The 576,716-nt window shown below is 39.2% G+C and overlaps 2 protein-coding genes, 1 long non-coding RNA gene, 1 other non-coding gene and 1 pseudogene across 7 annotated transcripts; 4 read left to right on the top strand and 1 right to left on the bottom strand.

The window, feature by feature from the left end:
• Positions 1-22,284: 22,284 nt before the first annotated feature.
• On the top strand, positions 22,285-23,236 carry LOC109568762 (RNA-binding protein EWS pseudogene; annotated as a pseudogene).
• Positions 23,237-62,443: 39,207 nt separating this feature from the next.
• Positions 62,444-62,516, top strand: TRNAF-AAA (transfer RNA phenylalanine (anticodon AAA)). The gene has a single exon. It is a non-coding gene; the product is annotated as a tRNA-Phe (tRNA).
• An 84,507-nt stretch (positions 62,517-147,023) lies between these two features.
• PDGFD (platelet derived growth factor D) lies at positions 147,024-425,209 on the bottom strand. Of its 3 annotated transcripts, none has more exons than XM_019975523.2 (7): positions 424,768-425,207; positions 245,082-245,268; positions 239,659-239,839; positions 187,635-187,697; positions 180,594-180,792; positions 160,033-160,247; positions 147,024-149,842 (listed from the first exon to the last, which is right to left on the bottom strand). In XM_019975523.2, exons 1-7 carry the CDS (start codon positions 424,889-424,891, stop codon positions 149,717-149,719), a joined length of 1,095 nt encoding a protein of 364 aa, XP_019831082.2. In that variant the 5' UTR covers positions 424,892-425,207; the 3' UTR covers positions 147,024-149,716. The 3 variants fall into 3 exon arrangements, with proteins under 3 accessions (XP_019831082.2, XP_019831081.2, XP_070659397.1); XM_019975522.2 differs by having other exon boundaries at positions 245,082-245,286; positions 424,768-425,205; XM_070803296.1 differs by lacking the exon at positions 187,635-187,697 and having other exon boundaries at positions 245,082-245,286; positions 424,768-425,209.
• DDI1 (DNA damage inducible 1 homolog 1) lies at positions 293,008-299,196 on the top strand. 2 transcript variants are annotated; one of them, XM_070803294.1, is made up of 2 exons: positions 293,008-294,314; positions 298,743-299,196. In XM_070803294.1, the coding sequence occupies exons 1-2, from the start codon at positions 293,217-293,219 to the stop codon at positions 298,824-298,826; spliced, it is 1,182 nt and encodes a 393-aa protein (XP_070659395.1). In that variant the 5' UTR covers positions 293,008-293,216; the 3' UTR covers positions 298,827-299,196. The 2 variants fall into 2 exon arrangements, with proteins under 2 accessions (XP_070659395.1, XP_019831080.2); XM_019975521.2 differs by lacking the exon at positions 298,743-299,196 and having other exon boundaries at positions 293,008-294,977.
• LOC139187270 (uncharacterized) lies at positions 424,415-434,252 on the top strand. The gene is made up of 4 exons (XR_011570808.1): positions 424,415-424,725; positions 429,569-429,638; positions 429,991-430,022; positions 433,606-434,252. It is a non-coding gene; the product is annotated as an uncharacterized lncRNA (long non-coding RNA).
• Positions 434,253-576,716: the final 142,464 nt, after the last annotated feature.

Genomic DNA, 576,716 nt, shown 5'->3' with positions numbered 1-576,716 from the left:
ATAATATTGTATAGAAATTGCTTATTATAAAGAAACTACATAAACTGGCATTAATGAATTACTGTGTAGTGGACACTTACATAACCACCAGTCAGGTCAGGAAAAAGAATTTTGCCAACAACCTAGAACCCTACCCCCTACTCCCAGTGTTTCTTGCTGGGCAGGATCTCTTCTTTCCCCTCATTTTTCTGACTCAGCTCCTCAGTTTTATTTGTAAATTCTGACCCAACTAGTCACCCCTAACCATTTTAATTTTGCCTATTTTTGAACTTTGAACTTTATAATGAAATTATATAGTATGTATTCTTTTGTGTTAGTCTTCATTATTTTGGTGAGTTCCATTTATATTACTCAATGTAACAGTAACATATTCACTTTCATTGCTGTGTGATATTCTTTTGTGTGATGATAATTCATCATTCTTTTGTTAATTGGACATCTGGGTTATTTTCAGTTTGGGACTTCTACAAATAATGTTGCTGAGACATTCTTGTCTACACACTCTGAAACATATATGCACACTGTTTGTTTAGACTTAAGAGTAGAACTTCAGGGTCATAGGGTATAAGATATTTAACATTAGTAGATAATGCCAAGCTCTTTTTGTCAGTGGTTGTAAAAATGTGTGCTTCCACTTGTACTTGAGAGCACCAACTGTTGCATATTTTCTCCAGCACTTGGCATTGTCAGTCTTTTTTTTTTATCATAGCCATTCTGATCATATGCAGTGGTATCCTATTATGACTTTAATTTGCATTTCTCTGATTATTAAGAGAGTTTAGTAACTTTTAGTATGTTTCAGTTCAGTTCAGTTCAGTCACTCAGTCGTGTCCAAACTCTTTGTGACACCATGAATCGCAGCACGCCAGGCCTCCCTGTCCATCACCAACTCCTGGAGTTTACTCAAACTCATGTCCATCGAGTTGGTGATGCCATCCAGCCATCTCATCCTCTGTCGTCTCTTTCTCCTACTGCCCCCAATCCCTCCCAGCATCAGAGTCTTTTCCAATGAGTCAACTCTTTGCATGAGGTGGCCAAAGTATTGGAGTTTCAGCTTCAACATCAGTCCTTTATGGATCATTTAAGTGTCCCTTTTTTGTGAAATGCCTTTTCATGTCCTTTGCTCCTGCTTCATAGCAATGTCTTTTTCTTTGTAGTACTATATATATTCTTGATATGAATGAGCTCTTTGTTTCTTATTAAGCTGCATATATTTTCTGCTCATCTGTGGCTTGCCTTTGCACTCTCATAATGTGTCTACAATGAATAGAATTTCTTAACTGCAATGTGGTCAGTCAAATGTATATATAGGTTTATATCCATTTAACCAATTATTCCTACCTTGCAATCGTGAGAATAGTCATTCATATTATTTCACATAACTGTTATTATTTTTGTCCTTCATATTAGGACTGTAATCCACTTTGAACTGATTCATGTATGGTGTGGGATAGATTTGCTTGTTATTTACTTTATTGCACAGCCTCAACAAAATTCATTGAAAAAAATTATCCTTTCCCCACTGCTCTGCTCTGCAGTGACAAGGCTGTCATAAATCAAATGTCCATAAATATGTAGATATGTTCTTTTGGCTTCAATTCTATTTCAGTGGTGCATATATTTTAGAGCTAACCCTATACAGTCTTAATGACTACATCTTTATAGTAATTTTAATATCTGTAATGCAAGCCATGACACCATCTTTTCAAGAATGTCTAAAGCTCTTCTCAGCTTTTTTATTTTCATGTGAATTTTAAAATCAGCTTTTTGGTGTTTGCACACACATACAAACTTAGAAATGTTGATTCTACTGCATTTAACCAATAAATTTTGAATATTGAGCTTTCCAATCCATAACACAATAAATCTCCATAAAGAATGTTTTCTTGAATTTATCTCAATGTTTTATAGTTTGTTGTACAGAGGCTTAATATAAGGATAGAATTGTCAACTCAGACTCACATGAATTGTATATCTTAATAGCAAACATTACTAATAATTCAAAGGATACAAGATAAAGAATATAAGACTCAGGCAAAGTGTTCTTCCTTTGGAGGAATCCAAAAACCATCATCACAGCTCTTCAAGGATTTTTCCTCTTCTGTGGTAGGGTGTGTTCTGGCTCAGATTTAAAATATAATGTTTAAAATTGATGTGGAATAGTGCATATGCAGAAGGGACCATTTTGGCCAGAGACCATCCTCATTTTATATTCAACTGATTATCCAGCTTATGTAACATTTTCTAGTCTGATGTGCCCTTAAAAAGCTGTTTCAGATTTTATTTACAATTGGTAAATAATGATAAAAAGCATTTTATTAGAAAAGTATTCTCAGTTATCTTTCTAGTAAATACCAGTAACATATTTATCAGGAGGTAGGAGTACTACTATGTTTACAAGGAGATTTACATGGTCATTCCTTTTTTGCTGGGCTTCCCTGGAAAACAGAATTGTTAACAGGTTTGAATGTGAAAGTAAAAGTCTCTTAGTCATGTCCGATCCTTTGCAACCCCCGTGGATGATACAGTCTATGGAATTATCCAGGCCAGAATACTAGAGTGGGTAGCCTTTCCCTTCTCCAAAAGACCTTCCAACCCAGGAATCCAACCCAGGTCTCCCCCATTGCAGGTAGATTATTTACCAGCAGAGCCACAAGGGAAGCCCAAGAATACTGGACTGGGTAGCCGATCTCTTCTCCAGTGGATCTTCCCAACCCAGAATTGAACCGGGGTCTCCTGTATGGCAAGCAGATTTCTTATCAACTGAGCTATCAGGTCTACTATTACTATTTTCTTCCTTAATATCTTTCTCAGACATACATCTAATTATTTGATGGTTATGGTGCTATTTTGGAGAAGGCAATGGCAACCCACTCCAGTACTCTTGCCTGGAAAATCCCATGAACAGAGGAGCCTGGTGGGCTGCAATCCATGGGGTTGCGAAGAGTAGGACATGACTGAGCGACTTCACTTTCACTTTTCACTTTCATGCATTGGAGAAGGAAGTGGCAACCCACTCCAGTGTTCTTGCCTTGAGAATCCCAGGGATGGGGGAGCCTGGTGGGCTGCCGTCTATGGGCCTGCACAGAGTTGAACATGACTGAAGTGACTTAGCAGCAGTGGCATGGTGTTATTTTAAATTTTATATTTCTTTTAAATGGCATTTCTAATTCACTGTTAGCATATAAAAATACAATTTATTTTTATATTGATTTTTTCAGTAATTTAAAAATTTATTAATTCAAACAATTTATTTGTAGATTGTTAGATTTTCTACTATGTGGTCATATCATTTGTTTCCATTCTTTCTTCAATTCTTACTTTTTCAAATTTATTTTTCTCATTTTATTTTACTGATCAGGGCCTCTAGGACAATGCTGAATAGAAGTGGTGATAGCAGACATCATTGCTTTCTTCCTGATTACAAAGGCAGATATGTCAATTTTTCATCACTCACTGGGTATTATATTTGCTGTAGTATTTTTTCAGATAGTATTTATCAGAGTAAGGATGATCCCTAATATTCCTAATTTGCTTAGAGGTTTATAGAGGGCATGCACTCAACTTCTCCTGCAAGAACTCCAAAATTACAATCCACTGCTGAACAACCATCTACAGAATGTTGGACCTCACCAAAAAAAGATACCCCATATCCAAGGACAAAAGGAGAAACCCCAACAAGATGGTAGGAGGGGTGAAATCACATCTAGAATCAAATACCATACCCACCAGAGACACTCAGAGGGCTCAAACAAGGTCTTGTGTGCACCAGGAGATCCCACAGAGACTGAGCCAGACCTGCCTTTGTGTGTTTGAGTGTCTCCTGTGGAGGAATGGGTCAGCAGTGGCCTGCCGCAGGGGCAGGGGCTCTGGGTGCAGCATACTTGGGTATGGAATAAGCCCTCTCGGAGGAGGTTGCCATTAACTCCACCATAGAACTACCAGAAATTACACAGGACTGGGGAAACAGACTCTTGGAGGGCACAAACAAAGCATTATGAGCACCAGGACCCAGAGAAAGGAGCAGTGACCCCACAAGAGACTGACCCAGACTTGCCCCTGAGTGTCCAGGAGTCTCCCACGGAAGCTTGGGTCAATGGTGGCCTGCTGCAGGGTTGGGGGCACTGAGTACTACAGTGCCTGCATAGGACCTTTTGCAGGAGGCCCCCATTATCTTCATTACCTCCACCATAGTTTGGCCCCAGGTAAATAACAGGGTGGGAACACAGTCCCACCCTTGAAGAAAAACTGGATTAAAGATTTACTGAGCATGGTCCCACCCATCAGAACAAGACCCAGTTTCTACCTTAGTCAGTCTCTCCCATTAGGAAACTTCCATAAGCCTCTTATCCTTATCCATCAGAGGGCAGACAGAATGAAAACCACAGTCACAGAAAACTATTCAAACTGATCACATAGACCACAGCCTTGTCTAACTCAAAGAAACTAATAGCCAAGGCTTGTAGGGCCACCCAAGACAGATGAGTCATGGTGGAGAATTCTGACAAAACATGGTCCACTGGAGAAGAGAATGGCAAACCACTTCAGTATTCTTGCATTGAGAACCCCATGAACAGTATGAAAAGGCAAAAAGATAAGACACTGAAAGATGAACTCCTCAGGTCGGTAGGTACCCAATATGCTACTGGACATCAGTGGAGAAATAACTCCAGAAAGAATGAAGAGATGGAGCCAAAGCAAAAACAACACCCAGTTATGGATGTGACTGGTGATGGAAGTAAGTCCGATGCTGTAAAGAACAATATTGCATAGGAAACTGGAATGTTAGGTCCATGAATCAAAGTAAATTAGAAGTGGTCAAACAGGAGATAGCAAGAGTGAACATTGACATCTTAGGAATCAGAGAACTAAAATAGACTAGAATGTGCAAATTTAACTCAGATGACCATTATATCTATTACTGTGGGCAAGAATCCCTTAGAAGAAATGGAGTAGCCGTCATGGTCAACAAAAGAGTCTGAAATGCAGTACGTGGATGCAATATCAAAAATGACAGAATAATCTCTATTCATTTCCAAGGCAAACAATTCAATAGCACAGCAATCCAAGTCTATGGCCCAAACAGTAATGCTGAAAAATCTGAAGTTGAATGGTTCTATGAAGACCTATAAGACGGTCTAGAACTGACACCCTAAAAACATGTCCTTTTCATTATAGGGGACTGTAATGCAAAAGTAGGAAGTCAAGAGATACCTGGAGTAACAGGCAAATTTAGCCTTGGAGTACAAAATGAAGCAGGGCAAAGCTAAAGGAGTTTTGCCAAGAGAGCACACTGGTCATAGGAAACATTCTCATCCAAAACACAAGAGGAAACTGTACACATGGACATCACCATATGGTCAACACTGAAATCAGATTGATTTTATTCTTTGCAGTGAAAGGTGGTAAAGGTCTATACAGTCAGCAAGAAAAGAAAAAAAAAAAAAAAAAAAAACACTTGGAGTCAACTGTGGCACAGATCATGAACTATTTACTGCAAAATTCAGGCTTAAATTGAAGAAAGTAGGGAAAACCACCAGACGATTCAGGTATGACCTAAATCAAATCCCTTATAATTACACAGTGGAAGTGACAAGCAGATTCAGGCAATTAGATCTGATGACAGAGTACCTGAAGAACAAGGACGGAGATTTGTGACATTGTACAGGAGGCAGTGATCAAGACCACCCACAAGAAAAAGAAATGCAAAAAGGTAAAATGGTTGCCTGAGGAGGCCTTACAAGTAGCTGAGAACAGAAGAGAAGAGAAAGGCAAAGGAGAAAAGGAAAGATATATCCATTTGAATGCAGAGTTTGCAAAGAAATAGATGAAAACAATAGAATGGGAAAGACTAGAGATATCTTCAAGAAAGTTAAAGATAGCAAGGGAACATTTCATGAGAAGAAGGGCAAGTAAAGGACAGAAATGATACGGACCTAACAGAAGCAGAAGATAGTATGAAGAGGTGACCACAGAACACAGAGGAACTATACAAAAAAGATCATCATGACTCAGATAACCATGATGGTGTAATCACTCACGTAGAGCCTGACATCCTGGAATGCGAAGTCAAGTGGGTCTTAGGAAGCATCACTATGAACAAAGCTAGTGGATGTGATGGAATTCCAGTTGAGCTATTTCAAATTGCAAAAGATGATGCTGTGAAAGTCCTGCACTCAATATGGCAGCAAATTTGCAAAACTCGGCAGTGGCCACAGAACTGGAAAAGATCAGTTTTCATTCCAGTTTCAAAGAAAGGCAATGCCAAAGAATGCTCAAACTATTGCACAATTGTGCTCATCTCACACACTAGTAATGTAATGTTCAAAGTTCTCTAAGTCAGGCTTCAGCAGTATGTGAAACTCACAATACCAGATGTTACAGCTGGATTTAGAAAAGTCAGAAGAATCAGAGATCAAATTGCCAACATCTGTTGGATCATCAAAAAAGCAAGAGAGTTTCAGAAAAACATCTACTTTTACTTTATTGAGTATGCCAAAGCCTTTGACTGTCTGGATCACAACAACTGTGGAAAATTCCTAAAGAGGTGGGAATACCAGATCACCTTACTTGCCTCCTGAGAAATCTGTATGCAGGTCAAGAAACAACAGTTAGAACTGGACCTGGAACAACAGGCTGGTTCCAAATCCGGATAGGAGTATATCAAGGCTGTATATTGTCACCCTGCTGATTTAACTTATATTCAGAGTATATCATATAAAATGCCAGGCTGTATGAAGCACAAGCTGGAATCAAGATTGCCAGGAGAAATATCAATAACCTCAGAAATGCAGGTGACATCACCCTATGACAGAAAGTAAAGAAGAACTAAAGAACCTCTTGATGAAATGAAAGAGCAGAGTGAAAAAGTTGTCTTAAAACTCAACATTCAGAAAATTCAGATCATCACATCTGGTCCCATCACTTCATAGCAAATATCTGGGCAAACAATGGAAACAGTGAGAAACTTTATTTTCTTGGGCTTGAAAGTCACTGAAGATTATGACTGCAGCCATGAAATTAAGAGACACTTGCTCCTTGGAAGAAAAGCTATGACCAACCTAGACAGCATATTAAAAAGTAGAGATATTACTTTGCCAACAAAGGTATGTCTAGTCAAAGCTACGTTTTTTCCATTAGTCATGTATAGATGTGAGAGTTGGACTATAAGGAAAGCTGAACACTGAGAATTGATGCTTTTGAACTGTGGTGTTGGAGAAGACTCTTGCGAGTCCCCTGGCCTGCAAGGAGATCCAAGCAGTCAATCCTAAAGGAAATCAGTCCAGAATGTTCATTGGAAGGACTGATACTACAGCTGAAACTCAAATAATTTGGCCACTTGATGTGAAAAACTGACTTCTTTTTTGAAGGTCTTTTTGAAAAAAGACCCTGATGCTGGTAAAGATTGAAGGTGGGAGGAGAAGGGGATGACAGAGGATGAGATGGTTGGACGGTACCACTGAATCGATGGACATGAGTTTGAGTAAGCTTCAGGATTTGATAGTGGACAGGGAAGCCTGGCGTGCTGCAGTCCATGGGGTGGCAATGAGTCAGACATGACTGAGCAACTGAACTGAACTGAACTGAAGATATTTATAATGAAGAAATATTGAACTTTTTCAACTGTTTTCTTTTTGTATTTGCTGAGATGGTCATATAATTTTTCTTTAGTTATGTAACATATCACATTGCTAGATTTTTGAATATTAAAGACATCATATTTTTGAAGTAGTTTAACTTGACCATGATATTATATTCTTACATAATATGGACTCTAAGTTGTTAATATTTTAATTAGCATTTTTGCGTCTGCTTTCATAGCCTATAATTTTTCTTTCTTGTATTACTCCTTTTGGTGTTATGGCAAGCTTGTACAATGAATGGATAGTATCTTTTCTTTAAAAAAAAATACATCAGTGTCTCTTCTGCTGTCTCATATACAGGGTTATTGTTACCATCTTTCTAAATTCCATATATGCGTTAGTATACTGTATTGGTGTTTTTCTTTCTGGCTTACTTCACTCTGTATAATAGACACTGATGTATAGAACAGTCTTTTGGACTCTGTGGGAGAGGGAGAGGGTGGGATGATTTGGGAGAATGGCATTGAAATATGTATAATATCATGTATGAAATGAGTCGCCAGTCCAGGTTCGATGCACGATACTGGATGCTTGGGGCTGGTGCACTGGGACGACCCAGAGGGATGGTATGGGGAGGGAGGAGGGAGAAGGGTTCAGGATGGGGAACACATGTATACCTGTGGCAGATTCATTTTGATATATGGCAAAACCAATACAATATTGTAAAGTTAAATAAAATAAAATTAAAAAATAAAATAAAATAAAATATGGTGGAAATTGTTTACATTGCTATTATTTATTCCTTAAATGTTTGCAAAACTAGCTGGAGAAACCATCTGGGTTTCAGACTATATTTAGTCCAAGATTCCTAGTGTCAAGTGACTTCAAGGTCAAACCAGTGATGCAAATATACAAAGCAGTAGGAACAGACCAAGAACATTTTAAAAGACTGTTTACTATGATTAATTGGAAAACACCACAATGTATTCAAGAAGAAATAAATTTACACATATGACCATATGCACACAGACTCATGGACAAACAATCTCATTTACAGATAGCCAACATTTTCTAAGTTCCCACTTTAAGGCTTTACCATACAATGAATGCTATAGAATATTGGGCCTTCAACAACCTCTTACTCTCTGCAGCCTTAGTCTTCAACTATTTGTTTCACTTCACTCTACATAATACATTTTATTCTGTTCCTAAACCTATGTACTTCCTAAGAAATTCCATTTTTAGTGACTTCTGTAAGATTGAGGCTGCTGTGAATGAGATTTTCTATGACTTTACTACTTTTCATGTGAGAGATTGGAACCAAAGCTGAGCAGGTAAAGAACTTTGGAGTATTTTGAGCCAAGTTTTTACAAATGACTTTAAAAAAGAAAACGAATGGCTTCTCAATGGCCTTCAATGAGTAAGCCATATTTGGTAGCTGGAGCCCTCAAAGACTAATGCTTATTTTGTTCAGGGATGCCAAAAACATTACTTTACATAATGAATTTTACTCAACAGCTAATGAACACAGGGAAGAACAACTGAGATAAGGAGTAAATTTAATTATTTGCTATAAACTGTATAATTAATCTAATTAAAAACTATATAATTATTTGCTGATTTTTGTTGTTTTTTTTTTTTTTTAGCTCTAAACCTTTCCCTTATGGTGGGCCTTTAATTCCAAATATTTTCACTGAATGTAAATTCTGACATGTGTGAATTTAAATTATACCTACCCTACCCTACAGATTCAGCTCAAATTCTGTTTTCTTCTTAAAACCTTTCTAGGTTACCAGTGCCATGATCTCTTCTGAGCATGCTATCTATATGAACTACAATAATGCCCATGCTGCTGACATACTCTTCATACCTCTGAGACTGTATACACCAAACAGCGAGTAAGTGATGCATGTGACTAAAACTCAAGTCATTTGACTCAACTCAACAGTCTTTCCAATAGGATCCTACTGCTTCGTTGACTTTCTTAACATAATACCTTTAGAGGCCATCAACTGGCTTAATAGAACTTTAGTCCTGACAGGACGTTCAGAGGCATTCTTGTGTTTTGTGTGTAAAGATGATGCTTTATGTTTTCCATGGTACAAAGAAAGAATTCAAGAGTAAAGAGACTTTTCTTCTTTCAAACCTGAAGAATGCACTTTCTCACTTGCCCCAGGGTTTACCTCTTCACCGGCAACAAAGTTATTGACCCCAAATGAAGCCAATATCCTCTCAGAATTGAAGACAATCATCTTCCTGGTGATAAGCACCTGGATTTAGGGCTAAAATCCTGCCTTTTACCCTCCTACTTAACAATTTTTAAAATAAAATCAGGTTGTACTAACATACAGGACTGTTTGGCTCTCCATGTTAAGCTCGCTTCTGCAGCTTTCTCTTTAGTCACGTCAGGGAGTGGACAAAGCAGGAAGGTACAAAGGCAGCTCACTGTTGTGCTGACACATCTCTCATAAATAATCAAGATTTAATCACAAAACACATACAATGAGGGTTTTAAAGAGCCTATTCATGAATTTGAATCTTTGTTCACCGGATTCTTTTACCAAATGGTGCAGCAGGCAGTGAGGAGACTATATTTACGGCTCATTAATAAAGATTGCTTTCTGAAAAGCATATCTTTCACATAATCATGAAGATGAGGGAATTTTTAAAGGAATTATACCAGTGAAAAGTGATTGATGTGCGATTAGCAGTGATTCCTTTAACTCAACTGAGATTTTATATTTGAATAATTCCTGTAAGTATATCTTTTGTGCAAATACATTTTTGATTGGTAATGAATGTTACTAGTTATTTCATTTTCAGCCTACAGACTGATCTGATATGATCCTGTATCCTTTATATGTGGTCTTGATTGACAATCCAAAAATTCATGCTGGGAGACTGCAAAAGAAATTGTCTAGCATACCACCTGAGGGGATAATGTGAAGAAACTGCAGACAATAGATGAAACAGTCACTCTGGCAATTATGGAATGTGAGAAAAATTTGCTTCTTCCCTGTGTCTAAGAGCAGTGAGAGAAATTTATTCAGCTTTCTACATGATTTATCAAAAACTGGTCCAAAAACCTCTTTTAAAACTCCTGTTTATCATTTTATAAAGTAGAGCTGTTAAAAAACCATTATGAATATTTCCAAAGATGTATGAGTTTCTGAAGGGTATTCCCAAGCTCAAAAAATACATATATGGTTATCGACCTTAACAATTGACTTGTAAGGCTGCCAGGCTATTAATGAGCATCTTTAAAATTTTCATAGTCTTCTGTTATTACTACTACTGTTGCTACCAAGTACAGGACCATTATCAGCTGCAATTATTGGAGGCTCACCATGGACCAATGTGATTCACAAACACTGTCTTATTTAATCCTCATCACATATGAGATATGTATTCTATGAACCTTTCATATGTGAGAAATCAGATTTAGATAAGTTAACTAACTTGAGTAAGGTATTCAAGTTGACAGTGCCAGAGATTAAAATAAAGCATCTCAACAATTTTTTTGCAGGGAAAATGCTTCCACAGCCAGCAAGAGTCAGAAAATGCTTTCCAAGAGTTCATAAAATCCAGAAGCATAGATTTCCATGCTACAGGAATAAGTAAACTTATTCTTGTTGGCAAAAATATGATGATTGCAATGGTTCCTATTTTGATTAATAAAGATATGTTTGAGACTTGTTATAATGAGTTAAAATTCATGGTCCCAAACTGCAATTAGATTTGCACCAACTAATACATATCTGTATTTAAGAATATTAATAAGTTAATTTAAATGTATTAATTAATTCATAGTCTGTTTTATTTATTAGCGGAAGGAAGCCATAGTATAGCAGTGTGGTTAAACACACAGACTCTGGGGCCAGATTTCCTGGGTTTCAATTCCAGCTCTTACTTTCCAGCTGGGTGGCCTTGGTTAAGTTGCCTAATTTCTCTAAGTCTCAATGTCCCCTTATGTAAAATGAGTTTATAATAGTAAGTATCAACCTCATAAGACATTTGTGAGGATAAAATAAATTAAATTTCTAGAACACTTCCAAGTTCTTCAGTAAGAATTTCTTTGGGTGCCAAGTGCTTAGTAAGTAGCAAACTATTCTAGGAAGCCTGCAACTATTGTTTGAATTAAGCTGAAAGCAGTGAGAACCACTGCTCTAAAACAGATAATTTGAGACATCTTGCTTGGTTGCTTAAGATACCTTATTTGCATCCTTTCCAAGTGATTATTTCTGTCCTGGATAGTTCAGAATGCTGGAAAAATATCCTGTTGTGAGACTCTACTCTACAGTGTGTTAGGAACTTTCATGCACATGATTTGTACTTAGGACCTGAATCAAAGTCAGTAAAAAAAAAATGGCACCATCTGTGAAGGTTAGCATTTAATATTGTAAAGACAACATTGCAGACATGATCTAAACACAATGGACAAAGAAAAAATTGAAGGAAATACATCTTTTTTCTGTTTTTACTGTTTTATGTTTATATTTGTCATAGTAGATCATTATCCTCATTTTTAAACTTCACTAATTCAGTTTATATAATGTACTTTTGCCCATACATACATGGAAGTAAATCTCTCATCAAGTGAATTTTGAACTTAGACTCTACACAAATTATTATTTTTACTCAAGTGGAAACTGGCCTATGTTCTGAATGCTATTCAATAAGCTCCTGTATTTATTTGTATTCAAAGATTCTGTTGCAGTTTCCTAAATTCTTTTCTTGGCAGCCTTGGGTAATTACAGTTAAAAAGACTGTGAGAGTAATTTTTCCCTTACAAGAAAATGAGAAAGAATACTACTAACATACACATACAAAGCTAGGTAGAAGGATTCCAACCCAGGCAAATAAGGAAATTATTAAAGACAGGAAAAACAATTTGGCTATATAGCATCTTATGCAAATTAGTGGGCCCTAGAATTGTCTAAGACAATAAACCTTCATTCCGTCACCACACACACACATCCCAGCCCAAATCTCAAGCAGAGAAAACTCAGACACTAGCACTCTGAAGCCTGAGAAATGAAGCATCAGTTTGTACAGTCCTCTCTGGGGCAAACTGAGAGTGTCCTACAGGATTTGTTCACAAGCCTGAACAATGAGCAGAATCTCTGTTCAGTTCAGTTCAGTTGTTCAGTTGCGTCTGACTGTTTGCGACCCTATGGACTGCAGCACGCCAGGCCTCCCTGTCCATCACCGACTCCGGGAGCTTACTCAAATTCATGTCCATTGCATCGGTGATGCCATTTAACCATCTCATCCTCTGTCTTCCCCTTCTCCTCCCGCCTTCAATGTTTCCCAGCATCAGGGTCTTTTCCAGTGAGTCAGATTTTCACATCAGGTGGCCAAAGTATTGGAGTTTCAGCTTCAACATCAGTCCTTCCAATGAACACTCAGGACCAATTTCCTTTAGGATGGACTGGTTAGATCTCTTTGCAGTCCAAGGGACTCTCAAGAGTCTTCTCCAACACCACAGTTCAAAAGCATCAATTCTTTGGCACTCAGCTTTCTTTATAGTCCAACTCTCACATCCATACATGACCACTGGAAAAACCATAGCCTTGACTAGACAGACCTTTGTTGACAAAGTAATGTATCTGCTTTTCAATATGCTGTCGAGGATCTCTGTGAGGTAATGCAAACATGATGCTGAACATTTCCTACTAACATTTCCTCTCATATAAAAGACAATACACTCATCTATGGTGCAGGAACAGAAAACAAAACTGTGTGTTTGACGTACATTCTAAAAGAATGTCTTGTCCGCGGCATGTGGAACCCAAAGTGATGGCTCCAGCACCTCCTTGTCCTCCTAGTTGTTCTTCAGAGTGCAATCATGGTCACACTGATGCTATCTGCAGGCCCCCAAGGATAGTTACTTTTCCACCTCCTGCATACGGTAAGAACAAAAAAGAGGATGAACTACTTCCAAACAATGTCTCTAATACATCATCAAAATGCTCTTTTTGTGTTTTAGAATAATGGTTCTGAAAATTGAATGTGCATTCATCACCTAGTGCATGCGAACTCAGTCCTTTTAGTCATGTCTGACTCTTTGCAGCCCCATGGACCATAGCCCGCCAGGTTACTCTGTCCATGGGAGTCTCTAGGCAAGAATACTGTAGTGGGTTGTCATTTCCTCCTCCAGAGGATCCTGACCCAGGGATCGAGCCTGCATTTCTTATGTCTCTTGCATTAGCAGGCAAGTTCTTTACCACTGGCGCCACCTGAGAAGCCCAGGTCTAAGGCAGAATCTGAGAATTCGTATTTTTCACAGATTCCCTAGAATTGCCAAGAATACTGGCTATGGGAATGCACCTTGAGAAATACTGCTGTAGAGATTCAAGCAATAGGCCCAATGGGTTCCAAATTTTTCTGCATTTTGGGATCATCTAGAAACCTTGTAAACTACTGAAACTTGGCACAACACCCATCAATACTCGTTTAATTAGTATGGAGTGTGACCTGAACACTGGGATTTTATCAAGCTCCCCATGTGATTCTAACAGGTAGCAAAATTTGGGATCTGGTATATTAGGCAAAAACAAGACCAGGAGCTAACTGCGGCTCAGACCATGAACTCCTTACTGCAAAACTCAGGCTTAAATAGAAGAAAGTAGGGAAAACCACTAGACCATTCAGGTATGAACTAAAACAAGTCCCTTACCATTATACAGTGAAAGTGACAAATAGATTCAAGGCATTAGATCTGATAGACAGAGTGCTTGAAGAACTGTGGGCAAAGGTATTTCTGACATTGTACAGGAGGCAGTGATCAAGACCATCCCCAAGAAAAATAAATGCAAAACGTCAAAATGGTTGTCTAAGGAGGCCTTACAAATAGCTGAGAAAACAAGAGAAGCTAAATGCAAAGGAGAAAAGGAAAGACATACCCATCTGAATGTAGAGTTCCGAAGAATAGTAAGGAGAGATAAGAAAGCCTTCCTCAGTGAACAATGCAAAGAAATAGAGGAAAACAATAGAATGGGAAAGACTAGAGATCTCTTCAAGAAAATTAAAGATACCAAGATAATATTTCATACAAAGATGGGCACAATAAAGGACAGAAACAGTATGGACCTAACACAAGTGGAAGATATTAAGAAGAGGTGGCAATAATACACAGAAGAACTATACAAAAAAGAGCTTCATGATCCAAATAACCATGATGGTGTGATCACTCACCTAGAGCCAGACATCCTGGAATGCAAAGTCAAGTGGGCCTTAGGAAGCATCACTATGAACAAAGCTACTGGAGGTGATGAAATTCCAGTTGAGCTATATCAAATCGTAAAAGATGATGGTGTGAAAGTGCTGCACTCAATATGCCAGCAAATTTGGAAAAGTCAGCTGTGGCCACAGGACTGGAAAAAGTCAGTTTTCATTCCAATCCCAAAGAAGTGCAATGCCAAAGAACACTCCAACTACCACATAATTGTACTCATCTCACATGCTAGTAAAGTAATGCTCAAAATTCTCCAAACCAGGTTTCAACAGTACATGAACTGTGAACTTCCAAATGCTCAAGCTGGATTTTAAAAAGCCAGAGGAACAAGAGATCAAATTAACAACATCTGTTGGATTATCAAAGAAGCAAGAGAGTTCCAGAAAAACATCTCCTTTTGCTTTATTGACTATGCCAAAGGCTTTGACTGTGTGGATCACAACAACTGTGGAAAATTCCTAAAGAGGTGGGAATACCAGACCACCTTACCTGCCTCCTGAGAAATCTGTATGCAGGTCAAGAAGCACCAGTTAGAACTGGACATGGAACAACAGACTGGTTCCAAATGAGGAAAGGATATTGTCACCCTGCTGGTATCACTTATATGCAGATTACATCATGTGAAATGCTGGGCTGGATGAAACACAAGCTGGAATCAAGATTGCTGGGAGAAATATCAATAACCTCAAATATGCAGATGACACCACCCTTATGGCAGAAATCAAAGAAGAACTAAAAAGCCTCTTGATGAAAGTGAAAGAGGAGAGTAAAAAAGCTGGCTTAAAATTTAACATTCAGAAAAGTAAGATCATGGCATTCAGTCCCATTACTTCATGGAAAATAGATGGGCAAACAATAGACACAGTGACAGACTTTATTATCCTGGGCTCCAAAATCATTCCAGATGGTGACTGCAGCCGTGAATTTAAAGGCGCTTGCCCCTTGGAAGAAAAGTTATGACCAACCTAGACAGCATATTAAAAAGCAGAGACATTACTTTGCTAACAAATGTCCATCTAGTCAAAGTTATAGTTTTTCCAATAGTCATGTATGAATGGATGTAAGAGTTGGACTATAAAGAAAGCTGAGCACTGAAGAACTGATTCTTTTGAACTGTGGTGTTGGAGAAGACTCTTGAGAGTCCCTTGGACTGCAAGGAGATCCAATCAGTCCATCCTAAAGGAGATCAGTCCTGAGTGTTCATTGGAAGGACTGATGCTGAAGCTGAAACTCCAATACTTTGGCCACCTCATGAGAAGAGTTGACTCATTGGAAAAGACCCTGATGCTGGGAGGGATTGGGAGCAGAAGGAGAAGGGGACAACAGAGGATGAGATGGCTGGATGGTATCACCAACTCGATGCACATGGGTTTGGGTGGACTCTGGGAGTTGGTGATGGACAGGGAGGGTTGGCGTGCTGCAATTCATGGGGTCGCAAAGAGTCGGACACGACTGAGCAACTGAACTGAACTGAACTGAGGAATGAAATAGGGAATATTATTGCAGATTGTGCATGCATCAAAAGGATAGTAAGGAAATACTATGAACAGCTCTACATGCACACATTTGACAGTTTAGAGGCAGTTAACTAATTCCTCAAAAACACAAACTAGTACAATTCACCTAATATGAAATAGATAATTTGAATAGACCAACAACCATAATGGTAATTGAATTTATAACCTTAAAACTTTCATAAAAGAAATTTTGAGACACAGACAGTTTCACTGGAGAATTCTCGCAACCCGTTAAAAAATAACTAACACCAGGTTTACACAATCTTTTCCAGAAAACAGAGAGGAGGAAATACTTTCCAATTCATTTAATGACACTATTATTACTCTGAAACCAAAACTAGATAAAGACATTTATCTCTTTCCCCACAAAATGCGAGAAAAATGCAAGAAAAATGCAAGAAAACCATAGACCAGTATTTAGGATGTAAATTAGTATTGAAATCCTTAACAAAATATTTGCAACAGAATTTAGTGATATATTAAAAAGTATATATACACCATTGCTAAATGTGGTTTATTTCACAGATGCAAGGCTGGTTCAGTATTTGAAAATCAACCAATGGAATCTAGCACATTAACAGGCTGAAGAATATGACCATATTAGTCTATACAAGAAACACTGAATGATATTTAATACTCATTCATAATGAAAATTCTCAGAAAAGTAGAAAAAGAGAAAATTTCCTCAACTTGATTAAGAACAAATACAAAAATCCTACATTCCTATAATGCAACATTATACTTAATGTTGCGAAACTGAATATTTTCCCACTTAATATAAAAAATATAAGGATATAACTCTCATCATTCTTATTTCACACAATACTGAATGTTCTAGCCAGGGATTGAAACAAGAAAATTAAATACAAGACATACTAACCAGAAAGGAAGAAATGGTGGATAATGCCATTGCCTCAATTAAAAAAAACTCAGGAAATTTAGCAAAAACTCCAAGAAATAAGTGGGTTCAGCAAAGTCACAGTATGGAAGATCAGCACACAAAAGTCCAATATATTTCTATATACTATCAATAAATACATTGAAACCAAAATAAAAAATATGTAACATTTTCAATTGCTCAAAAATTAAATACTTCGCTGTATATGTAATAAAGAATGCATAGGACTTTTATCCTGAAAACTACAAAGCACTTATGAAAAAAAAAAAAAGATCTAAATAAATGTAAAGAAATACAGTGTCAAAGGATTGGAAGACTTAATATAGTAAAGCTGTCAACTGTCTCCAAATGGCATGCAAATTGAGCACATCTCTTATCAAAATCCTAGCAATGAACTAATTTTTGTAAATATACACAAGAGTATTTTAAAATTAGAATGGTAACCCAAAGGAACTAGAATAGTTAAAACAATTTTGATAAGAGAAAAATAGAAGGATTTACCCAATTTTAAGAATTATTATACAGCTACAGTAATCAGAACTGTATGATACTGGCAGAAAGATAGACACATAGATCAAAAGAATAGAACAGAGAACCCAGAAATAGACCCACTCCAAGTGATTTTTGACAAAGATGCAAAAGCAATTAACTGGAAGAAAGACACTTTTTTTCAACAAACTGGTATTTGATCAATTGGACTTCCATAAGAAAAAAATATTAAAAAAATTCGACCTAAATATATTTTAAAAATTAACTCAGAATGGATCACAGACTTAAATACAAAATATAAAGCTACAAAACTTTTGGAAGAAAGCAAGAGATCTTTGAAACCTAGGACTTATCAGATAGTTTTAAAATGACATAAAAAACATAATCCATAAAAGAAAAACTAAAAATTGACTTTATAAAATTAAAGAACCTATGAAAGACTTTGTTGATAGTATGAGAAGACAGGTACAGATAAAATATTGTAAGCTGCATATTTGATAAAGGACTCTCATCTAGAATATATAAAGAAAATTCTAAACTCAATAGCAAAACCAAACAATCCAATTTGAAATGGACAGAAGTAATAAAGACATTTCATCACAGAGCATATACAGACAGCAAATAAGCACATGGAAAAATGTCTGATGTCATTGGTCATCAGAGAAATGCAATTCAAAATCACAATAAAATATCAATTTATACTGTTTCTATTGTTTAGTTGCATGGGACATTTTTGTGACTCCACAAACTGCAGTCTGCCAGGCTTTTCTGTCCATAGGATTTTGAATACTGGGGTGGGTTGCCATTTCCTTCTCCATGGGCTCTTCCCAACCCAGGGATCCAACCCATATTCTTGCTTGGCAGGCAGATTCTTTACCACTGAGCCACCTGGGAAGCCCTAATATTAATATACACTCAGTTCAGTTCAGTTCAGTTCAGTCGAGCAGTCGTGTCCGACTCTTTGCGACCCCAGGAATCCCCGCATGCCAGGCCTCCCTGTCCATCACCAACTCCCAGAGTTCACCCAGACTCACATCCATCAAGTCAGTGATGCCATCTGGCCATCTCATCCTCTGTTGTCCCCTTCTCCTCTTGCCCCCAATCCCTCCCAGCATCAGTCTTTTCCAGTGAGTGAACTCTTCGCATGAGGTGGCCAAAGCACTGGAGTTTCAGCTTTAGTATCATTTCTTTCAAAGAAATCCCAGGGCTGATCTCCTTCAGAATGGACTGGTTGGATCTCCTTGCAGTCCAAGGGACTCTTCAGGAGTCTTCTCCAACACCACAGTTGAAAAGCATCAATTCTTCAGCGCTCAGCTTTCTTCACAGTCCAACTCTCACATCCATACATGACCACAGGAAAAACCATAGCCTTGACTAGACAGACCTTTGTTGGCAAAGTGACGTCTCTGCTTTTTAATATGCTGTCTAGGTTGGTCATAACTTTCCTTCTAAGGGGTAAGCATCTTTTAATTTCATGGCTGCAGTCACCATCTGCAGTGATTTTGGAGCTCCAAAAAATAAAGTCTGCCACTGTTTCCACTGTTTCCCCCTCTATTTGCCATGAAGTGATGGGACCAGATGCCATGATCTTAGTTTTCTGAATGTTGAGCTTTAAGCCAACTTTTTCACTCTCCTCTTTCACTTTCATCAAGAGGCTCTTTAGTTCTTCTTCACTTTCTGCCATAAGGGTGGTGTCATCTGAATATCTGAGGTTATTGATATTTCTCCCGGCAATCTTGATTCCAGCTTGTGTTTCTTCCAGTCCAGCGTTTCTCATGATGTACTCTGCATAGAAGTTAAATAAGCAGGGTGACAATATACAGCCTTGACGTACTCCTTTTCCTATTTGGAACCAGTCTGTTAGGATGGCTTAAATAAAAACCTAGTGTCAACACTAAATGCTGGGGAAGATGCAGAGACCCTGGATCACTCATACTTTGATGGTGTAAATGTAACTGGCACAGACACTCTGGAAAATAGTTTGGAATTTCTTTAAAAACTAAACAAGCAACTTCCATATGACCCAGTATTTTAACTTCCAGGCATTTGTCCTAGAGAAATAGAGATGTGTTCACACAAAAGAACCAGTGAAATCATTTTTATAGCAGCTTTACTAAAGTAATCCCCAACTGGAAACAAAACAGTTCCAGTTCCAGTTCAGTCTCTCAGTCGTGTCCAACTCTTTGCGACTCCATGAATCACAGCATGCCAGGCCTCCCTATCCATCACCTGCCAGGAGCTGGCATATTGCATATTGAGTGCATATTGCATATTGCATATTGAGTGCAGCACTTTCCACAGCATCATCTTTCAGGATCTGGAATAGCTCAACTAGAATTCTATCACTGCCGGGAGCCAGCGTGAGGTACTCCGCCCGTGGCAAAGGTCATGAGAAAGGAGGCTCGGTGTACGCAAAGGTGGGATCGAGCCTCAGGAGTCCCCCTGGAAATTCTAGAGCATCTACCCCCAAAACCAGAGTCTGCCTACTTTCTGCTTTGTGCTTTCACCTACACCTCTGACTTTATGGGGGGCTGTCCCCCACTACCTCTCTCTGAAAAAAGAGTTAGCTTACAGCTCCAGTTAATAATTCCTGGGTGGGACAGTGTTTCAACCTACAAACTCCTTTGGAAATCCTCTAGCCTGCCTGAATAGGTTTTTCTGGCCACATGTGATTGTTCAGAGCCTCCCAACTGTGAGAGGCAGGAGATGTTCTAAACTGTCTAAACACAGATTCCTTTGAGTAGTTAAAAGATTGATTAGAAATTGTATTGTTGAAGGGTTTTTCACTTGTTGGGCCAATGTTTGCTGCTAAGTCTCCATACTCCTTACCTACTGTGTCCTTGGCAGTGTATTGATTGATATAATGGGTGTATAGAAATATAAATAGTAGCCTCAATGTTTGTAACCTTGGACCCTTGAGTTAATTCTTTTCTTGATTGAGCCCACCTCACCTTTGCCCTATAGGAATGCAGCTTTGACCAATCCTTTTTTGGAGGCTGGTGCCTGACTTTGGAATAATCACCTTTAGAGAAAGATAAGTTTCTTAAAATGTTAACAGGCCTCCTGGCCAGAAGATGATGTAATTCACCTGAACTTTTGCATATGATAAGTTTGAAAGCCTGGCTTCGATTAGGACCAGGAACTGCTGTCCCTGCATGACTCCACCCCTTCCCCCATTATCCTCTATGCACAACTTAAGGTATAAAAACTACTTTGGAAAATAAAGTGCGGGCCTTGTTCACCGAAACTTGGTCTCCCCATGTTGCTCTCTCTCCCAAATTCTGGCTGAGTCTCCATCTGGAGCACGGAATCTGCCACGCTTGCTAATTATGCCTGGGCTTCTAAGATCCGACCAGGAAGGCCTCAGTGTCTCCTCTCCTTTGGGAGAATGGAAGGACGCCTGCGGCCTACGTAAGTGGTGCAAACTTCTTGTCTTGAAGTTTTATTGGTCTCCCGCGTAAACCAAGCTACTCAGCCTCTTTTCTCCACTGAATTTTCCTACTGAGCTATCCTTATTCTATTACTCTTTATATCCTTAATTAACGTTTAATTAAGCAATTGTTTCCTGATCCTCGCCTACACCGTCTCTCCTTCGAATACCCTGGATCAGCCGGGGCTGGACCCCGGCAATCACCAACTCCCAGGGTTCACTCAAACTCATGTCCATCGAGTCCGTGATGTCATCCAGCCATCTCATCCTCTGTCATCCCCTTTTCCTCCTGCCTCCACACCCTCCCAGCATCAGAGTCTTTTCCAATGAGTCAACTCTTCGCATGAAGTGACCAAAGTACTGGAGTTTCAGCTTTAGTATCATTCCTTCCAGAGAACACCCAGGGTTGATCTCCTTTAGAATGGACTGGTTGGATCTCCTTGCAGTCCAAGGGACTCTTCAAGAGTCTTCTCCAACACCACAGTTCAAAAGCATCAATTCTTCGGCACTCTGCTTTCTTCACAGTCCAACTCTCACATCCACACATGACTACTGGAAAAACCTTAGCCTTGACTAGACAGACCTTTGTTGGCAAAGTAATGTCTCTGCTTTTGAATATGCTATCTAGGTTGGTCATAACTTTCCTTCCAAGGAGTAAGCATCTTTTAATTTCATGGCTGCAGTCACCATCTGCAGTGATTTTGGAGCCCAGAAAAATAAAGTCTGACACTGTTTCCACTGTTTCCCCATCTATTTCCCATGAAGTGATGGGACCAGATGCCATGATCTTTGTTTTCTGAATGTTGAGCTTTAAGCCAACTTTTTCACTCTCCACTTTCACTTTCATCAAAAGACTTTTTAGTTCCTCTTCACTTTCCTATTTGTCCTTAAATGGGAAATTCGTTGGACGAGTGGTGGAATGCTATTCACCAACCGCACACACACAACCTGGACGGATCTTCAGAGAATATCAGAGAGCGCTGTGGTTCACCCCCTCCTTCCTCCGCCCCTGCAGGCTGGTGCAGTAGTAGCGCCCAGGATTGCGGGTTTCACTCCTGTGCCTGCAGCACCAGGAAGAAGCGAGAGAGGAAGAGGGACGCTGAGAAGAGAAGGAAGAGGAGACAGAGTCCATGCATTATAGTAGCCGCAACCAAGCCACAGCCCAGCAGGACTACTGAGCTTCCACCAGCCACCCCGCTCAAGGATGTGCCCAGACCACCTGGGCTAATGGGCAATGAAGCTATGGGCCCTTTGAACAGCCCCCTGATGTCACCCATATTCAGGATCAGACCACTACGCCCTATGTGCAGACCAACTATGTGACTTCTTATGGACAGACTCTCCCTGGGTGCGCAGGCGCATTGTCAGCCCGTCCCTGCAGGCGCGTTGTCAACCCGTTCAGGGGCACAGCACCGGGGCTTGTGATGCCACCACGGCTACAGTTACCACCACTTCTCTGCTGCCATCCCGGCCTCTTACGCAGTTCAGTCTGCATATGGCACTCAGTCTGCTCACCCAACCTATGGGCAACAGCTGGCAACCATGGGGCCTGCAGGACTGTAGGATGGTAACAAACCCCCTGAGACAAATCAACCTCAGTCTAGCATGAAGGGTTATAAGCAGCCCAGCCTTCCCCAGGTACCTGGGAGCTATCCCATGATGCCAGTCCCATCACCACCGTCCTATCCTCCCACCAGCTAGTCCTCTGCACAGCTGACTAGTTAGGATCAGAGCAGTTCCCGAAGAACATCTGGGGGCAAACGAGCAACGATGGACAGCTCTGTAGCTGCTATGGTTGACAAAGCAGCTCTGGGGCAGCCCCAAATGGGATCCTGTAGTCAGACTCCAAGTCAATATAGCCAACTGAGCGGCAGCTAGGGATGGCAGAGTTCATACCCACGGGACCACCCCAGGAGCAAGGGTGTTTATGGTCAAGAGTCTGGAGGATTTTCTGGATTAGAAGAGAACCAGAGCGTGAGTGACCTCAATAACCCACGCAGGGGAAGAGGGGGATTTAGTTGTGGAGGTATGGGTAGAGGTGAGTAGGGAGGAGCACCCCAGGGAACAGGGATAAATGCAAACCTTTCCCCTTATGTAAGACATTTATTTCCTCATTTCCATGAATAATCTGATAAGCCCAAGCTGTCCTCCAAAACGTGGAAATGTCATCTCTGTGGCATGTCTGTAGCAGCAGGTTGCTTTCTTCCTTGCCAATATACTTGGTTGGGTTGAAGAGAATAAAGAATGCTTTTGAAACTAGAGCTTTCTGTTCCCTTCATAGCTTCCAGAGGTTGAAATCCTCTGTGGGTAATAGACTTTGGGAAGAACACACAGAACCCTTCTAACAACCCCAGGTTTTTAACTAATTGTTTCTGAATGGCTGTCTTGAAATTCCTGGAGTGTATACTGCAGATAAGGAGTGCAGCTGTTTTCCACGTCTGTCCTCAAGTTCTGTCTGTACTTGGGACTGTTGAGTGTAATGATGAAGATCTCAGTCCCATAACCCTTAACTATGGCCTGAGGTGCATCTGGCACACAGAGAAGCTCAAAAGGTTTGTTATTTTTTTTTCTTTGAAAAATTAATTAACTGATTTTAATTGGAAACTAATTACTTTACAATATTATAGTGGTTTTTGCCTTACACTGACATGAATCAGCCATGGGTGTACATGTGTTCCCCATCCTGAACCCCCTCTCCCACCCTCCCCATCCCATCTCTCAGGGTCATCCCAGTGCACCAGCCCCGAGCACCCTATGTCATTCATCAAACCTCGACTGGTGATCTATTTCACATAAGCCCAACAGAGTGTGTATATATATATATATATATATATATATATATAATGATAGGATAACTCTCCCCATTGGGGATTTTGAAAAATCTAAATTGGTTTGACCATTTTGATTGATGGCATAATCTGGTTTAGAAAATTTTATTTAGATCAGTAACATAACTGCTGCCTGTGCCTGCCCTTCCCCTCCGTCCTCCCATACCTTCTCCCCCTTCTGGTGTCTATACTCTGATGAAGGTGAAGTATAATGTTGTTTAACATAATCCAGAAGTCTTCATTCTATGTGTGTTTTATCCCAGTATAAACTAGTAAAAAATTATGCAGAATGTTAATATAAGTATAAATTGTATTTGATGCCATGATTGGTTTAAGGAAAAACTGAATAGAATTTCTTTAAAAATATACATCAAGACGAAATACATTAAAAAGTTGATCTTTTCTAAAAAGCCAGTGTCAAAAGCTTACATGAGGAATCCGTGTGGTGGTGTAAATGTGTCGTATCTTGACAGTATCAATGTCAACATCCTAGTTGTGTTACTGTTCTATAGCTGTGCAAGATGTCACCCCTGTGGAAACCAGGTAAAGGATTCCTGAGATCTCTTTGTATTATTTCTTACAACTACTGGAGTGATCTGAAAATAAAAAGTTTAATTTTAAAAGTATTGATCTTCATGTTAACATATAGATATATTGGCTTGCCTTCTGTTTAGCAGAGTGATTAGGTAAAGAGTTCCCTGCTCCACAATCCTCTGCCATATCTGACCTACCATTTATTTTATTACTTTTTTACAATGAAATATAGTTGATTTACAATATTGTGTCAGTTTCAGATATATAGCATAGTGTTTCTGCAGATTATACTCCATTATAACTTATTATGAGATAATGGTATAATGTCTGTGCCATATAATATATTCTTGTTTCTTATCTATCTTATATAATATATAGTAGTTCATATCTGTTAATACCACACTGATAGTTTTGTCTCTCCTCCCTTCCATCTCCTCTTTGGTGACCATAATTTGTTTTCTATGTAACCAAGACATGGTTGCTAACCAATTGTCTGACAAATGAATGGATACGAAAGATACACACACATACACACACACACACACACACGACCTCCCTGGTAGCTTAGATGGTAAAGAATCTGCCTACAATGCAGGAAACTCAAGCTCAGTCCTTGGTTTAGGAAGATACCCTGGAGGAGGGCATGGCAACCCACTCCTGTTTCCTTGCCTGGAAAATTCCATGGACAGAGGAGCCTGGCAGGCTACTGTCCAAAGGGTCACACAGAGTTGGACATAACTAAAGCAACTTATTAGGCATGCACATGCACAGATATAGACATGTGTATATTACAGAGACACACATGCATAGGCATACTCTGCAGCCTTAAAAAAGGAAGGAAATCCTGCCTTTTGTGACAGCAGTGACAAAATGAGGGCATTATGCCAGGTGAAATAAGACAAACAGTGTAAAAACATATATGAAATGGTAGGCTTCCCAGGTGGCACTAACGGCAAAGAATCTGTCTGCCAACACAAGAGACTCGAGAGAAGAGAAAATGGCAACCCACTCCAGTATTCTTGCCTAGAGAATCCATGGACAGAGACACCAAGGGGTCACAAGATTGAACATGACCTAGCAACTCGTCTACCGCCATACACACATATACAATTCTGTCATTTGCAGCAACATGCACGGACCTAGAGATTACTATACTTCGTGAAATTTTATCACTTATATGTGGAAATTAAAAAAAAATACAAATGAATCTATATGCAAAACAGATTCAGTGTACTTTGAGATGCTTCTCTACTGCAGTTCCTCCACAACTATTTATTGCCTTAAACTTCAAAGGCCACATCAGCCATTGTGAGATACAATTTTGCACTACAACATTATGATAACTTTGCTAAAAATTGAGGGAAAATTGTAAAACAATTGCTCATTTTATTTAGGAATTCTTGACCTCATTTTTATTGATGTTTCGTTTTTGGTATCATACTCTGAGAAAATTGTCAGATATTTTGAAAGAATGATAAGTAATAATGATATGATACTTAAACCTAAAAAAATATTTACTAAAACCGGAGTATAGTCTGTGTTTTTAAAGAAAATGAGTGCAGGGGTGTTTATTTTTGGAAAGACTGAGGTTGTCCAGATGATGGTGCTAGAACAGTGTTTTTAAATCATGTGAGAACTGGAAACTCATTCTGGGTCATTCAATGTCATTGATGGATCCTTATTAAACACATTTTAAAATGATTTTTCCAGGCCAATCATCATTGCCATTGTTTTCATCATCAAATACATATGGGAAAGTTCACAGTCTTTGTGGCTTTCACAGCAATGCCAGAAATCCTTAAAAGGCCAAGCAACTCTGTTCACACCAGGAATTATTAAATTCATTTCACTTATTCATGAAGTACCTGTTTAACTTATTAAAGGGACATACTCATAAATAGAAGAGCTTATTAAGAAGGCCAGCTAGGCATCCCCACTATAATGTAAATATCTTTTAATGAGGTTGTCAGATAGGTTCATAGCCAAGAGATTTTTCATATGTTGTATGTAGAAAAGAAGTATTTTTCAGTTATAATCATTAACATGGGGATTAAATTAAATGACTGAAGAAGAAGTTGATTTTTACATATAAGAAAAGTAACATCTTACTAGTAGTAAAAGAAAATGAATGATATACATGTTTTATATAACTGTAGTGAAAAACAACATGGTCAGAGATCTGACTAACACTCAATGTAGCCATGATTCCACTTTGGTTTATGAAAGAAAGTTGACCTTGAGACTTTCTGAATTGGAAAAAATAAAACCACACAGAACAGAGAACAAATGATAGGAAGAAAAGTCTTTTTTCTTGACTGTCTTTACACTTGTAAAAAATGTACTTTATCATTTCTCACCTGGGTATTAAGCCTTATGTCAAGCTGAAGAACTATCAGAAGAAAGCAAAGAAACGGCTTCTCAAAATGTGCAATTTTCTTGCATACATCTGAACACTGTCTTGTAGGTGTCAGATTACAAAGACTATAGCATATAAAAGTAACCCTTCTCAAAACATGAACTTTTTCCAACCCTCAGAATAAAGGAAAATTGATGCATTTTCACACTGAGTACTGAAAAATAAATTCACATTCCCTCATTCTGTCTCTCTCTTACACACACACACACACACACACCACTGTGAATAATTTAATCTCTTTTTAATTACCATTCTAGTCTCCTATTTCCTACTTGCCTATGATCCAGAACAGAGCTATAATTATCAATTTACACTGTCCATTTACAGAGAATTTCATATAATTTAAAGGCTTCATAAATGTATTTTATTGTTTGCTTTTAGCACATGTCTTAGAGCTGAAAATGCTGATCATCTAGTTCCTGGATGTCAGTAAAAGAGAAATGAAGTAAATTGTGCCTCCTGCGAAGTGTAGGGACCTCCAAAGAGGAAAATCCAGAATTGCAGGCATTGTTTCTATGAAGATGACCCTCAGGTTTCTACCCTAAGCTGCCTAGGAGAGGCCCAGCTTTAGCAGTGTGTGCTGAGTAGTTCCATCTGCGTGTTCCATTTGCATTTGACCCATGTACCTTAACTCAGTTAATATCTCTTCCCCTGTGGTTTCCATATTGTGTTAATTTGCGGTATCTTTCTCCCTGGGACCCAGATGGGACGCTCATACCCTTCTTGCACTCTCTCTGGGAGCTCTTTCTCACATTTCATCCAGTAGTGGGCTAATTCTGCAGATTTTATTCTTTCTCTACAAAATATCTTGGTTGCTTTTCTCTTTGTCGTTCCAATGTTACCTGCTATCAGCCAGGTCCTATTGTTTCTCAAATAGATTGTGGTCATCAGTCTCCTCTACTTTTTTCCTATTTCAGGACATCCACATGCTGTTGATCACTCTCCTAATCACTACCTTCAGCATCTCTCCATCAACTACTGAGTTAAGCCCCAAATCCTCATCATCAGTATGCTGGGTTATCTCTCCTTCAGACTGAGTTATGTGTATCCCAGCCTTGCTGTATTGACTTTTCTGAAGACACCCTAATTTTCCTGCTAGCTCCTCCTCTCTTTGTGGATTAACCTACCAAACCCAACTCCTGTTGAATTCCACTTCGGTCTTAGACACATGTTTCAAATGCCACATTCTCAGAAAACCCTCCTCTGCCCACCGTTTGGTCCCTGTCATGCCATGGGAGTTTTGCTCTAATCGTACCTTCCCTCATATTACTGTCATTTGTGCAGGTATCTTTCGTGTCCTGGGTTGTAAGCTTTCTGAGGACAGAATCTTTAATTTATCATCACATTTTCCAAATATCCAGGTCTAAGGATTCAGTGAAGTGGAGAGTATATATTTATTTAACTGAAGTATTAATAAAATGAATTTAAATGAAAGTAAAATTGAATATTTTTGTTGTTAATTTTATCATGAAATTACTTTTCCCTTACCCAGCTTTCAAACATTGCTTCAAAAAGTGTTGCTTGACAGAAACATATTTTAGTTTCCATGAAAGATTTTTATGCTTGAAAGTGAAGGTGAAGTCACTCAATTGTGTCTGAGTCTTTGCGACCCCATAGACTATAGCCTACAAGTCTCCTCCATCTATGGAATTTTCCAGGCCAGAATACTGGAGTGGGTTGCCATTTTCTTCTCCAGGGGATCTTCCTGACCCAGGGATTGAAGCCGGGTCTCCCGCATTGCAAGCAAATGCTTTTATTGTCTGAGCCACCACAGACATTTTTTATAAGTATTTTTTATAAGTTGGCTAAAGCTCAGATATCAGTAATATCAGCAAAGGACAGGAAAACATTACAAATGCAAGGACTAACTTGTATCATCAGCAAATACTTATTTGTTAACAGCACTAACCCAAGCAGGGTATCAAATGTAAATCAATGCTTGACTTGGGAATAAAATGAACACGTGTACACCCATGGCAGATTGATGTTGATGTATGGAAAAACCAATACAATATTGTAAAGTAATTAGCCTCCAATTAAAATAAATAAATTTATATAAAAAAAGAAATAAAATGAAAGCAATCCTCAAGTTTTCTCTATTGCACTACTACAGTTTTAGTTTTCACCAGTGGTAACAATTTCTACCCTTAATGTTAGAGAACAGCTTCACAGTTGTTTAACTATCATTCACTTATTCTTTCTTCTTGCTATTTAATAAACATTTATTGGTCAATAGGGCATAGGGGATCAAAATTGTCTTTATTTTGCTCTTACGTCTACTACTATAGCTTGATGGAAATGCGGACTGAAGCTCATCATAATACATGTTAAATTCTCCCTGGGCCTCTAAGTGCTGAAAGGACTGTAGTTTGGGGGAGGAGAATGTAGGTTTCAGTAGGAAAGACAGAAGACCTTTCAAAATTCTGAAACATTTGAGTAGGGAATTGAATTTTTCTAGTTGTCCACCCAGACAAGGAAGGTAACAGCATCCTGGAGAGAAGTAGGTACATGTGAACAGAAGCAGGGTGGGGAGGAGCCAGGTCAGGCTTGAAGATTGTGGCTTTGCACAACTAGAGCAGGAGTGAGTGAACGCCAGCCAGGCACAACCTGCCAAGACTTGGGGATTTTACGAGGCCTGCAGATATGGGGAGGTGCCGAGCAAGTGGATGCTTCAGGTGTTATCATAGGAAGAGTTTGGGTAACAGAACAGAAGGATGTGAATGGACAAGCCCACATGTTAGTGGTGAGTCAATGGAAAGTTCATGGGTCAGTGAGATCAACAGATAAACTCTTTACTTAAGATGTAAGAAGGACTTCTATTCAGACCAAAGCTTTAAGGCAGAAGAGAATAAGTTACATCAAAGTGACATCCAATAATATTTACAGTCTGAAAATATTCACGGATTTATCCCCTCTGGGCTATGTAGAATTCATCCCAGATGGGTAAATGCCTCCTGTCTGTTCCCAGACGAGGTTAGGGGAGGAAATGCCACAACCACTCAGGCTTGCAATGTTGCACAGACCTGTCTGGGTGTCCCTTTGGTCTAGCCTAAATTTATTTTCCTGTAGTTTAAGCTCATTTCCTCTTTTCCATCCTTAGGGGAGGTAAAGAACAGATGGTCATAAACCACCAGATAATGACCCTTTATAGACTGGAGACACATATTAAATCATCTCTCAGCCCTCGCTTTCCTGAGTTAAAACAATAGGAACTCTTTATCAGTCTTACTGTTAGGTTTGCTATTCTAAATCTGTATCTTTGTTTTCTTATAGTGACTAGCTTTTTCTCATCTCACTTAGATGTTCAAATACAGATAAGACGAGAATCTTTAACAAATGCATAATTATTTACAATTACATATTTATATATTCCAACTACACATTCCATATGGAAGCATTTATTCTGGGATCTCTGATTCTGTAATAATTGAAGATCATGTTACATTAAAAGAATAAAACAAAACACCCTCAGCTTGTTACTTACTGACATCCCAACCACTAGGATTCCACATACTTTTGGTAAACTTGTACTGAGACAATCTTCTCATTTATGTTTGTAAATTCTAACTTTTTAAAAAATTGTAGTAGTAATTTGTTTCATTTCTTTGAATCCCTCTGCTCCTTGCCATTGAATTTTTTTTTCCATTTCTGGCATTTTCTCCTTCTTTGGCATTGCTTGACAATTATTATTTATTTTACCTCAAGTAACAGTCAGAAATAGTTCAGATTTCTGCATCTCCTAACTTTTAAAGATTTTACAACTCCTTGCCCTTTTGAAAGTATTACAAACTTCCGTTTGTACCAGTCTTCTCCAAGAAGATGGGGGCCTTTGCTGTGTGCTATTCCTCTGCCTGCCCGACACACTCACTGAAAGAAGGGCTGAAGGTTGAGTACTGAGCGCTTCCTTTGGGCCAGACTCTGGGGTGGGCCCAGGGACAACTGTGAGTCATCCTGCCCTGCTCTCCGGGGGCTCTGGGCCCTGGGTGGAGGGACTTCTCTGGCACATTCTTCACAGGGACTGGATGCAACCGAATATCTCAGAAGTTTGAACTTTAGGTGATTATGTGAAATATGGTATTATTCTTGAAGTTATTTGCAGATCAAGAAAATGTTAGATTTCCACTGATTGTTCCTTCTGAGAGGTTCAAATGCATGCCGCCTTTCTAGTCTATTGCTTGCTGTTGTTGTTCAGTGACTAAATTGTGTCTGACTCTTTGTGACCCCGTGGACTGCAATACGCCATGCTTCCCTTCCCTTCACTATCTCCCAGAGTTTGCTCAAATTCATGTCCGTTGAGCCAGTGATGCTATCTAACCATCTCATCCTCTGCCACCACCCTTCTCCTTCTGCCTTCAGTCTTTCCCAGCATCAGGTTCTTTTCCAATGAGCCAGCTCTTCACATAGGTGGCCAAAGTATTGGAGCTTCAGCATCAGTCCTTCCAATGAATCCCAGTCTATTAGCTATGATTTAATAATAAGCTAGACTAATTGTCTCATAATATCAGTGTTTAATAAATAGGAGGTTAATGCTGGGGTGGATAGTTGAAATATGCTAGGAATAAATCCTAGAGCCTCTACGTGATTATTAACTGGTACTAAAAAAGAAAACCAAAATGTGACCTTTCCTTTTGTCCCCTCAATCCTCACAATCTCTCTGGATCCTAGTAAGTTCAGACATCTGAGAAGAAACTTTGAACAATTCTCAGAGAAGAGCATTTTCCCTGGTCTTCCATTCACATGAGCCACGTTTCCAGGTGGACAATGAGATCCACAGGTTTCTTTCCCACAGAGCCTGACATAGGCAGGCACTGTGACTTTGCATCTACAACCAAGGTTCATGCTCAGTGGAAGTCCAATTACACGAAGGACTGAGGATTCTCTTAGTCAGGATCTCATTCTAAGGGAAGATGAAGTCCAACACAAGCGTTTTGATCTGGTAACCAAGTATCAAAACTGAAGAAAGTGTTAGTCGTCACTCAGTCATGTCTGACTCTTCGAGACCCCATGGAGCCTGCCAGGCTCCTCTGTCCATGGAATTTTCCAGGCAAGAATACTAGAGTGGGTTGCCATTTCCTTCTCCATCAGAACTGAAGGGGGCAGTAATTAAAACACAAAAGGGTTGTCTCTGATCTGAAGCTATTTCTAGTTTTGTCTGACGGAATCATATCTGTATTCTAGGAAAAGAGAGATCAGTAAATATAACTCTACATGGTTAAGTCTGTAGAAAAATCTCTAAGAATTTAAAAGTAAGCAGCCCTAACACAGAAGCTGAAAAAGAGGCAATATAACAATTATTATAATCTCATTTGAACCAGAGCCCCAGAGAAACTGAAGCATATAATCATGTCATTAAGCTATACCACAGAATCTGAAGCAAGAACAATGAATCCCATTTTACAGATGAGGGTTGGCGAGTGATTATTGCATCACTCCAGGGGCATCTTTCACTGTATTCTATCGAGAACGGTGCCTCGCCCTCAAGAGCACAGCTGGGAGGTCTAGATTTGGATTCCAAGTTTACTTTGTTAAGTGGCCGAGATCTGTCTGGATCTAAGCCACCTGGTTTGTCTGGCGCTAACAGACCCAGAAAGCTAACCAGGAGTTCACAATCAATGGGTTTATAAGGTGTTTGTCAAATCACTGCTAGTAAGGAAGGTCTCTGTTTCCTCTGGTCTCCTATTTTCCCCTAGAAATGGCTTGGGTGCAGGGCTTTTGTTTTGGGCGATCTCAGCCTTGAGCTTTGTTTGCTTGTTTACTTCCTCTGCTGCATCCTTGTTTAGGTTCCCAGCCGTATTTTTCCCCCTCTGCTTATTTGTTTGAGAGCAACTGCCTGTGTCATTTCCTTCATCCTTGGCTTGTACTTTGCCTTTTTACGACCTGCGGTGCTGGAAGGGCCAGTGATGAGGGGATGTGCAGGCCAGCGATCAGTGGGCTGGGGACGCCAGGGAGCAGGCGTGCTGCCAGCAGTGGGGCACCAGCTGAGCTCAGGAAGGCAGCAGGGGCTCGGTTCCTGAATAAAAATAGGCCCGAGTTCCTGCTGCAGCCGCCGAGGCACTGCCCGGCTCAGGGAACGGAAGCAGACGCCACACAGGCCTGCACGCTGTGTTTATGTTTGGTGCCCTCACTACTCAAGTGCACGTTCCCACTGGGCCACTTTACACCCACATTGTTGTTATCGCTGTTTGTTTTTTAAGGTCACATTTTATTAAGACAAGAATAACTAGGTTTTTCTAAACTCTTAGCTCACCCATTCTTCCTCTGTTTTGGGTGTTCAGCTTAATGTCTTTTAAAAATCAATTTAAAAATGATCCTTTTCTTAATATTAAAATGTTCATTATAGAAATTTTGAAGAAGTAGCAGTATAAAGAAAAAAAAATTCCCTTTGATTCCAGCACCCGAATATAATAACTATCATATCTATATACTTACATACTTCTAATTTGTTCTTAAGGCACAGGCAGGTACCTTAGTAAAGAATGAGAAAGTTTTCATGGTTTTGTTTCAGAAGTTTACTTGTTTTCAACGTTTACATTTTCGCTACTTAGAAAAAACATTTTATAGAAAATACTATGCAAAGTTTCACTCTGTAGTTTTGAATAAAGTAGTATTTTCATACAATAAAATGTAGCAGTTCCCAGTGTTCAAATGCATTCCCTTGTGTAACCATCACAACCAAGATGAAAGCATCCGGGTCACTTCAGCAAGGTGCTTTGAGCCCCCCACTGCAATCCACCTCCATCCCTGCTCCCTGCTGCAGGCAGACACCGCTTTATGTCACTATCAGCTAGACATGCTGTTTCCAGACTTTTGTATAAATGGAATCACAGTATGCACTCCTTTGTGTCTAGCTTCTTTCCCTCAGCGTATTTCTCACACATGGTAATAATCACATATGATTATACTCACACGTACTTTAAAATTTGCTTTTCTTCATTTCATATCATAAGCATTTTCCACATCACTAATTATTCCCTTAAAATTTAATTTCCCATGATTATACATTAATTTGTTTTAGGGATATACCATAATTTATCTCATAATTAAGATCTTGTTGTTAATTGCTTCTTTGTTTCAACAGTTTGATTTTATAATCAAGAATGATTATTTTTGAATTATATATGTTTGTATACATGACCTAATTTCTGAGGGATAAATTTCTATAAAGGGACTTGTTAAGTTAGAAGGCAGGCAAATTAATAAGGCTTTTAATATTGTGCTAGTTTAATTTCTCACAAGCAATATATACAAATATGTGAAGACAAATAACATTTTGAAGTTGGATGGGAACCTGCAAAAATACCAGGTTTGGTGGCCCTTAACCAATGGGTGGACACACCTATGGAGTTCTTTTAACATGCACATGCATTTTATCTAACTTGGTATGTATTTATGAGGCTCAGATCGTTGTTTTTGTTTTAAGGTCCTCAGATGATTCTATTGTACACTCCATGTTAAGAAGCACCTTATTTTTACAGATGAAGAAAATGAATCCAAGACAGGCTCACTAAAGCCTCTTGAGTGCCCTGTGTTGTTTTTATTTCACTGGGTGAACTTGCCTTTACACTGAATACCCAGTACCTGGAAGACAATCAGGATTAAGCAGCTAGGTCTCTCCATGGTAGATCTGTACCTTAAAAGAACTTACAAGGTGATGAAGTTGATGAAAGTGCCAGGACCACCTCAATGTTGAATTGCTCAGTCACGTCCAACTCTTTTCAAACTCCATGGGCTGTAGCCCTCCTGGCTCTTCTGAGCATGGAATTTTCCCTGGCAAGAATACTGGAGTGGGTTGCCATTTCCTCCTCCAGGGGATCTTCTCGACTCAGGGATTGAATTCATGACTCCTGATTCTCCTGCATTGCAGGTAGATTCTTTACCGCTGAGCCACCAGGAAAGCCCAGGATCACCTCAGATGACTCCCCAGTGGAAAGGGATCTCAAACAGAATATAACTCAAAAATTTACTTGGGTGCACTGCTCAGATCTGAAGTAAACTTTCCTTGACTTTGTCCCCACTCCCCAATCCCCAACTCCACCTTTTCACATTCCTCTTAGAGGAGACAGAGAAGCAAAGGACTGGCTCACTTGAGCTCAAGAAGGAGTCCTTTAATTCACCACATCTATTGTCCTGGGTTCGTTGCTGGTTTTCCTCTGCACTCCAGCTCCCAGAGTGATGACTATCTGTTTCTGCCATCTTCTCTTGCAACCAAAGGGGAACAAGGGAAGCAAGACACCTTCTACAGCTTCTCTTCCCCAAGCACAGACTGCCTCAGCTTGCTGCCCAGGCTACCATGTCTATTCCATAATTTCTCTGGGTTCCAACAGTCTACCTTCAGGAAGGGCAAGTGCCTTTCACCCAATTGTCATTACATAAGCCACAACATGGGCTTCCCTGGTAGCTCAGCTGGTTAAGAATCTGCCTGCAGTGTGGGAGACCTGAGTTGTTCAATCCCTGGGTTGGGAAGATCCCCTGGAGAAGGGAACAGCTACCCACTCCAGTCTTCTGGCTTGGAGAATTCCATGGACAGAGGAGCCTGGAAGGCTACAGTCCATGGGGTCACAAAGAGTCAGACACCTCTGAGTGACTTTCACTTTGAAGCCACAAAGTATTTCTTCATTGAATTGCTGATGTCTAACAAAGATTTTAGTGAGTTGGTTCTTTGAGATTGTATCCACTATTGTCATAGTCCCTCACCCTGCGACTAGGTGAGTCTGGAGAGCCACCTTGTGAATCTGGACCATTCTTTTTTTTTTAAGCTGAGCCACGTGGCTTGCAGAATCTTAGTCTGCTGACCAGGGACCAAACCTGGGCCAAAGCTCTGAAAGCGCCAATGGACTGTTTTCCCTTAGAGTGAGTACTTTCTCTCTGGACCCCCTAAAGTAGCTCCATATTCAACAGACAGTTGGCCCATCCTCCTCAAGAGTTCTCTGGGCATGCCTGCTTCCTGGGAGAAACAGTGAGATGTCAAGGTGGGAGTCCTATTTTTACCTGCCTAGTCATTCCTAGACACGATTTTTAGCATAGTGTCATTTCCCATAGCCACAGCACTCCATCTGCAAGACATCAGGACTTCAGTTATAAATGATTAAAAAGCAAAAAAAAAAAAAAAAACAAACCCCTAAAGAGGGACTTTAAGTTTTCGCAAATAAAATTTACAAAGAGAAAAATGTCAAGTCAAATTATACAAGGATCCTAAAGCACTTTTCAGCACCTAGAATGAAGATAGAGTAATTTTTCTCACATAAAAGTCCCTAGAAATTAGTTTGTTAAAAGTACACATCTTCATAAATCATGAAAGGAAGAGCCATTTGCAACAATACCACCTCAGGAGACAGTTCCCTTTTAGAGGGTACATTTGCCTCTTCTTCCTGCAACTCTTTCATTACTGGGGACCCCAGATCTCCAAGTATTGATATATAATCCTCTTTTACAGGTTCACATAGGAGAGACCCTGATAATCAATCACTGGGCCTTTCTGATTGATTGACAAATTAATCAAATATTAATAGAAATTCCTGTTATCCAGTGAACTCAGGGCTTCCCTTGTGGCTCAGCTGGTAAAAAATTTGCCTGCAGTGTGGAAGACCTGGGTTCGATCTCTGGGTTGGGGAGATCTCCTGGAGAAAGGAAAGGCTACTCACTCCAGTATTCTGGCCTAGAGTGAACTCAAGACCCTGTTAGTAGAATGAAACACATATTGTACTAAAAAAAATTTGAGGGCATCAGAAAAGAGATGGAAAAAAATGGGGGCTCTGGATGTCCATGAAGTCACATATGGTCCCCAACTGACCTTTGAAAGTAGGTTTAGCTCATATAAATTCCTCAAGTCACAAATTCTGGTGTGGAAAAAAAAAAAAAAAGAAAGAAACAAAGGAAAATATACTTTTCTCTGTTTTCCTAAATTGGACTTAATTTCTACCTTGAGCCCTATTTCTGTAGGTTTCTCTAGGGTGACTCAAGTCGCTCAGTGATTTCTTTACCATTTAAAGTGCAGGTTCAGACAAATTTACGAATTCTATCTTGTCTGAGCAGCAGATCCAAACCGAAACATCGCAGCATTGGTGAGAAGAGGAAATAACCAGTTTACCAAGCAATTTGCTCTAAAATATTTATATCTCTCACTTAGACCAAAGCATTTAAGCTTCAAATTGAGACTATAAATTTCGGGACTTGGGGATTTTGGTTCCCCTTCCCTCTACCATTGGATAGCATCAGCCTCACATCTCCCAGCTAAGGAAAAGGCGGCAGCGGGTGGAGAATGCTGCAGCGTTAAGGAATTCCACATTTTTGCTGTGTCTGCATTTACCTCATCATTTAAGCCTGGTCAAGGCTTATGAAGCTGACATGGGGATGAGTAAGCAAGGCTATTATATTATTATGTTAGAGGTCTCTGTGGCCTTTCCTGCAGCTTCCCTCACGTCTCCCCACTTCTCTGCTGATTCCTTGGGGAAGAGACTGGGACTCTCCCAGAGGTGTCTGTGGACAGGAGAGTCTGTGTTTTCTTGTCCCCAGTTTTCTCGGGGATGTGAAACGTGCTTTGTCCTAAAAGCACCGGAAGGCAGTTTCCCTCCCAGACTTCCTCCCCTGTAGCTCCTCTCCGCCTGCGTCTTCCCTTGCCAGGTCTCTGCTCATCTCCTCTGCTCATTCCAATTCTTTGCTGCACCTCCTTTTGCATCAAGATTATCACGCATAAATTCAGTATTCTCTGGGTTATTATTATACAATAGATTTTTATTCTATAACCCTTCTTATCTAACTTTGGGTATATTACCATGTTTCCCACATTATTTCTTCCGGTTATGACACCTCCAACAAAGAATATGGCGTTGGGATGAATACTGAAATTAGCTGTGGACGCATTTTTCTCCTCCACTCCATGGTGAGTGCCTCAAAGACAGGAGCCAGTACCTGATGCAGCGCCTAACGTGTAGCAGGTATGCAACACATATTTAGTGAATACGAAATGAACATATCCTTTTGCTAATAAAGGATGTCAGATTTCCTTTTTAAAGACTCATCTGCTTATGGTACATGTACTCAAGGAGAAAGCCAAAGGCAGTCTGCAGTCATTTAAATAATTTATCATTAATTACTGATTTACTGTAAAACGAGGCATTGTTTAATCTTCTTCCAAGCAATGATTCAAAGCCTGCAGATGAAGAGACCTTAGACTTCTACAATAAGATAAGACCCAACTTCCTGCTCGAGACTGTCAGAGACTACCGATTTATTAATATCACAACAGCCTCAATGATACTGTTTCCCAAGTAATACTCCAGTTTTTTCCCCATCATCTAGAATACATAACAGTATAAACAAAATTCACTGCTTGCTGCGCATACAACACAGATATCAAAAATGACAAATCAAATGGATAAAATATCAGAATGTCACAATCTTCTGCCTAATATTTGCATTGTGATTTGATTAAAGGATGTGGAGAAAGCTGAACGCGGAAGAATTGATGCTTTTGAACTGTGGTGCTGGGGAAGACTCTTGCGAGTCCCTTGAACTGCAAGGAGATCCAACCAGTCCATCCTAAAGGAGACCAGTCCTGGGTGTTTATTGGAAGGACTGATGCTGAAGCTGAAACTCCAATACTTTGATTACCTCATGTGAAGAGTTGACTCATTGGAAAAGACTCTGATGCTGGGAGGGATTGGGAACAGAGGAGAAGGGGACGACAGAGGATGAGATGGCTGGAGGGCATCACCGACTCGATGCACATGAGTTTGGGTGAACTCCGGGAGTTGGTGATGGACAGGGAGGCCTGGCATGATGCAATTCATGGAGTTGCAAAGAGTTGGACACGACTGAGCGACTAAACTGAACTGAACTGAAGCACTTTGTGTGTTTATAGATCCCTTTTGAATTCCTTGAATTATATTTTAACTTCTACCTAGAGTTGAATAAAGTAACACCTGTTTCATGAGAAATTTGTCCAGTGTTACATATGGTAGGTAGTTGAGAAAGAAATAGCATCTAAATTCTAAAAATCTAATATTCGCAATCTAGAACCCTCTTTGTCTGATTAATGTTGTAACAGTGATAAAAGCTTTAGCAGTACTTACCAGAAGGGATTAAAAATGGCTAAGTCAATTTTCCAAATGCAGTTCATTTCAGAAGCCAGAACAACTAAGTCTCACCAGCTCCAAAGTTATAAAAACTGTAAAATCTATTGCAAATCCTTAGAAGTCATGTTTTTCATTGTGTTTTTATTTTCACATTTAAATTGTCACTGAACACCACTGAGTCACTCCTCAGTGACTTCCTGAAAATAACCAAAAGACGTGACTCAATGCCAAACCAAAACTATAGTCAACTTAGCTGATGAAGTCTTACTAAATAATGTTGGTGAAATATTATTGACATTCAAAATATTAATAAATACCAACTGGCCTTTACTAGGTTGAGGTTAGAGAAAATAAGGTTAAATATTAATGATTTTCTTCCACTAATGAATTGAAACTAATGCTCACCAAATAACATAACATCACTAAGAACTGAAATTTTAGTTTCAGTGTTTAATAATTTCTCAGACTATGTCAACAAAACAGTCAAAACAATTGATATTTGTGTGGCTGTCAACAATTTGGACATTTCCTCAATAGTCAAACCCCTAAAATGCAGTGCCATTACTCACTCTACTGAACTTTACTGTTAGGACTTGTCTAATCTGATCATGCTAGCTTATGGGAATATTCGGCCTCCTCTCCCAGAACATTGCAAGATGCGTGGATGAAGCTGAGCTCAGAGGTTTGGAGCTTGGGCTTTAATCCTAGCTCATCATTTTATTGGCTTTGTGGTCATGAGCAAGTTGCTTAATCTCTTTGACTTCTAGTTTCCTAACTTGTAAACAGACTCTTTGTTCCTCTTTGAGAATTAAATAAAATAATATAAATGAACTGCTCAGCATGGGGATAATTTATCACTCAATAAATGATATTTAGAAAGCAATTTTTTATCTTATGATATGCTTCTCATTCCATATCACTAGAGACAAACATGACAGGGTTTGGTGTCAGCATGAGAAGCCAAGAGTGGTGTAAATGACTCAGTAATGATTTGAGAGCAGTCATGTTATGTAGTCACGGTCAGTATCAGAAGGCAAATAACAGGCATGGAGAGGGGTAAGGGGGAAGCATTTTGTAAATATCCAAGAAGATTTTAATCTAAAAATCTTTATGGAGGACAGTCTCATAGAACCAGAAGAAGAAGTATTTATTGGGACCGTCTACATGCAAGGCCAGATGCCGTAAGAGACATACAGAAATTCATTAATTACTTACTTTACTCCTTGCCAGCTGGAGTAAGAACAGTGAATAACAGAGTCAGATTCTCTGCTCCCATGGAGTTTATATTCTAGTGTAAGAAATATACAAATACCATTCCTTTCTTCAAGGCATTTACTATTTATTTAAGGAAACATGAATTTTTACACTAAAAAAGTATAAAAGTAATAACAACAACTATAACAAAGGAAACAAAAATGTTACTAGGAGGCTATGTGGAGCAGTAAAGGAACTTACGGTGTCTAAGAAACCTAAATTTAATCCAGGTTCTGATAACACTTTGGGACCTAGGGACAATAAACATTTAGCTAGTCTCATATTCTCATCTGTAAATAAGCATAAAATAATGACTTAATATGGTTCTGATTACTAAATAAAATTACATGTGTAAATCCTAATATACTACATGAATATATATATGCCTTCATTGAGGAGGAGGCTTGCCTCAAAAGAACAAGTAGTATTTGGCCAGACAGAGAAGAAGAGCAAAGGCATTATAGGCCAAGGAAAGGGCTTGATGAAAGACATGAATTTGAAAAAGTGCAAGGTGTATTTAGAAGAAAGTGAGTTGAACAATTTGGCTACAGCAGAGTTCATGCAGATAAGCAGGTAGGGAAACAACTCATATGATAGATGGGCCTTGGATGACTCGCAAAGGAATTTCTGAGGGTTAGAATAGCTCTCATACATATGTAGACATCGAAACACAGAATGATTAAGTGACTTACACAAGGTTATGTCATTAAAAGTGGAAATAGAATCCCAAACATCCATCTGGCACTCTGTCTCCTTGATGGCCTGGCCAGTGGTTAAGACAATACCTTATCATCTTCCTCGTCAATTCATATCTGAAAGCTTATAGTCTGTTAGACATTTTTCATACTACACTGCAGATATCTTACCCAGCCCTCCAGTTTAAGTGCTGCATTTATGGCAAGAAAAAGCCATTCTGATACAACCAAGGGGAATGAAAAACAACGGTCTGTTTCTCAAAAATGAGATGGTGCTTTGCAAAAATGAACTGACTTTATGATGCCATCTGGAAAATGCTTTTGTATTCCCGATACAGTGTGCTAAGCATAACTTAAAGTTGACTAACCAGCTCTGAAACCCTTTCTTCTGCTTCTTCACATATGGATGTAGCTGACAGTAGCAAATGTTATTAGTCCTTGGACAGGACATCTGGTATGGCTTCCTAGCAGCAAGGTGTGCAATTCTTGGGTGAATTTCAACAGAACACATAAGCCTCACTTTGGAAAATTTTCAGAATTGAGCGGGTCCCTGGTGATTGACTTGGTTCAGAAACTAGTGCTTCCAAACCAAATTGGAAGGAGGGAATATTTTTCCAAACCAAAGGAGGAGATTTTTTCCCCCCTCTTTCCCTATTTCCTTCCCTCTTTCCCTATTTCCTTCCCGGCTTCCCTCCCTTTCTCCTTCCCTTTCTTTCTTTCCTTTTATTTCCTTCTTATTTCTGACATTTAAAGGTTGTCTGTGATGGGTAATGCCCTGTGGTATAATTTGGACAAAATTATAGTCAGACCTGTCTTCTCTTAGTGTTGGCAGATGTTCCTCACAGTTTCTTCCAAAGTAACAACAATCTTTTCACATAATTTATGGAACTGGATAATGGAATTATGTACAGAGAAATTCTTCGCCTTTCTCAACTTTAGTAATAGAACCTAATTAGCACCAGTAGAAAAGATTTAGAATGTCATAAATAAAAGAAACCTTCATTAATCCGGATAGGAATTAAGCAGAAGCTAACTTTGTTTTATAAAAGAGTTGCAAATAAAATAGCCTAACACTCGCATAGGGGAACATTTAATTTGTTGAAGGGAACAAATTGCTTTAAAACAAATAAAAGCACCAATTTATGGATGAACAACAAGTATGCTAAATACAAATCATTCTTCTCTATTTGGAAATAGCTTTCCAACTCCTTTTCTCAACAATACTTATCTAGCCTCACTTGAATTGCTTTATTTACTTGAAATTAATAGATAATGTTTCCTTTTAAAATGATCATTTTATTGAGACTGATTCCCATATTTGGTATTTGTTGTTCAGTTGCTAAGTTGTGTCCGACTCTGCGACCCCATGGACTGCAGCACCCCTGACTTCTCTGTCCTTCACTATCTCCTGGAATTTACTCAAACTCATGTCCATTGAGTCATTGATGCTATTTGGTATACATAGTTAAAATTAATAAACATGCTTTTTAAACAATTATTTTATTTTTTAAATTAATAATAATGGTCAATACATCGCATTCTTACATGTGTTGTGTTCGCTCGCTTTGGTCGTGTCTGACTCTTTGTAACCCTATGGACTGTAGCCCGTCAGGCTCCACTGTCAGGATTCTCTAGGCAAGAACACTGGAGTGGGTTGGCATGCCCTCCTCCAGGGGATCTTCCTGACCCAGGGGTCAAACCCACATCTCCTGTGTCTCCTGGGCTGCAGGCTGGTGCCTTACCCACTGAGCCACCTGGGAAGCTCATATTTACATGATGGCTGATTATCTGGTTAGTTAGTTTTTTAGTGTTTTTGCCTCTTCCCAACTCTGACTAACCATTTTTTTTTTTTTTTTGAGGGGGAAAGTAGTATACTTAATCACTCCATAGATAAGACAGAAAGTAAATTGAGTTTGCTTAATATTCAGCATCCCATAAAAAGATTTGGTTGGGGGGAATGAAGGTTGAAATGCTATCTGAAATGCTGCTGCTGCTGCTAAGTCGCTTCAGTCGTGTCCAACTCTGTGTGACTCCATAGATGGCAGCCTACCAGGATTCCCTGTCCCTGGGATTCTCCAGGTAAGAACACTGGAGTGGGTTGCCATTTCCTTCTCCAATGCATGAAAGTGAAAAGTGAGAGTGAAGTTGCTCAGTCGTGCCCAACTCTTAGCAACCCCATGGACCGCAGCCTACCAGGTTCCTTCGCCCATGGGATTTTCCAGGCAAGAGAACTGGAATGGGTTGCCAGTGCTTTCTCCGTATCTGAAATGAAATATTAATATTTCAGTTTCCACACTGTGGCACCGTGGTTGATTAAAAACAATAACTAGGTCATAAGTCAGTTTATTTTAAAGATCCTAAATTAAAGGAACGTAGAATTATTATACCCTTTGGTATCAGTTATCTTAGCCTTGATTCCACCATTTCTAACTCTTAATATTTCACGATTCAGACTTGTCTGACCGTCACTTAAATGTGAAAGGCAGATAATAGTTGCTGTTTACTACATTTACAATTGTTTACCATTGCTACATCACGTTTATTGAGTGCTTAATACATAACAGGCACTGTTCTAGGGGTTTTATACATATTCATCCATTTAATCCAACTATCAAGCCTATAAGGTAAATATTTTTATAAATCCATTTTACAGATGAGGTAACTGAGTTATGGAGACGCTAGCTGACTTGCCTAAGGTCACACAGCTGGCCAGTGGAGGGGCTTAGACAGACTTCACTTTCTAACTAGCTCTGAAAGTTTAAGGTTAAAGTGATTAGCCTGCATAACAATTTCACTGTGTGGAATATTTTTTAAAATGACCAAACCAAGCCAAACAAAAATAGACACGGATACAGGAACAGAGTAGCAGATACCAGAAGAGAAGGGGACTGGGGAGGAGAGAGAAATGCGTAAGGGGGGTCAACTGTATGGTGACTGACAGAAGCTAAACTTTTGGCTTGGTGTTAAGCACGCCGTAGTGTATACAGAAACTGAAATATAAAGTCATACATTGAAACTTATGTAATGTTACCTCAATACATTAATTTTTTTAAAAATTAGCACACGAGCTTGTATATGATAAGGGCTTATTAAATGCAGTTGCTTAACATTTCTGCTCACTTCTCATGCTCCTTTTCCTCTTCTTGGCTTCAACATTTTAGGGTGTCTCAAAGGTCTCTCCTGGTTTGTTCTCATCTCTTCTTATCTACACCATCTCCTTGGAGCCTCCTCCACTCCAAGCATGCAAATACCAGCTCTGTGCAGATGACTCCTGTGAAAAATCAGCAAACCAACCAAACAGAAGCAACAAAAAAAAGCATACTCCTTCTCTGTTTTTCTCTACTCGTAGTACTTCTGACTCCAGATGAGTGGGTTTTCCACTCATCAAGCAGGTTCTGTGACACCAGGTGGATGTCCTGCAGTTTCACTCAATTTTATCACTGTCTGCTGCTGAAGAAGCATCATTACCCACAGGTTAAGGGCTCAGTCTTGGAAAACGGTCTCTCCCCTCCTCCTGCTTCAGATGCCAATAGCAAGTCCCACTTGTCACCGGTACTCTGACCCAAAGGATGTAAACTGGCATTCCCACAGCCTCATCTCTGCACTTGACCATTTTCTAGAGTAGCTCACAGAACGCAGAGAAAGACCTACTTATACTTATCAGCCTGTTTTATAATGAGGACTATACTACGCAATACAGATAAACAGCCAGATAAAGAGATACATATGGTAAGACCTGGAAAGGTCCTGTGCACAGGGGCTTCTTACCCCGTAAAGCTGAGGATAACCACCCTCCTGGCATGCAGCTATATTCATCAGCCCATAAACTCTCAGGATTCCACAATTTCCAGATTTTTATGTAGGCCTCATCACCTCCATGACTGATCATGAATTCAGTTTCTAGTCCCTCTCGCCTTTCAGAAGGATGGGTGATGGGGTTGAACACTCCAAATGTCTGATTATGGTCCGGGCTTCCATGGTGGCTGGGTGGTAAAAAAACAAACAAACAAAAACCTGCTTGTCAATGCAGGAAGGAAGATCCTCTGGAGGAAGAAATGGCAACCCACGCCAGTATTCTTGTCTGAAAAATCCCATGGACAGAGGATCCTGGTGGGCTATGGGGTTGCCAAAGAGTCGGACATGACTTAGTCACTAAACAACAACAGATCATGGTTTGGTCTTTTTGATGATCAGCTCCCGTCCAGAAACTATCCAGGAGACTGCCAAGGGTCACCGCATTAAAACAAAGGACACATATCATCCAGGAAATTCCAAGGGATTTAGGAGCTCTAGGTCAGGAACCAGTGTCAAAGCCTAACATATATTTTCTCCCTTAGTTCATGGCTTCCAGTGCTTTGTCTCCAGTCCTTACATCTCCCAGCCCTTCAGATTCACCTACCCCACTGCCTACTCTCTATATTTACATCATGTTTAACAGGCAACTCAAGCATACAAGCCAGAAAATCACACTTGGCTTTTCTCCCGTCCTCAGAAGATGATACTGTCATGGGTCCTTTTGTTCCTTATAAAAATCTAAGATTTATGACCCCACATCACATCCTTCTGTAGGTCCTGCATATTCTCCACTTTTCTCTGCTTTCCACACCTCCAGTTTTCTACATGTGTTTACATAGCCTCATGCAGAGCACCCTCCCTCTTGCTTGACTACCCGGTAGCCTCCTAAGGAGTCTCAGCTGCTTCTCAGGATCTTCATTCACATTCATGATCTTTCCAGAGGCACTGTGCTCGTTTACAAATATAACTCACTCAAGGTACTCTCTTCCTTAAAATCCTCAAACGCCTTTGTATTGTGTTTAAACTCAAACTCTATCACGATTCATAAAGCCACTCAAGATGCAGCTTCTGACAAAGTTGCCAGCCTTGTTCTAATCACTGCTTTCCTGTCCACTACCTCCAACAACTCTGATCTGAATCGCAGATCCTCAGGCACATTCCTGTTTTGAACCTTTGCCCAGTCTTTCCTCTCCTAGAAATGTGTCCTCTTTGATCAGCCAATGGCTGGCTCCTTTATGTGACTTCAAATGTCTCCTCCACAGAGAGACTTCCTACCTCCCAGTTTGAACTAGCTCTTTAAACTCTCTACATTGTGTTACACTGTGCTATTTATAACATGATACTGGTTTTTATTGTCCTTCTTTTCAACAGCAACAACATACACATGAATGTGTGCATGCTTGCCTGAAAATATAAGCTCTGTGAGAATGGGAATCCTGTCTTTTTTGTTGATGTTGCTCTGATTCCAACATTTAATGTGTAGTAGCCAAGAAAAGATAATAATTGAATAAATAAATGTATTAAATTATAGTTGCTGCTATTAATCTTCCTTCTTAAGGTCAAGGACAGCTTGCATCTCCTACCCATTTTACATTCCATGACAGAACTAGCCTTGGCCGAGTTAACTGCTCTAGGTAGATTGAAAGATGAAAAGGGAAAAACAACTTATTTGTGGAAGCTGAGAAACCACCTACAACACCACACAGAATTTAACATTTGGTGCAAACAGCTCGGAATCACAAGTGGTGCTCAGTACACAATTAGCATCTGTATTCCGACGTGAAGCAAACCAGCGGCAATTTCAGCTCAGTTCAGTTCAGTTGCTCAGTCGTGTCTGACAATTTGCAAGCCCATGGACTGCAGCACGCCAGGCTTCCCTGTCCATCACCAATTCCCAGAGCTTACTCAAACTCACGTCCATCAAGTCAGCAATACCATCCAACAATCTCATCCGCCGTCCCCTTCTCCTCCCACCTTCAATCTTTCCCAGCATCAGGGTCTTTTCCAATGAGTCAATTCTTCACATCAGGTGGCCAAAGTATTGGAGTTTCAGCTTCAGCATTAATCCTTCCAATGAACACCCAGGACTGGTCTCCTTTAGGATGGACTGGTTGGATCTCCCTCCAGTCCAAGGGACTCTCAAGATTCTTCTCCAACACCACAGTTCAAAAGCATCAAAAGTTTAGTGGCAGAGTTTAGTGACAGAGAATTAGCACTAGGTGATGCTGGGATGTGCAGGAGGGCAGGCAGGACAGTCTTTAAACAGGTGCCCAGCCACCCGGGGTTCAGAGGCCAGCTTTCCAGACCCAGCAGGAAACAGAAACGCCAGACACCAAAGGCAAAGCCACATTTCTAGAAGAAATGGGTGTTTAATCTGCTGAGACATTTGAGAAACCCAATTCGAAGAACAAAGTGGGGTTCTGTGAATTAGCATAGCGCACACAAGAGGTCTGTTATTCTGCAGGCAGGAGCCCACTTTCAGGGCAGGAGACACCGCGGTGACTTATGCCAAGTTCCAGGCAAAACATGGACCAGGGGGTGGGGAGATCATCACGTGAGGCTGTGTTCAAAGCAGGGGGCAGTCCAGTTAGACAGGAGGGCTCCATCGATTGCCTTCTACCACATCATAGCGCTGTCAGATGTGACCGAAAGCCCATCTTTCTGCTGGCTGCTCTCGATCAATGTGATAGATCTGCCCCTCAGAGGCCTGTCTGAATCCTATTATTCTGCCTACACGCATGTGAAGCTAAATTAATGATGATGACTCATGGGCTTCCAAGCATCTGTAAACTGTTATTATCATCATCCACACCAGCACTTTATTGATCTCTTGTATTAGGCACTGACTCCTCGATGACCATTCTTCTTAAGGAAGCCAAAAGTTTAACCATTTTTTCCTTTCTACCAATAGTCAGAGTAAATGTAGATCCAGTCTTTGCCCAAGGCTAGACTAGTGATAATGATTATTAAAACTGTGTGGATTTAAACCTAAACCTGCTTCATAGTCTTTCCTCAAATGCTCCAGGCAAAAAGGAGTTTGCTGGAGATAACTTCATCACGCTGACACATGTACTGAATTGGTTGTCATTGTTTAGTGGCTAAGTTGTGCCCAACTCTTTTACCAAATAGCTAAATAAAACATTACAACTTTTTTGTTTAACACCAAAAACATTTTGTATTAGGGTATAGCCAAATAATAATGTTGTAATAGTTTCAGGTATAAAAGTGAGATTAAAAAAATAAATAAATGGAGATGTGCTCTAAGAGTAAAATACACATCAAATTTCAAACACTTACTGTGGGAAGTAAGGAATATATAATATCTCAAAATAAAAAGTAAATAAAGAAGCCTCAGAGAGCTTCCTTGGCTTCCCAGGTGTCTCAGTGATAAAGAATCTGTCTGACAGTGCAGGAGACATTATGGGGAGGGTGAACATATTCTTGTTTTGAGGGGGCTAAGGGCAGTGGAAAAGTGAGACACTTGCTTTTAATTCTGGTTCATTAGTTCCGGGTATTTGGATATTTTCCTTTTTTTTTTTTTTAATTGAGATGTAATTGACATATAACATTGTGAAAAAAAAGAAAACCACATTAAAACTAATTATGAATATATAAGAACAAATTTAATTTTGACCTTTGACACTCCTGTTTCATATTCTGTAATCAAGGATGATCAGAAAACTACTTCAGGACTGCTTTTCTGATCTGCTGTAACCTTTATTTGGTGTTTCTCTGTGTGGTTGACTGGGCTTCCTGAATTCTCTAATAATTCAGGGCTTAGGTATTCTGATTTCAGTCAGGGGCCACCTCTGCAGCCTTGCCTGTCCCCACGCTCATATTGGGCCTCAATTAGTATCTGGCATGAAGGGAACACTCAAGAAATAATACTGAAAGAGTAAATGAGTTTTCTTTTCTTGGGACCATTAATCCTCTACTAACATCACCGACTCGATGGACATGAGTTTGAATGAACTCCGGGAGTTGGTGATGCTGACAGGGAGGCCTGGCATGCTGCGATTCATGGTGTTGCATAGAGTCGGACACGACTGAGCAACTGAACTGAACCATACATAGGCCCTCCGTAATCACAGGCCTGGCCTAAGGTTTTCTGAGCATTGTAGAAATGGAGAAGGCCTGGTGGCTGTGGTATCAGGAAAGTTTGACAAACAGATCTGTAACAACCATTGAATAAAACACAAGCTTCTTAATACTGTGAGGCACATATAGAGATGCACAGATAACGCATGCACAGACAGCAAAACAAGCATGGGGCTTTAGTGAACGTACGCATGCCTGTCCAGTCCATCTTAGTTCACTGATTCCTACAATGTCGATGTTCACTCTTGACATCTCCTGTTTGACCACTTCCACTTTGCCTTGATTCGTGGACCTAACATTCCAGGTTCCTGTACAATATTGCTCTTTACAGCATGGGACCTTGCTTCCATCTCCAGTCACATCTACAACTGGGTGTTGTTTTTGCTTTGGCTCCATCTCTTCATTCTTTCTGAAGTTATTTCTCCACTGATCTCCAGTACCATATTGGGCACCTACCGACCTAGGGAGTTCATCTTCCAGTGTCCTATCTTTTTGCCTTTTCCCACTGTTCATGGGGTTCTCAAGCAAGAATACTGAAGTCCAGTGTATGTACTTCATCTAAGTGGAGGACTAGGACAGTGTGACATTCATCCTTGTTACGACCTCTCCTCCACACAGCAGAGTCATAGGTTGTAATCCAGTTCACCTGCAATGCTCTAGGGAAGACAAAATAATTTTAAGCTTGTTCTTCTTTTTACGTATATCTTTACTCCTTCCCCTTTTCAAACACAGGAACTGTAATCTATATTCTCAAAATTCAAACATTTGTGCAACTTTGTTTTGGAGGAGAACCAACTAGTACATATGCTAATATATAGACATCCTAAAGTGTACCTGACTGTGAGAAACATATAGGGTGTTCCCATGAGTCAACAGGATGTGAAATGCATGAGATGCCTTTTTTTTTTTTTTTTTTTTTTTTGTGGATGATGCAGAGTGAATGCAATGGCATCAGCAAATAAAAGGATCCACACAGCAGGAGATGTATAAGTGGTTTTCAACCTAAGCTAGATGTGGTTATCTAGCCAACGTCCTACTTTATTAAGATATTACCTCTTATTTAACAGGTCATTTAGACATTTTCCACTTTTTAAGGAACTTCCAGTGTATATGATAGATACAGAGATTAGAACATTACAAAAATGTGTTTTTCTCTTGAGATTTTTTTACATTGTTAAATTTGCATTGTGAATGGTAAGTAGGGAGCTTCAGATGCTACATTCTTAAGCATCTGTTCAGCCAATATGTGATTAAATATTATAATCTGCTTCAATCACATTTGCTTCACCATTAATCATAACCCAAAAATTCTGCCTTGCACAATAGTTTTCAGTGTATTCATACTTTGAAAAAGCATAGTTAAATAATTGCTGGTTATAAGTCCTTATGAAAGCTTCTGTTGTGAAATGTCTGAAACATGGATTAAAAGGTATTAATCATTACCAAAAATAATCTGAAAAATGGGAGAAACGAAAAACAGATAGTTATTATATAATTACTCTTCCCCTCTTGTTTAAATATTAAAAATGAAATTATAAATTATGTGATAAGGACTACTGGATAAACATTCATTCTTCATCTCTTTCTTTCTAATTTTTTCTTATATTAAAAATATTTTCTTTAAGTCTATATACTTTGAAAGTTTTCATTTTATGCTGTTTTGAAGAAAGTAAATTGTCAGTATCTCAATTTTGAATTTTCATCCTTGCTTACTAGTCAATATTGATAATGATGGGGTCTCATGGTTAACCCAAATGACAGTATTCTATTAAAACATCAATAGCCGTCAGCCCTTTATCAATCATCAATTTCCAGATTTAGCAAATCAGGTGTCTGTTTTTTTTTCCCTATTACTTGGGCTTGCTTCTTTGGTAAATTTCTGCAGGAATAATAAGAGCTTCTTTTGTCACTTTCTGCATAGATTTTCCTAGTTTCTTGGAGAACAGGGGAATCATTTTATGCTGAAATTCTCTGAGAACTTACAGGAGTGTGACAGCTAAAGGGAAGAGACAGGAGGCTGCTCCAGGGAGGGACACCTGCATGCAGATGGCTGACTCTGCTGTGGAAAGGGAGTCGACGGCCTTTAACAGCGGAGCCCAAGAGAAACTGACAACTGAAAAGCAAAGCTAAACATAAACCTTTTATCAAACTTGCACTGAATGAAAAATGTTTGTATATCTATCTGAAACACATTTTTTAGAATCGGAGAGACCGTGGAATTTATTTCTCTTGAAGATGGCTGAGGATTTGGGGCAAAGCATCTTCAGACTGAATCCTTTCTGCTCTTTCCTACCTGTGAAAACAGATAATGCTTGCCCATCAGGAAGGGCCTTAATGCTTTTTGAGCTCTATAAAGTTTCCTTAACTAAAGATCAAATTATCCAGCATTTAGTTTTAACCAAGGATCATTTTATTTTCTCTTTAAAGAATCGTTTTCTCAAAAGTAGAGAACAAATTGCATATAGCATTAATAAATACTGCTTCTCTCCCAAACGCCTCCTCCTTGCCTAAGGAACTGTATAGTTTCTCAAGCATGGTGTGGATGACTGATTAATCCCCACTACTGGCAAGGGGAATAAACAAAGAAAATTTATGTACACCCACAGATTATACACACACATACACACACACACACACACACACACACACACCCTTGGACACAAATAGCAGTGTGCCTGTATAACCCATTTATTGGATAATCAAAACTTGCTCAGATGAAAACAGAGAGCTTCACCATATTTTCAAACCTTTTGCTTTAAGCCCACTTGGCAGGCTCTTCCCTATCTTTGTCTGGGTAAAATCTTAGTTCCCACCGCACTTGCAGTCCTAATTGGATATCTACTAATCATGTAAAAAACCCAATCATTCTAATATCTACCACGAGAGTTTCATGGATTTCAAGTTCCCTGAGCTCAGAAGGCCCCTGGCCTGCTGAGGAAGGCGGGGTGGCAGTCTCTCTCCCCAGACCTGCTCTTCCAGCTCCCTGTCCATCCCCACTGTCTCTGGAGAGGACCGTATCTCCCTGGGACAGCTGTGCATCTGACTCTGGAACCCTCTGTACACAACCAATTAGTATTTGTAATATCTCTGCATACACAACTCAGAGACCTCCTAAAATAAGCTGAACTGAAGTGTGTCTTGATGCAGGAGAAAGGGCCTGGGGGCTGCAGTGGTGGTCCTGGACGCTCTCTGCTTTGACTCTGCTGTGTGGTGTGGTTACTCATATCCTTACAATTATCGCTAAAGCTTGAATCTGCATGAGGTCTCAAATTCACGAGAGTCTGACCTGACAAATTATCACCTATGTTATCTTTGACGGCCTAACCCCTTGCATTAAAAGGTAGGGTTGCTTTAAATCTATTTTCTCAAGTTTTGTGCCTAACACCTTTTTTTTCACTGCTGCTGCTGACAAGTCACTTCAGTCGTGCCCGACTCTGTGCGACCCCATAGACGGCAGCCCACCAGGCTCCCCCGTCCCTGGGATTCTCCAGGCAAGAACACTGGAGTGGGTTGCCATTTCCTTCTCCAATGCATGAAAGTGAAAAGTGAAAGTGAAGTCGCTCAGTTGTGTCTGACTCTTAGCGACCCCATGGACTGCAGGCTACCAGGCTCCTCCGTCCATGGGATTTTCCAGGCAAGAGTACTGGAGTGGGGTGCCATCGCCTTCTCTGAATAATAGGGTATAGAAAATATAAATTTCTTTGGTTTTCTTTGGGGGTTCAAATCTGACAGGCACTCCCTGTATATAAGGTTTTTCCATCTTAAAGGTGGTTCTTTATTTCCACTATGTGACAAATTCCTTAAGGGTAAAGACCATGAATAACTCACCTGCAGATCAGTGTGAATGTACACCTAGCACAATGTAGGTGCTCAAATAAGCGAGTGGTGCTGATCTAAGTTTTTGGCCTTGTCATTTGCTGGAGTTTGGTAAAGAATCTGCCTGTGATGCAGGAGACCCCAGTTCAATTCCTGGGTCATGAAGATCTCCTGGAGAAGGGATAGGCTGCCCACTCTAGTATTCTTGGGTTTCCCTGGTGGCTCAGATGGTAAAGAATCATCTTCAATGCAGGAGACCTGGATTTGATCCCTGGGTTGGGAAGATCCCCTAGAGAAGGGAACAGCTATCCACTTCAGTATTCTTGCCTGGAGAATTCCAAGCACAGAGAAGCCTGGTATGCTACAGTCCATGGGGTCACAAAAAGTCAGACAGGACTGATCGACTTTCACTTTCATGAATGAGAGATGGGCCTGAGTTAACATTTACTTTTGTCTCAGGGGCTTTATTTTGGGGCTGCAGGAGAAGATTGCAGTACAAGCTCAGAAGAAGAGAAGACAAAAGCATCAGCGAATAGGTGGTATATATTCCCTTGTCAAACACCGTGCATAAATTTCAGCCTCTTACAGAGAAGGGGCTGTCTTCAGAAGGCTATGCTGAGACATGGGGCTTAAGTCATTTTGCTTTGGTCATACATCATGTCACAGGTTAAAGGAGAAAGGCCTTCTCTCCTTTATTCTTGGAGAAGTTATTTTTCCAACAGTGTGACAATTAAAGGGATTATACCACTTTGAGGACTGGCCACTTTGGAAACCCACAGAAAGCCCAGCCTTGGCAGGGATCAGTGTTCACGTGTGGGCAGCAGTGGTTATGGGGAAGGTGCTGTCCTCAAGTAGCATGGAAGACAAGTGTCTATAAAAACAGCATATTGAGAGAATACAAAAGGATTGTTCGTGAGGAGGTAGAAAAAAAGCCTGAGAATTCAAAACACAAATGAATAGATTAGAGGAAGTTTTAATGGGTGGTGTGGGGTGGGTGCGTGGGGTACAAGGTCCTGCATTAAATAGACTGAAGCAATGAAAGAGTAAACAGTGCATGTTCATGTCCAGTTGTCCTTCGCTGCTGGTGTTAGGTGGCGAAAGAGGCCATGCATTTCAGTGGGTATGCTATAGGAGAGCTCCAGTGCAGATAGTAGTTTGTACAAAAAATAGGTTTCTTATGATGCACTGGGTGACTTCCAAAATCACTGGAGGCTGTAGAAGCAGGCTCTGGATTGAGCTTCCAGGAACTCCTACCAGTGATGGGAAAGCTTCCACTTGAACTGTAACAAGCCATCACATTAGGAAGCTGCTAGCCCCAGTGTTACCCTGCCTCTCACAGTTTACATCAACAAAACGGAGGCCTCTTAACTCTCCACTTGAAAGAGCTTCAAATTCAAATCCCATAATGATTTTACCAGGTTGGTGCAACCTAAGTGATATCTATAATATTAGTTGCAAGGAAATCTGGGAAATACAGTTGTCAGCCTTCCGGCAATAGATTTGATGAAGACACAGAAGAAAGAGATTAGAATGGATACCAAACAAATCAGTGCACAAAAGCCACCATAACTGCATTTAGGAAAGCCACTACTTCATCCTCTACTTTACATAGTCTGCTTATTCAACTATATTTGTTGAACGACTGCTATGTTTTAGACACCATTCCTTGGCTCCAAAAATGAACAAGATAAAAACGTAGAGAAAGCAATTTGGATTCTTTTCCTCTTACTTCTTTTCTTCTGTTTTTTTATTCTTTATTCTACCTTGGAAGCAGGATTTGGGGTAGTACAATTTGGAGCTGAGTGTGTCTTCTGCAGGAAGTGCCTTTGTCTCTAAGAAGGAGGACAGGCTGGGACAGTCCAGCAGAACCAGAGGCTGGGGACTGGCTGCTCAGAACTGGCTGTGTTCTCAGCCTCAAGGGGGAGGATGGCAGGGATCATGAGGCTGCTGCGTTTTCTAGCTCTGTTCACCAGGGTAAAGAGGAGAAAGGGATTTGGACACAAGCCCTCCTCGCGATATAACTTACTTGACTATAATGTCTTTTCACTTTATTTCAGAAGATAAGTCTGGCCATAGCAGCTAAAGGGAAGAAACTGGAACACTCAATTGAACAGAAATGCAAACAAAAACCAGAAGCAACTGGGCAACTGTATCGAGGGAAACTGACTCTAGCCTGGGTGGTTTAGAATGGCTGTGAGAGGCGGAGGGGAAAATCGCGGGGTGCAGGTAACTCACTGATCCATTCAAATATACGCAGGCTTTCAAAAGGTACAAGAAAGCCAACTATTACAAAGGAAGACTCTTCCCCCAAATGTTTCCTTTTTTATATTTTTGGATTTGAACTGGAAATAATATGAAAAAATGTGGATACTGTAAACATAAAAAATATGAGAAGAATAGCAAAGAAATAGTCACAGTTTGGAAATATTTTAAAGTTTGGATGAAATGAATGATTATTTAAAGAAGACCAGCTTATTTATTTATAACTAGCTTGATTTTCTTTTGGGGGCTGGGGCCTGGGGACAGGATTCTGAAAGAACTCTGTTTAATGGAATTGTCCAAAATGTCAACAAAGTGCTCAAGCTCATTTATACCTCCACAGACTTTTTGTAAGATAGAAGAGTTTTTTTTTGTTCTTTAGTTTCCATTTTATAGATTAGAAAATTATAGAGAGACAGAGATTCAGTGCTGAGTCTAACGTCACATAATGATAATTGCTGCCTTTCACTGAGGGTGTTTTGTAGGGTAGGTGTTGAAAGACATTTACTTTCATTATAGTTAATCCTCATAACACCACAGTAGTGGCTTTCCCCCCTTTTACAAATTGGAAACTAAGACCAAGAGATGCTAAAGAAACTACTAGCAGTTGTGAAGCCACTGAATACTAGAGCCGCCATGTGAAACTAAGCTCACGCGCTTTCAGAGCCCATGTGTTTTCAGTACCCTGCACAGCTGTCACCGGTCGACCGCCCTGCCAGCACTAGATCTGCTAATAGAGTCAAAGCCTTGATATGCAGCTCAGCACTTCGCTGAATGACAAATAATAAATGAATACACATCATTATTTGTATCCCTTTTGGCCCTCCTATGCCACACTTGTAACTTGCATTCTTCTCTCCTGGCAGTTTCCTCCCTTTTCACAGTCTTTTTCCTGTTTTCTTCAATTATGAAATCAGCTGCAACACTGTTCCTTTGCTTAGAAAAATATACTCAGCTATTTGGATTGTGGTTATGATTGTTCTCTCAGAATACTAAACTGTCTCATTGACAATTCATGTTTATACAGTATTTGGATGCATATAGAAAGCTGAGCGCTGAAGAATTGATGCTTTTGAACTGTGGTGTTGGAGAAGACTCTTGAGAGTCCCTTGGACTGCAAGGAGATCCAACCAGCCCGTTCTAAAGGAGATCAGTCCTGGGTGTTATTTGGAAGGAATGATGCTAAAGGTGAAACTCCAGGACCTTGGCCACCTGATGCGAAGAGTTGACTCATTGGAAAAGACCCTGATGCTGGGAGGGATTGGGGGAAGGAGGAGAAGGGGAAGACAGAGGATGAGATAGCTGGATGACATCACGGACTCGATGGACATGAGTTTGAGTGAACTCCGGGAGTTGGTGATGGACAGGGAGGCCTGGTGTGCTGCAATTCATGGGGTCGCAAAGAGTCGGACATGACTGAACTGAACTGAACTGAACTGGATACATATAGGCTCAGCTGATCAAGAGTTAGCATGGGCTCTGAATTGCAACACCCTAGAAAGACATGGGGTAGGTTGAATGGCCTACTAAGCAAGAACAAGAGTCTACTCATTGCCACAGGCTACTTTCCTAGCTGCAGAAGTCTGGACCATGAGACTCTGTTTAAACTGTATAGTAGGAATTCAGAAACCATTACGTACTGCCAATAGCTAAAGCAGGAATGGAAAAGAACAACTCTTGGTGGTGCAGAGGAAACCTCCAGGAATCTCCCTACCCTATGGTAAGGTCCAATATTCCTTTGGTGGGTCTTCCTTTCAAGGGAGTCATGCTATGAAGGCAACAACCTAATCCATCCATTGAATTTTTCATTGGCTGGTTCTGCAAACAAAAGCTTTGTAGACAAAAAAAAAAAAAAAAAGGGCCTTTTATTTATTTAAATTTAAGATACCAAAATTACACCATTAAAGACAATGCTTAGTTATCTCAAGAGCTCTAAACCTAATCTATATATTGACTTTCAAAGAGTTCACCAGTCCACTGAATTGAAAGGAAGACAGTATCATTTGTGTAGACATGCATTTTTGGGTGGGCGATGAGGAGAAAACATAAAAAGGTCTGAAATAAAAGAAGGAATATAGAGCTTGCCTGGAAAATCCCATGGATGGAGAAGCCTGGTAGACTGCAGTCCATGGGGTCGAGAAGAGTCAGACACGACTGAGCGACTTCCCTTTCACTTTTCACTTTCATGCACTGGAGAAGGAAATGGCAACCCACTCCAGTGTTCTTGCCTGGAGAATCCCAGGGACGGGGGAGCCTGGTGGGCTGCCGTCTATGGGGTCGCACAGAGTCGGACACGACTGAATCGACACAGCAGCAGCAGCAGCAGCAGCAGCAGAGCTTAAAAATACAAAATCCTGAGATAAATCAAAGCAAGTATGAACTGTGCAAAAACAATTTTGATTTACAGAGAAAAACAAAAAAACCACTGAATTATTTGATAGCAATAGTATTAAATATGGGAAGAAGATGATAGGAGTTAAAGCAATCTAAAGTCCTTTTGGTTTTCTGAAAGAGGACGAAAATACTAATTTTAGATCATGTAAAGTTAAATGAGCACTAGAATGTTTTAGGATAAACAATAAAAGAAGAGAAATAGAGAGTTTAATATTCAGATCGTAAAGAATTAAGGATAAAAAGCAAACAATCAAAAAAAAGTAGTTTAATAGACACAAATAAGATTACATCAATGAATTCAAATAATTACAGCAAATAAAAGAGAATAACTGTTTTGGTGAAAGGTAAACTTGTCAGTCTAGACAAAAAGATAAAAAAATCTCACTGTGTTCTTTCTGAGAGGTAGATCTAAATCAGAACAAAGAAGAGCTGAAAGAATGAAAAAAGATACACAGCAAAATTATTAAAATAAAGAAGGCTGGTATGACTGATCATAGACTTTAAAGCAAAAATAATTGCTAGAAAAGAAGAGAGAGCATGTATTGTTTAAAAGTGGAATTTTCCAGGAAAATGTAACTATTTCAATATTGGAGCTTATGGATACCTAAAAGTTTTCTTTAAAATAAATGTATATAGTAAAAATTGACTGACTCCAATAAAAATGTGGTAGATTCACTATTGTGGTAAGAAGGTTCAAGCTATCTCAGTTATCAACACATGAAGCTGATCAAAACTCAGCAATGCTACAGAAAATATTAAAAAATGCAAGCAACACAAATGACCCAATGGACACATAAAAATACCTATTTGTTGTACAGTTCTTTCTGGCACACAAGAAATTTTGCTCAAATTTATCATGTATTAAAAAAGCAATGTGGACAGCGACTACAGCCATGAAATTAAAAGACACTTGCTCCTTTAAAGAAAAGCTATGACCAACCTAGACAGCATATTAAAAAGTGGAGACATCACTTTGCTGACGAAAGTCCGTAGAGTCAAATCTATGGTTTTTCCAGTAGTCGTGTATTGATGGGAGAGTTGAACCATAAAGGAGTTTTATCACCCAAGAATTGACGCTTTCAAACTGTGGTGCTGGAGAAGACTCTTGAGAGTCCCTTGGACTGCAAGGAGATCCAACCAGCCCATCCTAAAGGAAATCAGTCCTGAATATTCACTGGAAGGTCTGATGCTGAAGCTCCAATACTCTGGCCACCTGATGCAAAGAGCCAACTCATTGGAAAAGATCCCAATGCTGGGAAAGATTGAAGGCAAGAGGAGAAGAGGATGACAGAGGATGAGATGGTTGGAGGCATCACTAACTCAAAGGACTTGAGTCTGGGCAAACTCAGGGAGGTAGTGAATGTGCTGAAGCCTGATGTACTGCAGTTCATGGAGTCACAAAGAGTTGTACATAACTTAGTGACTAAACAACAGCAACAAGCCAAAAACAGTTTTTTAATATTCTAATCAGTATCAAATAGTACATTCTTGACTATGAGATTAATTTAGCTATCAGTAATAAAAATAAAACTAAAAAAATTCCATATACTTGGATGTTTAAAAGAAAACAAAAAGTCTCCAAATCAAAGAATAAATTATAGTGGAAAATGGTTAGAACCAAATGATAATGGAAATAAAATATATGTGGGCTATTGTTGGAGTAAGAGAAAATGTCAGTGACTATTACACTTTATGACTATTAAAGACACAGAAACATAGGTTAAAAGCCTCCTGTAAATAGAACACCAGACACAATTATACAGAAAAGTCTATCAACTATTTATCAAGTAGCTAATAAAAATTGTATAGTTTTTTTTCTGTAAATAAGAAAAAAATAAGAAATGTTCTGAAAAAGCTATTTTTAATCTTAACAGCTATAGCAGAAAGGAGCATATCAAAAATAAGTAGACCTATAACATTCACAAGCATACATGCAAAATTTTTAAAATATATTTGGAGACTGATTTTAGGCTTTCATTTTTAAAAAAGACTTTATGATGAATATGTATGAATTCCAATAGCAGAATGCACCCCTTATGATTTTATGTCTTCTGATTTCCATCATTTTTTGTGAAGTTAACTCAGTCTTTCCTTGTTACTTTGAAAGTATGTGTTTTTCCCCCCTCTAGATGGTTTTAAAATTTTGTACTTATTTTTGGAGTTTTGAGGTTTACTGTGACAAGTCAAAGTGGAAATATTTTGTATTTATGTTGCTTAGGGTCTTTAGAGCAGTTTGATTGGATAAGTAACTTTTGTAAATTTGTTTTGGAAAGTTTTTGGTTACTATATCTTCAAATGTTACTTCTTCCCCATTTTCTCCCTCTATTCCTTCTTGGGTCACCAACCACATAGATGTCACATGTTTTCACCATGTATAGTAAGTGTCTTTAATGCTGTTTTTGTGCTCGTTTTTTTTCTTTGTCCTTGAGTGTAAATATTTTCTACTGGGAGGGAAAACCTGGAAGCTCGCGCCTGGTTTCTCCTGGACCTTCCCGTGTGCCTTTTCTCTTTGCTGGCTTTGATCTGCATTCTCTTTCTATAATACATTATAACTGTGAGTACAATAACTTCTAAGAATTTTAAGTCCTTCAAGCATGAGGGAGGTCTTGAAGACCACCAATACAGACACCATTAACGCAGAAACAAATCTAATAAATCAAGGAAGAAATCTAATATGTTCAATACCTCTACACATAAAATTATAAAACTTTAAAGTATGTTTAAACACATGTATACCTGTGGCAGATTCATTTTGATATATGGCAAAACCAATACAATATTGTAAAGTTAAATAAAATAAAATTAAAAAAAAAAACTTTAAAGAAAAACACTGAACAATATTTAATTAAGTTTAAAGATGTTTCACCTCATGAATAAGAAAATTCAGTCATATAGATGTCATAAAATTTTGAAGAATTATCAATAGCCATGGTGAAATTCTGATTTAAATTGCAATAGATTTTTAAACAAAATTGATGATTTGGAGTTTTATGTGCAAGAGCAAAGGGAAGGATAAACACATTAGGGGAAATCAGCACAACAAAATAGAGTTATAAATTTATATCAATTAGGACTGGGAGGTTGTGATTCAAGGATAATCTAATTGACCAAAGGAGCAAGAATAGAAAACTCACATGTGAAGCTGTTAATTCTCATCTGATTAATAATTCAAAGTATATGACAAAACTTCTAAATTTTTAGAAGAAAACATTGGAGAATATTTTTTTAGGCTTTGTATGAAAGGGTTTCTAAATTAAAATAATAAACACAATTCATAAAAGAGAGTATTGATAGGTCTACTTTGTGACAATAAAGAGCTTGTATCCATCAAAATAAACTATAGAGGAAGTGAAAATGTGAGCCATATTGCCAAACATATGATCAAGAAAAGACTAGTGTCTAGAATGTACACACAACTTCTAGAACTATTAGAAATCAATAAGAAGAGGACTGTATCAAGATGGTGACATTGGAGACTTTCCTGCTTCCCACAGATATATCTGATATACAACATGGGTCAATTCCGTCTGAGAGAAATCCACCAGCTATTTGAGTTACTTCTACATAACAGGCAAGTGGGAAAATACCACACTGACTTGCATGGGTATTTGCCATAAATCCTATTGCCATAATCTCATACCCAGCACAGAGCCTTACAACTGGGAAGGGACTCCCAATATCTAGCTTCTTCTTGAGGAGTAAAGGGTTTGGAACATACATCTAGTGACCTATCATTTAAGGATGCTGTTCTAGGAATGGACCCTCAAATCACATTAGCCCTCACTACAGGACTATTGCAAGCAAGAATCAATTGCTAAACAGATGCACAAAAATTCTATGAGGCTATCCTCCCCAGGCTCAGTGCAAAGGGAGGAGATGAAAATACCCACCTTCCTACTTTTCCCTGGAAGAAGTTTGGCTACATATTTACTCAGCTACAGCCTGAGTATCTGGCTTCTAATCAGCCTGCAGCTAGGTTCTGAGTAAGGCCAAACAATACCTCGGTGGACACTTCACCCGCGTTCTTTCTGCCTCAGTCTTGCTCCAACAATAAAACCAGGTTGCTATCTTCTTAGAAGGAGCTTGTTTACACATCTAACTTTTATGACTGCTACCCAAGCGACAGGACCCTAAATTATCTAGCTCTAATGGTAAATGGAGTTCAGCATTTACAAATACCATATAAGCTTATTAAACAAAAAACAAATGAAAATAATTTTCAAATCAGCACACAAGCACATGCTGAAGCACTCCTCCTGAACTCAGCACAAAAGGAGCAGGCAGAATGTCCATCACTATCTCCTAATTTATCCCTGGAAGAAATAGGACTCTGTACTTTCCCAACTACTGCTTGAGTTTCTGGCTCCTAATCAACTCGCTGACTGGGATTCTCCCAAGGGCCGGAAAAAACTATCTCCTCTGGCTCACTCCAACAGTAAAATCACACCTTCAGCTTCTCCGTGGAAGGAGCTTCTCCATACATCTAGTACCCCAACTGTTAAAGCTGCTACCTTAGAGACTGGCTCCCAGATCACACAGCTCTGGGAGATGATGAGGCCAAGCATTGATGAGTTCCTCAAGACCACACAAAACAGAAGTCGTTCTATTTGGGCACACAGGCACTTCTGGCATCTATTCCTTCTGGCTTAAAACAGAGTAAGAAGGTAAAAACAACCATCACCAGATTTTTTCCTGATAGGAAAAAAATCCCCTGACATTCCCATCTCATACTGATGTTGATCTTCAAATTAGCTTTCACTCAGGAGAGGACGGAGAAGGTAATGGCACCCCACTCCAGTACTCTTGCCTGGAAAATCCCATGGATGGAGGAGCCTCATAGGCTGCAGTCCTTGGGGTCGCTAAGAGTTGGACACAATTGAGCCACTTCACTTTGACTTTTCACTTTCATGCATTGGAGAAGGAAATGGCAACCCACTCCAGTGGTCTTGCCTGGAGAATCCCAGGGATGGGGGAGCCTGGTGGGCTGCCGTCTATGGGGTCACATAGAGTTGGACATGACTGAAGCAACTTACCAGCAGGAGAGGAAGGGCCAGGCAATCAATAGTCCTTCAGGAGCCGAACAGGTATATGGATATTTGCCCGTGCTGTTAGGACACTGAAGGACTTCCCTGGTGGCTCAGACGGTAAAGCGTCTGCCTAAAATGCAGGAGACCCGGGTTCAATTCCTGGGTCAGGAAGATCCTCTGGAGAAGGAAATGGCAACCCACTCCAGTACTCTTGCCTGGAAAACCCAATGGACAGAGGAGTGTGATAGGCTATAGTCCGTGGAGTTGCACAGAGTTGGACAAGACTGAGTAACTTCACTTTTCTTTCACTTTAGGACACTGAAGGATCTTGGCACACCATCATCTACTGGGAGCCAGTAAGAACAAGGATGGTGTCTTGAACAATCACAAAGGTTTGAGGGAAATCCATGAGCATAGGTTGCGTTGATTGAAGAGATTCATCTCTTATATGAGGAGAGTCTTTCAAGTGTAAGAAAGATGGAGGTTTTATCTAAGGCATAAACATCAAAACAGAGTCAAAAAAAAGAAAAAGAAAAAATTGCAATAAATTACTTAAATCTATATCTCAAGGAACTAGAAAATGAAGGAAAAACTAGGTTCAAAGCTAGTTGAAGGAAGTAAACCAAAATCAGAGCATAAATAAATGAAATAGAGACTAGAAAGACAGTAGAAAAGATCACTAAAGCTAAGAGCTGATATTTTCAAAAACTGACCAAACTTTAGCTTGACAAGTTCACTGCAAACATCAGACTCAATGGTGAAAAACTGAAATATTTTCCTGCATAAATGGAACAAAACAAGGTTATCCACTCTTGCCATTTTTTTCATCATTGTACTGTAAATTCTAGTCAGAAAAACTGGTCAAGAAAAAGAAATAAAGACAACCAAATCAGAAAGGAAGAAGCAAAATTGATTCTGTCTGTAGATAACATAATCTTAAATATAAAAATACATTAAAAAGAATACATTTGAATCAGTTCTAATGAGGTGGATGAAACTGGAGCCTATTATACACAGTGAAGTAAGCCAGAAAGAAAAACACCAATACAGTATACTAATGCATATATATGGAATTTAGAAAGATGGTAACAATAACCCTATATACGAGACAGCAAAAGAGACACTGATATATAGAACAGTCTTTTGGACTCTGTGGGAGAGGGAGAGGGTGGGATGATTTGGGAGAATGGCATTGAAACATGTATAATATCATATATGAAATGAGTTGCCAGTCCAGGTTCGATGCATGATACTGGATGATTGGGGCTGGTGCACTGGGATGACCCAGAGGGATGTTACGGGGAGGGAGGAGGGAGGAGGGTTCAGGATGGGGGATATGTGTATACCTGTGGCAGATTCATGTTGATATATGGCAAAACCAATAAAATATTGTAAAGTTAAAAAAAAAAAAAAGAATCCACCAACAAACTATTAGGACTAATGAATAATTTCAATAATTTTGTAGGATGCAATATCAATATACAGAAATCAGCTGCATTTCTATATGCTAATAATGAATTATTTAAGAAATTAAGAAAGCAATTCTATTTATAATTGCATCAAAAATAATAATATATTTAGAAATAAATTTGACCAAGGAGGTGAAGTATCTGTCACTGAAAACTATAAAACACTGACAAAAGAAATTGAAAAAGAATAATTAATATAAAAAATGTGTGTACTACTCAAAACAATCTGCATACTCAATGCAATCTCTACCAAAATCCCAATGACATTTTGTTGTTGTTGTTCAGTCACTCAGTCATGTCCTGCTCTTTGTGGTCCCATGGACTGTTGCACGCCAGGGTTCCCTGTACTTCACCATCTCCCAGGACTTGCTCAAACTCAGGTCCATTGAGTCTGGATGCCATCCAACCATCTCATCCTCTGTCATCCCTTGCTCCTCCACCTTCAATCTTTCCCAGCATCAGGGTCTTTTCTAATGAGTCAGTTCTTCTCATCATATGGCCAAAGTATTGAAGCTTCAACTTCAGCATCAGACCTTCCAAGGAATATTCAGGATTGATTTCCTTTAGGATTGACTGAATTGATCTCCATGAAGTACAAGGGACTCTCCAGAGTCTTCTCCAACACAACAGTTCAAAAAGGTGTTCAGCCTTCTTTATGGTTCAACTCTCACATCCATGCATGACCACTGGATAAACCATAGCTTTGACATTATGGACGGTTTTTGGCAAAGTAATGTCTCTGCTTTTTACTATGCTGTCCACATTGGTCATAGCTTTTGTCCCAAGGAGCAAGTGTCTTTTTATTTCATGGTGCAGTCACCATCTGAAGGGATTTTGGAACGCAAGAAAATAAAGTCTGCCACTGTTTCCACTGTTTCCCCATCTATTTGCCATGAAGGGATGGGACCGGAAGCCATGATCTTAGTTTTTTGAATGTTGAGTTTTAAGCCAGGCTTTTCACTTTCCCCTTTCACTTTCATCAAGAGGCTAGTTAGTTTCTCTTCGCTTTCTGCCATAAGGGTGGTGTCATCTGCATACCTGAGGTTATTGATCTTTCTCCCTGCAATCTTGATTCCAGCTTGTGTTTCATCCATCCCAGCATTTCTCATGATGTACTCTGCATATAAGTTAAATAAGCAGGGTGACAATATACAGCCTTGATGTACTCCATTTCCAATTTGGAACCAGTCTATTGTTCCATGTCCCATTCTAATTGTTGCATCTTGACCTGCATACAGATATCTTGGGAGGCAGGTAGGGTGGTCTGGTATTCCCACCTCTTTAAGAAGCTTTCAGTTTGTGAAAGGCTTTGGCATAGTCAGTAAAGCAGAAGTAGATGTTTTTCTGGAATTCTCTTGCTTTTTCTATGATGCAATGGATGCTGGCAATTTCATCTCTGGTTCCTCTGCCTTTTCTAAATCCAGCTTGTACATCTTGAAGTTCATGGTTCATGTACTATGAAGAATAGAATAGCAAATAATAATAGAATAAAAGAATAGAATGGAATAAGGATAGCAAGATAAATTAGAAGTGGTCAAACAGGAGATGGCAAAAGTGAACATTGACATTTTAGGAATTGGTGAAATAAAATGCACTGGAATGGATGACTTCAATTCAGATTACCGTTATATCTACTACAGTGGGCAAGAATCTCTTAGAAGAAATACAGTAGCTCTCATAGTCAACAAAAGATTCCAAAATGCAGTACTCACGTGCCACCTCAAAAATGACAGAATGATCTCTGTTCATTTCCAAGGCAAGCCATTCAGTATCAGAGTAATCCAGGTCTATGCTCCAACCACTAATGCCAAAGAAGCTGAAGTTGGACAGTTCTTTGAAGACCTACAAGACCTTCTAGAACTAACACAAGAAAAAAAGATGTCCTTTTCTTTTTTGATTGAAATGCAAAGTAAGAAGTCAAGAGATACCTGGAGTAACAAGCAAGTATGCCCTTGGAGTACAAAATGAAGCAGGGCAAAGGTTAACAGAGTTTTGCCAAGACAATTCACTGGTCATAGCAAACACCTTCTTCCAAAAATACCAGAGATGACTCTACACATGGACATCACCAGATGGTCAATACTGAAATCAGATTGACTCTGTTCTTTGCAGCCAAAGATGGAGAAGCTCTATACAGTCAGCAAAAACAAGACTGGGAGCCGACTGTGGCTTAGATCATGAACTCCTTATTGCCAAATTCAGACTTAAATTGAAGAAAGTAGGGTAAAACAATAGACCATTCAGATATGACCTAAATCAAATCCCTTACAGTGAAAATGGCAAATAGATTCAAGGGATATGAAGAGTAGCCCCTGCTCACTGCAATTAGAGAAAACCCATGTGCAGCAATGAATGAGCACAACCAAAAATTAAAAATAAATAATTAAAAAAGTAAAATATGACATATATATGTATGAATATTATTCAGCCTTTAAAAAAAGAAGGAAATAATGACATTTGTGACAACATGATTGAATCCGGAGAGCACAATGCTAAGTGAAATACGCCAGCCAGAGAAACGCAGTTACTGCATGGTATCATATGTGAAATAAGTCAAACTTATACGAGCAATGGAGCAGTGATGGCCAGGGGCTGGGGTAGGGGTGGAGTTGAAATGGGGAGAGGTTGGTAAAAGGGTAAAAACTTCCAGTTATAACATGAATAAGTTCAGAGAATCCAGTGTAGTTCATGGTGATGATGGTTTATAGCCCTGTAACATATACTTGAGACTTGCTAAGAGGGTAGGTCTTAAGCAATCTTACAAAATAAATAAACATGAGAGGGTTACAAATAGCTGTGAAAAGAAGAGAAGCGTAAAGCAAAGGAGAAAAGGAAAGATATAAACATCTGAATGCAGAGTTCCAAAGAATAGCAAGAAGAGATAAGAAAGCCTTCTTCAGCGATCAATGAAAAGAAATAGAGGAAAACAACAGAATGGGAAAGACTAGGGATCTCTTCAAGAAAATCAGAGATACCAAAGGAACATTTCATGCAAAGATGAGCTCGATAAAGTACAGAAATGGTATGGACCTAACAGAAGCAGAAGATATTAAGAAGAGATGGCAAGAATACACAGAAGAACTGTACAAAAAAGATCTTCATGACCCAGATAATCATGATGGTGTGATCACTGACCTAGAGCCAGACATCCTGGAATGTGAAGTCAAGTGGGCCTTAGAAAGCATCACTACGAACAAAGCTAGTGGAGGTGATGGAACTCCAGTTGAGCTATTCCAAATCCTGAAAGATGATGCTGTGAAAGTGCTGCACTCAATATGCCAGCAAATTTGGAAAATTCAGCAGTGGCCACAGGACTGGAAAAGGTCAGTTTTCATTCCAATCCCAAAGAAAGGCAATGCCAAAGAATGCTCAAATTACCACACAATTGCACTCATCTCACACGCTAGTAAAGTAATGTTCAAAATTCTCCAAGCCAGGCTTCAGCAATATATGAACTGTGAACTTCCTGATGTTCAAGCTGGTTTTAGAAAAGGCAGAGGAACCAGAGATCGAATTGCCAACATCTGCTGGATCATGGAAAAAGCAAGAGAGTTCCAGAAAAACATATGCTTCTGCTTTATTGTCTATGCCAAAGCCTTTGACTGTGTGTATCACAATAAACTGTGGAAAATTCTGAAAGAGATGGGAATACCAGACCACCTGATCTGCCTCTTGAGAAATTTGTATGCAGGTCAGGAAGCAACAGTTAGAACCGGACATGGAACAAAAGACTGGTTCCAAATAGGAAAAGGAGTACGTCAAGCCTGTATATTGTCACCCTGTTTATTTAACTTATATGCAGAGTACATCATGAGAAACACTGGACTGGAAGAAACACAAGATGGAATCAAGATTGCCGGGAGAGATATCAATAACCTCAGAAATGCAGGTGACACCACCCTTATGGCAGAAAGTGAAGAGGAACTCAAAAGCCTCTTGATGAAAGTGAAAGTGGAGAGTGAAAAAGTGGGCTTAAAGCTCAACATTCAGAAAATGAAGATCATGGCATCCGGTCCCATCACTTCATGGGAAATACATGGGGAAACAGTGGAAACAGTGTCAGACTTTCTTTTTGGGGGCTCCAAAATCACTACAGATGGTGACTGCAGCCATGAAATTAAAAGACACTTACTCCTTGGAAGGAAAGTTATGACCAACCTAGATAGCATATTCAAAAGCAGAGACATTACTTTGCCAACAAAGGTTCGTCTAGTCAAGGCTATGGTTTTTCCTGTGGTCATGTATGGATGTGAGAGTTGGACTGTGAAGAAGGCTGAGCGCTGAAGAATTGATGCTTTTGAACTGTGGTGTTGGAGAATACTCTTGAGAGTCCCTTGGACTGCAAGGAGAACCAACCAGTCCATTCTGAAGGAGATCAGCCCTGGGATTTCTTTGGAAGGAATGATACTGAAGCTGAAACTCCACCTCTGAGTACTTTGGCCACCTCATGCAAAGAGTTGACTCATTGGAAAAGACTCTGATGCTGGGAGGGATTGGGGGCAGGAGGAGAAGGGGACGACAGAGGATGAGATGGCTGGATGGCGTCACTGACTCGATGGATGTGAGTCTCAGTGAACTCCGGGAGTTGGTGATGGACAGGGAGGCCTGGCGTGCTGCAATTCATGGGGTTGCAAAGAGTTGGACACGACTGAACGACTGATCTGATCTGATGAATGTGTTAATTGATCTGCCTGAGGAAATCTTTTCACAATGTATACATATATCAAGTAATAACATTGTACAGTTTAAATATATTATAATTTTGTCAGTTTTACCTCAAGGGAGTCAAAATATCAATAAAAAGAAGATAACATCCCACTACATAACAACAGAAATTTCACAATGAACCTATGAATATATGACCAATCTCACTATTAACCAGAGAAACCCATGGAATAATGAGATGTCATTTCATTCCAAAGAGATTGGCAAAAAATTAAGTTGTCTAAAATATTAGGTTCCTTAGAAGATACAGATCAATTGGACTGCATTTTTGGTGGAGAGGCAAGGACAGCCACATTGGAGAACATTTCACAATAACATGTGAAATTGAACTTTTATATACTCTATGACTCTACCATTCCAGTATTAGTTATATACACTAGAGAAAATTTTTGTATTTGGGTTTAGGAATCATTTACAAGAGTTTTTGTGGGTTTCCTGTTCATCATAGTAATAGCAAAACCTAGAATCAAAGCAAATATCCATTTATTAGAAAGTAGATATATAAATGGATTTCTTATTTGCAATATTGCACAATAGAATGTTATACAGCTAAACCCAACTCACATGGCTGATTCATATGAAGTTAATTTTAGTGGAAAAAAAATCAATTTCCTGAAGACTACAAACATATATGAAGCTCAAAACAAGCAAAAATAAATGGCATACTGTTTAGACTTTAAAACACATGTGGTTAAACATTTTTTAAAGGAAAGAATTGGTGTATGCACGAGATAATGGATGCCAGGGCAAGGAGTAGAATTATCTGGCATAAGACAGCAAGGTAACAGCTTGTGTTCTTTTCTTTTTGGTGGTTGGTGAGTACATAAGTTTGTTTTAAAGTTGTTTTCCAGTCTGTACATGTGTTTATATATACTTATTTTAGTAGGATATATTTCAAAACAAATGAAGAAAAGTATTCTCATAACAGCCATTAAAAAGATTAAATGTGGCTAATTTTCTCAATAATGAACAAATCTCCAGAACAAGGAAATACATTGTGAATTAGGGAAATTTCTGTCTATGTTTCTATTGTCTCATTTATTTTATACCATCAAGACTTTCTGACATATTTTTTGAGATTTTGTTTTAATTTCTTTTTCTTTCTCAAATGCACCAAGCAATCTTTTCATATTCTGATACTTTAAATTTTTGCCTAAGATATATTTAGCTTTAAAATTGCTATTTTTTCCAAATATAAATACATGCGCACAATGTCCTGCAAATTACTTAGAGGATATTTTCAATCATCTTTTCACTATTTTTTAAGCTAGGGTTATTTAAGTGCCTTAAGTCAAAGGCATTTTTTTGGCAAAATATTTCATAACTAAAGATAGCTTCATCAACAGGAAGAATCACAAAGTTTCCAGGGCTCAAAGATAAACTAATAAGCTTTTTGGCTATCATTACCTGTCCTCCCAAGTGACAAGGCATTTAACAATCAGACCGTGGGTGTTCCCTGAGCACTATTTTCAAACTTTCTCCTCCATGACAGGATTTGCTTCTTTGTCAAGGAACATTGTGCTGAAATGTTAAAGTCAGATGGATGCATTTATTTTTTACTTTAAGGTTACTGAATAGAACATATACACATGTCGAGTTGCCTCAGTGGTTTCCCCTCATTGCTGCATAAGGCAGGAAAAAGTGCTCTTAAAGTGATATTCACACAAGGTTTCTCGAAGGATCAGGGGAAGGAAGCTGTCCCATGAGGTCTGTTCTGAGTACTGGCCACTTCGACCCTCTGTGGCTCACTTGCCTCAGTGACACTTATTCAACTTACTCGCTGGGTCTCCAATTGGGAAACAGGCTAAGACTGCAGGAGTCCAGCAGAAGATACATTCACTACCACTCTTAAGTTTTCTGAAACAGAAACTTGTCCTTCTTTGAATGACTATCCCATTTTCCGTGGTAGTTATTTAACAAAGTCATCAGGGGATCATAACATCCTCACATTTGGCTTTTGAGGGACTTACATGGCAGTGTGCAGGGATACAAAAGCCACAGAATAAACATAACACATTATATATCGTTTAACTTCACCCAAAAACTTAGAGGTGAAACTTTGGGTAATTTAATCTGGTATGAAATTCAGATCATTTTTACAGTGAAACAGATAAAGACTGTTACAGGAGGGTAGTCACAATTTGCATTCTGTTTTAAAGATAAAGCTTCTGGCTTCAAAAAATTTTCCGTTTTATCAAATCCCTTCAGGTATTATGCTCTCAGACCCCCTTAAGCAATCTCCTGTGGTTATGCATGTCCTTTCCTCTGCTTTGATGGGGAAAGTTTGAGATATACTACCTAAGTTATTCCAGGATTAGACAAAACTAGATTTTTTTTTAAGGAAGAATCTGTGTTAGTGTGTAACGAGACAAGCCAATGTACTCCAAAGTGTTGATCCTACTGGGAAATTGACTTCAGTCAGTTCAGTTCAGTTCAGTTGCTCAGTCGTGTCCAACTCTTTGCGACCCCATGAATTGCAGCATGCCAGGCCTCCCTGTCCATCACCAACTCCCGGAGTTCACACAAACCCATGTCCATTGAGTCTGTGATGTCATCCAGCCATCTCATCCTCTGTCGTCCCCTTTTCCTCCTGCCCCCAATCCCTCCCAGCATCAGAGCCTTTTCCAATGAGTCAACTCTTCGCATGAGGTGGCCAAAGTACTGGAGTTTCAGCTTTAGCATCAGTCCTTCCAAAGAACACCCAGGACTGATCTCCTTTAGAATGGACTGGTTGGTTCTCCTTGCAGTCCAAGGGACTCTCAAGAGTCTTCTCCAACACCACAGTTCAAAAGCATCAATTCTTCGGTGCTCAGCTTTCTTCACAGTCCAACTCTCACATCTATACATGACCACTGGAAAAACCATAGCCTTGACTAGACGGACCTTTGTTGGCAAAGTAATGTCTCTGCTTTTGAACATGCTATCTAGGTTGGTCATAACTTTCCTTCCAAGGAGTAAGCGTCTTTTAATTTCATGGCTGCAGTCACCATCTGTAGTGATTTTGGAGCCCAGAAAAAGAAAGTCTGACACTGTTTCCACTGTTTCCCCATGTATTTCCCATGAAGTGATGGGACCGGATGCCATGATCTTTGTTTTCCGAATGTTGAGCTTTAAGCCAACTTTTTTACTCTCCTCTTTCACTTTCATCAAGAGACTTTTTAGTTCCTCTTCACTTGACTTACTAATATGAAATACCTCCCCCCGCCCTTGCACCAAGAATCATTGTGCTTCCAAAATTCTGTATACATGGACTGGTGAATAATTAGCAGGATATTAGAGACAATTTTTACCTCCACAGAAGGCATAGAGAGAATGAAGACTTTTTTTTTTTTAATTCATTGAAGTTGTCACGACAACTCTTCTTAGGAAGTGAACTGAAAGACAGAGGGTAGAGAGACAGTACACCTTTCAGGCAAGGCAAGGTGACCCGAGACACATTTTATGTGGAGAGGGGGGTGATCAGCATTAGTCCCGCAGAGGCAAAAAACTGTGTATTTGGAAGAAAATGGGGTTGTCGTATGGCAGGGAATAGCAAGATGCCATCTGTCGTCGGTCAGGGTCAGGAAAGAGACATCATACATGAGCCAAGAGGATGAACTGACATACAGAACTGACTTAGAGAAGAAGCAGTGCCTGAAAGAGAAGGACAAGTGCCTGTTTGTTCAAACAAATTATTCAAGATAAATGACAAGGTTTGGGGCAGAATATGAAGTAGTGCTCTCCATGTCTTAACTTCCTCCTGTATGAGAATAATATCGCAGTTCAGGGCCATGTGATTTAAAGAGATAATTTAAATCATCTGGGATAGTTTCAGGTATTAAGCAGACACTCCATAAATGGAAGCTACTGTCATTGTCATTGATATTTACTTGTACAAAACCTATGTTGACTTCTCTGTTGTGAAATAAACCCAAGAGTTTAATGATGTATGTAAAAATGTGTGAAAACTGTCAGTAAGGTACTAGCTGAGCCACCAGGAGGGCTCTGTAAGATGCAACAGGGACTGTTCACTTTCACGTCTGGTGTGGCCCAGTGTGTTCAGTTCAGTTCAGTTCAGTCACTCAGTTGTGTCCAACTCTATGCGACCCCATGAATTGCAGCATGCCAGGCCTCCCTGTCCATCACCAACTCCTGGAGTCTACTCAAACTCACGTCCATCGAGTCAGTGATGCCATCCAGCCATCTCATCCTCTGCCGTCCCCTTCTCCTCCTGCTCCCAATCCCTCCCAGCATCAGAGTCTTTTCCAATGAGTCAACTCTTCGCATGAGGTGGCCAAAGTACTGGAGTTTCAGCTTTAGCATCAGTCTTTCCAATGTTCACCCAGGACTGATCTCCTTTAGGATGGACTGGTTGGATCTCCTTGCAGTCCAAGGGACTCTCAAGAGTCTTCTCCAACACCACAGTTCAAAAGCATCAATTCTCTGGTGCTCAGATTTCTTTATAGTTCAGTGTGTAGCCACAAGTAAACCAGAAGATGTTTCTTTCCCTTTTTTTTCTTAGATGCTCAGCCCTCAAGTGGCTTCCAGAATCGCCTCCTCTGTACCTCAGTGATAGAGATGTTCTTCTTTAAAAGTTCAAAAATCTAAGAATAGTTTTAACTACAAATAAAGCTTCCCTTTTACCAAAGTTACCTGCCTATCAAGTTATATAACCCCTGGGAACTCCTTGCCGAGAAGGGGTATGAAACTTTTGATGACTCACCTGTGCTTTGCGTTTGCTTCCAGTTGCAGGTCATTATGCCACTCCTTTGATATTTTACCCTGGCCACAAAGATGGTCTTGGAAGCCCAGGCTTGTGGGCACAGCATTCTTAGACAAGTCTTGTCAAACTTCCCAGTGCACATAAGGATTCCATGAACTGCAGCTGAAATGCAGATGTGACTCAGGAGATCTGGGGACCTGAGAGTCTCTGATTCTAACAGGCACCCAGGCGCTGCTGAAGCTGCGGGTCTGCAGAGCACTCACTGAAGAGTAAGGCTTTAGACTCGGAGAAGGCAGGCTGAGCCAGGCTGGCTCATCGACTGCTTCCTACTTCTTGATTTTATGTCATTTGTGAGCAGCTCAGTGAAGCCCCATCACCACCTTCCCCAGAGTTCTTCCTAGCCATGCTGCCATGCTGCTTAGCCAGTATTTAAAGGCCCAGCTAACTCACGCTGCAGGGACTTCTAGATGCACACTGGATTAAAGTAGTGAGTATGTGGATTTTATTAATTGGTAAGGTCTGACCTTATACCTGTTTACAGAGAAAATGACATACATATTGCACATTTTGTATCTGTGATTACAAAAGATCAAGAAGAAAGCTATTTCCAAAGAAAATTCTGTTTGTTAGCTACCAAGAATTTAGCTGACTCACTTCATTCCTTTTCTCCTTTTGGGAAAACTTGCCCAGCCAACCACAAAATGGCTCTGGGAGACACAGGTCCCAGCAGGACAAGAGACAAGTATTCTCCTCTTCACAAGAAAGCCCCTTCCTTCAAAGGTATTTATTTGAAATTTCTCTTTGCTATTTTCACATCAATCCTGAAGTTATTTTCCAGCAGAGCGTATATACATTTTAATCAGCATTATCTCAAGAGGAAATGCTATACTGTAATTAATGGCTCAAGAATTGTGATAAATACAATTGCCTGACAGTCATAGTTTTGTGTTAACTGTATGATTGCTGTTCGTGCTTTGTTTATTCAAAAGTCATGTTATTATCATCTGCAGATAATTAGCATTTACTGCCAGTATTCAGAGCATAAGCAAGGCAGTGCCATGCTGGCCAGTGATTTTGTTTAACATGCTGCATTACAGCCCTCACTGCAAGGAGGTCGTGCCTACTCAGTATTACTCTGTGTGATGGAGATTAAGATGATGAAAGGTTACCTTTTGTGATGCCTTAGAAAATGTAGCACATTAAAGGGAAATCAACAGTTGCTCAATATATTCTACAAAACACAGCACTTGGTCTGTCTTTGTTCTTATTCTTCCCATATTTTAGCTTCACACAAGAGAAATCACCTCTGGCTTATAGTGAATACTACATTAAAAAAAAAAAAATTGAACCATAAAACATCAGAAGGCAGTATTGTTTACCAGTGTTGTGTTCAGCCACAGAGGAGCCCAAGGCAGAAGAACTCAACAGTATTGATACTGTTTCTACTTAAAATGTTGCTACTTTATTCCCTTTTGGAAGGGTTTTGGCATTAATTTAATTTTTAAAGATATCATATTAAAATATTATTTATCTTGATTGCTAGTTTTTTAACATCTGCTTAAATTTTGTGCCAAGACTAGGACCTTACCCTAGGCTTGGCCCTGTCATTAGAGAGGTGATAATCTATTTAACAGCTAGGAAAAGAAGACCACTTATAAAGAAAAGGCTGAGTTGATGCCACTGTGTTTTGAGAAAAAGGGAAAAAAAATGACAGGTTGGATTTTCATGAATTGGAAATCAAAGCTAATAGGATGTGGATGAGGAGCTGACTCTTGAAGCTGCAGGGAGCAGGAGGAATGCTGTGAGCTTTCTCAAAAGGTTCTTCTCTTTCTTAAAATCATCTTGTAAAAGAGAAGCCTTTGCTACAATTCAACATTATTAGTTTAACTGGATTTTGTTTTAATACGTCCTCTATATAGTAATTCACAGCCTGTATCAAAGGTGGCTTTTAATGCCCATGATTTAGAAGCTAAGAACCAAGTGAGGTGGTAGCTATTCTTCATAAATGCCAGGCAATAGGATTGCTGTGAGCTTACTTTCAAACTAAGACTTCATCCTGGGAGTGGTAGCTTCCTTTTTCATTTTCATCTTGAGGCCGTCCTTAGCACAAGCTTAGTTAGGAAGCTGGCTTCGGGGGAGAAACCACAGACTTCTGACTCACAGTTCATGTGATACTGGGCAAAGTAACCTCTAAGTTCACTGTGTCTGTTTTCTCTTATGTTAAGAGACAGGAATAATATGTTTCTGACACACATACCTCATCAGGTTGTTTGCAAAGCAGTTCACATGAAGTTGCTTTATAAATTACGCATGGCCTTATTCATTATCATGGGATGAACTTGAAGTCACTAAGTCATACATAGGAAACGCTCACATAGATTTATCTGTATGAAGTAAGCTGTAGTTAAGGAACACATGTAGTTGCAATAAATGTATTGTAATTTTAAATACCATCACTCACCACCTCCTCTCTCTATTTAGTCAATAGAGATACAAATGGGCCCAATCAAGCACAGTTGATCTATACCCAGTCAGTTCAGTGACCAAGCCACCTACCCTGACGTGTGTTATTGCAGTGGCCTCCTACCCGGTCCACCTGGCTATACTCTTGACACACACGCCTCTTTCCACGCCCCAGTCTCTGCCTCTGCTTACAATTTCCTTTCGGTCTTGCAGCCAAAAGAAAGATTTTCAAATGTAAGTCAAAATGCATCATTTTTCTGCTCAAAACCTGCCAATGGTTGACCAATTCACTCAGCATAAAAGTTACATTTCTCACAAGGCTTATAAGATTCTCCAGAATCTTATCCCTCACCACTTGTCTGCATTGATCTTCCATCATCTCCCACTTGCTTCCTACATCCCTGCCGCATTGACCTCCTCTCTGCTGTTTGTCTCCATGTTTCCCTTGGGTCAATTACTTAAGTTCTCAGTTCCTCGGTTTCCTCGTCTTTAAAATGGGCTTAATAATAGTATGAACTTCAGGGGATCATTATTAGGGTTAAGTTAGTTAAAATACCTAAAACAATGGTTGCACACAGTATTTAAAATGTTCAGTATTATAATTTTAGTTACCTCCATCTGATTTTTTTTCAGAGTATCTAATGATTTAACTCCTGAACTGACAATAATCTCTGAAAGGGTCATATTATCTTGCTGCTTATTCATATGTAGCATCTTTTAGCTTCCATTACAGGTAAATACCACTCAGAAACTTCAAATACAATAAGATTTTCCTGGCTTAACTCTTGCTGCTGTGTCTTATGTGCATAGTTTTCCCTGAATTCCCTTTTCTTTATTCTTTGGAAAAAGTTTTTTTTTTTTTTCTTTTCTATTTTCTCTTGTATTTTTTCTCTCTAGTTCTGTTCAATGCCATTTTCCATTTTGCCTTCATATTTATAACCCAGTTCCCCCAACATTTTGCACCTTGCCTTCCACTCTCTGTCTTCAATTTTTTCCCACAATTTTCACTATACCTTCTTACTATCTGACATGGGAGCAAAGGCCCATTCATTTAGACTCTCTGGAAATCTTGTATTTTGATAGGAAAAAACTGATTTTCTGGTAGTGTTAAAAATAGAGTAATTCCTTGAAGGAATGCATGATGGGGCCAGAATATAATCTGATAAATGAAACTTGAACGCAAGGTAAAGATGTAGTCACAAGGAAAATAAATACTCAGCCCCTGGTTCAGGATTCTGGGTCAGAATAACTCCAGCAGCCACACTGATTAGATTATAAGCTTCAAACCATGGGTCCATCTGTTATGTTTTCTCAGCTGGGGATGGAGACTGGAATAAGGTAGGAACAAAGACTCCAGGTGGCCCTGAAGCATCCCAAAGTGGGATAGGCAGGACTGGGAAAGGCAGTGAGTGCTGGCAGGGGCAAGGTGGTGAAACTGGGCAGGACCTTGTGAGGCCTTCCCAGGGACAGAGCCTCCATGTTCCCCACCTCCTGCTTACGAAAAGAACTTCAGTCTCCCAGGACTTCCAAAGGGTAAATTTAATCAGAAAAGTAAAAAAAAATAAAAGAAGAAACAATAAAAATAAAATATAACAAGTAAAAGTAAGATAAAAATAAGAGAAAAACACAAAAGGAAAAATCAAGCAAGGCAATAATAGTTTAGCCACAAAACAAAGTCAAGGACATAAGTTCATCCTCAAAGGCTATTGACAATATCCTGAGCCATATCCTTAAGTTACTTTACAGATGCTAAAACCTCCACCAGATGGAAGATGCTAACTGCATTATGATCATGAGCACATAGCCCTCAGACCATCTCAATCCTGAGGACTGAATAAGCTGACCCCCATGACATCACCCAGTTACCTCACCATCAACAAACTACAGACCTGCTCATGAACTGACCAAGCAGCTTGCAAACCACACCCCTCACCTTGCCTTCAAAACCCTTTCCCTGAAAACATTAGGGAGTTCAGGTATTTGAGCATAAGCTTCCCATTCTCCTTGCTTGATGCCTTGTACTAAATGCTGTACTTTACTTCACCACAGCCTGGTGTCAGTAGATTGGCTTTACTGCATGTTGGGCAGATGGATCCCAGTTTGGTTCAATAACAGTGGCAGCAGTAAGCCCGTATGTTCACTCATTAGCCTTTTCTTATTTTAATAGGAAGGACAGATCTATCTCACTTCATTTATATTTTGTAAGAGACGAAGATCACGGCATCCAGTCCCATCATGGGAAATAGATGGGGAAACAGTGGAAACAGTGTCAGACTTTATTTTTGGGGGCTCCAAAATCACAGCAGATGGTGACTGCAGCCATGAAATTAAAAGACACTTAAAAGGTTCGTCTAGTCAAGGCTATGGTTTTTCCAGTGGTCATGTATGGATGTGAGAGTTGGACTGTGAAGAAGGCTGAGCGCCAAAGAATTGACACTTTTGAACTGTGGTGTTGGAGAAGACTCTTGAGAGTCCCTTGGACTGCAAGGAGATACAGCCAGTCCATTCTGAAGGAGATCAGCCCTGGGATTTCTTTGGAAGGAATGATGCTAAAGCTGAAACTCCAGTACTTTGGCCACCTCATGCGAAGAGTTGACTCATTGGAAAAGACTCTGATGCTGGGAGGGATTGGGGGCAGGAGGAGAAGGGGACAACAGAGGATGAGATGGCTGGATGGTATCACTGACTTGATGGATGTGAGTCTCAGTGAACTCCGGGAGTTGGTGATGCACAGGGAGGCCTGGCGTGCTGCGATTCATGGGGTCGCAAAGAGTCGGACACGACTGAGCGACTGATCTGATCTGATCTGACTCCTTGGAAGGAAAGTTATGACCAACCTAGATAGCATACTCAAAAGCAGAGACATTACTTTGCCAACAAAGGTCCGTCTAGTCAAGGCTATGGTTTTTCCTGTGGTCATGTATGGATGTGAGATTTGGACTGTGAAGAAGGCTGAGCACCAAAGAATTGATACTTTTGAACTGTGGTGTTGGAGAAGACTCTTGAGAGTCTCTTGGACTGCAAGGAGATCCAACCAGTCCATTCTGAAGGAGATCAGCCCTGGGATTTCTTTGGAAGGAATGATGCTAAAGCTGAAACTCCAGTACTTTGACCACCTCATGCGAAGAGTTGACTCATTGGAAAAGACTCTGATGCTGGGAGGGATTGGGGGTAGGAGGAGAAGGGGACAACAGAGGATGAGATGGCTGGATGGCATCACTGACTCGATGGACCTGAGTCTGAGTGAACTCCGGGAGTTGGTGATGGACAGGGAGGCCTGGCGTGCTCTGATTCATAGGGTCGCAAAGAGTCAGACACAACTAAGTGACTAAACTGAACTGAACTGAACTGAAGCTTAATAATTTTAAATCTCAAGTCTGCATTCACCTTTCAAAAGCACAATTAAATGGAAATTAACCTTCTCTGTAGCTGGTATCTACAAGAAGCCAAGTGGTTTGGATCAAAATACTTTTACCAATGCACCAGCAACAGCCATATCAGTAAAATGATAAGGAGAGAAAGAGAAATTCAGAGGAAAGAGCATAGCTTGGGGATCAGTTCAGTTCAGTTCAGTCACTCAGTCATGTCTGACTCTTTGCAACCCCATGAATCACAGCACACCAGGTCTCCCTGTCCATCACCAACTCCCGGAGTCCTCTCAAACCCATGTCCATCGAGTCGGTGATGCCATCCAGCCATCTCATCTTCTGTTGTCCCCTTCTCCTCCTGCCCACAATCCCTACCAGCATCAGGATCTTTTCCAATGAGTCAACTCTTCGCATGAGGTGGCCAAAGTATTGGAATTTCAGGTTTAGCATCAGTCCTTGGGGATAGGTCTTAGAAATACAGAATAAGTGAGAGTGAAAACTGCAATATTTAAGGAACCAGTCTTCTGTTCACTGAACCAAGCTTCAGTTTTCTTGTTCTAATGATGGACATAGTAATTATTAATACCTCAAGAGCTGCTATAGGAATTAGATGAGATAGTATAGGAATGCCTTCACTGTAATGTACATGGTGAGTGCCTGTGTCAGTTTTCTATTGATGTATAACAAATTGCCATAAACCTAGTGGCTTAAAATCACAGGCTTTTATTATCTCACTATTCTGTCAGTCAGAAATCCAGACTGTGTGGCTGATTTCTCTGCTCAGGGTCCCTTGAAGCTAAAATCAAGGTGTTGCCTAGCTGCATTGCCCTGTAGAGACCTGTCTAGAAAATAACTCAGGTCCTCACTAGTTTCACCTGGGAATTGTTCTCGGAACTAGAGGCCACGCTCAAGGATAAGGATGACACGATCCCTTTCAAATTCAAAGGCCAATCAGAGAATACCCCTCATATAGAATCTCTCCATGCATTCAAGCTCTGTGTCTTCAGAGAAGCCTCACCTGATTAGGTGAACCACTAGAATAATCTCCGTTTTGGGTGCCTCAGAGCCAACTAAGTAGTAACCTAATCACAAAAGTGCTATTTCATCATGTTCACAGGTTGACCCACACTCAGGGAAAAGAGATTATATAGGCAAGTATGAGGGAGGGGGTGGCAGTGGGCAGTCATCTTAGGAGTCTGCCTACAACATTGCCCATTAAAGGATCGTTACTGTTGTTTGTTGCCAAGGTATAAATTAAGTAGACTCCCTAGATGAGAACAGTGCTTCCAGTTGATAAAAATTCCATATTGGATGAGGAGGTATTCCATAGAAGTAAAACATGTGTATAACAGATTCTCATAAGTAAGGATGCCTGGAATATTTGAGGGGATTAGCACTTCTTAACTTAGAGGTCTGAGGGGTGACTTAATGCTGAGCCCACAACCAACTGTAAATCATATTTGGCTTCAAATCCGCTGTGGGCAGGAAAGGAGAAAACGTAATCTAGAGCACACAGGTATTATCTGAAGCATGCTGGAGGGGGAGATAAAGCCAGGTATAAAGACTATAAAACTAAATTTAGATGTCAAGGGGGCTGTTCAGTCTCTGAGTCTGGAAATCTTCTAAACTAGGGCAAATTGTCCAGTATTTGAGGTGTTTTGGGTAAGGTGCTACCTGAAGCTGAGAGGGGGACTAAGTGCTGAATTCATTCCTCCAGGACTCTGCACCTAAGGGAGCAACACACCTATTGAATCAGCACTCTCCCCAGGATCCATCCTGACAATGGATTGTGTCTGAAAAAGGAGGAGGTTAAGTCAGGATTCCCTGACTAAAACTAGTTAATGCAAACACTGAAAACCCCAAGTACTACTAACACAGCTTTTGGGAAGCAATAACAGAAAGAAGAGCTTTAAAAGAATAAGAAGGAAAATAACTTCTGAGCCTGTCTTCCCCCTGCCCCCTCAAATCCCATTTGGTGATATGAGGGTCAGAATTGCCCAGGACTGGGATGTTTTTCTCTCACATGTCAGTGTTGTATTGAGCCCTTCCAGGCGTGTGCAGAGCTCGTCTTCAGGAGATTAACTTTCCAAAGCCAAAATGCTTGACCAACTTGAAATCTATTTGTGGAATTTATTGTTATTTTCAACACTGAACCGTGAAAAATAAATTCAACAAATAAATTTCTAATACTCTCACCCATCATGAAATATCTCTAAACTTCTTAAAGTGTCCAAGAATTAGAGAGAACTGTGGAATGTATCATAATCTTAGTCTACTTACATATATTCTTTTGTTTTCTGTATCTTGGATTTCTGACCTGAGAAAGAGGAGTTGTTGTTCTGATTACTGTCAGTGTCTCTGGAAAATGTGATTTTCTCACCAGGAGAAGCCTTGAATGCTTTTCTTTGAAACTTGTTAGCAAAGAGAAATATAGTTTCCTTTGACATGACTTGAACAAAATCCATAAAGTAGTAGAACAAGAAGACACTGGGTAAAAGGAACAACTATGTATTTTTTTTTGTTTTCTCAGGTAGAAGATAAAAAAATTAATTTGTTCCTCCTGAGAATTTTTAGTATTTGGAAAATGAAATGCAACTCTTAGACGGATATTGAGAATCATCTTTAAAGGGAAAATTTTATAGTCATTTTATAAACAAGATGTTTGCAAAGATGAAAGTGTATATTATATACATATTTAATTAAAACATAATGACATATTACATTTGTTTCAGATATACAACATAATGATTCAATACTTGCATATACTGTAAAACAATCACCAAAATAAGTCTAATTAACACTTATCACTATACATAGTTACAAAACATTTTATCTTGTGAAAGAACTTTTTAAGATCAAATTTCTCAGCAATTTTCAAATATGCAGTACAGTATTATTAACCACAGACACCATGATGTACATTACATCTCCATGCCATATTTATTTTATAACTGGAAGTTTGAAACTTCTGCCCTCCTTCATCCGTTTCACTCATCCCCCACCCACTGACTCGCAACCACCGGTCTGTGCTCTGTGTCGAGTTTGTTTGTTGTTTTTTATATGCCACATGTAAGTGACATCATGTTTCTCTATGTTCTTGATTTTAACGAGGTACATGGTTTTCTCCTACCATTGAAAATTCAAATATCTCATCATAAATTTCAGCAAGCATTTATAACTTCTTGAACTACTTACAAAGGTAAAAGACTATTCTAGCACACATTTTCTCTGCCTTTAATTAACCCACTAAAGAAAGAAAATGGAACATTTTAACAGTCCAGTAAAGAAAATGGAACATTAACGTGAACATGAGAGTAAGAATTTGTGAACACTTAGGAAAAGACTCTGGATAAATGAGTTTTTCTCTAAGGGTTCACAATTCTTACTGACTATCCTGTTCATTGGATAAATGATCCAATAACAAGCGGATTATGAATGTACCTCAGACTACTGATTGACTGGGAATACATTATTGTATTCTCAGAATACACTACTGGGGACAATGGGTTCCAAAGGAAAAATAACTAACATTGGTTAAATATCTACAGCTTGAAAAATCGCTTTTACTTAGACCATCTCCCCTAATTGAAAGATGGTAGAGAGAAGGAGAGAAGGAATGCTTATGAGAGTCAGGGATGTACAGACACATTGCAAGCACCATCCAGGTACCATCTCAGGTGTCACCAGTGTCTCACAATGATCCTGAGTGTTTTTGGCTTTGATAATCTCTCAGAGCCTCAGAGTCTTTAAGTGACTTATTGGCTCTGATTATTACTGGTGTATAAGAATTTGCCCCCAAATGTAGGAGTTTAAAAAACTCTCTCTCTCTCCCTTCAGATTTGTTGGTCAGGAATTTGGAAGACAATGGCTAGTGTTTCTCATGGTCTCTGAGGTGGTAGCAGCCAGATGGCAGTGGGGCTGAGGTCCTTTGGCTTCAGTTCTGGGCTGCCCTGGTGGCTCACCTGTAGGACTGGCAGAGGCTGCTGGCTTTACGCTGAGAGCTCAGTTCAGTTCAGTTCAGTCGCTCAGTCATGTCTGACGCTTTGCAACCCCATGAACTGCAGCACGCCAGGCCTCCCTGTCCATAACCAACTCGTGGAGTTTACCCAAATTCATGTCCATCGAGTCGGTGATGCCATCCAGCCATCTCATCCTCTGTCGTCCCCTTCTCCTCCTGCTCCCAATCCCTTCCAGCTTCAGGGTCTTTTCCAATGAGTCAACTCTTTGCATGAGGTGGCCAAAGTATTGGAGTTTCAGCTTCAGCATCAGTCTTTCCAATGAACACCCAGGACTGATCTCCTTTAGGATGGACTGGTTGGATTTCCTTGCAGTCCAAGGGACTCAAGAGTCTTCTCCAATACCACAGTTCAAAAGCATCAATTTTCCAATGCTCAGCTTTCTTTACAGTCTAAAGATGTCCTTTTCATTGTAGGGGACTGGAGTCTAAAAGTAGGAAGTCAAGAAACACCTGGAGTAATAGGCAAATTTGGCCTTGGAATATGGAATGAAGCAGGGCAAAGGCTAATAGACTTTTGCCAAGAGAACACACTGGTCATAGCAAACACCCTCTTCCAACAACACAAGAGAAGACTGTACATATGGACATCACCAGGTGGTCAACACTGAAATCAGATTGATTATATTCTTTGCAGCCAAAGATGGAGAAGCTCTATACAGTCAGCAAAAACAAGACCGGGAGCTGACTGTGGCTCAGATCATGAGCTCCTTATTGCCAAATCAGACTGAAATTGAAGAAAGTATGGCAAACCACTAGACCATTCAGGTACGCCCTAAATCAAATCCCTTATGATTATACAGTGGAAGTGAGAAATAGATTTAAGGGACTAGATCTGATAGACAGAGTGCCTGATGAACTATGGGTGGAGTTTCGTGATATTGTAGAGGAGACAGGGATCAAGACCATCCTTATGGAAAATCTGAGAGCTCAGAGGGGACCAAAGACCAAAATACCTGCATATAGCCTCTTTAATCATGGCAGTCTCAGTATAACTGGTCTTCTGCCACGATGGCTGGCTTCCCATGGAATGAGTGCTCCATAGGGCTAGGCATAAGCTACAATATATAGCCCTTTCTGACTAGCCCTGAGAAACACTGGCATCACTTCTGCCTTATCCTGTTGGTTGAAGCATCAGAAGCCCACCAAGACTCCAGAGAAGGGGACATAAATCCTACATCTTGATGAAAGAAATGTCAAAATATGTGAGGGCCATGGTTTAAAATTGCCACACTTGTTCAAAAACAGAAAGAATCCACTAAAAGTTGTTATAAAAAATAAAACTTCTGATTGCAACTCAGGGTGAGTGTATAATGAGATTCTTTAAATTTTAAAATATAGAAATTTATTGCTACTAAGGGTGAGACTAAAATAATATAAAGGTCTGTGAATCAGATCACAGGAAAAGCAAGATGACTCTGACTTTAGTTAAGAGTGCTACCCAGTACCACTGTGGGAGTTTTATCCTTAAACTACATTGGCTTCTCTGTGCATGTTGGCTGTTTGTCAAGCTCTGCAGACCATTATCTTCACAATACTCCTAGTACCAGCCAGAAGGAAGGGGCTCCTGCTCCTTGGTTTGAATTTGAAATATTTTAGAGAATGATTCAGGAATTCAGTTTTTGTCACATGTATACACTAGTTCAATGACAGGTCCTAGTTGAGTCATGTGGCTAGAACAATCATTACTAGAAAATTGAGAGGTGGATAGAATAGGAAGAAAAATAGTGAAAAATTGTGCACTTTACAGAAATCAAGAGAGTTTACAGTTATTAGTGAGCTACCAAATTATTTTGCAGAGAAATGCTTTGGGAAACTTCCATAAACCTTGCACATTAAAAAAAAAAAAAATTCAGTCTTCAACTCTCAGTAAACCTTTTGTTGTTTAGAGAATCCCTTGAAAGCTGAGTGGGAGGTGGATTTAGCTGGTAGAGTAACAGCCAGAAGGTAGAGCTGATGATCAGCCTTCATCACCTTCATTTACAAAATGCCAATCAGATATTTTCACTTGATGATCTCATTTATCCACACATCAGCTAAGGACAGGTTTATCTTCAGTTTCCAGATAAGAAACCTGAGACCTAGAGATTTTAAATGATATCATCCCAGTCACACAGGGAATGAATGGTAGAGGTAGGGTTTAAAACTCAGATTCATCCTCCTAGTCCAGTATAATTTTCACTTTGACACAGATTCTCCTGATGGATGACTTCAGACTCCTTGATGGCATCATAAATGGAAAAAGTATCTTCTACTGGAGGGTCTAACCACTCAACTATTTAACCTTAGAGTAGCTGCCAATTAGAGCAATTTTGGACTCTTTAGATTAGATCAAATCTGCCTTTTTTTTTTTTTTTTTTTACTTAATTTATTTTTAAATTGAAGGATAATTGCTTTACAGAATTTTTTTTTTTTTCTGTCAAGCCTCAACATGAATCAGCCACAGGTATACATATATACCCTCCCTTTTGAACCTCCCTCCCATTTCCCTCCTCCATCCTATCCCTCTAGGTTGATACAGAGCCCCTGATTGAGTTTCCTGAGCCATACAGCAAATTCCCATTGGCTATCTATTTTACACATGGTAATGTGAGTTTCCATGTTACTCTTTCCAGACGTCTCACCCTCTCCTCCCCTCTCCCCATGTCCATAATGGAGAAACAAACTTGCCATTTTTATAGATGCAAATTATAAAAGTGAATTTCTCTTGCCAAGATTATTCTTCTCAGGTACGTAGACACCTTCTACAGCCTCCCATCACATACATGCTAGAGTTCAACCCCCTCAGCAAAGTTTACAAAACCCTTTATCATCTGATTATCATCACTGTCAAGTTTGTTCTTATCCTCAACTCGCCCTCTTCAGTGGGCCAATCACACGTTCTAACTCTCAAGGAAAACTCAAGGCTTCCTCTATATACCCTGTCAAACTCCTCAGCTCAACCACCTAGGAAAGAGGCCTCTTTATATGTCAAGAATTGAATAGACTTCCAGGAAAAACACTGGATACCATGTTTTCAGAGAGGTCTTCTAGTAGGAAGAGTAAGAATTTTACTATTACAATTGAGGGTCATGCTTCTTGATTCTTGTGGATTGCCTTACCTGCTCATTTATTATTTGTTCACCTTTGACTAAGGTGGTGAGATATGCCTCGGATGCCTGCTGCCTAGAGTGGACACCTGGATGGCCTACTAGGATCAGAAGAGGATCTAGAAGAGAAGGCATGGAGAATACATCTTAAGCTAGCTTTTTCTAGGCCTCACAGAAAACATAAATGAATAAGCTTTTCTTTCTCCATTCCTTTGACTTTCCTTTTCTCACAAAAAGAGAGGTAAGATCCGAAGGACCAAGCTCAGGGTGTAAGCCCCAAAAGAAGAGCCCCAGTAGGGGTCGTTCAGTCCTGTTCTAGTTACATACTCTGCTAAAGGGCCAAAAGGAGTCCCATAGATGTTTGCAAACAGAAGAGCTCATGAGGTTTGGAAACCCAAGAGGGCAGTAAGGGGAAATGCAGAGCTAGACATAGAACAAATTTCCATTTTCCATTGTCCTGTGTACATAAATGCAAAATACAGAAGCATTTGGATTTTTAAAAAACATAGCAAAGAAATATTCAGCAGCTTTGGTTCATGGAGTGTTTATGATTCCAGACACCCAGTGCTTTGATGGGGGTCCCAGAATAAACTCCAAATCTGATATTTGTGTGACTCATAAATGTTGGGTATATGAATCAACAAATAAATAAAATGCACTAGCTTCAACTTCTTTTGCCTAGTTCCTAAGAAAACTAGATTTGGTCAGCTGGGTTCCATGGCAAGGGGAGGAACTGGCCTTGGGCAGACCTCACGAAGTGTCTGTAGCTCTTGATGTGATTGGCTCAGGGCCACTTTGTAGGCTCTTAGATCCTCAGCTAAAAATGAAACCAAGAGGTCCCCAAAAACCTCCTATGCCCAAATCAAGAAACAAGGTCTAAAAAACACTTCATCTGCTTGTGAAAAACTCAATGAAAAGAATATATAGCCACTTTAGCTACCATGGTTTGTATAAAAACATAGGCTATGTATTGTTTTCCTTTTGAGAGATTTCCTAAGAATTAAACGATCGAAACGTGATTGATGGCAACTTTGATATGAATGTAACTGTCATTGAGAGTTTCTTAAATTCAAATGATTTTATAAAAATTTCGATCCATGCATCTATAAGAATTTTGGTTTGGTGAACATAAACCACACTAATCATCTGCCAAACTATAAAGGATGAAGTTTTTCTTTGGGGATCCAAACCTCCCTTTTTTACAACCCACTAGCCTTCTTACTTCCCTTGTCCATTACTGCAGGACCATCCTCCCTGGGAAGAAACTATTCCAATTAAACTCATGCACAGAAGTGATGATAATGGTAACAATTACTATTTATTTAGTGCTTACCATTGACATATTATCTCCTCAAAACTTACGAGCAAGGTCAGGCTTTACCTGCACAATTTCATTTACTCTTAACTACCCTATGAGATCAATATTTAATTTTTCCATTTTACAGATGATAAAACTGACACTGCCAGGTGGAAACTATATGTAAAATGTCCCACAGCTGATGAGTGGTGAGCTGAGAGATTCAGTCTCCTATTTATGCAACTCCTCAGTCCATTTCGTTTCTTATTCCAATGAATGTAATAATAGGCTGCTAAACCAGTTACCTCTCCTTGCAAAGCTTTCATATTAAAAGAGAACTTCCCTGGTGGCTCAGATGGCAAAGAATCTGCCTGCAATGCAGGAGACCTGGGTTCCATCCCTGGGTTGGGAAGATCCCCTGGAGGAGGGCATGACAATCCACTCCAGCACTCTTGCTTGGAGAATCCCCATGGACAGAGGGGCCTGGCGGGCTACAGTCCATGGGGTTGCAAAGAGTCGGACATGATTGAGCGACTAAGCACAACACAACAGCAGTAGAAAGTGGTGTTTAATAGAAAGTTAAGAATTAGAATCGGTGTGGCTTCTAGCATGAGTAATAGCCAGTGCAGAAAATATTTTCAAATTGCTGAGAAAGGGCTTTCCAGAATCTCCCAAATCACAAACCATTCCATGCAGAGAAATTTTCTGCACTTTCTGTGACTGAAACGGGGATTAAGTGACTCAAATGGTAGCAACAGTTATGCTGTTACCTAGCTCCAAACTTTGAGTGTCTCATCTGTAAAATGAAGACAGGAGACTAGATCACCTACAGGGATTGTTCCATCCCTAACACCCTGTTTTTGAAGGCTTGATTGCATATTAAATGAATATAGGGAACTGATCTTAGAGTTATTTGGTAGTCCTAAAATCCTTATTTTTTTTCCTTTCAGAACTCCAGTTTCTTAGGCCTTATATAAGTCTTCTCTGAGGCGAAAGATACCCTGTAAAACACAGTGAAGGCAATTCTTCAGTGAATGTCATTACAAATTACAGCCCTGAAATTAATTCATTTCTCAACTGACACCTAGGAATTGGTAGTAAAGACTTATTGCTTTTTCCAGCCTCTATCATCTTCAAAGCTCTTACTAAAACAACTAATTCAACTTCAAAATGTCACTAAGGTAGGCACAATCCAAGTGTTTCTCTTGCATTCCTGTCATACTTCCTTGTCAATCATATTTTTGAAGTGATGGCATCAGAGGGTACCCGAGAGATCATTTAGTTGAAAATCACATCTGGTGCCTGATTCTCACAAATATTCATTTTTGCCAAGTGCTTGTGCAGTGTATTGGATAATCTGGGGATGTCTTCTCAGCACAGGGACCAAGAATTTCCCCCTCTCTCTATAAATTGTCATCCAAACCAAGTAGAACCCAAGTAGCTCAGTAAGTACACCATGACTCCTGATCTAGTTGATGTTGATTGGACTTTAGTTGAATACCTCCAGCAAACTGAGCCAGAGTACCCTCCTCCTTAACAAAAATGGGTATGAAGCTACTACAGCCTCAGTCTGACTGTTTTCTTGAATGGGGTTGATAATCTTGGAAGTGGTAATACATTTACCTTCTGTGAGCCAATCTGCAAAAGTAAAAAATGAGGCAGGAGTACAACAAGGTAGAGATGTAATATGGAGAGAAAAGCACTCCCTGAATTTCCCATCAGTTTCATTTACTGGTTACAACCCTTGCCTGAACTTCTGCATTTGTGTCAAATTAGTATCTCCATTCATATCTCCAGTCTATGCTTGAAAATCTCTGGTGACAGATGTCACTAGATTTTCTTCTACCATCTCTCACAACTTTTTATTCTTTCCTCCTGAAACCCTTTGGCTGTAGAGTATGACTTTTCCCCCTCTTCTTCCAATTGGTGTTGGGTAGAAGAAGAGATGAGGGAAAGGAGCTGAGTATTTTTCTTTTCCTTTTTCCAAGGGGCTTCTTTTAATTCATTTCTTCCTGATGAACATTATTTCTTGTCTCCTTTCCAGGATGACTGCCACAGAATTATATCCATTCCCTGCAGTATTGTAATAGGAAATGTAACAACATAAACCCACAGCCTAATAGATTTGCAGGTGGGCATATGAGTAGAAAGAGTGGAAATTTTAAAATAGCGATGAATGCTAATATTTTCTCACATTTCCAAATTTATGCTTTGACCTTTCTAGTTAATTGACTCAATCCTTTACATTTTTACATTGTGCCCAACCATGTCTTAAAATCATGGACTGCCAGACTGAATCAAAAGAAGACTGTTATTTAAAGTCTGCATAATTGTAAATAATTCCTTTCTGAGTCCCCTGTCTGATGTGACTTGGAAATGTCTATCAATAATGCCTGAAGAATGGATCTGCAATTGGTAGCACTGACACGTTAATGAAGTCTGGAAATTTGCTACTTAACCCATGGCTAGGTGTTGAAATGTCCTCTTGCCTGACTGGAGTGAACTGTCTCCCCCATCTCTGTTTTGCCACCTCCACTCCCATCCTACCTCTGAGAGTGGCCTAGGAGACTAGATCTGCGTGGTTCCATGCTGGAAGGGACTGGGTAGCACGTGGATAAAGGATGGCCGGAAAAGTATGGGATGGGAGGAGAGGAGGAGAGCTAAAGAAAAGAGGCCTCTGGAGCCAAGTTGAGATCCAAGCTCTGTCACAGTCATGCCCTGCCCTGGAGCAGGGGGCAGGCATCAGAGCTCTGCTGTTGCCCACGTCCGTGTGAGATGTGTCTCCTTGCACCAGGAAGAAGAAGCCTGAGCCTACTCGTGTGGATAGTGAAACACTCCTTAAAAAGACACAGGAGAGGACATTCACCTGTAAAACCCCATTCAGCATGTACCCACTAGCTGATTTGGCCTTATGACACCTCATTCACTCACTCACCTCATCAAAATATTTTTGTTTTTCTATGGGCACTTGCTATAGGCACCATTGGCTTATTGTTTGTATAAGTGTCTTATAGTCGTTCTTAATGTGTTTTCCTATTTTAGAAGTAGTCCCATTGTCTGGAATTTGTTAGAAATACAATTTATTGGGGCCCATCTCAGAAATTCTGCATTTGGGGTTGAGTAATCTGTGTTTCAACAAGCCCTTCAGATACCTTAATACCCACTGAAGTAGGGGAACCACTGCATGCTCTGGAGACCATCAATTTCAAGCAGGAAGTTAAATGCTACGCTTCCTCCTTAGTAGTACAATGATGAACTATAGTTTTAGATAGCTTCAGACAAAAGTTAAAATCAATAAATTGACTCAGCCTTTATTTAAAATTTAGTAATTTTGTTCACCATAAATTTTTTACCTTAGTTTTGATTTTTAAAAATATTAGTTTTGACTACTGAGTTTTCTCGGTGACCCTGTAAATTCTGTCCCTGAAGTGAATGCCTAACTCATATATCCTGGCCCTGCACTGTGAGAAGACAGTTGCAGCTGGGAGAGAGAACAGACCTTCAGGGCAGTCAACCTGATGTGGCCCTGGATTGCAGAGGAGAGCAGGACAGTGGTTCTGGGAATGGGTTTGGAGGCCTTGTACCTGGCTACATAGCAGAGACCCTTGCGCACACAAACCTCAGAAGGCCCTGACTGCAGGCACTCGGTTGGAATTTGGTAGAATTGCAAGCTTCGGAGATATATTTTTCCAGGTACTTAAACAGTACTTTCTATTTCTTTTTAGTTTTTTTAAAAATTATTTATTTTAATAGGAGGATAATTACTTTACAGTATTGTGATGGTTTTTGCCATACATCAACATGAATCAGCCATGGGTATACATGTGTCCCCCATCTTGAAGCCCCCTCCCACCTCCCTCCCCACCCAACCCCTCTGGGTTGTCCCATCACACCAGCTTTGAGTGCCCTGCTTCATGCATTGAACTTGCACTGGTCATCTATTTTACATATGGTAATGTACATGTTTCAGTACTAATCTCTCAGATCATCCCACCCTCATCTTCCCCCACAGAGTCCAAAAGTCTGTTCTTTTCATCTAAACAGTACTTTCAAATGCAGTCATGACATCTCTCAGACAGCCTTGCTTATGAGCACAGTTTTAGTCAGAGGTGGGTGAATGCTAATTTATTTGCTTCTGAGTGAACCAATGCTAATCAGGATGAACTAACTTGATTTAACGTGTCATGTGGGCCCATATGCTCATGCTCAGTTGCTCTGTCATGTCTGACTCTTTGCGACCGTATGGGCTGTAGCCCACCAGGCTCCTCTGTCCATGGGATTTTTCCAGGCAAGAATATTGGAGTAGGTTGCCATTTCCTCTTCCAGGGGTGTGCCTATAGTTGCTTCCCATTTTATTCTGCAGGTACAGCTGATTTATCACTAAGCTGTGACAAGAGGGAGGCAATTCATGTTGTGGGCCTGGAACTCATATCCATCTGTATTTTACCCGCAAAAGAACAGAGTTGCCAAAAATAGGGCTTGATAGCCCTATACTCAATAAGCCAACCACCTTCCTTCTGTCTTCTTTTTTTCATTCTTTTTTCATTCCGAACAGCAGGAGCAAAAAGAATACAAAAGCCATGCGTGTAAAAACTATGGTTTAATTAAATGAATTAAATGATCCTTTCTAAACAGGCTTCTAGCTTGGAATAGATGCAAGCTGTCAATATGCCCCGTCCCACCCTCCACAATGCTCCTCACCCTCCTACCATCCCTCCCCCACCCCCCAGCCACACTGTTACCCAGTTAAGCTCATCTGCTTCCCCAAGGGCATGAAACCTATGGGCTTATTCTGGAATCATTTCTGATCCAGACTAGCAGCAAATTTAGTAGGATCTGACTCAGCAGCTATTGGAACAGTAAATATGATGGTGCTCCTCCCAGATCCCTTGTTTAGATCTGATTCATGCAGTCCCTGAATTCTGGTACTATCAGCTGTTAATGGCTTCAGCTGTATTCTTCATTGGAACCCTCAGTATCCAGGTTCAGACTTGTCCCAAAGCTTCACCACTTACCCAGGAAGCATTCTACAGCCAAAAATATGTTGAGTTAAAGAGACAACCTTTTGGAAACTCAATTTAAGACACTCCAAAAGACATCTCATCTCCAGAAATCAACAGAATCAGCCAAGGCCTTGGTTGCAAATAAGAAACTCTCTTTATGCCCATCTCGCCTTTCTCGCTTTCTTAAAATCTGTCTCCTGCGAGCCCCTGTCTTTCCTAGCCCCAGAACCCCTGACTGACACTCCCTCTCACTGTCTCAGTATCTGTTGCCAGAGAATCCAGAAGTAGACTCTAGGAAGTGGTTCTGGGAAGGGGAAGAACCTGGGAATCTGGGAAGATTGTAAACGGACTTTGGAGATGGATCTGGCTGACTGGCAGTGAGGAATCCATCACTAGAGGTAGGCAGAGAATGAACAGCCCCTGAAATGTTGTAACAGGGCAGTTGTTAAAAGTCTCACTAGTGGTAATTTGGGATAAGATTGTGGTCTAAGAGGATTCATATAATATTTCTGATGCTGAAGGAAGATGAAGAAAATGATAACCATGAGAAAGAACCATGGAGTTGGGGGTTGATATTAAGCACCAATAGTTAATTGAAGAGATATATCAGGCTCAGGGTGATAAATCACCAATTCAAGTCAGACTGAAGGCAGGAGAGGACTCTGTGGCAGCACTTAAGTCATCTGCTGTGACCAGACGAGTGGATTGAAGATCAGGCTGAGGACTTGGTCATGAAAGTAGTGGAAATAAGAGAAAATCAAACTCTTTACCACAGCAGGCTTCCTGGGACATAATTAGGGCTCTAATAGGGAAGAAGTGGGACCCCGAGCTTTGGGACAGGGATATCTGGATAGATTTATTTGAGAACTTTGAATTCCCAGATTTCTCTGAGTGTTCTGGGTGTGCAGAAGTGACTCACATTTTCCTTAGAGACAACACAGAACCTTCAAATGAGGAAAATTTCTTAGAAGACAAAGTTCACTTGCACCCTCCCAGAAACCAGACCTAGAACAAGAGTCTAAGACTAAGCCTGTGCTGGGTCTGCTAAGGGAAGAGAGGAATTATACTCCAAAGGAGCTGCAGAATTTGGCTAATACATTCTGTCAGGAAGTAGAAAAATAAATGGAACTGGATCTTGAGGGTTGTAGGTCAAGGAAAATAAAATACAAGGCTGGTTAAGCTAGAATTTATTAATATGAATGTATTCTCCCAAAATATAGGTTATAACACCCTAGCAAGGACCCTAGGAAATGGTGCTAATATACTCCTAGAATGGCTCTTAAAAACTTGGAAAAAGTGACAGCACACACTAAATGAAGTAGAAATGCCAGAATTGCTATGGTTGAGTATAGAATAAGTGAATAAAAGGATTAGAGAACATTCAAGAGTGGATTTACTGTGTAAAGTTGAAACACCCTCTGGCCAGATAAGTGCCTCAGAGTGGTTCAGAGGACATTCCATTTATCTAGGCAAAATTCAATTTATTGAGTCTAATTATATGGAGCCCATTTTCCAGCAGGATGGTGGGAAGCTGGAGATGTGTTATGTCTGTGGGGAGGGTTAAGGTGAGCTGGTCACCCAGCTAAGGCATGAGCAGTGAATGTGTAAGGAATGCCTGCTCTGGGCAAGCAGTCATAGTGGAGTGCCGCTGGATTTTTACCTTGGGGACTGTTGGAAGCCTTATGGTGGAAGCAAGAAGATACAACATCCCAGAAGCAAGAAGAAGACTCCTTTGTCTTGCAATATCCCTCCTTCACTCTCTACTGACAAAATTTAACATCATGCTTGCTCCAAAGGAGAAATGCTTAAGGGGTTCAACTGCATTATCACAGAGCAGATACTGTATGATAGAATCTATTGTTCTTATTTAGTCGTATCTGACTCTTTTGCAGTCCTTTGGACAGTGACCAGGTAAACATTAATTTCCAAAGGGTCTAAGTTATCAAGAGACCTGCCTTTTTTTGCTACTATCCTTTTCATTAACTTTTTCTATTGGATGTGGAAATAGTAAAAGGCACTCCCCAAAGCCCACTGGATTGAAAATAAAATCCTCTTTGATTTCATTGTGTAGTAACAACTCAATTTCCCCCTGACATTCAGGATTTGTAACTCCAACAAGTAGAATCACTTCTGCCTGTTTGTTCAAGTGGCATAAGGAGCCCAATAATGGTCAGGTTTCATCTTCCAATTCAATGAAGCACCATTGCATTCTCTGACAGAAATATTGTCCCTTTAGATATTAAAGACCTCCAAATTCACAGAGCTCAGTCTCTCAGTTGAGATATTGCTTCTAGCTGACAATCTTGATAAGGATAGAGGGTGTTCCAGGGGTTTTTACTTCATCATTCCTGAAAAGATGATCCTCACCATATGGTCAGAGAATGAATTTAGAGATTAAGCTGAACCCACTGTAAGTCAAATATGAAATAAAGCCCCATCTATTATTTGACCACTGTAAGTCTCAACTTTGATTGTTGGATCATAAAGGTATTTTGAGTCCCCAGGAATTAGCATCAATTGGGGACTATTGTATGATAACCCCTAAAAGATCAGGGGAGAATTCCCCAGAGCACTCTCATGCTAAGGCACAGCTGCAGGATCCTTTATACAGTAGATACTTTCAGCAATGGCATAGGATTCCTCATCAAGTTTATTGGCCTCTCTTTCAATCAAAGGACTCTGGGGCTGTGACTTAACTATGGTCTGGAAACAGTGAGAGGCCAAGATTATTCACTGTGGTTACTCAGTTCAGGCTTTTGTCTCCAGAGCAATAATCTTTTCCTATTATATCAGTCAAGAAGTATACTAATAGTTCACCAGTGCATTTAACTCCTAGGCATACTCTGATCAATTATCCAAATTATCTGAATATCCTGTGGATCAAAGCGTTTTGATTACCAGTATATCCATGATAGACTTTAAGGTAAAGATTTCCACCTTGTCTTTGTAGCTAAGTGCTGCACTTGGTCTAATACACTTAGAATTCACTCTTGTACATCTTCCCCTCAGTTTCTACTCATAGTTGTAACAAAGTCTTGCAATTCTTTGGTATTTTCTCCTGGGTTGTGCGCCCTAAGAATATGGAGAGATTAGACCAAGGATCTGGTGGCAATAGAGTATGGTTGTGGTGTGTTTTAAGGGGAATAAGAGTTCATCTTTCAAGGTCTCTGTCCCAGGTGAGGTTATCACAGGGTTTTCAGGCAAAGGTATGTTATTCTTCTCAGACATGAAAGAGGAAATTAATTCCCTTGGGAAAGGAGAGTCAGGATGACATGAGGATTAATGATTGTCAATTCTATCTGGATCCAACCAGTAGTCCCCATTCTGAGTTTCATGATTCCATTCTTTCCTAATCAATGTGTTAAATTTCACATGAGAAACTTGACGTGACTGAATTTAAGTATTGTTGTAATTCAACAGCTCACATAATGAAGTGCTGCATTTTATTTTCAGCTATAACATCCCTGTAGCTATAAGAAAAGGGAACCTTTTCAAAAGGCTGTCATAGATGTGCTCAGACAATAACTTAAGCTAAAAGTCAAAGGAACCGAGCATGCTATTTTCCTTTGATAAATGCTAAAGTGCATTGAAAAAAAGTCAATCCTAAACCACAGTCTTTGTAGTCATCATTACTGTCATAAAAGTCAAATGCAGCAACCATTTGGGATCCTAAGGCACTTGTTTCAGTTGGCACTTTATCAAACACAGGTTATGACTTAAGTAATTACAGTGTCACTGTATGGCACAGATTACTAGCATCCTATTCCCTATTCTCAAGGAGCTCCACACTACACTTCAGCCTAAGGGCATGACCAAATGAAGTCATTCATTTGTGACTTCATTGTGTCCAACTCTTTGTGACTCCATGGATTGTAGCCCAAGCTCCTCCATCCATGGAACTTTTTAGGCAAGAGCACTGGAGTGGGTTGCCATTTCCTTCTCCAGGGGATCTTCCTGACCAGGGGATCGAACCTGGGTCTCCTGCATTGCAGGCGGACACTTTGCCATCTGAGCCACCAGGGAATCCCATCTCCAAATCCCATCTTTGTGAAACTACTACCTCTGCAAGTTCTTTATCAATCAGATTCTGGTTAGGAGGCAGAAAACACACAAGTAAAGTTTAATGCAAGGCATTACTCACTATAATAAAGGAGTGACTATAATTATGGTAAAGAGAACTCTAAACAATTCCCTAGGGCTGAGAAAGAATGCCTAAAGAAAAATGAACCTGGAAGGGAGGTCCCTTCTCCCAGGCTGAGATTTAGACCTTGTTGGAGGTTGAGGGGTGGTTTCCCTATTTGATGGAAAAGTTTTCTGAGTTGCTCCAGTACCAGGCAAGCAGCAGACAACTCTTTGGGGTACTGAGGGATGATGGTGGGGATAGGCAAACAAAAGTCTAGAAGAGGAGCCCCATGTTGGGGCTCATGTTGTCCACACTGAAAGGGGCATGGAGAGGTGGTCACCCGGCCAGAGTCAGGGTAGGTGCTGCCAACTTGACAGGGATCTGAGAGCTCCAGGAAAGTGGCTGGGAAAGAATGCCACTGAATTTTCCTCACACATATCACTAGCAGCTAAGTGATACAAACAAGAAAGAAACAAAACAGCAGCACTCCAGACCCAGAAGGAGAAGCCTTGCCTTCTGCAATACCGTCACACACCCGTGCTCTCTCAGTAAAGTCTAATTTGTGCTGTCTGCAAAAGGGACATGCTTAACGAAGGTCTAGTTCCATTACTATAGAAGCAGGTAATAAATGGTGGACTTAGAGCTGAGAAGCAATGAATTAATAAGTAGGGCAGATCTCCATCTTTGAGTCTCTTTTCCTGCTGTAACTTGACCTTGCAGACCTTCCTTTGATTCCCTCTTCCCCTAGTCCACTCCACTGTGACTCTAGTCCAGCCACACATACAAAGATATCAATGATCTAGTTTTCTGAGTTCAATAAGCCCATCACCTGAAAGGAGACAGGAAGTTAAAGGAAGGAGGCTAAACAGATTACTTTTTAAAAGATATTAATATATAATTTCATTAAGTGATACTGAAGCTAAAGTGAAAGTGAAAGGTGCTCAGTTGTGTCCAACTCTTTGTGACCCCATGGACTATACAGTCCGTGGAATTCTGCGGCCAGAATACTGGAGTGGGTAGCCTTTCCCTTCTCCAGGGGATCTTCCCAACCCAGGGATCAAACCCAGGTCTCCCTCATTGCAAGGGGATTCTTTGCCAGATGAGCCACAAGGGAAGCCCACTGAAGCTAAATCCAGTAGTAAAAAAATTGATTGCAATCTTAATTATCTCTTTCTACAACTTTCCTCTACCGCAGATAATAAAATTCTAAAACCCCGAGGATGTCTTTTCCATTCTTTCTGATTTGCAGCAGGAATGATTGGGATTTAGCCCAAAATACTGTTACAATTGGGCTTCCCTAGTGACTCACAGTAAAGAATCTGCCTGCAATGCAGGAGACCCACGTTCAATCAGTCAGGAAGATCCCCTTGAGAAGGGAATGACAACCCATTCTGGTATTCTTACCTGGAAAATTCCATGGACAGAGGAGCTTGGAGAACTACAGTCCATGGGGTCACAAAGAGTCTGACACGACTGAGCAACCAACATACACACGCACTGTTACAATTACCTGGTTCAGGCTGTCCTGTGGAAGTGTTATCAGTTTAACAAGAGGAATTTTCCTAATTCTGGTTGCCTGTTTAAGTAAGTCCCAGATGACTGGGAGGAGTGTTCACCCTGCAAAATCTACACTTGAATCTTCCCTAACACAAATTACTCATAAACCTTATAAGAATTATTTGTGGGAGGTCGTGATTGAGAAAAGTTTGCAGAAGATTTCTGTGACAGGTCTTTTCTGTTAGACGGTGTTCAATTTGAACTACAAGTAAGCAATTTTCCATTCTGAGTCAATAAGAGAACTGGTTTTCTAGCAATAGAAGCCATTCTCTCAGATGCCCAGCTGAACTCTTGCTATTTCTATGTGAGAAAATTGGGTAATGATTTTGACGCCATGCTTACTTCAGTAGATGCTATCTGACAGAGTTGCTTTGGAAGGTTAAAAAAAAAAATTGGACTCTGGATGCTGTGTTTTGGCTTTTATGGTTGTGGTACCAGTGAGGGTTAAATGCATAGCCATTTTCTTTCACTGGTCTTTTCTTTCAAGGGATTCACACAACTTATTTGTGTCAGAGTTCTTGATTGCAATCTGCAGAAAATGTCTGGCAATCTTAAGCCGAAAATATGTTGGAAGAGTAACAGGGACTCACAGAACTGAGACTGGTAACCCAGAGTGGGAATGTGGGTGGACACCACAGTGCTCTGGGGCCCGCAGCTAAGATCATGCAGCAGACGCAAGCTGGTCTGCTGCTACTTGGAAGACGACACCCTCCCCCTGAGCCTCCCAGTTAAAGATCCCAGGTCACTCACTTCAGACTTGCATTCCAGGAGAGTGAGGTTGGTGGGCTGAACTTAACACACAAGCCTGCCACTGATTCAGGGAGTGGAGAGAGCAAGGGGACCCACTGTCTTCCTTTGGAGACAAGGGCACCTACTCACTCAGATTGTAGCCCATGTGGGGTTTCCGGGAGATTTCAGGTGCTAATAGGAATGAAGGATTGGATGTTAAATTGTCAAAGAATGGCTAGGCTCCTCAGGCAGTTTCCATTCACTATACTCCCTCTCAGGTGACAGGGTTATGTTCACTGAAGCAGAGGTGTGGTATCCTCGGGAAGGTTGGCTGAGGTGAAACGATTCCTCATAGTTTGTCCATTCAGTCAGTCAGTCATCCACTGAACATGTGTGCAGTCAACATGGACACAGTGTCAGATCCTGTCCTGGGTCAACTGAGCCCTGAGGCACACGTTTACACGCATGCCTGCCCTCCTCCCTTCATTCTTCTCATTCCTGTTCTTAGACTTTCAGAAACTCATATAATGGTGCCAAACACTCAGTTACTCAGCCTCTCCTGGATATAATTAAACTCCCTCTGTTCCTCAGCAGCCTCCTCAGCCTCCCCCATGTTGTCCTGATTTGGTCATTTGGGAGTTGGTCTGAACCTCTGTTCCAGGAAGGACGGGAAGGGAGTGAAGCCAGACACATCCACAGGACTACTTAAACAGTTTGGGCAGGGTATTTTTACACAACAGATTGCAAAAAATAGTTTTGAGGGGTTATTTTTGAATTTCAGTGACCTGTGTTCTCCCTGACCCCAATCATGAGCTAATTGAAAGCTAGTGTTGACACAGAGCCTGTTGGTTAAAGAGGCAGCTGCAGAACTCAGGAAGGCAGCCTTAATGTAATAAAGAATACGAGGCCTAATTCAACTCTTGCTGTGCCTCTTACTAACTGCACAAGGTAGGTATTTTATTGCCTTCAGAAAGACAATATGGAGAAGGCAATGGCACCCCACTCCAGTACTCTTGCTTGGAAAATCCCATGGACGGACGAGCCTGGTAGGCTGCAGTCCATGGGGTCGATAGAGTAGGACACGACTGAGTGCCTTCACTTTCAACTTTCACTTTCATGCATTGGAGAAGGAAATGGCAACCCACTCCGGTGTTCTTGCCTGGAGAATCCCAGGGATGGGGGAGCCTGATGGACTGCCGTCTATGGGGTCGCACAGAGTCGGACACAACTGAAGCGACTTAGCAGAAAGACAATCAAGTATGATGGGCACAGACAAATATCCATGTGCGTGCTTATTTTGGCTCAAAAGCAGTAGAGGGTAGCAGCTAAGCTTGTGGGATCTGAATTTGGACGGATCCAAAGTTACTTACCTTTAATTTCTGCAGATATAAAATGGGAATAATTGCAGCACCTTTTTCATGAAGACATTTCAAGAATTATATAATGCATGTGAAGCTCTTAGTAATCGCTTAGCATATAATAAACACTCAGCAAAACAGTATATATTATTACATACATATTTATATACGTATCTTTGAATTACTAACTTCTAACCTTGAACAATTCTCTTAACTTCTCTGAGCTGCCTTTACAATTTGACATTTATATCTACCTCTCAGGTTTGTTGTAAGAATTAAAGAAAAGGGTAGCTAATGTTTTTTGAACTACTGTATATGAAAGAGAGTTACACAATGCAAAGTGCTAGAACGTAGAAAATATTATTGTGCTCAGCAGCTGGTTTTAGAAGTCTCAACAGAAGAATGAAATTCACATTTATTTCACAATCACCTCTGATTAAAATGGCACTTGGGAAGTACAGACCTTTTATGTGAAGTGATCCATGTTCCAAACAAAAGGTTAAATAGCAAGTCACCACTCTGACTTCACAATCAAATGTAAGATCAATCTGTCAGCCTGTATTTATGAAGAAAGAGAGGGAGCAGTGACAGTACTCTGAAATGAAGTTCACCTTGTTCAAAAGGCATTTTTCGTGGAACATTGAAAACCAGTGCTGTGAAATCTGGCATGCTGAACTCTCCCTACAGGTGGCAGCAGACCCAACACCACTCAGGAGCAGTGCACAGGTCACAGTGGGCCTGGCAGAAAGATCCTGAAAAAAAAACAAAGTCTTTAATCCAGTAACTCAACAGTCATGAAGCACTGTTATATGCCAGGTCACTGAGCTGGGCCTTGGGGCTGGACGGGGGTCAGATACAGGGGCTCTTCATGGAAACTATGGATTAGACCTGCATTTAGGAGAGCTATGCAGTCACTGTACAAAGAATAAGCAGGCCACAGGTGCTGGGAGAAATCCAGAATGATTGCTGTGTTTGCAGAGAAAGCCATCTTCCCTTTTCACTTAAAGGTGTTACGGAGAGGGCATGCCTCTTGCTCGCCTAGATGGTCCTCCTCTCCATCCTGGGGAGAAGGCCAGGGGACTGAGGAGTTGCTTCCCACTCCACTCCAGGGATAAAGGAGATGCTGTATTCACTTGGAGACCTTTCTCTCCTCCAAGTTGTTCCTCATCTTAACTCTAAGCTAAACAAAACTCAAGTGTGTAAGTCAGGGTTCTACAAAGAAACAGAACCAACAGTATATCTATCTATCATGTACACATATACATATATATACACAAACATGTGTATATAGACTCCCCTGGTAGCTCAGTTGGTAAAGAAACCATCTGCAAATGCAGGAGACATGGGTTCCATCCCTGGGTTGGGAAGATCCCCTGGAGAAGGAAATGGTAACCCACTCCAGTATTCTGCCTGGGAAATCCCATGGACAGAGGAGCCTGGCAGGCTGCAGTCCATGGGGTTGCAAGAGTCATACACGACTTTGTGAGCAAACCACCAACCATCATATGTATATATAAATGGTGGTGTATGTGTGTGGCAGAGGATTTATTTTAAGAAACATTCTCACACAATTATGGGGGCTGGAAAATTTGAGCTCTGTAAGGCAAGCTGTGACCAATACCATCCCCAAGAAAAAGAAATGCAAAAAGGCAAAATGGTTGTCTGAGGAGGCCTTAGAAATAGCTGAGAAAAGAAGAGACACTAAAGGCAAAGGATAAAAGGGAAGATATACACATCTGAATGCAGAGTTACAAAGAATAGCAAGGAAAGATAAGAAAAACTTCCTCAGTGATCAATGTCAGGAAACAGGGAAGCAATAGAATGGAAAAGACTAGAGATCTCTTCAAGAGAACTGGAGATACCAAGGAAACGTTTCATGCAAAGATGGACACAATACAGGACAGAAATGGTATGGACCTAACAGAAACAGAAGAGATTAAGAAGAGGTGGCAAGAATACACAGAAGGACAGTATAAAAAAGATCTTAATAACCCAGATAACCATGATGGTGTGATCACTCATCTAGAGCCAGAAGCCCTGCAGTGTGAAGTCAAGTGGGCCTTAGGAAGCATCACTACAAACAAAGCTAGTGGAGGTAATGGAATTCCAGTTGAGCTATTTAAAATCTTAAAAGATGATGCTGTGAAAGTGCTGCACTCAGTATGCCAGCAAATTTGGAAAACTCAGCAATGGTCACAGGCCTGGAAAAGGTTAGTTTTCATTCCAATCCCAAAGAAAGGCAATGCCAAAAAATGTTCCAACTACTGCACAATTGCATTCATCTCACACCCTAGCAAAGTAACACTCAAAATCCTACAAGCCAGACTTCAACAGTACCTGAACCAAGAACTTCCAGATGTTCAAGTGGGATTTAGAAAAGGCAGAGGAACCAGAGATCAAATTGCCAACATCCATTGGATCATTGAAAAAGCAAGAGATTTCCAGAAAAACATCTACTTCTGCTTTACTGACTGAACCACAGCCTTGTGGATCACAATAAACTGTGGAAAATTCTTAAAGAGATGGAAATACCAGACCAAATCACCTGCCTCCTGAGAAACCTGTATGCAGGTCAAGAAGCAACAGTTAGAACCAGACATAGAACAACTGTCTGGTTCCAAATTGGGAAAGGAGAACATCAAGGCTATATATTGTCACCTTGCTTATTTAAATTATATGCAGAGTACATCATGCAAAATGCTGGGCTGGATGAAGCTCAAGCTGGAATCAAGATTTCTGGGAGATAATGTTCATCACAGCACTGTTTACAATAGCTAGGACATGGAAGCAACCTAGATGTCCATCAGCAGATGAATAGATAAGAAAACTTTGGTACATATACACAATGGAATATTACTCAGCTATTAAAAAGAATGCATTTGAATCAGTTCTAATGAGGTGAATGAAACTGGAGCCTATTATACAGAGTGAAGTAAGCCAGAAAGAAAAACACCAATACAGTATATTAATGCATATATATGGAATTTAGAAAGATGGTAATGATGACCCTATATGTGAGAGAGCAAAAGAGACACAGATGTAAAGAACAGACTTTTGGACTCTGCGGGGGAAGGCAAGGGTGGGATGATTTGAGAGAATAGCACTGAAACACGTATATTACCATATGTGAAACAGATAACCAGTCCAGATTCAATGCATGAGACAGGGTGCTCAGCACTGGTGCACTGGGATGACTCAGAGGGATGGGATGGGGAGAGAGGTTCAGGATGGGGAACACATGTACACCATGGCTTATTCATGTCAGTGTATGGCAAAAACCACCACAATATTGTAAAGTAATTAGCCTCCAATTAAAATAAATTAATTAATTTAAAAAAGATTGCTGGGAGAAATATCAATAACTTCAGATATGCAGATGACACCACCCTTATGGCAGAAAGCAAAGAGAAACTTAAGAGTCTTTTGATGCAGGTGAAGGTGAAGAGTGAGAAAGCTGGTTCAAAACTCAACATTCAAAAAACTAACATCATGGCATCTGGTTCCATCACTTCATGGCAAATAGATGGGGAAGCAATGGAAACAGCAACAGAATTTCTTTCCTTGGGCTCCAAAATCACTGCAGATGGTGACTGCAGCCATGAAATTAAAAGATGCTTGCTCCTTGGAAGAAAAGCTATGACCAACCTAGACAGCATTTTAAAAAGCAGAGGCATTACTTTGCCAACAAATGTCCATCTAGTCAAAGCTATAGTTTTTCCAGTAATCATATATGGATGTGAGAGAGTTGGACCATAAAGAAAGCTGAGCACTGAAGAATTGATGCTTTTGAGTTGTGGTGTTGGAGAAGACTCTTTAGAGTCCCTTGGGCAGCAAGGAGATCTAACCAGTCCATCCTAAAGGAGATCAGTCCTGAATATCCACTGGAAGAACTAAGGCTGAAGTTGAATACTCCAATACTTTGGCCACCTGATGCGAAGAGCTGTCTCATTGTAAAAGACCCTGATGCTGGGAAAGATTGAAGGCGGGAGGAGAAGGGGACAACAGAGGATGAGATGGCACCACCGACTCAACGGACATGAGTTTGAGCAAGATTCGGGAGTTGGTGATGAACAGGGAAGCATGGCGTGCTGCAGTCCATGGGGTCACAAACAGTTGGACATGACTGACCGACTGAGCTGAACTGAAGGCAGGCTGGCAAGGCTGAAAATTTAGATAAGCATTGATATTTCAGTCTTGCATCTGAAATCTGCAGGAGGAACCTCCAGGCTGGAAACTCACACAAGATTTCCATGCTGCAATTCTGAGGCAGAATTCCTTTTCTAGGAAACCTCAGTCTTTGCTTTTAGGCCTTCAACTGATTGGGTGAGGCCTACTGACACTGTAAAGGTTAATCTGCTTAAGGTAAACTAATCGTAAAAGTTAATCACATCCAGAAATACCTTCATAGCAACATCTACACTGATGTTTGACCAAACAACTATATCCTAACCAAATGGACACACAGAATTAACCATTATCCAGGGGAAAATAGTGACTAACATTGTTTGCTGTGTTTAAGAAATCTCACAGAATGATACATCAAGAGGTAATCAAAGTTTTTTCTGTAAGAAAACAAAACAAAAAAGTTACACTGTCATGTCCAACTCTGTGATCCCATGCAATGTAGCCAGCCAGGCTCCTCTGTCCATGCAATTCTCTAGGCAAGAGTACTGGAGTGGGTTGCCATTTCCTTCTCCATGGGATCTTCCCGACCCAGGGATCAAACCCCAGTCTCCTGCATTGCAGGCAGATTCTTCATCAACTAAGTCACTAACAAAACAAAGAAAGCAGAAAATTATTGTCAGAAGGAGCCACAGAGACATGACCAAGAGATTGTGCTGAAGCCAAAGGCAATTTCTCAATGTGTCTGAGCAGTACACCTATGACGTGGGGCAAGAAGATGTCAGAGAGGTTGTATAGCACCTGCAATTGCGAGTGACATGGAAGGCCATTTTTACCAGTTAGAATTTGTTTCGCACACAACCAAACATCACTTATAGTCTTTAAGTATGAGAGCACGACACAACGATCTAAGGTCTAGAATCATGACTCTCAGTGGAACACATACAAGAATCACTTAACAGTAGATCACAGTGTCAGTTCTCATGATGTTCACCCAGATGATACTAGTCTGTCTATAGGTCCTGTTCGTGGTCTGGCCATTGAAGAGATTTTGAACAAGCATCTAATGATTCTTATGCAGCTGTTCGGAAGGTCACATGTTGTGTAGCGTTATTCTAGAAAGACACCTCTGGCAGTGGAGTGTGGAATGAACAGAAGGGCACTCAGAGCAGGCTGAGCTCAGTAGATGGGCTTGACTCCTGTGAGGGATTCTGCTCATGTGCCTCCAGCCTTTCAGGGTTCAAGGGCAGGGCAGCTTTCTGAGGAGGCAGACCCATCAGGGGCTCTCTGACTGCTTCTTTCCTCACTTGGCTATCATTTTGTAACATATTAATGGTAAAATATAGTGCTTCTTTTGCTTCAGTATTTTACAGAATGTTCAGTAAAACCATCTTTTGACCTTTTACTTAAAATGTAAACCTCAGACATAAATTCTCAGAAGGACCAGGGAGGGAGGCAAATGCAAGTGACAGAAAATATTCTGAAAGCAGAATCCCTACCCACCTCCATCCAACCTGTCTCATGCTACGTGTGTGAGCAGAACTGAATGCCTTGATCCACCTCCATCCAACCTGTCTCATGCTACATGTATGAGCAGAACTGAATGCCTTGATTCTCTTTTTATAAAACGAGATTGCTCCCAGATTCCTTGGCTCCTGGTACAAGTAACTTCCTGATGGGCCTTTGCTACTAGTTTATCCAAAATGACCAGATGTTTCTGAATCCGAGTGGGGAAAAGGCTTACACCCTGTGGCAACTCCCAGCCCACTTAAATACCATAATTCTGTACAGCGTATGATGAATGGGTTTGTCATCCTGTATTTTCATATATATTTTCCTGTCTTTGCTTTAGAACTGAGCTGTTCTAAATGTGAATCTAGAGCCAGACACACCATCAGAGTCCGCTTTGCCACCCTCAGTACAGCTTGACGGACGGTCTGGAACTTCTCCCCGCTCCTCCCATGGACACCCAGTGCAGCTTGGCCTTGGGTTGTTGAGGAACTCTCCAGTTTCTTCCTTGAGACGTCAGCTCTGCCCTGAGTGAAGGCCACTTACCTCGGGCCTGACTCACAGCCTAGCTCTCTCCAGTTCCCTTCCTCACAGGCTGGACTCTGCTCAAAGCTGAGGAGAACACCCAAGTCTCCACACTGTGATGCCTGCTCCATGCCCGGTTCCTGTCTGGAGCCACACCGGATTACGGCTCTTGGATGATGATGTTGGTCTAGGTGAAGCTGTTTGTTTATTTAGAGCCTCAGGACATTCTAACTTGTATTTCACCCCACTCGATAGTCCCATTAGTCTGCAGGACAAGCACTACCTTTGGCAGCTCCATCCCTCACGAAAAGATGGAGCTGATGGATTTCACTTCTAAGACTAAGTAGGATGTGGCATTGTGTGAGTGATCAAAATGCTGCTGCCATAGTTCGATATATTAAAGTTTAAGATTATATTTTAAGTAAACTTGTCATTCAAAGGCACATAAAATTTCATGAAATACATTGAAGAGAATTCAAATCCTTATATTACTTTCTGGAGAGACTCGGAGCTATTTATTGCTGCTTCTCCCTTTGAAACTGAGCAGGCCCGTGAGCTCAGCACAGCACACGCTCTGCAAGCCTAACTGTCTTAAAGTCAAGGGAGGAGGAAAGGGCTGAGCAGTCAGACTTCCTGGTTTTGATCACGTGCTTCAGCACAGATATTGCTAATAAAATGGCACTTTCCTTTCTGTTTGGTGATTGTTCCTTGTTGTATCCAGCTCTTTGGGTTGGACCGTAGTGAGAGAGATGGGATTAGTGATAGGATTTAGGTACCAAAATCCATCTGTGAACTCTAAGATTACGTATTTGAATGTATTTATTAATTACAGAATATTCTTCAAACTGTGATGTCATAATTATTTCAGACTCAACATAAAGGCACCAGGAATGGCCAGTCTGTCCCTGTGATATAGCCTATTCTTTGTCTCTGCAAAGTTTTGTCTGTGTCCCTTAAGTCAGTCTTTAGGAGACAGAAGATCATCATTTCCTGTTGAGTCCTAGAAAGGGTATAGAGCAAGGTGACATTGTTAATAAAGGCTATGAAGTCTTTGGCTGGAAGCTACCATCTGAACACAGAGCTTCATTATTACTTTGCAATGTATACAAAGGGAGTGCCTTTACACCATCACCTTAGAGGCAAAGAACGAACAACCGTTTTACTGGCATTTGGGATGCTCTGCCACAGACTCTCTAGAAAAGCTGTCGCATTTTGATAGACCATCAATCTCAGCTCTCAGGCGATTGGCTCCCACCTACACTGATGTGGAAAATCAATCTTGATTCCCAGAAAGCCGAGCAACTGTTACCAAAGGTCACAAAACAATTGCAGTTGCTTTTCTGCAGCAGTGTGTGTAAAAGTACTTCTCGCAGCCTTGGATAAATTTATTTCTCTGTCCTACCCTATGCTCCTGGCCGAATTAAAAGGAGGAATGATGGATTCCAAATCTCTGATAATGGAGAAGTCAAGCAAAAGGGCTGTCATTAAAAAAGAAAAAAACCAAAACTGTAACAGAGGTTAAACTGAACTTAGAAATATGGAAAGTAATGCTATTTCAAGTTTCCCTCATATATGTCGTGGATTCAGCCTAAAGCCAAATTCAATACACTTCAGTTCCTTCAATACCCTGATTTCTGACAATAGACAGTGTCGCTCCAGTAGGGCACCTAGAGTCACTTGGGGCTTCATCGCCATGCTTTTCTCACTCAGTACAATAGACTGCCAATTTCCATCATTTGCTGTTTCCTCTTTAGAACATCACTCCCATCTATCTCTATTTTCTCTTTTCTTTCTGATGAAATGATAATCTACAATTACACTTGAATTATTGAAATAACTCGTTTCAAGAATCCCAGTTTAGCACGTTCCCTTCTCCAATCCATTCATTTAATTCACCATTGCAGGCCTGCTTTGTACCAGGCATTTTTTCCTATACCTTGACTCAGCAAGTTTAATTGTGTAGAACACACACAGTCACACACCTAACACTCAGCAGGTCCGATTCGGAACCCGGACCTGAGGGGGCCAAGTCTGCTGCTTTCTGCTCTCACAGCCCTGCCCATTCCAGCCGACTCCCCTGCTGACGCGCACGTCTGTCTCAGCGCTCTCAGGATCTCCAACAGCCAGAGTCTCCCTTGCCGAGACCCTGCCTGCCGTTACTACAACCCGAAAGCGCCCAGAAATCTTGTATTCTTTTCCTCTTTCTTAGGAACTTTTCACCTGAAAAGTTTGTCTATAAATTGCCACATTGGATAGCTTTTTTGCCAATTTCTGGGCCATTGTTTATATAGTCCATCCTTAGTTTGAAAAGTTTTTTCAGTTTCTTTCTACCTATTAAACTCACACTCATCCTGGAAGCTCAAGCTTCTTTCCCTATCTTCCTAGAAGGTTCTATAATTCTTCTGATTCCCAATGACCTCTTCTTGCTCTGAACTGGAAATACTTATTATCTGTGCAGACGGCTGGATTCAGTTTCCACAGACTGGCTCTCACTATCGGTCCCTCTTGGGGAGCATCTTGCCCACAGACCTTCAGTGCCCAGAAGGCACCTTGGTCTGGACAGCTTGATGTTACCTGACATAATGTGACTAATGATTTCCTAAATCCTACTCCCTACATTTCTACAACGTGCTCCTTTTCTTGTGGTGTATCTTTCACTCATTTCCATGAAGCTCACTCAATTATAAAAGAAAGGCCCTGGATATCCCTCTTCCCTTCCATCACGTAAGAATACAGCAAAGAAGACGGCCACTTGTGAGGACAGTCTGTCCCCAGACACGGGAACCTGACAGGACCGTGATCTGGGACCACCTGGCTGCCGGAACTGAGAGAGATGTTCATTTTTGTTGTTACAAACCACCCAGATAATGACAGTTCTGCTATTAGCAGTCCAAATTGATTAAGACACTGATGTTTCAAGCCAGATTGCAGTTGTGTATTTATTGCTGGTAATTCAAAGACAAAAATAATTGCAAACCATAGAAGAAGATGACAATGCAACATAAGCACGCAGAGCAAGAGGTGTCAGAGCTTTTATTTTATGTATGTTTTCTGATAGCTCAATTTTAAAATGTCAGAATTGACAGTTGGCTCAAGAACTGAATCCTCAAACCTAGCAGAGCAGAGTGACGTTTTACTCAAGGGTTGGTTTTAGAGACAGCATGTAAGCTGGAAACTATGTAGAACATTCCTTAGAAAATGTTGGACTGACATGCAGTCCCTCGTGGCTATTTTTTCCTTCTTCTTCTTTTTTTTTTTTAAACTGGCAACTAGATGAAGTAGTTGGCTTGAGTTTAGGACACATGTTGTAGAAAAAAAAAATTGCAACTTTAAATAACTTGCAACATTCAGCTCAGCAAAATGCTACATTATGAAAGTCACATGAGCAGTGATATTGGCCTTGGGAAGAATAGATTTACATTTGTTTTGGAGCAGAAATTCATTTTCCTCCTCCCAAAGCCCCATGGAGGTCACACAGCAGGTACTCAGTAAATGCTTGTGATTCAATTCTTTACTGGCACCCTTGCATTTGGGAAATTAGATCCCTTCTCAGTCTCTCCTTTTGCCCTCCTTCATTTCCCACTTTGGCACCCTCATGCACCTGAGGGCAGCAGAGACCTTCATTGCCACAGCCTTCGCGGCAATGCAGAGGACCTGGGCCCAAGTCAGGCAGGAGTATGTCCTCTGTGGTCTGAGGTGACAGGGACGTTTGCACTCATTTTCTTCATTCAAAGGCAGAAAAAAGAAGGCTCGCCCATTAGACTCTGTCAGAAAGTGCTTACTAAGAAGAGAACAGTTTATGGAACTGCTGCCTATTATAAAACTCTTTAATAATATCACTAGTGTGTGGATCTTAGAAAAAGCACATTACCCTCATGTGAGTAACAAAATCCCATGGAACCTTTAAATGTCCTAACTCTGAGTCATGTTCATATCATGGTCATACCCTTAAATTTTCATTAAGGTAGAAATAATTAGATTTTCTTGTCATATCTATATCACTTCAGTTCAGTCGCTCAGGCGTGTCCGACTGTTTGTGACCCCATGAATTGCAGCGCGCCAGGCCTCCCTGTCCATCACCAACTCTTGGAGTTCACACGAACTCATGTCCATCCTGACCCCAATCCCTCCCAGCATCAGAGTCTTTTCCAATGAGTCAACTCTTCACATGAGGTGGCCAAAGTACTGGAGTTTCAGCTTCAGCATCAGTCTTTCCAATGAATACCCAGGGCTGATCTCCTTCAGAATGGACTGGTTGGATCTCCTTGCAGTCCAAGGGACTCTCAAGAGTCTTCTCCAACACCACAGTTCAAAAGCATCAATTCTTCGGTGCTCAGCTTTCTTCACAGTCCAACTCTCACATCCATACATGACCACTGGAAAAACCATAGACTTGACTAGACAGACCTTTGTTGGCAAAGTAATGTCTCTGCTTTTGAATATGCTATCTAGGTTGGTCATAACTTTCCTTCCAAGGAGTAAGTGTCTTTTAATTTCATGGCTGCAGTCATCATCTGCAGTGATTTTGGAGCTCCAAAAAATAAAGTCTGACACTGTTTCCACTGTTTCCCCATCTATTTCCCATGAAGTGATGGGTCCAGATGCCATGATTTTAGTTTCCTGAATGTTGAGCTTTAAGCCAACTTTTTAATTCTCTTTAACTTTCATCAAGAGGCTTTTGAGTTCCTCTTCACTTTCTGCCATAAGGGTGGTATCATCTGCATATCTGAGGTTATTGATATTTCTCCCAGCAATCTTGATTCCAGCTTGTGCTTCTTCCAGTCCAGCATTTCTCATGATGTACTCTGCATATAAGTTAAATAAGCAGGATGGCAATATACAGTCTTGATGAACTCCTTTTCCTATTTGGAACCAGTCTGTTGTTCCATGTCCAGTTCTAACTGTTGCTTCCTGACCGGCATATAGGTTTCTCAAGAGGCAGGTCAGGTGGTCTGGTATTCCCATCTCTTTAAGAATTTTCCAGTTTATTGTGATTCACACAGTCAAAGGCTTTGGCATAGTCAATAAAGCAGAAATAGATGTTTTTCTGGAACTCTCAGCTTTTTCCATGATCCAGCAGATGTCGACAATTTGATCTCTGGTTCCTCTGCCTTTTCTAAAACCAGCTTGAACATCAGGAAGTTCACGGTTCACATATTGCTGAAGCCTGGCTTGGAGAATTTTGAGCATTACTTTACTAGCGTGTGAGATGAGTGCAATTGTGCCATAGTTTGAGCATTCTTTGGCATTGCCTTTCTTTGGGATTGGAATGAAAACTGACGTTTTCTAGTCCTGTGGGCACTGCTGAGTTTTCCAAATTTGCTGGAATATTGAGTGCAGCACTTTCACAGCATCATCTTTCAGGATTTGAAATAGCTCCACTGGAATTCCATCACCTTCACTAGCTTTGTTCATAGTGATGCTTTCTAACGCCCACTTGACTTCACATTCCAGGATGTCTGGCTCTAGTTGAGTGATCATACCATCATGATTCTCTTGGTCATGAAGATCTTTTTTGTACAGTTCTTCTGTGTATTCTTGCCACTTCTTCTTAATATCTTCTGCTTCTGCTTAGTATGAAAAGGCAAAATGATAGGATACTGAAAGTGGAACTCCCCACGTCGATAGGTGCCCAATATGCTACTGGAGATCAGTGGAGAAATAACTCCAGAAAGAATGAAGGGATGGAGCCAAAGCAAAAACAACACCCAGTTGTGGATGTGACTGGTGATAGAAGCAAGGTCTGATACTGTAAACAGCAATATTGCATAGCATCCTGGAATGTTTGGTCCATGAATCAAGGCAAATTGGAAGTGGTCAAACAGGAGATGGCAAGAGTGAACGTCAACATTCTAGGAATCAGTGAACTAAAATGGACTGGAATGGGTGAATTTAACTCAGATGACCATTATATCTACTATTGTGGGCAGGAATCCCTTAGAAGAAATGGAGTAGCCATCATGGTCAACAAGAGTCCAAAATGCAGTACTTGGATGCAATCAAAACCAATACAATATTGTAAAGTAAATATAATAATAAAAAATTTTTTTAAATAAATAAAATAAAATATTACCACCAAGAAAGGAAAAAAAAAAAAAATGACAGTATGATCTCTGTTCGTTTCCAAGGCAAACAATTCAATAACACAGTAATCCAAGTCTATGCCCCAACCAGTAACACTGAAGAAGCTGAAGTTAAATGGTTCTATGAAGACCTACAAGACCTTTTAGAACTAACACCCAAAAAAGATGTCCTTTTCATTATAGGGGACTGGAATGAAAAAGTAGGAAGTCAAGAAACACCTGGGGTAACAGGCAAATTTGGCCTTGGAATATGGATTGAAACAGAGCAAAGGCTAATAGAGTTTTGACAAAAGAATGTACTAGTCATAGCAAACACCCTCTTCCAACAACATAAGAGAAGACTGTATACATGGACATCACCAGATGGTCAACACTGAAGTCAGACTGATTATATTCTTTGCAGCCAAAGATGGAGAAGCTCTATATAGTCAGCAAAAACAAGACCGGGAGCTGACTGTGGCTCAGATCGTGAACTCCTTATTGCCAAATTCAGACTTAAATGGAAGAAAGTAGGGAAAACCACTAGACCATTCAGGTATGACCTAAATCAAATCCCTTATGATTATACAGTGGAAGTGAGAAATAGATTTAAGGGACTAGATCTGATAGATAGAGTGCCTGATGAACTATGGAAGGGGGTTCATGACATTGTACAGAAGACAGGGATCAAGACATCCCCATGGAAAAGAAATGCAAAAAAGCAAAATGGCTGTCTGGGGAGGCCTTACAAATAGCTGTGAAAAGAAGAGAAGTGAAAAGCAAAGGAGAAAAGGAAAGATATAAGCATCTGAATGCAGAGTTCCAAAGAATAGCAAGGAGAGATAAGAAAGCCTTCCTCAGAGATCAATGCAAAGAAATAGAGGAAAACAACAGAATGGGAAAGATGAGAGATCTCTTCAAGAAAATTAGAGATACCAAGGGAACATTTCATTGGGCTCTCCCAAATTATGAATGGAGGTGTCCCCAGAATTTACTTGTAAGTCACTTTGGAATGTGGAAATATTTTCCCATAGCAACAGTGTATCTCATGGTATTCAGGTCCCAGGCAAACCCACAGTAGCCTCTTTAACCCATGATGTAGAATTCCAACAGATTTCACACCCTACACCTTGAGTAGTGCTAGGCCCAGCCTTAGAATTAAGGATGAATGCTTGGAACCCAGCCTCCAAACTCCTGTTCCTGAGCCTTGAGTTCTAAGGAGGATAAGATTGGAAACAGGGGTGTATGTGGGGGGGTCCCTCAGCTAGATCTCAAGGCAGCCAGAGTAAAAGCCCAATACAAATCTGGCTGGGGAAGCTGCTGGGAGGATCCGGTAAAATGTCCGTGACTTCTCTTGCATATGACAGATACTTCAAGCTGCACAATGGAAAGGAATCTCCAATCCTTTCTTCCTATCTTTCCATGTTATTTTTGTTTTCCTGAAAGAACAGATTTTGAAATCTTCCCTTTCTATTGGGGTAACCTTGGTTACCACTTTGATGTTTGTGTTTCCTCTTATGGCAAGTTATAAAAAATTTTAGTTAGTTCATAGCAGTCTTTTAATACATAGTGTCTAGTGTTATTAATGGAGAAGGCAATGATACCCCACTCCAGTACTCTTGCCTGGAAAATCCCATGGATGGAGGAATCTTGTAGGCTGCAGTCCATGAGGTCCCTAAGAGTTGGACACGGCTGAGCGACTTCACTTTCACATTTCACTTTCATGCATTAGAGAAGCAAATGGCAACCCACTCCAGTGTTCTTCCCTGGAGAATCCCAGGGACAGAGGAGCCTGGTAGGAGGTTGTCTTTGGGGTCGTACAGAGTCAGACACGACTGAAGCAGTGACTTAGCAGCAGCAGCAGCAGTGTTATTAAAATTATGTCTATCTACAAAATTACATAAGAATGTTTTAAACCTAAGCAGCTTTCACAGGCAGGTAGCTTCACTATTGTAGTATTTCTTCAAGGTTGATGTATTAGTTACTAAAGTAACACACTGGCAGCCCTGAAGAGAAAAGGGCAGACTCACTTGGAATACAAACGTGTGCACTGAAGTAGCCTTACTGAGGACAACCCTTCTATGTTGCTCATGATGAACAACCTCTCCAAATGAAAGAGACTGTTCTAGTTGGAATACAGGTTCTGAGTTGTTCCTCCATTAGGAGGTTGGGTTGATCAGAACTTTCCATCTCTGTGAGGTGGCCTATGTCTAAGGTCACTTGTGAGATGAAGGTGTGAACCCATGACCCTGTCTCATTTATCCTCAGCATGATCTCACCTCCACTGTTGACTTCCTGGAGTGCTGCCCACATCTGCCATCTACACGCTGTATTTATCCTCACAGAATTTTTGATTTGACTTCTTTTTCTTACAGGCTTATCAAATCTCTCATAGAAATAAAACCTTTGGTTCTGATTGCCCTGTATCAGGCAGTCCTACAAGTTACCACTGTGTAACTTCTTGTTTTCTGTGGTACTGTGCCTGCTGCTCAGAATTCTAAATCTAGCTCCCTTAGCTCTCAATCAACCTGGTCATTTCCACTAACCACAGAGACAGGAACACTGCAAGAACAGCAAGACCCCTAGGGATTGATTAATCCTCATAGCTGAAGAGGATGAACCAGTCACTTTCACTGTTTTAACTTTTGCAGTTGATAACAGAACATCATGTGGCACATAGATGACTGAGAGGTAACAGGTCTAAGCATGAGGTGGTACCAAGGAACAGACAGCCCACAGCCCACGGGTAAGTAGGCTCCATCTCTACAGTCACTGAAGGTGTGGCCTTGAGCAAGTGCTTAATCTCACTGGACTTCGATTTCATTATCTGGATTAGAAATGGTAATAACTGCTCCAACTATCTCTGTATCGTCTCCTGAATCCAATTTAAATAGGTAATAATATATTTTGGAAAGCATGTGGCATAGTAAGCAAATACAAGGAATTACAAGGTTTATCATCACCATCATTTTAAGCCTATTCCATAGCCTTTTATTTTCTTTGAAGATGAATGTCATGCTGATCTCCACATATACCAGCTACTTGTCCAAAGAATACACCGACATTTTTGAAATAGTTTTCTATTTCTTGGTCCACAGTAGCCCCTGTTTATTGGCCTATGTCCTGCCTTGTCAGCAGTAATCTGGTTTCAGCTTTGTTTGTAAACTTCTAATTCCACCTATTTTTCGTTTACCATATATTAGCATCAATTTGTAAATGTTTATTGAGCATCTACCATATGTGTTGAATACTTTACTGGTTTTTGGGACTCCAAAGATGACTAAGGCATAGCCTTCAAACTTAAATTGATAGTCACTCTAAGGTTGGCCAGTAAGAGAAAGAAAAATAGGAAGCTTATTGGAATATCCTCAAGGGCCATGTCTGAGACTTTCATTGCTTCCATTAATATCCTATTGACTAGGAGTCAGCATTTGACCCCAATACAGCAATAAAGGAAGTTGGGAAATATATTTTCCTCTGTGTCCAGGAAATGAAAACTGATAGGATGTGCTGACTGCTTAGCATCGTCTCTGCCATATGATCATCTAATAAAATATGATAATTGGCTATGGTGTCTGCATAGTGTCCAGGAATTAGAAATGGTGCAGTCACTTAAGTCTGCTCAGGAGTTGGGGAAATTGACGTTAAGGTGGAGCCTTGAACGAAAAGTGTGCTTTGCTAGCTGAGCAAAGTGGAGGGACTCTACCTGTCACAGGGGAATAGTGTGGGGCCATTGCTGAGGCACGGAGATGCATGTGCTTTTGGGAGAACAGAAGACTTGTTAAGTTGAATTGCATAGCTTCATAGAATACAGGAAAAAATAAAATGGGAAATACAGGTTGAAAGTAGATTTCTAAGGTCCTTGAATGTCAGGTTAGAATTTATTTTACCCTACCATGGGAAGCTATTAAAGATTTTTAATGAGAAACTTTGACATAAGTTGAAAGAAAAAGTCCTCTGATGGCAGAGTTCAGGGGAAATTATAGTGTGGAAGACTGATTAAAAGGTAAGCAATACTGATGGTTTATAAACCAAGTGACACACTAGAATTTCTTGAGAGGTTTTAAAAACACAGATGTATGGTCTCCTCGCTGGACCAATTTAATCAGCATTTCTGGGGCAAGTGCAGTATTTTTCAAAGCTGCCTTTGCGACCCCATGAATAGTAGCACACCAGGCCTCCCTGACCATCACTAACTCCCGGAATTCACACAAACTCATGTCCATCAAGTCGGTGATGCCATCCAGCCATCTCATCCTCTGTCGTCCCCTTCTCCTCCTGCCCCCAATCCCTCCCAGCATCAGGGTCTTTTCCAATGAGTCAGCTCTTCACATGAGGTGGCCAAAATACTGGAGTTTCAGCTTCAGCATCAGTCGTTCCAATGAACACCCAGGACTGATCTCCTTTAGGATGGACTGGTTGGATCTCCTTGCAGTCCAAGACTCTCAAGAGTCTTCTCCAACACCAGGGTTCAAAAGCATCAATTCTTCAGCACTCAGCTTTCTTTACAGTCCAACCCTCACATCCATGCATGACCACTGGAAACCATAGTCTTGACTAGATGGACTTTTGTTGGCAAAGTAATGTCTCTGCTTTTTAATATGCTATCTAGGTTGGTCATAACTTTCCTTCCAAAGAGTAAGTGAAGTCACTCAGTTGTGTCTGAATCTTTGCGACCCCCATGGACTATAGCCTACCAGGCTCCTCCGTCCATGGGATTTTCCAGGCAAGCATACTGGAGTGGGTTGCCATTTCCTTCTCCAGAGGAACTTCCTGACCCAGGGATTGAACTGGGTTCTCCCGCATTGTAGGCAGAAGCTTTACTGTCTGAGCCACAGGGGAAGCCCTCCAAAGAGTAAGCATCTTTTAATTTCATGGCTGCAGTCACCATCTGCAGTGATTTTGGAGCCCCTAAAAAATAAAGTCTGACACTGTTTCCACCGTTTCCCCCTCTATTTCCCATGAAGTGATGGGACCAGATGCCATAATCTTAGTTTTCTGAATGTTGAGCTTTAAGCCAACATTTTCACTCTCCTCTTTCCCTTTCATCAAGAGGCTCTTTAGTTTAGATCCAGGGCTGAGAGTCACTGATCTACACTGATGGAATTATAAATGCTTTGAAAGCAGACTTGCTTATTAGACACTTTTAAATACTTACTTTGGCAAGTACTAAAAGATGATGATACTTTAGTTAGTTGACTGGTGATACTCCTGGTCATTGGTGGAGTTTTCCTAGTGCAGGTTAGTGTAAAATCTTGGTTTGGTTCCATTCACAGGCATAAATGGCTCTGGAGAGTACTTTATGGAGGGTAGGAGAAGAGCTTACCATGCGCAGGCATTGCGCTAGGCATTTTCACATACTATTACTCTCATTCTCAAAGGTTCATTCTGCATGCATTCTTAGATATTATTAAGCATAGGCTTCATTGATAGTATCCAGACAGTTTCTGTAGTCTTGTCCGTTTTGAAATACTTCCTTCAATAACAAAAACAAAAAAGACTCATTGGCCTCCCTCCAAATCATTCTGACACTTTATCAACTTCACACTTTCTCCACCCAGGACTTTATGGAGCTGCTCCAGTTCACGTCCTTTACAACTTCCCCAGATTTTTGGATTCCCAACAGTCCTGATCACCATCCACCGCTTCATGGTGGCACAACTTCTACCCTCCTCCTGGTTGACCACAATAAGGAAGAGCTGATGTGTATTTTCCCCTTAAGAATGGGGTCCTCTAAGCCTGGCGCCCACTGTGGAAAGTCCCTAAACAGATGAGGTCCAGGTGTTCTTGAAGTGTGTCATTTTTCCTTGGATACCCCTTAATGTCTTGAACTTGGCTCTTTGGAGGGCTTCCTTGGTGGCTCAGATGCTAAAGAATTTGCCTGCAACGCAGGAGACTTGGGTTCGATCCCTGGGTCAGGAAGATCCCCTGGAGAAGGGAATGGCAACCCACTCCAGCATGCTTGCCCGGAGTGGATGGCTCTTGCTACATTTTTTGACTGTCTGCTCTATCACAGGACCCAAGCTCGCTTAGAGTTCTAAATAGTCCCAACATTCCTCTTACCATCTGGTCTTAGAAGGTCTCTTTTTAGCAATGACTCATTTGTGATTAGCCTGAAGTCTCACTCTCTCAAAAGCAGTATCTCTAAAGAGTTCTTAGGGACAGTTTCAGGGCTGCACAGCTTTCAAATAATAAAATTCTGCTAAGCTTCTATCATTTTCCTATGGAATCCAGCCTGTGTTATACCACAGGGGATCTCACATTAAGGGCTGTCTCTTCAGCATCAGGCTGCTGGGTGCTGGTGTGGCAGAAGCAAGTCGTTGACATCTGTATGAACTGCAGGCCAAAACAGCAAGCAGCACATTTCTCCTCTAATATTTCCCACAGGTCACAAAGCATGCACATTTTGGCTGCTTGGAAAACCAACAAGCATCTCAAGTTTCCCCACAGCCAACAGGCAAATTAACATTCAGTAATAGCCCCAGTTACAGCTGTATTTCTCTATTCACATGCCATTCTCTTTTGCAAGGCTGTTGTGCATCTTAAACTCTATAGTATAGGTCCAAAGCGTGGGACTTAAGGAACAGGTCTTAAATAAAACATGGTCACTAAATTTCTTTTTTTTTTTTTTTTTTAATTGGTGTTGCCAGGCCCACTCGAACCTAAGGGCGGCCACTGCAGAAGGGAAGCCGTGTACGATGAGCACCATCTCCCTAGGGAAGAGAAGGAGGGCGCGCGACCCGTGAGCCCCCTGCCCCACTCCGTGTCAAACCGAATCCCCTGGCCTACCGGAGAGTGGAGTCACATACGCTTCACCCCTAGCTCCTAAATTTCTTACCTAAGTTTCTGTCAACAATCCCTGGGGAACTGTGTTTGCTTTATGAAGATGGCCCCAGTGCAGCTTAGGCTGCAGGGCTTGGAGCTAAGTGTTAGTGTTCAGTAGCTCGTGATGGGTTTGTCACTTCTCTTTGGCTTTCTTTCCCCCTCCCAGGAGGGAGAATTACAGGAAGGAGTTGCAGCTGTCCTGTCTCTGGAGCTAAGAGGACGCACTTCATGGCATTGCTGTGTCAGAGGCTGCCTCCCAGCTGCAGGGCCGAGCAGCTGGAAATGAGGCTGCTGAAACTCTGACGGTGGTTTTCCAAAACGTTATGGGGCTTCGAGTCCTGAGTCTTTTGAGGAAATATGAGGGGAATACAAATAGTTGACATCACACTTACATCTCCTGCAATCTTTCAACACTGCTTTCAAAGCAAAAATATTTCCACTTCACAGGAATGTGAAGCTGTCAAGTGTGAAGCCTGGTGTTCTCATTTGCATATCAGTCCCAGAAGGCTTTTCTAACCTCAGTTCTCCTGAGTCTGCTGCTTTGGGCAGAATAAAAAGAAGGTTGATGTGCCCTTCCGCTTTTCTAGCTCTGTGTAAGTCCCACCTCTGATATGCACACAAGAGAAGTGGGAAGTTCTCCCTTTGCCCCAAGCTGATTGTAACTTCAAATGATAAACTCAGTTTGGAATAAGCAGAAATGGTTTCACATTCATCCATCACCCCTTTGTAACCTTTTAGTCTTTGGATTCTGATAACTTCCAATCTTCCAATAAATAATAGGATTATTTATCCTATTAATAATAATAATAATTTATATACCCAATCTTTTTTTTTTTTTAATCTCTCATTCCAGCTATGTATCTCCTAGATGGAGAGATGTTGAGAACCGGGAAGGATTTTCAAATATTCTAACGTAGCTCATCTGCAGCGTCTGGTCCGTCTTCGTCTGAGATCACCCGAATGGTTGCTGCTGCCATCTGTGTTCTCTCGGAAGTGCCCTTGTTGACCTTTGTCTGCAGTGACAGCCGGACTGAGACTGCTGTCGACCAGGGGCCTGTCTCACAGACACGGGCTCAGCAGCCAGTAAGTACTTTTGATCAGTGTACCACCATCACTTGCCTTGTGAATGTACAGCTTTAGAGACATGAAATCCTACATCTCTATGAGACAGAAATCTCCTGTCTGTATTTCCATGCACATAAAGCATACTTTTCTTGAACTCCATTGCTATTATAAAGGGAAGAAAACTGAGGCCGGGATGGGTCAGGCTTCCCCAAAGTTTCATGGAAAGTTAGCAGTGAAGATGGCAATCCAGCCTCTACTCCTTAGTTCAGAGCTGACTCCCCGCTCCATATAAAGTGGCTGCCAGTCCTTACCATGTTCCAGTTGCTGCCCCAGGTCTGGAGACACTGAACTGGCCAAGAAAGGGAGGAAAGGAGCTCTGCCATCAGAGAGCCGACACTCCAGCGGCAGACACAGATGCTGGTCACAGGCAGTTTCAGTCACTGGTGGAGAGTGTTATCACAATTGAAATGAGTTGATGTTTTTAATCCTCTTACTTCCAAGTAAAAAATGGAAAATCCCTCTGCAGTTATTTTTCTTACAGACGTCTAGAGTAAGCATGCAGTGAGTGAAATATAATCCCGGGACTCGAGTGCCAAGAAAGACAATGAGTTTCTGGACATTTAATTGATTGTTTAATTAATTCAGCTTATTGGACACTTTTTTATTTGTCAGACACTGTATTAGGCATTAGGAATTCAAGGACAAGAAAGACAGGATCTCTAGCTCAGGGGGCACAGAGCATAGCAAGTCATATAAATGAATGGATGAAATGCCATGAAAGCTACAGGAATGAAAGGTTGAAAGAAAATACGATGGCAGTGTGAATGAAAGATCAATTCAGGAGGTAGGGATAGAGGAGACAAAAAGGACTTTGTAAGGTACTGGCATTCAGGAGGGCTTTGAAAGATGGGAAATGCTCTCACCAAACAGAGAAGGGTTAATGGACATGAACTGGACTTCAAAGCAAGAGACAGCACTCACAAAGTATAGATGTGTGGGGTTTATTCATGGCTCTCAAGTTTTCTATGAATTCTGCTGTTCTAAATCCATCTGTGCATATTCCTAAGTAAGGAGCAGAAGCAGGAGGAACAGCGTTTTCTCAAAGGTATGTGTGGCAGGAAAGTGTGTTGGTCACAAGCCTGGAAACCAGACTTCTTGCATTTAAATTCCTTGAAGCCTTTTGGCTTGTGATGGAAAATCTTCTGCCTCTCATTTTTCTCATCTTTAGAATGTGCATGATGAAAGAATGAGATTTTTATAAGAGTTAAATGGCAGCGTGATGTGAAGTGCTTAAGACAGTTCCATGCAGGTTAGCGATTAGTGCTTGGGCCGTGTGAGAATTACTAGTAGTAAACCCTTCTGGCTCCTGTTCACAGAGGATGTGTTCTGTGGTCTCCTCTCCCAGGGCCCCGAAAGACAAGGCACTGTCGTTGAGATGGTGGATCAGCCAGTGCACTCTGGAGGGGGAAGGGGAGAAAGACTCCTTGCTGCTTGCAACTTGCTTCGACCACCTGGGGTTGGGGCAGAAGACGTGGGAACGTGCTTCTCCTCTTCCCCACCTCTATTTTAACTCATTTTCTTACCAACGTCTGTTTACAACATGTCAGAGATCCGACTAAGACCTGTGGGCAGCTCAGAGGGACCTTGGCAAGTGGCAGGCCCCATGTGGCCGCGGTTGGCTCTGCTCAGCTTCAGGAGGGACTGAGGGTCCCCTTCCTCTTCTTGTCCTGCCAGCCTCTCCAGAATAAGGTTTTGTTTGGTTTGGTCCATGGCATTCTTATCCCACCTCTGACCGTCTCCGGCCCATGACAGATAAGATTCTGTTTTTCCATCTGTCAGAACCCTGGATTCCTCCCTGACTTCAGAACAAAAGTGTCAGCACAGCGTCCATACAGAGCCTCCTTCGGGTCCGTCCCCTCACCCGCCTCTTGCTCAGGCTCCCCACTCAGCTCCCGTTTTCACTCGTTTCCTCAGAGCTCCTGTGCTCCTTCTTCCCTACATCACCATTCACTGTGCCGACCCAAATTTTCACCTGATGAAAAACACGGCATCCTATGAAAATTATATTGACAATAATCTCCCTGCATCTCATCACTTTCACGTAGTAAAGCTGCTTCTCCTTACTCAATTTAAGATTTTCATAAACCCATCTGTTACCAATGATGAACTAACTATGTTTTAAAAGAAAGAAAATTCACAACAATAATTTCCTTCTTTGGACAGGACACCTCAAACCTGATAGCCCAACTCTCCTTAATGGGTTGCCCACTTCCCTGTGCCTCTGGTCCCTACCCGTTGGCTTCTGCCCTTCTCTGATTAAGTTTTAATATAACCGTTAGCCCTTCTATAAATTAAATGCTTGGTTTTGGCCATTTGGGGGATAACTCAAAATTTTTGAAAATTGAATATTTGTCCTTGGCCCACTCCAGTACTCTTGCCTGGCAAATTCCATGGGGAGGCTGGTAGGCTGCAGTCCAAATTCCATGGGAGGAGCCTGGTAGGCTGTAGTCCATGGGGTCGCTAAGAGTTGGACACGACTAAACGACTTCACTTTCACTTTTCACTTTCATGCATTGGAGAAGGAAATGGCAACCCACTCCAGTATTCTTGCCTGGAGAATCCCAGGGGACAGGGGAGGCTGGTGGGCTACCATCTATGGGGTCACATAGAGTCAGACACAACTGAAGCGACTTAGAAGCAATACAAAAAAAGATTGGTTGACTATGAAATACTAACAGTTTAACCCAACTGCATTTAATCAGTAATACAGAAAAACACACTCTAATCCTATACATACAGTCTGCCGGGAGAGATAACCTTGCTTTGTGTTTTATAGAAAGTTGACCAGTTTATTTTCCTTAAAAATTATGAGTATTATCTCACAGAAAGATTGCAACACTTTGTATAAGATGAGTTTTGAAGACAGAACATCTTTGAAGCAGTGATGAATCATATAACTGGTGAGAAAAATGGTTAAAGGACTCAAAAATAATTTAAAAACTTCTTAAGCCTAGTAGTTCTCAAGAGGTTTGTTTTGTCAAACGAAATAAACAGCTTCAGCATTCAGTGTTATTGTTAACATTTCTAAAGGTGACTTTGAACATTTACCTTAATAGCTTTTCCCAAGTAGATGAGGAGCCTTACCCTGGCCCGTGAAGTCAAATCTCTCTCTTTCTCTCTCACACATACACAGTGTACAAAACAAAACAAAAGCAGACAAAGAACTCTAGCACAAAGGCCCTCAGATGCCCAGGACTTGACTTTCCCCACTTTCCTTCTTATGACTGCAAGTCTTATTTCCTGATCTTCAGACCCATCACTTTATGTTCCTGGCATATAATTTTTCAGAAGCCCTCAGGCTTTTGTGATTTCTAGTTCTGATGTAAATTATAGTCAATGCACATGTTCAGGCAATTAATTCAACTTATACATGTTAAAGTTGGTACAGTACTCACACAGTAAGGACAGTTTTGGGCAGGTCACATAGCAGACCTACACTCAGATCTTCTGCAGCCCTGATCCCACTCTGGCCTTTCCTTCCGGTCCACCTGTGAGCTGTTCAATTAATGCCTTTCTTAGATGTGATTTTTTTTTTTTTTTTTTTCTACTGCAAAGGAGAGAAAAATTCAATGTTCCTAACTGCCAACACCAGTTCTGCCACAAAATGATTAGTGAGAACCCTGGTAAGTTGTTAAATACATGCTCTCATGTTGGGACATGGCATGCTATATATAGTCATGCAGAGATACACATTTTTGGATGTGTTTATAAACTTCAGAAAAATATGTTAAAGTCTTGATTTTATTTATCACTATAAAAGTTCTTGTACCATGAAAAGAAAAAAAAAAAATAAAAGCAAGGAATTGTATTACAGAATTTATGGTTTAACACAATTGAATCCTGAATGCAGGATTCACCATTCCTTGTGACATTGTTAGGTCACTGACATATGAATTGAAAGTGAAAGTGTTAGTCAATCAGTCTTGTTCAACTCTTTGTGACCCCACGGACTGTAGCCCACCAGGCTTCTCTGTCCATGGGATTCTCCAGGCAAGAATACTGGAGTGGGTAGCTATTCCCTTCTCCAGGGGATCTTCCCGACCCTGGGATCAAACCTGCATCTCTTATACCTCCCACATTACAGGCAGGCTCTTTGCTATCTGAGCCACCAGGGAAGCCTTAAAATATCCATTAACCAGGGAACATATTGCTATAGTTCTTTTGATTTTTCTGGTTAATAACTAAGAACTATTTTTTGCTTATTGAAATTCTTACTAAAATGCCCCCATTTTTGACATAATACAGGATCTTCTACTCATTATTTAACACAGTGTGGTTGAGGGCTTGTTCTCCTGGGCCAGGAAAGTGCTGAGCCCTGGAGACACAGACCCAGGAGACCTAACAACTTGTCGCTGAGAGGTGGGGGCTTCAGGGTCAGAGCTCTCTAACCTTCAGGGCCTGTCAGGGGATCGCCCAGGAGAGGGAGGTGTTTGCTCAGGGAACTGGAATAAGTGAGACTCTTAGGAAAGAAGATAGGAAAGATCCAAAGATCAGAAAATGTCAGGTATGAGGTAGAACTGTATTCAGGGAATAATTTAGCATCTTCGGAGTGTGATAAGAGTGGGAGATGGTAAGAAGCGGCAGTGAAGGGTTAGGCTAAGGAGTCTGCCTTTTTTCCCAAAGACTGTGGCCATGGAACCCTGCATGATGGGCAAGAAAGTGATATAATCAAATTTATATCTTAGATCTCTTAGCATAGAGCAGACGCACAACCAGAAACAGAAGGATGGCTCGGAGTGTGGGTGGTAATACAGGCGAATGTCATCAAAGACTGGACTGGCTGTGGATGGAAAGAAAAAGTCAGATAGGAATGATCCCCAATAGAGGAGTGATTTCTCATGTGGATCCCATTACCAGCCACATTAACTTCACCTGGGAGCTTGTTAAAAATAAAAATGACTGGGTTTCATCCCAGACCTACTGAATCAGAACTCCAAGGGAGGGTTCATCGCTCAGGCTTAACAAGCATGCCAGGTGATTCTGATGTATCCCACAGTTTAACAATCATTGCTACAGATTGATTTATAGGCTGTGTGCATGGGTGAGTGCTAAGTTGCTTCAGTTGTGTCTGACTTTGCGACCCCTATGGACTGTAACCTGCCAGGCTCCTCTGTCACAGAATTCTTTAGGCAAGAACACTGGACTGGGTTGCCACGCCCTCCTCCAGGGGATGTTCCCCACCCAGGGACTGAACCCATGTCTTTTGTGTCTCCTACATTGGCATGTGGCTTTTTTACCACTAGCATCACCTGGGAAGCCCTGATTTATAGGATGTCATGTGATGTCATGTCAAAGTCGCTCAGTCACGTCCAACTCTTTGTGATCCATTGGACTAAACAGTACATGGAATTCTCCAGGTGAGAATACTGGAATGGGTAGCCTTTCCCTTCTTCAGGGGATCTTCCCAACCCAGGGATCGAGCCCCTGGGTCTCCCTCATTGCAGGTAGATTCTTTACCAGCTGAGCCACAAGGGAAGACTGATTTATAGAATAACCACGGCTAATTGATTTGACTTAAGGAGAAGAGGGGTATAGGGTGCCTCATGGATATCTAAGCAACTGAGTCAATGCTTAGCAAATTCAAACATGGATGACACAGGGCCTCACAGTCATTATCTTCAATGTTAGTTAGGATCTCTATGAGAACTGGCTTAATTTGCAATATATACCTCCACCACTCTTTCTCAAATGCACCCCAATCAGCCTTTGTCTACAACATTCTATTGTTTAGTCGTTCAGTTGAGTCCTACTTTTTGTGATCCCATGTACTGTAGCCCCCGAGGCTCCTCTGTCCATGGGATTTCCCAGGACAACATTCCATAATGACCTCCAAATGCTGAATGCAATGGTCATTTCTAAATCTTTCTCCTGTTTGTCTATTTTGCATCATTTGACTCAGTTGATCACATGTGCCTTTTAAAAGTACTATTCATTCATCTCCATGACCCTATATCAGTGATACTGGTGACTCACTCATTTTAGGATAATTCAAGGAGGGTGTATTTGCAAAGAGACTAATTACCAAGATCTGAGTAGGGTACAGGAAAGAATAGAAACTTGAGGCCATCAAAAATAGAGCCGTTATAGATCTTTGAAAAGTTGAAGGCAGGAAAAAAATAATTATTACAACTTCAGAGATAATAAAATCATGTAGTACAGGCTATGTGGGGAGGAACCTTATGTTGAGGGTTACCAAGACTGATGAAATCTTTCAGGGAAGAAATCAGAGGAATACCTAATCTAACCTAGTGGTTCTCCAAGTGTGGTTCGCAGACCAGCAGCACGAGCATCTCCTAGGAATGGGAAAATGCAAATACTTATCTCACCCAAGAATCAGATAAAAATCAGAAACTCTGAGGATGGGGTCCAGCACTCAGTATATGAATCGTTGCAAGTGATTTCAATGCATCCTTAAAGTTGAAGCACTGATGAGATCTTAGCTTGTCATTGCTTTACTTCCAAGGAGTAAAATATTTTAATTTCATTAAATTATTTCATTAAATTTCATTAAATTAACTAAATGAAATTTAATTTTATTAAATTAAAATTGTTGCATTAACCACCCGTAAAACTGAATCACTTGGTTTCAAATTGGGAAAGGAGTACATAAAGGTTGTATATTGCCACGCTTCTTAATTAACTTATATGCAGAATACATCATGTGAAATGCCAGGCTGGATGAAACACAAGCTGGAATCAAGATTGCTGGGAGAAATCTCAATAACCAATAACCTTTATAGCAGAAAGCAGAGTATCTAAAGAGCCTCTTGATAAAAGTGAAAGAAGAGAGTGAAAAAGCTGGTGTAAAACTCAGCATTCAGAAAATGAAGACCATGGCATCTGGTCTGATTGCTTCGTGGTAAATAGATTGGGAAACAATGGAAACAGTGACAGACTTTAATTTCTGGGCCCCCAAATCACTCCAGATGGTGACTGCAACCATGAAATTAAAAGACACTTGCTCTTTGGAAGAAAAGCTATGATCAACCTAGACAGCATATTAAAAAGCAGAGACATTACTTTGCCAACAAAGGTCCATATAGTCAAAGCTATGGTTTTTCCAGTAGTCACGTATGGATGTGAGAGCTGGGTCATAAAGAAGGCTGAGCACTGAAGAATTGATGCTTTTGAACTGTGGTGTTGGAGAAGACTCTTGAGAGCCCCTTGGACTGCAAGGAGATCAAACCAGTCCATCCTAAAGGAAATCAACCCTGAATATTCATTGGAAGGACTGATGCTGAAGCTGAAGCTCCAGTGCTTTGGCCACCTGATGTGAAGAGCTGTCTCATTGGAAAAAACCCTGATGCTGGGAAAGATTGAAAGGAGGAGGAGAAGTGGAGGACAGAGGATGAGATGGTTGGATGGCATCACGGACTCAAAGGACATGAGTTTAAGCAAGCTCCAGGAGATGTTGCCGGACAGGGAGACCTGGGATGCTACAGTCAATGGGGCTGCAAAGAATGGGACATTACTGAGCAAGTATAGGACAACAACTACCACCTCCAAATTTGTCTCCTGGTCCTGCCCCTACCCCTTCAATCTAGTCTTAACATAGCCAGAATTGTTTACATCTAACTCAAAACGTGTCATTTCTCACCTCAAAATCCTATAGTGACTTCATGTATCAGCTAAGCTAGGTTATAGTCTAGTATCAGAAACTGAAACAAAAACAGCTAATAGCACAGATTTTTCTTTCTTTCTTACAGTGTAAATCTAGTGTGGGTCACAGGTGCTCTGCTAAACACAGTCACTCAAGGTACCAGCACAATACTCAGGGTACTGAGGCTGTGACTTGACATGCACTTCATCATCTCTGCAGCAATGAGAACATAGGCAGTGGCTTTCAAGGATTCCACTCCTACCCAGAAATGTCACATTCTACTTCCACTCCCATTTCTTTGGCCAGAAAAGGTGCCTTGCTTTGTAACAAATCACTACAAGATCTCAGTGGCATGTACCAAACAAGGCATAAATGCAGACTGGCTGATATAAATAAATGCTGTCAGCTGCTGTAGCCTTCGCTAGTCTGGGTGGCCTGCTTTAAGTTACAGTTCATTTGGGACAGCTCTGTTGAATACATTTCCCATCCTCCTCCTAAGGTGATGGGCAGGTAGGACAGGTTTTTCTCATGGAGATGGCAGAAGAGCAAGAAGCGAAGCCCATCACAGTTCTCACCTGCATCATATCTACTTATATCCTATTGGCCACAGCAAATCATGTGACCAAACCCACAGCCAATAAGTAGAGACATATAGTCCGTCTACAGAGAAGCCAGGGGATGCGCCTGGGTGCAAAGTGCAGGCTTGGGCCAAACAACAGAAAATACCACAAGTGGCCACACCTGGCTTTAAAGAATCAAGGGAATATAATCTTCCTTCGGTGCCTAGAAGGATGATTGAAAACATTTGTTAAACATCACTAAAAATTGTCAATGGTGTGAGTCAAAGTCCCTACAATGGCCTGAAGATTGGATAGAATCTGGCTTCTACCAGCTTCCTAACTTCATCTCCACCACTCAGTTGAGTTTATGGCATTCCAGTCCCACACCAAGCAAGCTCTTACGTCAGGGCCTTTGCACTTACAGATTATTCTGCCAGGGATATTCATTTATTAGATGTTTGCATGACTTTTTCCCTTATATCCTTTGGACTTTTAATTTAGATGACTGCCTTATCTAAAACTGAGTTTCCCTATGCTACTGATCCCTTTCCTTGTGTTTATTTATTAGTAGTCATAACCCTTATTTCCTTCTCATGCACATACATACATTTTACTTGTCTCCCCTCGCTCCATAAGGACAGGGATTTTGATCTGTTTTGTTCACTTTCCGTAAAATCTATAATTTAATCTGGCATATAGACATGTATGTACTTAATAGCTTTTTATTAAGTAAATGAATGACTATCTTAGAAGCTGATATTTTTGTCATCAGAAACAGTCATTGCCTTTGTATTTTAAAAGTTGACTGAGGGGTCCTGTTGCCTTTGTGGTTTCATTCAGCCCAGTGTGATGGACTGGCCCCTCTGCATTAAGCACACTCTCTTCTCCAGGCAATATCATTTGGCAAAAGCAAGTTTATAGAACAAGTGGGACACTTCCCAGAAGGCCAGGATCTTGTTGCAGTTCTCCAACAGGTATGAGTATTTCCTCCGAAGGACATCTGGCAATATCTGGAGACATTTTTTTGGATTGCCACTAATAGGGGAAAGTGCTGCTGTTATCTAGTAAGCAGAGACCGAGAGTGGTGCTAAATAACCTGCAATACTACCCTGATGGCTTAGACGGTAAAGAATCTGCCTGTAGTGCAGGAAACCCACGTTTAATCTCTGGGTCAGAAAGATCCCCTGGAGGAGGGCATGGCAACGCTCTCCAGTATCCTTGCCTTGAGAATCCCATGGACAGAGGTGTCTGGAGGGCTACAGTCCATGGGGTTGCAAAGCATCAGCCCTGACTGAGCGACTAACACACACCACAGCCTGCAATGCCTGGGATAGCCACCCCCCTGCAACTCCCTCCCAACAAAGATTACCAGGCCCCAAGTGTCACTTTCACTTTTCACCTTCATGCATTGGAGGAGGAAATGGCAACCCACTCCAGTGTTCTTGCCTGGAGAATCCCAGGGATGAGGGAGCCTGGTGGGCTGTCGTCTATGGGGTCGCACAGAGTCGGACATGACTGAAGCGACTTAGCAGCAGCAGCAGCAGCAGCAAGTGTCAATAGCCCTGAACTTGAGAAGCCTTGTCTTAAGAGCAGTGGAGTGACTGATCACATTTGTTCTGAAACTTGCTTCAGATAATCAGTGTTTGACTACATGTCAGCATTAGACTAGAAGAAACACAAGGATAACAGTTGCAATGGTATTATTCACTGGTATATTCCTAGCACTTTTATACAGTTCTGAAATACAGTAGGTTCTCGAACATTAATTGTTGAATGGGTTAATGAGAAAAAGGTGTCATATTAAAGTGCTAGATATATTTTAGACCCAGGAAGTACTATGATGATGATTAAGCTGTGCCTGGCTCCCTTTATTCTAGTTTATGTTCAGATTTAGACCTATACTATTCACAGCTCTGTGGCTTTTAGTCTACTTTCAATATCCATGAAAGGAAAAAGGAAAGTCGTATTAGTCCCAGCCTGTGAAAACGTTTATATATTTTGTTAAAATGTCTGCTGAAGAAACGTTTGCTCCTATGGATGAAACAGGAAATGAGTTTAGTTACTGTGGAGATTAGAGGTGAGCTTGAGGTATTAGAATTCAGAGAATTATTTTTAGTTTGGATAAACAGTTGACCAAAATATTTCCTTCTATTTTTTCTTTCAGTTTATACACTTGCTGACTTGGCCCATGCTTTTCTCTACTGCAGGCTTCAGATGCATGCCAGATGTATTTCTCAGCAAAACCAGTTTTTCAATCTGCGTGCCATTTCCTGTCAGAGCTTTATGCTCAACTGTCTCTACTTAGGCGTGTGCATATACAGGGTGAGTTAGTTTATCACACCAATCTTCATTTTAGTTATGTAACAACCAAGATTTATTTGGTGTTCAGATAAGATTTGCTTGGGGTAAAATCAGTTTTTTTTTTTTTTTAAGAAAGTGAGGATTTCACAGCATAACCAAGGCGATTGACTCCTTCATATTGAGGGCACCCTTTGTCCAGAGACACAGAAATGAACTTAAAAAATAATCTCAATCCTGAAATCTAGGATTTAGTAAAAGATTGTGAGTTTGAAGGAAAATACTAGGTCTCCCATCCCCCAACCCTCTGTCCTCCCACCCTCCCATCCTCCAACCTCAACCTTCCCTATTGAGGTGAAAGATTCTAATATTCACCTGGAAGTTCTGGATCCCTGGAGACATCCTCTCTTTCCCATATGCTCTATATTTAAAACTGCACTTTTCAAATATGGCCTGAAACTATCTGCTTCTCATATCTCTATGTCAGCCTCCCTAGATGGAGCCTCCTACCCCTCCTGAGTCTGTTTCCTTAAATAATGGTCTATTACCTTCAACTCTTGTTTTCCTAAGATCAACTTTCTACATAGAGAGAGATCTTTTCATAGCTTGTCATATTATTTCAGTTCCTTGCGTGAAACCCTCCAAGGGCTTTCCAGTATACTCAGAATTGAAACTCCTTACCATGACCTTCAGGACCCCACATGAATTTCCCTGGTTACTTCTTTCATTTCTGTTTTCTTCCCACTGAGTCTTTTGCTCATCCAACTCTCGCCCTTTTGCTGTTCCTCACATCTTCTCTAGACTGTCTCTGCCTCGGTGTTGGAAGTGCTATTCCCTTTGCCTAGAATATTCTTCCCTGTTATTTCTACCTATTATTTACTCACCTCCTTTCAGTTCAGTTCAGTTCAGTCACTCAGTCGTGTCCGACTCTTTGCAACCCCATGAATCGCAGCACGCCAGGCCTCCCTGTCCATCACCAACTCTTGGAGTTCACTCAGACTCACATCCATCAAGTCAGTGATGCCATCCAGCCATCTCATCCTCTGTCGTCCCCTTCTCCTCCTGCCCCCAATCCCTCCCAGCATCAGAGTCTTTTCCAATGAGTCAACTCTTCCCATGAGGTGGCCAAAGTACTGGAGTTTCAGCTTTAGCATCATTCCTTCCAAAGAAATCCCAGGGCTGATCTCCTTCAGAATGGACTGGTTGGATCTCCTTGCAGTCCAAGGGACTCTCAAGAGTCTTCTCCAACACCACAGTTCAAAAGCATCAATTCTTTGGTGCTCAGCTTTCTTCACACTCCAACTCTCACATCCATACATGACCACAGGAAAAATCATAGCCTTGACTAGATGGACCTTTGTTGGCAAAGTAATGTCTCTGTTTTTGAATATGCTCTCTAGTTTGGTCATAACTTTTCTTCCAAGGAGTAAACGTCTTTTAATTTCATGGCTGCAGTCACCATCTGCTGTGATTTTGGAGCCCCCAAAAAGAAAGTCTGACACTGTTTCCACTGTTTCCCCATCTATTTCCCATGAAGAGATGGGACCAGATGCCATGATCTTCATTTTCTGAATGTTGAGCTTTAAGCCAACTTTTTCACTCTCCTCTTTCACATTCATCAAGAGGCTTTTTAGTTCCTCTTCACTTTCTGCCATAAGGGTGGTATCATCTGCATATCTGAGGTTATTAATATTTATCCTGGCAATCTTGATTCCAGCTTGTGCTTCTTCCAGCCCAGCGTTTCTCATGATGTACTCTGCATATAAGTTAAATAAACAGGGTGACAATATACAGCCTTGACGAACTCCTTTTCCTATTTGGAACCAGTCTGTTGTTTAGGTCAGCAAATATTTCACCTCCTTAGGACAGAGATTTTCCTTGCCTAATGCGCTTTTTAATTTTTTTCTTACAGCACTTAATATATTAAAATTTTAAAAATTTATTTATTTTAACTGGAGAATAATTACAATACTGTGATGATTTTTGCCACACATCAACATGAATTGGCCACAGTTATACATGTGTCCCCCCATCCTGGACCCTCCCCACCTCCTTCCCACCTCATCCCGCTGGGTTGTCCCAGAGCACCAGCTTTGGGTACCCTGCTTCATGCATCAAACTTGCACTGGTCATCTGTTTTACATATGGTAATGTACATGTTTCAATGGTATTCTTTCAAATCATCCCACCCTCACCTTCTCCTGCTGAGTCCAAAAGTCTGTTCTTTACATCTGTGCCTTCTTTGCTGCCCTGTATGTAGGATCATTGCTACCGTCTTTCTAAATTTCATATATATGCGTTAATATATGGTATTTGTCTTTCTCTTTCTGATTTACTTCACTCTGTATAATAGGCTCCATGTCCATCCATCTCATTAGAACTGACTCAAATGTGTTTCTTTTTATAGCTGAGTAATATTCTATTGTGTAAATGTACCACGGCTTCCTTATCTATTCATCTGTCAATGGAGATCTGGGTTGCTCCCATGTCCTAGCTATTACAAACAGTGCTGCAATGAACACTGGGGTACATGTGTCTCTTTCAGTTCTGGTTTCCTAGGTGTATATGCCCACCAGTGGGATCGCTGGGTCATATGGCATTCTATTTCAAGTTTTTATTTTTATTGTGATGACTTTTATTTTATTATTATTTTTTTAATTTTTAATTTTTTTTTACATTACAATATTGTATTGGTTTTGCCATACATCAACATGCATCTGCCATGGGTTTACATGTATTCCCCATCCTGAATTCCCCTCCCACATCCCTCCCCATACCATCCCTCTGGGTCATCCCAGTGCACCAGCCTCAAGCTTCCTGTATCCTGCATTGAACCTGGACTGGCAATTCATTTCTTATATGATATTAGACATGTTTTAATGCCATTCTCCCAAAAGGAATCTTCACACTATTCTACATAGTGGCTGTACCAGTTTGCATTCCCACCAACAGTGTAAGAGTGTTCCTTTTTCTCCACACCCTCTCCAGCATTTATTATTTGTAGACTTTTTGATGATGGCCATTCTGACTGGGAATACCAGACCATCTTAACTGCCTCCTGAGAAACTTGTATGCAGGTTAAGAAGCAACAGTTACAACTGGACATGGAACAATGGATTAGTTCAAAATTGGGAAAGGAATAGGTAAAGGCTGTATATTGTCACCCTGCTTATTTAACTTATATGCAGAGTACATCATGAGAAACGCTGGACTGGAAGAAACACAAGCTCGAATCAAGACTGCCGGGAGAAATATCAATAACCTCAGATATTCAGATGACACCACCCTTATGGCAGAAAGTGAAGAGGAACTAAAGAGCCTATTGATGAAAGTGAAAGAGGAGAGTGAAAATCCTGGCTTAAAACTCAACATTCGAAAAACTAAGATCATGGCATCCAGTCCCATCACTATAGGCAAATAGATGGGGAAACAATGGAAGCAGTGAGAGATTTATCTTCTTGGGCTCCAAAATCACTCAAGATAGTGATTGCAGCCATGAAATTAAAAGACACTTGCTTTGGGGAAGAAAAGCTATGACAAACCTAGAAGGCACATTAAAAAGCAGAGAGAATACTTTGCCAACAAGGTCCATATAGTCAAAGCTATGGTTTTTCCAGTAGTCATGTATGGATGTGAGAGTTGGATCATAAAAAAGGCTGAGTGCTGAAGAATTGATGCTTTTGAACTGTGGTGTTTTAGAAGACTCTTGAGAGTCCCTTGGACTGCAAGGAGATCAAACCAGTCCATACTAAAGGAAATCAATCCTGAATATTCATTGGCAGGACTGATGCTGAAGCTGAAGCTCCAGTACTTTGGCCAGCTGATGATAGTGTGGATTCATTAGGAAAAACCCTGATGCTGGGAAAGATTGAAGGCAGGAGGAGAAGGGGACAACAGAGGATGAAGTGGTTGGATGGCATCACTGAGTCAATGGACATGAGTTTTGAGCAAGCTCTGGGAGATGGTGAAGGACAGGGAAGCCTTGTGTGCTACAGCCCACGTGGACACAAAGTGTTGGACACGACTAAGCAACCGAACAATTCTGACTGGCCTGAAATGATACCTTATTGTGGTATTTGCATTTCTCTAATAATGAGTGATGTTGAGTATCTTTTCATGTGCTTATTAGCCATCTGTATGTCTTTGGAGACATGTCTGTTTAGGTCTTTTGGCCATTTTTGATTGGGTTTTTCTTTTTTTCTGGTATTGAGCTGCATGAGCTGCTTGTATATTTTGAAGATTAGTTATTTTTTAGTTGTTTTATTTTCTAACTTTGAACAAATTTCCTGAAAGCTAGAACATTTTGTTGTTCATTATACCTGGTGGCTAGAATTGTACCTAAGTGTAATTGCTCAGTCGTGTCCGACTCTTTGCGACCCCATGGACTGTAGCCCACCAGGCTCCTCTGTCCATGGGATTCTCCAGGCAAGAATACTGGAGTGGGTTGCCATTTCCTTCTCCAGGGGATCTTACAGACCCAGGGATCGAAACTGGGTCTTCCACATCACGGGCAGATGCTTTACCCTCTGAGCCACCAGGGAAGCGCAGAATTGTACCTACCACATGCTCAGTTATGATTAATTAAATGAATGGAGCTAGACCAGAATGTTCAATGATGACTTCAAGGTCCATGTTTAGGATTATAATTGGGAAGACTTTATGAATAAAGTATTAAGTATTTCCTGAGTTGGATAAATAGTGTTGCAGTGTGATTAAAAATTTGGGTTGCAGAGGAACTGCCTGGAGTTTACTACTTGTTGACCTTGGGTGAAAGTGAAAGTTGCTCAGTCGTGTCTGACTCTTTGCAATCCCATGGACTATATGGTCCATGGAATTCTCGAGGCCAGAATACTGGGGTGGGTAACCGTTCCCTTCTCCAGGGGATCTTCCCAACCCAGAGATCAAACGCAGGTCTCCCGCATTGCAGGAGGATTCTTTATCAGCTAAGCCACCAGGGAAGCCCACTGACCTTGGGTAATAATATTTAAACTCTCCATGCTTCACAGTTTTTTTGTCTTTATGAAACATAATAGACATGATAACATTGTTTTACAATAAAAATGTTAAATGTATTCATTTTTTAATTTTATAAAACTCATTTATCACTAGATTATTATGAGAATTAAGCAAATACATATAAGCATCAGAAAAATTCTTAGCACATTGTAAACACTCCATAAGTGGACATATTACAGTCAATATCCAATACTTGTAGCTTCTGTGTTTGCAAATTTACCCACTCCCTAAAATTTAAATGTAAGTCCAAACTTAATACATGAAGTATTTTTGGGGTCAGTTGCAGACACATGCAGAGTTGTGAAAATTTTGAGCTGTTTAACACATGTTCCCAGATGAGGCTGAACAAGGGAACACTCTGCCCTCTTGTTCCAGCTCTCAGCCTATAAACAAGCATCCTTTTAGTGACACAGTTTTCACATTTTTGTGCTGTTGGTTTGTCATTTAAAATGTCCCTGAAGTGTAGCTGAAGTGCTTTCTGGTGTTCCCAAGTACAAGGAGGCAAATAAGTGTGTTAACTAAGCTTCATTTAGGCATGAATAATAGTGCTGTTGGCTGTGAGTTCAATTTAATGAGTCAATAATATTTGTTAAAATAAGGTCCTTAATCATAAACACACATAAAATAAGGTTATGCATCTATCAGTTGATGAAAAAGTAGTGATCAGAGAGGCTCCTGGGAACCTAAATTTACTTGTATGTTCCCCAGGAGTCGTGATTCACTGCTAACTCAGTGTTCATGGTGACAGGAACTGACTGTTTCTCTCCTTCTAATCACTAATCAACCTCTCCAGCAAGTAGTTTTCATTCTGAAACTTCTTCCATTTCATCACAGCTTTCCCTCTACAATATTTCTCCATCTGATTCACACATCCATCGCTAGGTATTCTGAGAGAATCCAAAAGAGGGATTTGTCCAGAATCAAGACCCACAGGAATGAGGGACTCCCGCAGGACCCTCAGCTTTCTTCTCTCTGCTGGTGTCATTCTTCCCTCTCTCCATTTGCAATATGACTTCTTGTGGTCTTTTTGGTCTATTTGGAAGGAGTGTGGCTGCCAATAGCCGATGATTTTTATATCCTACCTTCCAAATAACCAAATAAACACTGTCAAGATCTCTTCTCAGCTTCATGCATACTGAGAAACATTTAGATTCCTGCTTGGATAAGGTGCCACAACCCTAGATATTCTGCTGAGGCATGCGCGTGCATGTGTGTGTGTGTGTGTGTGTGTGTGTATGTTGTTATGAAGTGTTATTGCGGCTGCAACTTTGCGGGTGATGTCTGAAGTCTAGAGCTGCACTGTCTGATACAATAGCCACTAGTCACATGTGGCTATTTACATTTAACTGTAAATTAATTAAAATTAAGTACAATTAAAAAGTCTTCAGTTATACAGTCACATTTCATGTGCTTAACAAGCACGTATAGCTTGTGGCTAGAGCCCTGAATGGTGCAGAATTAGAGCACTTCCATCACCACAAATTTCTATGGTACACTGCCACTACAGATAAAGTGGTTTTTCCCAGAAAGAGGGTGGAGGCAGGGGTAGGGAGGAGTGTTTCTGGGCAGATGTATCAGTAGGTTTCTCCAACATCTTCTCTGCAATGCTTGATAAAACTTGTCCCTTGGAACAATTTCTCCCTCTGGCACTCAGGAAGGATATTTTTATACTCTTTCAATTGCCCTGTGATCCTTTTTCTCCTCAATCTTCACCCTCCTCTAAGTGACTCAACCATGCCTGTGGCTTTTAATAGCTACACGTTGATGATTCCTAAATTTACGTCTTATTCCCAACACCTCTTCTGAGCTCCAGACCCACAGACCTAACTGCCTACTTCATATCTTCAACTGGACATGTCAAAGACCATTTGGCATTAATATCTGACGTTGAGTTCTTGATATACAAGTCTTCTTCTCTTTCCCTATCTCTAGACTCAACAAATGGCATTTCTATCTGCCTAGTTTGTTATGCCAGAAGCCTTGGAAAAATTCATGACATCCTCTTTCACTTCTCTCTCAACACCCAATCCATCACCAACTGGTGAACTAAACATTCAAAATATTTCTCTAATCTAGTCACACTTCTTTTCATTTCTAATGCCACAATCTCCTTCTACTTTCCCCCCAGTTAATATTATTTAATATTTTTTTTTGTGTGTATACAAAACCATATATATATATGTATATATATACATATATATATACATATATATATATATATTTTTTACTTTACAATATTGTATTGGTTTTGCCATACTTCAGCTTTCTGTTTCTGCTTCAATGTCATTTTCTTAAGGAATCCTTTTGTGCACCTGATCTAAATTCCAACTTTTAATATCATCTCACATTATATTTTATTTTCACAAATACAGTGGATCATTTACTTACCTGTTCAATATCTACCCTTCCTTATCTAGCTTGATAAGCACAAGAAACATAGCTGTTTTATTATACTTTAAATCTTTTGTATATGGCACTTAATGAGGGCTAGCTAGCCCTTGCTTAGTATTTATCAAATTTTTGGAACATATATTGTGAGCTTTGTGAATTCCTATTTTCTTCTTCTCTGTGGTCATGGATGTCTTTTGAATTCTGCTGTTTATCTTATGAATTCAGGTTTGGCATTTTAAGAATGACTCCCAGTCAACATTACAAGACCTGGCTCTTCTGGGAGACATCTCTTCTCTCAAAGTTAGCCTTTTTCCTGCCTTCCTAGTTTTCTCAGAATACTGTGAAAATTCTAACCCACATGATTCTTTCCTTCAGGATACCACCCAGCCTGCACTGCCATTCTCATTCAGCAATTAAGACCCTTGAATGCTCTTGTTAATTTCTCTTGTAGTTTGTTGATCCTACTCTATGGAAATAGTACCTCCTAGAGACGGCCTTAACATCACTTCCTACTTCTGCATTGCATTTGATGGAATGCAAAAGTAGGAAGTCAAGAGATACCAGGAGTAACAGGCACCTTTGGCCTTGAAGTACAAAATGAAGCAGCGTAAAGACTAACAGAGTTTTGCTAAGAGAACACATTGGTCATAGCAAACATCCTCATCCAACAACACAAGAGACAACTCTATACATGGACATCACCAGACGGTCAACACCAAAATCAGACTGATTATATTCTTTGCAGCCGAAGATGAAAAGCTCTATACAGTCAGCAGAAAAAAAGACTGAGAGCTGACTGTGGCTCAGATAAGGAACAACTTATTGCAAAATTCAGACTTAAATTGAAGAAAGTAGGGAAAACCACTAGACCATTCCGGTATGACCTAAATCAAATCCCTTATGATTATACAGTGGAAGTGAGAAACAGCTTCAATGGATTAGATATGATAGAGTGCCTGAAGAACTATGGATGGAGGTTCATAAAAATGTACAGAAGGCGGTGACTAAAACCATCTCCAAGAAAAAGAAGCGGAAAAAGGCAAAATGATTGTCTGAGGAGGCCTTACAAATAGCTGAGAAAAGAAGTGAAAGGCAAAGGAGAAAAGGAAAGATATACCCATCTGAGTGCAGAGTTCCAAAGAATAGCAAGAAGAGATAAGAAGCCTACCTAAGTGAACAATGCAAAGAAATAGAGGAAAACAACAGAATGGGAAAGACTAGAGATCTCTTCAGAAAATTAGAGATACCAAGGAATATTTCATGCAAAGATTGGCACAATAAAGGGCATAAACAGTATGGACCTAACAGAAGCAGAAGATATTAAGAAGAGGTGGCAAGAATACACAGAAGAACTGTACAAAAAAGATCTTAATGACTGGGATAACCATGATGGTGTGATCCTTCACCTAGGGCCAAACATCCTGGAGCGCAAAGTCCAGTGGGCCTTAGGAAGCATCACTATGAACAAAGTTAATGGAGGTGATGGAATCCCAGCTGAGCTACTTCAAATCCTAAAAGATGATGCTGTGAAAGTGCTGCATTCGATATGCCAGCAAATTTGGAAAAATCAACAGTGGTCCCAGCACGGGAAAAGGTCAGTTTTCATTCCTATCCCAAAGAAGGGAAATGCCAAAGAATGCTCAAACTACTGAACAGTTGAGCTATTTTCACATGCTAGCAAGCTCAGGTTCAAAATCCTCTAAGCCAGACTTCAACAGTATGTGAACTGAGAACTTCCAGATGTTCAAGCTGGATTTAGAAAAGGCAGAGGAACCAGAGATCAAATTGCCAATATGCATTGGATCATAGAAAAAACAAGAGAATTCCAGAAAAAAAACATCTATTTCTGGCTCATTGACTATGCTAAATCCTTTGACTGTAGGGATCACAACAAACTGGAAAATTCTTAAAGAGATGGGCTTATCAGACCACCTAACCTGCCTCCTGAGGTACATCAAGGCTGTATATTGTCACCCTGCTTATTTAACTTATATGCAGAGGACATCATGCAAAATGCCAGGCTGGATGAAGCACAAGCTGAATTCAAGATTGAAAAATATCAATAACCTCAGATATGCAGATGACACCACCCTTATGGCAGAAAGTAAAGGTGAACGAAAGAGCCTCTTGATGAAAGTGAGAGGAGAGTGAAGAATCTGGCTTTAAACTCAACATTCAAAAAACTAAGATCATGGCATCTGGTCCCATCACTTCATGGCAAATAGAAGGGGAAACAATAGAAACAGTGACAGACTATTTTCTTAGGCTCCAAAATCAGTGACTGCAGCCATGAAATTAAAAGATGCTTGCTCCTTGGAAGAAAAGCTATGACCAACCTAGACAGCATATTCAAAAGCAGAGACATTACTTTGGTGACTACAGTCCATGTAATCAATGCTATGGTTTTCTAAGTAGGCATGTATGGTGGTGTTTTAGTTGCTCAGTTGTGTCCGACTCTTGCAACTCATGGACTGTAGCCCTCTAGGGTTCTCTGTGCGTGGGATTTTCCAGGCAAGAATACTGGAGTGGGTTGCCATGCCATCCTCCAGGGGATCTTCCTGACCTAGGGATTGAACCTGGCTCTCCTGCACTGCAAGCAGATTCTTTACCGATTGAGCTTCCAGGGAAGCCCTTAGTCATGAAGGGATGTGAGCATGTCACCATAAAGAAGGCTGAATGCCGAAGAATTGATGGTTTTGAACTCTGGTGTTGGAGAAGACTCTTGAGACTCCCTTGGACTGTAAAGAGATCAAACCAGTCAATCCTAAAGTAAATCAACCCTGAAAATTTGTTGGAAGGACTGATGCTGAAGTTGAAGCTCTAATACTTTGGCCAGATGATGTGAATAGCTGACTCACTGGAAAAAAAACCCTGATGCTGGGAAAGACTAAAGGTAGGAGGAGAAGGGGTGATAAGGAGATGGTTGAGCGGCATCACTGACTCAGTGCACGTGCATTTGAGCAAACTCCAGGAGATGGTGAAGGACACGCGTGCTGTGCCAGCCTAAGGGGTTGCAAAGAGCTAGGCAGGACTGAGTAACTGAACAGCAACAATGACAGAGATTTTTCATACACATCCTGGATAACCACAAGGTCCTACACACCTTCTAGTGTCTGAGGTCTCACTTTTGTTCTGTCTCACTCCTAATGTTGTCATGTCCAAGTTTGTGTACCTGACATAAACTAAGACCAAACAAGTCAACATGGACGAGTATGGAGCCAAGAAAACATTATTTGTTATAGAAGCATGCAAGGAGTTTGGGGCTGCTCTCATTCAAAAGATGTGAACTCACTGACAAGTTTTAGGGAAAAAGTTTTAATAAGAAAAATTTGGGGAGAGGGAGCACTGCAGGGTTTGGAACCCTCCTCTGATTTGGTGATGGTGAGGTAAGAGGGATCTCAATCATCAGCCTTCTGGTTCCAACCAGTCTTAGGTCCAAGTGTTTATTTTAAGCCTGAAGTAATCATCCTCCACCTGGGTGGGAGCCTCAGTTCCAGCGGAGCTCAGAGTTATGTATTAAATTGTTACACACATTCCCCCCAGGAGGAACCAGGCTCAAGTCCTGTCCTGCACTACCCTTCTTCCAGCATTCCCTCACTCCCCTAAATAGTAACTGTTTGAATCTGCCCTTTGGAACACAGGGAAGGTCTAGGAGATTGAAACCTCTTTCCTCTGAACAGGAAACTGGGGACAAAGAAAGGCGTCTGTCCCTAGGGTGGAGGGGAAAACACAGGATCCTGCACAATTTCAACCCCCCATTTTCTCTGATACTTCTCCATCCTGAGGGGTGGCAGGGGACTTCAGTTTTAGGGGGACTTGGTCTCACTACAACTTTTGGAGGTTTATCACTTGTATCCACCTCTGTCCTTCCTGCAAATTGCCACTTTCCAAAATACAAAACTGCAGAACTGATCTATGGGAAGGACCTAGGAAACATCTTATCCTGCCAATGTGTAAGTAAGAAAACACATCCAGAAAGTGGCAGACTTGTTACTATACCCAAGGTCTTCTAACTCTGTCTCTGATGCATATGATACTTGAAGCCCACACCATGCCCAGAAGCCTCCCTGGCTTCCTCTCCCACGTGTAAAAGACAGAGTTTTTGCTAACCATCCACAGATTTTGCATTCAGGTATGATCTAAATCAAATCCCTTATGATTATACAGTGGAAGTGAGAAATAGATTTAAGGGCCTAGATCCGATAGATAGAGTGCCTGATGAACTATGGACTGAGGTTCGTGACATTGTACAGGAGACAGGGATCAAGACCATCCCCATGGAAAAGAAATGCAAAAAAGCAAAATGGCTGTCTGAGGAGGCCTTACAAATAGCTGTGAAAAGAAGAGAAGTGAAAAGCAAAGGAGAAAAGGAAAGATATAAGCATCTGAATGCAGAGTTCCAAAGAATAGCAAGAAGAGATATGAAATCCTTCTTCAGCAATCAATGCAAAGAAATAGAGGAAAACAACAGAATGGGAAAGACTAGGGATCTCTTCAAGAAAATCAGAGATACCAAAGGAACATTTCATGCAAAGATGGGCTCAATAAAGGACAGAAATGGTATGGACCTAACAGAAGCAGAAGATATTAAGAAGAGATGGCAAGAATACACAGAAGAACTGTACAAAAAAGATCTTCACGACCCAGATAATCACGATGGTGTGATCACTGACGTAGAGCCAGACATCCTGGAATGTGAAGTCAAGTGGGCCTTAGAAAGCATCACTATGAACAAAGCTAGTGGAGGTGATGGAATTCCAGTTGAGCTATTCCAAATCCTGAAAGATGATGCTATGAAAGTGCTGCACTCAATATGCCAGCACATTTGGAAAACTCAGCAGTGGCCACAGGACTGGAAAAGGTCAGTTTTCATTCCAATCCCAAAGAAAGGCAATGCCAAAGAATGCTCAAACTACGGCACAATTGCACTCATCTCACACGCTAGTAAAGTAATGCTCAAAATTCTCCAAGCCAGGCTTCAGCAATATGTGAACCGTGAACTTCCAGATGTTCAAGCTGGTTTTAGAAAAGGCAGAGGAACCAGAGACCAAATTGCTGACATCCGCTGGATCATGGAAAAAACAAGAGAGTTCCAGAAAAACATCTTTCTGCTTTATTAACTATGCCAAAGCCTTTGACTGTGTGGATCACAATAAACTGTGGAAAATTCTGAAAGAGATGGGAATACCAGACCACCTGATCTGCCTCTTGAGAAATTTGTATGCAGGTCAGGAAGCAACAGTTAGAACTGGACATGGAACAACAGACTGGTTCCAAATAGGAAAAGGAGTTCGTCAAGGCTGTATATTGTCACCCTGTTTATTTAACTTATATGCAGAGTACATCATGAGAAACGCTGGGCTAGAAGAAGCACAAGCTGGAATCAAGATTGCCAGGAGAAATATCAATAATCTCAGATATGCAGATGACACCACCCTTATGGCAGAAAGTGAAGAGGAACTCAAAAGCCTCTTGATGAAAGTGAAAGTGGAGAGTGAAAAAGTTGGCTTAAAGCTCAACATTCAGAAAACGAAGATCATGGCATCCAGTCCCATCACTGCATGGGAAATAGATGGGGAAACAGTGGAAACAGTGTCAGACTTTATTTTTCTGGGCTCCAGAATCACTACAGATGGTGTCTGCAGCCATAAAATTAAAAGACGCTTACTCCTTGGAAGAAAAGTTATGACCAACCTAGATAGCATATTCAAAAGCAGAGACATTACTTTGCCAACAAAGGTTCGTCTAGTCAAGGCTATGGTTTTCCCTGTGGTCATGTATGGATGTGAGAGTTGGACTGTGAGGAAGGCTGAGTGCCAAAGAATTGACACTTTTGAACTGTGGTGTTGGAGAAGACTCTTGAGAGTCCCTTGGACTGCAAGGAGATCCAACCAGTCCATTCTGAAGGAGATCAGCCCTGGGATTTCTTTGGAAGGAATGATGCTAAAGCTGAAACTCCAGTACTTTGGCCACCTCATGCGAAGAGTTGACTCATTGGAAAAGACTCTGATGCTGGGAGGGATTGGGGCAGGAGGGATTGGGGGACGACAGAGGATGAGATGGCTGGATGGCATCACTGACTCGATGGACGTGAGTCTGAGTGAACTCCAAGTGTTGGTGATAGACAGGGAGGCCTGGTGTGCTGCGATTCATGGGGTCGCAAAGAGTCGGACATGACTGAGCGACTGATCTGATCTGATCTGATCTGATCTGATCTACCTTTTCAAACATATCACCCATTGTTCCTATATATAGATTCCTTTCGTTTCTGATACTTTACTCACTAGTCTTTGAACCTTCCACATTTACCACATGTACTTTTGCTGGGGAATCTTTAGTTTTTTATTTCACCTAGAATATCTTTCTCTAGTTTTATCCCCTGCTGTAGATCTTGTGTCTTGAAGTGTAATGCATGCCTCATATGAATATGTGAAACATTTAACCAGTTTCCCCCGTATTGACTATGGCCAAATTTCTTTTGATAAAAGTCATAAATATCTATACCATATTTCAAGTATATATAAAAATGGAAAATATTGGGAAATATTCACTTAATGTGTTCAACTCCCACAACAGTGATTTCTCAACAGCTGGCAATTTTAGCCTATTAATTTCTCTCTTGGTAAAGCATGCATTGGATCTGATCTCCTCAAATGACCCCACCTCCTGTGCCTTTTAAAGTACACACCCATCCTGACTTTCTCTGAGTAGAAGACTGGGGGATAGAAATTGGTTAGAAGAGGAGAGATGTGGAAGTTGCAAAGAAAAAAGGAAAGGCTGGAAGATACCAGAAGAGAATGAATTTGTACTATTTCCTCAACCAAAAATGGAGACTAAGGAATACGACCTGAAGACTTTAGTTCTTACAAGAGAATTTGCATGCCAGGGATTATTTAAAATATAAATTGAACCCAAGGGTGATTTTAACATTTTGTTCCTGGCCACTAAGCCTGGAAACCAGCACTTAGCAGTTTAAAATAATTAGAAAACCAAATGCCTTTATTAGAAAATGAAGATTTCTTGGCCCATGACTTGCTGCACTGAGTATATTAGCATTTACTATGGACTCATCTCCATACTCTCTTCTAATGTGTTCTGCTAAAGAATTCTTAGAGATATCTATACAAATACAGTTTACTTAAAAAGATAAAGATTAACTTGTAAATTCTGAACTGTAAGAAGAACAGAAAGCTCAAAATCTTAAATTAAGTGGTTAGCTGCTTATCCATTGCTGATGTTTAACTACAATATTCAGGAGATATCTCAGTGTGTTAAGTTTTACAGGCCTATGTAGTTTTTAAGTTGATCATTAAAAACAACAGAATTTAAGTGAATGTCAACAAAACCAGTGAATTATAAATATTTTCTCTTCCAGCATATTTGATCAGAGCTATCAATAAACAAAATTGTATTTCCTAGGATTTCAGGCATGAATACTAATCTATGAACATAATGTTCCACCAGAGGACCCTAGGAGAATATGAACAATCTGGATATCTATTGAGTTACTCTTAATAGAAAACTGGACACATGTGCATTTCAGGAAATAAAATAACATTCTTAATGTATCTGCATTAAAATACTGCTTATATATCTATGACTAGTACTATTTTTGTCATAAAAATCCAAGTTATATAAATAAACTACTCTACCTATCCCTGTCCCATTTTTTGCCCATACTTTGACTCCGTGTTAGCTGATATTTTCAGTGGTAAAATTGATTCTTGCCACAAAATACAGGTCTCTGCTCCCTTTTCCCCAAAACCCAACACTACTGAACTAAATAAAGTGGCAGAGTTTCACCCAACACTGTGCAGTTGCCATCCTGTCTTCAGTGGGATGGTGAAGACCAAGACTACAAGCAAAAGCAAAAGTTCTTACAGCAAGATGAGCTCTCTTTAGGCTTCGTCTCTCTGCCTCCCCCACCAACAAGGCACACTCCAAACTCTGTAGGAGAGTAGCCCCTAAGCAGGTCCCGAAAGTGTCAGATTTGTCACTATATGCAAGGCCTTCTAGCTTTCTCTCTGATGCACTAAGACACTTTCAGCCTCCACCTGCTGGGAGGAAAAGCCCCCAGCTCCTACAGATTACTTCCCAGGAATCCTTACAAATGCTACCAGATTGATCATCTGCCTTCACATAATTTTACATGGTTTGGTTTGTAATTTCCTGAAATTTACTGTAATTTCCCTCATGTTATGAGGGAAAACTATATATGATTTTCAAATCTAGTATTTTGAAACATTTGGGATCATTTTAAAGTATCTTGCAGGTTTAGGCATTCTGTTGAGGGCATTGGTTCTAAATAATGAAATAAACTCATATTGTAAAAAAAAAAATCTGGTTAACACTGACCCATCAGCTGTGGTGTTCATCTAGATGGGTGAAGCTGTAAGGGTGAACATAATGTTATTGATTTCAGGCCCAAAAGGAGAGAGCTTGTGGACTCTCCAAAGCAAAGAATGTCAGAGGAGGATATCTTCTACTAAAAGCCTGCAGGGAAACAATCAAACAAAGAAGCACCAAGAGCAGCAAAAAAAACAACACAACTCAAGTCCCACTCCATTTTCGGTTTCCGACGGCTTCCAGAAGGGACAGGGTAAAAGCCTGTTTTCAGCGAAGAATGTTCTAAAACCAGGCCCACAGAGCGCCCCCAGCCTTGTCAGACGCTGTGTGTATTTGGGGAAGTAAGTCTGCATCATCGTGCACCTTTTAAAACTGCAGCTGAGTACTAAATGATGGAGCAGCTTTGTTTGTAAGCAATATTTATTTTTCATGAAGGTAAGAGGCAAATTACATTTATTACAGAAAACACTATGAAAGGAAAAAGCGGCATGTTACCAATATGACCAAAAAAAAAAAAAAAACCCAGAAAAATTCTACTTATGAAAGTGCTCTGCCCTATAACATATTGAACAGAAGGCATTATTCCAGGTGAGTGAGCCACACAGAAATGAGGATTTATTAGGATTTGTTTTGAAATGTAATTTGTATGGTGAGCTTTTTATTCCTTTGATGGCAATGAAGCAGATTTATTGGCTACATGTTGGAAGTGCAATAGATAACAGATAACCAAGGGAGAAGTTTTAATAAAACACTCAGGAAAGAAAAAAAAGAAGTGAGTGAGACTGCATGCTTACATGGCAGCTAATAAATAATAAGTCGAGATAGGGCTTTAACTGAAAACCATCCTGGTTATTGCAGCTTGGAAGGTTTACTGAAAATTGGGTAGAACACTCTAATTTTTCATACTTAACAGTTGAACAAGTTAGAGTGATATAACTCAAATTTTGGTTTTGGTCCAGGAATCCTATGTTTTCACAGGAAGCTTGCAAGAGGCTTTCAGGGGAAGAATGGTTACTGATTATTAAAGGGTCTGGCTGTGCTCTTTCTGACTGTGCTCTGGATTTTGGACAACTCAACAATAGAGTATTTATTTTTACCAGTCATCTTTTGAGGTAAAAACACAGGACACTTTCAGGGACATTTTGAAGGAATATCTTCAATAAGCATTGACCTTTCAAAGAGCTGAGCAGAAATGAGCTCCTAAAGATACTTGAGAACTTGGTCCTGAAAACATCATGCTCAGAAATCCAAATATATATAGTCTGCTCATCTGACACTGAGACTTAATGAGCCCCAGTTACACATCCCTCATTCGACTTGTCTGTGTTCAGTAGGGCCCTGGACTTAGGGAAGAAACCAGTTCTTTTTTCTTTCAAGATGAGAAGAAAAATGTCCTTCTCTCTGAGCAGCTCCAGAGCTATCTTGACTTCAGTACTGCTCTCTTAGAGTCTTGTTTTGGAGAATGATGAATCACTTCCTATGCCTGCAGTCAGTCCCTGAGGCCTTAACAGACATTAAGGAGCCAAGGAGGAAAAATTACTCTAAGTACCAATAATAACTACAAATAATGCAAAAACCATTTTCTAGGGTAGAGCAGGGCCAGCTTTGTGTTCTCACAATTTGCAGTGAGGCTTCTTAGAACAAGTGCCATAGATTTGGAAAGAACCAGAGACCCAGGTCTTCTTGCACTTGGTTCAGAAACAGGAATTCAACTGAATTGAACAGTGACTACACAGTTAGGAAATTACGTCAATGAAATTGGGTTGCTTTAATGCACAAAAGCTTCTGGGCTATAAGTAATCCATGATGGCTTGCCAAATATAAAATGCCATTGTATATATATATACATTGTCTCATTTAATAATGACTCATAAACATTATATATATATATATATATGTGTGTGTGTGTGGAAGAGATAAGAAGAGATATGGAAAAGATAAGAACACAAAAGCAAGATACACAAAATAAATTGGCATAATCTGGAGAGTATGAGTCATTATTAAATATGGATCCCAATCAAATATTCCATCCCACTCCCAGTTATGTTAATATTTCAATGCTCACATTTTTTTACTTTCAACTCCTCAAACTTTTCAGTGAGCATTATTTTGAAAGGCTCATACAGAATCCCCATGACATTCTCCAAAGGAGTTACTTTTGTGGAGAGGTTTTGAGAAAAAACAATTCAAAATTCTGCTTCAGCTTATACATTTTCTCTCATAGGATAATAATAATAAACCTTGTGAGAATTTTTTGAAGACAGGTGTTAATGAGTTTGCATGCCTCGGCAAGATACACTAAGAGAAGACTTAAGGGCTTTATTTCTAAAGCGCCTATATTATGATGACATGCTCTCGGAGACAGGTAATTATTGTCTATATAGGTAAGTATGTCGTACATCTCATGAGACAAATGTCTAGGAATGTATCTTTTCCCAGAAACCATATTTCCCTCTTTTGGTAATTAAGATGTATGCACAAGAAATGCTAATTTATTGGATTTTTAATATAAAAGCTGCTGTCTTTAAAAGAGCAAGATCCAAAACTGTTTTGTGATTCAAAACTTAAAAATAAACAAATTAATCTTCCAAATCTTCCAAAGACATGTTTAATGTATTTACTATGTCCCTTATTTTAAGAGTCTAAATAATTAAACCATATGTAAGCTCTGGTGTACCTGGTTATATATACTGAGTAAATCATTTGGTCTATTTACACAGAGACATGGAGATGACACATTATATATATATATATATATAGGACAGACTTAGGTGGCTTATAGGGTAAAGCGTCTGCCTGTGATGCAGGAGACCCAGATTCGATCCGAGGGTTGGGAAGATTCCCCTGGAGAAGGAAATGGCAATATCCTCAGACACTATTAAATGCAATCCTATATTCTTGGATATAGAGGTTGATGATACGCCTTTCTACTTGTCATGGCACTAACAAAGCTAGGTTGAAAGTCAGCAACCACTTGTATTCATTGCTTTTCAGGCTAATAGTAAGTTCGGTTGCTGGTGGGAAAGGGGTCTCTTACCACACCCTCCTTAAAATAAAGGTTCTTTCATGTTTAATGAGAGTACATGCACATTCTCTTATCGAGGTGGTCTTGAGCTGCAGATACAGTCACACCGCTCATGATGATCCAACTGGATGTCAACGAGAGCCATGTGCTTTGCCCTGCCCCTCCTCTTGAAATAGCCGGGTTCAAACTTTAACACCTAGGACAAGAAGCATTTCCTGTTAGAAAGTACCTGGATACCTGTGGCGGATTCATTTTGATATTTGGCAAAACTAATACAATTATGTAAAGTTTAAAAATAAAATAAAATTAGAAAAAAAAAAAAAGAAAGTACCTGGGATTTAACCTAATTACATACCACTTATTCTCTTTATGACAACTGGTTCTTAAGCCTTTGAGCATCCAATGGAATCTACGGGCTCACTATTAGAATGCACACATACAAATATTGTTATAGACAATCCACGACTCCTTAAAGTAACGGAATCCACTGATCACAGAGTAACGCCTCCTGCATTACCTACCTGCAGGGTCGTGAGGATTTCAGGTGTCTGAGCAGGTGTTTACTGATAACTTTCTAAGGGCCTGCTTTGTGCCAAGTGCTATCCCAAATATTACTAATACCACAAACAGTCTTCTGGCTAAAGCATGTGTTATGGATAAATACAATGCTGAGACAATACTCTGCAGACAGGACAACGAATACAGTTGTGACCTAATATGCTGGTATGGGGACTTCCCTGGAGAGTGGTTAAGAATCCGCCCGCCAATGGTCTGGGAAGATCCCACGATCCACAGGGCAAGTAAACTCTGTGCCCAACCATGGAGCCCGCGTCTGGAGCCAGCGCTCTGTAAACAAGAGGCCACCACAGTGAGAAGCCCTCGCACCACTGAAGAGTGGCCCCTGCTCACAGCTGGAGAAAGCCCGTGTGCAGCAGCAAAGGCCCCGGGTGCCACCCCCGCCCCGCCCCGCAAAAATGCTGGCGCGGCTAAACACGCGGGTGAGGTAAGACATTTTGCCTCCCTAGTGGTCATAAATAACTGAAAATGTGTGTATGTTCTTACATATCTGTTAGGCTATATCGAATAATACCCTTTACAATTCAAAACAGATCATGTTCCACTAAAATGTTTGCATATTAATACCTTTAAAACAATCCAACATTACTTGAATAAATTACATCCTTAAAATTTTACATTAATAGGTGTAAATGTGATTTAAAAAAATTTTTAAGTTTAAATAGAAGCTAACCCTTCTTCCCTAGTGTGGCCTTCACTGAAGTCAATATTTGCCATCATATACATAAATATTGTTTTCCATATACAGTCAACTTCATTGCTTCTTTATATTCTTAGGCTCCTTGTTAGCTTTCATTTTTGATTCTGTTCTGTTTTCCCTTTTAGACTTTAAACTCTGCATGATATTACCATACAACTATGTAGCATTTTGTAGTTTTAAAAAAATTTGCACGTATGCACTATTTCATCTGGCCCAAGACAAACTTTGTCATACAGTAGAGAAGGCGTCTTCACTCACAGTGTATAGGCTGGAGAAGTGAGATTATAAGGGAGGCCAGGTGCCAGGCCTTCTGTCAGCGGGGACCTGAGAGTAGTGCATTGTTCTCTAGGCTTCCGGCATACTAGGACCCAAGGACCACACGTCTCTAATGCAGCTGCAGCTTCCTTCTGTATCTCAAAGGTGTGGCAGGCATATGTGTGAACTAAAATGGGGCCCTGATGCTTGGTATACTTTGCTCTGAGATGAAGATTAGACGCGAGGAAATCTTATTTTCTAGGCTGTATAATAACTTTTCATGGCACGCCCCCCCACCCCCAATTTTTCTACTGGATTGTCTTCCTAGCAATGTCCTCATCCTTATGTTACCTGTTTCAAGTTACAAGCAAATCAAAACCATCTACTAGGAAAACAGGCTTAGAGCCCTCAGTCCCCATGCATCTGCTTTACTTTAGCGTTTGCCTTTTTAAAACACTGAGGGGGTGATATTTATTTATTTGGCTGCATTGCATCTTAGTTGTGGTGTGTGGGATCTTCACTGGGTCCTGTAGGAGCTTTCACTGGGGTGCACAGATGCTCTAGGTGTGGCACACAGCCTCCAGAGCGCACAGACTCAGCGGTTGTGGCACGCGGGCTTAATTACTCCATAGCATGTGGGAACTTAGTTCCCTGACCAGGGACTGAACCTGTGTCCCCTGTACTGCAAGACATATTCTTAACCACTGGACCACCAGGTAAGTCCCAACATTTAGCCTGATTTTCCCATAAGAGTTCTGTGGAGCAGGTCATTTGTTCAATGTTCAGTAAAGTAAGGAACCTGGGCTCTGATAACACAGTGTGAAATACCTTGTCCCATTTGGAGAAGAGCTTCAAAAGGATATTTGTACTTTTGTGAGTACAAATTGGGGTTGGGGGATGGGGTGGGAAGGGATGGCCTAGAAGAGTTCCTGAGGGAGGCACAAAAATACCAGATTATGGTAAAGCTAGTCCCAGTGCCAGTTTTGATAGCTAATTATATTATCCTCTTTACCTAAATTCCACTGAACATACACTATGAATCACATAGTTTCATATGACATATGCTTTCTCTCTATTAACAAATGCTTTGAGGACAAGGATAGAAAAAATAATGACTAACATTTTTGAGTATTTGTTAGATGCCACACTGTTATGACTGGAAGTATTAAACGTTTTGCGTATCACTGTAACACTATGATATAGGTACTTTTCTAATACTGTTTCAGATAAGGGAAGAGAGAGACTAAGGTTGCAGAGTCAGTGACTGGTGACACCAGTGTTTGTCTCCACGTGGCACAGCGTGTGCCCTTACCGGGAAGGTGGAGTTTTGTCTGTTCTGGTCAGCAGCATTGGGAACACAGTAGGTTTCCAGTGGGATGCACTCCGGTGGCCGTGGTGGGTAACGCTGCCACGTCACAATATGGGAACCTATGTTCACGGCCTCTTTCCTGTCTCCTCCCTACATCGCTTCTACCCCAACCTCCAACAAGGGGAGGGGCGCAAAACAAACCAAACCAGAGGCCAAAATGAAGTGGCCTATTGGAGAAGGAAATGTCAACCCACTCCAGTGTTCTTGCCTGGAGAATCCCCAGGATGGGGGAGCCTGGTGGGCTGCTGTCTATGGGGTCGCACAGAGGGGAAACGACTGAAGCTACTTAGCAGCAGCAGCAGCAGCATGTTTTGCATCACTTGCAAGTCTTTTACGATTTTGAAACAGAATTTCAAGTACTGAGAGCAGAGTGACAATGATATTTTCCTTTCCTTGCTCCCAGGGTCACTCCTGCTTCATCTCTAAAGAAAATAAAAACTGTTGCTTCTCCATGAAAAACTAAGTAACCAAAGCATGGATGAGTGTATATTGCACTTTGGGATATTAAATACCCTGCTATGATAGATAGGAAAGCCCTCCTGTGCCACACTTGGTTAGAGCGCCCTGGAAGAGCTTAAAGCTCGGGTTCCTACAACTTTGCCAAGAATTTCTCAAATATTAGTCACTATTTTCCAACCCTAATAAACCAGATCTGGAGGTTGAACTATTCAGGGGAAGAAAATGATTCCTAAGAAGCTGAGCTGATGATAAATATTCTCTTTCTTAAAAAGACCATTATCAAAGCCTAATAAGTTGCCATGACTGACATCTATAAAATCAATGCTTCGTTGATTTGCTTCCTCATTTGATGAGAAATGAAAGTGTGTGCTTTGGAGTGAAAGCCGTGCCTGGTCAGTTTTTTCTAACTGGTCTCCTGATTGTTCAGGGATTTTCCCTGTGTTTTATATTAAGCCACGTTAGTCCAGTATATATGTGTTTTGTTGATAAGAGGAGAAAAATGAATTGGCAGACACTTTTCCAGACAAGACAGGAAAGCACTGTTTGAACAAAGTGGAAATTGGACTGCTTTACTGGCTGATCACAGCACTGATGCTCAAAGCTTTCAGACCATGTAATCGTCTTCGGTTCAGGTACACAGCACTGAAAGGAGGAAGAAAGCAAAGCTGATTTGAGAGAGCATAAAAAGTTAAAAGAAAAATGAAAAGCTTTTATCTGAGAAAGCAAACTGTCTCTGGGTTATCTGGTCACCTTTAAAGGGAAGGAACCATTGAATTAATTACAGTCGCTGTAGGACACTCACTAATAGGTACCTTCACAAAATGCTTTCCTATTTTCTGCTCTATGATTCACTGCTGCAAGCACACACACTGAAATAAAAATCCATGGAGGAGCAGCCAGCCATTTCTTATCACCTATGGGTGAAAATGGCATTCTTGACCCTTCTTCACCATCTGGAAAACCACATGAAGCCAGGGAAAGTTGATTTTTATTAAATGGAGAATGACTGAAGCAGTTGGTGGCTTTCATACCACTACACAGAATCAAAGATGCTCAGTTTGCAAATTACCATATCACAAAAGATATTTACTACAATTACTCTCTTTGTTGCCAATAAAGCACTGAATGAATCATTGCCATGAAGTTATTACAGTAATAAAACAGTACTAGACAGAAACGCTCCATGCTGAGTTGGGCTCTTGTTTATTGGAAATATTAAAGAAAGGTCGTTAAGGCCTTGTAACAGTTTTCATATTAATGGCTGATGTAGGATCACAAATACATATTTTAGGACATGTGCACTGTCTAAACCCGAATCATTAAGGGTTTACTTAAGATTCACCCAACTTCTAAAGCAGGCAGCATTCAGTATACACACTTTCTTAAGAAAAACAGCTTCATATTTTTCCTTACTTTATGATTTCTTTCATGCTTGTAGACTTTATAAAAATGTACATGCAGTTAAGATTTTTAAGGTCTTGTAGTCAACCTTTCTGAAACCTAAAATGACTACAAGCAAAAATATTTTGAGATGAGAAAACATTTTATTTTCTACCTGGGTAATTGCACAACTTGAAAGTAAGAGTTTCAAGGGAGATTGAGAGTTGTAAGGGAAGGAGTGACACCAAGTCCTGAGATACAGTCCTCCCTAAGAAAGACACAAATAACAGAGCTCAGCAACGTTTCTCTGACAAGCTAGGTATGAAGGTGACTGAAGGCTGGGCTTATAATGTGGGTCTACACAATCCTCATGAATTTTGAAAATGCAATCTTTACATCTGTGGACATTTACTTATAATTGAAATTTTCTTGTGAGCACTCTGGGGTGTATTCAGCAGCAGTTCTTCCTTTAGAGGACTTCACTAGGTAAATGATTTTGACAGTATTTTAGAGGATTAATGACTACATGTTCAGCCCACCAGTTTCAGAAAACATGACGGAAGCTGAGCTGGGCACCAAGTTTCAGAGCACGGCATTAACACTGAGTATCATTCGTGTCACAAATGGGTCTTTGTCTAGTTGGGGAGTATCATGCCCGAAGGCACGTTTGCTCAACTTTGACAAGAAGGCCTAATATGAATCCAGATCTACAAGGAAAAGGATGTATGCACTTTGCTGTACTTAGAGGGTCCCGGCACCAGTAAGTCATCAAGGCTCTAAGGGAGTCAGAAGGGAGCAAGCCCGACCATGCTCTCAGGATATTCCACCCACATCTGTCGAGTGCTTTACAGCCTTCAGAGGCTTTCATTGTCCCAGGATCCCCAAGAGATAAGCAGCACTGCTGCTGCTGCTAAGTCGCTTCAGTCGTGTCCGACTCTGTGCGACCCCATAGACGGGAGCCCACCAGGCCCTGCCGTCCCTGGGATTCTCCAGGCAAGAACACTGGAGTGGGTTGCCATTTCCTTCTCCAATGCATGAAAGTGAAAAGTGAAAGTGAAGTCACTCAGTCGTGTCTGACTCTGAGCGACCCTATGGACTGCAGCCTACCAGGTCCCTCCGTCCATGGGATTTTCCAGGCAAGAGTACTGGAGTGGGTTGCCAGCACAGGTGTTACTAATGTTGAGTGGATAACTTTTTTATACATAGTCTATACACATTAAAGTTCCATATCATATCTCTGTTCTTTTGTATTTTCTTAGCATTTCAACCACCAACTTGTTTATATTCTTAACACAATCTAGGCAAGATAAGATTTAGGGAGTGGTGAACAGATATCATATAATTTCACATCTGTCTGGGAACTCAAAATTGTAGGTTATCATAGGGAGTAAAAGAGGAACCCGAGGCTCTGGGGAGTTTTAGGTGGCTGGTCCGAGGTGGCCTCTCACGTGAATCCACATATTCTCCCTTTAGTTGTGTGATTTGCTTTGTCTCTATTGTCTTGTCTCTCTCTTATAGGAACAGGAAAGGGCTGCAAGAGAATCTTCTCAAGGTCTCACTCAAAGAGGGAGAAAGAAATAGGGAGATTCTACATAAGCTCTAGAAATGCTGTTTCCAGAAAAAGATTTTTGTGACTTTTGTTATAATCATAACCCTCAAATTCATTGCCTTTGCCATAGAGTAGAAACTTTTGGAAAAATATTGCTTTCCTGTCTTCTTGGTCTCAATTTGAGATTTTAGCTAAATTTGTTTCAATGACAGACACTTAAAACATGTAAAAATTAAAAGTGCCATTCTTTTATCTCAAGTCTAAATCTCAATATTTTATTATCTCCAATCAATCTTTTGTTTCATATATAAATATCTGCTTATATCTTCTATCTCTTATGTTTGCTGCTGCTGCTAAGTCACTTCATTCATGTCCGACCCTGTGCAACCCCATAGACGGCAGCCCACCAGGCTCCCCCGTCCCTGGGATTCTCCAGGCAAGAACACTGGAGTGGGTTGCCATTTCCCTCTCCAATGCATGAAAGTGAAAAGTGAAAGTGAAGTCACTTAGTCATGTCCGACTCCTAGTGACCCCATGGACTGCAGCCTACCAGGCTCCTCCGTCCATGGGATTTTCCAGGCAAGAGTACTGGAGTGGGGTGCTATTGCCTTCTCCCCTCTTATGTTTAATGGGCAACAAATTTTTAATACAAAGTTCTTATATTTAATGTAATGTTAAAAAAGTCATTCACAGTAGTTTTTCCATTGTTCAAGTGACTGGAATGGTTTAGATGCTGTAAGTGCCAGAGACAGAGTTGTGTCTCGGCTTACACTGTTCACTGTGGGAGCCCCTGACCATGTGCAGCTATTTACATTCAAATTAGTTTAAATTAAATAAAATTTAAAAATTCAGTTTCTCATTCGCATTACACACATTTCAAGTGCTCTGTGACCACATGTTGCTAATGACTACCAGATTGGATAGTACAGATACGGAACTCTCTCATCACTGCAGAAAGTTCTAACAGATATTGCAGCTGTGCCAGCACTGGGACAAAATCATGAGAGGTAGGACAGTGAAAATTAACTTGTCTTTCTCTGTTGCCTCCTAAGATTTTGGCTGTTGACTGAATGGACATAGCCAGGAGACCAAATGCTTAAAAAATACAATAGTTAGTTTTAATCTAAAAGGTCAATATATTTCTAGGGAACATCCCTTCATTATACACTAACAAGGGAAGATAAGAACTAAAATAATAGCATCCTCTAATTGTCTACAGAGTATGTTTTCTGGAATTTTCTCTTTTTAAAAATCCCCACTGAAAGTATTTTTTACATTCTGTATATTCCAAGAGAAGGAATGGTTGCTAGGAAAGAGGAAAAATATTTCAGCAGGATACCTCCAAACTTTTCAGAAGAGGGAATTGTACAGATGGAGCTTTTTATTGCACAGTGCAAAATGCTCAGACCTCTACAAGGAGAAGTCACGTGACCTGGGGAAAGAGCAACAATCTTAACTTCCTTTTATTTATAATTTCTAACTATTGATAATTTTATAATTATACGGTTTAATTTCTTGGATTTTATTCCTTAAATGTTGAGCCTTGAAATATCTGTGGAGAGTCATAGAGGCCTGCTTAGGTGGCAAGTTCTAGTGACCCCCTTAAGGGCGCTCATCTCTCATAAAAACTCATTGCCCATCTCATCAGTTACAACCACGAGGTGGGGAGACCAGTTTCTCATTTCTCTGAGTTAAGAGTACAGGCACAAAACTAACAGAAGAGAAGACAAGGATTCTTCCCTCTCAAGACTGAGCCCAAGCAACCCTTATTTCTGAAGATGGAACGAGTCTCCTGCTCTCTTCCAGGGGACTGGACAATGTGATGCCTGGGGCATACGTGAGGGGTATTTTAGGATGCTGGGGAAAACGCGCCAGCCACACGTGGTCCGGGTTTGCACTCACTGACGGAGTGACTGATGCTCTGTTGTCCTTTTGTCCACAACTCAGCAGAGTGATTTTGCACAGAGCTCAGCAGACTCCGAGAAGTAAAAATATCATGACACATTTCACAGATGCTTTAGATAGCAGTTTCAAAAAGATTCTACATTTTAGACCCACTCATGTGACTGAACAAAGAGATCAAGGGCTTTGCCTCCTAGATATTAATGGTGAATAGAAATTTATAGGTAACAGCCTCTGTGCAGAGAGACAATAGACTAACAAAAGGACCTTCAGATTCTTTCAGAGTTAACTGTCTGGGAGGTGAGGGCCCTTTTGGGTGTGTGTGTAACTCTGTGTTTCCACAATAAGCAACTAAAAAAAAATCAAACTACAACTTCTCTCTGAGAGGAGAGTCAAGATGAAAATAAAGCATCAAAGGCCTGAATTTACATGCTTTCCTCACAGTAGAGACTGGGTAAAGATCTTGTCACTTCTTGGCTTATTTTAACGCAAACCAAATTATTGCATTCTGCATTTGTCCGCAGCGTATGACTCAACATTACAAAATTCAGGTTCTTAGACACAAAGGACAAAGTCCAATCTAGAGTTCATCAGGTCATACAAAAATAAAACACAATGAACACAGACAACAGCATTCTCTGGATATGAGAACAGATTTTTTTTTTTTTCCTTTGAAAAATGTGAGGTGGAGTAAGAAATTCTTGTTACTAAAAAAACATGCTCTATGTAGGTCTCAAATCGGGTCTGCATCTATGTGAGGTAAGCAGGGTTATCGTGGCCTCCAAGCTCCTAATTTTCCCATGTTGAAAATACCACTTATGACGAATCCCTTTTCATTTAGCTCAGTAATTACCTCTTAACTGATTATTGTTTTATTGTTTTCAGGGTAACAAAGTGGTTCTGTAAAGTGGGAGATTTTATTTAGGGAGCACCATCTATTCTTCTGTTTTGATGGATACTGATGAAAAGCAGCTCAAACAATAATTCCTAACAATAGTGTTTGGCTCATATTTTATATTGTAAACATATTTCAATATGGTATTTTACCTCTTACATAATGCACTTCATATGCACTGCTTTGATTCCTCAGAGCCACCCTGTATGGGGTTATCATATAATTTCTTAAATCCTGTTTCACATACATGAAAACTGGCTCTCTAAACTTTAGTGACTTGCATAATCATGAAGTGATAGAGTTGCTGTCAATGTCAAGAGCAGCTCTAACTCCCCTTAAGTCCATTCTTTCTTTAATCTTCAATAATGTGCTATATATTTAAAATGAGAGCACTCAGTGTTACCGTTGGTAAGTATATAGACTTTAGAAACAGTGAATCAGTTTAGGTCGCATCTCTCTGAGTTACTGACCGAGTCACACTGGTTAATTCACTGCTCTCTTAGGCTTCAGTTTATTCATCTATAAAAAGGGAATACAAGTAGCACTCCCCTGACAACATGTGAAGAAACTGCCAAGTGAGCTAATGATTGCTTACAATGATGTCTGGTACACTGTAAAGGCTTATGTGTATTTCCTGTTATTATCACTAAAAGTTGCTGCTCTCCTTAAATTTTCATTTCTCTTACATCTCTATGTTTACTTTTGTTTACTTTTGCGTAATTTCAGAGCTGATTCCCCAGAGCACTCAGTTATATTTAGGAAAAATTAGTACTTCTGGAAGAATAATATTTCCATATTTAGAGATTGAAAAAGTCTCTGACAAAGTATTTTTTCTGACAATTTATACTTTGATATTTTTACCCTGATTCATTTTTCAATGAGTTGACTGAATTGAAGATTAGCTCTTAGTATTCTCTTAAAGTAACCTAGATTTGCAGTCATATGCTATAAATGAATCCCATTAGATTTCTGTAAGTAAGCTCTCAAATTATTGCACCATGCATTTGATTGTGTATACTAACAAGCCTGTTGTCAAGCCACATATATATTATGAATAAGGGTTAGAAAAAGGAATCCCTACTTCAGGATGGACCTACACCCGCCCCAGGGACCTGCCTTTGCAAGTTAAGCTCAAGTATAATCACGCAGTCATCTCACTGGGAGGTGCTCCTGTGCAGTGAAAAACCTGCACAAACACTGCAGTGGCCCCGTTTCCCAGCACCTTAGAGATTCCAGGACTTTTGCAGCTGCTAACGGACCAAGTACAGCACTGCAACAAAAAAATTCTGAAAACGGCATACCTCGTGGTACTTTTTCACAGTCTTCCCTGAATTGCACGCACAGGACTTCCAGTTGACAGTTCCGCAGCCGCAGTTTCCTCCGCAGCGCTGTACAAGCAGGCAGCGAGGAAAGAAGACCACGTTGGTGAGCTTCAGCTCTTCCCTCAAGTTGACGGAGTAGTTCCTGGGAGTGCAGCTGTAACGCTTGACATCATCATTGAGCCTGTCCAGGTCAACTGTAAGAAACACACGCATTGGGTAACCCAGTGCACGACTGTGGCATAAACACTCAGCATGCATTTTGGGAGCAGGGTGGGGACATTCTGTGAGGACAGCCTTAACCCAGGGACTGACCCTATTCATGGGACCTCAACTATTACCCCAAATACCAAAGGTGAGTGTGAGTGTCACATGCTCAGTCATGTCCGACTCTTTGCGACCCTGTTGACTGTAGCCCACCAGGCTCCTCTATGGGATTTTCTAGGCAAGAATACTGGAGTGGGTTGCCATTTCCTTTTCCTAATACCAAAGGTGGAAAATCTAATTTCTCTTTTGATCCTATCTTCCCCTTCAAAAAAGAAAAAAATCAACAACAGCAAAGAGAAAACAAAAAGACCTTCAAAAACTTAGCTAAATGTTGGTTCAATTTTTCTTGCACCTTTCTAATGCAAAAAAAAAAAAAAAAAAGTTCCAGTGAAAGAAAATGAAACATTCAGCAATTTAAAATAATTGTCTTTACCTTAAAAAACATGTATGTGTGTGTGTGTGCGCATGTGCAAATGTGTGTGTGTGTGTGTGTGTGTGTATATATATATCTCTTCTTGAGTTTAAACAACTCCTGACTCTAAGCCATTACTTAATATAATTTGAATTATATCAGGGACACGTTAGGGAGAATTATTCTGATTTATTGATCTGACAGTGAAATTCTACAAGTAAACGTGATGAATAAAAAGTTTTAGCTTCATTGTAACTCCAAGGTTAAGCAAAACATCAAAGGACAAGGAATTTGGAGGTTGTGAATATGATGCATATTTGTGCATTGCATCCTAGATGGCAGTATAGCATAGTGGTTAAGTGCTTGGGCTCTGCAGTTAATCTACAACAGCATTTAAATCATAGCTATGTCTCCTTTTAGTTGGTAAGTACTTGACTCCTCTATACTCTGTTTCTTCATCTATGAAATGTAAGTAGTGTAACGACTATTTCAGCAATATTTGAAGTATTGAATGCAGTGTGCCTGGTATTCAGTCTGGTTATTATCATTCATCTTGATTCAGTTTCTCCAGTTTTTCCCTTTAAAGTCAAATGGTCAATAATTTTAAAAAAATTTTTTTTCAGATCTGTCTCTTTTATTTCTCTTTTGGCCATTATTCTATATAAATAATTATCTGGGGGATTGGCTATCAGGACTTCTTTGAATTAAGAGCATTACACTAAATTTTCAGATTTTAATCATTAATATTTTACTTGAGTTAAATTTGTATCATTGTACTATATAAATTATATTTTTTTCTTTTTTTTAAATTTAATTTTATTTAATTTTACAATATTGTATTGGTTTTGCCATATATCAAAATGAATCTGCCACAGGTATAACTATATAAATTATATTTTAACGTCGTCTCGAAATCCATCTAATCATCCATCTATTTGGCATTCAAATCCTCTAGCGGGTGAGCATGTACATGACTATCTTCTCACAAGAATGCAGTTAGAGGAAAGTCCTCTGTCTTTTCCCAGGTTCCATCCCATTTCTGAATGCACTTCCCTTGTCACCAGTCAGGCGACTGCAGGAGGAATCCCACAGATGCCAGGCAATTGTCATCAGACTTACTCTGATTTTAGCCCCATTAAATGTCTTAGTCCTAAACCAAAACTGCTTGAGGAGTAGTAAGGAGTATTCTTTTGGGATAGAGGTCAAAGGCGAAGGGTGCTATCAGTAGAATGCATCTGAATGAGACAGAAATGAAAGAAGGCACAAATGGATGAAGATTCCACTTAACCCCATGAAGTCAGCTAAAATGCTGGCCATATGGTCGATGACCCCCTTGAATAAGGAATTAAATGGCAAGTGGACTCATGCTCTGCCCTGCATGCCTTTGATTCTCAAGGGCATGGATTTTACCCCACCTCTTACATGCTGAGCCCAGGACACTGTGGGAGCTGCATAAATGCTAAATAATTGCTGTGCATAATTGATGGCTGTTTTTTTCTTCCTTCGCAAAGACATATCATAAGTTTAGCTATAATCAATCCAGTTTTAAATTAAATGAACTCTGTCTTGGGAAAGGAACCATTTCATTGCTGCTAAAACCCTGAAAATAACTGCAAGCAAACAGAGAGGATTACATAAATGGATTAAGAAGTGCTGCAATCATCCATTACAAGTGTCACCTTGAGATAAATACTGGTGCTGGCTGTGCATTACTGGGCTACAGCAGGGCTAATGCAGAGGGCCAAAGCTGCTGATTGTGTTGCTGGGAATATATTTTGTCCACCATCTAGGAGCAAGAGGCGCTATTTGCAGGAAGGAATTGTAACATGTGAGGTTTCCCAGGTGGCTCAGTGGTAAAGAATCTGTCTGTCAATGCAAGAAGACATCGAGGGACTCAGGTTCAACTCCTGGGTTGGGAAGATAACCTGGAGGAGGACCTGGAAACCCACTCCAGTCTTCTTGCCTGGAGAATCCCACGGATAGAGGAGCCTGGCAGGCTACAGTCCATAGGGTTGCAAAGACTTGGATATGACTGAGCCACTGAATACAGTGTGTTCAGTAAAGCGTGGTAGGCCAAGAGGGATGGGAAGGAAGTGACAGACTGAGTGCAGGTGGGTTCAGCCAGTCCTCTGCCAGGCACCTGACACACAGGACTATTTATTGCTGCTCCCCACCCTTTTGAGATGTGTGTTACTTACTCAAAGTGAATACTAAGTAGGAAAACTGGGCTTGAAGTCATTCTCCCTCTTGCTGCCCGGTCACCACCACATCAGGCAGAATGGGGGGCTGGCAGGCAACCTGGGGTTGAAGGGAGAAGACTGATCTCCCTGGCATGATATTAAGCTGTCCTGTATGGCGGTGTACTAGGACTGGGGTGGTGAATGGCTCCACCCTTATGTCCAGAGTATGTCCAAGCCAAATCATAGTGTGCTTTCCAGTGGGAACTCAGCTGATCGCCTAGAGGGCCCTCCACAAACCAGGATAGGCATGCATGCCTTACTTGTCTTGGAACAAAACTCTTCACGTTCTATGACTGTTTTACTGACTCACACTGGTTACTTCCGTTTCCTACCGGCCATGAAGAGATTTACGATGCTGTCAGTTATTTATGTGGCCCTGTGTGACTGCTGCAGAATCCAGCTGCCCTGCTTATCGGGGGGGATTGAAACCACAAAGGCACTCAATTTAGAACTAGAACTAAAAACATTCCTCAGAGTGGATGCAAATAACTTTAAAGCGCCATTGCAGACTTTCTGCAGGGGATATTGAATTTCAAGTCAAAGAAGACTGATTAGGCAGTGCAGCAGAGCGGGGAGCCAGACAAGGGACTGAGTGGCAATTAAGGCTTCTGGAGCCCTGGTCTGAGGGGGGCTCTGGTGTGAGCTCCTGTGATGGGCCGGGTGCAGGCCACGAGGTTACAAACCCAGGGAGAAGAGCAACCCTTCCCATTCCCGATTTAGCCTCCACAGTGGAATCTTACTGAGAGCGAGGATGTACCAAATTTAATTCAAAGGCCCATTAATTTCATCTAATTGCCCTTATTTCACTCAGCTGTACATAATGTCATCATCCCTCTTTCGCTGTCCTTTTGAATTTGAGTCCTGCCTTCTCATGGATCTTTGACGTCATTTCCATTTTTGTGTTCTGCACCGACAATCTGCTGCAAAGGCTGACAGGGCTCCGGTGTTGTCAAAGCCTTCCTCCGGACACAGGAATCCAATGTGGGCCATTGCACCCAGCCGTGGGAAGCACCATTTTCCCTCTGTGCTGGCCTCAGAGTGCAGCCTAGTCACAGAGGCTCCTGGGCTGTGGGATGAGCTCTGCGATCTGAGCCCTGGGACAGGGATGTGTAAAGCAATGGGATATTGTTGAATGCACACCCTTATCAGTTTCTAGTCTATGAAGGCTCAGATTCGGGAGGAAGGAGAGTCAGCCTGTTCTTTTTGATATTGGCCATCCCAAGTATCAGGTAATATAGAAGTTCTTCATGAATACGGTTGCATGAAATCCCCATCAATGCTATGAATTACATACTATTGTTACCCTTATATTTACACTTGAGACAATTGAGCCTCTGAGAGGGAAGGGAAAACATTTGTCCACAACCACACACCCAGTCAGTAGAAGAGCCAGAGTGTGAATCTAGCCTTTTCATCACTCTTGCACTTTGAAGCTCCAGTCTGAAGATTTGAAGAAGGGTGCAGCGAGCAGATTCTATGAGCCCTGCTGGAGCTTTCCTACTAGAGGTCTACTTCTTGTCAAGGACCTGGCTTCCTAGGTGCATTGCCAGACACTGACCTGTCACTTTTAAGATGTTGTCAATTACATATATCCAAGCATGTACTTCTGTGCACAGACATTCATCTATCAGATTCTACCAAAAGAGTACACGCTGACCATAGTCTTGCTAATAAAGCAGATAACTGCACAGAACCTAGTATTTTCCTTTAGTATTGCAAAATAGCACCTGATGCGAACAGGTGGCTCACTGAAAAAGACCCTGATGGTGGGAAAGATCGAAGCCAGAAGGAGAAGAGGGAGATAGAGGGTGAGATGGTTGGATGGCATCATCGACTCGATGGACATGAGTTTGAACAAGCTCAGGGAGTTGGTGATGGACAGGGAAGCCTGGCATGCTGCAGTCCATGGGGTCACAAAGAATCGGGCACGACTGGAGTGATTGAACTTCCTTGAGTCAGTCTCTTCTGGGTACCAAGTTTATTATGCTGTTCCCTCATCAATCCATCAATCTTTATCCTGTCATGTATGTCACCAGTCTTGAATATTCTTGCTATTCTCCAGTTAAACTTCTACATATTCTTGGATTTAGCCAGTAATCATTTTGTATGCATGCATGCTAAGTCCGTTCAGTTGTGACCAACTCTTTGCAACCCTATGGACTGTAGCCTGCCAGGCTCCTCTGTCCATGGGATTCTCCAGGCAAGAATATTGGAGGGGGTTTCCATGCTCTTTTGCAAGTAATCATTTTAGTATAATCCAGTTAAGGCCTTCGCAGTGCTGAAATCCTTTAAGGATTCTCCTAGCAGGCAGCCTCTGTTCGTGCAGATTCAGCACATGGCACTGGCGCTCGAAGATCAAGTGCCTGAAGGAGGGCCATGCTTTTCTAACTTCAAGCTTTTATCAATCTAGTTTACCTTCTTGGGCATCTCAGGCCACTGTGTCATTTTGATCTTCTAAGTCAAGAGGCACATTCACCCTACATCTTCTCTAACCCCTTCACTAAATACTCACCTCACATTCTCTGCCTTCTATTGTAGTACTTACTTTGTAGAACTTGCTTTATCCTTTTCTTTTTAAAATTAATTTATTTTAATTGGAGACTAATTGCTTTACAATATTTTGACGGGTTTTGCCACACATCAACATGAATCAGCCACAGGTGCACATGTGTCCCCAATCCTGAACCTCCCTCCCACCTCCCTCCCCATCCCATCCCTCTGGGTTGTCCCAAAAGATTGCTTTGAGTGCCCTTCCTCATGCACTGAACTTGGCACTGGTCATCTATTTTATATATGGTAATACTTGTTTCGGTGCTATTCTCTAAATCATCCCACCGTCGCCTTCACCCACATAGTCCAAAAGTCTGTTCTTTACATCTGTGTCTCTTTTTCTGCCTTGCATATAGGATCATTTCTACTGTCTTTCTAAATTTCATATATATGTGTTAATATACAGTATTTGTGTTTTTCTTTCTGACTTACTTCACTCTGTATAATAGGCTCCAATTTCATCCGCCTCATTAGAACTGACTCAAATGTGTTCCTTTTTATAAGCTGAGTAATATTTTATTGTGTATATGTACCACAACTTCCTTATATGTTCACTGCAGCACTGTTTACACTAGCTAGGACATGGAAGCCATCTAGATGTCCAGTGTCAGGTGAATGGATATCCTTTTCTTTATTTAGGTGTTTCTCGTCCACTAAACCATAAGGTTCTTGGAATCAGAGTTAATCATCGTTTAATCTCCCCTCTCACAGTGCTTTGCCATTAGTGGTCTTAGAAGTATATGTAGGTCAATTAAGTGCACCACTCCTAAAACTGTTTAGTTTCAACAATTAGAAGATGCATAGTACTAAAAAGAATACATTTTTTGGTAGTCTTAGAGTATGTGCCATTTCAGGATATGTGAAATAATTAAATCCAATAAAAAACAACAGGAATCACTATGGCTTACCTAGGCAAACGTTTCTGATTTTCTTTAAACATCTATCTTCTGTGGGATACCAATCAACTTAAAGCCAAAATTAGAAAATGGTTAGGCCATTTATAGACCTACTAATCAATCCAAGTTTTCTTTATAAGGCATAGGTACTCTGTAATGACTAAATGAATCAAATTACGTTGGGTTAGAACTGAAAAGCTAGGATTCTAGAACCAGCTCAATGACAGATAAACTGTGATGCATGAAGGTTGGCACCAAGACCCACGGGCTCTAGAAGCTTTTCCACATCTTTTACATGGGGTGAAGGATGGCATCCAGGAGGCTGGCTCTCTGATATACATCTCAAGGTGTTCAGGAATATGTCTTTTGCCAAATGGGTGATAGTCCCACAGCCTGCTACATAAAGTGCTATAAACTTGACTTTGAGATTACAAGACCAGATTTATAGTGCTTTAGGTAGGGGTGGGAGGTAAGGGGAGTGGATGAATAATTGCAGTATTTTTATACCAAGAAACTAGGGGCTCTCAGCCTTCTTTAAGGTTCACAAATTTCCTAGGAGGCATCTATTCATCTTTATGAGCATTACAACCTCACTGTGATTTTCAGATTCCCACTTCTATGAATTAGCACTTAATTGTGAAGACTGTTTCCACATTTCAACCCAGTTTTCAAGTGCAAATGAGTCTGGAAAGAACAATTATTTTATAACTTTTAATGAGGGAATATCAGGGTATTTTAAACTTAAAATCATGAATCTCATGACTCCATTTGCTGGTTTAACTTCTCAAGAATGGAAACATTCACCACTTGTATTTATAGAAATTAACCTAAATCATAGTAAAATATTCCCAGTCAGACAATTCCTAATTGTCAGGGTTTAAAAACATTGTTAAGCAGTGAGTGAATGGAAATTTATTGAGCAGCTACTATATGCTGGGTACTATGTGAGATGCTTTTACAAAGTTAAGTCTCATGGAATTCTCATAACAAAACTTCATCTTAGAGACTACTTTTCCCATCTGATGGATATGGAAACTGAGATGCAGAGGAGTTGAGTGACTTGCCTACAGCCACTGGGTATAGTAGACATTTGACAAATATAGGCTGGAAAATGAATGGGTGAATACATGGATATCTACAAGGTATTGGATTAGGCATGAAAGCAGCTGACACTGTCATAAGGCAATTCTCTGAACTCTAGAGGGGGTGTATAAAATATATCTATAAAATGGAAAATAAGAACAAGGTCAGGAGATGAATAAGAATCAAGGAGTCCTTTAAATGTTTGTCTTTCTCTCATTTACTAAACTATGAGTCTCTGAGTTTTAAGCACCACTGGGTCCCTTACAGCACTGACCTCACAGTCAACACATCCAGGTTCATGTCATGGCTCTTTATTTTATAGCTGTCAGTAAACCTTTCTGCATTTCTTTCTTTTATTAGATAAAATGGAATAACAGTACTCTCCTGCCAAGAAATTCATTAAGCTTGAACAAGTTAAAAGTGTCTGAAGTGCAGTCCAAACCCTCAGTTCCCAGTAGGTATGCTTCACTTTAATGTCGAAATGAGTAAAACAGATCAATGAAATAAAGAACAGAATCACCTAAAACCAGAAGTAGTCAAGATTCTGCAACTGGTGATCGCTAAGGAAAGGAAGCTACCCCACGTCCAAGGAGCAGTGGCTGTGTGGGTGCAGGAAGGCCAAGAGGAGCTACTCCACATTCAAGGTCAGGAGGGGCAGCAGTGAGGACATACCCCTCGTCTAAGGTAAGGAGCAGTGGCTGTGCTTTGCTGGAGCAGCTGTGAAGAGATACTCCATGTCCAAGGTAAGAGAAAACCAAGTAAGACGGTAGGTGTTGCAAGAGGGCATCAGAGGGCAGACATACTGAAACCATAATCACAGAAAACTAGTCAATCTAATCACACTAGGACCACAGCCTTGACTAACTCAATGAAACTAAGCCATGCTGTGTGGGGCCACCCAAGGTGGGTGGGCATGGTGGAGAGATCTGACAGCATATGGTCCACTGGAGAAGGGAATGGCAAACTACTTCAGTATTCTTGCCTTGAGAACTCCAAGAACAGTATGAAAAGGCAAAATGATAGGATACTGAAAGAGAAACTCCCCAGGTCAGTAGGTGCCCAATATGCTACTTGAGATCAGTGGGGAAATAACTCCAGAAAGAATGAAGGGACGGAGCCAAAGCAAAAAGAATACCCAGTTGTGGATGTGACTGGTGAAAGAAGCAAGGTCCGATGCTGTAAAGAGCAATATTGCATAGGAACCTGGAATGTCAGGTCCATGAATCAAGGCAAATTGGAAGTGGTCAAACAGGAGATGGCAAGAGTGAACATCGACATTCTAGGAATCAGCGAACTAAAATGGACTGGAATGGGTGAATTTAACTCAGATGACCGTTATATCTACTACTGCAGGCAGGAATCCCTTAGAAGAAATGGAGTAGCCATCATGGTCAACAAAAGAATCCAAAATGCAGTACTTGGATGCAATCTCAAAACTGACAGACTGATCTCTGTTTGTTTCCAAGGCAAACCATTCAATATCACAGTAATCCAAGTCTATGCCCCAAACAGTAATGCTGAAAAAGCTGAAGTTGAATGGTTCTATGAACACCTACAAGACATTTTAGAACTAACACCCAAAAAAGATGTCCTTTTTATTACAGGGGACTGGAATGCAAAAGTAGGAAGTCAAGAAACACCTGGAGTAACAGGCAAATTTGGCCTTGGAATACAGACTGAAGCAGGGCAAAGGCTAATAGAGTTTTGCCAAGAAAATGCACTGGTCATAGCAAACACCCTCTTCCAACAACACAAGAGAAGACTCTACAAATGGACATCACCAGATGGTCAACACCGAAATCAGAGTGATTATATTCTTTGCAGCCAAAGATTGAGAAGCTATATACAGTCAACAAAAACAAGACCGGGAGCTGACTGTGGCTCAGGTCATGAATTCCTTATTGCCAAATTCAGACTTAAATTGAAGAAAGTAGGGAAAATCACTAGACCATTCAGGTATGACCTAAATCAAATCCCTTTTGATTATACAGTGGAAGTGAGAAATAGATTTAAGGGACTAGATCCGATAGAGAGTACCTGATGACCTATGGATGGAGGTTCGTGACATTGTACAGGAGACAGGGATCAAGACCATCTCCATGGGATAGAAATGCAAAAAAGCAAAATGGCTGTCTGGGGAGGCCTTACAAATAGCTGTGAAAAGAAGAGAAGCCAAAAGCAAAGGAGAAAAGGAAAGATATAAATATCTGAATGCAGTTCCAAAGAATAGCAAGAAGAGATAAGAAAGCCTTCTTCAGTGATCAATGCAAAGAAATAGAGGAAAACAACAGAATGGGAAAGACTAGAGATCTCTTCAAGAAAATTAGAGATACCAAGGGAACATTTAATGCAAAGATGGGCTCAATAAAGGATAGAAATTGTATGGACCTAACAGAAGCAGAAGAGATTAAGAAGAGGTGGCAAGAATACACAGAAGAACTGTACAAAAAAGATCTTCACTACCAAGATAATCACAATGGTGTGATCACTGACATAGAGCCAGACATCATGGAATGTGAAGTCAAGTGGGCCTTAGAAAGCATCACTACAAACAAAGCTAGTGGAGGTGATGGAATTCCAGTTGAGCTCTTTCAAATCCTGAAAGATGATGCTGCGAAAGTGCTGCACTCAATATACCAGCAAATTTGGAAAACTCAGCAGTGGCCGTAGGACTAGGTCAGTTTTCATTCCAATCCCAAAGAAAGGCAATACCAAAGAATGCTCAAACTACCACACAATTGCACTCATCTCACACGCTAGTTAAGTAATGCTCAAAATTCTCCAAGTCAGGCTTCAGCAATATGTGAACTGTGAACTTCCAGATGTTCAAGCTGGTTTTAGAAAAGGCAGAGGAACAAGGGATCAAATTGCCAACATCTGCTGGATCATCGAAAAAGCAAGAGAGTTTCAGAAAAACATCTATTTTTGCTTTATTAACTATGCCAAAGCCTTTGACTGTGTGGATCACAATAAACTGTGGAAAGTTGTGAAATAGATGGGAATACCAGACCACCTGAGCTGCTTCTTGGCAAACTTATATGCAGGTCAGGAAGCAACAGTTAGAACTGGACATGGAACAACGGACTGGTTCCAAATAGGAAAAGGAGTATGTATGTCAAGGCTGTATATTGTCACCCTGTTTATTTAACTTATATGCAGAATACATCATGAGAAATGCTGGGCTGGAAGAAGCACAAGCTGGAATCAAGATTGCTGGGAGAAATATCAATAACCTCAGATATGCAGATGACACCACCCTTATGGCAGAAAGTGAAGAGGAACTCAAAAGCCTCTTCATGAAAGTTAAAGAGAATTAAAAAGTTGGCTTAAAGCTCAACATTCAGAAAACAAAGATCATGACATCTGGTCCCATCACTTATTGGGAAATGGATGGGGAAACAGTGGAAACAGTGTCAGACTTTATTTTTCTGGGCTCCAAAATCACTGCAGATGGTGACTGCAGCCATGAAATTAAAAGACACTTACTTCTTGGAAGGAAAGTTATGACCAACCTAGATAGCATATTCAAAAGTACAGACATTACTTTGCCAACAATGATCTGTCTAATCAAGGCTTGGTTTTTCTAGTGGTCATGTATGGATGTGAGAGCTGGACTGTGAAGAAAGCTGAGCGCCAAAGCATTGATGCTTTTGAACTGCAGTGTTGGAGAAGACTCTTGAGAGTCCCTTGGACTGTAAGGAGATCCAACCAGTCCATTCTAAGGGAGATCAGTCCTGGGTGTTCTTTGAAAGGAATGACGGTAAAGTTGAAACTCCAGTACTTTGGCCACCTCATGTGAAGAGTTGACTCATTGGAAAGGACTCTGCTCCTGGGAGAGATTGGGAGCAGGAGGAAAAGGGGACGACAGAGGATGAGATGGCTGGATGGCATCACTGACTCAATGGACATGAGTTTGAGTGAACTCCAGAGTTGGTGATGGACAGGGAGGCGTGGCGTTCTGTGATTCATGGGGTCACAAAGAGTTGGACACCACTGAGCGACTGAACTGAACTGAACTGAAGGAAAGGAAGATCATGCTCACTTTGATCTCAATGTCAGAAAGCAATGATGATGTGTGTTTTGTTTAATTCAATGAGACATAGCACTGAAGCACCGTCCTTTGCAATTAAAGACACTTAGCGAGCCAGATCTCCCAGCTCAAGCAGTTTCCGCATGAGCATGAGTTCTAGGAAGGGTGAGCTGTCTCCTTAAGTCCATCAGTGCACTGAGCACAAGGATGCTGCTGGGTTCCTCAAGGCCGCACAGGTAAAAATTGGTATAGGAACCACAAGGCAAACCCACTCAGAGTAACAAGAGTGACCGTTGTGGGAAAGGCACATCTGTCCACCAAGACATTGAAAGTTACCTATGGTTTTCTACTGTGAAATGGATTTTCCAATCAATTTGCACTTAAGTCATATGCTTAGACGTGAGGAATGTTTGATAATGAAAGCGGGCTTAGGATATCCACAAAGATAGACAACCATTATCGGAGAAAAGCAGAGGTTGCGCTGACGCTAAGAGAATAAACAAGCAAAAAAAGTCCTTGATCCTGTGCTGAGATTTTCTTCAAACTTTTATGTGTGTGCCCTCGTAGACGCATGCAGCACTATATATGACAATATGATTTTTATTAATGGTTGCAGGCAAACTGAGTGAGTGGGGCATCTAGATACTTCAAATCATATGGGTTATAGACAGTGGCTAAAGCCTAAAACTAAGCTTTCAAGAGGAAATGTCTAAAAAGCAAAATGGGGTCAGAAATTTCTCAGTAAATAGTATCATAGAAAAGTTGAGTAGTTGGAATTTATTTTGTAAAGTTTTAATGAGTGTACCGATTATACAGATACTTAAATATGACAATATTTGGATAGTCCATAGGAGGCTCTCCAGACTTTTAAAGCCATACAGGGAAGAGAACAGAGTCCACAGAAATGTCTTGGTTCTATGCAGAGTTTTGTATTCAAATAATAATAGTAGCCAGCATTTATTGAGGGGCTACTAGGAGTTGGATACACTGCTATTATTAAGCCTAATACAACTTTGCAAAGGGGTTGTAATTAGCTATTTTACTAAACGCCGAGGTCTGCATATAACTTCTCCAAGGCTACTATCAGGAACTGATTTAGAATTTTTTTGTAAGTTTACTTAACTCCAAAGTCCGTTCTCTTCCCACTATCACATTCTTTCTTTTTGCTCTATTTCTATCAAATTTATGGTAAACAATTTTAATATTGATAAAAAGAAGCTTTTACTTGGTACATACCACATTGTTCAGGAAACTCAAAGAAGTTAGCCCTTATTGAACATAAGAAATTAGAAAAATCCATTTGATTTAATGTCTCTGTACCCCTGTTTAATTTACCTATAGATAGTTGCAGATGGATGACATCTCAAGACTGCCTTACCCAATTCATCCATAGAGTCAAGGACTTTCTGCAAATTCTTACTCAGATATTAAACAGGCAAAGAGAAAGGTGTAAGCATTTGATTTACATTGACTAGCTCATTTTAAAAATATGTTCATATCTTAATACACTGAAATTATTTCCTACATTCTGAATCATTTTTGGAAGAGCGAGTTACCTCTTTCTAGTTAGTATGCAAGGGCATGACAAAAAATAACACTAAGTGACTAATTTAAAAATAAAAGATATTTGCATCTAAAAGAATTCAGAGCCAGTTCTAACATTTTATATGAAACATATCTATTTAATTTAATCCTCAGCTTCTTATGCCAGTTATTTACAGATAAATTGTTTTAATATTAAAGAGTGTTTTAGATCTTATAGAAAAATAACATCATGTAAGAAATCACAGAATTGATATAAGATCCTGGGGAATGGGTTGGTAACTGTCCCAGAGTTACAACATCTAACCATTTAGAATCTGTGAAAATCATATATTTCAAACTGTGTCATCTGGAATCAATTTAATATTAGTATGCTTGATTCACTCAATATTAACTTACTGATTTTTAAAGAGGCATGCACATCAAATTCAGCTCATGTATCAATAAATGGCAAATCTTTGGGGAAAATGTATTTTTGTCAAGCATTATTGTTGTTCAGAACTACTAAGTTGGAATGCCTCAACAATTATATCCATATTTCAATCACAACACAAGCTATTAAAATAGGTTTCCCTCTTACTATTGGGTTTTCTATGGCAAAAGTGAAAGAGAAATTTGTTCAGTTGTGTCCGACTCTTTGCGACCTCACGGACTACACAGTCCATGGAATTCTCCAGGCCAAAATACTGGAGTGGGTAGCCTTTCCCTCCTCCAGGGGATCTTCCCAACCCAGGGATTGAACCCAGGTCTCCCACACTGCAGGCAGATTCTTTACCAGCTCAGCCATACAAACACACCATAATTCAGGAAAGTCATGCTCTCCTGGAATAAGTTAAAAAAAAAAAAAATGGATCTCACATTGTTAATTCCCATAAGTCACTTCTCAATGCCCAGTCTAGTAGAATTTAAGACCAACAGTTTTTCCATGTTGAGATGTCAGATTTTGTGCTATATACTTGAGTAAATACACTGCCCATAAACTCAAAAGACTTTTTTTTTTTAAGGAATCATATTATAATTTCTGTTAACTTCAGTGGTCATACTTCCTTGACTTCCCTGGTGGCTCATTGGTAAAGAATCCACTTGCAAATGCAGGAGATATGGTTGATCCCTGGATTGGGAAGGTCCCCTGGAGAAGAAAATGGCAACCCACTCCAGCATTCTTGTCTGGGAAATCCCATGGACAAAGGAGCCTGGCTGGCTCTAGTCCATGGGGTCACAAGGAGTTGAACATGACTTGTGACTGAACACAAGTATAGGCACATAGTGGTTATGCAAGGATTCAGAGAGTAATTGCATGGTTTGTAGAACATCCATATAATTTTTTACCTAATTATGTGCAAATTTGCTATGTTGTTAGCATGTTCATCAGAAGAAATAAATGCAACTTGAATTTCAAATGACTTATTTTACAACTTTGAGCAGCTTTAGGGTTGAAATTATTGGCAAAAATTGGGTTTTGGAACTCTAGTTATTTACAGGTATCAGTTATCCATGCCCCCTAGGATGGATTTCTCCATTACCCCTTAGGAAACTGAAAGTTGTATATATTAACTTGTCCTAATATCATCAGTCCAGAAGCTTTTATAGACAAGTTTTTGCTTATCTATTACTTGTGAATTTGAAAAAAAGTGGACCTTATGCACTGAAATTCTGGCTTCAGTACTTGGCGGTGTTATGTCTCCTTTCCCTCCCTCTTCTCTCTAAACTTTTAATATCCTTAATAAACTTTTAACTTCCCATTTTCAAGTCTCTTCTTAAGGAGAAGTAAAACATCACTGTCACCTAATCTCCCTTCAAATAACAGTAGAAGCAAAGCATAAAATTTAATTTAAATATATTAACTCTTTTCTACTTTACAAGTTCTTCACCTAGTGTATTTATATTTTATTTTAGTGTTTATATAATTTTGTGATCTATACATTCACATTCAATTTTAGAATCTTGTTCTTTGATATCATGAAAAATTTAGATTTGATAGCATGAAAAATTTGATATCATGAAACATTCCACTTTTGATCAGTCTGGGCAAATCAGAAAAAAGGATGCTCAATAGATATTCACAAATGGCAAATTTGTTTCTACATAACATCATTAAAAGATTATTATAAGGGCTTCCCAGGTGGCTCAGTGGTAAAGAATCAGCCTGCCAATACAGCAGATGCAGGCTCAATCCCTGGGTCAGGAAGAGCCCATGGAGAAGGGAATGGCAACCCACTCCAGCATTCTTGCTTGAGAAATCCCACGGACAGAGGAGGCAGGCAGGCTAAAGTTCATGGGGGTCGCAAAGGGTCAGACATGACTCAGTGACTAAAGAACAGCAACAAATACTGATAGTAGAAAACGTTTTAGAAATCCTATGAAGTTCATATTTTATTTGACATCTAATGGACCTCTATCATCTATAACCATTTTTTGGTTTTCACTCATTTATTCACTATCCCATTTCTTATACATCAGGATAAAAACCATGGATTTATATTTTTAAGTAGCAAAAGCCTACAATAACAGCTGAAATATTAAACGTGACTTCCTTTGCTTCTGTGATACACGCAGGTGGTTCAGCATCGGGGGAATGATAAACAATTAGATCAGCACAGTTACACAAGTGTAGAGACAACAGTGACTTGCCAGCGTTCAGTGAAAGGGTACAGATCTGCCTTAGAGCCATTTTAAATAAGAGATTGAGAAATGGAATCTAAGCCAACAGGGGAGATAAATGTTTACTTTGTCAGAAATCAGCAGAATGTTGCCTTGAATACTTTAGCAAGGTTATTTCAGTAACCAAAGGCATTCTTAAGAAAGGCACAAGCCTAACTCTATGGGGTGGGTTTCTATAAATTTTAGAAATATACTAAATTATTAATATCTCCAATTTCACAAACACTAATTGAACAGCTAAAATATGTCAGTTATTATAGTTGTTTAGTCACTAACTCATGTCTGACTCTTTTCAAGTCCATGGACTGCAGCACATCCACTTCCCTGTCCTTCATAACTATCTCCCTGAGCTTGCTCAAACTCATGTCCATTAAATCAGTGATGCCATCCAACCATCTTGTCCTCTGTCACCCCCTTCTTCTCCTGCTCTCAATCTTTCCCAGCATCAGGGTCTTTTACAATGTGGCAGATCAGATCAGATCAGATCAGTCGCTCAGTCGTGTCTGACTCTTTGCAACCCCATGAATCGCAGCACACCAGGCCTCCCTGTCCATCACCAACTCCCGGAGTTCACTGAGACTCATGTCCATCGAGTCAGTGATACCATCCAGCTATCTCATCCTCTGTCTTCCCCTTCTCCTCCTGCCCCCAATCCCTCCAAGCATCAGAGTCTTTTCCAATGAGTCAACTCTTCGCATGAGGTGGCCAAAGTATTGGAGTTTCAGCTTTAGCATCATTCCTTCCAAAGAAATCCCAGGGCTAATCTCCTTCAGAATGGACTGGTTGGATCTCTTTGCAGTCCAAGGGACTCTCAAGAGTCTTCTCCAACACCACAGTTCAAAAGCATCAATTCTTCGGTGCTCAGCCTTCTTCACAGTCCAACTCTCACATCCATACATGACCACAGGGAAAACCATAGCCTTGACTAGACGAACCTTTGTTGGCAAAGTAATGTCTCTGCTTTTGAATATGCTATCTAGGTTGGTCATAAGTTTCCTTCCAAGGAGCAAGCATCTTTTAATTTCATGGCTGCAGTCACCATCTGCTGTGATTTTGGAGCCCAGAAAAATAAAGTCTGACACTGTTTCCACTGTTTCCCCATCTATTTCTCATGAAGTGGTGGGACCAGATGCCATGATCTTCGTTTTCTGAATGTTGAGCTTTAAGCCAACTTTTTCACTCTCCACTTTCACTTTCATCAAGAGGCTTTTGAGTTCCTCTTCACTTTCTGCCATAAGGGTGGTGTCATCTGCATATCTGAGATTATTGATATTTCTCCCGGCAATCTTGATTCCAGCTTGTGCTTCTTCCAGTCCAGCGTTTCTCATGATGTACTCTGCATATAAGTTAAATAAACAGGGTGACAATATACAGCCTTGACGTACTCCTTTTCCTATTTGGAACCAGTCTGTTGTTCCATGTCCAGTTCTAACTGTTGCTTCCTGACCTGCATACAAATTTCTCAAGAGGCAGATCAGGTGGTCTGGTATTCTCATCTCTTGAAGAATTTTCCACAGTTTATTGTGATCCACACAGTCAAAGGCTTTGGCATAGTCAAGAAAGCAGAAATAGATGTTTTTCTGGAACTCTCTTGCTTTTTCGATGATCCAGCGGATGTTGGCAATTTGGTCTCTGGTTCCTCTGCCTTTTCTAAAACCAGCTTGAACATCTGGAAGTTCACGGTTCACATATTGCTGAAGCCTGGCTTGGAGAATTTTGAGCATTACTTAACTAGCGTGTGAGATGAGTGCAATTGTGCGGTAGTTTGAGCATTCTTTGGCATTGCTCTTATTTGGGACTGGAATGAAAACTGACCTTTTCCAGTCCTGTGGCCACTGCTGAATTTTCCAAATTTGCTGGCATATTGAGTGCAGCACTTTCACAGCACCATCTTTCAGGATTTGGAATAGCTCAACTGGAATTCCATCACCTTCACTAGCTTTGTTCATAGTGATGCTTTCTATTTGTATCAACTTACTGAAGATAGAAGATGAACAATCCCTCAACCCTGAGTGCCTCTGAGGATCTGTCTCAAAGTGAAAGTCACTCAGTTATGTCCAACTCTAGGCCAGAGGGGATCTACTCAATCTCCTAGGAGCCATAAAATAGTATCAATGCCCCAGGCTCGCCCTCAGAGTTTCTGAGCCCATGTGACTGGGACAGCACTAGGCACCTGTATTTTGTTAAAGTTCCCTAGGTGACTTAACATTCAGCCACAGTTGAAACACTTAGGTCCTAGGATCTCACATTGCTCAGTCATATCTAACTCTTTGCGACCCCATGGACTGTAGCCCACCAGGCTCCTCTGTCCATGGGATTCTCCAGGCAAGAATACTGGCGTAGGTTGACATTCCCTTCTCCAGGGAACCTTCCCAACTGAGGGATCAAACCAGGTCTCCTGCATTGCAGGCAGATTATCTGAGTCACCAGGGAAGCCCTCTTAGAGAAATTACAGAGATGCAACAGCAATGCAGTAGTTGGACAAATAAATGCTGTAGCATCTCATGTACTCCAAACTTGAGAAGTCTGGAGTGGTGGGCTTCACGGAGAGAAAACAAGGGACAATAAAGGCTCCATCAAGGAAGTGAAGCAGTCATTTCAGAAATCTCGGTAACTACAGCTGGCTAACATCTCTTGAGCAAGTACTATATGTCAGGTGCTTTGGATGGCACTTCTAACAATTCCTGAAAGTAGGTATTATCATACCCACATTGCCAATGAGGAAACTGAGGCTCAGGAACAATCAATGATTAGCTGAAAATAATCACAAAACTTGTAAGTGGCAGGGTTAGGATTTGAACCAAGATGCCTTGCCTCTAACTCAACATAATATCTGGGGAAAAATAAGTAATGAATCTAGGTGATTTTTAAATTTTAGTATTTCAAAAAAATAGGTGTCAAGTAGGGCTGACTCTCAAATAGCTGTCATGGTTAAGATACTTGAAGATATAGTCAAGTTTTATCATTTCTTTGTCTAATGCCATTTTAATATTTTTTTCTGGGGTTCTCAAAGCATCATGAATATTTTATTTTCTTTCAAGTTGACCTAATAGAGATCCAAAGACAGCAATGCCTTATAAAAAAGCATTTTCTTTTTTGTGTTGGATACAAAGTGAGCACTGAGGAAATTTGATTTGAGAGTTACACTGTCCTGCATGTGACATCCTAGGCGGTGCTAGTGGTAAAGAACCTGCCTGCCAATGGAGGAGATGCAAGAGACTTGGGTTCCATCCCTGGGTTGGGAAGATCCCCTGGAGAAGGAAATGGCAACCTACTGCAGTATTCTTGTCCGGAGAATCCCATGGACAGAGGAGCCTGGTGGGCTACAGCCCATAGTGTCGCAAAGAGTCAGACGCGACTAAAGTGACTTAGCACTCACACAGGCATACAGCGTATTTCCATAACATCAGGGCCACCAGTGACTCTGTTGTCCCCACTTAGCTGTGCAATTTAAGTATATAAGATTATGACCTAAGCCATAAGTAGCAGATTTAGGCAGGAGTTAACTAATTAGTTGCTTCAGCCTACATGTTCTAACAGATTGCCCTCACCAGCACAAACATTATCTGTAAAAGGGCCCAGGTTCACAATTCCTGAAAGTGAAAGTTGCTCAGTCGTGTCCCACTCTTTGCAACCCCATGGATTGTGGCTTGCTAGGCTCCTCTGTACATGGAATTTTCCAGGACAGAATACTGGCGTAGGTAGCCTTTCCCTTCTCCAGGGGATCTTCCCAACCCAGGGATTGAATCCAGGTCTCCCGCACTGTAGGTGGATTCTTTACCATCTGAGCCACCAGGGAAGCTCAATAATTCTGGAGTGGGCAATCTATCCCTTCTCTTTAAAAGGACCTCTGTTACTACAAAGAAATAGGGTATACTGTATTAAATATCTTTACATCTGTGATGCAAGTCAGCCTTATAAGACTTCCAAAAATGTTAATAATAACAAATCTTATCAAATGAAGCAAGAACATAACAGACTAGAAATTATACTTTTATTCAATAAGAGGTAATTACAAACTATTTCTCTACTAATTTGAGTTAAACATTCAAATAAACACTCACATCCTAAAAACATATTACCCAGATGCAGCATCCTATTTTTAATAGCTTGAGTACTATGGTTTTAACTTTTGATGTTTTAACTCTGCTGAATATTCTTTTTTCCTCCCTTCACTGTGTTTTTCTGAACCTTCCAGCTGAATGTGTGCCCTCACACTTGTGCAAAATATCCTGGATCTGTGTTTCTTTCTTGGGACCTTTACATCCTATGAACTACCAAGGATGCCAAGCCTATGGTAGGACGTTATAAAATTTTTTGGAATGGACACTGAATGAGTAGAGTTGGAATCTTCCAGATTTTTGAACACTGCTTTACCAGGAGCCTCTCCTGCGAACACTGACTGAATCCTGGGCTAATTCAACACTCACATCCATCAGAGAGACACAGGACTGTTACACACGCACTGCCATTGGAGGCAAGAGACCATGATTCTCCTTTCCTCTCCATTGCCATGCAGCCATTGAAGAGTTATCCAGCTCCCCTGACTTTGGTCACCTCTACTGTTTATGGTGGGACTAAAAATACCTTGTTTGCCAAGAAGCACAAAGTTGATCCAGATGATTTTATAAGGTCTTTTCTAGCTCCAAACTTTGACTGACTCAAGTCTTTCTTAGTCCCATACAAACAACACAGTTTGGGCAAAACACAGAATATCATTTGAAAGTTCTGTGAAAAGATATATAATAATGGGCTAACAATACTCATCTGATTTAAGTGTATTAAATATATTGCATTGCAAATTCTTACTTGTTACTGTTAGTACTTGTATCTGCTTATGAAGAACTGTATCTGTTTCTTACCTTTTGACTTCCTGTCATGATACGATCTGCCTCGATGATGAGGGGTATCCAAATACAGATTCTCAAGATCTTCTTGCCATGATTCTGGATTGAAGTGCTTGAGCAGGTCTTCCACAGTATCAAATTCTGCAATTGTCTTGTCCAGAGCATCCGCAGTGAGAGTGGGGTCCGTTACTGATGGAGAGTGATAGGATATCCCCTAAGAGTGACATACAGCTCAGTGTACTCAGAAAAAGTGCATTGCTATGAAATACAAGTCACACAACCTTATGGAAGGAACACAGACTTCTGATTATAAGACATCACGTATATAAATATCATGCTGAGCCCCTGTGCCGTAGTCTTGCCATATTCCTAAATAATTGCTTGGTAAATCATAGGCATTTGCTTTACTGCAAATCAAAAACAGGAAGATCATAAAATACCCAGCTTATCTGAACTGTAATCATTAAAAATGATACCAGATAAATGGAAATATCAAAACAAGTCATTAAATTTCTTGGTTTAAAGTCCCAAATCATCATATCCATATCAACAAATAATGGTAATAGGTAAAGTATGAACTCCTTTCATCTTCCATGCAAACTGTGAGTAATCCATTTCATATCCCTTGCTTAGCTTTAATGCCCCCTCTTTACAGCTCACCTACCATAATAGACGTGAGCAGTGTTTAAATTTACTCTGGAAATATCTTGATAAAATTTGGTACTTTAAGCATCTTATTGTCAACAAGAATAATAAGCCATGAAACTGGCTCCCTTGACTTAAGACTGGAAGATTCACTTGGGTGTGTATGTGTGTGTATATATGCATTTTGTGTGTGTGTGTATGCACTTTCAGTGCTATAGTTGCTAGGGATCCCTGTTGCCATTAAAACATTCTCAGGAATACGCTTTAAGTGGGGAATGCAACATTATAGAAAGTCTGGAAGGGATTATGCATTTTGCCATGGAACATATTCCCATATAAATTTCTAAGCACTTACTTCACTAACGCTGTACAATCTTGAGGTAAATGAGCCATGAGTCAAACATCTCTGTAAAAATTCATGACCCATTAACAAGGGAATGGAAAGCATAGTCTCCAATGTTTTCTAAATGTCTTTAAAGAAACTGCTAAACAAATAATATCCCCCAAGGGCAAGTATCTCATATCTCTATAGGAAAATAAAAATTAATGAAAACTTACATTTCTGAAACTTAGCTGTATTCCTAAAGAGAAATAATATGCATATGCATTATAGAGTCCCAGACAGCAAAGCCCACAATTATTTTCAGACTTTCAGGTGAATGCTTTTTAAAAAATCAAGATCCAAAGATTCCCAAGTGACACTTACTCTTGGGGAAAATTATGAGGTTTTCAGTTTAGTTCAGTTGTTCAGTCATGTCCAACTCTTTGCAATCCCATGGACTACAGCATGCCAGGCCTCCCTGTCCATCACCAACTTCCGGAGCTTATTCAAACTCCGGTCCATTGAGTTGGTGATGCCATCCAACCATTTCATCTTTTGTCGACCCTGGCTCATCCCACCTTCAATCACTCCCAGCATCAGGGTCTTTTCCAATCAGTCAGTTCTTCGCATCAGGTAGCCAACTATTGGAATTTCAGCTCCAGCATCAGTCCTTCCAATGACTATTCAGGACTGATTTCCTTTAGGATGGACTGGTTGGATCTCCTTGAAGTCCAAGAAACTCTAAAGAGTCTTCTCCAACATAACAATTCAAAAGCATCAATTCTTCAGCACTGATCTTTCTTTATAGCCTAACTCTCACATCCATACACGACTACTGGAAAAACTATAGCTTTGATTAGATGGACATTTGTTGACAAAGCCATGTTTCTGCTTTTTAATATGCTGTCTAGGTTTGTGTGTGGAAGAAAATAGCTTTTCTTCCAAGGAGCAAGTGTCTTTTAATCTCATGGCCACAGTCATCATGGGCAGTGATTTTGGAGCTCCCTAAAATAAAGTCTGTCACTGTTTCCATTGTTTCTCCATCTATTTGCCATGAAGTGATGGGACTACACATCATGATCTTAGTTTTCTGAATGTTGAGTTTTAAGCCAACTTTTTCACTTTCTTTCACTTTCACCAGGAGGCTCTTTAGTTCTTCTTCACTTTCTGCCATACCGGTGGTGTCATCTGCATATCTGAGATTATTGATATTTCTCGTGGCAGTCTTGATTCCAGCTTGTGCTTCATCCAGCCCAGCATTTCTCATGATGTACTCTGCATTTAAGTTAAATAAGAAGGGTGGCAATATACAGCTTTGACATACTCCTTTCCCAATTTGAAAACAGGCTGTTGTTCCATGTCCAGTTGTAACTGTTGCTTCTTGGCCTGCATACAGATTTCTCAGGAGGCAGATAAGGTAGTCTGGTATTCCCATCTCTTTCAGAATTTTCCATAGTTTATTGTGATCCACACAGTCAAAGGCTTTGGCATAGTCAATAAAGCAGAAGTAGATGTCACTTTGAAACTCTCTTGCTTTTCTGATGATCCAATGGATGTTGGCAATTTGATTTTTGGTTCCTCTGCCTTTTCTAAACCCATCTGGAACATTTGAAAGTTCATGGTTTACATATTGCTGAAGCCTGGCTTGGAGACTTTTGAGCATTACTTTGCTAGCATGTGAGATGAGTGAAATTGTGTGGTAGTTTGAGCATTCTTTGGCATTGCCTTTCTTTGGGATTGGAATGAAAACTGACCTTTTCCTGTCCTGTAGCCACTGCTGAGTTTTCCAAATTTGCTGGCATATTGAGTGCAGCACTTTCACAGCATCATCCTTTAGGATTTGAAATAGCTCAGCTGGAATTCCATCACCTCCACTAGCTTTGTTCATAGTGATGCTTTCTAAGGCCCACTTGACTTCACATTCCAGGATGTCTGGCTCTAGATGAGGGATCACACCATCATAATTATCTGGGTCATGAAGATGTTCTTTGTAATCTTGCCACCTCTTCTTAATATCTTATGATTCTGTTAGGTTCATACCATTTCTGTCCTTTATTGTGCCCATCTTTGCATGAAATATTCCCTTTGTATCTCTAGTTTTCTTGAAGAGATCTCTAGGCTTTCCCATTCTATTGTTATCCTCAATTTCGTTGCATTGTTCACTGAGGAAGGCTTTCTTATTTCTCCTTGCTATTCTTTGGAACTCTGCATTCACGTGGGTATATCTTTCCTTTTCTCCTTTGCCTTTAGCTTCTGTTTGTTTCCCAGCTATTTGTAAGGCCTTCTCAGACAACGATGTTGCCTTTTTGCATTTCTTTTTCTTGGGGATGGTTTTGATCCCTGCCTCCTGTACAATGTCATGAACTTCTGTCCATAGTTCTTCAGATAGTATGTCTATCAGATCAAATCCCTTGAATCTGTTTGTCACGTCTACTTTATAATCACAAGGGATTTGACTTAGGTCATCCCTGAATGTTCTAGTGGTTTCCCCTACTTTCTTAAATTTAATTCTGTATTTGGCAATAAGGAATTCATGATCTGAGCCATAGTCAGCTCCTGGTCATGTTTTTGCTGACTGTAGAGAGCTTCTGCATCTTTGGCTGCAAAGAATATAATCAATCTGATTTCAGTATTGACCATCTGGTGATGTTCATGTGTAGAGTCTTCTCTTGTGTTGTTGGAAAGGGTGCTTGATATTATCAGTGAGTTCTCTTGGCAAAACTCTATTAGCCTTTGTCCTGCTTCATTTTTTACTCCAAGGCTAAATTTGTCTGTTATTCCAGATATCTCTTGACTACCTACATTTGCATTTCATTCCCCTATAATGAAAAGGACATCTTTTTTGAGTGTTAGTTCTAGAAGGTCTTGTAGGTCTTCATAGAACAACTCAACATCAGCTTTTTCAGCATTACTATTTGGGGCATAGACTTGGATTACTGTGATATTGAATGGTTTGCCTTGGAAACCAACAGAGATCATTCTGTCATTTTTGAGATTGCCTCCAAGTACTGCATTTCAGACTCCTGTTGACTATGTGGGCTACTCCATTTCTTCTAAGGGATTCTTGCCCACAGTAGTAGACATAATGGTCATCTGAGTTAAATTAATCCATTCCAGTCCGAAAGTTCACTGCTTCCTAGATGTTGATGTTCACTTTGTTCCTGTTTGACCACTTCCAATTTACCTTGATTCATGGACCTAACATGCCACGTTCCTATGCAATATTGTCCTATGCAATATTGTTAAGAGGTTTTATAAGAGCATAAATCCCTACTATTGGTATAATTTGTTGTTGGGAGGGACAGGGAGTAAGTGGCAGATGGGGTCTGGAGTATAAAGTGAGAGACATGAGATAGATTGGTGAAGGTACCAGTCCAGCCATTTAATTAGGAGTGTGTTTGTGTTTGTGTATGTGTGTGCATGGCTCATAGAAGCTGAACCCTGATTAAGGCACATTACTTCTGTCTTTCACAACCCTCTTGGTACACTATGCTTAAGGTAGCTAAATTTATGATTCAGTAACACAAGTCCAAATTCCCACTCAACTTTGTATTGTCTGGATCTACAGTCTACTTGGCTCTTACTGACCACATGATTTACAATTAGCTTTGTATCACAATAATGTGGTCTAAGATCCATAAAATCAAAATTAACTGGCCAAAGTTAGGTGCATGACACCATATGAAAGCTTTGAAATTACATTTTCCCCTCTTTTTTGAGACAAAAGAAGGTACATCAATCAAGCCATTCAACCACAAGCAAAGCTACCTAAATTATTCTGGGGACCTCCTGGCAAGGAGCTTCCTGGACTTCGTCTTAACAGTACCCATTCAGATGTCTCTCCAAGAGAAAGCTGTGGAGGCGCTCTTAGTTCCTGAGGATGAGGAGGGAATCTAAGCTCTTCTAATATTAGTTTGAAGAGCAAATACAAACTATAGGTACAATGTAAAAGAGAACTTATGTATGAGTTTTGCTGCTTTTTTCAAGTTTTGACTTGAGATACTAATGATGGTTGGGGATTCTCTGGTGGCTCAGATGGTAAAGAATCTGCAATGCAGGAGACCTGAGTTTGATCCCTGGGTTGGGAAGATCCACTGGAGAAGAGAATGGCTACACGTTCCAGTATTGTTGCCTGGAGAATTCCATGGACAGAAGAGACTGGTGGGCTACAGTCCATGGGGTCACAAAGAGTCAGACATGACTGAGTGACTAACACACTAGTAATGGTTAAGAAAATATTTATGACTGATTAGGTGACTTAATCAACAATGGAGAACATTTTTGTTTCTGAGGCAATTATTTAAAAACTATTTTTGAATAGTTTTGAAACTAGGGAAATACTAGTTGATTGTGCTTCTTTCAATGGCACTATAAATTTGATCTCATTCAGATTCTGTTATATGTTCATAAAAATCAAACTAAAAGCTGAGTGAATTACTTTAAAATGATAAAAATTTGTTTTAAAAAATGTTCTGAAAACTGTAAACCAGTCTCAACAGAAGCAAAGAATGGTTTACATAGAAGTTAATGGGAGATCCAAGGGCTCTTGCTCCTGCTTCAGAAGGCTCTTGAAAATCAGAATGCTGAGAAAAGAAGTGAGGTCTCTCTAATCTTCCAAGAGGATTCAGCAGAACCTGGACTTAGAACTCAATCTAGAAGAATTTCCAGTGGATTCAGTCATAAGGCTGAGCTTGCACGGACGCACCAAATGGATGGGACAATCCTTCTGTTTCAGAGTTCCTGCTGCTGTTGCTGCTAAGTCGCTTCAGTTGTGTCTGACTCTGTGCGACCCCATAGATGGCAGCCTGCCAGGCTCCCCCATCCGGGCTATCCTGAATTAGAGGGGGACTTCAAGCTTATTAATTTCTGCCCTTGGGGCAAGGACTGATGAGACAACCCTGAGCGATCATGCATAAGATACTTGAGGATCTTATGACAGAACAGCCAGAGGATCTCCTGACAGAACAGAACTCTTGGTCCTGGTGGAAAAGCTGCCACTGGAATGTACCTTAAATTGTCAGTCAGGCGCTAACTGCCCACACCTCCTGCCTAGCCTCTCAGCTCCCCAGTACCCCAGCATTATTTTAATTGTCTCCTACCTGACAATAATTGCCTATACCCAGCTAATTTCAGAGCATGCATTGCCAAGTATCAGAGATGAACAAAGTTTCTGTAAAATCACCATTATAGACCACACTGATCTCCATCAGATCATATTCTAGTCCAGCAGCCACACTTGGTGAATTAAAGAGTCACAGAGTCTATAGAAGAGGAAATCCTAGCATCTCAGGATATTTTTTAAAACTCCCCCCAAGAACAAAAGATTGACTATCACTTCAGGGGCCAAAAAAAATCAACGTTGACTCAGCCACACTAACATACTTTAGAACCATAGCCAAGTTTTCTCCATGCTCTTCATCTTATAATGAACAACTGCATTTATCATATTTTAGTTTATTGCTACACAAGTGCTCCTCACAGGATTGGTGAAAACAAAACCTGCTCTTTCTGTACAAAGTAGATAAGTAGACAGAATACTGAGAAATGACTAGATTTGGAGGGAAACAAATGGAGCACGAACCATTTTAAGTTTCAGGGTGAATTATGTTTTATTTCTAAGACACACAGAACACAAGTCTGGCTTGCACTTAAGTTTTATCTTGTGATTAACACTGGGGCTTTTTCACATATGAAAAGACCATTGAAAATGCAAAGGTTAACAGCTTCCCCTGGAATATTCAAAAAACTATTTCAAAATTCCCCACTTGAGCTTGGGCCCTGGACCTGTTTCATATATTTTATATAGACTTTTAGTTGGAATGTTCTGCTTTGAAACTCATAAATACTTAAGTCATTGCCTCCCGTGTTCCTACAATGGGTACTGACATTTCCTGGAAACCTTTCTGAAAGAGAAGGCAAAAGGGCATCTGACATAGCCCACTGTAAAAGAAATGGAAGAACACATCATGCTTGAGATCTGGCTTTGGATCAAGCCATAGATCCTGCATGCAGCTGAAGCCATCCCAGGATTGACCTTAGCTACTACTGCATCAGTTGTTTTTGCAGGAACAGAAACATAAATTACTTACTGAGATAGAGCTTGTGACTGACTCCCAATTGGTCTCTGAGGCTGCTGCAGGTTGGAAATATTCCTAGAAGGCAAAGAAACATCCATGCGAGTCAGGCAAACCCCTGTTCAACTCATTACATGCACAGTTTCATCTCAGCCATCTGAATCTGCTTCCAACTATGTGACAATGGGAATACAGGTACACGCCTGCTGAACAGATCACCATCTGCCTTAAGCACCTCTCCTCAAGAGCCCTTGTCATTCAAGACATGGACAATTGCATTCACATATTCTTATAAACACTGGTGAAATGAAAAAAATGTGAGGACAGGAGTTCAAATTTTAACTCAGTCATCCACTGGCCATGTGGCCTCTCCTCTCCAATCCTTCTTTTCCTCTCTGCAAAAGGAATGTGCTTGTACATTGTGACATGCTGAGCTACGCTCAGTCATGTCTGACTCTTTGTGATCCCTTGGACTGCAACCCACCAGGCTCCTCTGTCCATGGGGATTCTCCAGGCAGGATTACTAGAGTGGGTTGCCATTTCCTCCTCCAGGGGATCTTCCCAACCCAGAGATCAAACTCACATCTCCTGCACTGGCAGGTGGATTCTTTACTGCTGAGCCGCCTGGGAAGCCCTGTAAAAGGCTGACATCAGATGCTTAAATTACAGGGCCATTTTGAGGACAGACTGCATTAGTGATGTAATTATAACTAGAACCTAATAAAGATTAATAATTATTATCAGTGTTAATGTTTACTTGGTTTGAACTACATTCTGTAATATGTTCATTTCTGCTAAGCTAGTCTATGATAATCTGTGACCTTTTAAAGATGAATTAACTGACAAAATGCTATTCCTGACTCTATCAAGAAATGTCAGGAAGACTGGCAGGAGGAAGGAAATGGCTGTGGGAGTGACAAAGCACTACCCACTCAAGGAAAGAAAGTGAAGAGCAGACTCAAAGTCTTAAAGGGTTTGTGATCTCAGAGAAAGAAACTTCTCTTATAAGGCAAAGTTCTTTCTGATTTGTCTGTTAATTATTCCAGTACCCGTAAGTTTTATAAACATAATGGGAAGGAAAGCTGACTCGATCATTTTCAAGAGTCACATGTGATTTCTTGACACTGCTAAAATAAATCACTTTGGTTAATTTCTTCTAGCCTGATCAGGGAGTAGGAGGTATTTTAAGATGATGCTGAGAAAAATTCAGCCACTCAAATCTGACAGCTTATTCACCCAAGTGTGCTTACTGAATGAGAGCTAAGAATCGTGTCTAAAAAATTTCATTAACATTTTGAAGAGCTGGAAGTGTATTTGTTAACTGCTGATGATAAAATTGGTTTATATATAAATGTCTACATAGAAGAAACTTTGTTTTCCCGAGGGAACTAAGGCAAATGTGGGGTTCGGGAATGAACATCTATTATAAACTGGCTGGGCATCATTATTCTAATCTCAATCTCAAGGAAGAGAGGAAAAAGAAGTCTCTGCACTCTGCAAGACAGAATATACATGGAAAGAACACTGATATCTCATGGAAGGACGGGTGCAAACAAATGAAGGTAAACATTTATATGAGTCTTCATAAACTGGTAAACAAGTCAAAATAAGCAAGAAAACCAATGGCTTCTCCCTGTCTTGGAGATGCTATTAGTGTGAGAACATATTTCAGATTAAAAAATGGGATATGAGCAATTCTCAGATCAGAGAATTTTCATTTTTACTCATTCATGATATCTTTGTTAATCATCTAATGTGATATATTCTAAGCTGAGCATAGCATCACAAGGAAATAAGGAACTATAATTCCTTTCAAGGAGTTCAGAATGTAGACAAACAAAGAGGTGAACAAACTCAGGCAGGTGCTCTGATATTACTCAAGATACCACAGGCAGTAAGAAATTCTTCTTGCCTAGGAAGTGGGCTTAGAAAAATTTTGCATAAGAAGGTAACTTGAGCTGAGTCTTGTAGACTTAGATAAGCAGACAAGTAAGCAGATGGTTATTTGCTAGAATGGTATAGTAGAAGACAATCAAAGAGACAGCAACCTAAACAATATGAGGAGAGTATACAGAAAAAAGGAGCAAGTTGATGGGGAAAGTTAGTGAATCAGGCATGTTGGACATAAAGTATTTGTAGTACTGGTATAACATCCAGGTAGACATGTTCAGGAAGCCATTTGTTATATGAGAATAAACCTCATGAACTTGAGATATAAAATAAATCCTGAACTTGAGATATAAAACTGGGAAATTATCAGCATAAAAATGGCTGACATATATAGCATTGTGTAATTAACTGAATAAGCAATGGATTGTGTCAACGGCATATGGAAATCAGAAGTGGAACCATCTTAAAATTTTGGAAGTGGAAAGAACTCTTAGGATTATCTAAAATGCTAAAAGGATATGAAGGATAATCTCTTTATTTTAATTACAATATTAGAAGACCAATTCTCAGAGAGACAGTGTGCTCTATATTACACAGCCGTCTTCTGGAATGATTGGACCACCAGAGCCCATTCCTCAGTAAAAATCTGTGTGGTGATTTTTCACATCATTGCAGCTAGCGTGGGTAATTGTACGCCTGGGGGAGGAAAACGGAACAGAGTCCAAAAGGAGAGCCTTCTATTGTAGGTTCTATACAGTGGCTCAAGTGGTAAAGAATCTGCCTGCCAATACAGGAGACACAAGAGATGTGGGTTCGATCCCTGGGTCAGGAAGAGCCCCTGGAGTAGGAAATGGCAACCTACTCCAGTATTCCTGCCTGGAAAATTCCACGGGCAGAGGAACCTGCTGGGCTACAGTCCATGTGGCCACAAAGAGTTGGACATGATCAAACACACACACATAGACACACACACACACACACACACACACACACACAGAGGTTCTATAAGCAGAGTAAGATAGGAATCTCATTTCATTCTTTTGCATTTAAATATCTAGTTTTCCCAGCACCATTTATTAAAGACTATCTTCTTCACTATTTGGGAAGGACTGTCTTCTTCACCGTTTATTAAAAACTATCTTCTTCACTATTCACTACAGAATTCCAGTCAGAAATTTTAATAGGAACAAATGTTAAATGACTTCATTAAGACCTATATAAAATGTATCAATAAATTTATCTTCTCTTAGCAATATGAATATTAGACATTTAAAAGAAACCAACTTTCTTTTATGTTATTTCAAAGGTTTGCCATTATTTATAAATGGCATTTGGGACAATGGATACATGTATGTGAATGGCTGAGTCCCTTTGCTGTTCACCTGGAATACCACATCATTGTTAAATGGCTATGTGCTTAGTTGCTCAGTCGTGTCCAACTCTTTGTGACCCCATGGAATGTAGCCCACCAGGCTCCTCTGTCCTTGGGGATTCTCCAGCAAGAATACTGGAGTGGGTTGCCATGCCCTCCTCCAGGGGATCTTCCAACCCAGGGGTCGAACCCAGGTCTTCCACATTGCAGGTGGATTTTTTTAACCATCTGAGGCACCGGGGAAACCCTGTTAATTGTCTATACCCCACTACAAAATGCTTCTGGTATTAAAATAAAATAAGAAGAATGACATCTAAAATGAGCTTTTAAAAGGGAATGACATCCCTTATAAAAATAAAATACAGAACCTCCAAATTTTAGCCCTGAAAAGAGAATCTTGGCATGGGAAAGAATATAGCAATTTTACTTTCTAAGTCTATACTCCTAGGATAATTTTCATTTCTTCCATCATATCTCCCAAATCCAAGATACCAGTAAATCTCCCAACTTCCTGTTAACTTTCTCCATGCTTCTTTCTTCCTTCTTAGAGTCTGCATTACACAAGATAGCTGGAATTATCTTTTTTTCCAGCTTAATTGAGAAATAGATGACATAAAATGCTGTATAAATTTAAAGTATATAATGTGACAATTTGATATGTATATATTGTGAAATAATTACCACAGTAAGGTTAACACATCCCTCATTCACATAATTACAAGTGTGTGTGTGTGTGTGTGTGTGAAAGAATGTGTGTGGTGAGAATATTTAAGATACTCTCTTAGCAACTTTCAGGTACATAATACAGCATTCAGCAGGCTGTGTATTAGATCCTCAGAACCTACTAATCTTATTACTAGAAGTGTGTTACCAATGTCTCACATTTTCCCCAATTCTTCTGCCTCCAGCAACCACCATTCCACTTTGTTTCTGCATAAATTTTGTTTTTTGTCTAAATGATTCCACATATAAGTGAGATCATATAGTTTTTGTCTTTTTTCTGTCTGATTACTTAGTTCACACAGGATAATGTCCTCAAGGTTCATCCATGTTGTCAGAAATGTAGGATTTCCTCCTTTATTGTGATTGAAAAAATGCATAAATATAATGTAAAATATATATCATATTTTCTTCATTCATTCATCTATCAATGGACACTTATGTTGCTTCCATATCTTGGCTATTGTGAACAATGCAATGACTGTGGGAGTGCAGATATTTCTTCAATATAGAGATTTCATTTCCTTTGGATGTATATCCAGAAGTGGGATTCCTGGATCATATGGTAGTTCTATTTTTAATTTTTCAGGAACTTCCATACTGTTTTCCATACCGGCTGCACAAATTTACATTCCCATCAAAAGTACATTCAGATCAGATCAGATCAGATCACTCGCTCAGTTGTGTCCAATTCTTTGCGACCCCATGAATCGCAGCACGCCAGGCCTCACTGTCATCACCAATCCCGGAGTTCACTGAGACTCACGTCCATGGAGTCAGTGATGCCATCCAGCCATCTCATCCTCTGTTTTTTCCACATCCTCAATGGCAGTTGTTACCTTCTATCTTTTTAATAATAGCCATCCTACCAGGTGGCAGACAAGATCTCACCATGGTTTTGATATGCATTTCTCTGATGATTAGTGATAATAAGCATCTTTTCATGTACCTATTGACCATTTATATCCCTTTGGAAAAAAGCTTACTCAGGTCCCATTCTCATTTTAAATCAGATTATTTGTTTTTTTTTTTTTAATTTTATTTTATTTTTAAACTTTACATAATTGTATTAGTTTTGCCAAATATCAAAATGAATCCGCCACAGGTATACATGTGTTCCCCATCCTGAACCCTCCTCCCTCCTCCCTCCCCATACCATCCCTCTTTGATTATTATTCTTTTTCTTTTCTTTTTTGCTATTGAGTTGTATGAGTTGTTTATATATTTTTTATATTAACTGCTTATCGGACACGTAGTTAGGCAAATATTTTCTCCCATTCTGCAGGCTGCCTTTTCATTCTGTTGGCTGTTTCTTTTGCTGGGTAGAATCTTTTTATTTTGATACAGTCTAACTGCTTATTTTTATAATGCCTTTGTTTTTGGTGCTAATACCAATGTCAGGAGCATTTTCCCTATGTTTTCTTCTAGGAGTTTTATGGTTTCAGATCTTACATTTAAGTATTTAATCTATTTTTAGTTAGTTTTTGTGAATAGTATAATAAGGGTCTAATTTCATTCTTTTGCATTTGAGTATCTAATTTTCCCAACACCATTTATTGAAAATACTCTCTCTCTTGTATTGAGTATTCTTGATTCCACTATCAAATGCTGATTTGTTTCCTGGTTCTCAATTCTATTTCATTGATATCTTTTAAAACTGTAAATCAAGTCACTCTGTTTTCTGTTGAAAAAAGAAGCAACAGCTTTCCATTGCACTCAGAGAATCTGGTTTCATAAAAGCTGACCGCTGCTTACCACAGCTCCTGGTGTCTTTTGTGATTTGATGTTCTACAGTTCTCACCAACCCCTCTCCCCTCCTACACTGGCCTTCTCACAGTCTTTCACATAACACCTCCAAGCTTCTTCTCCCCTTGAGTCTAAATTTGTTGTTGGCTGGGATGCTCTTTCTCCAAGTCTTAGTTCTCTGTTCAAGTATCAAATATTTAGAGAACCTCTTCCGAACACTATTTAAAATACTTCCACTCTTGGTTGCTCTGTTCACTTATTTTGCTTAATTTTCTTCAAAGCATTTAGGATGAACAGAATTGATTTTATATTTGTTTATTGCTGATTATCTTTTTTCCTCAAGTAGAAAGTATGCTACCAAATGATAGGGACCTTGTTGATTGCTCTCTACTCTATCCCAAGTTCCTAGCTAGTTTTGGTACGCACTCCAATTTCTCTGGACTCTAGTGTATATTCAGGAAAGATGTTCAGCTGCTACCTAACCCCCGCACCCCCGCCCCAGTACAGGTAAGCAAGACAGATGGTTCTTAAGATGGTTCGACTGTATGATGCTGCAAAAGTGATACACATTCAGTAAAAAAACAAACAAACAAACAAAAACCCTGCACTTTAAATTTTGAATTTTGATCTTTTCTGTAGCTAGCAATGTGGTAGGATACTTTCTCCCAGTCATGCACAGGATCATGAGGGTAAACAGCTGATACCCCACAACCGTTCTGGACATCATTCTGGTTTTCACTTTCAGTATTCAATAAATTTCATGAGATAGTAAACACTTTATTATTAGAAAATAGGCTTGGTATTAGGTGATTTTGCTCAAGCATAAGCTAATGTGTGTTCTGGAACATGTTTAAGGCAGGCTAGGTTAAGCTATGATGTTTGGTAGATGACATGTATTAAATACATTTTCAATGTAATATTTTCAATAGGTTTATTGGGATGTAATCTTGTCATAAGCTAAGGAAGATCTATAGTTTAATAGTCAAGGTCCTTTCTGAACAGTTGGTGCCTGTGTCATTCTATTTGCTCAGTTCAGTTCAGTCATGTCTGACTATTTGTGACCCCATGGACTGCAGCACACCAGGCCTTCCTGTCCATCTCCAACTCCCGGAGTTTACTCAAACTCATGTCCATTGAGTCGGTGATCCCATCCAACCATCTCATCCTCTGTAACCCCCTTTTCCTCCTGCCTTTAATCTTTCCCACTTCAGGGTCTTTTCCAAGGAGTCAGTTCTTCACATCTGGTGGCCAAAGTATTGGCGTTTCAGCTTGAGCATCAGTCCTTCCAATGAATATTCAGGCCTGATTTCCTTTAGGATTGAGTGGCTTTGATCTCCTTGCAGTCCAAGAGACTCTCAAGAGTCTTCCCCAACACCACAGCTCAAAAGCATCAATTCTTTGGCACTCAGCTTTCTTTATAGTCCAACTCTAACATCTATAGACTGCTAGCTTTCCAAACTGCAGGCTAATTAAAAACAAACTCCTTTTTTTATGGGTGTTCTCAGCAGAGCAGTGCCCTTAGCATTACTTTAAGAAATGCTAAAACAGAACAGTGACCAATCATTGAAAATGTATTAAAACAGTCCAGCTTACAAAAACACATTTCTGTTCTTTGTTACAGCAAAGTCAGAGAAGTGCTTTAAAAGCCATGTCCTATTCATCTGAGGAGAGAGGACTGTTCCGAGAAGTTAGGACAAACTTAGCTCTTGATTTCCTTAGAGCATGCTCCTGTAAGTTGGTACGTTCCATCCTACAAGAAAGAAGCTGATATTTTGGCTTTATTACTACGTTAGTCCATGTAGGAATCTTAGGTTCTGTGGGTACCTTATTGAAGTCATTTAGAAGTTCAATGCCCTCATTTGAGAGATAAGCAAACTGATGCTCAAAGAGAAAAGGAACTGGCCATCACCTCAAACCGAGTATTACTGAAGTCAGGACTAGAACCCAATAAGCTACTCTATCTCTTAGTCACTTTTTTTTTTTTCCCAATTCACCAAATAATGACATGTATCATTCTATTATTATAGGCATCTTAATCTGCATTGTCTTAATCTAATGATAATTAATTTATATCATTAAAATTATAACAAATTACTCTCAGTTCATGTCCTCACATTAAAATAGTTCCTAATTATATTTTGACAGTGAAACTCATTATTTGGCATTTTGAACTGAAACTCCCTCACTCTCTGAATTATACTATTTGGAGTAATTCTAAAAACATAGATACGATTCTCAGATGTTCACTTTTTAAACAGCTTAGTATGTAAGGTTTGGTTTGGATGAGAAGCATTACAAACAAGAATGTTGGAAAAGTATATGAAAGTAAAATCTTAAAGTACCACATAAAAGGCAGGTAGATATTTATATAATTGTAGTGTGGAATAGTTGTTTCTAAGTATGAGCGCTAAAGTCAGAAAATGTAAAACCTGATACACCTCACATACACAAATCATTGTATAAATCCCCAAAATACCAAAGACAGAATGGAAAGCATAATGACAACTAGCAACTATACCAGTAGCAGATTCAACAGATAAAAAGTTAATATCCTTAAAATAAAATAAACTCATAAGTCAAAAGGTTAAAAAACAGCATGTTCTATATAGTACAGTACAGTTTCCTAGAAACCTGTACAGATTATCTGACTGCACCAGGACAGAAGCAGCAGTGGGGAAGAAAAGGTGGATTGGAGGATCAGTGCCTCCATTTACCTGGACTGACGGTATCACCCGTGGAAAATAAAAGCCTGTTTTATAGAAATGTTTCTCACAAATTACTAAATACAGAATTGTTCAAAGATGAAACAATAAAGACTGTTCTAGAATGATCATATTAGGTGATCATATTGCACCTAAAACATGGCTGCTCACAAACTTTGATGTTTTTAAAAACAGTCACAAAAATATGTAGGTATTTTTTCAAGCAGTACCATTTTATCTCATTTTTTGGTTGTTTTTTCTTTTTTATTCATTATTTCCCTTTCCGTTATGTTTTATTACAGGATATTGAATATAGCTCCCTGTGCTATACAATAGGACCTTGTTGTTTCTCAGAAACATGGTGTTTAAAAACAGCCACAGAAATATGAAATCAGTTCAGAGTCAGACAGGCATTTTTCTGGCTCTATTTGCAGACAGTTTATGCACAGGCTGAAAGCAAATGCAGCTGGGGACAAAATAGCATTATAAGTAATGAATAGTTTCAATATTAATCCCCTATATCTAAAGACTACAATATGAATAGAGATTTCCATTTTCAGAAAAGAGATCTCCAGATAACCCTTACTTGCCATCAGTCACCTTGAGCTCATCCCACAGGGCACATAGTGTATCACAAGCTAATAAGTAAATAGTCTACTCGTTCCTCTACCAAGGCAAGCCTGCACACATTTATTCATTGAATGCCTACACTGGATGTGCAAAAGAATCCTTCTTCTGTTCCTTTATAGTGGAGCTAGGACACTTGTTTTTTGAACCTGGTTGCTATGACAGTGTTCCAAACATTTGGGATGATTATTTGTGGCACCTGTTTCTGGAAATCTTGGAGGATGGCTGTTCATTTTTATCCTAGGTGATTATGCTGTACGTGAGCAGATGAGCCATGAACTGTTCATTGCTCAGAGGCTGTACTCCACCATCTCTTAAAATATATGCTGTTATGTGGGGTTTTTAAAAAGCATTCAACCAAAACAACCTTTAACTTACCAAGGATGATTTATTTTAGAAAATTTTAAAAGACATTTCCCTAATTAAAAATAAATGTTTCTTCTGTTTGCTGTTTTATATTTACTCCACACAAGCAAAAAATAAATATCTCTCCTAACTTTACAATATTGTATTGGTTTTGCCATATATCAAAATGAATCTGCCACAGGTATACATGTGTTCCCCATCCTGAACCCTCCTCCCTCCTCCCTCCCCATACCATCCCTCTGGGTCATCCCAGTGCACCTGCCCCAAGCATCCAGTATCGTGCATCGAACCTGGACTGGTGACTCGTTTCATATATGATATTATGTAAAGTTAAATAAAATAAAATTAAGAAAAAAAAAGAAATATCTCTCCTAATTGTGTCTGTGCTTTAATGCTTAAAGATGTTTCTTTTGAAATGGAAAAGAAACACAGAGGGATTTGACATGATTCAGAAAACAATAATGAACAAACATACTACAACATTTATTCGTTCAGTGTATTCTTCATTTCATGACACTCTGCTCAGTTCGTGACCCACTGAGGGAAATGCAAATAATGCTAAACTTGGAGCCCTGAGTCTTAGGATCACTGTACAGGTGAGACCATTTAAAACAAAGACCTTGATATTCCAGTACATGGACTTCTGGCATGTAATCCAAGTGATATATGTGGAAATGATACACCGATGTCTTAATGTCTATAGGAATAGAATGAAGCAAGTATTGAAAACTCTTAGGTTCAACCAAACTCTGTGGTCCATCCAAATCTTTACAAGTATAATTCATTATATGCTCATTATCAAACCAGCTATTTTACAAGTATTAAGTGAAAAGCCTTGGCTTGAGGCCAGCTTTTATTGGCAACAACATTTAACATAAGGATATCAAGAGTTCAAGGATCAATAATTAATAAGAATCAAAGAGCATGTTTCAAAGTTAGAGAATTTTCCTGTGAAATTTAATAACATATGTTCTTAGAGCTATAAGAAGCCATGGGCATGAATCGTCTATTATTGGAAATATAAGATATATATTTAAAAAAACAAATATATCTTTAGTAAAAAAAAAAATAGTCCTTGTAGATAAGACACACTTGCAGATTTCCACTGGCTTAAGAATTAATTTTATCAACTTTTCACTTATCATTATTGATAATAAAGTATGTACAATGTTTTAATTTAAAACTCCTAGGATTCATCCATGTATTTTTTTAGCTTTTTATTTTTTAATTAATTTATTTTTTACTGAAGGATAATTGCTTTATAGAATTTTGCTGTTTTCTGTCATCCATGTATTTTTAATGCTAATGTCAAGATTTTTTTTTAAGTTCACTTTTATTCTTATAAGAAACTTTTTATACTTGTTAGTTTCTGATTTCTTCAGATGGAATTTAGTCTGGGAAGCTGTTCTCAACAGGCTAAGCAACGATTGAGCAAACATCAGTCCAATGGGCAAAGAAGAAATTTCCTCTGACAAGCAGAAAAGAGATCATCAATTTAGAGGTTGTCATGAGAGTCATCTTGAGAATTAAAGAAAGCCTGATCTGTGTTTGCAGACAGAGAGAAAAGGTCTATTTAAATAGAAAAAGGATGAACAACAAGCAATTATCATCTGTATACAATAATTAAGTTGAGGAAAACATGAGGATCCTGGAGAGGAGAGACGGATAAATGAAGAAGTGGTTAAAGCTTTTGTTTGCCAAGTAAGGACATCTCAGCAAAGGGCTGAACAGAAAATTGAAAATTGCAAAACTCAACCTTGCTCGTAGCTTTCATTGTGTTTGATACATACAAAGATATACGAACATTTAATTTACATCTCGAAAAGTACTGCCAGAGGTCTCTGTACAATGTGTTGCTGAAAAGCTAGTGCAGGTTTAAATTTTGTGATTAGCTCTTATAAACACAATAAAATTGCTTAGTATTAAGAAAACTCTATTATTAATTGTCTGGCAGTAACAGGTGCTGTTTATGGAGCGTAGAATATGTGACCAGCATTATAGGAAACCCTTCCACACATCAGGGGCTTCCCAGGTGGAGCCAGTGGTAAAGAACCCACCTGCCAGTGCCAGAGACATAAGAGACGCAGGTTCGATCCCTGGATAGGGAAGATCCCTGCAGGAGGAAATGGCAACCCACTCCAGTATTCTTGCATCCCATTCATCGTTTCTGTAGCTTTAAGAGATGAGAAAGTAGGGAGAAAAGATGCTTAAGAGGAACCTGCCTGTGGAATCAAGCCTGGTTTTCAGAGGCTCCACAAACACCTGAACCAGAGGCTGACTCTTCCTGCTCTTTCATCTCTGCTGAGCTAGTCCTCTTTTCATTTATAAAGAATCCTTTTATAACCTAAACAAATACCCTTGATTTATATTAAGTATAGGTTTTCATACATTTCTTAAATGCATTTCAAAAAAAATACTTGGCTTAGATCATCAGTAGCCTGAATATTATTAAAGATTGTGTTTTTGATAGTGCTAAGTTAATCTTAAAGATTATTTACACTACCAAGCTAAAATGGATGCTGAGGAAATTACTTTGCTATGTTAGAAAAATTACAAGTTTGAAATGAAGAAGAGAAATATTGACCTGAATTATTCATGTGTTCTTTTCCTTGCATTTAGCACAACTCCTGGTACATAGTGAGTACTCTGTTTTTTGTTTTTTCTTTGTTGATGGGGGAAGTAACACTTCATACTCAAAATTCAACAAACCATTTCACTTTGTCTGGATGACTCTGTGCTGAAATCCACACCCCTAAGAACTACAAAACTTCTGTCTACTCTGAAAGTGAAAAATGAAAGTGTTAGTCATTCAGTCTGTCTGACTCTTTGCGACCCTGTGGACTGTAGCCTGCCAGGCTCTTCTATCCATGGAATTCCCCAGGCAAGAATACTGGAGTGGATTGCCCTTCCTTTCTCCAGGGGATCTTCCCAACCCAGGGACTGAACTCTGGTCTCCTGCATTGCAGGCAGATTCTTTACTGTTTGAGCCACCAGGGAAGCCCTTCTCTACTTTAATGGTGTTATATGAATAGATTATCCTCATGGTGGCCAAAATCTAGTTATATTATTAAAACAAATAGTTGGGAAAATGGCAATTACAAACACTATGAAGATTAAGGCCATGTCACCAAAATCCTTTAGCTAAAATCATTTCCTCTCTGAACTAAAATTATTGCATTGCTAATTAAAACTCCTAATATTTTACTTTAGGGAGAAAATACCATTTAAAGTCCAACAGTCAACATAGTTTGTCACACTACCAGGAAAAAAAAATCACTCATTAAATGTTATTCAGTAAGTGATAGGTATATAAAGGGGAACACCTTATTAAAAACTCAGGGGCAATATAAGCGTAAAGCATTTAAAAAGCTGTTCATTCTTTTTAAAAATGCAAATATTGCCTAGGGAGGTGATTGTGCTTTTGTGACACATTTTATCCTGTATATATTAATCTTCTTCCTTACACTGAGCCTGCGTGCTTTCACTAGAGCTGCAAACCATCATAATTATCATTTGGCACTACAGGTTACACTGAATATAAAATATTTAATAGACATGTTTATATCATAGTACTATGTAATTAAATAACAGTTAATTCAAAGGACAAGCTTTTTCTTGAGCTGACTGTAAGGGGGTTTCCACACTCTTTTATGTGGTTAAACTAGAGAACTCATTACAGTAAAGTCTGAAGCAGAAATGTAGCACCCATTCTACTGCAAATCACACTTTACAAAAAAGGTTGAGATTAGCAAATTCTTGACCTTGCAGTTCCTCTTTCCACTCTGCACCTAACTAGAAATTAATCAAAGCAGTTTGCAGGTTTCAGATCTCTAAAGAGAGCAGGCTTACTGTCTGGGTTCATGAGCTGAGCTGCTTGGAGCAGAGTGCCACACACACATTGTGGACTTCATCCTGTTGACGCTGATAAAGCTTCACCCGGAGAAAAACTAAACACTGTGGCCAGACTCTGGCTAAAGCCAGTGAAGGAGCCGTCCTAGGAACAGATGTGTGCCTCAGTCCATATAACTTCATCATCACTCCTGAGCAGACAATGCCAAGTCTTCTCATACTGGTTGGGGAAATCATTCTGAATAGGATAAATGGTATTTAGGTGAGTGAGTCTGCAATTTGAACCTTATTAGTTAGTGTTCTGGAGAAGGCAATGGCATCCCACTCCAGTACTCTTGCCTGGAAAATCGCATGGGCAGAGGAGCCTGGTGGGCTGCAGTCCATGGGGTCGCTAAGAGTCGGACATGACTGAGCGACTTTGCTTTCACTTTTCACTTTCATGCATGGGAGAAGGAAATGGCAACCCACTCCAGTGTTCTTGCCTGGAGAATCCCAGGGACGGGGGGAGCCTGGTGGGCTGCCATCTATGGGGTCGCACAGAGTCAGACACGACTGAAGCGACTTAGCAGCAGCAGTTAGTATTCATGGGGTTTTACAATTCTTTTTCACTTTTGGTTATCATCAGTTAACTTTTGCCTGTCATTACATTAGCAATATTCATCAGCAGTTTCCATGAGTGAGAACACTAGGCTTTGCAAGCAAAGTCTTAATCCCAGATTGGCTCTCCTTGGCTTCCTGCTATACTTTCTTTGGTATTATCACATGCTGTGTACTTTAAGAATTCACTGCTGCATTCCTCTAAGCCAAATATAATTACAAAGGTATTTTTGTTTCCAAAGAAAAAAAATACAGTGCATTCCAAAGTCAAAGGGAAAATACTCTAGGGGGTGGGTAAACTATTGCTTCTCCTGTACAGGATTGGAAGAAGTCAGAGCAGACTATGTTGCTGCTGCCCAGGCCCAAGGATTAGTTGAGATATACCCTGGATATTTTTTTTTTTTAAGGGAGATTTCATGTTGCACATGTAAACCTTCTACCTATTTCTTACTCTCAGCAGCACAGTTTTAGAGTGAAAGGAACCTTACAGATCACTAGGTTCAAAGTTCTCTGACTATTTTGAATGGCCAGAGCATGTAACTCACCATGCTGGGCACTGGATAACGCATAGTTGCATAAGACGGAAAACTGCCCTTGAGGAACTTGGTTAATATCACCTGGATTAATTCTAATTCCCCACTCTTGTCGCTCCCTTTCACATCAGCAGCTTTTAGCTGCGTAATGGCTTACCACTATGTGACATTATCTGGTTCATTTATTGCTGTACTTGTTTCCCAAGTTTGCATCTCTCCATTAGAATATAAGCCCTGGAAGGTGTGATGTTTTCTAATGTTCTCACTGCTCAATCTTTAGCATTTACAGCAGGGTCTGCCAACGAACATGTGTTCAATAAATGCTGGTTAAAGGAAAGAATAAATACTTACTGGATTACTGTGAGGATCAAATGAGGTGATTCATGTAAAGCCCTAGCAGGAAGGCTGCTACACAGCTGAATGTTAATAAATATCTGTGGAATGAATAAATGAATAACACAAAATCTATGGAAACAAATGTCTCAGAAGAAGTGGCCTTGGAGTTGACCTTCAGATGATGATCAGGGCTTCTGACAGTAAGGGGAGTAGGCAGGTGGGAAAAAGGGCATGAACAGAGTGGTGCGATCTTGGACCTGTGAGCCTGCCATGTGTCCAAAGTACCAGGCAGAAAATGAGGTTGAAAAAGTAAGACAAATCAGAGAGTCTTAAATGTCAGATGTGGCTCTTTCTTTTCTACTTTCTTTCTTTCTTTTCTGGGGGGTGGTGGGAGGTAGAGCATTTAACCATTCATTCAACAGGTACTTGTGGACTTCCACTATTAGTGACTACATGACTTAAGTTATGGCAGATACAGAAATGAAAAAAGCATCAAGGTCACCGTTCTCAGAGAGTTTTCAATCTGACCATCCTCTGCCTACATGTGAGCAAATCAACACCTCAAAAGCTCAAGTGTCAGCAACATCAGCAGATCTGAAGCCTGCAGCGGGGGTCTCTGGACATGCAGTAGTGCAAAGCACTAACTCGTAGGAAGCTGGTTACTAATACAGCCATGTCTCCCTTGCTCCTGCTTACATGCATTGCTTTCTGTGTATACGAAAAAAAAAAAAGAGAAAAATTCCTCTGGATTCAAGTGATCTTAAGCAACATAATAAAATTCCTAGAGGATGAATAGTAAATGGTAGATGGCTATTCTGAGAGATGAGGATTGTGGAGAAAATTGAAGATCAGAAATCCAGTGCTGCTGGTTTAAAAAGCTTTTTTGGAATGTTGATAATCTTCTAAGCTTATCTTAGAATCAGGAGGCGTTCCTTATTTTGGTAATCAAACCCCTAAAATGATAACAACATTTTCTACTCAAATACAATTTAGTTCTATCTTATCCCTCAGCAGGATGCAAAATTACCTTTTTTTTTTTTTCAAAGAAGAGTTAGAATGTTTGCTTGATGAGAGGATTCAATAGATGAAAACCCCATAAGTATTTTATGATGACCCCTGGGGCTGGTCAGCAGGGATTGATTTGGTGGGATTACTAAAAGCTAGGTCTAAACCCAGTAGGGATCACAGAGATGCTAGAACCAAATAAGCATGGATGGGTTTCACCAGAGAGCCTGTAAGTGCAAACAAATAAAAGCAAACCACATGCCTTTAAGTGAAGAGCAAGGAGGTTGAGATGCTCCTTTGCTATTCACCTTGCTGAATAAGGATTGCCAACATTTTTGGTTGATACAAGGGATTTCTTAAAATGTTGCTTTGGAGACAGAGCACTCACAATCAAATTCTACATGGAGCAGTGACTGTGTGACCTTGGGCAAGGTAAACTCTCTGTGCTTGAGAGCCCTGATTTGTAAAATGGAAAAATACCTCCCCCACCCCCACAGGCTTAGTTGAGCATTCAGTGAGATAACTCATGTGAAACTGGCCCAGGTGGACTCTTAACTGCACACTTTCTGAAACTAGTACAGCCTTTCCAATGTATTATCTTTGTACTGGAAAGATGGCTCCATAAACCTCTGCAAAAATGGAAATCAACTAGTTGTTACAAATTCTGGAGTCTGACTCTGGATTCAATCTCAACTCTACCATGTACTGGCTAGAGTCCTTGTACCACCTACTAAGTTTCTCTGTGCCTCAATATTCTTATCTGAAAGCAGAGTCATTGTAATTTCTATCTCAAAGTGATGCTCTGAGGATTAAACAGACCACTATAAGTAAAATCATGAAAGTGCCTGACACATATCAGAAAATCTGTACCTCTATAAGTAAAATCATGAAAGTGCCTGACACATATAAGAAAATCTGTACCTCTATAAGTAAAATCATGAAAGTGCCTGACACATATAAGAAAATCTGTACCCTTAACCCATTTTTTCCCTTGGAAGAAATGCTGATTGGTCTATCCAACAACCTACAATGGTCCAATATATTATTGCCTAAAATGTGCATTAGAATTTTGTAATTTTCAAAAAACATCTCGTCTCAATTCACTCTCTCCACCACAACATGAGGGCTTCCCAGGTGGCGCTAGTCATGAAGAATCCACCTGCTAAAGCAGGAGACATAAGAGATGTGGGTTTGATCCCTGTGTTGGGAAGATCCTATGGAGGAGGGTATGGCAACCCACTCCAGAATTCTTGTCTGGAGAATCCCATGGACAGAGGAGCCTGATGGGCTACAGTCCATAGGGTCGCAAAGAGCTGGACACAACTGAAGTGACTTAGCACACATGCACCACCATGTGAACTGAGCACAGATACATTCAGCTCAGTTCAGTCACTCAGTCTTGTCCAACTCTTTGCAACCCTATGGACTGCAGCATGCCAGGCCTCCCTGTCCATCACCAAATGCTGGTGCTTGCTCAAACTCATGCCCAATGAATCAATGATGACATCCAACCATCTCATCCTCTATTATCCCCTTCTCCTCCTTCCTTCAATCTTTCCCAACATCAGGGTTGTTCCAAGGAGTCAGTTCTTTACATCTGGTGGCCAAAGTATTGGAGTTTCAGCTTCAGCATCAGTCCTTCCAATGAGTATTCACAACGGATTTCCTTTAGACTGGTTTGATCTCCTTGCCATCCAAGGGACTTTCAAGAGTCTTCTCCAATACCACAGTTTAAAAGGATCAATTCTTTAGTGCTCAGCTTTTTTTTATAGTCCAACTCTCACATCCATCCATGACCACTAGAAAACCATAGCTTTGACTAGATGGGCCTTTGTCAGCTAACTAATGTCTCAGCTTTTTAATATGTTGTCTAGGTTGGTAATAGTTTTTTTTCTAAGGAGTGAGCATCTTTAAATTTCATGTCTTCAGTCACCATCTGCAGTGATTTTGGAGCCCAAGAAAATAAAATCTCTCACTGTTTCCATTGTTTCCCCATCTATTTGCCATGAAGTAATGGGACCAGATGCCATGATTTTCAGCTTTTGAATATTGAGTTTTAAGCCAGCTTTTTCACTGTCCTCTTTCAATTTCATCAAGAGGTTCTTAATTTCCTCTTTGCTTTCTGTCATAAGGGTGGCGTCATCTGCATATCTGAGGTTATTGATATTTCTTCATGCAATCTTGATTCCATCTTGCGCTTCATCCAGCCCAGCATTTCACATATGTAAAGGGGTGTTATTTATGTATTAATCAAAATATCAAAGAAAAATTTTTGAAAGGCCAGAAACTTGCTTTCAAACTAGTTTAAATAATTTAAATATGAAAACCTATATATGCATACATAAACTACTGATTCATACAGGTAGGTGCTCTGCCCATTCTTGGATTGGGCCATTTAAGAAATTAGTCTCTTATCTCCTGGTAAAATATTTCTACAACCAAATGAATTGTTGCCATTTCTAATTCATGAATTAAAATGTGTAATTTTGGAGCTGGACGAGGCTTTACAGATTATCAACCAATGCTTTCAACTTCTAGGCACTGTGCTGCCCCTCTCCCCTGGGTCTGCCTTCTCAGAGCTTCTCCTGGGTGCTCTGCTTGTAGGAGGAGTGTACTTCTTTCCTCTTGAGGGAGGTTAGGCCATGTGACTGCCTTTGACCAATGGAATGTGAGATGAAGCTTTAAACCACATTATGCTGTTCTTCCACTGTTCCTTTCCCTCTGCTGCATGTTCCATGTGAAGCTGATCCTTCAGGCCTCGAACGTTAAGCAGAGCAAAGCTTCAGGTAACGAGTAGCTAACAGGATTAGCCACTGAAATTTTGGGGTTGTTTGCTACTGCAGCATAATTTAGTAAACTATGACTATTTTCAATCCCTGTGTCATGAAGATCCCCTGGAAGAGGAAATGGCAACCCACTCCAGGATTCTTGCCTGGAGAATCCCATGCACAGAGGAATCTGGCAGACTACCGTCTATGGTGTTGCAAAGAGTTAGGCATGACTGAGCAACTAACACACACACACACACACACACACACACACACACACGACTATTTTCAGGAATCAATGTTCAGAACTATTATTTTTCAATGGGGACACATCTAACTCAGGAGAAAGCTGGAAGTAGATCCCATGTCTCCTGACTCCTAGTTTAGAGAATTTTCCACACTAGTACATGCTTCAAGAAAAGCTTGTTGTTGTTCAGTCACTAAGTCATGTCTGACTCTTTGTACCCCATGAACTGTATCACTCCAGTCCTCCCTGTCTCTTACTGTCTCCTGGAGTTTGCCCAGTTCATGTCCATTGAATCAGCAATGACATCCAACCATCTCATCCTCTGCTGCCCTCTTCTCCTTTGCCTTCAATCTTCCCCAGCACCAGGATCTTTTCCAATGAGTTGACTCTTCCCATCAGGTAGCCAAAGTATTCGCTTCAGCACCAGTCCTTCCAATGAATATTCACGGTTGATTTCCCCTAGGATTGACTGGTTTGATCTCCTTGCTATCCAAGGGACTCTCAAGAATCTTCTCCAACACCATAGTCCAAAAGCATCAAGAAAAGTTAGTCCTTTTCTAAGTAGTTCTTCAGACCTCTAGAGGAACTTCTAGTCACACATTTTTTTCTTCCCCAAATCCTCCCGTGGCAACCCATGCATACTGTATTACGCTATAGTTCTCTCCCAAATTCTACTCAGCTTTATCCCCAGTGTATCACTATTGAAGAAAGACAATGGCAAATTTGCTGTTTTCAGGGGCAATTGACAATTTTGGAGGGAGCAGTGGCTGTCCTTTATAAAGTATGCTGGGAGCAGGCAAGGCTCTCCTGCGGACGGCTGGGCGGCAGTGGTGCTCTTGTTTGAGGGCGGAATCTACTGAAAGCCTTAGACCGGCCTTTGTGCTCTGATGCCATTATTGTTGCAGTACAGTGTATACTTCTCATGATATTTTGGCCAGTATTCTCTCAGGTGATATTTACATTTATATTTTAAAAAGACAGAAATTTTCCCAAGGGTGGTACATTGGGAAGTGGTTAATCCCATACTAGATACACTTGAAGAACTCTGTCCTCTTCCAATATTTTATCAATGGTATATGTGTAAGTTCTCTCAAGGGAAAAAAAAAATGGGCATTTAAACTAATTCCTCTGTATAGGAAAACTTCATTTTGTGTAAAATGATTCCCACACCTAGATACACAGATACTGAGCTGCATTCACTCTGCCCCTTCTGCATTTGACACGTGAGAAGCCAGGGGAAACTTTGTACAATTTTGCTTGTCTCTTTAACAATCATCTGTTAAGTAATGTTTTGCAGATGCAATAAACACATCCTATATTAGCATATAATATTTCCTTTTACATAAAGTAATAAGTTGTGGGGGATATTATGGGTCATTTAGTTCACAGTCTACAAAATGCAACAATGTTCATGATCATCAAAAGCAGCAGCCAGTGGCCTTTATTAAAGTTATGAAAGCTCTATTTTAAAATAAATACAACTACTGTAAAGTTCCCCAATTTTATTTGAATTGGATGCAGTGTTTTGCACAATACTATGTGTACTGCTATTTAATAGGATTTTTATGGCTAGATATTTAGGCTGCTTCGCAGGTGGCTCAGATAGTAAAGTGTCTGCCTGCAATGTGGGAGACCCGGGTTTGATCCCTGGGTCAGGAAGATCCCTTGGAGAAGGAAATGGCAACCCATTCCAGTACTCTTGCTTGGAAAATTCCATGGACAGAGGAGCCTCGTAGGCTACAGTCCACGGGGTTGCAAAGAGTCAGACACGACTGAGCGACTACACTTTCTTTCACTTTATGGCTAGAAATAATACAGCCGAAATTGACACCTTCATCTACAGGCAGGAAAGAACCCAGTGCCTATGGGGGAAGGTGGGTTGGGAATTGTGTATAATTAATGGTCCCGCTCCCAGCATCCATAGTGTTCAAATGCTGACCATAGTAGTTTTAACCCTAATGTGAAGTCCACTGCCTTTCAGAGGTCTCTGGTGAACTGTCATTCTGACTGACAGGTTTAGAGGAGGCTTCTCAACAATAGGAACATCTCTGCTGAACAGAATCTCTGCTGACACTTCAACAACTTCTTGATATTCAGGCTGGGAGAAAGAAAAGCCTCCTGGCCTCTCTCCCAGCAGACTGGGAAGGAAATAGTGGCAGTGCGTGTGGCTGGCCACAGACTCTCAGAATCTGATTCAGCAAGCTGACAGTACTGAGCACTTCTGTCTTTAGCACATCGCTATTCTCAGAGAACAAGAAAAGGAAGGGGACTTGTTCATATTTCCTTGTGATGTGAAGAGAGAGCTGTGCAATAACATTTCATATACAAAAGCCAAAGACGATTTAGGTCGGGGAAGTACCATCTAATTAGAATCACTTTATTCCCAGCTATGTCTGGGATGCTTCCTATTGAGAATGGAGGGTAAAAGGGAGGTGGAGAAGGCGGGAAGAAAGACTGCTCAGAGCAAAGCAATTTTGAATTTAACCACAGTGTCAAATTAAGCTACATTAAGGATGCTAGATATTTGCTTTACTGCTTTCGACAGCTCCATTTATTTTTGCTCATCCTCACTAGGGCAAGTCAGCTTTTATAGTCACTATTCAGTCAATGCATACATCAGATTTCATCAGGATAAAGAAGACAAAAACACCACCAAGTCTCTTGCGTTAAGTGGAAGATACTATCCTTTCAATAGCAGCAATAACCAAAGAAAGCCACAAAGTTTTACAGAAGATAAGAATATAGGTTAACAAGAATCTTTTCTCTCATGAAAATACTACATTATCTTCTGCCAGCTTCTTTAGTTTACTGATGGGATAGAAAGCTGATGATTTATTGTACACAGTAAAGAATATTGCTTTTGGGAGCTGTGCTAGCCTGTACTCCATATTCTCTTCAAAAATAAAAAAGGAAACTTTAAATTGGATTTCTGACACTGGCTGAATGGTTTTAGTCTAAAAACTATTGAGTAGATTAATCTTAAAATGGGGTACCATAAGCACAGAGTCACTTCTGATAGACTTCAGTTTTGCAATGTCATTTAGAGCCATGCATCACTGTGGACCAAAAACCTCAACGCCTTTAAAGCCCTCACTGAGTCTGAGTGAACTCTGGGAGTTGGCGATGGACAGGGAGGCCTGGCGTGCTGCGATTCATGGGGTCGCAAAGAGTCGGACATGACTGAGCGACTGAACTGAACTGACCTGATCACTCTCTCCCTTTCTACCCTCAAGACAGTACTTCCCTCCAGGCCTGACTGACGATAGCCCCCACTCTGAAACCCTGCTAGGCTGGGCACGTGGCTGTGGATTGCCTTTCTTCTGACTCTATTCTGAAACTTTCAGAACGATAGTTTTATCATTTTTCATTTTATCATTCATCAGTATGACTTTGTATCATTTGTCATTGATAGTTTTAATACAAAACATTCATACGGCCCCTAGTCTAACAGAAAAGAGACGCCACTCAGAGGCAATCAACATTATGTTTCCTACATATTCTTTTAAAGACATGGTAGCATAGGAGAAGGCAATGGCACCCCATTCCAGTACTCTTGCCTGGAGAATCCCATGGATGGAGGGCCCCGGTAGGCTGTAGTCCATGAGGTCACAAAGAGTTGGACATGACTGAGCGACTTCACTTTCACTTTTCACTTTCTTTATTTTTATTTTATTATTTTTTAAGTTTTATTATTATTTTTAACTTTACAATATTGTATTGGTTTTGCCATACATCAACATGCATCTGCCACGGGTGTTCATGTGTTCCCCATCCTGAACCCCCCTCCCACCTTTCTCCCCATACCATCCCTCTGGGTCATCCCAGTGCACCAGCCTCAAGCTTCCTGTATCCTGCATCCAACCTGGACTGGCGATTCATTTCTTATATGATATTATATATGTTTTAATGCCATTCTCCCAAATCATCCCCCCCTCCCTCTCCCACAGAGTCCAAAAGACTGTTCTATACATCTGTGTCTCTTTTGCTGTTTTGCATACAGGATTGTCATTACCATCTTTCTAAATTCCATATATATGCATTAGTATACTGTACTGGTGTTTTTCTTTCTGGCTTACTTCACTCTGTATAATAGGTTCCAGTTTCATCCACCTCATTAGAACTGATTCAAATGTATTCTTTTTAATGGCTGAGTAATACTCCATTGTGTATATGTACCACAGCTTTCTTATCCATTCATCTGCTGATGGACGTGATCCAAAAGTATACAAGCAATAAATGCTGGAGAGGATGTGGAGAAAGGGAACCCTCTTACACTGTTGGTGGGAATGCAAACTAGTACAGCCACTATGGAGAACAGTGTGGAAACTCCTTAAAAAACTGGAAATAGAACTGCCATATGACCCAGCAATCCCACTGCTGGGCATACACACCAAGGAAACCAGAATTGAAAGAGACACGTGTACCCCAATGTTCATCGCAGCACTGTTTATAATAGCCAGGACATGGAAGCAACCTAGATGTCCACCAGCAGATGAATGGATAAGAAAGCTGTGGTACATATTCACTTTTCACTTTCATGCACTAGAGAAGGAAATGGCAACCCACTCCAGTGTTCTTGCCTGGAGAATCCCAGGGACGGGGGAGCCTGGTGGGCTGTCGTCTATGGGGTCGCACAAAGTTGGACACGACTGAAGCGACTTAGTAGCAGCAGCAGCAGCAGGCATAGGTAAGCAAACTTACAATCAGCCCCTTTGAAACACAAGTCACTCACCTATTAGTCCCTGATTTCTCTCTACACATTGTTACTGCTACTAAAGTCCTGGCCACTTCCCCATATTTACTAAGGGCCACAGCATCTGTCTTCGGTTATTTCTCTCTACTTCATCACCGCCATCCTGGATGACGTCAGATAGCACAGAAACTGCCCTTGACTCTCAACTCAAGTGTCCCTTTTTACCTACCCTCACTTAAGCCACCCCCTCTGGAATCTGAAATGGACACGCATTCTGCAGCCACGCCTTCCATATCCTCGGATGCCCTTGAATTACCTGCTGCTGTCTCTTCATTCGCTTAGACTTCCACTTAATATTTACATCTTCCTCCAACGTACCAGTCTCCTGTAGATGTTAGAGACCTCACAATCTATCACTTCAAGTCCTCTCTTATCCATAGTCTCTTCCCACCCAGCTGTCCTCTGGTGCCCATCCTACCAAAGCCCTATTCTAGAGCAGTCCAATCATTCTTCACCTGGATTTCTGCTTGAGTAAAATTACAAACCCATCACACTGTGTTAGCTTTCTTTCTCATGTAATTTTAACCTTTCCTACTTACCAGTCCCATGTAATCTATAAAAAATGTTTGCATCTCTGTATCATTTAAAGAGATATTTTCTTCATTTAACCTCTCTAGGTATCATTTCTTCAAATCTGTGTCCCTTTACACTGAAGCTTCCTGAAACAGTCATTTACATTTGTTGTTAACTGAAAATTTGATTCACTCTTCATCTCACGGCAGCCCGATTCTTGCCCCACCACTCTAAGGAAAAGACTATTAACATTTTTAATAGCTCCTGAGTTGCCAAAGCCAATGTGTCCTTTCTAGCCTTGACTTGACTTTAACAATAATTTATACATGAATGATGGCTCAGATCCCTGGTGGCTCAGGTGGTAAAGAATCTGCCTGCAATATGGGGGACCCGGGGATCAAACCCTGGAGAAAGATCAAACCTTCGGAAGATCCTCTGGAAACGGGGATGGCAGCCCACTCCAATATTCTTGCCTGGAGAATCCCATGGAAGAGGAGCCTGGTGAGCTACAGTCCATGGGGTCACAAAGAGTTGGACAAGATAGAACAACTAACACTTTCACTTTTCATACATGAACGATGCCTGACTCCATATGCCAGGCCAAGAAATCTCTGTTGAAATCGTTTTGCTCAATTCCTTCTGGTCACCTGTTATTGGATATCCCATAATCTCCACAAACTCAACATGTTCATAATGGCACTCATCAGTTTTTCCACAAAACCTGCTCATCTTCCTGTGTTTCCTTTCCTAGAAAAATAAATCCACCTTCATTTAATTGTGTGCATCATGTATTTAGGAGCCATGTTGAAATATTCCCCAATTAGTCACTAAATCCTTCAGATTATACTTTCTAAAATTTTCAAAACTATGTCTTCTATTCTATGCTTTAAGAGTTTGTCATATCTCTCCTGGATGACTATGTTACCCTCCTAATTAGACTTTCTCCATTCTTGCCCAACTGCAATCTGTCCTCCACTGACCTGCCATCATTACATTTCACCTACCATCTTGAAATGTAAAATCAAAACAAAAAGGACTGTGCTGTCTATGTGACTTCCAAGCTCCAAATCTCTGAGTCTCTGAACAACTTGCAATCTTTTGACAAGTACAACAAAACCTTTATGATCCGACTGCTGTGGTCCTCTCCAACAACTTTTCAGGCCACTCACTCATTTTCCCCCCCAAAACATCAGAATTATTTCATGCTTTATCAGCTGTCTCAAATTTGAAGAGGCTGTTCCATTTGCTTGGAAAATTTTCCCATCTCTTTCCCATTTAGCTAACACTACCTCATCATTTAGAACACAAATTGAATCACTCCCTTTGAGAAGCATCGTTAGGTCTGATGCAGATACTCCAACTTCTGTGTTTCCAGAGTATGCGAATATTTTTACAATGTACTTTTTGCTGACTTTAATGCTTTCACAGGAGCCAGTATGGTGCCTGGGACATATTAGGCTCTCAATAAAGACTCAAAAACTAATTAGGCTTCTAGGACATAATGTGACAATGTCCTTTTCAGATTCTTAAGGAAGATCAATTATCTATCAGTGGGAAGTTAATTTTTAAGTTTAAAGACCATATATTCAAGTGACCAATTCGTTTTTAAGTTATCTTTATTCACACTAGTGACTTAAAGATTGCTTATGAGTTAATGACTATTTCTGTTCTCAAACATTTTAAAATGTGTAACAATTAAAGATTCTCTAAAGCCACTTTTTTGGCAGTGAGAGAGCTGTTGACATTTAGTTTTATCTCCAAAAGTGGTTTCTTCTCGGTAAACTGTCCTTAATATAAATACTATGAAGGTTGGGCAGCAGGTGATTAATTCAATTATTTTAAGGCCACTGTGAAAAAAAAAACCCAACAAATTCTCTCTATTTCTGTCCTTTGATATCAGAACTACTTATTCAGGGGCTTTTAGTACTGAAATTCAAGATACTTCCAAGATTCTTGCAGATTTCACTGGTAACAGGCTCAAAATCTTTTAAAATTTATTAATTACCCATATTTGATTTATTTTAAGATTAAAAAATGCAGATTATGATAACAATAAAATAGTCAGACAAAACAACATCAATAACTTTCATAGTAATGTTAATTCTGGAAGTGGTGAACTCTTTTTTGTTGTTAATTTTTATTGAAGGATAATTGCTTTGCAGGATTTTGCTGTTTTCTGTCAAACCTCAACATGAGTCAGCCAGAGTCACACATACATCCCCTCCCTTTTGAACCTCCTTCCCATCTCCCTCCCCAGCCCACCCCTCTAGGTCAATACAGAGCCCCTGTTTGAGTTTCCTGAGCCATACAGCAAATTCCCATTGGCTATCTATTTTACATGTGGTAGTGTAAGTTTCCATGTTACTTTTTCCATGCATCTCACCCTCTCCTCCCCTCTCTCCATGTCCATAAGTCTATTCTCTATGGCTTCTCCATTGTTGCCCTGTAAATAAGTTCTTCCATACCATTTTTTCTAGATTTATGCATTGCTGCTGCTGCTGCTGCTGCTAAGTCGCTTCAGTCGTGTCCGACTCTGTGCGACCCCATAGATGGCAGCCCACCAGGCTTCCCCATCCCTGGGATTCTCCAGGCAAGAACACTGGAGTGGGTTGCCATTTCCCTCTCCAATGCATGAAAGTGAAAAGTGAAAGTAAAGTTGCTCAGTCATGTCCGACTCCAGCGACCCCATGGACTGCAGCCTACCAGGCTTCTCCGTCCATGGGATTCTCCAGGCAAAAGTACTGGAGATATATGCATTAGAATACGATATTGATCTTTCTCTTTCTGACCTACTTCACTCTGTATAATAGGTTCTAGGTTCATCCACCTCATTAGAACTAACTCAAATGTGTTCCTTTTTTGGCTGATAATATTCCATTGTGTATATGTACCACAACTTCTTTATCCATTCATTTGTCGATGGATATCTAGGTTGCTTCCAAGTTCTAGCTACTGTAAATAGTGCTTCAGTGAACAATGGGATTCATATGTCTTTTTCAATTTTGCTTTCCTCGGGGTATATCTGGAAAACTCTTAAACTTGAATGATGTGAAAAGGGAAGATCATCTTATAAGATATGTAACAATATTAAAAAGAAAACCTTAGAAATTTAAAAGAAAGTAGAGTCTTCCCAACACAGATGATCATGCAGAATCAATCTGAAAGAAACAGAAAAGATGGCTGTGCTAACTATATGCACTATACGTTTCAGAGGAATTAAATTATTAACCTGACAATGGTCCCTCAGTAACTCCAATAACTTGTATAATGTACATGATTAGGGTCTTTGTGGGGGCAGATTTTGCAGCATATTTTAGACTTCTTTATGTGGAAATGTTAATATTGCATTTAGATACAGATTATCTCAGAGCCGAAAGAACACGGAAATTACTAAATCTATTTCTCTAACAACAATTGTTGCAAAGCTATTCTATCACATGGCTACTATATCACATGTAGTACAGATTAAATGAATTTTAATATAAAAAAGTTGTTAGAACTCCTTTAATATCATGGATCTAATATTGGAATTACTTTACCTAAGAATTCAGTGGAGAAATTCCTATGAAACACTGCAAGTGATAAAAAGCAATGGAGGGAGCTGTTAAGATATTGCAGAAATGTCAAAACACAAGAGCACTCCAATCTGAACTAGGAATCAATTGTTGATCTCTGCCGTGCAGTGGTGAGATGGAGAGAGATTACCAAATCATTTTGCAAGTATTTTCATAGAAGATTTGACAAACTTGTGGGGATTTACAGAAGAGCTGATTGATTAACAGGCTGAGAAAAATGACTTATGACACAAGATTATAAAAACTAAATATATTGTGTATTGACAGAAGAATTAAGTACTTTGATGTACACTACATATAAAGTATTTTAGAGAATGACTTAGGGGTATGATACCAATTTCTAAGAATCCAAAATGTGTCACCATGAAGGGAAAGAATTATTTACCATGTTCCCTGAGGGCAATAACTAAAAGTCAAGGCATGAAATTGAATAACAGAAAATGTAGCCTCTGAATCTACAAAGTTTCCCCAGTAGTGATATCTATTAAATTGTGAAACGGCCTCACAATGGAAGTAGCAGAAAAGCCATCCTGTAAGTCATTTCACACCAGAGTGGACAAAGTATTCAAAGATATACCTTTGGAAAGAAATCTACCCCACTGCTGTGATGGAGGATATAATGAATGACTCACAAGAGTTTTCCATTTCTGCTTTTAGGAGCATTACAACTTTTTCACTGAGCATCTATCTTCTATCTTCATAGCTTCAGTTTTACGTTTATTATTTCAATATCTTTTTAATTTTATTTTCCTAAAAGGCCTATAGTTTGTAAATCTTTGGTTTGCCTGGACTATCTGTTGTGAAAGTCATGTTTGTCATTACTATCCTGAGTCTCTGTAAGGAAATTGCTCTGAGGAAAAAGCAACAAAGACAGTGGGAATTTTAATCCATTTTATAATGCATCTTTAAATGTATACATCCAATCCTAAACTTGCAGCCTCTGAAAGATGATTAGACAGCAGAAAGAAAATTTTCTATTTTATTTATTGCTAAAGTAAAAAAAAAAGTCCCATATTAGAAATTTTCTCTTTAACCATTCATAAATTAAATATATAACTTTTCCATATTTTATTAAACCCCAATTCTTTTACTTATGGCCATTTAATTGATGAGGAGTGGATTAAAGACAATGAATATTGAGTAGAAATATTTGATAGCTTTTGCATATCAAAAATAATTGTTTAGTCATTTATACTAACTTCACTCTTTCCCTCTTATTGACAATGTGCTAGTGTTAAGTTTGGCCACTCAGCAGTAAAGAATCTACCTGCAATGCAGGAGAAGTGAGATTGCAATGCAGGAGATGCAGGTTTGATCCCTGGGTTGGAAGATCCCCTGCAGAAAGAAATGGGAACCCACTTCAATATTTTTTGTCTGGGAAATCCCATGGACAGAGGATCCTGGCAGGCAATGGAGTATGGAATCACAAAAAAGAAATGACTCATCAACTAAACAACAAGTGATAAGTTCACATCTAATCCTATGAGCCAATAATGGAAGCTGATTTGAAATGGTGCAAAAGTTAATGCACATTAAAACATATATACTTATAGAGAAATTTATCACCTAACAGTATACATGTGGATATACTTCTATTTCATGGATACAGTGGTTCTCAACTGCAACATGGGGATGTGGTGTGGAGAATTCTAAACACTGCTTCTAGATTTTATCTGTTGATCTTCAGTGAACTGGCCAATATCAAAAGAAACTTCTATAAAAGTCTGGCACCAACATTTCATTCATTTGACCAATACAGATATACTGTGAAAGTGTTAGCCGCTTAATTGTGTCTGACTCTGCAACCCCATGGACTGTAGCCCACTAGGCTCCTCTGTCCATGGAATTTTCCAGGCAAGAATACTAGGGTGGGTTACCATTTTTTTCTCCATGGATCTTCCAGATCCAAGGATCGAACCTGGGTCTGCTGCACTGCAGGTAGATTCTTTACTGTGAACCACCAGGCAAGTCCAAGATGTACTGTGAGTGTCAATTATATGCAAGGAATTTTGGCTGGGGTTTAGCCTAAAGAAATCAATAAGACAGGACCCTTGCTTTCATGGAATTTAGGGGTTAGACTAACATGTAAACAAATGTCACACATTGTTATAGATGCATTTCAAAAGAACAAAAGTGTTGTACACGCAGGTAGAAATAAGCCCAACTTAAGAGGTGATGCTTAAAAAGGAGCTTTGATAGGTGAGCAGCAGGTGATAATCCTGCACTCCCACTAAGTGCAAACCTCTGCACCAGGACATATTATCTCCAGTCTTACCAAGGACACCACAACTCACTATTTGCATTTTAGGAGAATCTTTAGGCTTGAAGAGCTGAAAGCCTCACTGATGGTCTATAATAAGTAAGCAGCAGAGTCTGCATTCAAATTCCAGAGGCTTGATGGATCCTCCTCTAAGAAAGGAAGCACAAATTAACTAGCAGAGTCTATGAACATGCCACAATTATTCCTAGAACTCTATTATACTCAGTGTGGCTGGAGGCAGGATGAGAGATAAGACAGGGTAAAGGATAAAGCAAACGAACAGAGACAAACCACAGAGTGCTCCATCACCATACTGGGATTTGGATTTCATCATATGTCATAGAGAACCACTGAAGGGTTATAAAAAGAGGAATGGCAGATTTGTTTGGGTATGAGCTTTAGAAAGGTCTCTTGGCTGCTCTGGGGGAAAGAGGTTCAATGACCATCCTACAGGCAGAGAAACAAGGGAGGAAAGAGATTCTTGTGTATTGCCCAGGGAAGAGATTCTGGTAGCTATATCCAGACTAATGTGAACAGAGAGGAAAAAAGGGGCTCATAGAGAAAGATACTGAGGCATTAGGGAGGTAAATGGGAAGTGCTCGTTAATGAAGAAAAGTCTTAGCACTTTTCCAAATGGAAAGAGAAAAATGCCTAGACCCTCCCAGGGTTTCCTTCCTGCCCAAACTGCACCAGGGTGGATGAGGCTAAAAATGGGACATCTGAGCTCTCTGAAGCAGTGCTCCTCTTTCCTGACTGACTGCCACCTCCAACAGCAAAGCGACTGACCATATAGCACTTTGCCATGTTTCTTTCACAACCTTTATTCCACTCTAAGTGTTACCTCTGACATGTAGTTTTTCTCCAAAAGCTGGACTAGGTCCACTGAATCCCCCACAGTACCAAGCATACAACAGGTTCCCCATAATTATATTTGCTGAATCAGCTGCTTCAATTCCTTCCTGGTAGTTATAGTATATGAATGAGTATACATAGACAAATCAAATGATATATATATTACTTAGTTCTATTTTGATTATGTTTCACTCAAATATGCCAAGTGTGTATAGATGTGAATCTTACTGTCAGTCCTTCTTCACCTACAAAGTTAGGGCAAGAATGGGAGGGCCAATTGTTAGTTATTATATATTTGAGGATTTAAATCTAATTTTTAACCTAAATCAAATCCCTTATGATTATACAGTGGAAGTGACAAATAGATTCAAGGCATTAGATCTGATAGACAGAGTGCCTGAAGAACTATGGATGGAGGTTCATGACATTGTACAGGAGGCAGGGATCAAGACCATCCTCAAGAAAAGGAAATGTAAAAGACAAAAATGGCTGCCTGACAAGCCTCACAAATAGCTGAGAAAAGAAGAGAAGCTAAAGGTAAAGGAGAAAAGGAAAGATATATTCATCTGAATGCAGAGTTCCAAAGAAGAGCAAAGAGAGATAAGAAAACTGTCCTCAGTGATCAATGCAAAGAAATAGAGGAAAAACAATAGAATGGGAAAGACTAGAGATCTCTTCAAGAAAATTAGAGATACCAAGGGAACATTTCATGTAGAGATGGGTACAATAAAGGACAGAAACGGTATGGACCTAACAGAAGCAGAAGATATTAAGAAGAGGTGGCAAGAATACATAGAAGAAATATACAAAAAAGCTCTTAAAGACCTGGATATCCATGACAGTGTGATCACTCACCTAGAACCAGGTGAAGGTTGGAAGGTGAAGTCAAGGGGGCTGTAGGAAGCATCACTATGAACAAAGCTAGTGGAGGTGATGGAATTCCAGCTGAGCTATTCCAAATCCTAAAATGTAATGCTATTAAAGTACTGCACTCAATATGCCAGCAAATTTGGAAAACTCAGCAGTGGCCATAGAACTGGAAAACATCATTTTTCATTCCAATCCCAAAGAAGGTCAATAGCAAAAAATATACACATTTGCACAATTGCACTCATTTCACATGCTAGCAGACCAATGCTCAAAATTTACCAAGTGAGACTTCAACAGTACATGAACCAAAAAATTTCAGATGTTCAAGCTGGATTTAGAAAAGAGATTTAGAACCAGAGATCAAATTGCCAACACCAGTTGTATCAGAGAAAAGGCAAGAGAACTCCAGAAAAACATGTACTTCTGCTTCACTGATTACACTAAAGCCTTTGACTGTGTGATTCACAACAAACCATGGAAAATTCTTAAAGGGATGGGAATACTAGACCACCTTACCTGCCTCCAGAGAAACTTGTATACAGGTCAGGAAGCAACAGTTAGAACCAGACATGAAAAAATGGACTGGTTCCAAATTGGGAAAGGAGTGCATCAAGGCTATATATTTAACCCTGCTTATTTAACTTATATGCAGAGTACGTCATGTGAAATGGCAGGCTGGATGAAGCACAAGCTAGAATCAAGATTGCTGGAGAAATATCAATAACCTCAGATATGCAGATGACATCACCCTTATCACAGAAAGCAGAGAGACACTAAAGAGCTTGTTGATGAAAGTGAAAGAGGAGAGTGTGAAAACTGACTCAACATTCAAAAAACTAAAATCATGGCACCTGGTCCCATCACTTCATGGCAAATAGATGTGGAAACAATGGAAACAGTGACAGACTTTCTTTTCTTGGGTTTCAAAATCACTGCAGATGGTGACTGCAGCCATGAAATTAAAAGATGCTTGCTCCTTGGAAGAAAAGCTATGACAAACCTAGACAGCATATTAAAAAGCAGAGATATTACTTTGCCAGCAAAGGTCTGTCTAGTCAAAGCTATTTTTTCCAGTAGTCATGTATGGATGTGAGAGTTGGACCATAAGGAAGGCTGAGAACCAAAGAATTAATTCTTTTGAAATGTGGTGTTGGAGAAGACTCTTGAGAGTCCCTTGGACTGCAAGGAGATCCAACCAGTCAATCATAACGGAAATCAACCTTGAATATTCATTGGAAGGACTGAAGCTGAAGCTTAGCTCCAATACTTTGGCCACCTGATACAAAGAGCCAACTCATTTGAAAAGACCCTGATGCTGAGAAAGTTTGAGAAGAATGGGATGACAGAGGATGAGATGGTTGGATGGCATCACTGACTCAATGGGCATGAGTTTGAGCAACCTCTGGGAGATAGTGAAGGACAGGGAAGCCTGGCATGCTGCAATCCACGGGATCACGAAGAGTCAGACATGACTGAGCAACTGAACAACAACAAATATATTTGAAGATAATGGAATACATTATTGTGATTTTGTTACAATAAACATACTTGAGCATTCAAATGAGCAAAATACATTTCTCATATGCTCTTTGTCCACAGTTTTTGACTCACAGCTTCTTCCCAAACTCCGGAGTCTCCTAATGTGGACAGTTATAAAGTAGTAATTCTTCTGTTACATTAAAAATCTTACCTTTTTTTAACCACACCTAATGGAGGCTGGTCACCTGGAGAACCAAGAGAGTTGGAATATTCAGTTCCACCCCTGACCTCCAGGGAGGGAAAGGGGCTAGCTGTTGTGGGTTTAGTTGCTAAATCATGCCTGACTCTTTTGCAACCCCCTGGACTGCAGCCCACCAGGTTCCTCTGTCCATGGGATCTTCCAGGCTAGAATACTGGAATGGGTTGCCATATCCTTCTCCAGGGGATCTTCCCGACCCAGGGATCGAATAGGGGCTGGAGGTGGAATCAGTTGCTAACAGCCAAAGATTCAATGAATTATAACTATGTAATGAAGCCTCTATAAAAACTCAAAAGGACGGGGTCAAAGAGCTTCTGGGCTAGTGAGAGGTAGGGAGAGTGGTGCATTGGAGGAGGACATGAACTTCTTTGCCCCTTCCCAAGTACCTTGCCCTAGGCATCTCCTCCATTTGGTTGTTCCAGAGTTACATCCTTTTATAACAGTTTGAAGTTTTTGAGGGAAGAGGATGGGGGAATCGTGTGGAATGAGCCCTTAACCTGTGAAATCTGATGCTTTCCCCAAGTAGACAGTATCAGAACAGAGTTGAATTCTTGGGTATTTTGTTGGTGTGCAAGAACTGTTTGCCAGTTTGGGGAATCCTCCATTTCATGTTGGAAACTGGGTTTCAATATACCTAAAAGAATTGTGGTCAGAAATTTTTATTTTCCATGAAAAATATGGTTACTGAGACCAGCAATCTAAATAATAAAGTGAGGTAGTAGTCATTCAAACTGGAATGTGTTGAGCAGCAGAGTTTGTAGAATTTTAAGTAGAGGTTATAGAATTATTACTAGTGCTCCCCTGGTGGCTCAGAGGTTAAAGCGTCTACCTGGAACGCGGGAGACCCGGGTTCGATCCCTGGGTCAGGAAGATCCCCTGGAGAAGGAAATGGCAACCCACTCCAGTACTCTTGCCTGGAGAATCCCATGGACTGAGGAGCCTGGTAATCTACAGTCCATGGGGTCGCAAAGAGTCGGACATGACTGAGCGACTTCACTTTCACTTTCTTTCTATAGAATTATTAGCACACAGAGAAGGCAATGGCACCCCACTCCAGTACCTCTTGCTTGGAAAATCCCATGGACGGAGGAGCCTGTTAGGCTGCAATCCATGGGGTCACGAAGAGTCGGACACGACTGAGCGACTTCACTTTCACTTTTCACTTTCATGCATCGGAGAAGGAAATGGCAACACACTCCAGTGTTCTTGCCTGGAGAATCCCAGGGACGGGGGAGCCTGGTGGGCTGCCGTCTATGGAGTCGCACGGAGTCGGAAACGACTGAAGTAACTTAGCATAGCATAGCATTAGCACATGGGGAACGAAGGCTGGTACTGTATAGCAAGTCACTGCAAACAAAGTCATTGCACTCTGCAGCCCAGGGGAGGGTGAGAGACGCAAAAGCTGCAGGCGCCAACAGTATTCTCATCACAAAAGTTGTCATTCTCATTGTTAACAGCTGAGCAAACACACCCTGTTAGGTGTATTTTCTCTGTCTTAGAAAACGATTTTTTCAAAACAGAAATTGAAGACATTTTTTCTTAACATAAGGTTGGAACAATAGCGCCTTCAAAATGCAATCTGGTTTACTGAGAGAAGAGATGGGCTATGTGTGAGATGCTATGCGTGAGGTGAGGAAGTCGCTTTGCTTTCTTTTTTCATGAATAGATCACAACATGAATACTGTCTTTGAAACGGGCCACTGTGCACGCCTCTACCTGTCACCTCCACACAGAACACGGACTAAAGGAAGATGTGCACTAGCAGGCTGTTGATGTGAGGAATTAAGAAAACTAATTAATTTAGAGGTCTCTTTTCATGGGGCTTAAATATATTTACATTGATGTAAAAGATGGTGACAGCAGCCATGAAATTAAAAGACACTTACTCCTTGGAAGAAAAGTTATGACCAACCTAGAGAGCATATTGAAAAGCAGAGACATTACTTTTCCAACAAAGGTCCGTCTAGTCAAGGCTATGGTTTTTCCTGTGGTCATGTATGGATGCGAGAGTTGGACTGTGAAGAAGGCTGAGCGCCGAAGGATTGACAGTTTTGAACTGTGGTGTTGTAGAAGACTGTTGAGAGTCCCTTGGACTGCAAGGAGATCCAACCAGTCCATTCTGAAGGAGATCAGCCCTGGGATTTCTTTGGAAGGAATGATGCTAAAGCTGAAAGTCCAGTACTTTGGCCACCTCATGGGAAGAGCTGACTCATTGGAAAAGACTCTGATGCTGGGAGGGATTGGGGGCAGGAGGAGAAGGGGACGACAGAGGATGAGATGGCTGGATGGCATCACCGACTCGATGGACATGAGTCTCAGTGAACTCCGGAAGTTGGTGATGGACAGGGAGGCCTGGTGAGCTGCGATTCATGGGGTCACAAAGAATTGGACACAACTGAGCGACTGAAGCGGAGTAAAAAGTGTGAATTCAGCCTACTGAGTTTTTAATGAAATTAAGAAACATACTTGGTAGTCTGTTACAATATTTGGAAACTATGATGTATTTACATTTTACAAAAGACTTTCCCACATCTTATCTCAGTCAGTCCTACTATGTCCTTGCTACATAGTAGGTTCTTTAGATATGTTTGTAATGACTTCTGGAAGTTTACAGACTGTTAATTCATCCAGGAATACTTAGTGAGTGCCATACTACTAAGTGACATGATTAAGCAACAGACCATATAATTAAGGTTTGTAGTTGTCTCTTTTAAAGTGCTCCTGCTGCTGCTGCTGCTGCTGCTGTGTCACTTCAGTCGTGTCCAACTCTTCAGTTGTGTCCGACCCCATAGATGGCAGCCCACCGTCCCTGGGATCCTGGATCACTGGAGTGGGTTGAACACTGGAGTGGGTTGCCATTTCCTTCTCCAATGCATAAAAGTGAAAAGTGAAAGTGAAGTCACTCAGTCCTGTCCGACTCTTTGCAGCCCCATGGACCACAGCCTACCAGGCTCCTCTGTCCATGGGATTTTCCAGGCGAGAGTACTGGAGTGGGTTGCCATTGCCTTCTCCAAAGTGCTCCTAGTCCAGTTAAAACCAGAACAAGAAATGTCAACACATAAGTGCTGCAAAAAGCTGTGGTAAACTCAGTGCTACTGAATTGGTGAATTGAGTAGCAAACATAAAGTTAAGGATAGTATCCTTAAAGATTAGTATAGACTGGGGCTCTGCTTATAAATTAAGAATTCTTAGCAAAAGAGACACAGATGTATAGAACAGTCTTTTGGACTCTGTGGAAGAGGGAAAGGAAATAGTTCTTATCAGGGCAGCACATTCGAATCAATTGAGGCACATTTAAAAAATAGTTTTGCAGGCCCTTTCTCTGAGATTCTGATTCACTAAGTCTGGGGTAAATTCTCAGCACCTATATTAAAAAAAAGAAAAAGCCTGAGATGGTTTACTGCAAACACTTGATTCAGAATCATTTTCTTTGAACTGTGACGCTTCATGCTGTCTAAATTATATTCTATGGTTTAAGCCTGAATTGCTTTTGGCCAATTTTCTTCCTTTTAGCTTTAGGATTTATCACTTTTAAATGCAAATAACTTGGGATGGGTAAGGCTTTTAGCCGTTATCAGTCAGTGACTCATGTTGTTCCCTCAGCCTGGATTGAGTGATTCCCCACCTCTTCCTTGGGTCAGTCCCTGCTTCCTCTGTGAATCATTTCCTGACCACCTTCTCTTCCCCTGAGACACAGTTATCAACTCTCTCCCCGTCTCCCCTCCTAGGACTTCTCGGGTATGTTTCTGCTATCTCTGATCACTGCAGATCTGTTTAATTTTATGCTCTTGAGGGTAGATGTCCAATCTTATTTGTATTTTCAGGAATTGGAACTTGACATAGAGATGGAGATTCACACACACACAAAACATGTAGAAGGATCATTGCTTTACAGAATTTTTCTCTTTTCTGTCAAACCTCAACATGAATCAGCCACAGGTATACTTATATCCCCTCCCTTTCAAAACTCCCTCCCACTTCCCTCCCCACCCCACCTCTCTAGGTTGATACAGAGCCCCTGTTTGAGTTTCCTGAGCCATACAGCAAATTCCCATGGGCTATCCATTTTACATATGGTAATGTAAATTTCCATGTTACTCTTTCCATACATCTCACCCTCTCCTGCCCTCTCCCCTTCAATAAAAAATAAATACATTAAACAAAATATATATATATATATATATATATATACAGAATGAATGAGAGACTGAATTTAGAAGATTCCAAAAGGAAACTGAGGACACATAAAATCAGATCTGCTTTGCCATTCTGCCTACAACAGGACTTAGAAACAATCATTTTATTTTCATATTCATAAATAACATATTTTTGATACCCAAGGGAAGTTCCTACAAAAGGAGCAGAAGAAAACAGATCATTGATAGTTGTTTATTCTAACTAATTGTACCATTAAATAAAAATGAGGTACTGGTCTTCAATTTTAGTTTAGAGCTCTACCATTACAATAGATTTTCCTCCAAGACTGATTTTTTGGTTAAGATTTTATATCCACATTTCTGTTCTTTTTTGATTTAAAAATACCTTCCCTGTCTAAGTTGTCTCGCATGGCTAAAAGAAATGTTTCTATTTCAAATTCATATTTCTTTGTTATCTGTTGTCGAAAGATATATCACAGAGATTAAAATACTAGGACATTTTAGTGTCTTTTTCTCCTTGTAAAAATAACTGTTTTTAACACTTTAATAAAAGCCAGAATATGACATTGAGTACTCATAGCCTGAAAAACTATAGACTTCAGAGACCTAGCTTGTCTTTGAGCCAAAGGGGCTGTTGCACAGTATTTTGTAGGTGAGGAACGGATATCTTTCTACAAGGGTGACATCAAGGAACTTTTCAACTCCAAATATACTACTAAAATTAGAATCTTCACATTAAAGGTATAGTTCAAGATATTTTGCTGAGCAGTTCAAAAGGGATGAAGAGAATATACATTTAATGTAGTTTAGCAGAACAGAGCTATTAGGTTTTGGCTTTCTCTCCTCTCAACTCTGCCTCAGGGTGTGGGTTTACTTGGAATCAGAATCACACAGCAGAACTGTTCCTAGGCCTGACCTTACTCCAAGTCCCCAGTGCTTGTCAGGTTCCAACATGCTATAGAGACTGACTGGTGTGTCTCCCCAAAATTGGTATGTTGCAACTTAAACCTCAGTGTTAGTTTCAGGAAGTGGGGCCTTTGGGAGGTGAGTAGGTCATGAAGGGGGAGATCTCATGAATGGAATTAGTGTTCTTATATTAATAAAAGAGGCCCCAGAGAGCTCCCTGCCTGCTTTTGCAATGTGAGGTCATAGCAAAATGAGGACTGTCTCTGAACCAGGAAGCAGGCTCTCACCAGACACTGAGTCTCCTGGTGCCATGAACTTGGACATCCCAGCCTCCAAAACTGTGAAAAATAAATTTCTGTTTCTTCTAAGCCACCTAGCCTATAATATTCTGTTATGACAACCCAGATGAACTAAGGCACAGACTCTCTTAAAGGACCTGGGATATACTTAATTGGATTCTAATTCTCCAAAGACATTTTGATGGTAACAGTAATAATAACAGTTCCATCTGTTGTACATAGTTTATCAAACCCATATATTTGAAAGGTAATCCTCAGGCAGCTCTATGATGCATGTGGTTCCTTTTCATTTTATGAATTTAAAACAGCAGCTTGGACAGTTTGAATGATGTGTCCTAGGTCTCACAGATACATCAATTCATAGATTTGAATTTGAGTGTTTCTGACTCATATATCCTCAAACCTGTACAAAAAACCTCAAAAAACAACAAATAAATAGTTCTGGAATATTTTAAAAACCTGGAAAGCTCCTGAGGCCTCAGCAAAGACCCATGCTAAAACAGACATCAGGACCTCAAAGACCTTTCGCAATTATTAAGAAGTCCTGATGGGCTTTCCAGGTGGGCTCAGCAGTAAATAACTCACCTGCCAATGCAGGAGATGCTGGTTTAATCTCTCCAGGGTCAGGAAGATCCCTGGAGGCAGAAATGGCAACCCACAACAGTGTTCTTGCTTGGGAAATCCCATGGACAGAGGAGCCTGGTGGATGACAATCTACGGGGTCGCCAAGGGTCAGACGTGACTGAGCAGCTGAGAGCAGTAGAGCACATAAGCAGTCCTGAGTCTTTCAAAGCTGCTGACTTTCTCCATGAGGTATGACAGCTCAGAAGCTGCATCAATAGAGGATCTGATCCACATCTGCAATGGTATTGCTATTGCATAGTCTGATATAAGAAATGCTGAGGTCAGACTGTTACACATGCAGGCTGTTACATATGCAATTAAATGTAGTGGAGGCAGATTTTAGAATAAGGGTACCTGGTTCCATTCCACAATTCCCCTGACATTTGACCCCTCTAGTGGCCACTACTCCTCCATTCACACCCCCACCCCTTCCAATGCCCAGCGAATCTTGGACCAAACCGCTGAGGTTCATTGGTAAATTGATATGACTATAACAACAGAGTGAGAGCAAGCGAGTTTTTCTGGCCCTAAGTCTGAAAAAAGACAATCAATTGTCTCTTTATAGATCATTGGGGATTGCTTTTATATTGGGTTGGCCAAAAAGTTCATTTAGGCTTTTCCTCAGCAGCCTATGCAAAAACTCAAACAAACTTTTTGGCCAGCCCCATATATTGCTTCTACTCCAAGTGATCAGATGCATCACAGGTACTCAATGAATACTTGTTGGTTCAGCTCAATGAAACATGTTAAGACATACTTAGTACAATGCCCTGTGATAGACCTACAGGAATAAGGTGCTCCCAGCCCTCCAGGAGCTTTCACTCCAATGGAGACACTGAGACCTGTGCATAGGTTTCTATGGGATAAGAAAACAGCTGGAAAGAAAGATCCACAATATCCACAGTGGTTGTACTTGATGATGGGAGCTATTGGTGGGTTTTAATTTTTTTACTTTTCTATGTATTTTCAAAAACAGCTGGGATATCTACACATTACTTCTTTGAAAAACCATAATGTTGACAAAGACTAGCAAGATGGGTGCCTGACAAAGGGAAGGCGTATTTGTGGGTGAGGAGCTAAGGACAAGTGGTATCTTTGACATGAATATGTCTGACAGAGAGAGGAGGGCTTGGATTCTTGAAGAAGTGTCTGTGGGAAAGTTAACTGGAGAGATTAGAGGAGGACAATCATGAAGTATGGACCGCCTGGTCATACGGCTGCAGGTCTGGACTGAGCAATCTGAGGAAGGAGAGGGCAGAACCGAAGCTAGAACATGAGGAGGATCAGAACACAGACAGCTCGGTGTCTGAGTGAGGCATCTGCACAGTACTCCACAGGAAACTAAAACTCATTCACAAGTGTTCAGCTGAAAGTGTCCTGATTACAGCTTTGCTTCTTCCTCTGGCAGTCACGTGCAGGAGAGACTGAAGTCAGGGAGACGGGGGGCGGGAGACCAGTCAGGAAGCAGCAAGCAGGGCCCAGCCAAGGAGCACTGATCACCTGATCAGGTATTCATGTCTCTCTCTTTTTCCATGCCTTTTCAATCTCTATTTTTTTTTTTTTTCCTGCCTGGCTCCTATTTTCAATTGCAAAATAAGGGAAGAGTCACTTTGAATACATAACGCAATTTTCTCACAGGTGAAAGAAGCAATGTTGAATGGAGGTCAGCCTTAATTCACCACGTTCCTACTGATAAAGGGATGTCACGAGTGGTTATTTTCAAGGCTAAATGAGTCCTGTCTATGATTGATTAATCATTCTTTGGTTCACCTGGGAGAGAAGACTGGCATCTCCCCAGTGTTCCAGGAATCTTCAATTTCCCAGACAGAATAGCTGATTCTTATATAGAAGAAGGGGGTCGCCCAGTTCTCCTTAGGACCAGAGGTGGGTAGGACTGAGTCCCCAAGGACTGCCAGCAAAGATGACTGATTGAAAAAAAAACAAACAAACCACAAAAATCACTGTGGGTTTGGACCCTTCAGGGGCACAAAGAGCTCTGCTTACTCTTCTGGAGGAGAAAAGCTTCTCTCCATGTTACTCCCTCAGTCCACAGATATAAAGATTAATAGACATTTTTGTTTTTCTCCTTCATAGATTCCTTGTCTTTGTCACTTCTTTTGTCTTGCCTCCCACCCCCATCCCCTCTCCCCTTTGCTCTCTGGGGTGGCCTGATTCTGATGTTAGCCCCTGGAAAGGGTCTCAGCTCTCCTCTGCTCCATCTGCTGAGCATGGCTGGGCCTGGAGTCAGCTGTCCTGTCCTCAGTGCATTCTCCCCGCTGCTGGAGACTATCTGTCACCAGGCCTGTGATCTTCCCTGTGGTTGGAGGGGCATGTAAGTATACCCCCTGCTACTGCTGCTACTGCTAAGTTGCTTCAGTCATGTCCAACTCTGTGCGACCCCATGGACTGCAACCTACCAGGCTTCTCCATCATGGGATTCTCCAGGCAAGAACACTGGAGTGGGTTGCCATTTCCTTCTCCAATGCATGAAAGTGGAAAGTGAAAGTGAAGTCGCTCCGTCGTGTCTGACTCTTAGTGATCCCATGGACTGCAGCCTACCAGGCTCCTCCATCCATGGGATTTTCCGGGCAACAGTACTGGAGTGGGGTGCCATTGCCTTCTCCCAAGTATACCCCCTAGAGCCCTGGAAAGAATCCTTGATCCTGAATTTGTATGACAGTATTGGTGCACCCATACTTTGGCCTTGGGTCACAGCCTAATTCTCCACTCCAGTTTTACAAGAAGTCCTGAGCTTTGGCATTTTATGGACCACCATTAATAAAGTTGCTTCTTTGATCATCTTTTGACTTCTTTTGTTTTCTGGGCTTCCCAGGTGACTCTAGTAGTAAAAAAAAACAAAAAAAACAAAAAAAAAAAAACCCACCTGCCAATGCAGGAGAAGTAAGAGATGTGGGTTTGACTCCTGGAATGGAAAGATCTCTTGAAGGAAGCCATGACAACCCATTCCAGTATTCTTGCCTGGAGAATCCCGTGGACAGACGAGCCTGGAGGGCTACAGTCTATACAGCTGCAAAAAGTCAGACATGACTGAAGCAACTTAGCATGCATGCATGCATCTCCTTTCTACTGGCAAGAATAAAGAAAGGTAGTAAATGCTTAGCAGCCTCAAGCTGAAACCCTTTGAATTATTTCATCAGAATAGTCTGAAACGCCTGGCTTCTCTGACTTCGTGCTTTTGTTTAGGCAGCATTCTCTTCTCAGGGTCTGCTCCCCTCCCTGACCCAGTCCAGAGAAGCGTAGTGGAATACGCCACCCTCAAATATGCCACTTCGGCCTAAGAATTATATTGAGCTGAAGGCAACTGAGAAGCAGGCTCAGGAAAGGTCTCTGTTCTCCCCCTATGTGCCTAGAAACACATATGTTCATAAAGGTCGCACCTCAGCCCTCATCAGAGATGACTCTGCACCCTTAGCAGCCTACTGAGGCGCCAGAGTCCACATAACAAACTTTTCTCACTAGTCCTTTGCTTCCATTTGTTCTCCCATATATTTACCTTTCCAAAATGTTCTGCCCTAGAATCTTCAAAGTCCTTTTCCATTGTCTTGTCACTTCTCTGAAAATGTATTATCCTTTGGTTAAAATGTTATATAAGCCCAGGTTCTAACCACCACTTTGACTTACTCAACTGAGTAACTCCCACGTGTGTGTGATATGTATGTGTGAATAATTTGTTTGCTTTTCTTGTTGATTTGGTTTCTGTCAGTCTAATTTACACAGTTGAAAACAGAACCTATGCGGGTAAAGGGAAAAAAAATACTTTTTTTTTTTCTTCCCTTAGAGCAGCAAGTCCCATTTTTGTGAGATTAAGCGTTCTTCTTCCTTGTGTGCCCAGAATATTCCATGCACATTTCATCACTGCAATTCACAGTGTTTTATAATTAATATGTCTTTCTCCCTCAAAGGAATATAATTTTCTTCTTATTATCCACAGTGAGTTCTCAGAATTATCTGTTGAATTGATAAGTGAACATTAGGTAGAGATATTTTCTTACTGAGATTCACTTCTTCAAAGCTTTTTAAGAAATAAATACTGCTCTTGCTTTAAGCATATTTTTAATATGCAAATCACCTTCTAATATAATTGAATAGCTTTTTCCTTCTTCAATTTTCTCACTTTCTTCATCTACCAAAATATTAGTACATCAAAAAGCACAGTTATAGAGAAAAAATGGTATGTATATAAAGAGGTCCAGTTATTTAATATCAGTGCATCCTTATGATTTTTAGGGATAAAAAGTTTACTTGTGGCAAGTCTGTATAACTTAATGCTAGATAAACAGGATACTGGACTGTCCAGGTGTCATTATACAGCATCCCTCACAAGGTTGGAAATGTGTTTACTCAGTGCCTGGGGAGTCATCTGCTCATGTGATTAGTGCATGGGTTTTATGAGGAAAATTAATTACAGTAATAAAGTACTATTTCAAACACTGCTTATGTTGGGGAGGACTAGCCAACGTGGAAGAAAACATTCCCCAAATCAGAGAACATGCAGAGGCAATATGTGTGGGGTTCTTAACTGCATCTAAGGGCCATCACAGATAAGATTTAGGGGGCTTCCCTGGTACTCTGTGCAACTTTAGATATATTTATTTTTCTTTGGATAGGGCCCACAGCTTTCATCTCTTGGATAACACATGTGTGAGCTCTGTGATCACAAACTCACAAGCTGTGTTCACTGTTTCACTAGTAAAGTTACCCAACCTGAGTTCACTGCCTCACTTATAAAAGAAGAGGGTTGGTCTAAGCATTGGTTCTCCAAGATTCTGTATTTTTCTTACAATCAGTCTTCATGCAATGCATGGTTTAATAGAAGCAGATTATAATATGCCACATGCTGCATTAAACACTTCACATACATTGCCCTGTATATTTATTCCTCACAATAACCCGGAGTTATATGCTCTTATTATTATTTTATAATATATTTTTATCATCATCAGGACTGATACCAAACTGTAAGTTCTACAAGAGTAGGAACCTTGTTGTGTTTTGTGCACTACCCAGTATTTATCAAAGTGCATGAAAAATAGTAGGTGCCCAATAAAAAGCCCTTTGAATAATACATTGAAATGAATATACAACTAGCAAAAATGCCCTGAATCCCACAGGGGAGAATACTGTCATAGGATTTCATTCTACCTCACTTTCTTGTCTTCTCCTGCTTCCTTAATCCTATCTTTACCCCCTCGTCTTCTGCTCCCCACTCCATCTGCAAGAGCCCGTTTCCCTTTATTCTCCTCCTGTCATTTGCTTCTAGACCTAGCCATGCTCCTTGTTAAATTATCCTTTGCCCCAGGACTATATTGAATTTTGCTTTTTACTCTCTTAAGAACTCAATCAAAGTTCTCATTATGTATTCAGGTTTTCTGAACACAAGTTGATTAAAATAACTGATTCACTTAACCTTCCCAATGAGACTCCTAGTTTATCAAAAAATGTTCTTTGTAATTGGTGAAATTTTAGAACATCTGTAAAACTTTAAATAAGAATACTTATCTACCTTTGCCTAAGAATTGTTGCAACAAGACTCTGGCCTTAGGAATGATTGCTTCAACCAGTATCCTTTGATGCCCCTGGGCTTGCCAACTTGGCATCCTACTGCTCCGACCCTCACTTGGGGCCTTTAGGGGTATGTGTGTACTCTCATCCTGTCTGACACAGACCATGATCCTGGGTTTTCTTTCTGCTCCACACTTGGTTATCTTGTTGATACTTTCTTAGTATCTGCCCTGAGCTAACTCTCTGATTTTAGCTACCTCACCTGGTCTCAGTACTAAAAGGTTTGAGAAACATACAAAACAGGATGGGGTCAGATGAGGATAAGAAAACCTTCTGACACTCGACTGAGGGAGGATCAGCTACTGTTTTACTTCCCTCTCTTATGTTTGCCTCCTTCCAGTGGCTGGAATCCCAAGATGCCAAGAGATCACTGCTATCAAAGAAAAGATTCTTCTTTTTTCTGTTTCAGGGTTTAGCATTTGTTGCCTTTTTTCTTAAAGCATTTCTCGCATACTTCCACATGGTGTTGGTGCTGCTGGCTCCTCTTTCGGTATCAACTCAAATTTTACACACACAGATCTCCCTTGACTCTCTAAGTGGAGTGGGTCTTTTTCCAGTCATCCTCTGTGAAAATATTCTCTTTTATCCTCTTTCTAGTTACTATTGAATCTCAAAAAAATCTATGTTTGTATATATGTACTTACTCTCTTGTTTACATAAATGTTTATTGTTTGTTTCTACCAGACCACCTTACCTGCCTGCTGAGAAACCTGTATGAAGGTCAAGAAGCAACAGTTAGAACCGGACATGGAACAATAGACTGGTTCAAAATTGGGAAAGGAGTACAACAAGGCTGTGTATTGTCACCCTGCTTATTTAACTTATATGCAGAGTACATCATGTGGAATGCCAGGCTGGATGAAGCACAAGCTGGAATCAAGATTGCAGGGAGAAACAGCGATAACCTCAGATATGCAGATGACACCACCCTTATGGCAGAATGCTAAGAAGAAGTAAAGAGTCTCTTGATGAAGGTGAAAGAGGAAAATGAAAAAGTTGCTTAAAACTCAACATTTAAAAAAAAAAAAAAAACTAAAATCATGGCATCCAGATCCATCACTTCATGGCAGATAGATGGGGAAACAATGGAAACAGTGATAGATTTTATTTTCTTGGGCTCCAAAATCATTGCAGATGTGACTGCAGCCAAGAAATTAAAATGTTTGCTTCTTGTAAGAAAAGCTATGACAAACCCAGACAGTGTATTAAAAGGCAGAGACATTGCCAACGAAGTATAGTCAAAGCTATGGATTTTCTGGTAATCATGGATGGATGAGAGAGCTGGACCATAAAGAAGTCTGAGCAATGATGAATTGCTGCTTTTGAACTGTGGTGTTAGAGTAGACTCTGGAGAGTCCCTTGGACTGCAGGGAGATCAAGCCAGTCCATCCTAAAGGAAATAAACCCTGAATATTCATTGGAAGGACAGATGCTGAAGCTGAAACTCCAATACTTTGGCCACCTGCTGCATAGAGCTAAATCATTAGAATAGACCCTGATGCTGGAAAAGATTGAAGGCAGGAGGAGAAGGGGACGATAGAGGATGAGATGGTTGGATGGAATCACTGACTCAATGGACATGAGTTTGAGTAAGCTCTAGGAGTTGGCGATGGACAGGGAGCCCTGGTGTGCTGCAGTCCATGGGGTCACAAACAGTTAGACACGACTGAGTGACTGAACAACTATATGAGATCCTGAGGACAAAGATCTGCCTATCTTTCTCACAGCTGTATTTCCAGGACCCTAGACTGAGCTTGGTCTAGCATACAGTAGGTATTTAATAAATAATACTGCATCTCTCTTATTGCCAAAACTTCAGTAGGATATACTGAAATGAAGTGGAGGGAAACAGGATCTGCCTTGTGATGACCATCCTCATCTTGACCATCCTTGGCTCTACAAATAGTCCTGGCTGATGTGATCAGAACAACCAGGGATGTTAAAAAACCTTCAACAATTTTGATCTGACAATGGAAATAAACATGGAATTTCCATATTTTGTAGAGAAAATGAATAAGGTCCTTTAGTTTCTAGCTTTGAGAATTTAGTTTATGGCAATAATAATGAATTGCCCATCATTATTTTGTTTTTGTTTCACCAACTGGCAAGTTTTAGGTGAGCAAAATTAGAATCTGTGAAAGCTATTACAAATCAGAATCTTCGTTATTAACTCATTGGCCTTATTCTTCCTTTTTCTTTGCAACCTCATCTTCTTCTTTTCCATCCCCTTCCTTTTCTGCATCTATTTTAAATAATTATTTATAATGCAAAACCATGATTCATGTGGAGTTTAAACCTCAATGGAAATTTTGACTGTGCTACTTGAAGTTGATTCAAACTACAGAGGTACACAGTTAGTAACAGATAAAATTGCTTTTTTAATCTTAGAAAATATTTATAAGGTATTATTAAATTCAATTTAAAAAATAAACTAGAGGTTGTTAATAAAACAAATGGGCTAGGTTTCAAGTAATTTAATTTTTACTTTAATATTTAATATTTTAATGTAAATCATCTATATATCAATACAAGTTTTAAAAATAATTTTTTGAATTAAAATATACTTTTCATTAAACACAGGTTTCCCTGGTGGCACAGATGGTAAAAGCATCTGCCTGCAATGTGGGAGACCCGGGTTCGATCCCTGAGTCAGGAAGATACTCTGGAAAAGGAAATGGCAACCCACTCCAGTATTCTTGCCTGGGAAATTCCATGGATGGAGGAGCCTGGGGGGGCTACAGTCCATGGAGGCGCAAAGAGTCAGACATGACTGAGCGACTTCACTTTCACTTTCATTAAACACATATATACAAATAAAAGGCTTTTTTAATGTTTGTCACAATATGAAATGAAATGCTTTTACTTTGGAGGTCAGAAGTGAATTATGGTCAGAAGTATGTGTATATGTGCATACATACACACACACAGTGACAACTGGGCTGTTTGTATATGTCTGCCAAGTTCACTTATCACCTGATGATACATTAATAATTACACCAGTGATAATGATAACAATAAGAACAGTAGGTATTTGTGTAATTTTACCAAGTTCCAGGCAGGGTGCTTTACAAACGTTACTTAACCCAGTAACTAGTTAATTGTATATCAGGCAGCATGATCACAATCTTACAGATGACAAAACTGAGCCTTTGGTCAGTAAGAAGCAGAGCTGAAATTCACACACATGCTTGCAGACTTCTTTGCATACCACACGCTTGGAGTCTAATAATTGACACCTTTCCAATAATCTACTTAATGGTCTTCAAAAAGATTCCTAACAATCCAATCAATCCATTCATTCCCCAATAAACTAAATTTGCGATGGCAGAGCCTAATTTATTTAGACAAACACATTTTGCTAACAATTTGATAACATTATCCATTCTGCTTCGTTATGCTCTCTGATGGTATCTGTTGTTTTTACTGTGTTGTGTGGTCTGTCGTGTCCGACTTCTTGTGACCCCATGGACTATAGCCCATCAGGCTCCTCTGTCCATGGAATTTGCCAGGCAAGAATCCTGGAGTGGGTTGCCATGTCCTACTCCAGGAGATCTTCCCAACCCAGAGACTGAACACATGTCTCTTGCACCTCCTGCATTGACAGGCAGACTCTTTACTACTGTGCCACCTGGGAAGTGCTGATGGTTATCTATCCTCCTCAACTGAGTGAAATTAGGAAAGAAAACTCAGTAGGAGAGAAAAAATTGAAATATGAAATTGAATCATTTTCTCAGTAGGAGTCAATTCAACAAAGATCATCACTAGCCATGTATAAGGCACTGTGTAGAATACACACAGGACACTTGTCCTACCTTCAAATGGGTCATTGCTATTGATCATATCTGGAGGAGACACACACACACACACACACACACTTAGCGATGGCAAAGATAGGACCATTATCACCATTATTTATTGAGCACTCCCACTATATCCTAGGTGCTATTATAAGTATTTGCTATTAATTTAAAATCTCACACCAACTCCAATTATTATCCACATTTTATGGTTATACAACCAAAAGGTAAGAGACTCATTCTACATGACACATTAATAATTGGGGAAACATTCTTTGAATCAAAATTAGCTTTGTAGCAATGTGGTCCCCTATGGCTGTGCTGCCTTGCCCTAGGAAAGAATGTGATAGGTGTTGGAAAAAAAGGTAAATCATTGAATGAGCACATCAGACAAAATTGTAGCAATTATAAGAATAATTGCTAACCAAAACTAAATGATCATGATGTTATCCCATTAGTCAGTCTCCCATACTTTGCTGGAGTGAAAAATAGACTAAAAATGTACACCAGACTTATTCTAAAAATGTTATAAGCATGGGAACCATGTAGATGTGGTTCTAGTGCAGTGGGCTCTTATGGTCCTGGGCACCTGTAACTTATAGCCTCAAGGGAGGCCCTTGTACAACAGGAGAGTCTTGAGGTAGGAAGAAGAGAGGCATTTGATGGAAGACTGAGAAGTGGAAAGGTAGAGATGAGAAGGGAGGTGGTTTTGACTTATCCAAATAGCTATGCACCATTTTCTAAGAGCACAGTGATTGCTCAGGAATTATTATCAGTCCAAATTTCCCCAGCACCTGCCATGCCTTAAAGGAGCAATTGCAAAACAGCTGCCTCCAAATTCGAGCGGCTTTGTAGGTCTATACAACATTTTAAAATTCATTATTTAAATACACCTAAAGGAGGCTTGTCATTTTTTCTAGTTTCATGAGATATAATTGACATACAGCACTGTATAATGTGGGAAGCATAATGATATGACTTATATACATCAGAGCTCACTATTTTTAATCCCACTGTCTCCCTCTAATTTTATATAGGGCTAACCGTGTTTTTTTTTTTTTTTTTTTCACTAAGAGTTTTAAGTCTGGTCTCTGTAGCATTTGATTTCATAAACTCTGCTTTAAAGGTTTTCCAAGAAAAATTTAAGCATGAATAAAATGACCTTTCCAAAACATTGGTCAAATCATAAACGATCCCCGTTGAACAAGGTTCAAATAGAAGAGTTTATCAAAAAGTCACACAGATCTAGAGTTTATATACACCTGAAGGTTACGCTCATTCTACCTCTTGGAATTCAGCCACCAAAGCACTTTGGCCCTAATTGATCATATTTAGTGCCAGAAGCCTATTAGGAGCGAAAAGGGAGCCTGGAGCTATTTGCAATGAATGCAGACCAAGAGGCTGGTATAACAAAAAAATGTACGACAGCCATCATTTCTAAAAAACACAACTGAATGTACTAGTGGAGGTGAATAAGTGAGTGAGTGGAGTCGTGCCAAAGAGTTTACATCCAAACTATAGTCTGTCCAACACTCCACTTAACAGCAGCCAGGAAATGAGTGACAAACCTGCACTATAAGCCAAAACACCTCAAACGAAAATACTCCCTTTTCCTTAAATCCACATCTGCACTGCCTGTTTCAACGAAAAGGAGTTATTTTGCCTTAAAGACATAATACTAGAGTTAGTGTGTTTCTAACTGACTTATGGATCATTTAACTTAGTCATAACCAAAGCTTCACAAAAAGCATATACACGAGCACTAACAGTCCTTGATACGTTGAGGGAATAAAACAGGTCCTTAACTAAGCCATTCTGCCACATCACCAGTCCAACATGCTGAGACTGCTTTGTCCATGAAAAATTGAGAACAGATGCATCACTGAACACATTAAAGGCAAAGAAATGCAGAAACCAAAGGTTCATACTTCCATTTTAATGCTGAGCAGCACTGCATGAGTATGCAATAATGTATATCATGCTTGATGGATTATTCCCAAATTAAAGTAGAACCAGGATCACCACATGCATTTTTTCATTTATAGTATTCTGATGTAGAATTCACTTAGTATTTAATAACTTATCATAATGCAAAATAAAAGAGAAGAAACCACATTAGATTTGAAAAAATCAAGATTTTTTCCTACTCTAAATTTAACTCATATGAGGAAAAACCCCACAAATTGACTCCATTTGTAGTACTGTGTTCCATTTTGGCAACCACATTTTGAAAAGGGGTAGCAATAAACTGAATGAGAGTTAGTGACACTGCCAGGTGAGCAAGAGCCAATATGCTATGAACGACTCAAGGATTCGGAGATATTTAATCTATCCTAAAGGTAACACGTAGGCAAAATTATCCCAACTTCTCCCTGCGCTTCATCTGCAACACCCAGTCCTTCTGTCTCATTACTCATCATTAGTTCTTACTGCTTTTTAACTGTCACTTCCACCAGACTATCAACTCCAGGAGGGTCAAGGACCCTGTCTTCTTGCTTGCCTTTTGTCTACTACACCTATCAGAGTGTCTGATAATAAGCAGGAACTTTACGTGTGGGCATGTGCTCAGTTGCTTTGTGACCCCATGGACTATAGCCCGCCAGGCTCCTCTGTCCATGGAATTTTTCAGGCAAGAATATTAGCGTGGGTTGGCATTTCCTCCTCCAAGGAACTTTATATTGTTTTACTAATGAATGACTGAGTAAAGGAGATCCATGACCATGTATGACCCAACAACTAGACTTAACTACAAGGTAGAGTATACGTCAATATGAGGTTGAATATCTTCTAACAGAAGCATTTAAAGTTTAAAATGGCTGCCGAGGTGCAGCCTCGTGAGAGCAAAAATAAACATGGGTAGAGTAAGCAAAAATCAACCTTTGGGTCCTGAATTATATTCCAGTCTTTAAGATGCTTGCTAACTCTGAGGTTCTATGATTATACCATAGGTCATTCCCAAATTTGGGTCATAATTTAAACTAAAATTGGAACTCTTCTGTGATTGGAATTACATAGACAATTTCTCAAATATCACAAAGCTTCTCTTTGGCTGTACATTTATTTTGCTGAATCAAAGGGAAAACGGTATATGCTTTACTGTAAACAATTTTACTTTTTCTATTCACTGTGCTTTCTTTCCAAATGCTTGGGCCCCAAGCATTGATTGAACAGATCTAAAATGGCATTCCTCACTAAAGAAAATTTTGACATTTTGGCCACAAAGCAGGGACAAAGCATGCCACAGGCAATTAACACCGTTCAGTTTCACACCACTGAATTTAATCACAGAAAATGATCTCCAAACTTCATTTAACCAGTGTCTGCTTTTAATCATAGGGTGGTTACGCTACTTACCACAAAAGAATAATAAATCTTGAATCCAGGTTTAGCCACAAAGTAGTCATCAGACTTGAACGTTATTTTAATCTGGTTTGTTCTCGATATTATCCTTGGAGGAACTTCCTTGTGTCCACACCATCGTCCTCTAATAACAGTACTGGTTTCAGATATGTCTTCAACTTCTACAAAATCATACCTGGTACCAATTTAACATAAATAAGTTTTGATTAAAATAGACTTTGAAATTCATACTTTCATTGAGAAATTAAAACTAACATATGTGATTTCTTATGACCTATTATCTGAAATGAAGTTTAGAAGGAAAATCAGTTCTTGGATTAGATTTCTCAAATTCAAACTTCAACAATCTATTCTGAGGCAAAACTTTTATACGCTTTCAGCCTATTCTCCTTGAGTGAGTGAAAGTTGCTCAGTCGTGTCCGACTCTTTGTGACCCCATGGACTGTAGCCCACCAGGCTCCTCTGTCCATGGGATTCTCCAGGCCAGAATACTAGAGTGGGTTGCCATGCCCTCCTCCAGGGGATCTTCCCAACCCAGGGATCAAACCCAGGTCTTCTGCATTGCAGGGAGATTCTTTTTTTTTTTTTTTAATTGGAGGCTAATTACTTTACAACATTGTAGTGGTTTTTGCCATACACTTACATGAATCAGCCATGGGTGTACATATGTTCCCCATCCTTAACCCCCCTCCCACCTCCCTCCCCACCCCATCCTTCAGGGTCATCCCAGTGCACCAGCCCTGAGCACCCTGTCTCATGCATCGAACCTGGACAGGAGATCTGTTTCACATATGATAATATACATGTTTCAATGCTATTCTCTCAAATCGTCCCATCCTTGCCTTCCCCCACAGAGTCCAAAAGACTGTTCTTTATATCTGTGTCTCTGTTATCTCTCATATAGGATCACTGTTGCTATCTTTCTAAATTCCATATATATGTGTTAGTATACTGTATTGGTGTTTTTCTTTCTGAATTACTTCACTCTGTATAATAGGCTCCAGTCATCCATCTCATTAGAACTGGTTCAAATGCATTCTTTTTAATGGCTGAGTAATATTCCATTGTGTATCCCAGCTTTCTTATCCATTTGCCTCCTGATGGACATCTAGGTTGCTTCCATGTCCTAGCTACTGTAAACAGTGTGCGGGGAGATTTTTTACCATCTGAGCCAACAGGGAAGCCCAAGAATACTGGAATGGGTAGTCTATCCCTTCTCTAGGGGATCTTCCCAACCCAGGGATTGATCAGGGGTCTTCTGGATTGCAGGCAGATTCTTTACCAGTTGAGCTAACAGGGAAGCCTCATCAGATCAGACCAGATCAGTTGCTCAGTCGTGTCCGACTCTTTTCGACCCCATGAATTACAGCACGCCAGGCCTCCCTGTCCATCACCAGCTCCCGGAGTTCACTCAGACTCATGTCCATCAAGTCAGTGATGCCATCCAGCCATCTCATTCTCTGTCGTCCCCTTCTCCTCCTGCCCCCAATCCCTCCCAGCATCAGAGTCTTTTCCAATGAGTCAACTCTTCCCATGAGGTGGCCAAAGTACTGGACTTTCAGCTTTAGCATCATTCCTTCCAAAGAAATCCCAGGGCTGATCTCCTTCAGAATGGACTGGTTGGATCTCCTTGCAGTCCAAGGGACTCTCAAGAGTCTTCTCCAACACCACAGTTCAAAAGTGTCAATTCTTTGGCGCTCAGCCTACTTCACAGTCCAACTCTCACATCCATACATGACCACAGGAAAAACCATAGCCTTGACTAGACGAACCTTTGTTGGCAAAGTAATGTCTCTGCTTTTGAATATGCTATCTAGGTTGGTCATAACTTTCCTTCCAAGGAGCAAGCATCTTTTAATTTCATGGCTGCAGTCACCATCTGCTGTGATTTTGGAGCCCAGAAAAAGAAAGTCTGACACTGTTTCCACTGTTTCCCCATCTATTTCCCATGAAGTGGTGGGACCGGATGCCATGATCTTCGTTTTCTGAATGTTGAGCTTTAAGCCAACTTTTTCACTCTCCACTTTCACTTTCATCAAAAGGCTTTAGAGTTCCTCTTCACTTTCTGCCATAAGGGTGGTGTCATCTGCATATCTGAGGTTATTGATATTTTGGGAAGCCTCATAACTCTTCCTAAATTGTTAAAAATCAAAATAGACTACTTTCTGAGCATCTAGCTTATAAAGGTTTTCCTGGAGAAGCCAATAAATATAATCTCTTGTCATGTTTTAGGAGATGTAGCTCCAGTTGTGTGCATGTGTGCATGCTCAGTTGCTTCAGTCATGTCCCCTCTTTGATCCTATGGACTGCAGCCCTTCAGACACCTCTGTCCATGGGATTCTCCAGGCACGAATACTGGAGTTGGTTGCCAGGACCTCCTCCAGGGGATCTTCCCGACTCAGGGATTGAACAAGCATCTCCTGCATTACAGGCGGATACTTTACCGCTGAGCCACTGGGTAAGCCTGTAGCTTCAATTATATACCCACATGTTTACTATATCAAATTTTTAAACAAATTCCCATTTGGAATTAATTTACCACATCCAGCATTTCTGTAGGAAAGGAAATGGTCTATACCTACACAGCATGAAAAATCAACAATTTCATTGTAGAAAATAAATGATAAAATTATAAAATAAACAACTATTTTCTCTTTGTGGAACCTATCTTTTGGAAGGATTATATCATAAACAATGACATTTATCATAATCAAAAGCACATGCCTTTAGCAGTGATGTGCCCTAGCCAGTATTGAACATATCTGGGCTGTGTGTGAATGAGGGTAAGACCGTGGGTTCATCATTGACACTGGTCAGAGAAACAGAGAATTGCAGGATTGAACATCATTGACACTGGTCAGAGAAACAGAGAATTGCAGGATTGAAAAAGACAGGAGAGGCATTTTAGATATTCCATGCAGCCATTAGATCCTCAAAGTCCCTGCACAATATTCCACTCTTTCGTTGCAGAGTAAAACACGTTCAGAGACAGAATCACTTCTTCTGAGATACCCCACATCTTCAAACATTCTACTTGAGAGCTGAACTGTGTGCCTTTCAGTTCTGGTCCTCAGCACCCTGCCCTTCAGTCACCTTTTCCCCATATGACTTCAGATGCTAAAGTCACAGGGCACACGATGAACACTCAGGGCACACACTCAGGGTGAACAGTGGCAGAAATCTCATATCTACTTTATATTTTCCTGTCATGATTACCAAAAGGAGTCAGCATGAGAACCATCACATCTGAATATGAAGAAAACCCAATACGGTTTAACTAGTCTTCATACACCTCAGAGCTCTTATTGGATGGGGCAGGGTGATCTAAGAAGCAGGTAAGCATAATAAAATGCTGACTCAGTTTCATTGAAAATAGTCTATGGGGCCTTTATCTCCTTTGCCTCTGTTTCCTAATGAACAAAATAAGAAGGTTTATGTAATTTTACCAGCTGAATATCTCTTGAGCACTACGCAAATTAACTACTTGATATATGGTGGTTGGAAAGTGAAAAGTACTAAGATAGAATCATCATTAGAGCAATAAATATTACAATGTAGACATCAAGGAAGTTTTGCAACAGATGGGAAGAAACAACTTCATTTCATTTTATATACAATGTATGTGAATCATATTCACTACACTAAGCAAAAGTATACTTGAAACTTTAATAACACAAGAGGTCACTTTTGTCTTTTAGATAACCTATTAGCACAATTTTCATTCTCAAAGCTCCATTTTGGTTTTCAAGGAGGGTCCTGATCTCTTCCCCTTCTTCCTTTCTCCTCTGCCTCTTACTTCTCTACCTCCCTCTATAAATTTTTAGGAGCAACTTGATTTGATGAATGGTCTGGGGATCCTTTAGTCCATCCTAAAGGAAATCAACCCTGAATACTCATTGGAAGGACTGATGCTGAAACTGAAGCTCCAGTACTTTGGCCACCTGGTACAAAGAGCTGACTCATTGGAAAAGACCCTGATGCTGGGAAAGATTGAAGGCAGGAGGAGAAGGGGGTGACAGAGGATGACACGGTTAGATAGCATCAACGACTCAATGGACATGAATTTGAGCAAACTCCGGGACATGGTTAGGGACAGGGAGGCCTGGTGTGCTGCAGTCCATGGGGTTGCAAAGAGTTGGACACCACTTAGCAATTGACCAACAATTGGGGGAAAAGTCATCCTTAATTTCCTCTATTTTTAAGGTCAGGACGCCCAAAGGGTTTAGTCACTACCAGATCAAAACCCTGTGTGGGAGTGGAGACCAGTATCTCTTCAATGACATCATCTTTAATAATCTTTTAACACTGGCCTTGTTGTTTGTTTACATGATCTCTCTCTCTCTCCCTTTTTTTTAAGCACAGAAAATGAATTCTCCCTTTCAAGGTTGAAAAGACACAAGATCTCCTCAAGCTTATTCTCTCTGTAAATATTAACTGGCTCTTCCTGCATGTATTCATCTTTACTTTCCAGCATACATTAGCCTCTATGGTCCTAGAAAGTAATAGTGAGTGCTATTATTCTTGAAAAAAATAGCAACATAATAAAAACTGTCAGTGTAATAAACATGCAACAGAGGATAGCCAAATTTGAGGCACCTGATTTTTATTATTCAAAGTAAAATAAACCTACTGAAAGGATTTAGCAGTTTAGTAGTAGTTCATTGGCAATGCAGAACAAGTGCATACGGTAAAGTACAAGGAGGAAAAAAAAATCCTCTGCATCTTACACATGCTTATTAAAGGAATAAGATGCTGTGAGCAGACAATTTGAAGAACAGCAGCCAAGACTTGCTCTGAAAAATATGCTCAAAAGGGAGAAGACTATCTCAGTGCAGCTTTCATTTTCTACTGACCCTGAAATTGTAGGAAGAAACAGACCTCTGAGGAGGAGCACACTGGCCTTGGGAGCTTGTCTTCTCTCTTTTTACATGTATCTGAGGCCTTAAAATTATTATTTCAGGTAACGGCCTGGCAGGGTCCTCGCCATCACCCTCTCCCAGCGCTGGGTCAGTTCCTGGAGCCCAGCAGTGGGTACACTCCTCAAGTCCTGAGAAGCTCGCACTCGGGCCATGGGACATGGTTGCTGGTGACCTGGGAGACCAGATGTGTCCAGCTGCTCACAAAGGTGGTTCTAGGCCTGGCCCAGAAAAAAGAATCACCCTGATCCCCCTTCTCTGGAAGTCACACAGCCTGGCTCTGCCAGTTGCAAGAGTGAGCTTCTGTGAGTCTTGCCAGGTTACCAGGCCTCCACAGAGACTGTGCTTCAATTTATGTTGTACATTAGGACGGACATAAAGGCTTTCTGAAAAAGAAGTCACGTATTTTGGATAGGGCCCAAATGAGAACTTTGATGCAATGTTTTAAATCTTTTCTTCACCTGGAATTTTACCCTAATATGGATTTCATTTCACACTCACCTACAGATATCATTTTCGGCTTCCTCTAATCCAAACTGATTGTCAAAGGCTAGCTGTATCCTTGTTTTCTCCTGGGAGTGGAGCCGCCAGGTCAGAAGCAGGTTGCGAGGGTAGCTGTTTGGGAAGCGGGGACTCTGCACGTGGCCATGTCCTGTCACCTCGATGGTCTCGTCTCTTCGGTACAAGTCTGTGAGGTGATTGCTCTCTGTTAGTAGTCACAACTTGTAGAAATTAGTATGTTGCTCCAATTACAGGAAAGCAAAAAAAGAACAGTTTAAAACACATCACATTGCAAAGCACTTCTTGATTGTGTTTAAAAACATTAAGGCCAAATGGCAGCTTTGTGGTTAAACAAACAACATCCATGTTTTTTTCTACTACTCCTGTCTCCTCAATTCTTCATAAAGCTAGACTTGACTCCTAATATTTGATACTTTGGGAGCTCTCTTAACATTATTTTTGACAAGCAAAATTAACGATCATCTCAGAACTCAGACTCATTTCAATTGGAATTAAAATGAGCAAGTAATTTCAAATAGTTCATCTTTCCTTTTTCCATGTAATATAGCTGACCCTTGAGCAACACGGGTTTGAACTGTGTGGGTCTGTGAATTTTTTTTGATAAATATATATATATATATATATATATATATATATATACACACACACACACATACAATTGAAACAGGAGGGAAGGGGGAGAAGCAGGCAGGGCATGATATAACCATGATGAAGACTGGTTAGAACTAACTTTGTCCAAGATGTTGGAAGCATCAACTTGCAGTAGACCTAGTGCCTCATCTCATGCTTGCTAGCATGTTAAATGACACACCCATTGGCACCATGAGAATTTTGAGGCCAACCATAAAAGGTCAGATATTGTGCTGTGACCTAATTCCTGGAAATCCCTCCCTCTTCCCCCAAATAATTGGAATAATCCTCCCACTAATTAGCCTATGAAATTACCCAGTCCACAAAAAGTATCCACACTGTATACTGAGGCTCTCTTCTTGCTTTCTGAGATGGCCCACACTCTGCGAAGTGTGTCTGCCTTTAAAGACATCCATTTACTATCACTTCATCTCTGAATCCTTTCATGACAAAGCAAGAACCATAAATTCATCAGCAACATTATAAATGCACTTTCTCTTTTGACTTTCTTGACATTTTCTTTTTTCTAGTTCACTTTATTGTAGAATATATAATACACATAACATACAAAATATGTTAATCAACTGTTTAGCAGGAAGGCTTCTGGGGACTTCTATTGTGGGCCAGTGATAAAGTATCCACCTTCCAATGCAGGAGACATGGGTTCAATCCCTGGTCAGGGAACTCAGATACCACATGCCACAGTAACTAAGCCCACGCAACAACTAGAGAAGCCTACATGGCACAGTGAAGACCTAACACAGCTCAAAACCAACCAAACAAACAAAAGCCAAAGAGGGGGAAAAAAAGTAATGTTTTTGGCCAACAGTGAAGTATGAGTAAAGTTGGTTGTGGGTGCGGAGACAAAAGTTTTATGTGGGTTTTTGACTGTAGGGTGTGTGTGTATGTGTGTGAGTGTGCATGTTCTTAGTTGCGCAGTGGTGTCTGACTCTTTGCCATCCCATGGACTGTAGCCCACCAGGCTCCTCTCTCTATGGGATTTTCCTGGCAAGAATACCGGAGTGGGTTGTGTCAACTACAAATTGGTGTTTGCCAAGAACATTTGCCACCTGCCTCTGCAGAGACTGAATCCTGTGCTGCTGCAGCTGTTGAACCTCAACATGCCCTGAAGGCAGTTCAGGGTGGACAGTGAGGCACTCTGCGCTCCAGGGAAACTGGGGAACAGGTCTTTAGATAGTCAGATATTTCCAGAAACTGATTTCATGATTTAAATCCATGCATCTCCTCACATCTAGAAAAGCATTAAATCCCTTCATGGTGACATCAGCTTCTTGTGACTAACAGAAAACCTTTTGTAAAGTAAGTACTTGACTGCTCTGAATTCCCCCTTCAAAACATCTTATACATTGACCTTCCCCACTGCCTTTTTTGAACAATTCCTTAGAGGTATCTGAGGTGCTGTCTCCTGGGCTGCAGTCTTCATTTTGCCCCATTAAAACTTAACTTGCAAGTCTCACTTTGCATCTTGTTAGTCAACAGTTGCCATGCCCTTTTCCTGGGGACCTTTCTGACCCAGGGATCAAACTTGCACCTCCTGCGCTGCAGGAGGATTCTTTACTGCTGAGCCAGGGGGAAGCCCCGGTAAGGTACTGGCATCCCTAAACCTCACTTTGTTCACAGATCAACTGTACAAACACATTTTTTTTTCATTGACAGAGGAACAGTATATCGTCAATGATTAGCACAGGAGGTACTCAATAAATATTGCTGAATGAATGAATGAGTGAGTGAAACAAGTGAGTGAAAAGCAAATTAAAGACTCTCATGATATTTAATGACCATGTATTTTTTAATCAAATGGCATTTTCCAGTTGTTTCTCCCTCATAAAAGATTATAATTTTTGGCCTTCATTGTTGCTGACTTAAAATAGTTCCAATTCTAATTCTATTTTCCATATATTGTATAATAAAGAACTTGTCTGATCTTTGTCCTGGGTTCCTCAAAAGGAACTTCTAATCCCTTAGAGTTCCGAAGTGACTTTATTATTTATAGTAGGCCCTTGGGGCCAAACCTGATTTTATGCTGATGGGGTGATTCACTGTGGGCCCCTAAGTAGTTTCAGGATGGGGACTGGCTATGATAGAAAGACTAAACACGTGACTTTCAGCTCTGACACCAGTCTGACTTCCCAACCTCCCCGAGGTAAGGTGTCTTGGAGTCTTAGCCTATTGCCAGTGAGCCAATCAATCATATCTATAGAATGAAACTCTTATAAAAACTCTGGTCACTGTGGCTTGGGGGAGTTTCCTGGTTCATGACACACACATATGCTGGGAGGGTGACATATCCTGAGGACATGAAGCTTCATGCTTGAATCTTCCCAGACCTCTCCCTAAGTGTCTCTTTGTTTGGCTGGTCCTGATTTGTATCCTTTATCATAAAACTGTAGTTATAACTACAGTGTTTTCTTGAATTCTCTAAGTTTTTCTAGCAAATTATCAAGTCTGAGGGGCTTATAGGAAGCCCTCAGTTTAACTGTGAATTGGTAAGGAGTATGGGTAACCTGGGTACCTCACAATTTTCAGCAGGTGACTGAAGATCAGTCTTGGGACCTGGGCTCTTAACCAGTGACATCTGACCTAACTGCAGGTGGTCTGCATGAGAATTGCACTGCTCAGTGGGCCCATTTTTCCTATCTCCCAGTGTCCAGAGTTCTTTGCATTTTAGATTTTGACATTTTAGGCCCCTCTGTAAGCAGAACTGCAGCCACAGTCTATTTGCGTCCTCCCACAGAGAGTTGACTCCGAAGCCTATAATTCAGTGAGCCTGGTCAGGGAGGCCTAAATTGCTGGTGGAAACCACTGAAAGATTGGGCTGCGGAGGGTGGTTGTTAAAGCTTCCAAAATAAGACAAAGGGGATGAACAAGGAGTCAGCATGTGAGATGCAAAGGCTTCTCTCCCTTTTACAAACATTCTGATATGGATGAGAATTTCAATTTTTCTTTGCTTTTTTTTTTTTTTTTGACTAATTCAGTGTTTAGTGTTTTGTGCTTGCCCGGCTAGCTTTTGTGTGGGAGACAGCCTTAGGAAGAGCAAAAGTAGCTAGAGGAGCAGACGTCCCTAGTCCCAGCCTCTTGCCCAGGAGACCAGAGCACCAACTCTGCAGTCATGTTCCATGCTCTGGTCCCAAGTTTGATGCTCTTAACTATCTGTAACAGAAGGTAGTTTTCCTTCTTAGCCTGAAATTTGCTAGAGGCAATTTTAGATCCTTTGCTATCTATAATCACTTTGACTTCTGAATCACATTGTTTATATATAATTTATAACCTCATGCCAAACTCAGGGCTATTCTTGGCAGAAGAGCTGTGATGATTTATAGAGATAACTCCGAAGTGTTATATACAAAGTCACATTCCTCAATGAAGGCATTTACTTTGGTGTTCCAATAATAACTAGCACAGTATGTCAGGAACTCCTCCAGTAAGTTGTTTAAATTCATTACTACATTTAATCCTCACAACAACTGTATGCAATTAGTAATATCCCCACTTCACAAAGAAGGCTCAGAGAGTTCAAGAAACTTATGACCTCAGGGCATAAAGCAGGTGATGAAATCAATATCTGACCCTAGACTATCTTCAGCGGAGAAGGCAATGGCACCCCACTCCAGTACTCTTGCCTGGAAAATCCCATGGATGGAGGAGCCTGGAAGGCTGCAGTCCATGGGTTTGCTGAGTGTTGGACATGACTGAGTGACTTCACTTTCACTTTTCACTTTCATGCATTGGAGAAGGAAATGGCAACCCACTCCAGTGTTCTTGCCTAGAGAATCCCAGGGACAGGAAGTCTGACGGGTTCCTGTCTATGGGGTCACACAGAGTCGGACACGACTGAAGTGACTTAGCAGCAGCAGCAGCAGACTATATTCAGAGCACACATTCTTAACCAGAACACTGTATGAGTTGTTAAACTACAAAAATATGAAATATATCATTTTTCATAGGAATAATTTTGACTTATGTTTTACATGGCAAGAATATAAGTTCTTATTTTACATTTTAATACAGAAAGAGGTTCACATAGTCATTAATTTGGGTTATGAATTTGATGCCTTTAAAAACGTGAATTAAAATGAAAGAAAAAGCCAAAATGTTTTTATTCTGTCCCTAACTCTTTGGCAAACTGAGTTCGCCCAACCAAGTATCCCTGGAGCTCATTAAATCCTTGGAGACACTATCACTTACTTTGGGATTCATCTTGAACAACTGTTGTTCTCAGAGTGTGATCCCCAAGATCAGCATCATCAGCTGGGAATTTGTCGGAAATGCAAATTATCAGACCTTATCCCAGACCTACTAAAGCAGAAACGCTGGGGGTGGAGCCCAGCACTATTATTTTAACAAGGCCTCCAGGTGATTCTGAGCTCCCTAAACTGCGAGAACCACTGACCATATCATTCTTTCTACTCTTGTGCTTCTCATTCTTGACTTCCCAGGCTCCTTCACTGCCTTGCTTGACTCTATATCTCATATATGAATTTTCATCTTACCTCCCTGCCTGATGACCTGTCTTGGGCTCACTTTCCTGTCTTTGACCTTGAAACATTCTAGAGGACATCATATTATACAAATACAGAATGAACTAGGGTAAGAACTATCTACTTTGGAAATTACCTTATCTAACGTTTCCCATTTCATGGAACAGTCACTCTTGGTCCCAGTAGACACATCTGGTAACCTACTGCTTCAAGTTATGTTTAAGGAGGAATGAAATCACAAATAATGGTTTATTTTTTCTTCTCAGATCATAATATTATCTACAACAGCATGAGATCTAAATGGTAAATGCTGTTATTAAAGTAAGAATTAAAATACTTCATCAGTGATTCCATAGGAATAAACGGTGATCTCTGCAGACTGTGGCACCTCACACAAATTCAGTGGAACATACAGGCATACTCATTTGCTCCACTGTCTCTCTAAGACATCCAGGAGCCGGTATCATGACTGTTAGCCACAAACCCAACATACTATAACTATAAGCCAAAAGAAAAGAATGGTCATTGGTTCAGGAAATTCCCAATATGCAAAGGGATTTATTATAAAATTTCATTTGTAAAATGGTTATTTCACAATCATACAATATATCAGATGAACAATGTTTGATGAGCATGTAGTTAAGTGTTATATAAACCAAACTGCTGCTGCCAGAGAACCACATTACAACCACTTAATTTTTGTGGGGTGCAATATACTTTACAAGCATCCAATTTTTAAGTCTACCATAAGTTGATAAAAAGTAAATATTGCAGTAATTACCACTGCTTTCATTCTGTTTTTTATTTTAAATTTAATTTTGTTATATTACTTTAACAGGTAATGAAACCAACACACAGAAGTTAAAGTGATTTGTTCTAAGTGAAGAGAACGGAAGGCTGGCTGGTATATGGAAGAGTGAAGTTTTGAATGAAGCTACATCATGTTGGTGACTTTCTTCACTATAATCAACAGTAGCATCAGACGCAACATGTCATCTTTCTGGCTTCTGTTTCCTAAACTAATAGTTTAGGGGCTGAATAATATGACATTTAAGATTCTTTTCAGGTCCAAATGACAGGACACCTCAAAGATTTTCCTTCAAGAAGGCAGAACTGCCAGTGGTTTGACTGACAAATGTGAGGCAATAATGAGACCAAGGAACCTGAAATCCAAAATCTTCAGCGGGATAAACACTTTTCCCATCTATCAGTGATTGTATATATAGTTGTATACTATCATCTAAAATAGGTGTACAAATGGATATTTTATCAATTGCTGTTCAAACATATGTATGAAAATCTTTATTATTAACAAGAAAAGTGCCCCAGGCACATAACTGGCCACTTAGCCCCTCAACTTGTGCTGAATACATTATGGAGGAATGTAAATAAATCCTTTAAAATAGATGCAATGTATTCTATCTTGCTTTTTTATTTTTTATTTTTTTTAAATTTTATTTTATTTTTAAACTTTACATAATTGTATTAGTTTTGCCAAATATCAAAATGAAAAGGTTTCTGCTTGAAGCTGGTTGGGTACAGGGACTTAAAGTTACTAAAAGATGCTTTATAATTTTTTTGAAAGTTTCACAGAAAAGTTAAAAAAAATCACATGCAGAATATTATATATCTTGAGGGAAAGGACAATGTCTTGTTTACCAAGGTAACCTCAGAACCTCACCAGTCTGGGCACATGGAGACTTTCAAAACAGAGCTGTTAAATACATACATGGATGGAAGGTTACTGTGAATAATGAATAGGCAGAATTCTAAAGGCTGAAAAGCATTTTGCAGTAAGATAATAAATAAAAGGCAGTTTAAAATGCCCCGATAGTTTATTTCTAAGTGTGCCTGATGTTTGTGGGAACACATCTTGCACAAACGTTCAAGGACTATTTTAGAAAGAGTTACATTGAAATGATCCTGCTTGCCATGCAGTTCAGACATTAATTTTGAAAGAACTGCCTCTTTTTATGCACTATTTCCAGCAAGACATGTACCACCAAGCTCAGCAGAGTCGGTCTACACCACTCTTTAAAAACCTGAGACCAGGATGGGGAACACATGTACACCTGTGGTGGATTCATTTTGATATTTGGCAAAACTAATACAATTACGTAAAGTTTAAAAATAAAATTAAATTAAAAAAAAAAGAAAATGTTGATACAATTGAAAAAAATAAAATAAAATAAAATAAAAACCTGAGACCAAGAAAGAAGAACAATGCTGGACAAAAGCGGGAGAGATTGTTGCTGTAGTTGGGATCTACTCTCAGATGGAGCAAGCGGTGGATGAAAATCGGTTGACTGACAAGTCTCCCAAAGTTCTCGTCTTATGCAGCCATCTAATTTAAAATAGAAAGTTCAGCAAGGCTAATCAACAGTGAGACCTGTGACTGACTAATGCCTGATTATTATTACTACTAACTACCTCTAATCTTTGTACTCTCCCTCAACGAATCACAGCATTGTATACAAAAGTATCTTAGAACCCAAATTAGTACCTTCATCAGTGAGACAGCGCACAATGTATTGCTGAAAAGGGAAAACAAAACAAGGGAGTGGTGGAGAACATGAAAGACGTAGGGCAAGAGTCCCTAATTTTAAAATGAATGTCAATTAGTAGAACAGGCCATAAAACATAATTATTAGAACAGACCAACTGGGATTAAACTGAATTTTTGTGGATACTTTTTCATAAATTATCTCCTAACTTAAAAAGCAAAGGGTTGGCTCACTCTGTGAACTGCTAAAGGTGAAAATTAGACTTTGTTAACAATGTTAGTTTAAAAATCAGTGTGAAAGCATTTTCAACATTCTTTTCCTCAATGTTTCTTAAGGCACTGAAGCTTGCAATCAAGGAACTAATTTCCTCCAGGGACTGCTAGTGGGCCAATTTTCATTAAGGAGTTTTGGGTTAACATCTGACACACGGTCTTGGAAAGACCCAGTCTTCCAAAAGCCTATATAACAGCTTTAAAAACAACCATCCCCCGTGATCACTCTGCTTTTAAGCAACTCAAGGGCAAAGCCGATTAAGCATCAGGATTTATTTAGAATTCTCTAGCAAAGATTTTTCTAAGAACTCAGTAGTAATACAAAACCTTTCTGTTTATAAAGATTTGAGGATGAGGGAGTTGGTTGTTTGCCACTTACATATCCCTTTTTAAAAATTATAATTCCTTTTCACACAAAGTATTAGTGTTATATAAACAACATTCCTTAGAGTGACAATGTGGAGACAATATTTTTGTAATCAATTGAAAATTCCCTGAACTCAAAATTCTTCTTCTTTAAAAATCTGAGTCCATCAAAAAAGAAAGAAAGAAAAAAAAGAGTATCACAATGTTTGCTTGAACATTTTCCAGTTATAATTACCAGGGGGTAGTAATGCCCATATTGATGCTTATTATTCCTCACCTCACAAAATCTCTTAATGAACAAAGGTTTGTCTTATTATTGTACAACAGTGAGCAATTACACTCTTTCTTTCAAAACCATTTGTATTTTATAGGTAGCTAGAGAAGTGGTTGAGGCTTTCTTGGTAGCTCAGATGGTAAAAAATCTCCCTGCAATGCAGAAGACCTGGGTTTGATCCCAGGAAAGGACACGGCAATGCACTCCAGCATTCTTGCCCGGAGAATTCCATGGACAAGAGGAGCCCAGTGGGCTATAGTCTATGGGTTGCAAAGAGTCAGACACAACTGAGTGACTAACACACACACACATAGAAGTGATTATCAAATTCTATTAAAATGGAAATTATTTTTGGTCTAAGTTTTTTGAAAATTGAAATCAGTGAAAATAATGATTGCAATAAAATAAACATGCTATATTTTATCACACTACTGTTGTTCAATTACTAAGTCATGTCTGACTCTTTGTGACCCCACGGACTGTAGCCTTCCAGGTTCCCCTGTCCATGGGATTCCCAGCAAACATACTGCAGTGGGTTGCCATTACTCCAGGGCATCTTCCAAATCCAGGGACTGAACCTGCCTCTTCTGCGTGTCCTGCAGTAGCCGGTGGATTCTTTACCACTGAAGCACAAGGGAAGCCATTTTTATCACTTTAGGATAATTCAAATTAATTAATTCTCTGGTAATTCTTCTTATGCTATCGTCTCTCTGTGTTGGGATGTTGTTTACCATGTAAAGGATGTGAAAAAAATGAGACAATAACGTTCAGAACTGTGGCAGAGGGGGAAGGGACTGTAGAGCAGGACAGAAAACACTATAGATGAGGCTGCTGAACAGCAAGATCTTTTCAACCATACCAACTTAACACCCAGAAAACAAGACAACCCTAATGACAAAAAATATCTGCTTTCCCAGTGCCAACATAACAAAGAATCGGACATGACTGAGTGACTGAACTGAACTGAACACAGTTCTGATATATAGGAAAGTAACAGGCAAAATTAAAAAAAAAAAATGTTCCCAGAAAGTAGATTTAGTATTTTTTCTAGAAAACACTTATTATAGGAAAACTAACACTTTTACAAACATTGTGAAGGAAAGCTACTTAAAGTATGACCTTTGTTTATTCACAAAAAGTGAGAATTTTCTGAAATTATTTTATAGGGTAAGTTTCTGGAGGAAGTAATCAGTTCAACAAAGCTAATATGGAATGGAATAGTGTGCAACAGAATGATCTTGCAATACCCTAATAATTAGAAACTTGATTTGTATTCAAAGACAAAACAGTTTGCTAATCACACCTGACTAAAGAGTTCATCAATTCTTAAGAGAAAACTAATTGGGAGTTAATATAAGAATCACATGGTTTATTATCTGTGGTTTATATATATATATATATATAATTATATTATCAAAATATAAATTAACCTATTACTTAACATGTATATTAGTTATATCTAATATAATATATAGATATTAGAAATATGCAGATCAATGTATGCACGTGTACTAAGTCTCTTCAGTCGTGTCTGAGTCTTTGCAACGCTATGGTCTGTAGCCCGCCAGGCTCCTCTGTCCATGGGATTCCCCAGGCAAGAGTACTGGAGTGGGTTGCCATGCCCTCTTCCAGAGGATCTTCCCAACCCAGGGGTCGAATCTTCCTCTCTTAAGTCTCCTGCACTGGTAGGCGGGTTCTTTACCATGATTGCCACCTAGGAAGCCTCTTTATATATCTATAATTGAACTTAAATGCTTATTAAACTATATGACTGTCGTATTATTTATAGATTCAGTCATTTTTCAATATCAAAGTTCACTGAATTCCAGAACACTTAATTCACATATTAATATTTCAAATTGGAGGTATAACTTATGAATACTGTTGAAGGTGACTGTCCAGGTGTTAGAACATAGAGCAAATTGGGAAACAACTGTCATAGCTTTTGTGTGTGCGAATCTAGCAACATATAGGAAGTAACTGTTAATCTGATTTCAGTCTCAGATATTTTCACTGGTAGCACCATATGTAGAGATGAATTATAGCTTATATTTGGATATCTCATTGTCATTCAAAAAGCCTTTATCAACATTGCACTATGATGCATCACTAAAATAAAGTTTTTACGTATATAACTGAGTACAAAAAAGATATTAAATGTAAATACAATAAAGTAATGGTATCTCATCCTCATTTTCTTATAAAGAATAATCAAGTGCTTTAGAGAACCAAAGCTGAGAAGATGTATGCAAGTAAATAAAGCTGAATTTTGATTTGTCATTGAGATTCAAGGAAACAAATTCTCTTTTTCAGACAATGAAAATAAAGTCAGGAATTACTATACATCTCAGAATAGGTCAAAGAATTGTCAAAGCTATGAGATATTAATGCAAACAATTCATGTACTCTGATGTTGATAAACACCTATACATTAAAAGCTGGTGGCTTTTAAGACAATTGTTTAACATACATAAATCATTTATATTAAAAGTTCTTCAAGCTAGACTTCAGCAGTATGTGAACCGGAAACTTCCAGATGTACAAAATGGGTTTTGAAAATGCAGAGAAAAGAGAGATTAAATTACCAATATCTATTGGATCATAGAGAAAGAGGGAATTCCAGAAAAAATATCTACTTATGCTTCATTGACTATGCTAAAGCCTTTGGTTCTGTGGATCACAACAAACTGCAAAATTCTTAAAGATATGGGAATACCAGACCACTTTATCTGTCTCCTGAGAAACCTGTATGTGGGTCAACAAGCAACAGTTAGAACTGGACGTGGAGCTACTCATTGGTTAGAAATTGGGAAAGGAGTATGTCAAAGCTCTATATTGTCACCCTGCTTATTAAACTTCTTTGCAGAGTACATTATGTAAAATGCCAGGCTGAATGAATCAAAGCTAGAATCAAAATTGCTGGGAGAAATATCAACAACCTCAGATATGCAGATGATACCACGTTAATAGCAGAAAGCAAAGAGGAACTAAAGAGCCTCGTGGTGAAGGTGAAAGAGGAGAGTGAAAAAGCTGGCTTAAAACTCAGCATTAAAAGAACTAAGACCATGGCTTCTGGTCCTACCACTTCATGGCAAATAGAAGGGGAAAGAGGAAGCCATGACACATTTTTTTCCCCTGGACTCCAAAATCACTGCAGACGGTTACTGCAGCCATGAAATCAGAAGATGCTTGCTCCTTGGAAGTAAAGCTATGACAAACCTAGATAGCATGCTGAAAAGCAGAGACATCACTTTGCCAACAAACATCCATATAGTCAAAGCTATGGTTTTTCCAGTAGTCATGTATGGATGTGAGAGTTGGGCCATAAAGAAGGCTGAGTGCTGAGGAATTGATGCCTTTGAATTATGGTGCTGGAGAAGACTCTTGATAGTCCTTTGGCCTGCAAGGAGATCAAACCAGTAAATCCTAAAGGAAATCAACCCTGAATATTCACTGGAAGGACTGGTGTTGAATCTGAAGCTCCAATAACTTGGCCACCTGATGCAAAGAGACGACTCATTGGAAAAAACCCTGATGTTGGGGAAGATTGAAGGCTAAAGAAGGGGGCAGCAGAGGATGAGATGGTTAGATAGTATCACCGACTCAATGGACATGAATTTGAGCAAACTCCAGGAGACAGTGAAGGAAAGGGGAGTCTAGTGTAATGCAGTCTATGGGGTCTCAAAGAGTCAGATGGGATTTAGTAAGTGAGCAACAAGAAAAACTAATATGAAAAATGATACAATTTATTAAACAAAAAATGCAGATGAATGCCCAGTATTCAATATTTTTAAAATTCTTTTGGTTCCCTAAAAGTAGTAAGCTAAGCGTGTTAAGACCTTTCTATCTCTCTTTTACACACACATTCATACACACACACACACACACACGTTACAAGAAAGATCATGTTACCTTAAAACTATGTATCTATGTGGAAGGACTAATAATTTGAAGACTTTTGAGACAATAAAAAGAAAGCCTTGTGGTAAGATAATAAGTAAAATAGATATTTTACTTTAATGGACAAATTCACGCTATTATTTTTTTTTTTTAAAGAGTTTTGTCTACTTTCAATGTGAATCTCTTTTCCTCACAAAAGCTACTACTAGATCAACGTTGGGTCTTACAATGGACAGATTTTAGAGTGGTTGAGACTTTGGTTTCCTAATCAAATCTCATACTATAGATTCCCTTCAATATTGTTACTGTTGAGAAGGCTCACCATGGATTCTTCCCTTGACCTACACATAGTAATACAGTAGTACTTGTCACGAGAGGTGAAATCATGCTGGTGTAAATCTCAGTGGTTTTAACAATAAAATTTTATTTCTTGCTCGTATTTCACATCCACTTTGGGTCAGTGGGGCCCTGTGCCTGTGTTCTTACTCTGGGACCAGAGCTAATGAGGCTCATTGTAAAATTAACATTATAGCAGAGAGAAATCAGGATATGAAGAATTGCCCATTGGTTTTTTAAATACTTCTGTTTACGTATCACAGACTAAAGCTAATCACATGGCCAGACCTTAACTTCTACCAGAGTGGGTAACTGAAAGAAAAGGAGGACTGGAAATCAATGACCAATGCCAGTCACCCCTGCAGTGTTTCCTTGGTGCCCATACACTGACATGATGGCTTGACTCACCTTGTTTTCCAGCTGGGAGCACTATCTATGCATGTTCTAAATACTATCTCATTGTTATTTTACTCTAAACCATTGCAGTGATCGTGGGAGACATGGTCAGTAGGGAAAGATGAGTAGATGATTCATAGAGGACAACTTTATTACTACAAAGGAAGAAAAATTGTTGTGGGGTGCCAGAAAACATATTTGAGTAAGCAGTCTTGATTTTCTTCAGAACGTGTCTGTTAGAGATGGCAAATAGTTTCCCCAGTAGGTAAATTAAAAGGTAATGGCTTCCTGCAGCATGATCTTAAAAAGGGTTCTGAACTTGTTTCTGTAGGAAATGGGAAAAAAATGGAAATGATGAACACAGTCTAGTACAGGGACAGAGACAGAATGGTGTCCCTCGCTTCTGTGCATGTGTGCTGAGTCACTCAGTCATGACTGACTCTTTGTGACCCTATGGACTGTAGCCTGCCAGGCTCCCCTGTCCATGGGATCCTCCAGGCAAAAATACCAGAGTGGGTCTCCATGCTCTCCTCCAGGGGATCTCCCCAACCCAGAGTTCGAACCCACATCTCCTGCATTACAGGTAGATTTTTTACTGTATGAACCAACAGGGAAGCTGCCCTTGTTTATACCATTCCCTTTAACACTGAATCATATTTTAAGTCTCCTTGTTACCCTATATTTAGCTTTTCTCTTACTTGTTCAAAAAAATTATGAATTTCTGGATAGCACTATCATTTATAGTGGGGACCTGATAAATACTACTTGAATGAATATTTGCTTGGGAATAATGTAGGAAAACTGTGTGGTTTACCTGTCCAGAAACAAAGAAATCTCTGGGCAAATTAAAGTTATATAATAGCCAGGACATGAAAGCAACCTAGATGTCCATCAGCAGATGAACGGATAAGAAAGCTGTGGTACATATACACAATGGAATATTACTCAGCCATTAAAAAGAATACATTTGAATCAGTTCTAATGAGGTGGATGAAACTGGAGCCTATTATACAGAGTGAAGTAAGCCAGAAAGAAAAACACCAATACAGTATACTAACACATATATATGGAATTTAGAAAGATGGTAACAATAACCCTGTATACGAGACAGCAAAAGAGACACTGATGTATAGAACAGTCTTTTGGACTCTGTGGGAGAGGGAGAGGGTGGGATGATTTGGGAGAATGCCGTTGAAACATGTATAATATCATATATGAAACGAGTCACCAGTCCAGGTTCGATGCACGATACTGGATGCTTGGGGCTGGTGCACTGGGATGACCCAGAGGGATGGTATGGGGAGGGAGGAGGGAGTGGGGTTCAGGATGGGGAATACATGTATACCTGTGGTGGATTCATGCTGATATATGGCAAAACCAATACAATATTGTAAAGTTAAAAAATAAAAAAAAAGTTATATCGCACATCATTTACATATTATTCAGAATATCAATGAATGTTAGGTTAAAATAATATTTTTCACAAAGCTAGCATTTACTAAATATATCCCCAGAGAGTCGAGGCGACAAATAGATTCAAAGGACTAGATCTGACGACAGAGTGCCAGATAACTATGGATGGAGGTTCATAACACTGAACAGGATGTAGTGACAAAAACCATCCCCAAGAAAAAAAAAAAAATCAAGAAGGCAAGTGGTTGTCTGATGAGGCCTTACAAGTAGCTGAGAAAAGAAGAGAAGTGAAAGGCAAAGGAGAAAAGGAAAGATATACCCATTTGAATGCAGAGTTCCAAAGAATAGCAAGGAGAGATAAGAAAGCCTTTCTCAGCGATCAATGCAAAGAAATACAGGAAAACAACAGAATGAAAAAGACTAGAGATCTCTTCAAGAAAACTGGAGATACCAAGGGAATATTTCATGCAAAGATAGGCACAATAAAGGACAAAAATGGCAAGGACCTAACAGAAGCAGTAAAGATTAAGAAGAGGTGGTAAGAATACACAGAAAAGTTGTACAAAAAAGCTCGTAATGACCCAGAAAACCATGATGGTGTGGTCACTCACCTAGAACCAGACATCTGGAGTGTGAAGTCAAGTGGGCCTTCAGAAGCATTGCTAGGAATAAAGCTAACACAAGTGATGGAATTCTAGCTGAGCTATTTCAGATCCTAAAAAATGATGCTGTTAAAGTGCCATACTCAGTATGCCAGCAAATTTGGAAAACTCAGCAGTGGCCACAGGACTAGAAAATGTCAGTTTTCAATCCAATCCCAAAGAAAGACAATGCTAAGGAATGGGAAAATTACTGTACCTTTGCACTCATTTCACATGCTAGCAAGATTATATTCAAAATCCTTCAAGCTAGGCTTCAGCAGGACATGAACTGAGAACTTCCAGATGTACAAGGTGGATTTAGAAAAGGCAGAGGAACCGGATATCAAATTGCTAACATCCAATGGATCATACAAAAAGCAAGGGAATTCCAAAAATCATCTATTTCTGTTTCATTGACTATGCTAAAGACCTGTGAGGATCACAACAAACTGTGGAATATTCTTGAAGAGATGGGACTATCAGACCACCTTACCTGCCTCCTGAGAAACCTGTATGCAGGTTAAGAAGAAACAGTTAGAATTAGACATGGAACAATCAACTGGTTCAACACTGGGAAAGGCGTGTTATGCTGTATATTGTTACCTTTGCTTATTTAAAGTATATGCACAGTACATCATGTGAAATACTGGTTAGATGACTCACAAGCTGGAATCAAGATTGTTGAGAGAAATATCAACAACCTCAGATACACAGATGGAACCACTTTAATGGTATTTAATGGCAGAAAGTGAAGAGGAACTAAAGAGCCTCTTGATGAAAGTGAAAGCAGAGACTGAAAAAGCTGGCTTAAAACTCAACATTCCAAAAACTTAAGATTATGAAATCCGGTCCCATCACTTCATGGCAAATAGATGGGGAAAAAGTAGAAATAGTGTCAGATTTCATTTTCTTGGACTCTGAAAATCACTGTGGATGGTGACCGCAGCCAAGAAATTAAAAGAGACTTGCTCCTTGGAAGAAAACCTATGACAGACCTAGACAGTGTATTAAAAAGCAGAGACATCACTTTGCCAACAAAGGTCCCTATAGTGAACTATGGTTTTTCCAGTAGTCATGTATGGATGTGAGAGTTAGACCATAAAGAAGGCTGAGCACCAAAGAATAGAGGCTTTAAAACTGTGATGCTAGAGAAGACTCTTGAGAGTCCTTTGGACAGCAAGGAGATCGAACCATTCCATCCTAAAGGAGATCAGTCCTGAATATTCATTGGAAGGACTGGTGCTGAATCTGAAGCTCCAATACTTTGACCACCTGATGTGAAGAACTATCTCACTGGAAAAGACCCTGATGCAGGGAAAGATTGAGGGAAGGAGAAGCGGGCAACAGGATTAGATGTTTGGGTGGTATCACTGACTCAAAGGACATGAGTTTCAGCAAACTCAGAGAGATAGTGAAGGACAGGGAAGCCTTGTGTGCTGTGATTCCTGAGGTCGCAAAGAACTGAACATGACTTAGCCTCCAAACAGCAACAATATTACATAAACACTTAATGTTTATTAGTCTTTAAAAGTCAAGGGAACCTTATGTATTTATCTTCATTACTACCACTTCTTCCAAAACAGGAAGTTACTTGCTTATTTGTAGCAGAGATAAATTTTATTTTATTCTTTATTTATGACATCGTGACTTACTTGTATCACCTACTGTAACTTTAATAGTAGACAATCAGGTTTATCTAATCACACCATGAACTCCTTATTGCCAAATTCAGACTTAAATTGAAGAAAGTAGGGAAAACCAAATCGAATTCCTTATGATTATACAGTGGAAGTGAGAAACAGATTTAAGGGCCTAGATCTGATAGATAGAGTGCCTGCTGAACTATGGACTGAGGTTCGTGACATTGTATAGGAGACAGGGACCAAGAACATCCCCATGGAAAAGAAATGCAAAAAAGCAAAATGGCTGTCTGGGGAGGCCTTACAAATAGCTGTGAAAAAAAGAGAAGTGAAAAGGAAAGGAGAAAAGGAAAGATATAAACATCTGAATACAGAGTTCCAAAGAATAGCAAGAAGAGATAAGAAAGCCTTCTTCAGTGATCAATGCAAAGAAATAGAGGAAAACAACAGAATGGGAAAGACCAGAGATCTCTTCAAGAAAATTAGAGACACCAAGGGAACATTTAATGCAAAAATGGGCTCAATAAAGGACAGAAATGGTATGGACCTAACAGAAGCAGAATATATTAAGAAGAGATGGCAAGAATACACAGAAGAACTGTACAAAAAAGATCTTCATGACCCAGATAATCACGATGGTGTGATCACTCACCTAGAGCAGGACATCCTGGAATGTGAAGTCAAGTGGGCCTTAGAAAGCATCACTATGAACAAAGCTAGTGGAGGTGATGGAATTCCAGTTGAGCTATTCCAAATCCTGAAAGATGATGGTGTGAAAGTGCTGCACTCAATATGCCAGCAAATTTGGAAAACTCAGCAGTGGCCACAGGACTGGAAAAGGTCAATTTTCATTCCAATCCCAAAGAAAGGCAATGCCAAAGAATGCTCAAACTACCACACAATTGCACTCATCTCACACACTAATAAAGTAATGCTCAAAATTCTCCAAGCCAGGCTTCAGCAATATGTGGACTGTGAACTTCCTGATGTTCAAGCTGGTTTTTGAAAAGGCAGAGGAACCAGAGATCAAATTGTCAACATCAGCTGGATAATGGAAAAAGCAAGAGAGTTCCAGAAAAACATCTATTTCTGCTTTATTGACTATGCCAAAGCCTTTGTGTGGATCACAATCAACTGTGGAAAAGTCTGAAAGAGATGGGAATAGCAGACCACCTGATCTGCCTCTTGAGAAATCTGTATGCAGGTCAGGAAGCAACAGTTAGAACTGGACATGGAACAACAGACTGGTTCCAAATAGGAAAAGGAGTTCGTCAAGGCTGTATATTGCCACCCTGTTTATTTAACTTATATGCAGAGTACATCATGAGAAACGCTGGACTGGAAGAAACACAAGCTGGAATCAAGATTGCCGGGAGAAATATCAATAACCTCAGATATGCAGATGACACCACCCTTATGGCAGAAAGTGAAGAGGAAATAAAAAGCCTCTTGATGAGTGTGAAAGTGGAGAGTGAAAAAGTTGGCTTAAAGCTCGACATTCAGAAAACAAAGATCATGGCATCCGGTCCCACCACTTCATGGGAAATAGATGGCGAAACAGTGGAAACAGTGTCAGACTTTATTTTTGGGGGCTCCAAAATCACTGCAGATGGTGACTGCAGCCATGAAATTAAAAGACACTTACTCCTTGGAAGGAAAGTTATGACCAACCTAGATAGCATATTCAAAAGCAGAGACATTACTTTGTCAACAAAGGTCCATCTAGTCAAGGCTATGGTTTTTCCTGTGGTCATGTATGAATGTGAGAGTTGGACTGTGAAGAAGGCTGAGTGCCGAAGAATTGATGCTTTTGAACTGTGGTGTTGGAGAAGACTTTTGAGAGTCCCTTGGACTGCAAGGAGATCCAACCAGTCCATTCTGACGGAGATCAGCCCTGGGATTTCTTTGGAAGGAATGATGCTAAAGCTGAAAGTCCAGTACTCTGGCCACCTCATGCAAAGAGTTGACTCATTGGAAAAGACTCTGATGCCGGGAGGGATTGGGGGCAAGAGGAGAAGGGGACGACAGGATGAGATGGCTGGATGGCATCACTGACTCGATGGACGTGAGTCTGAGTGAACTCCAGGAGTTGGGGATGGACAGGGAGGCCTGGCATGCTACGATTCATGGGGTCGCAGAGTCGGACACAACTGAGTGAGACCTGATCTGATCTGATCTGATCTGAATCAGTTATTTAGATCAAGAGAGAAGAAATGAACAAATGAGGTTAATATTCATGGGATCTTTTTCTCGTGTCAACCCTTTATACATCCAGCTGTTCTGGTGCTGGTCACCACCATAGGCAAGCTTCTCTTTGGTGCTAGCACCATGCACAGTCCCTAATATTTGGAAGTGTTAGTTGCTCAGTCGTATCTGACCCTTTGTGAACCCACTGACTTAGCCCACCAGGTTCCTCTCTCCATAAAATTCCCCAGGCAAGAATATAGAGTGGATTGCCATTCCCTTGTTCAGGGGATCTTCCCAACCCAGGGATCAAACCCCAGGGGTCCTGCCTTGTAGGCAGATTTTTTAACCATCTGAGCCACCATCCATAACATTTAGCAGATGGTGATTGCAGCTGTGAAATTAAAAGACGCTTGCTCCTTGGAAGGAAAGTTATGACCAACCTAGATAGCATATTCAAAAGCAGAGACATTACTTTGCCAACAAAGGTCCATCTAGTCAAGGCTATGGTTTTTCCTGTGGTCATGTATGGATGTGAGAGTTGGACTGTGAAGTAGGCTGAGTGCCGAAGAATTGATGCTTTTGAACTGTGGTGTTGGAGAAGACACTTGAGAGTCCCTTGGACTGCAAGGGGATCCAACCAGTCCATTCTGAAGGAGATCAGCCCTGGGATTTCTTTGGAAGGACTGATGCTAAAGCTGAAACTCCAGTACTTTGGCCACCTCATGCGAACAGTTGACTCATTGGAAAAGACTCTGATGCTGGGAGGGATTGGGGGCAGGAGGAGAAGGGGATGACAGAGGAATAGATGGCTGGATGGCATCACTGACTCACTCGATAGACGTGAGTCTGAGTGAACTCCGGGAGTTGGTGATGGACAGGGAGGCCTGGCGTGGTGCGATTCATGGGGTCACAGAGTTGGACATGACTGAGCGACTGAACAGAACTGAACTGAAATGAATAAAGACATTGTATGAGCTGATAGATAACACTTCACAAGATACTGTTTCCCACCATTAAAAATACGTGTAAAATCTGTAAAAGTAGTGAAAAAGTACACACTTCCAGTTATAAAATAATAATGTATAACATGATGTCTATAATTAATAATACTTGTACATTTGGAAGTTTCTAAGAAAGTTGGTGTTAAAAGTGCTCACCACACAAAAAAATTGTAACTATGTGTGGTGATGGATGTTAACGAGACTTGGTAGTGATCATTTTGCAGTATATACAAATATCAAATCATTGTGTTGTAGACCTGAAACTAATATAATGTTATACATCAACTATTTCTCAGTAAAAAAGATGGCAATATATTTTGGCTTATACAGTATATGTCAATATAATTTGAGCTTGTTTTCTTGTCAGACCACTCCTGTCATAATCTAGAATCTTTTTTTAGATGAAATAGAAGGAAAAGTGTGGCTTTTAATAAAAAACAATCCATGCTTGTATCTAATGAATATTGAGAATGATGCAATTGCGTTTGTATAAATCTATCTGTGAACCCAAATAGGCATTGTCAGAGTTCACATCTAATTTATGCTAGAAAACTAGATTAAATGGCAAACAGTGACAGACTTAATTTTCTTGGGCTCCAAAATCACTGCAGATGGTGACTGCAGCCATGAAATTAAAAGACGCTTGCTCCTTGGAAGAAAAGCTATGACCAACCTACATAGCATATTAAAAAGAAGAGACAGTACTACGCCAACAAAGGTCTGTGTAGTTAAAGCTATGGTTTTTCGAGTAGTCATGGATGGATGTGAGAGTTGGACCATAAAGAAGCCTGAGTGCTGAAGAATTGATACTTTTGAACGGTGGTGTTGAAGAAAACTCTTGAAAGTCCTTTCGACAGCAAGGAGATCAAGCCAGTCAATTCTAGAGGAAATCAATCCTGATTATTCATTGGAAGGACTGATACTAAAGCTGAAACTCCAATATTTTGGCCACCTGATGCAAAGAACCTTTCATTAGAAAGGACCCTGATGCTGGGAAAGATTGAAGGTGGGAGGAGAAGGGCACAGTAGAGGATAAGACGGTTGGATGGCATTACTGACTCAATTCAGTTCAGTTCAGTGGCTCAATCATGTCTGACTCTTTGTGACCCCATGGACTGCAGCACGCCAGGCCTCCCTGTTCATCACCAACTCCCAGAGTTTACTCAAACTAGAGTTTAAGCAAGCTCCAGGAGTTGGTGGTGGAGAGGGAAGCCTGACGTGCTGCAGTCCATGAGACCTCAAAGAGTTGGACACGAATGTGAAACTGAACTGAGCTGATATGGCAAATAAGGAATGGTATACCAGCATCTGTCTGGCTTTCCAGGGAACTCTGACTTCTCTGGCTTCCCTAACCCACATATTAATAATAATCAGCTAATCTCTTACATGAAGAGGAAAAGAAATCTGAAGTTATTTTCTGGGTCAAGGCTCACAGTGGTCCACCATTCTACAAGCACTGGCTGAGATCTTAACGAATGATAGATGGAGCTCAAAAGTGGCTGTTCAGACAGTAGAACCCTCTGTGTAATGTTTTCACACTAAGTATGATGTCACTAGGCAGGGAAAGCAAGTTCTAGGTTCTTCTGTTACTACTGTTTTTGCAAAAGAAAAGATAGAATGTTCTGCTCACCTCATCTCAAGTCTTTCTTGCCAGTCTATCTGTTGCTCTGAACTGTTATTTTATATTTTTTAATCATAAACCATGAATAAGTGTTTTGAAATCTTACTAGTTTTTATCCTGAAACATACACAATAAAATGCTAACCTTTAAATTGAGCTAAAGTTACTATTCTTCTTTGAGACTGTTACAAATGCCATGCTATGAGAAGCCAGTGACTGAATTGAGCTTCTGTTTTCTTCTTAGATTGACAGGATACTGCTTGAAAAAGAAATGCAGATTTTTTTTATTCTCAAAGGGTCTCAGGTGTGAACAAATCTGCATTTTAAGTTAGAAAAAAAAACAATTTCAGAGGAAGGAAGAACTACAGGTCATCTCTTTTGCTACTGTAGGATAAAAAAGAGAAGTAAAGACAGCAATGCCTTTGCATCTAGAATATAAAGAAACAGCATTTTAAAACACCTGTTCACATAGGATAATTATCTATTTAACATTTTACTTAAATTAAATAGCATATTCAAAAGCACGATTTTTCTAAATTCTCTACACTGGACATATATATAAATAAAATAGGGTTTGGGAAGTGCAAAAACTGAATAAATTTAAAAGTATCAGAGTAATAGTATTCATTAAACCATGAGGATGCCATGTTTCATAAAATTCCAATGTCATGTGAGAGTTCTGTGTGATGATCCAATTTAGCTATTTCTATTTTTCACTTTTGGCTTAAAAAAGAGTCTCAAAGACAAACCTTTCATGCATATAAAGAATTTGCATGGAAAATACAGTGGATACTAATTGGTTTTTTACTATCCATTTCATGTTTGTGCTAGAGTCCAAAACCTCAGTAGAATCAATGTATCTCTTCATTTATCAGTTTGTGAAAACCAGTAAGCTCTGAAGAAATATTTGCTGAATAAGTCCTTCTGAGATTCTGCACACAGGGAGATGGATCTTTTACTTCATTTGTACCACAGTACCATATGTTTAATTAATCCACTGATCTTACAGGCTAATCTAGGCTGCAAGTAACAGATGACCACACTGAAAAATGACTTAATAAAGTGTCATTCCCCCTCTGCACCGACAAGTTCATTCTCTATGTCTGCATCTCTGTTCCTGCCCTGCAAACAGGTTCATCAGGACCACTTTTACAGATTTCATATATATGTGTTAATAGATGGAGGATTAACTGAGGAAGTAGTGTTGATATATACACATCACCATGTGTAAAATGGCTAATGGGAAGCTCCGTATATCACAGAGAACACACTCATGCTCTGTGATGACCTAGAAGGGTGGAATGGTGGGTTCAGGGGAGGCTCAGGAGAGAGGACATATATGATACATCTGGCTGATTCTTGACATTGTAGAGCAGAAACTCACACAACATGTAAAGCGATCATATTCCAATAAAACATAAAACACCTTTAAAAAGGTAAGAAAAAAGAAACTGTATCCTGTCACAAAGGCAATGAAGAGTTAGAATATATATATAGGGTTGATCAATTCAAGGTTCTGCAATATAGTCACGCTGCTGCTGCTGCTGCTAAGTCAGTTCAGCCGTGTCCAACTCTGTGCGACCCCATAGATGGCAGACCACCAGGCTCCCTAGTCCCTGGGATTCTCCAGGCAAGAACACTGGAGTGGGTTGCCATTTCCTTCTCCAAAGTGAAAAGTGAAAGTGAAGTCGCTCAGTCGTGTCCGACTCTTTGAGACCCCATGGACTGCAGCCTACCAGGCTCCTCCGTCTATGGGATTTTCCAGGCAAGAGTACTGGAGTGGGGTGCCATTGCTTTTTCTGGCAATGTAGTCATGGGCATCTACTTTTCTGCAGTGCCATCCACAGTGTGTCGTCTGTTCTCAAAACATTCTCAGCCAGCTATCTCCTCCTCACAGGGTGGGATTCAGAGGCCATAGTGGGGACTTCTCTCCATGGGCACCTCTTTTTAAGAAACCAGAAGCCTTTCTGGAACCCTGATGCCCACCCCCAAGCTGGCATTTCCTCCTTCCCTCCATCTTACTGGGCACATTCTCAGGCCTACTCCATTCGCAGTGGAGTTACCATGACTGGCTCACATACACACAACACACTCCCTGGGCTGAAGGCGGCTGACAGAGACAGTGTTAGTTGCTCAGTGTGTTGAACTCTTTTGTGACCCCCATGGACTATAGGCCACCAGGCTCCTCTGTCCATGGGATTATCCAGGCCAGAATACTGGAGTGGGTTGCCATTTCCTTCCCCAGGGGAGCTTCCTGACCCAGGGATTGAATTCAGGTCTCCTGCATTGCAGGCAGATTCTTTACCCTCTGAGACACCACAGAAGCCCGGGGAGCAGCTAAGCCTCCCTCCCCTGAAGCCCATGTCCACCCATCATGGTTCAGTGAGTAACCAAAAGGGGGCAGGAAAGCAGCTGGAGTGGCCACTAATGTCAGTGATTTAAGAATTAGTACGCTTGTCTGTGTTTTTATCAAGGTATACAAGGCCATTGGTAATATACATTCAACCAACACTTCCTGAGCACATGCTACTTCAATGCAGACAGGGAATCAGAACCACTGTTGGAATGAAGAAATTACTATGACACAGTTCCTGCTCTGAAAAGTGTTGTTTATAATCTGTTTGCTGGGAAGGGATGCTTGTAGAAAAACCTTTCCTTCCACACACAGCATGTAATTCCACCCAAGAATGTAGGTCATATTAAACTAAATTTTGTAAGGGAATCTCTGACATTTTCAGCCCTCAGCAATCTCTGTCACCTTAAAACAATCTGTTAACATTCCTTGGGTGTTTTTCCTATCTATTTTATTATTCAGTATATGGAAACAAATGCGAGGGACATCAGATAGGAAAGAAGATTGACTTTATTCACTGGAAACTGTCTCGGTCCATGTAGCCAAATATTAGCCTTCATCTCCTATTAATACTTTCTCAGTTCAAGTTTCTAGTCTAGCACTCAGCATAGCCTTCATCACTGTCCTGTCCAACCCCTCACCTAAAATTAGGAATTTTCATAAACCCCAACTGCTTAATCACCTAAGTATTCAATAAACAATAACTGAAGTTCAGAAGCTTTGATCTTTTCTCTCACCTGCAGGGTTTTTTTTTTTTTTTTTTTTTTTTTTGAGGGGGTGACTGACATATGTCTTACAAAGACTTATTCAGCTAACATTGCCTACATCTTTATCTTATTATATTTATCAGGATACTAACTTTGGCGAAGAAGAGCTGAAGTCTTATAGAGCTACTCATGAGAGTCTTACAGAAAGTAAGTACAAAATATTTAATTGTTGTGGGTGTTACAGACAGGATCCTTGGCATCTGCTGGTGGGCCATTTGGTATAGGTGCATCACCAGCATTTATAGCTCCAGAAAGATTTGAAAGCTACAGTGAACTGCTGTTCTCACTAGCAATTATGGAATAGAGAGGCTTTTAGATTTTAAAAAATGCATAGAGTGCCTCATGATGATATGGTGGGTGGGAATGGGGGAAGGGAAATAGAATTTCTTGGGTCAAGCATTGTGACAAAACCCAGCATGTGCTGCCTTACTGCCTTTGCCTAAAATATTCATTTGTTTCCTGTCCTCCATTTCCCAGAGTGAAAGCTTCCGGAAAATAATGACTGTGTCTTATTTGTTGCTATATCAGGACATAATGGGAGCTAATAGGAGGCTTTCAATTAATATTTTTTGAATTAATGGCACTGAGTATTCTTGCAGCAAGATATTTATGCACATTTACATATGAGGAAGCAGTACAAGAGAAGACAAGCAGTTAATCCATCTGATGACTGAGTACATTCATTTGCAATTTTGAAACCAGAATTTCAAACCCTGAAGTCAAAGCTATGACATGTACACCTGCTAGTCTGCTTCTGTAAACTAAGATGTATTTTTGGGGTCCAGTCACTCGTGATACCCTTTTCTTTGTGAATAGCAATCCAGCAGGTGCCCAGGCAGCCCCAACTCCCCAGTGGTGAGCTACATCCAGAAAGGTTTATAACCCGTCATTGCACAGACATCCTGTCTGCTATGGGACGTCCTTTTCTGTCTCCATTTCAGACCTCAATGAATGAATTAATCCTTGAGTCTCAAATGCATATCACACTGCTTGGCACAAGATGAGGTCGAGTAATATCTAGAAATAAATTATTCAATGATAATACAAGAAAAGATTCTTCCTTACAGTAAATCAAGTCCTACCACATTATGACTTATACCCATTTAACCATAAATTATTTAGTTCAGTTCAGTCACTCAGTCGGGTCTGACTCTTTGCAACCCCATGAACTGCAGCATGCCAGGCTTCCCTGTCCATCACCAACACCTGGGGCTTATTCAAACTCATGTCCATCAAGTCGGTGATGCCATCCAACCATCTCATCCTCTGTTATTCCCTTCTCCTCCCCCTTCAATCTTTACCAGCACCAGGGTCTTTTCCAATGAGTCAGTTATTTGCATCAGTGGCCAAACTATTAGAGTTTCAGCTTCATCATCAGCTCTTCCAATGAATATTCAGGACTGATTTCCTTTAGGATGGACTGGTTGGATCTCCTTGCAATCCAAGAGACTCTCAAGAGTCTTCTCCAACACCACAGTTCAAAAGCATCAATTCTTTGGTGCTCAGCTTTCTTTATAGTCCAACTCTCACATCCATACATGACTACTAGAAAAACCACAGCTTTGACTAGACGGACCTTTGTTGGCAAACTTATGTCTCTGCCTTTAAATATGCTGTGTAGGTATGTCATAGCTTTTCTTCCAGCATAGTTATTTAATCTTTATTATTCTGTGAAAAGTACAATAGTAGATATTATAGGACACAAACACAAAAGACATAAATCCTAACAAAGTAAGATATAGAGATGGAAATCAAATATATTTAATCTTGAATGCCAACTCCAAAACACTTTTAAGTCTTTTCCTTATGAGCGTTGAGGAGGTTTCTATGACTGCAGGTATGCTCTAGGGGAAAGACTACTATATATAATTACTAGCACCTACGCTGAGTAAAGCAAGAACAATACCCAGTTGTGGATGTGACTGGTGATAGAAGCAAGGTCCAATGTTGTAAAGAGCAATATTGCATAGGAACCTGGAATGTCAGGTCCATAAATCAAGGCAAATTGGAAGCAGTCAAACAGGAGATAGCAAGAGTGAACGTCGACATTCTAGGAGTCAGCGAACTAAAATGGACTGGAATGGCTGAATTTAACTCAGATGACCATTATATCTACTACTGTGGGCAGGAATCCTTTAGAGGAATGGAGTAGCCATCATGGTCAACAAGAGTCCAAAATGCAGTACTTAGATACAATCTCAAAAATGACAGAATGATCTCTGTTTGTTTCCAAGGCAAACCATTCAATATCACGGTAATCCAAGTCTATGCCCCAACCAGTAATGCTGAAGAAGCTGAAGTTGAATGATTCTATGAAGGCCTTCAAGACCTTCTAGAACTAACACCCAAAAAAGATGTCCTTTTCATTATAGGGGACTGGAATGCAAAAGTAGGAAGTCAAGAAACACCTGGGGTAACAGGCAAATTTGGCCTTCGAATACAGAATGAAGCAGGGCAAAGGCTAATAGAGTTTAGCCAAGAGAACACACTGGTGTTCCAACAACACAAGAGAAGACTCTACACATGGACATCACCAGATGGTCAACACTGAAATTAGATTGATTATATTCTTTGCAGCCAAAGATGGAGAAGCTGTATACAGTCAACCAAAACAAGACTGGGAGCTGACTGTGGCTCAGACCATGAACTCCTTATTGCCAAATTCAGACTTAAATTGAAGAAACTAGGGAAAACCACTAGACCATTCAGGTATGACCTAAATCAAATTCCTTATGATTATACAGTTGAAGTGAGAAATAGATTTAAGGGACTAGATCTGACAGATAGAGTGCCTGATGAACTATGGACTGAGGTTTGTGACACTGTACAGCAGACAGGGATCAAGAACATCCCCATGGAAAAGAAATGCAAAAAAGCAAAATGGCTCTTTGGGGAGTCCTTACAAATAGCTGTGAAAAGAAGAGAAGCCAAAAGCAAAGGAGAACAGGAAAGATATAAGCATTTGAATGCAGAGTTCCAAAGAATAGCAAGGAGAGATAAGAAAGCCTTCCGCAGTGATGAATGCAAAGAAATAGAGGAAAACCACAGAATGGGAAAGACTAGAGATCTCTTCAAGAAAATTAGAGACACCAAGGAAATATTATTTGCAGAGATGGGCTCATTAAAGGACAGAAATGTTATGGACCTAACAGAAGCAGAAGATATCAAGAAGAGATGGCAAGAATACACAGAAGAACTGTACAAAAAAGATCTTCACGACCAAGATAATCACGATGGTGTGACTGCTCACCTAGAGCCAGACATCCTGGAATGTGAAGTCAAGTGGGTCCTAGAAAGCATCACTACAAACAAAGCTAGTCGAGGTGATGGAATTCCAGTTAAGCTATTTCAAATCCTGAAAGATGATGCTGTGAAAGTGCTGCACTCAATATGCCAGCAAATTTGGAAAACGCAGCAGTGGCCACAGGCCTGGAAAGGGTCAGTTTTCATTCCAATCCGAAAGAAAGGCAATGCCAAAGAATGCTCAAACTACCACACAATTGCACTCATCTCACAAGCTAGTAAAGTAATGCTCAAAATTCTTCAATCCAGGCTTCTGCAATACGTGAACTGTGAACTTCCAGATGTTCAAGCTGGTTTTAGAAAAGGCAGAGGAATCAGAAATCAAATTGCCAACATCAGCTGGATCATGGAAAAAGCAAGAGAGTTCCAGAAAAACATTTATTTCTGCTTTATTGACTATGCCAAAGCCTTTGACTGTGTGCATCATAATAAACTGTGGAAAATTCTGAAAGAGATGGGCATATTAAACCACCTGACTTGCCTCTTGAGAAACCTCTATGCAGGTCAGGAAGCAATAGTAGTTAGAACTGGGCATGGAACAACAGACTGGTTCCAAATAGGAAAAGGAGTTCGTCAAGGCTGTATATTGTCACCCTGCTTATTTAACTTCTATGCAGAGTACATCATGAGAAATGCTGGGCTGAAAGAAGCACAAGCTGGAATCAAGATTGCCAGGAGAAATATCAATAACCTCAGATATGCAGATGACACCACCCTTATGGCAGAATGCTAAGAGGAAGTAAAGAGTCTCTTGATGAAAGTGAAAGAGGAGAGTGGAAAAAGTTGGCTTAAAGCTCAACATTCAGAAAACGAAGATCATGGCATCTGGTCCCATCACTTCATGGCAAATAGATGGGGAAACAGTGGAAACAGTGTCAGACTTTATTTTTCTGGGCTCCAAAATCACTGCAGATGGTGACTGCAGCCATGAAATTAAAAGACACTTGCTCCTTGGAAGGAAAGTTATGACCAACCTAGATAGCATATTCAAAAGCAGAGACATTATTTTGCCAACAAAGGTTCATCTAGTCAAGGCTATGGTTTTTCCAGTGGTCATGTATGGATGTGAGAGTTGGACTGTGAAGAAAGCTGAGCACGAAAGAATTGATGCTTTTGAACTGTGGTGTTGGAGAAGACTCTTGAGAGTCCCTTGGACTGCAAGGAGATCCAACCAGTCCATTCTAAAGGAAATCAGTCCTGGTTGTTCTTTGGAAGGACTGATGCTAAAGCTGAAACTCCAATACTTTGGCCACCTCATGCGAATAGTTGACTCATTGGAAAAGACTCTGATGCTGGGAGGGTTTGGGGGCAGGAGGAGAAGGGGACGACAGAGATGGCTGGATGGCATCACCGATACGATGAACATGAGTTTGGGTGAACTCCAGGAGTTGGTGATGGACAGGGAGGCCTGGCGTGCTGCAATTCATGGGGTCACAAAGAGTCAGACACGACTCAGCAAGTAAACTGAACTGAACCCTGAGTATGAAAGAGGGATAAATGATCATACACATGTTATATTTGCCACCTCTATGTACCAGGAGATCCAACCAGGCCATTCTAAAGGAGATCAGTCCTGAATGTTCATTGGAAGGACTGATGTTGAAGCTGAAACTCTAATACTTTGGCCATGTGATACTAAGAGCTGACTCACTGGAAAAGACCCTGATGCTGGGAAAGATTGAAGGCAGAAGGAGAAGGGTATGACAGTGGATGAGATGGTTAGATGGTATCACTGACTCAATGGACATGAGTTTGGGTAAACTCTGGGAGTTGGTGATGGACAGGGAGGCCTGGCGTGCTGCAGTCCATGGGGTCACAAAGAGTCAGACACAACTGAGCGACTGAACTTAACTGTTAAAGGGATAAAGTGAATGAGCTTTCACTAAGTGTGTTTGAAGGGAGTGTTCTGTACTACCTTCTAGCTGTGTGCCTTGAGGAGATTACCTAATCTAAAGTGACAGTTTCTTAGTCTGGAAATAGTAGGCCATTGTATACAGGATTCCAAGGACCAAAAGCAAGCAAACTAACAAGCTAAAAGACATATAGCAATGCTTTATGAAATCTAAACCAGAAATGAAAGAAAAACCACTTAGTTAAACTGACGCACAGAGTAATAACATAAAGAAGTAAACAAACAATGATTTCTAGGCAGCAAAAATTTTAGGAATTTGGAGGGTGGTGAAGCACAGTCCAATTTATTACTTCAAAGAGAAGAAGTAACATATGTAATAAAATGTAGAGATGGAGATATACACTTAATATTTTAAATCTGACTTTTTTTGACACAATTTTTAGGCATGTTAGGCCCCAGAACTATTTCATTAATTTTTTTCCTAATAAGTCTGAGATAACTGTGACTGTTGATATAACACTGAAAATATAAACCTCATAAAGTATGAACTTACTTTATCCATTTAATCTCCCAGGGATATTACAAATGATTTATTGATAGCTCCTAAATTAAAATTAAAGAATGGAAAAATATTTCAATAATATGAATGAGATCATATCTATGACAAAGTATATAAGTAAAGAATCTGCCTGCAGTGTGGGAGACCTGGGTTCAACCCCTGGGTTGGGGAGATCCCCTGGAGAAGGGAGTGGCTCTGGCCTGGAGAATTCCATGGACTGTATAGTCCATGGGGTCACAAAGAGTCAGACACGACTGAGAGACTTTCACTTCCCATTTTATTATATCACAGCTGTATTCTGATAGGTACCTTATACAAAATCAGGAAACACAATAAATGTTTCTAGAATATGTTGAAAAGGCAATTGAAAGCATATTTTTCGATTTAGATCTAGAAAAATGACTATATTTTAAGAGCTTAGGATATGGTCATATTTTAAACTCACTTTTTCTTATGCCTTCACATAACTGTCAAGTTTCATATCTATCCTAATATTATATTAGTTCATGCATGCATTTGTATCATTAATGGAATAGTTTAAAAAAGATACGACCATCAATGCCAATATATAGGTGTTGAATTCATTATGTTTTAACTTCAATTCTGGATCTATAATTAGTGGAAGAATCAAAATCTTAGATTAAGGGATTCATTTTTCCAAACAAGTACAAGCAAGGCTATTCAGAGTGCTTGTCTGCTATGTGATGAGGAGCCTGAACTTGGTTGAAAATCAACATACTGCTTCCTTTGTCAAAAATGTCTTGCTATTTAAAAGAACAATTTTACCAAATTAAACAATGCACTCAGGGCCACAGTTAATCTACACCAAGCGTAAACTATGAACAAAGGTTTCCTGGAATGGCAGCAGGTCCGTGGATCACATTTGAGCTGCACTGGTCCAGGGAAACCTAAAACTAGATTGATTCTCTGAAGTCTGACGTATAGAATCACTAGCCTAAATTAGTTGGAATGCTCTGCAACAGTCCCAACCCTTTGGCACCAGGGACTGGTTTCATGGAAGACACTTTTTCTACAGATGGAAGTGGGGGGTGGGGGGTGTGTTCAGTGGGTAATGCGAGTGATAGAAGCAACTGGTGAACATTCACTCACTAGCCTGCCACTGACTTCCTGCTGTGCGGCCTGCTTCCTAACAGGTTAAGGACCAACTGGGTGGGGATCCCTGCTCTTGAGTCAACTGCTTCATTTTACTGTCCCATTTATACTACATTTAGGAATATGACTTGACTGAGATGGTAGAATTCAGGAAGACATGCTGGTGTGCTGATTCTGAACCTAGGCCTTAGGAGTCATCCTTTGTTTCTATTTGGGGGCTTCTCTTGTAGCTCAGATGGTAAAAGCATCTGCTTGCAATGCAGGAGACCCAGGTTCGATCCCTGGGTGGGGAAGATCTCCTGGAAAAGGAAATGACAACCCACTCCAGTACTCTTGCCTGGAAAATTCCATGGATGGGGGAGTCTACTGGACACGACTTCACTTTCACTTTTGACTTTATTTCTATTCAGCCATCTCTGCTTCTGCTACTTCCTGAAGAAACACATGTACCTGGTAGCCTGTTAGGCTACCAAGGCTGAGAGGGGTAAACACCATACAAGCTTAGTCTCTGTATGTCAAGATACATCTGATCCCAGACACACGAACAAAAATAAATAATTTTTGTTTTAAGCTGCCGAGTTTTGGGACAGTTATTACACAGATTATTCTGCAGAGAGGCTTAGGGGGTAAACACCATACAAGCTTAGTCTATGTATGTCAAGATACATCTGACCCCAGACACATGAACGAAAATAAATAATTTTTGTTTTAAGTTGCTGAGTTTTGGGACAGTTATTACACAGATTATTCTGCAAATAGCTATTTAATGTCTATACAGAGGGAAACTTTTAAGAGTCAAGGTGGAGGAGGGCTGCCGAGATGAACAGTGTTGGAAAGGGTATACTCACAGTGTGAGTAGAAAAGGTATTAATGACTATGTTTATGAGTAGCTCATTCAACAGATTCTAAAAACTTCTGATTTCACAAGTTCTGAGGATCCCTGTCAGGGCTCTGATACAAGGAAGGACCATTCTTCCTTATTTTCTTCCCCGGTGAATATAGCAAGGAACAAAAACAGAATGTAATGCACAAAGGCCAGAAATCTGTTAATGAAAGAAGAATGTTTTGAACTGAAATATAACAGACCTCAACCACTTACTGAAGAAAAAATTTCAGCTAATAATAGACATATATAAAGTTACAGTCATCTTCAGTTTGCTTCCTTAAAACAGCCACTCTAAATAAGATTCAGCTGACTTACTACTGTTCTTTGTATTTTTCTTTCAAGTTCTAACTTAATGGATGCCATGTCCAAAATGGATAGCTGGACTCAATAGCTGAGAGAGACAACTGCATTAATTTATGTAGCTTCTTCGAATAGACTGAAAAACAGGACTGCTTATAGAAATTGCTTTCATAATTATTGTTTAGAGTGTGATATTATAATAACATATACTTTCTGTAGCACTGAGAACGAAATAGATTTTACCCCTCCAATTTCCTAAGTCAATTTCCAAAACAGATGGCTCCGACCACTCCACAAGTAAAGAAAAATATGACCTTAAGATTTTTAAAAATGTGAAACAATATTTTGTCTAGGTTTTTGTTTTTATAATGTTAAGCTAAAATGTAGTGTATATATCTGAACCTTATCAAGTATTTAGGTAAATTTAGGTATGTACACACACACTGAATTTACAGGCCATTTTTGTTGTTAAAGTTTCCTGTATACTATTCAATACTATTTGGGTAATAACTATATAAAAATGTAAAAACTTTTTTTATTTCTTCAAAGGTTTATTTGTTTGTACATCCAGTTAGTCAAAAATGAAAACTATGGAGCAACTATTGCCCAAAGGAATAAAACATAAGTAAATAAATAAAACCTTTGATTTAGCAACCAGAGAAAACTGCAGCAGCTCACTTAATAAAGTGGCTCCAGCCATTCTGGGGTGTTCCCCAGGGTGAAATGTTTCACTTAGTATAGCTTTGTATATAATTAAAAATCTGCCACAACTATGATCTTGAATATCTTCTGGAATAAAGTATACTTAAATAACCAAAATCTCAAGTAAATAACAGCTGCAAGTAAGCAACAAAAATGTCTTCGGAGCAGTGTTTTATTTACATCTTTCTGAACTACAAACTTCTTTGTTCTAATGCATTTCAAACAGAATCCTGTCTTTTCAGGAAGCTCTTGATCTCAACATATCCAATCATCCTTTTTCAATTAAGCAAAGTTTCTTTCATCTCACTCAACTCACCTAAGATAGATATATAATCATTCTAGAAATGCTCCTACCTCTTGGGGAATATTTAAGAAGTGTTGAATTTGAGTACAAGGGGAAAAAGATGACACTATTCTTTAATCAATAGCTCTGTTTTTTTAAAAACAAAAAAGCACACTACTGATTCATTCTTGGTAAATTTCAAAATTTCTCCTAATGTCTAGTCTTAATATTATATAAAGACAATTCACTGTTAAGAAATGTTACATATCTTTTCCTTGAAACATATTATGTAGCCATAGACCAGAGATTATATAAAATGATCTAGAGATGTGCTAAACAGATGCTCAGCATTTCTTTTTCAACAACAAATGAGTATAGCCACTATGGACATTCAAATAAAATTTTATATGTTGGCTAAATGCCTATTACAACTTATATATTTACTGCAGAAATTCTCTTTGAAATGATTTTCCTATTATATCTAAAAGCCATATTCAGAGTGAAATTACCACACTAGGCATGTTTTATACAAATATTGCTAACCTAAGAAAAAAAGATTGTACAAACTTGTGACAAGTGTTAATATTATCTCAAATGTACCTTCAAAACCAATACAATATTGTAAAGTTAAATAAAATAAAATTTAAAAAAAGAAAAAAAACCTAGAAAAACATGGACTTGAAAAAAAATAGCTAAATCAAAATAATATTTTCAAGTATATGCTTTAAGAATACATTTGAACATGATAATATGATACAAACACAAAAGAAACAATACTTTTATTCATTACCTATCATGCTGCTATTGTATCCATATTTCAAATGTAGAACAAATTGGTCAGAGAATATGAATTTTCTTCAAAGAACCACAGGAAGTCTCCTGGATTGCATACAAATAACTGATACTTAATCAGTGTCTCTAATGTTTGCTAATATTGTCAAAACAACGAGAAATACACATAAGACCTCTGTCAAAAATGTGCATACAAATTACCAATTTGCAAACATAAGTATCAAATCTGTATAATCTCTACTGAAGAACTGATCTCAAGGATTTGCAAGTAGAATATGGAACACATCCTTGGTCAAGTATCATAATGTGATCGATGCTTAAAAATAAGCCCACAAACCAATGCCAGGTGTGCTTCTCAGGAGTCAACAAGATATCAACACTAAGACTCTTGTTTAAAATATAAATAAATGCATGCACAGAAGTAAAAGCCTCAAAGTGGGGAATTGAATCTCAGTACATGGGCACTGCATGCCCTTAAGACTTACGTCAACTGTCTACATTTTATTATATACTGTAATTACCAAATAGATAAAACTGACAGAGCACTTCTGAATCTGAATCAGACAATTTAAGCAACAATTGATAACACCATTACAGAACATGTAGAAATAGTAACAACTCCACGTCCACATTGAACCCAGATCCAGAAAGCAAGATTTTGACCCGATGATGTAAAGTGTAAGTCCATGGTGTTTATATTTTTGTAAAATGTACTTGGATTTTTTTGAGAATCTGGAAGAAATGGCTGAAATAAAACCACAGAGAATTTAAGAGATAAATATTTAACCACCACCAATCCCCCAGCTCATATTAATTTACGGTTGTTTCTCCTTGGACTTTAACACTGAGGCAAGATTATGGGTGCAGACAGTCTTTATCTGGGAGCGTATTCCAGGAGGCACAAGTGAGAATTGGTTATACTCGGACAAGGAAGGGAGAAAATCTAGTGAACACATCATTGCCATGGGCCACTGCAGTTCAAACCCTCTGAGGAAGCCTGAAGAACATACTTCGGAATTGCCCCACAGAAAGATGGAGAATCTGGGGCATTTATCCACCAAATCCCATGAGCTGGAGCTGCAGCAGTATGTTCAAAAGGACAAGCATCACAAAATCACAGCTTCTGTTTATTCAGCAGTGCGTGCAAGCCTGCTAAATTGCTTCAGTTGTGTCTGACTCTTTGTTATCCTATTGACTGTAGTCTGCCAGTCTCCTCTGTCCCAGGGATTCTCCAGGCAAGAATACTGGAGTAGGTTGCTGTGTCCTCCTCCAGGGGATCTTCCCAGCCCAGGGACCGAACTCGTTTCTCTCTAAAGCACTGGTAAACTTTCCCAGCCACTGAGCAGCAAAGGTAAAGACTTTCAGAATCTGCCCTCCTCATCTCTCTCTTTTCTCTTGAATCTTCATTATCTGTCACTTCCCACATGGAGTCTCTATAGTAGCTTTCAAGTATCCTTTGCCTTTTTGCCCCCAAAGTCAGTAGAGGAGGTGGGAAAACTAGGACAGGCAGAGCTGTGTTCCAGTTGCTCCTGACTTAAGGGCTGTGGCTGTCACATTGTCTTCTCCTGACCTCTACCTGCTGATCACTGTCTTAGGAGAGGTTGATCTCAGCCCATGAAGTGGCATTACATACGTGATTCTCTGCAATCTCTCTTAAGACTAGGCTTTCTTTGTGTTCTTGCCTTCCTGTTTTGCTCCTAACCTATGCGAACCTGAAAGGAAGCCTGCTCCTTGGGTATATTCAAAGCATCAGAGACTTAATTATTTTCTGAAAGTCTCAAAAGTAAAGTTCTTACACTTGAAGATGCATGGGTGAGTGTAGACAACAAGTAGTAGATCAATTTAAAATATCTATCCCTTTAATATTTTATAAAGTTGTATAGTACTATATATAGTTTATAAATATATATACACATATGGAGAATGTGATAAAAGTTTCTTGCTAATTCTTTTTAACTATTGAGGTGCACCATCAAAAGGATTTGCTCTGAGAGACTGCATCGGCTGTTTCATGGCCAGAGGGCCAATGACCACTGTCAAACAGTAGGTTCTTCAAGGGAACTTTTAGAAGGCGGCAATCAACTGTCCTGAGGAGACACCTAGGTTTGCAAACCTCATGGCCTCATGGTTCTACTCTTCCTGAGTGTTGATTTGCTTAGCTCTGTAAACTGCATTAAGGGTTTGGTTTTTTAAAAAAGGCCTTTAAAGAAGGTATGTGGAATGAAGCTCTCTTTACTGTTCCATCTAACACATGACCTTCCACAATAATAATTCCAAGTTGTAATTTATGGGAAAAAGCATACTCTTGGCATCCACCTCAACAATTTGGTTGCCTACTAACTAGACTTAATTTGCAACCCTTTCAATTATGGTGAATGGATTGTCTTTTCATATGTTCTGTCTGCTAAATAATTCTGTAAGCACCTTACAAGCAGACGCTCATTGTCTACTTCCTTTAACCTACAAGAACAGCTCACAGACTGCTTTGGTTCAAAATGACAGTGAATAAGTTGTTGAAATAAAGAACTCTGAATGGATTTATTTTCAACTCTTAAAGGTTACTTTTTGGGATTTTTAAACAGGCTAGTGACAGACTCTTGCTACTACCGTGGGAAGCCTAGAGTGCAAGTTGAAGAGAGTAGGGATGGTTCTAAAAGCACAACAGCACCCAGTTCGAGTCAATTAGCAGTTAAAATTAATCTGCATATCATCTTCAGGATATATAAATTCCATTCTCCTTGACTTTTCTGGGTTGTTAAGTATTGCTTCTACTCATTGAGGGAAAGATAACCTTGGTAGAGTGTTTTTCTATTTACAGGACAAATTCAAGTTATCCATTAAGCCCACACCAAAATCCTATGGAAAAGAGATCATTGCCATCATCCCCATTTTCTATGAGGATATTGAGGCTCAGAGAAATAGATACTTTGTCCAAGGACATTCAGAGAATGTGACAAATCCAATGAGCATAAGCCCTGGTTTCTTTACTTCAAAGAAAGTAAAGGCTTTCTATCTTACTGTGTATCCAACCCAGTTTGTGAGTGTGTGTGTGTGACTACTACCCAATGTATAGAATACTGTTGCTTTATAAAAGGATAGAATAACATAACTTGATTAAATTTTTGATACTAGAATTTTTAAAAGTGCTTGTGTTTTGATGTTTTTTGGTCACAGGAAGAATGAGTTAATATTTTCAAAGAAAAGAGCTTGCAGCCTTGTTTGTAAGAAGTGATTCACAGAGAGCCTATCTTATTATAAGATAAATTCTTTTTCTTTTATTGAGGTATCTTATATCCAGGATGATCTCAGATATTTTAGATGAAGAATTCAATACCATAAAGAAACGATCTACTTAAGACTATAAAAAAGAACATAGAGACCTGATGCTAACTCCTAGATAAATTGGCTACATATCCATTCCAACAAACGCGAAGTATACCTCCTACCTGCAATTGTCATTGCTTGTTTATTCAGGCTGGTTTACTGCAAATGCAGGAGTTTACGATCCTCCTCGATTTAAATTTTTCTACAAAGACATAATCTGAGAGTTCAACTTTAATATCAGCAACCATGATTTCAGTGGGGACCCACTCTTTGATGTCAATCTAATGTCAGTATATTTCATGTTGTATAAGCAGTAATTTATGGGTTATCCCTGGAACATTTGGTCAAGTGTCTCTTAGCCACAGGCATGAAGGGCCCACCACAATTCTACATTCCAGATGAAACGTACTACAGTAAGAACATGAAATCAAACCATGTCTTTGTTCAAGATTAATAGTAATTTAAGTTGTTTTGAAGAAAAATAAGGAAATACAGAAAAGTAAGCCTGAAAAACAATTTAGTTAGGGTTGCCGCAGAACTTTCTGTTTCACTTCACGTACAGTTTGTAAAGAAAAAGAAAAATCAATGATCTGATCTTTTTTCCTTTCAGCATCTGAAATTGGGTCTCTTATTTGGAAAGCCAGGGTATGTGGTTTTTCTGATCGGTTCACGTCCTTTGGAGGGTTCCAAAGAGAGACTGTTCGTGCTCTGTGAATAAGCAGCACTGACATACTTTACCAACATATGAGTAAACAAAAGCGTATCAGCAGTAAAACACATTTTATGAGCTGAGCGAAACAGAATATTCCTAAGTGGAATGGAAATGAAAACGGAATAGAGGACAGGGCTGGGAGCTTCACGTCTCTCAAAACAGAGAAAGAGCCCAGGGGGACAGTAACACCTCCAAACCATTCTGATAATAAGGAGAGAGATTCTCTGAGCCTGACATCATTTAGATGGCCTAAGAAGGAAGTCTTCTTGTAGCTAACCTGCTAAATTTAATTTATCTGGGAAAAATAGGTGAGCTGATTTCTCTTTTATTTGCTATTTTTTTTTAAATTGAAGCTTTTGTTTGTCAGACTTTCTCATTTTCATGGTTGGAATACAATTAAATTCTATATACAGATGGGCTTCAGCTGTGCTAATTACCATGGTGATCAATTAACTCAGCTGCTGTTTAGAATAGAGAAAGCTACATAAACAACAACCTAGAAATTTTCTCTAAGACAGTTGTAGAAACCTATCAAGCATATAATTCATAAAATATCCAAATAGCCATGTTGTTGTGGTACAATGGGCTTCTTTATTTATTTGAGATCTTTACCATATACTTCTGTCCTAACAGGAAACATGCATCCAGTCAATCTGGCCCAGAAGGTCATGATAAATGAAGTGACCTGCTACACAGCTAGCTTTTGGGGTGGCATGGCTGTTGACTGGAGGCATCTTCAGATCTTTCCTACCGGGACTGTCTGCATGTACCGGGGAGTTAGATGTTTCATGTGTCAGAATGAATATATGTGGACAATGCAGAAACTGGCTACTTTCAGAACAGTTTGCACTATATTATCCATGTATGTGTATAGCATCAAGACATTTAAAAAATTAAACTATAATATTAACTAATTATATGCATCTACATTAAAAGCACTTACAAGGACATTTGGAAATTCCTAATTCATGCATTGGAGAAGGAAATGGCAACCCACTCCAGTGTTCTTGCCTGGAGAATCCCAGGGATGGCAGAGACTGGTGGGCTGCCATCTATGGGGTCCCACAGAGTCGGACACGACTGAAGTGACTTAGCAGCAGCAATGCAGCTGCTACACATTTCCTAATGAAATATCTCTACAGGCTAGATAGTAACATAAACTAAGACTGAGAGGCAACACAATGTCAAAATATTGAAAGAATCTTCACTAACTCTAAAGCAGAGGAAGAAAAGGATCCATGCAGATGTCAACCCAGGAACTGCACTGGCTTTTCCTCATGATAAAGACTGACTGTTAGCTCAACCAGCCAGGCTCTATACAGAAACAAACACGGACATTCATTCTGTTTGTTTGTGCGGGTGCCTTTGTGAACGCTAGGGTTGGGGAGAAAGCTAGACTATTATTCCTTCCCTGCACCAGTCCTAACGTCCTAGTGTATCCTTCCATTAATACCATCTACAAGGGGAAACAATGAACAGCAAAATGCATGTGTGTTAAAGGAGAAAAAAGTCAAGTGTATGCTATGATACTCCTGGAGAAGGAAAGGGCAACCCACTCCAGTATTCTTGCCTGGAAAATTCCATGGATGGAGGAGCCTCATAGGCTACAGTCCATGGGGTCGCAAAGAGTCAGACATGACTGAGTGACTTCACTTTCTTTTCACGTTCATGCTATGACACATTGAGCAAAGCATTATTCCTCCAAAGTTAGCTGGGTAAAATTTAACTATGGCTGTGACCAAGTCATGTTTCAAGTTGAATTCAGGAGCAATTTCACCAGTGAGCTTTCTACATATTCTTACTCACTCCTTGTACCCCTCACTCAAACAAGTAACCTTTGTCTTCTCTGAGCATGCACAGCATTTTATTCACACATCTATTACAACTTCTATTACATTCTGTTATATAAAATGATCCAAAATACATGAGTCTTATCTGGCCTTCTAGCCACCTTGTTCTTTGGAGAAAAGTGAGTCCTATTCATCTGTGTCCTCAAAGCCCCAAGTCCACTGACGTGCTCATATGATGTAGTCATTAAATATTTACTATGAGAAATGATTAACATGTTTCTGAGCTCATCTTCAAATGGTAGAAAACGAACTAAACAAATCTGTAACTTTCTAGACACATATTTTTTGTAACTAATTGGACTGAAGACATTTCCATGGTTTCCAATTAGGACTAACTGTATAGGAAGGACAAAACAAAAAAGTATAGAAATCACAACTAAATTACAACTATTAAAGTGTATTTGAACTTATAAATAGATCCCAATAGTATTTCTAAACTACAGTGACATTGTTTTTGAGACGAGTTGATTACAAGTTACTGTAAAGGCATAAACAATAACAACAGTTTGAATAATTTTCTTCAATCACAGCTGAATTCAAAACAGAAGACCCTATTTGTCATTACTGTTACATTTTGTTTTACATGATTATTCTCACAGCAGAAACAGGAAAATAAAAACATTCCTTGTCTAAGGTACAGTGAAATTTAAGAAAAGTAAGTGTGTATGCTCAGTTGTGTCTGACTCTTTGCAGCACCATGAATTGTAGCCCGCCAGGCTCCCCTGTCCATGGAATTTTCCGGGCAAGAATACTGGAGTGGGTTGCCATGTTCTTCTTTCGGGGATATTCTCAACCCAGGGATGAACCCATATCTCCTGCATTGGCAGACAGATTCTTTACCACTGGGCCACCTGGGAAGTCCCAAGACAAGTAACTATCAACCCACAAAGTTACACTAATAAATTGTTTTTATCCTGTTTTTAACTTATTACACTAACTTTATTTAATCTATCAGATCAGATCAGATCAGTTGCTCAGTCATGTCAGACTCTTTGCGACCCCATGAATCGTGCACGCCAGGCCTCCCTATCCATCACCAACTCCCAGAGTTCACTCAGACTCACGTCCATTGAGTCAGTGATGCCATCCAGCCATCTCATCCTCTGTCGTCCCCTTCTCCTCCTGCCCCCAATCCCTCCCAGCATCAGAGTCTTTTCAATGAGTCAGCACTTCTCATGAGGTGGCCAAAGTACTGGAGTTTCAGCTTTAGCATCAGTCCTTCCAAAGAAATCCCAGGGCTGATCTCCTTCAGAATGGACTGGTTGGATCTCCTTGCAGTCCAAGGGACTCTCAAGAGTCTTCTCCAACACCACACTTCAAAAGCATCAATTCTTCGGTGCACAGCCTTCTTCACAGTCCAACTCTCACATCCATACATGACCACAAGAAAAATCACAGCCTTGAGTAGACGAACCTTTGTTGGCAAAGTAATGTCTCTGCTTTTGAATATGCTATCTAGGTTGGTCATAACTTTCCTTCCAAGAAGTAAGCATCTTTTAATTTCATGGCTGCAGTCACCATCTGTAGTGATTCTGGAGCCCAGAAAAATAAAGTCTCACACTGTTTCCACTGTTTTCCCATCTATTTCCCATGAAGTGGTGGGACCGGATGCCATGATCTTCGTTTTCTGAATGTTGAGCTTTAAGCCAACTTTTTCACTCTCCACTTTCACTTTCATCAAGAGGCTTTAGAGTTCCTCTTCACTTTCTGCCATAAGGGTGGTGTCATCTGCATATCTGAGGTTATTGATATTTCTCCCGGCAATCTTGATTCCAGCTTGTGTTTCTTTCAGTCCAGCATTTCTCATGATGTACTCTGCATATAAGTTAAATAAACAGGGTGACAATATACAGCCTTGATGAACTCCTTTTCCTATTTGGAACCAGTCTGTTGTTCCATGTCCAGTTCTAACTGTTGCTTCCTGACCTGCATACAAATTTCTCAAGAGGCAGATCAGGTGACCTGGTATTCCCATCTCTTTCAGACTTTTCCACAGTTGATTGTGATCCACACAGTCAAAGGCTTTGGCATAGTCAATAAAGCAGAAATAGATGTTTTTCTGGAACTCACTTGCTTTTTTGATGATCCAGCGGATGTTGGCCATTTGATCTCTGGTTCCTCTGCCTTTTCTAAAACCAGCTTGAACATCAGGAAGTTCACGGTTCACATATTGCTGAAGCGTGGCTTGGAGAATTTTGAGCATTACTTTACTAGTGTGTGAGATGAGTGCAATTGTGCCATAGTTTGAGCATTCTTTGGCATTGGAATGAAAACTGACCTTTTCCAGTCCTGTGGCCACTGCTGAGTTTTCCAAATTTGCTGGCATATTGAGTGCAGTACTTTCACAGCATCATCTTTCAGGATTTGGAATAGCTCAACTGGAATTCCATCACCTCCACTAGCTTTGTTTGTAGTGATGCTTTCTAAGGCCCACTTGACTTCACATTCCAGAATGTCTGACTCTAGGTCAGTAATCACACCATCGTGATTATCTGGGTTGTAAAGATCTTTTTTGCACAGTTCTTCTGTGTATTCTTGATCACAAAATATAAGTAATCTTCAAACCTTCAATAAACAAGGTGGGCATCCCATAGATCAGAATATTTTTATATTCTTAACACATTGAAAAGGACCATAAAGTACAAAATTGTAGCAGAAAATTTTCTTAAAAATGAAAATATACACGTGTATATATAGACTTGGAAAGTATATGTATTGAAAACAAGAAAAGTTAACAAGAGATTATATTACCTTCAATACACAGTATATACCTTAAAATGAATCTCTTTATATGATAAAATGTTAAAATGGTATGCTATAAAATAAAGTAATAAATAAAGGCATGATAAAGTAGTCCCTGTTGGAAAGTGACATCATCTTCATTGCATCCTCAAAATAATTGAAAACGTGTTCTAACTGAGTGTGCGCTTGCTCTATGTTCTCACCCAGTGTGCACTTGCTCTCTCTCTCCAAGCATGTGCATGTGTGTGTACCATGTGTGCAAATGCATGTGTAGGTCTTCTTTTCATACTCTTGATTTTTCTTACAATAAAGAAAAACCACTAGCTGAGTTCCCAGCAGGTTGAGGCATGCTAATTTCTCAGAGTTTCTTCAATTATATATCTGTTTATGTATTTAAGAGGTCTTGCGGTCTTTAGGTTTCAAAAATGGGTAATGCAAATCCTTTTTACTAGGGAAAACCTCCAAACAAACTAATAAAAGCTTGAACTTCCATCAGAACAGCATTTTAATGTACCTATTAAATGATTAGCTTCCTGAAGAAATCAATGTTATTCATTACTGGCAGTTCTGGCACAATATTGTATTGCAAACAGGAAAATGGGAAAATTAGTTGTTTAACCTATGAAAACAGTGGGAAACTCAGTTGCTCAGCCTATGAATACAGCTTTAAAAATTCTATATCTTCCCTCAAATGGCATTGAAAGTCTCAAGTGATGATGTAACTGTTTTAATAAGTCTCAGTTACACTGTATTTTAAAAGTAACACCAGGCATATATTTAAAGGAAACAAAATATAGCAAACTAATATATTTGCTTAATTATTACATATACTACATAATGACACTCATGTTGCTGTGTTATTGTTTCAGATAGAAAACATTTATTTTGCTCTGTAAAGCAAGAGATGGTACTTTAAACATCAACTCACTGTAGTAAGTGAAACCATTAATCATCGGGATTTTTGCTGCATTACGTTTTTTAAAAGAAGCAAATTATAAAACGTACTATTATGGATTTACTTCAAAAATAATTTTGGGGTTATTTACTGGCAAGTATGAAACGAGTGTCATCTTTTCTATTTTATGGGTATTTAGGCTATACAATGAGAATTGATTTTCTGAGTGATAGCCCTGAGACCTTGCAGGAGTCTCACTTATCAAAGAAAGATTCAATTATGTTCCTACATTGTACTTACCAGGGAAGAAAAGTAAGGAACTATACTTCACAAAATCTCCTAAAGAAAACTTGCAATAACCTTCAGTTACCCAGATAAGCACACCTAGATAATTCAGAGCTCCCATTTCCAAGCGATCTGTGCAATAAGGATTATAGATTTAAAAATATTTTACATTTATGAGTATTTTTATATATTCCAGATTATTCCCCAGTTTATTACATAATTAGAAGAGGTTTTTAATTAAATTTTTGAGGTAAGAAAATTATACATATAGTATTTGAATCACCAGTAATATTGAGTAAAATGAAAAAAAAATCAAAGAAGATACAAACTGAAGTACTAAGCAGGAGGTTGTATTTATCTTTTCAGATTTCAGACTATTTGGCAACCGAGATTTAAGATCTGAGTGAGTGACTGGACCACAGAATCTGAGGGCTCCCTGCCAATCCTGACAGCCTGTGATCTATAGAATGATGACAGTTAATTGGCCAGACCTTGAATCTCTTTGTTTTCCACTGTGTGTTCTCAGTAAAAGGTAAAAAAGCACATAAATTCAAAATGCCAACAAAAGTAAAGAATTACAAGATAATAAAAAATACTACATAAAATTTAATAACATTCAGTATCAAGGCAGGGTAACATGAAAAAAGATGCTGGCTGATTTTGACATGAATTCTGAATACTTGTTTTGCTAAAAAAAAAAAAAAAGATACTCTGCAAAAATAATTTTATTCACTGCTTAAAAAAACAAAACCCTAGTATTACCTTCATGACTTATCAATATTTTAAGAACCACAGTTCAAAGCTGGTTGGGTAGGGGAAAGGAATATGGAATGTGAGGCCTACTAACTTCTCATCTGCTCCTTAGCAGAGTAATTTGCATATGAACATGCCTCACATTATGTGTGTGTGTGTGCTTAGTCGCTCAGTCGTGTCTGACTCTGTAATCCTGACTGTAGCCCACCAGGCTCCTCTATCATGGGGATTCTCCAGGCAAGAATACTGGAGTGGGTTGCCATGCCCTCCTCTAGGAGATCTTCCCAACCCAGGGACTTAAACCAGGTCTCCCACTTTGTAGGCAGATTCTTTGCCTTCTGAGCCACCAGGGAAAACCAGGAATGCTGGAGTGGGTAGCCTATCCCTTCTCTAGGGGATCTTCATTACAGTTGTTCCTAAACTTAGGAGAAACCATTACTGATCTCTGATGGGCTTATCTGGACACTAAGAACCACAGAAGATATTTATTAACTTATTATTATTAGGTCAAAGGGCCATCCATCTCCATAAAGAGTAGAAGATAATTCTAAATAATTCATGATTTTCTACAAGAACGTTATGATGCTAGGTTTTTTCCCCTAGAATTTTGTAAAGTCCTCCTTGTCATGAGGTGCTGCCTTTCCAGCTAAAGGCTCTTGAATCAGGCAGTCTTCTCGGCCTGTTCTCCCCACTAGCCTACTCCCACATGACCAACTTGTCATTGTCATAAACTCAGCTCTTTCAGGAAGCCTTCCATGCCCAATAATCCTATCCATATTCTGCATTTGTTCTACAGATACTACTAATATGTCTCATGTTCTGCCAGATTCTGTGGTATTTTTAACTCCCAATGTGTAGGTATATGTATGTCCTTTATTTTAGACCAAGTTCCTTTAAGAACACAGCTTGTATTTAACATTATTTATGTGCACCCCCAAAACTTTGCACGTTCTCCACACACAGGAGGCATTCGGCCCACATTCTCAATGTAAATGAATGTGAGCATGAGACCTTAGGATAATTAGAGCAATGAGTGCAGATATAGTCTTCCACCTGAGACAGACACATGAAAAACAGAACCCCTCTCCAAATTCTTCAGACTGATGTAACGCCTTTCTCTAAGTAACAAGGCAGGTCTTCTGACAAGACTTGAAGTAAGGAGAGAGGATGAGGCAGACGATGTCAATTCTCTTCTGGCTCATAAAAAAGTGCACTTGGGAAGACCAAGCTAGGAAGACACGACCTCTCTACAGTGGAAACACATAGTGAAACACAAAGAAAAACAACTGGCACTCTAGGCTTTCTACCTGATCTCCATTGCCTTCAAGCACCATGTTACCCCTGCCTTTGGGTCTCGAGACTGGCATGGAGTGGGGCTGTGCCCTCAGGTCAGGGTGTGAGGCAGGGTAGTATTTACCCTGCCTTTTCCTACACAAAGAAAGAAAGAGAAGTGGCTTAGTTGTGTCTGACTCTTTGCAACTCCTGGGGTGCAGCCCACCAGGCTCCTCCATCTATGGGATTCTCCAGGCAAGAATACTGGAGTGGGTTGCCATTTCCTTCTGCAGGGGATCTTCCCAACCCAGGCATCGAATCCCGATGTCCCACGTTATAGGCAGGTGCTTTGCCATCTGAGCCACCAGGGAAGTCCTTTCCTACAGAACTGATGTCAAATTGGTCTCTTCTGGTTCACCTCACTGATCTGTTCAAAGTAATGACTTATTTCTAACCAGTCTCTCGTTTTAGAGAACTTCTGTATTTTCCACACAATTCTGCTCCCACATCCAACAGGGTAAACACATTCTACTTAGAAAACACTATAATTCTGCACTGCCTCTTACATTTTCATATTCCAGCAAGAGCTCCCTCTTTGAGCCATTGAGAAAACCTCTAGGCTGACCCTCCTGCCAAATTACATCTTTCATTTGTTGTGAGAAAACTCTTCCTTAAATTAATTAATAAAACAAGTAAATATCACAAAGACCTGCTTCAAATCCTTTCCATTTCCTTTCTTTTCTCTTTTTTTCCCCACCTTTTTTTGGAGTGGGGTTGGGGAGGGGAGGATTCTTGTTTATTGATAATGCTTAAATTCCTTGGGTTCATATACGGCTGTTCATAAATTGGTTCCAATGAATTTTTTTCCAGCTTCACAGCCTGCCATTCAAATTCATGGACACTTTTCTCCTATTACATTTAATGTATCACGTTTCTCTGGAAAGAACAGACCTTGTTATGAATTGTTGCTTTTATGCATACAGTTCCTTTTGTCTAGAGTGACTCTCCCCACTTTTCACATGGGAAATATTCATCCTTCAACATCCACCTGTCTCATCTTTAGAGAGACATCCTCTGTTCCATTGAATCTCTCAGTATGCTGAACACGTCTGAAAGTACTGACCTCCAGAATTGTGATTTACTCATTTCCCATCAGTCTACCCCTAGGATATGAGATCCTCAAGGGAAGGCACCACGTCCCATCCATCATTTTACCAACCACTTAGCCTGATACTTGCCATGTAGGAAACAAATACTCATTGTTTGGGGGGTAAATAAAAGTACACAGAATACAATTCTCAAATGAACACAATGCTAATATGTTGTTTAGGGAAAAGCTGAAACAATCTTTTTCAGACCGCGGGTCAAATAGGCTTTGAAGGACTAGCCTTAGAACCAAATGGACTGGAGTGACTTTATTTCTATGGGAACAAGTGGTCTAAGTTCCAAGCAGCACACATAGGAATGGACTTTGGAACACAAATGCCCCTGCAGTGTTCCATGCGGCCAAGCAGCAGGCACCGAGGCTGGCAGGCAGCCCCCAGACCAGTGGGTGGCTGCATCTCCTGGGGAGGTGAATGCACAAGACACCGCGTCACCAGAAGCAGCCCAGCCATCCACGGAGACCAGCTCCAGTCAAGCCAGCGAGCTGCCTGATGCCCTCTGTCCATTCGGCCCTCCCGGGCCCGGGCCATGCTGCTCACGGTCTACTGCGTGCGGAGGGACCTCTCCGAGGCCACCTTCTCCCTGCAGGTCAGGCCCGACTTTGAACTTCACAACTTCCGTGTGCTCTGCGAGCTGGAGTCCGGCATCCCTGCCGAGGAGACCCAGATAGTCTACATGGAGCGGCTTCTCGTCAACGACCACTGCTCCCTGGGCTCCTACGGCCTCAAGGACGGCGACATGGTCATTTTACTGCAGAAGGAGGCCATGCGGCCGCGCTCCCCAGAGCGGGCGGCCGGCCTGTGCAGCATGGAACCGGCGGGGCCCGCCCTACCCGGGACGTCCGGCTCCCGGCCGCACCAGCGCGCCCAGTCGGCCCAGCACTCCAGCCGCCGCGGCTCTGGGGAGAAGGCGGGCCCGGGTCAAGGGCTAGACAGCCCGGCCCTGGTCCGGAGCATGCTCCTGTCCAGCCCACACGACCTGTCCCTGCTGAAAGAGCGCAACCCTTCCCTGGCCGAAGCGCTGCTCAGCGGAAACCTGGAGAGCTTCTCCCAGGTCCTGATGGAGCAGCAAAGGGAGAGGGCGCTGAGAGAGCAAGAGCGACTGCGCCTCTTCTCCGCTGACCCATTCGATCTGGAGGCCCAAGCCAAGATAGAGGAGGAGATCCGGCAGCAGAACATCGAGGAGAACATGAGCATAGCCATGGAAGAGGCGCCGGAGAGCTTCGGCCAGGTGGCCATGCTCTACATCAACTGCAGAGTCAACGGGCATCCTCTGAAGGCTTTTGTCGACTCGGGGGCCCAGATGACCATCATGAACCAAGTCTGTGCCGAGAGATGCAACATCATACGGCTGGTGGATCGGCGGTGGGCTGGGGTCGCTAAAGGCGTGGGCACGCAGCGAATTCTCGGCCGAGTCCACCTAGCGCAGATTCAGATCGAAGGCGACTTCTTACAGTGCTCTTTCTCTATACTGGAGGAGCAGCCCATGGACATGCTTCTCGGGCTGGATATGCTCAGGAGACATCAGTGTTCCATCGACCTTAAGAGAAACGTGCTGGTGATCGGCACAACTGGTACACAGACTTCCTTCCTTCCTGAGGGAGAGTTACCTCCATGTGCTAAGTTGGTAAGTGGGATGGGGCCAGAGGAGTCTTCAGATAAGGAAACAGCAAATGCTATTAAACATTCAGTCATGGATTCGGGGCGGAAAAAGCATTGAAACAGGCTCTATATATGCTATCACTGTGAGGGAGTCTCAGGTCTCTGGAAATTATAAGACATGAGCTCACTGGCAATGCAATCATTAAAAACATCAGTAACCACTAAACCTGGCCTTGGGACTAAGTTCTCAGAGCCATCACTATGTAAACTGTGATTGATTGATCTTGGTCCATCCATTTCCCTTATCCAAAAAATCACTGAACCTTATCTTGAGAAGGCACTGGAGGCTCAGACTGATTTTCAGATAATCCATGAAAGGAAAACCAGCCTCTTTGGAGATGCTGTCTAAGGAAATTATAGGATGGCTTGTCCAAATCTGTTGCTCTTTTGAAGAATTCCCTGGAAAAAGCCATTGCTGCAGATGCTACAATGTACCTATGCAAAATTATTTTAAATCACCAGTAACGATTGTATATTTAGGGGAATACATTGATTTTCATAGACCCCCCCCCCCCCCTTTTTTTTAGGAAAGGTGCTAGAAATGATTGGTCAATTGTACTCAAGTTGATTAATACATATAAATGTCTGTTTGGTGGCATTTCTCACTTCTCATTTCTCCACATTCTCACATGTGTGAGATTGCATGTTCACTGCAATTCATTCTAAAAGGCTATTTCTGCCATACTTGAGAGAGTGAATTTTTCTCCCAGGATGTCCTAAAATAATTTCTTCTCTCCTCTATATTCCAAGAAATTCTGGTCATAAAAGAAAGGCAGTCAAGTAGTTTTTTTTTTTTTTAATTATGCTTGTTGGGAACCTAGTGGTTAAATTGTGGTGGGAATGAGAGTCAAGTGTAGGCAGTGTGTAGGTCCCTGCATTATCTTTCTGGCTTTATATATTAAGCTGTTACAACATAAGTATGGTTTGAACAAAGGGCTTCACTTTTAAAATAACATCTGAAAATTTCTGAATGAGATCTCTAAGGCCGCATTCAGCAATACAGTCCATTCTGACAAAGCTACTCTCCATTACTGCTGATAGTGGGAAATGGAATATTCCAGACTTAGTTACAGTCCATGGCTATAACACCTCAGAGAAAAGCTTCAGCTGCCTAAGGCCATCAGACGCACAGAAAATGTATGAGGGCAGTAATCCATTAAGGAAAGATTGAGGCCAAGGGGAAGAAGGGAATGACAGAGGATAGGATCCTTGGATGGCATCACCAACTCAATGGACATGAATTTGAAATCTCCAGGAGATAGTATAGGACAGGGAAGCCTGGTGTACTACAGTCCATGGGGTGTATACAGACATGACTTAGCAACTGAACAACAACAATTCATTAAGACTAGTATTATTAATATAACACAGGGTTCAAAGTCAAAAATATATTCTGATTTTAGCTCTATATTAATTAGGCAAATCAGTTCACATACAATACACCTCAAATATCTCATCTATAAGCTCTTTCAGATGGGAGAGTCATTTTGAGCTACTAAGACTACATTATGAACTAGGATACCCTTTATTTGTTTTCCCAACAAGATCTAAAGCCACTCAAAGCCCTTCCAAAGGCTACGGAAAAAAAATCCTACCCTGGAGGTCTCCCTTTCTTGATTGGCTTCTTCATTATGTTTTTATAGAGTCTCCTTTTCCCTTCCAGCTATCATCAATTTGCCTCCCAGTATTCTTCCTTATCCCCTGGAGAAGGCAATGGCACCCCACTCCAGTACTCTTGCCTGGAAAATCCCACGGACGGAGGATCCTGATAGACTACAGTCCATGGGGTCACAGAGAGTTGGATGCAACTGAGTGACTTCACTTTCACTTTTCATTGTTCTTATAGAATTCCTGTGCTCATATCATTTTCCCAACCTTGTCTACATTTGCACCAAGGCTTACATCTGGGCTTCCCTAGTGGCTCAGTTGGTAAAGAATCTCCCTGCAATGCAGGAGACCCAGGTTTGATCCCTGGGTTGGTAAGATCCCCTGGAAAAGGAAATGGCAACCCACTCCAATATTCTTGCCTGGAGAATTCCAGAGACAAAGCTGGGCAGTTAATGAGATTGCAAGAGTTGGACACGGCTATGTGACTAACTTTCACTTTCACTTTACATCCAATAGAGTTACTAAAAATGACCAATGAGTAGACTTCTTTTCTACTTTTCTTTCTAATTAAGTACTAAAGACAAAAGTAGGTGACAAAGTAAAGGAAGACATTCAGAGTACAGCCAGGGACCAGCAGTTAAGTGCCAATGAAAAATGGGAACTGACCTGATAAATGCTTGGATTCCTTCATGGATAAAAATTTGCAAACTCCTCAGTATTTTCTGCAAGACTCAGCTTTCAGATCCATTTATACGAAAAACATATCTCATTTACACATGTCACATGGGGCTGACCAAGGTTGAGTATACTGTGTATCAGGATATCTAATCCATGAAAGTCAATCAAAAATCACCAAGTATTTAAATTAAAAAGACAATTTGCATGATATCAAATCCCATCACACACACTTGCCTTTCTCAGAGCAAGGTCACTTCTAATGTAACTATGATGTTTTTTAGGACCAGACTCAAGTCTTTGTTTTTTGAGTTTTGGTTTGAATTGAACTCTATTAATCCATAACTTCCAATAAGTTGGTCTTTATTCTTCCCTTTGTCAAGAATACATTTCTCTGGCATAAGACAACCTTTTTAACATGGAAATGTCATCTGAAATAGTCTCTTTTATAGGCTTTCACTAGATTCCTTAACTATTCCTCACTGGATAAATTTGGAACCACTTAAAAATTTCTGTTGCATTCCTTTGGACATATTCCAGCTTTTAAAAATATTACTTGACTAGGTGGACTTTCATTGAACTAAGAATAAATTATCTCAAGGAAAAATCAATAAAGAATTAATTAAGCAATGTCCTTGCTGGTATATTTTTTAAGATCATTATCTTTTAAATCAGAAAGTATTTTGAAAATTAGTTTTATGGATTTAAAATCTTGACTCAATCCTGTGTACATGTGAATAAATCCCAGTCAATTAAATTTTAAATGGACTAGTTTTAGTAAAAGGCAACACGTTTTGCATGTCTCCTCTGTAAATCAGGAGCTATGTAAGGTACTTTACGTATACTGTTATTCTTAGCCCCTAGAACTGACCTTCAAAAGAGTTATCATTGACTGTATTTTACAGATAAGAAATTAAAGTCTCAGAATTATTGTGAAATATTCAAATACCTAAAGCTTACTTTTTTTTTAAAGCTTTTTTGGGCAGCAATCTACATTTTAAATTGTGATCCTGTTTCATATTACACACACACACACACACACACACACACACACATACATGCAAAAGCACACACACATCTATCTTTGAAACAAAGAGACTCTTAAAAAAAATAAGAAACAAAGAGACTCTTGAAGTAGTATGAAATGTTTAGTCTTTTCTTAGTCTATTTCTTTAAAAAGTTGTATTTTATTATTTTAAAAACATTTTGGACATGTCCCACTAACTATACCCAAGGTATCCTGATTTGCAATTTGAAACACACTGACCTCCTAGACTGCCTGATTCAAGTCTGATTTCAAATGTCACATTCTATCTAAAATGTGACCTTCTTCACATGATCCATTTTAATTCTAGATACTGGTACAAACTGTTAAAAGTTTCATTTTATGAAGACTACCAAAACACTACAGTAAAAATGGAAACACAGTATTAGTAATCAGAATACACTCAGCAATATTTACTAAATATGCATGAAATAAGCCCTGAGCTAGGCTTTTATAAGCGTGAAAATGAATGAGGTAGTCTTAGACTTCAAGGTGATTACAACTTGGTGTAGGGGTAGGAGAGACAATCTTGTAGTCAACTTAAAAACAAAAAAGGTAGACATGTAATCAGTACTATTTTGGTGTCAATGAAGGAATACATTTTAACTGGGGAGTTATTTTTTAATATAAATAAGCAAGCCAGTGAAATGTACTTTTAATATGTCTAAATGGCCAAAACTGATGCTGGAAAAAACAAACATAACTTCCCTCCCAAAGTTCAGATTACTATAATATACAATTTATAAATATTTACTCTTGGGAATTTACTACCCAAAAAATGATGAACAGTTCTTCATTTTCTTTCTTCCCATTAGAAATCATGATAAACTAGACCACATGATGAATCAGACATAACATCTTTAAAATAACAAGCCATTTTAAAATTCCATCAAGCCCTTGCTTTCTCAATGCCCACTCATCCTACCTAAAAGAAAATCCCTCTTGTTAATAAGCATGCATTTGAAATTACAGCAATGCATTCTTCTGCAGTTAAACTGGAAGACTGATAATATTTGATATTAGTAGCGCATCTATATTAACAAAATTCTAACTTCTTTCTTAAAGTATCAGGTCATAAAATTTCTCTTGCTTCTGGAAGAAAATCCACTCCCCCAAGACAGAAAGGCAAGTGAGTATCTGCATGTATGACTTCATCTTAACTGAGGGTGTTAAATGTTGCCTTTTTAAAGAGAACATTGCACTTCTTTCAGAGGTCATTTGCTGACATCCAACATTCCATAAAGAAACACTTGAGTAAAGGATGAGAAAGTCATCTGGGATTCACACCAGAAAACTGCTGATGAAGATATTAATCAATGCTAACATTTATAGTTATTCTTTGAGATAAACAAGAGCCTAGAAAACCAAAGAAGAGGAACAAAGAAGAAGGGGAAAACCCACAGAAATCTGGGCTGCTTTAAATAATTCTCTCTTGGTTTAAGTACTCTTTCATAAAGTAGGTGGGGACTGGGCTGAGATTAAGGATTGGCTACATTTCCACAATTCTTCATCTATCGTTGGCAAGTTACCTAAAAATGAAAATATTTTCACATTAGAGCTTGAGTCAAACTTGCTTTTGAACTCCACCTTGTTTGCATATTTGGGTCCATCTGTTAGGATCTTAGAGTTTCTAGGGTCTATTTTCAGGAAAATGGGGTTCCAGGTCCTGCTGTGCCCTCTGTGTACTTAGCAGCCTGTTGAGATGGGCACGCCGGGTGTGGTTTTACCTCTTATTCCTGCACTGAATGCTTCTGATGATTGTGGCTGCTGCTTCCTCATCCCCATCCCTCCCCCTCCTCCTTTAGAGAAAGACTTGTATCAATCCAGCTTTTATATGTTCTAATGAGTAAGGTTTATTTTAAGAATATCGGTAGAAATATCACAAGGCAATTTCTTCCTATGCTAAAGTCCACAGGAGGCGACATGGGTTTTGCTCCACACAAAAGCGAAGTACATATTTTCCTACTGTTGATATATTGATACTCTGTCCAAATAAAATAGATGATAACTACCAGCATAAGCATATTCTAAGTAAAATAATCACTTAAATCCATCAAATTCTTACTCTACAACATCAGTCACCACTCTAAAAGCTTATTCTACTGGTAGTTTGCTACAGAGACCCATTCATATGACAAGAAAAAACAATTTAAAATTACATTAATTCACCTATTCTCTCTTCCAAACTCATGTCATGTTTAGGGATTTGATTGGTTTATCATTCAAAAAGTATCATTCTTTGCATTCACTGATATCATTAAAAATCTGATATAGTTTTTCAAGAGTCTTGCCATTGTCCTCTATCATTCAGAGAGACAAGGAAAATGTAAATTATAGCCTTAGCCTTTAAATTTTTTTTTTAAGTCCTGTTAGAGGAACTGGAAAATAATTACAAAGTAAGTAACGCAGAAATATTTAATTTAGTGCTGAATCATGAGATACAGAATGTGAGTTCAGGGGAATGGACTGCTTCTCATTTAAGATGCTGACTATAATAGTGCAGGAGCTACTGGACACAGTTTTATTGAGCAGCTACTCTATGGAAGGTACCATTTTAGAGACTGGATTTTCTTGATGCAGGAAGAGTCTTCTGATTATCACCTGGTACTCTGAGATGCAGTCAGACATACAGGAAAATCTGTCACGTCCCATCTTTGACCCAGCTAACACAACCAAAGGTAGCCCAATTCTCAGGCTGAACCTGAAGGTGAAATGTGTGGTCTGCTTCTGCCTTGACTCACAGTGGCACTGAGCCCCCCTTGCTTCCTATTAAGAGCTTAGTCTTGGAACTTCGTTTGGCCACCATAAACAAACACTTCTCTCAAAAAGATTGAGGGCTTACACAACAGATGAACAACTGTGACATAGGGAGAAGAAACTAACACCCAGAGATGAGTTAACTTGGTGGAGTATTGTCACATACTTTAACTCCAGGGCACGAAAGAACGGGGGATCTCATAAACAATGAGATATAAACCAGACGGCAATTAAATTCATGTTTGGGCATTTAGAAAACCTAGAATGGAGCCCCAAATTACTAACAATAATATACTAAAGTGTTGGGATTCTCTGTGATTATAGTGATTATAGTCTTGTTCACAATTATATCTTTAGTTTTTTAGTATTTTATGTGAAGCAAACAGTATTTGCTTAATAAATTACAGATTATTTGAATGAAAAGAGACAAAGTTCCATTGTTATTAATAAGCTGATATAGAGAAAGTGTGACTTTTTATTTAGCTTAGTTTTTATATTAAAATATGTAAAGTAAAACTAAATCATATCTAGATTATCTTTCTATAAATTATAAAAAATAGGTTTGCGTTAACTGCATAGCTGATATTTATGTGTATAGATTTAAGTGTAGGTGAGTCAAGAAATAAATCCTTAACCTGGTAAGGTGGGCTTTCCAGGTTGGGCAGTGGTAAAAATTCTGCCTGCCAATACCAGAGACACAAGATACTTGAGTTCAATCCCTGAGTTGGGAAGATAGCCTGGAATAGAAAATGGCAACCCACTCCAATATTCTTGCCTGGAAAATTCCATGGACAGAGGAGCCTGGTGGGCTACAGTCCATGGATTGACCAGTTCTTGCAGTAGCTAGATCACCCCAGTTTGTCTGGGACTGCCTTCGTTTTAAAACTAGCTCAGCATTCTGGCAACTCCCTCAGTCTCGGGAAAACCAGAAAAGCTGGTTACCCTATAAATGTTGGAAGTGGATTTTTCATTTCTAGCCCATGAATGAGCAGTTGGCACCGCCAAACAAGCTGTACTTTTAATAGGCCTGAATGATCAATATTCCAGGTTATTTACTCAAATGTTGAAAGTAGAATTTATTAGTCTATTTTGTATAGGAGAAATAACTTTATTTATTTTTTATTTTATTTTTTAACTTTACAATATTGTATTGGTTTTGCCATATGTCAACATGAATCCACCACAGGTATACACGTGTTCCCCATCCTGAACCATCCTCTCTCCTCCCTCCCCATACCATCCCTCTGATTCATTAAGTATTTCTACCATGGAAAGTTAACCATTTAAAAAGTATATGAAAATCTTTTTAAAAGAATTTAATGAGGAAAACCTTATAATTTCTTTCAAGAAAGTGTACAGTATAACTGAAGTCCATGAAACTTTTTCAATTTTCAAGATTCCTTGGAAGTGGTATAAATTTATGCAACTAAAAAAATAAAATGAGTGGATACTGACATCAGAATATGGGGGCATGAGATATTTAAATTATCTGGGAATTTAGAGTATCCTGAAAAAGCACTGATAAACTACACCATTTTTTACACTTAGAGTGAAGATAGATAGATTAAATCTAAGTTTCAAAGTAAATCCTAGGTTTTGAATTTTTAAGGGAATATTTGAACAAAGGAACAGAAAAAAAACTTCAGAAAGAAGCACACATAAATAATGACGTCACCTCCATGTTTACTTTAAACTGTCAAAATACAATGAACAGCATGTCAAACAGGTCTGTACAATGGGGAACAGTATGAGCAGGGTTTTGATAAAGAGCTGTCCTTATAAACTGTGGATGAGGCCTAGAAGAAGCAGCTTTGCTGAGTACATGGTTGAGGCCAAGATGGAGAGCCCAGGGTTCTCGGGTAGAAAGCTGTGCAGTGTTGAGGGGCTGGGAAGCAGGAGGGGGAGATGGCCAGATTGTGATGCTGCTGTGGAAGCAGACGTCGGAGGAGCTTCTGAGGAGAAACAAGTCAGCCACCGACAGCGGGTGCCCCAAATAATTTGAGGAAAAACAAAATGGTAAAGCGCCACCGGAAAGGACAATAAAACCTATGATGAGGGTACCTTTTGCGGAATCAGAGAAGTTGATGACATCAATGAACATCAGAAACATAGAGAAGGCAACTTTTGCTATCAGTTGAATCAATTAATTTCTTTAATAATTTTGATGTTTAATAACTTCCCTCTTACCCATATTATCAAGAATTTAGAAATGAATAACAGTAAGAAAAAATTAGCATAAATATACTGGAACCGGTGTTTTAAGCTTCATTCTGTCAGAAATGATTGCATAAAGTGAAAGCAACAGATGGGCAGATAGAGTAAGACAGAAACAAAGATATTCTCTGTTCAAAAACTACCAACTGCCATCACTTTGTCTCCAGAGCAGTAACCGACACAAAGCAATCTCATTGACATTCCATAAGCTATAGGAGTTTATGTGCCCATATGGCAAGGTTTCTACTGTCAAAGCCTTGTTATATAATGATTCTTGAGGATCTGGTCTGAAAGTGTCTTCATTATTTCAAGAAACTAAAACAGTGTTTGCTCTTTTTCTCTAAGTGTTCAATAACTAGCAATCCTAAGTTTTATGAAAAGTGCAAAACATTTCACGTTATCTAACTAATGTTATCTAAATATTCTGTTATTCAGGTTAATTAGTTTTTAAAAAGTGATTTAGAAAAAAATCAAAAGCACTGTGAGTATACACTATTATATGCTTTTTCCTTTTGAAAAACATTCTAAACATATTTCAGGTTGTAGCTAAGTGCTATAAAGACACATGTGGAAGTCTAAGATTTCCATTTGCACTATAACTTTCCATAGTTTGTGAGATTTTAAAAAAACTTGGCAGTCAACAAAATGAATGGGTTTAAGTCCTGCAGGAAGTTCAGAGAATAGGTTAGTGATCAGTCTCCTTGGATGAGATGCTGTGGGGAACAGCTGAGGCGGTCAGATTGAATGCAGTATGCTCACTATGTTCGTGGACAGTTGGCCCCAAGGTCTCTACTGCATAGCCAAGGGAAGTTTGCTTTAGTTTTGATAGTGCTTAGGAAGCACTGAGTTATTTCAGTTTGCTGCTGCTGCTGCTGCTAAGTCACTTCTGTCTTGTCTGACTCTGTGCGACCCCATAGACGGCAGCCCACTAGGCTCCCCCGTCCCTGGGATTCTCCAGGCAAGAACACTGGAGTGGTTTGCCATTTCCTTCTCCAATGCATGAAAGTGAAAAGTGAAAGTGAAGTCGCTCAGTCGTGTCCGACTCTTAGGGACCCCATGGACTGCAGCCCACCAGGCTCCTCTGCCCATGGGATTTTCCAGGCAAGAGTACTGGAGTGGGGTGCCATTACCAAGATACAAATGAACACATTTAGCACACACTTCTGAGAGGACTACAGAGGCTCCTGAACTCCATGTATAATTTCTAATCAATGAAATTCTGGGAGTATTTCTCTTAAAAGAACACTTTCAGGATTAGATTTAGCTGTATTTTAATAATGTTACTTGATCCTTTACATAGGCATTCAACAGCTCTGTTTCTAGGAGACTCTGTCTTTATCTTGAGGGTGACTTACTCAGAGGAATCTGTTCAACTAGACAGAAAAATACAACTCTAAATAGAAAATATTAAGAGACAAATTGTTAAGAGAACATTTAAAATAATATAGCAGCAAAACGAGTAAAGCCAAACATTAGAACCCTGATTCTTATTCTGTCATGAATTTATTTTTCTGCTCTTGTTCCTTAAATAAGCAAAGCTTATGCTTTTAATGTAGCTAGTTGTTCTGTCTCCTACTTCACCTCCAACATTTTGTACCTCCTTGTTCTTCCTATGGTGTTCATGTAAATGGAAACCAGACTAAATGGAAGGTCACCAAAACCTTAACTGATAGCTAGGAAGATGTGGGTGTTTTACTTTACATAAGTATTTGAACTCACTTTTAGCTCCTGAAAGACTATCCTTTGCTACTGATATAGGCCATTCTTAAAGTTACCTTGTTTTCAGACCCTACAAAACTCATTTGAGAGGATACTGAGACCCAAATCCAATTAGCTGCAAGTCATTCATTTGTGCATTCAGTAACTAGATAGTAAGAGCCATAAAGGCACCAGATACTGTCACTGCTCCAAGAGTTAGAAAAATAGTGGACACAAGAATTACAAAGTAGCTGTCTTCCTGAAGCTTATTTTCCATTGGACGTTTCAAACAATAATAAAACATAACAATGTTAATACCTGTAATTTACATAGTACTAGGTGACTGATTTATCCTAAGCATATTGTGTAGCTCATTTTATCTTTAAAACAATATATAAGTACAAAACAATATCTCCATCATAAAGGTTAAGACTCAGAGGAAAAGAAAGCTTAAGTTGTCCAAGGTCACAGAGGTATAAAGTTCCTGCATCTAGGAATTTGGGATTCATAATCTATATATTTAATCATTCTACCATATTACCTCTCAAGGACAGCAAGTAAAATATATATAAAGTAGAGATACATTATATGAACATAAGAGTAAAGTATCAAAAAGAATAGAGAGCAATGGAAGAGGAGAGGGTTCTACTTTAGATAAAACTGTCAGGGAAGATCTTTCCAAGGAGGTGATATTAATATTTGAGGAGGAACCTGAGTGATGAGAGAGAGGAACTCTCAAGAAGATCTGGGCAGAGAGCATTCCAAGATGAAACATCCAACACAAAGGCCCCAAGACAGAAGTGAACTAGGAGTGTCAAAGAAGGGCAAGGAGGTCAGTGGTTGGAGGGAGAGGGAATAACCTGAAGGGGTTGGTATGCAAGGCCTTGTGGTCTAAATGAAGGGTTTGGAATTCGAGGCCACTTACAGGCTTTTAACCAAAGGAAGACTTTTGGTTTATTTTTTTAACTCTTCTTTGGTTGATCTGTTAAAAATAGAAGAGCTGAGGACTGGGCCCTTGTGGAGGCCAGGATCTGCAGGCAGAGCTGAGGTTGAGCTAGCAAAGGGGCCAAGGGAAAGAAATAAAGTGAGTGAAGTTGCTCAGTCATGTCTGACTCTTTGAGACACCATGGATGGAGGAGACACCAGGCAAAAGTACCAGAGTGGGTGGCCATTTCCTTCTCCAGGGATCTTCCCGACCTGGGGATCGAACCCAGGTCTCCTGCATTGCAAACAGACGCTTTACCCTCTGAGCCACCAGGGAAGCCCCAAAACAGTAAAGGTAGGAGGAAAATACAGAAATCACATCTAAGAAGCCAGATGAAGAAACTACTTCTTGAATATTGGTGTAGTCACTGTGTCCAACACTGCTGGAAGGTTAGGAAGAGGGCTGGGAACTCACGACTGGATCTGGCAAGGGGAGCTTGTCAGTAACGAGAGTGTGTTTGTGGGTGTGGCGGGTAAAGAAAGCCTAGTCTGAGGAGGCTGGCCAGCCCACCGGACCAGCGGAAGTGGAGACAGCAAGTGCTGCCAGGTCTCTTAGGAAACAACCCTTTCAGGGAAGCAAAGAAACACGGCAGTAGATGAAGGGGCCACAAGAGCATTCCTTTTCCTGTGAAGGTAACCGCACATCTGGATATGGTGAGAATGACCAGTGGGAGGGAAACTGAGGAAGCAAGAGAGAACAAGGGTAACTCAAGGAGCACAGTCCTCAGATTCAGGGAGGAAGTGAACCTTAGAGCAAAGAGTCCACTGTTTGTGACGGGAAGCTGAGCAGAGCACACACGTGCAAGATGGGCTGGCAGATTTGAGGGTGTGAAGATGATCTGTTTCTCCTCTATCTTCCAGTTTCACAGTGAATTAAGGGCCCTGGTTAAGGGTGAGATGAAGGCAGGGAGTGTCAAAGGATGAAGTTGGGAGAGGGTATGAAACGGTCATTTTCTAGCATGACAGAGTTCCTTAGCAGGCAAACTGGACGAGGAAAGTGGACATTTTGATTCCAACACCACTTTTGCCTCTTATTGGATATGTACTTGTATGCAGAACACCAAATCCCTTTCTGGGCCTCAGTTTGCTCATAAGTGACAAGGTGTAGACGAGCACCACTCAGGGGCACCCACAAAGGTGTGGAGTACTTTGGGTTGTCTTGGTGACTAGTGCCATTTAGAACTCCATGTCCAGAATGCTCCAACTTCCTTCGTGCACGGAATAATCCTGTAAGAAAATTCCCAAATCTCCAGCGATGCCCACTCCTGGTGAGAAACATGGGGGGCCAAGGATCACACCAGCTGTTGTGCCAAGTCTAAGACACTAACTGTAATTGTAGGTGCTGATGTCAGGGAGAGCCAGCTCACAGGGATGGATGAAACCATGTGTGTGCTCAGTCGCTCAGTCGTGGCTGTCTCTGCAATAGACTGTGGTCCGCTGAGCTCCTCTGTCCGTGGAATTCTCCAGGCCAAAATACTGGTGCGGGTTGTCATTTCCTACTCCAGGGGATCTTCCCAACCCAAGGATCAAACTTGTGTCTCCTGTGTTTCCTGAATTGGCAGGTGGATTCTTTACCACTGAGCCACGCATATATCCACCTAATTTATCACCAACAATCATCGCTCTTACCCTTGAGGTGTTTCTAGACTGAAAACAAGCTGCTAGCCAGACAAAATGAAAACATGTTGAATTTACCCTTGTTACTTAGGCCTGTTTAAGGTACTAATGAGCCCTGACAGAATCTACAGATTACAGCCAGAGAAAGGAAGAGCCAGTACAGGGTGATCCAGAAAAGAAAAATCAGCGCTCTGTAATTACAGAAAGCAGTGTCATTAGCTGTCACAATAATTAAAAGTTGTGCCAGTGACAGTGTCCGACAGTAGCAAAGAAAGCTTGATACCCACATATCGCCAGTTTGGCAGTGGCATCTCACTACCATTAAATGGGAAAAAGTGATTTTGTTTGTATTGACCATTAAGGCCCCAACATGAACTGAAAATTAGTTGACAAGGACAAGGCAGTATTATTACTAAAGGTAATATATCAAATTCTACTCAGATGATCAGTGGGGTGCTGCAGGCATGGCTGCTAGTGACCTTTCTGGTTGACACCTTTGTTAATGATTTGTAAGAGGAAAACCAGCATGTAGGTGGATTTGCAAAACTGATTCTACCTTGGGAGTTTTTCCAAGTGCAAGCTTCCAGCATCACAGTAATAACTTAGGTAGAAAAGAATACAGAGTTTCCTCGTAGGATTTAAAATTCAAGGCAGGCAATTATGCAGTAAGATAACACAGACAGATAGGGAACATTCTAGGTGAAAATCTTAAATAGTATGATGGCGATTCCTCGGGGGGAAAATCAGTGATTACAGTTTCTCAAATAGTTTTATCACTGACATTTGTCATAAGAATGCCTGCCAGATATTATAACTACTGCTTCATTTATAGAATGTAATCAATATAGTAAAAGAATAAAAATAGCCAATGTGCTTTGTTTGACCTTTCAAAAATGTAAAAAACACTTTTAGTGCAACTCAAAGAATATAAAATTCATATAGTATAAATTAACCATTTTAGTAGAATTACTCAGTGGCAGTCAGTATAGTCACGATGTGGTGCAACCACCAGCTCTACCCAGCTTCAGCTCCAAAAAGAAAGCCTGTGCATAATATTAGTAGTTGTTCTACCTGTCGCCCCTTTCCTAGCCTCTGGTAACCACCAATCCATGTTTTGTGTCTATGGACTACTCCATTCTGGATATTTCAGTTAAATAGAATCACACAATATGCAACCTTTTCTGTCTGGCTTCATTCACTTAGTATAATGTTCCCAAGGCTCATCCGCCTTGAAGCATGTATCAGTACTTCATTTCTTTTTATGGCAGAAGTCTATACTTATAATTACAACGTTGATTGAAAACATGGCATGGAGCTACCTCTCAGTTCTGAGTGCCAACAATAAGCAGAACCCAGCAGAATTCCAGCAAAACCTACCTTATCTTAATTACTGTAAGTCTTAAGGATAGACGAGAAAAGAAAAGAGCTTATTTTGTTAATTTTACTATTAGGAATTCATGAAACAGAAGATGGTACTGTTAGAAAGTCTTAAGTGACCCTTTAGATCTTTACTAATAAGACATAGTGCTGCTAAGTCGCTTCAGTCATGTCCAACTCTGTGTGACCCCATGGACAGCAGCCCACCAGGCTCCCCCATCCCTGGGATTCTCCAGGGAAGAACACTGGAGTGGGTTACCATTTCCTTCTCCAATGCATGAAAGTGAAAAGTGAAAGTGAAGTTGCTCAGTCGTGTCCAACTGTTTATGACCCCATGGACTGCAGTCTACTAGGGTCCTCCATCCATGGGATTTTCCAGGCAAGAGTACCAGAGTGGGTCACCATTGCCTTCTCCGAATAAGACATAGTAAACATACATTAATTATTGATGAGCTGAAAGCTTTGGAATTCCCTAGCTAGGATGCAGAAGATGCTCAGTAAATGGTTGTTGAGTAAATTGCAGTAAGAATCAAAGAGAGTATGTGGGTCTCTTGGTGTTTTTTTTTATTTGTTTTTTTCTATCCAACTAGGGCTAATGCAAGGTGGCTGACATGAGCAAGCAGAGGGAATTCTCTTTCTGGTGTCGATTAGATTGATTCTCAAAGTTATCATGACCCTGCCTCTAAACTGGTAGCCTGATCCACACAGGGGCTGATGGAACAGGTTGCTTTTGTATGAAATGTCCTGAGTACGCTATAGAAAAAATCAGAAAGGATTTTTCTTTTTCTTTTTAAAAATCTCCATCCATATCCTGTGGGATCTCCATTCAACCTATATCTAGCACAGAATTTCTATATTTTTTATTCACTGTCGGTCACAGTGAGGTAATTTATGAGATAGAATATTGTTCTTAACTGTGATTTTCCACACTATTATTTTAAATCAAATATTTCTGATTATTTGGTTTATATGCTTTTGATTTAGTTGAATGAATACTTTATTATGAAGTATGGAATGGTGACTTGCTCTTAAGAAGCTCAGGTAAGATAGTAATCTAACTTTAGTTCTTAATGATACGTTTGAGGGATAAAAAGAGCCCTTTTTGTATTCCAAGAGTTTCAGAAAGAATACTAAGAAGTTGAGAGTCCATTTACAATGTATAAATTTTCCTCCAAGGAGACATTATTTTGTTCTCTCTTGTATTTCAGTTAGGGAAAAACACTATGCAAAATAACTGAAATTTAACTCTTTGTGTCTATCTTTCAAATATCTATTTTTAAAACTATGACCACTTTACTCACTTAAGTGAGATGATAAGTTATTCCTGCAGAAATTAATAGGTACTTGAAAAGCTTGTAAGAACATAATTAACTTACTACAAAAATGGTCCAGGTTATACTGTTCCTATGGAAATATGTTAAATAGCTATAATAGGTACAAGCTGAAGATAGATTATTTGCATCCTTTAATTTAATTGCAGTCATCTGTAAAACCAATTTCAGCCACAAAAAATGAACTTTTGAACCACATCAGTTATTTGGAATATAGTTTGTAATGAACAATACAGAACAAGAAGCACATATATTCAATATATCAGGATTTTATAAACACTTGTATAATCCAGAGAAATCAAACCAGATATGATTTTGAGACACAAAACAACACAGGTCAGTGTAAAATTTGATGAATCTATAAAATTGCTTGGAACAATGCCATACGCTTTGGAAGCTTCTAAATTGCAGGGCAAAAATAAATAAATAAATAAATAAATTGCAGGGCAGTCTTGGTTATAATAGTACTTTGCCACATAACAGAAGTAAAAGACATCTACAGTATAGCATGAGTCAGAGCATATAACGTCTCTACATTTATCAAGGTAAATGATACACAAATTATGAAATGAGCAAAAGAGGCCAGCAAAAGAGGAGTCATGGTGCTTTTCATGAGATCAACTTGCTGGAAGCCCACACGTCCACCACTCCAACACAACACAATGAGGCAAACAGGTAGTCTCCAGGGAGCTCTATATCAAATACTGCAGTGGCAAACACTGCCATAACATGGGCTACATGTTTACTTCATAAATGGACTCTGACTAATGGGAAATGGTTACCGAGGAGGAGGAAGAAAGCTTCATGTTCCCGGGAAATAAAGCTGCTTATTTGCATAATATCCTTCGTAGTCTATTTGTCCAATGTTCTTAACCATATATATACTGTTGACCTTTAATCAGTGATGTTGTTTCAGCTTCTTAATTCTACCTGATGTTGGTCAAAAGTGACTAAATAATCTATTTCCCTTATTAAATATGTGGTAATTTAAAAGAAATAGGGCAATCATAAGAAAATAAGCATATGCTTTGAGCAGGCAATTCAAACACATATGTGAGAAATGGGCAAAAAACATATTCAATCATATTATGAATAAATTAGACACATGAGCAATGAGGTATCAATTGCAACATTAGGCTGGCAAAGTCTTTGGTGAGGGCACTTAGAGCAGAAATGGAGAAACAAGATTAAGATGGTGAAGATTAAAGAGGCAACGAGAAAGAAATGACAGCAAATATAGAGAACGTTTTCAGGTTGTTTAGATTCAAAGGAAGAGTACCTCCTGGAGAGGAATAGATGGGCAGAGGAAGAGCATTTATCTGCTTTCAGATGGGAGACACCAGAGTAAGTTAAAATGCAGAAAGAAGCGACCAGTAACTTTGAGAGACAAAGGATTCTGATGTGGTGAGCATCTCGGAGAGGCGGAGATGACAACGAAGGCCTTAGGCAGCCAGGCGTCGGGAAGAGCAAGTACCTTAACATTCCAAAGCCCATTTCTTAACTTTAAATTAAGAACAACAATATCTGTAATTTAGAAAAATTATACAAAGAGCATCTGATATATAAAAGTTCATTTCAATTAAAAAATCTAACACAAACACAACCTGTTACTACACAGTAGAAATGGCAACCCACACCAGTAGTCTTGCCTGGGGAATGCCATGGAGGAGCCTGGTGGGCTATAGTCCATGTGGTCACAAAGAGCTGGATACAACTGAACACACACATGCACACACCTGTCACTACCAGTAGCTTTTATACAAATTATATATATATATATTCAAAAGCACATTTTCTGGTAGCATTCATTTAAAAGAATTAATTACAAGGAATTGGATGCTTGGAGCTGGTGCACTGGGATGACCCAGAGGGATGGTATGGGGAGGGAGGTGGGAGGGGGTTTCAGGATGGGGAACATGTGTACACCCATGGTGGATTCATGTTGATGTATGGCAAAACCAATACAACATTGTAAAGTAATTAGCCTCCAATTAAAATAAATAAAATTTTATTAAAAAAATATAGCAAGTAGGAAAAAAAAAGGAATTAATATATATACCATCTCATCAAAGGATGAGATGGTTGGATGGCATCACTGACTCAATGGACATGAGTTTGAGTAAACTCCAGGAGTTGGCGATGGACAGGAAGGCCTGGAGTGTTGCAGTCCATTCCGTCACAGAGAGTCAGACACGACTGAGCTACTGAACTGAATATATATACCATGGTATTTAATATAAGTAACATTTATATTTATATATACATAACATAAAAAATCCCATGGATGGAGGAGCCTGGTGGGCTGCAATTCATGGGGTCGCTGAGAGTTGGACATGACTCAGTGACTTCACTTTCACTTTTCACTTTCATGCATTGGAGAAGGAAATGGCAACCCACTCCAGTGTTCTTGCCTGGAGAACCCCAGGGACGGCGGAGCCTGGTGGGCTGCTGTCTATGGGGTCGCACAGAGTCGGACATGACTGAAGCAACTTAGCAGCAGCAGCATAAAAAATATATATATATCTATATATACACATACATACACACATATAAACAGTCTGGAAAGTGGAGCAGACTCAGCAGCAGGTATTTATCAGGAAGAATGTAGATGTTAGAAAGTGGGTTTGAATTCTGGCCCTCTCAGTTTCTAGCTCTTCCTTATTCATTCACTGCTCTATGTCTGACATTTAGAACAGTGGCTGGCAATAAATTTGTTGAAGGAATACATGAATAAAGTTTTCTTAACTTTTTATCTGTGCATAAGTCACTTCAGTCATGTCTGACTCTTTCTGGTCCCATGGACAGTAGCCCACCAGCCTCTTCTGTTTGTGGGATTCTCCAGGCAAGAATACTGGATCGGGTTGCCATGCCCTCCTTCAGGGGATCTTCCCAACCCAGAGATCAAACCTACATCTCTTATGTCTCCTTCATTGGCAGGTAGGTTCTTTACCACTGGAGCCACCTACAAAGCCCAATAATACTTGTAAGTCAAGTGTGATACAAGGAATAGAAATAACATATTAAAGTAGTACTGTGTCTGGGACATAATTGGAGCTATGAGGCAAATATCAATCTTTAGTAAAAATAAAAAAATTTGAGGAATTAACAGAAAGGTTTAATGAATCAGAACTTTATTGTTACCTGTGGCAGATTCATTTTGATATATAGCAAAACCAATACAATATTGTAAAGTTAAAAAATAAAATAATAAAACAAAACAAAACAAAAAAGAACTTTATTGTTAAAATCTAAAATACACCATTAATGTGATTACTTGAAAATATTTTTTACTTGAAGAAATTTTTGCAGTTTTTACTAAAGTGACAATATTGATGTGTTACTTCCTCACTTTAAGTCCTTTGAAGTCAACTACAGTGATCCAACGTGCTACAGAAATTACTACTGAAGCACAAGTAGAATAGCAGTGTTGCCATAGAAATGACATTTCTCTCCTTTGAGTTTGAATGTGCTTCCTTCAAGAGAGAAAACACATATTCACTCACATACACATAACACTGAGAGTAATTTCTATTTTTTATTAAATTACTTTTGCCTTTTAAAACAATATGCCTAATAAAAAACAAAAATCAACAAGCAGAGTCAGATTATTCACCATAACCTCCAAGTTAATAGATTATAACATGATATAAAATGGATAAAAACACACTTATCCAAAACCTGACTGCTGTTTTTACATATATAAATCTATTAAAAAATAAAGATTTTTCAAATGTAGATGGAAAAGAGGGAGAAAGTAATCCATGTACATGTCAGATTATCTACAAATATGAAGTCCTCACATACCCCATCGGTGTCTTTTTGATATTCTTTTATTTTTTGCCCTGTCCTGTGCCGTCCTGACAGGCCTAGAGGATGCGAGGCAGCAGCTGGTAGAGCTCTGAGGGCAGACCTCAGCCACGCCTGGCCACTGTGGCTTCTCAGCAGGTGCTTTGTGGGCGCCACTTTTCTATATTCTTCACTAATGTTGTACATAACAATATTAAATATTTCTTTGCACCATTAATTTTTATCTGCACATTCGTAGTGAGTTGCATAGTATCCCCAGAACAGATATGTTCAAGTTCAACCCCCAGGGGCTGTCAATGTGACCTTATTTGGAAATAGGGTCTTTGCAGACATAATTAACTTAACCATCTTTGAGTTCAGGGTGAGCCCTGAGCTTAACAACTGGCATCCTTATAAGAGTAAGGAGGGGAAGACCTGGTACAGAGATACATGGGGGATGTCCACGTGAGAACACAGGCAGTCACTACCTCCTGGAGGGATGCAGCCACAAGCTCAGGACCACCAAGGACTATGCAAGCCGCTGCGACAGGGCCATGAAGTAGATGCTCCCTCACAGTCTCTGGAAGGAACCCACCCTGATGACACCTTGCTTTCTGACTTCTGCCTTTCAGAGAGAGTAAATTTATTTTGTTTTAAGCCAACAAGTTTGCGGTAATTTGTTACAGTAGAACTAGGAAACGAACACAGCCTTCAGCAAGGTAAAGAAAGTGAAGGAAACTGACTTTTGTTGAGCACTGACTTTTGTTGAGCGCTGACTATGCACCAAAATCCACATTGTTTTGCACTTAATCTCATTTAATCTCACAAAATTCTGAAGAAAAAAAAATATTCCCTTATCCAGGGGAAGAATTTAAGGCTCAGTGAAGTAACTTTGTCTAATATTATTACCACTCTTAGATTCTAACAGCACACTAATTCTAAATAATTATGGATTAAAGTAAGACATTGTTCAGTGACATTGTAACTACTATGCAAAAGTGTTAGTTGCTCAGTCATGTCTGACCCTTTGTAACTCCATGGACTGTACCCTGCCAGGCTCCTCTGACCGTGGAATTCTCCAGGCATGAATACTAGAGTGGGTATTCCCTTCTCCAGGGGATCTTCCTGACCCAGGGATTGAACCTGGGTCTCCTGCACTGCAGGAGGATTCTTTACTGCCAAAAGCCATTGGGGAAGCCAGTAACTACTATACACTTTAGTAAAAATATTTTTCCTCTATACCATGACAGGAACTTCCAAGAAAACTCACCAAAATTGAATTTTAAAAGTGATTTATTTCCATATTTATATTTTAATAAAAAGCTTAAAACTATTATTTCCAGTGTTTTAAGGAATCTCCATAGTGTTCTCCATAGTGGCTGTACTAGTTTGCATTCCCACCCCTTTTCTCCATATACACAATGGAGTATTACTCAGCCATTGAAAAGAATACATTTGAATCAGTTCTAATGAGGTGGATGAAACTGGAGCCTATTATACAGAGTGAAGTAAGCCAGAAAGAAAAACACCAATACAGTATACTAATGCATATATATGGAATTTAGAAAGATGGTAATGATAATCCTGTATACGAGACAGCAAAAGAGACACTGGTGTATAGAACAGTCTTTTGGACTCTGTGGGAGAGGGAGAGGGTGGGATGATTTGGGAGAATGGCATTGAAACATGTATAATATCATATATGAAACAAGTCACCAGTCCAGGTTAGATGCACGATACTGGTTGCTTGGGGCTGGTGCACTGGGACGACCCAGAGGGATGGTATGGGGAGGGAGGAGGGAGGAGGCTTCAGGATGGGGAACACATGTATACCTGGGGCAGATTCATTTTGATATATGGTAAAACCAATACAATATTGTAAAGTTAAATAAAATAAAATTAAAAAAATAAATAAAAAATTTTAAAAAAGAACAAGTAAAAAAAAACTATTATTTAATATAAAAGTCAACTTCATATTTATGTACTACTAATAAACATTTGGAAATCAAATTTTAAATTGTTTAATATTATCAAAAACACAAAGTTCATATGGATAAATCTAACAAAATATGTGTAAGATGTGTATGCAGAAAACTATATAACATTGATAAAAAAAAATTAAATACTAGAAGATTCAATATTGTTAAGATGTCAGTTCCTCATAATTTAATACATGGAACCAAAGTAATTCCAATTCAAACCCAGTAGAAAATTTTTGTGGGTAAAAATTAGCAATCTGATTTTATAATTTATATGTAAAATAAAGGACTTAAAATAGTTAAAATGAATTTAAAAAGAAAGATTGTTGGAAATCTCATAATACTTGATTTCAAGACTTACTGCAAAGCTGCAGTAATCAAGGTGATTTGATTTAGCACACAGTCAGACCATCATATGCTTCCATACATAGGGAGTCATAGATAGGCTCCAGAAACAGATCCTTACATACGTGGTCAGCTGATTTTCAACAAAGACGCCAAAGTCATCCAGTGCAGAAAGACTTAGCCTTTCAAAAAATGATACTAAAACAGTAATGCATCCATACACACACACACACACACACACACACACACACACACACACACACGTGGATCACAGAAGTTAATGTAAAGCCTTAAAACTTCTAGGAGAAAACATAGGAGAAAATTTTCTTGGTGAAGATTAGGCAAAGATTTCTTAGGTAGAACACAAAAAGCATGAACCATAAAAAAATAAAATAAAATGTTGCCTCATCAGAGTTAAAAAACTTAAAAAAAATACTTTAAGAAACCAAAAAGATAAACTTCAGACAGGGAGAAATTATTTGTAAAATATATATCTGATAAATATTCAATTATATATATATATTTAAACTTTTACAATAACAGGAAATACAACCCAATACAAAATGAGCACTAGATTTGAGAGACAGTTCACTACAGAAGTATGAGTGGTACACAAGAGCTTCAAAAAAGATGTTCACTATTATTAATCATTAGGGAAATGAAAACAAAACCCACAAGATATCAAGACACATGTACTAAAATGGCTAAGATTATATAACAATGTCAACAACAACAACACTGCGTGTTGGCAAAGATGCAGAACATCTAGAACTCTGATACACAAAGGGGCAGCTACTGAGGAAAAAGGTTTGGAGTTTCATACAGTTAAACAAATACAAACCACACTAACAGATACTTGTGCCAATGAATAACATTACAGACCTGTACACAAGTGTTCACAGTAGTTTTACCTATAGCAGCCAAAAGCCAGAAATACTCAAATGCCTGGGCATTTAGATGGACACACTGATTACAGAATTTCCAAACAATGGAACCATTCAATAATAAAAATGAATTATGGATACATGTAAGAACAGGGATAGTCTGCAAAGCATCTGCTACGTGAAAGAATCCAGACACACAAGTCTAAATGCTGCCTGATTCCATTTATATGAGATTCAGGAAAGGCACAGAAAGTAGATCAGAAATGGACAGAACATGGGGTTGTGGCAAGAGGACTGACTACAGAAAAGCATCAGAAAATACTTTCAGGTAACAGCAAAGTTCCGTATCTTGATGGTTGTGATGGCGACAGAACTGTTGATATTTGCTAAAACGCAACCCATATACCTAAAAAGGTGGATTTTACTATGTGCAAATTATACCTCAATAAATCTAACTAAACAAAGTATTTCAGTGGCAAAGAGGAGGATTTAAACTAGGGAGTTTCAGAGTAGCTGTACAATAGCATTTGTTCTTCTGGAGCTCTATATTAACATGGGTATGTTCTTCAAAAATACTAATATTTCTAACCAAATACAAATTTGAAACATTCCCAAACAAATACAATATATATGTATCTTCTCCTAAAAAAGCTGTTAAAAATAACCATCAGCATTACCAATACCACACGGTTCTTAAATGTCCTGTTTTGATAAACTAAGCGCAAGGTACCTCTTTACAAGTGAAACAATGACTCCAAGGTGAAAATAGCCCATGGTTTCAGCTCTACATTGTGATGGTTATTATATAAGTTAATTCAAACCTAGTTCTCTAATTTACTGAGCTTTTCTAATTTATGTCGTAAAAATTCCCACTTTAGAGCAGTTTCTCACATGCTATTGCATTTTTGTTTTTTCATCTGAGACCTTCTCTGCCTAAGGAACTACAACTAATCCCTCAAGACGGCTCCAGAAGCCTTCCTCCCCGAACACTGCTGCTGTGTCAGGCTGATTCACCGGTTTCTCCCTGAGCTCCAGGGCATCTAATCTGTTTCCAGGATAGCACTCCTTTGCTTGACATTTATTTGTCTCTTCTACTAAAATGAGAACTAGGAATTCTAGTTTATATATCTTTATTTGCCCAACTCTTAGCAATGTGTCTAACATCTAGACGGTGCTAAATACAAGTCTAGCTTTGAAAATTCATCGTATCTTGAACACCAGTTGTCATTTCACTGTATGGGAGACAGCCCCTGCAGGAGACTGGCCTAAATGGACCATAGCCCAAGAAGGGATTTCATAATGAAATGGCATTTGAAGGACAATAAACTGAATCCTAATTTGATTTTGCTTGCTGGCTATTTTTTCTTTTTCATAAAGACACTGTGTCATCCCCAGAGACCTACTAATGGGGGCTTGTATCAGAAATGTGCAGTGCTAGAACTGCAAATGATTATATAGAACTGCTATGTTATGAATAACATTCTGACCATGTTCTGGCATCTCACTTCTAGATCTGGGTTTTGTCCAGGTCAGCAACCAGCAAGGCCCCAGGTATCAGGTGCACTTGGGTGTAACTTGACTTTTCAGACCCTGCACATGTAGAGTGACAGCATTCTGACCCATGTGGCTTCCTCCTCTGTACGCCAGGTTTCATCAGCTTCTACGGACCAGGTAGGTATGGGCCACAGGGCTGGCCTAGAAGCCTGGATGAGCACAGTCCTGTTATACTTGGCCTGGGTCCCCATCTGTATGAGATGAAGGGGCAGAGGCCATCACTACTCTCTCATTACTTACTCCTCTTCCCAGCAGGGTGGGAGGAGCTGAAAGACTGCCTCCGAATCGCTAACTCAGACCTAAGTATACTGCCCATGACTGTCGGCTGCTATGGGTAATTCTACAGAATTAAGTCAGACAGAGAAAGATAAACATCCCATGATATTGATTATATGTAGAATCTAAAAAAAAAAAAATGATACAGGTGAACTTATTTATAAAACTGAAATAGATTCACAGAGTTGGAGAATGAATTTATGGATTCCAGGAGGAAGAGTGGGGAGGAGGGACAGACTGGGAGTTTGGGATTGACATGTACACACTGATGTGTGTCTGTGCTCAGTCACTCAGTCATGTCTGACTCTTTGCAACCCTTTGGACTGTAGCCTACCAGGCTCCTCTGTCCATGGGATTTTTCCAGGCAAGAATACTGTAGTGTGTTGCTATTTTCTCCTCCAGGGGATCTTTCTAACTGAGGTATTGAACCCATGTCTCCTGCATGGCAGGCAGATTCTTCACCTGCTCAGCCTTTGGGGAAGCCCAGACATGTACACACTACTATACTTAAAATGCCTTTTAATGGTTAATACATATATATAGAATTTAGAAAGATGGGAATGATCGTCCTATATGCAAGAAAGCAAGAGCCACAGATGCAAAGAGCCATAGATGTAAAGAACGGACTTTTGGGCTCTGTGGGAGAAGGCCAACAGAGTGGTATGATCTGAGAGATCAGCATTGAAACATGTATATTACCATGTGTAAAACAGATGACTAGTGCAAGTTCAATGCATGAAGCAGGGCACTCAAAGCTGGTGCTCTGGGACAACCCAGAGAGATGGGTGGACACATGTGCACCCATGGCTGATTCATGTCAATGTATGGCAAAAACCATACATGTCGATGTATGGAAAAAACTATGTAAAATAATTATCCTCCAATTAAAATAAATTAATAAAAAGATAAATAATCAATTAAAAAAATCAAAGCTAAGCTATTCTAATGCAGAGGAGGAGGGGATGGGGAAGTTTTTCGTGACATTTTGTTGGACCTGAAGAAAACGAGCTAGCAACTGCTGACTCCCTCCCCAGCAGTTCCCAGATAGATCCCTGTGTTCTCCCTGTCACTCGTAAACAAATACCTTTAACCAGCATTCCACTTAGAATCTTGGGCCAGTTCTCCCTGGGATGTTTCTCACCCCTGTTGCTCTTCTGGGCCACAGAAGAGGCAAAAGCTCTCCTCCTGCTCTTCCCTGACGTGCTACCAGGTGTGGCCTGTGCACTGCTGCTCACTGACTCCATCTGGCAAAAAAGACTTTTCTGAATTCAGATAAAGTATGTGAAAATGAATAATCAGTGTTATCAACATATGTAACAGTCCATTTACGCTTTGAATTAAATTATGTTTTTCTGATTAGATTGAAAATATATCCAGGTGGCAGCTCAACACTTCAGAATAGCTTAGAAATAATTACCTATATTAAGTAAATATGCTTATCCATCCAAGTCAGCTGTGAATTGACATTAAAAAAAATGAATAGATTATTGTGTTACTACAAATATCCTTTAAATAACTGCAATAAAATAGTCAATTCAAACCTATTTCCTGGGGACAAGGGGGCATGTTTGAAAAAGCGTGTTAAGGGGAGAAAATAAAAATGCCTTCAATCAGATTAATCACTGGTATCCACAACAGACATGCTAATGAACTTGCTGATCAGATACACAGCTTTCTCTAGAGATACAGACTGTCAGGGCTATTAATTTTTTCTCCCACATATTCGCATCAAATTCTGTGAACATTTATCATCTCTGAACAAAAAAAACAAAACAAAATCGTCTTCTTTCAAAGCTCCATGATTGTGGGTTATAAAAATACTTTATGAGGAGTTTCCCCTGAGATCCTGCAAACTAGGGCAACTGCCCCAGACTCCAAGCTTTGAAAAAGACTAACAGACATCCACTCAACTATGCTGCTCAATATTACAGAGTGAAAGTGAAGGGGAGCAACCAGTAACGAAGGTATTTTTCTCCTAAAGCAAAAGATCTTGAGGCCTTTCTAAAAGTACACATACTCCAGAGTCAGCCTCCAACATCATCACCAGCATTAAGAAACATGAGATGCTTCCAGGATGCTTCCTGTAATGATTTGTCTTCGAGCCTTCTATGATGTTTTAGATCTGTGTGTGTGGGGGGGGGCGGGGGCGGTAGGGACAGAGAGAGAGAGATTTTGATAAAGAAGCAGAGGAAGAAGAGTAATGACTCTGAGCTCTGCAGTAATTAGATGCAGGATCCTTGGGGACATTACTAAATTACAGAATCTTCATCCTTAAAATTTTTTTTTTTTTCCTAATCACTATAAGCCCAATCCCATCAAAAATTCTTTGTTGCCTCAAAGAGCAAAGGATGAGGAGACTAGAGCACCAGTGGAGGGGTGGGAGGAAGAAGAATGAAGCAGGCAAGTTTAGAAAATGTGCATAACTTGCTTGGGGCCTTATGGTCAGTGGAGAGTCTAGATTTGAGTCTAGCTGCTAGGCTTCAAAGACTTAACTCTGAACCTACTCCATTAAGGCCATAGTTTGTGATTTTCAGCATAAAGTCAGTGATAAAATGCATGTACATTCATAACATCAAAATACAACCTTCGTGGTGAATTTGACTATGTGTTTACAAGACAGAAAATAGAATAAGTGTTGTCTTTACAACATGTTCTTTCTCACTGAGATCAAACAGTTCAGAGAGATCACCTAAAACTATGTTAATGTGTTAGGGTGATTCATCAAAACGTTTTATGAGAAATACCCTGACGAGGGCTATGAGGTGAAGTGCTGCTGAACATACCTTAGACACATGCCTGCCGCACCTAAGAAGCACATATTGACAATTACATAACTATCCTTTCTTCAAGGCCACTAGACATATTCATAATACCCTTAGACACAGAGTCACTTAAGATGCCTACAAGGTCAGCACAGTACATAAAAGAAGCAGGCCAAACACTGTCTACAAAGGAGGGGTTTCATTTTGTCTCACTCTTCACACTGTTCACTGAACCCTGGGTAGGCGAAGCGTGAGGAGGAAGCTGGAAGAGAAAGGAGCCATAGGGGTACAAACATTTTTATTCTCTCCTGCCTGGCACAGCAGCCATAGCAACAGACACGTGGCATTCTCTCCTGGTTGACCCAGCGGACGGAGCCAATGTAGCCATGATGCAGCCTCAACAACACACCCTACGGCTTTCCAGGCAGAGCTTATATATGCTTACAGAACAAAAGTAGCCTGTGACCAAGCAAGAACCTCCTGACATGCATGCGCAGGGCTATAAGTAATCTCAACTGTTACCTAATCATTATTTACAAAACATGGGACAAGAGCGAGAGGAAGTGGAGCCAGAGAACCTGACCACACCATCTTGGCTAATTTGCTCTTTCCCTAAACATTTCCAAGGAAGTATCTTGGATTTTAATGTTTATAAAATCGTTATATATAAATTAATATGAAATAGATAAAAAGAAGGCGAAAATGAGGTGTTTTCATCAGAGACGTCACTCTGGCCCAACAGAGTGTTGGGTTCACTCTGCATTTTCACACTTAATTCTGTAAATGTTACCTTTGCACATTTCACATTCTGATTTTGACTTGAAACTGACATAATGTATAACTTGTTCATTCTGCAAATTAACAACACCTAAATTTAATATAAATACAATTACTGGGGCACTGTTTCTAGACCTCAAATGTGCATTTCTTTAACTTAGCTTTAACAAACTACTGTTCTCACATCACACCTTACAAAAGTTTTAGAATTTTTAGCAAGTTTTTAGTAATAAAAAATTATTATCATGGAGCATGAGATTTTAAACTACTTATAACTGTCTATTTCTCACAAAGAACTGATCAAAGGTAAATATAAAATAAGAATGAACATAAAACTCCTTAAAATAAAATTGGCTCTTAAAAATGTATCCAAAAATTAACTGGCAATGGAAAATTCTTAAGTCGAATTCAATATGGTAGTGATTATTCAAAATCAACCTCTTCATGAATTAACCAAGAAGACATGGTTAATGTTTGTGTAACTCTTTATTCCACATTCTATATCAAGGGTCCGTGGAGAATGACCCTCAAATCATGTGAAAGCATAAAACACCAACTCCTCCACATATTGTACCTTGTATATTTGCTACAACAAATTTTTATTAAAGTTCTGGAGATGTTCTATTCCATCCTGAAGGAACTGCAGCATATTTTTAATAATTACTGAAGACATGGGAAAAGCAAATCACTATGACCAGTAAATAAGAGTGTAGAAATTCAAAAACAAAAATTGTTCCAACATTCTAAATGAAACAACTGTCTGGTGAGCTGAAATATTTTAATTTTATTTGGAAAATATGGCATCATATATACAAACTAACAAACTGATAAGATACAAATCACGTTTATTGTTGAAATGTAAAGAAGCAACAGCAGCATTGTCTACTGCAAATGTGGGGAAATGATTAACTTTTGTAGAAGAATGCTGTACCTTCCTCATCTTCTAGAACTTTTGATATACTTGAACAGGAATTATAAGCTATGATTTGTTAAAATCACCAACAATCCTTTTTCTGGGGTTCTATAATAAAACAACAAAATAAGTTTTAAAAATACTGAAAAAAGACCCCGTTGAATAGAATCAGATGGTGTTGTATGCCAAATATATAGTTATAGAGGTTAGAAATAACCAGATTCTTCAATGATAGAGAAGTGCTAACTATGTGTTACCTTCAGGAATATAGGCTGAGTCTTATAAAACCTGAAGAATGCACACTTGTAAAACCTCTACGTGAGATGACACAAACACTGTCTTAGTAGCTTTCAGAAAACTACATAGAAATATCTCTTTACACAGTATATGGTCCTTTAACTAACATCCAGAGATAATACAACATTAAGCATTTGGATAAATTATTACATGTAAATGTTGGACTGGAAGAAACACAAGCTGGAATCAAGATTGCTGGGAGAAATATCAATAACCTCAGATATGCAGATGACACCACCCTTATGGCAGAAAGTGAAGAGGAACTCAAAAGCCTCTTGAGGAAAGTGAAAGTGGAGAGTGAAAAAGTTGGCTTAAAGCTCAACATTCAGAAAATGAAGATCATGGCATCTGGTCCCATCACTTCATGGGAAATAGATGGGGAAACAGTGGAAACAGTGTCAGACTTTCTTTTTTGGGGGCTCCAAAATCACTGCAGATGGTGACTGCAGCCATGAAATTAAAAGATGCTTACTTCTTGGAAGGAAAGTTACGACCAACCTAGACAGCATATTCAAAAGCAGAGACATTATTTTGCCAACAAAGGTCTGTCTAGCCAAGGCTATGGTTTTTCCTGTGGTCATGTATGGATGTGAGAGTTGGACTGTGAAGAAGGCTGAGTGCCGAAGAATTGATGCTTTTGAACTGTGGTGTTGGAGAAGACTCTTGAGAGTCCCTTGGACTGCAAGGAGATCCAACCAGTCCATTCTGAAGGAGATCAGCCCTGGGATTTCTTTGGAAGGAATGATGCTAAAGCTGAAACTCCAGTACTTTGGCCACCTCATGGGAAGAGTTGACTCATTGGAAAAGACTCTGATGCTGGGAGGGATTGGGGGCAGGAGGAGAAGGGGACGACAGAGGATGAGATGGCTGGATGGCATCACTGACTCGATGGACGTGAGTCTGAGTGAACTTTGGGAGTTAGTGATGGACAGGGAGGCCTGGCGTGCTGTGATTCATGGGGTCTCAAAGAGTCGGACACGACTGAGAGACTGAACTGAAAAGATGCTGAGGGTATTTGGAGCACATTGTTAAGCACATATCAGAAGGAAATGATATAAAATTCCTGGTGCCACAGTATAAAATTCTGGGCTCAGTGACCATCACTGACTGTTCCCAGATGGCACAGTGCATAGGAACAAATCATATGATCAAATTCTACTCACCCTTTGGTGAGTGGAGGATTAGCTCCAATATGCCCCTTCACTGAAGTCTTGAAGTAAAAGTACTTATACTACTAAATACCAGGAGAATGTGAAGAATCTCCAAATACTTTCTTTTCCATCATAAGTTATACTCTAATTCTTTCCACGGTTATTGAACACTGAAGATGGGCCCAACATCATGCAAGTCACTTATGGGTAAAGGTGAAGAAAGTACAAAGACGACATATCTCATCTCAAGACTTAGAAGGCAAGGATTATGCCATTTATTTAGTCTCCACCATAGCTCAGTTGGTAAAGAATCCACCTGCAATGCAGGAGACCCCGGTTTGATTCCTGGGTTGGGAAGATCCCCTGGAGGAGGGATAGGCTACCACTCCATTATTCCTGGGATTTCCTTGTAACTCAGCTGGTAAAGAATCCACCTGTAATGTGGGAGACATGGGTTTGATCCCTGGTTTGGGAAGATTCCCTGGAGAAGGAAAAGGCTACCCACTCCAGTATTTTGGCCTGGAGAACTCCATGGACTGTATAGTCCACAGGGTCACAAAGAGTCAGACACAACTGAGCGACTTTCACTCACTCACTCATAGAATATATATAGTCCCAGGAGGCACTAGTGGTAAAGAACCTGCCTGCCAATGCAGGAAACAGGAGATGCAGGTTTGATCCCTGGGTCTGGAGGAAATGGTAAGCCACTCCAGTACTCCTGCCTGGAGAATCCCATGGACAGAGGAACCTGGCCAGCTACAGTCCATAGGGTCGCAAAGAGTCAGACATGACAGAGCAACCTACACACACACACACACACACACACACATCTATATAGTAAGTGAAATGAAATGTGTACATTAGTGCCAATTCTGCTCCTATGATATACAGAAGTGCAGACATTTCTCTAGAGACAAAAATTTCTTAAAATAAGAGTGTTATTTCCCTGTATGAACAATGTGAGAAATGTAATTGATTTTTTGGCTGTTTATTTGATTTTTGAAGCAGAATCAAAAACGTCCTTGTGGTTCTCAATTACTCATTTCTTTGAAAATAGTAGATGCTTGCTAAATATTTAAGACTGAATAATTGTTCTAACCATACTGAGACAGCCAGTTGAAAAGTATACAAGTAAATCTTCTTGTTTCATATATATTATGAGATAAAAGGTACTTCAAAATTGAAATTCAATCAAATATACACACATACATGCAAGAATCTTAAAATTCTATTCAAAGTATTGCCAAACGTATTGTAAGAAATATCCTGTTTTCCTACTGATAAGATAGGAGGCTAGAAGAAAACAAGGAGGTCAGCCAGGCGTGCTGTCTTCTTTAGTAGGCCAGAATAATTCTAGAGAACATTAGATTCAAATAGCAAAGCAGACATTTCAAAATGTTTTGAAGGATAAACGGCCTCTGCTCATGACTGTAACCTCGCCAGAACTAAATGAATTTCTAGCCTTGAATTTCCTTTCTTTGATCAACTAAAAGATTTTTGAATACACTGAGCAGTTCTGCTCAACTGGTACCTGCAGTAATGGCAGATAAGGAAAACACATTAAACCTGAGTTAATTAAAACACTTTGGTTGTTTCACGGGAATAATGCTAATAAGATTGCAGGGGAAAGAGAATTATAAATGTGAGACGGACACAAAAATTTCAGTTAGGTGAAAGGAATCATGTGTTATCACACTTAAATGTTAACACATTAAAGAGTAATGTTTTTTCCCCCACATAATTATTTTTAACCTATGAGATAAAACAGCTAGCTTGACTGTATCACTTCACTATTTAGAAAACTGGAGCAGTAACACTAATGAAGACACTGCACCTGTTTAGGTTATCTTGTTAAACCAAACCTACACCCTATGTGGTAGAAATCAAAGTCACCATTTCACAAATTAAGAACAGAATTGGAATTGAACCCAAATCTATCTGGCTCCAGAGTTTTTGTAACCAAACAACAAACTGCTTTGTATCTGACTATTTTCTATAGGTAATAGACGCATGCTGCTGCTGCTGCTAAGTCGCTTCAGTTGTGTCCGACTCTGCGACCCCACAGATGGAAGCCCACCAGGCTCCCCCGTCCCTGGGATTCTCCAGGCAAGAACACTGGAGTGGGTTGCCATTTCCTTCTCCAATGCATGAAAGTGAAAAGTGAAAGTGAAGTCGCTCAGTCGTGTCCGACTCTTAGCGACCCCATGGACTGCAGCCTACCAGGCTCCTCCGTCCATGGGATTTTCCAGGCAAGAGTATTGGAGTGGGGTGCCACTCCCTTCTCCAACAGATGCATACTTAAGCCCAAATGAGAGTGAATATACATTTTCATTAAAGTATAATCAAATGCTAATAATTATTTTCTTCTTTTACTGTTACTACCTCTTTCCCAAGTAGTTTTAAAATTTAGGATTAAAAAGGTCTTAAGATTTCATTGCACACAGCCATGCTTTATTTCCAAAGTGGGGATGAATCTATAGTACGACTTAGTATCTCTTATAAGTTTCCAATATAACGATAACACAAACATCTTGGGATATTCATAGAGAAGCCATTACCTACACACAGACTATGATTTACTCAAGTGTTTGACCTTCAAAAATCTGTGCTTCTGTGCATATTCTAGCAATGACTGGTAGTCATTTTACAAGTCATAAAACAAGTAGTTTTAGCAGGAAGGGATTCTGGGGAATTACCAACCCTACTCACTGATACAAAGTCACTTCACTCCAAAAATAGAAAATGGCCAAGATCTGGGTGCTACCTAATTCAATTCAGTTCAGTTCAGTAGCTCAGTCGTGTCCAACCCTTTGTAATCCCATGGACTGCAGCACTCCAGGCTTCCCTGTCCATCACCAACTCCCAGAGTGAGTGTACTCAAACTCATGTCCATTAAATTGGTGAAGCCTCCAACCATCTCATCCTCTGTCACCCCCTTCTCCTCCCACCTTCAATCCTTCCCAGCATCATGGTCTTTTCCACTGAGTCAACTCTTCACATCAGGTGGCCAAAGTATTGGGGTTTCAGCTTTAACATCAGTCCTTCCAATGAATATTCAGGACTTATTTCCTTTAGGATGGACTGGTTGGATTTCCTTTCAGTCCAAGGGACTCTCAAGAGTCTTCTCCAATACCACAGTTCAAAAGCATCAATTCTTCAGCACTCAGCTTTCTTTATAGGCCAACTCTCACATCCATACATGACTACTGGAAAAAGCACAGCTTTGACTAGACAGATCTTTGTTGGCAAAGTAATGTCTCTGCTTTTGAATATGTTGTCTAGGTTGGTCATAACTTTCCTTCCAAGGAGTAAGGGTCTTTTAATTTCATGACTGCAGTCAACATCTGCAGTGATTTTGGAGCCGTTTCCCCATTTATTTGCCATGAAGCTGTGGGACCAGATGCCATGATCTTAATTTTCTGAATGTTGGCCTACTTAAATTGGGACCAACTAAAATCCCACTCTTTAGTTTAATATTGCTGGTAATCAGTAAATAGCTACCCCAGCTACTATATAGTTTCCTCATGTCATATAGTATTTAATTGTGGTTGAAAAATATGTATTGATTCATTAATGATATTGATGAGCAATGGGAAAATACATGTATATATATTTTTGGTGACTAATCACTTTCTAATTATTTGGATATAATTTGAAAATTGTAAGTATAGTACAAAGAATTTGTGAGTGACCTTCAGAGACGTGTTGGCATTTCGTGAGAGTTATTTTGCTTTCTCTCTCTCTTCCCTTTTCCCTTTATGCATATGTGTGTGCAGTGCAGATGTAACATCCCTTTCCCCCATCTCAATTTGTATTTATTAAAAGCAAGGGATTCTCTCACCTAATCATGAAACAATTCTTAAAATCAGGAAAATGACATTGATACCATACTGTCTTTTAATCTACAGATGTTATAAACCTTATTCAGTTTCCAAGTTGTCCCTATAATGACCGAGATCATTCATTGCATTTAGATGTCATGATACTTTTGCTCCTTTGAATCTGAAATAGTTTCTGAGTCTTCTTCTTTCATGATACTGACATCCCTGAAGAGCGCAGGCCAATTATTTTGTATAATAACCGTCAACTTTGGTTTGTCTGATGTTTCTTCACAATTATATTCCATTTCTGCACTTTTGGCAGGGATACCACAAAAGTACTGCTGTGTGCTTTCCCATGCATCATTATCAGGAAGCTCATGCTTTCAATTAGACTCACAGCTGACAAAGTTATTATTATGTGGTTAAGGTGGCATCTGCTATGTTTTTCTACTGAGAAATTATTTTACCTTTTAAAATTAATGAACATATACCATATGAGAGATATTTTAAGACTGTATTAAGTGTTCTGCTACTTCTTAAACTTCCACCCATTTCTTTTAGCATTCATTGATATGTCTTGCCTAGACCAATAGTTATATTATGACTGACAAATGGTGGCTTTCTAATTTCATCATTCCTCCCACATTTATCAGATGGATTTCTACTAAAATAAGAGCTTCTCCAGACAGGCTTCTCAGTTCAGTTCAGTCACTCAGTTGTGTCCGACTCTTTGTGATCCCAAGGACTGCAGCACACCAGGCTTTCCTGTCCATCACCAACTCCTGGAGCTCGGCCAGACTCATATCTATTTAGTTAGTGATATCATCCAACCATCTCATCCTCTGTCGTCCCTTCTCCTATGGCCCTCAATCTTTCCCAGCATCAGAGTCTTTTCCAATGAGTTAACTCTTCGCATCAGGTGACCAAAGTATTAGAGTTTCAGCTTCAGCATCAGTCCTTCCAATGAACACCCAGGACTGATCTCCTTTAGAATGGACTGGTTGGATTTCCTTGCAGTCCAAGGGACTCTCATGAGTCTTCTCCAACACCACAGTTCAAAAGCATCAATTTTTCTGCTCTCAGCTTCTTTATAGTCCAACTCTCACATCCATACATGACTACTGGAAAAACCATAGCCTTGACTAGATGGACCTTTGTTGGCAAAGTAATATCTCTGTTTTTTAATATGCTGTCTAAGTTGGTCATAACTTTTCTTCCAAGGAGCAAGCGTCTTTTAATTTCATGGCTGCCATCACCATCTGCTGTAATTTTGCCAAATTCAAACTCAGATAGGCTCCTAGATTATATTTATTTGTTTACTTAGTTTTGGCTGTGCTGGCTCTTCATTGTTGCATGGGTTTCTCTCTAGTTGTGGTGAAGGAGACACTCTAGTTGTGGTGTGCAATCTTCTCATTGCTGTGACTTCTCTTACTGGGGAGCATGGGCTCTAGAATGCACAGACTTCTGTAGTTGCAGCACACGAGCTCAGCAGTTGTAGCTCCTGCCCCCTAGAGCACAGACAGGCTCAATAGTTGTGGCTCATGGGCTTAGGTGCTCAGTGGCATGTGGATCATTCCAGATCAGGGATTGAACCCATATCTCCTGCATGTCAGGTGGATTCTTTACTGCTGATCCCTCCCAGATTATAATTTTATTTAATAGTTACAATCCTACAAATTCAAGATTTTGGCATTCATATTATCCCATATTTGTCACTGGAAGCTCCTTCACATGGGCCCCCGTGTCCTTTTGATATATATCCATCTTTCTTTGAACACTTCCTAAACCTTTGGCATACAGGATTTTCCAGGTTAATCTTGAATCTTCCCTGCCTCGATCCTGAAATCAGCCATTTCTCCAAGGAGCCCTGGTCCTTTATAGTGGAGAATCATAGGTAGAAATCAAATACTAGGTACCAAGTGTATTCATTCCTAGTGTAGTGTCACGGATTCCATGCCTTCTCAGAGAACAAAGCTAGGAAATAGCTATCAAACAACTGTATATTAAATCCTTTATTTCACAGTAATACCTTAAACACAAATCTAATACCACAGGGTTCTTTCTGTTCTTCCTTCTTTCTATGTTTGTTACTTCCTTTTCCAATAGTGAGAAACTTGGCTCCCGTTATCCACAATATAGTTACTTATTTTCTCAATCATATAATGAATACAAAAAGTTTCATAAGGTAAAGAAGAACTAATATCTGAATTTTTAAACAATGTGTTGCAAACTGATAGCATTAATGGCTGCAACCTCTCTTACAGTGTTAGTCTGTGGACCCTGCCCCCAGTGGCTCTTTCTATGTCAATGAGCTAATAGCAGACTCGACATAGCAGAAGTATGGAAAAGAGATTGCCCATCTCCATTTCTTCTTTTGGATTCCTGCTACTATCATGACAAGAAGCCTGGGCTTGTTTATAGGGGGATGAGTTGGGTAGTCCCAGCAGATTTGGTCTAACCCAGTCAATCCTAGGAAACCCATCATTTGGCCACAGACTCCTGCATGAGGCCAGCTTAGAGCAGTCAGTCCAGCCCAGGTCAGTATGAGCACCCAACTGACCAGTGAGCCTGTGAGAACAACAAATGGTTGTTGTCTTAAGCCTTTAAGTTTTGAAGTAGTTTGTATTGCAGTATTGTTGTGGTAATATATACATGATAAAAAATGCCTGCAATTTACTTTAAGGGAGGTCACTTTAAATGTTCCCTGGGATCAGGAACTCAAAAAATGCTTTGCTATTTCCAACAGATTTTGAAACAGAAGTTGATAACACAATTACAAAATTTAATCATATCAGTGTGTGCTAAGTCTTTTCAGTCATGTCTGATTCTTTGCAATGCTATGGACTGTAGCCCACCAGGCTCCTCAGTCCATGGGGTGTTTTAGGCAAGAATACTGGAATGGATTGCCATGCCCTCCACCAGGGGATCTTCCCCACCCAGGGATCAAACCCATGTCTCTTACATCTCCTGCACTGGCAGATGGGTTCTTTAACACTAGCGCCACCTGGGAAGCCCCAATCAGATAAATAAGGAATCACAAATATACCTGTAAAGAAAAGCAGATACCGAGATTGATTAAAAATAAGTACATACTAGCTCACACAATTAGGAGAAGGCAATGGCAGCCCACTCCAGTACTTTTGCCTGGAAAATCCCATGGACGGAGGAGCCTGGAAGGCTGCAGTCCATGGGGTTGCAACTGAGTGACTTCACTTTCACTTTTCACTTTCTTGCATTGGAGAAGGAAATGTCAACCCACTCCAGTGTTCTTGACTGGAGAATCCCAGGGACGGCGGAGCCCGGTGGGCTGCCATCTATGGGGTCTCACAGAGTCAGACACGACTGAAGCAACTTAGCAGTAGCAGCAGCAGCTCACACAATTAACCAAAGGAGAATAAGTCACAGTGCATTCACAGGTGTCAGTGTCAATGAACAAATAAAGCAACAGACAACAACATGGTTGAATCTTAGTAAAATAACACAAAATGAAAAAGTATGTTCAGAGAGAGTATCCAAAGTATGATCCTAACAAAATTATGTAAAAAAGTAAGCAAGGCAATGATGAGCAGGGGATTGAGAATGCTGCTTCCTTGGGATGGAGTAAGATGGGAAAATATGGTTAAATGTAGCTCATTATAAAACTTATAGCTTTTGTGTAGTGGATTCATAAGTTATTATTTCATTATTAAGATATTGAATAAAATAATTTAAAATAAATAACTAAGCAAAACCAATCCACTCATGGACTAAAAGTGGTCTGCTATCTAAGAAACTGGGAAAGTGTGCTATGATATACAACATACATTGTATGTTGCCTACCATCTAACTTTCTCTTAAAGTTATCTAACTTTCTCTTTCTACCAAGAGAAAAGAGAGGATTTTCTAGGTTTGAATCACTAAAATCTGTTGTTAGCTAGCACTGCCCTGACTTGAAAGCACAGTTTTCAAAGAATGAGTTTCATGGCCCCTTTGGTCTTTCAACATTGCTTCCTTTTGATACTATCAGCAAGAGAATAAGTTATGAGATATATGCTTATCAATGGTAAATAAATAATGCTTAAGCCAAACAAAACACCATTCATGTAATATCAACCATCACCTATAAGGCCAGAAATTCAAGAGCTTTAAAATCACATATGACACTCAATTTTTATGTATGACCCACCTAATTCATTCATTGAGCAAATATTTATAAATGTCTGCTTTATTTAGGCATGACATTAGGAATATAATATTGTACTAAACACAGTTTGAGCAGCTGTGGCTCAGATAGTAAAGAATCTGCCTGCAATGTAGGAGACCCAGATTTTATCCCTATGTCAGGAAAATCCCCTGGAGAAGGAAATGGCAACCCACTCCAATATTCTGGCCTGGAGAATTCCATGGACAGAGGATCTTGGTGGGCTACAGTCCATTGGGTCACAAAAAGTCAGACACGACTTAGTGACTAACACTTTAAAGCACAGTTTTGTTCTAAAGAAGCTTACAAACCAATAAATTTCCATAACTGAAGCAAAAAGGGCCAACTGTGACCCTAAATTATTTAGCTTAAATAGGAAGAAAAGATGAGAGGAAAAAAGGAAGGAGGGAAGTGGGGAGGGAGAAAGAAGGTAAAGGAGAGAGGACAGACGGGAGAGGGAAAGCAGGGAGAGAAGTTGATTTGAATAAGGCCATTTTAAAAAAAATAGAAAAAAGGTTTTCAGTAAGAGAATTAAACTGTTTTGGTAACTCACAACTTGCGCAATCAAATGAAGCAACTAAAATGTAATATGTTTTGGTGCTTCAGGAAGTCTAGAGAATAACTGTGTCTTACAATACTTTATTGTTTAATTGGGAAAACAAGAATTAATCAAGGCACTATTCAATTTAACTTTTAAAATGGGTGGTACAAGTGGCATGTTCTACAAAAATAAATGAGTAATCACTAGTGTTCCTTTTTCATAAGTACAGCAGTATGACTAATATTTCTGTCAATGAAAGCAATAATGCTGAGAATCACATGAGAATGAAGAACCAAAGCAGAAAATCTTCAGTGTATTAAAACCAATGACATTCTAAACTAAGATCAATGAATGATAAATAGCATATCTGAACTTTTTAATTGGCGAATTTTCTCTTTCTCAGAGAGAATATAAAATGCATCACACGAAAGCCCTGACTTTCATATCATGATAACCAGTGTAAAGTTATTTATTGAGCACAGATTTATTTCAAGAAACATAATTCAACAAATCATTATTGAGTCTCTTATTATGACTATGATATTATAAGACATATATTCATAACTAACATGAAAGTACCATAGTAAAAGCTACTATGGGAGTAACCTCAGACAACACTGTTGTTACTTCTAACTTATCACCAAACTTCCTCTCTCTTCACAACTCCATACACTCTATGGCCTTCACCCCAGCCATGGTGGACAGGAGTCAGTAGGCTAGAGAGGTTTATGGAGGCCAAATGGAAAGTCTCTGTGGAATACAAAGCATTTAATATTGGTTTTGAAATATGGAAGGATTTAGGCATGTATAGACGAGAGCTGATTGAAAAAAAGCTTAGGTTACATAAAAATGCAAAAAAAAAAAAAAAAAAAGACATTTTATAGAGAACATGTTCAAGAACTTAAGCACTAACAAAAAACAGGCTGACACTGCACCTTTTTATCTCAGATATTTAGAATTAGTTATGCAGCCAACCTGTCTTACAAATTCCCTAAAGGAAAATGCTTTTCAAACTTCCCTACCAAAGAAAGTCAGTTTTTATTGTTTAGTCACTAACTCATGTCTAACTCTTTGTGACTCCATGGACTATAGCCTGCCAGGCTCCATTGTCCATGAGCACTGAAGAAGTGATGCTTCTGAATTATGGTGCTGGAGAAGACTCTTGAGATCAAGAGTCTTGATCAGAGCAAGGAGATCACACCAGTCAATCCTAAAGGAAATCAGCCCTGAATATTCATTGAAAAGACTGATGTTGAAACTGAAGCTCCAATATTTTGGCCACCTGATGTGATGAGTTGACTCATTGGAAAAGACCCTGATGCTGGGAAAAACTGAAGGCAGGAGGAGAAGTGGGCATTAGAGGATGAGATAGTTAATGGCATCATCAACTCAATGGACATGAGTTTGAGCAGGCTCTAGGAGATAGTGAAGGACAGGGAAACTTGGTGTGCTGCAGTCCATGGGGTCACAAAGAGTTGGTCCCAACTGAGCTACTGAAGAACAACAAAAAATGTCTAGCCAGCTTGACCTAAATATGATCTAGTTTTAAAATTTCCTAGAAATTTCATTTAAAATTTTAATTCAACTCCATAATGTATCAATTATGTCTTAATATTGATATGATGGCTTAAAATACCTTCTGGAAAACAACAGAAATTTTGATATCATTTGGGTTAAAATGCAAGATAATCTTGTACTGAGTCTCAAAGATCTGAAAATTGAACTGAATTAAATAGATAGAACATTAACTGTGCATTAGTTTCAGCCTCTAGACAATTTCTTGTCTCCATATTGGCATCACAATGTTTCATGTGATACTCTGACACGGATGGGAATAGACAGCTTTCACTTGGCCCCTCCAACATGATCCTTGCTTGAAACTCTTGGGTAGCACCTTCATACACTGCAAAAGGGTAATCTGCATGACAAACACATACTGAGGAAGCAACGGTGTATGACTTCACAAAATATGCCAAAAAGGACACTGCCATTCTCACGCTGGCCTCTTGGACTGCTCACTCTGCAAGAAACCAGCTGTCCTATCATGAGGTGCCCACTGTGGAAAAGTCCACATGGGGAAAAACTGAGGCCTCCAATCAATGACAAGCAACAGCCATAACAATGGTTATGTGAGTGAGTCACAGTCTACATGGGGAAAGACTGAGGCCTCCAATCAACAACCAGCAACAAGCATAACAATGGTTATGTGAGTGAGTCACAGTCCACAAGGGGAAAAACTGAGGCCTCCAATCAACAACCAGCAACAACCATAACAATGGTTATGTTAGTGAGTTACAGTCCACTTGGGGAAAAACAGGCCTCCAATCATGACCAGGAAAAACCATAAAAATGGTTATATGAGTGAGTCACAGTCCACAAGGGGAAAGACTGAAGCCTCCAAACAACAACTAGCAACAACCATAACAATGGTTATGTGAGTGAGTCACAGTCCACAAGGGGAAAAACAGGCCTCCAATCATGACCAGGAAAAACCATAACAATGGTTATGTGAGTGAGTCACAGTCCACAAGGGGAAAGACTGAGGCCTCCAAACAACAACCAGCAACAACCATAACAAAGGTTGTGTGAGTGAATCACAGTCCACATGGGCAAAGACTGAGGCCTCCAATCAACAACCAAAAACAACCATAACAATGGTTATGTGAGTGAGTCACAGTCCACAAGGGGAAAGACTGAGGCCTCCAATCAACAACCAGCAGCAAACATAACAATGGTTATGTGAGTGAGTCACAGTCCACTTGGGGAAAAACAGGCCTCCAATCAATGACCAGCAACAACCATAACAATGGTTTTGTGAGTGAGTCACAGAGAAACAGATCCTCTAACCTCAGGTAAATTTGCAGGTGACTGTAGCGCTAGATGATATCTTAACTGCAACTTCATAAAAGAATCAGAGTCAGAAAAGTCCAGCCAAGTTACTCATAATTCTTAATTTACAGGATCTCTAGGATAAAAATGCATATTTTTTAAGGCACTAAGTTTTGAGAATATTTTGTTATACATGATAAATTAATAATATGCAAGTGGATATAGGCAATGAATTATTTTTACTTCTTCATGAACTATGTGAAGAAAAAAACCTGACAAAAGCATGTGCATGGTCCTAACAATAATCTGGCGGAGTTAAACATTCAAGATACAGCTAATAGAAAATTTATTGAGTTCATCTTCTTGGTAACAGGTAAAATTGCTTGTTTTATGTGACACACTGAAATATTCTCTGAATCGCTATTCAGTTGGTTTTTTAATGTCTCAGAAAAGTAAGTCATGAAAAGCTATTTTTCTTTCACAAAGAAACCTATTTCTGTCAAGCCCAAATGAACTAAGAGTCACAAAGAATATAATATTCCATAGGATCAACTCCATCTTTGAGATGGAGTTGTTTGCAGAGTTTGAATGCAGAGTTCCAAAGAATAGCAAGGAGAGATAAGAAAGCCTTCCTCAGCAAACAACACAAAGATATAGAGGAAAACAAGAATGGGAAAGACTAGAGATCTCTTCAAGAAAATTAGAGATACTAAGGGAACATTTAATGCAAAGATGGGCACAATAAAGGACAGAAATGGTATGGACCTAACAGAAGCAGAAGACATTCAGAAGAGGTGGCAAGAATACATAGAAGAACTGTACAAAAAAGATCTTCATGACCCAGATAATCACGATGGTGTGATCACTCACCTAGAGCCAGACATCCTGGAATGTGAAGTCAAGTGGGCCTTAGGAAGCATCACTACAAACAAAGCTAGAGGAGGTGATGGAATTCCAGTTGAGCTATTTCAAATCCTAAAAGATGATGCTGTGAAAGTGCTGCACTCAATATGCCAGCAAACATGGAAAACTCAACAGAGGCCACAGGACTGGAAAAGTTCAGTTTGCACTCCAATCTCAATGAAAAGCAATGCCAAAGAATGCTCAACCTACCACGTAACTCCACTCATCTCACATACTAGTAAAGAAAAGCTCAAAATTCTCCAAGCCAGGCTTCAGCAATATGTGGACCGTGAACTTCCAGATATTCAAGCTGGTTTTAGAAAAGGCAGAGGAACCAGAGATCAAATTGCCAACATCTGCTGGATCATTAAAAAGCAAGAGAGTTCCAGAAAAACATCTATTTCTGCTTTATTGACTATGCCAAAGCCTTTGACTGTGTGGATCACAATAAACTGTGGAAAATTCTGAAAGAGATGGGAATACCAGACCACCTGACCTGCCTCTTGAGAAACCTGTATGCAGGTCAGGAATCAATAGTTAGAACTGGACATGAAACAACTGACTGGATCCAAATAGGAAAAGGAGTATGTCAAGGCTGTATACTGTCACCCTGCTTATTTAACTTCTATGCAGAGTACATCATGAGAAACACTGGGCTAGAAGAAGCACAAGCTGGAGTCAAGATTGCCGGGAGAAATATCAATAACCTCAGATATGCAGATGACACCACCCTTATGGCAGAAAGTGAAGAAGAACTAAAGAGCCTCTTAATGAAAGTGAAAGAGGAGAGTGAAAAAGTTGGCTTAAAGCTCAACATTCAGAAAACTAAGATCATGGCATCCGGTCCCATCACTTCATGGGAAATAGATGGGGAAACAGTGGAAGCAGTAGGCTGACTTTATTTTTTGGGGCTCGAAAAAATCACTGCAGATGGTGATTGCAGCCATGAAATTAAAAGACACTTACTCCTTGGAAGGAAAGTTATGACCAACCTAGATAGCATATTAAAAAGCAGAGACACTACTTTGCCAATAAAGGTCAGTCTAGTCAAGGCTATGGTTTTTCCAGTAGTCATGTATGGATGTGAGTGTTGGACTATAAAGAAAGCTGAGTGCCAAAGAATTGATGCTTTTGAACTGTGGTGTTGGAGAAGACTCTTGAGAGTCCCTTGGACTGCAAAGAGATCCAACCAGTCCATCCTAAGGGAGATAATTCCTGGGTGTTCATTGGAAGGACTGATGTTGAAGCTGAAACTCCAATAGTTTGGCCACCTGATGGGAAGAGCTGATTCATTTGAAAAGACCTTGATGCTGGGAAAGATTGAAGGCAGGAGGAGAAGGGGACAACAGAGGATGAGATGGTTGCATGGCATCACTGACTCAGTGAACATGAGATTGGGTGAACTCTGGGAGTTGATGATGGACAGGGAGGCCTGGCGTACAAAGCTGTTCATGGGGTTGCAAAGAGTCAGGCATGACTGAGCGACTGAATTTAAGTGAACTGAACAGAAATTTTGTCTGTTCTCTAGGCTTTCACACAATCAAAAACAAGCAAACAAACAAATATGGTATTGTTTCAACATAGAAAAACTGGATTGTGTTTATTTAATTAGAGTATGCATATGACAAAATCTTGGAACACTGAAAAATCTTCAAATGCATCCTCAAACAAAATACTGACAGTGCAGGAAGTGTATCATATTGTTCTGAGTTTCATACAGTAGCTGACATTCTGCCACTCAAACAAATCAGTCCATCCACTTTGAGAAGAAGGAACACAATGTAATCCAGCATCCATCAGTTTTAGATAAAATACAGGACAGTTACATTGGAATTTCAGACAAGTAATTATTTAGTTTAATTGTATTCTGAATATTACATGGGATATATTTGTAGTAAAAATTACTATTTATTTGAAATTTACATCAGTCTGTGTGATGTTTAATTTTGTATCAAATTGAGTAGGCCCTGGGGTATCCAGATATTTAATCAAACATTTTTCTAGGTGTGTATGTGTGTGTGTGAGGGTGTTTTTGAATGAGATTACAACTTAATGTGTAGAATGAACAAAGCAGATTGCCTGCTCTAATGTGGGTAGCCCCATCCAATCAGTTGAAGGCCGAAAGAGAGCATAAATGCTTTTACTCCAGCTAGTAAGTGGGAACATCTTTTGCCTGTCTTGGTGCTGAAGGCACTGCTCTTCAGTTGTTTTGGGGCTGAAGACACTGGTCTTTTCAGATGCCAACTGAAACACAGGCTCTTTTTAGACATCAAGCTTTCAGACTGACCCTGGGACCACACCGTTGGTTCTCCTGGGTCTCCAGTTTGCCAACTGTCTATAGATCTTGGGATGTCTTAGCTTTCATAATCATATAAGCCAGTTCCTCACAACTCTCTTTATATATAAATGTACCCTGTTGGTTCTGTTCATCTGGGGAACCTTGACTAATACCATCTGAATGTCCTGTATTTTTATTTGCTAAATCTTGTGCTCCTATCTCTGGATTTGCATTTTCTTCAGTAGTTCTAAGATTCAGAATAATACTAATATTAATAATATTGATACTTCTACTAATAATAAAATTGAAATTGCTTTTCTTTTTCAGAAACCAATAATATATTCATATACTCTAATGAATTATTTTATTCAGTTGCTCTGGGAAAAATGTTTTGCTATATGACCTTTATTTTACTAAGCTATATGTTCATGAATACTTGAACTCCAGCTCACAGTCACTTATGTGCTCAGTCATGTCTGACTCTCTGCAACTCCTGCAAGGCCTGCCAGGCTCCTCTGTCCATGGGATTTTTCAGGCAAGAATACTGGAGTGGGTTGCCATTTCCTCCTCCAGGGTATCTTTCTGACTCAGAGACCAAACCCACATCTCCTGCATCTCCTGAATTGGCAAGTGTATTCTTTACCACTGAGCCAACTGGGAAGCCCTGAACTCCAATTATCGAATTTGAGTAGCATGGAGGACTACCATTTTCTAATTTTAAGGGTACATTTTTTTTTTAAATCCTGGACTCCAGATGTAGGATGTAAAAAAATGTACCCATAAAAGTAGAAAATTGTAGACCTCCATGGTACTCCCCCATGGTACTCAAATTTGAGTATTATCAACAGATGGTTTGGGATGGAGAAAGGTAACTTTCCCAACATTCTTGCTAGATATAAAAATTTAAAGAAAAGGATCTAGTCAGGGAATATCCTGAATAACCGCAATTCAGTTCTAATTCAACATAGCTCAACTAACAATGACCACACTGACTCAATTCTAAGCTGCACTTTGTCTCAGTTTCCAAAGTCACAGTGCTTGTTGCAGTCAACACCAAAAGAAACTTGCCCGATACCAGGCATGTGAGTTGAGACCCAGTGGAGACTGACTAGACAGATGTGGATTTAACTGTATAAATTTATTGTTGCATGGAAACTATTAAATTATTTCCATTAGGAGTGTCACATAAATTAAGATCATTAATTAATGCATAATATTTCAAATTCATTACTCACTAAACTAGCACTGGAATAATAGACAAATTCATTGACAGCAATAGAATATGCTGTCTCTTATAATTAGTCACTGGATTCTGAAACTAGAAGTAGGACCAAATGATTTATACATCAAAGAAAAAATATATTATTATTCAACCACCAGATTTTTTCTAATGAAAATTTTCCAGATTATTTTCAAAGTACTTGTGTTTTCTGCCAGGTATATATAGTTACAGTCACAATGTAGAAAGCAAAACCCATAAATTTAATACAGAGACTATAATTGAAGCAACCGTAAAATCTGATACATAGATATGTTATTCTCCCCACATAGCTTTTTCTAAAAATTTAATTGACAATATTCTAAAATTAATATATTTCTACATAATTCTAGGTTCTTGACCCTGATGAGGCATCTACCCATTATGATCATCTCCCTATGGTGACTTTGGTCCTGCTCTCCTGGAATCCATTGTCCAAAGTATTCTCAATTTATAGAGACTGCTTGACAGGCATTTGGGTTGTATTTCTGGTTTTACAAGACAGAATGCAGTTATAGCTTTGGAATTCTTTTTTTTAAATTTTATTTTATTTTTAAACTTTACAATATTGTATTAGTTTTGCCAAATATCAAAATGAATCCGCCACAGGTATACATGTGTTCCCCATCCTGAACCCTCCTCCCTCCTCCCTCCCCATTCCATCCCTCTGGGTCATCCCAGTGCACCAGCCCCAAGCATCCAGTATCGTGCATCGAACCTGGACTGGCGACTCGTTTCATACATGATATTATACATGTTTCAATGCCATTCTCCCAAATCTTCCCACTCTTTCCCTCTCCCACAGAGTCCATAAGACTGATCTATACATCAGTGTCTCTTTTGCTGTCTCGTACACAGGGTAAGTCTTTACTGTGTCTCAAAAGTACACTGAAAATTCTGAAGGTGCCAAAGAGGTCAAGATTTCACATTCAGGTTATGAAAAGCAGTCAAATACCTGAAAACTGACTAAATGAACCCTTCAGACTTAGAGATGCATGTGAACAAACTGCAGCTTCAAACTGTGATGTGACAGTGAAGAAGAACCTGTATGTACCAGTGCATTCACTTGGCAAGTATGTATTTAGTTCCTGTGCTATTTCAAGTATTTGATGCACTGGGAACAGCAGTAAAAGCTCAGAGAAGATGCTTGCACTCATGACCTCACAGCCCAGCTCATGGGCAACAAACTGATACATAAACAAGAAATGTCAGGGGGTGGAAAGCATTAGGGTGAAAATCAGAGTGGAGGGCACAGAGCCTGACTGAGCAGCTGCTCCGTGCTACACAGTCAGGGAAGCTCTTTCCACTGAAATGCTGTGTACTCTGAGGCTGAATCACAGACAGAAGCAGCACTGAAGAGATCTGGGATGTGATTTCCCAGGAGAAGCAAGGGCTGATACAAAGACCCTGAGCTCCAGATATTGAAGGAGCAGAAGAAAGAGGAGTGAAGTTGAAATGTAATCAGTAGAAGGAGGAAAGGTCTAAAAGTCAGGCAGTTCTTAGATTTATTCATGATAATGTTTCTCCATTTTTTTTTTCCTATGAGCTCCTTCACACTATTTAAAAAAGAAAATATATATATATATATATATAATACAAACAACATATTTTATATTACATAACATATTAAATAATATATAATACTGATAATATATATACAAAATATATAGTGTGTGTTAGTCACTCAGTTGTGTCTGACTCTTTGTGACCCCATGGACTGTAGCCCATCAGGCTTCTCTGTACATGGGATTCTCCAAGTAAGAATACTGGAGTGGGTTGCCATTCCCTTCTCCAGAGGATCTGCCCAACCCAGGGATCAAACCCAGATATCCCGCACTGCAGGCAGATTCTTTACCGTCTGAGCCATATGGTACCCTTCCCCTTTGCTTACTTACATACTATAGTACATTTCCAAACAAAGAAATCTGTGTTGGTAGAATACTATTAACTTAAATGCAAACCTTGCTCAGATTTCACCAGTTTGAATATTTTTTGGTATGTATTTCTATTAGGTTTTATCACATGTGTAGATTAATGTAACTACCATCACCGTCATTACAGAACTGTTCTATCAGCCCCCTACGCCCCCTACACGCAAATAGCTCCCAGGAAGCCAGGGACATGTTTTCTATAATGTCACATAAGTTGTTTCTTTTTCATTGGGGTATAGCTGCTTTACAGTGTTGCATTAATTTCTGCTGTAAATGAAGTGAATCGTCTGTGTGTATACACATCCCCTCCCTGATGGACTTCCCTCCCCTCCCCCATCCCACCCATCTGGGTCCCCATAGACCACTGAGCTGAGCACCCTGTGGTACACAGCATATTTCCACTGGCTATTTGTTTTATACACAGCAGTGCACATACATCAATCCCAATCTCTCAATTCATTTCACCCCGACCATGTCCACCCATCTGTTCTCTACGTTTGCATCGCTATTCCTGTAAAATTATACTGTTTTTCTAGATTCCACATATATGCATCAATATACGATATTTGTTTTTCTTTTTCTGATTTACTTCACTGTGTGACAGACTTTTTGATTTAACTCAGCATAATGTCCTTGTGATGCATCCAAATTGCTGGCATGTTTCAACAGTTCATTCCTTTTAATTCTGAGCAATGCTCCAGGTATGGCTGGACCACAGCCTGTTTTCCAATTAACCCACTGAAGGACACCAGAGTTGCCTTACACTCCTACTAAAAATTACTGAAGATACCTAATAGTTTTTGTTTATGCATGTTCAGTTCAGTTCAGTTCTGTCGCTCAGTCGCGTCTGACTCTTTGTGACCCCATGAATCGCAGCACACCAGGCCTCCCTGTCCATCACCAACTCCTGGAGTTCACTTAGACTCACGTCCATCGAGTCAGTGATGCCATCCAGCCATCTCATCCTCTGTCATCCCCTTCTCCTCCTGCCCTCAATCCCTCCTGGTAGAGTCTTTTCCAATGAGTCAACTCTTCACATGAGGTGGCCAAAGTACTGGAGTTACAGCTTTAGCATCATTCCTTCCAAAGAAATCCCAGGGCTGATCTCCTTCAGAATGGACTGGTTGGATCTCCTTGCAGTCCAAGGGACTCTCAAGAGTCTTCTTCAACACCACAGTTCAAAAGCACTCAGCCTTCTTCACAGTCCAACTCTCACATCCATACATGACCACAGGAAAAACCACAACCTTGACTAGACGAAACTTTGTTGGCAAAGTAATGTCTCTGCTTTTGAATATGCTATCTAGGTTGGTCATAACTTTCCTTCCAAGGAGTAAGCGTCATTTAATTTCATGGCTGCAGTCACCATCTGCAGTGATTTTGGAGCCCCCCAAAAGAAAGTCTGACACTGTTTCCACTGTTTCCCATGAAGTGATGGGACCAGATGCCATGATCTTCGTTTTCTGAATGTTGAGCTTTAAGCCAACTTTTTCACTCTCCACTTTCACTTTCATCAAGAGGCTTTTTAGTTCCTCTTCACTTTCTGCCATAAGGGTGGTGTCATCTGCATATCTGAGGTTATTGATATTTCTCCCAGCAATCTTGATTCCAGCTTGTGTTTCTTCCAGTCCAGCATTTCTCATGATGTACTCTGCATTATGCATGTTACATACAGTGATATATACCATGTTAGGGGTTCAAACAGAGGTATTTCAAAATATTTATTAACAAAATATCAGTAAGAAATCTATTATAGGTTCATAGAAAGATACCATTTTATGAGAAATTTTTCATTCAAATATCAGTGAGAAGAATGGCACTGTTTTATATTTTTGCAAACTTATTTAATATCTGGCTTAACGGAAGACTGCTGGATTCTCATATGCATTTCTCCATTCAATGTGTTGTGATATCATATGTCATGTGACTTCTGGGAATCTCCTCAAACCATATGTGAAAGAGTGAGAGAGAACAAGTCAATATCGTCGTGGTTTGATGATCAAGTGCTTTTGACCTTGTGGACCACCTGGAAAGGTCTCCAGGATTCTCAAGACTTGCTGAATTACCAGGCTAATGTCTTGGGTAACATATAAGCTGGATTTTAAGGGAAAAGAGGTTCACTGTAGAGTTTAAGCATGCAGTGGTTTGATTTGATTTATACCTTTCTGATATATCACTCCTCTGGTGTCTCTGTGCATAATGAATACCTGGGGTGGCTCAGTTCAGTTCAGTTACTCAGTTGTGTCCAACTCTTTGTGACCCCATGGACATGGCAACTTAGCAGCAGCAGCAGCAGCAGCAGCAGCAGCAGCAGCAGCAGCAGCATCAGGACATGCTGCATGCCAGGCCTCCCTGTCCATCACCAACTCCCAGAGTTTACTCAAACTGATGTCCATTGAGTCGGTGATACCATCCAACTATCTCATCCTCTCATTTCAATGGGGTGGCTAGTGACAGCAAAGAACATGGGAGGGTTTATGGAGGGAATGACTAGGAGGCTCCTGGTAAGACACCATGGTACTCTGGAAGAGGGTGGCAGTGAAAGCAGCAGTAATGTAGTGTGTCTTTAAGGTCTTGATCATGAAGCAGATGTGGAAGATGAAGCAGAGAGGAAACAGCAATCCCTCTCATATTTTGCACCTAAGCACTAGTGTGTAAGAGTGTGTTACAGGAGGAGCAACAAGTTTTAGGGTGAATTTGGCAAAAGATAAAAGTGTGTGCATTTAATGAGCCATATACTTGCGTTTTCTTCCTCCCTCTTCCAAAGCTGCTATTAAATTGGGGGTGCATCTTAAATTCAATGACATCTCATACATAAGGAACTACACATCTTCTCTATTCTAATATTGTTTAAATACAGATTAGAACTAAGTATAGATTCCCCCCACCCCACGTCTTTTTTTATTTATTTTTTATTGAAGGATAATTGCTTTACAGAATTTTGCTGTTTTCTGTCAAACTTCAACATGAATCAGCCATAGGTACAAATATATCCCCTCCCTTTTGAACCTCCCTCCAATCTTCCTCCCCACCCCACCCCTCTAGGTTGATACAGAGACCCTGTTTGAGTTTCCTGAGCCATACAGCAAATTCCTGTTGGCTATCAATTTTACATATGGTAATGTAAGTTTCCATGTTATTCTTTCCATACATCTCACCCTCTCCATCTCTCTCCATGTCCATAAATGTCTATTTCTCCTTTGTTGCCCTGTAAATAAGTTCTTCAGTATCATTCATCTAGATTCTGTATATATGTATTAGAAAATGATATTTATCTTTCTCTTTCTGACTCACTTCACTCTGTATAATAGGTTCTAGGTTCATCCACCTCATCAGAACTGACTCAAATGCATTCCTTTTTATGACTGAGTAATATTCCATTGTTCCACTGTATATATGTACCAAAACTTCTTTATCCATTCATCTGTCAATGGACATCTAGGTTGCTTCCACGTTCTAACTATTGTAAATAGTGCTGCAATGAACAATGGGATACATATGTCTTTTTCAATTTTGGTTTCCTTAAGGTACATGCCTAGGAGTGGGATTGCTATGTCATATGGTGCTTTTATTCCTAGGTTTTTTAAGGAATCTCCATACTGTCTTCCATAGTGGCTGTATCAATTTACATTCCCACCAATAGTGCAAGAGCATTCTCTTTTGTCCACACCCTCTCCAGCATTTATCGTTTGGAGACTTCTTGATAATGGCCATTCTGACTGGTGTGAGGTGATATTTCAATGTAGTTTTGATTTGCACTTCTCTAATAAAGAGTGATAGCATGTTGAAAAGCAGAGACACTACTTTGCCAACAAAGGTCCATCTAGTCAAGGCTATGTTTTTTCCAGTGGTCATGTATGGATGTGAGAGTTGGACTGTGAAGGCTGAGCGCCGAAGAATTGATGCTTTTGAACTGTGGTGTTGGAGAAGACTCTTGAGAGTCCCTTGGACTGCAAGGAGATTCAACCAGTCCATTCTGAAGGAGATCAGCCCCGGGACTTCTTTGGAAGGAATGATGTTAAAACTAAAACTCCAGTACTTTGGCCACCTCATGTGAAGAACTGACTCATTGGAAAAGACTCTGATGCTGGGAGGGACTGGGGGCAGGAGGAGAAGGGGATGACAGAGGATGAGATGGCTGGATGGCATCACTGACTCGATGGACGTGAGTCTGAGTGAACTCCGGGAGTTGGTGATGGACAGGGAGGCCTGGCGTGCTGCGATTCATGGGGTTGCAAAGAGTTGGACATGACTGAGTGACTGAACTGAACTGAACTGAATAAAGAGTGATGTTGAGCATCTTTTCAGGTGTTAGCCATCTGTATGTCTTTTTTGGAGAAATGTATGTTCAGGTCTTTTCCTCACTTTTTGATTGGGTTGTTTGTTTTTCTGGCATTGAATTGTATGAGCTGCTTGTATATTTTGGAAATTAATCCTTTGTCAGTTGTTTCATTTGCTATTATTGTCTCCCATTCTGAGGGTTGTCTTTCCTCCTTGCTTATAGTTTCCTTTGCTGTCCAAAAGCTTTTAAGTTTAATCAGGTCCCACTTGTTTACTTTTGTTTTTATTTCCATTACTCTAGGAGGTGGGTCATGGAAGATCTTGCGTTGATTTATGTCACTGAGTGTCCTGCCTAAGTTTTCCCCTAAGAGTTTTATAGTTTCTGGTCTTACATTTAGGTCTTTATTCCATTTGGAGTTTACCTTTGTTTATGGTTTAGGAAGTGTTCTAATTTCATTCTTTTACATGTAGCTGTCCAGTTTTCCCAGCACCATTTATTGAAGAGGCTGTCTTTGCTGCATTGTATATTCTTGCCACCTTTGTCAAAAATAAGGTACCCATAGGTGCGTAGGTTTATTTCTCGGCTTTCTATCTTGTTCCACTGGTCTAGATGTCTGTTTTTGTACCAGTAACATACTGTCTTGAGGACTGTAACTTTGTAGTATAATCTGAAGTCAGGAAGGTTGACTCTTCCAGCTCCATTCTTCTTTCTCAAGACTACTTTATCTATGGGGTCTTCTGTGTTTCCACATGAATTGTGAAAATTTTTGTTCTAGTTCTCTGAAAAAGGCCATTGGTAATTTGATAGGGATTGTATTGAGTCTGTACATTGCATTTGGTAGTATAGTCATTTTCACAATATTGATTCTTCCTACCCAGGAACATGGAATATCTCTCCATCTGTTTATGTCATCTTTGATTTCTTTCATTACTGTCTTGTAATTGTCTGTGTACAGTTCTTTTGTCTCCTTACATAAGTTTATTCCTAGATATTTAATTATTTATCTTGCAATGGTGAATGGGATTGATTTCTTAATTTCTCTTTATGATTTTTCATTGTTAGTATATAGAAATGTAAGGGATTTCTGTGTTGATTCTGTATCTTGCAACTTTGCTAAATTCACTGATTAGCTCTAGCAATTTTCTGGTACTATCTTTAGGGTTTTCTATGTACAGCATCATGTAATCTGCAAACAGTGGGAGATTTACTTCTTTTCCCATCTGAATTCCTTTTATTTCTTCTTCTTCTTTGATTGCTGTAGCTAGGACTTCTAAAACTATGCTGAATAATAGTGCTGAAAGTGGACACCCTTGTCTTGTTCCTGACCTTAGGGGGAATGCTTTCAGTTTTTCACCATTGAGAATAATGTTTGTTGTAGGCTTAGCATATATAGCCTTTATTATGTTGAGGTAGGTTCCTTCTGTGCCCATTTGTTGAAGAGTTTTAATCATAAATAGGTGCTGAATTTTGTCACAGGCTTTTTCTGCATCTACTGAGATTATCATATGATTTTTATCTTTCAATTTGTTAATATGGTGTATCACATTGGTTTATTTGCATATACTGAACAATCCTTGCATTCCTGGAATAAACCCAGCTTGATCATAGTGTATGAGCTTTTTGATGTGTTGCTGAATTCTGCTTGTTAAAATTTTGTTGAGGATTTTTGCATCTATGTTCATCAGTGATACTGGCCTGTAGTTTTCTTTTTGTGTGGTGTCTTTGTTTGGTTTTGGTATCAGAGTAATGGTGGCCTCATAGAATGAGTTTGAAAGTGCTCCTTCCTCTGCAATTTTTTGAAAAAGTTTTAGAAGGATAGGCATTGGCTCTTCTCTAACTGTTTGATAGAATTCTCCTGTGAAGCCATCTGGTCCTGGGCTTTTGTTTTTGGGGAGATTTTTGATCTTAGCCTCCAAAATAAAGTACAATAGCTTGACCCGGTGTTAACTACCATAGATTTTTAAAGCAGTTTTATAACAAGTTTTATAAGTAGGAATGCACAAATATTTAATGATTCCATTTTCCTCTCCATGTTGTTGATACCTTAGTTAGAAATAAACATGGCAGAGTCAGGCCAAAGGATGTTAACTCTAGGCAAACATATCACTCAAGTAGCATAATAATGCTCACTTTTTTCAGATACTCATCTTGCTCAATTCCCCCAGAGGATACTATATAAACAAAATTATTTTATTGAAGTAAAAACTGAGGTATATATTTAGACCCAGATATAAACAGAGATGCCTCAGTATCAGCAACAGATAATTAGAGTGTTCCTTGAGTGCCAAGGAATGTTCCTATAACAGATTCCAAGTCATGGGAGAGGTACTATCTAAATCCTTCAAGAATAAATTATAAACACAAAGTTAGAATGGTAGGTTTCATCTTCTAATGCAGTGACCATCATTCAGTTGGAAGAAAGACAGAAAGAGAGAAAGCAACTTTCTTTTTGCATCTCAACTATTAAGGTTCTTTTTTCCCTTCTTCTTTTCAACATACCTCAAATCTAACACATGGTATTAGAAAACAAAATCTATGCCTAGATTATCAGATTATGCCCACACGGAATCCAAAGGCAAATCCATTGACCCACAGATTATTGTTTGCTCACCACCACTTCCACGTCTTTTCCTGAACAACGATTCAGTACAGTCTTTGGTTCAGGATGTCCAGGGACAATTTTGTAAATATTTTATCCCCAACACAAACTTTGCTTCCATTTGCATGTTTGGCTAATGCCTTGGTGACTTCCCTGGCGGCTCAGACGGTAAAGCGTCTGTCTACAACACGGGAGACCCAGGTTTGATCCCTGGGTTGGGAAGATCCCCTGGAGAAGGAAATGGCAATCCACTCCAGGACTACTGCCTGGAAAATCCCATGGACAGAGGAGCCTGGTAAGCTACATACAGCCCATGGGGTCACAGAGTCGGACATGACTGAGCGACTTCACTTTCACTTTGGTGTTATGCTTCAAGGAGGTAGATTATTAGTTACCTGTTAAAAAGTGACCTACACAGTTTTTTATTTGGAATAAGAGGCAGGGAGGCCTGGGCTACTTATTAATTAAATTCTATGATGGGGCTGCTTACATACTCCCTGGTTCAGTCAGACTGAAGAAATTATTCCCCGAAAATGTTGTATAGCTTTTCACACATTACTCTTGAAAAAAAGTGAAACCTTATTTATCCACCTAAAGGAAACTGAAGCTTCACATTCTTTCTGAAGACATCTCTTTCCTCCACAGAATTAGTCAGTTTTTTCTTTTCTTCTGTGCTTCCCTCACATTGTGCTAACAACCGCCTCTTGGCTATATTCAAATGAAGGAGTGAGTACACTGGGTTCCTTTCTGGCAGAGCCTGTGTCTAGTTTGCTTCTGTGCTATGTGCAGCTCGTGCAAACACTTGTGATGGTGGGTGCTCAGTTTGCTTTCACACATACACGTACACTCATACATGCGAAGTCCCTTCAGTTGTGTCCAACTCTTTGTGACCCAATGGACTGAAGCCCGTCAGGCTCCCCTGTCCATGGGATCCTCCAGGAAAGAATACTGGAGTCAGTTGCCTTGCCCTTCTCCAGGGCATCTTCTTGACCCAAGAATTGAACCCATGTCTCTTAAATCCCCTGCATTGGTAGGTGCATTCTTGTGCACACATGTACACAGGCAATTTTACAAATGTATAGCTACATTTCATTAAATAATAATGTTTATTCTGTCATACTGAAAGTCCTCCAAAGGTGAGAATTGTATAAACCACATCACAATGCAGGTCAATTTCACTTATTTGTTTACTGCTTAACAATTAGTTCCAAGTACCCGACTCATTTCTTCATATTTAAAACGTCCATCATCTAGAATAACACAAAGTGTAAATGGATGGACACATAGATGTATCACATAAAAGATTTCTGAAATTTAAGGGATATCATGTTTTTTAAATGACATTCCAAATGAAAACTCTTGAGTTTGGACCCTTTGTCTGAATACTATTAATATAACTTGTTATTCAGGGTTGCCTGAATAACAGACACCTTCTCTCTGGGAGAAGGGAAGGCAGACTGCTCCAATGAAGTGGTAACTGTTGGAAGCACTCACAGGGAACAGTGAAAGAGAATGCTTAGATTTTCTTGGATGAACAACTGAGTCAGCCACATCGGCATTGAGGAAGAGGGAGGCTACATGGTGTCAGAGCAGCCAGATCACTCTGTCAGCCAGGAAAGCACTCCTAGTACTCACGGATGCAAAAGTCCTCCATCTACATCCAGGAAAGTGCTAAAGTGCAACTGCCCATTAGCTACATCACCTTCAAAGCATGAGCATCAAAGCAGAATAAAGAACTATAGGGAAAAAACCCACTGAGAAGAGACACAAAAGAATTACAGTTACCTCTATCTTTGTGTGTGCGTGCTCAGTTGTGTCCAACTCTTTGCAACCCCATGAACTGTATTTAAGGAAATCCAAAAGCTAACATTGGAGAGTAAAAAACATCTGCATGTCCAAGTCATAAACTGGGAATCCAAGACTGTCTTCAAACATGAAGTAGGTGATAGACTTTGGAGTCACTGAGGGTATTTCATGAAAGATGAGGTTTTGAATAGGACCCCGAAATATAAGAACAATGTGAATAGGTGATAAAAAATGAGCTTGAGCATCAAGGAATTAATTTACAATGGATTTGGAACCCCAAGGACTAGAAAAAGAAGAGTCAAAAGAAGGTCTTCTCTCCTCTGAGCTTGAATCAGAGGGGTTCAGAGCTTGAATCCCTAGGAGGCAGCCTTTGCACTGGCAAAACTAAAATAATTGAAAGCAACACTGTTAAGCAATGGTTAAGAGACGACCACAGCATTCTTGACTTTCCTGTTGGCTCAGATGGTAAAGAATCCACCTGCAATGAAGGAGACCTGGGTTTGATCCCTGAATAAGGGAATGACAATCCACTCCAGTTTTCTTTCCTGGAAAATCCCAAGGACAGAGGAGCCTGGCGGACTAGAGTCCATGAGGTTGCAAAAAGTTGGACACGACTGAGCGACACACACACACGCACAAACACACACATACACACACACACACAGCACTCTAAGCGCAGGAGATTATGCCTTTTTCTAAGCAGTTTTGAGTTGGAAATCCCGTTTATACAAAGTAAAAATTCAACTTCAAGAATAAAATAAAATCACATAGTCATATCAGCTCAGAATTTAGAGTTTACAAAGTGCTGCAAAAATCACATCAGTTGATCCTCACCAATCCTCATGGAGAAACCCTGTGTAGAAGTGTGTCTTGGCAAGGTGAGGATGACGTCTGTGACTGGCCAGCCCCTGAGAGCACCAGACTTGACGCTGTATGTACTTCCTACCACAAAACACGGGCCTCTTACCTGTAAGAGTCTACCAAAGAAGGTTCTAACAAAGCCTGCCTGACATAGTTGATGCATAATCCAGCTGTTACAACAAAATCAATACACATTATCAGTAACATACTTATCATAGCAAAGGACACAGAACTAGTACAGGTGCTCTCTAGATACAGAAATTTAAAAGGCAGTTTCCCTGCCTAAGATCCAGACAATAGAGAGAACATCTTAATACAAGTCTCTGCCCCAAATTAGTTAAGATCAATATTGACAAGCTACTAATGTTTATATCAATCAAAACTATGATTTTAGATTGATTGCAGTGTCATCTCTTCTTCAAAAGCCAGTGTGGAAGGTAGAAAAGGAAAAAGACATCTAAATTATATTTCCTCTCTTGTTTCCCCTAAAAATATTTGGAACCATATGTGGAAGGAATGATGCTAAAGCTGAAACTCCAGTACTTTGGCCACCTCATGCAAAGAGTTGACTCATTGGAAAAGACTCTGATGCTGGGAGGGATTGGGGGCAGGAGGAGAAGGGGACGACAGAGGATGAGATGGCTGGATGGCATCACTGACTCGATGGACGTGAATCTCAGTGAACTCCGGGAGTTGGTGTTGGACAGGGAGGCCTGGTGTGCTGCGATTCATGGGGTCGCAAAGAGTCGGACACGACTGAGTGACTGATCTGATCTGTGGAACCATTTCAACTATATTTGGAACCATTACGACACCAACAGTAACAAGCTATGAATCTTAAAAAAACTGATTTTTCCATTTTCACATTTGGGTTTGTGGCTTTCAAAATTTCCAATTAAAATTCAACATTAGTTAGATAACTTTTAGTACTCAGTCAGTGCCTTTACCTTCTTAAAAAAGGATATACATAGTATAATATATATATATATATATATATATATATATATATATACAATATTAAACTTTAGATTCAACTATGAATTCCTTTTGAGGCCATAGGTACAGCAGAACAAACCATTGTGGAAAATTTTGCATTAATTGAAAAGAAAAAAACCACAGCACTACTTTTTAAAATATAATGTTTCAAGAACATTTTTCCGCAATGGACAAAGACATCTAAATGGAATAAACAACTCTTGCTGTCTGTGCCACATTTCTGAGGCAGGCCCAAGGCTAAGCCTGCACCTTCCTCCAACTGCCTGGAATGTGCACTTTATTGATCTGCTGGGTCTCGCCCAGGAACTGTGCCTGTGGAAGTTGCAGCAGTCACTGTGACCATGACGGAGCTTATATTAAGGCTTTAAAACAGATGTAGTAACTTGGCCCATGACTAGTCTCTCAGAAACCCCTTGGGCAAAATAACGGGTCTAATGTTAAAATCCTAAAGCTTTCCCTAGGGCCTCTAAGCCAGCTGAAACAGTGTAATTTCCACAGAGATAGAGCTGATGCCTCAGGTGTGGAAACAAAGGAGCACTGTAAATTAAAGTAGACTCTCTCACAGTCTTTAGCCAAAATCAAGCTTGCTTATATGTGTGTAAGCATAGCATAGAAATAGTTTTATAAATGGTTTTTCAGTTGAACATATTTAAAAATTAAAATCACGTTAATTGCTTTTCCCTTCTTAAAAAAGGATATACATTATATATATAGATATAGATATAGATATATACACACACACACAGTATTAAACTATAGATTCAACTATGAATTCCTTTCAAGACATAGATACCATAACATCCTTAATTGGTATCTAAAGAAGAGACATGTCCTCCATTCCATACATTTCCAAATTCAGACCTTCTCTATTTTTACATGACCCAGATAGAGCTAGGCACAGGAAACACTTTGCCCAGTGTGACTGAGCTTACAGCCTCTAGGGTATGCATCCTAAACTGATTCACATTTGATTCACTGCCACAACAACGCTCAGGGAGATGGCACTGTACACTTGCTGGAGGTAGGCTACCAAGTTGTCTTAAATGAGTCAGTTTTCACAGCTGCTGAAAGGGTCCCAAGATTGCCCTTGAATGAGAAGTAAGCTAAGACTTACTCCTTAGGAGTTATGTTTTATGTACTTTAGAATAAAGCCTCTGCTGCTTATATAAAACAAGATGACAATCACCATTATATAACTAATGGCTTCATAATTTTGATTCTGACTTGTTCTAAAATCTATACCCCGTTGCAAAAATGATCTAATATTTAGAGACTTGTAGGTGCAACAGACTGTGAGAAATGAATAAGCTGTCAGAAATAACTACAGTCATATCTGTCAGGATGGAAGTGAATCTGGCCGGCAGTAAAGGAGAGGCTGGCTTATATAAGCATCCCCAGCAACTGTCAAACAAACCTTACATGTGATGTTTTTCCATATATTTTCTACACAATATCCCCCATAACCATCACATCAGTCCAATGAAAGAAGAATGACTATTGGTAATTTAGAGATGAAAAAAGCTACAGCTTAGAGAAAAACAGGGGGTGATCAAGTTACTAAGATTAAGCCAAGGATCAGACAGCAAGGTGATGTTCCCAAGATCACACAGCTGATACATGACAGCACCAGAATTTGAATCCCTACAAGTCTGACTCAAAGACAGAGTTTTCATCAATATCATGTGGCCTCACGGTGGGTTCTGTAGCTTCTTCACGTGTCTAAACTATTCAGTGTATGGTTACTGTGTATCAGGCAAATAGCTAGGTGTTTTGGGTATATCAACTCATTAAATTCATAGAACAACCTTGTGAGAAAGGAGATTTTATAACTCACATTTTACAAAAGAGAAAAGTGCCTGTGCTCACACCCAGCAGAGCCCTGGGGATGGTGTACTTTCCTGAACCACTAAGTACAAAAACAGCAGAACAGATGTCAAACTTATTATTGTCACCATTTTAAAACCAGTTAGAATGATAAACCATAAATAATAGCTTTCCACACAGAAATCATCACTGCCAAAGGACATGTTTTTTTATAATTAATACTTACAGCTTTACCATAAGTAAAAATAAAACTAATACCTTTTCTTATAACTAAATATTTCTTCAGAAAACAAAAACAAAAACAAAAAACAAAACACTAAGTCTAATCTTCCTAAAAGAAAATCATATCACTGGTACATGCATAAGTAATTATTGAAAAAATTTTGAGAAACATAATCCCCTTTTCATAAAAGGTACTTCGCTGGTGTTACCTTTTTCTGACAAGATAAATGTGTTGACTTACATAAGTAGTAGAAAATCAATACTGGTTATGGGAAAAAAAAACAAGACAAGATCATCTTGGGATTTAAAAAACGTGTCCTGCATTCTCATCCCCTCTCATTGACCCAAGGAGAGAATGAGTCACTGCACAGGTGGGCTGAGAACATGCCAGGGCCAACATCTTCCTCTGAATTCAGCCTGCTACAGAAGTATAAAGTAGATGGAGTTTGTCTTGGTTCCTTTCCCAGTGCTTTCTGAGTGGCTCTCTTCCCCACTCTGTGGTCGCCCACGTCCCAGGTACAGGCATTCACCTTGCTTTCTGTCAGTTGAAACCTAAATGCTTCTGAGTTTCACAAGCCAGCGGCTCTTCCAGAATTTGATTTTCACTGAGAATTCTGTTTGCCTTGCCAGGAACATTTTCCCCAATGTCAGTGTTTTCAAATAAAGAGCTCTGGAGCCCGAGAGTTCCTCTGGGGCTACCCCAGTAGTGCCAAGAAAACTGAAAGGGCAAAACAATGTTCCTCCTCCTCACCACGAAACAAAATGTCTCTTCTTTTACCAGCTTTACAGATCAAGATTCTGTGGAGCAGTTTTCAAATGGGTGAATTGAAGGCTCTTATATGGGTACACTTTTCATAATATTCTCTTAGTAAGCTTGCTTTTTTCTTCCTCAAACCTCCCAAACCCTTTACCCCTTACCTAATTACATCACCAAATTACAAAATGTTATGGATCTCCACCCATCTTCTCTTTCTCCTTTCTTAATAAAGTCCAAGCCCTCATTTGCCTCTGACTCTCATTATTTAATTCTCTTTGCAAGGCCTTTGCTGTATGGGTTAATCTCCCTCTTTTCATTCTAACATCTCCCATATTTTAAAAAAATCCTCTTAGTCTCACCATCTCCTTCAGCTACTGCCATGTCTCAATTCCTCAACTGCTTTTCAGAGGGGAAAAAAAAAAAAAAACAACAAACCTTTGAAGAGTTATCTACCCATGTTGTCAGCTCTCTCCCACCTTGTTCATCCTTGACTTCCCTCCAGCCTTGCATCAGTCTACGTAACTTCACCAGTTCTCCTTATGTTATACACAAAGTGATCTTCATGTCGTTAGACGTGATTGGACCCGCTTTGATTCCTGTGTCCCCAGACTTCCCAGCAGCATTTGGCACATCAGCCACTCCCCTGTCTTGATGTCATCTTGGTCACTGACTCAGCTCAGCTTCTTGACCACCCGCTCACCTCTCTTGGCTTCCCATAGCCATCCTTCAGTAGCGCCTACTGGCTCTTCTTCCTCTAACTCAGCTCTCGATATTGTAATTCCTTGGTCATCAGTCCTGGATCCTTCTATCTCTCTCTCTGTATATAGCCTTCTTAGGTTGCCTCATCAATACAACGTAATTTGTGTGCCAAGAATGCCAAAATTTATACCTGAGGACCAGGATAATATATCTCAAAACCTACTTGAGATGCAAGCATCTCAGATATACATTTTTCTAAATTGAACTCTTCACCTTCCCCCTCAGAGCATGTCTTCCTGTTCAGTAAATAGCATGAACCTAATCTTTAACACTGAGAGCTCCCTTCTCTCTCACTTCCTCATCCAGTTGTTTGCCAAATCTCATCCAGTCTGTTACCTATACATATATCCATACATTCTTTTTTTCAGTCTTATTTTCTCCATCTGTACTAGCAAAGCTTCAGCTGTGACATCCTCCTTTACGTGGACAAAGACAAGAGTCTCCTGGCTGCTTTCTCCATGCACCTCCCCGCTTCCAATTCACACTGTTGAGTAACAGTCTTAAAAAGTACATCAGATTATGTCACTCTCCTTTTTAAAGTTCACTAAGACATTCTACTAAACTGAAAACAAAGTTAGAATTCCTAAACATGCCCACAAATTTTTGCATGATCTGTCTTCCTCTGGGAGTTGGTGATGGACAGGGAAGTCTGGCATGCTGCAGTCCATGGGGCAAAGAGTCAGACATGACTGAGTGACTGAACTGAACTGTCTCTTCCCTAGGTTTCTAATTCTCTTCCAAGCTCACAGCACACCAGCCAGACTGGTGCCCTGTCAGTTACTCAAATGCATCAAGATTATTCCTAGCTAATATTTCTTTTTCTTGTAGATTCCTCTGCCTTGAAATATCTTCCCTCTCTTGTTAACCTCACTCACCTCTCCTTACTCTTCAGATCTCAGTTCAAATATCGCACCCTCAAATATCTTGTCTGACAGCCCACATAACCTAAGTTAATCCCACTACTCTCTTATTTCAGTATATTTATTCATTTTTTGTTTGCTTTTTGTCACCTAACTAAACTTCAATCTCCATGATTGCAAGAAGTAGATATTTCTGAAATGCTGTAATATTCAGCACCTATGACAGCGGATAGGGAGAAGAAAAATGGCAACCTACTCCAATATTCTTGTCTGGAGAATCCTGTGGACAGTGGAGCCTGGAGGGCTACTGCTCATAGAGTCGCAGTCAGACACGACTGAAGTGACTTAGCATGCGTGCATGCATGACAGTGCATGCAGGAGATGATAGAGAATTACATGTAAATTAGGAACAGAAAAGATTTTGACTATTTAAAATAACTCTTCCCACTGCAGTGGCCACCCCCTCAACTCTAATATGGGCCCTATAAAAAGGAGGCTGGTGGGAGACTTACAAGCTCCTGTTTTCATTCACAGCAAGACTTCTTCACCCACACCTACAATTCCTATTACAATATCTATTTTTGTCACATCATCACTGACTGCTTGGAGATGACAAAAAGACAAAGAAAATGAGAGGAGGATAAAGAGAAAAAGATTTAATTTTCATAGCTGAAGCAGATTTGATATGTAAGAAATATTCTCACCATTTTCTTTTAAGATTCTGCCTATAAAAACACACTCCATAGAAAAGCCTATTGTCTCTATAATGAATACTTGCACATGCAATCTCCATTACTGGTAATGTTTGCAAAGACCAGATATATAGCTCCAATATTTAGAAGGAAGCATCCTACAAAATCTAGTATCATATTTATCTCCTCATGTATTTAGCACTAGAAATGAAATCCTACTTACTGATATATGAAAAGATAAAAATGTGAGTTAGCTCTATTAGTTCTGAAGCAGATTATTTCACAACCCATACTTTGAAACAATAACTCATTCAATACTCTCCCAGTGGCATGGAAAAAGTAATACAATCTTCAGATGTGCCTAAGCATTTCCCAAGAGAATTACTAAGCCACTTAAAGAATCTAACATTAAGTTCTAAAACTCCAGTTATTACTGCAGTTAAGTTTTTATAATGGGTACCTTGAAAAATAATAATTTCAATCTAAAATTACTAATTGAAGTTATAAAATGAGTCACAATTTCAGTTTTCCCTAAGCACTTGTTCAATAATCTAAATGTTCAGTAACTATCTTATTTTTCCTGCAAAAAAACAAGGTTATATGGTTGTAAAAGAAAAAAAAAAAAAAAAGACAAAAGAAGTTCTCTTATCTATAGCTACTATAATATGGGTATTGGTCAAAACATTAGGAGTGATGGGAGAACTGCAAATGGAATACACTGAATTTATTGTGTAACTTAAAAGAAAATGGTAGTGAATAATAAAAAAAATGTGAGTGATGTATTTATTCAACTTGATTTCATCAGAGAATGACAAAGAAACAATGGGCAGGGTTGCTCAGTGGTAAAGAATCCCCTGACAATAAAAGAGATATGGGTTTGACCTCTGATCCATGAAGATGCCACATGTCCTAGAGAAACAAAGCCAGAGAGACAAGACTGTTGAGCCCGTGCTCTAGAGCCCAGAACTACTGAGCCCATGGGCCACAACTTGAAGCCTCATGCCCTAGAGCCCACGCTCTGCAATAAGAGAAACCACTGCAATAAGAAGTCTGTGCACACAACTAGAGAAGAGCCCTCATAGCAACAAAGACCTAGCACAGCCACAAATAAATAAATAAGTAAATAAATAATTTCAGGAAAGGTAAAAAAAAGTTGCCTTTAAAAAAAGAAGAAGCAATGACAATTATAGTCACTAATAAGTCTCCAAAATCCATGTATTCATTCAGTAGACATTTTCAGAGTCTACAAAACACAAGGCACTCAGCTTGGAATGAAAGAGGATACATAGAAGGTACATATGTTCTTTCATTCAATACATATCATGCAAGCAGTCATTCAAAAAGCATCTCTTACAAATGTCTTATTCTGTAGAGGATTCTGGGATCACTGATCAAGCTGCCTCATTCAAGAGTGGTCAGTATTTAATAACTTGGACAACAATTCAAGCTATCTTTTATAACTACGCACATTAGCACATGGGACTGGTGTCAGATGTAATTATGGGAGAAAAAAAAGCCATGGTACAGTTTATCCAATGACTTAAAATCCTCCAAAAGGCATAAAACTCCAGTTGTGTTAAGGAGTAGTGATGTGATCAGACAGCCTAAATGGAGATGCATTAGACATTTCATGCAAAGATGGGCACAATAAAGGACAGAAAAAGGACTGCACCTAACAGAAGCAGAAGATATTACAAAATGGTGGCAAGAATACACAGAAGAACTATGCAAAAAAGATCTTCATGACCCAGATAACCATGATGGTGCAATCACTCACCTAGAGCCAGACATCCTGGGATGTGAAGTCAAGTGGGCCTTAGGAAGCATTGTCACAAACAAAGCTAGTGGAGGTGATGGAATTCCAGTTGAGCTATTTCAAGTCCTAAAAGATGATGCTGGAAAGCACTGCACTCAATATGCCAGCAAATTTAGAAAACTCAGCAGAGGCCACAGGACTAGAAATGTTAGTTTTCATACAATCCTAAAGAAAGGCAATGCCAAAGAATGCTCAAAATACCACACAATTGCACTCATCTCATAAGCTAGCAAAGTAATGCTCAAAATTCTCCAAGCCAGGCTTCAGCAATACATGAACCATGAACTTCCAGATGTTCAAGCTGGTTTTAAAAAAGGCAGAGGAACCAGAGATCAAATTGTCAACACCCATTGGATCCTTGAGAAAGCAAGAGATTTCCAGAAAACATCTACTTCTGCTTTATTGACTATGCCAAAGCCTTTGACTGTGTGGATCACAACAAACTGTGGAAAATTCTTCAAGAGATGGGAATACCTTAACTACCTCCTGAGAAATCTGTATGCAGGTCAAGAAGCAACAGAAATGGACATGGAACAATGGACTGGTTCCTTATTAGGAAAGGAGTACATCAAAGCTATATATTGTTATCCTGAGTATTTAACTAATATGCAGAGTACATCATGAGAAACACTGGGCTGGATGAAGCTCAAGCTGGAATCAAAATTGCTGGGAGAAATATCAATAACCTCAGAATGCATTTGACACCACCCTTATGACAGAAAGTGAAGAGGAACTGAGGAGCCTCTTGATGAAAGTGAAAGAAGAGAGTGAAAAAGCTGGTTTAAAGCTCAATATTCAAAAAAACAAAGATCATGGCATCTGGTCCCATCACTTTAGGGCAAATAGGTGGGGAAACAAGGGAAACAGTGACAGACTTTATTTTCTTGGGCTCCAAAATCACTGAAGATGGTGACTGCAGCCATGAAATTAAAAGACACTTGCTCCTCGGAAGAAAAGCTATAACCAAACTAGACAGCATATTAAAAAGCAGAGACATTACTTTGCCAACAAAGGTCTGTCTAATCAAAGCTATGGTTTTTCCAGTGGTCATGTATGGATGTGAGAGTTGGACCATAAGGAAAACTGAGCACCGAAAAATTGTTTAAAAAATGTATAAGGTTTATAAAAGAGTTACTTTAGAAATTTTGTTAAAATATTTGCTTAAAAATGACACCAGCAACATAGAGATTTTAAAATTATGCATATATTAAAAACATAACAGTTTTTGCTCTGAGAAGAATAAATCCTTGATAGATAACTTAAGGCATTCAGACACTGTGCCTTAGCAAATTGTGGAATCTCAAACTTCCATGAAGCCCAGTTGTAAACAAGATGAGGTAATTCTGATTTTTCTTCATGAGTCTACTAATTGATGGCATATGCTTACATTTTTCAGCTCTGAACAATGTAATACCACCAGGAAACACAGCCAGAATTACATCATAACACATGCTTTTTTTTTAAGTGACAAAATAACTATCTCTGCATTAGCATAACTTTCAGTGTTGGAAGAGATCTGTTTCTAAAAATAGGCATAATTTATATTAATAAAGTTCATATACCAATAAGACTCTGGGTGAATTACTGGAATTGACATTCATAAGATAAAAATTTCACTCATTCAGTGAATTCAGTTGATATTGATTGCCTATTCCCTGCAAGGCATTTTGCTGTGTGTAGCAGGCGAAATAAAAACTGTTAGTTCTAGGCCTTTCACAAGCTTCACACAGAGAAACAGAAATGGAAAGAAGTCCTCCTTATTATATAAGTAATTGTATCCAGAATTCTAAGCCATGCTTTTAAATCATTTATTCATTAAAACAAAATTACTGAGCCCTTCACAATCCTTTTCATCACAGTGCTCCGGGCAGGTATTTGCTCTTGGCATTTGAGATGAAACTGAGATATCATGCTGGAACTAGAGACCAGACTGAGATAGGAAGCCTAGGAAAGCCTCAAAACATATGAAGGGCCGAACAACAGCTTGGTGTATTTTTTATGGGCAAAGAAAACCGTCAACCAAGCCATCCTTGTGCTGTGCACTCAGTCACTTCTGCTGTGTCCTATTCTTTGTTAACCAAGCCATCCATACTATGTTTATTTCCCAAGCCCTTACCTGCTTCTCGGAGAAGGCAATGGCACCCCACTCCAGTACTCTTGCATAGAAAATCCCATGGACAGAGGAACCTGGTGGGCTGTATAGTCCATGGGGTTGCTAGGAGTCAGAAAGGACTGAGCGACTTCACTTTCACTTTTCACTTTCATGCATTGGAGAAGGAAATGGCAACCCACTCCAGTGTTCTTGCCTGGAGAATCCCAGGGACGGGGGAGCCTGGTGGGCTGCCATCTGGGGGTCACACAGAGTCGGGCATGACTGAAGCGACTTAGCATGCATGCATGCATACCTACTTCTTCCTAAAATTCACTATAGTTATTTTACAGGTTGCTTCCTGAGGATCAAGCTTCTAATTTAGCATGCATTTAGGGATTACTGGAGGTCAGGAAGGCCGGAAGGCACCCTCTAGCTCATTCCAAGTTACTAGTGTCTCCCTGGGAAAAGCTTGTTCACACATCTGGCACCCCAGCTGTTGTGGCTGCCACTTGAGAAGCAGGATGCTGGGTCACCTGGCTCTGCCAATGGGACTTGCATTCAGGAGTTCCATTGGACTGCAGCAAATAAATAAATTCTTAATGGGCTCGGGAGCATCCTCCTCCCCATATATATACACAGCCAGGCTCAGCTCAGAGGGAATAGACAAAAATGCTCATCTCCCACTTCTCCCTAGAAGTGGCCTGAATACATACTGTCCTAGGTGCTACCTGAATGTCCAGATTCCAACCAGCCTGCATCTTGATGCTGAGAGTAAACCTCCCCTTTGAGACACCAGTGGGTCTTGGCACACTCTGAACTAAGCCACTAAGCCACTAAGAACAAAAAGGCAGCTTAGGTGATCCAAAAGGTTTGAGAAACGAGGAGCACACATTGAACTGATTGACAAAGTATCTTTCCCATATAAAACCACTAGGCCAAGACAGGAGAGGCACCTGTTTTATCTAACATGCAGAAATAAACACAGAGAGTTAAGGAAAATGAAGAAACGGAGCCATATATGACAAGGAAAAGAACAAGACAAAACTCCAGACACAGGTCTCAATGAAATAGAGATAATGAATGACCTGATAAAGAGTTTAAGAATAAGTCATAAAGACATTTACACAGGTGAGGAGAGCAATGAACACAGTGAGAAAATTGATAGAAAGAAAGAAAATACAAGACAGTTACAAACAGAAATCACACAGCTGAAGAATACAATAAATGATTTGAAAAATTCTACCAGGGGACTGAGCAGAGACATTACTTTGCCAACAAAGGTCCATCTAGTCAAGGCTATGTTTTTTCCAGTGGTCATGTATGGATGTGAGAGTTGGACTGTGAAGAAGGCTGAGTGCCAAAGAATTGATACTTTTGAACTGTGGTGTTGGAGAAGACTCTTGAGAGTCCCTTGGACTGCAAGGAGATCCAACCAGTCCATTCTGAAGGAGATCAGCCCTGGGTGTTCTTTGGAAGGAATGATGCTAAAGCTGAAACTCCAGTACTTTGGCCACCTCATGCGAAGAGTTGACTCATTGGAAAAGACTCTGATGCTGGGAGGGATTAGGGGCAGGAGGAAAAAGGGACAACAGAGAATGAGATGGCTGGATGGCATCACCGACTTGATGGACGTGAGTTTGAGTGAACTCAGGGAGATGGTGATGGACAGGGAGGCCTGGCGTGCTGCGATTTATGGGGTCGCAAAGAGTCAGACACGACTGAGCGACTGAACTGAACTGAACTGAACCAGGGGACTGATAGTGGAGTAGATCAAGTGTAAGGAAGGATCAGCAAATTTGAAGACAAAGCAGTAGAATTAATCCAATGAGAGGTTTAAAAGAAAATAAAAAACAAACAAACAAACAAAAAAAACAGAATGAAAAGGAGTGAAGATAGCTAAGGAACTTACGAGTACATCATAAAATGGATCAAGATGCACATTACCATGATCCCAGAAGGAGATGAGAGGTAAACAGACAGCTTTTTTGAAAAAAAACAATGGCTGAAAACTTTTAAAACCAGGGGAAAGAAATAGGCATCTAGAACCAAGAGGCACAGACAGTTGCAAAAAAGAAGACTCTGAAGAGACCCATGCCAAGACACAGTTTAATTAAAATGTCAAAAGTTGAAGACAAGGAGAGAACCTTAAAAGGAGTAAAAGAAAAGCAACTTGTTAGGTACAAGGGAGCTCTCATAAGATTAACAGCAGATCTTTCTTTTCAAAAAGATTCAAGCATAACAAGTATTGTGGAGGCTGTGGATAAAAAGGGTCCCTTGTGCACTGTTGGCAGGAGTGCAAATTGGTAGTCACTGTGGAGAACACCATGGAGCCTCTTCAAAAAGTTAAAAATGAGAATTATTATATGATCTAGGAATCTCACTTATATATATATAGCCAAAGGAAAACAAATAGGATTTTGAAGAGACATCTGCCCTTCCAAGTTCAATGGAGCATTAACCACAATAACCAAGATATGGAAACAACCTAAATGTTTCCTGAATATACATATATACATATATATATATATATAAAGATACATAAATATGTACACATATGCATATATATGTATTTATTAAACATATAATATATAAGATATATATGAAAGTGAAAGTCACTCAGCGGTGTCTGACTCTTTGAGACCCCATGGTTTATACAATCTATAGAATTCTCCAGTCCAGAATATGGGAGTGGTAGCCTTTCCTTTCTCCAGGGGATCTTCCCAACCCAGGGATCAAACCCAGGTCTCATGCATTGCAGGTGGATTTTTTACCAGCCATCAGTTCAGTTCAGTCGCTCATTCGTATCCAACTCTTTGCAACCCCATGAATCGCAGCACGTCAGGCCTCCCTGTCCATCACCAACTCCTGGAGTTCACTCAGACTCACGTCCGTTAAGTCAGTGATGCCATCCAGCCATCTCATCCTCTTTCGCCTCTGTTTCCTCCTGCCCACAATCCCTCCCAGCATCAGAGTCTTTTCCAATGAGTCAACTCTTCGCATGAGGTGGCCAAACTACTGGAGTTTCAGCTTTAGTATCATTCCTGCCAAAGAACACTCAGGAAATTACCAGGCATGGGGAAGCCCAAAAATACTGGAGTGGGCAGCTTATCCCTTCACCAGTGTATCTTCCCGACCCAGGAATTGAACCAGGGTCTCCTGAACTGCAGACGGATTCTTTACCAACTGAGCTATCAGGGAAGCCCATATATATATATATGTGTGTGTGTGTGTGTGTGTGTGTGTGTGTTTGTGTGTGTGTACACACATATACACAAACTATGAGAAATAGGGAAACTCTGCTACTTGTGACAACATGTATGGACCTTGAGGGCATTACGCTAAAAAAATCAATGAGAGAGAGACAAATACTATATGAAATCAGTTATATGTGAAATCTAAAGGAGTCAGACTTATGGTAAAAGAATGGTGGTTACCAGCGGCTGGGAGGTGGGGTGGAGGATATGGGAGATGTTGGTCTGAGTATAAAAACTTTCAGCTCTAAGGTGAATAAATTTGGGGTATCAAATGTATAGGATGGTGATTGCAGTTAATAACACTCTATTATATAACTGAAAGTAATTCTTAAATGTTCTTACCACAAAAAAGAAATAGTAATTAGGTGACATGATGGTGATGTTAGCTATGTACCACGGTGCTAATGATCTGGCAATATGTAAGCATATAAATCAATATTTACACCTTAAATCACCACGCTGTTATTTTCAATTATGCCACAACAAATATGGAAAGAAAAATAAACTAAAATTTACATAAGTGGTGGTGTAACGGCAGCATCGATGAGGTTAACTGTGTGGTCTATTTGTATTTTTGTCTCTCTTATCAATGGCAAGAAGATTATGAAAGTTTTAGGAAAGATTCTAGGGATAACTAGAAACTCAGGACAAGATATTTTGAAAACAACTGGAATGGAAGAAGGTATAAAGGCAAAATAAATCCTCTTTAACTATTATGTACATCACAAAAAATGCTTTATTTTATCCTAATATGAACAGTTTCAACTTAAGAAATATATTCCTTCTGTTTATTGAGTGAAACTCTATGGGAGGAAAATGTTCAGTGGTTATTATTTAAAAGTAGAAGAATTCTAAGTATCTATTCATATAATAGTAACAATGACTATAACCGTATGCACAGCATAATTCCTAATGCACTCGATGTTTATTCCCTACCTTTCTCCTTCTTAAAATTCTCATGCAGGAGAAACTAAAATTCTACACATAAACAGCATTAGTAACAAATCCATTCTATAAGCTCTGTATATTAATTATTTTTACATGAACAATTAGATCCCATTCTCTACAAACCTACATTCTGGATAACTTAGGCAATAATCTACTGAAAGAAACTAATAAGGTTGGGGAAAAAGTCAAGAAATACTGATGATGATAAGGAAAAGGCTTAGACATATGCTCATTTTACAGTTTAGATAAATTATCCATTTCATAGGGAAGCAGGATAAATAATAAATGACTTCATAAAATAAAGAATTCATAAGTAAGTAGGAATTATAAAATTAAGTATGGTATGTCAGGGTAAAACATCTCACATATTTATACATCTATTATTACCACATCTAAAGTCTTCTCCAAAAAGTAGCTTGTAATCTGTTATAACTTGCTACAGAAAAAAACATTTCCATAAATTTCAAGTCTTCAGACTAACGCTTTTATTGCTAAAATGCTAATTACATTTGAATCTCAAATAAGAACTTACATCCTTTTTCAAACAGTCTTTGTCATTTGCATGCTGGCTGTCATTTCATCGAATTATAAATGTAAAGGTATTTACTATACTTCCTAATTAATTAAATTAACAAAAAAATATAAAGCAGGATTAGAATTAGAAGGATAAGAACCAATCATAAGACTTAAAAAATTAAGAATAGGACCTATACCTGAAAGAGGCCCTGTTCAGTTGAAATGTTTGGCCAGTATTGACAGTCTGTCAGAAGGGGCAAGTTATCAAAATTAATTTCACAAGGGAGAGTGTCTATACCAAAGCTTACATAACTTTTCCAGACTTATTTTTCAATCATTAAAAGAAAACTGACTGAGCATTTCCTTTTTGCTTGACATTATAATGCAATGAGTACTGGGGATGCAGGCCACGCCCAAGACAAAGCTTCTAATCACATAAAGCTTATGCTCCACTGAAGGAGACAGATAATGAATCTGCAGCCCAGTGACAGAATACAGAGAGGGATACATGTAATTTGGAAAAATAACACAGAATAAGATGGTGGAGAGTAAAGAGTGATTGGACAAAAATTGGTAAGAAAATGGTGGTTGGAGAAGACCTATCTAAGAAAGTACAAAAATCTGTAAGTAAATAAATAATATGCAACCTTACAGATCAGTCAACTAAACCACTGTCTGACTTAATTTAAATAGATTTTATGCAACTTTACTTTTGTCAATATAGAAAAAAATATATCTTACAGGATTAGGCCTACTAATGATATATACAAAAAATCACATTAATGTGCGAATTTGCTAAAGTCTACAGAACAAGACTAAAATTTTACAAATCAAGGAACATACCACAGATTTAAGGATAAACTATGAGCATAATCTAATTAATGCAGGATCCAATCAATTAATATAAGTTTCATTAGGGTGGATATTTCTGTCTTTGTGGTTCACTGCTATGTCTCAAATGCTTAGAGCTGTAGCTGTACCTAGCAAATAGTAGGTCCTTGATAAATACTTGTTGAATAAAAAAACAAGCAAATATTTGACCTTTTATGTATTCCAATCACTAAGGAAGGATAAAGCAAAAAAACAAAAACAAAAACCCCAGGAAGCCATTTCTTTCATTGTGTAGCATATAGGCCACTTAGAAGCAGCAGTAACTCTTTATAAAACATGGCAGAATGAAGTAAGGACAGTTCTTCAAGTATAGGGAAGAGAATAAGCAAAGGGAGGAACAAAGTGCATTTACTGGTTGATTCTAACCATTTCACGCCAGTCAGAATGGCTGCCATCCAAAAGTCTACAAGCAATAAATGCTGGAGAGGGTGTGGAGAAAAGGGAACCCTCTTACATTGTTGGTGGGAATGCAAACTAGTACAGCCACTATGGAGAACAGTGTGGAGATTCCTTAAGAAACTGGAAATAGAACTGCCTTATGATCCAGCAATCCCACTGCTGGGCATACACACTGAGGAAACCAGAAGGGAAAGAGACACATGTACCCCAATGTTCATCGCAGCACTGTTTATAATAGCCAGGACATGGAAGCAACCTAGATGCCCATCAGCAGATGAATGGATAAGAAAGCTGTGGTACATATACACATGAAGTATTACTCAGCCATTAAAAAGAATACATTTGAATCAGTTCTAATGAGGTGGATGAAACTGGAGCCTATTATACAGAGTGAAGTAAGCCAGAAAGAAAAACACCAATACAGTATACTAACGCATATATATGGAATTTAGAAAGATGGTAACAATAACCCTGTGTATGAGACAGCAAAAGAGACACTGATGTATAGAACAGTCTTATGGACTCTGTGGGAGAGGGAGAGGGTGGGAGGATTTAGGAGAATGGCAATGAAACATGTATAATATCATGTATGAAACGAGTCGCCAGTCCAGGTTCGATACATGATACTGGATGCTTGGGGCTGGTGCACTGGGATGACCCAGAGGGATGGTATGGGGAGGGAGGAGGGAGAAGGGTTCAGGATGGGGAACACATGTATACCTGTGGCGGATTCATTTCTATATTTGGCAAAACTAATACAATATTGTAAAGTTTAAAAAAAAAAAAAGATAATCAAGAATGACTTCAAAAGGGAGATAGCTATTAAGTAATCTGGAAATGGCAGGATTTTGGAAAACAATGTGGGAAGGACAAAGGGTATGATAAAAACCTTTTCCTTGACCAAACAATTTTTTCTGTACCAAGTATTAGTATACCAAATAGAACAGGAATTTAAAAACACAGAGAGGAATTTGCTGTAGACACAGGGAGCTCAAAACAAAACAAAACAAAACAAAACAAAAAAACCCAGGAAGCCATTTCTTTCATTGTGTACATCTGCTGCTGCTGCTGCTGCTGCTAAGTTGCTTCAGTCATGTCCGACTCTGTGTGACCCTATGGACTGCAGCCTACCAGGCTTCTCCGTCCATGGGATTCTCCAGGCAAGAACACTGGAGTGGGTTGCCATTTCCTTCTCCAATGCATGAAAGTGAAAAGTGAAAGTGAAGTTGCTCAGTCGTGTCCGACTCTGGGCGACCCCATGGACTGCAGCCTACCAGGCTCCTCCATCCATGGGATTTTCCAGGCAACAGTACTGGAGTGGGGTGCCGTTGCCTTCTCCCATTGTGTACATCTATTTTGTATTAAAGGTACAGCACAGTCTAGAAAACTTCTAAGTGATTAATGTCATATCTTGCTCCCATCTAAAGGTTTCAAAAACATCATACCCTGAGACTGACAAATGTTCCCATGACTTTTCCATGTTCCACATCACCCTTCCACCAATGAAAACAAAAAACATCAAATAGTCTAAGTGACACCATCAAACTTGGGAAAGTCTATCTCCTAGGATTAAAAATTTCAGCAAATTAGTTACTTCCTTACACATACTATCAACAGATCAAAGTAGGAACATTTAAAAATAATGATGCAAGCTCTATCAGTCCAGAGGGGAAATACCTATTCAGAAATGACAGCACATTTTCTTTCTGGGCTCATCTTCCTTAGCAATGAAAAGTAAGAACTACTTTTGATGTTCACTCAGCTATGTAAGCCACCAGTTCTGTGAAATCTCCTTCCCATGGCTAAAAGAAAGCTCTAATCCATTCCTTCTGCTCTAACTAGAAATCTTGGTACATCATTTTTTCCCCCATTTTCCTTCATATTTTTAGAATTTCTAATGCTTACTAACTTTAGCCAAATGACAAATAAGTAGGAATCTGCAAAATGACCAATTTTAAATCAAACCTAGCCACAATAAAATTAATGAAAAACAAAACCCAACAAACAAAGGGAGATACATGCTTTAAGGATATCTATTTTAGTTGACTCCACAGAAGACACATAAGGAAGCTTCTTCAAATAGAAATAGGTCTAAAAGCTTAATCCTAGTGTAAAGCTGGGTCTCTCGAGGTCAACAAAGTAGCCTATGGGAATAAATATTTTAACGGGATATGGCCTGTGCTTCTCAGTTACTTCTATATTTGGAATTTCAGAATCATGGATTGGAAAATGTCAAAAATAAAAGAATTACAGAATCCAGCCAGTGTATGGGGATATGTCCCATCAGAGATGTGTTTACTGGGAAGCCAATTAAGCTTCAGGATCCCTCCCTTGCAAGGGCTCTTTCCAAGGCCCTGGGGAGTCCTAGTAGTGTGTTTACCAAATCAAATGTTTTAGCAAAATTTGCAAAAGAAATATACATTGAATGCAATCAATTAAGATCATTGTTTCTTTCCATTCTTCTTTAAGCTCCAGTAGGCTCCCTCTCAGGTTGGATGGTGATGGAGTGTGAGGAAGCACTCTAAGTGCTGTTAAGGAAGTTGAGCTGGTAATAAATTTAGTTTGGGTTTAATGGCTATACTCGGAGAAGGCAATGGCAGCCCTTCCAGTACTCTTGCCTGGAAAATCCCATGGACGGAGGAGCCTGGTAGGCTGCAGTCCATGGGGTCACAAAGAGTCGGACACGACTGAGTGACTTCACTTTCACTTTTCACTTTCATGCATTGGAGAAGGAAATGGCAACCCACTCCAGTGTTCTTGCCTGGAGAATCCCAGGGACGGGGGAGCCTGGTGGGCTGCCATCTGTGGGGTCACACAGAGTCGGACATGACTGAAGTGACTTAGTAGTAGTAGCAGTAGTAATGGCTATACTTTTATGTGGTCCATCCACAGCCACGACCTTGTATAGTCAAATCATTGATAACTGTCCTGCTATCCTAATGCAGGAATGGCTTCCAGAAATATCCTACCACCTACTGGGTTGACTCCCCCCACATGACTGTCAGGACACAGAGCTGAAAAGCTGGAGGTACTTCTCATGCCTGTAACCAGACGAACAGAGGTAGTGGAGAGGTACAGTTTGAAATGCATGGAGCCAGCAACTGAACTCCAAAAAAAGCTTCTAAATCTTTAAGCTCATGTATGAAAGACACTTGATGGAGGTTTGAAACACTCTTAAAATTTGCATGTTGTTGCTAACTACAAGTTATGACACTGAGAGGAAATTTTGCAAATTATCAATAAAAGAAAAAAAAATTAATTAGCCATGCTACAAGACAGACTGCTTGACCTTTCAATACTCTTTACAGAAAAGGAATGAGAAAAATCATAGTCATATGAAGAAATAATCCAGAACACATAGTCAAAATATACATTCAGTTCAGTTCAGTTCAGTCACTCAGTTGTGTCCAACTCTTTGCAACCCCATGAATCGCAGCACACCAGACCTCCCTGTCCATCACCAAATATACATTAAAAGATTATAAAGACATGTCAGACATTTAATTCAAAAATTGCATATTATTTTTCTAATTTTTTAATGTTAGTGGTACTTACTAGCATTTTCATTTTTCATTTTTTCTTATCCCAAATACATATTCACTTTCATTTAACTTTTTATTTTTTCTTTTAAATAACACCTCCCTCCAAATTGTATAAGCTTATAGCTACACAAACCCTGGATTACACTGTGTCAATTTATGGTTCATATTTCTCATAATGACTTCATATAAAAAATCTGATGAGTAATTTTAAGGATAATGTTTAATTCATATGTAAACTGTAGAAGGATGGCAGAAAGGGAGAGATTAGTTCATTTCTGCAGCTCTTTAATCTGTGACTTATCAAGTAACAAACATTTTGGAAAGACAGCATTGTCAGTGCGCTCAGAGTGGTACATCTCCTCCTGCTGGGCTGGTAGGCCCATGTGAAGCCAGAAAGGTGGAGCTGACGGCCGTGCCTCCGGTAAATACCAGGCTGCATTCGTTTTCTATGGCTACTGTAACACACTACCATGAAGTCTGTGCCTTAAAAGAACACCCATTTATTCTCTTATAGTTCTAGAGGCTGGAGGTCCAAAATAGGTCTCCTGCCTAAACTCTAAGTGACGACAGGGCTGCATTCTCCTGGGGGGCCTGGGGGAACGTTCTCCAGCAGCTAGAGGCCTCCTATGTTCCCTGGCTGCCAGCCCTTGTCCTCCAACCTCAAAGCCAGCAATGGATGTTGGGCAAAAAGGTCACGCCATTGTCCCTGTGGTTCTCACTCTTCCAACTCCTCCTTCTACTTACAAGGACCCCAGTTACTACACCAGGCCCATGAGAGACTCTGCGTAAAGCTCCGTTTGAAAGGCAGCTGATTAGCAACCTTAATTCCATCTGGAACCTTACTTCCAAACTAACTAGCTGGAGCAGAACATTTTCTCTGTGATCCCATGGACTGTAGCCCCTCCAGCCTCCTCCATCCATGGAATTCTCCAGGCAAGAGTACTGGATTGGGTTGCCATTTCCTTCTTGAGGGGATCTTCCCAACCCAGGGATCAAACCCAGGTCTCCCGCATTGCAGGCAGACGCCTTACCATCTGAGCCACCAGGGAAGCCCATTTAAATTATAAGCAGTGGCTTATAACACTCCAGTCTAACAGAAGCAATGGGTGACACAATGTGACAGCACATGTCACCATCACTTTGTAATCCCCCTCTGCTTTTCATTAAAAACAGGTCTTTGAATCCAAATAAATTAGATTTTAAAGAACAAACTGAAAGTTTAATTTGACTGCCAACAATGCAGACACATTGCTCTTTCCCTCAGGCCACCTATAACATCTTTTTAAATCCAAGCAACAATGTGAATAAATATTAAGGAGTACATGTTTGAATTTAATTTAGTGGAACTATTTTCACTAAATGAAATATTTTGAAAAACATCTATATTCATTGTGAGTATATTTCATAGTACTTTGAAAAAAATTGTATAATTTATCCAGAATATTAGAAATTTAGAGCTAGAGAGATTATCTCAGAGGCTATCTAATCCACTGGTACTCAAACTACATCTACGCCTTGCATTGTTTTTCTGTCTACCACTGATTTTGTAAAATATAATAAATATGAATCTAAATATAAATATAAAATATAAAATAATAAAAAGAAGAGAAGTTTCCATTTTTAATCATTAGTTGCAACAGACATAAAATTACTCTGAAAAACCATGTAAAATTTGGAACAAACACTCTCAATCTGTACTTATTTTAAATGAGATAGTTCATTGGTCATTGTTGTTTTTAGTTGTTAAGTCATGTCCAACTCTTTGGACTCCATGGACTATAGCCTGCCATGCTCCTATGTCCCTGGGATTTTCCAGGCAAGAATACTGGAGTGGTTTGCCATTTCCTTCTCCACTCTGGGTCATCACTGGTTAGCAAATTATACTTGGAGTGTCACTTGTAAAGTCTCTTTATTTTATAGATGAATGATGTGAGAACCATAAAAATTTCTTTTTTTAAAAAACTGACTGTATAAAAATGATCTAGATTCTTCACATAATTTATTTAGTCCTCAGAAAATCTTTGCCTGTTAAATATCATCCTTACATAGCTGAAGATACTAATGCTCATAAAAAAGACACATCTAATAATATCTAACACATCTAATGACTTCTAAAACATCTAACACATCTAATAACGAAGTCTCACCAATGGAGCGGACATGCTGCCTGAGACCTTTTCCCAGTGGGGACTCCAGATGTGCTGTGACATGGTACTTCACAGTGCTGATTAAGTCTGGATGCCAGTCAAAATGCAATTTGAAGGACATGTGCTCGCTGATGAACAACCATTAAGAGGAGAATGTTGGATCCCACCAAAAAAAGATGCCCCATATTGAAGGGCAAAGGAGAAGCCCCAACAAGATGGTAGGTGTGGCAAAATTACGTTTAGAATCAAACCCCATCCCTGTCAGAGATGCTTAGAGGGCTCAAACAAAACTCTGTGTCCACCAGTCCCAGAGACCCCACAGAGAATGGGCCAGACCTGCCTTTGAGTGTTTGAGTGTCTCCTGTGAGGTATAGGTCAGCAGTGGCCTGCCACAGGGGCAGGGGCTCTGGCTGCAGCAAACCTGGGACATGCGGCATGCAGCATAAGCTCTCTTGGAGTAGGTCACCATAGCCCCACCATAGAACCATCAAGCAGACCCACAAACTGCAGAACTATTACATTACACCAAAGGAAATCTTTCACTGTTAAAAAAGTTTTAGGACCCACAACAGATTTCCCAACCTGCGGGTCTGGCAAAGGGACTGAGAACCCCCTGGGAATTTGACTTTGGATTTGACTACAGAACTTCTACTGGACTGGGGCAACAGACACTTGGAGGGCACAAACAAAACCGTGTGCACCCCAGGACCTAGGAGAAAGGAGCAGTGACCCCACCAGAGACTGACCCCGACTTGCCTGTGAGTGTCCAGGAATCCCCAGAGCAGGCGTGGTTGACAGCGGCCTGCTGCAGGGTCAGGGCACTGAGTACAACAGTGTAGGTACAAGTCCTTTGGAAGGAGGCTGCCATCATGCCATTACCCCTACCATAGTTTGCCTCAGGCCAAACAACAGGGAGGGAACACAGTCCCATCCACAAGAGCAAGCTAGATAAAAGATTTACTGACCATGGCCTCGCCCATCAGAACAAGATCCAGATTCCCCTACAGTCTGTCTGTCCCATCAGGAAGCTTCCACAAGCCTCTTAACCTTATCCATCAGAGGTCAGACAGAATAAAAAACACAACCACAGAAAACTAACCAAACTGATCACCTGGATCACAGCCTTGTCTAACACAATGAAACTATGAGGGCCCCTAAGACGGATGGGTCATGGTGGAGTGTTCTGACAAAATGTGATCCACTGGAGAAGGGAATGGCAAACCACTTCAGTATTCGTGCCTTGAGAATCCCATGAACAGTATGAAAAGGCAAAAAGATAGGACATGGAAAGATGAACTCCCCAGGTCTGTTGGTGACCAATATGCTACTAAAGAAGAGTGGAGAAATGACTCCAGTAAGTATTAAGAGATGAAGCCCAAACAAAAATAATGCCCAGTTGTAGATGTGACTGGAGATGCAAGTAAAGTCCAAGGATGTAAAGAGCAATATTGCGTAGAAACCTGGAATGTTAGGTCCATGAATCAAGGTAAATTGGAAGTGGTCAAACAGGAGATGGCAAGAGTGAACATCAACATTTAAGGAATCAGTCAACTTAAATGGACCAGAATGGGTGGCTTTAATTTAGAAGACAATTATATCTACTACTGTGGGCAAGAATCCCTGGGAAGAAATGGAGTAGCCCTCATAGTAAACAAGAATCCGAAATGCAGTACTTGGGTAAAATCTCAAAAATGACAGAAAGATCTGTTCACTTCCAAGGCAAACAACTCAATATTACAGTAATCCAAGTCTTCTCCCCAACTACTAATGCCAAAGAAGCTGAAGTTTAACAGTTCTATGATGACCTATAAGACCTTCTAGAACTAACACACAAAAAAGATGTCCTATTTATCATAGAGGACTGGAATGCAAAAGTAGGAAGTCAAGAGATACCTGCAGTAACAGGTCAAGTTTGGTACTGGAGTTCAAAATGAAGCAGGGCAAAGGCTAACAGAGTTTTGCAAAGAGAATGGACTGGTCATAGCAAACACCATCTTCCAACAGCACAAGAGATGACACTACACATGGACTTCACCAGATGGTAAATACTGAAATCAGATTGATTATATTCTCTGCAGCCAAAGATGGAGAAGCTCTATACAGTCAGCAAAAACAAGACTGGGAGCTGACTGTGGCTCAGATCATGAACTTATTGCAAAATTCAGACTTAAATTGAAGAAAGTAGGGTAAACCACTAGACTATTCAGGTACGACCTAAATCAAATACCTCAGGCTTATACAGTCTAAATGACAAATATATTGAAGAGATTAGATTTGACAGAAATAGTGCCTGAAGAACTACGGATGGAGGTCCGTGCCATTCTACAAGAGACAGTGATCAAGACCATCACCAAGAAAAAGAAATGTAAAAAAGGCAAAATGGTTGTCTGAGGAGGCTTTAAAAATAGTTAAGCAAAGGAGCAAAGCTGAAGGCAAAGGAGGAAAGGAAAGATATGCCCATCTGAATGCAGAGTTCCAAAGAATAAAAGGGAGAGATAAGAAACCTTTCCTACGTGATCAATGCAAAGAAATAGAAGAAAACAATAGAATGGGAAAGACTAGAGATCTCTTCAAGAAAATTAGAGATAACAAGAGAACATTTCATGCAAAGATGGGCACAATAAAGGACAGAAATGGTATAGACATAACAGAAGCAGAAGATATTAAGAAGAGGTGGAAAGAATACACAGAAGAACTATATAAAAAAAGTCTTCATGACCCAGATAACAATGATGGTGCAATCTCTCACCTAGAGCCAGACATCCTGGGATGTGAACTCAAGTGGCCTTAGGAAACATCACTAAGAATAAACCTAGTGGAGGTGATAGAATTTCAGTTGAGCTATTTCAAATTCTAAAAGATGATGCTGTGAAAGAGCTGCACTCAATATGTCAGCCAATTTGGAAAACTCAACAGTGGCCACAGGATGGGAAAATGTCAGTTTTCATTCCAATCCCAAAGAAAGGCGATGCCAAAGAATGTTAAATACTACATAATTGCACTCATCTCAAACATCATCAAAGTAATGCTCAAAATTCTCCAAGCCAGGCTTCAATGAACCGAGAACTTCCAGATGTTCAAGCTAGATTTAGAAAAGGCAAAGGAACCAGAGATCAAATTGCCAACATGCATTGGATCATAGAAAAAGCAAGAGAATTCCAGAAAAAAAATATTTCTGCTTCATTGACTACACCAAAGCCTTTGACTGTGTGGATCACAACAAACTGAAAAATTCTTGAAGAGATAGGAATTTCAGACCACCTACTTGACCCCTGAAAAACCTGTATGCAGGTCAAGAAGCAACAGAACTGAACTTAGAGCAATGGACTGAATCCAAATTGGGATGTATATTGTCATCCTGCTTATTTAACTTGAATGCAGAGTACACCTAACTAAATGCTGGGCTGGATGAAAAGCAAACTGGATCAAGATTGCCAGGAGAAATATCAATAACCTCACATATGCAGATGACACCACCCTTATGGCAGAAAGCGAAGAGGAACTAAAGAGCCTCTTAATGAAAGTGAAAGAAGAGAGTGAAAAAGCTGGCTTAAAACCCAGCATTCAAAAAATGAAGATCATGGCGTCCGGTCCCATCATTTCATGGGAAATAACGAAACAAAGGATACAGTGACAGACTATTTTTTGGGCTCCAAAATCACTGCAGATGGTGATTGCAGCCATGAAATTAAAAGACGCTTGTTCCTTGGAAGAAAAGCTATGACCAACCTAGACAACATATTAAAAAGCAGAGACATTATTTTGCCAACAAAGGTCCATCTAGTCAAGGCTATGATTTTTCCAGTAGTCATATACGGATGTGAGAGTTGGACTATAAAGAAAGCTGAGCACAGAAGAATTGATGCTTTTGAACTGTGGTGTTGGAGAAGACTCCTGAGAGTCCCTTGGACTGCAAGGAGATTCAACTAGTCCATCCTAAAGGAAATCAGTCCTGAATATTCATTGGAAGGACTGATGCTGAAGCTGAAACTCCAACACTTTGGCTACCTGATAAGAAGAACTGACTCACTGGAAAAGACCCTGATACTGGGAAAGATTGAAAGCAGGAGGGAAGGGGGCAACAGAAAATGAGATGGTTGGATGGCATCACCAACTCAGTGGACATGAGTTTGAGCAAGCTCCGGGAGTTGGTGATGGACAGGACAGACTGGCATGCTGCAGTCCATGGGGTCGCAAAGAGTTGAACATGACTGAGCAACTGAACTGAGCTGAAAAACAGAGTTAGCAGCAAAACCAAGGGTATCCGTGTACCTTTATTTGTGTTCTATGTGATATAAAACACAACCTTCAATAAACAACTTTTTACTTTAGCTAATTTACAAGTCTGTGAAATAAAACATAAAGCTGCCCTTAATTTCAGCTTTCAGACTTTTTAATATTAAAATTTACACTGCTTAGAACTATACCTTGGTTGATGATTTTGTCTATATAAAGGGAACACGGAACAAAAGATTACACAGACCAAAAAACCTGATACAAAAAGGAAAAATTACTCTTAGTACCAGCTGGGGACCCCAGATCTGCTACAAACTCCATGCAGCTGTGTTTACATTTTTTTTTCTTCTAATGAGAATCTCAACAATATAAACCACTGCAAATTTTGGTAAGCTTTATTTCTCTCCTTTTTAAAACAATGTTTTCCTGGGAACTTCCATGGTAGTCAATATTTATTAAAAATGGTATTGTATTTGGAAATTCACTTAAAAAAATACAAACATAAAATAAGTGTAAGACTAGCAGCATAGCACGTTTAAAACTTCTGACTGTAACAGTGATTGTGTGATGCCTGAGAAAGAATGCTCAGGTCCTTATTATTAGCCTGGGTGCCAGTTTTGAACATGAAGATTTTTTTTTCCCTCTATAAAATGCTCTTTAAAAGAAAAAGAAAACTTTACATTCTATCTCTTTGCCTGCTCATGAAAAGCAAATAAGACACCAGGGCAATTATCTAGACAATTCAAGTAAAAAGTTCTCGAAATGTCTAGTTAATTGCTTCAAACCACAGCTTTATTTGTCTATGGAGACAACACTATAGTTGCTTACTGAATGTTAAATAATGCGTACAAGTATCTATTATTAATAAGTCTTCTATCAATTCTTAAACCTAGTAAACTCTGAGTCAGTAATATCCTGAAGTCATGAATTCAACTAATTAAATACATATGAAGTGGTATTCATTTGTCTTTATTCTGAATTCATGAATTCAAAAGAAAAATAAAGAACTTGCTAGCAAAGCTTGCAATTTTAATGTAGACTTCGAAAAATTTTTCAAATGTCCTTTGTTTTATACATACCCATACTCCTTTTTGTTATATTCAAATCCCATTCCTCCTGAGATTTGAAATTTTTCTGAAATATATTTCCTTTTATCTATCTTAGTATCTATAAAGTCACTGGGTGCTGACTCTAGATGATAAAGAAAAATAATTAAAAATTTGCTTATATTTGGCAAAAGTCCAACTGGCACAGTTCTTCTATAGTTATTCTTTGCATCAGACTTTGCAGTCCTCACCTCTGCTTGGTAAGGCCTAACCTATCCATTTAGGCTCAGTTCCAAGACTGATCCTTTATTTGCTCACAAAGAGTCACTGACTGCCTAGTCTATCTCAAACTCCCTGATGGGAAACAGTGGAGAAAAGGTTGTCCTTCATGGAGCTGACAGCTTAAATCTAAGAAACCAGCCACTGAATTGTAATTGCAACTGTGGGAGCGGTGAGGGGCCCCTAGAGCTGGTTAAGGCAGACGGAGGGTTTCTGCAGAGGAACGTATGTATAAAAGACCTAAGTTAGAAATATGCAGGGAACATTTGAGAAGAGGGCATGCAGAAGCATCATGCAGGTTCCGCAGTGATGTAGGCTAGAGGTGATAGGAGCTTAGACCAGGGTGGCTACAGTGGAAATGGAGAGAGAAAGCTTTGAGAGCTATTTAGGAGGTGAAAACCAGTTTACTGATAGATAAGATACGAGAGTGAAGTAGAGGGAAGAAGCAAGCAGCCCTCTCAAATATCCATCTCAAGTGGTTGAGTGAACGGAGAAACAGAGAAAGTGTTAGTCATTCAGTGTCCGACTCTTGGTGACCCCATGGACTGTAGACCGCCAGGCTCCTCTGTCCACAGAATTTTCCAGGCAAGAATACTGGAGTGGATAGCCATTTCCTTCTCCAGAGGATCTTCCCAACCCAGGGATCAAACCCAGGTCTCTTGCATTGCAGGAAGATTATTTATTGTCTGAGTCACAGCTGCTCAATAAGATAGGGGAAAAAAAAAAAAGGAGGAGAAGCATATTTGGCAGGAAAAGATGACTGCTTTTTTCTGTGATCATTTATATGATATGGCATTCATATGATGCTGGTGAAATACACAAATAGGGGTGGCCAGTAAGCAGTCAGACATAAAAGTTCAGCCATGGAGGAAGACCTAAGGATCAGTAATCAATAGAGGGTAATTACAGGGATGGGTATTAATAAGATTACCCCTAAAGAAAGTATGCAGAGTGGAAGAGAAGAGGGCTTAGACTCCTGGAAAAAAATGACCTTGAATTTATCAAACCCTTTTCCATATGATGTCAATAGCGCTTTCAAGTGGACCTTATCAAGTTCCAAACACTTTGTTTTCCCAGGTATTTTGTTTTCAGGCTCAAGCTAACAAAAATCCTTACCTTCCTTCTCCCCTCCCACCTCAGCCAAAGAGAACGTCTGTGCTTCGCTCTTGAGCACAAACATAACAAGTGTAAAAGGCAAAGAACAAAATAAACACTAGTATATTTTAGGAGTTGTCAGGATGAAGGAAAGGGTTATCTTGCATATTCATCTGTTAAATTGGAACAATCTGGGTGTATTTCTAGGAAGTAGATTCCACTTTAAGGCATGAAAAGACTGTCTTCCTCTGAAGTCAATAGCTGTGAATGGGCATGTGTGGTGGTGAGTCTCTTGCACTTGAAGTCCTGAATCAACATCCATCAGAGAGGTCACAGATAGACCTCCATGATTAGAAGACCAGCAGATAATCTTTAAGACCCTCATTGTCACTAATTATTAGTACAAATGTGTATATTCATCAAATCTAGTGTGTCTGTGTTCGTTTCTCATTTATTCAGAAAAGATTCATAAAATTATGAATTTTATCAAAGTGGCTAGAAAAAGTTTAGAGCTTTGTACTGGTTTATAATGAAGCAAAGTTTTGATATGCAAATATATGCATATTAATGATGTAATGAGTCCTTTTCAGTATTGTCTCCTGTCCAAACCATACCCTTTCCTAAAAGCTCTACAAAAAATGAGGGTTAAAAAAATGAGAGTTTCCCATTCTCCAGAAAAGATGCATTACATGCAGGCTTTCCTCCTCACATAAACTATGTAAAAATTTAAAATAAAGGATCGTGAAGAGAACAGACGAGTCAGTAAAATAACATGTACACTGTCAAGCAGAAAACAATCAAAACAATCATTTAGCTGCATTTCTTTTAAAGAAGATGAAACAGAAACACTAATTTTAGACTGATAATTCCCTTTTACTACTAAAATTGCTATAGCAAAGAAGTACTCTGATGATCTTCATTACTAAACAAATTCCAATTTCTTCCATGGGCAGTCCTAAGTTTCAGGAGTAGCCAGGACTTTTAAAGTTAGTGGAAGAGAATGATTGGTATGAACCAACCTACTGGTTGCTTACAAGCCTCAGGGAGTGTTAGAAGCGTGCCTTCTTCACAGCCTGGCTTAAACATAAAGAAGTACCTGCGTTGGTACCTGAATTTTCTGCTTAACATCTAATTGACCTTGAACAACTACCTAAATTTATTACTTTGATAATAGGGCTAAATGTGTACCTCATAGGGTTGTTTTCTGGATCAAATAAAATAATACATATAAAGGATAGCACATATCAAGAAAATATTCATGTACTCTTTTATTATTATTATTACATTATACTGAGAGAATTTCTCCCTTAAATAAAGTGTTTATGAGAGTTCTCAATTTCAGACTTTTAAGTTGTTCACATGAAAATTATCAGGGACACAGTTAATTTAAGATAGTAACTAGAGATTACATCGGAGAAGGCAATGGCACCCCACTCCAGTACTCTTGCCTGGAAAATCCCTTGGATGGAGGAGCCTGGTGGACTGCAGTCCAGGGGGTTGCTAAGAGTCGGGCAGGACTGAGCGACTTCACTTTCACTTTTCACTTTCATGCATTGGAGGAGGAAATGGCAACCCACTCCAGTGTTCTTGCCTGGAGAATCCCGGGGACGGGGGAGTCTGGTGGGCTTCCGTCTATGGGGTCGCACAGAGTCGGACACGACTGAAGCGACTTAGCAGCAGCAGAGATTACATGTATTCAGACCTGGGTTCAATTAAAAGCACATGATTTTATTCCCAAATGGATCTTCTTTACAGACATCCCACTGTTGGGAACACTTTAAGAATCAAATTACATGTTATTATACTGCTGTGTATTTACCAACAACTCTCCATAACAGCGAAAATATTCTCATAATTTTATCTGCAAAAATACAAAATTTCCTAAAATTTTGTTAGCAAATGCATAGAATGAGTACACTTGATGCTGAGTTGCTGCTGCTGCTGCTGTTAAGTCGCTTCAGTAGTGTCCTACTCTGTGCGACCCCACAGACGGCAGCCCACCAGGCTCCCCGGTCCTTGGGATTCTCCAGGCAAGAACACTGCAGTGGGTTGCCATTTCCTTCTCCGACGCATGAAAGTGAAAAGTGAAAGTGAAGTCGCTCAGTCGTGTCCGACTCTTATCGACCCCATGGACTGCAGCCCACCAGGCTCCTCCGTCCATGGGATTTTCCAGGCAAGAGTACTGGAGTGGGGTGCCATTGCCTTCTCCGTGATGCTGAGTTAGGCAGTGGTAAAACTGTTCATATTATGGCCACAGATGGCACTGTCGCTGTATAATTAAGGTGCAACATGTTCATTTCAGGACCTAGAATAACAGAGAGCAGTACGCATAATCTCATACACGTTGTAGAATGAAGCCTAAAGCTCATTGGCTGAAGGTACAGCAGTGCAGAGTGGCAGAGTACGGTCACGGTGGTGCTGTGGCTTTGCAGGAGGGATCCTTTTCCACCTGACTCTGAGTGTTTCATTCGAAGCGGAGAGACCTCCAAGAGCATACTTCTAGCCTCTAGCACCTCCCTTGAGTGCATGCGTGCTGAGTCGACTCTTTGCAACCCCATGGGCTGTAGACCTCCAGGCTCCTCTCTCCCTGGGATTTTCCAGGCGAGAATACTTATGTGGGTTGCCATTTCCTTCTCCAGGGGATCCTCCGGGCCCAGGGATCGAAACCGAGTCTCCTTCATTGGCAGGCTAATTCTTTGTGCATCTCCCTTGCTGATTCTCAAAGAAGAGAAACTGGGTCAACACTTGGCGAGTTAAGAATGGAAAGCTGGGCCTGCAGCAAGTATTCCCACTGCCTAGAGTTCACGGGAGCAGCACTGGAGAGGTGCACCATCACCCAGCCCTGCAGAGGTAGAGTGCACGACTGGGGTGCCATAGGCAGCAAGAAACCCAAACTAGAAGACATCCTTCAATATCAGTTTTATCAAAAACCAGGTGGGACAGGCAAGTGTTTTCAATGGGCTTCTTTAAACTCAAATAAACTCAGTTGTTAATTCAGATAATTTTTTTTTTTATTTTTTAACTTTACAATATTGTATTGGTTTTGCCATATATCAACATGAATCCACCACAGGTATACACATGTTTCCCCATCCTGAACCCTCCTCCCTCCCCGTACCACCCCTCTGGGTCGTCCCACTGCTGGGCATACACACTGAGGAAACCAGAATTGAAACAGACACGTGAACTCAGATAATTTTTAAGGAGAAAAACACCCTTTGCTGAGCACTTCCTACCTCCAGGCATTATGTGAGATGTGAAAGAAACAACCAAAGGCAATTCGTGTCTTAAGGAAGTTAAGGCCCAGTAAAGCGGCACACATACACAAACCGTATCAATGCAATGTGGCAAGTGCTGTACGTCTGCCACACTGTGCCAGCCCTTAGAACAATCTAACAGGGTGCGAGTCTGCTCAGTTACAGGCACCTGCTACAACTCCTCCCCTCTTCCTCCCACACAGTAAGGAACTCTGCAATGCAAATAAAAGGAGTTACAGAACTGTGAAAGAACTCTAATTGAGAAGGGAAAAAAAATTTGCAAACTATAGAATCCTTGGAGTAAGAAATTACAGGAGCTGTCCCAACTGCACATGAAGCTTTGTTTGAAACTGAAAGTGCTAAAGCAGTGGCGTTTGGACTCTGCTCTTTGGAGTTTGTTGTTGTTGTTTGTTTTATTTTGGTGGAAGAGGGGGAGCTTTACAGATCTTCAGGGGCTCAAGACCCTCTGACAGCACCAATGCCATCGTCACCTCACGAGCGTTGTTTTCTTTCCTATTTTGTATACTGTGATTTCAAAAAAAAGTTATTCTGTCCAAAAAAAAAAAAAAAAAGCTGAAGAACAATAGAAAAGCACTGTATAAGAACTGAAGTATGAGGAAGGAAAGGACCAGAGCTGAGGCTGGAATGGGAGACAGAATCCAGAGAAGGAAACGAAAGGTTTATCTTTTAGGCAAGTAACTCCCAAATTCTGCTGCAATTCTGCTGCAATTTGTAGATGCTTGGGCATCTTTGAAAAATACTGATGCCTACATGGCACCTTCAGACTTTCTAATTTAATTAATATGGGTACAATCTGGACTTTGAGATATCAGTTTCCAGGTGGTTTTAATATGTAGCAAGTCAAGGGCTATGAAGTCACAAAACCAGATTCACTTGTCAAAGATGTCACATTTATGTTGGGTAGAAGCCTAGATTCTAAATTGGCTCTAACAAGTACTTAACATTAAACATTTATTAAATTTTAAATTATCTATGCAAAGGTAACAATAAAGAACAGCTTTTAATATCACGTTCCAGTCGGACAATTGTGTATTAGCCAGTTTTGTTTGCTGGTTTTTCAAGCAATGATTATGGCTCAATTCAAAAATATGTGCATATATAGAATACACACATATACACACAGAGCTCCAAAACTGAAAGAAGAATATGAACAACTAACCAATATTGGCAAGAACAGGATTCTTGGAAACTCTGAGAACTTTGGCACAAAAATGCATGGACTTTCTCCCAGTGAGCAACACTGTTATTTATTAGTTATTTAGTTTTAGTATTTGTATTAGCAGTATCATATTCTAGTATATTCGGTCATTGTGCCTCTCTATCGATTTCTGTTACAAATTCTGAGGAGGAAGATGATAACTCATCTGGGTTCTTAGGAATTCACATGAATTCACTCATGACCAGGAACTGCTATCATTAGCTGAGTAACAACCAACCTCCCAAAATTCCACTCCGCAGTTTCTGTCCATTACAACTCCTTTGGTGTTAAATCTACCCTGGTACATCTGAGAAGAGTATAAGAAGGACACAGGGAGGCTATCTGTGCTCACTGATAAAGCATGGTATGCGTGCACGCTCAGCCGTGTCCCATTCTTTGAGATCCCATGGACTGTAACCACAAGGCTTCTCTGTCCATGGAATTTTCCCAGCAAGAATACTAGCCTGGGTTGTCATTTCCTCCTCCTGGGGATCCTCCTGACCCAGGGATCAAACCCACATCTCTTGTGCCTCCTGCATTGACAGGTAGATTCTTTACCACTGAGCCACCTGGGAAGTCCCTTAAAACATGGTTTAGGCTGATCATACCTCAGTCAAGCCTCTGACATCCTGAATAAAGTGAAAGGAGAGAGATTAAATGCTGGTCTAGAAGGAAATGGCTTAATCTATCAAAATGTGCTACAGAGTTTCACTTAAAATTCGTGCCCAAACCCATCCCCATGGAAAGCAGATGCCCTTTTCCTTGGTCCGAGTCCACTAAACACCTCTATTCATCATAGCAACCAAAACATCTCTAGCATAATAGTGTCACTCCCAGTTGAGACTCTCTTGGTACATGGAAATGCTGTCACAAATGGCTAACTCCTCGAATGATTAAGAATGTACTTCTCCTTTCTTTTGTAAGTCTGCCATAAACAATAAAGGAGAGACGTTTGCTATTAGAAAAACGCCAGTTTAGAAGAGGCGCTATAGTGTTTCGTTATGAGAAAAATCTGTTTTGAAAGTGTGGTTTCTCTTTGGGGAAATTTCATTTATTGAACTCTAAATTGAGGGCAAAAATTGCATGTTATTGAGAAGATTTACTGTGTGGATTTAATGAGATAAAATACATGAGGTCTTTGGCACTGTCCTACCACATGAAAAATGCTCAATAAATGACAAGAATTATTATTTTTGATGTTGCTGCTATATTGTTGCTCATAATTCTTAATGACAATACTGCATTCAGAAATTAAATTATCCTCATGGTGACCTAGAAATGCAAAGTCCAAACATCCAGTGATACAGCAGTTTTCAAAGAAACTCTGTGACCACCAGTTTTACAGTCAACATTGAAATGTTCGTCAGGTGTATCTTGAAATGTTTGAAATTAAACTGGGAATCTACAAAAATCTTTAAAAAATGCAAGGAACTTGTCAGAGAGCTGCCTCCAATTCAAACTATATTTTCCTGACAAAGAGGATCTCAGTCATTGTCGTCTCTTTTTGTTTTTTATTTATCCTTTTGGTAACTTCAAATAATTGTGTTTATCTTTCCAGGTAGCATTTGTGGCAGCAATTCAGGCACCCTGGAGAGTGGTTTAAAGATGAGGAATCCCAGACACATTTACTTTCCATCTCCTGAAGTAATAGGCATGAAAATTTTAAAGCATTTCTTGTCAACTTTCCCCCTAACCTGCAACACTTTCTCCTGCTATCATTGTGAGTCATGAGCAGATACATGGAAGTAAATACATGCTGATAAATACATATTTTCTTAGTCATGTCTCCTAGGAACACACTATTTTTTCTTTTTTATTTACACAGGGAAAGGGAAAAGGAGTATGATAAAACCTTGCTATCATGATGGCAGGGAATCTTGCATACCACTATCAGATGCATCCTTGGAGCAGAAAGGTATGGAATTTACCATCTTAAAGGTCGGTACCAGAGTTCTTCTTGAGAAGAAACCTCACATAAAATACTTTGATCAATTTCTTAAGAGGTGGAAGGTGAGACATGAAGGCAAAAGCTGAAGGGACATAACAAAAAGAAGAAATAGCTAAACCACTCAGCACAGGAAAATACAGGGGGACTGTGGGTGGGGCAACAGAGAAAGAAAGAGACAGGTGGGGCCTGAGAAGCCTAACAGGAGGCTGCAGTCTGCAGAAATGCAGGCGGATGGGGGCTCACAGGCATATAAGATGAGGCAGAAAGACCATCGAAATCCTAGAGCCTCTTTCGGTCCCCGTTTTCTCTACAAAAATCTTAAGTAAAATTGAATGCAGTCAGTCATATGTCCTCCAGAGACTGGGCTGTGGAGGGGACACAGACAGCACCAGAACACAGCAGGAATGTCGGTGGGCCTCTGTGTGGCGATACGACACAAAGTGGAACTAACTGGAAGAGGATATGTGATGAGATCACTGTTCTCCAAATGCACAGAGAGGTGACCTCAATTACTAGGAGAAGGGCAACATCTGAATTGCACAAGTAACTCTCCAGCTGAGGAAACAAACAGGAGATAAAAATATCATTACATCAGCCTTCGCTGTACTCAAGAACACTAGCCTTCTCTGCTGGCTGAAGATGCCACACATAATCATCCTCAGGGCCTTTGAACTTGCTGTCTCTCTCCTTGGAATGCTCTTCTTGAAACATGACTCATTTTTGTCATCCAGGTTTTGGCTTATACATCCCCATAAAGACCTCAGATCACCTCTCTGAAGTACCTCACCTCCCCTGGGTTCAGCCATTTTCTAGCACCTCATCCTATTTTCATAATCCTTATAACCACTCAATATTTTCTGGTTTACTAATTGTATTTCATTGACTCAGAAGCCACCAACCATAAGATGCACTATTATTATGTGTATTCCTAACAAATCAAAATGCTGTCAATTAAAGTAAGACACATCCCTCTGGGTCGTCCCAGTGCACCAGCCGCAAGCAACCAGTATCATGCATTGAACTTGGACTGGCAATTCATTTCATATATGATATTATACATGGTTCAGAGGGATAGTACGGGGAGGGAGGAGGGAGGGAGGTTTGGGATGGGGAACACATGTATATCTGTGGTGGATTCATGTTGATGTATGGCAAAACCAATACAATATTGTAAAGTAATTAACCTCCAATTAAAATAAATAAATTTATATTAAAAAAATAAAGACACAATACATTCTTACCATTTTGAATTCTGAATGTAGAGATAATTGTAAAAAGGTTTTTTTTATTGTTTTTTTTAATTTTATTTTATTTTTAAACTTTACATAATTGTAAAAAGGTTCTTATAGACTTATTTAGCCACTGATTTTCATCATCTATCACTCTTCCACATAAACAGGAAAATGTAAATAAGATCTGTTGTTTATTGTTTTCAGTAAAATATTAAGTTGTAGTCATTCTTTCAAAAAAGCTTCATTAATATTAAATTTAAGTGCTCTTTTCTAGGTTTTCTGTAACAACTTTCTGTTTTAATGTCAAATCACAATGTAATCTCAAAGACATTTTAAATGGCAGTATTAAACTAAACCTGTGTAATACGAACAATATAATGACCCAACTCAATTGGCAACAATGTGTCCATATTTTAACAAGTTTGGGCATAAGCAGGAAATGACAGATATGTCAGACTGCTTTCTGGCCAGTGGTAGGGAAGACATATTGAATTGTGAGTTGCATCTGACTTCAAAACTGCTAAAATGTGAAACATAATGTGTATCTTACCACAACAAGCTAACTGATAATTTACCATCTCTCACATAGCCTCTTTGTCTTTAAGCAAATGGTAGCTTGCCTATATATCTCTAAAACCCAGAACATAATAGGTATTCAAAAAAGATTTATTCAAAGAATGAGATGTACTGCCGATTCACCATCCAGAATGATGTAGGACAAGATAACCACCAAAAATGCAATTTCTCTATCAACTTAGAACAATGGTTGGCATTTGTCTGGTTTGCTGTCACCAACAAGAGAAATGTTCTATAATCTCCATAGACAGAGAAACTGTCCTATTGTCTCCCTTTAAGTATATTAGACTGCAATGAACTTTTTTAAAAAAAATGGGCTTCTTTGTGATTAAACCATCTGATGAGATAACCGACAGGCTGCAATTCTCATTTGCAGAAGCTTCAGTTCAATTCAGTTCAGTTGCTCAGTCGTGTCCAACACTTTGTGATCCAATGGACTGCAGCATGCCAGGGTGTCCTGCCCATCACTAACTCTTGGAACTTGCTCAAACTCATGTCCACGGAGTCAGTGATGCCATCTGATTATCTCATCTTCTGTTTCCCTCTTCTCCTCCTGCCTTCAATCTTTCCCAGCATCAGGTTCTTTTCCAATGAGTCAATTCTTTACATCAGGTGGCCAAAGCATTTGAGCTTCAGCTTCAGCATCAGTCCTTCCAATGAATATTCAGGACTGGTTTCCTTTAAGATTGACTGGTTTGATCTCCTTGCAGTCCAAGGGACTCTCAAGAGTCTTCTCCAACACCACAGTTCAAAAACATCAATTCTTTGGTGCTTAGCTTTCTTTACGGTCCAAGTCTCACATCTGTACATGATTACTGGAAAAACAACCGCTTTGACTAGATGGACCTTTGTTGGCAAAGTAATGCCTCTACTTTTTAATATGCTGTCTAGATTGGTCATAGCTTTTCTTCCAATGAGCAAGAGTCTTTTAATTTCATGGCTACAGGCACCATCTTCTGATTTTGGAGCCCAAGAAAATAAAGTCTGACACTGTTTCCATTGTTTCCCCATCTATTTGCCATGAAGTGATGGGACCAGATGCCACGATCTTAGCTTTTTCAATGTAGAGTTTTAAGCTAGCCTTTTCACTCTAGTCTTTCACTTTCATCAAGAGGCTCTTTAGTTCCTCTTCACATTCTGTCATAAGGGTGGTGTCATCTGCATATCTGAAGTTATTGATATTTCTCCCTGCAATCTTGATTCCAGCTTGTGCTTGATCCAGTCTGGCATTTCTCATGATGTACTCTGCATAGAAGTTAAATAAGCAAAGTGACAATAAACAGCCTTGATATACTCCTTTCCCAATTTGGAACCAGTATGTTGTTCCATGTCCAGTTCTAACTGTTGCTTCTTGACTTGCATACAGATTTCTCAGGAGTGAAATGATATGATCACTCCCTAGAGCCAGACATCATTAGATGTGACCTCAAGTGGGCCTTAGGAGACATCACTACAAACAAAGCTAGTGGAGGTGATGGAAGTCCAGCTGAGCTATTTCAAAGCCTAAAAGATGATGTTGTGAAAGTGCTGCAGTCAATATGCCAGCAAATTTGGAAAATGTAGCAGTGGCCACAAGACTAAAAAAGATCAGTTTCTTTCCACTTCTAAAGAAAGACAATGCCAAAGAATGTTCAAACTACCACACAATTGCACTCATCTCACATGCTAGCAAAATAATGCTTCAAATTCTCCAAGCCAGAATTCAACAGTACATGAACTGAGAACTACCAGATGTTCAAGCTGGACTTAGAAAAGGCAGAGGAACCAGAGATCAAATAGCTGACATTTGTTAGATCATAGAAAATACAAGAGAATTACAGAAAAACATCTACTTCTGCAGAAGCTTAGTAGAGATAAAATCAACAAGTGATACCAGGATGAATCTTTGGATGTACATACCACAGAAACTCCATTAAAAATATAGCATCCTCTTCTGGTACAGGAAATACAGAGATCTAAATAACATCTGACATTGTAAGCATGCCAAGGACAGGAAATTATCAGAAATTCAGGCAGTCCTAGATAAAATTCTCATCCTCTTATTCACTTGAATAATTTAGTTAAAAACTTTTATTCTTAGGTCAAATTCTTGTTGCTTTCTCTGTTGCTCTCCCTCTGTGTAGGAATACTACACAATATTCCTCATTGTGATATTTGGAATATATAAGAGTTTCAATAAAATTCAACAAAAACTATGCATCTTTTTAAAAAATTCTGCACAAATAACATAATCTTGACAGGTAACATACCCAAATTAATTTCAGGTATTAGTACAAGAAATTCATGTTTTCTTTTTCTTTTTTCCTTTCTTTGTACTGAAATGTAACAATATACTTAGCTACTTTCTTACAGCTAGACATAAAATGCTCAGTGGCCTCAGTGTGGGTTTCCACTAACCTTTTTTGCAACCTCTTTATACAGAGGTTCCTCTTCCATGGTAGACTTTTTCCCTAGTATCACATATCTCTATTATCTTTTGTTCTCTTTATACTCTATAACATGAGGTAAAGCAGTGTTACAGAACCCTTTTATAAGGAAAGCTATCTAATGAGTCAGTTAGTATAGATAATATAATTCTATGTGGCATTATTTTAGATAATTATTTATACTGAATATTATGTTCTTTTTGAAACCATTATCGTTTTGTGTAACCAACAATTAGTCTTACATGGAGACTTTAAGATTTGTCACAAAAAATAAAGCATATTTCTTAACTACCAAACTCACCATTCCATTATGTTCCAAGAGGATGCCAAATGAACAATGTGACTGCATAACATACTATTATTAAATGTAAGATAGATGGTATGGGGAGGGAGGTGGGAGGAGGGTTCAGGATGGGGAACACATGTATACCTGTGGCGGATTCATTTTGATGTATGGCAAACCAATACAATATTGTAAAGTTAAAAAATTAAATTAAATTAAATTAAAAAATAAAAATAAATGTAAGATAGAAAAGAACATACTGTATAACAAAATAACCTTGACATCTCAGTAGCTTAACTTAAACTTGTTTCTCGTACATATACAAAGCAGTTTTGGTGACCCTCTTATAGATGCCCCGTTTGGAACTCCAAGGTTACTGAAGTAGGCAGAAGAACTTGATGCAAAAGACACATTTGACTTTTAACTGCCTCAGCCCAGATTTGACAAATGTCGCTTCAACTACTGTAAATTAGCTAGAATTAGTTATGAAGATTAAATAAATAATAACTCATAAAGTAATACTTAGCCCACAGTAACATTCACTGATATTGAGTTACTAAATTCATATTATATTTAGGTTTTACTAATTCAATTCATTATTATTATATTAATACCGAAATATTACCATTTTATTATTATTATTAAACAATATGGCTTTATAGATTGAATTTGAACCCTTGTCATTTTACACATTATTTTCCTAAGTAATGGAAATTGACTATTGTGGATAAAAATTTTCTGGACATCAATAATACATCCTATTTGGATAATGAAACATATAGGTTCCTCAGTTTTACCATTTGTTAGTGAACTACAACAGAGAAAAATAAGTGCTTTTAAATAGTAATATTGAGTATTAAACATTGATCAACTGCTTCTGTCAGTCAGCAACTCCCAGCACAATGCTGGGTTATCACCAAATAATGGCAAAATGTGAGATGAAATTGTGCTCTAATTGTCCTTGTAATATCTGCAACACACATACTTTTAATCATGCAGGGACACAGAGATTCTAAAAGCTTCAAAACAAGGAGTCATGCTAGTATCTTCAGGGAAAGAGTGCAAAGACTGGTACATTCCACAGTATTCTCTAACACATTTCCTCAAAATGCATCAGAAGAGGCACTTACTCTGCTCCTCACTCTCATACACAAGCAGTCTTGTCTTCTAATTACAGTGAGCTGAAGACTGTTAAGATAGCTTAGAAAAAGTCCTTAAGATACCCATTTCATACATAATTTCGTTTATTTAAAAATAAAAGAACTGTTAAAATTTATCAGATTATATTTACTATAAACAGGATGAACAGTTATTTTGTCCTTAACTTTATAATTTTACTTTTATTCAGATCAAGGTACCTCTGTCTTAGGTTCTACAACCAATCCCTTAGTGAGTTTTGTTCTCTAATTCTGAAACATTATCTGAATTTACCTACTTCTCTCTGTTTCTACTGCTTCTATCCTAAACCAAGACACTGCTTAGATGACTACAACTGAATCCTAACTACTGTGTTTCCACTCTGTTCCCACCCACAACCTTTCCCCACCATGATCTATTTTACTTTGACTTCCAGGAGCCAAACTGATAACATTGTGCAATGCAGAACCATTTATCTGCACATAGAAAACAATCAAATTCAGTTTATAAGCCCCTTATCACTCTAGTTCTCACTCATCATGTATATTAGTTTCCTAAGTTTGCTGAAATGCATGATTTCAAATTTAGTGGTTCAAAATAATAGGAATTTATAAGCTTTGGAGGCCAGAAGGCCAACGTCAAGGTCATAAAGGCCATACTCCCTCCAGAGGCGCTAGTGGAAAATTCACTATTTGCTGTTCCAGCTGCTATGGTCGCCAGCATTCTTCTGCTTGCGGTTGCACCACTCTGACCTCTGCATCCATCTTCACATTGCTTCCTCCTCTTCTATAGGTCTGTGTCTCATATCCTGCTGCCTCTCTCTTATAAGAACATTTTATGATGCATTTAGGGGCCTACTTGCACAATACAAAATAACCTCTTCATCTCGAAATCCTTAATCACATCTACATCACTACATCAGGTAACACCCAGGGGTTCCAGGGATTAGACCTGCTGTCTCTGGGTGGGAGCTGTTTGGTCTACTACATCGAGACACAGTGCACTCGCTGGAACCCCTTCTGTCCGCTTGCCTAGAGGTGTTTGTACTTGTTCCTCCTGCCTGGGATGCTCCTTCTTCCAATTATCACAGAGCCTATTTTTTTGGATGTTACTCAAACATCACTTCCTGAGAGTTTATTTTTCTACAACCCACCTAATATTGCCACCTATCTACCCCATTCACTGTCGGAGCTCCCTATTTATTTTTTTCCAAGGTGCTTCTAAACTTTGGAGACCATCCTATTTATCTAATAATACTTCGCCTCTTCCCTAATTCTATGAGAGAAGGGATCTGCTTTTATTGGTCATTATTATATTTCCAGGACTCAGAACAGTGCTTAGCACTATGGTAAGCACTCAAATACTTGTTAAATAAATAGAAGACTAGGTCATTGCCAGCATCTAATAAATGGCATGCAACAAAGATCATTTGTCTACTTTTGATTAATTTGAATTGCTATAATTCACTAACAATGAAATAGGAATTGTGAATAACCTTATCAACAAGATTTTAGTAGGATTTTATAAGCTAAGGCTTATAAGGTATAGGTGAAGTTTTGAAGTTCTCAGCATTCTTTCAGTCTCTGCACTGAAGAGAACCAAGCAAGGATGCCCAAATACATTTATACACTTAAGAGCTATCCCGCATGCAAAGGAGACATTGTGCATGTACAAGTGTGATGGTGCTATCCGCTACAAATGTTCTAGTAGTCTGCAAATGCTATCCTGACTGACATGTTTCACTGTTATTCAAGTTTTATTCAGAGTAACTTTAACTCAAATTAACTTTGAGTTAAACAGCAATAATAATCATTAGCATTTATTGAGATGCTACTATGCATCATATAATGCACAAGAATATATAGATGAGTCATTTGATATATGATTGCAAGATCAGTGTCATGAATTCTGTGCAATTTTTTTAAAAAAGAAAACAAAACAAGAAGGAAACTGAGGCTCAAAGAGGCTATGTAACCTATTATTACATAGCCTAAGGCCTGGTGTATCTTGTAACCAGAGTCCATCTGTGCATGCTGTTCACCAGGGGCAGGATCTGGGAAAACCTGAAGAGACATAGTAGCCACCAGAATGGGTAAGTGAGTAAGTAAGTGAAGTCGCTCAGTCGTGTCCGACTCTTTGCAACCCCATGGACTGTAGCCTACCAGGCTCCTCTGTCCCTGGGATTCTCCAGGCAATAGTCCTGGAGTGGATTGCTATTTCCTTCTCCAGGGCATCTTCCCAACCCAGGGCTCAAACCTGGGTCTTCCACATTGCAGACAGGTGCTTTACTGTCTGAGCCACCAGGGAAGCCTGAATGGGTACTTCTTAATTATTGACCGGCCCTGTGTTAGGACAGACATCTGTTCAGATCACACGTATGCTTACATCTTTATTCTTCTTACTTCTTGAATCTCTGATAACCATATGCATTTCTATAATATTAATCATCTTGATCACCCACTAGTGAAGTATACAGGGAGCATGAAAGTACCAATTAAAGGTCTTAAGAATTCTGTTTCTATTACCCTTTGTAAGTAGAAATTCAAATGTGTGCACATAAATGGATGTTTAGAGATTACACATGTACACACACACACATATTTAATACCATCTTTGGAATACTAGATTCCTGGTAACTACTGTAAAACCAACAATGGATTGCACACATTAAACATTAGCCTTAATTTTTTCAGATGCTAAGCAGCTCTAGGAGGTACAGCCCATTAATCATAGTTAGAACATCCTAAGTATACTATTAAAAAGAAATGATTGTGTTAGATTAGAAAATTTATCACATATACAAAATGCAACTCTAAACTGGAGTAATAAGCTTCACAAAAAGCCTGATTCAAGTGGTACACCCAGGAACACCAGCTATAAGAAGCCACACTGGCTTTAACTATCTGAAGGTACCCAGTCCACACTCCATGTCCTTAAAAGGCTCATAGTCAGTACTGTGGTAAAGATCAATACCTTAATTAGGAACACTTTGATTTCAAGCAATAGAATGCAGTCATTTAGCTTAGCTAAGAAGGAGAATCTAGGGGCAGACACACAGAGATGTCCTGGACCCCTAGGCAGTATGTTTACTCAGGCCTCATGAGGGGCTGAAACCATCAGGCTGAAGTCAGAACCAGAGGTCCGCTATCTGCCTCCCCAGGACCCGTGGGCTGCAGAGCTCCAGTGTCCTTTCTGCTTGGGCTTATTCTGCACCCACAGGATGAAAAGTAGTCATTCCTCTCAGCTGAGCTTTCAGTGACCTCCTATATTGTACAGAGTCCAAATTCAAGATTTCAATAATGGAGAATTTGGTTGACCCAGACTGAAGCAAGTGTTTGTCCTACTCCAATGCACTGAGGCCAGCGGGGCAGGCAAGGGATCCACTGCTCTCTCAGCAGGGACGATGGCTAATCTCCAAGGAGGGTCACGCATAAGGCAGGTAAACCGACAACTGTGTCTGTTACATTAGTAATAAAACAATCACATTTAGATGGCCTGCTCTCCATAAAACACTTCTTACAATTCCTTGATCAAAATAATCCTAAATAAACATTGGCTATGGTTCTTAGTGTCTATTGCATCACAGTGTCAGGTGTTATGCATAAAGTAAGCCCAGAGACCCGAGGCAGCCCACTACAGGGGCACCCATCTCAGTTTGAGGGATCTTAGAAAGGCTTGTGAGATGAGCTGGTGAAAGCGGAGGAGGAAGTATAAAGGTGATGATGGGAATTTTCTAGGAAGTGAAGGTAAAGGGGTTTTCCAAAATGGTGCAGTAAATATAAAATCCCTGAGAAGAGAGAAATGCTGTCTTCCAGAAATCCTGAGTGGTTTAATATGCCAAAGCCAGGGTGTATGTCTGTGCAAAGGCTTGAGGGGTTTGAGTAAGTCAACACATGAGCCTTACTCAAGGCTATTTATTTATTGCATAAATGGGTGTTGCATAAATGAGTATTTTCAAAAAGGAGGGACCTGCTCTGATTTCTCCTTGCAGAGTTGGAGGACTTCAGATTGGGTAACAGCGGGAAGGGAGTGGGGCTCTCCTTAGCAGGAGTGTCATTCACCAAGATACAGAGTGCTGAAGGGAAAGTGACTTCAGGAAAGGCTAGAATGAGCTTAGCTCTGTGCCCAATGAATTTGAGGTACCTGAGAGACATATATAAGGTGTATGTAAGAGAATTAAAGTTAAAGGTGTGCACGCAAGAGAGTGGTCTAGGAGACGCATGGAGCACTTACATAAAATAGGCAAAAATACACACCAAGAGTTGTGTGGATTAGACATGGAGCCATAAATCCTTGGAAAGGCTGGGCAGTGCTCTCAGACAGAGAAGGTGAGCTACTACTGGATTTGAATTGGAAGAAGAAGGGTCTCCAGGCAGATGGGTGCAATGGGATGGTAAGTGAGAGAGAGGCATTTCCAAGAGAAGGGAGGTAAATGGAGAGGCAACTCCATAAGCCTCCTCTTTGGAATATGAAGGAGGAGGAGATCAGGTACCACTCAGCTCTCATGTACACAGGAGAAGACCTAGAACTGTCTACACAATTCAGTTTCTGAAGACTAGACATCTAGACATCTAAGAGGGCCAAGGCTGTCTATGATTTAATGATCTTGCTACTGTCCATAATGATTCTACAGAAACAAAAATAAAACATCTCTGAAGGCATGGTGACCCACTCCAGTATTCTTGCCTGGAGAATCCCATGGACAGAGGAGCCTGGTGGGCTAGAGTCCATGGGGTCATAAAGAGTTGGACATGACTGAAGCGACTTAGCAAGCACGCACACAAAGGCAAATGAACAGTATTCCCACTAAGCACAACAGATTGAATACTTTCACTTCCTCTCAAAACTTATCTGTGTACGAGACAGCAAAAGAGACACTGATGTATAGATCAGTCTTACGGACTCTGTGGGAGACGGAGAGGGTGGGGAGATTTGGGAGAATAGCATTGAAACATGTATAATATCATGTATGAAACGAGTCGCCAGTCCAGGTTTGATGCATGATACTGGATGCTTGGGGCTGGTGCACTGGGACGACCCAGAGGGAGGGTATGGGGAGGGAGGAGGGAGGAGGGTTCAGGATGGGGAACACAGGTATACCTGTGGTGGATTCATTTTGATATTTGGCAAAACTAATACAATATTGTAAAGTTTAAAAATAAAATAAAATTTAAAAAAAAAAAGAAAGCAGCTTCCACAAAAAAAAAAAAAAAATTATGAATCATCCCCTCTCAGTATAAAAAGACAGCAAATGATGCCTAAAATTGACAAATCTAGAAACAGAAATATATGCAAAGAAATAACCAAACCAAAGTCGATTAAAGAAAAAACCAGAGTGCTTGGGGAACTGGGATTTGTGCATAAGAAGGGATTGGAAAGACCACTTTTCATTATTGTAAACCCTGAGGGATTTCCATTTGATTATTTAACTACATATATGTACCCCCTGGCAAAAGTAAACATTTTATAAATTACAACATCAGTGAGACGAGAATGACATTCAGCTGGCGTGTAACGTTTCACAAATACACCTCTTCCAGTAAATAAATCACATGAAAAGCATGATTATGTCATACTAGGTCTATGTCAACATTTGCTCTGTCAGGCACATTCAGCCCGCACCAACAGCTATCTGTCATCACTTTTATGCTTTATTGCAGATAAAATAAAGCATTATCCAGTCTGCCAGACCAAGTGCTTTTAAGAAACACTCAAACATTGGGGTCACCCTCCTAAAATACTTTACAGTGATATTTCACTTGCACACACCATAAAGTTTTAGAACCAGAGTGTAATTAGCCCAAGGTCCTCATTTTGCATATGGAAAAGCTAAGTGCCATACTAAGGAATTCTCCAGATGCCAAACTGTTCAGCAGTGCCGCCCTTAGAGTTCTTCCTTCCATTCTTTGTTCCACTGACCTAGCACTTCTCCAGCTCTGTCTACTGTGCACTAGAGCCCATTATACCAAAGGGTCTGCACAAAATATTAACACTATTGTAGATATCAAGTACATTTTAGAATTTGTGTTTAGAATTTCAGTAACTAAAAGGACCTTTAAACATGGAGTAATACAGGATTGCATCCCTAATGAATAATATGCTCCAGCACTCTCCTCGTTATATAGCTGTGAATAAGAGATTCGATCCTTGCCCTATAACTTGGCAACATACACTCTAGCAGGAGAAAATGGGATGAAGCCAAAAAATGTAATGAAGCGTGATGGCCAACACAGGATGATCTTCATGGGAACTGGAACATTCTGCTAAAATCTGAAATCACGAATATGCCAACAGATACAAAATTTATAGCATCATTTCTAGAATAAAAGTAAAGCTTATTTGACAAATTTTATCAACAGCAGAAGGAAAAGCTATAGTGTTCCAGAGAGTTCTGAGCCTTTTTAGTACTCCATATTTGAAAGTTACGGTCAATTTAATAATCTCACTTTGTTGCCATAGACCATCTTGACTTGTTGACTTGGTCACAGACTGACTGGCTGACTTCCATGCAACGAACTCTGTAATGACTGATTATGGTCTTCCACTGTACCTAAAATTATTCAGCTAGCAATGAACATTATCTTTTTGTGCCTTCTTACTTACTGGTTGTCTAGAATTCTCTGTCTGGAATTCTGCCTTCCTTTCCTGCCGTTTCAAGTAGGCCCACTTAATACCTAGCTCAAGATGCTGTCTGCCAAAACTGAACTCCCTCCTGACATCCACCCTTGTCCAGAGCACATAGCTTCCGTTTTGTAAACAGGTGCCAGGGTTTTGTCAGTGCTGGTACACAAACACTTGGGTCTCCCAGAAGAAAATGAGCTCATGAAAGCAAAAACCAGGCTCATTCATATTATATCCGCCACATTTAGCTAATTCTTGACACACTGTAGGCATCCCATAACCTGGCCTATGTTACAGAGATTCATATTTTCTGAAAATTTTCTTATTAAGAGCAAATGATATAAATCCATGATAACTAATCTAGTATAATAATTCTATGTGTTAAAGGAAAAAAATGAAATAACTATCAAAGTCATCATATTTATTGAACAGGGAAAAATAGACAACAGATTCTAACTTATATATTAACTATTCTTTTAAAAAAAATCCACTTTATGAAAACTCAATGAGGAAATCCATGTTTACAAAGCAATTATGTGAGATAGAAACTTACTTTACAAGCGGTATCACTACAAAGTTTTTTTTTTTAACAGCAAAATCCCTAGTTAGATTAATTTTCTTTTCCAGTTTTTAAATGCTTTTTTATTCTCCAGTGAGGTTAAAAGTTTTCTTATGCTTTCTCACAGATCTATGGGTATTATTATGAATGCATCTGAATCCACAATACCATTGATTAATAAAGAAAACTCCCTTCCCTGAAAACCAGTGTTAACACAACACACAATAACAAAACTTTGGACCCTTGCCATGTCTTAATAAATAACTTCCCTGAATGAAAAAAGCAAAAGTAATTTCAGGATAGATAACTCAGGCTGGTAAGCAAATTAAATACTAATTAAAGCATTTGAATATCAGAACAAATATAGCACAGAATTGTAACATCAATTAGCATTTTGTTGACCAGTCATTACCATAAAACAAAGAGCAAATATAACCATGTTTCTTTAATAAGGTCATAATTAGAGTAAATTACTTTAACACAAAATGCAAAGAATCATACCACAGTTCACATAACAGTATTTCAGTAGACACAACAAAGAGAGATCGAGTTCACCTACAATCAGTGTGTGAAAAATCCTGTACATTGAAGAACCCACTGTGTCAAAAGTGTACATTTTAAAACATAATGAAAAAAGGAAGCTTAGTTCCCCTAACTTCTGAAGGAAGGAGGTCTCCAAGATGGTAACCTTGGAGACATTCTCTTCTTCTCTTTCTTTCTTCGGGAGTCTCACCCTTCAATGTGGATAACTCCCATGCCGAACACTCTGGAGATCAACTCATTTCTAAGTGCACCTTCCTCCAGATGTCATGCTGGAAACTGAAGCAACACATCCAAACCCAAATATCATTTCTGTCTTCTAATTTCCCTATTGTTGTTAATGTCCTAACTCCTCCCAATTAAACAGGCATTTGGACTTCTATTCAATGCTTTCTATTCTCATGGCCAACATCTTCACACAGGGTTTGGCAAGGTCTCACGTAGGAAGCTCTCGGGGCTTCCCTGGTGGCTCAGGTGGTAAAATGTCTGCCTGCAACGCGGGAGACCTGGGTTCGATTCCTGGGTAGGGAAGATCCCCTGGAGAAGGAAATGGCAATCCACTACAGCACTCTTGCCTGGAAAATCCCATGGACGGATGGCTGATAGGCTACAGTCCATGGGGTTGCAAAGAGTCAGACATGACTGAGTGACTTCACTTTCACTTTCACGTAGGCTATGTTAAAAGCATCCTCTCTGGTTCTCCACTCATTTTAACATGGCTGCCCAGGGGCCAAGGGCTTCCGCAGTTCCCTGACCCTCATTTGCCTCCCTCTCCTCTCTCCGCATGCTGCTGCTCCCCAATGCTCCTTCTTGTACCCGATATACCTTCTTTGTCTGACCCCTACATCTCTGCTTAGTCTAGTTCTTCAGCCTGTGATGCTCTCCTCAAACTCAGGCTTGGAAGAGTCTGACCTATAGGTACTTCAATGGTGGCCTCTTAAAATACGCCCAAAGACTAATATCAGAGCCAAAACTTGTGACCTGTAGAATTAAGTGTAAGATCTTGAGGAATTTTCCTGCATTATTCATGTAATCCTATAAAAACTTGACTGTCCTTAGCAGCCAAGAGGTAGTGGACACATAGGAGAAGGCAGGGTGGCCAGGCAGAACTTGGAGTGATGTGTGCAAAGCCAAGGACAGCCAACAGCCAAAAGAAGGCAAGGAACAGATTCGCCCTGAGAGCCCCCTCTGGGTGTACCACCCTGCTGACATCTCACTGCTGGGCTTCTGGCTTGCAGAACTGTGAAAGAAACAGTTACTGTTGCTTTAGTCAAGAAGGATGTAGAAATTTGACACAATAGACTTAGAAAGTATACCACCTTTACAGTCTGGTTCAAATATCATTTTCTATTCCATAAAAGGATTCATGACTCTCTGGGGTTGGTTCAGTTCAGTTGAGTTGCTCAGTCGTGTCTGACTCTTTGTGACCCTGTGGACTGCAGCACACAAGGCTTTGCTGTGCTTCAGTGTCTCCCGGAACTTGCTCAAACTCATGTCCATCTTGTTGGTAATGCCATCCAACCATCTCATCCTCTGTCATCCCCTTCTCCTCTTGCCTTCATTCTCTCCCAGCATCAGGGTCTTTTCCAATGAGTCAGTTCTTCGAATCAGGTGGCCAAAGTATTGGAGCGTCAGCATCAGTTCTTCCAAGGAATATTCAGGACTGATTTCCTTTAGGATTGACTGGTTTGATCTGCTTGCAGTCCAAGGGACTCTCAAAAGTCTTCTCCAACACCACAGTTCAAAAGCCTCAATTCTTTGGTGCTCAGCTTTCTTAATGGTCCAACTCTCACATGACTACTGGAAAAACCATAGCTTTGACTAAATGGACCTTTGTCAGCAAAGTAATGTCTCTGTTTTTTAATATGCTGTCTATGTTGGTCATAGCTTTTCTTCCAAGGAGCAAGAATCTTTTAATTTCATGGCTGAAGTCACCATCTGCAATGATTTTGGAGCCCAAGAAAATAAAGTCTGTTACCGTTTCCATGGGAGAAGGCAATGTCACCCCACTCCAGTAGTCTTGCCTGGAAAATCCCATGGACGGAGGAGCCTGGTAGGCTGCAGTCCATGAGGTCGCTGAGAGTTGGACACGACTGAGCAACTTCACTTTGACTTTTCACTTTCATGCATTGGAGAAGGAAATGGCAACCCACTCCAGTGTTCTTGCCTGGAGAATCCCAGGGACGGCAGAGCCTGGTGGGCTGCCGTCTATGGGGTCGCACAGAGTCGGACATGACTGAATCAAGTTAGCAGCAGCAGCAGCAGCAGCAGCAGCAGCTCTCTTTCCATTCCCACCCCCCCATCTATTTGCCATGAAATGATCGGACCAGATGCCATGATCTTTGCTTTTTGAATATTGAGTTTTAAGCCAGCTTTGTCACTCTCCTCTTTCACTTTCATAAAGAGACTCTTTAGTTCTTCTTCACTTTCTGCCATAAGGGTGGTGTCATCTGCATATCTGAGTTTATTGATATTTCTCCCAGCAATCTTGATTCCAGCTTGTGCTTCATCCAGCCCAGCATTTTGCATGATGTACTTTGTATATAAGTTAAATAAGCAGGGTGACAATATACAGCCTTAGCATACTCCTTTCCCAATATGGAACCAGTCTGTTCCATGTCCAGTTCTAACTGTTGCTTCTTGACCTGCTCACTGATGTCTTAGGAAGCACGAAAGTTAGTCTGGTATTCCCATCTCTTTAAGATTTTTCCACAGATGTTGTGATCCACATAGCCAGACATTTTAGGGCAGTCAATTAAACAGAAGTAGATGTTTTTATGGAACTGTTTTGCTTTTTCTATGATCCAACAGATGTTGGTAATTTGATCTCTGGTTCCTCTGCCTTTCCTAAATCCAGCTTGAACATCTGGAATTTCTCGGTTCATGGACTATTGAAGCCTAGCTTGGAGAATTTTGAGCATTACTTTGCTAACATGTGAGATGAGTGCAATTGTGCAGTAGTTTGAACATTCTTTGGCATTGTCTTTCTTGGGGGATTGAAATGAAAACTGACCTTTTTCAGTCCTGCGGCCACTGCTGAGTTTTCCAAATTTGCTGGCATGTTGAGTGAAGCACTTTAACAGCATCATCTTTTAGGATTTGAAAGAGCTTATCTGGATTCCATCACCTCCATTAGCTTTGTCCATAGTGATGCTTCCTAAGGCCCAGTTGACTTTGCATTCCAGGATGTCTGGCTCTAGGTGAGTGATCACATCATCGAGGTTATCTGGGTCATGGAATCTCTTTTGTATAGTTCTTCTGTGTATTCTTGCCACCTCTTCTTAATTTCTTCTGCTTTTGTTAGGTCCATACCATTTCTGTCCTTTATTGTGCCCATCATTGCATGAAATATTCCCTTGGTCTCTAATTTTCTTGAAGCGATCTCTAGTCTTTCCCATTCTATTGTTTTCCTCTATTTTTTTGCATTGATCACTTAGGAAGGTTTGCATCTTTCTCCTTGCTATTCTTTGGAACTCTACACTCAGATGGATATATCTCTCATTTTCTCCTTTGCTTTTCACTATTCTTATATTCTCAGTTATTTGTAAGGCCTTCTCAGACAACCATTTCACCCTTTGCATTTCTTTTTCTTGGGGATGATTTTGATCACCATCTCCTGTACAGTGTAATGAACCTCTGTCCACAGTTCTTCAGGCACTCTGTCTATCAGACCTAATTCCTTTTATCTATTTGTCATTTTTTCACCATTTTCAATTCCATAAAAGGATTCCTGATTCTGTGTGGTTGGTAACTATCTCTAATTAGAGCTGTTACAGCTTCATGTTTTAACACTGTCACATTAATGATACCACATATATTTAGGTCATGCATGAGAATATTTATGATATGCAAAATATATAATACATTTGAACAAATAAATGTACATGTATGTGCGTACCTGTGTATATATTGAACACATATGTAAATGTTATCATAGCACTGGGTATATGTATACATGTATGAATATATACATAATATATACATAGTATATAAGTGCATAGTTGATCTAATAGATTGTTTAAAAGTCTACCTTATCTACTTAACATAGTGCCTTACTAACAACAGATATTCAGGAAATATCTGTCAAATTAATCAAGTTTTCAGATCTCCTGTGAGTTCTCTTGCCACCAAATCTCCAAGCTCTTGATGCAATTAAATGAGAGTTTGATATATGATTTACCATGCTTTAGAAAAATCTAAGGCCTAAGAACTTCTTTCAGTTGCTAAAGAATCTGCCTGCAATGCAGGAGACCCCAGTTTGATTCCTGGGTCAGGAAGATCTGCTGGAGAATCGATAGGCTACCCACTCCAGTATTCTTGGGCTTTTCCGGTGGCTCAGCTGGTAAAGAATCCACCTGCAATGTGGGTGACCTGGGTTCAATTCCTGGGTTGCAAAGATCCCCTGGAGATGGGAAAGGCTACCCATTTCAGTATTCTGGCCTGGAGAATTCCATGGACTAAGTCCAGGGGGTTGCACGACTGAGCGACTTTCACTTTCTTTTCAAGAGACTGACAACAATAACTAATGATAAAATAGAATAATCATAGCAATATACTATCATAAAGATTATGTGAATGTGGTCTCTAACTCTGTCTTGACATCTTACTCTACACATAGAATGTCTTCCATTTTAACTAAGCACTTATCATGTGCTGTGACCTTAACATTCACTGTTTAAGATACAACAGTAAAGCCAGAAAATTTCACTTTCCTTCTTCACAAGTTCATAGACAAGTCATGTCCTTATCATAGATCTTAGAAACTTCAGCATATGATTTGATTTTTTTTTCTTACGTTGAGAAATTTCAACTTTTCACTTATAGGAAGTACTTCAAGGCTGCTCTGGCATGTCTGAATTGCCAGCATCGTTATCCTTGGGCTTTGGGGCCATTGTTGAGCAAAATAAGGGTGACTTGAACACAGCACTGTGATATCTCAACATAACCTATGACAGCTACTGAGTGACTAACGGGCAGGGCATGTTGGACAAAAAGATGATTCACTTAGTCAGTGGACTCCAGTGGGATAGTGTGAGATTTCATCATGCTACTCAAAATGCACACAATTTAAAACTTGTGGTTTTTTTCTTTTATTTTTGGAATTTTCCATTTAATAATATGTTCTCACTGCAGTTGACTGTGTGCAACTGAAACCATGGAAAGAAAAATAATAGATAAGGTGGTAACACTGTACAACAGACCTGTGATGTGTGTGTGTATAAGTGTATATATATATGTGTGTGTATATATATATATATACATATATATGTATATGTATATGTGTGTGTGTGTGTGTGTGTGTGTGTAAGCAGAAATGCATACAAGGTAAGTAATACAAAAGAACTGCACTAACTGTGTTCACTAGTCTGCCAGACTGTTTTAAATTAAGACTAGACCATGTGGCTAAGCCAGTTCTTGGGGTAATGGTCCCTTTTAATGAACAGCATTAATTTGCTCATCTGGTAGAAGATATTTTTACATTTCTTCAGAGCAAACCTCAAATGACAAGATATGTACCTTAACACCAGGGAATCATCCAGATTTTGTTGAGCCTGATACACTATTTGGGATGCTCTCTTTAAGAAAAGTAACAATTTATGTTATAAATATAAAATTAGGTACAGGGCCTTGGAAGGGACCTAGTAAGGGAAGGACTTCGAAGTTTAATTAGCTTCACCATCAGCCTACCACTGCTACCCACAGACACCATGCTCTTGCTTCAAGACTGAGCTTCATCTCAACTGCACTCTGCTGATGTTCATTCAATCATTTATTGAGGGTCTCCTATGTAGCTGGTATTAGCTACATAGTATACAGGGATACTGGAGGAGTAAATGGCAACCCACTCCACTGTTCTTGCCTGGAGAATCCCAGGGACGGTGGGGCCTGGTGGGCTGCCATCTATGGGGTCGCACAGAGTCGGACATGACTGAAGCGACTTAGCAGCAGCAGCAGCATACAGGGATACGGTATGGAATAAAAGATATAAAATATCTATCCTAACAGAGATTAGATTCTTGGGAGAAGGAAGAACATACACAAGTACAAATGAATGATAAAATTTCAGGTAGAGAAGGATGAACACCAAGCACTGCCGCCACTGCTGCTGCTAAGTCACTTCAGTCGTGTCCGACTCTGTGCAACCCCATAGACAGCAGCCCACCAGGCTCCCCCATCCCTGGGATTCTCTAGGCAAGAATACTGGAGTGGGTTGCCATTTCCTTCTCCAATGCATGAAAGTGAAAAGTCAAAGTGAAGTTGCTCAGTCGTGTCCAACTCTTAGCAACCCCATGGACTGCAGCCCACTAGGCTCCTCCGTCCATGGGATTTTCCAGGCAAGAGTACTGGGGCATACTAAAAAAAGTCATTGTTTTCAAAACCACTCCTTCACTAAAAACAAAAAGAGCCTTATGAATGAAAGGTTTTCTGTAACAGAGTTATGCTGTGTCCTGACATAAAGGGTTGCTGAAGAGATTCTGAGCTCGTGAGGCAGTGTCTTTCTCAGCCTTCCTTAGCCTTTCCGATCTTGGGTGTTTGTTCTGAAAACAAGGCACACCATGCTGAAGACTTCCTGGGATGAGATGTCAAAATGGGAGACTCAGGTTGAGATTCCCAGTAAAAGAAAGACATCTTATAGCAAAAAGAGTTTTATATGACAACATTACTTATAAGCTTCTCACAAGAACACAAGTTCAATGAGATGTTTCTAAATCAGTTAGGGAAAAACAAGACACCTTTACAAGTCATTTTACTTGGTAGAACACTTTTGCTTGCCCAAATTACAAACAGATTAAAAGGCCATGCCAACCAACTGCCAACCAAAAGACTATTAAAAATACATCACTTAGCAAAAGTAGAAATTATTTTTGTTTCTGTAACAACTTTTATTAATCACTTTTCACTTCTGGGCCATGAAGTAAATAAATTATAGACCTGAGATTTTAAAATACAAAACAATTGTTTCATAACATTTAATTTTTCCCAAAATAGCATACACCAAATGTATGTGTGGTGTCTAAAACCAAGGAGATATCAGTAATTTAATAAAAATCTGAACCAAATATATAATATAATAGGTTAACCTCCTCCCACACACATAGCGGTTTTTTTTTTTTTTTTTTTCCAAAAATCTTTCACTGATCAGCCAGAAAGAGTACTTTTTTTTTTTTTAATGGTCAAGTGATAAAAGAGAATGGTGTCATTCAGTTCAGTTCAGTCGCTCAGTCATGTCCGACCCCATGAATCACAGCACACCCGGCCTCCCTGTCCATCACCAACTCCCGGAGTTCACTCAAACTCACATCCATCGAGTCAGTGATGCCATCCAGCCATTTCATCCTTCGTCATCCCCTTCTCTTCCTGCCCCCAATCCCTCCCAGCATCAGGGTCTTTTCCAATGAGTCAACTCTTCGCATGAGGTGGCCAAAGTACTGGAGTTTCAGCTTTAGCATCATTCCTTCCAAAGAACACCCAGGGCTGATCTCCTTTAGAATGTACTGGTTGGATCTCCTTGCAGTCCAAGGGACTCTTAAGAGTCTTCTCCAACACCACAGTTCAAAAGCATCAATTCTTCATCACTCAGCTTTCTTCACAGTCCACATCCATACATGACCACTGGAAAAACCATAGCCGTGACTAGACGGACCTTTGTCAGCAAAGTAATGTCGCTGCTTTTCAATATGCTATCTAGGTTGTTATTACCTAAGTCAAATTAAGGTGTAAATGAAAGAGACAACCGGTGTTGGTTAAACACAGCTTTTTTTTTTTTTTTTTTCCCCATTCACAACAGAGAAATGAAGAGCCAGCTGCTATTTTCAAAAGAAGCTTCTCAAAAATCAGAAAAATTTGTACCTGCATATAAACTGCGTAGCCTGGTTGACTGCAAGTTTATGAGATAACTGCATTTTTTTTTAAAGAGATTACATGAAAATAACCAGGAACATCAACTATAACAATGTTGATATAATAAGAAAACAAAATATAAGCCACATAAAACTTGCCTATGCTAGGTTATTAATCCCCCTAAAAACTGACATAGTTAATTTAAACATGTTGCAACAAAGAAAGGGATATACAGTTTTCAGAAACTCAACATTTTTTAAGTTAAAAAAATGATAGCTTGTGTTGGTTTAAATAAGTGATCTTAAGATAACTGTGCTGTTCAAATCAGTAATGCCTAGCATCGTGTGGTTACTGAGTATTTGAAATGCACTAGTCTGAAATAGGATGTGTTATATGTATATATAAAATGCATATCATATTTGAAGGTTCCATATGATAATAAGGATATAAAAGAAATCTCAGTATTTTTAAAATATTTATTAAACATTGAAATAACAATATTTGGATACAGACTGGATTGAATAAAATATATTATTCAAATTAACTTCTGCTTGTTAGTTTCTTCTGTGGTTACCAATTTTTAAAATAACATTCATTTGCATTATACTTCTATTGGACAGTGATGGCCTACAGTGGTAAGAGTTGGGTTCAATTTGAGTTAAGGGCTCAGGTATTCAACTGGAATTCTCGGATTCTGTCCTAAGCTCCAAATTTCTAATAAACCTAACATTTGCCAATATGTCATCAAGAAAGATCTATGTCCCATCAACTAACATATAATATCATGACTGTACTAACACATATAGTATTATTATCAGCATACTATCTATACCAACAAGTACTCTGTGGATGGTAGCTACTGTCACATAATCAACACATCGTTAATTAACAAAGTAATTATTATCACATCACTTTCAGCACTTTTCCCCACATCACTTTCAACACTGTTCCCCAGTACAGAAAGTGACACATGACAGTCTCACAACAAAAGTCTGTGGCAAGAGCAAATGAGTAAACTAGGAGCTAAAAATGCATAAGTGACATGTTTGGGTAAAGGGAAATATTCAAGAATCAATGAAAGTCTGATAAAATAGAATCACTGTGCTTTCCCATCATGTCAGGACTTAATCTTCTCTGAAAAACACGTAAGATTTGGAACCAGAATTTCCTAAACATTCTGATATGGAACTAGAAGAGTGGAAGTAAGGCTTATCTTACTAGAGAATTCTCAAGGGCAGGGATCTAAATTCATCATTTGTCAATACAGCTGTATTGGTCAATGAAATTTCATAAACAGAAAACTGGACTCAACAAAAAGGCAGTTCAACCATTCATCTTTCAACTCAAAGGCCCTTTATTAGTTTCCTGTGATTGCTGTAACAACGTCCCACAGGTTTACTGGCTTAAAACACATACAGTTATTCTGTTAGAGTCTGGAAGTCAGAAGTGTGAGGTCAGTTCAGAGAGCCAAAATCAAGGTGCCAGCAAGGTCTTGCTCCTTCTGATGCTCTGGGGGGAATCTCTTCCTTGCATCTTCCAGCCTCTGGTGGCTGCTGGCAGTCCTTGGCTTGTGGCCACATCACTGAAATCTCTGTTTCTGTGGTCACACTGCCCCCTACTCTGCCTGTGTCAAATCTCCCTACATCTCTACCCTGTAAGGACATTTGTGACTGCATCATGGCCCAGCCAGATAATTCAGGATAATCTCACCATTCAAGATCCAAAGCACAATCATACTTGTAAAGTCTTTGCCACATACTTAGACACGCTAGAATTGGGACCTGAGGATCATCACTTACCATCATACAGACCACAATAAATAGTTTTCCAATATGTTCTAAAGCATTCACTAAAAACAATCATTTTTGTATACCACTTTGCAATTTGGGGGCTGCCCTGGTAGCTTAGTGGTAAAGAATCTGCCTGCCAATGCAGGAGACACAGGTTCGATCCGTGGGTCAGGAATATCCCCTGGAGAAGGAAACTGCAACCCACTCCAGTATTCTTGCCTGGAAAATCCTGTGGACAAAGGAGCTTTACAGTCCTTGGGTTCGTAAAAGAGTCAGACGCAACTTAGTGACTAAACAACAACAAAAGCAACGATGTTTTTTGCAATTTTTACTAAAACTGGATTAACTGCACCATTTCCTTAATGAAGCAATAATGTGACTATATGCGACTGATTAATGTTCTGCATCCGGACAGAGAGCTGCAGGTTTCATGGTCCTATACTGTTACATGCTCACCGCTCTGCCCTGTGTCTCCTTAGGATTTCAGAAACTGCGGTATTTACAGATGACTTCTCCCCTATGATATCATAATATTTTTTGTCCCCCAGAGTAACTTATTCATCTGACAAGTAATGAGGAGTCCACTTCAAGTCTAGAGTTGTCAACAAGCTGGCCATGTGCTCCAAGGAAATTTGTCAACCAGTGGCTGTGCACATGCGACTATTATTCAGAAAATGATTTTCAACCAATGTTTCTAAATTGGACTTTCAAGAATTTTATACATGCACACAAACTGGATGAGTAAGGGTTGCTGTTGTTCACTCAGTCTTGCCCAACTTTTTGCAACACCATGGACTGTAGCCTGCCAGCCTCCTCTGTCCATGGGATTCTCCAGGTAAGAAAACTGGAGTGGGTTGCCATTTCCTTCTCCAGAGGATCTTCCCAGACCGAAGATCAAATCCATATCTGCACTGGCAGGCAGATTCTTTCCCACAGAGCCACCAGGATACAAAGCAGTAAAATAGTCACATATTTTCAACATATTCTATTTTTACCTAAAATTTATTGAGCTCATATGTAATAGTTATACATTAATGACAGATTACCAAGATTTGTAATTTGCTGTCTTCAATGTATTTGGAAAATATAAAATTTCCTTAGTTGAGCTGACATGCCCAACCAAGAAAGGGGGTTAAAAAAATAATAAGATGCACAAACCAGTCCTTTTTCTGTTGCAATCCAGTGTCAAATAATCATAGTGCATATCACATGTTAAAAAGTTAAGTTGATACTGGTTTTCTTTTTATGACTTCACTCTGTATGACCGACTCTAGGTCCATCCACATCTCTAGAAATGACCAAATTTCATTTCTTTTTATGGCTGAGCAATACTCCTTTGTATATAAGAACCAAATCTTCTTTATTATTCATCCATTATTGGACATTTAGGTTGTTTCCATGTGCTGGCTATTGTAAGCGAGAAAGAGAAAAACAAATATTGTATATTAACGCATGTATGTAGAATATAGAAAAATGATACAGATGAACTTATTTGCAGGACAGGAAAAGAGACGTAGATGTACAGAACAGACATGTGGACATGGGGATGGGTAGGGGAGGATGGGATGAATTGGGAAATTAGCATTGATATTTATACACCGTAAAATAGATAGTGGGAACCTGTTGCAAAGTACTGGGAGCTTAGCTGGTGCTGTGTTGAGCGGCAGGTCCAAAAGGGAGGAGACATATGTATACATTATATAGCTGATTTGCTTCACTGTAAAGTAGAAATTAATGTGATTTTGTAAAGCAATTATACTCTGATTAAAAAAAAAAAAGTTAAGTCATACTGGGTTGGCAAGTGACCCTGTATATTTGCTTTTATGGTTCAAAAATATTTAGCCTAACATCTAAAATGAAGAACACATGACTCCCAGTCCTACAATTAAAATTACTTTTCTGCTCAAATCCTTGATATCATAATAGTAATATTAATAATCAATAAAGGATTTGTCTTTCAGTCTTCACACAGTACTATGCTCAACAGCAGCCTACTCAATATCATTTTTTTCTGAATTAAACATTAGATGACTTAGAGTCACAATTCGGTCAACAGGACACAGTCTTAAAAAAATACGTCGCATGAGGGCAGCACACAGATGGGCCTGTCTTGTCTTTTGTTTATTCCCGTGCATATTTTATCTCATCAACTAAAGTATAAATTTTAGCAGAGAGTGTACCTTAGGCTTAACTGTTTCTGCCTCAGTGGTTAATCCAGAGATTTGCATGCATATCAGGGTTCAGTAAGTATTTGTTAAACAAATAAGTTAAACAAATACTTATTGTTTACAAAAAAAGATCTTCACGATCAAGATAATCACGATGGTGGATGGAGGATGGTGGAAGGGTGATGGGAGGGTGGTGGGAGCCACCACCTAGAGCCAGACATGTGAAGTCAAGTGGGCCTTAGAAAGCATCACTATGAATGCTACTCCACTCCAAAGCTAGTGGAGGTGATGGAATTCCAGTTGAGCTATTTCAAATTCTGAAAGATGATGCTGTGAAAGTGCTGCACTCAATATGCCAGCAAATTTGGAAAACTCAGCAGAGGCCACAGGACTGGAAAAGGTCAGTTTTCATTCCAATCCGAAAGAAAGGCAATGCCAAAGAATGCTCAAACTACTACACAATTGCACTCATTTCACACGCTAGTAAAGTAATGCTTAAAATTCTCCAAGCCAGGCTTCAACAATACATGAACTGTGAACTTCCAGATGTTCAACCTGGTTTTAGAAAAGGCAGAGGAACCAGAGACCAAATTGTGAACATCCGCTGGATCATCAAAAAAGCAAGAGAGTTCCAGAAAAATATCTATTTCTGCTTTATTGACTATGCCAAAGCCTTTGACTGTGTGGATCATAATAAACTGTGGAAAATTCTTCAAGAGATGGGAATACCAGACCACCTGACCTGCCTCTTGAGAAACCTATATGCAGGTCAGGAAGCAACAATTAGAACTGGACATGGAACAACAGACTGGTTCCAAATAGGAAAAGGAGTACGTCAAGGCTGTATATTGTCAGCCTGCTTATTTAACTTCTATGCAGAGTACATTATGAGAAACGCTGGGCTGGAAGAAACACAAACTGGAATCAAGATTGCCGGGAGAAATATCAATAACCTCAGATACGCAGATGAGACCACCCTTATGGCAGAAAGTGAAGAGGAACTAAAAAGCCTCTTGATGAAGGTGAAAGAGGAGAGTGAAAAAGTTGGCTTAAGCTCAACATTAAGAAAACAAAGATCATGGCATCTGGTCCCATCACTTCATGGGAAATAGATGGGAAACAGTGGAAACACTGTCAGATTTTATTTTGGGGGGCTCCAAAAAATCACTGCAGATGGTGACTGCAGCCATGAAATTAAAAGATGCTTACTTCTTTGAAGGAAAGTTATGAGCAACCTAGATAGCATATTGAAAAGCAGAGACATTACTTTACCAACAAAGGTCCGTCTAGTCAAGTCTATGGTTTTTCTAGTGGTCATGAATGGATGCGAGAGTTGGACTGTGAAGAAAGCTGAGTGTCGAAGAATTGATGCTTTTGAACTGTGGTGTTGGAGAAGACTCTTGAGAGTCCCTTGGACTGCAAGGAGATCCAACCAGTCCATTCTGAAGGAGATCAGCCCTGGGTGTTTATTAGAAGGACTGATGCTAAAGCTGAAACTCCAGTACTTTGGCCACCTCATGTGAAGAGTTGACTCATTGGAAAAGACTCTGATGCTGGGAGGGATTGGTGGCAGGAGGAGAAGGGGACGACAGAGGATGAGATGGCTGGATGGTATCACTGACTCAATGGACGTGAGTCTGAGTGAACTCCGGGAGTTGGTGATGGACAGGGAGGCTTGGTGTGCTGCGATTTATGGGGTCGCAAAGAGTCGGACACAACTGAGCGACTGAACTGAACTGGATAAATAAGTAGTGTTTATGTTGCTGCTGTTGAGTTTGGTGAACAGTAGTAAACTAAAGATTTGAATCAAAACAATATGAAATCACAGTGGCTCTTCCCAGAGTATTCAAATAATCTTCAAATATGCTGCACTTTAAATTACAAATAGGTCTTATACCATCCTCTTTTGTATTTTTTTTTTTTAATTAGCAACTGTCTAAAAAAATCCTTTAACTCCATATTCCAACTTCATCTATGGACTTTTTGCTTTCATAGGAAATGTGTACTTTTTAAAAATTCTATTCAATAGCAACTCTCTTATTAAATCCTCAGTAAAAGAGTGTGAACATGCTCTCTATAGATAAATCTTTAAACAAAATGGAGATGCATTACTTTTTCCTCAGCTTTCCATAGTCAATAATCCTGACTGAACCTCAAGACTTGTTTCATGATCCTTAATTTATTTCTATCCTTTCTTTTGAACTTTTATTAAGTACTGGGAAATTCTTTTGGCAGTGCTCAAATACTAATTTTGGAAAAGAAAGGTATACCGAAAAGGATTGATTCTAGTCAGAGTATGTGCGAGGCTTTTTGGTAGGGGAAGGCAGGCTTGGGGTGCAGGGGAAACAGTTGAAGACCCTCCACATTTCACTGATATTAGTCCAAAATTAATCTCTAATGTCACGTTTATGTCTAAGGCAGCAGTCTAAAAGAATATGTGATCTTGAAATTTTCCATAAAGTCATTTGGAAATGACCAATTCTTCACACCAAACCACTGTCTATAATGGCTATGAAAGCACTTTGTCATGTTATAAGAACTCTGAGAATATCAGGTATTATTATTAGCTAGTTAGTGTTAGTCACTCAGTCTGTCCAAATCTTTGCAACTCTATGGACTATAGCCCTCTGTCCATGGGATTCTCCAGGCAAGAGTACTGTAGTGGGTTGCCATTTCCTTCTCCATGGGATCTTCCCAACCCAGGGATCAAATCCAGGTCTCCTGCATTGCAGGTGGATCCTTTACCACTGAGCCACCAGGGAAGCCCGGATGATGATGACCATGATGATGATATACCCACAGTCATGAATACCACTCACTTGGAAGCATGATAGTACAGAGCTGATTACTTCATGTTCACTGTGAATGCATTTCATGCAAATAAGTGATTCTCTTTTATTTCATTCCTCTAGATTTCATCCACATGAATACTGCACAAGCTCCTAAAGCTTAAAATGTCCACAAATTAATTTTCTATTTCCATGACCTCTCATCTGTTCTTCCTCTTCTAGTCCTCATCCTGTTCAATAATACAAACAGCCTTCCAGACAATTAACAGAAACTTTACAGAATTTAACTCATTTACAATCTGATAGGGCTCACATGGCCTAAAGATCAGTCGTAAAAAGAAGACAGTGATTGGCTGATTTATGACTCTTCAAACCTTGTTGAGGAGAAGTCCTGCATACCAAGTAATAATACACAGTGAGGGTGCACAGCTTCATTAAATGCAATGAGTATGCTTACATCAGCAGATGGCAGATATGGAAATAAACAGGTACCATAGAAATGTGGGGAAAATAAAGGAGTAGCCAGTTCTACCTGGAGAGGAGATGAGAAATCAGGAAAGGCTATGAAGGGTGTACAGTTCCTGTCTAAAATGGGATGCCTGGTTATCACAGTCACTCAACAGTTCATTCAAAAACAATCATGATGTGTCTGGAAGAAAAACAATAAAAGGATTAATACTGTTAAGGAATTCACTAGTGGATGTATAACCCAATATTTTAAACAATGAATCCTTTTATTCTGAGGCCTACTGAATTGGAGCATTTACTTTAGGTGCCAGTAGGATCACCCATTTACTAACCTCAAGAAGTAAAGTATAAAGACAGATTGAGAGCTCGGAAAAGAGGGAGAAGCAGTAAAAATAGATTTACAGGTCATTCACACATAAGAAGCAACTGACACTTTGCACAAAAACTAAGATCCTCTAGAGACTACCAGTGAGAAAAATGAAGGTCAGAGCCTTGAAAACATACCAGTATTTAAAGGGCAGACAGAAAGATGAAGACCCAGCCAAGGAGACAAAAAAACGTAAATAGGTAAAGAGCACTCAGGGATATGAGGGAAAGCATCTATGTGGTTATTCAATGTCATATTTCAATAGTTAGAAGTATTTTGCCTTTTAAGATATTGTTTATCACATGTATATGTGCATATGTGTGTGTGTGTGTTAGTTGCTCAGTCGTGTCCAACTGTTTGCGACCCCATGGACTATAGCTCACCAGGCTCCTCTGTCCATGGGATTCTCCAGGCAAGAGTACTGGAGTGGGTTGCCATTTCCTTCTCCCGTATATGGTGCATATCTACCTCCAAAAAACTGCAACTGTAGAGCTAGATAGGTTGTACTATGAGATTATTTTTTAATTTTAAATGTTTTTTTAATATTAATAAGATCCCTATTTTAGTCTAAGATTGTTCCCACTTTTTTCACTGTTCATAATTGTCACAGTGACAAAACATAAGATACACTTTTAAAACCTTCTCTAATCTTGCTTCTCCAAAGAATCTAAAATAAGTACTGTGTTAATTTTGGCTGTATTTCTATCACTATTTCAAACTTACATTTAGGAGTAGTTAAGGCAAAGGGGGCTAGTGTGAAACCAAAGGAAGAAACCATTTCTAAAAGAGACCTGCCAATCGCAGAGAAGGCTATATATAGTTCATAGTGACCTCACCCGGAGGGGTAGGGATGACTTCAAATTGCAGTGAGTAAGGGACACATGAAGTAGAGACAATGAGGCATAGTGAGACTGAAGAAGTTTATATGGTGATAAAATGAAAAAAAAAACACTTTTTTATATAAAAAATATTAAAACGGCTTTTATATGCTATGGGAGAATGCAAAGACACTTAAACATATGTGTTGGCTAACAGGAAGGAGCCAGTAAGAAGGGAAAGTATAAATACAGAAGAGCAGCAAACTTTGAGTTTAGGGCACGGGTTTAAAGGAGTCAGAAGGAGGCAGAATCCTGCAGAAGACAAGAGCACAACACCCTCGAGCCCAGCTGGACAGAGTCTGCCTTGTAAGAGCACTGCTGCCTCCCTGACCCCAACAGGGTGTCAGCACTAATCTCAGTCTCACACTGCTGTTGCTTAGCAACTACACCATTTGCCGAAGCATCAGCTGTGTTCAACTAAATCAGTAAGATGATATAGACATATTGCTATCTATCTAGAATAAACTGAAGTTAATTAAAGTTATTCCAATCCATAATAATGCAGTTGTTTTTATTTTCCAGCCAAAGAGCTAGATTTTGCATTTATCCCTAAATTGTGTTTCTATAAGGTTCAGTTCAGTTCAGTTGCTCAGTTGTGTCTGACTCTATGCAACCCCATGAATTGCAGCACTCCAGGCCTCCCTGTCCATCACCATCTCCCTGAGTTCACTCAAACTCATGTCCATTGAGTCAGTGATGCCATCTCATCCTCTGTCGTCCCCTTTTCCTCTTGCCCCCAATCCCTCCCAGCATCAGTCTTTTCCAATGAGTCAACTCTTTGCATGAGGTGGCCAAAGTACTGGAGTTTCAGCTTTAGCATCATTCCTTCCAAAGAACACCCAGGGCTGATCTCCTTCAGAATGGACTGGTTGGATCTCCTTGCAGTCCAGAGGACTCTCAAGAGTCTTGTCCAACACCACAGTTCAAAAGCATCAATTCTTCGGTGCTCAGCTTTCTTCACAGTCCAACTCTCACATCCATACATGACCACTAGAAAAATCATAGCTTTGACTAGACGGACCTTTGTTGGTAAAGTAATATCTCTGCTTTTCAATATACTGTCTAGGTTGGTCATAACTTTCCTTCCAAGGAGTAAGCGTCTTTTAATTTTATGGCTGCAGTCAAGATCTTAGTCCATCATTTCAACCTTAGAGGCATGTAGATTCTCTAATTCAGTAAACTACAGCCTGAAGGCTCACTGCCTGTCCTTGTAAATAAAGTTTTACTCGAACGCAGCCACACACATTCATTTATGCAATTCCTATGGCTGCTCATAATGGCAGAGTTGTTGAGTAGTTGCAGTAGAAACCACATGACTTTAGGGAAGCCTAAAATATTTACTATCTGGCCCTTTGTAGAAAAGGATCAGCCAAACTCTGCTTCTAATCCAACCTATAAACTATTTTTTCCAAGTAAAATATGCAAGTAGATGTGTTTTCTGTGTCTTCATTCAAGTTATTAAGAATTCTGAATTCAACAGGGTCTAATCCACAATGCAAATTAAAAATTCCTGTTCACTTTCCTCTTGTTTAACACAAATCTATTAGTTATCACTAAAAGAATAAGAACAGTTCATTATTACCCAGACTACAATTGTTCTTTTCCACAAAGCTGTCATAGTGAGTGTTGTCAACCTTCTGGATGAAATCCATATATACCTCAGCTAATACCATGTCCAGTTTATGATCCTGATAAACCATACAATCTAAAATTTCCTTTATGATTCAAAAACATTCTCTAAAAATCATCAGTCTTACTAGGTTATAATATAGTATATCCCTGGTGATATACAGAGATAGGTTAAAGACCATTTGGGCTGCTATAAACATTTTCTACAGACTGAGTGACTTAAAACTACAGAAATGTTTGTCTTACAGTTTGAGAGGCTGGGAAGTCCAGCAGATTCCTTGTCTTTTTGCTGCCTCCTCATGTGGCATAAAAGGAAAGGATGTGTCTGGGATCTCTTTTATAAGTGAGCTAATCTCATTCATGTGGAGAAGGCAATGGCACCCCACTCCAGTACTCTTGCTTGGAAAATCCCATGGATGGAGGCGCCTGTTAGGCTGCAATCCATGGGGTCACTAGGAGTCGGACACGACTGAGCGACTTCCATTTCACTTTTCCCTTTCATGCACTGGAGAAGGAAATGGCAACCCACTCCAGTGTTCTTGCCTGGAGAATCCCAGGGACAGGGGAGCCTGGTGGGCTGCCATCTATGGGGTCGCACAGAGTCGGACACGACTGAAGTGACTTAGCATAGCAATCTCATTTATGAGGACTCTGCTCTTATGATTTAAACATATCCCAAGGACTCCACTTCCTGATATCATCACATTGGAGGTTGGGCTTTCAATATACAAATTTGGAGGGGACACACACTTTCAGTCCATTCCAGGCTGGAACTACTCTCATCTGACTCATTAGAAACCTAAGCCAGCTGTGCCTGCTCAGGTCTGAAAAAAGTAAGAGGAGGCAGGAAAGCTACTAGCTGTCCCTTCTCATTTTGGCTCACAGTGTGAGTATTTTGAGCCAGTCCTGTTCCCTCTCCTAATGCCACACTCTGGCTGTGCTGTGGACATGGAAGCCACACATGAAAATGAGATAGAGCTGCACGCTGCACGGAAGCAAAGGAAAAGAGTATTTAAGTTTCTACCATGGAGTTTTGTGAGCTCATTTACACACGTTGTGATATAGATTTGGATTCTTTTCAATTGTTTTTTAATTGAAGGATGACTGCTTTACAGAATTGTGTCGGTTTCTACCAAACATCAACATGAATTTGGTTTTTAAGTGGATTTGTTGCACATTTATTGCTCATTTGGTTTCATTTTACATAGCTGAAGCTGCTGAATAGTGAATTCTGTAAAAGCACACTGTTGCTGTATTGCTTAGTAAATGTCTCAGCAAAATGCGGAACTTATCAGCAGCTTCTCACACTGGGTCTGAAATGACTAGCTTAAAACTAATATGGCACTTCAACCCATTCTCAGATCCCACACTTAGGCACTGTGTCACTGAGTTCTTCAGTCCAAAGGAGGCCTGCTAAGTTTAAAAAATCAAGAGTCCTAATATACAAGGTTTCAAATCATGTTTGGCTTATATTTATAGGGAAAGCACTGCACCCAAAACTGACTGTCTTTACACTTCACAAAAAGTGTTCAAGTAAAAACTTCCAAACTTGGTAAAAGATCACTCTTCATAACTAAAGACAGTTCATGTGCTATGACCTCCCGATCTGCACATGGCACAATCACAAAAAAAAAAAAAAACAAAAAAACCCAGTATTAATCCATCAAAATTAAAGCGAATATATGAATGTCAGCATATCTGGGTGAACAGCAAAGATATATTACTATATGCATCATCAGTGCTTGTAAGAAATAAGGCATGCTTCATTCTTTTTCTGAAAAAGAAGTTCTTGGAAGAAAATATTTCTTCCCGTCTGTGCACTTGTGCACTTCAGTGTCTCGTGGGCGTATTTCTTCTTTTAGGACTTACACTTGGTCCTGAAATACTGTACAGGGAGCCAGAATATTTCTGCTGCAGCATTTGTCCTGGATTCTTTGCTTTTACTATTATGTATCATCCCCTTGCAGCATTTTGTTGAAATGGTCCTTCACGTAAAAGTTACATAAAATTTCCCCTTATAAAATTGCATAAATTCTGAAATGTAGAAGTTGGAAATAACTTAAAATGTTGTCAAACACTAACCAGGTCACTTTTGTGATTTACATTACCCTAATGAGACCTCAGATCCAGTTAATAAAATCTAATGTCTAGTGTGCTTAGCTACAGAGGGGCTTCCAGGGTGATGAGACCTCAGTGATACTCAGGTTCTGGGAACTGTAAATTCAGAAATTTCAGACTAGGCTCCTATTTTAATATGGGCAGAATTTTATTTAAATGTTCAGCTAATGCCTTTTTACACTAATCATATCACTTCAGCAAAGAAAGCTCGAGAGTAAGTTCCAGAAGGAAGATGATTGGCGTTGTGACTCAGCTCTCAAGGACAGAGACACAAATGTCCACATCCTCCAGACCCTAAGAATGAGGGGATTCTCTGAGACCACATGTTCTCAGGAATCCCATGTAAGTGACTCTGGGGACCTTGCTTCACTGTTTGATCCTACTGTACTAAAACAATAACATTTTGCTTTCATTTGCTAAAAGGGAAAAACCCTGTATTGAAAAATCACTGTCATTTAATGAATTAGTATAACTCACAGCCTTACAGCATCTTTCACTTCTCTCTCTCTCTCTCTCTCTCTCTCTCTATATATATATATATATATATATATGTGTGTGTGTGTGTGTATATATATGTGTGTGTGTGTGTATATATATCTGGCTAAACTCACCTTTTAAAAAAAACTCTATTAAGTAAAATGACCTATGATGACAAGTCAAAGTCATGTTGCATTTAAAATATGTAATTTCCATGATTTTTTGTAAAATTATGAGTTTTTAATATACTTAGAGTGAAGATATAAATACACAAGAATATCAGATTTATCACTAATCTGATTCTCAGCTTTCACTTTAAAAGTTATTTGGTTCTATTCTCATGCTTGTGCTCAGTTGCTCAGTTGTGTCCCACTCTTTGTTACTCCATGGATGGTAGCCTGCCAGGCCCCTCTGTCCCTGGAATATTCCAAGCAAGAATACTAGAATGGGTTGCCATGGCCTCCTCCAGGAGATTTTTCCAACCCAAAGACTGAACCTTCATTTCTTGCTTCTCCTGCATTGGCAGGTACAGTCTTTACCCCATGCCACACGGGAAGCCCAATTTGTTTATATTATCCTCTGTTTTTTCACCTTTCCTTTAAGCTCTGATCTTTGAATCAAAGTCAATGTGCTGTCATCAATGAGGACAACAGAAACTGATGTTATTTAAGAAATAAGCTTGACTACTTAAAAAAAAAAAAATCTAAGACCACAATTGCTAAAATTGTAGGCCTCTCGCTAGATAATGATAATAGACAATACACAATTCAAGTCCTGGCATATTAACCAAGCAGGTTAATATGAACTAACCAAGAACTAACCAAGCAGAATCATTTGCCACCAACACCTGTACTTTCTGAAAGCAAAACAGGGTCAAGAAAATGAAGAATACATCTGTAATCTTAACTGCCTAAGCAGGAAGCTCTATCTAGTTAGATTTAAAAATAGGTAAGCCATACTGTCCGTTAATTGCTACTTTCACACTTCTTGGTTCACGCTCTGAGAAACACCAGTTGTGGCCAGTTATTATAACAAAAGCACCAACTGCACAGACACTAAAATAAGAACATGTGGATGCTATTGTTAAAAGCAGATTTTCTCTGTGCCAAGAGGTGGATCAGGAATGGGTATCAAAAGTAAGTTATTCTGAGAAAGCATAACAAATATGATATAAAGAAGCATAGATATTCAATAAAGCACTGCCAACTATTACATTTTAATTCTTTCCAGCTGCAGAACCTGGTTTCCTCCTGGTGACAGAGACCAAATTCAACCACCGGCCTCCTTGGGTTACCTTTATTCATTCTGCAAGCGCTGGCAAGGGCTCTCCAGACACCCCTTTTAGAGCAAGAATATAGAGTGATAAAGAGTTCTGGGAGGCCAGGATACTTCAGCAGAGAGGCCTCCTACACTGAGTAGATGGAGATTATCACTTACCAACCTTCACGCTTTATCTCCAATTCATTTATTAACTATTCCAGTTATCTGGAGCTACTAGGTACAGGGAGATCAAAGAACAAGAGTTTTGTATCAGGCTGGACAGGCTCCAACATGCCTCATGCCAAGGACTGGGGAGGCCTGTCCTCTTAATTCCCTTCTTAGTTCCAGCACTAGGTGGCAGCCGACAGGGCCAGCAGGGACAAAGCCATGGCACCCAAGCATAAAGACGGTCCATCACTGGAGAGTGGTTTCAAACCCTTATCAAGGGCCATATCTAATCTTCTGTTGTGATCTCCTACTTGTAATCTGAGGGCCAAATATTCTCAGGACCCTAAATTAATACTTGGAAACACTTATCTTCATCTTTCCCCTTACTGTATCCTGGGTGTGTGTCCTCCCCAAACTTACACCCTGTTTGAATCGGATCAAGAATATTGTCCTCTGTAATGAGCCACTAGGGAACTTAGACAGAGCAAGTTTAAAATGTCTCAGATCAGAATAAGGATTTAATTTAATAAGTTATTAATTCCTCTGGTCAGCTCAGCTGTTGCCACATAAAATCTCTCAGATGATGTCTAGACTGTATCAAAACCCTTCATTATTGTTCTCACCAAAATGCTACAAAGGGTCTGTCAACCTTTTCTTCATTACTGCCCCTCCCCTCATTAATGAGTCTTTTTAGACATGTTTCCACATATACTCTATGAATTGTTAATACTAAAGATATACTGGATACCTGTTTATATGCACTTGCCCTTTGGAAGACCACAAACCATTATAACATATAAAACTTTTTTTCACCACCTAAAATCCAATTACATTCCCTTGGGGCAATATATTATTATTATTTTCTGAGAATGTGTGTCTATAACACTTAAGATAAGCTGCCTTTTGAAAATTCCCCGATCTAAGAGCCCATTATAGTGTAAATTATTTTTACTCTGTATACAACATTTTTATTTTAATCTAACTATCTTTTCCCCTTTCCTAGCCTTCTATATAAATGAGATTGACAGTGAGGAAAGTACTGAGCAGTCTGAACTAATCAAAATGTGTGTGTATGTGTGTGTGTCTATTGTAACTACACAACAGTTCTAGTTCAAATATGATGGAATAAATCTAGAGTAGTTTTCAAACTATTAATTGTTTAAATTAATAAATAAAAACTTTAATTTATTAAAATTAAAGCATTAGCACTTTTCATATAGACTAGACAGATGTACAGAGTTTTAACAACAACAACAAAAACAAAGAGATATGAGCTGTGAGACTTGGTTTTAAAAGTCAGAATCTTGGGTTAATGGGCAATGGTTACATATTTTTCATTTTCTGTCCTTGACTTCTTGTAACTGATACTTGGGAAGTTAAGGATTACAAAATTATGGCTATGAAGTCATGCAAATTATAAATGGCATTTTACTCTATGCAGCTGAAAGGGCACATGAAGTGCAAACATTAACAAATCTAAAAACTCAATGAGTAGAAGATTGTCCCTGGTGGAAACACTAATGAGTGAAACAAAACTATAAAAATTTTGTCTTGAGCCTAAACCTTTTAAAATTTTTATTAAAAAAATGTGTTCAAAATGAAGGCTTATCAAAAGTGCACTGCTAGCATATTTTACATAAAATACTATAATAAGGTAACTGAAATACAGGGTGACCTTCTGCCTGGAAGTGACTCTGTGGTTTCCCTATATCCCCTCCACTTCAGATGACTTCAGCACACTGAAATCCACAGTCTCCTTGCCATCAGAAAATATAACAAAGTTTTTGTTTGCTTGTTTCAAAGCTTAGAAGCTTTTTAGTGATATCCAAACTAAGGACAAGCCAAGAGAGAAACTGATAATAAGAAGGCTAATATGAATTTACCAGCAGTCAAATGTTGCCAGCTCAAAGAGTGAAACTTTTAAGAATAGCTTGGTGAGCTCCTCAGGGGATGTGTCAGAACTTTAAGTAAGCAGAAGGAAAGATATATCATCTGATGAAGGGAAAACAAAACAAAACAAAACAAAACCAAACTCCTATGGGTCAGTTCAGGTAGGTTGTGGAAGCAGCTGCAAATTATTGGCAACATAAGCTGTAGTTGAGAACTGAGAAATACATTAACTTCAGATCTTGGTGGAGGCCCAGATAGCAAACTCGATTAAAATCATTGGCATCCAGTGGCCCAGGTGTCTTTCATAAAAGGAAAACAAACAAGCCTTTCTGGGACTTTGCTTAAGACTTGGCTGTTGAAGGAGCTTTGCTTCTCGCAAACAGTTGGAAAGACTTCTGTGAAAGAAAACTAATAGCAGGAGTCAGGTCCCCCTGGAATACAGATGAAACTCCAAAAAGCATTTTCTCCCAAATTGTGAGTTTCTGAGCCATGCTGAACTCCACTGGGGAAGTCACTCTGGGGATGAACAGGGCAACAGGCTGCACACCTGGCCTCTCAAGATAAATAATATATAAATAAACTGTCCCTAAGCTCCAGCTACCATTTCCTCTGAAACGAATCATTCCCTCGCCTCCCACTTAAAAAATAAAAATAAATCACCCAGAGAAGGCCACTCTTGAGTCCATCCACCTATGACAAATGCCCCATCTGTTTCAAGCCCACAAGATTAAGAACCTGAGCATGGGGAGGCGCAGCCTGCGTCTTTCTCCAGCTTCCAGGTCCTCCTATCAGTGGACGGATGGACACCGAAATGACTTCTTTAGGGTCCTGGAGATGAGTCACCGGGGCTCTCCGGTCCTCTCCCGCACACCGCCTTCCACACCCTCAGTCCCATTCCCAGGAAGGGGCTCTCAGGGATGGAGGCAGGCACCGGACCCCTCTTCCTCTTCTGCACCCCCTCCCACACACACGCCACCAAGGTTCTTAGGAAAGAACCCGAAGGGGCGGGGGATGGGGGAAACCACAGTGATGACAACCAAAAAAGTAAGTATTTAATTGAAAAAAAATAAAATCTGAGTCTCTTACCATCTCGCCTGAGGTTGGCGTTACGCAAAGCTTTGATAGATGCGCTCTGCGGGGTGGCAGAAGTGTCCCGGTAGCTGCAAAAGTTTGCGCAGACTAGCGTATAGACAAGGATGAGCCGGTGCATTGGGATCAGAGACCCGGGGACAGCGTCACTCCAAGAAAAAGCCGGGACAGGCTCCCGGGACGCGCGCCCGCACTCGCTGGCCCTGGCCTCCGTGCTAGTCGCCGAGCTCTCCGCAAACTTCCTGCATGCCGCGCTCTCCGCGCGGGGGGCGGCCGCACTTCCTCGTGGCGCGGAGAGTTGATCAATGATGACGGGACAAACAACAGGTTGACGTTTGTTCGCCCCCTCCGGTGGCCGACAGCTGCAGCACAGGCGCCCGGACGCCGAGCGGAGCAGCAGCGGCCCCCGCCTGGCGGCGGCGCCCCGGGCTGTACGCACTCGGGCTCCCCGCCGCGGCGCGCCAGGCTCCAGGGCCGAGCCCCGCGCCGCCGCCGGGCCTGGCCGGGCGACCTGGGACGCGACTCCCCCACCTTTCGGGCCTCAGGCCGAGACTGAAGACCAGACAGGCGAGGGGAACCAGGGAGTTGGGGGGCTGGGAGAAATGCGAGAGGGTGGAATCCCCAAACTTCTCCGGAGGTGACGGGCTCATCCACCCCAAGACGTGGCTCATCCACCCCAAGACGTGGCTCCTGCCTAGTGATGGGGGCGGGCGTTTGGGGGCGGGGGGGCGCGATTTGAGGAGAAGGGCTGCAGTTCCAAAGTTGTCCTGTACAATAACCAAGGTCAGATTCTGCTCAGTCAAGATTTTGCTAAGTGGAAAAAAATAAAAAGGAAAAACTCTATAGCAAGGAGCTTGATTCTGATCTTTACTTTGAACCCCAGTGAGGTGAAAGTCACTCAGTCATATCCGACTCTTTGAGACCCCATGGACCATACAGTCCATGGAATTCTCCAGGCCAGAATACTGGAGTGGGCAGCCTTTCCCTTCTCCAGGCAATCTTCCTAACCCAGGCATCGAACCAAGGCCTACCCGCATTGCAGGTGGATTCTTTCCCAACTGAGCCACAAAGGAAGCCCTTGAACTCCAGTAGGTGTGGCCTTAGCCAAGTCAAGGTTAATTTCTCAGAGTGAAACTTAGCCTGTCTTAGGTGTGAGGGTTGTATGCGATGAAGTGTAACAGTAAATTGTCAAGGGTGTTTGCATGTGTCCCACTGCCCACCTCCTGCACTGTAGAAAGATCTAGAAATTGGGTGGGGTTTGGCCAGTTGAGACTAGCAAAGTGAAGAAGTTAAGGGGGTATTGTCTTCTTGGTCCACAAAGAGAGGCAGGGACATCCAGGCCTTGGGGCCCCCCTACTCTGAGTATGTGGAAGCTCAGAGGTGCAGAGGAAATACCCTTGGAATCCAGATCAGATCAGATCAGTCGCTCAGTCGTGTCTGACTCTTTGCGACCCCATGAATCGCAGCAGGCCAGGCCTCCCTGTCCATCACCAACTCCTGGAGTTCACTCAGACTCACGTCCATCGAGTCAGTGATGCCACACAGCCATCTCATCCTCTGTCGTCCCCTTCTCCTCCTGCCCCCAATCCCTCCCAGCATCAGAGTCTTTTCCAATGAGTCAACTCTTCGCATGAGGTGGCCAAAGTACTGGAGTTTCAGCTTTAGCATCATTCCTTCCAAAGAAATCCTAGGGCTGATCTCCTTCAGAATGGACTGGTTGGATCTCCTTGCAGTCCAAGGCACTTGAGTCCAGGAACTTCTAAATCCTGTCTATAGCCCCCAGGGGTAGGAGACTATATTTGGAAAAGGAGCAGTGAATCAAGACTCTCACTAGGTTTGTCACCTTAAATCATTTGAGCTCCTGAACCTCAGTTTCTTTACTTTAAAAACAAACGAACAAACAAACAAAAACACAAAAGGAGAGTAGTCATTCTTAAGTGCATGGTTGTGGTGATAAGTTATATGAAAGAACTTTAGTGTTTTGCTTTGCTGTAACTGAATCCAAATCCAAATCCAAATTTACTTAATTTCTCTGCTGCTCAAGGATGATATCTAGAAGAGACATTTTTTCATTCTCTTTCAGGCCTTTCAGCTCCTAAAAGTCTGGGATATGAGAATATCTCTATGTATGACATTCATGTATAGACAGAGCCAGAAGCACTAAGATGCCTAGGAAGTTCAGGAAAATTAAACTCGAGATTACACCATCCAAGGCTGACTAGAATATATGTGTTCTTTCTACATACTCAGAAGTTAATGTGGGTTCATCTCTTGGCATTTTTTTGCTAAACAGTGTTACAAACTGTGGGTTTGTGCATTTTGAAATAAATTTCAAGACCAGCATTATTTTTTTTAAATTGACATTTCTTTTTTTTTTAAGAGCCATTTTAGGTTCACAGCAAAATTGAGAGGATGAGACAGAGATTTCCCCTGTGCCACCACAGAAGCATAGCCTCCCAGACCAGCAGATCTACCCACCAGAGAGGCACATCTGCTACAATTGATGAACCTGGTGCACTCTTGGTTACATGTGGTATACATAAAGTTTACATCATGGCTCACATTTGGTGTTGCACATTCTGTGGGTTTGGGCAAATACATCATGGAATATTTGCCATTAAATATTGCGTATTTGCCAATATTCATACCACATTCATCATTATGGTATCATACAAAGTATTTTCACTGCTCTGAAAATCCTCTGCTACAGCATTATTTTTTTAATAAATAGAATGGCATACAATAGTGTAGAAATTTAATTATCAGGGTTCATTACAGATAGTAATGTTGCGTTTTTTCATGACTGTGTTGCTTTATAGATACACAAACATATAGGGATATAAAAGGCATTTCTGTGGGACGTAATCAAAAACTTTGTATTCAATAAGTCACTGGGAAAAGAGGTCTCAGAATATAAACAATCCCTGGAAGAGGGACCAAGGAGGGACTTAAAACCTAGGCTGGCATTAGTCATTTATTCACCCAACAAGTTTTATTTAAGCATTAGCTATTCCCTTTTTCCATGCTCTAGTCTAAAAACTCTTGGGATAAAATAGTGAACATGAGAGAGAAACTGTCTGCTTTCTTTGAGTACGTTCTAATGGATGACAGATCATAAACAGGTACATATATGTATTAATAAGAGAAGAGGATTGGAGATTGATGGGCTGGGGGTAATTAAAATATATGATGCTACTTTTAAAATGTGGTTGGAAATACTCATTAAATTTCACCCGTAGCTCCTGACATGAGAATATAGGAAACATGAGAAAATGTACAAGTGGCTTATATTTTTATGACAAGTGTAAACATACTAAAGAGATTTACTTATCTAAATATCTTATATGAAACATTGAATTTAAAGTATTCAAAGTAGTTTTTTTCCAAGATACTAATACTGTGCTGTCTCAAGGCATTATTAATTTATAATGCCAGATAATTACCTGAGAATATTAAAGGGCATCACACATGATCAACATATTCTTCATTTCTAATGTCGATAAATAACTCCAATCAACTACAAAACCAAAACTTAGGCACCGGAGACTAACCAATTATTTTGAATCTGGTTTTCAGTATTACCTAACAGTTAATTCTTCCTTGGTGGTCCAGTGGTTGAGAATCTGTTTTCTGATGCAGGGGATGAAGGTTCAATCCCTGATGAGGGAATTAAGATCACAAGTGCCCTGGGCATCTAGACCCAGGAACCACAGCTGCTGAGCCCGTGTGTTCTGGAACTCACATGGGTGTGCACCACAGCTAGAGAGAGGCCTGCAAGCTGGAACAGTAACAAAAAAGATCCTGCCAGTCGCAACTAAGACTGGAGGCAGCCAAAAATAAATAATTTTTAAAAACCCTTATAAATTATGTTGACTATATCAACTAAGGTATCACTGTACACAGAATAGAACTTAATAAAAATGAATTGAGAGAATGGGGAAGGTCTGGCATCAAAGTAAAATTGTACCAACTTATTTTTTACAGGTATCCTAAGCTAACTTACCAAAATATTGAATGTCACCACATTTCAAATGTCTGTGGGTCAATTAGAAGAATATGAGGCCCCTCAATGAAAACAGATTTATAAAATTTACTCCTATAGTGTTTATAATAATATAAATCATCTATTTTATGTTTATTTGACTTTTGATGGCATTTAAGTATAAAAGAAACCTATATTATTTAGAAAAATTTTTCAAATGAAGGCAACTAATAATGTTATTGTTTTAGTTGCTAAGTCGTGTCTGATTTGTTGCGATCCCATGAACTATAGCCCACCAGGCACCTCTGTCCACGGAATTTCCCAGATAAGAACACTGGAGTGAGTTGCCATTTCCTTCTCCAGGGCTTCTTCACAACTCAGGGATTGAACCTGTATCTCCTGCATTGGCAGGCAGACTCTTGACTGCTGAGCCACCAGGGAAGCCCAACTAGTGATAGGTAAAATGTATTTACCTTTTAGTATAAAGTGACATTTATCTCAAATATTCTAGCAATGATGATTTGATAAAAGGGTAGGTTAGAATATGACACTATTTTTATCATCTGCTCTTCCTTTGATTAACAGACACAAGAACGGTGTTTCCTATTACATTTTCAAATACACTTGGCTGCTTTCACTAACTCATAACAAATCATGGTGGAAAAGTGATGGAAAGCGGTATGACCTTTCTGAAGCCTTTCATTTCAAGTGAATCACACCAGTGCTGCCCTTAAAAACAAAACATCTACTGACTTTAGATGAAGACTTCTTTATTCAAAAAGCACATCCTTTTGTTGTTTATCTTGTATTCACTAGATCTCAGAAAAAGTGAAACAGTTCGACATAGCATCCTAATTTCTCCTCTGCTCCTAGACTACTGAACTTGGTCAGTATTGAATTTTATGGGGATTATATCCTTTCCTATGAAATGAGAGTATTATACTAGGTTATTAAATACATCTTTCAGAAATCTGAATGTTTTGTTTTATTTTTAAAATTTTGCCTTCTGTTATAATTTTTCACCACGTGGTATATATATATGTAGCTTTGTCAAGCTCAAATGAATTTTAAATAGTTGTAGAAAATTTTGTTATATACAAGAATAGAAATTTTCTATAAATTTTAATAAGCTCATGTTTTGATATTTCAATAACTATAATAAAAGGATAACTCAAAGATTGGTTTATTATCTAGCATGAATGCTTACTTTAATTTTCAAAATTTTACTTTCATTTAAGGAAATCAATGGTTCAGCTGTATAAAAGCATAGGTAAGGATAAGATTTTTTTTTTTGAGTATATGATTAGTTATTTTATTTAATTGCTGACTAGTATTCCATAGTTATGGACATTCTTTTTTATTTATTTATTTTTATTTTTTATTTATTTATTTTTTTGTTCCAGTTGGGATTTTATTTTATTTTATTTTTTTAAATTTTATTTTATTTTTAAACTTTACATAATTGTATTAGTTTTGCCAAATATCAAAATGAATCAGCCACAGGTATATATGTGTTCCCCATCCTGAACCCTCCTCCCTCCCCATCCCATCCCTCTGGGTCGTCCCAGTGCACTAGCCCCAAGCATCCAGTATCGTGCATCGAACCTGGACTGGCATCTCGTTTCATACATGATATTTTACATGTTTCAATGCCATTCTCCCAAATCTTCCCACCCTCTCCCTCTCCAACAGAGTCCATAAGACTGTTCTATACATCAGTGTCTCTTTTGCCATCTCGTACACAGGGTTATTGTTACCATCTTTCTAAATTCCATATATATGCGTTAGTATACTGTATTGGTGTTTTTCCTTCTGGCTTACTTCACTCTGTATAATAGGCTCCAGTTTCATCCACCTCATTAGAACTGATTCAAATGTATTCTTTTTAATGGCTGAGTAATACTCCATTATGTATATGTACCACTGCTTTCTTATCCATTCATCTGCTGATGGACATCTAGGTTGCTTCCATGTCCTGGCTATTATAAACAGTGCTGCGATGAACATTGGGGTACACGTGTCACTTTCCCTTCTGGTTTCCTCAGTGTGTATGCCCAGCAGTGGGATTGCTGGATCATAAGGCAGTTCTATTTCCAGTTTTTTAAGGAATCTCCACACTGTTCTCCATAGTGGCTGTACTAGTTTGCATTCCCACCAACAGTGTAAGAGAGTTCCCTTTTATCCACACCCTCTCCAGCATTTATTGCTTGTAGACTTTTGGATTGCAGCCATTCTGACTGTTGTGAAATGGTACCTCATAGTGGTTTTGATTTGCATTTCTCTGATAATGAGTGATGTTGAGCATCTTTTCATGTGTTTGTTAGCCATCTGTATGTCTTCTTTGGAGAAATGGCTATTTAGTTCTTTGGCCCATTTTTTGATTGGGTCATTTATTTTTCTGGAGTTGAGCTGTAGGAGTTGCTTGTATATTTTTAAGATTAGTTGTTTGTCAGTTGCTTCATTTGCTATTATTTTCTCCCATTCTGAAGGCTGTCTTTTCACCTTGCTAATAGTTTCCTTTGATGTGCAGAAGCTTTTAAGGTTAATTAGGTCTCATTTGTTTATTTTTGCTTTTATTTCCAATATTCTGGGAGGTGGGTCATAGAGGATCCTGCTGTGATATATGTCGGAGAGTGTTTTGCCTATGTTCTCCTCTAGGAGTTTTATAGTTTCAGGTCTTACGTTTAGATCTTTAATCCATTTTGAGTTTATTTTTGTGTTTTAATGGTAGAAGGAACTAAATAGAAGAGATACCATTGACTAAAACTATGACAAATTTAGGAAAGAGATATAATTAACCCTGATTAAGATATATAACAAAATGATTTTGACCTATGATTTGCCTCAAAGTAAGGGTTAAACTATTCAAAAAACAAAAAAAAGTTTGAATATTTTAGGTGCCAAAGAATGAAATTAAATATTTATAAGTTGACAAATTTTGGTACATTTTTAAATAGTTCTGCTGATTTTAAAGATCTGGAATACAGGGATGGTTATATAATATTTTATATCAAGTATGTGCAAAATATATTATTAAATTTTATTGACTCATCAACAAATAGAACACCATTTTAAACTAATTGAATGATTCTTTTAACAATAAAGTTATCTGTTAAACTCATATTCTTAACCAACTTATTTGTCATGTGTATCACGTTTATCTTTTTATTCCCATTGTTATGAGAAATAAATTGTATATAGACATTTAAGTGTATTTCCTTTAAATACGGATTAAAGAGGAAATAAAGGGCTGTTTGGAGGACTGAAACTTGTGGGTTTATTTAATTTGCTTCAAAGCAGCATTAATCTACTCTTCTCAATTACTGATGAGGGATCCCATGTCCTGAGCACAGTCTTTCCACAACAGGCCATGGCACTGAGATGGTTCTCATTAAGTATTCATCTTTACAGCTCTGACTTCAGTGACACAATCTAACTGTATACCATAAGAACACATGGCAACTGGTAGCGATATTTCTTTCTACTTGATAGGCTCAACTGTGGGCCTATTTCTATTTTCTGCATCCTAACTTAAGAAAATCATGGTATCAATACGTGGTGATTCAACCCTCAGATGTGCTCATTTTACACTACACTTTGTAATTTACTTTATATATATATATATATATGAACTACATATTGTTCTAGGTTTCTAAATAACAATGTCAAATACATTTGACATAAAGCTGATACATTTTGAGCACTAGTTTCCAGATTTGATATTTTAACATTAGTGGTTGGTGAGACTGTCAACTTGACTTTTTGAAAACCATTCAGTCAGTCAGGTAGGGTTGGTTTTCTGTTCTGCCAAATATTAGTTTACCTTTACTTCAGTGAATTAACCAGAGATACAGTTTAATAGAATGAGTCACTCAGTTACACATTTATCATATAAAAGAGTCCCTACAAATCTATAATTCTTTTTCAGTTTAATTATATATTTTTATGTCCATTTATCCTTTCCTGGGCTACATTATCTAAATTTAAGTTTTCAAAGATAAGTATGTTGTCTACACAGCAGGATTTCTTCCTTAATTGATCTGGGATATCTGCCAGTCTCCTTCAGAATTCTGCACTTTTATCTTTATGAGACTGGCTTATAGCCAGTACATTGTTATTCTTTAAGTTTTCCTCTTACCTTGCTATTTCTTGAGCAAGAAATTGGCATTCAGGTCTTTAAATGTTCCTTGGTTGACTGAGAGCTTAATTCAATCAAGAAAAAAAAAATATATATATATATATATTTATATTTATGTCTCTTGGGGTTCCATATTATAAATTTCTTATTTTCAGTATATCCAATATTGAATTTATTAATAAGATGATATTTAAAATTTGAATAAGTATTTAGCTCTTATTAATGACCAGATTCTTTTCTTTCTTTTTTTCTTTTCAGCTACTTTAACTCATCTGATGAAATTGCTTTTAAGAGTTTGAGATCAAGGTCATCTTTTTTTTTTAAGCCTTTCAATTTCAGATAGTATTTGTTTCTTTGTTTAAGCTCTAGCTGCACTGGTTTGTTTATTGGTTCTGCCATCTGACTTGCTTGCAGGATCTTAGTTCCCTCACCGGGAACTGATCCCAGGCTGTCTGCACTGGAAGCACAGAGTTCCAACCACCAGAACACTAGGGAATTCCCAACTTCCACTTTTGTATCCTAAAATCTTAGTTATCTTATCAGAATCCCCTCCTTGTGTTTAGTCTACCAAAGAAAATAAATTGCACAGTAGAAGAGAAATAAGCGTTGAAAGTGTTGTGCAAAATGAATACTTTGAATAAATAACTTATAGTGAAATAAATCACATCACTAGACACTGACCCTGATTGTTCCTTTTTTTTTTTTTTTTTTGTAGGCACAAGAAATTTGTTTCCTGAAGAAAGACTGGAAAACTCCCTCATTTGAAAAATTTAAACTTCTACAAAAAGAGACTGTTTTGATAAAGGATAGACAATATTCACTAGTTTCATCAGCATAATCTTATATTTCAGTACTATGTACTGACTGACTAATTAAAGAATCCTCAAGTTACCCTAAAGTATAATATAACATGGCATCTTTGAAAAGTCATGCCTTATGTTCCATGATTATATTTGCTTGAGCATAGGCCATTTTGAAAGTAATGAAAAGTTATCTGTGGTCCAAATTATTTATTGTATTTTCCTGTTTTAAGTAAGCTATAGTGAAAGTTTAAAACCTTTCAGGAAGCTTTGAAGGAACAAGGAAGCTCAGTGTATTCACATACAATAATCAAGGAGATGCAGTTTCAAGAATGGACTGGATAAAATGAAGAAAAATAAAAATGTGACAAAAAAGGATGTGGGAAACCAGAGGAAAGAAGTGAAGGTGAAAAGAGTCTGTCCAATTATAATCTGTGTGCTATATATTACATAAGTGCAGAAAAATTAATATTTGTACTGAAAAGATTCTTGTACAAGAATAGTGAAGTATCTGTGTAGAAATCATTTCTTAATAATTATAAAAATAAAGGTTTGAAATGAGTGGAAGTGTAAGAAGAATTGAGGTGGGGTGAGGGTGCTGCTGATGCTGCTGCTAAGTCGCTTCAGTCGTGTCCGAGTCTGTGCGACCCCATAGACGGCAGCCCACAAGGCTACCCCGTCCCTGGGATTCTCCAGGCAAGAACACTGGAGTGGGTTGCCATTTCCTTCTCCAATGCATGAAAGAGAAAAGTGAAAGTGAAGTCGCTCAGTCGTGTCTGACTCCTAGCGACCCCATGGATTGCAGCCTACCAGGCTCCTCCATCCATGGGATTTGCCAGGCAAGAGTACTGGAGTGGTGTGGGTGTGAGAGTTGGACTATAAGAAAGCTGAGCACTGAAGAATCAATGGATTTTGAACTGTGGTATTGGAGAAGACTCTTGAGAGTCCCTCCTGAGAAACCTGTATGCAGATCAAGAAGCAACATTTAGAACCAGACATCCAACAACTGATTGGTTCGAAATTGAAAAAGGAGCACAAGTCTGTATATTGTCACCCTGCTTGCATGTGTGCTAAGTTGCTTCAGTTGTATCCAACTCTTTTCAACCTTAAGGACCATAGCCCACTAGAGTCCTCTGCCCATAGAATTCTTCAGGCAAGAATACTGGATTGGGTTGCCAGGCCCTCCTCCAGGGGATCTTCCCAACCCAGGGATCAAACCGTGGGTTCTTTACCACTAGCACCACCTGGGAAGCCAGTAATCCTGCTTATTTAACTTATACGCAGAGTACATCATGCCAAACGCTGGGCTGGATGAAGCACAAGCTGGATTGTGCTTGCCAAGATTCAAGATTCAGGATTGCCAGGAGAAATACCAACAACATTAGCTAGGCAGATGATATCACTGAGGGTGAAAGAGGAGAGTGAAAAAGCTGGCTTGAAATTCAACATTCAAAAAACTGAGATTATAGTAAGCCACTTCAGTCACTTCATGGTAAATAGAAGGGGGAAAAGTAGAAGCAGTGACAGATTTTATCTTCTTGGGCTCCAAAATCACTGCAGGTGATGACTGCAGCCATGTAATTGAAAGATGCTTGCTCCTTGTAAGGAAAGCTATGACAAATATAAACAGCATTTTAAGAAACAGAGACATCATCTTGCTGACAAAGGTCTATAACAGCAAAGCTAGAGGTTTTCAAGTATTCATGTACAGATGTGAGAGCTGGACCATAAAGAAGATTGAGCGGTGAGGAATTGATGTTTTTGAGTTGTGGTGTTGGAGAACTCTTGAAAGTCTCCTGGACAGCAAAGAGATCAAACTAGTTGATCCTAAAGGAAATTAACCCTGAATATTCATTGGAATAGAGGTGGCAAAAATACACAGAAGAACTATACAAAAAAGATTTCATGACCCAGATAACCATGATGGTGTGATAACACACCTAGAGCCAGACATCCTGGAATGTGAAGTCAAGTGGGCCTTAAGGAAGCATCACTACAAACAAAGCTAGTGGAAGTAATGGAATTCTAGTTAAACTATTTCAAATCCTAAAAGATGATGCTGTGGAAGTGCTGTACTCAATATGCCAGCAAGTTTGGAAAACTCATCAGTGGCCACAGGACTGGAAAAGGTCACTTTTCAGTCCAATCCCAAAGAAAGGCAATGCCAAAGAATGTTCAAGCTACTGCACAATTGCACTCATCTCACATGTCAGCAAAATAATGCTCAAAATTCTCCACGTGAGGCTTAGCAGCATGTGAACCGTGAAATTTCATATGTTCAAGCTGTATTTAGAAAAGGCAGAGGAACCAGAGATCAAACTGCCAACATCCTTTGGCTCATAGAAAAAGCAAGAGAGTTCCAGAGAAGATATCTATTTCTGCTTTATTGACTACGCCAAAGCCTATGACTATATGAATCACAATAAACTGTGGAAAATTCTTAAAGAGATGGGAATACCAGACCACCTTACCTGCCTCCTTGAGAAATCTGTATGCACGTCAAGAACCAACCAGTTAGAACTGGACATGGAGCGACAAACTAGTTCCAAATTAGGAAAGGGGTATGTCAAGGCTGTATATTGTTACCCTGCTTGTTTAAATTATATTCAGAGTACATCATGAAAAATGCTGGGCTGTATGAAACACAAGCTGGAATTAAGATTGCTGGGAGAAATATCAATAACCTCAGATATGCAGATGACACCACCCTTAGGGCAGAAAGTGAAGAAGATCTAAAGGGCCTCTTGATGAAAGTGAAAGAGGAGAGTGAAAAAAAATGGCTTAAAACTCAACATTCAAAAAACTAAGATCATAGCATCTGGTCCCATCATTTAATGGCAAATAGATGGGGAAACAATGGAAACAGTGAAAGACTTTATTTGGGGGGCCCCAAAATCACTGTAGATGGTGATCACAGCCATGAAATTAAAAGATGTTTGCTCCTTGGAAGAAAAGTTATGACCAACCTAGACAGCATATTATAAAGCAGAGACATTACTTTACCAACAAGGTCCGTCTAGTCAAAGCTATGGTTTTTCCAGTGGTCATGAATGGATGTGAGAGTTGGACTATAAAGAAAGCTGAGCACCGAAGAATTGATGCTTTTTGAACTGTGGTGTTGGAGAAGACTCTTGAGAGTCCCTTGGACTGCAAGGAGATCCAACCAGTCCATCCTAAAGGATATCAGTCCTGAATATTCATTGAAAGGACTGATGCTGAAGCTGAAGCTCCAGAACCTTGTGAAGTATGTGAAGAACTGACTCATTGGAAAAGACCATGATGCTGGGAAAGATTGCAGGCGGGAGGAGAAGGGGATGACAGAGAATGAGAAGGTTGGATGGCATCACCGACTCAATGGACATGAGTTTGGGCAGGCTCCAGGCATTGGTCCTGGACAGGGAAGCCTGGTGTGCTGCAGTCCATGGGGTTGCAAAGAGTCAGACATGACTGAGTGAATGAACTGATACTGAATGAACTGATATTGATTCTTTGGAAGGACTGATGATGAAGCAGAAAATCCACTGGCCACCTGATGCAAAGAGCTGACTCATGGAAAATACCCTGACATTAGGAAAGATTGAAGGCAAAAGGAGAAAGGGGTGGCAGAGAATGAGATGATTAGATAGCATCATTGACACAATGAACATAAATTTAGTATACTCCAAGAGACAGTGGAAGACAATGGAGCCTGGAGTGCTGCAGTCCATTGAGTTGCAAAGTCACACACACTTAGCAACTGAACAACAACAGCAGACAATATATCCTGGGTTTCATAAGTGACACAGCAGTAAAATATCCACCTGCCAATGAGGAGATGTGGGTTCGATCCCAGGGGTCAGGAAGATCCCCTGCAGGAGGAAATGGCAATCCACTCCAGTATTCTTGATTGGAAAATTCCATGGACAGAGGAACCTGGTGGGGTACAGTCTATGCGGTCACAGAGAGTTAGACATGTCTGAGGACACACACACACATACATACAGTATATCATCAACTGTGAGATGCATTTCCTTTTCTCATTTTAAACAGATCTAAAATCAGGATAAATCTTTTCTTCTCTCAAACATTCTTGGCCTTGTGGCAGTCATAACGTGGTTGACACCACTTGGTACTTCTGGTAAGAGTAAGGAACAGAACACAGAAGTCGCTCAGTCGTATCTGACTATTTGCGACCCCATGGATTGTAGCCCACCTGGCTCCTCGGTCCATGGGATTTTTCAGGCATGAATACTGGACTGGGTTGCCGTTTCCTTCTCCAGAGTAAGAAAGCCCAGGCATCAAATGTTACAGAATGGTGTTGATGGATAAGGAGAAAACCTCAAAGACAATGGTAGAGCCCTCTCTTAATAAATGCTGTATCATCAACACTCTTGATTGCCCAGAAAATAACATTATGTTAAAACACAGAGTTTAATAATTCTGGTTGGAAGTTGTTTCAGGAATACTTAAACCAATGTGTTTTGCTAATATTTTAATTTTTATTTATTCATTGTAAAAATATATACACATTAATCAGTTCAAAAGAGTTCTTTGAATAAACATTTCTAAAGCTTCCAAAGCATTGATTAATTCAATTAGTAGTATTGGGCAGATTTTCTTGTTCTTTTCTCAATGGTACACAAATAACGATGTCTTAAGACTCTAACACAGCTACATTTAACTATGTTAATTCTCCACTGGTTGCTAGAACTTTAAAATCTTCATATCGGTATAAAATTTCTCAAACTCTTTCAATATTATTTTTACTAAATAGTTCTTATTTTCTACCAGATTAGTTTTATTTTTCCTCCTACAAGTTGAACTTCTACATGTTCTCAAACTATTTTCAGGAAGTCACAGAAAACTAATCACCCTGAAAGATGTCTACACAATGGCTAAAGTGACAATACTTTGTATAAACTATTGATTTTTTTTTTCAATATGTTGTTTGACATGTATGATGATCACAAAAATAATAAAGTTGACCAAAAATGCATTAATTAATTATTGTCATATGAATCTGCAATTAACTGATAAGATCTTGGCTTAAACTCTGCTGCATGAGTTTCCTTCCTAAAACCTGTGATGAGATTTTTGTCTACACTGAAGTGTTGAATGACTGAATCTGCTTCCAGATTTTTTATTTTTTCATTATTCCTCTTTATCTACTATCATTTTTGTTACAGTTTAATAGATTTGATATTCAATAGTAGAAAAATTATGATCCCAAAATTGTATACATTCTAATTTATTATATATATTTTCTTCTCATAAATTAGTGACTTTAACCTTTTTCCTTTTTACAAGGAGTTCTTGAAAAACCTACCATATATTAAAGCAGTTACATTTCAGTGCAATATGACTATACAAATCCATCTTCATCCCTGGAGAAGGTAAATGAATTAATATAAATGCCTTCATAATCCAGTCTTTCACCCTCCCCACTTTTTAAATAAAAATGCACAGGGGAAATTGTAAACTTCAAGCTTGCTCTATAGAAAGTAGGGCTTTACAGAATATAACCTCAACAGACTATTGGTGCGTTAGGAAGGAATGAAAGCACTTATTTTGAAAGTCATGATCATTAAAATAAGAAGATTAAATCTTAATTAAACTATTAGAACTTTGTTTTGTTAAGGTGCTACTGTCTTTGTGAGCAATGTCTGAATAAAGTCAGTTTTAGCAGAAAGAACATGATAATTTGTTTAAAAAATCTTTTTATTTTTTTTCTGGCAGTTTTTCCATTAATATCAGTACCTTATCTTAAACCTTTATGATTAAAAATGAGACAGTTATCATTATATAAATACAGATGTCAGTGTCATCTAAAATTTGCATTGTTTTAAATTTTTCTCTTAATTGTATCATTTGTATGGGTACCCCTACCCAGCAAAATTTAAGAAGAGAAGCTTGGCACGTATGTTAATTTCACTTTGCAAATAACTTTGCCAGATTAATGAGCCAATAATTCCATTTTGAAACAATGAGTTATCCAAATTTTCTGCTGACATTGGCTATAATTATTAATACTGGCATAATGCCACATTTTAAAATTGGGATTGAAATTTGAGATTTGCTTAACTATTGAGAGATCTGAGGAAAGAAAATATATATAGAATGAATGAAAAAGGGAGAGAGGTTTTAAATCAAATGGCATGAAAACTATATAGGTAAATAAAATCTTCCATGCATCAGGAAAACTTTAGGAGAATTGCAAATGTAGGGTCAGTTTTAAGCTACAACTGTTAAGTGAAAGAACAAAGCTGGATGTTTATGAAATAAATTTGGGGAGGATAGTGCATCATAAAAAGAATTGGGAAAGTTTCAGAAGTGGAATATTTTTTTTTTTTTTAGTATGATTATATTTTAATACACAACCAAAATACAAAACACCACAGTAAATTGACAGCAATAAAATATGGTATTTCATTTGCACTACACTTAGACATTGATATACCAAGGAAAATGAAAGGAAAAAAAAAAAAAAACAGAGCAAATGAAAGGAAAAAAAAAAAAAGAGCAAAATGAAATAATGCAAGAGACTGTAAGGATTAAGCATATATGAAGATGACAGACTGAACAGTTACAGAAGAAAGGCAATTTCTTTGTAACATCATATTGCCAAAAAATAAAAATGTAACATTTATACAGTTTTAGGAAATATATCCACATAAACACTTGTAGATAAGATTGATGAAATCCTGTCTATATAATGGGGGAAAATCTATTTTACTTTGGACTCGAAACTATAAATTTTGGGTATCCTTAGTCTTCACAGTTTCATTGGAATTATTTCAACAAATTAGTTGGATAAATTTACAATTTATATATAAACAACGCTTACTGCATAGAAAAATCTGTGGCTAGTATATACAGATCCCCCAAAATGCCATGAGTGTTAACTGATCAATAAACCCACAAGATGTGCACAAAATTTCATCAATAAGTAGATAACACAGAGGTGGGAGAATCAGAGGAGGAAAAACAGCATTTAAGAAGTAAAATGTTACACTTAAAATTTTCCATATCCTTTGAAATCTTGAAAATTGTGTTTTTTATGAATCAATTTTAAATTTCCCTGTGATAAATGAAAATTTTAAATATATGCACTAATACTTCTGGGAGCAATGAAATGAAGCTTTGACATTACAAAGTCCTGAGCGTCTTTGTGTAACAATGTCTCCATCATTCAAGCTCCTGAGATTCAGTCCAATAGCAACAATGAAAACAGTCCACATGCCTGGTTACAATTCTCTCCAATATCACCCTTTAAATTTGAGCCTTCTCAGCCTGTTTTTATGATCTACAGGGAGTGTCTGTTGCAATACAATAATGAGGAATTGCCATACGTTATGAAGACTATTATTTACATGGAACAATATGATATCACCTTGGTGTGAGAGGGAAGAACATGATTTATGGAAAAATCCTAAGATCACTAACTATGATCTCAGGCTATTTAATCAAAGTATGGTATCCTCATCGGTAAAATGGGAGAATAGTGTTATATGTTAGTTGATTATAATTTCATACTATAGGCACTATAGAAATTAAGGCTACCATTTTAAAAGTAAAATAAGTTAAACAATACAGTGTATGTAGCACACAGAGCATTTTACTTTGGTCACATAAGTGTATTTGGAATATGTTCTCTAGAGAACTAGAGAAAATTTTAGAAGTGGATTGGATGGATTGAAGGGCCCAAGGAATTAAACACTTATTCATTAAGTCATTCAACCAGTATTTACTGAATGCCTCCTGTATATCAGGCACTGTAGGTACTAGGGCTACAGCAATAAGCAAAACACTCAAAGAAGAAGCATCCAAATATAGGTGATATAAGTAATCTATCTGGGCTTCCCTGGTGCCTGCAATGCAAGAGACCCAGGTTCAATTCCTAGGTCGGCAAGATCCCCTGGAGAAGAGAATGGCTACCTACTCTGTTATTCTTGCTTTGAGAATTCCATGGAGGGAGAAGCCTGGCAGGCTACAGTCCATGGGATTGCAAAGAGTTGGAGAAAACGGAATGAATAACACTTTCACTCTTTTCAAGTAATCTATCTAATAAGATATAGTAAAAGCTAAGGGTAGAAGATAAAGGAGAAAATGGAGTTATGATGTGTTAATAGGTGAGGGAGAGCTTCCTAGGTAGCTCAGTAGTAAAGAAACTGCCTGCCAATGCAGAAGACACGGGTTCGATCCCTAGATTGGGAAGATCTCCTGGAAAAGGAAATGGTAACCCACTCCATTTTTCTTGCCTGGGAATTCCAATAGACAGAGGAGCCTGGCAGGCTATAGTCCATGAGTCACAAAAGAGTTGGACATGACTTAGCAAGTAAAACAACAGAGGGGTGGGGGAGTGTTAACCTTTAGATATATTATTAGCCAAGAAAGTTTTATCCGAGAAAGTGATTTTTTTTTTTTAATTGGAGGATAATTGTTTTACACTGTTGTCTTGGTTTCTGCCATACAGCAACATGATATATATATCCCCTCCCCGTTGAGCCTCCTCCCCTCACCCAACCCACCCTTAGGTCATCACAGAGCACCGGGCTGAACTTCCTGTCTTACACAGCAACTTCCCACTAATTATCTATATTACACATGATAGTGTGTATATGTCAATGCTACTATCTCAATTCATCCTTCCCCTCAATGTGTCCATAAGTCTGTCCTCTATATCTACATCTCCATCCCTTCCCTATAAGTAGGTTCATCTGTACCATTTTTCTAGATTCCATATATATACATTAATATACAATATTTGGAGAAGGCAATGGCACCCCACTCCAGTACTCTTGCCTGGAAAATCCCATGGATGGAGGAGCCTGGTAGGCTGCAGTCCATGGGGTCACTAAGAGTTGGACACAACTGAGCAACTTCACTTTTACGTTTCACTTTCCTGCATTGGAGAAGGAAATGGCAACCCACTCCAGTGTTCTTGCCTGGAGAATCCCAGGGACAGGGGAGCCTGGTGGGCTGCCGTCTATGGGGTCGCACAGAGTCGGACACGACTGAAGTGACTTAGTAGCAGTAGCATACAGTATTTGTTTTTCTCTTTCTGAATTAGTTCGCTCTGTATAACAGGCTCTAGGTTCATTCACCTCACTAAAACTGACTCAAATCCATTCCTTTTTGTGGCTGAGTAACATTCCATTGTATATATGTACACCATCTTCTTTATCCTTTCTTCTGTTGATGGACATCTAAATTGCATCCATCCCCTGGCCATTGTAAATAGTGCTGCAATGAATATTGGGATATATGTGTTTTTTTCAATTATGGTTGGAATTGAAATCGCAGAAATCCTAATTGCTGGGTCATATGATAGTTTTATTCCTAATTTTAAAGGAATCTCCATACTGTCTCCATAGTGGCTGTATCAATTTATATTCTCATCAACAATGAAGTAGGGTTCCCTTTTCTCCACATCCTCTTCAGCATTTATTGTTTTGTAACTTTTTTGATGATGGTTATTCTGACTGATGTGAGGTGATACCACATTGTAGTTTTGATCTGCATTTCTCTAATAGTGAGCAATGCTAAGCCTCTTTTCATGTGTTTATTGGCCATTTGTATGTCTGAAAAAAATCTGTTTGGGGTCTTCTGCTCACTTTTTGACTGGGCTCTTTGTTTTTCTGATATTGAGCTGTATGAGCTGCTTATATACTTTGGAGATTAATCTTTTGCCAATTGTTTTGTTATCAATTGTTTCCTTCCATTCTGAGGGTTGTCTAGAAAGTGACTTTGTAAGAAGCTAAAGGAAGTGAGAGAGCAAGCCAAGCACATATCTGAGAAAAGCACTCTCCAGACAGGAAACAGAAGTTGCAAAGACCCTATGGTAGGAGTGCAGTGACCTATTCCAAGCACAGTGAGGAGGCCAGAAGGAATTAAGATGGTTGAAAGTGAATTAGCAGCCTTGTGGCCAGATTATTGTAGGGCCTTTGAGACATAGAGTAGATTTTGGGCTTTACTTTAGTGAGATGAGAAGTCTTTGGATTTTGAGGAGTGACAAGCTCAACTTACGGAGAAGGCAACGGCACCCCACTCCAGTAGTCTTTCCTGGAAAATCCCATGGATGGAGGAGCCTGGTAGGCTGCAGCCCATGGGGTCGCTAGGAGTCAGACACGACTGAGCAACTTCACTTTCGCTTTTCACTTTCATGCATTGGAGAAGGAAATGGCAACCCACTCCAGTGTTCTTGCCTGGAGAATCCCAGGGACGGGGAGCCCGGTGGGCTGCCGTCTATGGGGTCGCACAGAGTCGGATACGACTGAAGCGACTTAGCAGCAGCAGCATGCTCAACTTATATTTTAACAAGGCCATTCTAGCTTCATAAGAACAGTTCAACAAAGGGAAGTGTATGTGAAAGGAAGATCAGTGGGGAAGCTATGAGTCATACAGGTGAAAAATGGCAAGGACTCAGACTAGAGTGGTAAAGATGGGGGTTTCAGGAAGTGTTCAGATTATAAATTTTTAAATAGAACCAATGGGGTTTGTCAATGAAATCAGTTTATAGTATGAGAGAAAGGGAAGAGTCAAACGTGATTTCAAGAATTTTGACAACTGGAAAGATGGAGGAGGCTGAAGAAGAATCAGTTTTGGAGGGACATGATGGTCATGTCTTTGGAGTTTGTTTTAGACATCCAAGTAAAGATATCAAAAGACAATTGAATACACAAGCCACAAGAAGGATAAGATAACTCAGGGAGTGATTTTGATTAAAAAAAAAAAAAAGAAAGAAAATATTCAAGGACTGAGCCCTGTGAATATCGACATTAAGGGGCTGGGAAGTAAAGCAGGGACTTCCCAAAAAAGGCTTCTGAGAAGGAGTGGCCAAGAGCGTTAGAGAAAAAGCAGACAAATATGTGCTCTAGAAGCCAAGTGAAGAAGATATTTCATATTAACTCTATGAATTAGAAAAGCAAGACAGTGGTAAAAGTAGATAAGACATATCAGAGCTTTTAAAAAAAAAACTGAAGGAAAAAGGTGTGTCCCTCCATTGAAAATAATAGAGGGAAGGATAAAGCACTGGCTGAGGGCCCCATTAGAAAGAATTAAAAAGAAAGAGCAGGGGACCTGTAGAAGTTTTTCATAACGTACTTGGGATAACCATATGCACCAGATCCCCTGAGATCTTCATTAAGACATGCAGATTCCTGAATTAGAATTTTTCATAACTGATGAGGCATTTTCAGCAAGTCCTATCTGTGATTCTTATACACATTTAACACATAATTAAGATTAAAAAATTAAAATGGAGGAATAGATTTCCATTAAGAGTCAAAATTATCAGTAAGTGCACGTATGGTTGTGAATACAGAGATGTGGTCCCCAGTCTGTGGCTTCCACACTCATGATGTATATTTTCATCCAAAAATAGGATTAGGTGATAGCCACCCAGAGAAGAAATATGTCGCCTTGCTTTTAAAGTTAATATTCCCTTTTCACCAAATGTCTTAGAAAGTTCAAATTGACAACATTTATTTTTCCATTTCATTTCATGCTCCACTTCTTGCTCATGGGAGGAATCGAAAATTGAAACTTGCAAGGCTTCCCGTGGGTTTGCCTCTGCCTCTAAGGCACACTCGACAATGAGTGCAGTAGAACCCACCGTTACATTGCTCATTATTCCTTTGATTCAGTCATTTTGCATGTCCAAAAGGATTCTCCTTTTCCTACATAAGCACATTACACACACACTTGCATGCACACGTGCGCACACACACACATACACACACATCTGATGTACAAGCAGGTATGCTGCAAAATCCTGTGAGAAGATTTCATGTTGAGTTGGTGGAAATTCATTTCAGAGCTTCCTGGGCAATTTCAGTTTCTCCCAATGTCAGATCAAGCTTTTACCCTCATTTTTAGGATTATGCAAATGTGCATGCTCAGTTGCTCAGTCATGTCTGACTCTTTGTGACTACATGGACTATAGTTCACCAAGCTCCTCTGTCCATGGGATTTCCCAGACCAGAAGACTGGAGTGGGTTGCCATTTTCTTCTCCAGGGGAATCTTCCTGACCCAGGAATCGAACCCAAGTCTCGTGCATCTCCTGCATTGGAACGTGGATTCTTTACCACTGAGCCACTTGGGAAGTCCCTTTAGGGTCATGGAAGATCTAAAACTATTATAGACTTGGCCAACAAGTACTGAATGTCCATGAGAGGAACAGCTTTGCAGAAACATCATTAAAAACATAAACTGGGCTTATAGCTCAGTGAACTCTTATGCTTGGAAAGAATGGAAGGGGTGAAGGGGAGGAGAGTACACAGACAGAAGCAAAAACGATGGAAGAGCCTCTAATATTTACCTTGTGCCTCTTACTGTCCAAATATTCTCCCTGTGTTTTACATTCATTGTCTCATTTTATCCTTTCAGTTCTATTTGGTAAAATAGATTAAGAAACTGAAGCTCATTTACCCCAAGTTAATAAATGACAAAAGTAGGTCTGTCAGATGGTATCTCTGGTATTTCAGCGTGCCATCTTTTGGAATTTAATGTCATTACTGGATTGTGCATGACAATTAGTGCACTGTTTAGATCCCAAGCATGCAGGAAATATCTATGAGGTATATCACGGGGTAAGTAAGTAGCTATGGTGAGCTACCAATCCATAGAGCCTTAAAGTATGAGAATAACTTACCTGTGTAAGGAATTTCAGTTTATAAAACCACAAGGAAATGAAGGGCAGTGTCCTTACAGATAGACTTTCTTCAGCTCACCACCTCTAGGCATATTGTCTGACCACTATCCTTCCCTCCAGGTTCTAGGTTGTACAGTCTTACTTTTCTAAAGAGTAGATAATCCCCAGGTAACAAACCTGGCTGAACTTGTTGGCATAAAAATACTCTGACAGATTATTAGTCTGCTCATTGGTCACTTTCTCTCCATTCCCAGTAACTATTTTCTTTCTTCTCTGCTCTTAATTCTGTCCACAAAAGTTTGCGTTGTTAAAAGGGGTCATTTTGTCATCCTCATTGCTCTCTTACTATAGGTAGCTTTTTGCCTACACATTAGAGGTTTCCTCAGCCATAGGTTCCCTATTTTTCTGATACATCTTCTTTACTGGGAACATGGGTAATGCTGCTGTTAGATTTGAAGAGATGTTCTGGGATACAGGAAAATGGACTGAGAAGCAACAGGAAAATGGACTGAGAAATATATATATATATATATTTCCTAAGTCCTTGGCAAATAGCATATCTTTCCTGACTTTAACTATCCTTATCAGTGAAACAATGTACTTTAACTAAGTTATCTTCATGGTTCTTTTTAGATATAATATCACACTGTGATCATTCAACTATGCATTTTCCTTGGTTTTGTTATTTATGTATATATATATACATATATATATGTGTGTGTGTGTGTGTGTATATATATATATATATATATATATATATATAAAAGCCAAAGGGGGTAAAATTAAAAAAAAAAGAGTACCCGAGGGGAAGACAAATCAATTATTTATAACAAAGTGCTCATCAGTGCTTTACACTGTAGTGAAATATTAATATATAATATGCTACATAGTTTGTATAATGAAAAACTGCTAGGATAGTCTGTGGATTCCATTTTTTTTTTTGATTAGAGGAGAATTGCCTTACACAGTTGTGGTGGTCTCCACATACATCAATGTGAATCAGTCATAATTACATTTATATCACCTCCCTCCGGAGCCTCCCTCGGGAGCCTCCCTCCCACCTGTATTTTAAAGGTTAATAAATTATATATATTTTATACATATACACTGTAATACGGAGAAGGCAATGGCACCCAACTCCAGTACTCTTGCCTGGAAAATCCCATGGATGGAGGAGCCTGGTAGGCTGCAGTCCATGGTATCGCTAAGAGTCGGATACGACTGAGCAACTTCACTTTCACTTTTCACTTTCATGCATTGGAGAAGGCAATGGCATCCCACTCCAGTACTCTTGCCTGGAGCATCCCAGGGACGGGGAAGCCTGGTGGGCTGCGGTCTATGGGGTCACACAGAGTTGGACACGACTGAACTGACTTAGCACACTGTAATAAACATATATAAGAGCTATTAGATTAAAATATATGAAAAACAAAACCCTCCATTCCTCCATGCATGAAAATAGATTTTTAAACATGAAAAAAGATTTTAGTCTAATTCCCACCATGAACTCTTCTGAGTCCTTGGCAGATAGCATATCTTTCCTGAATTTGCTTATCAGTGATGCAATGTATTTTAACTAAGTTATCTTCATGGTTTTTTTTAATATATAATACCTCATCAAATTGTGATCATTCTTTTAAAAAAACCATGAATTTTCCTTGGTTTTCTTCTATGTATCGCCAAACAATTCACTACGGGGATAACCCATCTTAGGATACTTTTATAAAATGCAAGGCATGTTGGAGGGAAACTTTCTTAATAACATCTGTCTGTTTTTCTAATTATAAAATTTGCATATTACCATTGAACAAAAATTGGAAAACAGAGTATATAAAAAGGAAGATCAAAATCACACATAGTTCTTCAACACAATGATTATCACTGCTTATATTTCAATGTTCTTGCTTTCTTGATTCTTTTCTCTGTTTTTTCAATAAAATTGGAGCCTTATTTTTCGGTACACTACTTTTTCCCTATTAACATATTATCCTGAGTCATGTTTCACTAAATAGTCTTTGGAAATTTTTTACTTCTGCATAACATTCCTTATTATTGTTGTATCTTATATACCAGTGTATTTTCAATATTGCATTACCTTGAATAATAATGTAAGAATAACTGTGTATATATGTATGTTCACCAACTTAAATTCCTATAATTAATTATCTGGTCAAAATTATAAATATGTATTAAGCATCTAGATATAGTTATCAAATTGCTCTCCAGAAAGATGATAGGCATTTTCATTCTTGCTAGGAGAATTGAGAATCCTATCCTTCAGTTCTCCATTTTTCTCTCCAGCAATGTGCATCATCATTAAATAAGTGCTTATTTGATAGTAAATTTGTTTTTACTATATTTTAATTTACATACATTATTATTCATGAGGTTATATTGAAAATATATTTGTTGCTTCAATTGCCTTGAGATCACACACGGTCTTATTTCTTCTCAACCACATTTCCCTATATTACTCTGTCTAGCTACATTGATCTTGCCATTCTTAGACTATGCCATGTTTGTTTCTATCTTGGAACCTTGATCTTGTACTTGATTTTCTCTACCTGCAATGCATCCTTGTATCTAAATCCTTCCAAGTCTCACCTCTCTCCATCCATTCTGTTCTGTTCATAGGCCACCTCCTCAGAGAAGGCTGTTATGTGCCAACATCGAAAATAGCCTCTCCCCACGTTATTTTATGGCTACTTCCATTAGATTCATATAATTTTTTTTTTTTTTTTTGCATGCATGCTCAGTTGCTAAGTCATGTCCGACTCTTTGTGACTTCCTGGACTATAGCTCACCAGGTTCCTCTGTTCATGAAATTTCCAAGGGGAGACTACTGGATTGGGTTGCCATTTCCTTCTATAGAGAATCTTCCCGACCCAGGGATTGAAACCATGTCTTCTGCATTGTCAGGTGGGTTCTTTACCATTGAGCCACCAGGGAAGCCCTTATGTTGTTTGTTTATGAAATTGCCTCCTGTTTACTTTTTTAGCTTGTCTTCTCATTAGATAAAAGCTTTCTGAGGGGTGAGAGTGTGACTATCATTCATTCTATTATTAATTCCCATCACTCAAAACCTTATTGAGTATATATTAGTTAATAAATGTTTAGGCAATGAGTTATCTGAATTTTACACTTACCCATCTGTCTTAGTCTGTTAGGGTTGCTATAATGGAAATGCTATAGACTGGGTGGGTTACAAACACCCAGAAACTAATTTCTTACAGTTCCAGAGATTGGGAATTCCAAGATCAAATCTCAGGCAGACTCAGTGTCTGTTGAGCGTCCTTTTGTGGTTCTCATACAGTCATCTTGTCCTCATTGCATCTGCACATGCCAGGAGGTGAGAGAGCACTCTGGGGTCTCTTTTATAAAGACACTAATCCCATCCTTGAGTGCTCCTTAGTCACCTCCCAAAGGCTTCACCTCTTAATGCCATCACATTGGGTCTTAGGAGCTCAACATATGAATTTTCAGGGGCACAAAAACAAATCATTTTTACACTATTTTTCTTTTTGGATGTTTCTCTTTTCTTTAGAGAATGATGGCATTAGAGTAAGACCACCAGGCTTATCACTCCTTTGTCTAATACCTCTGATATTCATAATTTTCTTAGTTATTTATCTTTGGTAGAGGGTGAATGAATTAAACATTTGTGGGGAAATTTAAAAATTTTAGGAAGTTGTATTTGTTAAAATTCTTTTCAGGTTTCCATTCTCTAACATGTTCATAAGGTCTTTTCATAGTCTTAGAAACTGATAGATATTCACATATCATTTCTTCCAGTTTTAAAATTATTTTTATTAATTAATGCTTAAATTCTCAAATTTATTTTGATGTATGGTCACTTGTCTTTATCTCCCCTATTTCTATTGAATACAGTGAAATTCAGAAAAAATATTTTAATAAACCATTTACCGATCTAGAGTTTCTCACTGTGAATATATCGCTGCATTAGAGGAAAGCACTGCAGTTGGGAATGCTATTTTTCTTAATCTTAGCATATCTGCTAGTGATTACAGACATGTCCCCTTCTCACTGGTAACCTCTGGAACCATGCTGATATATATGCAAGCACAGCATTTACCTATAAGACACAATTTAAATCTCTGCTGCTGTTGCTGCTAAGTCACTTCAGTTGTGTCCGACTCTGTGCGATCCCATAGACGGCAGCCCACCAGGCTCCACTATCCCTGGGATTCTCCAGGCAAGAACACTGGAGTGGGTTGCCATTTCCTTCTCCAATGCAGGAAAGTGAAAAGTGAAAGTGAAGTCGCTCAGTTGTGTCCGACTCTTAGCAACCCCATGGACTGCAGCCTACCAGGCTCCTCGGCCCATGGGATTTTCCAGGCAAGAGTACTGGAGTGGGTTGCCATTGCCTTCTCCAATTTAAATCTCTAAAACATACCAAAGCCTATTTTGTTTTTAATGTGTCTGCTATTCCTGTGAAAGTGTTTAAATATCATTTTTTCTAAGTAAGCTAATATATGCAAAACTAATAACACATATTGAATTACATATAAGCAGGCAGAATAATATTCAAACACTTTCCCAGGAACAATGAGATAAGTTATTAATTTCATTTTACAAATAAAGAAATTGATGCTTTACAAGTTTAACTAGTATTGTTAAGGCTATACAGATAGTATATGGCAGAATTGTGATATATCTGATATCAAAGCCAATGGTACAAATTGTGACTGATATATGTGAATTCCTACTGTGAGTCAGTACTGAACTAAATGTATTACTCAAATTGTTTTGTTCAATACTCACAGAAACCTACTACATCTATTTGACAGATAAGGTTATTAACATTTAGAGACTTTCTCAAGTTCACTCAACTACTATGCTGCACTTCTTCTAATAGTACTTTTTCAAAATGCCCTATCCTTTGGGTAAAAGTGATTTTTAGTTAAATATCTATATAAACCAGAGTAGGCTAATTCTTAAAACATTGAGACCTCCAAATTTACAGTGGCTCAAACTAAAGTTGTCTCTATGAAAACTCAGTGTATCCATTAAAAAAAATCACTCTTTCTACAAAATTGCACTCCAAGAGTAACAGAACTTCTCAAACAATAGAGTTGGGGAAGACCTTTCAAACCCATGAAGCTCACTAAGCCACAACACTAAAAGATCAGGAAAAATTCTAGTACATTTAAAAAGATGTGTTTCCAACCATATGACATCCTGAAAAGGAAAAACTATAGAGACAGTAGAAATGTCAGTGGCTACTAGAGTTTTAGAGGAATAGTCAGGACTGCTTTCCTTTAGGATAGACTAGTTGGATCTCCTTGCAGTCCAAGGGACTCTCAAGAGTTTTCACAAATACCACAGTTCAAAAGCATCAATTCTTCAGCGCTCAGCTTTCTTTATATTTCAACTCTCACATCCATACATGACTACTGGAAAAACCATAGCTTTGACTAGATGGACCTTCACCTTAATACTATGATTTGGGAAGCAATGTGACATGATAGAAAGAACATGAGGTTAGGTCATAGAAAATAGTACTCAAATTCTGACTCCATCATATTTCACCTGTGTGATTTGGGCAAAGTGATTGATTTTCTTGAGCCTAAACTTCATCATCTATACAAATGGAGATAATAATCCTTACCTCATAGGACTGTTGTATAAATTAAAGGAAGTCACTTTTATTAATTATAAACTCAATAAAAAGACCAAGAATTTTGGAATTAGAACAAATGAAGGTCTTCATGCTGGATGTACCATTTATATTGCATACAATCTTGGAAGAATTGTCTAATCTTTCTATAGAATTTCAGTTTCATGATTACAAAATATATATAATAACAATATGATATACCTATTCTTTGTTGTTGTTCAGTCAATCAGTTGTGTCTGACTCTTTGTGATCCCATAGACTGCAGTATGCCAGGCTTTCCTGTCCTTCACTGTCTCCTGCAGTTTGCTCAAACTCACGTCTATTGAGTCACTGATGCTATCCAAACATCCCATTTTCTGTCATCCCTTCTCCTCCTGCCCTCAAACTTTCCCAGCATCAGGGTCTTTTCCAATGGATTGGCTCTTTGCATCAGGTGGCCAAAGTATTGGAGCTTCAGCTTCAGCATCAGTCCTTCCAATGAATATTCAGGACTGATTTCCTTTAGGATTGAATGGTTTGATCTCCTTGCAGTCTAAGAGACTCTCAAGAGTCTTCTCCAGCACCACAGTTGAAAAATATCAACTCTCCAGCATTTTAACCTTGTTTATGGGTCAGCTTTCACATCTGTACATGACTACTGGAAAAAACCATAGCTTTGACTATACGGACTTTTTTCGGTAGAGTGATGTCACTGCTTTTTAATATGCTGCCTAGGTTTACCGTAGCTTTTCTTCCAAGGAGCAAACATCTTTTAATTTCAAGGCTGCAGTCACTGTCCATAGTGACTTATGTTATACTTATTCTTAGGATGGAGGTGTGTCACCTAATAATGAGCCCGATGCTTTCACCCATTTAATAAATAATCATCAATTATCTGTGATGTGACTACTGCTCTGGGTGTTTGGGTGAAAATACTGAAGCATAATGTCCTTGTCTTTCATGGAGTTTACCGCCTACTTGTAACTGAGAGAAGCTGGAAGACAGAAAAATAAGCAAATATACAAACAAATAAATAATACACTTTTTTATAAGACACATTAGCAGTTAGTAATGAAAAGAAAATAAACCAAGCAATAAAATGAAGAATGCCTTGGGGTAGACTAGAGGTACTTTCCATAGGAAAGTGATGGAAATCACCTTTAAGGAAGAGACATTTGATCTGAAACTGAATGATGGGAAGGATTAAAGTAAGTGAAATTCAGAAGAAGGGTTCTCCAGACAGAGAAAAGAGTCACTGTGATATTGAGGTTGGAAGGAAAATGCTGATGTGGTAGAAACGTACTTGCCAGTGTGGAAGCAGGGAGATGAGAAAAGAGATGGCTCCTCCAGTCCAGGCAAGAAGAGATGTTGTTTTAGACAAGAAATGAAAGAGTAAAGAGATATAGGAACATGTCTGGGGGCTATTGCATGTGAGAAATGAAAGAAGAGGATAAATCAAGGATGACTACTAGCCTTTTTACTTGACCAATGTGAAATTATAGTAGATAGTACATTTTAAGTGGTAGTTACATCATAATCATATATTAAAACTGTTTTTTCATAAATGAGACCTGATTAATCTGATGGTTGTTTTTATTTTCTGAGTAATTCCCTTCCCTCTCTTTCCTTTTATTTCCCCTTTACCTATTAAGGATCCTTAGACGCTTCTGGGGTCAAATGTTTGATTTTTCTTCCCCTTCTATTTCCTGTGGAGAATGAGGACACTGGACAATAAATATAAAGGATATAAAAGGGATTTAAGAAAAAAAGGATGGGCCCTTCTAAAGATAATAATGTCAGTGCCAGGTACAGTGGAGTGTGAATTCATCAACCCTCTTCACCTGAAGTTAAAAATAAAGAAGGTAAAAATGAAGTAGTTCTCAGATTTGCTGTTTTAAAAATTATGCTTCTAACTCTGAGTCTGTGTCAAAACCTAAAAGAGTATGCTATTCTAGCAAAATTCTTTCCCCACCATCTTTTTGATATTACATTATTGAAGGAGAAAAAGAACTCCTCTGAATATATAATAAAGAAATATACAGGGAAAAATAATTGCAGGTGTTCATGATTTTTCCATTCTACCAGTTTTCCATATAATTCCACATTTGTCAAAAGGAGAAAAGTGGCTCTAAATGAAGAACATTCAAGTCCCACAAAACTTGAAAAGTAGAATCCTTGCCTTTTGCTGCATATTTGTGGGCATGCTGTTTTCCTCAAAACAAATTCATTATACTAAGATTTTCCCCTCTTAAAAGAAATGTTTCAGTGTTCAGATAAATACAAGATAATTGAGTATGAGCGGGCAAAAGGGAACAAAATGTACTTACTTATATGGATTAGAATTTCCCTGTGAACTGAATTCTCCTCCCTACTAAGGAAAAACAATCGTAAAGCACACTAACATTATTCAATTTGACCCTTCAGGATTAATATAAATTTAATCATAGCAAAACATCAAACTAACTTATTTTAGCAAGTTTAAATGGGAAATGAGAAAGCCCATTGTAAGTGACCACGCAAAAATAGCCAGATATATTTAACCATAAAAAATATCATCTCAGAAAATGAAAACAAAGCATTTATCTGGTCCAGATAATTGTAGCACTTAACATGCCAGAGAATCAGGCATTTAATTTAGATGAAAATAAATTATTTATGCCTAACTCAATTACAGTCTTCCCACTACAGGCTTCATCTATAAAACTGTAGTTTCTTAGTGGGGAAAAAAAAAAAAAAATGTGTTGCCTGCAAAGCAATGCACCTCCTAATGTATTTGAATAAACTTTCATGTTTTCATTTTCTATAAGCAGTGAAAGTTTTTACCCTCAGGTAACTCTTCGGTTTTCCAGAATTTACTATTAGGCTTCTAGCCATGAAGCTTGGCAATTGCTATTTATTTCAGAGAATTTTATTCTATATCAAATTGTAAACACAAGTGCTTCTCTTGGGAGTAATGATACTATTAAGTAACTATCATACTTTTAATAAGTTTAGAATCTATCATAAATATAAACCATTAAAATTCAGAAAATGAAGATCATGGCATCTGTTCCCATCACTTCATGGGAAATAGATGGGAAACAGTGGAAACAGTGTCAGACTTTCTTTTTTGGGGCTCCAAAATCACTGCAGATGGTGACGGCAGCCATGAAATTAAAAGATGCTTACTCCTTGGAAGGAAAGTTATGACCAACCTAGATAGCATGTTGAAAAGCAGAGACATTACTTTGCCAACAAAGGTCCGTCTAGTCAAGGCTATGGTTTTTCCAGTGGTCATGTATGGATGTGAGAGTTGGACTGTGAAGAAAGCTGAGCACTAAAGAATTGATGCTTTTGAGCTGTGGTGTTGTAGAAGACTCTTGAGAGTCTCTTGGACTGCAAGGAGATCCAACCAGTCCATTTTAAAGGAGATCAGCCCTGGGTGTTCTTTGGAAGGAATGATGCTAAAGCTGAAACTCCAGTAGTTTGGCCACCTCATGCGAAGAGTTGACTCATTGGGAAAGACTCTGATGCTGGGAGGGATTGGGGGCAGGAGGAAAAGGGGACGACAGGGGATGAGATGGCTGGATGGCATCACCGACTCGATGGATGTGAGTTTGAGTGAACTCCGGGAGATGATGATGGACAAGGAGGCCTGGCGTGCTACAATTCATGGGGTCGCAAAGAGTCAGACACGACTGAGCAACTGAACTAACTAACTGAAGTTCATAAAATATCTACATGGATTATCGTAAAGCATATTATCTAAATATAATAGCAAATGCTTTTCTGTGATTTTATTATTTTGCTTAAATTTCTTTTCAAACTAGGAAGATTTGGGGGTGAACAGATCCAGAGTTGCAGAATCAACAATGTCCCAAAAAAGCATCTAGGAGTCCCTGTGTGCTCATTCGCTCAGTTGAGTCAGATTCTCTGTGATCCCATGGCCTATAGACCATGAACCCCTCTGTCAATTAAATTTTCCAGGCAAATATTGGAGTGGGTTGCCATTTCCTTCTCCAGGGTATCTTCTGGACCCAGAGATCAAACCCACATGTCTTGTGTCTCCTGCAATGGTAGGCAGATTCTTAACCACTGCACCACTTGTGAAGTCCTAGGAGTCCCTGCGACGTGTGTGTGAAATACTCCTTGCTAATAGGGTCCCAGAAGACAACAATTAAAACTACAGTTGGTGATTAGTACATTTAACAGAATCAATTTCTTAACAAGTGAAGGCATTCTCAGAAATTTCCTCATCTCATTCTAAGCTGTTGTGACTAAGAAAACATCAGCACTGGGCAAAGTAATTTATCATGACAGTTGTAAAGTTGAGAGCAGAACTGGCAATTCTAGACCTGCCTAATGTAGGAAGAGGCCTGCAATTTATGCAATGATTCTTGGTGTAAATATAAATGCCTGCTTTGGGGCAATTTCTGTGGACATCCCCCTACAGATAGCTTGATAAGAAAAACTTCAGTTTTCTGATTTGAAATACAAAACTGGCAGTCCCAGTTTTCCTGCTTCTCTTGGCATTTTTGTCCTGTCATCAATAATACACTGCTTTAGAGTTGGTGTGTCTTTCTACTTATTCTCAAGCTCAGCAGGAATATTAACAGTGGACAACATCTACCCGAGGAAACAGCATGCCATGTCCTGACTTCTCTGTCCCACCATGAACTGAATGTGCACATGGGGTTAGACTACATTATCCTTGTTCACATTTTAGGGCACATGTTTCTCCTGATTGAGTATACAGACTTCATGGTCATGATTTTTTGGTTAAAATAAATTGCTGACATCTTAATAGACAGCAAATAGCCTCTCACACTTCTCTATTTCCTAATATCACCCTCTCATCTTTAGAAATTGTGATGAACTGCTATTTACAAAATTAAAACAATTTGTCTTTTTTCTTATGGAAGTAAAAGACAACCAGAGAAAATACCCTCTCCTACCCACATATACCTGTGCACCTGGTGGCTCAGAGGTTAAAGCGTCTGCCTCCAATGCGGGAGACCCAGGTTCGATCCTTGGGTCGGGAAGATCCCCTGGAGAAGGAAATGGCACCCCACTCCAGTACTCTTGCCTGGAAAATCCCATGGATGGACAAGCCTGGTAGGCTACAGTCCATGGGGTCGCAAAGAGTCAGACACAACTGAGTGACTTCACTTGACTTCACCCACATATACAGATCTTAATGCTTAGGCAACTGTCATGTCCTAGTTAGGGTATTCTTCTCAGTGTTAAGTTCTAGAGACTCATTCAGGTTTGCTCATGGAAAAGGAGATTTTTTAGAAGGCATCTAGAGAGTCCCACATCTATATAAAGTTGAAAGTGAACTGTGGTAGGGCCTCCCTAGACGGAGGCTGGACCTCGGGAGTGAGGCCTGAGGCTGCCCAACCCAGGGGCTGAGGCCACCAGCCTGCATCTGCCTGGGTGTCAGGTTCCCGTCGTCACTTCCCAATCATCTCCCTCTGAGATGCTCCTCTTATATAGCTTTCAAAGGATTGCAGTCTTTTAATTGTCCCCCTAGATTCAGTTCTGTAAACTTTTCAGAGCAAGTATTCATCACTGACTATACTTTCCCTTCTCATCAAACTTTGCTCAGTGACGGTCTGACACACTTTACTTTTTGGAACTGAATCTCTTACAGATTACAGGTGGAGCCTATGTAGGTGAGACCTATTGTTAAAGCCCCCTATTGGTCTAGTCAGCTGCAGAAGAGGTACTGGGTGGTGTGGCTGGGGAATACGGTGAGTGTGGGGTGGAGGAGTGATGTGGATATTTGGCCTCTTGTTTGCTCCCCTGGGACAGTGGTCTGGAATTATTTCAGAAAGATGAGGTCAGAACAAGTAATAAGTGGCATTTATAACTAAATTTAAGTTTTTAATCTTATGCACTCAAAAATGCATCTTATGACAATTTTGACTTTTTTTATATTTCATAATAGAAATTTAAATTCATCTCTTATTTGATGTCCTCATTCATGGGGTAAGCCTAATCCATATCCAGGAATATATTTTTGGGAAGTGATAATGAAAAACTACCATTTTCCCTAGTTTTCACCAAGAATGATGTTGATCTGGGCACATGACGTCAGAGCATTTGTCAATATTTACAAAAATATAATACATAGAACAAATGGTATCAGTCTGAAAAAATAATAAGATAAAAGCTATTCCTATGCTTGCTAATTTGGAAAAATATATATTTCACATGTCTTGATGATAGAGCATAAGAGGGCAGTCAAGGCAGTATGAAATTAAATATTTACTTGATAACATGTACCAACATTGCTTTGAAAAAAACAATGTCAAGGTCTGTACGAATTCAAGTACTAGCATGCTGCACCAGCCCACAGAGTGCAACTGACTCCTATATATCTTAGGTATGCAGCTAATGACATATACTTTGAATTGTAAAAAAATTCCAGTTTGAGTTTTGATTTTTAACTTACTAGCAGTATGATGTTGGACAATCAATTAATTTGTGAAATAAATTGGTGTATAAACTATAAAGCACTACTTAAATATTAAATACTTCTATTCATTTCCAGGTTGTAGATGGAGGGATAGTGGCAAAGGAGCCTGTTTCTGTCTAGGTCAATTCTAGTGTTCTTGTATAGACACCATCTGCAAATAGCTTAATCGCTTAAAGTTGTTAGAGGTCAAATACCATAATTATACCTGTAAGTTGTTGTGAACTCAGTTATTGTAGCACTTATTTAATCTTGTTTTGCTCAACAGAGGGATTTAAGGCATCTTGAGGTAATTTTCCAAACCTGATGCAATTGTTCCCACAATGTTTTGTGAGAAAAAAAGAGCATCTAACAGGGAGAAAAAAAAGATGTCTAGCACCTCATGATCTAAAAGGCACCAGCGTTCCTTGCTAGATCAGGGGGATCAGGTAACTGTTACACACAGTGCTTTGCTTGGTTAGCCCAGATATAATCTTTTTTTTTTAAATAAATTTATTTTAATTGGAGGTTAATTACTTTACAATATTTTATTGGTTTTGCCATACATCAACATGAATCTGCCACGGGTGTACACGTGTTCCCCATCCCGAACCCCCCTCTCCCCTCCCTCCCCGTACCACCCCTCTGGGTCGTCTCAGTGCACCAGCCCCAAGCATCCAGTATCATGCATCGAACCTGGACTGGCAATTTGTTTCATATATGATATTATACATGTTTCAATGCCATTCTCCCAAATCATCCCACCCTCTCTCTCCCACAGAGTCCAAAACCCTGTTCTATACATCTGTGTCTCTTTTGATGTCTTGAACACAGGGTACGATAACCATCTTTCTTGTTTCTACAGAAACTTAGAGTGTTCAAATACATGGCTTTATATACATGAAAATCATCATTTATAAAATGATTATGAGAACACTTTTCAGAATTCTAGAATTCTATTTTAACTAATACTAGAGACTATAATATTCCTGTCTTAACACTATTACTTCCCCTGTATTTTACTAGTTGAGATAACTATCATTTGTTATTTTTAAGGATGTAATTCATGATATAAGACTATACAAGTGCTAATTCATTCTTCATGATTTGTTTAAAATGTCACTTCTGTGAACAATAAAACATAGGGTGCCAGATGTGAGGAATTAATCACTGTTTTAACTTAGTATGAGCTGAGCTACAGTGGTGGGCTATGCCTAGGTGGCCATGGTAAGTCTCTGAATGAACATAGTGGAATTCTTAGGTTTTGCAGTGAAAGCCTGGAGAAAGAGATTGCCTCATTCAGAGGAGGGTAAAAATGTTAAGACCTTGTCAAAAAATGGCAGAAGACCTAAATGGACATTCTTCCAAGGAAGACATACAGATGGCCAATAAACACATGAAAAGATGCTCAACATCACTCATGCAAATCAAAACTACAATGAGGTATCATCCCACACTGGTCAGAATGGGCATCATCAAAAAACCTACAAAGAGTAAATGCTGGAGAGGTTATGGAGAAAAGAGAACTCTCTTGCACTATTGGTGAGGATGTAAATTGATACAGCCACTATGGTGAACAGCATGTAGTTTCCTTAAAAAACTAGGAATCTAACTATCATATGACTCAGCAAACCCACTACAGGGTATATATCCTAAGAAAACCATAATTCTAAAATATACTTTTAATTTAAAAAAATAAAATAAAATATACCCCAATGTTCTTTGCAGCACTCTTTACAATATCCAGGACATAGAAGCAACCTAGATGTCTATCAACAGATGAATGGCTAAAGAAGTTGTATATGCATATAATGGGATATTAGTCAGCCATAAAAAGGAGTGAATTTGAGTCTATTCTAGTGAGGTGGATGAACCTAGAGCCTGTTATACAGATAGAAGTAAGTTAGAAAGAGAAAGACAAAAATCATATATTAATTCATATATATGGCATCTAGAAAAATGGTACTGATGAGCCTATCTGCAGGGAAGGAATAGAAATGCAGACACAGAGAACAGATTTGTGGACACAGTGATGGAAGGAGAGGATGGGACGAATTGAAAGAGTAGCACTGAAACATACATTACCATATGCAAAACAGATATATAGTGGGAAGTTGCGGTATAACACAGGAAGCTCTACTCAGTACTCTGGAACAACCTAGACGACTGGGATTTGGTGGGATGTGGGAGAGAGTTTCCAGAAAGAGGGGCCTATGTGTACTTATTATGGCTGATTCATGTTGTATGACAGAAACCAACATAAAACTGTAAAGCAATTATCCTCCAGTTAAATTTAAAAAAAAATGTTAAGACCTATGATTCAAACATTTAGCTAATAGAGAAATGGCTTTTTGAGTTGTAAATCTAAGGTCTCACCCATTTCAAGAGACAGTCTCTGGTACTAATGCTACTTATTGGTGTGTCCGATAGAAAGCTCAGTCTCCTGTTGGTCTTTGTGACAGTGACCCTGGGATCGAACCCACATCTCCCGCATTGCGGGGAGACGCTTTAACCTCCGAGCCACCAGGTAAGCCCATGATGCAGAGCACATCTTTCCTCAAGAGGCTCTTTGATTCCTCTTTACTTTCTGCCACAAGGGTGATGTCATCTATGTATTTGGTTCCTCTTTACTTTCTGCCACAAGGGTGGTGTTTATCTATGCATATCTTCTCTGTGAGAGCTGCCATAGCCCCAGAGCTTAGGGTGCTGGTCTGCAAGATACAAGAAGGCAAGAGAGACCACATTCTCTCACCCTCATTAGGGTATCATTACTTTCCTTTCTGTAACTTAATAGCCTCGTTGGGAGTAAACTCTGAACTGAGTCCAAGTTGTGATTTTTACTCTTTTTTGGTCCTGAACTCACATTCTGATTTAGTCTACTACAGTTTTTAAATATTTTAAGTGTATTCCTATAAAGGAGGCAGAGAAAGAATTCCTGGAAATATTTTCCCCCATTCTCATCCCTCTCCTGCTCTCAGCTATTCTACATGTCCCAGGCAAATTTATATTTTTTGTTTTTATTATGATATACATTTTCTGGTTCAAATGGGTCATGAAAGAAGTATATATTTTTTCAAGAACATATTTTTCTTAAAGGCAGACATAATTCAGTTTTGTAAAGCATGATCAAGGAAACTATGGGCTAAGAAAGAAATTATCAGGATACTTTACTTCATTTAGGCTGATAATTTCTAAAAATATGGACCCGTGGCTGACCTTTTCCTTTTGAATAGTGTCTTTGTTACTTATTTATTCAAATATGTGGATTGTGTGGGCAATAGGGTAATATTTTTATTGGCTTGAAAACTGACAAACTTCTGAGATATGTTTAGCTCTATGTTGCTGCTTATTATTTCTACGTGGCCTGTGTCCCCTCTGTAACAATAAAGAAGTGGGGGAAAAAACCCAGCCTTTTCTATTGGTAATTTAAGACTCTAACCTTTATTCAGAATCCAATGTGTATAGTGCAATAGCTTTTGAAAAAGACTGAAGAGAAGATATAAAAAGAACAGAAACCCCTTAAACCAGCCTCAGTTTAAAATGCTTCAGTGACTTCCCTTTGCACTTGAAATCAAAATTTCTTAATGTGGCCCAAGGCCCTGCAGCATCCGGACCCGACCTTTGTCTCCAGTGACATCGCTTCTCTTTCATGCTCTCAACACTCCAGTCACACTGGCCGCCTTTCCTTTGTGCCCCCGTGTCTTATACACCTGGGCTTCTCATAGGCTGCTTGTTGTGTGTGGACCATTATTTCCCTGCTCTTTATCTGACTTCCAATCTTTTTCATCTTAGCCTTACTGCAATATGAAAAAGTTCCCTGACCAGAATCTGAATAGATTCCAACTCTTTCCTTTTCTCTTAACTTAACTCTATTTTCATGATAGCACTGCCACTATTCACGTACACTATTTGTCTTCCTACTTTGTTGCATGTTTTTCCCCTCTGAGAGGTAGTACAGTGTAGTAGTTAATAGTGCTGGTTAGATTCAAATCCTAGTTTTATCAGGTACCAGACATGTGATCTCAGGAAATTTTTTTAATTCCTCTGGCTTCAGTTTCTTCATCTCCAAGTTGGGGATAATAAGCAATCACCCTAATATTCTTCCATACCAATTTTTCTAAGTTTTTATCATAGCATTAAAATTAAGACATTAAATTATAAATTCACATGGTATATTTATAAATTAAATTGCAGAAATACAAATATCTTTGAGCATTACTTTACTAACGTGTGAGATGGGTGAAATTGTGCAGTAGTTTGAGCATTCTCTGGCATTGTCTTTCTTTGGGATTGGAGTGAAAACTGACCTTTCCCAGTCCTGTGGCCACTGCTGAGTTTTCCAAATCTGTTGGCATATTGAATGCAGTACTTTCACAGCATCATCTTTCAAGATCTGAAATAGCTCAACTGGAATTCCATCACCTCTACTAGCTTTGTTTGTAGTGATGCTTTCTAAGGCCCACTTGACTTCTCATTCCAGGATGTCTGGCTCTAGGCCAATGATCACACCATCGTGATTATCTAGGTCATGAAGATTTTTATGTATAATTCTTCCATGTATTTTGCCACATCTTCTTAATATCATCTGCTTCTGTTAGGTCCATACCATTTCTGTCCTTTATTCAGCACACCATTGCATGAAATGTTCCCTTGGTATCTCTAATTTTCTTGAAGAGATCTCTCTTTCCCATTCTGTTGTTTTTCTCTATTTCTTTGCACTTATCACTGAAGAAGGCTTTCTTATCTCTCCTTGCTATTCTATTCTTTGAAACTCTGCATTCAAATGGGTATATCCTTCCTTTTGTCCATTGCTTTTCACTTCTCTTCTTTTCACAGCTATTTGTAAGACCTCTTCAGACAGCCATTTTGCTTTTTTGCATTTCTTTTTCTAGGGGATGGTCTGTCTCCAAATCTCCATCCATAGTTCATCAAGCACTCTGTCTATCAGATTTAATCCCTTGAATCTATTTCTCACTTCCACTGTGTAATCGTAAGGGATTTGATTTAGGTCATACCTGAATGGTCTAGTGGTTTTCCCTGCTTTCCTCAATTTAAATCTGAATTTGGCCGTAAGGAGTTTGTAATCTGAGCCATAGTCCGCTCCTGGTCTTGTTTTTGCTGACTGTTAGAGCTTTTCCATCTTTGGCTGCAAACAATATACTGGATCTGATTTTGGTGTTGAGCATCTGGCGAGGTCCATGTGTGGAGTCTTCGCTTATGTTGTTGGAAGAGAGTGTTTGCGCTGACCAGCGCGTTCTCTTGGGAAAACTCAATTAACCTTTGCTCTGCTTCATTCTGTACTGCAAGACCCAATTTGCCTATTACTCCAGGTGTTTCTTGACTTCCTACTTTTGCATTCCAGTCTTCTCTAATGAAAAGGACATAGTTTCTGGGGTGTTAGTTCTAGAAGGTCTTGTAGGTCTTCATAGAACCATTCACTTCAACTTCTTCAGCATTACTGGTCAGGGTATAGACTTGGATTACCATGATATTGAATGATTTGCCTTGGAAATGAACAGAGCTCATTCTGTCTTTTTTGAGATTGCATCCACGTACTGCATTTCAGACTCTTTTGTTGACTATTATGGCTACTCCATTTCTTCTAAGGGATTGTTGCCCACAGTGGTAGATTTAATGGCCATCTGAGTTAAATTCAGCCATTCCAGTTCATTTTAGATCACTTATTCCTAAAATGTTGATGTTCACTCTTGCCATCTCCTGTTTGACCACTTCTAATTTGCCTTGATTCAAGCCCTTTTCTTCTCAAGATTTCTTTAAAAGTATTTTTTTTTTCTATAAAATTATTAGGATTCTTTTTCTGTTTCTATAAAAAATGCCATGGAACTTTTAACAGGGATTGCATCAATCTGTAGATTACTTTGGTCAATATGAGCATTTAAACAATATTAGTTCTTCCAGTTAACAAGCATCTGATATTTTTCCATTTATTTGTGTCTTCAATTTTTTAAAACATTGTCATAGTTTTCAGTGTACAGATCTTTCACCTCCTTGGTTAAATAGAATATATCGTTTTGAATGAGAAAAATGAATGAGAAATGATAGCAAGGAAGAAATTGACTAAATAAAGAACTTACTTTAAGGACAGCAGTTGATGAAAGTGAATTTTCAAAGAAAGGCAGAGCATCTATCTACATTGAGTTCAATGACTCTCTAAACTCCCAATCTTCACTTCACTTCATCCATACCCATCCTTGCAAATGATTCTTGAGATTCATGCCAGATTTTCTATATCAGAATGTTAGAACTGAAGCACCTGAGAATGTAATTTCAGTAAACACATTACATGGTTCTTACTTACACCATAATTTGAGATCCTATAATTTGAGTCCTTAGTTTCTTATTTTATTTTCCCCTACCTTTCCCAATCCCATTCAACCTGACTCTACTTCCCACTTTACCTAGCTTTAAAGAAATATTTTATTGTATTAAAAGCTCTCTTGCCACTTCTTGCATTCAACATTTTGTCCTTTATCCTTCTGTTTCATCCTACAATAAGCGTTATACCAATATCAGCAGCCTTGTCTTGCTAACTCACCTGATCTCATGGATTTTGTTTGAGAAATTGCCAGTTGGGAGGATAGAACTCACTAATAAACCATGGTTACCAATGAAGATGTATTATCAGAAAAAATTTTTTGCATTCTTAACCTACTTGGCTCCATTAATTTTTAATGCAAAAACATCTCTAGCCTTTTAAAGCTACCTCCTCTCTACTAAAAAGCTACCTCTCTCTTCTTGTTTGCTAAAAGTGCTATGCTTGCTTGTAACCCTGAAACTCAGACTGTAATGCTCCTTCTGCCTGAGATATACAACCCTGTTCTTCCTTCCCTGGCTCTTAGCCACTTTCATTTCATGTTCACCTTAAGTGTTTCCTATTTATGAAATATTTCCGACCTCCTAAGGTAAACTTAATTGTTCTCTCCTTTGAGAAGCTACTAACATTTTTATCATAGCACTGAATTTATCATCCAACCTGGGACATTTTGGAAAGTAAAAGGATACTTGCAAAAGTTACATTATTCCAGGTTAAATTGAGACTGTGCTGAGAAAATTGGCATGTGTGGTCTTCTCCTACCAAGACCCTCATTAACAGCTCCATATTTATTTTTTTCCCCCCAATTCCTAGTATAGAACCTGGCATCTAGTCCCTGGTTAGTTGAGTGCACGATTAAATGAAGATTGAGTCTGTAAACACAATCAAAGGAAAAGGAAGTACAGGGCCCAAGCATACTGTGAATCAGGCTGATGAAATTTTCTGTTTCTGCCTATCCATTTTCTTGCCCTTCACCTCTACTCTGACACATGACTCATCCTATTCATTCTGCATCATTCCATTTTTTGTTGTTTTCTCTTAAGCTGGAGGCCAGAAGTTGAAAGAGATAGTCAGAAATAGCTCTTAAATGTCAAATTAAAATATTTCTCTCTTGAGAGTTTTCATAACACTGAATATTTTATTTTCATATTTTGTTGTTCTCCTTTGCCAAATATTTTAGAAGATCAAAGATATTTTCCCCCAAACTGCTGTGTCTAACTTATTATTATTATTATTACTTTGTTTGCTTTGAAGCAAAATTGTCTAAAAATATGCTGCTGATCTTGGTCTCCTAATGCATTGACAATCATGCCAAGCTCAGTGAGTAATCATGAAATTACTTAAAATGTTGAATTTCCCTCCTCTTTTTTTGTGCTACCATACGCTCATTCACTTTAGCTTGCATTGACTCTTGAAGGTAAAACAGTGTTGTAGTTGCTAGGAATTCAGAGATGAATGAGACATAAACCCTACCAGCAATGAATTTATGATCAAACAACAATTGTGCTTGACCACTTATATCACTCACCTTAAAATGCTTCTTTATTCTGTGCCAGCTTTATGCTTTACACACACATATATATCCATCAACTGAAACATTTGCCAAAACTTTCCATGGGGACTGATTAGATCACATGGTAATAACATGTGCATTTGTTTAGATAAAGGCTAAGGTAATCTGACAAAAATGCTATAAAATATAGTGGCTGCTTAGTTATGAGTGGGAGGCTTAGGGGAGGGACAGTAGGGAAAGATTCCCAGGGGCACAAGGAAACTCTAGGATTATGAGTTTATTCATTATTGTGACTGCAGTGACAGTTTCACAGGCATATACATAAATTGAAACATACTAAACTGTACAGTTTAAATATGTACACATTTTTGTATGTCAATTTTATGTCAATAAAACTGTTAAAGCTTGTAGCATAAATACATATTTATTTCCCTCTCATATATGTTTGTTCTGTATAGACTATCACAGGAATTCTACTTCTCAGATCATCAAAGCCCCAGATTCATTTCATCTTCCTGTTTCTTCGTCTCCTTAGGGTGTTGTCTTCATCTGTGTGGTCAGTGTTGGTTTTCTGCTATATTTTCTGATGTACTTCATGAGAAGAATAAAAGACTACACTCGAGAGGAAGTGAGTAATCTTAAATCATAGACTATATGGAATTTGCACTTAACCCTTGTACACATACTTCTTTCCCCAAATTTAATCATAGCCTCATCTATCTGCAAAAAACCTAGGAAATATGGACCCTTGTCATATGGCTTTGTGTATGACTTAAACTGTAATAGAAAGAAAGAACTTGAAGTGGGATTTGGCAAGACAACTAGTCATCTGCACAGGAACTTTACTTATTGAGTGCATTCTCTATGCTATGCCCTGTATTAATTGCTTTATTATATAACTCATTTATTCCTCCCAACTCTTCTATGAGAAATATGTGATTTTTATCATATCTAAAGGATGAGTAAAACATATAGGGGCACTCAATTTGCATACAGTGTAATTTCATGGTTATCTATTCTACAGACTGTGAAATGAATGTTGCCTCTGGAGTTATGTAATGTATGGTCATCACAGATGAGCCCTGTGGCCCTGTCTAGGACTTAGGGAAGTTTATGAATCTTCCCAAGTTACTTGCACAGCTGGTAAGTGACAGAAGTTAGATTTGAAAGTGCATCGATGGCTCCAGACCTTGTGCTCTTACTTGCCTCACAAAACTGTATGTTAGCTTGTTAGGTAGTGACAATGACTGAATGCCTTTTCATTTTAATTAGGCTTTGTTAGAAGAAAATTCTCACTCAAAGTTTAGATCAGTGGTTTGCAACTTTTTTCCATAAAGGTCTGGATAGTAAATATTTTAGATTTGTAGCCCATATGGTCTCTGTCACAGACACCCAACTCTATCATTATAGTGTGAAAACATCCATAGACAACATGTAAATGAATGAGAATGGCTCTATTCCAGTAAAACTTTATTTTCAAAAGCAGGCACTGGACCAAAGTTGACTCACAGGAAATATAGTTTATGATTCAAAGATTAGATAGAAATTGTAGGCCAATGCAGGATGAATTAGAGCAGGCTATTTTGGGCACTTCTTGTGTACAATGAGAATGATTTTTATCTACATGTACCACCATATGGATTTACTGCTAACTCATAGGGAAATAGGAGCTGAAGACTGGCATCAAAACTGTTGCCCTGAGCCATTCTACTTTGTAGCAAAGAGTTTGACTCTCAAATTTTAAACTTAATTTCTATATTTGAAACATTACCAAGTAAAACCTGTAAATATCAATAAATTACTGTAAGAAATTAAAGCTGCTAAGAGACTGAGATAATGTGAATTACTTTCTCTTTTTATGGAAACCATCCCTCTCAGCACACATAGTGTGCTCGATTGCCCAATATGTCTTCAGCAGACCAATGTCTCACACTTCCTCCAGGCCACAGCTACCGTCATGGCTCCCAATCAGGATATTCTTCCTCTCTTCTCTCCTTGGTCAATCCCCATTCATCTTTTAAGGTCCGGGGGAAATGATCCTTCTTCTTTGAAACATCTGTGATTGATCCTCCTTCTACCTTCAACAGATTATGTTTTCCTTATCTTTACTCCTATGGAGTCTTACCCTATCAGTGAATTAGCTCGACATTTTTCTGTCCTTCTGATGAAGAGTGACATCTTGACAAGTAGAGCTGTGATGTTCGTTTTCATGTCCCTTACATCTAGGACAATGCCTGGCATATAGCAAAAACACAGCACATGCTATGGAAAAATAAATGATCACACTTAGCAATAGACTGTGATGTCTTAGTGACATGGATGCAGAGGTAATTGATAAACACTTGTTAAACAACTTCATCTTATGAATTCTAGTTGAGTTGTTGTTTTCTACTAAAAGAAGTTAAAGTGACTCAAAAATTATTAAAGGAAGTGATGAACACTACTCTCTCTTTCTGTTTGCAAAGAAAAATTACACAAAAAGGACAAATTTTGAACATAATCACTGCAGATGGTGACTGTAGCCATGAAATTAAAAGACGTTTGCTTCTTGGAAGAAAAGCTATGACAAACCTAGACAGCATAATTAAAAGAGGAGACATTATTTTGCTGACAAAAATTGGTATAGTCAAAGTTATTGTTTTTCCAGTAGTCATGTATTGATGTGAAAGTTGAACCATTAAAAAGGCTAAGTTATGAAGAATTGATGCTTTTGAATTGTGGTGTTGAAGACTCTTAAGAGTCCCTTGGACTGCAAGGAGAAAAAACCAGTCAATCCTAAAGTAAATCACTCCTGAATATTCATTGGAAGGACTGATGCTGAAGCTTAAGCGCCAATACTTTGACCACCTGATGTGAAGAGCCAACTCATTAGAAAAGACCCTGATGCTGCGAAAAAACTGAAGGCAAGAGGAGAAGGAGATGACAGAGGATGAGATGGTTGGATGGCATCACGGACTTAACGGACATGAGTTTGAGCAAGCTCCTGGAGATGTTGAAGGACAGGGAAGCCTGGCATGCTGCAGTCCATGCGGTTGCAAAGAGTTGGACATGACTGAGTGACTGAACAACAACAAAAAATAATTTTCTAATCCAATTCAAATTCTGTTGCCTCATTCATTGCTTAGAATCCATCAATGGTTGTTCATTCTCTCACCAAATGAGGATCAGATCTTTTAGCACTAAGGTTCTCAATAGAGGTTCTCAAAAGACTGCACATTGGTATAAATTAGGGAGCCATTACAAGATGCCCATGCTTGGGTTCCAATCCAGACCAATTAAATCAAGATCCCTGGGAGGAGATGAGAAGCATCAAAATAGTTTGACTCTCCTTAGGTGATTCCAATATATAGCCCAGGTTGAGAATCACAGAACATGAACTGTAGTTAAGGTTTTCACCCCTAGTTATTTTTCATGGTAAAAAGTGTGAATTTTAACTCTAATGAAATGGGAATCAACATGATCTTCATGTCTTAAAAAGATAGGTTGCTGTTGTGAGGCATGTAGATGGTAGAGGGGCAAGAGTGGAAGATTAGTGGTCCAGTTAGGAGGCTACTGATGTAATAAGTTCTAATGCAACACTCAATGATTCTAGGGGGGAAAATACTTAATTCTTAGTTTCCCATTAATTCAGTTAATGAGAAGAACACATTTTCTAAGCGTTAGAGTAATTGCAGTTTTATTGTGCATATATGTCACATTTGTCCTACCATATATTCCTTTTTAATTATTGAAGGCCCTCAGGCACACTAATCATCAAAAGCTTCGCATAATTAGGTCTGACTAGCAAACGTCTCACATGTGTTCTCTGAGATAGCCACTTCCTTATAAATTAGATGCACTGCCTTATAAACATTTATGGTGCATTTTAAGGCATGTAAAATTTGAAATGATTTTGAATAATCACTTTTATCTAAAACTTCAGTAGTATATACACACAAATTAAAGTTCATTAAGATGGTAAATGCCTAATGAGCAGAGAGGCAAAGTAAAATCTTGTTGAATTAAGAAAGAAACATTTTTATTACACATTTCTTTATGTTTCAGTATTGTTATGAGACTTTGGCACATGGATGCTTGCAGCTGGTTCCCCTGATATTTAAAATCCTGTTATGATGTGTCACAGAGCTGCTTCTTGTCCTTCTCTCTAAATCTAAATGAGACTTCGTCTAATTTAAGAATCTCCAAGGGTCAGTGGATGTCCTACCCATTTATTCACCAAGCAAATACCTATTGAGTACCTACTTTGAATGCTATCTTGCACAAGACCCTATCATTGACAAAATTAGCATAATCTTTCCCAAATGGAGTACAGAATGTAAAGGATATATAGTCTGGTAAATTCATGTTTTCAACAAATATTTGATGAGCTTCTAGACATGTTTCTAAAAGTTTGAGAACCTGAAACTGAATCTAGCACATGCACATAACAGTCTTCAGATAACATATGACAGGCAATTATAGCAAGTATATGAATCAGTGGTTTATAAAGCTAAAATTATTTATCCAGAGGTATGAACATGTCAAGTGCTATGGAATTATAACTGAGGGAATGGTTATATCAACTGGAGACTTTGGGGAAATCAAGGAGGAATTCATGAAGTTGAAGGCATTGGATGTGGATCCTGAAGGATGAGATGGACTGTGCTTCCAGAAATAACTGGAGTAGCTTCTTTCTAACACACTCATGTGGACAAATGCAGGGAGAGAATTAAAGTGGAACTGGATATAATTCTAATAAAAAAATGTGTGACTCAAAATGCACAAAATCCTCAAAAGCTCAGTGTCCGTACTTGAGAAATAAATATAGGATAAGTGACAGCATTCTCTGATGGTCTGGCACTTTAAGGGATGCTGATATCAAAACAGTCATCCCTCAAGACAACACATGTTCAAAATCAAGAAAATCCAGCTCCTTTGCCCCTAAATTGTCACTTACATATCTGGATTTAATTAAAGTTAGTTGTTGACCGTAATCCCATAATTTCCATGATGTGAGGGTTTTTTCCCATTTTTGTATACTTGTCCTTCTTTTTGGTTCTAAGTACCTGTCAATGTTGCATTTATCCCTTTAGGTAAGGTAGTCTTATTTATTTGTTTCTGTTCTATATAGTCAGCATCAGTGGCCTGGAGAACTATACAGGGGTTACCTCAATGGTGCTCAGTGCAGAGCTGATGGTTGGAGCACAGAGCATCTTCAGGTAATCATAACTGGCACCTTTTGGTAGTGTTTCTACATACCAGCACTCTCCAGAGAATTTGACACCACAAACATATTCACTTCTGACCTCAGACAGGTGAGATAAATACTGTTATCTCCCTCATTTTACAAAGGATATTGAGGCCCAGGTAGTTCAAATGTGTTTACCAGGGTCATATGCCCAACATCAGGTAATGAAAGCAAATGCTAACACTGACAATATCCTGCTTTCATGAGTTAAGACGCTGTTCAAAGTTCCACTCATTTATCTCAGTCCATCTTCAGGCTACTCTTATAGGCATAAGACTTATTAACTTCTACAGTCATTCAATCTAGATTCAGTATCTCTTGAGAATGGGACCTATTGGAGAAGGAAATGGCAACCCACTCCAGTGTTCTTGCCTGGAGAATCCCATGGACGGAGAAGCCTGGTAGGCTGCAGTCCATGGGGTCGCACAGAGTCGCACACGACCGAAGCGACTTGGCAGCAGCAGCAGAGAATGGGACCTAAATAGGCTGGCTGTCTTTATGGCCATGAAGCTTTGAGAAGAATTTTAGAACTCATCTTAAACAAAAGAAGCCACAGTAAATCAAACAAACTGATGGCCTGGATGGGAGCAAAGTACAGTATTCTAGTGGAATTCCACAACAGCAATTGTATGACACTCTGAAACGAGTGATGTCAGCAAGGTGAAATGTGAGGTCTGAAAGGAGGGGCACAGTGAACGTGGAGACGCGATAGCAACGGAATGCTGGGAAAACAGCAGTTGTCAGAAGCCAGTAGAGCCTAGGAAGATGGGGTTTTAAAATTCTGCTCTCTCCTTCTGTGGGCCTGAAGCAACAGCTTTCCAAATTGTAGAGCTGGTTAATTAGTAAGAAGACACTAATAAGGACACATTGGAAGAAAGCACACAGAATCACCATGGTCATACTAAAAGGATGGCTGTGGCTTGGGATAGAGCAGAGTCCAGCAGGATAGACTCACAGGGCCTGAGCTAGGAGATGGACAACCTGGACTCCCAGGCTTCCTGAATCATGGCAACCTGGTTCTGTGTGCAAAGGAAGGTCTTTCAGTGGACATTTCTGCTGTGCTGTTTCCTCAGATTCCACTTGCCTGGGCATCATGCAGTATGATGGTTCTATATAGCAAAGCAATTTAAAACAGTGTACTAAGGACTCCACCATTTCTGACCAATTTGAAAGAGTGTAAAGCCTTTAGGGACAACATGATTCAGAAAAGAACTTTTTTTTAAGGGAAATTTGTCATTAGGAAAATATTTTAGAGTCTAAAGTCAGTCTGGCAGCAGAATAATAACCAGGACATTGACAATTCTACGTCAAAGCAGAATTCAAAGTAAATGAGGGAAATACTAGCCCATTTGTGTACTGCAATATTATTTAGCTGAGCTAATAACTGTTTAAGAGAACAGTGAGTTCAACTCTAATTTCATATGAGATGTGAGGCTGAAGAAAAACAAAGACCTGGTAAAATGTTTTTAAATCCCTGGAAAATAATATTCCATACCCTGAAACAGTTTTAAAGAAAATATTAGTGAATATACAGTACTATACTAACATACAATATAACTTTTTAATATGCAGTAACTAAAGTTTTTATGTGTTTGCACAATACTACAATATTTATAAAGAAGTGTTTTTAAATGTTTGCAAATATAAATGGACTACCACAAAACATTGTTACTTAAGTGGATAAACTTGTTAGTCCTTTTTTCCCTTAAAGCATTCTGGTATTTTTCTAGTATGGCAACTGTTGCAATATTTGCTTAATAGAAAATAATTATTCCTTGATAACATCTTAATAACCTTATACACCCTTAGTAGGTATGTATTTATGTAGGAATACACATGGTATTTTTAAACATATTCACTTCTTTCTAAAAGTATAGAAACTTAGAACTTCCATGATTTTAAAGTTTTAGTAAATACAATTGTGAGAAAGACACAGATTTTGGTCTCGGGGTTTACTGCATACCAAGAAATATGGATAAGAAAACAAAAAAGTCAACATATAAGTTGGACATCCAGCGTAAGTAAGGCATCTAACTCTAAGCAGATGGACTAGACATGGGTGACAAGGATATTTTAGGATCAATGTGATAAGAATTGGAAGCTTTGGGTAGAAAAATAAGCTGTCATTTCTGATACCTATTGGCACCCCACTCCAGTACTTTTGCCTGGAAAATCCCATGGACGGAGGAGCCTGGTAGGCTGCAGTTCATGGGGTCGCTAGAGTCGGACACGACTGAGCAACTTCACTTTCACGTTTCCCTTTCATGCATTGGAGAAGGAAATGGCAACCCATTCCAGTGTTCTTGCCTGGAGAATCCCAGGGACTGGAAGCCTGGTTGGCTGCCGTCTATGGGGTTGCACAGAGTCGGACACGACTGAAGCAACGCAGCAGCAGCAGCATGTACTGAAACAGAGAAATATGCGTATTCATAAGTTAATAATAGCCTTATTTTTCTGACCAGCATGTCACCAGTTTGAAGCAGAAGGCAACCTACTGCCTTTGCACATCCTTAGAAGATCCGTAAGTTCTGCCGCGAGGAGCTGTAGACAGTGGCAGTAGTGAGCTACATGTGAGCTGGAAAGATCCTTACCTGCTGCTTCCCACTTTTCCTCTTCCTTCTGTGTTCTGGACCTGAGTTGTTACTTAGTTTGAATCTTTGTAGTAACAATATGGAGCATGGCAAGGACATGGAAACGCTCAGGAATTATAACACTAACATTGGTGAACCACTGCTTACACTAAATTGGTCTATATTTTGTCTGTATACATTGTCCACAGAACAGTATGAATTTGAAATTGTAGCCGATAAGAATTACATATCACATTTGATTGTTATCACATATGGTAATCAATCCATATGTCAGAGAAACACATACTACTCTGCTTAAAAATTAGTTCTTGGTCTTGAAAAGAGACAATATGAAACAGAAAATGCAAGAATAAAAATAAATAACATGAAAGCAACATTATTGTTTGTTCCAGTCAAGTTGTTTATAATAATAAGAAATATAAGATACCAATAATACATGCAAAGCTATTTTGCTTTTGTACCCTGATTATTTTTAATGCTGCATAACTCATTAATAATGGGCAACTGATATAAAATATTCAAATGACTATACCAGTGTTTATACATGAATCATAAGCTCTAATAATCTTGGTCTTATGATTAAACAAGAGAAAATTTATTTCTAAATGATATTTCTTTAAAAAATGACCAGAAGTCATATATGCAAAGCAGACCCATCTAAAGTATGAGCGTCAAATTTTTCCAGGAGAAATAAGAATATATAAATGATTTGGCTGCAGTTATTAAGAGTTATTATCTTTCAAGTCAAAGAAGTTACAAAAAATGCAAATCCAGAGGACAGAACTTTAAATAAACTAATCCAATTGAATTTAAATGATATGTTAATTATGTGTTATGTGCTCAGCACTGAGCTCATGTCAGTATTTTTCTCTTTCCTTTATTTAGATGGTTTGGTTTTAAACTTCTCCACAGCCTTACAAAAGCAGAAGAGATGTGGAGAGGCTGAATTTACTGTTTAAAGTGATGGAGAAACTCAAAATAATTGTGGACAACTATACCAAATAACAGAAAAAATATAATAGAAATGATGGTGACGATAATAATGATATAAATCGGAACTTCTTAGTGATGTAGTATTTTATTCTTATGAAACTAATTACTGTAGACTTGGTAAACTCACCTGAATATTTATGCATTAAAGAAACACAAAATCTTAAAGGATTTTGAGTCTGTCATTGAAACAAAATGCCCTGGTATAGACCATTTTCTTTCTCTCATTAGTTACTACAATCTCTTTTGCTGGAGCGTTATGTTTGTGGTTTAGGATGCACTTTGTTGCATTAGTGGGTATTGAATCCAGATGACTCCATTCCAATGACTAGTGGACAAGTCAAGAAGGGTAAAAGCCTGATAGAAATGAATGGGAAACAAAACACAAAAACAGGGCAAAAGAGGTGGTTCAAGTTAATTACTCTGGGACCTGAATTTAATGAATTTAATTTTATAGTGGATCTTCCTTTCAGTGTTTCAGGTGTCCAGGCCTCATTTAAAGGTGATTGGACCCTGTATTGCTACTTTTCCCTATGAAAATCTTGTGCTGAAATTGGTGGTAATGCATTTCTTCCTGAAACCTTTTCAAAAATGAAATTTAGGTAGTCTGACATTAACAGTGACTTTCCTTTGAACCTTGAACACCTTGAGAATGGGCCAATGGTTTTAAATAAAAAAGATTTGTTTTCTCATTCTTCATTAGTTAGTTTAACAAATACTTTAGTGACTTCTCTGAGACAGGAGCTGAAGGGTCCTTGAAATTGGGTGTGAGCAAGGCCGTTCTCCTGGGACTCAAGTCAGCTATTGAAGCTTGATTACGCATTCTTGTCCTGTGTTACTCCCAGGCCCATAAGGTACATCAATTTTCTCTCTATCAAGTTAAAATTCTTTCCAAGTAAATCTGAACTTTATATAATCTATTTTATTGTTACTTGTCAGTCAACAAATTTGCTTAACATTTTTTCTTTGGGAAAACACACAGACTACTCATAAAACAAAACTCATAGGGTATGGTTGCATTTTCCAAACATCAAGGGAAAATTAAACTGAATATGCCCTAAGTTGTATTCCTCAGTTTATTTCTCAGGCTAATCTATAAGCTCTGCTCAAAGGTAGAATAACTTACTTATGGATCAGTAACAAAGTTCAAGAAAGAGGGACATTAATGAAGATGAAACCTCATTCTGGAAACCTCAGTAATGCTGTATATGTGAATGAAAGTAACATAGTTTTTGGTTAAATGTATCAGTGAGAGGAATTGATAGATTGCATTTTTAAGTTATCATTATAAATTCCAGGTGTTGTCAGATAGCATTCAACATCAGTTCACTTCTTAGAAATATTCTGCCAGCCTTTTTACTGTTACCAAATAGAATATATACACAAAATCATCAAGCACAACCATACTTTTGCCTTTAACTGAATATCATTGTAGCATCCGAAGAATAGATAGGTCCTAAAAAATACCGGAAGCATCAAAGAGCTCTCCACATATAAATGGGATATTCAGACTGAGACAATGAAGAGATGGGCATATCCAGATGGGACATGTAGAGTGGTGTATGCCTGTTAAGCTTATTTCATATTTTGGACTGTGAATGTCCTAAGCTCAGCTATCCCCCAAGAGCCTGTTACAGAAGTAAGACCAGGAGAAGTCCTTGGAACCCCTGAGTTAGGTGAGGAAACTGTTTGGAAGAATAGCTTTCCTGAGGTTTCCCTGAAAAAAGAGTTTGGAAACAAGAAGCTTGAGAGGTGATTCTAGTAAGTACAAGAAGGGGAGTGGGCTAGAGCATCAAATAAGGGGACAAACTCAGAAAAGCATGTGTTCTTTTGTCCGTGCTCCTGTGAGCACCTAGGTTCAATCCCATGGGGATTCACAGGCAGCATTACAGAATATGCATCAGAATTACCCAACTAAAGGGTGGAAGGGGTGAAAAGGGGTGAAAAGGTTTTCCAGCTTCCCATCTGTCATTGATTTGATGGCTGCTTGCAAGGACTTAACTAATTTTTTGGCCCTTCCGGCCTACTCTGCATATAGGCCAAGCATACTCCCTTGGCCAACAAATAAAAATAGGCCTTAAGTAACTGCAGTAAGAAAACATCTTCATTTTGAGGTGAATTCTGAGGGATTTGAGCAGGGATACCACAGTATTTACTATGAATGCACAGAGCTGAAATATTTTTGTCTGGTAAAGTATAACAGGAAAAGGATGGATTAGAGCTGGATAGACCTGGGTTTAAATCTTTATTTATTTGTTTATCAGCTATGTGACCTCGGTGAAAATTCTTAAAATTTTGTGGACTCAGTGCATCTATTTGTAAACATAGACAACATCTATATTAAAGAGCAGATATAACATTGATGGAGAAGGAAAAGGCAACCCACTCCAGTATTCTTGCCTGGAGGATCCCATGGACAGAGGAGCCTGGCGGGCCATGGTCCATAAGGTTGCAGAGAGTCTCACATGACTGAAGTGACTAAGCATGCATAAGGATTAAATGGGACTAAAGATATAAAAGTTAACATAGAGTTAGGCACTTACTAGTGCCTAATGGCTCAAACTTTGTTGTTTATTTATTCATTCAGTAAATATTTATTAAGTATGTACTATGTGCCAACCTGTGGTAGATGAGAGGCATAGAGATGAATAAAGCAAATATAATACCTCCTGTAGCTATGTTCTATCAGAAGAGACCTAATGAATAAACACAAATAAGTGTTTAATCTGCTGTTATTCTTAAGATCCTTTCTTATGCCCTCACTTAGCAGGCAAATGATCCCTGACTCTCTCACATTTCTCCTCTCCTAAGATGGTTGTCCCTTTAGTTGTCCTTTTCCTAGATCCTCTCTGTTATGCTAAAAGTAAAGTCAAGTCGCTCAGGCGTGTCCGACTCTTTGTGACCCCATGGACTGTAACCTACCAGGCTCCTCTGTCCATGGGATTTTCCAGGCAAGAGTACTGGAGTAGGTTGCCATTTCCTTCTCCAGGGGATTTTCCTGATCCAGGGATCTAACCCCGGTCTCCAGAACTGCAGACAGACACTTTACCGTCTGAGCCATCAGGGAAGCCCAAAGGCCAATCCAAATGTCTACTGTTCCTTCTATCAAAACACATATATGTTTTATTTTATAGGGAGGTACTTTCAGGTTATTTGTCATATCAAAAATGTTTGGAGAAACTCATTCTGACTAAGGTGTCAACAAATGGTATGATTTAATGTATTGTCTTCCCTCCAGACTTTTCTGTCTTTAGAGTTTCAGGTCAGTAGAAGGGAATATTTTTGTCAGGAAGTCCTTGTTGGTGATTGATGATTCTGTCTGAAGGGATAGGGAAGAGGGCCATTTTAAATACTTTCCTCTGGATGGGAATTTTATATCTCTTAGTCCTCACAATCACCCTATGAGACAGGTATTAGTAAGTATGGATGTGAGAATTGGACCATAACAAAGGCTGAGGGACAAAGAATTGATGCTTTCAAATTGAGGTGCTGGAGAAGACTCTTGAGAGTCTCTTGGACAGTAAGGAGATCAATCCAGTCAATCTACAAGGAAATCAACCCCGAATGTTCATTGGAAGGACTGATGCTGAAGCTGAAGCACCGATAATTTGGCCAACTGATACAAAGAGCCGACTCATTGGAAAAGGCCCTAGTGCTGGGAAAGATTGAAAGCAAAAGGAAAAAAAGGCTGGCAGAGGATAAGACGGTTAGATGTCATCACAGACTCAATAGATATGAATTTGAGCAAACTCCAGGAGATACTGAAAGACAGAGGTGCCTGGCATGCTGCAGTCCATGGGTCACAAAGAGTTGGACATGACTTAGTGACTGAATAACAACAATAAATATTATGCAGATAAAGAAGTTGGAATTTAGAGAGCCACTGATTTGCCCAAGATCACTGAGCCTTGAACCTTGAAAATAAGGTTTCAAAACCAGATATAACTATAAGGTATGTGCATTTTTCTATTGTGTATGACCACTTGCTCAATGGCACCTGATGAGAGCTTCTGTGTTAACTACTTGAGTAAGATGATTATATGGCATGTATCAACATGGAGGCTGTGGAGGAAATGATCTCTATAGCATGAGTAATCAGAGTGCTTGCACAGCTACCTCTGAACTTAGATACTCTGAATATCTATCAGATACTCTGTAAATCTGATAATATTCCTAAATGCTCAGAAAATGACAATCACCTTGAGAATGTAAAGAACTCTTCTTCTCTTGAGTTGGAATGGTTGAGAGGTCCAACGTCAGGGGCTTGACTCTCAAGTATTACATAAGTAATATATACCATCCATTACCCCTACTCCCACTCATTTCTCCAAAATCATACTTCCTAACTCCTTTTATATAACAGTCAAATGTGGCAGAGCCAGGATTCAAAGTCTAGTATGGCTCATAGAGCCAGAACTCTTGTCTCTCAACACCACCTGTTTGACAGTTGTAATGATGCAGAACTTACCTCCAGCAACATAATGTAAAGACTCACCTCAGAGACTCTGTTTATTCCCTCTAAGTCCCGGTTTCTGTTAGCCATGCTAGACTCCTGTTCTCAAATCAAGCCACTTCTTTTGCTGTGCTCCTGCTCTTTCCAGCAATATCTTCTCTTTGTTGTTGTTGTTGTTGAGCCACTCAGTTGTGTCTGTTCTTTGCCACCACACGAACTGCAGCATGCCAAGCTTCCCCATCCTTCATTATTTCCCGGAGTTTGCTCAAACCAATGCCCATTTTCTCAAATGGGCATTGAGAAACCATGCCATCCAACCATTTCATCCTCTACTGCCCTCTACTCCTCAGGGCCTCCATCTTTCCCAGAATCAGGGTCTTTTCCAATGAATTGGCTCTTTGTATCAGGTGGCCAAAGTATTGGTGCTTCAGTATCAGTACTTCCAATGAATATTCAGGGTTGATTTCCTTTGGGATGGACTGGTTTGTTCTCTTGCTGTCCAAGGGACTCTCAATAATGTTCTCCAGCACCACAGCTTGAAAGCATAAACTTTTTAGCCCTCAGTCTTCTTTATGGTCCAGTTTTCACATCCGTACATGACTACTGGAAAAACCATAGCTTTAAGTAGATGGACCTTTGTCAGCAAAGTGATGTCTGCTTTTTAATACGCTGTCTAGGTTTGTCACACCTTTCCTTCCAAGGTGGTGTTGGTAATTTAGTCGCTAAGTAGGGGGCAAGTGTCTTTTAGTTTCATGGCTGCAGTCACCATCTGCAGTGATTTTGGAGCCCAAGAAAATATAGTTTGTCATTGTTTCCACGTTTCCCCCATCTAATTGCCATGAAATGATGGGACTGGATGTCATTATCTTACTTTTTTGAATATTGAGCTTTAAGCCAGCTTTTTCATGCTCTACTTTGACCTTCAACAATAGCTCTGTAGTTCCTCTTCACTGTTTTCCATCAGAGTGGTGTCATCCGCATGTCTGAGGTTCTTGATATTTCTGCTGCCAATCTTGATTCCAGCTCATGATTCCAGCCTGGCATTTCACAGGATGTACTCTCCATATAAGTTAAATAAACAGCATGATGATATACAGCCTTGGCATACTCCTTTCCCAATTTTGAACCAATCCATAGTTCCATGTCTGGTTCTAACTGTTGCTTTTTGACCTGCATATAGGTTTCTCAAGAAGTGGGTAAGGTAGTCTGGTAGTCTCATTTCTTTTAAGAATTTCCAAGTTTGTTGTGACCACACAGTCAAAAGCTTTAGGGCAGTCAGTGAAGCAGAAGTAGATGTTTTTCTGGAGTTCTTTTGCTTTTCCTAAGATCCCACCGATTTTGGCAATTTGATCACTGGTTCCTTGGCCTTTTCTAAATCCAGCTTCTACTTCTTGATTCACATGTTGTCGAAGTCTTGCTTGAAGGATTTTGAGTAGTGCCTTGCTAGTATGTGAAATGAGCACAATTGTGTGGTGGTTTGAACATTCTTTGGCATTGCCTTTCTTTGGAATTGGAATGAAAACTGACCTTTTCCAATCCTGTGGCTATTGTTGAGTTTTCCAAATTTGCTGGCATTTGAGTGCAGCACTTTAACAGCAGCACATTTTAGGATTTGAAATAGCTCAGCTAGAATTCCATCACCTCCACTTGTTCATAGTAATGCTTCCTAAGGCCCACTTGACTTCACACTCTAGAATGTCTGGCTCTACGTGAGTGATCACACCTTCACGGTTATCTGTATCTTTAAGACCGTTTTTGTATAGTTCTTTGTATTCTTGTCTTCAGACTTCCTTGGTGGCTCAGACAGTAAAGCGTCTGCCTGGAAATGTGGGAGATCTGGGTTCGATTCCTGGGTCGGGAAGATCCCCTGGAGAAGGAAATGGCAATCCACTCTAGCACTCTTTCCTGGAAAATACCATGGATGGAAGAGCATGGTAGGCTACAGTCTGTGGGGTCGCAAAGAGTCGGACATGATGGAGGGACTTCACCTTACCTTCACCTTGTATTCTTGTCACCTCTTCTTAATCTATTCAGCTTCTGCTGGGTCCTTACTGTTTCTGTCTTCTCTTGACACTATTCAAATTAGAGTAACAATTCTCCTCTATACCAATTTTCAGTCTTTACACACACCCCCCTTTCTCTAAGCTGTTTGTTGCATACATTGATTCTACATTTTCTTATTATGATGATGATGCTACCCAAGATTAAATATTAGATTCAAAAAGAACATGACCCAGGACTCCAGAACTCTCCAGAAGCCAAAGTGAATCCTAGGATAAGGTGGTAGTTTAATTGCTAAATTGTCCCCGACTCTTGCAATCCCATGGCTTATAATCTGCAATGCTTCTCTGTCCATGGGATTCTCCAGGCAAGAATTCTGGAGTGGGTTCTGTTTTCTCCTCCATGGGATCTTCCCTACCCAGGGATCAAAACAAGGTCTCCTGTATTGCAGGAGAATTCTTTAAGACTGAGCTATCAGGGAAGCCCTTAGACACTAGAATCCATTTATATTTAAGGTAGAAATTCTACAAAATCTGGAATCTTTCTGGGTATATTTAATCTTAGATACACAATCAATTCCTGGACACAACCCAAGCAATAGTCATAAGAATCATATACAAAATTAAGATAGCTATGTTTTCTTTGCCTTAGGGTGTTTCTCTAGGTTTGGCTTCTAAAGCTTAACTTAGAAAGTTTGGTCGTTGTTTTCATCGGGTTGTTCCTCTTATTCCTTTTATTTTAAGCCCCAAAGGCTTCCATATTAACTTCTTGTTTGGACTGAATACTTGCATTTTTTGTCCATATCTCAAGTAAACTGCTTCTCCCTTATCAGCCACCCAACTCTTATCCATTATTGTAATCCAGACTACCAGGATAATAACAACTATCACTGTTGTTGCTATTATTATATATGACCCGCTCCAATATTCTTGCCTGGAAAATCCCATGGACAGAGGGGCCTGGTGGGCTGCAGTCCATGGTGTTGCTAGGAGTTGGACACGACTGAGCGACTTCACTTTACTTTTCCCTTTCATGCATTGGGGAAGGAAATGGCAACCCAATCCAGTGTTCTTGCCTGGAGAATCCCAGGGACGGGGGAGCCTGGTGGGCTGCCGTCTATGGGGTCGCATAGTGTCGGACATGACTGAAGCGACTTAGCAGCAGCAGCAGCATGCATCATGAACTGGTCTAATTATTCAGTCCACAAATCTGTTGTTTGCTTTTATCAACACTCCTCACTCAGCAACCTCTGTGGCTCTTCATTCATTTTTGCCTTATTTCCTTAACTCTTATTACTCGATATAAGCCATGAATTTGGCAACTAGATGTTAGGTTCCCTACTCTTCTTCTGCTGTATTCTGATTTCTAATTAACCTTTTAGACCAGGTGACTTGGACTTTTAGAATTTCCTCACATGCTGATGGTATCATTCAGTAAGAATTTCTCTAACCCCTTCTCCCCCTACTTGAGGCAGGTATATACTTTGTTTCATCTAATCAACCAATCACAGTATGCATTTGAAGAGCAAATGATACTTCCCAAAGTATCATATTTGATCCAGATCATGGCTTACAGTTTTTCTCTATTCTTCTCTAGAATTGAAAGGAACCATATCAACCTCTATCAGCTTCCCTGGTGACTTACTTACATGGTAAAGAATTCACCTGTAATGCAGGAGACTGCCTATAATTCAAGAGTCTTGGGTTGGATCCCTGGGTCAGGTAGATCCCTGGAGAAGGGAATGGCTACTCACTTGAGTATTCTTATCTGCAGCATTTCATGAACAGAGGAACCTGGCAGGCTAGAGTCCATGGGGTTGCAAAGAGTCGGACACAACTGAGTGACTAACACTTTCACTACTTTGATATCAACCTCTAGCCCCTGATCTTTTCTCCAGCTTCCATCTGCTGGGCTAGTATCCAGCTGAGACTAAGCTGATGTGCTTTAGGGAAGACTTTGGTGACTGTCAACAGAAACTGTTGTGGACTTCCCTGGTAGTACAGTGGAGAAAGAATCTGCCTGCCAATGTAGGGGATCATCCCTGGTCAGGGAGGGATTCCACATGTCGTAGAGCAACCAAAGCCCATGTGCCAAAGCTACTGAGCACACTGTACCTTAACTACAGAAGCCAACACACCCTAGAGCCTCATGTCATAACTACCGATCCCGCATGCTGCAGCTACTGAAACTCATGCATCTAGAGCCTGTGCACCACAACGAGAGAAGCCACTGCAATGAGAAACCATCCACTGCAACAAAGACTAGTCCTCCTTGCCATAGAGAAAGCCCACGTGTAGCAAGGAAGATCCAGCACAAACACAAATACATGAATAAATAAACAAATAATTGTAAAAAATGGAAAGCTTTGTCCTTGACATGGGAGAGGGGGAAAAGATAAAGATCTATGTGGCACAGTCCCAACCCCAAGGAACTTTCAATTTAATGAAAATCTAAGAGGACAAAATATCCTGAAATATTGGATGGGGTAAAGAGGATAGTATTCCTTTCTTCTTCAGTGGTAATTATGAAGGAAGATATTTTAAATGATCTTTGAAAAATAAGTAGGTAAGAGCAATAGTTAATGTAGATGGTATGTAATGCAGTAAAATTTGTATTCAGATGACCTGACATCCTATGCCAAGCTCTTAACCACTATTTTCTGATGTCTCTGTGTATTATTTAATAGGCAGAAGGGAAGAGGAATTTCCTCCAGGAACAGAAACAGATCAATGAAGACACACATACAAAGCACAGAGTATGTGCAATTTGATGGATATGAATGAGGTGATTTGAAATAACAAGAGATGAAATTGAAAACATGTTTGAGATTTATTTTTGAGGCTTTTGAGTTGTTAGATAAGAATTCTAAAAGTAATTTTATTCTTGATCATACAGGAGAGCATCTAATAAGTATAAGACATTAAGAATGAATTACTGAATAAAACTGTTAAGCAAGGGGAGACTTTATCAGAGTAACTTTATTTCAATTGTTAAGAACAAAACCAAAATTTTAGAAGATTGAAGAGACTAAACGGAGACAATGATATGTTTTCTTTAAAAATCAGTAATGATGGAAATTATAGTGTCAGGACAGTAGATTAAACAGACTAAAGGGAAAGAATGGAGAAGTGTAAAGATTTTGAGTGTGTTTGTAAGAGGAAAAAGACTAAGAAATAAGAGAAATTTAGAAGACAAAAATTGAATAAATAAGATGAGAATGACTCAGAGGACACTTTTATAGGAGATAACAATGAATAAATGTAAGATTGCAGATTTAACATTTAAGATTGAACAGATAGAGTGTTTTACTTGGGGACAGGGTAAGGGAATTCCTTTACTGAGTTGGAGAGGAAGATGGTAAAGACAGTAAAATTACACTTAAGGATATGAGAATTTTTTGTGTGCATTTTGTTGTTTTGTGTGTATTTATTTATTTACAAAAGAAGCTAGCTCATTTGCTGAAACTGTAAAATGAAGGGATAGAATCAGAGTCTGAGGAGACTTTATAATAATTGCTCTGGAAGCTGAAATAAGGTCTCAGTAAATTATGATAGAATTAACCACTGAGACTTATTCTGGGCCCAGCTTCACAACTAAGGGTAGATATGAAGAACTCACACAAAGTTTCATGAATACCACATGGACTAAAAAGATAATTGAAAGAAAATAAAACCTGATGACTTGTTAGTATGTGCAGAAGCATAGGGTGTTAGGCAAGGAAATATTTTTATCGTTCAAAAGAGCTGCAGGCAAGGAAAAGTAACCTAGAAGCAAAAATAATATGATGTTTTATCACCTTGGAAAGTCAATGGTGTGTAATAGGGGATGGCTTTGACTTTTATGCTTTTGAATATAGGGTGTAGGTTTTATAGGTTTGAATTGTGAAGTTTTATATCAACATTATGTGGTTCTGAAAACTAGGAAGTGTTTTTCACAAATGCCCCAGAGTTTCCAATACTCAGCACTATTGACTAGGTAAAAACCACTGGAGTCATCACAGTATAAGAGCAATTTCCTTTGCATTAAATACCACATCTTCTTCCTTTGCCAATTTCTTTCATTTATCCTTCCTAACTGTCTTTTTGCTGCTGCTAATATAAGATTCTTTATACATTTTTGTTATGCTGTGGTCACTATTGTGGAGGTTATAATTTCTTAATTTGGTAATGCTTACAGGATTATTTTACTATCACAAAATACTCACATGGCTTCTTTTCTGGATACTGGATACTATCTCCAGACAGCAATATTCATAAACCATCAAAAATCATAAAATAAAAATTGAAGGAAAAGCAATGCATACATGAAAGTACAGAAGTATACATGATAGTATCAAGCCAATCTTATTGTGATCGTGAACATTGCTGTTTTCATCTAAGGACAGTCTAAATTTAATTCTATTTCTGTGTTTGGTGCACTTTAGAAATAATCCAGAATTTCTTAAGGATAATGTCATGCAGTTTTTTTTTTTTTTGATATGGATTATTAAATTATCTGGTTGACATGAAAAGAAAGAATGTAAGAAGAAAATTTATTGTAAAACGAAGTAGAGCTAGACTAATTAAAAAGTAGTAGAGAAAGACAGTAAAGAACAATAGTAGAGGTTGTAATGGCAAAGATTACAGTGAATCAATATCTTAAAAGGAATAAGTTTATGATGAATATATTAGGAGGAGCCGTAAATTGTCCAGAAATCCTTTGAGTTACAGACCAAAAATTTCCCACTTCTAACAGTGAATTGCCAAGACGACTTTTCATTCACTACCAAGTTGATTCAACATTTTTACTAAATTTGTTTTTATTTCTAGACCACTGATCAGTCCAATTGGACTTAATGTTCTCTTTTTTAATAAAAATTCTCTACACTAGCACTCATTCCTATTAAACTTAATGTTCTCTTTTAATTATAATTACTTTTTATTTCTGCTTTAAAATTGTGAAATGTAATTAATAAATAATAACCTATCTGCAAGCAACATTTTCAAAACTAAATATAATGATATACACATAAATTTCTGGATTTTAAATAAAGTACAATATTGTAATTAACCTCCGATTAAAATAAATACATTTATATTAAAAAATAAGGAAAGTTTGGGTTTTACCTTATTTCAGAAAATTACACCACCAGTGAAAATATTACTCACAGTATTTGAGAAGGCAATGAGACTGCAGCAATCTACTTTTGATGTCACATATTCAGGCATTTTCAGTTCAGTTCAGTTCAGTCACTCAGTTGTGTCTGACTCTTTGTGACCTCATGGACTGCAGCACACCAGGCCTCCCTGTCCATCACTAACTCCCAGAGTTTACTCAATCTCACGTCCATTGAGACGGTGATGTCATCCAACAATTTCATCCTCTGTCATCCCCTTCTCCTCCTGCTTTCAATCTTTCCCAGCATCAGGGTCCTTTAAAATGAATTAGTTCTTGACATTAGGTGGCCAAAGTATTGGAGTTTCAGCTTCAACATCAGTCCTTCCAATGAATATTCAGGACTGATTTCCTTTAGGGTTGGATCTCCTTGCAGTCCAAGGGATTCTCAAGAGTCTTCTCCAACACCACAATTCAAAAGGATCAGTTCTTCGGCGCTCAGATTTCTTTATAGTCCAATTCTCATATCCGTACATGACCACTGGAAAAACCATAGCTTTGACTAGATGAACCTTTGTTGGAAAAGTAATGTCTTTGCTTTTTAATTAAATGCTGTCCAGTTTTGTCATAGCTTTTCTTCCAAGGAGCAAGCATCTTTTAATTTATTTCATGGCTGCAGTGACCATCTTCAGTGATTTTGGAGCCCCCAAAATTAAAGACTCTCACTGTTTTCATTGTTTCCCCATCTATTTGCCATGAAGTGATTGAACCATGTGCCATGATCTTTGTTTTCTGAATGTAAAATTTTAAGCCAACTTTTTCACTCTCCTCTTTCACTTTCAACAAGAGACTCTTTAGTTTCTCTTTGCTTTCTGCCATAAGGGCAGTGTCATATGCATATCTGAGGTTATTGATACTTCTCCCAGAAATCTTGATTCCAGCTTGTGCTTCATCCAGCCTGGCATTTCACATGATACACTCTGCATACAATATAAATTAGCAGGGTGACAATATACAAACTTGGTATACTCCTTGCCCTATTTACAGCCAGTCTGTTGATCCATGTCCAGTTCTAACTGTTGCTTCTTGACCTGAATAGAGATTTCTCTAAAGGTAGGTAAGGTGATCTGGTATTTCCATCTATTTAAGAATTTTCCACAGTGTCAGACTTTAATTTTTTTTTTTTTGGCTCCAAAATCACTGCAGATGGTGACTGCAGCCATGAAATTAAAAGACGCTTACTCATTGGAAGGAAAGTTATGACCAACTTAGATAGCTTATTGAAAAGCAGAGATATTACTTTGCCAACAAAGGTCCATCTAGTCAAGGCTATGGTTTTTCCAGTGGTCATGTTGGATGTGAGATTTGAACTGTGAAGAAAGCTGAGCATGGAAGAATTGATGCTTTTGAACTGTGGTGTTGGAGAAGACTCTTGAGAGTCCCTTGGACTGCAAGGAGATCCAACCAGTCCATTTTGAAGATCAGCCCTGGGATTTCTTTGGAAGGAATGATGCTAAAGCTGAAACTCCAGTACTTTGGCCACCTCATGTGAAGAGTTGACTCACTGGAAAAGACTCTGATGCTGGGAGGGGTTGGGGGCAGGAGGAGAAGTGGATGACAAAGGATGAGATGGCTGGATGGCATCACTGACTCGATGGATGTGAGTTTGAGTGAACTCCGGGAGTTGGTGATAGACAGGGAGGCCTGGCATGCTGCAATTCATGGGGTCGCAAAGAGTCAGACATGACTGAGCAACTGAACTGACTGAACTAACTGATACAGTCAAAGGCTTTGGTGTATTCAATAATGCAAAAGTAGATGTTTTTCTGGAATTCCCTTGCTTTTTCAATGATCCAACAGATGATCCTCTCCCTTCCTTTTTAGGAGTCCTTACAAACAGCTGAGAATAAAGAGAAGCCAAAGGTAAAGGAGAAAAAGAAAGATATACCCATCTGAATTCAGAGTTCCAAAGAATAGCATAGAGAGGTAAGAAAGCCTTCCTCAGTGATCAGTGCAAACAAATAGAGGAAAACAATAGAACAGAAATATTAGAGATCTCTTCAAAAACGTTAGAGATACCAAGGGAACATTTCATGAAAAGATGGGCACAATAAAGGGCAGACACTATATAGACCTAGTAGATGCAGAAGACATTAAGAAGAGGTGGTAAGAATACACAGAATAACTACAAAAATGATCATCATAACCCAGATAACCACGATGTTATGATCACTCACCTAGAGTCAGACATCTTGGAATGCAAAGTCAAGTGGGCCTTAGGAAGCATTAGTACAAACAAAGCTAGTGGAGGGGGTGGAAATCTATTTAAGCTTTGGAGAAAAATTTTTTTTCAATTACAGTTTTTATTTCTTTTATAAACTACTGCCTCTACTTTGACCTTTTTATACTTCTGGTGCTTTCTTTCATATTTATTTTCCTTTTCTTTCTCTCTTTTTTTAATTAAAAATTTTTAAAGTCATTAAGAATTTTTCTACATTTATACCTTTGTGTGCTTTTCCCACTGTCTTTTTCCCCTTGCAGTAAATCTTTAATATATATAAATCTTCTTTATCTATGTCTATTTAACTCTGCATTTCTATTCTTTCTTTTCTTTCTTTTTCTCACTGTATTTGTTAGTTTGTCATGTTTTCTTTGCTTTTTTCTCAACTAAAACAAATTGTCACCTTGTTTCAGTTTTGTTTTCCAGTCTCTGATTTAGTTAGTTTTATTCGTAAATGGTGGATGTCAGTTTTGGTTTCCTTTGTTCACCAGGTCAATCTAATCTATTATACTTTATTTACTTGTTTGTTTTTCAACTGTTTCGATTTTTACTTATGGATGTATAGGTATGTGTGTATATTTCATTATTTTAGTTATAGCCTGATTTTGTAATTGCCATTTGTCTGGGAGTGTGTCTTTTGTTTCTTGTTTTTGGTTATTTGCTTTAATCCCATTTAATGCTCAACAAACCACCTGTGTAATCTCTGTTCCTGGCCCAAAATCAAGTCCTGAGCATTTGGAGTGGGAGCGCTGACTCTAAGACCCTAAACAACCAGAGAACTCCTAACCCTATGGAGTATCAAATAATGAGATCCCCCACAAAGGCAACCACTTATATACAAGATCAGGCATCACCTAACTGCCAGTAGCACCCTGTGCAAGATGCCTCATCCAAACAACAAAGAAGATAAAAATACAAACCCAATATTCAGCATACAGGATTGCCACCTCACTAGGCCAAGCCTATCAGAAGAAAACAAACAAGAAAACTTCACCTTCTTCCACTAGAACTCAAGTACAAGTCACACCGTACATGAAGCTTAAATAAACCATTGGACAAACCTTATGAGGGCACAAACCAAAATGAAGAAAGAGTTCAACCCTGAAGCCCAGGAAAAGTAGACCTCAAACACAATAAGTTAAAAAAAATAATAAATAATGAAAGTGGAGAGAAATACTGCACAAATGAAGGAAAATTTAGAAACACACAAGTCCAAGTAAATGAAAAGGATATAGGCAAACTATCTGAAAAAAGAATTCAGAATAATGATAGTAAAGATGATCCAATAGCTTGAAAATAGAATGGAGAAAATGCAAGAATCAATTAAAAAAGACCTAGAAGTATTAAAGAATAAACATACAGAGACAAACAACACAATTACTGAAATAAAAAATACTCTAGAAGGAATCCACAGAAGAATATCTGAAGCAGAATAGATCAGTGAGCTGGAAGATAAAATGGTGGAAATAATTGCTGAAGAGCAGAATAAAGTAAAAATAATGAAAATAACTGAGGAAAGTCCCAGAGCCCTCTGTGACAATATTAAATGCATCAACATTCAAATTCTAGGGGTCCTAGATGAAGAAGAAAAAAAGAAAAGATATTAGAAAATTTTTGAAGAGATTGTAGTTGAAAATTTCCCCAATATGGAAAAGGAAATAGTCAATCATGTCCAAGAAGTACAGAGTCCCATACAAGATAAACCCAAGGAGAAACAGGCCAAGGCACATACTAATCAAACTAACAAAGATTAAACACAAAGAAAGAAAATTAAAAGCAGCAAGGAAAAACAAGTAAAATACAAAGGAAACACCATATGTTTAACTGCTGATCTTTCAGCAGAAACTCTGCAGGCCAGATGGGAATATATTTAAAGTACTTAAAGGGAAAATTCTACAACCAAGATTACTCTACCCAGCAAGGATATCATTCAGAATTGATGGAGAAATTGAAAGCTTTACAGAGAAGCAAAAGTTAAGAGAATTTAGTACCATCAAGCCAGCATTACCACAAACGTTCATAGGACTTATATAGCCAGGAAATACAAGAGAATAAAAAGATCTACAAAAACAAACCCCAAACAATTAATAAAATGGCAATAGGAATATATATATCAATAATTACTTTAAATGTAAATGGATTAAATGCTCCAACCAAAAGACACAGACTGGCTGAATGGATACAAAAACAAGACCCATATGTATGCTGTCTACAAGACACCCACTTCAGACCTAAAGAAAGACACATAAAGACTGAAAGTGAGAGGTTGAAAAATATATTCCATGCAAATGGGAAATCAAAAGAAGGCTGGAATAGCAATCCCTATATCAGACAAAAAAGTAGACCAAAAATAAATAATTTTATAGGCTATAAGGAAGGACACTACATAATGAACAAGGTGTCAATCCAAGATGAAGACATAACAATTGTAAATACCTTTGTACCCAACATAGGAGCCCCTAAATACATAAGACAAACACCAATAGGCATAACAGGAGAAATTTACAGTAATGCAATAATAGTAGGAGACTTAACACCCCACTACACCACTGGAGAGATCATCAAAACAGAGAATTAATAAGGAAGCACAAGTCTTAAATGACACATTAGATCAGATGGATCTCATTGATATCCTCAGGATATTCTATACAAATGCAGAAGAATACACCTTCTTCTCAAGTGTACATGGAACATTCTCCAGGATAGACCACATCTTGGGTCACAAATCAAACCTCAATAAATTTAAGAAAATTGAAATTGTATCAAGCATCTTCTCTGACCACAAGGCCATGAGACTTAGACATCAATTGCAAGAAAAAAAAAAAAAAAAAAAACCTGTAGAAACAAAAAACACATGGAGATTAAACAATGCATTTCTAAATAATGAACAGGTTTACTGAAGAACTCAAAAGGGAAATAAAAAAATTTCTAGAAACAAATGACAATGAAAACATGACAACTCAAACCTATGGGATGCAACAAAAACAGTTCTAAGAGGGAACTTTATAGCCATACAATCCTACATCAAGAAACAATAAAAACACTGAATAGACAACCTAGTTTTACACCTAAAACAACTGGAGAAAGAAGAAAAAAAATTACCAAAGTTAGCAGAAGGAAAGAAATCATAAAAATCAGAGCAGAAATAAATGGAAAAGAAAGGAGAGAAATATTAGTAAAGGTTAACAAAACTAAAAGTTGGTTCTTTGAGAAGATAAGCAAAAATGACAAACCTTTAGCCAGACTCATCAAGGAAAAATAAAGAAGAATCAAATCAGCAAAATTAAAAATGAAAAAGGAGAGGTTACATCAGACAATGCAGAAATACAAAAGATTATAAGGGACCATTATGAGCAACTATTTGACAAAATAAATAAATAAATAAAAAACATAACCTGGAAGAAATGGATAGATTTATAGTAAAGTTCAATATCCCAAGACTGAAGCAGGAATAAATAGAAATTATGAACAAGACAATTACAAGCACTGAATTTGACCAAAAATCTCCCAAAAAACAAAAACCCAGTACCAGATGGCTTTGCAGATGAATTCTATCAAAAATTCAGAGAGGAGCTAATACCTATCCTTCCAAGGCTCTTTCAAAAATTGCAGAGGAAGGAACACTTCAAACTCATTCTATGAGGTCACCATCACCCTGACACCAAAACCAGACAAAAACAACACAAAAAAGAAAACTACAGGCCAATATCACTGATGAACATAGATACAAAAATCTTCAGAAAAAAAATTCTAGCAAAGAGAATTCAACAGCATATTAAAAAGTTCATACACCATGATTAACTTGGGTTTATTCCAGGGATGCAAGGATTCTTCAGTATAAGCAAATCAACCAATGTGGTACACCATAGTAATAAGCTAAAAGATAAAATCAATATGATAATCTCAATAGATGCAGAAAAAGCCTTTGACAAAATTCAGCACACATTTATGATTAAAACCATTCAAAAATGGGCATAGAAGGAACCTACCTCAACATAGAAAATCCATATATGATAAGCCCAGAGAAAACATTATTCTCAATGATGAAAAACTGAAACCATTCCATCTAAGATCAGGAACAAGACAAGGAACTCTGCACTCACTACTATTATTCAACATAGTTTTTGATGTCCTAGATATGGCAATCATAGAAGAAGAAGAAGACGAAAAAAAAAAAAAAGGAATCCAGATCAGAAAAGAAGAAATAAAGCTTTCACTGTTTGCAGATTACATGATACTGTACATAGAAAACCATAAAGATACTATCAGAAAATTACTAGAGCTAATCAGTGAATTTAGCAAAGTCGTGGATACAAAATCCATACACAGAAATCACTTGCATTCCTATATACTAACAATGAAAAATCAGAAAGAAAAAATAAGGAAACAATCCCATTCACCATTGCAACATAAGGATAAAATATCTAGGAATAAACCTACCTAAGGAGACAAAAGAACTGTATACAGAAAATTTTAAGACATTGATGAAAGAAATCAAAATGACAAACAGATGGAGAGATATTCCATGTTCCTCGGTTGGAGATTCAATATTACGAAAATGACTGTACTACCAAGTGCAATCAACAGATTCAATGCAATCTCTATCAAATTACCAATGGCATTTTTCACAGTTCAGTTCAGTTCAGTCACTGAGTCGTGTCTGACCCTTTGTGACCCCATGAACCGCAGCACGCCAGGCCTCCCTGTCCATCACCAACTCTCGGAGTTTACCCAAACTCATGTCCATTGAGTCGGTGACACCATCGAACCATCTCATCCTCTGGCATCCCCTTCTTCTCCTGCCCTCAATCCCTCCCAGCATCAGGGTCTTTTCAAATGAGCCAGCTCTTAGCATCAGGTGGCCAAAGTATCAGAGTTTCAGCTTCAACATCAGTCCTTCCAATGAACACCCAGGACTGATCTGCTTTAGGATGAACTGGTTGGATCTCCTTACAGTCCAAGGGACTTGAAGAGTCTTCTCCAACACCACAGTTCAAAAACATAAATTCTTTGGCATTCAGCTTCCTTTGTAGTAAATCTCTCACATCCATACATGACTACTGGAAAAATCATAGCCTTCACTAGACGGACCTTTGTTGACTAAGTAATGTCTCTGCTTTTTAATATGCTATCTAGGTTGGTCATAACTTTCCTTCCAAGGAGGAAGTGTCTTTTAATTTCATGGCTTCAATCACTATCTGCTGTGATTTTAGAGCCCCCCAAAATAAAGTCAGCCACTGTTTCCACTGTTTCCCCACCTATTTGCCATGAAGTGATGGGAATGAATGTCATGATTTTAGTTTTCTGAATGTTAAGCTTTAAGCCAACTTTTTCGCTCTCCTCTTTCACTTTCATCAGGGGCTCTTTAGTTCTTCTTCACTTTCTGCCATAAGGGTGGTGTCATCTGCGTATCCGAGGTTATTGATATTTCTCCCGGCAATCTTGATTCCAGCTAGAACGAAAATTATCACAATTCATATGGAAACACAAAAGATTCTGAATAGCCAAAGCAGATTTGAGAATGAAGAATGGAGCTGGAGGAATCAACATTCCTGATTTCAGATTATACTACAAAGCTACAGTTATCAAGACAGTACGGTACTGGTACAAAAACAGAAATATAGACAAATGGAACAAGATAAAGAGCCCAGAAATATACCCATGCACCTATGGGTACCTTATTTTTATGAAAGGATGAAAGAATATACAAAGCATCAAAAATAGTGTCTTCGAAAAGTGGTGCTAGGAAAACTGGACAGCTACATGTAAAATAATGAAGTTAGAATACTTCTTAACACCATACAGGAAATAAACTTAAAATGGATTAAAGAACAGAACAGAAACAATAAAACTCTTAGGAGGAAAGTATAGGCAGAACACTCGATGACATAAATCACAGAAAGATCCTCTATAACCCACTTCCAGAATAATGGAAATAAAAAAAATAACAAAATGGGACCTGATTAAGCTTAAAAGCTTTTTTGCACAGCAAAGGAAACCATGCTGCTGCTGCTGCTGCTAAGTCACTTCAGTTGTGTCCGACTCTATGCAACCCCATAGACGGCAGCCAACCAGGCTCCACCATCCCTGGGATTATCCAGGCAAGAACACTGGAGTGGGTTGCCATTTTCTTCTCCAATGCATGAAAGTGAAAATTGAAAGTGAAGTCGCTCAGTTGTGTCTGACTCTTCGGGACCCCATGGACTGCAGCCTACCAGGCTCCTCCACCCATGGGATGTTCCAGGCAAGAATACTGGAGTGGGGTGCCATTGCCTTCTCCAAGGAAACCATAAACAAGGTAAAAACACAATCTTCAAAATGGGAGAAAATAATAACAAAGGAAACAACTTACAAATATATTAGTTTTCAAAACATATAAGCACCCCATACCAGAAAAACAAACAACTCAATCAAAAAGTGGGAAAGACAGAAACTGCAATGAGATATCACCTTGCACTGCTCAGAATCAGTTCAGTTCAGTTGCTCAGTTGTGTCTTTGCGCCCCCAAGGACTGCAGCATGCCAGGCTTCCTTGTCCATCACCAACTCCCAGAGCCCGCTCAAACTCATGTCCATCAAATCAGTGATGCCATCCAACAGCCTCATCCTCTGTCATCCCATCCACCTCCTGCCTTCAATCTTGCCAGCATCAGGGTCTTTTCCAATGAGTCAATTCTTCACATCAAGTGACCAAACTATTGGAGTTTCAGCATCAGTCCTTCCAATGAACATTCAGGCCTGATTTCCATTAGAATTGGCTGATTGGATCTCCTTGAAATCCAAGGGACTCTCAAGAGTCTTCTCCAACACCACAGTTCAAAAGCATCAAGTCTTCCATGCTCAGCTTTCTTTATAGTTCAACTCTCATATCCATACATGACTAATGGAAAACCATAGCTTTGACTAGACGGACCTTTGTTGGCAAAGTAATGTCTCTACTTTTTAATATGGTGTCTAGATTGGTCATAACTTTTCTTCCAAGAAGCAAGCATCTTTTAATTTCATGGCTGAAGTCACCATCTGGAGTGATTTTGGAGGTCCAAAAATAAAGTCTGTCACTGTTTCCATTGTTTACCTATTTGCCATGAAGTGATAGGACCAGATGTCATAATCTTAGTTTTCTGAATGTTTAGTTTTAAGCCAACTTTTTCACTCTCCTCTTTCACTTTCCACAATAGGCTTTTAGTTCTTCTTCACTATCTGTCATAAGGGTGGCCAGAATGGCTATCATCAAAATATCTACAAACAATAAATGCTGGAAAGGATGTGGAGAAAAGGGAACCCTCTTGCACTGATGATGGGAATATAAATTGATACAGCTACTATGAAAGACAATATGGAGATTCCTTAAGAAACTAGGAATAAACCCACCATATGACCCTGCAATCCCACTCCTAGACATTAACCTGAGGAAACCAAAATTGAAAAATACCCATGTATCCCAGTTTTCTTTGCAGCATTATTTACAATTGGTAGAACATGGAAGCAACCTAGATGTCCTTCAATAAATGATGAATAAAGAAGCTATGGTACATATATGCAATGGAATATTACTCAGCCATAGAAAGGAACTCATTTGAGTCAGTTTGAATGAGGTGGATGAACCTAGAGCCTACTATGACATAGTAAACTAAGTCATAAAGAGAAATATAAATATCATATACTAATGCATATATATGGAATCTAGAAAGGTGGTGCCATTGAGTTTATTTGCAGTGTAATGAGAGAAGCAGACATAGAGAACAGACTTATGAATATCATGGGGAGACGGGTGGAGAGGGTGAGATGTATGGAAAGAGTAACATGGAAACTTACATCACCATATGTAAAATAGATAGCCAACAGGAATTTGCTGTATGACTCAGGAAACTCAAATATGGGCTCTGTATCAACTTAGAGGAGTGGGATGGGGAGGGAGATGAGAGGGAGGTTAAAGAGGGAGGGGACATATGTATACCTATGGCTGATTCCTGTTGAAGTTTGACAGAAAACAACAAAATTCTGTAAAGCAATTATCCTTCAATTAAAAAATAAATCAATTTTAGAAAAGAAATAGATATCAACATTTCATTTATGTTTTATTTGTTCTGCTTAGTTGCTGCTATTCCAATATTTCATAACATCTTTCAAGGAAAATGTGTAATATTTTCCTTGAGAGCTCTTTTAAAAAGCTTTTTTTTTTTTTTTTTTTTTTTAAACTCTTTTGCAAAGAGCTTTGGACTTCCTGAGTAACTTAATAAACACAAATGAGATATATTTTGGTGGAATAAGTACTACACTAGCAGCCAAAATCTAGAGTTCTACTCCAGTGCTTCTTATTGCTGATTCACTCACTGGTCATGTTACCTTGAGCAAGACACGAAACCTTGTGGTGTTAAGTATAATGTGTATTATTATATATATGGACTTCCCTGGTGGTTCAGTGTTAAAAGAAGCTGCCTGCAATGCAGGAGACACGGGGTTGATCTTTGGGTTGGGAAGATCCCCTGAGGAAGGAAATGGATACTCACTCCAGCATTCTTGCTTGGGAAATCCCATGGACAGAGGAGTCTGGTGGGTTCATGGGGTTGTGAGAGTCGGACATGACTTAGTGACTAAATAACAACACTATTATTATATATATAACAAAAATATGATCTATACAATATTACATATTAGATAGAGAGAGTGGTTGCCCCTGTTTCCTGACATAGAGTTCCTAAAATGCTTGTAATTTCCTGAGTGATAGGGTGCTAAAAACATCTTTTTTTTTTTTTTTTTTCTAATATTCGTTCTCTGAAGCTGATTTCTGCTGTAGGAGCATTTAAGACCTTTGGAGTCTCCAGAGTGATGAGTGTATTTCATATGCTAATGAGATCACTGGTGTCTGATGGCTTTAGATAACTTCAGATGGTGGCTGGTCAGCAGAAAGACAAAGCCAACATTAGAATTTGAAACTTCCAGCCCCACCATACATCCCCTGGGGAGAGGAGAGGAACATGAGATTGAGTTTATAAGCAATCTTGTCTGTGAAGAAGCGTTCATAAGAAAAACCCTAACCTATGAGGTCTGGAGATCTTCTGGGCTGGCAAACATATCCATGTGTCAAGCTGGTGTAGGAAAAGAAGTTCTTGCCTTCAAGACCCTTTTGGACCTCAAATATGTCAGTCTTCATCTGGCTGTTCATCTATATTCTTTATAATAAACCTTTTCCCCTAAGTTCTGTGAGCCATTATAGCAAAGACTTAAATCTGAGGATGAATTATGGGAACTTCAGATTTGTAGCCAGTTGGTGAGATGTACAGCTGATACCTGGAGCTTGCTGGTGGTGTCTGAAGTAAAGAGGATGCCTGGATGGAGGGGTAGTATTATGGGATTGTGCCCTTAATCTGTGGAGTCTGTGCTAATTTCACATAGTATCAAAATGTAATTAGAAGTCATCCAGTTGTTGTTGGTAGGGTTGGAGAACTAGTCAGAGTGGGAAAACTCCCACTTTTGGTGTCACAAGTGTTCTGTGGGTAGAGGAAAAGAGACATTTCTTTTTAATCTTTGAGCCTGGTTTTGATCATTTATATAAAGGGAAGCACAACACCCACATAAATTCCTAAAGAATTTCTTCCAAGATGGGTGGGAAAATAGTTGCAAAGATACTTTGAAAACTGACATGTTGGACAAACTTAAGGGATTATTATTATACGTACCATTGTTTTTGTGGGGGAAAGCCTTCCAAGTTCTAAATAACATTTATGCAAACAAACTTGAGAAAACAACCCGTTTGCATAATGAGAATTTCCTATATTTAGGAGTCATGTTTATACAGATAAAATTGTCTGAAGTAGTTCATGCACAGGTCCTGATAAGGAAGTTGACATGGAAATACTTTTTACTCTGGTTAAATTTAAAAGTTTTCATGTGGATTAATTTTCAAATTAGTCTCATGCAATTGAAACAGAGAAGATAGAAGAAAGAGAATTCAAAGTCTGCTAGTACAAAGATTTGACTTCAGTATCATAAGGATAGCACTGAGTGTACAATAGGAAATTAATAAGCAACTTTCATGAAAGGCAGAACAAGTTTAAAGTTGCAACACTATAGGGCCACCGGAAATCTAATATGAAGTACAAAAGAAGCTATTGATTTTTCAGTTAGCTGAGCAACAACAAAAAAATGAAACAATTACGCAGAGGGAACTCTCAAGACAGCCTTAAATACAGACAAATCAATGCAAATATTTGTTATTCCTCACTGTCTTCATTTTCTGAAAAAACAAAGCAAAACATTTTTAAGTGTTTATGCATATGATGTGCTGTGCATACCATGGGTAAATTTCAGGTATTATTCAATAATGAACCCCTCAAAATGCAACTATGCCAGTAAAATGAGCAGGATAAGCTTTGTTTAGTTCTGCAATAATCTGTGTTAGGTCATTTGTGAAAACCAGCCTTTATCAATCTGAACTAAAGTTTTAAATACTTTTGATGTCAAATATAAAATGTAAGTCTGGTTATCTACTCACTCTCAAAAATACAGAGTCCAGTTGGCTGTAAGATAGTGGCAGAGAGCAACATTTAGCAATATTGGTCAAAATATATGTTAATGATTGTCCCAGTATTATGACCATGATCATCATTATCATTATCATAATTAATTACTATCTAATCAGTGAAGCAATATGTTGTTGTTCTTTGTTATGCTAATAGACCTATTGTCTGAAAATCCAATATTAGTTTACAGAAAGATAATACGTAAACTTTGGAGATAATTTATTTTAATAGGTACAAATTGAAGTGGTGGTGGAAGTCAAAAAGGATAATAAAATTTTAAAATTTAGCTTGTGTAGACCCACTCTTCTCAAAGACTACTCATCTCTTAGATGGTTTCCTTTAAATCTTCAATCCCTTCTCTCTCTATCCACACATGAAACATTAATATTCAGGTTCAGTGTCTCATATTCTTCTTCATCTATATAATTTATTTAATGAATCCCCATTAATTAGTTTGCATTTATATTTTGATGATGCCAAAATGTCTAGATCTATGCCAGGAATCTCTCAAAATCAGGATATTTCATTGGCTAGTGTTACTCTATACATCGTTCCTTTGTGTGGATTGAACACATTTGCCTCTCCTACCTTGCCTTCTTAGAAATAACAAAGAGGCATTTTAAAACAGAGTTGATCTATATTAATGTGGAAAAATAAGAAAACAGAGTCATCAATACTATTTGAGAAATTGTTGAAAGACTCTAGGTGGATAGCTTGAAAATTACAGAGTGATAACTACTCTAGTGAATTGTTGAAAAAGGCAAGGAAGATTCCGTTCAAAGGCAAAAAATAAAAAAAGAAAGAAGAAGGTCCAGCAACAATCTATATGATGATTTACTGAAGAATTAAATTCAGAATTGATGGTACTACTGGGCCTTTTTATCTCTTTTTCTGAACCACCAATCTCACCTTCCATTCTTAGAGTCAAATGGTGAGCTTCATTTACATTCATACTGAAACAGTGGCATAATTCTTGGCACTTAAGGAAGAATGAGAAATCCTTAGGGAAGATGGGCTAGTTGCATGACATGATTGCTCAGTTACTTCAGTCATATCTTACTCTTTGTGACCCTATGGACTGTAGCCCAAGAGGCTCATCTGTGCATGGGATTCTTACCATTTCCTTCTCTGATTCCATCCCTTCCACATAAAAACTGAAGGCAGACTGTAGTAAACAGACAATATCCTTTAAATAATAGAAAATTTTATATTCATTAATTACTATAGAAAACCAGCATGTCAAAATGACTATAAGACTTTGAGCAAGCTCTGGGAGATGGTGAAGAACAGGGAAGCCTGGTGTGCTGCAGTCCATGAGGTCACAAAGAGTCAGCCGTTGGACATGACTGAGTGACTGAACAACAATAACAACAACCTAAGGCAATCTACAGATGCAACACAATCCCTATCATCAATGGCATTTTTCATAGAACTAGAACAAAATAATCTCAAATTATATAGAGACACAAAAGACTCTGGATATTGAAAGCAATCTTGAGAAAGAAAAACAGAGCTGGAGGAATCAGGTTCTCTGACTTCAGACTATACTACAAAGCTAGAGTCATCAAACAGTATGGTATTGTCACAAAAACAGAAATATAGGTCAGTGGAACAGGACAGAAAACCCAGAAATAAACCCGTGCACCACTCTCTTCTCCAGGTGAAGGGAAGGGAAACAAAATGCTCCCTTCTTCAGGGGATGTTCCTAATCCAGGGATCAAACCCAGGTCTTCTGCATTGTGAATGAATTCTTTACCATCTGAACCACCAGGGAAGCCCTATGGTCAATTATTCTATGACAAAGGAGGCAAGACTACCGAATACTGGAAAAACAGTCAACAAATGGTGCTGGGAAAACTGGACAGCTGTCCCAGCTGTGTGGGTAGTGATAAAATAATCCGCCTGCAATGCAGGAGACATGAGAGATGTGGATACTATCCCTGGGTCAGTAATATTCCTTGGAAGAGGAAATGGTAACCCACTCCAGTATTCTTGCTTAAAAAATACCATGAACATAGGAGCATAGTGGGCTATAGTCCATATGGCTGCAAAGCATCAGACACAACTGAGTGACTGAGCACACACATGTAAAATATGTGAAAATGCACTAAAGACCTGAATGTGAGACTGGGATGCTATAAAACTCCTAGAAGAAAACATAGGCAGAACATTCTCTGACATAAATCACAGCAATCTTTTTTGATCTCTCTCCTAGAATAATAGGAATAAAAAAAACACAAATGGGACTTACTTAAACTGAAAAGTTTTTTTCACAGCAAAGGAAACAATAAATAAAACTAAAAGCAACCCACAGATTGGGAGAAAATATTTTCAAATGATGTGACCCACAAAGGAATAGTCTCCAAAATTTACAAACAGCTCATGATGCTTAACAGCATCAAAATAAACAAACTGATTGACAAATAGGTAGAAAATCTAAATAGACATTTCTCCAAAGAAGACATACAGATGACCAAGAGGTACATGAAAAGATGTTAAAAACTGTTTATCATTCAGTTCAGTTCAATACAGTCATTCAGTTGTATCTGACGTTTTGTGTCCCCATGGACTGCAGCACACCAGGCTTCCCTGTCCATCACCTACTCCCGAAGTTTACTCAAACTCTTGTCCATTGAGTCAATGATATCATCCAACCATCTCATCCTCTATTGTCCCCTTCTCCTCCTGCCTTCAATCGTTCCCAGAATCAAGGTCTTTCCCAATGAGTGAGTTCTTCACATCAGGTGCCTAAAGCATTAAAGTTTCAGCCTCACTGAAAGTCCTTCCAATAAATATTCAGGACTCATTTCTTTTAGGATTGACTGGCTTGCTCTCCTTGAAGTGCAAGGGACTCTCAAGAGCCTTCTCCTACAACGCAGGTCTAAAGCATCAATTCTTCCAAGCTCAGCTTTCTCTATGGTCCAAGTCTCACATCCACACATGACTACTGGAAAAACCATAGCTTTGACTAAACGGAACTTTGTTGGAAAAGTAATGTCTGATTTTTAATGTGCTGTCTAGGTTGGTTATAACTTCTCTTCCAAGGAACAAGCATCTTTTAATTTCATGGCTGCAGTCAACATCTGCAGTGATTTTGGAGCTAAAAAAATATTCTCTCACTGTTTCCATAGTTTTTCCATTTACTTGGTATGAAATGGTTGGACCAGATGCCATGATCTTAGTTTCCTGAATGTTGATTTTTAAGCCAATTTTTTCCACTCTCCTCTTTCACTTTCGTCAAGATCTCTTCACTTTCTGCCATAAGGATAGTGTCATCTGTATTTCTGAAATTATTAATATTTCTCCTGGAAATCTTGATTCCAGCTTGTGCTTCATCCAGCCTGGTATTTTGTATGATATACTTTGCATATGAATTAAATAAGCAGGGTGACAATATACAGTCTTGATATATTCCTTTCCCAATTTTGAACCAATCCATAGTTCCATGTCTGGTTCTAACAGTTTTTTCTTGACTTACATAGAGATTTCTCAGGAGGCTAGTAAGGTAGTCTGGTATTCCCATCTCTTTAAGAATTTTCCAGCTGGTTGTGACCACAGTAAAAGAATTAGGCTTAGTCAATAAAGCAAAAGTGGATGTTTTTCTTGAGCTCCCTTGCTTTTTCAATGATTCAACATATTGACAATTTGATCTCTTATTCCACTGCCTTTTCTAAATCCAGCCTGAACATTTGGAATTTCATGGTTCATGTACTGTTGAAGCCTGGTTTGGAGAATTTTGAGCATTACTTTGCTAGCATGAGTCAGTCAGTCAGTCAGTTCAGTCGCTCAGTTGTGTCCGACTCTGTGACCCCATGAATCACAGCACTCCAGGCCTCCCTGTCCATCACCAACTCCAGGAGTTCACTCAAACTCATGTCCATCGAGTAGGTGATACCATCCAGCCATCTCATCCTCTGTCGTCCCCTTATCCTCCTGCCCCCAATCCCTCCCAGCATCAGGGTCTTTTCCAATGAGTCAACTCTTCGCATGAGGTGGCCAAAGTATTGGAGTTTCAGCTTTAGCATCAGTCCTTCCAATGAACACCCAAGACTGATCTCCTTTAGGATGGACTGGTTGGATCTCCTTGCAGTCCAAGGGACTCTCAAGAGTCTTCTCCAACACCACAGTTCAAAAGCATCAATTCTTCAGTGCTCAGCTTTCTTCACAGTCCAACTCTCACATCCATACATGACCACTGGAAAAATCATAGCCTTGTGTAGACAGACCTTTGTTGGCAAAGTAATATCTCTGCTTTTTAATATGCTATCTAGGTTGGTCATAACTGTCCTTCCAAGGAGTAAGTGTGAGAGATGAGTGCAAATGTTCAGTAGTTTGAGCATTTTTTGGCATTGTCTTTCTTTGGCATTGGAATGAAATCTGATCTTTTCCAATTTTGTGGCCACCACTGAGTGTTCTCAATTTGCTGGCATATTGAATGCAGCACTTTAACAGCAATACCTTTTAGGATTTGAACAGCTCAACTGGAAATCCATCACCTCCACTAGCTTTGCTCATAGTGATGCTTCCTAAGGGCCAACTGACTTTGCATTCCAGGTTGTCTGGCTCTAGGTGAGCATAACATCGTGGTTTCTGGGTCTTGATGATTTTTAGGTATAGTTTTTCTGTGTATTCTTGCCACCTCTTCTTAGTATCTTCTGCTTCTGTTAGGTTCATACAATTTATATCCTTTATTGTGCGCATCTTTGCATGAAATGTTCTCTTCGTATCTGTAATTTTCCTGATAAGGTCTCTAGTCTTTCCCATCCTACTGTTTTCCTCTATTTCTTTGCATTGATCACTGAGGAAGGCTTTCTTGTCTCTCCTTGCTAGTCGTTGAAACTCTGCATCCAGATGGGTATATATTTCCTTTTCTCCTTTGCCCTTAGTTTCTCTTATTTTCTCACCTATTTTTAAAGCCTCCTCAGACAACCATTTTGTGTTTTTGCATTTCTTTTTCTTGGGGATGATCTTGATTACTGCCTGTGTACAATATCATGAACTACTGTCCATGGTTCTTCAGGCACTGTCTATCAGATCGAATCCTTTGAATCTATTTGTCACTTCCACTGCACAATGGTAAGGGATTTGATTTAGGTCATACCTGAATCATCTAGTGATTTTCCCCACTTTCTTCAATTTAAGTCTGAATTTGGCAATAAGGAGTTCATGATCTGTGCTATAGTCAGCTTCCCGTCTTGTTTTTGCTGACTGTATAGAGCTTCTCCATCTTTGGCTGCAAATAATATAATCAATCTGACTTTGGTATTGATCATGTCTATGTGTAGAATCTTCTCTTGTGTTGTTGGGAGAGGGTGTTTGCTATGTCTAGTGCGTTCTCTTGGCAAAACCCTGTCAGCCTTTGTCCTGCTTCATTTTTCACTCCAAGACCAAATTTGCCTGTTATTCCTGGTATCTCTTGACTTCCTATTTTTACATTCCAGTCCCCTATGAAGAAAAGGACATCTTTTTGGGGCATTAGTTCTAGAAGGTCTTGTAGGTCTTCATAGAACTGTTCAACTTCAGCTTGCTCAGCATTAGTAGTTGGGGTATAGACTTGGATTACTTTGCTTTTGAATGGTTTACCTTGGAAACAGATAGAGATCATTCTGTCATTTTTGAGATTGCCCCCAAGAACTGGATTTCAGAGACTTTTGTTGACTATGATGGCTACTCCATTTCTTCTATGGGATTCTTGCCCACAGTAGTAGATATAACAGTCGTCTGAATTAAATTCACCCATCCTGGTCCATTTTAGTTCACTGATTCCTAAAATATCGATGTTCACTCTTGCCTCTCCTGTTTGACCACTTCCAATTTACCTTGATTCATGGACCTAGCTTTTCAGGTTCCTGTGCAATATTGTTACTTACAGCATCAGACTTTATTTCCATCACCAGTCATACCCACAACTGAGTGTTGTTTTTGCTTTGACTCTGCCTCTTCATTCTTTCTGGGGTTATTTCTCTATTCATATTGGGCACCTACCAACCTGAGAAGTTCATCTTTCAATGTCATATCTTTTTGCCTTTTCATACTGTTCTTGGGGTTCTCAAGGCAAGAATACTGAAGTGGTTTGCCATTCCCTTCTCCAGTGGACCATGTTTTGTCAGAACTCTCCATCATGACCTGTCCTTCTTGGGTGGCCCTACGTGGCATGGCTCATAGTTTCATTGTTAGACAAGGCTGTGGTCCAAGTAACAAGTTTGATGAGTTTTCTGTGATTATGGTTTTCATTCTATCTGCCCTATGATGGATAAGAATAAGTGGCTTATAAAAGCTTCTTGATGGGAGAGAATGTCTGTGGGAGAAATTGGATCTTGTTCTAATGTGCAAGACAATGCTCAGTAAATCTTTAATCTGTTTTTCTCTTGGTGGGCAGTGCTGTGTTCCCTCCCTGTTGTTTGACCTGAGACCAAACTATGGTGGAGTTAATGTAAATAATGGCGACCTCCTTCAAAAGGTCCCATGCACACATGGCCACTCTCAGTGCCCCCAACCCTGCAGCAGGCCACCACCAACCCATGCTTCCACCGGAGACTCCTGAACACACTCACAGGCAAGTGTGGGCAGTCTCTTGTGGGGTCACTGCTCCTTTCTCCTGGGTGCTAGTGCACACAAGGTTTTGTTTGATCTCTGAGTGTCTCCAGTAGATATGAGGTTTGATTCTAAACACCATTTTGCTCCTCCTGCCACCTTGCTGTGGCTTTCCTTTGCCTTTGGACATGGGGTATCTTTTTTTGGTGGCATGCAACATTCTCCTATGGATGGTTGTTCAGAAGCTAGTTGTAATTTTGGAGTTATTGCAGGAGAAGATGAGCGCATATCCTTGAATTCTGCCATCTTGGTTGAGGTATTATCTTTGCTACTCTTTATGTAACGTTTCTTCTTTCCATGGTTGCTTTTCAGATTTTCTCTTGTCTGTGTGTGTGTTTGTTTGTTTGTTTTTTCCCTTTAAGTGAAATTTCTTATTGGGATAATTGTAAATTTGCATGAATTTTTAAGTAATCCTAATCATCCTTTGTATTCTCTACCCAGTTTCCTTCAAGAGTAACATTTTCAAAATGGCAGTATAATATCACAAAGGGTCAGTTGACATTTTAAATTTTATTTTTCATTGTAAAATAATTGTTTTACAATATTATATTTGTTTCTGCCATACATCAACATGAATCAGCCATAGGTATACATTTGTCCCCTCCCTCTTGACCTCCTTCCCACCTCTCGCATCCCATCCTATCCCTCTAGGTTGTCACAGAACACCGGGTTAGAACTTCCTGCATCTTACAGAAAATTCCCACTGGCTATTTATTTCACACATGGTAGTATATATGTTTCAATGAGACTCTTTTAAATCATCCCTCTGTCTCCTTCCCTCACCATGTCCACAAGTCTGTTCTCTATGTTTGCATCTCAATTGTTGCCCTGCAAATAAGTTCATTGGTATATATATTAATATACAAATGTTGTGTTTCTCTTTCTGACTTCCTTCAATCTTGTTTGTAGTATTGGTAGGCTGTTTTATGATGGCCATCCTGACTGGTGTGAGGTGATATCTCATTGTAGTTTGAGTTGAATTTCTCTAATAATGAGCTATGTTGAGCATCTTTTCATGTGTTTATTGCCCATCTGTACGTCTTCTTTGGAAAAAAAATGTCTGTTTAGGTGTTCTGCCTGCTTTTTGATTGGGTTATTTCTCTGATATTGAGCTGCAAGTGTTGCTTGTATATTTTGGAGATTAATCCTTTGCCATTTGCTTCATTTGCTATTATTTTCTCCCATTCTGAGGGTTATCTTTTCACCTTGTTTGTAGTTTCCTTTGCTGTACAAAAGTTTTTAAGTTTAATTAGGTCCCACATGTTATTGTTTCTATTTTCTTTATTCTAGGAGGTAGGTTATCAAGAATCTTGTTGTGATTTAAGTCAAGGAGTGTGCAGCCTATGTTTTCCTTTAGGAGTTTTATAGTTTCTTACTCTGGTTTTAAGCAATTTCATTATGAATCTTAGTGTTGCTTTCTTTACATTTCTGATCCTAGGGCTTGCTGAGTTTCTTGGATCTGTGCATTTATAGTTTTATCAAATTTAGAAAATCTTTGGATATTATTTCTTCAAATATTTTTTGTCTCTTTTTCCTATCCTACAAGGTCAAACCTTAAGGGATTCCAACTAGAAATATATTTATCTATTTTAAGTTGTCCAAATGTTTATGAAGGGCTTTCCAGATGGCTCAGTGGTAAATAATCCTCCTGTTAAGGAGGAGACACAGGTTTGATCCCCTGGAGAAGGAGATAATAATCCATACCAGTATTCTTGCCTGAGTGATCCTGCTTGGCAGGCTATAGTTTATGGGGCTGCCAAAGAATCAGACTCAGCAACTAAACAACAAAGTTTTATGAGCTTCATTCCCTTCCCCTCGTCCCACCCCTCTATGTCATCACAAAGTGCCAGGCTGGGAACCCTGTGTTACACAGCAACTTCTCACTGGCTATCTATTTTACACATGGTAGTGTGTGTGTGTGTGTGTGTGTGTGTGTGTGTGTATATACACACACACACACACACACACTACCATATGTAAAATATATATATATATATATATATATATATATATATATATATATATATTTCCCAGGTTGTGCAATGGTAAAGAATCTGCCTGCAATGCAGCAGGCTTAAGAGACTGGCATTCTGTCCCTGGGTTGGGAAGATCCCCTAGAGGAGGAAGTGGCAACCCATTCCAATAATCTTACCTGGAACATCCCATGGGCAGAGAATCCTGGCAGACTACAGTCCATGGGCTCACAGAGTGAGCACAACTGAGCACACACACACACACACACAGTGTGTATATGTTGATGCTAAGTTCTCCCTTCGTCTCCCTCTTTCCTACCCCCACTGTCCAAAAGTCCATCTCTCTGTATCAGTGTCTCCATTCCTTTCCTGCAAATAAGGTTTATTAATACCATTTTTCTAGATTCTATCATTTCACTTCACTAGCTTCAGTCATTTTTTCAACTCTTTGCCACCCTATCAACTCTAGCCCACCGGGGTCCTCTGCCCATAGGATTCTCCAGGCAAGAATACTAGAGTGGGTTGCTGTGATGCATTAATATATAAAATTTGCTTTTCTCTTTCTGACTTGCTTCACTCTCTATAACAGGCTCCTCTCTATAACAGGTTCATCCACCTCATTAGAACTGACTCAAATTTGCCCTTTTTCTGGCTAATATTCCATTATATATATATGTATCACATCTTTATCCATTCATCTGTACATTGACATCTAGGTTGCTTTCACGTCACTAACTATTGTAAATAATGCTGCTATGAACATTGGGGTATGTATGCCTTTTTCAATTATGGTTTTCTCAGGGTAGTAGTGGGATTTCTGAGTCATATGATAATTTTATTCCTAGCTTGTTAAGGAATTTCCATACTGTTCTGCATAGTGGTTGAATCAATTTACATTTCTTACCAACATTGCAAGAGGGTTACCTTTTCTTTACATCCTCTTCAGCATTTATTGTTTGTAGACTTTTTTCATGATGGCCATTGTGACTGTGTGAGATGATACCTCATTGTAGTTTTGATTGGCATTCCTATAAGAATTAGCAATGTTGAGTATCTTTTCATGTGTTTATTGGCCATCTGCATGTCTTCTTTGAAGTATCTGTTTAGGTCGTCAGTCCATTTTTTGATTGGGCTGTTTGTTTTTCTATATTGATCTGTACGAGATGCTTATACACTTTGGAGATTAATTCTTTGTCTGTTATTTCATTTGTGATTATTTTCTCCCATTATGAAGGTTGTCTTTTAATCTTGTTTGTTGTTTACTTTGGGATTCTCTGGTGGCTCAGATGGTAGTCTGCCTGCAATGTGGGAGACCAAGGTTTGGCCCCTGCGTCAGAAAGATCCCCTGGAGAAGGAAATGGCAACACATTCCCGTATTCTTGCCTGGAAAATCCCGTGACTGGAGGAGCCTGGTGTACTATAGTCCATGAGGTTTCGAAGAGTCAGACACGACTGCTCAATTTCACCTATTTTTGTTTACTTTGTTGTGCAAAAACTCTTAATTTTAATTTGGTCCATTTGTTTATTTTTTGTTTTATTTCTATTACTCTAGGAGGTGGATCAAAGATGGTCTTCTCTCATTTTATGTCAAAGAGTGTTCTGCCTGTGTTTTCCTCTAATAGCTTTATAGTTTCTGGCCTTATATTGGTCTTTAATCCATTTTGAGTTTATTTTTGTATGTGGTGTTAGGAAGTATCCTAGTTTCATTTTTTACACGTATCTATCAGTTTTCACAGCCCACTTATTGAAGAGATTGTCTTTTCTCCATTGTATATTCTTGCCTCCTTTATTAAACACAAAGTGCCCATAGTTGCATGGGTTTATCTCTAGGATTTCTACCTTGTTCCATTGGTCTATATTTCTGCTTTTGTGCCAGTGCCATATTATCTTGATGGCTGTAGCTTTGTAGTATAGTCTGAAGTCAGGCAGGTTGATTCTTCCAGTTCTGCTCTTCTTTCTCAAGATTGGTTTGGCTATTATGTTTTGTTTTTATGTTTTACCTTTTATGTTTCCATAAAAATTGTGAATTTTTTGTTCTAGTTCTATGAAGAAGGAGAAGGCAATGGCAACTCACTCCAGTACTCTTGCCTGGAAAATCCCATGGAAGGAGGAGCCCAGTAGGCGGCAGTCTATGGGGTCACGAAGAGTCAGATAAGACTGAGCGACTTCACTTTCACGTTTCACTTTCATGCATTGGAGAAGGAAATGGCAACCCATTCCAGTGTTCTTGCCTGGAGGATCCCAGGGAGAGGGGAGCCTGGTGGGCTGCCGTCTATGGGGTCGCATAGAGTCGGACACGACTGAAGCGACTTAGCAGCAGCAGCAGTTCTGTGAAGAATACCATTGGTAGCCTGATAGGGATTGCACTGTCTATGGTTTGCTTTGGGTACAATAGTCATTTTCCCAGTATTGATTCTTCCAATTCAATCCAAGAACATGGTATATCCCTTCACTTTTTTTTTTTTTCCCATCCTTTATTTCTTTCATCAGTGTCTTATAGTTTTCTGCATACAGGTCTTTTGTCTCTTTAGATCGACTTATTCCTAGGTATTTCGTTCTTTTTTGTTGCAATGGTGAATGGGATTGTTTCCTTAATTTTTATTTCTGATTTTTCATTGCTAATGTATAGGAATGAAAGGGATTTCTGTGTATTAATTCTATATCTTGGATTTTACTATATTCATTGATTAGCTCTAGTAATTTTCTGGTGGCATCTTTAGCGTTTTCTATGTAGAGAATCATATTATCCGCAAACAGTGAGAGTTTTACTTCTTCTCCAATCTGGATTCTTTTATTTGTTTCTCTTCTCTGATTGCTGTGGCTTAGTCTTCCAAAACTGAATGAATTTGGGAGTTTTTCTTTCTCTGCAATTTTCTGGAAGAGTTTAAGAAGGATAGGTGTTAGCTCTTCTCTAACCTTTGGGTGAGATTGCTGGCTGGATAGCATCACTGAATCAACGGACATGAGTTTGAGCAATCTCTGGAAAATAATGAAGGACAGGGAAGCCTGGAGTGCTGTAGTCCATGGATTCATTGAGAATTGGACAAGACTTGGCAACTGAACAACAACAACCACAACTTTTGGTAGAATTCGCCTGTAAAGCCAGGGCTTCTGTTTGTTGGAAGATTTTTTTTTTTTATTACAGTTTCAATTTCCATGCTTGTAATTGGTCTTTGTTTATAACTTTTGATGTCTTGCTTTTCTCTTGTAAGGCAACTCTTCTTGTAGTGAATGGAGATGATGATTGGGTAGTTTGATTTTGATTTATCTTTACATTTAATTTGTATCTGTTTATAATCTGAGATTAAAGGGAAGAGGTTATCTTGTTAGAACTCCAATACTGAAAATTCCTCTGAATTCTGGATTTTATTTATAGTGTGTAGTGAGTTACTCATCAAGTCAACTTTTATTAATTTATCCTAAAGTAATAAACAAACCCACATGTTCTTATCTTACATTGACAACAGTTTTCTTTTTCATTTATATTACAGCAAGCTGCAGATAACTACACTGCTGCTTCATATGTATTCTGCATTCTGAAACAGACAACTAAGGTGGGGGTCTTATATAGGAATTGGAATTCTAGTAAAAGAACTATAAAAGAGATAGAAGAACTATTCAATGGTTCTTACAGTTTCTACTTCAAAATTTGTCCACTTCTGCTCATTTTTCATTGGCCAAATCAAGTCAAATGGATTTGCCTATCATTAAGATATCAAGGCTTAGTGTAACCTCACATGGAGAATTGGTTAATGTTAACACTATCATTTAGTGACACTTTTCTAGAATTATTTTTTTTTTTTAAATTTAGGACTTGATTCAAAATGAGATCTGGCCCAAAGAGCCACATTTGTCATATTACTTTAAAAAATGATAATTTTATCACTCTAGATAGTTTAAAATTTGTGGTAAAACATAAATGGTATACAGTTTAACATTTTAGCCATTTTAAGTGTACAGGTAAGTGCCTTGGTTTTGTTGACATTACTGTTCAACTATCATCACCTTCCATTTTCAGAATATTTTTCATCTTGCAAAACTGAATCTATGAACATTTTAAACAGTAACTCCTCTTTTGCTAGGTCCTGACAAGCAGGAGCAGCCGTGAAGAGATACCCCACTTCCAAGGTAAGAGAAGCCCAAGTAACATGGTAGGTGTTTCAAGAGGACATCAGAGGGCAGACACACTGAAACCATACTCACAGAAAGCTAGTCAATCTAATCACACTAGGACCACAGCCTTGTCTAACTCAATGAAACTAAGCCATGCCCGTGGGGCCACCCAAGATGGATGGGTCATGGTGGAGAGGTCTGACAGAATGTGATCCACTGGAAAAGGAAATGGAAAACCGCTTCAGTATTCTTGCCTTGAGAACCCCATGAACAGTGTGAAAAGGCAAAATGATAGGATACTGAAAGAGGAATTCCCCAGGTCAGTAGGGGCCCAATATCCTACTGGAGATCAGTGGAGAAATAACTCCAGAAAGAATGAAGGGATGGAGCCAAAGCAAAAACAATACCCAGTTGTGGATGTGACTGGTGATAGAAGCAGCGTCTGATGCTGTAAAGACCAATATTGCATAGGAACCTGGATTGTCAGGTCCATGAATCAAGGCAAATTAGAAGTGGTCAAACAGGAGATGGCAAGAGTGAATGTCAACATTCTAGGAATCAGTGAACTGAAATGGACTGGAATGGGTGAATTTAACTCAGATGACCATTATATCTACTACTGTGGGCAGGAATCCCTTAGAAGAAATGGAGTAGCCATCATGGTCAACAAGAGTCCAAAATGCAGTACTTGGATGCAATCTCAAAAATGACAGAATGATCTCTGTTCGTTTTCAAGGCAAACCATTCAATATCACAGTGATCCAAGTCTATGCCCCAACCAGTAATGCTGAAGAAGCTGAAGTTGAAAGGTTCTATGAAGACCTCCGAGACCTTTTAGAACTAACACCCAAAAACGATGTCGTTTTCATTATAGGGGATTGGAATGCAAAAGTAGGAAGTCAAGAAACACCTGGAGTAACAGGCAAATTTGGCCTTGGAATACAGAATGAAGCAGGGCAAAAGCTAATAGAGTTTTGCCAAGAAAATGCACTGGTCATAGCAAACACCCTCTTCCAACACAAGAGAAGACTACACGTGGACATCACCAGATGGTCAACACCGAAATCAGATTGATTATATTCTTTGCAGCCAAAGATGGAGAAGCTCTATACAGTCAACAAAAACAAGAGCAGGAGCTGACTGTGGCTCAGATCATGAGCTCCTTATTGCCAAATTCAGACTGAAATTGAAGAAAGTAGGGAAAACCACAAGACTATTCAGGTATGACCTAAATCAAATCCCTTATGATTATACAGTGGAAGTGAGAAATAGATTTAAGGGACTAGATCTGACAGATAGAGTGCCTGATGAACTATGGACGGAGGTTCGTGACATTGTACAGGAGACAGGGATCAAGACCATCCCTATGGAAAAGAAATGCAAAAAAAGCAAAATGGCTGTCTGAGGAGGCCTTACAAATAGCTGTGAAAAGAAGAGAAGCAAAAAGCAAAGGAGAAAAGGAAAGATACACATCTGAATGCAGAGTTCCAAAGAATAGCAAGAAGAGACAAGAAAGCCTTCCTCAGCGACCAATGCAAAGAAATAGAGAAAAACAACAGAATGGAAAAGACTAGAGATATCTGCAAGAAAATTAGAGATACCAAGGGGACATTTCATGCAAAGATGGGCTCGATAAAGGACAGAAATATTATGGACCTAACAGAAACACTAAATATTAAGAAGAGGTGGCAGGAATACACAGCAGAACTGTATAAAAAAGATCTTCATGACCAAGATAATCATGATGGTGTGATCACTGACCTAGGGCCAGACATCCTGGAATGTGAAGTCAAGTGGGCCTTAGAAAGCATCACTACGAACAAAGCTAGTGGAGGTGATGGAATTCCAGTTGAGCTATTCCAAATCCTGAAAGATGATGCTGTGAAAGTGTTGCACTCAATATGCCAGCAAATTTGGAAAACTCAGCAGAGGCCACAGGACTGGAAAAGGTCAGTTTTCATTCCAATTCCAAAGAAAGGCAATGCCAAAGAATGCTCAAATTACCACACAATTGCACTCATCTCACACACTAGTAAAGTAATGCTCAAAATTCTCCAAGCCAGGCTTCAGCAATATATGAACCATGAACTTCCTGATGTTCAACCTGGTTTTAGAAAAGGCAGAGGAACCAGAGATCAAATTGCCAACATCCACTGGATCATGGAAAAAGCAAGAGAGTTCCAGAAAAACATCTATTTCTGCTTTATTGACTATGCCAAAGCCTTTGACTGTGTGGATCATAATAAACTGTGGAAAATTCTGAAAGAGATGGGAATAGCAGACCACCTGACCTGCCTCTTGAGAAACGTTTATGCAGGTCAGGAAGTAAAAGTTAGAACTGGACATGGAACAACAAACTGGTTCCAAATAGGAAAAAGAGTACATCAAGGCTGTATATTGTCACCCTGCTTATGTAACTTCTATGCAGAGTACATCATGAGAAACGCTGGGCTGGAAGAAGCACAAGCTGGAATCAAGATTGCCGGGAGAAATATCAGTAACCTCAGATATGCAGATGACACCACCTTTATAGCAGAAAGTGAAGAGGAACTAAAAAGCCTCTTGATGAAAGTGAAAGAGGAGAGTGTAAAAGTTGGCTTACAGCTCAACATTCAGGAAACAAAGATCATGGCATCTGGTCCCATCACTTCATGGCAAATAGATGGGGAAACAGTGGAAATAGTGTCAGACTTTATTTTGGGGGGGGCTCCAAAATCACTGCAGATGGTGACTGCAGCCATGAAATTAAAAGACGCTTACTCCTTGGAAGGAAAGTTATGACCAACCTAGATAGCATATTCAAAAGCAGAGACATTACTTTGCCAACAAAGGTCCGTCTAGTCAAGGCTATGGTTTTCCCAGTGGTCATGTATGGATGTAAGAGTTGGACTGTGAAGAAAGCTGAGCGCAGAAGAATTGATGCTTTTGAACTGTGGTGTTGGAGAAGACTCTTGAGAGTCCCTTGGTCTGCAAGGAGATCCAACCAGTCCATTCTGAAGGAGATCAGCCCTGGGATTTCTTTGGAAGGAATGATGCTAAAGCTGAAGCTCCAATACTTTGGCCACCTCACGTGAAGAGTTGATTCATTGGAAAAGACTCTGATGGTGGGAGGGATTGGGGGCAAGAGGAGAAGGGGACGTCAGAGGATGAGATGGCTGGATGGCATCACTGACTCAATGGACGTGAATCTGAGTGAACTCAGCGAGTTGGTGATGATGGACAGGGAGGCCTAGCATGCTACGATTCATGGGGTCACAAAGAGTCGGACACGACTGAGAGACTGAACTGAACTGACAACCATCATTCTCATTTCTGAATTTTAGCACCCTAAGTATCTCATATAAGTGGAATCATATTAATAATATAAACATATGTAAATTATATAAATGAAGACAAATAATATTTGTCCTTTTGAGATAATTGTTTCACTTATCAAAATGTCTTCTAGGGTGATCTATGTTGTAGCACATGTAAAAAATGTGTTTTTTTTTTTTAAAGGCTGATTAGTATTTTGTTTATCCTTTCATCTGATGACAGATGAATTCCTGTTTCTTGAATTGAACTGCCTTCACCGTTTGATTATTGTGAATACTGCTATTGTGAAAATAGGTTTACAAATAGCTATTCAGGTCTCTACTCTCAATCCTCTGGTATATATATTCAGAAGCAGAATTGCTGAATCATATGATAATTCTATTTGTAATTTTTTTAAGGAAACTCCTCACTGTTCCCCATAGTAGCTGCACTATCTTACATTCCCACCAGCAACTGACAAGGATGTCAATCTCGTCCTATCCTCTAAAACACTTAATATTTTTTATAATAGCTATCCAAATGAGTACCAAGTAGTTTCTGATTGTTGTTTTGATTTATATTTCCCTACTGATCAATAAGGTTGACCATCTTTTAATGTGATTATTTAGTCATTTGTAAACTTTTTTTGAGACATTTCTGTTAAAATTCTTTGCCATTTATAAATTGAGTTATTGGTGTTTATGTTATTGACTTGTAGGCAATGTTTATATATTTTAAATATTAATCCCTTCTCAGATATATGTTTTGCAAATATTATCTTATTTCTTATTTCAGTGGTTGTCGTCTCATTCTGTTAATAGTGTTCTGTAATGACAAATTAAAAAAATTTGTATATAGTCCAACTTTACATTAAACTATATCATTAATTTTTATATATTTTATTTTATCAATTTTTGTTGCTAAAGTGTTTTTCTAAGATAAAATTATTGAAAGGAAAATTATTTCATTTATATAAGGTTTATTATACTGTTTTGTGCTTATACCACACATGTGCCTTGATTTAATCATATATTTTCTTTTTTGATAGTATTTAATATGATGAAGAAGAAAACAATTAAAATTCTTTTTTTAATTAAATTTATTTATTCTAATTAGAGGTTAATTACTTTACAATATTGTATTGGTTTTGCCATACCTCAACATGAAAACAATGAAAATTCTTTTGACATCACATCTTTACATTGCTGGTGTTCTGAAAAGACATACATATGTGAAAATTATGAAGACTGACATTCTCCAGAAATTTGAGTGTGTGTGCAAAGTCGTTTCAGTCATATCTATTTTTGACCTAGAAGGGCTTAATTTACTGAATATTTTCCTTCATTTTCAGATAGAAGTAAATAATTGATAGCTTACATAGTTGATATTTTGATTTTAGGTCAGGCAGAGGACTCCATCACTTGCCCTTTTATTAAAAGGCCGTGTGTGTGTATGTTTGTGATTAAGTTTATATTGTAGTTTTTTCCAGAAATAGAATAAAATAGGAAAACATTTGGTATTGTGATTGCATTTATTGGAAGGGTACTTAAAGCTAATGTTTCCTGCTGATAAATAAATAAAACTCAAAATCATGAGCCTTCTTATTTATTAAAAAAAAAAAAAAAAGAACTGCTTCCTTGAATTGTTTTTAGAAAGTATAGATATGAACACACTATTTTGTATATAAGGAGTTATAGAGAATATTACATTTTTGCCTAGAGTATCCTAAAACATTTTACTGAAATGCAATCTTTTATTCTTTTTGATGTATTGTTCTTTGCCCAAAATTTAAGCAATAATGCATATTGAAATGTTCTTAGTATTCCCAGAATACACTTTATATTCTCTAGACAAAGCTATAGTATTCAAATAATATGTTTTCTATTCTTATGAGCCAATATATTGTTAGAGCAGTGAAGAATGGCAAGGATTAGAATAATTAGCATAACACATGCAACAGTCAGGAGGTAAAATGTCAAGTGGATATTCCTGTCTTTCTCTTACATTAATCTTTATGGGTCGGAGCAGTTAGGTTAGTTAGGAATGGGAGTCAACAATAGCTTTTAACTTTTCATTTCATTTTTGTGTGTATTCTTCTGTTTCACCTTTTATTTTCTTTTGTAATGTACTTGCACATGTGATACATTTATAGTATGAGCTGACTTTTACTGTTCCCCTCAGCAAATAATTTTGGACTTAAGAAATAAGTTCCATGAGAAAATTGGCCTACTTACAAGTGATCTGAACCAGAAATGTTTGACTGGGTTCAATAGCAGGAGCAAACAGTTTAATTATATTAATGTTACAATTTAATTCCTAAATTTTTCTCTTTTGTTTTTGTTAAGTCTCTATTTAAAAAATGACTTTCAGTGTATGAACATCCCTAAAAATTTCTAGGAATATTTATTTGAATTCTTCAAATATTATATTTCACTCCCAGACCAATCATCATGTGTAGCTTTGATTAACATTGAAATATGTACATAGATGTGAAAAGAATCAAACTCATTTTATTTTAAAAATTCAATTGATTTGATACTATCAATCTAAAATAGATATTTGCTATTGTTAAGAGAAGGAGAATAATCCCCAAAAGAAGAATGCTATTTTTTTTTTCCATTTAACACTTTGAAGTAAAGAAAATAAATCACTCTCACCCTCACCACATATATATACATATGGTGTAATAGTTCAAGAAATTACAGCTATTTAGCCCCAGTTATAAGTAGTTTAATACTAAATGAGTTTTATAATGAAATAGTGTTAATAAAATATCAAATACTTAAGATATATTAATATATTGAGTATGAAAGAAACACATTATTTTAAAAAGTCCATGAAAGCCTATAAGATTATTTTTAAGAGTTAAATACCATTTAAGTCAAAGTTGTAAAGCATTTAATATTAACATTTCAAAATTTAGGAAAGTTGGAAGCTACAATTTATAGAATATTAAATATATTGTTTGATATTATTTCATTCAACCTAATAATAGAAAGTGAAGTGAAGTGAAAGTTGCTCCTTCATGTCTGACTCTTTGTGAACTTGTGGACTATACAGTCCATGGAATTCTCTAGGCCATAATACTGGAGTGGGTAGCCTTTCCCTTCTCCAGGGGATCTTTCCAATCCAGGGATCGAACCCAGAACTCACACATTGCAGGAGGATTCTTTACCAACTGAGAACTAAAATGGACTGGAATGGGTGGATTTAACTCAGATGACCATTATATCTACTACTGTGGGCAGGAATCCCTTAGAAGAAATGGAGTAGCCATCATGGTCAACAAAAGAGTCCAAAATGCAGTACTTGGATGCAATCTCAAAAATGACAGAATGATCTCTGTTCGTTTCCAAGGCAAACCATTCAATATCACAGTAATCCAAGTCTATGCCCCAACCAGTAACGCTGAAGAAGCTGAAGTTGAAAGGTTCTATGAAGACCTCCGAGACCTTTTAGAACTAACACCCAAAAATGATGTCGTTTTCATTATAGGGGACTGGAATGCAAAAGTAGGAAGTCAAGAAACACCTGGAGTAACAGGCAAATTTGGCCTTGGAATACAGAATGAAGCAGGGCAAAGGCTAATAGAGTTTTGACAAGAAAAATGGCACTGGTCATAGCAAACACCCTCTTCCAACACAAGAGAAGACTCTACACATGGACATCACCAGATGGTCAACACCAAAATCAGATTGATTATATTCTTTGCAGCCAAAGATGGAGAAGCTCTATACATTCAGCAAAAACAAGAGCAGGAGCTAACTGTGGCTCAGATCATGAGCTCCTTATTGCCAAATTCAGACTGAAATTGAAGAAAGTAGGGAAAACCACTAGACCATTCAGGTATGACCTAAATCAATAATAGAAAACACATACCTAATGCTTACTTTGCCAACAAAGGTCTGTCTAGTCAAGGCTATGGTTTTTCCAGTAGTCATGTATGGATGTGAGAGTTGGACTATAAAGAAAGCTGAGCACAGAAGAATTGGTGCTTTTGAACTGTGGTGTTGGAGAAGACTCTTGAAAGTCCCTTGGACTGCAAGGAGATCCAACCAGCCCATCCTAAAGTAGATCAGTCATGGGTTTTTATTGGAAGAACTGAGGTTGAAGCTGAAACTCCAATACTTTGGCCACCTGATGCGAAGAGCTGACTCATTTAAAAAGACTCTGACGCTGGGAAAGAGTGAGGGCAGGAGGAGAAGGGGATGACAGAGGATGAGATGGTTGGGTGGCATCACTGACACAATGGACATGGGTTTGGGCAGACTCCGGGAGGTGGTGATAGACAGGGAGGCCTGGCGTGCTGCAGTTCATGGGGTCACAAAGAGTCAGACACGACTGAGCGACTGAACTGAACTGAATGCTTACTGTGTTCCAGATACTGTTTTAAGTGCTTAAATAGATAAATAATTTAGTTTTTATATTGCATCCCTATGATGGAGGAGCTATCTTTATCCCCATTTTATGGAGGAATCTATGACACAGAGAGTTTTGATACTTTGCTTAAGAGGAATCAGGCAAAGGGCTACAATATAGGGTGGCATAGACTGCACCACGAGGAAGTAGGGGCCAATAGTAATATGGAAACACTGGACACAAGATTCAAATTACATGCTTTTAACATGTACATTAGGCTGCCTTTTATGAATGCTTTGTCAATAATTGAAAATCAATGAAATTTCTGCTCATAGCATATTACTTTCAAAAACATTATGGGACAAGCCTCCAAAATTTATTTGATATCTCAAAAGTTTTCTTGTTGTTCAGTCACTAAGTTGTGTCCTACTCTTTGCAACCCCATGGACTGCAGCATGCCAGGCTTCCCTGTGCTTCCCTAGATCTCATGGTTTGCTCAAACTCATGTCCACTGTCAGGGATGCCATCCAACCATCTCATCTTCTGTTGTCCCTTTCTCCTCCTGCCCTCAAACTTTTCTAACATCAGGGTGTTTTTCAGTGAGTCAGCTCTTCACATCAGGTAGCCAGAATATTGGAGTTTCAGCTTCAGCGTCAGTCCTTTCAATGAATATTCAGGACTGATTCCCTTTAGGATTGATTTGATCTCCTTGCAGTCCAATGGACTCTCAAGGATCTTCTCCAGAATTAATGAAAGCATTAATTTTTCAGTGCTCAGCCTTATATATGGTCCAACTCTCATATCTGTACATGACTACTGGAAAAACCATAGCTTTGACTATACAGACCTTTGTCATCAAAGTGATGTCTCTACTTTTTAATATGCTATCTATGTTTGTCATAGCTTTTCTTCCAAGGAACAAGCATCTTTTAATTTCATGGCTGCAGTCACTATCCACAGTGATTTGGGAGCCTAAGAAAATGAAATCTGCCATTCCTTCCATTTTTCCCTCATTCATATGCCATGAAGTGATGGGACCTTCTTCATGCACACCAAAACCCAGGGAAAAAGAAAGGAAAAGTGACCTCAAGATACTGAGTCAGATCTGCCTGTGTGTTTTTGAGAGTCTCCTGTGGAGGCATGGGCCAGCAATGGCCTACTGAAGGGACAGGGACACTGGCAGTAGCAGTCCTGGGAGGCATGGCATGTTGATATAAGTCCTTTTGGAGAAAGTTTCCACTAGCCCCACCATGAAACCTGTAACCTTAACATAAAGCTGCTGTGTGGGTGACTCACAAACTGGAAAACGATTATACCAAAGAAGTTCTCAAACTGTTGCAAAGGTTCTAGGACCCACATTCAACTTCCCAAGTTTTCTTACAAATAACAAATAATTTCCACCTCCAAAGTGTCTAACATGAGAAACACAGTTATTTGGTGACATGCAAAGGATATGACTATAAATCATGGAGCTGACTTTCAAATTATGTCATAGATTTCTTCAAACTGCCAACTTGTACACACTTTCAAGGATGACCCAGAGTATCAAATGTTTTTGAGAATATTTTTTAAGGAAATGTGTTCATTTTATATTCTACGTAGAATATATAAGATATTATTGCTGTTGTTTAGAAAATGATTATGATTTACTTTTCAATATAGGTTTCACATAGAAAGGAAAAGACTCACCTCTGAAATTCAATTATCCTCTTATAAACCTAGGCATTAGTGTATTGTTTTGGTAAAAGTATATGAACAAACAAAAGTGAATGACCTAAAAGAAGAAGAGATAAGAATAATGACAAGAATACACAGAAGAAGTATGTGAAAAGGTTTTAATGACTTGGATAAACATGATTGTGTGGTCACTCACCTAGAGCCAGATATTCTGGAGTGTGAAGTCAAGTGGGCATTAGAAAGCATTACAGTGAACAAATATAGTGGAGGTAATTCCAGCTGACCTGTTTCAAATCCTAAAAGACGATGTTGTTAAAGTACTGTGCTCAATATTGCAGCAAATTTAGAAAACTCAGCAGTGGCCATAGGACTAGAAAAGGTCAGTTTTCTTTACAATTGCAAAGAAAGGCAATGCCAAAGAATGTACAAACTACCATACAGTTGAGTACCTTTCACATGCTGGCCAGGTAATGCTCAAAATCCTTCAAGCTGGGCTTCACCAGTACATGAACCAAGAAATTTCAGATGTACAAGCAGGATTTAGAAAAGGCAAAGGAACCAGAGATCAAAATGCCAACACTCATTAGATCATAGAGAAAGCAAGGAAAATCCAGAAAAATAAAATCTACTTCTGCTTCATTAGCTAAGTTAAAGTCTTTGATTGTGTGGAACACAACTGACTGGAAAATTCTTCAAGAGATGAGAATACCAGACCACCTTGCCTGCCTCCTGAGAAATCTGTATGCAGGTCAAAAAGCAACAGTTAGAACCTAATATGGAAAAATGACTGGCTCCAAATTGGGAAAGGAGTACCTCAAGGCTGTATATTGTCACCCTGTTTATTTAACTTATATGCAGTGTGCATAATGTGAAATGCCATGCTGGATGAAGCACAAGCTGGAATCAAGATTTCCAGAAGTATCAATAACCTCAGATAAGCAGATGATACCACTCTAATGACAGAAAACAAAGAGGAACTAAAGAACCTCTTGATGAGGATGAAAAAGGAGAGTGAAAAATCTGGCTTAAAACTCATAGCTAAAAAAATAAGACCATGGCATCCAGTCCCATCACCTCATGGCAAATAGAAGGGGAAAAGTGGAAATAGTGACAGATTTTATTTTCTTGGGTTCCAAAATCACTGTGAATGGTGATTATAGCCATGAAATTAAAGACACTTGCTCCTTGAAAGAAAATCTATGATGAACCTAGACAGTGATTAAAAAGCAGAGTCCTCACTTAGCTGACAAACGTCCAGATAGTCAAAGATTTGATTTTTTCAGTAGTCATGTTCAATGTGAGAGTTGGACCATAAAGAATGCTGGGTGTTGAAAAATTGATTCTTATGAACTGTGGTGTTGGAGAAGACTCTTGAGAGTCCCTTGGACTAGAAGGAGATCAAACCTGTCAATCCTAAAGGTAATCAACCCTGAATATCTGGAAAGGCTGACGCTGAAGCAGAAATTTTGGCCACCTGATGGAAAGAGTTGACTCATTAGAAAAGACCCTGATGCTGGATAGATTGAAGGCAAAAGGAGAAGGGGGAGATAGAAAATGAGATGATTCAATATCATCACTAATGCTATGGGCATGAGTTTGAGCAAACTCCAGGAAATAGTGGAGGATAGAAAAGCTTGGCATGCTGCAGTCCATGGGGTCATAAAGAGTTAGACATGATTTAGCGACTAAACAGCAACATGACCAAAGGAATCACCTTTCTCGATCAAGTTTTGTGACTCATATGCTTTGATTATATATCCTCATCAGAGCATCTTTATTAATTGCTAAGTAATGCACTTCTATCAGTTTTCTCTCAGAACCATACTAGTCCCTACTGGTTTTCAGGTTTTCATTGAGCTCTTTTTTTCTAAGCCTTTAGCTCTAGAATCATATCTCATTTTAGGTCAAATATCCTGTATCATGCCAACTGGATTTTGATTACTTAGTTATTTCTAGTCCTTTTTGTTTTAGGTTTTTTTTTTTTTTTTTTTTCACCTCCTTTGATTTTTTTTTTGGCCTTTGTATGACAAAAAAAGTGGAGAAGGAAATGCCAACCCACTCCAGTACTCTTTTTTTTTGAAATTTTGAAATTTTATTTTATTTTTAAACTTTACAATATTGTATTGGTTTTGCCAAATATTGAAATGAATCTGCCACAGGTATACATGTGTTCCCCATCCTGAACCCTCCTCCCTCCTCCCTCCCATACCATCCCTCTGGGTCGTCCCAGTGTACCAGCCCCAAGCATCCAGTATCGTGCATCGAACCTGGACTGGTGACTCGTTTCATACATGATATTATACATGTTTCAGTGCCATTCTCCCAAATCATCCCACCCTCTCCCTCTCCCACAGACTCCATAAGACTGTTCTATACATCAGTCTCTTTTGCTGTCTCGTATACAGGGTTATTGTTACCATCTTTCTAAATTCCATATATATGCGTTAGTATACTATATTGGTGTTTTTCTTTCTGGCTTACTTCACTCTGTATAATAGGCTCCAGTTTCATCCACCTCATTAGAACTGATTCAAATGTATTCTTTTTAATGGCTGAGTAATACTCTATTGTGTATATGTACCACAGCTTTCTAATCCATTCATCTGCTCATGGACATCTAGGTTGTTTCCATGTCCTGGCTATCATAAACAGTGCTGCTATGAACATTGGGGTACACGTGTCTCTTTCAATTCTGGTTTCCTCAGTGTGTATGCCCAGCAGTGGGATTGCTGGATCATAAGGCAGTTCTATTTCTAGTTTTTTAAGGAATCTCCACACTGTTCTCCATAGTGGCTGTACTAGTTTGCATTCCCACCAACAGTGTAAGAGGGTTCCCTTTTCTCCACACCCTCTCCAGCATTTATTGCTTGTAGACTTTTGGATCGCAGCCATTCTGACTGGCGTGAAATGGTACCTCATAGTGGTTTTGATTTGCATTTCTCTGATAATGAGTGATGTTGAGCATCTTTTCATGTGTTTGTTAGCCATCTGGATGTCTTCTTTGGAGAAATGTCATTTAGTTCTTTGGCCCATTTTTTGATTGGGTCATTTATTTTTCTGAAATTGAGCTGTAGGAGTTGCTTGTATATTTTTGAGATTAGTTCTTTGTCAGTTGCTTCATTTGCTATTATTTTCTCCCATTCTGAAGGCTGTCTTTTCACCCTGCACAACATAGTTTCCTTTGTTGTGCAGAAGCTTTTAAGTTTAATTAGGTCCCATTTGTTTATTTTTGCTTTTATTTCCAATATTCTGGGAGGTGGGTCATAGAGGATCCTGTTGTGATGTATGTCGGAGAGTGTTTTGCCTATGTTCTCCTCTAGGAGTTTTATAGTTTCTGGTCTTACATTTAGATCTTTAAGCCATTTTGAGTTTGTTTTTGTGTATGGTGTTAGAAAGTGGTCTAGTTTCATTCTTTTACAAGTGGTTGACCAGTTTTCCCAGCATCACTTGTTAAAGAGATTGTCTTCAATCCATTGTATATTCTTGCCTCCTTTGTCAAAGATAAGGTGTCCATATGTGCATGGATTTATCTCTGGGCTTTCTATTTTGTTCCATTGATCTATATTTCTGTCTTTGTGCCAGTACCATACTGTCTTGATGACTGTGGCTTTGTAGTAGAGCCTGAAGTCAGGTAGGTTGATTCCTCCAGTTCCCTTCTTCTTTCTCAAGATAGCTTTGGCTATTCGAGGTTTTTTGTATTTCCATACAAATTGTGAAATTATTTGTTCTAGCTCTGTGAAGAATACCATTGGTAGCTTGATACGGATTGCATTGAATTTATAAATTGCTTTGGGTAGTATACTCATTTTCAGTATATTAATTCTTCCAATTCATGAACATGGTATATTTCTCCATCTATTATTGTCCTCTTTGATTACTTTCACCAGTGTTTTATAGTTTTGTATATATAGGTCTTTAGTTTCTTTAGGTAGATATATTCCTAAGTATTTTATTCTTTCCATTGCAATGGTGAATGGAATTGTTACCTTAATTTCTCTTTCTGTTTTCTCATTATTAGTATATAAGAATGCAAGGCATTTCTGTGTATTGATTTTATATCCTGCAACTTTAATATAATCATTGATTAGTTCTAGTAATTTTCTGGTGCAGTCTTTAGGGTTTTCTATGTAGAGGATCATATCATCTGCAAATAGTGAGAGTTTTACTTCTTCTTTTCCAATTTGGATTCCTTTTATTTCTTTTTCTGCTCTGATTGCTGTGGCCAAAACTTCCAAAATTATGTTGAATAGTAATGGTGAAAGTGGGCACCCTTGTCTTGTTCCTGACTTTAGAGGAAATGCTTTCAATTTTTCACCATTGAGGATAATGTTTGCTGTGGGTTTGTCATATATAGCTTTTATTATGTTGAGGTATGTTCCTTCTATTCCTGCTTTCTGGAGAGTATTTATCATAAACGGATGTTGAATTTTGTCAAAGGCTTTCTCTGCATCTATTGAGATAATCATATGGTTTTTATTTTTCAATTTGTTAATGTGGTGTATTACATTGATTGATTTGTAGATATTGAAGAATCCTTGCATCGCTGGGATAAAGCCCACTTGGTCATGGTGTATGATCTTTTTAATGTATTGTTGGATTCTGATTGCTAGAATTTTGTTAAGGATTTTTGCATCTATGTTCATCAGTGATATTGGCCTGTAGTTTTATTTTTTTGTGGGATCTTTGTCAGGTTTTGGTATTAGGGTGATGGTGGCCTCATAGAATGAGTTTGGAAGTTTACCTTCCTCTGCAATTTTCTGGAAGAGTTTGAGCAGGATAGGTGTCAGCTCTTCTCTAAATTTTTGGTAGAATTCAGCTGTGAAGCCATCTGGACCTGGGCTTTTGTTTGCTGGAAGATTTTTGATTACAGTTTCAATTTCCGTGCTTGTGATGGGTCTGTTAAGATTTTCTATTTCTTCCTGGTCCAGTTTTGGAAAGTTGTACTTTTCCAAGAATTTGTCCGTTTCTTCTAAGTTGTCCACTTTATTGGCATATAATTGTTGATAGTAGTCTCTTATGATCCTTTGTGTTTCTGTGTTGTCTGTTGTGATCTCTCCATTTTCATTTCTAATTTTATTGATTTGATTTTTCTCCCTTTGTTTCTTGATGAGTCTGGCTAATGGTTTGTCAATTTTATTTATCCTTTCAAAGAACCAGCTTTTGGCTTTGTTGATTTTTGCTATGGTCTGTTTTGTTTCTTTTGCATTTATTTCTGCCCTAATTTTTATGATTTCTTTCCTTCTACTAACCCTGGAGTTCTTCATTTCTTCCTTTTCTAGTTGCTTTAGGTGTAGAGTTAGGTTATTTAGTTGACTTTTTTCTTGTTTCTTTAGGTATGCCTGTATTGCTATGAACTTTCCCCTTAGGACTGCTTTTGCAGTGTCCCACAGGTTTTGGGTTGTTGTGTTTTCATTTTCATTCGTTTCCATGCAAATTTTGATTTCTTTTTTGATTTCTTCTGTGATTTGTTGGTTATTCAGCAGCTTGTTGTTCAGCCTCCATATGTTGGAATTTTAAATAGTTTTTCTTCTGTAACTGAGATCTAATCTTACTGCATTGTGGTCAGAGAAGATGCTTGGAATGATTTCAATTTTTTGAATTTACCAGGGCTAGATTTATGGCCCAGGGTGTGATCTATCCTGGAGAAGGTTCCATGTGCACTTGAGAAAAAGGTGAAATTCATTGTTTTGGGATGAAATGTCCTATAGATATCAATTAGGTCTAACTGGTCTATTGTATCATTTAAAGTTTGTGTTTCCTTGTTAATTTTCTGTTTAGTTGATCTATCCATAGGTGTGAGTGGGGTATTAAAGTCTCCCACTATTATTGTGTTATTGTTAATTTCTCCTTTCATACTTGTTAACATTTGTCTTACATATTGCGGTGCTCCCGTGTTGGGTGCATATATATTTATAATTATTATATCTTCTTCTTGGATTGATCCTTTGATCATTATGTAGTGACCATCTTTGTCTCTTTTCACAGCCTTTGTTTTAAAGTTTATTTTATCTGATATGAGTATTGCTAATCCTGCTTTCTTTTGGCCCCTATTTGCATGGAAAATCTTTTTCCAGCCCTTCACTTTCAGTCCGTATGTGTCTCCTGTTTTGAGGTGGGTCTCTTGTAGACAATATATGTAGGAGTCTTGTTTTTGTATCCATTCAGCCAGTCTCTGTCTTTTGATTGGGGCATTCAACCCATTTATGTTTAAGGTAATTACTGATAAGTATGATCCCATTGTCATTTACTTTATTGTTTTGGGTTTGAATTTATACACCGTTTTTGTGTTTCTTGTCTAGAGAATATCTTTTAGTATGTGTTGGAGAGCTGTTTTGGTGATGCTGAATTCTCTCAGCTTTTGCTTGTCTGTAAAGCTTTTGATTTCTCCCTCACATTTGAATGAGATCCTTGCTGGGTACAATAATCTGGGATGTAGGTTATTTTCTTTCATCATTTTAAGTATGTCTTGCCATTCCCTCCTTGCTTGAAGAGTTTCTATTGAAAGATCAGCTGTTACCCTTATGGGAATTCCCTTCTGTGTTAATTGTTGTTTTTCCCTTGCTGCTTTTAATATATGTTCTTTGTGTTTGATCTTTGTTAATTTGTTTAATATGTGTCTTGGGGTGTTTCGCCTTGGGTTTATCCTGTTTGGGACTCTCTGGGTTTCTTGGACTTGAGTGATTATTTCCTTCCCCATTTTAGGGAAGTTTTCAACTATTATCTCCTCAAGTATTTTCTCATGGTCTTTCTTTTTGTCTTCTTCTTCTGGGACCCCTATGATTCGAATGTTGTAGCGTTTAATATTGTCCTGAAGGTCTCTGAGATTGTCCTCATTTCTTTTAATTCATATTTCTTTTTTCCTCTGTAATTCATTTATTTCTACCATTCTATCTTCTAATTCACTAATCCTATCTTCTGCCTCTGTTATTCTACTATTTGTTGCCTCCAGAGTGTTTTTAATTTCATTTATTGCATTATTCATTATATATTGACTCTTTTTTATTTCTTCTAGGTCCTTGTTAAACCTTTCTTGCATTTTCTCAATCCTTGTCTCCAGGCTTTTAATCTGTGATTCCATTTTAATTTCAAGATTTTGTATCAATTTCACTATCATTATTCGGAATTCTTTATCAGGTAGATTCCCTATCTCTTCCTCTTTTGTTTGGTTTGGTGGACATTTATCCTGTTCCCTTTATCTGCTGGGTATTCCTCTGTCTCTTCATCTTGTTTAAATTGCTGAGTTTGGGGTGTCCTTTCTGTATTCTGGCAGTTTGTGGAGTTCTCTTTATTGTGGCATTTCCTCACTGTGTGTGGGTTTGTACAGGCGGCTTGTCAAGGTTTCTTGGTTAGGGAAGCTTGTGTCGGTGTTCTGGTGGGTGGAGCTGTATTTCTTCTCTCTGGAGTGCAATGAAGTGTCCAGTAATGAGTTATGAGATGTCTTTGGTTTTGGAGTGACTTTGGGCAGCCTGTATCTTGGAGCTCAGGGCTGTGTTCCTTTGTTTCTGGAGAATTTGCTTGGTATGTCTTGCCCTGGAACTTGTTGGCCCTTGTGTGATGCTTGGTTTCAGTGTATGTATGGAGGCGTTTGATGAGCTCCTGTCAATTAATGTTCCCTGGAGTCAGGAGTTCCCTGGAGTCAGGGTTTGGACTTAAGCCTCCTGCTTCCAGTTATCGGTCCTATTTTTACAGTCATTTCAAAACTTCTCCTTCTATACAGCATCATTGATAAAACATCTACATTAAAGATGAAAAGTTTCTCCACCATGAGGGTCACCCAGAGAGGTTCACAGCATTACAAGGAGAAGAGAAGAGGGAGGAGGGAGTTAGAGGTGACCCGAATGAGATGAGGTGGAATCAATAGAGGAGAGAGTGGGCTAGCCAATAATCACTTCCTTATGTGCACTCCACAACTGGACCGCTCAGAGATGTTCACGGAGTTATACAGAGAAGAGAAGAAGGAGAAAGGAGACAGAGGTGGCCAGGAGGATAAAAGGGGGGAATGAAAAGGAGGGAGACAGATCCAGCCAGCAATCAGTTCCCTAAGTGTTCTCCACCGTCTGGAACACATAGAAATTCACAGAGTTGAGTAGAGTAGAGAGGGGTTAGGGAGGAGACACAGGCGACCTGGTGGAGAAAAAGGAGAGTCCAAAGGGAGAGAGCAGTCAAGCCGGTAATCTCACTCCCTAGTGAAAAATGAGTACTGAAGATTGGGTTCTTAAAGGTACAAAATTGGTAACAAATACATAAAAGCAGAAATTAAAAATCTAGAGTAGAGTTTGGGATTTCAAAAATACGATGTTAAAGAAAAGAAGAAGGAAAAGAAAGAGAGAGAAAAAAAAAAGAAAACAAAAACAAAGTCACAAAAATTATAAAGAAAATACAGGTACAAAATTGATAACAAATACCAAAAAGCAAAAGTTAAAAATCTAGAGCAGAGTTTGGAATTTCAAAAATACAGTGTTAAAAAAAAGAAAAAGAAAAAGGAAAGAGAGAAAAAACAAACAAACAAAAACAAACAAAGTCACAAAAATTATAAAGAAAGTATAGGTACAAAATTGATAACAAATGCCAAAAAGCATAAATTAAAAACCTAGAGTAGAGTTTTGAATTTGAGATATACAATGTTATATAAAAGAAGAGAAAGAAAGAGAGAGAAGAAAAAAAAAAGTCACAAAAATTATATAAAAAAAATATAGGTACAAAATTGATAACAAATACCAAAAAGCTAAAATTAAAAATCTAGAGTATAGTTTGGAATTTCAAAAATGCAATGTTAAAAAAAAGAAGGAAAAAGAAAAGTCAAAAAAATTATAAAAAAAATATATATGAAGTTTGCTTTAAAAAAAGTAGGGTCTTTTTTTTTTTTTTGCTAAGTAATAGTAGGTTATAAAAGTGAAAATTAAAGGAATAATAGAGGACTTAAAATTCTTTAAAAAATTAAAAAAGAAAGAAAGAAAGAATGATTGTAAAAATAGTTAAAATATATCTAGGACTTTCTCTAGTTTTGTTGTGGGTATTGTGGGTTCAGTTCATTTTCGGCTAGTTTCTTGGTCCGACTTATATTTCTCAAGATCTATAGGCCCTTTCCTATGTAGTCGGTACTAACCACAGGGTTTTAATGTATTGCCTGTAGCTTCCAAGGCGGTTCCCTCTGTTATAGATTCTTCTGTTTGTTGGTCTCTTCAGTGTCTGTTTTCTGCCCTGACACAAAGGGACAGTGGAGGACACTTTTTTTTTTTCTTTTTTTTTTTTTTAGACTCGCTTGTTCAGTCGCACTGTGGAGAGGGAGGGACGCTGCAAACAAATAACACTGGCGTGTGCTCGCAGTGCCCCCAACCACACTGGGTCTGCCCCCGCTCACGGCGCGTGTAGTCTCCCTGCCCACACTGCTCAGGCTCTAGGCTGCTCCACCAGGAACCATCTGTGTCCGGCCCTGGGATGCTTGCACTTCCCAGGTCCAAGCCGCTCAGGTTCAGGCACTCGGGTAGTCCTCAGAGGCTCAGATTCAGTTGAGCCTACGTTTTGAGCCCTTCCCAGGTCCGAGCAGCTCAGGTGATGAGGTGTTTGGAGAGCGTGATTGCTGTGACTTATCGCCTCCCTGCCGCTCAGTTATCTAGGTGTACAACTGGCACACGTTCTCAGGCGGATGTTGACCATCCAGACCCCCAAGAAGTTTTAGTTAGCAAAGAAGCCTGCTTACAGTTTTACAGATAATGTCTCTCTGGGGCTGCGAATGCCCCCTTCCAGCTCTAGCTGCCTGTCACCGGAGGGGGATGGTCTGTAGCCAGCTATCTCTGTTCAGTCCTTTGTTCCGTGCATGGGCCTGGCAGTGTCTTAGGTTAGAGCTGGCTTTTCACGTGGTAGATATCCCACAGTCTTGTTTGCTAACCCAAATTATTTTGCTCAGATAGCGCTTGGGGTATTCAGGCCAGATCCTTACTCTAAGCGATGCAGCCCACGCCGCGCCTCCCTGCCCAGCCCCCGCTTGCCAGTGGCGTGTGCAGGCGTCTGCGCTGCTTCTCCACTGGGGGAGTTACCGTAGGGCTCGTAATCTGCGGGTTTTAATTGTTTATTTATTTTTCCTCCCTGTTATGTTGCCCTCTGTGCTTCCAAGGCTCGGCACAGATTCGGCAGTGAGAAGGTTTCCTGGTGTTTGGAAACTTCTCTCTTTTTAAGACTCCTTTCCCGGGATGGAACTCCATCCCTCCCTCTTTTGTCTTTTATATTTTTTGCTACCTCCTTTTGAAGACTTAGGTTGCTTTTCTGGGTGCCTGATGTCCTCTGCTGGCATTCAGAAGTTGTTTTGTGGAATTACTCAGCGTTGAAATGTTCTTTTGATGAATTTGTTGGGGAGAAAGTGTTCTCCCCGTCCTACTCCTTCGCCATCTTAGCTCCTCCCCTCCCACTCCAGTACTCTTGCCTGGAAAATCCCATGGATGGAGGAGCCTGGTGGGCTACAGTCCATGGGGTCGCTAAGAGTCGGACACGACTGAGCGACTTCACTTTCACTTTTATGCATTGGAGAAGGAAATGGCACCACACTCCAGTGTTCTTGCCTGGAGGATCCCAGGGTCGGGGGAGCCTGGTGGGCTGCCATCTATGGCATCACACAGAGTCAGACATGACTGAAGCAACTTATCAGCAGAAGTAGCAGCATGCCAAAAAAGAACTGAGGGTTATTAACTTAATAGTTTTAATTCTGAACTTCTGATTCCTCCTTTATGAAAGATAATCCCATTTACTTCATATAGCTTCTGCAAGATTTGTTTAATACAATATGTTTAAAATATTCACTATAAATAAGACAATGCTACATCATTGTGTTAGTTGCCTGTTACCTCAGATGCAAAGGCCTAAAACACAAATTAACTCTCTTCTGGAGGCCAGAAGTAAAAAATCAATTTCACTCTGCAGATCATCAGCAGGGTTGGTTCCTTCTGGAGCTCCAGAGTTCAGTATATTTTCTTGTCCTTTTTAGTTTATGGGGGTCACCTGCATTCCTTGACTTGTTACTTCTTCTTTCTATCAATCCAACATTTTGCTACCATTTTCACATCTTTTACTTTCTGTTCTATCGTCAAATCTCCTTCTACTTTTCAATTACAAAAGTAATTGAGATTATATTTAAGATCAACACAAGTAAGACTTGATAATATTCTCATTTATGATCCTTAACTTAATCATATCATCAAAGTCCCTTTTGCTGCACAAGTAACACTTGTGGTAACTGTGTTTTGGGATGAATCTTTTCTGGGTCATTATCTAGTCTATTGTGAACAATCTTTTCATATCTTCTCTTATTCTTTCAAATATAAACTCAGCTGAGCTGACTTTGAAACGGCACAAAGACAGGCCCATCTGTGAAAAGTGTGGCAGAATATTCCAACATAGCCCCTTTAAGAAAACTCTTAAAATCATATATAAGATGCCTTTGACATGATGTGTTCTTATTTCAAAAGTTAGGAATACGTATTTCCAAAAATCTGTGTTCAGATCTTTAGATGGTACTCAGTACATTTTTCCAAGGGGCTATTTGGTATAATTAACATGAAACATATTAAAGGCAGAAAAGCTAGGGAAGATTATCTACCTTTACCATCCAAAACAGGATAGTTTTAAGAGTAAAAGAGGAAACCTTGATAATTATTATAGGACAAAAAACTTACACCAGGACAGTAGTAGACAAATTATATAGGTGCTTATCTCCAAAGACTCTAATCACTGTAATCATTGGTGGCAAGAAGGAATAGGATTAGAAAAAGCACTTTGTTCCCTCATTCTTTGGTTCTTTTGCATATTCAGCAAGGAATTCTTGCATATTTTGAAAGGACTAACTGTAAAGAACAATATTGCATAGGAACCTAGAATGTTAGGTCCATGAATCAACGCAAATTAGAAGTGGTCAAACAAGAGATGGCAAGAGTGAATGTCGACATTCTAGGAATCAGCGAACTAAAATGGACTGGAATGGGTGAATTTAACTCAGATGACCATTATATCTACTCCTGTGGGCAGGAATCCCTCAGAAGAAATGGAGTAGCCATCGTGGTCAACAAAAGAGTTCGAAATGCAGTACTTGGATGCAATCTCAAAAATGACAAAATGATCTCTGTTCGTTTTCAAGGCAAACCATTCAATATCACAGTGGTCCAAGTCTATGCCCCAACCAGTAACGCTGAAGAAGCTGAAGTTGAACGGTTCTATGAAGACCTCCGAGACCTTTATAACTAACACCCAAAAAAGATGTTGTTTTCATTATAGGGGACTGGAATTGAAAAGTAGGAAGTCAAGAAACACCTGGAGTAACAGGCAAATTTGGCCTTGGAATACAGAATGAAACAGGACAAAGACTAATAGAGTTTTGCCAAGACAATGCACTGGTCATAGCAAACACCCTCTTCCAACAACACATGAGAAGACTCTACACATGGACATCACCAGATGGTCAACACCAAAATCAGATTGATTATATTCTTTGCAGCCAAAGATGGAGAAGCTCTATACAGTCAACAAAAACAAGACCAGGAGCTGACTGTGGCTCAGATCATGAATTCCTTAAATTGAAGAAAGTAGGGGAAACCACTAGACCATTCAGGTATGACCTAAATCAAATCCCTTATGATTATACAGTGGAAGTGAGAAATAGATTTAAGGGCCTACATCTGATAGATAGAGTGCTTGATGAACTATGGACGGAGGTTCGTGACATTGTACAGGAGACAGGGATCAAGACAATCCCCATGGAAAAGAAATGCAAAAAAGCAAAATGGGTGTCTGGAGAGGCCTTACAAATAGCTGTGAAAAGAAGAGAAGTGAAAAGCAAAGGAGAAAAGGAAAGATATAAGCATCTGAATGCAGAGTTCCAAAGAATAGCAAGGAAGGATAAGAAAGTCTTCCTCAGGGATAAATGCAAAGAAATAGAGGAAAACAACAGAATGAGAAAGACTAGAGATCTCTTCAAGAAAATTAGAGATACCAAGGGAACATTTCATGCAAAGACGTGCTTGATAAAGGACAGAAGTGGTATGGACCTAGAGAAGCAGAAGCTATTACGAAGAGGTGGCAAGAATAAACAGAAAAACTGTACAAAAAAGATCTTCATGACCCAGATAATCTTGATGGCGTGATCACTCACCTAGAGCCAGACATCCTGGAATGTGAAGTCAAGTGGGCCTTAGAAAGCACCACTACAAGCAAAACTAGTGGAGGTGATGGAATTCCAGTTGAGCTATTCCAAATCCTGAAAGATGATGCTGTGAAAGTGTTGCACTCAATATGCCAGCAAATTTGGAAAACTCAGCAGAGGCCACAGGACTGGAAAAGGTTAGTTTTCATTCCAATCCCAAAGAAAGGCAATGCCAAAGAATGCTCAAACTACTGCACAATTGCACTCATCTCACACACTAGTAAAGTAATGCTCAAAATTCTCCAAGCCAGGCTTCAGCAATATGTGAACCGTGAACTTCCTGATGTTCAAGCTGGTTTTAGAAAAGGCAGAGGAACCAGAGATCAAATTGCTAACATCTGCTGGATCATCAAAAAAGCAAGAGAGTTCCAGAAAAACATCTATTTCTGCTTTATTGACTGTGTGGATCATAATAAACTGTGGAAAATTCTGAAAGAGATGTGAATACCAGACCACCTGACCTGCCTCTTGAGAAATCTGTATGCAGATCTGGAAGCAACAGTTAGAACTGAACATGGAACAAGAGACTGATTCCAAATAGGAAAAGGAGTACGTCAAGGCTGTATATTGTCACCCTGCTTATGTAACTTCTATGCAGAGTACATCATGAGAAACGCTGGGCTGGAAGAAGCACAAGCTGGAATCAAGATGGCTGGGAGAAATATCAATAACCTCAGATATGCAGATGACACCACCCTTATGGCAGAAAGTGATGAGGAACTAAAAAGGCTCTTGATGAAGGTGAAAGAGGAGAGTGTAAAAGTTGGCTTAAAGCTCAACATTCAGAAAACAAAGATCATGGCATCTGGTCCCATCACTTCATGGGAAACAGCTGAGGTAACAGTGGAAACAGTGTCAGACTTTATTTTTTTGGGCTCCAAAATCACTGCAGAAGGTGACTGCAGCCATGAAATTAAATCACGCTTGCTCCTTGGAAGAAAAGTTATGACCAACCTAGAGAGCATATTGAAAAGTAGAGACATTACTTTGCCAACAAAGGTCCGTCTAGTCAAGGCTATGGTTTTTCCAGTGGTCATATATGGATGTGAGAGTTGGACTGTGAAGAAAGCTGAGCACCAAAGAGTTGTTGCTTTTGAAATGTTGTGTTGGAGAAGACCCTTGAGAGTCCCTTGGTCTTCAAGGCGATCCAACCAGTCCATTCTTAAGGAGATCAGCCCTGGGTTTTCTTTGGAAGGAATGATGCTGAAGCTGAAACTCTAGTACTTTGACCACCTCATGCGAAGAGTTGACTCATTGGAAAAGACTCTGATGCTGGGAGGGATTGGAGGCAGGAGGAGAAGGGGACGACAGAGGATGAGATGGCTGGATGGCATCACTGACTCGATGGATGTGAATCTGAGTGAACTCCAGGAGTTGGTGATGGGCAGGGAGGCCTGGCATGCTGCGATTCATGGGGTCGCAAAGATTCGGACACAACTGAGCGACTGAACTGAACTGAACTGAATTGTAAATTTAAAAAAAATGAAGGAGACTCTATAGCAAAAATCAACAAAACTAAAAACTGGCTCTTTGAGAAAATAAATAAAATAGACAAACGATTAACCAAATTCATCAAGGAAAAAAGGGAGAAGAATCAAACCAATAAAACTAGAAATGAAAAGATCACAGGAGACAACAAAAAATACAAAAGATCATAAGAGACTACTATGAGCAATTACATGCTAATAAAATCAAAAACTTGGACGAAATGGACAAGTTCTTAGAAAAGTATAACTTTCCAAAACTGAACCAGGAATAAATTGAAAATCTTAATAGACCCATTGCAAGCACAGAAATCGAAGGTCTAATAAAATATCTTCCAACAAACAAAAGCCCAGGACCAGATTGCTTTACAGGTGAATACTACCAAAAATTTAGAGAAGAGCTAACACCTATTAGTATATACCCCATGTCCAAGGTCAGAAATGGTGGCTGCACTTCGCTGCAGTGGCTGTGAACAGATACTCAATGTCCAAGGTCCGAGAAACCCCAGCAAGATGGTAGGCACTGGTGCAGCAAAGAAGTCCCAGCAAGATGGTTGGAGGGGGGCAAATTCACGTTGAGAATCAAAGCCCATTCCCACCAAAGATGCTCAGAGGGCACAAAAAAATCTTGTGCCCACCAGGACCCAGGGACCTCACAGAGACAGACAGCACTGTGTTTGAGCATCTCCTATGGAGGCACAGGTCAGCAATAGACTGCAACAAGGACAGGTGCTTTAGGTGCAGCAGACTTGCATATGGCATAAGCCCTTTTGGAGAAGGTTGCCATTAACCCCACCATAGAACTGCCACAACTTACACAGAACTGGGAAATAGACTCTCAGAGGGCACAAACAGAACCTTGTGTGCAGCAGGACCCAGGAGAAAGGAGCAGTGACCTCATAAGAGACTGACCCAGACTTGCCCTGGAGTGTCCAGGAGTCTCCAATGGAGGCATGAGTAGGCGGTGGCCTGCTGCAGGGTTGGGGGCAGTGTGTGTAACAGTACATGCATAGGGTCTTCTCAAGGAAGTCTCCATTATCTTCATTACCTTGACCATAGTTTGGCCCCAGGTAAATAGCATGGAGGGAACACAGCTCCACCCATAAAGAGAAAATTGGATTAAAGATTTACTGAGCAAGGCCCTGACCAGGAGAACAAGATCCAGTTTCCCCCTCAGTCAGTCTCTCCCACCAGGGAGCCTCTATAAACCTCTTATCTTTCTCCATCAGAGGGTAGACAGACTGAAAACCACAATCACAGAAAACTAACCAATCTGATCACATGGACCACAGCCTTGTCTAACTCAGTGAAACTATGAGCCATGCCATGTAGGGACACCCAAGACAGATGGGTCATGGTGGAGAGTTCTGACAAAATATAGTCCATTGGAGAAGGAAATGGCAAACCATTTCATTATTCTTGTCTTGAGAACCCCAAGAACAGTATGAAAGGGAAAAACATAGGACACTGAAAGATAAACAGCCCAGGTCGGTAGGTTCCCAAAATGCTACTGAAGATCAGTGGAGAAATAACTCCAGAAACAATGAAGAGAAAAAGCCAAAGCAAAAATAATATCCAGTTGTGGATGTGACTGGTGATAGAAGCAAAGTCCAATGCTGTAAACAGCAGCATTTCATAGGAACCTAGAATGTTAGGTCCATGAATCAAGGCAAATTGGAAGTGGTCAAACAGGAGATGGCAAGAGTGAACATAGACATTTTAGGAATCAGCAAACTAAAACGTACTGGAACGGGTGAAGTTAAACCACAAGACCATTATATCTACTACTGTGGGCAAGAATCCCTTAGAAGAAGTGGAGTAGCCATCATAGTCAACAAAAGAGTCTGAAATGCAGTCCTTGGATACAGTCTTAAAACTACAGAATTATCTGTTTATTTCCAAGGCAGACCATTAAATATCACCATAATCCAAGTCTATGACCTGAGCAGTAATGCTGAAGAAGCTGAAGTTGAATGATTCTATGAAGGCCTTCAAGACCTTCTAGAACTAACACACAAAAAAGATGTCCTTTTCATTATAGGGGACTGGAACGCAAAAGTAGAAAGTCAAGAAACACCTGGAGTAGCAGGCAAATTTGGCCTTGGAGTATGGAATGAAGCAGGGCAAAGGCTAATAGAGTTTTGCCAAAAGAACACACTGGTCATAGTAAACATAAGAGATGACTCTACATGTGGACATCACCAGATGCTCAGTAGTGAAATCAGATTGATTATATTCTTTGCAGCCAAAGATGGAGAAGCTCTATACAGTCAGCAAAAACAAGACTGGTAGCTGACTGTGGCTCTGATCATGAACTCCTTATTGCCAAATACACACTTAAATTGAAGAAAGTAGGGAAAACCACTAGACCATTTAGGTATGACCTAAATCAAATCCTTTATGATTATACGGTGGAAGTGAGAAATAGATTCAAGGGACTAGATCTGACAGACAGAGTGCCTGAAGAACCATGGACAGAGGTTCATGACATTGTACAGGAGAGAGAGATCAAGACCATCCCAAAGAAAAAGAAATGAAAAAAAAGCAAAACGGTTGTCTGAGGAGGCCTTGCAAATAGCTGTTGAAGAGAATCGAAAAGCAAAGGAGAAAAGGAAAGATATACCCATTTGAATGCAGAGTTCCAAACAATAGCAAGGAGACATAAGAAAGCCTTCTTTCAGTGATCAGTGCAAAGAAATAGAGGAAAACAATAGAATGGGAAAGACTAGAGATCTCTTCAAGAAAATTAAAGATACCAAGGGAATATTTCATACAAAGATGGGCTCAATAAAGAAGAGAAACAGTATGGACCTAACAGAAGCAGAAGATACTAAGAAGAGGTGGCAAGAATACACAGAAGAACAGTACAAAAAAGATGTTCACAACCCAGATAATCATGATAGTGTGATCACTCACCTAGAGCCAGACATCCTGGAATGCAAAGTCAAGTGGGACTTAGGAAGCATCACTACAAATAAAGCTAGTGGAGGTGATGGAATTCCAGGTGAACTATTTCAAATCCTAAAAGATGATGCTGTGAAAGTGCTGCACTAAATATGCCAGCAAATTTGGAAAACAGTGGTGGCCATAGGACTGGAAAAGGTCAGTTTTCATTCCCATCCCAAAGAAAGGCAATACCAAGGAATGCTCAAACTATCATACAATTCTGCTCATCTCAGTTCAGGTCAGTTCAGTCACTCAGTCATGTCCATGGACTGAAGCTTGCCAGGCCTCCTGTTCATCACCAACTCCAAGAATTACACAAACTCATATCCATTGAGTCAGTGATGTCATTCAACCATCTCATCCTCTGTCATCCCCTTCTCCCACCTTCAATCTTTCCCAACATCAGTGTCTTTTCCAGTTCTTCCCATTAGGTGGCTTAAGTATTGGAGCTTCAGCTTCAGCATGAGTCCTTCCAATAGATATTTAGGACTGATTTCCTTTAGAATTGAATTGTTTTATCTCCTTGCAGTCCAAGGGACTCTCAAGAGTCTTCTCAAACACCATAGTTCAAAAGCATCAATTCTTCAGCACTCAGCCTTCTTTATGGTCCAACTCTCACATCCATATATGACTACTGAAGAAACCATAGCTTAAACTAGATGGACCTTTGTTGGCAAAATAATATGTCTGCTTTTTAAGGTGTTGTCTAGGTTGGTCATAGGTTTTTGTCCAAGGAGCAAGTATCTTCTAATTTCATGGCTGCAGTCACCATCTGCAATGATTTTGGAGCCCAAGAAAATAAAGTCTATCACTGTTTTCACTGTTTCCCCATCTATTTCCTGTGAAGTGATGGGATCAGATGCCATGATCTTAGCTTTTTGAGTGTTGAGTTTTAAGCCAGTTTTTTCACTCTCCTCTTTCACTTTCATCAAGAAGCTCTTTAGTTCTTCTTCACTGTCTTCCATAAGGGTGGTGTCATCTGCATATCTGGGGTTACTGATATTTCTCTGGGAATCTTGATTCCAGCTTGTGCTTCATCTAACCTAGTGTTTCTCATGATGTACTCTGCATACCAGTTAAATAAGCAGGGTGACAAAACTACCGCACAATTGCACTCATCTCACAAGCTAGTAAAGTAATGTTCAAAATTATCCAAGCCATGCTTCAACAGTAGGTAAACTGTGAACTTCCAGATGTTCAAGCTGGCTTTAGAAAAGGCAGAGGAACCAGAGATCAAATTGCCAACATCTGCTGGATCATCAAAAAAGCAAGAGAGTTACAGAAAAAAGCATCAATTTCTGCTTTATTGACTATGTTAAAGCCTTTGACTGTGTGGATCACCACAAACTGTGGTAAATCCTTAAAGAGATGGGAATAACAGGTCACCTGATCTATCTCTTGAGAAATTTGTTTGCAGGTCAGAACATGGAGTTGGAGTTGGACATGGAACACTAGACTGATTCCAAATCGGGAAAGGAGCCCATCAAGGCTGTATATTGTTACCCTGCTTCTTTTACTTATGCACAGAGTACATCATGAGAAATGCTGGACTGGGTGAAGCACACGCTGGAATCAAGATTTCCAGGAGAAATATCAATAATGTCAGCTATACAGATTATGCCACCCTTATTGCAGAAAGTGAAGAACTGAAGAACCTCTTGATTAAAATGAAAGAGGAGAGTGAAAAAGTTGGCTTAAAGCTCAACATTCATAAAACTAAGATCATGGCATCTGGCCCCATCATTTCATGGCAAATAGATGGAGAAACAGTGGAAGCAATATCCGGCTTTATATTTTTGAGCTCCAAAATCACTGCAGATGGTGATTCTAACCATGAAATTAAAACACGCTTGCTCCTTGGAAGAAAAGTTATAACCAACCTTGACAGCATATTAAAAAGCAGGCACATTACTTTGCCAACAAAGGTCCGTCTAGTCAAGGCTATGTTTTTTCCAGTAGTCATGTATGCAGGTGAAAATTGGACTATAAAGAAAGCTGAGCATGGAAGAGTTGATGGTTTTAACTGTGGTGTTGGAGAAGACACTTGATAGTCCCTTGGACTGCAAGGAGATCCAACCAGTCCATCCTAAAGGAAATCAGTCCTAAATATACATTGGAAGGTCTGATGTTGCAGCTGAAAATCCAATAGTTTGGCCCCCTGATGCGAAGAGCTGACTCATTTGAAAAGACCCTGATGCTGGAAAAGATTGAAGGTGGGAGGAGAAAGGGCCAACAGAGGATGAGATGGTTGGATGGCATCACCGACTCAATGGACATGGGTTTGAATAAACTCCAGAATTTGGTGATGGACTGGGAGGCCTGGCATGCTGCTGTCCATGAGGTTGCAAATTGTTGAACACAACTGAGGCACTGAACTGAAGTGAACTGAACACCTAGTGTACTCAAAACTCTTCCAGAAAATTACAGAGGAAGGCAAACTCCTAAACTCATCTATAAGGTCCCCATAATCCTAATACCAAAACCAAACAAAGATGCCACAAAAAAAGAAAACTACTGGCCAATATCACTGATGAACATAGGTGTAAAAATCCTCAACAAAATTCTAGCAAACAGAATCCAACAACATATTAAAATGTTATACATCATGACCAAGTGTACTTTATTCCAGGGGTGCAAGGATTCTTCAGTATTTGCATATCAATCAATGTGATATAACATATTAAAAAACTGATAGATAAAAACCATATGGTTATTTCAATAGATCCAGAGAACGCCTTTGAAAAAATTCAACACCCTTTTATGAATATCCTTAAGATGAAAAACTGCTGCTCTTCAAAAGGAATTGTTAAGTAAAGAAGGCAAATCACAGGTTGAGAGAAAATAGCCACAATACATATATATGACAAAGGGATGGTTGTCTCATTATTGAAAAACAAAACAAAACAAAACCTCTCACAAATTAATAGAAGCACAAACTCAATTTTAAAATGCACACAGAATTTTAACTGACACATTACAAAGGATGATATACTAAGGACCCATACACACCTAAATATATGCCCAGTATCATTAGTGATTAGAGAAATAACCTTATAACAAGAATGAGATACTACTTCACACCCACTGGAATGCTTAAAATTAACATTGTCAATATTAATTTTGTCAAGCATGCATAGCAACCAGAACACTCATACACTGTTGAAAAGTGTATAAAATTGGATGATAGTTTGTGAGTTCCTTCTTAAATTGAATATACAGATACAATACAACCAAGAAATTCCACTCCTTTGCATTTTCACAAGAAAAAATGAAAACATATTCACACACAGACTTGTATATATGTATTTTTGACAACATTATTCTTAATTATGTCAAATTGAGCATAATCCTAATTCTCATCATTAGGAGAATGAATGCTGAATCTGAAGCTCCAATACTTTGGCCATTTATGTGAAGAGCCAAGTCATTGGAAAAGCCCCTGATGCTGAGAAAGATTCAGGGCAGGGGGAAGAAGGGGGCAACAGATTCTGAGATGGTTGGATGGCATCACCTACTCAATGAACATGAGTTTTAGCAAATTACAGGAAGCAGTGAAGAACAGGGAAGCCTGGCATGCTGCAGTCCATGGGGCTGCAAAGAGTTGGACATGGCAGTGACTCAACAACAGCAACAACAAAGGAGGATGGATGAATGCAACATGGTTTATTCTCACAGTGAAGTACTCTTCAGAAATAAGAATGAATGAACTACTGAGAGCTGCAATGGCGTAAATGAACTTTACAAACATGCTGAGAGAAACCAACCAATCAACCAACCAGCGACTTAGAAAAGAACAACCTTTGAAACTTAGAGGAGAACAATTCAGTCTCCAGTGACGAAAAGTAATGTGATGGTTGCTTGAGGATGAGAGTAGAGTTACTGTCTAGAAAGAGGCACAAGGTAAATTTTGGGGTGATGGAAATATTCTATATTTGAACTGTAGTGGTGATCACAAAACTGTATAATGAATTCATCAAAATTATTGAAATATCACATAAAATAGATGCATTTTATTATATACATATTATACCTCAATAAAGTTTATTTCAAACCATATTAGCAACTATTTTTTACATAATTTACACATATTCATTATTCTTTTGGAAAATTTAAAAAATATAAAAAAAGATAAAGGGACTGTGAGAGAGAAATAACCTATCCTTCAGAATAAATACAGATGAAGTCTGATGGTATAAAATACTATGCTTAGGCACACATTTTGCTTTTCCTTTAATCTTCACCAACCCCTTCCCCCATTTTTAAGTTCCTGAATTGTCTTAAGTTTCAGTAATAACTTCCTGGGGTCAGAGACTTTCCCAGTTTTCCTATAGATGTCCTGTTTTTCCTTAGGAAAATAAAAGCAAAATCTCATTTACAGTCTTAATCCAAGTTTTACTCCCTCATTTGTGAAATATAAGTAGTGATACTCAGTTTATATAACTCAATTTAAATATACTTAGATCTGCTATCAGATAAACTCTTCTTAGATTGCCACTTTGCACTCTGCTTCTAGACTTGCTTCTGTTTTGTTATGCTTTGTCTTAATTTTTGTTTTATCTCTCAGCATTAGTTCTTGAATTTGGTCCTCACCTTGCTCCTATTAGTCTCATATCTCAGCTCCCTCCGTTTGTTGCAGACACTGGAAAAAACTACACTGAAAACCTTTCCTTGATCTGTGGATGATTCCTGACCTAGTATTTTAATTTTGGAGTAGAGACTGGTCCAAATAATAAATCCCTTTTATCCTTAGAGAATTTCCTTTGAACTGCAATTCTAGATTTTCAACACCTCTTTATCCCTGCAGATATCTCTACTTCTCTCTTTCTAACACTAACCTCCAAGTTTAGAGTCAAGAAACTCTTGAAAGTGACCCTTGAGATCCTTTAAGTTCCTTGGCGTCTAGGTCTGCAGATCAAACATGATTCAATTGACACTGTTGCCAGGTTCACTTACCTATCACCAGTTTACACTTTTAATTGCTTACTTGGTTGTTGTTCAGTCATTAGGTCATGTCTGACTCTTTGTGATCCCCACAGAACTGTAGCCCATCAGTCTCCTCTGTCTGAGGGATTTCCCAGACAAGAATATAGGAATGGGTTGTCATTTCCTTCTCCAGGGGATCTTCCCGACCTAGGGTTTGAACTTTCATCTCTTGCATCGGCAGGCAGATTCCTTACCACTGAGCCACCTGGGAAACTTACCTGGTCCTGGGCACTAATTTCACTAAGGACTCTGAGTTTATTCATGGACTGAAAACAAATTATTTGCTGAGAAGTGTTTCTGACTCTTGACATCATCTCCCATTCTTCTTTCCCCTGAGCTTCATAGAACATGGCAGCAGGCATCTCACACTACTTTCTGGATACTTTATAACTAATTGAAAGCAAAACTGCTTTAGTTGAATGTACTTCCTGGGTAGCTCAGGTGGTAAAGAATCTGCCTGCAATGTAGGAGACCATGGTTCAACTCCTGGGTTGGGAAGTTCCCCTAGAGAAGGGTTATGCTATCAACTGCAGTATTCTTGGGCTCCCCTGGTGGCTCAGACAGTAAAGAATCCACAGAAGTCCTGGGTTCGATCCCTGAGTTGGGAAGATCTCCTGGAGGAGGGCATGGGAACCCTCTCCAGTATTCTTGCCTGGAGAATCCCATGGACAGAGGAGCCTGGCAGGCTATAGTCCATGGGGTCGCAAAGAGTCGGATAAGACTGGGCAACTAAGCACAGCACAGCAGCACTCATTAGAAAGTCTACTCCCCGACTTGCTATTTAATAATTGTTACTTTTGCTTCGCTAGTAGCTCAGACAGTAAAGAATCTGCCTGCAATGCAGGAGACCCAGGCTCCATCCCTGGGTCAGGAAGATCCCCTGGAGAAGGAAATGGCTACCCACTCCAGTATTCTTGCCTAGAGAATCCCATGGACAGAGGAGCCTGGCAGGCTACAGTCCATGGGGTTACAGAGAGTCGGACAAGACTGACTAACACTTTCACTTAAAATAGAAATAATGATCTTTTCCTAAAACAACACAGCTATGCATGAGGTTTTATAAGTCACTGCTTCAAGATCAGATTAAACTTTTACCGGCTGAAAGTTGATATTTAAATCTAACTTTACTTTTTTTCCTTTTATAATATTCAACATTTTGAGTCTATACATACTGCTACTAAGTCACGTCAGTCGTGTCCGACTCTGTGAGACCCCGTAGACGGCAGCCTACCAAGCTCCGCCTTCCCTGGGATTCTCCAGGCAAGAATACTGGAGTGGGTTGCCATTTCCTTCTCCAATGCATGAAAGTGAAAAGTGAAAGTGAAGTCGCTCAGTCATGTCCGACTCAGCAACCCCATGGACTGAAGCCTACCAGGCTCCTCCATCCATGGGATTTTCCAGGCAAGAATACTGGAGTGGGTTGCCATTGCCTTCTCCGTCTACACATACAGAGTAGTTTTAAATAGTGATTCACAGCAGTTTTTCAATAATGCTATAAAAGAGCAAAATAAATGTGACAACCATATTTGTATTTGTATTTGAGGGTGTATCATGGAAATAATATTGTAGACTAATAGCCAGATCTTTGTTTCAATTGAGAAGGCCTAGTTGTCTACTCTGTCAAAAGAAAAATGGAAGAGGAAAAAAACTTGCAAATATCTTTTGCTTCATTTTTTTTGTTTGAATATGAATACATATTATTAATATGTATAAAAATATCTGAAAGCAGAAAAATGCTATAAATGCCATTTATTTTATTATATTTATTATGAAGTATTTGATATTTTGAATTATAACTGGGTTTGAATAGATTTATTTATAATTTAAAATGCCAATAAAGAGTAAAGATTCACACAAAGAATTAGAAAGTAATTCAGTAATTTAAATCAAAACTAATAATGCGTAGAACTTTCAGTGTAGCACTGCAAAAGTTAGGAACTTATTCTACATAAAATGTAACATGTATAGATCATGTCAACGTATGTGACTGTTTATTAAAATAATTTCTATAATAGCAAAGATGGAAACCATCAAGTGTTCAGGTTTAGAGACTGGTTAAATTATTGTAATATAGTCGTATTATGTAATTCTAGCACTTTTTAAAGAGTAGAGTGACAAAAATAGCTACAATCAATTTAGTTAAAAAATGTGGAACCAAAAATACACATGATCCCATTCATTTATGCTGATGATAGATAGGTAGATAAATAGAATTTCAGTCTCTCATATGCACAGAAAAATTGGAGAAAAGACAATTTTAGCAGTTAGCTGTGGAATATGGAAGTGTGGTGAAATATTTCACTTTTATCATTAAAATTTGTGTGGTTAGACTTTACAATGTAAATTTTATACCTTTTTAAACAAAAACATTGTCAATAACCAGTTAAAAAGGTGACTCTGAAATACCTAAACTATACTGTGTGTGTGCATGCTAAATTGCTCCAGTCATGTCTGACTGCAGCTCCATGGACTGTTGCCTGCCAGTTTCCTCTGACCATGAGTTTCTCCAGGCAAGAATACTGGAGAGGGTCACCACGCGCTCCTCCATGGGATCTTCCTTACCTGGGGATCAAACCCTCCTCTCCTGTGTTTCCTGCATTGACAGATTGACAGGCAGGTTTTTTTTTTTTTTCTTTGTTAACCACTAGTGCCACCTTGGAAGCCCCAGACTATGCTGTATTTAATCATAAACCTTCAAGAAGTGGCCAGATTAAAATTCACACTCTAGAGTCTGGTACCTTGAACCTAATGATATGACCTTAATTGTGTCCTGCCAAATCCCCACTTGAATCTGACTTTCCAGGCATCTAGAATACTTCCAAATACTGGAACAAATCTTATAATCCCATGCCTTTTTGCTTTTGCTAGGAAATGGCAACCCACTCCAGTGTTCTTGTCTGGAGAATCCCAAGGACGGGGGAGCCTGGTGGGCTGCCATCTATGGGGTCGTGCAGAGCCGGACACGACGGAAGCGACTCAGCAGCAGCATACTATCCTAGGAATTCCTTCTCTTTGTCTTTACCTATATAACTACTAATAGTCATTCAAGGTTGTGCTTACATTATCAACCTATGAAGGAAGAACATACTCAATTTGTCCCAGAATGCTGAATTGGACTGATTCAATCCTGATTGTCTCATACTAACCAGGCATACATCCATCACAGCACTTACCCCTATATTGTCATTATGCATGTGATTGCTTTATTGCAACTATATTGCTGAGAGAAGGTATTATGTATACATACATATATATATACATTAATTCTGTATCACCATATCAGTCTCAGTAAATATTCTAAAATAATTGAATGAAAATTTATTAATATCTTGAATTTTTAATTGGCTTTCTTTCAGTTATTTAAATCTATAACAAGGAAGTTAGAAATAATCTTGATTTTCAAAATAAGTTATATTATTAGAACTTAGAAATAATCCATAACAAGGAAGTTAGAAATAATCTTGATTTTCAAAATAAGTTATACTATTAGATGTATACCTTTGAATGATCTTGTTGATAAAAATATTGCTGGAAAATACTATGAAGTTCATGGAGGATCATGGAATAAAAAACCTATCCATGTATTTTTCTTGTTGATTCATGTTAGTGTCTGTGAAATAAAAATAATAAGTATTATGTTTTAGAATTCTTATGTGGATGAAATGTTGAATCTAACAATAGAAACACTATGCAAATTATAAAATAAATATTACTATATTATTAATAGTAATATAAATTAAAAAACTTGGCTATTACTTAGGACAATTTGGACAAGTACAAATACATTTATTATTTAATCTAATCCTGTTCTGACAATTTTTTTCCCATTTCTAAAATTTAATTATCTAAATTGATATTCTTATAATACTGGATATTGAAACTGAATTGGACAGGAAATTGGCAATAATTGTCAGAGAAATGAAGGCTAATTATACTCCATATTTTTAGGACAGTGTTGAAAGCTCTGACAAAACAAATTAGGAGGTTTTCTCATTGCCATGGCAACAATTTTCAAGTTTGTTTTGCTTTTCTGAAAATATAACCAGTCAAGCACACTTAATTTAACTTGAGCAGAGTAAAAAATCAATTTTTATTAGTGATGCAATTAGGCTTTAAAATCAAGTAAAATAATGATAAGCACAGATTAATTTGTTTCCAAACTTTTAGAAACTTTATTTTTAGTTATAGCAAACAAGGATTTGATCATGAAATAAGGAAACCTTTGGGCCAATGAAATGTCTCCTTACATTTTGTTATTATCACTCATGTGAAATCAAAGATGGTAGGAAAAATAAGTAACATCTTTTGCTTATATTATTATGATCTCAATAAATGCTTGCTGACTATTTCCCAGCTATTAACATACTTAGTGTGATTAATTCATCTAATTTAAAATAAATTTAAAGAAATATACAGTATCTTTGAAATTGGAATATTCAAAGATTTATTAACATTAATAACAAAATCACCAACTATAAACAAAGAGCAAAGTTTGAACATTAGATGATGATATTTGAGTTCAAAAATTACTTCCACTGAAAATTTGCATGTGTGTTCTGGACCTGCAATTTTAAATTATGTGACAGAATATAAAACACAGAATATTTCTGATAACATGACTATTAACCATGAAATAGTGAGATTCCACAGATATTTCAAGTTATATATTCTTATTTAAGTTTTAAAGCATTTTTCTACACTAGCCCTTCTGCTTTCTGACCTTTGCACTGTCCTGCCTGCCTGGAATATTCTTCCCTCAGCCCTTCAGTTGATGGGCTTATTCTCTTCCTTCAGTTTTTGATTCAAATGCCTTTTCTCTTAGAAGCCTTTACTGAATTACACTATCCTAAATGTCCCTCCTATCCCACCCCAGGTAATCTCTCTTTCATTACTTGTTAATTTTTTTTATCATACTCACCATAATGTGTCAGCATACAGTTTCATTAGTGCAAGGGACAGAAATGAATCAAGAGTTACGGAATGAATGAATATGATAACTTATAATTGCCATTTGGGAATATATATACCTTTCTATCCTCTGAAAGAAGCAAATCAAACATTAGTGATATTTATTGAGTACTTTCCAGGTATTTGAGTTATGGAGATGCAGAAGTCTCTTAAGTTTAAGAGTTCAGAGAAAGAGAAATCAATGATGGCTGGTTTAATCATTGAAGGTTTCATGAAGAGTTTAAAGCATCTTCAACATCTTAAAGTATTGAGTGGATTCCATCTTTTATATGAGCACTCAAATTTGGAGAGAATTAGCAATCTCTATTTTAAGATATAATTTTCTTTTTTATAGGCCAATTGCTTCATATAAGTTAAACCATGTGAGAGACAGCTTAGATACATAATCCTCTGCCATTACAAACCTTGCTGAAGTCATTTAAACCAGCCATTAATGGTACAGTGTTCATCCTGGATGCATGAGGGGCCAGTGACATGCAAGTGACACATTCTTATGCACTATTAGCTCAGGTCCAGGTTTGATGATGCAGACTATAGCCACTGCATGGTCCCTACATTCCCAAAGGAGTGCTCACTACTTTGCATTTGACTATTAAAAAGTTCTAGATTTCAGTTTCTTTTAACATTCTAGTCAGTATTAATACTTTAATAATTCATTTTATCAAGAGAACATGGAGCAATGCATTCATTATTAGTTTCAAATCATGGGAAATACTTAAAGAAACGCATTCAGTGATGACTTTTAACCAGTCACACATATACTTTCTTTTGCCAATGTTGAAAAGAATTTCTGCATTTACCCTTGATTGTCCTATAAACAACATCCAGTACAGGGTACGAGAAGGACATTGGAATAGGAAGGGAATCAATCTTTTTTTCTGTTTCTGGGGTGTGTTTCCTGTTAGTAGGCTCCTTGAGGGTAGAGTATAGGAAATCTTCCAGTAGAAGATATCCTGGATCCCAGAGGGCATATCATCAGGAAAATTCACCGGTGAAACACCTCTGCAAATATCCCTGCTATCAATGGAGCACTGTGTAGTCTTTCCAATGTTGTCTGGACTCTAACCCTAAGAGGGGGACTGGAATGGGTCTTCTATATTGTTCTATTTTTAGCTCTGACACTTGATGAAATTTAGTGGAATATACCCCATTCCTTTTTTTTTTCCCCTTAGAGAAGTGTGCCTTATGCATATTTCTCAGGAAGTCAATACCTGCTGCACATATAGGTTATTCTTGTTGTATTAAAGGGAGTAATATGACCCAAGACTCAAAGGATAAAGGGACAGAAATGAGGTTAAAAACTGAGATGTATGAGCTTAGAGCAAAGTCTATTTTGCTTGGGAATCAGGCCAATTGATTTAGATTGATAGTTCCCAAACCATAGTGAGTGAAGTGAAGTCACTCAGTCGTGTTCGACTCTTTGGCACCTGGTGGACTGTAGCCCAAAAGGCTCCTCTGTCCATGGAATTCTCCAGGCAAGAATACTGGAGTGGGTTGCCATTTCCTTCTCCAGGAGATCTACCCAACCCAGGGATTGAACCTGGGTCTCCCGCATTGTGGGCAGACGCTTTAACCACTGAGCCAAACCATGGTAGTTGAAATTATTATCTGGGGAATATTTGAATAAGAACCATGTCCAAATCTTAACCCTGTTTGAATGAATCAACATATCTGGGGTTGGGAATTGGCCTATGATTTCCTTACACACCTCCTCATCCTAGTATAGAACCACTGAAGGGTGAACCAAACTTCCAAAAACAAAAGCTTATGCTGAAGCAATTTGTTGTTTGCTGGAAAACAAAGAAATAACTAATACAAAACTCCTTCAACTCTTTGTCAGACATTGAGCTATGCATTTTACTTATATATCTCCTTTAGTCTTGAAAACTAAAATGAGGTAAGTCAAATTATTAAAACATTTAAGGATAAGGAAACTGAAGCTCAGAGATCAATTTTTCACATTAAAGAAGCACACAGAGTGTTGTCAGAGTACAAATGAGGAAGAGAGAAAGTCCTTTATGAGGAAGGTGGCTCTGAAATTGGAGTGCTGATATTTTTAAGCTCTCAAATATATTCTTCTAAGAAATTGAAAACTTATTTGAAACCAGACTTGTTATCCTTGTCTTTAAATTTATGAACTTATTTTATTTATTTTTCTGGAATTCTCCTTGATTTTTTTTTTTTTACTTTAAATATATAGATCAAACATTAAAAGACAACATGACCATTGGACCAGTGCAGATAAATGGCTGAAAGAGGCTAGGAATAAACCAAAGAGTGACTGGGAGATGTGAATAAGATAGGACTATGTGTAGAGTGCATAGTCTTGGCCTAATGGTAGCCAAATGCAAATGTATTTAAATCTATTTTAGGGAATCATACAAAAACAGCCTTCTCAAGTAGGTTCTCAGGTCCATGTTCTTGAGCATAACATCAAAAGAATGTTTACAGAACTTCATTTAAGGTAGCCATTTCCCAGTATCAAAATAAATTTTTATTTTTATTTAAAATTTCAGCTATTTGTAAGTTTCAGTTGTACATGATTCAAGTAAGAGTCTGCAGTGGAGGAAAAAGGATGAAATAAAGCTATTGAAATGTGGTGGAAACAGAACTGCATGAATATTCATGGGACAAGTTTGATCTGTATACTTCCCTTTATTTGAGATTTTCTCTTCTATACTCAAGCATACAACCACTCATTGGAGAAGATATTCATATGTAGTTCTGTCTGGCTTCAACCCATATTCTATCCACTAAATGAACATGTAGTAATGTATAGAAATTCTTTGTAGACTGAGGAAGGTTAAACAAACATGGATAGCATGTAAAAAATGTACCCTGATATTTAGGGAAGATACCTACAGGATTCTTGATTGTGTAGTTAAGAGCACACTGACTTAAATAACAGGAAAGTTTTGAAAAGAACATCTATTTAAGGAGATGGAGGAACATATTGAGAGAGAGAAGTTGGTGAGCTTTGTTAGTGACACATTAAATTTGAAACACTATTGTAGAAATTTTAACAAGAAGCTAGAAATTTATATCTGGGGCTTGGAGAGCAGTGAGTAAGGTTGGAGGAAGGGTCTTCAGCACAGAATAATTGACTAAATTCACCACAGCCTTTCAGATTATCAAAGAAAAACAGTTAAAAAAGAAGGGATAAGATGATAATTAAACTTTGAAAGTATGCATGTGTTAGGGGAAATGCTGACCAAAACTTCCCTGGCCAGGCAAAATAGTAACCACTTGCAAGAGTTATCTTGCAACAGGAGGTCACACTGGAATGTGGAATTAACAAGCTACCACCAACCAGAAGAATTTGGGAAGGGTCAAAAGGATAAAGCAAATGCCAGCCATATGTCCTACTCACCTCCCAGAATCCTCCTCACTGGAATCCACCCTGGCTGAGCAATGTAAGCACTACTAGGAATGACCCTGAGTCAGAATGATTGACCAGAGACAACCAGGAAACTAACCCCATCACCATAAAGCCTAGGACTGCAAGCCACGTGGCAGAGGGGTTCTCCTGGGTCCCTCAGCCTGCTGCTCTTCACCTGGGTGCTCTTCCCCAATACAGTCTCTTGCTTTGTCAGCCCATGCATCTCCTCAGATAATTCACTGCTGAGTGTTAGAGAAGTGCCCCCTTTCAGGTCCTGGAGGGGGTCCCCTTTTCTGTAACATATATGTAAAAAATTAATAAGCAGCAACTGCATTAAATAGAACTGGCAGACCAGATGGGAGAGCACTCAAAGCCTGTGACAACAGAGCCCAGGGAGAAGAAGAAAGACTCCTCTTCTTTGCTGGCAAGGACTCGATACTTAAAAAGTATTCTCCTTCCCTTGTGGTGCAGGGACTTGAACATGGATCTATGATTGCATATCCCAAATTGTAATTCTCAGCTGATCCTGAGTAAAATGTCAGCCCAGATCCTCCGGAACTAAGCTGTCTTCTTAGGGCAGGCAGGGATTGGTTTGCAAGCTGTTTGAATTGAGCTGTTTGTGCTATAAGCTGCTTAAGCTATTTGAAAAAAATAAATAAATAAATAAATAAACTCTAGAAGAAAAACCTCTAGGAAACAGGATTATAGTTATTTCAGTATTTTGAGGATGTCCCCACCCTACAGAGATTCTGGCTGATTTTATCTTTAAAAACCTTAGTTCTTTCTCAAGTTCATTTCCAGCTAAATGAACCAAATTGAGCAAAGGCAGTTTAGATTATCAGTGATCATTATGGGGAACTTTTGAAATTACCAACCTTCATTTTCTTAAAACCGAATTGGCCTACAATAGCTCAAAAAATTTCAGAACTGTTATGGTCTTCCTGACAGACCAGGACCTGGGGACAGGAGTCGACAAAAAGAAAGCAATGAAGGGACATGGGGGACCCAAGTCTCTAGTGGAACAAGGGGGCTTTATTCATGGCAGCATGTGCTTATGTTTTGTTATACAAGGAAGCTTTAGGCAGAAAAATAGAGTTGGGTAAAAAACACCGAAACCAGACTCATAACCACAGTAACTAAGGGAATAACAGTAGTCATAGGTCCATAACAACAGTAACTAGGGGAATAACAATCGTCACAGGGCCAGAAGACAATCCACGTATTGGAAATAGGAACATAACTAAGTAGTGTTACAGAAAAGTAAAAAAGGTTACTGAAAGGAATCCATGTATGCATTCCACCTCATGACCTCAGTCCTGAGAACTGTGTGCAGCTCTGCTCATTCCTGTTTTCCAGGAACTGATAAGGAGCAGAGGGCCCTTGAGAAATAGAAAACAACATTTAGGATTCCATAAACGTTCCCTGACATAGAACCAAGTGAAATGCTTATTTTGATTGGTATTTTGAGGCTCCCCAGCATTATCAGGAATCTAAAATTGCCTCTTTGCAAAATAAGATTTTAATATTAACTAAGGCAGAAAGGTAAGTGAAAGTGTTAGCCACTCAGTAGTGTCTGACTTTCATGACCTCATGGAGTATAGTCCACCAAGCTAGTCTGTCCATGGGATTCTCCAGGCAAGAGTACTGGAGTGGATGGCCATTCTCTTCTTCAGAGGATCTTCCCAACCCAGGGATTGAACCTGGGTCTCCTGCACTGCAGAAAGATAAAGTGGCTCCCAAATTGGCTTCTTTGTCTCAAGCTCACCTCTGACATTATCTTGTCTTTCTCTCCCTCAGCTCCTTGTGAATAGACTCTGCCTCTGATGCCATGTTCTTCCTTCCCTTCTAAACCTCCTGTGCCTCCTCTGTACCCTCAGATCCCCTATACTAATTCTATCACCAAACTTCCACTTTTTTTCTGAAACTCTCTTATTTCCTTTTCCTTAGAATTTGTCAGAACCTGTCCCTCTAAAATTAAGCCTTCTGAGGATTCAGAGGTTAAGCCCTTAATTTCTTATACTCCCTGGACTAAGGCTTAACTATGAACCACAGTCAAAGATTTCCATAAAGTAATCCTTATAGATTTTTGAGGAATTAAACATAAACATTTAAACTTAGCAACAGGGTGTCTCTGACATATCAGCCAGTTTATGCATTCATCAGTGAAGATCAGGCCAACAATTAGAAGAAAAATACTAATTGGGAAAATCCTGAAAGATATCTAGAATTACAAGAAGGAGTCCAGCCTACTAACTTACTGTACAATCAGGCTCAGCTAATTGTTAGGTTGCTTCATCAAGCAATACCTAGGATTTTCCAAAGTCTGATAATTGGGACAAAATTCAGGCTTGTACACAAAAATCTGACAAATCTATTCAAGACTAATATAGTAGATTTCAGATTAGTTTTAAAGAAAATTCTGTTCTTCAAATGTTGATTTCACCCAAGTAGCTTTTAACACTATGCTTTTTAGTAGACTGAACCAGAAACTTTCCCTTCCAGGAAAAAAAAATAAAATGACCAGGATGGAATTAGAAAATATGTCCATTCCAGATTCAGTTATTCTGGCACACCAGCTCTCTTGCATTCTAGATGAGTTATCGCCAAGAAAAACCACCGAAATCTTTAAACTTCAACTCCCTCCTAGTTTCTTCTATTATCGCAAAGACACAAGGAAATAGATGTTTAAAATTAGAGCTTTAGGTGAATTCACCCTCTCACCAGCCTTTCCATTGTCCTCCCAACTGTTGATGATAGAGCAATGAGGAGCTACAGAGGCTCTTCTCAAGCTGCCCTGTTATAGTTTCTATACTTAGATAAACATTCTTTGGATTGGGAATGAATATTTTCTAACACTCTTGAGTCTGGAGCCACACTCCTGGTACTTAACCTCACTACTGTAAAACGGTTCTGCCTTGGAGTACTAAAAGAGATCAAACAATGGGGATCTCTAATGAATTTCAAAAAATTCCTATTTCTAAATGTATTTTCTGTGGTTTAGGCCCATCCAGTTCTTTGGCCATGATTTTTAGAGAAGTATCTTGGAAGAATTTACTTCTCCCAAAAAGGGGGAAGGATAATCTTAGAAACTGACAGTAATTATCAAAGTAACCCACCAGTTGAATTAAATGACCATTTGACATCTTTTATTTGTTCCACTTCTGATGGTGCTAGAGCAGATTTTGGAAACACTAATAATTTGTCTCTGTTGAATCAGCTATCACTTTCCTTACAGACATGATCTGCACCTTAAGATGGCAAAATTCACAGTGCACTTTCCATCAAGATTCAGATAGACCCGTCAAAACCTCTTCCCAGAATTAATCAATACTAAAGAAGACACTCAAAGCATAAAACATATAATAGATTATTACAAGCCTCAAGACACCTTATCTCTTGTACTAGCCCTGTGACACTTGCATTTGAACATGAGAAAGTCTAAGGGCCAAATGTGGAGGTTTGTTTAGCACCTCTCAGCAATAAACTCTATTATTGCCATGGGACACCCTGTTGCTCTTGACCCTCATTTGTTACTAACTGGAAGTAAATTGTTTATTGTAATTGATTTATGCAGTGCAGTCTTTAGTATTCCAGTTGGTGAAGATAGTTAATATCCTTTTGCTTTCACTTGGGAAGAAAAACAGTTCACCTGGACAATAGCATCTCAGGGTTTTAATAAGAGTCCTTATTTTTCAAAAATCCTGAAGGCTGATCTGGGAGGACGTAAAGATCCCTAGAGGTTCTAGTTTCTTGCAGTATGTGGATTATTTGCTTTTTTGCTTTCCTTCTCAAGCTTCCTCACAGAAAGACATCATCCATCTGCTAAAGCTTTTAACCTTAAAGGGACATAAAGTCTTCAAAAACAAATTGCAATAAACCCAGGTTTGACATTTATAACATCTAATATCCAAACAAGGGGTGCACCTACATTCAGATAGGCTTCAAAGTATCATAAGTTTCCCCAAATCCAAACTTAAGTGTCAGCTATTGAGGTTTTCTATTTGGTTATTGCCAAAACCAGATTGCAAATATCTCTCTCATGGCCAAATCTCTATAAGTTTTACTTAAAAATAACGAGCCTAACTGAATTTTACAGAAAGACAAAGGACATGATCCTTAAGGCCTTAAAGGAGAGTTTGATGAAACCACTTGCCCTTGGGCATCTTAATTGTCAGATTCTTTTTTTCCTTTTTGTGTATGAAAAGGAAGGGAATACTGTGTATGAAAAGGAAGGGAATACTCACCCCAAAACACCCCCAAACACAGGGACAGCCATCAACTAGGATATTATAGCCAGAGACTGGACTACGAGTGGGTACCCCCTTGCCTTAGAGACATTACACCCACAGCCCTTTTGGTTAAGGACCCCAGGAAAATATTGTGAAATCTCCTTTAACCATTTCTTGTACCTCATGCAGTAGAAACTCTTCTGAATTCTTATCGCACTCAACACTTCTCAGCCCACTATCTCACCTCCCGTAAACTCTTTGTTAATGGCTCTTCAAACGGCTCTTTTCTGTTGGAAGAGCCTTAACTTTGCTACTCTCCTCCACTACATCACCAGCCCTTCATAACTGCTGAAGACTAATGGAGCATCTCTTAACTCAATGTAATGATCTACAAGAAATTCCTTTGGATAACAGTGATTTCTCTTGGTTCAATGATGGCTCTTATTTAAAAGTGGACAATAGAAAGTATTGTGTTGCTATGATATTGCAGCTCCTTTTGATGTTGTTGAGGCAGCATTTTTACCTTTGGCTGCTTCAGCCCAACAGGCTCTTCCTTGGGCTTACAATTTAGCCAAGGGAAAAATTGTCAATATTTATACTAATAGTATGTGAGCTTTCATAGTATCTCATGATTTTATCCTCTATTGTTTCTGTCTCCTCCTGCCTTCAATCTTTCCCAGCATCAGGATCTTTTTCAATGAGTCAGTTCTTCACATCAGGTGGCCAAAGTATTGGAGTTTCAGCTTCAGCATCAGTTCTTCCAATGAATATTCAGGACTGATCTCCTTTAGGCTGGACTGGTTTGATCTCCTTGCTGATCAAGAAACTCTCAAGAGTCTTCTCCAACACCACAGTTCGAAAGCATCAATTCTTCACCACTCAGCTTTCTTTATGGACCAACTCTCACATCTGTACATGAATACTGGAAAAACCATAGCTTTGATAAGATGGACCTTTGTAAACCAAGTATTGTCTCTGTTTTTTATTTTTTAATTTAAATTTATTTTAATTGGAGGCTAATTACTTTACAATATTGTATTGGTTTTGTTATACATCAACTGAATCCACCACGGGTATACACATGTTCTCCATACTGATGCTGTCTAGGTTTGATATAGCTTTTCTTTCAAGAAGCAAATGTCTTTTAATTTAATGACTGCTCATCTTCATATCTGAGGTTATTGATATTTCTCCTGGCTATTTTGATTCCATCCTGTGCTTCATCAAGCCTAGAATTTTGTATGATTTTGCATTTCTGTGTATAAGTTAAATGAGCACTTGACAATATACAGCCTTGATGTACTCCCTTCCAATTTGGAACCAGTCTGTTGTTCCATGTCTGGTTATAACTATTGCTTCTTGACCTGCATACAGTTTTCTCAGGAAGCAGGGAAGGTGGTCTGGTATTCTCATCTCTTTAAGAATTTTCCAAAAAAAAAAAAGAATTTTCCACAGTTTGCTGTGATCCACACAGTAAAAGGCTATGGTACAATCAATAAAACAGAAGTAGAAACTTTTCTGTAACTCTATTGCTTTTTCAGTGATCCAACAGATGTTGGCAATTTGATCTCTGGTTATTCTGCCTTCTCTAAATCCAGCTTTAACATCTGGAATTTCTCTGTTCATGTACTCTTGAAATTTTGTTTGGAGAATTTTGAGCATTACTTTTCTATCATGTGAGATGAGTGCAATTGTGCAGTAGTTTGAGCATTGTCTTTCTTGAGATTGGAATGAAAACTGACATTTTCCAGTCCCGTGGCCACATAAAATGATTTGAAAAGCTTTCTTGCCATTTAATATCTAAAGGTACTTTTATTATTCTGAAAGCAAAGGTGAGGTTTCTAGATCAGAACCAAACTGTTATTGCTTGTAACAGATGACTAGACCTGAATACACAGAAAGGTATATTTTGCGCTACAAGAGAGAAACGCTGCATTTTGAATCTTTGAGTTTAAGTAAATATATATATATCATCAGATCAGATCAGATCAGTCGCTCAGTCATGTCCGACTCTTTGTGACCCCATGAATCGCAGCACCCCAGGCCTCCCTGTCCATCACCAACTCCCGGAGTTCACTCAGACTCACATCCATCGAGTCAGTGATGCCATCCAGCTATCTCATCCTCTGTCGTCCCCTTCTCCTCCTGCTCCCAAACCCTCTCAGCATCAGAGTCTTTTCCAATGAGTCAACTCTTTGCATGAGGTGGCTAAAGTACTGGAGTTTCAACTTTAGCATCATTCCTTCCAAAGAAATCCCAGGGCTGATCTTCTTCAAAATGGACTGGTTGGATCTCCTTGCAGTCCAAGGGACTCTCAAGAGTCTTCTCCAACACCACAGTTCAAAAGCATCAATTCTTCAGCGCTCAGCCTTCTTCACAGTCCAACTCTCACATCCATACATGACCACAGGAAAAACCATAGCCTTGACTAGACGAACCTTTGTTGGCAAAGTAATGTCTCTGCTTTTGAATATGCTATCTAGGTTGGTCATAACTTTCCTTCCAAAGGAGTAAGCATCTTTTAATTTCATGGCTGCAGTCACCATCTGTACTGATTTTCGAGCCCAGAAAAATAAAGTCTGACATTGTTTCCACTGTTTCCCCATCTATTTCCCATGAAGTGATGGGACCGGATGCCATGATCTTCATTTTCTGAATGTTGAGCTTTATGCCAACTTTAGCACTCTCCACTTTCATCTTCATCAAGAGGCTTTTGAGTTCCTCTTCACTTTCTGCCATAAAGGTAGTGTCATCTGCATATCTAAGGTTATTGATATTTCTCCCGGCAATCTTGATTCCAGCTTGTGTTTCTTCCAGTCCAGCGTTTCTCATGATGTACTCTGCATATAATTTAAATAAACAGGGTGACAATATACAGCCTTGACGTACTCCTTTTCCTATTTGGAACCAGTCTGTTGTTCCATGTCCAGTTCTAACTGTTGCTTCCTGACCTGCATACAGATTTCTCAAGAGGTAGATCAGGTGGTCTGATATTCCCATCTCTTTCAGTATTTTCCACAGTTTATTGTGATCCACACAGTCAAAAGCTTTGGAATAGTCAATAAAGCAGAAATAGATGCTTTTCTGGAACTCTCTTGCTTTTTCGATGATCCAGCGGATGTTGGCAGTTTGATCTCTGGTTCCTCTGCGTTTTCTAAAACCAGATTGAACATCAGGAAGTTCACGGTTCACATATTGCTGAAGCCTGGCTTGGAGAATTATGAGAACTAAAGCTAACTAATTTCCATAATGTAAACAAATCCCTGGAAAACTAATAAAACGTTTCCTACTTTACCAATATTTCGAATATAAAAGGGTAGCTCGGCATTTCATTTCCCTCTGAAACTTTAGTTTAGGTAATTTTAAACCTATGTTAAGTGCTTAGTTTTAGGTTTAATACTCTTAAAATGATAATGTTTCTGGGGGGAAAAGGAAACAGTCTCCTTTTATAATTTGTCAATTTCCATTATTCAGAAAGTTGGGATCCTTTACTAAGAAATAAGAGAAAATTGTCATCCACATTTCTTATCCATTTTCTACAAGAAATTAAGTAAAATTGATACTATTTCTTCCTTAAATATTGTAATATGTCTCCATTAATGCAATCACAGCCTGGCATTTTGTTTGTGGGAAGTTTTAAATCAAATATTTTTATTTTAATTTCTCAGTTATACATTTTTTTATCTTTGTGATGTAATTTACATGGCGTAGAGTTAATCTGTTTAAAAGTATACAATTCCAAGGTTTTTAGCATGTTAACATAATGTGCAACATCACCATTATATAATTTTAGAACAATTTCATGATCTGTTGGATCACAGAAAAAGCAAAAAAGTTCCAGAGAAGCATCTACTTGTGCTTTATTGACTATACCAAAACCTTTAACTGTGTGGATCACACAAACTGTGGAAAATTCTTAAAGAGATAGGAATACCAGACCACCTCACCTGCCTCCTGAGAAATATGTATGCAGGTCAAGGACCAACAGTTAAAAGTGGACATGGAACAACAGACTGGTTCCAAGTTAGGAAAAGAGTAAGTCAAGGTTATATATTGTCACCCTGCTTATTTAACTTATATGCAGATGAAGCACAAACTGGAATCAAGATTGCTGGGAGAAATATCAATAACCTCAGATATGCAGATGACACCACCCTTATGGGAGAAAGTGAAGAAGAAGAACTAAAGAGCCTCTTGATGAAAGTGAAAGAGGAGAGTGAAAAAGTTGGCTTAGAACTCGAAATTCAGAAAACTAAGATCATGGCATCCAGTCCCATCACTTCATGGCAAATAGGTGGGGAAACAATGGAAATAGTGACAGACTTTATTTTCTTAGGCTCCAAAATCACTGCAGGTGGTGACTGCAGCCATGAAATTAAAAGATGCTTGCTCCTTGGAAGAAAAACTATGACAATCCTAGACAGCATTTTAAAAAGCAGAGACATTACTTTGCCAACAAAGGTCCATAAAATCAAAGCTATGGTTTTTGCAGTAGTCATGTGTGGATGTGAGAGTTGAACCATAAAGAAGGTTGATGGCTGAAGGATTATGCTTTCGAATTGTGGTGTTGGAGAAGACTCTGCAGAGTCTCTTGGACTGCAAGGAGATCAAACCAGTCAATCCTAAAGGAAATCAGTCCTGAATATTCATTGGAAGGCCTGATGCTGAAGCTGAAGCTCCAGTACTTTGGCCACCTGATGCGAAGAACTGACTCGTTGGAAAAGACCCTCATGATGGGAAAGATTGAAGGCAGGAGAAGAAAGGGACAAGAGAGCATGAGATGGTTGGATGGCATCACTGACACATCAACATGAGTTTAAGTAAGCTCCTTGAGTTGGTGATGGACAGCGAAGCCTGGTGTGCTACAGTCCATGGGGTCACAAAGTGTCTGAGTGACATGACAGAGTGACTGAACTGAGAACAATTTCACCAAGTCTCAATGAAACCTCTAGCAGTCACTACCCACTTCTCTCCTCTACTTCCAGCCCTAGGAAACCAGTAACCTACTTACTTTCTATGTAGATTTGTCTCCTTTGGACATTTCATAAAATGTGGTCTCTTTTTGACAGCTTGCACTTATGGTGTTTTTGAAGTTAATCCATGTTGCAGCATGTATCAGGATGCAAAATACTGTTCCATCATATACCACCTTTTATTTTTTTCATTCATCTGGTGGATATTGTGTTGCCTCAATCTTCCAACTGTTATGATTAATGCCACTTTGACATTTATGCAATTTTTGTGTGGACCTATTTTTCCACTTATCTTGGGTAGATACCTAAGTGTAAAATTGCTAGGTCATTTGTTAATTTTATGCTTAATCTTTTGAAGTACATCTAGATTGCTTTCCAAAGTGTTGTGTTCATTTACATTTCCAGCAGCAACATATGAGATTCCAATTTCTCGACCAATTCTTGTTAGTGACTGTCTTTTTTACTATATCCATCTTAGTGGGTTTGCAGAAACTCATTGTGGTTTTGCTTTGTATTTCTATAAAGACTGATAATGTTGACCAACTTTTTGTGTGTTTATTAAACATTTTATAAGTAATCAAATATTTAAATATTAATAAATTTAAATATTTAATAGAATATTAAATAAATAATAAAAATTGTGCTCTTATTAAATATCTTTGTAGAAGTATCCAAATACTCTACTCATTTTAAATAGAATTGTTTAAAATGTTATTGAGTCAGAAGAATACTTCATAGATATTTGTATACAAAATTTTTACTGGTTATATGATTTGAAACTATTTTTTTAGTTTGTGAGTTTATCTTTGCGGTTTCTGGATGCTGTTTGTTGAAATATGAAAGTTTTAAATTTGACAAAGTCCAGTTTCACAGTCTTCTCACATCAATCGTGCTTTACTTGTTTTATCTGAGAAATCATTGACTAACCCAGGGTCACAGAGATTTATCCTGTATTTTCTTTTAAGAAAGTTACAGTTTCAGCTTATATCTTTAGGCTTTTGACCCACTTTGATTTAATCTTTGTGTATGTATAAGTTAGGAGTCTAAATTCAATTTAGTGCATGTGGACATATAGTTGTTGATATTTATTTCTTCTTGCATTTACTGTAATTATTCATTTCTTCTTGAGTAAGTTTTGGTAGATTTTATTATTCAAGAAATTTGTCTTAGTTATTAAATTTGTTGGTGTAGAGTATTCATAACAAGTATTCACAAATGGCAACCCATTCCAGTGTTCTTGACTGGAGAATCCCAGAGACAGAGGAGCCTGGTGGGCTGCCATCTGTGCGGTCGGACATGACTAAGCAACTTAGCAGCAGCAGCAGCATTCATAACATGTGCTCATTGTTCTTCAATTGTTTGATCTCTGATGATAATCTTTTTTTTATTCATTATACTGATAATCTGTTCTTTATCTTTTTCTTGATCCTTCTAACTAAACTTTTATGTTTTATTAGCTAAAAGAAAACTTCTGGGTTAATTTTCTCTATATGCTTTTATAATTTTTTATTTAAGAATTTTCTGCTCTTATCTTTTTCGCTTCCTTGTTCTCCCTACAGTGAGCTTACTTTGTTTTTCTTTTTAAAGCTCCTTAAGGTGCATACTTAAGTGGATCATTGCCTTTGGACCATTTAATTATCTGAATATAAATATTTTAGCTATAAATTTTCCTCCAATTATGGCTCTATCTGCATGCTGCAAATTTTGATATATTATTTATTTTTATTCAGTTCAAAATGTTCTTTGTGTATTCCACTTTGACATAGGGGTAATACAAACCCATTTATATTTATTGTCCTACTGTTTAAGTTTTTCTAGATATCTTTGTGTAATAGTTTCAGATTCAATTCTTTTGTGGTTAGAGAAATATGTGTGACTTCAATCTTTTAAAATTTATTTAAACTTGGTTATAGCATATAGTGTATTTTCTACTTGGCTAAATGTTTTATTTATGTATACTTGAAAATAATATGCACCTTTCTATTAATGTGCAGAATGGTCTATAGATGTCAATTTGATCAGATTGATTGAAAGTGTTTTTTCAATAATCTATTGATTTCCTTTCTATTGTGGCTTCCAGATTGTTTTGTTCTCCCCTACTTTACATCTATCTTTCCCTATTGCTAGACCTATGCATTTCAAGCTTCAGCATCAGGCACAAAGAGAAGCATCTTGCAAAGACTTTTTATACTGTTCCCACAATTATATGTCCTTTGTTTGAACACTAATTTAACACCTTTAGTTATTTTTCATGTTGTTTCATGGTTTCCATTAATTTTTTTATTGTATCAAATGTGTTTTGAAAATTACTTATATACATCAGTGTCTCTTTTGCTGTCTCATATACAGGGTTATTGTTACCATCTTTCTAAATTCCATATATATGCGTTAGTATACTGTATTGGTGTTTTTCTTGACTCTGTGGGAGAGGGAGAGGGTGGGATGATTTGGGAGAATGGCACTGAAACATGTATAATATCGTATATGAAATGAGTCGCCAGTCCAGGTTCGATGCATGATACTGGATGCTTGGGGCTGGTGCACTGGGACAACCCAAAGGGATGGTACGAGGAGGGAGGAGGGAGGAGGGTTCAGGATGGGGAACACATGTATACCTGTGGTGGATTCATGTTGATATATGGCAAAACAAATACAATATTGTAAAGTTAAAAAATAAAATAAAATAAAAATTAAAAAAAATTACTTATAAAATTAACCTGAAGTATGGGATGGCTCTCTCTATGCCTGTCTCTGTCTCTGTCTATTTTTCCTGAACTGTGCCTGGAAACATTAACTGTGTTGTTGATCCTGCTCCTGACATCAATTGCTTCACTGTATCTCACTGTACACACTGTTCCTTGAAGCCAGAGTAGGCAAGGTGTAAGCTAAGAGGAAGGAGACTCAAGGAGCTGTAGGAACTGCAGACTCATTTATTCTCTCCTCAGCAGCCATAGCAGCAGACACGCTATATTCTGTCCATTTGTGGCTGACCCAACAGACACAGCCATGACACAGCAGCAATGTCACCACTTTTTAGGTGAAAGTGAAAGTTGCTCAATCCTGTCCGACTCTTTTTGACCGCATGGACTATGCAGTCCATGGAATTCTCCAGGCCAGAATACTGGAATAGGTAACATTTTCCTTCTACAGGGAATCTTCCCAACCCAGGGGTTGATTCTAGGTATCTTGCATTACAGGCAGATTCTTTACCAGCTGAACCACAAGAGAAGCCATACCACACACATATATGCCATACCATACACAACCAAGCCAGTACCTCCAGACGCACATGTGCAGTGTTATAAATGATCTCAGCTGTTACATAGTCATTATTTGCAAAACATAGAGTAAGAGAGCCTGAACACATCATCTTTTGTAATGTACTCTCTCCCCACACACTCCAAGATCATGCTAAATCAATTCTGGAATTAAAATAATTCAAAGCTGAACTTCAGTTCCTTGAATAAACTGCTCACTTCCATTTTGCTCTCATTCCATGAGTAAACCATTCATGTCCCATGTCCAGTTCTTGCACTGCATACAGGTTTCTCAGGAGGCAGGTAAGCTGGTCTGGTATTATCTCTTTAAGAATTTTTCAGTTTGTCATGATTCACATTCAAAGACTTTAGCATAGTCAATGAAGCAGAAGTAGATGTTTTTCTGGAATTTTCTTGCTTTTTCTGTGATCCAATGGATGTTGGTGTTAACCTGTTGGATACTGAGCCACTAATTTTGCCTTTTTGGATCTCAAGCTTTTAGTTAAGAAAATAAAGATTATAGACTAGATTAACAGTTCATGTATATTTTTATACTTTCCACCTACATATTCCACTTTTTAAATACTTTCTTCAATAAGAAAATAGCATTTAAGAAATATACAAACTCCCTGTGGACTGACAGACTTTATGCAATTTGCTCTAATTTTTCAGTCTTGCTTCCTTCTATTTTTGTGTTTTTCTATATAACTGTTAAATACAAATTCTGTCCAGTGCCCTGGGACTTCCTTTTGTTTGCATTGAATTTGTCATATTTGAATAAATCTGCTCAAGTTAAAAAAAAAGAAATAGTTTTTAATTTATCATCCATCTCTTAATCAGTCATAAGATATATAGCCCATGTAAGTATATAGAAAATATAATCCATCAATCAGAATTTATTGGAGTGAAATAATTAACCACAGCATTGGGAATTTTAATTTGAAATTTAAACTAAGAAAACTGTCCTGTTACTTTATCTGTGCAAGGAACACCATGTAGCAAGTACTGGGCAGATCACAGGCCATTCTGTTTCCATTCCGATCATCGTATTCATCATCTTCTTGGTTTCTGGTAGGTTAGATAATCTCTTTTGGGATCATTCTGTGACTCCATACATTTCAATGGAAGTCAGCAAACTTCTTTAAGATAAAAATCAGAAACAGAGAATGGAGACAGAGGGTAAGTGGGAGGTTACGTGGATTGCGAGAATTTAGAGGATTACACAGTTTGGAAAATGTTCATCTGTAGTGGGAAGTGGCAAGAAATTCCATAGTCATGGAGTATGCTCAACATGAATGTTCCCATGTTGTTGAAAGAAACTTCCCAACAAATTTTATTTTTCTAAATGTACATTCTTCTCCTAGTCTATGGGATTAAAACTTTTTTTCTTATGATTTCTAGGAAGATTTTTTAGAAGGTGAATTTAAAGAAATTAGAGGTACAAACAAAAAGTAGAATATGAAAATTATCAACCTCACCAACTAATACTTCTACAGTGGCTTTGAAAGAGGCCAAAAGCCTCCAAACACTACTGCTTGGATTTTCATTCTTAATCATTAATTCATTAAACACCTATTGAAACATGAGCTTCTCTATCAAGTAATTTCTTGTCCAGATAGATATTAGAAGGTACCTCTATCTACTCCTTTTGTATACTACCATAATACAATAATACACAATGATTGTCAATTTATATATGTGTCTTTCTTACTGTAGAGTAAATACCATGAAATACACATAGAACATAAGGACAGTTCTTAATGCTTAGAAAATGAACAATGAAATTGAAAAGATTTATGGGTAACAAAGATCTGTGAACCCTCTTTCGGGCTATTAATATAAAGGACTTGACATGGATTTTCAGGCTCATATTTATAATAATCTACTTGTTTTTTAATGTTTCACATTTGGAGAATGACTATATGTGAATTTTCCTCCATATTATGCATTTTGTTTATACTTATACTCACCTGGAGCCAGACATTTTGGAGTGTGAAGTCAAGTAAGTGGGCCTTAAGGAGCATCACTATAAACAAAGCTAGTGGAGGTGATGGAATCCTAGCTAAGCTATATCAAATCTTAGAAGGTGATGCTGTTAAAGTGCCACACTCAATATATCAGCAAATTTGGAAAACTCAGCAGTGGCTACAAGACTGGAAAATGTCAGTTTTCATTCCAATCCCAAAGAAGGGCAATGCCAAAGAATGTTCAAACTACTGCACAATTGCACTCATTTTACATGCTAGCAAAGTAAATCATCAAAATTCTCCAAACTAGACTTCAAGAGTATGTGAACAGAGAAATCCCAAACGTTCAAGCTGGATTTAGAAAAGGCAGAGGAATTAAAGATGAACTTTCCAACATCCACTGTATCATAGAAAAAGAAAGAGAATTCCAGGAAAACATCTACTTCTGCTTCATTGAATACACTAAAACCTTTGACTATGTGGATCAAAACAAACTGTGGAAAATTCTTAAAGAGATGAGAATACCAGACCTCCTTACCTGCCTCATGAGAAACCTGTATGCAGGCCAAGAAATAAAAGTAAGAATTGGACATGGAACAACGAACTGGTTCCAAATTGGGAAAGGAATACACCTCCCTGCTTATTTAACTTAAATGCAGAGTGCATCATGCAAAATGCTGGGCTGGATGAAGCACAAGCAGGAATCAAGGTTGCCAGGAGAAATATAAATAACCTCAGATATGCAGATGACACCACCCTAATGGCACAAAGCAGAGAAGAACTAAAGAGACTCTTGATGAAAGTGAAAGAGGAGAGTGAAACAGTTGGCTTAAAACTCAACTTTCAGAAAACTAAGACCATGGCATCCAGTCCCATCACTTCATGAAAAATAGATGGGGAAACAATGGAAACAGTGAGAGACTTTATTTTCTTGAAGGGCTCCCAAATCACTGCAGATGTTGAGTGCAGCCATGAAATTAAAAGATGCTTGCTCCTTGGAAGAAAAGCTACAGCAATCCTAGACAGCATATTAAAAAGCAGAGACATCATTTTGGTGAAAAGGTCCATCTAGTCAAACCTATGGTTTTGCCAGTAGTTATGTATGGATGTGAGAGTTGGTCCATAAAGAAAGCTGAGTGCTGAAGAATTGATGCTTTTGAACTGTGATGTTGGAGAAAAGTTTTGAGAGTCCTTTCAATAGCAAGGAGATCAAACCAGTTAATCTTAAAGGAAATCAGTCCTGAATGTTCATTGGAAGGACTGATGCTGAAGCTCAAACTCCAATACTTTGGCCACCTGATGCAAAGAACTGACTCATTGGAAAAGACCCTGATGTGAGGAAAGATTGAAGGCAGGAGGAGAAGGGGATGACAGACGATGAGACAGTTGAATGGCATCACCAATTCCATGAGTTTGTGCAAGCTCTGGAAGATGGTGATGGCACACATTAATACCATAAAACTATCCCTGAAAATGTTCAACCACTAGCTTGTCCTTTTGCTGACCTGAGACTTGAAATAATCAGGAAAAAAAGAAAAAAACTAAAATGAGATCTACAAATACTTGAGATTGTGAAATTATTTGTATAGACTATATAATCATATATTTAATATTATAAGTAAAAGAGGAATTTAAGAGTATGTGTAAGACAATAGAAATAATAATTAACCTGGCACAACATTAAAACAAAACATATACAAAATTAAAGAAATGGAAATTATAATAAGGTGATATAATGGTGATAAAAGTGTTCTAAAATGGCTCATGGTGATGGTGTACAACTCCATGAATACTTTTAAGAGCCCTGGGTTGTATATTTTAGATGGGTGAATTACATGGAATATGAATTACATCTTAACAAAACTGTTGCATTTCCTTTTGCAGGTTTATAGAAGGTATTCCTCTATTGTTCAATGTGATGATCTGTTTCTCAGAAGAAAAACCTTGAAGTGAGAGATAGAAATGGAGAGAACAGAAAACATTAATAAATTTGAGAGGAATTAGATTAATCTGCATTAGATTTTCACTACTACATAAGTTTGAAATTATTAGAAAGTAATGTGCTTAACAGAATACTCTTTTTTTAAAAATTTATTTATTTATTTATTTTTTAACTTTACAATATTGTATTGGTTTTGCCATATATCGAAATGAATCCGCCACAGGTATACATGTATTCCCCATCCTGAACCGTCCTCCCTCCTCCCTCCCCATACCATCCCTCTGGGAAGAATACTCTTAATCTTCCTGGAAGATGAAAATACTAGACCAAACCTAGAAAACTGGATATACTTTTGGAAAATTGAAAATTGTTCTGGAAGCAGACTTTCTTATCAACACTTAAATTATAAATTATGATGAATAAGTGTATCTTCCAGAGTGAGAAACCAATTATATTCAGAATGTAGAATGGTTTATATACTGATTACATAGTTTGACTAATTTGCTGAGCAGACAGTTCTGCGTCATCAGGTTAGTATGACACAAAAGAGGCTTCTTTTTCAATTTTTATAAAAATTTGAATCATAGCTTCCATTCAAGGAAATGCACAAATATTAAGTTCATAGTTGATGAATTTTGACAGCTGCATGAATCTGTCACCCATATGTTGATATAGGTGATTTCAGGGACTTTCCTGGTGGTTCAGGGGTTAAAATTTTATCTTCTAATGTAGGGGATACAAGTTCAATCCCTGGTTGAAGAACTAAAGTCCCTCATGCCTGGAGACCAAAATACCAAAGCATAAAGCAGAAGCACTATTGTAACAAATTCAATGAAGACTTTAAAAATGGTACACATCAGAGAATGTACAAAAAAATGGTATATGATTTCCATTACCCCAGAAAGAACACGTGTGCCCTCTCTCAGTCAATCCTACCTCAGCCAGAGACAGCCATTACTTCAAAATATTTCACAATATTTAAACGTATAAATGCTTTTGAGATTCATCCATGTTGTTGGATAAACAATGACATTTGTGAGAAGCTACTAGACTGATTTCCAAATTTATTTCATCACTTTTACATTCTTACCAGCAACTGTAGGAGTTTCAGTCGCTCCACACATTTGTTGTAACTTTGTGTTATTTTTTTCTACATTTAGACATAACAGTTGGATAGATGATAGTAGCATCATCACATTGTGGCTTTAATTGGCATTTTACTGATGACTAATGATATGGAATACCCTTATGGCTCACTAGCTCTGTTGCTGGTATATAAACCTTGGTGAAATACCCATTTTTTATTTGGATTGTTTTTCTTTTTTACCGTACAGCTATAGAAATTGTTTATATATTCTTGATTAAAGTATTTTGCAAGTTTTATTTATGGCTTTTTTTTTACCCAGTCTGCAGTTTGTATGTTCATATTTTTAGCAATGTGAACAAAGTGTTTTAATTTAGATAACATTATTTTCTGTTTATTTCAGTTTTTTGTGTCTTGTTTCTAAACATTTTTGTCCACTTCAGTGAAAAATACAAGCTTTACAATGCAAGGTTTTACATTTAGATCTTTGCTCTACCTCATGTTGAACTTTCTTTGATGGTGTGAGATATGGGTTAAGGACTGTCTTTTTCTCATATGTAGTACCAGTCTTCCAGCACGATTTATTCCAAAATTTATTATAAAGATTGGCCTTTTCCCACTTTATTGCTTTGATATCTTATTGAAAATGAATGGTTTGCAAGAGTGTTAGTCTTTTTAATTAAATTCTTTATTCTGTTAAATTGAATACTGCATTTTCTTGATTAATGTAGCACTCTAGTAAATTCTGAAATGTGGTAGTGTATGACCTCCTCTTCTAAGATTCTTTTAGCTGCTCTAGGCCCTTTGCTGTTCCATATAAAAAATTATTTTCAAAAAAAAATTATTTTCACAGTAATCTAATTCTATCCCTCATTAACTAATGTCACAGAAGCTGAAGTTGAATGGTTCTATGAAGGCCTACAAGAGTTTCTAGAACAAACACCAAAAGAAAAGTATTTTTTGTCATAGGGGAATGGAATGCAAAGTCAAGTGACCCCTGGAGTAATAGGCAAGTCTGTCTCTGTAGTACAAGATGAAGCAACACAAAAGTTAACAGTTTTGCCGAGAGAACACACTGGTCACAGCAAACACCATCTTCCAACAACAAAAGAGATGATGACTCTACACTTGGGCATCGCCAGATGGTTGATACCAAAATCAGATTGATTTTATTCTTTGCAGCTGAAGATGGAGAAGCTCTATACAGTCAGCAAAAACAAGACTGGAAGCTGACTGTGGCTCAGAATATGAACTCCTTATTGCCAAAATGATACTTAAATTGAAGAAAGTAGGGAAAACCACTAGGCCATTCAGTAAAATTCACTCAGTCATGTCTGACTCTTTGCAACCCTATGGACTATAGAGTCCATGGAATTCTCCAAGCCAAAATACTGGAGTGAGTAGCCGTTCTCTTTTCCAGGGGATTTTCCCAACTCAATCAAACCCAGGTCTCTTGCATTGCATGTGGATTCTGTACCAGCTGAGCCACTAGGGGAGCCCAAGAATACTGGTGGCCATTCAAGGTATGGCATAAATCAAATTCCTTATGATTATGTAGTGGAAGTGACAGATAGCTTCAAGCGAGAAGATCTGATAGAGTGCCTGAAGAACTATGGATGGAGGTTCATAATATTGTACAGGAGACGGTGATCAAAACCATCTCCAAGAAAGAGAAATGCAAAATAGTTATCTTAGGAGGCCTTATAGATAACAGGAAAAAGAGGAGAAGTGAAACACAAAGGAGAAAAGTAAAGATATACCCATCTGAATGCAGAATTCCAAAGAATAGCAAGGAGAGATAAGAAAGCCTTCCTCAGTGATCAAGGCAAGAAAACAAAGGAAAACAATGGAACTGGAAAGACTAGAGATCGCTTCAAGAAAATCAGAGATACCAAGGGAACATCTCATGCAAAAATGTGCACAGGAAAGAACAGAAATGGTATCGACCTAACTAACAGAAGCAGAAGATATTAAGAAGAGGTGGCAAGAATACACAATACACAGAAAACTGTACAAAAAATGTCTTAATGACCTGGATAATCATGATGGTGTGATCGCTCACCTAGAGTGAGACATTTTGTAATGTGAAGCCAAGTGGGCCTTAGGAAGCATTACTATGAACAGAGCTAGTGGAAGTGAAGGATATCCAGGTGAGCTATTTCAAATCCTAAAAGATGGAGCTGTTAAAGTGCTGCACTCTATATGCCAACAAGCTTGGAAAACTCAGCACTGAACACAGGACTGGAAAAGGTCAGTTTTTATCCCAATCCCAAAGAAAAGCACTGCCAAAGAATGTTCAAAATACTGCACATAGCTCTCATCTCACATGCTAGCAAGGTAATGCTCAAAATCCTTCAAGCTAGGCTTCAACAGAATGTGAACTGAGAACTTCCAGATGTACCAACTGGATTTAGAAAAGACAGAGAAACCAGAGACTCAATTGTCAATATCTCTTGTATCATAGAAAAAGCACAGGAATTCCAGAAAACCTTCTGTTTTATTGACTATGCTAAAGTACTTGTGTGATCACAACAGACTGTGGAAAATTCTTAATGAGATGGGAATACCAGGCCACCTGACCTGCCTCCTGAGAAATATGTATGAAGGTCAAGAAACAGCAGAATCAGACAAGGAACAGTGGATTGTTTCAAAATTGTGAAAGGAGTACATCAAGGCAGTATATTGTCACCCTGCTTATTTAAATTATATGCAGAGTACATCATGCAAAATGCCAGGCTGGATGAAGCTCAAACTGGAATCGAGATGGACAGGAGAAATATCAATAACCTCAAATATGCAGATGATACCACCCTTATGGCAGAAAGCAGAGAGGAATTAAAGAGCCTCTTCATGAAGGTGAAAGAGCAGAATGAAAGAGCTGGCTTAAAACTCAACATTCAAAAAATTAAGATAGTGCCATCTGGTCCCATCACTTCACAGCAAATAAATGGGGAAAAAATGGAAACAGTGATACAATTTATTTTCTTGGGCTGCAAAATTACTGCAGAGGATGATTGCAGCCTTGTAATTCAAAGATGCTTGCTCCTTGTAAGAAACGCTATGACAAACCTAGACAGTGTATTAAGAAGTAGAGACATTACTTTGCTAACAGAGGTCTATAGTCAAAAGTATGCTTTCTCCAGTATTCTTGTACGGATGTAAGAGTTGGCCCATGAAGAAGGCTGAGTGCTAAAGAATTGACGCTTTTGAACTGTGGTGGTAGAGAAGACTCTTAAGAAACCTTGGACAGCAGGGAGATCAAACCAGTCAATCCTAAAAAAATCAAACTTGAATATTCATTGGAAAGACTGATGCTGAAGCTGAAGCTCCAATACTTTGGCCACCTGATGTGAAGAGCTGACTCATTGGAAAAGATGCTGATTCTAGGAAAGACTGAGGGCAGGAGGAGATGGAGGTCAACAGAGGTTTAGATGCTTGGATGGCATCATCAACTCAATGGACCTAAGTTTGAGCAAACTCCAGGAGAGAGTGAAGGACAACCAGTATCCAGGGGTTTGTAAAGAGTCAGACATGACTGAGAGACTGAACAACAACAGTACATGTATTATTCACACAAAGAGTACAGTGCATACATATAAAGAGAGAATTAGCATTGGAATGATATTATTGTAATTCATTGGCATGTTATATTTCTGTATTGGTATTTTCACTTTTGTGTGTTTATTTCTTGATTAGTCTATCTAGAGTTTTGTCAATTAGAATTCATTGTTTTTCTTCATTTGTTTATTCATTTTTTAAATTTAATTTTCACTATTCTTTTTTACTTTCCTTCATTTTGTTTATTTTTATTTTTTTCATTTGGTCTTCTTTTTCTAGTATCTTAATGTAGATGCATGGATCATTGATATTGAACCATTATTCTTTTTTTATTAAAAACATTGCATTAGTTTTCTATTGCTGCCATAAGAAATGTACCCAAAACTAGGCAGCTTAAAGAACAGAAATTTTGTCTCACGGTTTTTATTGGAGTCTAGAAATCTGAGATCAATGTTTTGGCAAAATGAATTCTTTCTGAGAGCTATGAGGTATAATCTGTTCTAGGTCTCTCTCCTAGCTTCTGGTGGTTTTCTGGCAAATTTTGATATTTCTTTTCTTGTACCAACATTATCCCAATCTCTGCCTTTGTCTTCATGTGGGTTTCTTCCTGTGTGTGTGCTTGTGTCCAACATTCCATGTTTTTGTAAAGTCACCAGTTAAATTTGATTAGGAATTCACCCTCCTCCAGTATGATCTTAATTCCATGTTCAGAGACATTATTTCTAAATAAAGTCACATTCTAAGTGTTGTAACTTAGGACTTCCACATACAAATTTGGAGAAGCACAATTCAACCTACAGCAAGCATGGAACTCTAAATTCCATTCTAAGTACTGCATCGAAACGATATGTTGATATGTTGTGTATTCACTGTTGGGCTTCCCTGATGACTCAGTGATAAAGAGCTAGTCTGCCAGTGCAGGAGACAAGGGCTTGATCTGTGGATCACAAAGATTCCCTGGCGAAGGAAATGGTAACTCATTCCAGTTTTCTTGCCTGGGAAATTCCACGGACAGAGGAGCCTGGCAGGCTACAGTCCATGGATTTGCAAGAGAGTCAAACATGACTGAGAATAAACAATAACAACAATATTCACTGTCCTTCAGTTTGAAATATTTTCATTATTTCTTCAATAATTTATGTATTTAAATTATTTGATGTTATAAATGTCTTTCATTTATTTTTTGCTTTTACTTGGAGGATAATTGCTTTACAATGCTGAATTGGTTTCTGCCATAAAACAATGTGAGTCACTCATAAGTGTAAAGTAACTAACTTTTGTATTAGAAATGTGTTCAGTTTTCTTTGCTGATGAAGTCAGACTGTGATAAATTTCTATTTCCACTATCTGGTGAAGTCATTTTAATTTCTTTTCCCCATTTTTTACTGGAGTGTTTGTTTCTCTAATTATTGAGTTTTAAGAGCTCTTTTCATATTCTGGATACAAATAATTTATCAGATATGTGACTCTCAAGTATTTCCTCTCAGTCTATGACTTTCCTCACTAGTGTTTTTAAAGAACAGACATTTTAAATTTTAATTAATCAAAATTTATCAATTATCTTTCTCTTTTGGATCATGGTTTTGCTGTTGTAGGTAAGATCTAGGTCACAAATATAATCTCCTATAATTCATTCTAGAATTTAAATAATTTTATACAATTTTTTTGTTTTTTAATATAAATTTATTTATTTTAATTGGCGGTTAATTATTTACAATATTGTATTGGTTTTGTCATACATCAACATGAATCTGCCACAGGTATACACGTGTTCCCCATCCTGAACCCCCTTCCCTCCTCCCTCCCCTTACCATCATCCCTCTGGGTCGTCCCAGTGCCCCAGTCCCAAGCATCCAGTATCACGCGTTGAACCTGGACTGGTGACTCGTTTCATATATGATATTACACATGTCTCAATGCCATTCTCCCAAATCATCCCACCCTTGCCCTCTCCCACAGAGTCCAAAAGACTGTTCTGTACATTTGTGTCTCCTTTGCTGTCTCGCATACAGGGTTATTGTTACCATCTTTCTAAATTCCATATATATGCGTTAGTATACAGTATTGGTGTTTTTTTTTCTGGCTTACTTCATTCTGTATAATAGGCTCCAGTTTCATCCACCTCATTAGAACAGATTCAAATGTATTCTTTTTAATGGCTGAGTAATACTCCATCGTGTATATGTACCACAGCTTTCTTATCCATTCATCTGCTGATGGACATCTAGGTTGCTTCCATGTCCTGAAATTTAATTTTTATTTTAAATTGAATCTATGATTTATTTTGCATTAGTTTCTACATGATGTGAGTTATGAATTGACTCTTATTTTTAACACAGAGATATGTATTTCTTTCTCATTTATTTTAAATATTTTATCTTGCAGTATTATAGTGCAGCCTTTTGAAGTTTTCTTACTTCTATTTTGGGACTTTGTTGTTTTATTGACAGGGTTCTGGCTTTGGTTCATTTATTTGCAGATAAGTTGTTCATATCCTTTGGTGGGATAGATCTAGAGCAGAATTTACTGTAGGTCTAGATTAGCTCTTCTACCATAGGGGCTTTTATGTGATTTTTACTGAATGCTTGGATTATTTAATGAAACCTCTTATTCCTATCATGTTCAGACTCCCAAGTATAGTCTCTGTTGTGTTTTTTCCCTGTTAGTTATTTCTTGCTTATCCTTACTGAGACCTGCCCTAAGCATGTATATTTTAATGTTTAGCTGAAAATTCAAGGAGACATTCTGTGAAGAGTCTGGAACCCATTTTCTGCACAATTCTCTTCTCTGTGGTACTCTGCTCCATAAATGCCAGCCTCTCCAGAAGAACAGAACTCTAATTTCTATCTACTGAACTCAGTGAGACAACTGTGCTATATATGAACTTCCTTGCACTTTAGCCTGGAAAGTGGCTTCAGGAAAAAAGCAGGGGTTAATGAAATTCAAGTCTTTATTTCTTCTTTCCAGATTTGCCATTCTATACTCCATGCTTTAAAACACCTAGAAATATTTACTTCATATATTTGGTCCATTTTACAGCTGTTTACAGTTGGGGAGTAGTAACTTCATTGTGGCTAACAGCAGGTAAAAATCAAGTTTTAAAACAATCAAATTGCTTGGTTTCTTCTATCTTGAACCAAATTCTCTGACTATACTTTCACTTGTCTCGTCTATTCTATTCCCTATTACCCTCTTCTTACAGTATTTTTTTAATCCTAATATAGTTCTTTTATGAATTTGAATATTTATTTCATTTCTCTTTAATCAAGTTGCTATGTGGCCAATAGCTACCCTGAATAATTTTTTTTTTAATTTTTTACTTTTGTTTAAGCAATTTGTACAGGTGACACGTTCATCAGGTTGGGGCCT

The sequence above is a fragment of the Bos indicus genome, chromosome 15 (genome assembly GCF_029378745.1).
Source record: "Bos indicus isolate NIAB-ARS_2022 breed Sahiwal x Tharparkar chromosome 15, NIAB-ARS_B.indTharparkar_mat_pri_1.0, whole genome shotgun sequence".
NCBI classification, from domain to species: domain Eukaryota; kingdom Metazoa; phylum Chordata; class Mammalia; order Artiodactyla; family Bovidae; genus Bos; species Bos indicus.
The sequence above is the reverse complement of the archived record's forward strand: the minus strand, read 5'-3'. Positions and strand labels throughout refer to the sequence as shown.

Coding starts and splice junctions, on each gene's coding strand:
- DDI1 (XM_019975521.2), top strand. CDS start 293,217: ATGCTGCTCACGGTCTACTGCGTGCGGAGGGACCTCTCCGAGGCCACC.
- PDGFD (XM_019975522.2), bottom strand. CDS start 424,891: ATGCACCGGCTCATCCTTGTCTATACGCTAGTCTGCGCAAACTTTTGC. Junction 239,840..245,081: donor GCCGAAAATGATATCTGTAG/GTGAGTGTGAAA, acceptor AATTGGTACCAG/GTATGATTTTGTAGAAGTTG. Junction 160,248..180,593: donor TCATGACAGGAAGTCAAAAG/GTAAGAAACAGA, acceptor TGTTTCTTACAG/TTGACCTGGACAGGCTCAAT.